Consider the following 565,415-nt stretch of genomic DNA (forward strand, 5'->3'; position numbering starts at 1 on the left):
ACAACAAAATATTGCATGTTAGTTTCTCCACTTCCAGATGTCCCTCAAGGACATCATCATTATCACCTTCCCCTCCCCCCCATAATCATCATCATTGCATTAACACATCAACACATCATTCACCACACCAACATATGCACCTAAAGTTTTGTTTGTGGTCAGTTATAATGGGAAAAGTCCCCCCCCAATATAAATATGTCATTGATAATTCAAAAATATTTTCCTTCTTTCAAAGATCTTTTCTTGAACAAATAAGATCTTTATTCTGTAAATTGTACTAATTCTCCTGTGCTACCTAGACTTTCTTCTATACATCATAACCAGAAATATGCACTGCAGTGCATATTCAGAAACTATAAAACACTATGTATATATACAACTCTCACTTCCTAACTCTCTTGCCAATTCTCCTATGGACAGTTAGTCCTAGAACCTTCCAAATATACCTAAGTCAATAGATACTCAAACAGTTATAATTGTGTAAGATTTGAATAACAATGAGCATTCCCTCATACACTTTAAGTTGTCTCTAGAATACCCACAGTGATTAATACAACAGCAATACTGAGTTAATAGTTGATCTACATAGTTGTTATAATAGATGCTCAACATCCTTAATCCAAAACTCTGAAATCTGAAATGCTCTAAATACAAAGCTTACTGAGCACAGACACGAGTGGGAAATTTGCATACCTGTCCCCATTTAGTGTGGGTTGCACTGACATCTAGTACAAATTTATATTGAGGGCTGGGGGCCAGTGTCTCATGCCTGTAGTCCTAACTACTCAGAAGGATGAGATCTGAGGATTATGGTTCAAAGCCAGCCCGGGCAGGAAAGCCCAATTAATTACCAGCATACCAGAAGTGGTGCTGTGGCTCAAGTGGTAGAGTGCTAGCCTTGAGCCTTGAGCTGAGGGACATCATTCAGGCCCAGAGTTCAAGCCTCATGACCAACCTCTCCATATATATATGTGTGTGTATGTACACGTTGAGGCTGCATTTTGGGGTTTATATAAAATGCATGAGTTTAATGTTTAAGCTTGTGTCTCAATCCCAAATTTATTACACATGCAATAATATTTATTATGTATGCAAAAATCCAAAATATGTAAAACTGGACTCCAAGTTCTATATGATCCCACGTATATCAGACAAAGGAGATTCAACCTGTGCTGTATTATTTAGGGAATAATAGAAAGAAGACATATTTGTAGATATTCAGTACAGATGATTGGTTTTATCCTCCAAATGTGGAGCTTACAGATATGGAAGGCTGATAATAAATATAAGCACAGATTGTAACTTTTTTCAAAAGTTTTCATGAGAAAATGGGAGGGAAAGTAAGGTTCGTAAGTTAGAAAAAGAAAATATGCTGAAGTTAAACAAGAATACCATAGAGAATCAGAAATCTTGAATATTCAACCTAAAGAACATTTTTCTTCTTGTGGTGCCAGTTTTGAGGCTAGAACACAGGGCTCTGTTACTAAGCTTCTTTTCTGCTCAAGGCTAGTGTTCTACTACTTGAGCCACAGAGCCTCTTCCAGCTTTTTCTGAGTAGTTTAGTGGATATGAGTCTCATTGACTTTCCTGCCCAGGGTTGCTTCTAACTGTAATCCTCAGATCTCAGCCTCCTGAGTAGCTAGGGCTACAGGCAGGAGCCACCAGCACCCAGCTGCATTAAGAACATTTTCATGGTTTGTAATATCATGTGACAGAATTCCATTGTTATTTTTAAATGCTTTCAAGTCTGTTCCCAGAGAATTTATGAAAGAAAATGGAAAAAAACCTTAAGCAACAGTCTTATATATAGAATATTCTTGCTAATGTCTAAGTCAATAGTTTTTATATCCAGAAAATTACTTAAAACTGAAATCGTCAGTTTAAGTCAACAGTAAAAATTGGTGTAAAAATTATATTTCTCTTTAAAATAGTATATGTTGCATATGTCTTAATTCAGCATATCCTATTTATAGGATTACTACAAATAAAACACATACATATGTATGTATACACATATATATCACATATCATATATTTATCTTTATAATTTCATGTAACATTTACATATCATGTAATAGTTACATTTCATGCAATATTTCTGAAAGTACCCCAAAGTGTTAGCTTTCTTTTTTCATTCTATTTTTGCTTATTTATTATTTTCTTTTCATAACTGTATGAAGGAATTGCCATTTAATAAAGCAATTCATGAGTAAGTGCATCTTGATCAACGTTACTTTCAACATTCTCATCCTTCTCTCCTCTACCTACCACTTCCCTCACTCTGCTCTTCTTAATTTTGTAGGATATACATTGAATTTTTGAGTGCATTCTCCCCTTTTCTCCTCTTTATTTGTCTACCCTTTTCCCCTTGACCCTATTCCATCCCTTTTAATTACCTGTTTCTTAGTATTTACTTTGTTAAACTTTGCCTTTCTAAGGAATTACACTATTTGGGATCTCCCCTGCCTCTACCATATTTCAGTTAATACATTTGTATACATTTGCATACCACTCTATATATTTACTTATAAGTTTATAAGCTAAATCTAGACTCTACGGTATTTTATTTTAAAAATCAAGTCCTATCTATGGCAGCATTAGCAGCAATGAAGGGCACACTGTGATAGAGAAAAGGCTATATTCATGATCTCTTAAAATTGCTTTCTTCAACCTTTGTACTTAAGATTACCCCTACTTTACACAGAAGGCTAAGCTGAAATTTTATCTTATTAAGGTACAATTTAAAGGTCTTCCTATGTCTTGTGACCCAACTGTAAGCCTTAATTATGTGTCTTTCTTCTGTGCTAGTATCCTAATCCTTTAAGGATAAGATCATATTTCTTCTTCTTAACTAGTTGATCTTAAACAAACACTTATTGATTGGAAAACGTACTTTATGCATGACGCATTGGATTGTTAGATTGCTCAGTCACTTTTTGTTTGATTTCTTACTGATTGAAGAGTTTCATTGTGAGTGCTTTCAAATGAATGCAACAGAAACCAGGCTGGAAGTAGATTTTTTTAATTATATATATATATATATATATATATGCATATATATATATATATATATATATAGTAAAAATGTTGTATAGAGGGGTTATAGTTACATGAATAGGGTAATGAGTACATTTCGTAGAGAGCATTGTTACCTCCATCTTTGTTTTTCCCCTACCATCACTTCCCTCTCCATTTCCCCAACTCCTCCAGCACCCTACCACCCCGACATTGTAAAGTTCATTTTCAACATAGTGTCCTGTACATCTCGTCGTCACAGTGGGTCAGCCTGAATCCCCATTTAAGTGTTTCCCCATATCCCTTCCCCTCCCAAAATACAAAAGGTGCAGAACACCGGCATCAAATCCAGTGAGAACAGGGGTTATACTGTGGGGGAAGAACATACAAACAAAACAAAAGAATCACAAAGTGCATTGTAAGTACATTAAAAACCCTAGCAAGAAAGAAAAAAACCACTATATCCTTGTCTTGGGATACATTTTGCTTAGCATCATCTCTGCATGTCCTATACATCTCATATCTAAAATATTCTTAGAACTCAAAAAACTAAATCCCCCAACAACAAATCCTCAAAGAAACAACTGCCCGATTAATAAATTGGCTAAAGACTTAAAGAGAGACTTCTCTGAGGAGGAAATAAGAATGGCCAATAGGCACATGAAGAAATGTTAAACTTCTCTAGCCATAAAAGATATGAAAATCAAGACAACATTGAGATTCCACCTTATCCCAGTTAGAACGGCTATAATCAAGAAAGATAGTAACAACAGATGCTGGAAGGGATGTGGTCAAAAGGAAACCCTACTGCATTGTTGGTGGGAGTGTAAACTTGTTCAAGAACTCTGGGAAGCAGTATGGAGGTTCCTCAAAAGACTCCATATAGAGCTCCCTTATGACCTAGCAATCCCACTTTTGGGCATTTACCCAAACAATCACAAACAAGGTCATTGCAAAGCTGCCAGCACAACCATGTTTATCGCAGCATAATTTACCATAGTTAAGATATGGAACCAACCCAGACGCCCCTCAGTAGATGAATGGATCAAAAAAAAATGTGAATTCTATGCCTCCATCAGAAAGAATGACATTGCCTCATTTGTTAAGAAATGGAAAGACTTGGAAAAAATTATATTAAGTGAAGTAAACCAGGTCCAAAGAAACATACGTCCCATGGTTTCCCTTGTTTTCAATGACTAGATTTTTTCAAAGCAAAAAACACTAGACTTTACTGATTTTTGTTCCTTTTTATGAGTGTGTATTAATTGTAGAAATGGTGTTCTTCCATACATGAGTATAATGTACTTGGATAAATTTCATGTGTATATTATATTTTCTTATCCTTTTATTTTTTTAAAAACATTTAAAGGGCTTCAATTCTCTATACACATGTAAGTGCTACACCACTATCACCCTCACAGCAACTTCTTCCTTTGGGTCCTCCCTTTTATGGATTCACAGAACAAACAGTCCTTGTTTTATACTGTGTCTTTATTTTTCATATGTAGATATCATTGCACAAGAAAGAACATGCAATATTCTTTTTCTATTTGAATTATTTTACTTAACATAGTACCTTGTTCCATCTATTTTTTCTCTGGACAAAGTAATTTCATTATTCTTTATGGCTGACTATCAAACTATTGTGAATATATATCATACTTTCTTTATCCACTCATTGGCTGATGAGAATCTATGCTAGTTCTATTGTTTGGCTATTGTGAATAGAACTAGAGTAAACATGGATTTACTACAGAGACCTAGCAACAAAATGAACATGATACTGACACAAAAATGGACCAACAAAAGAGAACAGAAGACTACAATTCCAACAAATATGTCAAGAATAAACATTAGCAAAATGACACAGTCTCTTCAACAAGAAGTGTTGGGAAATCTGGATGTCCCATATAGAGAGAACTAAAAATAGATCTTTATCCCTTCCTATACAAAAATTAATTCAAACTGGATCAAGGATGTTCATGTAAGACCCAAAACATAAAACCACTGACGGAAAATACTTGAAATTACTGATCTTAGTTAACCTTCAGTAAGAAACCAGAGAGGACCTCGTTTTTTAGATACTTCAAAAAGGACTTTCTCAACCTTACTGATTTTGATGTCATTCCTATATTTAAATAATGTTCATCTTCCTCCTCCTCTTCTCCTTCTTACTCTCTTCTTCTCTTTCCTTTCCTCCTCCTTCTCCTCCTCTTCCTACTTCTTCCAGAAAATATTTTTTCTGAATGAAGTACAGTAGCTGGATTTAGTGGGCTCTTCATTTGCATACATCAGTTGGAACATCTAAGATAATATGACTAATGTTCTGAAAGAAAACATATTAATTTGGTTTGTTTATTTCTTGTATTAGCCACTATTTGGGGGAAAGAGAAAATTTCAATATGTGTTTGATAAATCAAACCCAAATATTAGTATACTACATGGAAGTCAATGATTTATAATACAGTTTTGTAGGACAGCAATACCTATTGAGTTGTCTGTGTAGTTCTCATCTTGGCTGTGCTTTTTTATGAAGTTCAAGTCAAGGGTACTGTCTGTTAGAAGCTAGCTCGTCTAGGATGGCCCAGACTGGGTGTCATGTTACTGTTTAATGGGCTTTCCTGTGTTTTCTGCAGGCTATCATATTCTGCGGCAATTCAAGATTCAAAACTAGAGACTGGAAGTTTATAAAATCTCTCAAGATCTAGGCTGGGATTGAGACATTCTTCATTTCTACTGAAATTTATTAATTCAAATTAAATGAATCCCAGTACAGACTGAAGAAGCAAAGATTTTTAGTGGGATGACTTGCAAGAGGAGGATGTAAGGATGTACAGATAAAAGACAGGATTCTGGCCAGCTGTGCAGCCTGTTTCAATAGGACTGTGCTGTAGATGGGATGATTCATTACTCATATCCAGGGAGTATGAGGAAGTGTAAACATCAGAGAAAATATCGCAACACTTACATAGCCAGAGCAACCACTTCTGTTTCTGTCACCTATTTTGTTCTTCTCACTCTCAAATAAAAATATTTTAGACTCTCTAGGTTTAGTATTGTTCTTTACTGATTTTCCCATGTTTCTGATGCTCAAACACACTGATACCATTCTGCAAATCTGATCCCTGCTTAGACTTTAGATCTAGTCTGATAGGTTATTAATAGAAAACCCATCACCTCTGGGTAGCATTCTGTAATTTCTCCTGTGCAGATAGTTTTTCCCTTTAGAACTTATAGCGGTGGTAAACAGTTTTGTTTACATGTTAGGATCTTTTTAAAAATCTTATCACCAAGGCTATTTCTATAACCAACACAATCAGAATCTCTGGGAAACCTATTGTAAAGTCAAAGTCTACCCAATATCCTAAAGCAATACCTGGTAAACTTACTCATTCATGAATAAATACATCAGGGCTACAGTTGTTGATTTGTGCTCCATATTACAAACTGAGGGCAAGAAACAAATATAGTGCCCAAATATAGTGCCCAAATATAGGCACAAATACAGTGCCTAAATGACACTCCCTATACAGTTGTTGATAAAATGTTCTGCACTCAATGCATGTGTGCCTACAAATTTTACGTGCTGTTAAAACCCTCCCATGTGATGTTATTAGTAGTCACAGTCTCTAGAAGGTCAAAATACATGAAGTTATGAAGATGGAGCGCCATTGAATGGGATCCGTGCACTTATAACAGTGCCAAAGAGCATCTTTACTTCTTTTTGTCACATTGGAACCACAGCAAGAAGTGAGACAGTCACATCTATCAAGAAGGCAATTTAGGTCCCTGATCCCAGACTTCTGCCTCAGCAATGGTGAGAAATAAATTTCTGCTGTTTGAAAGCCTCCCAGGCTTAGAGAGATACATTATAGCAGCCTAAAACTGAATAAGATAGTAAGTGAGCTATATTTAATATCCATTGTTATCACTAAATTCAAAATAGCTCTATAAATTTTTTTTTTGGTCGGTCGTGGGGCTTGAACTCTGGGCCTGGGCGCTGTCCCTCAGCTCTTCAGCTCAAGGCGAGCGCTCTACCACTTGAGCTACAGCGCCACTTCCGGTTTTCTGGTGGTTTATTGGAGATAGGAGTCTCATGGTCTCTCCTGCCCAGGCTGGCTTTGAACCGCGATCTTCAGATCTCAGCCTCCTGAGTAGCTAGGATTACAGGCGTGAGCCACCAGCGCCCGGCAGCTATATAAATTTTTAAAGGAAATAGCTTTTCAATAATCCTGACATGTCCTGATATTTAGAAAGTCAGTGCACAATTAGTTTTCCAGAAAGGTTTGTAAGATCAATCATTTAAATTATTAAAATCATTGGCTGATATCTGATATGAAAGTATTTTCCCACATGGATATATTTATTTTGTTTTGCTGTCTCTTATTACTCTAAGGAAGTCTTTAAAAATTTATTTAGTATTCCTCTGTTACATTCTTCTATTCTTATTCACTCCCATTTCCCACAGATTTGACTAAGATAGTGTTAGTTGCTTGATGTGGTGTTTTTAAACTGGTCTTAACAGCCACATTTAATGGACAGAAAGTACATAATTTCAATACACACACACACACACACACACACACACAAACTCACACACATCTCCTTAAAACATAAGCTTTGATTGCCACAATGGCAGTGTGGGTGGCTGTCAGAAAAATGTGTTATTTTTGCCTTCAGACATAAAAAACAATATAAGCTAAACTACAAATCAACTTTAACATACAAATATGCCTTCATCGTGGCAGTAGATGAAGAAGTTTTGGCTGTAATTGCTAAGTTATTTCACACACTGACTCCAGAGTACAATATTTCAAAATTGTTCTTACTGAACATTTTTTTATTCCACCTACATCCACAGAAGAAATAAAAGAAATCACTACACAACCGAAGTGAATTTATGTGGAATCTGAACTTGCTCAGAGTAGCATGAACATGAAATTTTTCTTTTATTTCCTTAGGACATAATTGCTTAAAAATATATTTCAAAAGATTTTCCACCTCAGTTTCAGGTATTTATTGCCTTAAAAGTTAAGTTGTCCTGGGCGCCCCAGGCTCATGCCTGCAATCCTAGCTACTCAAGAGGGTGAGATCTGAGGATTGCTGATCAATGCCAGCTCAGTCAGAAAAGTCCGTGAGACTCTTGTTTTTAAATATATGTTTTTTAATTGTAAAAATATTGTACAGAGAGGTTACAGTTACATGAGTAAGGTAATAAGCAGAAAAGGTCAAAAGCTATGACCACATAAGATGATGTTAAGCTAAATGAATACCAAGATAGGGACACAAGTGGTTTTTTTCTTTCTTGCCATTGTTTTTTAACATATTTATAATGTACTATGTGATTTTATTTTATTGCAAAAATACCGTATAGAGGGCTTACAAGTACATGGGCAAGATAATGAGTACATTACTTATCAAGCATTGTGGCCTACTCATGGCCTACTCCTTTTTTACCCCTTCCCATCCCTTCCCATCCTCCCCTCCGTCCCCCTACCCAATCCTCACCCCCATCCCTACCCCGGACCAAAGTTGTAAAGTTCGTTTTTCGACCTAACCACTTGTATATTTCATTGTTGCAATGGGTCCACCTGTATTCCTATTTAAACAATTTGTTTTCTCCCTTTCCCTCCACAAATTATACCATCATCAAATACAGTGAAAGCAGGGGTTATACCGTGGGGGAGGGACATACAAAGCAACAAAGAAATAATCTTATAAATATGTTAGAAGCAATCGTATTAAAGAAAAAAAAATTTGAAAAGGATCCTCAACAGAAAGAACAGTGCTGGAGGAATATCAATACCAAATTTCAAACTCTACTATAAAGCCATAGTAATCAAAACAGCTTGGTATTGGCATAAGAACAGACCTCAGGGCCAATGAAATAGAATTGAAAACCCAGAAATGAACCTACAGACTTATTGCCATCTGAAATCTTCGATAAGGGAACTAAAAAAATAGAATGGAAGAAAGACAGCCTCTTCTGTAAATGGTGCTGACAAAATTGGTTAACTACTTGTAGATCCTTATATATCACCCTGCACCAGAATCAACTCCAAATGGATCAAAGACCTCAGAGTCAAAGCAGACACTGTGAAAACATTACAGGATGGAATAGGAGAAACCCTAGGTTTTTCCTTGGCGCAGGCCGAAATTTTCTTAATAGAGATCCAGAAACACAACAAATCAAAGAAAGGTTGGACAATGGGATTGCATAAAATTGCAGAGCTTCTGCATGGCAAAGGACATAGCTAGCAAGATCAATAGAAAGCCCACAGATTGGGAGAAAATCTTCACTATATGATTTTTTTTTGTTTCTTTGGTATGTTCTTCCCCTATGGTATAACCCCTGTTTTCACTGTATTTGATTCAGTGAGACTCTTATCTCCAAAAAAAACCACCAAAAAAACAGAAGTGGTTCTGTGGCTCAAGTGGTAGAGAACTAGCCTTGAGCTGATGAGCTGAGGGACAGCACCCAGGCCTAGATGTCAAGCCCCACAACTGACAAAAGAAAATAAAAATAAAAAAGTTGTAGTTGGAATGAAGACTTGAGGGGAGCCTGTATACAATAGTCTATTTAAGTGGTAGTTTCTCCAGCTGTTATGTGTGCTTTTATATATTTGATATAAAATTTTATAAGGTATTAATTCATTAACCTAAAACAGTACATTGCTTTAACTTCCCTCAAAGTGAAAAACAAACAAAAATAACAATATTAGGTATAGCTACAAACAGCCAAAGCAGGACTGATGGTTTCAAAAGGGAAAAAATAACTTTCCCTTTGAGCTCAGGACTTGAAGTGCAGGCAGCGGCTTCAGAAATTGTTTTATGCCACTTAAGTGTCACAAGTTGGAACTGTAGAAATAATATTCCACCCAGATTTATTCACAAGATCACAAAAAAGCAAACAACATAGCACTGAACATTTACAATAAATATTTGTCATGCTGATTTTCATATACTTTGACTATTCCATCATTTTGAGTAATTAACGACGAACATAAAATTATTCATTTGTAATAATTATTTGGGAATCATTTGATTATTCAGGAAAACTTAACTGTTTTATTTGAATCTTATTCTTTTGATTATGTAGAAAAGAGGAAAGAGGAATTAAGTCTGAACTGCCAGAAGTAGTAGTTATGCTGGATGGAAACTACAAGGAGACACAAGAAAGTTTACCCTATTTCAAATTTAAACCCCTACTTAAAATGTTACTAAATGTGACATCTGGTTAATTGCTTTTGTAGAAAAACTTAGAATTAATGTTTTATCTGAACAATGGTTCAACCATTATCACTGCTGGAATTATCATTTAGAGATGGGTATTGTTTTATACATAGTTGTTTCTGGAACCCTTAACAGGAAGTTTACCTGTTCAAAACATTTTTCTGGTCAGGCCCCAGCGGCTCATGCTTATTGTAGTTCTAGTTACTCAGGAGGCTGACATCAGAAGATCAAGGTTCAAAGCTAGTCCACACAAGAAAACATATGAGACACTTATTGCCAACAAACCACCTAAAAATCAGAAGTGATAAAGTGCTAGCCTTGTACAAAAAAAGCTCAGGACAGCATCCACAGGCTGAGTTCAAGCCACATGGGTGACGGAAAAAGAAAAGAAAAGAAAAGAAAAAAAATGAAAAAGAAAAGAGACCGAGATGTAACTCTAGAAAAAAATGATATAGAAAATTTAGGGTGACTATTTCAATTCACTGCTTATCCATTCAACTAATATTTATTGGGTGCTTACTATGTTGACACTACACTTTATTTTTCAAAATATGATTTTAATAAACCACTATTGCCATTGGTATTTATGCTGCAACTGGAATTCAGACCAGAAACTACACAAATGGATTGAATTTCCCATCTGATACCAGTGTACAATTCCATTTATCCTGTTTAAAGATAATCTTTCTAAAAGTATTGTTTTCACTAATTTTCAACCATTTTCTCACTGTTCTACTTCAAAGCTATCAAGCTCTCCTTCATGTCTACCTAGTAAAAATGAAATTCTTTAAAGTCATCATCCTCAAAGTCTCCTCTCTCAAATACAATATCTTATGTTAGACGAATATATATTCATGATCCATTCTTCTACTGAGGGGCATCTGGGTTGGTTCCATATATTAGCTATGGTAAATAATGTTGCAATAAACATAGTTGTGCTGGTAGCTTTAGTGTGGTCTTGTTTGTGATCATTTGGGTAAATGCCCAAAATGGGATTGCTGGGTCATAGGGGAGCTATATGTGGAGTCTTTTGAGGAACCTCCATACTGCTTTCTAAAGTGGCTGAGCAAGTTGACACTCCCACCAACAATGCAGTAGGGTCCCCTTCTGTCCACATCCCCTCCAGAATCTGTTGTTATTCTAGTTCTTGATTATAGCCATTCTAACTGGGGTGAGATGGTATCTCAATGGAACTCTATGCCTCTATCAGAAAGAATGACATTGCCCCATTTGTTAGGAAATGGAAAGATTTGAAAAAAATTATATTCAGTGAAGTAAGCCAGGCCCAAAGAAACGTAAGTCCTATGGTTTCCTTTATTTGCACTAACTAATATATGTCTGAGACAAGCAGAAACAGTCAGATAAGTTGATGTTAGGGGAAATGAGCCCCAAGATAAGGACTCAAATAGTTTTTCTTTCTTGCTATTGCTTCTAACATATTTATAAAGATGATTTTTTGTTGCTTGGTATGTCCCTCCCCCAAGGTATAACCTCTATTTTCACTGTATTTCATGTTGGCATAATTTTGGGAGGGGAAGGGAAAAAACAAATTGCTTAAATAGGGATACAGGTGGACCCTTGCAACAATGAGATGTAAAAGTCATTATGTCGAGAACTTTACAACTTTGGTGCCAGGTGGGTTGAGGTGCGCGGGAGGCGCGCGGGGGGTAGGGGGGGGGGTGGGAATGAATGGTAATGGGCAACAAAGGAGGAGGCACCAATGCTTGATAAGAAATGTACTCATTACCTTGCTCATGCAATTGTAACCTCTCTGTACGGTATTTTCACAATTAAATATATATATATTCTTGCTGTTAAAGTTATACATATGGCAAAAATCCTGGAATATCCCAGCTACATTTTATTTTCATTTTAAAAAATTACTCATGTTGATCTAAAAGGCAATAAAATCATAGAAACCATTTTAGAGCTTTACAACGTCATAGTTGAATGTATCAAGAGCTTCAGATGAGTTATAGCCTTGAATCTACATGAAATCATGTGATGTTGTGATCTGTTTTTTTCTTCTATAAAAGAGTTCAACTAAATAATTTCTCGGGACCTTCTTAACTTCCTAACACTCTCCATTTTTTCTTGTTCATATGATAATTATATTTCCTGGCATAACTGAAATATAAAAGCATGAAATAATATTGAAAAGGTTAACTAGAGAATTTAAAGAAAACATTAATCATTTGTGCATAAGGATATGAATTGTGGGTTAGTCATGAATGTCATCTCTAAAGAAAAAATATATTGTATATACATTTATTTGAATTAGGGAAAGGAAGGGGAAACAACAGAATGGTGAGACAAAGGATGAGGGGGAACCAATGTAACAAGGATATTCACAAGAAAATAACTTGGAAATGATCTGTGTAACTTGGGGGGGGAGGGAGGGAAGGTAAGAGAAACATGAGGGAAGCGGTAACAGGTTTGACAAGAAATGTACTTATTACCTTACTTATGCAACTGTAACCCTCTATCACTTGCCAATACAAAAATTATATTAAGCGAAGTAAGCCAGGCCCAAAGAAACATAGGTCCCATGGTTTCCCTTATTTACAATATCTAGTATACGTCTGAGTCAAGCAGAAAAGGTCAGATAAGGTGATGTTAGGGAAATGAACCCTAAGATATGTATCCAAATTTTTTTCTTTCATGCAATTGTTTCTAACAGATTTATAAGATTATTTCTTTGTTGCTTTGTATGTCCCTCCCCCACAGTATAACCCCTGCTTTCACTGTATTTGATGTCGATATAATTTGTGGAGTGGAAGGGGAAAAACAAATCGTTTAAATAGGGATATAGGTGGACACATTGCAGCAATGAGATGTACAAGTCGTTATGTCGAAAAACAAACTTTACAACTTTGGGGGGGCGGGGAGGATTGGGTGGGGGAGCAGGGGGAGGATGGGAAGGGATGGGAAGGAGAAACAAAGGAGGAGGCTACAATGCTTGATAAGAAATGTAGTCATTATCTTGCCCATGTAATTGTAACCCCTCTGTACAGTATTTTCACAATAAAAAAAAAATTTAAAAAAGAAACAGAAAAAGTTTGCAAAATAAAAAAATCCAAAAATAAAGAAGTATTCTAAAAATGACTGAAATATTAATAATTGACCAGATGCTTAGAGAAACAAGCTTATCAAGAACATTGGAATAAACCTTTTATGTCCTACCAGTGTCAAAAGTTCATGCTTGTATAAATTGTAGGATAAACTAAACTTCTCACTTGCATTAACATTAAAGCAAAAACAATAGGCATATATAGTGCTGTGATTAGAATACACAATGAATTATTTCTTTTAAAATAACATTTTTTCATATAAAATTTAGTTTTGATTTGTCAGTCACATTTAGTATAATAATTAAATATAGTTGCTAAAGAACTAAAAGAAAATACAAATATAAATTTTCTGCTTTGTCTAATAGGTCTGTGGTCACCCTACCCTTAAATCTCTTTTTTAACTTTAGTGTTTATTTTATCAATAAAGCCTGCATGAAAGGAATAGGGTTCTCTGGACTTCTGTCATTGGACCAAGCATCTGATTAAGTAGATGCAGCTGTTTTGAAACTCTCAGAAGCTTCCATTTCCAGACTTCACGGTTCTTTACTTCAGTTCCGTACTTTTATCACCTGTCTGCAGATCTCTGACAAAAATGTTCACCACAGTAACATTAAAGTGCTTTTCACTGAAGTGGATGTGTTTTTTTTCCTACTTAAAAAAATAAATAAATCATGAAACACTAGCGAGAAGCTGAAATCTCAGCTCATGCTGTGAATAGTGCTTTGAGAATGGAGTCCTGATAATCTCCCGTAGAACCAACCAGCTCCAAAGACTTTGTGGTTTTGTAGTAGAAGATTTCAAAGTATAAGTTCTAAAAAAATTAATGGTTTATATCAACTTCTTAAATTCTTACTGTCTAGCAGTAAGCCTCAATTTAAAAGTCAGAGCAAGAAGGTCAACCTCTTGGGGCACAGTGTTCAGGGCATGCTGGAGGAGTTGGACGCATGCCACTTAGACATCTACAGAGCCTCAGTTATATAGTGGTCGGCAGGCTCAGCATATGAAATAGGCACTAGATGCTTACGTGGGATCTATATATCAAAGAATGAAGAAAGCATTTGGGCATTCTGTCTTTAAGAAAGCTGCCTCTTGTCAGGTAACAGACAAGACTTTATTTGTGTAAACTGATGTATCGATATCAATGTAAAGACACATACGTTTTCATTGCTACCAACTTAACCAAGAACAAGATGATTATTGTACTCAGTCATAGATGCTTATTTTGAACAGGTGTGGTTACAGTGATGTTTATAATCAAATATAGTAGACCTAGCATCCAAGTTGAGTTCAAGGCAAATTTCACTGTCACGTGGTAGTTATTAAGAGTTAGGATCATATGCCATTTTGTATTGTCCTCTTCTGCCATCCCATAGAGAGCCTTGCTGAGGTCAGTGAGTTAGTGTGCAGCATTTCCATCATGTCATTTTACTACCTATAGGACATATAGAAGAAAGCAGCCTTATCCATCATCTGATTAATTGACTAAACATGTGTCCACTGGTCATAAAACTCATCTGGAAATATCAGCTACCAAACAGGTGGTGTTTGTATGCCAGAGAAAGGTTGCAGTTGATGGAAGGTGCCACCTGTATCCCTATTTAAACGATTTGTTTTTCCCCTTCCACTCCACAAATTATATTGCATGCAATAGTCCCTTTTGATCAGAAGACTATGCCTGAGTGGCCAGGCCCAACTCATTCATTGTGTAGGCCACCTGGCATGACTTAGAAAATTCTGCTCATTGTATCTTGACGGTTGGATGAGGGCCAAGAGTTGGGGTAAGGTTTTGGTTTTTTGGTTTTTGTTGTTTTAAATAACATCTATGTTTATTTAATTCTTATGACCACCCTGTAACAGAGAAGTTATTTAATTTCCTTTGTGCAATCAAAGGAATAAATATATGATAATGTAACACTACTGAGGCCACAAAGGTATATAAATACTGCCAATTTTTGTAAATAGACTTTCTAAACACTGAAAGTATATGTGCGCAGCAGATGAATAGAAGCTCACTTTTTTTTAAAATTTTTTGCCAATTTTCTTTTTTTAAATTTAAATTTTAATTTTTTGTGAACATACTGTACAGAGGGGTTACAATTACATGGGCAAGATAATGAGTACATTTCTTATCAAGCATTGCAGCCTCCTCCTTTGTTTACCCTTCACATCCCTTCCCAGCCTCCCCTCCACCCCCCCCCCCACCCAATCCTCTCCCCCCCACACCAAAGTTGTAAAGTTCGTTTTCGACATGACAACTTGTACTTCTCATTGTTGCAACAGGTCCACCTGTATCCTTAAAGGACTTGTTTTTCCCCATCTCCTCCACAAATTATACCGACATCAAATATAGTGAAAGCAGGTGTTATACTGTGGGGGAGGGACATACAAAGCAACAAAGAAATAATCTTATAAATGCGTTAAAAACAAATGCATGAAAGAAAAAAACATTAAAATACATATCTAAGGGTTCATTTTCCTAACATCACATTATCTGACCTTTTCTGCTTGACTCATACATATACTAGATATTTAGAAGCTCACTTATAACAAATTAATCAAATTTACTTTTACAATGTGAAAACATTACTTTAGCATTAAAGTGTTACAGAAAATGATAGATGTATCAGATTGATTTGATGTGAGATTACAAAAAAACATTGATGGCTGTGACACCAAAATTTATTCAAATGGAATGATTGCATATAACACTTATTAATTTCTTCCTATTTCTTAATATGAGCCAAAGCTGAGTGCATTCACACACATCTGACATAGGAGGCAAAAGAAGTATTTTGAGCTCAAGATCAACCTGGGTTACATAGTGAGACTCTTTTAAAAACCAAATATACATACAAATCAAGATCTGAGGAGGAAGCTCAGCGGTAGAGTTCTTGTCAAGCATAGGCAAAGATTCCTGGTACAACTCCACTATAACAGAAAAAGAAGTCGAGCAGGAAGCCAGCTAAGAAGACCTGTAGTCGAGATTTTGGTATATTGATTGCAGAATAAAAATATTAAATTGGTGATTTGTCACCAATTCCAGATTTTTCATTTATCTTTAATGCCCTCCTTGTCTCCTTGCCTAGGCAGAACCTTTTGTTGTGTTAGCCTTCTAAAAACGGTCCTCATATTTAAAATATTATTTAACATGCCCTTCAAATTTTCCTGCCCAAGGCCTATGCCAATTGTTCACTATCTAGTTATTCTGGAGGTCCAGATCTGGGGGTTCTTGTTTGAAGCCAGCCTTAGCAGGATGACACATGAGACTTTTATCTCCAATTAACCAGCAAAACTAAGCTGTGGAGACATGGTTTAAGTGGTTGAATGTCATCCTTGAGAAAAAATGCTAAGGGATAGCACCTAGACCATGAGTCAAGCCCCTAGTATTGGTAAAACATAAATAAATAGATAGATAGATAGATAGATAGATAGATAAGTAAGTGTTGATTCAGAGTCTATCAAGCTTTGTTAATATATATAGGGTTACAGTTATTTATATTGTGATATGTTATATATATATAGTTAGTATATATATGTATACATACATATAGTTAGCAAAAATTCTTGGGGTTCTTTCAGCAAACAGATACCTACTTTAGGTAAAGGGTAAATCTCAGCATCCTGCACTTTTATAAGCTCTGGGGTGGTCATGATAGCAGCCTATCAGCCTCATTTTTAATAGTAAGACACAGTGACACCAGGTTATGTGATTGTTTTACGTTGACAATTATTTAACTGTTTCTTGTCTCTCTTGAAGCACTCTTGATCAGGCTTCTTTTTTAAACCCCTCGAATCTTTATTTTTAGCATTCCTTTCCTTTCCTCCTGCCTTGTTTTTCTAAAAAAGTTTCTTGTGTTTCATTTTTCTTACTTATTTTCCTATAGATTTCTTCCTCAAATGATATAATCTTGATCAGAGTACAAGATTTCATCCTTCCTGTTCATTATCTGAGACACTTCTTTGCATACCATCTGTGCTCAAGGAGTGAAGTTGAATTAATGGAGCACTTAATTTATGAGTAGAATCAATGACTCAATTGGAACCTCAGGGGTAACATATATAGCAAGAACATGACATTACTGAAGGCGAACAGAGTGAAGTAGTAGTAGAGGTTCAAGCAACATGGAAAACATTATCTTTCTCATGTTGTCATTTCAGTACTTCTATGCTGCTCAGTAGGCTCCTAATAGCAGTTTAAAGCTTCATTAATGAATTAAATTTTGTGAACTCAAACCCATGTTTTTGTACCCTTAGGTAATTTTTACAATATTTTGTGTTTCAAATTTATAAATACAATGGTAGAAAATCTACAAAAGCATACCATTTTATGACTTCTAATTTACTACTTTTTTCTGTGATGCTTATTGTTACTCAAGTTTATTTGTCCAAAGTCCAATCACTTATTTTTAAATTATTAAGTATACTATCATGCAGAATTTGAAAATCTATTCTTCACTAGGCTATTATAGAAATCTTTGAATATGTCAGCACTTAGGATGTCAGTTCTCAACTATATAAAGATATCTACTTTTATGATTATTATTTATGACTAAACTTAATATTAGAATGAATCATGTATTATTAACATGAATATTAATTTTATAACTGGTATTTTATCATGTCTTTTTTCTCTCCTAAATCAGTACTGATTGAAAGAAAAAATATACATTTATAAATATAATGCATTATATATGATAGGAAGAGAATAAAATATGTATAGTAAAATAAAAAATTTAAGGATGTGGTGCACAAAAATGGTTACAATGAAACCTTTTAGAAAAATGTTGCAAAAGATCTGTAGAAAGTCCATGGATTGGGAGAAGATTTTCACTAGCCATACAATGGACAAGGGTCTCATATCTAAAATATACCTGGAACTCAAAAAATTAAAGCCCCCAACAACAAATCCTCAAAGAACAACTATCCAATAAATAAGTGGGCTAAAGACTTAAAGAGAAACTTCTCTGAAGAGGAAAGAAGAATGGCCAATAGACACATGAAGAAATGCTCAACATCCCTAGCCATAAAAGGAATGCAAATCAAAACAACATTGAGATACCACCTCACCCCAGTTTGAATGGCTATAATCAAGAATTCTAATAACAACAGATGCTGGAGGGATTGTGGACAGAAGGGAACCTTACTGCATTGTTGGTAGGAGTGTAAACTTGTTCAACCACTTTGGAAAATAGTATGGAGGTTCCTCAAAAGACTCCACATTTCTTTGTATGTCCCTCCCCCACAGTATAACCCCTGCTTTCACTGTATTTGATGTCGATATAATTTGTGGAGGGGAAGGGGAAAAACAAGTCGTTTAAATAAGGATACAGGTGGGCCCATTGCAACAATGAGAAGTAAGTACAAGTTGTTATGTCGAAAACGAACTTTACAACTTTGGTGGGGTGGGGGGAGGATTGTGTGGGGGGGTAGGAGAGGATGGGAAGGGATGGGAAGGGGAAACAAAGGAGGAGGCTACAATGCTTGATAAGAAATGTACTCATTATCTTGCCCATGTTAATTGTAACCCCTCTGTACAGTATTTTCACAATAAAAAATAAATTAAAATTAAAAAAAGACTCCACATAGAGCTCCCCTATGACCCAGCAATCCCACTTTTGGGCATTTACCCAAATGATCACAAACAAGACCATACTAAAGCTACCAGCACGACTATGTTTATTGCAGCCTTATTTACCATAGCTAAAATATGAAACCAACCCAGATGCCCTTCAGTAGATGAATGGATCAAGAAAATGTGGTATATATAGACAATGGAATTCTATGCCTCCATCAGAAAGAATGACCAATTGCTCCATTTGTTAGGAAATGGAAAGACTTGGAAAAAAATATATTAAGTGAAGTAAGCCAGGCCCAAAGAAACATAGGTCCCATGGTTTCCCTTATTTGCAATAACTAGTATATGTCTGAGACAAGCAGAAAAGGTCAGATAAGTTGATGTTGGGTTAAATGAACCCCATGATAAGTATTCAAATGTTTTTTCTTTCTTGCGATTGTTTCTAACATATTTATAAGATGATTTCTTTGTTGCTTTGTATGTCCCTCCCCCACAGTATAACCCCTGCTCTCACTGTATTTGGTGTTGTTATAATTTGTGTAGGGGAAAGACAAAAACAAATTGTTTAAATAGGGATACAGGAGGACCCATTGCAACAATTAGATGTACAAGTCATTATGTAGAAATACGAACTTTACAACTTTGGCGGGGGGGGGGGGGGGGGGGGGGGGGGGGGGGGGGGGGGGGGGGGGGGGGAGGGGGGTTTAGGAGATGAGAAGGATGGGAAGGGGAAACAAAGGAGGAGGCAACAATGCTTAATAAGAAATGTACTCATTATCTTGCCCATCTAATTGTAACCCCTCTGTACAGTATTTTCACAATAAAAATAAATTAAAAAATAAATAAAATAAAAAAAGAAATGTACTCATTATCTTGCCCATGTAATTGTACAGAGGTACGGTATTTTCAAAATAAAAAAAGAAAAATGTTGCAAAACAAGAAAGATACAAAATGGTGTAAGGAAGGGTTAATAAGCAAAAAGTAGTAGAAGACATGGCTATGATGAAAATATATGCATATGCATGTATGGATATATCACAATGGAATCCTCTCTCATAATGGTGGAAAAACTACTTCAGAAAATTTCTTAAGTCTCACCTTCCCTTACATACTCTTTGTATATCCTGGGTTGAATTATGTACACAAAGAATGCTGCTAAATACAATGAAAACAAAGAAGACGGTCCTTTTGTTAGACATCTATTCTCAAAAAGAACCTTGCTGCTGATAGTTTGAGAGACATTGAGCAATTGGGCAAGTTCGCAAAGTGTTAGGAAAGGTTTCACATGTAAGTAAAAAACGTTATCCGTTTTATATTCCTTTGTTCTCTAGAAAAGCAGATATCTTCACTGTGCTTGGCTAACTGAAGACTTTCCCACCAGAGGAGCCATGCTTTCCTAGGAGATGTTTATCTACCTGAAGGCTTTTCATGTGTGTGCGTGTGCGTGCACACTCCATTTTCACTTCTGACAACACTCTCCCCTCTTCTTAATGGCTACATTCCTATTAAAATACACAGGCTTTATACTGATGTGATTAGAAAGATTTCATGGGTAAGAGAACTATGGCTGGATCTGAAAATAAAAGCATAAAAATGACTCCAAGATTGTTTGCCCCAAATTTTCTTTTTTCCTGCAATATATCATACATTTCCAATTTATTGAAGCTAGGCTCCTAACAGCTAAATATTGGTGTCCTTCTCCTTTATATTCCATTACTCTTATGAATGATTTGTTTTGCGGTATTTCTAATTTATTTAAAAACATTTTAGGGCATCCTTTTGCATGAATATATTTAAATAATTTACACATGTTAACTCCATTTTAAACAACACACAGGATTTGAGTGGATTGTCATCACACACAAGTATATTAGTAAATACCTTGTTAAGCAAGCTCAACAAAATTAAGGTTTAAAATGTGTGAAGAAAGATTGAAGAATGCATGAAGAAATTACAGACAGCAGGTGAAAAGAGGGAGGTGGCAGTAAGTGATTCTCCTGTCTTCCTAACCTTTTCAGTAGTGCTATGTACACTTGACAACTGAAAGTGTACATATACTTTTAAATCAAAATGAATCTTTAAAGATGCTTTCAGAAATGCACTGATCTTCATTGGTGTCGTTCTCTTTCTTTTCATGCATTTTACATGAATTGCTTTTCCCGACTTACGTTGTCATCATCTTAAATTTCTTTAACTGGGGATCCAAGGACTACAGACCTTGTTTGTGCTTCCTAAACCAATCCCCATTAAAGGAGGAAAGTAGAAATTTTTCACTGCAGTTATGAATAAAAGATGAGGGAGTTGAAATGTGATGCATTATTATTTGGCTAATGGTCAATTCTCCTAACGTTTGTTCCTGCTCTCATATTCAACTAAAGCAATAAACTAATTTTTTTCAAATTTTCTAGTTTCCTTACTCAATGTAAGTGATGGATGTCATAATTTTTGAGGTATAGCACCTTTAAAAATGTTGTAGTTTCATCAAGAAATTCTACTTTTTTGTTTGTTATCAGAAATAGCATATAATGAACGATATATGTTGCTGAGGTAACTGGCAAAAATTACTTGAGATTGGTTATAGATATTTATGATTTTGAAAATACAAACTTATTGAGTAGTCTTCACTATACAAGTCATTCAAAAATGTGCGTAGGAAGCATGCTGTTGACTCTCAAATAATACATACCACTTTTAAAGAACAAAGTGTACCCCAAACTTAAGGTCAATATTTTTGTCTAGAACATTTTCCCTTTTGCAAGTCATTTAATATTTCTAATAAAATACTTGAACAACTCTGAAAAACTTTCAAAAAATGGAGAATTCTACAAGGAATATTTCCCTCTATGCAACTAATATTCATGAAGTTAATAATATCCAACCAGTTAATTTGGTTGAATCAAACCCTTCCTTCTCCTTCTTTCCTTCCTTCCTTCTTTCTTCTCTTCCCCCCACCTTTTTCTCATTTCTTTCATTTCTTCCCTCCTTCCTTTTATTATTCTCCTTTTTCTCTAGATAGATCTAGAAGGAATCTTTGTCTTACACAGAACTAACTCCCCTGTCAATGTTGAACTAAAATGTTGATATATACCTTAAATCAATTTAACTGAAATAATTGCTTTAACTGAAAAAATAGTATGAGCAAAGCCAGCTTTAGTCCTCTCATAACTTGCCACAATTCAAAATCTGGATTAGCAATTAACAAAATAATGTGATAGATTTCTGCTTATGTAGCTCATATAAAGACTAATAGGAGGCTAGCTCAGATCATCACACAAACTGATTTAAGAAGGTACTCTGGCAAATAAGAAGTCAGCCTTTACACATAGAAATAAAGAATGTCATGCATAAAGTAAATAAGTATCATCTTTAAAAAGAAATATACAAAATGATAGCAGATGAATAGATTTAATTTGTGATTGCCTATGAGAGTAAAAGTAATTCAGGTTATTATGCTATGATACATTAGACATATCTAAATGTCACTAATTGTATACATTGTGCAGGTTAGAATCTGAGAAGCATATTTGGAACACTTTCTAGAAGGCATTCAGGATTATGAGTTACACAAAATTGTAATCACAGTTTTACATTTGATATCAAACAGTAGTGACCTTAATCTAGATTATTTCCCAGATTAAGAAAGTATGGCTTGCAAGGAGTTTCATCTGAATGGATAAAACAGTTCATAAAGGGACTGCTGTTATTAAGAAGAGACAAAACATTGATGAGAATACTGGTAAACTTAACACGAGGGCTGGAAGCTATTCTTAATTGAGAAGTTAAACATATTTTGATTTATGGTATCTTTGGGTTATATTTTCAACATTTTAAGGGGCTATATATGAAGATAATTACCGCTCTTTGCACCCATGTTCATAGTCAATCTAGTCAATATGTATTTGATCGTGGAGAATATATTCTCCTTAGTATGCTCAAGCCTTCTATATCTATCTATCTGTCTGTCTGTCTGTCTGTCTGTCTGTCTGTCTGTCTGTCTGTCTGTCTGACTGTCTGTGTCTGTCTGTCTGTCTGTCTGCTTATCTGTCTGTCTTCAGTCTGTCTGTCTGTCAAACTATTGGTCTACCATCTACTATCTGGAAACCTGGGATCTGAAAAGAGGGCTTCATGCTTTCTAGAAGGCACTCTTGTACTTTTGCCATCTTGCTAGCTTTTTGCTGTGGTTAATTTTGAAGTAGAATGTCATGTTTTGCCCAGGCCACCTTGGATCAGGATTCTCCAATTCTTTTACTGTAGATAGCATGACATGTGTGTGCCACACACATATCTTTTTCATTTATGTTTTGTTTCAGATGGGGGTCTCATGAACCCTTTTGCCCAATTTGTCTTGGAAGCACAATCCCCCTAATCTCAGCCTTCCCAATAGGTAGGATGATGGGCCTGCTAGAAATCAAATCATCATACTTTCAACAATTCATAATTGTATATTTTAATAGAGTTGTAGAATTGTTAGTTTGGCAATAGATTTGATAGAAGTTAAACAACAATTTTCATCTTTAAATCTAAGATAATAAGGTCATGTGTAAACACAAGAAAGAAGAATACATTGGCAAATTCCACATCATTTTATCTATGTTCTTCCTTCTTTCAAGTGTCCTTTTTTTCCTTTTATGTCTAAAAACCTGAATTTTCTCTATAGGAATCTATGATAACTCTGCTATATTTCAAAATTATTTTGTAATATTCCATTTTTAAAAAAGAAAATAAAGCCAAAAAAAGAAGTTTGACTATGTTTCATGTAACTTCACACATTTGATGGAAACATAAAAGAGTTTTTTATCTTTGAAGACTTAATATATATTTTAATTTACTCAGATGTGCTTAATTGAATATATAATGTTCTCTTTTCAAATGTTATTGTTTACAATTAAAACAAGTGAAGACTATTTTCTCTTTGGGCATAAGTGAACATTTATGTTGTGCTAGAAATAAAGCATCTTCAAAACATGTCTACTTTTGTTAATCTTTGTTATATGGTTCTTGCAGTAAAACGTGGATAGAAAAACAGCTTCATTTTATCAGTTATTTTCCATCTTTCACATTCTAATTCCTTAGGTTCTGACTTTCATGTAAACCTAGCCTGTATGTTGTGTTATTTTCTTCCATATTGGTTGCATTTTGAAAAGCAAGTGAAATTTTACTATCATCTCATTCCGGTCTCCTAGTAATCTCAGTGCTTTCCACCGGGCCTACCACCCACATAAGGCGGTATGGGCTATAAACAGCCTCCAGGTTTGGTCTCTGAAATTATGAATTATTTTTTTCAGGTTAGCACTACATACAATTTTAACATACAGCTTAACTGATAATCATTGTTACACAACATGTTATAGAACCTTTTTTTAGATGGAGATTTTAAGTCTCTACGTCCTTTGTGGTGACAGATGTGTAAAGGTGTTGTTCCTATACAGAGAACCTTGTATCTTTCATAACTTAAAGCTGAGAATATGAGTTAGAACAATGATATATATTAATGAAAATAATAATTACTCGCTTGGGAATGAAAAAAAAAGAAATGGCCTTTGGTTAAATCTCCAATGTGGGAGCAGGATGCATATGTGTACTATGGAATAATTTTCTACTAAATCCCTGATGGACTTAGACAAGGTCATTTATACTTTTTAAAAATTCCCATTAAGAGTAGGAGTTCTTTTTGTGATCAACTAAATAATTTGCCTGGTTTTTATGATGCCATTTGTAAAAAAAGAAAGAATTAAAATTGCTTAAGAGGGTCACTGTTGGACAGCTGTATGTGTAAGTAACTTTAAACACAATGACAGACCTTTTAAAGAAAATCTCCAGTTTGATTTTGGAAAAAGTTCTTGAATTCTGTTATAGGATTAAGGTGCAGCCCATACCAGGCAACTACTCATACCTCCTTAAATGTTTGCCCATTCTTTTCAGAACTCACAATATCTCAGAATTCAATTCTACATGTCCATACTTCTTTCTCATGGAATAGCATAAGAAAGTTCACATTGTCCTAAAGTGTAATAAAACTTTGTTAGGTACAGTGCATATGAATAAACTGACTATATTTTATAGCACATATTTTCAAACGATAGAGATAAAGAGAGAAAATCTTGTTCCCACAAGATTTCATAGAGCAAAGCACTGGTGGCTCACACCTGCAAACCTAGGTACTCAGGAAGCTAAAATATGAGGATCACAGTTAAAGACTTCCCAAACAGGACAGTCCGTGTGATGCGTATAACCATTTAATATGGTGGAAAAAATGATGGAAATGGAGCTGTGGTTTAACTGACAGAATTCTAGCTTTGAACAAATAGTTCAAGCCCCAGTACCAGCATACACACACACACACACACACACACTAATGAAAATGAATTCCTTAAGAGGAAACAGTAATATTAACAAATTTAAGAACTTAAATCTGAAAAAAAGAATGTATAGATATTTCAAAATAATACTGAGAGATAGTAGAGATCACATTTAAAGTAGAAATCATCCGATTTTCAAATTTTTACATTTAGTGGCCAATGGTGGTACCATAAATTTATAATCTCAGTAATGCAGGCAGGCAGTAGAGAGGACTGCACACAGTTCAAGACCAACCCAGGCAAAAGTTTGCTGACACCTTCATTTTGATAAACAAGTGAAGTGATACATACCCATAATTCCAGCTACCCAGATGGCATAGATAGGCTCTCTGAGAAGAGTCCATCACCTCAATAACTGAAAATGAAAGTGGTTGGCAGGGAGGATATCTGTATTCCAATAGTAGAGCACTTGGCTTCAAAAGCACAAGGTCCTGAGTTCAAAGTCTGGTACTACCAACATAAAATGAAATGAAACAAAATAAGATTAACAAAATATAAAAGGGCTGATTTCATTATTTTGTGGAATTGCTTAAACCTTGTAGGAATCATTTGAATAACATGGATTTTGTGATATGTTAAAAATACGACACCCATTTAAGCATGTAAATTTCAAAATAGCCACCTTTTAGAACTAGAAAGGCTTTCATTTAGCATTTTTTTCACTAATGGAGAGGTCACCGAGAGGTAGTTGGAGACAGGCTATGTACTTGATGAGGAGAATCAGTTTCCAAGCCTGCCATTTATCCTTAGTTTCAGATGCACCTCACTATTTATCATCATTCTCATCAACTCCAGCTCAGGCTTTCAAGTCTGATTCAACACTAACTTGTATGGGAAGGTAACACTACTAATGAAAAGCCTTTGCAAGTTCAAAAGCTGTAACAAAATAGGTCTACAGGTCAGTAATTTCTTATTCTCATATCCAACAAGAATGGCTGTTTGGAAATTCAGAACCAATCACACTCTAAGAAGGCAAATTGCAGAGAATAAACTCAAATTTAATATGAGAGGAAAATCAAAGGAATGGTTGGGAAGCAAAGGTTCTAACTAAAGGATTCCCATTTTACAATTCTACCACATTTATAATAAGTTTTTATGATGATTTTCAAATTCAAGCTCGCTTGGATGTCACTTGATAAAAAGAAATACAGAGGCAAATCTGCACTCATTAATGGAGCAAAGTATTAGATTAGAGCATATTGATAAATAAGGTATTCATGATTGTAGTTTATTTTGTTGAATTTATTAATAATCTTATATATATATATATATTTATATGTGTATGGCTTTGAGCAAAGACAAAAGAAATACTCTACTTCATCCCTGATCATACAGTTGTAAGAATTAGCTATTTATCAGCTAACTTTCCAGCAGCAAAAGACCAGTCTTTTCAATAATACATTTCTTTCTGTACAGATTAAAACTCCATACTTATGGGCTTAGCTATGTACAGAAAAAAGAGGTCACTTCTGACTATCAACAAACCTTTATAATACAGGAATGTGAGTCTTTTTATCTTAAATTAAACATGTATACATTCATACATATAGGTGCATATAATTTACCCTGTACCTTTTCATTAGTTTAACATATAAACCTTAGGGGTTTTTTCCATTCTATTACAAAGTGAATAAAAATTGTATGGTTGCACTGAAAGACCATGCAATTCAATTATGCTTATGTGTCCCAATAGTGCTTAAAATAAAAACCCAAAAATTCATATATATAAAAATATTTTACTACCAAACCCATTAATCCTATCAAATGTAAACCTTTAATAATTTAAAGGACCAAAGCATGATCTTAATAAGTTGGTGTTAATTCTCACATTTTAATAAAATAAAGTTTTGTACTGATATGTAAATGGTCTTGCAGCTCTCCCATAGATTCTAGGTAGACCAGACAATCTCACGTAATTCCTGACATGCTACCATTTGTCACCAACATAGCAATGAGAACATTGTGTTAACTAGTATTGTTGATTACTTCCACACAAGTTGGGATCTGTTGGAAAGTAAATGTGACATCTTATTTTGGTATTATAGGTATCCATAAAAGGCATAACAGGCAGTATGGATCCACTTTAGAGTTTTTGCTTTTGTTTTGTTTTCTGTCTTCAAATCTGTCTGGAGGCCCTGCCCCCTGTAGTATGTCATCTTCGTTAAGTTCTTCTTAAATGTATCATCAGTGCCAGAGATGTCGAAGACCTCCACTTTAGCTCATATTCTCAACTTGAGTTATTTACAGAAGTTGGGTATCAGGAATCTTCCCAATGTGTTCCAGCCATCCACAACATTTGTGGGATGCATTAGGCACAAATGATTACTAAAAGATTTCTTTGAGAAGAAGCTGATGCTCACAGACCTTAAAAACAATTAAGGTAACAAACAAACAAGCAAACAGTACTCATAGACATTCAACATTCAACATGATCCCTGCTTTCGGTCCACAGTAAAAAATCAAGCCCCTTATCTAAGGCCGATGTTAGTCACCACATGCCTTAAGATTTACCAACCACTTACAAGATACATAAGAGTAAAAAATGTGTGTTCTCAAACAGACATGATGGTATATTGTATTTATTTAAATTAACACCACAGTAAACCACAACTACAGTGAAGACACAGAACACACTATGATCGCAACCCCAAATCAACTTGTGGTTTACAAATAATTATTAAAAATAATAATCACTGCAATAATATGAAATGAAAGTGTAAAACCTCACTTCTAGACTTAAGTCAGAGATCCAAGTCAGCCTTATAAGAATTTTAAGATAGGCAATTAATGAATTGTTATACTTTTCTAGAAATGAGAAACACGGTAAGCCTTTCCTTACAATGACTGATTTGAACCTAGTTGCCCTCCCCCCCCACCCCCACAAAAGCATGCAGGAACTATTTTGAGATGCTTGATTATGGCAAGAAGGAAGAAAAGTAATTATTTTTGGGGTGAGACAAGCAATTTGTAGATTCAAGCATACAATTTTGCATAAAACATTGCAGGTTAAAATAATAGTATAGGTTTCAAGCCATTGCATTACAATTGAATAATTGTCACAGATTTTTTTTTGTAAAATTTAAAACTCTAAGTTTTGAAGTGAAGCAATAAAACTAAATTATTCAACAATGACTTTTACCCTCGTACAACACAGAAGAGCTATTTTTATTTGGATTGAAAAAGTTATTTACAACTAACATTGAGTCTTGGTAAAAGTCCCATAACACATGAAGACAAATACCCATGCCCTCAAGTTTTCCAAGAGATCAGTGAACACGTTCGCAGTTAGAGAGCTATAGCCTTAACTATGGAAATAAATACTAGTTTCTTATGGTGCCCAAGCCTGGAGTGCATACTTTTTTCTCCTACTTCAGATTTGAAAGCACCAAGATATAAATTAGATCTACAAAATGGGATTTGCTATTTAATCCCCCTTAATGAAGGAGTAACAATTTAGATTCCTAGATACCTCTAATGAAAGAAATAATTGACTGGTGCTATTCCCAAGCTCAGTTGATTTGCCCCCATCTTGTTTTTAAATCAGAGTTTTGTTCCCATTGTATCCAAGAACTCTTCATAAGATAGAGAAATACATTTATCAAAGGAATCAAGTAAAAATAGATTCGAAATAAATAATCTTACAACAACATTTTAAATCCTTTAATGATTTTTGAAGAAAGGAAGACACATAACACTGAATGCTAAACAGTCCTCTTGAACTTCTTTTTTTGGGAATTTCGATATATATATATATTTAATAGTGTATGTGTGTGTGTGTGTATATATATATATATATATATATATATATGTTTTGTTTTTTGTTTTTTACATTTTACATGAAGGCCAGAGCTGTCTAAAATATCTCTTCGTGATAGGCTATATGATCTATCAGGAGATAGAATAAAAGGAGATCTGAGGAGATTCTCAGTTTATTAGAGTGTTTTTCTCTCTGCTTCGATAATCAGCAGGGATCATAAATTGGAAGCGAACCGTGGCTTTTCTGCGTCTGGGTCTGTGCTGAGGACGGAGGAAGGCTCTCTCTGGAGGGCAGCTGGTGGAGGGGGCGCGGGTGGGACTCCTCGGTTGGGGGGGATGGCTCCGGATGACATCTGTCGGAAGAGGGTGACCCTCTGCGGGACAGTGCTCCTGCCTGCGGCGGGAAGGCCGGTGCTGTGGACGGCCGTGACGGGCTGAGGGATGGAGGCCAGGGACTCGCCCACGGTAGGGTGAGGTCTGGAGATGAGAGTGGACACCTCGTGGGGCAGCGAGGGCTGCGAGGCCGAGAGCGGCCTGACCTCCCGCGTCAGGGTGGCGTTATGAAGCGCCTGCGTACTCTTGTGCACTTCGTTTTTCGGCGTGGAGCTGCTGGGCGTCTGTGGCTGTTGGGGTGGCTGCTGAGGCTGAGTCTGCGGGGCCTGGGGCTGCGGGAGCTGCGGTTGCTGCATGAGCGACAACTGGGAAGCGGTGGGAGAGGCGTAGTGGAAAGTTCGCGTGGCCAGCGGGCTCTGTACTGGAGGGCTGCACACGGCAGTGGTGTAGGAGCAGGGCGAGAGGATGGCCGAAGGTTGGGGGGGTCTGTGTGCTGGGGTTCGGGGAGTGCAGGTTGCTGTGAGGCAGGCTGGTGGCGGTGTAGACGGGTGGAGATTGTGTCCGTAGGCGAGAGGTCGGGGTCGTGCTCGTGGATGTGGAATTCAGGCCCGTCATTTGGGGATAGTTGAGAGGAGCAATGGCTTGCACCATCTCCCTGTCATGCTTCACGATCTGCTTCAGGATCTCGTTCTCCTGATTGTTAAAAACACCAGTGTTCAGATCCTTCTGGAACTTTTGCAGAAGGATGGAGTTTTTCTTACCTGCCAGCAAGAGGAAAGATAGAGACTGAGAGAGGTTGCACAGGGCTCGGGGGACAGCAGCTGGGAGCCACTGCTGGCAGCTGAGCGGGCCAGTGTTTTCAAGCACAGGCTTGGAAGGCAAACACAACCAGCAGATCTCACCTTGGGACACCAAACGGAGATGGATTTCTGCCTTATGGTTCCCTGTTATCAGCCTGGAAAACTTGACCTCCTACAAGCTGACACACACTCTCCTTTCAGAGGAAGTAGAGATGTTTAACAGGAGAACTATTATTTTTTTAAGTGAATGTTGAATTTCATCCCGTGTGCTCATGAAAGCACCACGGAGCGCAGAGCTAGCTGCTGAGCGCTGGCCTGACAGGTGGACTACAAAAGACTGTAGGTAGTTTCCTTGTGGCTGTGGGTCGTTGTGAATTTCATTCTGTAAACTGGCAAGCAGTGTGTTTATAACCCTGCTTTTACTAGAAAGGAGAATTTGACATAGGAAGAACAAAACAACATCCAAGAAAGTTAGAAAGAAACAGGGCTGGGAAGGAAAGAGAGAAATCTGCTCATGCATACCTGATGGGGACAAACTCAGGTGCATCTATGGTGATCTGGTGCACCTTACATCAGACCATGCTTACTGAATTGATGCTAGCTATTCTCCTACAGCTCCAGGAGATTTCCATGTGCAAGTTCAAAAAGCACTAGATCTTGGGTTTTGATCAGTGCCCAGAATCAACGATTCTTAATTCTAGCTGTATATTTCTCTCATCTCTAGAGCTTTAAAAAATATGTATGTCCAGTCATGCCAATTAAGTGTAAATAAGCTGGCATGAGGTTTAGATTTCAGTGCTTCAAAAGCAAATTTCCCCAGGGAATCCTTATGTGCAGGCAGATTGAGAACTGCCTCATGATTATTCCTCTTCTGAACTGTCGCTGTGAGCGCCAGGGCATGGGGCTTGGCAGGCTTTCCACACACTCCAGGACCTCAATAAACATTAGCTCTGCTTCCTGCCATCCTCTTTGCATTGGTTTGCAATAAACTGAAATTCTCTGGCAGGAGAACAATTAAAATCAATAGTATATTGATGAAAGAAAAGGACCAGCTTGTCCATTACCTCTTGATGCAATAATGCCCAGGTGGATATAACTGAAAAGTGAATCAATTTGCTGAATAAAATATCATATCTAAAGTTACAAGAAATGTGTTTTTCAGGATGGAACTAGATATGCTTTTCTGAGTGCTGAAAAAAGTAATAATCATAATTATTGCCAATATAATTATTTGTTTTTGTCCCAAAATGATACCATTTTCTCAAAGAGCAATATTTCTACATTAGTAAGCAATACAAATACTTACATGGAGGTAGGTACATGTCGCTCACACCTGTAATCCTAGTTACTGAAGGGTAGGTCCAGAGGATTGTGTCTCAAAACTAACCTGGAGAAAGGAGTCTATGAGACTCTAAAACCATTAGTAAAGTACTGGTCCAGAGGAATGGCTGGAGGTCTAGAGTGCCAACCGAGCAAGTATGAGGCAATGAGTTCAAACCCTAGTACCATCAAAACCAATCAATCAATCAAAAACAATCAAAACTCCACCTTTCTTGTCACATTTCCTTAAGGATCTACAGTGTCTGGTTGCAAGCAATGGTCACAAAACAAGAATAATCCTTGTAGGCATTTGAATAGTCAAAATTTCCTAATCTTAGTACCTCTAACTACAGGAAGAATTACTGGAGAGCTTTTCATTCACTGTTAACAATAATAAAGATCAAAAGTGCAAAAGCCTGGGGTTAGTAGTAATTATATTGCCTATAGAATCAATTGTAAACCGTCTCACACAGACTTTCTTTAATAACTACAATAATTTGGGTAAAAGTTAAACTATGTCGGACTAAGAAAACCTCAATTGAAATGTCTTCAATTTTGTCCTTTACCTAAAGATGTCTATCTGGTTTGGGAAAAAAAATCAAATACTCAAAGAGTATAGTCTCTGTGTCTAACCTAAATACTATAAAATAAGTAGTTTTTTTTTCAAATTATGCTTTCAGAAGTTCCCACTTCTTTCACAGACACTGTCTCCTTGGGTAACAGTACCCTGTTAATTGTTAATATAAATCTCTTATATGTTCTTTTTTTTTTTTTTTTTTTTTTTTGCTCTCCTGAGGCTTGAACTTTGGACCTGGGCGCCGTCCCTGAGCTTCTTTTTCTCAAGGTGAGTACTCTACTTGAGCCACACTTGAGCCACAACACCACTTCTGGCTTTTTTGAGTAGTTTATTGGAGATAAGAGTCTCATGGAGTTTCCTTCCCAGGCTGGCTTTGACCTGCAATCCTCAGATCTTAGCTTCCTGAATAGCTAAGATTACAGGCATGAGCCTCCAACAACTGGACTCTTGTATGTTCTCAATAAGCAATGGTAACATCCCTTTGCTACCTTTACTTCTTCTAATTTCAAATCTTCCTCCCGTCTATGGTTCTATAGCATAGAGGAGAAAGATGGGAGGTACAGAAAAACTCTGACTTAATCATACATCAAATACCTTCCCTTTAATAACAAGAAAACAACTCAGTAACTTTATGTTTACTTCTGACTGATCTCAGTCCCCATCTCCTTAGAATCCACTTATTCTCTCCTCCTTTCCTCCCTCCTCTTCTTCAACACAAGAGCACTGTGTACAAGGTACTTTGAATGTAATAGTAAATTAAATGTTATCTTTCATCTATTCATTCATAAGGCATAATATCCCTAGAGCAATTGCTATATGAAGGCAGCGCTAGTTTACAGAAACTAGAATATACGGAAGGCCTAGTAGGGGGGTGGGAATTCAGAGTAGGTTTTTCTGGGAATGATAATTAACTGAGATATGACAAAGGTTAGAATTAAGCTGAGAAAAGGGGCAGAGAGGAGTAGGGTGAGTAAAGAGGTAGTTTTGGAAAATGAATGCAATTGGCATTATAACACAGAATTTTTCAGGATATCTAGGGAACTTAGTAGCAAGCCAATTTGATCTAATTTTACTGGCATTTATACAAATCTTCAAACTAGCAAAACTAATGAGGTCTAATATATATTTTGGGGAAGTTAAGAAACATTGATGTTTGCAAAGGAAAACATCTATGTGGGACTCTTCTATTCAGGTGCTTTCTACTGGAGTCTGTATTACAAGTATTTCATTACATTTCTACTGAGACTAATTTAAATGTACAAATTTTCAATTTGTTAACAGAAAGATGAAACATAAAGTTGAACCTTAAACATGAAAAATGTGCCATATGAGAAAATTTGATTTGTAATACAGACTCGTGCTATTATATTTTAATTCTATGTTAATGCTATTTAGAATTTGTGTCAGTGCTTTTTTTTACCTGAAGATTCAAACCGTTTTGGCATCATCATTTGGAGTTTCAGACTGCGCAGCTGATAAAAACAGACATAAATAAATAAAACCAGAGTACTTACAAAAGCTTGATAGGACCTCAGATCTTTCTAGAAGTATGACTACAATTAAGTGGTAGTTCTACACAAACTAACAAGGAAGGCATGAGCTAATATTGGAGAGTGACAATTATATATTTATATCACTATGGACAGTAGATTCGAACTATATTGGATTTGAAGGAAGTTAAAAACTGAACAGTACCTATTCGATCTAGTCGGTCAATGGCAACTGTCTCGAAAGCTCTCCTCATCATTGGGTATTCTTCCAGGACCTCATTGAAATTGTCCACAGAAAGGGAATAAAGACGACAGTACGTATCAGCGCGGACACTGGCAGTGCGGCGTCCCTTGGTCAGCAGGCAAATCTCTATTAAAAAAGAAAAAGAATGGTTATTGTTTTGCAATATGTTCAGGCATTTTATCATTAATGACACCTTATCATGTGGAAAATCCCAGCGTTTAGCAACATGACAATTAAATGTCTTCAATTGTCAGTACCAATTGAAGAAAAGAATATTTGTTTTTTGAGTATTTAAGATTTATTTATTTCAGGTTTAGGAAGGAAGACATATATTCTTCCTCTCCCACTCCAATCAGTCTGAAATAGCAGGAACTAAAAGATATGAGTTAAAGGAAACTTTAAAATCCACATGGGAGTTCCAAAAAAGAAGGGTTATAATCAGACAGACGATTTCCTGAATTCTGGAGAGCAAAAAGCAGATGGTATGATATGGAAAGAAAAGAACATAAGTCCAAACATTGGCAATGAAAAGATTATGACCATGCAAAACTGCAAAAGAGGCTCAGATAAATATAGTCTATATATTGCCACTGAGATCAGAATGAAGGAAATTAAGTCAAACGTAAAAAAGCACTATATTAACATCTAAGAAGAGTTCTTTGGTGAAATTTACATTCTCAAAATATAGTAAATGAACATTTCTAATTTGGATTTCCTTTTTTTGCTAACTAAAATCTACAAGATATAATTTTTCCAGCTCAATTTTTTAAGTTTTATGAACTAAATCAAATTCCTCCAGGCTTGGAAATTTTAAACTGGGAAATACTTAAGAAATTATATTGAATATTACCAATTTAAAAATGGTAAAATAATTTCTAAAATTTATAGTTCCCTAATGAAAACAGCTAAACAATAATTAAATATCTAAATTCGCATTTTTTCTAAACTTACTTTGTTAAGTAGAAATTATATACACACTTTTTTTTTTTTTTGGTCAGTTGTGGGGCCTGAACTCTGGGCCTGGGCACTGTCCCTCAGCTCTTCAGCTGAAGGCTAGCACTCTACCACTTGAGCTTCAGCCCCACTTCCGGCTTTTTCTGCTTATGTGGTGCTGAGGAATTGAACCCAGAGCCTCATGCATGCAAGGCAAGCACTCTACCACTGAGCCACCTTGCCAGCCCAGGATTTTTATATTTTCAAATTGTCTCCTCAGTACTAGTTGTATCTTGCTCTCTGGTTTAAGATTATTTGAAGACAGTAATGATTCATTTGTATTATTTTATCCCCAACAGTGCCTTTTACAGAAATCCTGAGCCCAAGCAAAATGAATGATGTAACAGTCTTTAAATATGCAAATGATAGTATGCAAACTCAAGATTAACAGGAAGTTCTATACTTAAAATCTTAAGAGTTAGATAATAGAATATTTCCTCCTAGATAGCTCTGTGTTTTAATGATACTTGTATCATTATGTTTTCTGTATTTCTTTAAGCAGTATAATATATATTTCTAAGGCTTTTGTGAAGTCTATAATGAAATATTAGAGAATTTGGAATTTTTTTCTTTTCTTTAAGAAATGTTACTTTAAAGGTGATACACAGAGTGGTTACAGTTACATAAGTAATTAGTACATTTCTTTTCAGACAGCGTTACCCCCACCCCCTTCCCCACTTTCTTCCGCGTTCCCTCTACCCTCCTGTGCTCCCCCCAAGTTGTAAAGTTAATTTCCAGCACAGTGTCTTGTGACTATCACTGAACTGTTTCATTGGCTCACCCTTTGTCCTTCATACTGTATAAATCTTTTACCTTTTTTTTTTTCTTTTTCAATAGAGATATGCACTTAGAATTAAAATGAGTTTTGGGTGCCTAGGCAGTATTCACAAAAGATATAAAATAGAATTTATGGAGAAAACTAAGTGCAGCTTACAGATATAAGCTTTCAAAAGAGTACCATTGCATATTTTCTAGAACTAGTTTATTCTGATCTTTTGACTTTTCTTTGTTCACATTTTGAAAAGTTGAGCTAGGAATTTTGTAGTAGTGTCTTCACTTCTGTAAGAGCTTTAGTGTAAATTTGCTTAGTTGTATGCTCATTAATCAATATATTATAATCACCAAATCTACAAACATTTCACATTACAATTAAATGTGCGAATAATGAGACGTGTATATATTAAATTCCATTTGTTCAAGTTTTTTTTTTTCAGTTTTCTTTACAGTGCTTTGTGCTAGTAGTGGATATGTATGGTTATTGTCCCATGACTTTTTCAATCAAGGCTGGCATTCTACCACTTGAGCCATATCTCTCCTAGCTTTTTGGTGGTTAACTGGAGATAAGAAACATATTTTCTTGTCCTTTGCTGGCTTTGAACCATGATCTTCAGATAACAGCCTCTCGAGTAGGTAGGAATTCAGGCATGATTCCCTGATGCCCAGATTTACAGTGACTTTTTGAAACGTCTAACAAGCTATTTCACTTGGCTAAGAAGAAACTGTCAGTAGTGTACCCTGTCAAAGACACATTAACACACACACACACACACACACACACACACACACACACACACACACACACACACACCTGTTTTCTCAATTTTGGCATCAGAAACCATGAGGCCTGGGGGATTAGATTTGGTCTACCACACTATATGTCTACTTTCAATAATCATAGGTATGTGATATATCATCTCTGCCCAGTGCTATTTTTGCTGATCTTCATTAACCCTGATTGTAAACATTGAAGTTCACTTGACTTTGCTGTCACCTATATAAGCAGTTATTTTACAAGGTAAGGCAAATAGCTTCAAGCATTTTACAACTCAGAAATATTTTCCTGACTTCCAAAACAGCTTGACATTGACAGAGTTTATAAGAAACTCGTGGCAGAAATCTCTAGTATGTTCATCTCAAGTTTCTACAATTCTTGGTAAAACATGTCCACAATTTCTCATTGTAACCTAAGCATGATGATTCCTTCTTTTATACCCAATACTGTGCAACAGAATTTCACATTTCAGAGAAATTTCTTGGATTCCTAATACAGTGTCCTTAGCATCATTCAAGTAAATACTCAAATTTGATTTTCCTGCCATATTTGTACTTGTACTTTTTACATATTCATTGCAGTGGACAACAAAAATATTGCCTCTGGGTGGCAATGGAGATAGAAATAACTGGCTTAAACAATTTACATATCAAACACAATTTCTGGAAGTATTCTTGATGTTAAATGCATTTGATTTGACTCTAAAGCATTTTTACATACCACAGATTATAAAATAAATATTGATTATGTGGTATCTGTTGTGTTTATACATTTAGTGTTTTATATAATTTTCTCAGACTGGATATTATAAAGGAGTGATTATAAGCACGCACAATATGTATATGTGAACATATATGTATGTATACGAATACATACATGTGTGTATGTATATGTATATATATATACATAGAGAGAGAGAGAAAGAGAGAGAGAGAGAGAGAGAGAGAGAGAAAGGCACAACAAGAAACTGTCTTTCTCTAAAGCTATAACTGGTCATTTCAATACAAATACATATGGTCCAATTTACAGTTACTTCTCCTCTCTTCTACTTACGTTAACTATTATTTGTGATTTTCTGGTCATGTCACCTTAGCACTTTTATAGAAAATCTTTCCTATCCCTACAGGTTTAATCATTTCTCTTAAAACATAAATTGCAGAGCTCACCTGGGGCTCTGAATATTGATCTAGAAGTCTCACCTCGGACCAGTTGCATATTGGTGAAGTTGTCATGTGGATAACTAGAATAGTGCCTATGAAAGCCTTGCAACAGTCTAGGATATTTTGGGTCCTTGAAAAGTATTAGTTTCTTTCCATTTCCCTTTATACTCTTTCTTGTCTCCTTTAAATTCTTTGTGGTTTGGGATCACCCTGACAGAGCTAAGGGAAAAGTAATGCGTCATATATCAAGCAGCCTTGTAAGTTGTCCTCATAAATAATTTTCTCATAAGCAAACCATGCCAGTTCCTTATACTGAGTCATAAGTAAGATGGCCACACAGCACTGTGAGGCCATTTTTTAAAACTGTCCCAGGAAGATTGTCTTTGTGCTCATTTTCTACTTTTACAGCCTTGCATCTTAGGTCGTATAGTGCATTGTTGAACTTACTTGCATATATTTCTCTATACAAATCATAAGGTGATTAAAGCTAAGTATGGCCATCATGTTTGCAATATTTACCACTTACCATAGACTTATGCAGATAACATTCGGTTGTAAAATATGGACCAAGTGACTCAATAAATATAAAACAGAGTATCTTATTCCAGATCATACATGTTTTCCATCAAATGAGATTTTTACATTGTAACACAATATTCCTAAGACCCACATTTTTTGTATTTGTTTTTGAGATGCAGCTTTGGCCTTATCTTCTAGAAGTTATGATGTCTCCTACTTTGTTTAACTTGATTATAAACATGTTTAGGAATTTAGGTGATTTCTTGTTCTTCAATTCCTTTGTGTTTCTTTAAGTAGTCTCATGCTTATAAAATTATACTTAATCTATAGTTACGCTAGTTACGCTACTTACCTTTGGCATATTAAATTACTTGATAGACTTTATCTGAGGATTACTACTGGTTAGAAAAAAACACTTCTAGCCTCATGTTAACACATATGTTAAACACAGAAGATTTAAATCTGTATGTGATTAGGATAAAAGTCACATAAAAATATTAAAGCTAAGAAGGACAAAACCACAGTTTTCTTGCTTCTATCCAACTTTAAAAACCAGCCAGATTATTTCATATTTTTCCTTTTTATTTTAAATCAGCGCTCAAATCTTTAAAAGTTAATCAAACACCTTGAATTATAAATGTCTTTAAAAAGCAGCCAGGCTTTTTAAAAATTCATCAAATGATTTCAACTCTTAGATACCTCATTTTTTTTTGAAGTGATATCTTGACAGCTGTTTTCCTGGGTGGCTTAATATACTTGCATAAAATGGAAAAAAAAACAATAGTTTCCGCAGAAAATATATTTTCTAGCAAGTTTCTTTATTTAGGAGTAATTTGAAAATAGAATGGAAGAAAAAGAAATAAATTAAGGTGAAATTATTAATAAATAAATTATGAGGGAAATCAACAGGAAAAAGAAGTTTATTGTTTGTCTTCCAAATGTTTCAGCCTACTGCACCTCTTCCTCTCACAAACACATTCTTACATGTTACAGTGCAAACATAATAAATTATTGATAAAATACCTATTTTCTTTAATATAAAAATAAATGATGAACACATTCAAATTGAGCTGTTTAGTCAAGATTTTGTCTAGCTTTTATGCATAGAATCACCTGGGTGTCATTTTAAATACAAGATTAAAATTCAGAAGATATAAAGTAGGAACCTGCATTTTAACAAGTTCCTATGTAACAAGTGCTCAGGAATGACTTTTTGTGCATGGAATGAATGCTTGAAACTATAAGATTTACACCTAAAGCAAGTTTCTTTATTTAGGACTGATTTGAAACTAGACATGAAATATTAAAGGCATTTGTTGTATGGGTGAACATAAAAGGTTGTTTTAGGGGAAAAAAAACTTAAGCAAGAGCTGACATCAGAGAAAATTTCATTTCATGATATTTCCTTACATCAAGCCATTTGTTTCTCTCTAATGATACTTCAGAAACAATGTTTGTGTGTGCCCACAAACTGGTAATAAAATGAAAAGAAGAAAGAAGACATTAAAGGAAAATAGTTGTTCAAGTCAAGGAATAATTTCCCTAAAACCAGAATCTTGAAGGAAATTATGGGGAATGCAAGACAAAGGAATAACATTTATCTTGCTTGAGAACTGGCACTCCATTGGGAATTCAATCATAATATTTTTTAAAGTTTCAGAATAATTTCAAACCTAAATTTTCTGCTATTGACTTTCAAAAATCTTAAATAACACATGATTCATCACAGTATACATAGTTCTGAACATCTTGTGTGACAAGCATGGACTTGCATAAGAATTGAAACAAGTATAGGAGTTGCATGCCATAGGGCATGAAGATAGAAAGGAGAGAGGAAGAGGATGCTAGGATGAAATAGTATGAGTGCAGGTTCAGGAAAGAGGTTGTGGGGGCAGAATGTGAAAGAACAGAATCATAGGAGTTTGCCTAGGCATATGAATGGAATACCATTCTTCGGAAGCCTGGTCATTTCTACAGTGTTATTTCAAGGTTCTTCGGGCAGAATCTGAATGTAAAATACTTTTTAGGGAACAGGGCATCATCTCTTGTCATGGATGGGAAAGGTACTCAACTTCTATCCTTCTCTAAAAGGTGATTTCTCTCACAACTGTTTACAATTGAAGAATATATATAATAGTTTATATATATAATAGTATACATATATATGTATATATAATTTGTAAGACAACCTGAGAGGGAAGGTCTTAGCAGTCAAACTAAAGATGTTTTGATATTAAATGTACAAATGAGAAACAGAGATTTTCCCTGAATAAAGTTGTCACACTGAGAACGAAAGCAGTCTCTCCCAACAACCACCATAATGTGAAGCTTCAACAGAACTTCAAAGGAAGTGAGGCATTTAAGATTTTGAACCTAGACATAAAACACTGAAGGTATTCATTCTATGGGTGAACATAAAAGGTTGTTTGAGGGGAAAAAATTAAGCAAGTGCTGACATCAGAGAATTTCTTTTCATGACATTTCCTTAAATCAAGCTATTTACTTCTCTCTAATGATAGTTCAGTTCGTGGTGTGCCCACAAACTGGTAAACTTCCATTATGTTCCCCAGAAAACCTGTGATAATAGTTTAAGTTGGTCTGTAGTCTAGAGATGATTGCTCATGATCCAGCCGGGGAACTCCACTCAGTAGGTGTACTTTTTGTTGTTGTTGTTATCAGACTGTACATAATAAAGAAGCCTAACACTATTATGAACAGTTTTAAAGTAAGAAATGGACATCTTGGAAAGTTTAAGTATATCTGCATGTTAAGCATCTTAGCCACTGAGAAGGCTCCTGGCCTTCAGGGGCCAAAATAAATCTATCTCTGACATTTCTGATAGGGTTCCTTTTTTTCAACTCTTCTTTTCTATGTAGCCTGCAATTCATTTAGGTACATTCAATTAGAAGGTGCCTGACCCATATATACTTATATCTGTAACTTTTTTTTGGTGTAGATGGTTAGTCAATACATTCTATTAAAAGACACTACCTTTTCTTCTCTTCCACTGTCTTTATAGACAATAATGCATTCTAGAAATTTAGTATGTGAGTAGCTATTGAGAGACCATGAAGTAAGAAACTAATAGTCTCTTTATGGAGTACTCATTTTCTACTTCTGAGTATTCCAAGGTATAGGTTGACATTCCAGTTGGAAATATGTTTTTCTGGCATTTACCAGCAACAATTTATTATGCAAATAAAATAACTATATTAACAGCCATCAACTAAACCTGCCCATACCAGCCAATTAATCAAATGAAGGTAAATATCTGTTCACTGTTTTACACCCTAAGAAATATCAGTCTATGTGAGAAGTAATGAGCATATTAAAGGCAATAATTACAATCATAAAAATGATCATGAATTTCTAAATATAAGTATTTTTTGATAGATTTAAGAATAAATTGATTATAAGAAATAATTCACATCAGTAATTTCCTGCTTTGGTCAGTAGAATGAGTTGATAGAGGTAAACTGCATATGTAGTGCAGTGGATGCATATGGATGATACTATATACTATGGAATACTTTTTCTTATATTACCTTACTCAAAATACATTAAATTTGGAGAAAAACATAATTTTGAAATTATGGATTAAGACAGAAATCCAACAGTGAAATCTTACCATTGTGTGTTTTTGTCCTGAGGTAAGAAAAGGGTTTTTGTTGTATTTTTAATGGTTTGCTAATTTTAAGAAAAGGACAAATGTCAATCCCTTCATTATACACCCTTCCCACCTTACAAATAGTAGTCTTTAACTTAACCAGTAACAAAATCTGAAAACAATGGAAATATGAAAACTACAAATAAATTGGTTTCATCCTTTGATTTTTAAGCAAATGGAAGTGAATTAAAACTATGAATGTGTATCCAATCTTAAGATTATCTTGTATATAAAAAACCTTCTCCAGCTCATTTGGTTAGATGATAAAAAGACACCAGTAGGGTACCATTGAAAATGGTCGGATGCTCATTACAGAGAAAGAAATGCACTCATTCTTCAAAAGCTTAAATGAGGTATGATTGCATCCTTTCAAAAAATGTCCAAATGTTCAAAAAATGGGGGAGTCCACCTTCACCAGATAGTAAATCAACCAAAATGTCTGTGTCTATGAAGGAAGAAGAAGGATCAACTGTTTAAAAGATAAAACATTAAAAATGCTTATTTTTCTGCACTCCTTTATTTTATATTATTGTTAATTTCTTTATTGTGGGAAATTATAAATACACAAAAGACAGACCATTATAAAATACATTATTATATCTGACTGTACACTTTCCCTTCCTTTCTTTTATTATTTGGATATACATTTCAGCCATATTACTCCACCTCGAAACAGTATTCATTAAATGATTAGTAAAAATCTCTGTGATATCATTAGCACATCAAAAATAACAATTTCCTAATATTCACAAATATTCAGTTAGCATTTGATTACTAAGCAGGTACAAATTTTAAAGAACACTTTCCAGGACATGTCCATTCTCTGATCTTCCCAAAGGAGCCTAAATAGAATGACTCTTACATCTTAAACCACTTACAATGATTAAAAGTAAGTCTTGAAAAATAAAATAAAATGCTATGCCAACGCAAGAAACTTATATTCATATATTCCTTTCATGTATAAGATACAAACATATTTTTGAAGGAGGATCCACTGAAATTATAAAGGCATCTTTGCTTTTGTTGAATACTAGCAAAATATCATTAAAATATATTGGGGCAACGTTTATTTATTAATATAAATCTTTATTTTTTCCCCATCATTATTGCTATCATTTACAGAAATCTTAATTAGAAAGATGAAGGAACATAGGAACTTCACATGTCAACTGACAATAAAAGAGCAGTTGAAGGATGTAAGGATGAAAACAAAATAAATGCAAAAATGACTACACCAGTACCAATTACTGGGTTATGCACCCATATGTATAACTAACTTTGCTGTCTAGGGTTTGTCAATATCTTTCTTATTGACATTTGGGCCTGATAATTCTGTCTTCTATATTTTAAAATGTAGAGCTTGGCTGGCAGAAATATTTTTGAAGCATTGTAAATGTTTACAATTTTCATTGTGTTTACATACTACTTTCCAGTAGCCAACCTCCTGAACAAGAGGTAGTATGCCTGTGATTTGGTAGGGACATGCTTTCATCTCCTATCTTTATTAACCTAAGATTCAAGATGGAAAACAGTGTCTTTGGATGATCTTTATACCAGAAGCTCAAAATTGTGCTTTAGATATCAAAGCAATTATAATAAAACTCTTTGGGACATTTGCTTTAATTATGTAGTCTTTTTGGATTATCTTCTTGGAACATTGTAAAATGAATGCTAATCACTTTGTTAATGAGATAACACATTAGACATGCTTTTCTTTTTTCTTTTTTTTTTTTGGTCCAGTCGTGGGGCCTGAACTCTGGGCCTGGGCGCTGTCCCTCAGCTCTTCAGCTCAAGGCCAGCACTCTACCACTTGAGCCACAGGGCCACTTCCGGCTTTTTCCTTTTTGCTTATGTGGTGTTGAGGAATCAAACCCAGGGCCTCAGGCATGCAAGGTAAGCGCTCTACCACTGAGCCACCGTCCCACCCCTTAGACATGCTTTTCTAAACCCCTATGTTCTCTTTTTTCCATTCAAATGTCAGGTAATTCTTTATAATTAAGAATGACAAAAACATTAAATACTCAGTGACTATTAGACATAGAAAAAACTGAGAAAGTGGGGACATAAATTTTATGTTAGTGTTAATAAGCAATAACCAATGTGGAAATTGCTTAGGACAGGAAGTTTGATTTGAGAAATTTTGCAGACAGAAATGTATTTGAATGCTTGTAGGCTAAGAATATGTGTTCTTAATCTGTACCATGTGAATGAAGGAATGTTAGAAATAAGCCACATGTAAGGATGGAATGTGAAATTTCATCACACATGAATTGTTTTAACAAACAAAGTTGTTTGTGGTAGAAAAAACTGCAGAAACTATGCTCACGACATTGCAAATAGCATTGTTATATATCTCTAAAATGAATTTGTGATATATATACACATATATATGGAATTGAAAAATAGGTATATAAATTTAATGGATGTTAATTATTATCTATTCCAGTATAATACCTAATAGAGCACTGAAAGCCATTTTGGAGTTACATTGACAGAATTGTTTGACTTATTTTAAGAGCATTGAAATTACCTTGCCAATACTAATATAAGAGTAAACAATTTTTTTGTTATTGGGTTACTCAAAATATGCTACAAATATCTTGGAAACACTAAAATATGAATTCAAATTACACTTAGTGAATAGTGAGAAGAAAATTTATGCTGTACAATCTTTCTTTAGTTGATTTTACAGCTAAATATAGTAGACAAATTTTCATAGCCAAAGAATTGTCTTTACAAGTCTTCCCCCAAACCAGTTAATGTTTTATAAAAATTCACTGCTGAATGCATTTATCCTTAGAAGTAACTTCAGATTCTTATTTCCACAACCTATCATAACATCATTGCCCGTGTCCAGTCAGGATGACTCTCATCCTAACCTCAAATGCTTCATGTCAGAATTATCATATACTTACCACCAACCATGTGTTTCACACTGTGTTCTATACATGAAACATCAAGTTATTGTTACTCATGTCAGTTTCCCTTATAGATCTAAACACTAACTCCTTCAGTCAGTAATTCCTTTCTTACAAAGTCTGCTTTGGTCATTCTCCTAAACCTTCTTTTGTATGGTCCCCTGAAAATATAAATATCAGTTTCCAACAAAGTTTAGATTAAGTAAATAATCCCATCCATAATCTCTTCCCCTAATGCAAAAGAGAATATTAATGGGAATACTAAGCTATACATCAGGAAGGTTTTGGCCATAACCTATACATTAATGCTTTCTCTGTAACACCTATATCAATCAATCTCAATCAATGTTTGTCAAACTATTTGAACCAGATCATAATGAATATGTGACTTGGGAACTAACACATTAATATTTTAGACCAAGATTTGATTGCCTAATATAGGGGAAAATTAACTATAATAATATCACAGTTCTAAATTTGGTTCTATAAGTAAAATTAATTATTTAAATTAAACATACCAGTTGACATATGTATATCTCTCTTTTCTGTATCTCACTTAATCTATAACACTTAATGTATCAATAATGATATTAAGAATATAATAATATTTAGAATAAGCATAAACTTGTATATCATTGCCTGCATTTGAGTATATAAAACACACATAGTATGCGTTCAGTTTATGCTTTTGAAATCCAATTAAATTTATTTCATTGTTTAGATACATTCCATTTAAAATCATGTTGATGTTCAGATTAAAGTATAACATTTCTTTTATCATTCACAAACCAAAATAATGGACATTATTTTCTTTCAGTGCAATTTTATAGTTTTAGGTTCCCAGTGCAACTTAGCAGAAAACATAGAGATTTTCTTTATCTCTCTGCCCCTATTAGTTTGACTAAGAATCTCTCAGAAAAAGAAGAAAATAAATATCATTTGAAATTTCAATTAATTCTTCCTGTAAGCTATGTAGTTATTGTCCTTTATTACTGCAGGGCTTTGATTTTCCAGTGATCACAACCGGAAACACTGTCAGCTCATTACATTGCATGGTCGGTTTAATAATCATGATAGGCCCACAACCTGACTATTTGCCTAGACATGCATGAATTTTAGGTGCTGCTGTACAAATTATTTGGGTAGCTGGTGGTAAAAATGGTCTAGGACCTACACCTCTGCCTGTGATTAGTCAGTTAATAAGGAGAATAGACTCAGAATTAACATACATCAGCAGCAACATTTTCAGGAGGAAAACATAAGATTAGCCTTTCACTCTAAGAATAAATGTTTATAAATAGTTTTGAATATACTGTTATCAAGCTCTGATTAGAAAGGCTTAAAAGTAAGTTTATATTCCACTGAAATGTATATCTACCACTGATAAATCTTTCTGCTCATCAATATGTATTTATGTATATAACAACTTAGTACCATTTAGGGGTCATAAATGATATTCAATTTTATAGATATGATGGAATTCACAGGATGGGCTCTCTTTAGATATTTTAATGCGGGGGCTGGGGGTTTAGCCCAGCGGAAGGGCGCCCGCCTGGCGCGCCCAAGGCCGTGGGTTCGGCCCTCAGCCCTGGTTTAAAAAAAAAAAAAAAAGACACATAGATATTTTAATGCTATTTATAATATAAAAACATATACCAGCTATCTACATGGAGATTATCTGTGGATAATATAGATATCTATAACAAAGTATAATATAGATTAAGAATAGAAAAATATAAATATTATTAGTATTAATGTAGATTTGTCTTGATCAGGATAGCACAAAAGGAAACAGCACCTTTCAACTTTCATAGGAAAATGGAGTAGACCGCAGCCAAATTTGAATCCACAGATGATGATAAGGACAGAATAGGAAATGAAAAGGTCAACACGTGTCAAACTTCATTCTGATACATAATAATAAAGGCACATTTTCTACTTTTCACTAAATGATAAAAAGAAAGCCAATATCTTAGGATAATCTCTATTACTCTTAACACAAATAAGAAAAAAATTCTCTTGAAGTGTCAGAATAAGCGTCTTCAAAATATTATGAACAATATCTTCAACAACATGGTTATTGTCCATGAAACAGTTTATTCCATGAAGTAGATTATGGGTAACTAGACCAGATAAAAATGATCTACTTCTACCCATAGAGACTTCTTATGTAGAAATGTTTTTATAGCTTTTTCAATGCATTCACACCTGGAATGACATTATTAATTCACTTTCTTGGTTATGGTCTGACTCCTTTAACTAAACTATACATTGCATTGGGGCAAAATAATACGTTTCTTCATTCCTCTGTGTATTACCATTATCCTCTACAGTCACTAACACTTTGAATTACTCAACATAGGATTGTTTGAGGAGCCATGAATAAATCAGTTAATGAATGAAGTGGTTCTGATGCACCTATACCTTGTGGACCAATAACATACTTAAATCTTTGTTTAATGAGAAACAATAAATAGTTGGCCCGTTTTTTTCCTGTGTATGGACACTAATAAAACAATAAAAAATCTGGGCAGTAGTAGCTCATGCTTGTAATCATAGATACTCAAAAAGCTGAGCTCCAAGGGAAATGGTTTGAAGCTAGCCTGACCAGGAAAATCTATGAGATTCTTCAATTAACCACTTAAAAAGTCAGAAGTAGAGCTGTGACTCAAGTGGCAGATCATTAGCCTAGAGCAAGGAAGCTCAGGGTAGTCCTCAAGCCCTGAGTTCAAGACATAAGACTAGAATGCATAAACAACAACAAAAAATCCGGCAATAATCTACAACCATCTACAAACAGAAACAGTCATCTAAATTTTTAAAAGCCCGTAAGATAGAATAAAGGATAATTGAATAAACTCATTTGTAAGGATAACTTATCATATTGTTTTTATATTTCTTATTTTTCTATCTTCCTATTTATTATTTGCCTTACAGTGTAATGGCTTTTTTTTTCATTCAAGGGTCTTGAACTGAAGGTGCTGTCCCTCAGCTCTTCAGCTCAAGGCTAGTGCTCTACCACTTGAGCCACAGCACCACTTATATTTCTTATTTTATCACAGACTCATACAAAGTTGAAATAAATGAACACAAAACTTTAAGTAATGTGATTATCAAAAGTGGGCTTCTCTAGTAGAACATGGAAAAGAAATTGCTAACATTTTAACATAGAAACATATGTTTCTTCTCAGCTTCAGACTACTGGGCTAGAGTATTAATTTGTCACAATATAAGTATGGAAAAGAGAGCTGAGTAATCAGTATTTGGGCCAGATGACTGTCATGAATGTGAAGGTTTTTCTTTTTCTCATGATCTTTTTCCAAAGAAGACACTGTAACAAGCCGGATGCTGGTGGCTCATACCTGCAATCCTAGCTACTCTGGAGGCTGAGATCTGAGGATCACGGTTCAAAGCCAGCCCAGGCAGGAAAGTCCATGAGACTCTTATCTCCAATAAACCACCAGAAAACCATAAGTGGCGCTGCGGCTCAAGTATTAGAGTGCTCGCCTTGAGCTGAAGAGCCAAGGGACAGTGCCCAGGCCCAGAGTTCAAGCCCAACACTGTAACTGCCATTTATATAAAGTTTATATTATACTTGAAAAAATAGGTATTCATGAGATGTATTAAGTACGTGGGAAGGTGAATGTAAGTTATATGCAGATACTATTGCCTTGTATCAATTAGCTTTTGTTACACTTGGAGTGCTGGAACCCATATCCTTATAGACAATGAGGGAAGGCCATATAGACATACAAAACCATCTACTCCTTACAGTTGTCCTACAAAGTATTATTATCATTACTTTATGCTTGCAAGCAAGGTAAAACTTTCCAATGTCCTTTAACCTCAAATAGTTGAGTCCAACATGACAGCATTTGAATCTCAGTCTTTGTGACATGATCCATGTGTCTCTGTGCTACTCTGTCAGATACTTATTGGGCTGATTAAAGTGGCACTCACAAAATAAGAAACTATTTTAATATATTTTCTTCCCCCAAAGAATATTTTTGAAGTATCTTGTGATAATGACATTCATATAAATTGCTTTAAAGATGAAACTTAAAAAAAAAAAAGAAACTAAAACTAAAATATATTTAGTTGATAGCTAAGTAGGGGAAAAGTGATCCAGAGCATAGCTCCAAGGAGACTTGGCATCTGTGCACTGAAACACTTGTTTTAACAAGTCCAACTGTGTTTCCTAACTATGTCAACCCTTTCCTTTGGCTAATTCAGAATCCAGTTTATTGAATATATCAAACTGTAGCTTTCTTGCTGAGAGGAGCTGAATGCTGCTTTAATTTTACAGCCGGAAGTTGGTATTTCATCTTGAACCAAGCATATTAAATTGTTGTGTAAGTGGAAAGACCACAATGTCCATATTGCAGCTTGCGTTTGCAGAAGAAAGGACTGCAAACCAAACTGTTAAATCTGAAAACATCTGATGTCACAATGATCAATTTGAAGATATGGGCAGATTTCTTTTTCTCTTCTGAGTATCAAACCTTCTTTCTAGTGTCCTATAAGAATAATGGTCCATTCAAAGGGAAACACCAACAAGTAACATTCTGGGTCAACCTCATATATATCATTCTCCAAGTGAGCTAACCAGAATCTTCCATGTCATAACACAGGGGAAATGTTACTTTAAGATTAGTTTTTCAGGCTCACATTTAGGGTCCTACTTTGCTCTGCATCGAGCTGGAGAGAATCTCAGATTGTCCGAAATGGGAAGAAGCACAGCTGAGTGCACATAATTTTTTTAATGCAAGCCTCACTTTCTCACTTGCCACATCTTACCCGACTTTTAGTTGTCACACTTTTTAGTTTCACAACTCAGCTCAGAAGTTACCTCATTCATCCTCTAAATATTTTTACATCACAGGCCCACTCTATGTCAGGAATCTAAATGCTGTACATATACTCTCATGAAACTCACATTTTGGGAATCAGATGAAAATACACAAATAAGAAACACAACATGAAAAATGAATCTTTTTAAAAAAAACAAGTAATATGATATAATCCCTGATAATTATAGCATTATGTGTTGAGAACTCTGGATGTTCTAAATTGATTGTTAGGTGTTTAATGCTTACTCCCTGCCCCCAGGATTCTCTTCTCTTCCCTTTAAAATACATAGTTTTCTGAAACCCAGTCTCTATGTGTGGTTCTTCACAGACATGGTCACAGCCGTGTCTTCCCTCCCCACTATAGTTGTGGAAAACTCAAGTTCAATACCTTGTAATCATGTCATTAGACTTACAGAAGAAACTCTTTCATGAAAAAAAGGGCCACTGACAAAGGCAGTCACGAAGTTCACCTCTTTTACAAAACAATCACTTCTGTCTTTGCTGTGCAATAATCCTTCCCTGGCCCTGACCACTCTCAAGCTTGACATTTGATGCAGGTATAATTGGGCCAGCATACACAGCAAGTGTGAAGAAATGAGTGACAAATCAAAAATATCTTTCTAAAATGTTTTCTTCTGGGTTGAAAATGAAATTTCACATCTCCCAGTGCGATCTCCTTTCCTCATTTTCACTTTACTTGTGTCATTACAGACTTCTTGCTAGGAAGTAAGCGGGAAAGAGGTTTATATTCTTGGGTATTCCTGAGGTCCTGCAGACCTATAGACACTTCGGAACAATATATTCATTTGGAATTTTATTACACTTAAACATTTGTTTTTGCTGAATTTTTTTCATCTTTCTTCTTTTTTTAAAATTTTAAAGGGTATCTGTAATTTGGATTGTGAGTTCATTTCCATGCTATCTGAGGACAACATTTCTTGATGGTTCCTCAAAAAGTAGTCATGACCAATTATCACCCGTTTGTGTTGTCTTCGGATCTATCAATAAAAAAAGATTTGGCTCAAAGATATTCCACCTCAGGATGGCAGGGAAATTGAGGTTGTTTTCTTTCCTAAAATAACTCAAGCCTTCCAGCAAAGCACAAAGCAGAAGCTTACATCACAGAAAAGCATGGGGATTGTGATAAGCACGATTCAGAAAGGCCCCAGAAACCAGAAATGAGCACGTGTGCATTCAATGCCAGTCACTTTATGAATTTTTATACACTTACCAATGCTTACCATCATTCCTGTTAGCTTCCACAAACCTTATTTTTCTACTGTCTGAGAGCATACACAAAGTGCAAATTTAAGTACTTAAAGGACTACAAAGTTAAGGAACAATGGCATAGCTTTATTAGATAAGGTTCAGATTTGGGGGAGAGGAATTATAAACAATATTAATATATCTCCCTTTTCTGAGTAATTACACAAGATTATAATCTGCAACAAAAATATAAGATGCAAAACGATATGCTCCTAACTGGAACATAAAGAAGCACTTCATAAATCTCTAACACCTATATTCCTCTCTGTAACACTTTCTTGTTCTTCCTTCTTAATATTATTGCTCAACAAAAATCAAATAACTCAAGAGCAATCATATCCATCTATAATCCAATCCCTTGGTAAGTTTGTGTCGATACTAAGAAGGATCAAACTATCAAATACATGATGAGAGAATTGGCTGATGGGGGATAACCGAGAACAAATAGAAGAATGAGAGGAAGAAATGACAAAGAACTTACAGGTTGCACACTTCAGGGACCTCTTCTCTGTACTAGAATTCTAATTCTGGTATTTTGATACCACACGCATTGCTATTTTGCTTAGAATTGTTTTGACTATTCTAGATCTTTTATTGTTCCTTGAATTTTTGGGCTGTTTCCTCTATTTCAATAAAGCATGTCATTTTGTCATTTGGATTGTGAATTTGAACAATAACATATGCTGATGTGGATGTAAAGAAAAAGGAACCCTATAACACACTGTTGGTGGGAATGTGAACTAGTACATCCACTCTGGAAAGCAATCTGGAGGTTCCTCCAAAAACTAAATGTAGATCTTCCCCACAACCCAGCCATACCACTCCTGGGGATCTAATCTGAACATCATGGGCCAGGATATGATAAAGACACCTGCACATCTGTGTTCACTGTGGCACTATTCACAATAGCCAAGATATGGAAACAGCCCAGATATCCCACAACAGATGAGTGGAGCCAAAAATGTGGTACCTCTATATAATGGAGCTTCAAACAGCCCTTAGAAAGAATAAACTAATATCATTATTAAGGGAAATGTACTGAACTAGAACAAATCATGTTAAGTGAGGTAAGCCAAGCTCAGAGAGACAAATGGTGCATGTTCTCTCTGATATGTGGGAATTACATCTAAAATGCATTGGGATATGATCAATTACATAAGATTCTAGATACTCACATACAGTAAGACCCAAAGAGGATACTCTTAAGAGAAAAATCACAAAGGTGTAATGCCTAAGTGCCTCTTCATAATTATATAAAATAATATACTTTCTGAAACGAACTCCAAGATATAGTAACAAGAGGCTTCTTTTCTTTAATTTTTTTAGACCTTGATGATTCTTTCTCACCATATGTATGCTATAGTCAAGAGTACATTTTCATTGGGGGGGGGGAACAGAACTTGAGGGAAAAAAGGTAAAAAAGTGCAGCAGTGGGTTTCTCATGGGTGGTGATGGGAGGGAGCATCTGGGAGAGAATGAGGAAACAGAAGACATTATATGAAAGGAAAGGTATTCATTTCCTGACTCATGTAATTATAACCCCTCCGTATATTGCCTCTCCAACAAGAAAGTAAATTAATAAAATAAAAGCACTGTTAGCAATTTTAGTTTGCTAAAGATAGTTAAACATTTCAATGAGTTGATTATACTTTGAAAAATAGATGCTCATGTATTCTGACTTTTTTCACAAAGTAAATTCAGTTGTGGTGGAAAAGTGTTTCCTTGGATAATACATAACTCAAAAGAGTCACACTTAATTAGAGAATTATTACAATGAGTAAATTCAAGTTATCACTATGTTAGAGAAAAGTGTGTGTGTGTGTGTGTGTGTGTGTGTGTGTGTGTGTGAAAAATGACTTTCATAGTTCCATCCAAGTGGAAAGAATCCTTATTTCTCCACATGTTGTAGAGTAAGATCAGTGATAACTTACACATAATGCACTTGTAATCTAAGAACAAGGCTGATGAGTGATTATCCTGAGCACGGTTATCATCAATGTTTGAGCTTCTTCATCTTAGGCTACATACAAGGTGATTACTGAATTGGATCTATCTGAATTTGAAATTTACAGACATGTTTCTGAATAATTTCATTTTGACAACTATATATGTTCTTTCATTTTCTTGATATATATTTGTGAATTTGGTACTGAAAATAGATAAATCTTACATGTTTTTAGTTCTTTGTGTGTATGTGCTGGACCTGGGATTTGAGTTCAGGACCTGGGAGCTGTCCCTGAGCTTTTGTGCTCAAGGCTAGTGCTCTAGTACATGACCGCAGATCCACTTCTGACTTTTTCTGCTTGGACTGGGTTCAAACTGCAATCCTCAGATCTCAATATCCTGAGTAGCTAGGGAAATAGGTATGATCCACCCGCACTTGGATATTTTTACTTCTTTTTAACAGATATATAAAACATAAATATGGTACATATTCAGGACACTTTTGATGTTTTGATTCATATGTACTGCATATTGTTTAAATCAGATTAAACGTATCTCCCAAGATATTCATTATTTATTGATGACAAAATCCATTATACATACATGGCATTCATTTCTGGAAAATTTAGATTTTATAAATCCTGGATTGCTATTTCATGTATGAGAATGGTTGTTGGTGTGTATTCACATTTTTGTGGAGGATCAGGTGTATAGAATTTGCAGGTGATCCTTAGGTTAAAAATATATTTCAGACTATTTTACCAAGCCTTACTTTCATTCCTTCTACATGCACACAATTGATATAGGATCATAACTAACACAAGACCTGAAGAATATACAAATTAAAAATCAGATTCTCAAGTGTTGGTTCATTGTTACAAGCAACGAATCAATAATTCCTAGGTAATGTTTTTTTGTATGTATCTTTAGCTATTTTGCTTATGTCAATATTTAACATATAACACAGACTATATGAAAACATTTTAGACATGTTGAATTATCTAATCCTCTAAGCAAACGTAATCATATTAGCTCAAATTTGCAGATATGGAAATAGTGCCTTAGAAAAGATCCATGATTTTTCTTCTGGCCCAATAACATCTCCAGGTCTTCTACTAATATCCTTCTGCTTCTCACATTTTCACAAGTTTTATAGCTCAGACTCTGACAATTTTTTACTTTTCATTACCTATGAGAAAATAGCTACAATCCTTTCCCACCAGAACATGAATCATCACAAGTATTACCTGCGGCTGTTTCATTTTAAAATGTTATGTGGTTGGCTTAGAAATCCTCAACAGTGCTACAAACAAAAACATAGCCATTTTTCAACAATACTGGGACTTTAGAATAGGCAAGGCATCAGTTTAGATGCCCACAAAGTAACTAAAATAAAACAAAGCAAATATGCTTTCCCCCAAGAGCCTCATTCCAACAGAATTGTCATGCTGTTAGGATTGTAAAGAGTGTCTGTCTTAGTGACCTCATTTTACAGATGATGGCCTTGAGCCTTTGGACCTTAAACAAATTGCCTGGCAGTTCCATCCTACCCGGCCCTATAGGACTAGCACATTGCCACATCATGCTGCTTCCTAATCCTTTTCATCCTAAAAATAGAATTTTGATCATTTAATTTGCAATATTATGAGAGACAATCAAGTACTAAAATATGTTTAGGCTACTCAGAGACATCCAGTTAAATGACACACAGCGCAAAGTTCCAGAAGAGCAACCCCATTGGTACAATTGCAAGGTGTGAGTTATTTAGACCTGCAGACTTGAAGTGAGGTCTAAATTTAAGAGCACGCAAAACCTTCATAATAAAGCCATTTGCTATTTGCACAGGTGGAAGGCCACATGGAAAAAGAACAAGCTACAGACAGAGTTGAAATAAGGACACAGTAAGAAATTAGCCATCTGTCTACCAGCAATGATGCACATAAAGTAACCCAAGGGCATCCCTGTCATCCAAATCTCAGATTCCTGAGATTAGTGCTTTTGTCTTAAAACATTCATAAAGTTGCCTGGGACACTTACCAAATACGACCTTAGGAATGTGTTAAATAGCACAAGACTAAAAAGCCCAATATTTTATAGATGTACGTCTACAAACCATGGATGGGAAGGGGAAACAAAGGAGGAGGCTACAAAGCTTGATAAGAAATATACTCATTGTCTTGTCTATGTAATTGTAACCTGTTTGTACAGTATTTGCACAATAAAAAAAGAAAAGGAAAGAAATCATGAAGGAAAATTAAAAAAAAATCCAACTGTAACTTTGAGAAAGTCAAAAAAGTTTTCATTATTTCTGGATGTACACTTATGTTTCCAAAGGTAATATTGACTTTTCCTAGGATGACTTGCTCTACTTCCTCAATTCTGAAATGATAACATAGAGTTTATATGATCAAAGGAGCCCCATCCCCTTTTTTGTCACTTGTGGGACTTAAACTAAGGGCCTGGGCACTGTCCATGAGTTTTTTTGCTCAAGACTCAATCAATTTAAACTACAGCTCCATTTCCAGTTTTCTGGTGGTTAACTGGAGATAAGAGTCTCCTGCAGACTTTTCTGCCTAGGCTGGCTTCCAACTGAGATCCTCTCTTGAGTAGCTAGGATTACAAGCATGAGCTACCAATTCTTGGCTAGGAGGGCCTTTTCATATGTAAATTTTGGGGGGGGTCTGGTTGTGGGCCTGAATTCTGTGCCTGGGCACTGTCCCTCAGCTCTTCAGCTCTAGACTAGCACTCTACCACTTGAGCCACAGTGCCACTTCTGGCTTTTTTTTTTCTGTTTATGTGGTGCTGAGGAATCGAAACCAGGGCCTCATGCATGCAAGGCAAGCGCGCTACCACTGAGCCACCTTCCCAGCCCTCACACGTAAAAATTTTAACTTCAGTTCTCACAAGCAGTTGCTCTCCTTGCATGCTTCTTAGAAGTTGGGGCTTTCTTATAGACACATTCCTCCTTCGCTTTCTCTCCTACACTCCATAAATACAAGGAAGTTGGATGGTGGTCATTAAAATAGTGCTGCAACATGCTAACAGTTCACACAACTTTACCCAAAGAATGTGATACACTTTACTAATGTCAGCACATTAATCACACCCAGTTGTGACAGAGGAGGAACATATTTGCCAAAGTAGGACAAAGATCTTAGTCAGCAAAGTTGTACTGAGACTCTGAAACCCACATGTGATGCTGCAGAGCAAAAACAGAAATAAATGAGGAAGAAATCAAACATAGTCTAGCTACTGTATTTAGCAATGTCACGGTCAATTTGGTCTACTATAACAAGAGACCATGGACAGGATGATGTATACACGACTGAAATACCTTTCTCTTAGGAGGCTGCTAGTGTGCCAACATGGCCAGGCTCTAGTTTCTGCCCTCTCCCAGATTGCAGGCTACCCATGTTCTGCATCATCACATTACAGAAAAAGAAATAGCTTTATCCTTGACACAAGAAGTCCACTTTCAGGACTTAGTTTGTTACCAAAGGCTACTCTTCCTAGTACAGTTACATTAGGATTAGAGATTCAACATACAAATGTAGGGGAAAAAAACACATCTAGGACATAGGAAGCTCAAAAATCGGTATTACCAAAAGATTAAATCTAGTTATTCATCTATTTTATAATGCCTGTTAATAATTTCTATAAGTATCAAAGATTAGAACATGGTTTTATATTTGAAAAATTACAGAAATATTTAAATATCCAGCATTTATTAAGACTTTGATAATGTTGAATATCTGATTCATGATAAGAATTATGTAAAGATGGCTTCAAAATTAGATTTAATGCAGTGAATATTTATTTAGCAAAAAAATGATGTATCAATCACTATTCTAAAGATGAAGATCCAAACTGCATACACCCAAGTGCACACATTTAGCAGTTCAATAAAAATAATTTCTTAAATGTTTTTCTATTAGCATGTATTATTTTTAGAAAGAGATTGCATTATGATAATTTTATACATGTATATAATCTAGTTTGATCAAATTTGTCTCCTCTTTTATCTTTTATCTACAAAGATGTATATTAAATATATTATACATAAAATTTATAAATATATAAATATAAAATATATTCAATTGTATTAGAATTGACAGAAAGTGTAAGCTACAATTCTTATTTAAGAGGACAGAATTTCAAATGAATTGACAAAGAGAACAAGCAGTTTTATTAAACGCAGGTTAGTGAGATTTGCCTCTATTTAAAATATTCATAGGCTTCAATCCAGTAGTTAAATTTCTACATGGATACAAGCATAAATGCCTATTTTGTTATAGTAAAAAAAAAAAGCTTGAATAATCCAAATCCTCACAATTTTTCCCAATATATTTGCTACCTAAGTAGAGGATCTATTTCTCCCCATCACTTAGAGCTAGAGGTGATACCACTCTGGCCCAGATATATGTGAATCACTGTCATACTGGCACCTTTGGGGCACATAACTGAGGAAAAACTGCCACACATTCCTTTTTTCTTACTGTATATCAAAATATAGTAGAAAGAATCCCTCACATGTAGCTAAGGACAAATAAAAATCATGAGAGACCAATAAAATAAATAGAATCAGGGTCCCTAAAAACTACAGTGGAGACAGACGTAACTCTCTGAGGACTTCTGTGTCAGGAAGAAATATTTTCCATGTGACTTAAGCTGTTATTGTTTAGTTCCTATAAAAGAGGTTGAAACAATACCCTACAAGGTGGTAGTAAATACACATGTCCTGAACTTGTAGCCCTGAAAGGTGAAAAAAATTACAGAAACACTTAATAGACTTCAAAAACAAGTTCATATTAGCAACAACAACAATAACAAATCATATTAACATCTCCAAAATTCTGAAAAAGACATACAACTCAAGGAAGTTAGATTTTTATCTCAGAAAAGTTAAGATTGCATTTTATATGTACCAACCTCCAAAATAAGAGCCGTCTGTCAGCTTCATTTCTTTACTGGATTTTGTAATGACACCAGCAACACCATGTTGAATGAAATACATTTTCTTCCCCACAGCTCCTTCTCGAATAATATAATCTCCAGGTTGAAATACCTCAAATCTCAACTTGCTCAGCATAGCAGTCACGAAATTAGGATCGGCATTAGCAAAAAGAGGCATCGTAGCCACCAGCTTTCGACAGTTGAAGTTGACAATCTCCTAAAGTTGGCAAGAGTTAACAAATATAAAGAGAGATATAAATCACATTTTTAAATTCTGTAGTACAAAAATGCAACTAATTTTAGAATAAAAAGACATCAGTTCCCAAGTCTCCCTGATGTCAGAGATAATCAGAAGGAGTTCTGAAACAAGTACCCACCTATCTCAATAAAGGCATTTTGATGCTGTTTCATTAATGTCATTCACCTCAGAGCAAGTAAAATGCAGTACAAAAAAGATTATCAAAGGACACTAGCTAGGCATTGGTGGCTTATTCTGGTAGTCACTCAGGAAGCTGAGATTTGAGGATCATAGTTTGAAGCCAGCTTAGGCAATAAAATCTATGAGACTCTTATCTTCTATACAGTACTTAGAAAAAGCCAGAAGTGGCACTGTGGTTCAGGTGATAGAGTGCTAGCTTTGAGCACAAAGAAGGTCAGAGATAAAACTCAAACTCCAAGTTCAAGCCCCAGGACTGGCAAAAAAGAAAAAAAAAAGAGAGAAAGAGACTTATCCTAATTAAGTTTTTTTTTCAAAACCTACTTTGTCCAAACCTCCTTGATTTCCATAAGGAATCAACTGAGAATGGTTCCTTTTCATTGCCTGAATTGTTTGCTTGTTTGAATTGTAGGCTCAGGCCAATTCTAAATTCAAAAAACAACAAACAACAAACTAAACAACAACCCAAAACACAAAAGTGAACATTCTTGATTCTGGTGCAAATTAGATGTGTTGTTATGTCTCTGGAATGGAACAGGAATACTTCACTTGTTTATGGATAAAAAGATGCAATCCTTACCTTAATAATAAGGTGCTCTTGGTAACAAAAACAGTCATGGCAAATGTACCATACTAAGAGCACAGTGGGCATATGTTTCTATTTTTATATTTACAAGTATAAATACCCGTAAATGGTTCAAAGTTTGAAATATGTTTTACAGCATTAGAGTCACCAATAATGAGAAAGAAACAAAAACAAATGTCACAAATGTTCCCAAAGGAACATTTTCTTACAAAATTCACATCGTGTCAATCTGAATTGTTTAATGTTCTCAAGTTGCCATCTAGCAAAATGATGAATTTCAGATAGCAAGGCTAAGACAGTTTCACTTTCTTTTTACATTTGAAAATCAATTCATATTAGGGAGTTAATTTGAATGGGACTGATCATTTTTGTTAAACTTTTACTTTGTTAAAATGACAACAAATTATTTGGTGTAAAGAAAGTATTCATGCTGGGCGCCAGTGGCTCATGCCTGTAATCCTAGCTACTCAGGAGGCAGAGATCTGAGGATCATGGTTCAAAGCCAGCCCGGGCAAGGAAAGTCCATGAGACTCTGATCTCCAATAAACCACTAGAAAACCAGAAGTGGGGCTGTGGCTCAAGCGGTAGAGCGCTCGCCTTGAGCTGAAGAGCTGAGGGACAGAGCCCAATCAATGCCAGAGTTCAAGCCCCATGACCGACAAAAAAAAAAAAAAGAGAAAGTATTCATATAGAAATCAGATACTGTAATTATACAATATTAAATTCTTGAAAATGGCCTCATTTCTTAAAGACTCATGATAATTATGCTTAGTGTCATGATCCATAAATTCTATTTTGCATATAAAAGCTACAATTCCATATATATGCTAATTAAATACATGGCAAGAATGTCTTTTTTGCAAGTCTTTTATATAAGGTGTCTCATAGTAAAATGAACAAGGCCTGATGATTCACTGATTTCTTTGAGAAACTGAGATCAGGAATTACACAGACAGAGTATCCTGTTGCCTTGGTGCCAGGAGGGTATTTTCTCCTGCTGTGTTTGCCAACTGTGTTCTCAAATTCCTAGCTGGAGAAGAAACACTGGGAAGCCAAATAAATAAGCCTCAATGCTTTGAGAAATGATGCACATTATTCCCTCTAATATTTCACATTGGAAATGATATTTTTTATCCATCGTATCCAAGCTGTGATGTATGTTTATTTGTTGAGAGGATGTATTTTAACTACTATATAAAATAGAAATTTAACCAGATTTTTCTGCTGCTGTTTGAACAAGCAATAGTTTCAAGATTTCTAAGACATTCACCCATGCACAATCATGTAAGATATTCTCTTTTCTAGTATGTCTTCAAGATGCTTTCAAATACTGGAGGGCAGTAGCCCTATTAACAAGTGTTTTATGACTTTACATCAACTTCTATCTATTCCAAAAATGGCATATGAAAACAAGCAAATTACAACCAATTACAACCAATAATTTATATTTACAACAAATGCTGACAAGAATGTGGGGTGACAATGGAACCTTCATATACTGTTGGTGGTATTGTGCATTACTGCACACCATTTAGAAAGCCATCTGGAGATTTTACAAAAGATTAAAATCAGAGCTTCCTATGAGTGTTTCATACCGCTGTTCAGCATATATTTGAAGAAGTATAAATTAATATACCAGAAAGGTATCTGCTTATCTCTGTTCATTGCAGTACTGTTCACAATACCCACCAGTCAAGATACCCCATAGTAGGTGAATGGATAAAGATTACACAGTGAAGAAAAGTGAGATCAAGATACTTTCAGAAAATGGTCAAAATAGAAGGACATCATATTGACCAAGACGAGTGCAAAAAGCAAAATATTCAATGCTTTCACTCATAATGTGGAAGCTAGAACTAAAAGACATGCATATTCATGTACATATTGATATATATATGTATGTATAAATGTATATATATAAATTTGTAGGCATAGGTGTATACAGGTATAGGTATATGTGCATATGTACACCCATTAGATAGATAGATAGGTGGATAGATAGATAGATAGATAGATAGATAGATAGATAGATAGATAGATAGATAGATACATAGATAGACAACATGAATCTAGCTAAAAGGACTACTTACAGGCAAAGAGATGAAGGGAAAAAGAAAGGATGAAGAATTATGTGATACAGTGGAAGTAAATATGTATACAGCAAAGTATATAGCAAAATTCAGTGAAAGCTGTTGATCAATATAGTGATGGTAGGGAAAGGGAAGTAGAGGGATGATACATCATTAAATATAACCATCACCATGTAAATTCCATTTTACAAAGCATTGAATTCTGCTCCATTCTAAAACATTATTACTAAACAGTTTAAACATGATAGCTCTAACTACAATTGCCATGATTACACAAATTAATCACAGAGCAAATCATAACAAAATGGACCTGTGGTGACATCACTCAGTTCCTGCATGCCAAAACACCCCATATTTTTAGTGTCTGCTGAGCAGTTAAGAGCATCCTTCTAAGAACTGAGATAGACAGTTGAAAGTCATCCAGAATCAGAGATTTCTAAATTGTTTTTAGAAACATTTTTTAGAAAACACTGAGCTCCTAAGTTCAAACAATATCAATAATACTTCATCATTTAGAAAATTCAAAGCCCCCTTTTCATTCCCATTTAGTAGCCTCAAAACAAAATTGAATGTTTGTGGGGGTTTCTTAAAAGGAGTAATTTTATTTCAAAAATAAAAGAGCCAACATTTATTGAATTCATAGAATTTAAGATGTTGCTTGTATTTTACAAGTTTTTACTTACTTTATTCTCACAACAATAGCCTGTCCTAGGTATAACTTCTTCTTGTTTTAAAGTTATTACATAATCTCCCCTGAGCACACACAAGGATAAGAATTCCAGTTTATCAGGCAGCCTGGTTCCCTGGCTTGGGGTATTGATGGATTTTGACAAGCCACTGTGGAGTTAATATCTAGAATCATCACAAACCCTGAATGCTTAGATTTTAACCATACATTGGTTCTTTTGAATTGTACATAAATTTTACAAGTCTGCCACAAATTTTTGATGATTGTGAGATGGCAAACTAATAGCTTTAAATTTGGCCCTTCCTATGTCTCACAAAGTGATGGTTTTTACAAATCTGCATGTAGGTGTCTTTATAAATGGTATGCATATTCCAGTTTGGCACAGTTTTGAAAACACCATCTGTGTTTAATACTTTGCTACTTCCTACAGTTAGGCTATTCTGACTGTCTGCTTGAGGCAAGAGCCTTCATGTCCTTTTGGTCTGCGCAGCAAGAAACTGCAAAAGAAGAAAGTATATTCTGTAATCATTCATTGGGGGCAAGTAATGGACCATGGCAGTGTCAATACGCTATAACTTCCTCATGGCTTGTCAATATCTTCCTTTTATTTCTTCCCTTGGAAGAAATGTTCTAGTTCACTGGTGTGTATGTATGTCTCTTTTTCTCTATAATGCCAAGGGAAATTGTCATTTGAGTATAAACTACAGATACGAAAGGAAAAGGGAAGGTAAGAGGACTTACAAAGCTACAGCTCTCTATAGCTAGTAGACCTTGCTGCATTCTAGGAGAAAATAATCTTGAATTCAGTTTTGCTTTTTCATATATACAGAAGAAAGCAGGATTAGAGAGAGGAAATGCATGGCCTAGTCTGCAGAGATGATAATATCTAGAGCAATTAGCCATGCCCATTCAACCATACCATGGGACCTTGCTATCGTCTGGGCCAAAGACATAAAAGCTTGGCACCTTATATTAATCCACATTTTTTAAACTTTGCAATTATATTTGCTTAAAAAAGAAATACTTTAAGCATATCATAGGCTCTTTAATCTAAAAGTTCATTCATTTTAGCATAGCTACTACTTTTATATCCAAATGTATTTCTTATTAATATTTTAACAAATTTGTTATTTCCATTGCATGAACTCTATAATTTTTCTGCTGTATCATTTATATATAGTTGTTACTGTGGAATTTAATACATAGTTCTATTTAATAAAATATACAGGGATACTTATGTATCTTTCTTAGATAATTACAAATTTATGATCTGCATGTAAGTTCATTGTTTCCTTTTCTCTACTTTTATAGTATGAACTATTTCTCATGTTGTGAGGTGGTTCTCAGTGACATTTCATCTCATCTTTGTAACATCTAGACAATATTCCATCATAGCATACTATAAAAAATCCTAAAGTCAGTATAAAGAAAAGTATATCACAATGGGCTTCTATACAATAATGGGTGGTAGTGTTTGTCATTATTACTTGTTGTGAAACCAGCAACATCATTAATTACTTGGATAATAATCATCAATTTACAAATCTAAGCTAATTAGTCTAAAAGCTTCTGCATGTGCAAATGGGAAATTATGATTGAGTAGCATGAATTAAGTATAATTGTTTTTAAATGATAGATCAGAAAAGCTGTATTTAATGTTTCTGTAGGTATAGTTTTCATATTCATCTAATTTTTCTTAGCATTTTTAGCAATTATATTTAAATTTACACTATGAATGAACATGAACTTTTAAATTAGTTTAGTCTTAGCATAGTCCCACTGCTTTGCTTCTTAGAATATAAAAACATTTTGTTTTGAAAAAGACTAAGTAGGGTGAAAGCAGATGAAACATATGTAATTTTCATAGCATTCAGTTAAATTTGATTATAAAGTAAAAGGATAAAGGTAAAAACAGAAACACTCAAAAAATGCAATTTAGCCAAAGCAACATCAAGAAGTTGTTTCTTTATCTGGGGGTTTATTAGTCTTTGTTTCTCAGCTTCACTGTGAGATATCAGTTGATGGTGTTATAATTTGATCTCTGTAAGTTCCAAATGCAATTTAGTTCCAGCTGACTCTGATAAAGCATAAGAAAGACTTGCAAAATGGCTGTTAAATCTATTGCACAGAAAAACAGATTAAGTTGAAATGTCAAAGAGATCTTACTAAAAATATATTCCCCAACTTGGAGTGGACCACTTGACAGGAGAGTGACTTAAGTAAGAAAAAAAGTTATTTACAGAAATTGCTAAAATTTTCCATTTAAACTTTATACTCCACAAAATGCATGTTCATCATCAACAAATAAGAACTAGAAACAAAAAATCTATGCAAAAAAATTATTATATGAGGATGAGGTAAGAGCTAAGCTTTATTGGAGAAGTTCATGGAAAGGTGGAGTAAGTGAGGTAAGGAGAAAGAAATACTGTTAGTAGTGTTTAGTTAGGGTATGGAGGTGAAAATAGGAGGAATGAGTAGATTTGGGCACACACAAGTAAGTATGAAGCAGGCAGCACTGGCTATCAAGGAGGAGGATTGAGAAATGGAAAAAAGAGAAAGAAAAGATAAATGATAAACTGCAAGTAGTAAGAAGCAAAGCAGAAAGCAAGAGAAAGAAAAACAAAATGAAGAACAAACATTCCATTCTGTCAGTGAGGTTTCCAGGTAACATTTATGTTCTTAATAAGATTAAATGGTGAGAGAAAAGTGACAGAAGAGACCATGAGTAAGAGAAGAGTTTCTCTCATCTGAGCATATGTCAAGAGAGTATAAATGGGGTGGGACTACAGAAAAGAGATGACATTGATTTAAAGGAGAAGGCTAACAGATCATGTGGCTCAGATAGGATGATTTCCATTAAAAGGGAAGAGGAGAAGCAAACAACAATTAAATGGGAGTGGGTACTGGGACTATGCTACAATAACAGAACTGAAAGGCAAATGCCATTTTTCTGATTTATAGAAAGAGAAATCATAGAGTTAAATAAATACAACATTCAGTACAGTTGAACCAATTTATTTTAACAAAGGCAAACAGACATATAGTGTACAACAATTATGAATATTAGGTTGATTTTATTTGTCCACACACACACACACACACACACACACACACACACACACTGTTAAGTGCAACAGTTTTGTTTCTTTCACAAGATCTTACTTCATGTAGAGCATCAGAGTTAGGCTATTGTTTGGCAAGGAGTTCCAAAGGGGCTAACCTGTCAGTAAAGCATAGCTCTCTCTATAGCCTTTTTTGAGCTACCATAGTTTGGCAGTCCAAACTGGCTTTGAGCTGTGACACTCTGGATTTCTGCTCAAATCTCTAGAATTACAGACATGTGCCATAGGCATTCGGTTTTACTCAATTTCTATAGATTTTCCTGCTTATGTTCTTTGGAGGCCCTTAATAATATGAGGTAAAGTCCTCATCTTAGTAGCTCAAAACATTTCAATAAACTACAATTAGTATAAACAGTTCCTAGCCTAGTAATCATAAAATAATATTGAGCAGTTCTTTTCTCACTAAGGTCTTTGCTAAGTGTTGGATTTCCTAAGCATGACACCTAAACACACACACACACACACACACACACACACACACAGAGCGAGAAAGCGAGAGAGCGAGAGAGTGAGAGAGAGAGAGAACTTGCTAGAGAGCAGAAATAGGCAGGTCTCTTCTCTATAATTAAATTTACTTTTACTACACATGAAGTACATTGTTTTCACTAAACACAAGTATATAAATAGGAAGAGAGTAAAAATGTTGGACAAGAAATGTACTCATTAACTTACTTGTCTAACTGTAACCCCTCTAACATCACCCTTACAATACAATAAAATAAAATTTAGCTGAGTGCTGGTGGCTCATGCCTGTAATCCTAGCTGCTCAGGAGGCTGAGATCTGAGGATTGCGGTTCAAACCAAGTCTGAGCAGGAAAGACTGTGAGACTCCTATCCCCAATAAACCACTAGAAAACCGGTAGTGGTGCTGTAGCTCAAGTGGTAGAGTGCTCGCCTTGAGCTGAAGAGCTGAGGGACAGCGCCCAGGCCCAGAATTCAAGCCCCATGACAAAAATAAAATAAAATAAAAGAAAAAGAAAACAGAAGTCTGAAGATTTCAGAGGCAAAATATAATATTCTTTTAGGATATATTAATATTAGACTTCCAAATGATTAACACATATATTTTAAATCACAATTCAACTGGGTCTAACCCAAATGCTCAGATCTTCATAAAATTACAAGTTTTGAGCTAGTTTTAAATTACCAGAATATATTGTTTCTATGCTTATTTTATTATCCCTTGGTCTAAGTGATTTATCTGAGGGCTGAGATGCTAAAAACTAAACTAAAGTACCCAACAGTGACATGCTGTTTCACTTAATGTAGCTGGTTACAAAAAAGTATCCTTCATTTCTTCCTCCTCCTCCTCATTTTATATGATGATATAATCACCATTTACATAGTGTAATAATATGAATCTCTAGTCACATGAGTCTATTTGAGGGACATTTTAAACAATAAGGAGCTGGTTTGTATCAGCTATAAAAATGCATTTTAGATATTCTCCATTGAGGGTACAAATTTAAAATTATGGAAATCAGTATTTTCTGTTTATGCTTTAGCTCAGTGATAAAAAATACATGTCTCAAAGCCCACATGTCCTTTTAATCTTAATATTTCAAGTTTTAGATGTAATTTTAATATGTGACACTAAAGGCATTGACTTTTTCCTGATAATCAAGGTTGCTTTTCAGTTTGATTTTCAATTCTAAACTTATTTGAGTTCTATGATTTGATTCTCTACCTCAAGATTGTTTAAATAATCTTCACTACTACAATAACATGAAGAAAAAAACGGCCTGTATCCTTTCTTAAAATAATTAATTACAATGATGAAAAGCAGCTTATTTGATTTGTAGTCACATACACTTTATACTTCTGTGATTTCATTGGGAAAATTTTCTCTTCTTGGGACCAAAGAAAAGGTAAAACAGCAACTGGATTTGGGTGTTAAAGCATCTCTTTTATTAATCCGGTGTTCTCTACAGCCTCATCTTGTATCCTCTTAGACTATATGAGTTCCCCATGTACATCCATTCAAGTCTTCCCCTTTGAAAGCTTTCCACTCTACTCCAGATCATGCAATTTTTCCCTTCTGACAGCTTTTTCTTTTGTACGCATAGGCTGTTTTAAAAATATAAATGATTTCCTACATTTCTTCTATTTTTAGTAATCTGCTTTACTTTCTCTTCATAGTGTTTTAACCCCCATTTATTTAAGTATGCTCTCCAAGCATACAATAATTACTTCCTTCAAGGCTGAAAACTACATCTTATAATTTGTTTCTCCTATCACATGCACTAACAAATCATTAACTGCTTTTGTCTAGCTCTTGTCTACGGCTGAGGAAAAATAGAAAAAAGAAAATTTAAAAAACACTTGAGGCCAAAAGAGAAAAGACTTACATGTTACATGAACGTATAAAAACTTCTAAGATCTCAGGATAGCCTTGAGATGCTATGATTCTAGGCCACTTTACTTAACTTTAACTGAAGTACATTTTTAGAAGGTATTTAAAAATCAATGCATATGCACTTTAAAAGTGATGCAGAATATAGTATATAAATACACATGCAACTCATACTTCCTGTGTTACAATCTATTTGACAAACTAAAGGTCAGAAGGACAGGATGACACTCTCAGTCCAATTCATGTTCTGTGAAAATGAAATATACTGACATTCTTTATTCCACTGGGACACGTGATTTGTACCTATTTTCAGCCCATGGCTCTTCACACTCCATTGTTTAAAAATAGATCAGTTCTGAACTTTGAAGACAGGCTCAGAAGGGCATTAACCTCCTTCTTGAGTGTTAAGTTTGCCATTTTGCTCTAATCAAATCAGTTTAAGTCTGATCATGTTAAAAATAGAGATAACTTTGTACACATTCTAACTAACTCTTATATGTAGGGGGTAGCATAGAATTGAATTTTTATAATTAGTTCTTATTTTTTAATATGCTGCCAGCCTCTGCAAAAGCATACATCAGTCTTATGATCCTAATATTTCAATGTCAAGTTTTGATGCTAAGACATTGCCTCCAGAAAGCTGGCTGCTAAAATGAAGGAAGAGTTATTAGCAGATTGAATTTGTTCCAAAAGAAATAGGACATAGGATAAGGCAGGGCTTTGTGTCTCTCTGGTCTAATAACTTTGAATCACCCTCTCAGCAATCATAGAGGTAATAAAGATAAAAAAATATTTTCTGTATATCCTTTGATGTGACTGGGTTATAATGATGGGACAGAACATTTATATAGCTTTTATAATAGTCTTCTACTGGAATCCTTTGCCCCATCCCACTAAGTGATTAATGCATAAGCACAGAGAAAGTTAGGAAAGAATGTAAAACATCTACGTGAAAAAATAGAACTCTGGCTGGGTTTGGCGATGCATGCCAAGTAATCCCAAGTAATCCCATCTATATGAAAGGCAGAGATAAAGGACCATTGTTTGATTTGAAGCCAGGCTTAGACAAAATAGTTAAGAAGAGTATCTCTAAGGACAAGTCACATGTGATGGCAGATCAGTCAGGATCAGAGCTAGAAGCCAGTCTCATGAAGAAACCCTACCTAAAAAATAATGTAAAAGAAGTTGGGGACATGGCCTAACTGGTAGAGTGGTTACTTAGCAAATATGAATCCCTGAGTCCAGTCCCAGTACAACCAATCTTTTGATTCCCACTGGATAGAGTAGAGCTTTCAAGCTCTAAGCCACAATATGTGCACTCACCTCAAACACAATGGCTGAGAGATCTAAAAATGCCTTTTGTATCACAATAGAAAAAATGCTGAGTACAGTGAAATATACAGTTATAGTAAACTTGAGCACAGCTACTCAGCATGGTGAATACTGTTTTCATTAACCATACAAATAGCTTTGTTTATTTACAAAATACTTCCTATGTCCCTCCCCCCCCAACCATCACTGATTCTTTGCCGTAGTTTGTTGAGTATGTGATCCTTATTTAAATTGAATGTGTTTGTCTATCATTACTAAGTATATATTGCCAGTGGTCTGGAGTTAGGGTAGACATTAAGAAAGAAGTCTTTCCTTTGCTGAATTATGAGTTCACATGGCAGAGAAGATAACAAAATTACAAATATTGAGGTTTGAAAGCAAGGTTGGAGAGTAATGTGCAACTCAGAGAGACGCTGACATGAGGAAGACTTGACTACAAAGGATCTATGGATGAATTTCTCAGGAGAGGCATCTTCAGGGAGTTAACGTTTATAGAGACTGAACTAGAATAAGTTTTTCTCTTTAATGTGTTACAGCAATTTGCCCCTAGTATATGACAAAGATAAATCACCTAATTTTTGCCATAAATGGAAACAGAATTATATCAACAAAGCAGTATTTTTGAAATATGAAAAACGATTATGAGAGTTGTTTGCAAAAGTCATCTACATGAATTTATTCCTAGTATTTTAGATCTTAGGCATATCTTAAAAATATTCAAACGCATTTAAAACAAAGGTTTGATTATAATGAACTAAAATGATACAAACTAAATTTAATATGAATAAACAATAATTTTTACTTTCCTTACATTTTACTTTTTCCTCTTCGTTCTTTTAAGTTATAGGCTATTTGTGTATTTTTAAGAGTCCTCAGCTATAATGTATCCTTCATTTTATAAAACCCCTAATCCCTAAACTTCTATTAGGGAAGATCATTACTGTTAACTATTTGTTAGCACCTAAAATATGCAAAATATTTATATAAAATGAGATTCCTGACAATCAAGTATTTTAAATTATTAGTCTTAGTATAAGATTTCATGATAGACTCATAGTGAACAATTTTATATTGTATATGTGCATATATGTACAATTAATGTCTTATGTTTTTGCCTCTTTACTATAAAATCAATATCACATACTCAGATTTCCCTTATGAGGGCCCTGGTTCACGCACTGGATATACATCGTACCTTTGTCCAATGTCTTACATGTAATCAAACATTTTCTTGATACTAATTGCAGAGTGGCAAATCAAAATATACCTTTAGGAAAGTTTACGGTTTATCTCCTAGCTAAAATGTAACCTGTGAAAGGTGGGATGATGTGTTTTGCTGTTATTTTAAAAAAATAGTTCCTGTGATCTAACATGACAATTTAACCGTGGTAGGTCTTTCAGGGAGAAAGATCTTTCAGGGCTCTCTCATTTTTCTTGTAAAACATTTGTTCAGCACACATTTGAAAGTTTTAGATTCAATTTTTTCTTTAATAATGATTTTTGTTACTATCTTTCTTATTGTTCCTTACTTGTCTTTTCAACCCATTTTTTTCAGATCAACATGCAAAGTTGAGTTTTGTATGATTCTGGTGCCAAAAGCTGGGGAGTTCTACAGTAGATGTTGAACATTTAATGTTTTCTAAAGAAGTAAAACTTCTGAATATTTTATGCATCTGTTCGTAGGAAATCTACTTTTATTAGGTAGCCATGACTTTTCTTTTTGTTTTTCATTCATAATTCTTTTAAAGAAGACTGTTTACTCAGTAAATATTTCATGAGTTCCTGATACATGCTGGTTGCTAGAGATACAAGAAAAATTAAGACACAGATTCAAAAGAATATGATGACAACCTGAAAGATGGAAAACAGTGACAAAGGTGGTATGCTTGAGGTAAGTTCGTGCAGAAGGAAGTGCTTGATAAAAGTGCATGGTAGAAGGCAAAGGGAAAATGAATAGAAAGGGTTGAATAGAGAGAGCAACATGACAAAAAACAGGTATCATCAACAATACCCTACTAAATCAAGCACTGATGTGAGGAAATGGTGAAAAAACAATCCACAAAGAGCCCCCTGCCTCATGTTACATTACAGAGCTTGAACAGTTTTCCGAAAGGTGAGAGGTCATAGTCACGTTCTAGAAATAGAACGACATCATCACATTTGGTCCAGATGCCAATTAGTCTAGTAGCAATCTTAGGGAATTCATTGAGCCAGTTGATTTTAAAGACAGAGAGAGAGAGAGAGAAGGTGTGAATACACTATAGAAGTTGAGGCCAAAGATGTTGAAGAAACTACACTATGGTCTTTGAATAGTTTGGGGCATATTCTAGAGTTGTAGCAGTTGAGGAAACGGAAGGTTTTTCTGGATGCAGATAAAGCGGAAAAATGTATTCCAGTTAAGACCATGTAAATTATAGTGTGAAAATAGTAAATAGTTGTAAATAAAATACACATTTTACTGAAAAAAATAAACTTCTTGCTACCCTCATTTTATATTCCCATGATTTTAACCACAGAGGAGTCTCACACTTCATGGTATAATTCCTTCCTTCCTCCCTCCCTCTTCCTTCCTTTCCCTCTCTCCCTCTTTTCCTTCCTTCCTTTGACTTCTTTCCTTTGTCTTTTCTTTGATGTATCTGGGGTTGAACTCAAGACCTCACAGGTACCAATGAGAAATTCTTCCATTTCAGCTTTGTTCTCAATCTATTTTGCTTTCATTATTAATGAAGTAGGGTCCCCTTTTTTTTGTTGCTTTGTTTTGTTTTGTTGCTCTGGCTAACTGGGATGAAAGACAGGAATAATCAAACTCAGTTTTTTTGCTAGTTGAGAAGGTGGGGGGTCTCATGAAATTTTTGCCCATATGGGCCATGGTAAACCAGGGGACCACGATCCTCTCCAATTATAGTCTCCTAAAAAGTTAGCATTACACGCATGAGCCATAATTTCATAAGATTCATTTTTATGTTTATTCTGTTGACTTTTACATTCTTGATTTTGCATTCTCTCATGACATTTTATGCAAGGATCCTAAATTTCCTTGGAATAAATCTCAGTTTTAGCCTACTTTCCTATTTCTGATGTGATCTTTGTCTCTGATATAGTACCTTGAATTAATTAGTTGCCTCCATGTTTGTGACCTGTGTGGACTCTGCCTGAGATCATCCAGGCCCTTGAGAACTCAACCTTGTTCCCATGAGTCAAGCTTTTCATTTTATTGAAAATTTTGATTGACAAAAAATTATGCATTTTAAAGCTCGAAGCCTATTGGTAGATCTTTTTAAGTAAATAAATATTTCTTTCTTTTACAAAAATATGGAGATATTTGAGTTATGTGCTGCAAAGAATAAAAAATTTAAAACTTCTAATTTTATTGAATACTGGTAGGAGAATAACCTTCAAATATATCATTGATAGATATTTAATTGCAAAACATTTAATTGACATTTGATAGCTCTTTAAAAATACAAGTAACTTTTATGGGGCATAGAAATTTAGGGTTAATTATAAAGAAAAAAGCCAGCAATTGAGATGAAAATACTTGTGTAATTTATGGGGAATATACTAGGAATTTCAAGGAAAAGATACAATGTATACTAAGGGTTCTTGCTCTTAAGGAACTTTCAAGATAAAGATGGAGAAAATAATGAGAGAAGGAAGTCAACATAGACAGAAAGGATAATAACCCAAAAGTTTACAAAGTAAGCACATTGGAGGTAAGAAAAGCATGGTATTGTATCTGATCAAAGAAGGGAGAAATTAAGAGACACTTGAATTATATTTTGCCAACAGATGACAAACACTTGTGGAAAACATAGAATACAAGAGTGAAAAATTATAACTGAGTATCACATCAAGTTGACAACAAAATGTTTTGGCAACAAAGCATTTTGTCAAATGTAGGGTGATAGCAGAGAGGAGAGCTGGAAAATCAGCTGGTAACAGAGTGTAGCAGGGCTGGGATATGAGCCTTAGGGTCTATACTTGATCTGATTTGAAAGGAAAGAGAACATTTCTGAGAAGAGACATGATCAGCTAAAAAAATTAGTCTGGTCGTGTTGTTTTAAGTTATAGACAGAGAAAACACTGAAATTTAGAAGGCAAACTAAGGGGAAAGTTAAAATATTGCTGTGAGAATAGGTTACTGTGGTGAGTGAGCAAGTAAGCAAGGCATGGAAGTGGAGGTCTTGCTAAGATGTACCAGTGTTTGAAATCTTATGAGGAATTTGGACATAAAAGAAAGCAGAGGGTTAAGCAGTCTAAGAAATATAAAGAACGAAGCATGCCTTTCTCTATCGGTCTAGGAGGGATGTGACCATGCTGGTGGGTGGCAGGAAGAGTTGGGTCGGGGGAGAAATAAAACAAAAGACAAAGGGTTGTCATTGATGTTGCACAGTATTTTAGTGAGGTAGTAAGAGAGGAATTGCTCAAGGTAGGTCAACTGCTCCTGCTCAGGGTAAGAGATGATTAAAGAGAATGAAGCTGAAAAGAAAAATTGAAATGGAAGGAAGGAAGGAAAGAGGGAGGGACGGAAAGAGAGAGAAAGGAAGGGAGGGAGAGAGGAGGGAAGAAAGGGCAGTATTTACTAAGCATGAGAGAGTAGAGATTGGGAAGATGCAGAAAATAAGGCTTCCAAATGGAACTTTTGAGAACCACAGATACTGGCTGTCACATAAAATGGAATACTCAGAGAACATAATTAGAATCATTTTCTGCTATGTATGTGTGCACAGGTATGTGCATGCGTGCGTGCGTGCGTGCGTGTGTGTGTGTGTGTGTGTGTTGGTTCTGGAACTTGAATTCAGGGACTGGGCACTGTTCCTGAGCTTTGTGCTGATGGCTAGAACTCGACCGTTACAGCTACAGCTCTATTTGCAGCTTTTCCAGAGATACATAGTTTCACAGACTTTACTGCCTGGGAGATTTGAACCATAAACCTCAGATCTCAACCTCTAGATTAGCTAGGATTACAGGCATGTGACACTATTGCCCAAACAATTGAAAATCTTTTTAGAAGAAAAACAAGAAAATATATTAATATTTAGTTCTTATTTTTCTTTTGAGCAGTTATGACATAGTCTAAATGACTTCCCCTGAAAACAGAAAATAAACAATAGTAATTTATCATGGAGGCTGAGGACAAGAACCTTACCTCTCTCAAAGGATCATTAAGTTCATTTAGAATATTTTCTTCATCGAATATTTTGCCTTGATATCTGTGTTCATAATAATCATGTATCTTCTGACGCATATCTGCCGGGAGCTTGTGGAAAGACATGTATTGTTCCACTTGCTTATACTGTCAAGAAAAAAGAAAGAAAATTAGAAAACATTGTCAGATGAGAAACTGTGACATCGCTTTGCTGTGCTATCTTCAATAACATTTGAAAACCACAGAACAAAAGAAGAAATCCTTTAAGGGGAAGGAACTAAAGTACTAAGTCCTTGTGTACCTATTCAATGTCATGTGCTGTAGAAGCCCTTGTATTTAGATAATCACTTCCTGTAAAGAACTGAGACATCAGGGAGAATGAGTGGAATTTAGAGTAATTTTTTTTAAGGTCTATACAAGCCAATGATGAGGCAGGGGAAAAATGAGTGTTATGCTTTTTTAATTGAGTCCTAAGACAAATAAGTTGCTGTTTGGCTGTTGATTTAAAAGAAAAATCTTGTTAGTGAATAGCACAAAATGTTTTATCTTAAGCTTTCTGAACCCAATTAAATATTGATTCTACAGGAAGAGAGCTTGGAAATCATACACACTTACGTGATATAATGTCCTGTTATATACTGAGAACTAAGAGAATATATCAGGTTCCCAATTTAGGATTTCAGAAAACATGAGGATCAAAATAGATTTGTTCAAGGTTAATTTAGATGTTTAAGTTAATTTAAGCAACACATCTTTAAGTGAGTTGTTTATAAAACCTAGAAAGGAACTTGCAGACTTCCTCTTTTGAGGGCAGCACTGGAGACTTATGAACAGCCTTATGTTTTGATAGGTAGGCACTCTCCAACTTAAGCCCTGCTGCTCCCCCTTGGATCTTCCCCCTTGGAAGATCTTTGTCTTCCAAGTAGATGGGATTACAGACATGTGCCACTATGCTCAACAAAGGAGCTTGTGTCTTGAGAAAAGCAGACCTTCTGATTGAGTTCTAGAGATTGGTTCTATTGATGTGCCAACCTTTTCCTATTTGTGCACATACATGTATAAGGTGTTTTAATGTAACATCCTTGCTAGTCATCTAGGAGCAAACAAGCAGGGGTATTTACCTGTCAGACCATGAGAAGAGAAGAATTTTAGCTCTTAACTCTAGGCAATAGGATCAGAATCTGCATCTTTTTTTTTTAAGTCCACAAAATAAGAACATAACATTAAAGTTTCAGAAGCCAGGAAAATTTATGCAGACGGTAACAATGCTTGATAAGAAATGTACTCATTACCTTGCTTATGTGATTGTAACCCCTCTGTACAGTATTTTCACAATAAAAACTTATTTTTAAAAAAGTGTTCTTGAATTTGTGGTGCTTTACTTGCATTCCTTTTCTCTTGCTATGTAGTATATTTTGCCTTATTCTGTGGAGTATGGTAAGTCTTGAAAATATCTAACCTTAGAAAAGCAATGGTAATCACAATAATCTAGGACTGAAATAACTTTTATACTCACTGGAATACATCCATGGAGTCCTATAATTTCTGCCTAAAGAAGGATTCACTCTTCTTTGGGACCAATAGGTGGTAAAGCAATCTCTACTTTCTTTCCATAATGCGCTGCTTAAACAAATTCTTGGAACCCTAAGAATCTGTGGTCACAACCTACATATTACACCTTAGTTTCTCCTTTCCTTTCCTACACGGCACAAGGATGTGGGGGAATACTCTGTCTGCTATCTCCATCTCTGGTATGAGAAAATTCATCCTCAATTAGCAGTACAAATGTTACACATAAAGATACTATATTTTATTGAAGACCTAAGTTGTTTGAATCCAGTTAACTTTCCCCCAATCAAGTCATCTCATTTCTCTGCCACTTCAGTTGTATTAACTAGAGAGCGCTCTGTTGAGTAACCTTTCTTAATTATTTTACAGTCACAATGTTCTATGGACATTGGATGTGTATCTTTTAGTATTTATATATATATATATATGTATATATATATGTTACTTATTTTAATGATTCATTATTGTATACTAGCCATTGATCTCACAAATGAGTAATGATTTCTATGTGCCAATGGTATTTTAAACCATTGTCAAACCAACCATATTACCCAGAGCTTGTCAGTAATACATAACCATAGTTGCTACCAGACATCTACTGAGTCAGAAAACTCTGGAATTGAGTCCTCACAGCTTGTGCCTTAGCAGGCCTTCTACGCACTAGAATTTTAAGCACCATGTTATCTTAGGACATAAGGAAGCAAGCCTGAGTGAGAGCAGGAGAATGATAAATTTAGTTGTGACAAGTTAAGATTTAGAGACTCATGGTATATCATCATGCTTACATATAGGTCAGGAACCCAGAGGAGGAAATCACACATCATCAGTGACTAAGGGAGTGTGAAGGGATGATGTGTCAATTGAGGAGAAAAGAGGAAAAATCATGGAACTGGTACTTTTGAAAGCAGTTGGATCATAAATATTGGAAAGGGGTGACATTGATCAAGATGCATTGTACTCATAAACTGACATGCTGAATTGAAATCTCTATGTACAGCTACTTAAAGAAAATATTTTTAAAGAGTATTGTTAATAACCATCAAGACATGAGAATAGTGTTCGCTTCGGCAGCACATATACTAAAATTGGAACGATACAGAGAAGCTTAGCATGGCCCCTGGGCAAGGATGACATGCAAATTTGTGAAGTGTTCCATATTTTTTTGGAACCAACCCAGATGCCCATCAGTAGATGAATGGATCAAGAAAATGTGGTATATATACACAATGGAATTCTATGCCTCCATCAGAAAGAATGACATTGCCCCATTTTTAGGAAATGGAAAGACTTGGAAAATATTATATTAAGTAAGCCAGGCCCAAAGAAACATAGGTCCCATGGTTTCCCCTATTTGCAATAACTAGTATATGTCTGAGTCAAGCAGAAAAGGTCAGTTAAGTTGATGTTAGGGGAATTAACCCCAAGATAAATATCCAATTTTTTTCTTTCATGCAGCTGTTTCTAACATATTTATAAGATGATTTCTTTGTTGCTTTATATGTTCCTCCCCCACCTGCTTTCATTGTATTTGATGTTGGTATAATTTGTGGAGGGGAAGGGAAAAAACAAACCATTTAAGTAGGGATACAGGTGGACCCATTGCAACAATGAGATGTACAAGTCGTTATGTCAAAAAACGAACGTTACAACTTTGGGGGGGGGCGGAGATGGGAAGGTCTGGGAAGGGGAAACAAAGGAGGAGGCAAAATGCTTGATAAGAAATGTACTCATTACCTTGCCCATGTAATTGTAACTCCTCTGTACAGTATTTTCACAATAAAAAATTTTAAAAAAGACATGAGAACAGAACCAAAGAAAGATGATTAATACAACTCAGATATCAACCAGGAGTGGTTGGAAGGTACACAGTCAAAAAACAAACTCAACACAACAGATGCCAGCTATTGGCCAAAAATTTGGAAATTGGGCAATACCTGTTCTTGGAATAGGGCTCGAATAAAAGCCTGGACTGTTTCTGTCACACTTAATAAGCTTTGCAAAAGTAAATGGAAGAATCATTTCTATTTAAAATGTTTAATTAAAAATGTGTTAGATTTTAAGAAATACTCTTTGAAAAGATAAAGTGATGGCTTCAAATTGAAATAAACTAAAACCTAGACATTGTAAATAAGTTGGGAAATTCGAATTTGCAAATCATTGCTTGATACATTTATTAGTGATCAGCAAACCAACTTTTTGAAAGGCAGAGGTGAAAATACCATTTTTTCTTAGACTCAAAAGATCAAATGTACTGGGGCAGTGACTTGTGGAAAATAAAAGTCTAGCAAGTGTGAGGCAGGGCTAGAAGAGGTAGAGAAAGAAGATAAAAGAGGAAAAGAGGAGAGGAGTGGGGAAGAAGAGCTTAGAGGAGAGGGGAGAGAAGGAGGAAGAGGGAAGGGAAATGGGAGGGAAAATTAGAGAGGGGGAAAGGGAGGAGAGGGGGAAGTGGATGGAGGGAGGAGGAGAGAGTTGAGGATGGAAAGGTATAGTAGAAAAGAAGTATTTTTAAAATTTGAAGTAATTCATGCATATAGTATTAAAATATGATCTAATACGAATGTTAAAGTGGTAGATAATGAATACTCCATTTTCAAACCTACCCGTTGTACGTCTCCTATAATAGACTTGACTTTTTGCCATAAATATCAGGGTTAGCCACATTTAGTATCTCAAATCTTCCTTTATTTAAAAAAAAAGATTGCTATGATTAGGTCATGTCAGTAGTGTATCTTTCCTCAGTCTTCCTTGTACTTTAATGTATTTCTATTGTTCAGAATACTGTGGACAGGTTATACAATGAAAGTAATAAATCCACTCCCTCTTTCCAGCTACCATTATCTCTACTTTACAATGCTCAGAGGGATTAAAACTTTGTACTTGTGATTTGCTTTCCCAACTCATAAAGTTCTTTCATTTTCTGACCATATAAATATTGACAACAATTTCAGGTAAAACATTTTATGACATTTACTTTCCTTTCTTAGACATTTAGAAATTTTCTTTTTCCTGAGTTTCCTGTTTTCTGAGTATGTTCTCTTCCTTTAGGATATCCCAACCCCCCAGGATTGCCTTTTGGCTTATTTATTCCTGTTGCTGGAAATAGCACTCAATAAACAGCTCAGAAATGTTATGTGAAATAAGGATTCTGACTCTTCCTATGTGTGAAAATGTAACTACTACCATCTCTTTTTCTCCCTTTTCTCTTTTTCGATTGTCAATGTGATGTATAGAGGGGTTACAGTTACATAATAAGTAATACGTACATTTCTTATCAAACTTCTTACCCCTTCTATCATTTTTCTCATACTTTCCCTCTCCCCCAAACTGTACAGATCATTTACAACATATATTCTTGTGAATATCACTGTTGCATTGTCTTTTATCTCATCATACTGTTGTTCTCCTTCCCTTCCCTAATTCAGATAAACATATATACAATACCAGGGTACCAAAATCAAATACAGTGACAACTTCCCATGGGGGAAGAACATACAAAAGGTCAAGAAATCACATAGTACTTCAAAAACAAAAACAACAAAGAAAAACATCTTGTGTCCATGTCTTTGAGTTCATTTCTCTTAGCATCCTCTTATATGGTCATATATACATACCTATTGAGTTATTCTGCTCATCTGCTAAGATTATCCTAGACATATACTAATTATTGCAAATAAGGGAAACCATGGGACAAAGGTTTCTTTGGGTCTAGCTTACTTCATTAAATATGATTTTTTTCAAGTCTTTCCATTTCCTTACAAATACATTCTTTCTAATGGAAGCATAAAATTCCATCATATACATATATATGTGGATATATATATATATATATATATCATATTTTCTTGATCCATTCATCTACTGAGGGTCATCTGGGTTGATTTCATATCTTAGCTATGGTGAATAATGCTGTGATAAACATAGTTGTGCTGGTAGCTTTAAAAATAATTTTTGTGAAAATATTGTACAAGGGGTTACATGAGCAAGGTAATGAGTACATTTCTTATCCATCATTGTTGCCTCCTCCTTTGTTTTTGCCCTACCATCTCTTCCCTCCTATCTCCTCAGCTACCACCCCCCCCCCTCAATACAGCGTTGTTTGTGATCATTTGGGTAAATGCTCAGAAATGGAATTGCTGGGTGACAGGGGAAATCTAATGTGCAGTGTTTTGGGGAACCTCCATATTGCTTTCCAGAGTGGTTGAACAAGTTTACAACCCACCAAGAGCGCAGAAGCTTTCTCTGCACAGTTTAAACTTAGCAACTCTTAAGCAATGACCTAGCTCTTTTACTTTAGTTATGTTTCAAATAGGATTGTGCATTTATACCTGGACTGGCCTGGACCATAATTCTCCTATTACACTTCCTAAGTATCTGGGATGATAGGAGCTTTACACCACTCCATGCTTATTTATTTATTTATTGGTCAGTCTTGGGGCTTGAACTCAGGGCATGAGTGCTGTCCTTCAGCAATTCAGCTTAAGGAAAGCTCTCTACCACTTGAACTATAGGGCCTCTTCTGGTTTTCTGGTGGTTTATTGGAGATAAGAGTGTCACGGAGTTTCCTGCCTGGGCTGGCTTTGAACTGCAATCCTCAGATCTCAGCCTCCTGAGTAGCTAGGATTACATGTGTGAGCATGGCCACTCCATGCTTTTTATTAATTGACATGGAGCACTAGATAACTTTTTGTCCAGTTTTCCTGGAACCATGATCCTCTTGATTTCAGCTTCTTGAGTAAGAAAGATCAGCCATAGATGGGCCATACTATTAGTCTTAATTAATAAACTGACCACACATATGATGAATTTCACAAATGTATACATTTCTCCCACATTCTAGGATATTGTCTGAAGTTCTAAGAAATGATTTTGTTATAAAGTAGTTCTTTCTGTTTGATTTCTATAATCTTAATATTTTAGGTTAAAAGATACAAATGTTTTAAAATATTTTAATACTTGTAGGGAATAGGAGCCGTGCAAATGTAAGGCCATCCAACAAATATAGGAAACAATCCTTTTTAATATCATTTATATTATTCTCAGGGGCAAAATATGACATCTTTATCAACCATGAGTCATCAGATGCTTTCATCTTGTTCCCCAAGGCATCAACAATTCATATAAATTTTACCAAAAATTTCAATAATTCTCCCTTTGTCTGCATCTTCATTATTGCCCTTCTTGTCAAAGCTACTTTATCTCTCCTACGCTCATGATTACCTTTCTAACTAGATTTACTGTATCTATTTGCATATGCCTCTTTTCAATTATGAATCCATTTTTATGATTCAGACAGAGTTAGCAAGGCAGAGTAAGATTTCAAAAAATTCAACTTAGCAATCTTTATCACTTAACTAACCAAGTACATGAAAACAAATAGCAATAATGTGAGGTTAGTGGATTTAATAATTAGAAGAAATTGCTTAATTTCTAACCTGGTAAATCATCCATATAAAACATTCTTAACTTATTTGTAATTATGGAATAAAAATCAAGGAGACAGATTATTTTTAAAAATAAAAATAGTCCTTAGAACAGTTATAGTCCAATAAAAATGTGCTCATTTCTTTTAACAATCTTTTGCAAGAGTTTGCGGTTTAATGACAGATGATCATAAGTATAATATTTCTTTATACTTATATATATTGATGTTTAATTAAATAAGAATACAATGTGCTACAGCATCCCTACTATGATAACTTATCACTCCTTTCCTTTTCCAGAAGATTCTATGCTCCACAACCTTACCTTACTTCCTCCCTTCCACGATTTCCCTCAATTATAATGGCTTCATCTAAAATTTCAAAAGCAGAAATTTCCCAACAAAATATCCACTAACCCGTTTAGAAAGGTTCCTATTCTTTTCTACTTTTTTCCTTCTCTTGTAAACAATGGAAGAGGTGGGTCTTCTCCACTGGAAGTTAATATTTCCACTTTTTTTAATTAAATATCTCCGTATTATAGTTGCAGAAACTGTCTCTTACAGATCTTTGTATCCTCCATTATCTGTCTTCCCATATTTACTCTGCTCAAATAGCATTTATTTGCTAGTTTTTCTTTAATTTTATCTTAATTGATAAAGTATAATCATACATATTATAGAGTATGATGTGATGCTGTGACATATATATATATATATATATATATATATCCATCTATCTATCTATCTATCTATCTATCTATCTATCTATCTATCTATCTATCTATCTATCTACCTATCTATACATTGTACAACAATTCAATTAGGGTAATTAGTATAAGCATCTGTTACCTCCAACAGTATTATTTTTCTGTAGTAAGCAAATTGAAAGTCTTTTGTTTTGGAATATATTATGCATTAATAACCTTCATACTATGTAAGAGTACAATTGCTTATAGTTTGTACATTTTATTATTAATCCTATTTGGCTTTGTGCCTATGGCTATCTTCCCTTATCTTCTTTTTTTTTTTAAATTTTTAACAGCTTTATTGAATTATAATTTTTAGACAAAGCAATCTGTACGCAATTAACACACATCATTTGATGTGTTTGAACATCTGTATTACCCACCAAATCAAAGACATCACCATCATTTAGATAATAGACATACTTTCACGTCCAAAATTTACCTTCTGCCTCCCTTATCTTCTTTTCTCTTATTCCTCCCCAGATTCTGGTAACTACTAGTCTAGTCTCCACATCTTTTTGAAAAATATTTTTAGGCACGGCATATGAGGGTACTCCAATTAGTTTTTCTTTCTGTGTCTGCCTCATTTTACTTCACCTAATTTCTTATGTGTTTCGTTGCAAGTAATGTGATTAATTCTTTCTTTTTAATTATAAAATTAGTGTAGAGAGGGGTTACAATGACATGAGTAAGGTAATGGGTACATTTCCTATCGAGCATTGTTACCTCCTCCTTTGTTTTTCCCCTACCATCCCTTCCCTCCCCCCTCCCAAACTCCCCACTCCCACCTAATTCTTTATATAGTTAAATAATATGTGTTGTTTAGATATACAACATATATAAATACATTCAATTCTCAAGTTAAAAATAATCTATCATACCAGGTGCTGGTGACTCACACCTGTAATTCTAGTTAGTCAGGAGGCTGAGAACTGAGGACTTCAGTTCAAAGCCAGCCCAGCCAGGAAAGTCCATGAGTCTTGTTTTCTCCAATAAACCATCAGAATACTCGGAGGCGGCACTGTGGCTTAAGTGGTAGAGCACTAGGCTTGAGCTGAAATGCTCAGGGAGAGCATCTGGGTCCAGAATTCAATCTCCACAAGCAACAAAAAAGTCTATCACAATCACAAATACATTGAGAATGCTTATGCTATTGAATTATCAGATAATTAAAGCTCTTTGCTAGACATTCAACTAAATATTCACATTTATTTATTTTATCCTCATACCAAGATTTTAAGATTGCTAATAGCATTAATACTTTCTAGCTGATGGAAAAGGCACAGAGAATTTATATAACTATGTAAAGCCGGGCGCTGGTGGCTCACAGATAACTAATACTAATGCCAGTGTCTGAACCTAGGCAAAATAGCTTCATTGTCTGTCCTATTGTGTAATATATAATATTCCTGTCTTCAAAGACATCATGTCTATTGTTCAAAGTGTCCTGCAACCTGTCATCCCAGTTTTCTTTTCTCATTTAGCAAATTCCTTAAAGAGTGGTATTCACTCACCCTTTCACTATCTCCTCTCAGTAAAACCATACACTTCTTATATAGCTCTGTTCCTCTAGTTCACTAATAATACTCATGTATTTCCATGATTTTTTGAATGAATTATATTTAGTTGTTTCACAAAGTTGATCATATTTATTATCTGATTATTACTGAACATTAGTGGCAGCAACTAACAATGTTCCATGAAACCCTGTATCCTTACAAACTGACTCACCTATGACCTCTACCATACCTACTCTGGACTGTCCATATCAGGGCTTTGTGTTACAGCTATCCATTGAGCTTACAACAAGCATTTCACGAATGTTTGGTATAAGGGAGAGGTTTGGTGACCTGTTTTAAAGCACTACTCAACCAATGAGGGACTTGTATCTATAGACTACTAACATAGCCTTTCATTCTTCAGTGACAATTCTAACTTAGGTTCTATAGCAAGGCTTCAGAGGATTCTCAGTGGAACTACATATTACTTGCCTACAGTAGAAAACAGCTTAATAAAACACTCCTCATTACATTTCTTTTTTCCCAACCAATTCTTCTTATTTCCCAATCCTGCTTTATAATGATTATTCTCAGTAAATTATCTATATCCAGATTCATTCTTTGGGCTCTGCTTGTGGAAGAAACCAAATTCCATAATATTACTATTGAGTCTAACTAATTATCAAGCAATTCTCAAAAGCACATCAAATACAGAAATAAACTTTCCTTTCTGACTTCTGTATCTAGCCATCACCAGAAGCTGCATACTTGCAGTGAACCTCACTTTTATGTTTGCAGATTTTTTTTTTCTTTCTCATCCATTTCTTTAATTTTGATGCTGAGATTGAATTCAGGGCCTCAGGAAGAAGCTCTCTACCACTGAATTAAACCACAACTCCAGCCAAGGAAGTTAACTTTTATTGTCATTGATTATTGACAAATTCTATCCTGTGTATAGTGTATATGTGCGCATGCATACTAAGTTCTTAATGAAAAACATTTAAGTTTAGGTATGTTGAATCTACACTGGAAGTACATATTCACTCCTTTCAATAAATTAAAAATCTTATATTTTTCAATATCTTGTTTCCATACTTCTAGTTAATTTTTAATTTGAAATAAGATATGATTTTAAAATTACTGATAATCCTTGTCAGTATTTTTAGTCCAAATATGTCTTAGCATTAGCAATAGCCTGGTTTATATTTCCAAGTCTCTCTGAATTGCTTTAAATACAGCTGTTTCTAATTCTATTTTTCAGGTTTTCCCAATTTAAAGCAAGTAAATATATGAGGATATCCACAAATTACTAAGAGCAAATATCATCCAGAAAATAACTAATGAATCAACAATTAACAAGGAATTAATAAGGCACCAGAAAGCCAGGCGCTGGTGGCTTACACCTGTAATCCTAGCTACTCAGAAGGCTGAGCTCTGAGGACCATGGGTCCAAAGCCAGCTGAGGCAGGAAAAGTCCGTGAGACTCTCATGTCCAATAAACCACTAGAAAACTGGAAGTGGTACTATGACTCAAGCCATAGGGCACTAGCCTTGAGCTGAAGGGCTGAGGGACAGTGCCCAGGCCCAGAGTTCAAGCCCCATGGCTATCAAAAAAAAAAAAAACTGCACCAGAAAATGGGGAAGCAGTGTATGATGATAAAAGGGCTTTGCATATACTTAATTTTTATTTTCTTTTGGGGTAATCCATTTCAAAAGTGAAAATTCTAATGAAGATATATTCCTTAAGTACAAATTAAATTAATGGTATATTTTGGGTGCATGATAGGAAACAATATTTAAATGGATGTCATTGTAATACTTGTCAATTCTAACATGTTGTGATTTTGGGAAGCAATGAAGCAGCAAGCACAGATATTAAGCACAATTATTCAAAATTCCAGCTTCAAATTTATGTGCTGCTTAATACGAGTCTTCTCATGAGAAAATTCAATTCCTGTGTTAATCCAATGATTCATATAACATTACATAATCACCATTGCAACCTTTGGCAATTACCTAAACAAGAATAACAATATATTATTGTTTAAGACAATGCAAGATATTGCATTTAAGAATAAGAAAATAGCTAAATGACTGAGAATCAAGTATTAATGCTATTGTCTATTGGTGACTGATTTTAAAGAAATAGTCATGTTCATATGTGAATTATGAATTTTGACTCTTTTCAAAAGATAGCCATTGTTTCAGTTCTAAAACATCTTTGCTGAAGCAGAAAGAAAAAAAAGGATATTTTGAATATTTAGTAATTGAAATTAGAACTATTCACGAAAACAAAACAAGTTTTCCTGGTAAATATCATCAGAGCTAACAGACTCTTCTCCTAGAAAATGAGGGATCCATTGAAGGCCAACTGTTTCCCACACAATATGAATGTGAGTCAAGACAAATACATTATCAGACAGCTAGTGGCCAAACAGTGTCAATTAATAGAGTCTTACTAATAGATTAATGGGCCATTCACCATACTTAGTCAAAACAGGAACAACAATAGAGCAAAGAATTACCAGACACATTTCACTTAATCATAAAAAAGACTAAATTTTACATTGTTACTCAAAAATCAACAAGATTTTGCTAATTTATTCTAAAAAAGAAGACTAGCTTCTAACTCAATTGATAAGTATTATGGAGTCTCAGAAGATAGATAACATTTTAAATATGCTGAGGCTTTATTATAATGATGTGTTTAATTTTTTTCCTCTTGCAAAGTTTTCTTCTCCACAGTGAATGACTGTAAAGAGTTCTATTCAACTCATAGTCACTATTAATGAGAATCTTATTACCCAAACAATAAGATGATAATATTCATTTTGCTTGATGAACGTTGTGTGTAGAATTGGATGGGTTATAAACAACATATCAAGAAAATAACTAATAGAATGTAGAAATTATTTTAGTGTTCTTCTACTATAATCCTGTTTCGTTGCTAGCTTGAAGCTTTGTGTCACATACTAATTTGCCTTAAATGTACATTATTGAACAATTTGATTTTATACAAGAGTCTAATTAGCATCTCCATTCAGTAAATTTTAATAAAGATATCATAATTTACACATCTAAAGCTGAAATCCTCTACCGAAACTTCATCTTAATGGTTTTCTTCATGTAAACATATCATGTAGTTTTCCTGGTGACTGATACAAAAATATTGCTGATAAGTTTTCTCGTATTTCTTTTTCTCATACTTCACTTCTGTCACAAATGTAAGTACTGGATGGATGTAATTATATTTATAGCTTTTCTTCTGTACATACAATAAAAGTTAACGTGCTTTAAGTGAACTTTCTATGAACAATCATAACCACGACCAAAGTTAGAACGTCTCCATCACTTTCAAAAGTTCCCTCTTTCTTCTTCATGGTTAAATTATCTCCCTATCCTTAGTCCCACGAAACTACTGAGCTAATTTTTTGTCACCCTTGTTTTTCAAATTCTAGAATTTTACATGTCAAATAATGCAATATTCAGTCATTTACCTGTGTCTTTTTTCCCACTGAGCTTCTAAACTGCATCCACTGCAAAGCGTGTGTGTGTGTGTGTGTGTGTGTGTGTGTGTGTGTGTGTGTGTGTGTGTGTGTAAAACAGTTGGTATTATTTTTTCCTTTTTCATTGCTGAGTGTGTGTGTGTGTAAAACAGTTGGTATTATTTTTTTCCTTTTTCATTGCTGAACAATCCTGGTAGACTAATGTATTTATTCCTGTGAACCTTTATGTGGATTATTGGCATAATTCTTCTTAATGGTGTCTGTATCTGCACCTAGTTTCCACTTAAAATTCATTCTTAATTACAAAACTGTACTATTCTTGTAAAATTTAAGTCTGACCACAGCAAGACTTCATTTTACATTCCAATTATTCTAATCTGAGAGGGAAAACTGGGCCCTTAAAATGAACTATATGGACATGTGAATCTCAGCCCCCTGTCAGGTCTCTCCTATCAATACCTCCTTGTCACACATCTCTAGCCCAGCTGGAATTCTACAGCCTATTGAGTCAGAGGAAAAATGGAAGTTTTTCAGCTGTCCTCTGAGGTGAAAAAATTAAACAGATTATATTTAGAAATATAAATTGTGATACTTACTGTAAAATTGGTCCTTGAAATATATTTTCAGTTTAAGAGAACTGAAGCTAATCTGCACTTCTAAATATCTTAGCATATGTGCTTAAATTTTGCTACATTTTAGTTGTTCTCAGTAAGAAAGTGTGAAAATCATTGACTTAATTGACAATTATAGATGACAAGCATAAAGAAATTTAATTATAGTTCAAGCTGAGCTAAGATATGTGCAGAAAGAAAACCCTCAGGAATATAGAACATTAGTTCTGAACTGTGTTAAATCAAGTTCTCAGGATTTTAACAAGAATGTCAATGACACCAACAAAATTTATTGTGCTAAAGGATTTGATGTTTGGCTAAAATTTTGCTTTCACTGTTTAGAATTCAAAAAGCTAAACTAATTTAGAGGATGCAGAAAATAGTATGATTCATATTTCCTTTATAAGACTGTATTTATTTCACTGTTTATTCACAATAACTCAATGAGACAAACGAGTTATTTGTTCCTCAAAAAGATAAAACTATGTGAAATTACTATTCACAAACTTGTTTAATAATGTATTTTCCAATGTTACCAAATACAAAAGAGTTGCACTTAAAAATGGAAGGGTCAGCAAACTACTCTAAAATAATGATGTTTAACCAAAATCTTGATTCATTAAGCATTGTCAACTGAACTCTCTTAAAAGTAATGTCACAGAACATTAATTTTCTTCTACACTGAATAGTCTGAATGACTCAGAAAACACTGGGGACATATATGTATGTATATATATATCCATATATAACATTGGTGAGATAAGAAAATGATGCATAACTTTGTCTCCGAATTTCTAAATTTTAAAAACAAGTTTTTGAAGAACAAGAGATAATTGGGAAGTAATAAATAAAGATATAAACCAAAGTTACAAATAGTACAATCTATGTAGATTTTTGAAAATTATGAATTAATTTTCCTGTAACTGTTGAATATTTACATTACATTCATATACTTCATTAACTTTTCCAATTATTTCTGTATAACAGCAAAGGCTGCAATGTTCTCTTCAATGCTCCACAGGTACTCTTAGTCAAATACACACACATACACACACACACACACATAAACACACTCACACTCACTCACACGCACATTAAAATGAACATAGGAGCTAAAGGTAACATAGGCAAGATATTGGATATACCAGAATTCAATATTTGATAACTTAAAATTTCTTTTTTATACTTTTTTGAATACAAATATGTATATTTTGAGACTTTTTGAAGTTTCTGTATTTTAACTGAGAAAACCTAAAGAAACAAAACAATAGCCCAAAGTTAGAAAAAGAAGATAATGATGCAGATAGGAGGTTATACACTGAGTAAGCAGAAATATGGACAAAGATTGAAGCTGACAATAGTGACATTAATAAGATTTTTTATGATGACTTAAAGTTTATAAAAAACTTGGTTGTTCCAACTACTTTATGAGTCTGGACACACATGACTATATTTATATTCACCAAAATATAGACTTTGTAAGTAGAAAATTACATAATTAAGGCTACATAGCAACTTCTCTATGTTATGGGGACTCTGAACCCTGCTTCTTAGTTTATTTCGCTGCAGTGCTGAAGATCAAATCCACCTGCAAAGAAATAAACCTACATACATCACCACTGCTTGTTTTAGTTAGTGCTTTGTTGTGCACTGGTAGCAAAGCAAATGAAATCAGCTGCTATTTGCTAATGCTATTGTTTCTTAAAGATTCATAGGTGATTCTACCCATCCAATCTGGGGTTGAGTCTAAGAAACATGCAGAAAGGAGTTGGCATATGAGAAAACAGGCCTATCAGTGTGTGTTGATAATAGTAAGCTCTAGTAAACCAGGCAATAGGGACAGTGGCTAAGGGCTCTTAAGAGTCAGACTTCTAATATATTTTTCTTTTCCTTGTAATCTTTAAGTAGTTGTACAAAGAAGTTACCTATTAACCAAGAAGTTTGTGAATGCAATATTCCTTTCTTTATTTTCTTTTTCTTTTTTTTCTTTTGTCAGTCATTGGGCTTGAACTCAGGGATTGGCTGCTGCCTCTGACCTTTTGTGCTCAAGGCTAGCATTCTACCACTTGAGCTACAGCTCCACTACTGGTGTTCTGGTGACTAACTGGGGATAAGAATCTCACAGACTTTCTTGCCTATAGTGGCTTTGAAACAAAACCTTCAGATCTCAGCATCCTCAGTCACTAGGAATACAAGCATCAGGCACTAGAACCTGGAAAATACAATATATCTTGATCAATGCCATCTCTTTCAATAAATTTGATAAAATTGACAAAATTGAGACACTTCAAAGGAAATGTATACCTTTTGAAGTTGTAACCTTCACAAAAGTGCTCAGGTAAAAAGTAGACTGTCAAAGATCAAGGAAAATGGTAAAAGCCAGTAATCAAAGGTGTGAGATATAAGAGACAGTCCAAAGGCTCTGTGATTTCAGGATAATTATGTACTTTCTAGTTTGGAAGTGTGACTGCAGTGGGAAAGTGCTTGCTGTAGCATGCATATAGCTCTGAATTATACCCCATTATCATCACACAAAATAATGCACTTTCTCAATTGCTATGAACCTAACTTCCATGCTTTTATAATAGATGAAATTTTGTTAAGTGTGTTAATTACTAGAAATATAAATAAATGTGTTCATTTAAAAGTTACTTTGGGAATTTTCTTGCCTTGTAAAATATGAGAAAGAAATACATTTTGATAGAATTAGAATGATGACATTATCTATGTTTCCTTGGAGATATTTGGATGCAGAAAAAAGCATATGTTGAACAAATCTTGCTCACTGGAGACAAAGAGATAAATTCAATTTCAACCCTGTTCTTTTTGCATTTCATGTTTTGAACTATTAACTTGACCACCCAGATCCTATTTCTCCAACTCATAAAATATTACCGCAAATTACAAAAGCTATGTTTCAGAGTAAAATATGATAAGAGGTCAGCATGGTGACTTTAGCCCTATAATCTCTGCTATCTGAAGGAAGAGTTCAGAGGATTATGGTTTAAGGACAGCCCAGGCATAAAAATTTAGGAAACTCTATCTCAACCAATGTCTGGATATTGTGTTGAATGCCTGTAATCCCAGGAATATAAGAGACATAGTGGCTAAGGTCAGTATATGTACCTGACATCCCCAGAAACACAGAAAGAAAAAAAATAGGAGGATCATAACTCAGGTTGGCCTAATTATAAGGCACAAGAAGAAAGATCACATGTCAAACTGGCCTGTTCAGAAAAGAAGCAAAACTAAAGGGGCTATAAATATGGATTGAGTGCAAGGCACCTGCTTTGCAAGCATAAGCCCCTGAGTTCAATCCCCAGTACTGCAAAAGAAAAAGTGTGTTTCATACATACGTATTAGAGAATAAATGTTTTCCAAATTATAACCACCTTAATTAGAAACAATTTATACCAATTGTACAAACAAGGATACTTGTAAAATATCATCCAGGACATTCAATGGTGAACAGATAATAAAGTATCATAATTATGTTAATTTTTAAATAGAATGAGACAGGGACATGCTCCCTTGCCAATGTTGGGTATCTTCACATTTTAGGGCAGACATTTCTCTTAGCTTAGAAACTTGTATTTCCACATCAACAGACTACCTTTCCTTCATGACACAGTAAATCGAACTTACTCAAAATAATTTAAACTGCTCTAGATGATTCAGGGGAATCATACTTCAGCCTTAATTATTAAAGTACCTACAAAATCTATCCTGGAGTAAAGTGAATGCCTTTTGATAGAAATAGTATAAAGTATTAGACAAGTGATAAAGGAAACAACTGCAAAGATTCACTGTATCTGTCTTCTGATACTCACTTCCCTGATTCATGGAAGTTATACTTTAATTATTTTAGGTTTATGACTGATCTAATTGAGATGTTTGGAAGATATGATGTTATTATTACATGTAATAACACAACTTGTTAGACTGTAGTTCTAAAATAGAAACTAGCGGAAATAAAATTGTCCAAGGGAATAGTATGAAAAGTGTGTATTTAATTTTTGTATTGTTGACATAAGACCACAGTCATTTATAAAGAATAAAAATAGTCTGATGACTAAGAAAAGTGATTTCCTTACACTATGTCCCCAGCTAGTCCTATATATTAATGAGTTATGTGTATAAGGATGACCCAAAGTCATTTAAAGTGTCTTTTGAATACAGAGAAGATTAACATACATTTAATAGAAAGAGAGACATTCAGAGCTGGAGGGCACCACAGAGATAATTGATTCTAATCCACTCATTTTACAGATGAGAAAAAGAAGCGTGGAGTAGGAAATTTATTTCTACACATCTTACATCTAGTTAGCAAATGTCTTCAAGGAAAACCCAGGTCTCTAAATTTCTAACCAGCATCTACTTTGAATAATCCTCATGGACACCATACTATTCCATATGTTTTATTATTCTTTGGTTCCTCTTAAATCTTCGCTCAGAGTTTTTGTTAACAATAGTAATTAACAATATAGAACACCAATTTCTTCATATGTCAAAATAGAGTTTAAAAATGGGTGAGAGAGAGACAGAGAAAGAGATACAGAAACACAGACAGAGACAGAGATTATCTTCTGCAACAGTAGTGCGTTGTATATTTGAGCTGGAAGATGGAATAAGATTCTGGCAAGATGAGGATGTTTTCTCTAGCCCTGATTGGGAGCTTATGTACCTTTCTTTCTATGCAAACCATCTACCGTGATAGATCCCATCCATTGATTCATTGGTCCAGCTATTCATTGATCAATTTTATAATGCTGGGTAACTAGCATGTATTTCTAGTTTCATGTGAATTTTACTGGAATTTTCCTTTTGATCTAAAATCTTATTTAGGGAAATTTTCACTTCACATATGAATGTGAATGGTATATGTCATAAATACTCTTTTTATTGTGAAGTTAAACTTTAACATTTAGTGATGGCTGTTTTGTTTATTTGAGACCACATAGAATAGATGATTGGGAACAGCCTGGATAAAATCTACCAGCTGATATAAAACTTAGTAAATTTTTATTTCAAGTAAGTATTAATCAAAAGCAATGGTGTAGTCTTTAATTATTAAGAGTGTCTTAAGAAATGTCCTATATGTTTTTTGGCTTCTCAATGAAACAGTAAAGATAAATGTAAGTATTTGTACATAGGATATATGAACAGAGCTTTAACTAATAAATCTTTCATGGGAAGGATAAGAAGGTATACGGGTAGCACCATAGAACACAATCTTGGGTTCTGTTTGTTACTGACCTTCTACTTTAAGTATTAGTTGATAGCAGAAATATGGCTTATCTAATAGGTAATAAAAACTACTAGGAGTTGGGCAGGGGTGTCTCATGCCTGTAATCCTAGCTACTCAGGAGGCTGAGATCTGAGGATAGCAGTTCAAAGCCAGCCTTTGCTGAAAAGTTTGTGAAACTCTTATCTCCAATAAACCACCAGAAGAAAAAAATGGAAGTAGTGCTGTGGATCAACTGGTAGAACACTCACCTTGAGCTGAAGAGCTCAGGGACAGGGCCCAGACCCAGAGTTCAAGCCCCACGACTGACAAAACAAAAAACAAAAACAATACAAAAAAACCTACTAGGAGGCATGGTAAGTTATTGTTCAACTGAGAGATTTCAGTTTTAGATAGAGAATGTTGTAAAAAAGACAGCACTAATAGTTGCAAACCACAAACAAAAGGCAGATTATTAGAAATGTTTGAAAATACATTAAAATTATTAAATCAAAAAATAAAACTTGAAAACAAGTTTGAAGAATCTGAATCCATTGTCTAGTTTCTTTAAAGGCTACTATGCTAAGTGAATATTGTAGAGGATCCAAGTTACGCTGGGTCTTGGGATATTAACATTGTAGTTTGCTAAATTATTTGCTATTAAATAAGTTTGTAATGTTTTCCTTTTCATCAAAAAGTTAAATAGTAAATTCAATTGAATTATATATATATATATATATATATATATATCTACACATATACAAAAAATAAACACAGATACACAAATGTAGATGGTACTGGAGATTGAACTCTGGGTGTTGTGCTTGCTAGGAAGGTGTATTACCACTTAGGCCATGCCCCTAGTCTTTTTTAAGTTTTAGTTATGGTTAAAGAAAGTCTCATATTCCCTGGCCCTGCCTGAGCCATGATCTTCTGTTTACACTTTCTGAATAGCTAGCATGATTAAACACACCACGATGGCTGAAATGGTGTTTTGCTAACATGTGACTTGGAGTGGCCTCATACAGTGAACCGCCTGATCTCTAGTATCCAGGTAGTTAGAATTACAGGTGTAAGTCATGCCAGGCTTAATGTTACAAATGTTTGAACACTCACCCACACAAAGAAAATAAAAATGAAACAAAAACATAAGATTTCATGGTACTGACACCAGATGATACCTCTTAATTTACGATACATGTTATGCCTTTTACATACTTGTACCTGTACCTCCCTTTTATATCTATAGTTTAATTAATACTGTGTTTTGATGGCTGGTATGATTCTGATATTGAAGGTACTCTCTAAAATCCAGGCGTTACAAGTTTTTGATCACCAAGGTGGCACTACTAAGAGAATCTAGAACCTTTAAGAGGTTGGGCCTAGTGGGAGGACTTTAGATTATTGGGAGGGAAGCCTTAAAAGGTACACAAGACCCTGTTTACCCTAATTTCTTCTGCATCCTTTTCATGAGGCAGGGTGATTCCGTTCTACCACACATCCCTATGACATGCTGTCTCATCACAGGCTTAAAAGCAGTAGATTTTCTTATCAATCTGTGAGCCTAACCAAGCCTTTTTTCTCCCTTCAAAAGTTCTTTCAAAGACTTTATTTCAGTAATGGAAAGCCGATGCCGTAACACAGGATTATAAGAAAATCTTATTTCTTACATGATAAAAATTTTCCTGGGAACCAGAGAATGAGGCATCCTATTGAATATTCAATGTGGAGATTATTCTAATCTATGTGAAACTGGAAAAATATTAAATGCTATTTCCTTTTCTAGAGAAAGATGGCTCAGATCAGAGTGTCATGAGCACAGTAATTATTAGCCACTATCTTGAGCTACACTGAATCATAGTGTTTTTCTTTAAAGGACAATTGCTATGATATCACAAAGCTCTTTTTCGAGGAAACAAAGCCATACTCATTCAATTTCATAAAATTAATTTGTGTAAGATCTCAATAATAATGATTGGATTAGCAGGTATCAAAATGAACACATTATGTTAGTAAGATATTTAATAAGGCTTATACTCTGACACTTTGAAAATAATTTGACATTTTTCAGACAAAGCTCTAAGAAATACTCAGATCTGGCAGAAACTCACCATATAATATTCTAAAGCAAATTCAGATAAGTTTTTTTTTTTTTTTGGGGGGGGGGTCTGGTCATGGGGCCTGAACTCTGGGCCTGGGCGCTGTCCCTCAGCTCTTCAGCTCAAGGCTAGCGCTCTACCACTTGAGCCATAGCCCCACTCCGGCTTTTTTTTTTCTGCTTATGTGGTGCTGAGGAATTGAACCCAGGGCCTCAGGCATGCAAGGCAAGCGCTCTACCACTGAGCTACCTTTCCAGCCCATCAGATAAGTTTTGACACAAACTTAAACCCCATGCTGCCTCTCTTGTCATTATGGAAATAAAAAAGTGAGTTTTCTACTTTCTGATGCACCATTCTATGTCCATGAATTATATACTAAAAGAGTAGTTAGAAATCTAAGACAGACTGGGATAAGCAGTAAAGGTCAAAAGCCATGTACATATGACCAGATCAGATGGTGTTAAGCAAAATGAACCCCAAGATAGGGACATGTGTTTTGTTTTGTTTTTGTTTTTTATTTCTTGCTATTGTTCCTAATGTATTTATAATGTACCATTGATTTTTTTTTGTTTCTTTTTATGTTCCTCCCCCAGGGTATAACCGTTTTGACTGTATTTGATGCTGGTGCCCTGCATCTTGTATATACACTTTTCTAATTTGGGGAGGGGAGGGGAAAAAACAAAATGCTGAAACAAGGATACAGCTTGACCCATTGTAACAATGAGATGCACAAGACACTATGTTGAAAAAGGAACTTTCCAATTTAGGCAGGGGTGGGGGGAGTGTAGTTGTGGTGGGAGGGCAGGGATGGTAGAAGAAAAACAAAGGAGGAGGTAACAATGCTTGATGGGAAATGTACTCATTACCTTGCTCATGTAACTGTAACCGCTCTGTACGTTATTTTTACAATAAAACATATAAAAAAGAGCAAAAAAAAGAAATCTAAGACAGAATTAAATTTTTAAAAAAGTAAAGTAAAAAAAATCTAAGACAGAATTAAATTTTAAAAAAAGTAAAATTTTAAAAAAAGTAAAAAAAAATAAAAAAGCATATCATTAGAGTTAGTAAAATACATTGAGTAAAAACAATTCACTTGTGAATGTAATTGTGAGCTTCAATTGTACACATGTGTTCTTTGTTTCTGTTGTGTGTGTAAGGGAGTTTTACATCTGAAAAACATAAAAAGCTTCTAATTAAGGCACATGGAATTGATGTTATACCTGGTTTCATTACAAAACAGTGAAATTCTCTGTGTCCTGAAAGACTCTATATATACTAAAATTTCTACCTATAAAATAGGAAAACTAACTCTTCAGAGTTTATAGAGGAAATTCTAAAAATAAATACACTCATAAATCCCTTTAGTTCTTAGTGCAATATTGGATGTTCTGTAATGAAGCTTATAATGCCCAGTTTGTTTCTTTCAGGTAAATCAAAGTTCTGTTTATAAATCTAGTGGAGGAAAGTGTAGGATACTAACCACCTCCACTAATACAGGAATGTGACTATGTTAAACTATAAATAGAATCAAAGAAAAATGTGGGGAAATATGAAATACGTGATATTCATTTTTAAGTCAATAACAACTCATAAAAATTAATAATATAGTGAAAATGCATTGTGTCACAGCCCCAAGAACTTAAACTTAAGCAAAGTAAACTTGTTGCAGTGAAAAGTTATGCATATTCACACACTGCCAATTTACATCTCCTTTTACAAACACATGTAATTAATCAGAGAATGATTTAATTATCCTATTCATTAGATGCTTCAATGGTTCCAAGATCAAACTTTTTGTACGGATTAAAAAAATTTTACAATTTTAATTCTGGCTCACAGTTCATGTCTTACAGTGTGTTTGGTAAATGTAAGAAAACAGAGAATTTCTTTGTAACTTTAATTTGTAAAACATAGCATATTCTTTTTTTTTCCTTAACATACAACTTTCCAGTACTTGCATACTGGGCCACTTCAATACTCTTGCCAGAAAGCAGGGAAGAATGAGCCATTTACTCAAGAAGAAAGGATTAAGGAAAACATCCCTCACCTCTTAGGAAATCAACAACAACAACAAAACTTTTAACATATTTCCACAAAATCAAATCCATTGTGAAGTTTCCTCAAATCCAATGTAATATTTCCAGGTATTAAATAGTGTTTACCACCTCTTTAAGAGTTTATAGAAAAATGTATATATATGATGCAGGGCATCGGAATCAAATACTGTGAAAACAGTGGTTGTACCATGGAGGAAGAACATACAAAAGAAACAAAAAAAAATCACATAATACATTAAAAACAACAGCGATAAAGATAAAACACTAGGAAACATGTATTAAAAAGAGTGGGATGGGGGGGTCAAGGGAAAAGTGGTAGAGGAATAAAAAAGACGAAGAGGGGAGGAATGCAAACAAGAATCCAATGTATATTTTATAAAATTAAGAAGAGTGAGGGAAGAGCTATAGGGGAGGGATGGATAAAAATGTTAAAAGTGATTGACATTGACATTGACACTGTATTATGAAATGGACTCATTACCATACTCATGTAACTGTAACCCCTCTGTAGAGTATCTTTACAATAAAAATATATATTAAGTAAAAAAGAATCAATTTTCCCCTCTTACTTTAGAAATATGAAAGGTTGCTGTTAATATTAAAATTTATTCCTTTATTTCAGTTAAAAAAGGTATACTGTATTCAACACACTTTGTTAAATGTCAACACCTCTGTACAACTACCCACAGATAATAATAAATAAAAAATGATCAGTGGGTAAAAAAATGAAAGTTTTTAGAAAGATTATTAACTTTGCTTTTAAATACTTAAAAACTGAATGAGAATCTCCACACATTATATAGCATTTCAATTAAAAATAAAATGTTTGGGTAATTGGTAAAGCAACATTCTCTTCAGATCTGGGCTGAATAAGTAGTAACACCTTCTTCACCTTCTTTGCCTTCTCATATCACCTTTACCAAACTTTAGCTCTTGAAGTATGGCAAGTCTTTTTATACAACCATATTTTTGCCCATTCGGCTTACTCCAAAATTTCCCTCCTCCTCTTTAGATCCCTTTATAAATAAAATTTCTTCTCCCTTTTAAATCCAATATGGATAAAGACACTGACTTTATTTCCCTCAGTAGCACTTTAAAGCATTTTTTACTCTATATCACTTTCTATAAATCTTGTTAGTGGATGTTTTTACCCTTTCTTCCCCACACATTATACTATGTGATAATATGTGACTTAAGGTGAGATGTTATTTTTGATTTATTTATGCCCAATATGGAGAACCAAGCCTAACATATATGTATGCATTCAACAGATATGCATTTAATATATAAAATTTTAAATGGCCAGGTGCTGGTGGTTCATGCCTGCATTCCTAGCTACTCAGGAGGCTGAGATATGAGGATCATAGTTCAAAGCCATCCCAAGCAGAAGTCCTTGTGAGTCTCTTATCTCCACTCAAAAACTGGAAGTGATGCTTTGACTCAAAGTGGTAGAATGCTAACTTTGAGTCAAAGATCTCAGGGACAATGCCCAGGCTATGAGTTTAAGCCCCATGATTTACAAAAAAAAAATTATCTGGAAAATAACTTACATTAGATTTTACTCTGAAGATTAATTTGATACTGATTTCTAATAAAATAATGTTATTTCCTGTGGTTTTAATATAAGAGTTCTTTCTATATATAATGTTGAAGTTCTTGCTTAATACACTCATATTAATAATTTTATTGGAAATGTTTATGATCTAATGCATCTGACCATAAAAACCATATAATCTAGGCAGGACAATAGTACAAAATATCTCACTATGGTTCTGATCGCTTTTATTAAGGCATAATTCTAATTATACATACTATCACTAATATTTTGCAATGCATATCCATCTTATCACTCTAGCATTCAAAACTATTATTAGAAGAAATATACTTTTTTGTTTTTCTCAAATATTTCTTTCAAAATAGGATGATTTTGCTTCATTTGCATTAAACAACTAAATAGTCTCCACATCTCTCTATCATTGACCACTGCACATTTTATTCCTTAACTTCTGGGACTCCTTTCAAAAGTGGAGCTTTTTTTAGGTCATTTCTCCCTTGGCGATTATGTCTGCTGATTTCTTCATGATCCTTCAAGGCCTATTTCCAACGCATCCCAGTGATCCTGATAATCAATCTCACATTATATTCAGAATGAGAGGATCAGTTTTAGTCACAGAGCCTCTCATCAGGTCACCTGTGAAAGTGCTTCATGAAGCACTTAATCTTATGATATAAAAGATACAAATACACTAAAAGCAAAATCTTGAAAGAGAAATTGAGTTGGTTTTTGTCCAAAAAGTCAAACACATATAAAAAATCAAATCCATCTATCAATCAATAAAAGAATACAGGAAATGCAATTCAACTTTAGAGCTGCTTAAGAAGCTGTTTTATGGGTTCTAAATAATAAATAGAGATGTCAGAGAACTAACAAAAGCATACTGAGGACAAATTTTAACACTTCTTACAGTTCTGAAAATATGGATGCCTCCAATACACATGTGAACATTTTAATCATGGAACACAGAGTCATAGTATGGAAAGCATCACTGTAGAGAAAGGGTACCACATCTCTCTAGGCATATCTCAAATATTAAATATGAAATTCACTGAGATAAGTGATTAATAACTAGAAAAATACTTTTTCTCTTTAGAATCAAACTTCCTTCCTTTACTTGCTTTAGTTTTTACAACAGTCTTAGCTAAAGTCAATTCGTTCTTCCAGATGAGAAGATGTAAAATATTTGTAGCCGAACAAGGGATTAGCAAGCAGGAAAAGTGGTAACACAAGGTTAGCATTGTATCTCACAGATATTCTCAGCTCTAAGATTGGCCTGGCCTGACCACATATGGAAGTACTACCAATTTAACATAAAACATATATTAATTTCAGTTCCCAGGATGCAAAGTCTGCATTGATTATTCACAGATATTTTCTGCACTAATTAACAAGCCATGTGGGAGTTGTGCTCACGGTATTTTCGTTTGTGAAATAAGAAAAATGCATTTATGAATTAGGAAGAAAACCAAGGAAAACTGTTTCTGTTGAATGGACATGGATTTCAGATTTATCTTTTCTTCTTAAGAATGATCCAATTGAAAATTAGAGAATCAAATAAATTTTCATTTAATTACTATGTATATATGATTTTCTTAAGTCAATACCATCATAAATTTTAAATCCTCTTTTCTGAAATTAAATACCCCATGAAAATCAGAAAAGTATAGCAGTGGTTTTATTTAAAGAGAAAGAGGTGAAAACCAGGATGTAACTTTGGGTTCGATGCCATGAGTTGGGATAAAACATACAACAGCAAAGACGCAAATGTTCCTAACATGGTATTTATATTTCCTTTGGACAGAGATAGTATACACAGAACTCAGAATATTGTAGGTAGGAATGGTCTGGGAGACATATAGCTTCCCAAAAGAAAAATGAAGTGTGAGCCTTGGTGAAGGTGAGCAAGGAAAGTGAACAATGTAGCAGAAGGATTTCTTGTGTTTGTAAAGGACAATGATTAGTTTCCTGGAAGAGAGATTTGGGTAAGAGATTCTTAAGAGTTTAGAAGCTGATCTGCTCTATCATTCATCCAAATTCCTCTTTAGATCTCACCAAGTGAAATAGAATTCAATAGATCTCACATGGTGCACAAAAGATTTCGTATGGAATATATCACTTGTAACCAGCAACAGACCCACTCAGAAACATCTGCTTAGTACATCTGCCGGTCACATTTGAATTGTTTCTTACCTCCTCTTAGCCCTTTCGTTCTACCCTAGAAAGATAACACCTTCTACTTAGATTTATGACAGGAGGGAGGAAAGAGACTACGAGCCAATCATCTTTTGTTACTCTGAGCTTCTAGCCCCTAAAAAACTATAAGTTGAATTTGTGAAGAAATGAATTTTCTCAGGAAAGATAAAATGCATCAAATTAAAAATAGACATTTTCACCCCAAATTAAAACTGCTTTGGTTCTGTCTAAAGTTGAGTTTGTTCAGTACAGTTAAAGAAACTATTGAAATTTGTTGTAATGCATACAGGGTAAGTGTAGACACATTTTAAATACTACTTTCACACCATAGGTCTTCCTGAGAAAATGGTAGAATGGAGCTATATGAAATATAAAATATGATAACCCATGAGATCATAAGTATTTCCTTTGATTGAAATGTTATTTTAATCTTCAATGCTGCATAAAGATTATCAGATGCATCTAGCCAAAAAAAGAAAACTAAACATCAGAATGATAGTGGTGGTATTGATGAAAATGATGGTGTAAATGTGATAGCCCTGTCATATTTTTAGCACTGAAATATCACTTAGTTAAAGGTCTCACAATTAATAATTTATGCTACTAGTTATGATGATAGAGCTACACAGACACAGAAAGTTCCCTGGGAAGGATGACATTTCAAATAAAATTTCAAAGAATGCGATTTCAAAATAAAACAATGGGCTTAAGACTTGGACCAGATCAAACTTGATCAACCTGTTTACTTATGCCAGTGTGATAAATGATATAACTCAGTGCAATGTTACTGCAAAAAGATAGTACAGCTTGCTTTGATTACATAGAAATGTTATCACTGGCTATCAAGAAGTAAAACATAATACCAATATTAATTATACAGGAATTAGTGACAGTTTCAAGATACCTAAAGGGAATTATTAAACATGAGAATAATTAAGCAGTTCTCCCAGCACTTAAATAAAGTTATCTTATGATTCAGTGACTCTACTCCTAAGTGTATACTCAAAAGAAAATAGATACTCAAACAAATACTATTGCAGAAATGTTAGTAGTACTATTTATAGTAGGCAAAGGTGGGTAGAAACATCTCAAAAGTCTATCAACCATTTAATGAATAAATCATGTCATTCATTATGATAATAATTGGTCATAAAATGGAAAATATTGATAGATAGGAATGAATCTTATAAGATTTTTAAAGAAATATTCAGAACCAGGAAACTGAGACACAAAATTGACTAATAATTGACCTCTAGTAAAGAAAGATGATATGAGGAATGACTACAGGGTTCTTCCTGATGAAGGGAACATGTTTTAGAACTAGAGACACTGGTAGCACAATATGAGAATAGACAAATCATCAACAATTTTACACTGCAAAGCAGCCAATGGTGACTTTGAGATTATGGGAATTTCATTTAAGCCAAGAAGTCAAATGCCCAAATCACAGAAGAAGCTCTCATTCAACCATACATTATTCAGAGAAATAAAGAAACCCTATAATATTGCTAGAACGCTAGAAGTTATATGTGTGTGTGTGTGTGTGTGTGTGTGTGTGTGTGTGTGTGTGTGTGCATGTATGTATGTATGTATATCATATCATAAAAGTATGTGAATATCTGTGTAAGAATAGTAATGATTCTGACTAAAAATAAATACAGTTGGGCTGGGAAGGTGGCTCAGTGGTAGAGTGCTTGCCTTGCATTCATGAGGCCCTGGGCTCGATTCCTGAGCACTGCATAAGCAGAAAAAGCGGGAAGTGGTGCTGTGGCTCAACTGGTAGAGCACTAGCCTTGAGCTGAAGAGATGAGGGACAGAGCCCAGGCCCAGAGTTGAGGCCTTACCACCGACAAAATCATAAATAAATACAGTAAGGTGGAACTCAATTTACTGGCAGATCTTGGTTAGAAGACAGATAACTATATATATCTATATATCGATATATAGATCTATATATATCGATATATAGATCTATATATCGATATATATATATGTATATATATATCGATATATAGATATATATAGATAGATCCCTCAGCACCACATAAGCAGAAAAAGCCAGAGTGGCACTGTGGCTCATGTGATAGGGCGCTAACCTTGAGCTGAAGAGCTGAAGGACAGTGCTGAGGGATAGCTGAGGGGCTATTCCAGTTTCCTTGCTCTGTAACAAGCATTTGTCAGATTAACAACTTTATAACTTGAAATACAACAAAATTAACAACATTCTTACATATAAATGTCTCTGATGGGACGAGAGGTTTGGATCGAGTGATACACCACTCACCTAACAAACTCTATGCCCTGACTTCAATCCTCATGCTAGGCAAAAAATAAAAATAAGAATTATGATTGTAGTGTTAAATAAATTTTGTCCCTGAATTAAATTTGGCCTATATGGCTTCCTCAACCCAGTAAATTAGGATTCATTTACTATGCCAGACAATGCTAAACAGTGAAATTTCGAAAATCTGTTTAAGACAATATAAACCAGTTAAGCAGAAAAAAATCAGAAAGGATTGCTTTTCCATATAGCCAAAAGAAAGAAAAGGCAAGACTGTAAGCCCAAAGTCCATTTGAGTTTATCAATTTTAGTCAAATTCGAAAGAATATAGACTCTTCTCTCTTATTATGCTTTTTGTTCTTTACAATTTAATTGGAGCTTTCATTAAAAAAAACTTTAAATCAATTTTGATGGCTCCACTTTTCATTACTTGACTACTAAAATACCATCTTTCTCACTTTAATGGTTTGTGGCAGTGTAATACATTGAAGGGAAATAAAATACCTAGGTTCTCTTTTCCTTCTTTTGTGATTATAGTTTGAAGATTTCTGTAAGTAAAGCCACAGCTAAAATAATGTTCTGTTGTTTTGAAAATATTTGAAATAAAGCTATTATCAGTTGGCACATGTATTCGAGACCATTTTAAGGACAAATTTCAGAAATGCTCTTTTGGAAAGTGAATGCCGTGTTTTGTCAGGAGAAAGAGAGCCATGCTAAGACACTGAGAGAAGTCTTTATTATTAAATAGCCTAATAAAACTGTTGTACATTTTTCAACTATAAAATACTTTTGATTTTTCAGAATGTTATTGATTTTTTCCAGAAATTTTAGTAGTGTACAATGATCTAATATTTAACTCCTCAACATAATTAAATACATATTTTAATGCAATGAATCAATCATTGCAGAAACTTACTTTAGTCCCTCTCTTTTCAGAAAAGTTTAAAACAGCCATCATTTTAATTAACACATTGCAAATAAGAATACATGATAGCAGCTGTTAACATGCATTTTTAAGATTGTGGGGTATGGTAAGTTATCTAGATATAAGTACAACATATGCTCAGCTAAGTGTGTGGATTGTAATAGAAATTAAGATTATAGCATGCAGAGAGAGGTTCTACAATGGGGTCTGTTCCTATTGGGTCACTGAAATCCTTTTAACCTACACTAGAGAGGGGTTATAATTATGTAATATTGAAATATCCCTTTGAAATGTGATATATTTTGGACAATAATAACACATTACATTAGCTTCCTACATTTTAAGACACATAGCTATAATTGTAGACCTATTTTTTAATTGATTAGTCCAGACAGGAACTAAAAATAAATGAGTACTATTAGGATCATGAGAAAACCTCAAAATATCAAAACAGATTGTTTTCTAATTTTAAGCATGTTAACTCATTATAATTCTGATCAGAGATCATTTGAGTAGCTTTAAGACAATTAACTGAACTTAGTAAGTAGTGTATTGAAGATATGAGAGATAAAACAAAATACCTTCTCTTGATATTGCCGCCTGGAAGAATCCAATGACTGGATTAAAGCTGTGGCGTGGCCCACAAACATGGCATAGCAAGTTGCTCCCACGATCATACTGAGCATGGTGATCCATAGATCGGACATGCTGACTGGGGCTTGGGCTCCATACCCAATGCACAGCATGTGACTCATAGCCTTGAAGAGTGCATAGGAATACTGCTTTCCCCAGGAATCATTCTAGAACATAAGAGGGAAAAACAACCAGAGCGAGCCATTAGGATAGCATAATGAAAGAATGATTTTATTAAGTCCCAACTCAGCAGTCTGGTCTGCAGGGTGTCTAAGTCATATCTGGGTCCAGATTAACAGCAGTAAGATCAGTGGCAGCAAAATTAGCAATCAAAGAGACAGGAATGGCTCCCCTTGCCAGCAGGGAGAGCACTCATGGTGATCAGCTTGCTAGCCAGGATTCTATCCCTGTACTATCTACATAAATATCAAAGCTGTCACTTAAATTCCCTGACAATGCATTTGACATTCAGGTAATAACCTTTGCTGATAATTTTAAAAAAGAAGTGTATACACACATTTTAATAAGTAAAGTGAGAAGTTAGAATTTTTTCCAAATACATAAGTAACAATATTTTAAAAATTAGCAATGAATTGAAACAGGCATTTCTTAAAAGAGACCCTCAAAAACATGGAAAAATGCTCATCATCATTTAATCATGAACCAATCTAAGAACCAATAAGAATGGTTATTACTCCAAAAGATTAAGCAGATATAAAGTACTTGGAAGAGCAAGAATGAGCATATAAACTTATAAGTTGATACTTTGGGTAATGTGGAAGTGAGTACAAATGTATTAACTGAGATATGGTAGACTCAAGGGAAAGTTCAAATAATGTAGTTCCTTAAAAAGTCAAAGTCAAAATTCAACAAAATAAACACCAGGAAAGAGTACTTGAAAGGGCTGGAAAGGTACTTGAAATGTCAAGGGACAGAGATATACTAATGAAGAGAAGAAGATGGTTGGAAGTGAGAAGTTGGAAGTGAGAACACAGGCAAGAACTAAATGTATATCCTACAAAATAAAAGTGAAGGAAAGGGTGGTTTGGGAAGGAGAGGTAAGAATGTTGAAAGAGTAACACTGTCAAGATGATCATTCACATCATCAAGATAATGGTTTGTTAAATGGCAAGTACTTTGTACAACTAAAGATAATAAAAAATTAAAATTAAAACAGTGCTGGCAAGAATGTGGGAAAATGATGACTTTTGCAGTGTTTATGGAATTATAAATAAGCACACTATTATGGAAAACAGAATGGAATTTTCACAAAAAAAGTTAAAATAGAGCCATCATCTGATCTAGCAATCCCACTTGGTGGTAAATACCTAAGGGAAATCAAATATTATGTGGAAGAAATATCTTTAGTCTCATGTTTATTTCAACAGGTTTTACAAAAACCAAGAAATGGTTATTAGGCTCATCACCTGATGAATGCATAAAGAGAATATGGTGCATCTATGTGATGGAGTATGTTTACCTTGATTTAAACATTATGCCATATATTACTATATTAAAATGATTACACAGTACCAATTAATAGGTATATTTTTTAATTGTTTTAAATTAGTTATACCATATATTCCTGTATTAAAATGATTACACAGTATCCATGAATAGGTATAATTTTCAATTGTTTTAAATTAGTTATAAAGTAAATTAAAAATGTCCTTAACTGCATATTGACTCTGTGTACATTTGTGTTTGTTCTAGGTGAAATATTTTCATGTTTCTAATCTATTTGACTATATTTAGGATGAAACCTTATGGCTTTATTTACAGCGATGTTTTAGTTTATATTAATTTTTATGTAAAACCAAAACATCCTTTAAGCTACAAGTAGCAATTAAAGTGAACTACTTAGGTATAGGAATTTGAATAAGATCTTGGGATAAATAGGTAAACTCTGGATATTCAATGATGGATGCAGGACCATCAGAGTCATTGGAAAGACAGTATTGTTAAGAATAGTCCTCAAATTCAGAAAATTCCTATGCATCCAGACATGACGCAAGTGAGAAATACACGTAAGTGTTCAAGTATCAAAAGAGTAGAAAGATAATTAAGTGATGACAACAGAAGTGCAAAAAAAGTACCTCTTCCATGTAGGGCCCCAAATTTTATATCAGTTATAGCAATTCCAAGTAGGTAGAAATTACCTTAAGGGTTAGGACAAAAAATAGAATATAGTAACATTTTCTGATGTCGCAAGAGTAGCATGACAAGTTGCTAATTCCTGAGACTGTTCATTTGCATGTATCATATTATTCTCAGTTTATGAGAAGACTGTCAGAGTAATAAATGGTTGGTCTTTATAGATTTCACAGTATCAAAGTATGATATAAATAGAGAAGTTTTTCACAACTAATGGTCCAAATAGAAATATCATTGCTAAAAGTATGAATTTGATTTTTGTATGCTATAAAGTACATTCCCTAGAATTACTACAAACATAAACATTGTGATTGTCCCTGAGGAGAGGGGTTTTACTGAAAGAAAACTTTTTTGTTTTTTTGTCGATCATGGGGCTTGAACTCTGGGATGAGCGCTGTCCCTGAGCTCTTCAGCTCAAGTCTAGCACTCTACCACTTGAGCCACAGCGCCACATCCTCAAAGAAAACTTTATATGATACTTTAGGAAGACAAATAGAAGGAAACCGACTCAATTTGGTCAACTCTAGTACTCTTCAGCAGGAATATGTATACCTACCATTCCTAAGGCTACCTGGGGCAAATACAAGACAAACTTAATGAAGGTTCAAAATGGAAACCGTCAAATAGAATATGTGTTAAAATACATATAGTTAAATAAATTATATATACATACATAAATAGTATGTTATGTGCCATTATATATAATTATATTTATATTATTATATAACATAGACAATATATGATATATTTTACACATAACAAATTATATATTTGTGTACATATATGTATATGTGCATACATGTATGTGCCTATGTGTGTGTAAATGTATCAATAGTTCTCTATATTATAAGAAAAAACAAAGCAAATGTAAGACTGCAAAATATGAGGTAGTAAACTAAGCTACTAAATAGTTGTTTGATTTGATGACTGTACAACTTTATACACATTAACTTTATATCTTTATATTTGTTGGAAAATAGTACATTATTTCCCTTCATTTTGCATAATAGATACGCCTTTGATTCTTGAATTTAAATATCTCCAGCAATAATGTTTAAAGAAAAAAAAAATCTCATACAGAGTTGTTTGCCAGTGACTCAGGCCTGTAATCCTAGTTACTAGGGATGTTTAAATATGAGGACTGCGATTTGAAGCCAGCCAGGGAAGGAAAGTCTGTGACACTCTGATTTCTAATTAACCACCAAAAAAGGCAGAAGCAGAGCTGAAGATCAAATGATAGAGTATTAGTCTGAGCAAAAAGCTCAGTCAGGGACAGTAGACAAACTCTCAGTTCAAGCCCCAGGCCCAGCACACACACACACACACACACTCACAGACATGCAAATAACCTTATATTATTTTTCTGTTGGAAAAGTATATTTATTTTTGAGATAGTCCTGTGATCCACATGCAAACATTTGTACTCCTTTGTAATATAGGTAGATTAAAATGGCTGTTAACAAACTATAGAAATGATCCCTGAAAGTAAACAAAATAAGCTAGACTCAGAAACATAAGCTGCATGCTTTCCCTCATTTGTAATAACTAGAATATGTTTAAGGTAGTCTTAATAGAGGATCCAGAGTACCTCAATAGCTATATGGATATGACCATATAAAATAATGCTTATCAAAATGAACTCCAAGAAATGGAAACAAGTGATTTTTATTGTACTGTGCACAGTTATTTCTTTTTTCTTTCCTTTTCCTCCTTTGGTGTATTCACTGTTGTCACTTTTTTATTTCTCTACCTTTTGACTTGTATATAGGTTTATCTGATTTGGGGATGGGAAGCACAGAAACAGTGGGACAAGGTGTAATCTAATTCAGCAATTTGTTCCTAGGTCAACTTAGGCTTAAAATCCTACGTGTACTTTTGCTGAATTCAGTGATGATGAAAAAACACAAAATTAACAGTAACTAGGTTTGTAAATTAAGATTTAATGATGCTTAATATCATAAATATTTTTCTCATATTTAGTTTAATGTATATTATTTTAAAATAAAAATTATACAATCTAAAGCATGGCATTTTTGTTAACCAATTTTGTACCAAGATTTCACTGATATTTCCTATTAAATCTCAAAATTATCATACTTTAATATTTTAAGCTTCAAGTTTTATATTTGAAAGATTTCATATTTTTATTTCAATTTTAAGTGAGCTTTCAAGTATAATTACCTAGTCAAGGAAATCAAAATATTTTTCATAGGACCTCATTGTATAAGTAAATATGAACAAATTTATATATGTTTGTCTGCAAAAATTCCATATATTTTGTAAGTTTGCACATGTATATACATAAAGCTATACAGTATTAGAAATAAGTATTACCATTCTCTTTGTGAGGTATTATTACATCAACTCCTTATTCTTTCCAACAGTCAGCAAACCTGATATGATATTAGAGTTCTATGATAGAAACTTAGAGAAATTAAGAAATTTGCTCAAGACTACACACTTATAGATGTCACAGACTGAATCCAAGAAGAGCTGAACAAACACCATTATAAATTTTGTTCATTCTAACTGCTATAGACATTACTCTCTGGAGTATTTATGTGAATCAGTTATGATAATTATAATTCAAAACAAATCCCTACTACACCTCAATTAAATTTAGAGCAAATAATGCAACATTTTGATTACAACTTTTAAAAAACGCTTCAGGGAGAAAATTCCTTGTTGACTTTGAAGACAATCAAGATAATTTGGCCATACTATTGTTCTTTTTTTATATGAGAGTTTTGTATTGGAGTCTTCCTCTCTCTACCTCTCTTAAAAGTCTAGGATTGAGAAATCTGTCAGCCAGGCCCAAAGAAACATAGGTCCCATGGTTTCCCTTATCATGTTATTTAATAAGAGCACTTCTCTGAAAGGAAATGCTTGCCTGGGGCTTTATCTTCTACAGTTTGGATGGACAACAATATCATATATCTTAAGCATTATTATTTATTATTTAAAATCATTTCATTGGTTTTAATCAGGCTACTTCATACTATTGATCATCTTTTTATTGTATTATCAATTATTTAATTTTGCTACTGCATGATTGGAGCATATTGGCCATGTTCAAATCTTCTAAAAACCCAGAGTAAAATTAAAATAAGTATGAAGTCACAATTCATTTTCTATGTTAGATATTTGTTCTTAATAAACAAATGTCCTTCTGCCTGATACATAAAAGAAGGTGCAAAGTGAAGAATGACTTTTCAGTACTTGTGGATAGCCCTTCAGTGTCTATTTTCAGTTTTTATATAGTAGTACTTATTAACAATTCATTTTGGTTAATATAAATTTTATGCTATCATAAGAAAGAATAAACCATTAGAATTTCATTCTAGAAAATCTACATGTAAATCAATTTATATGAAATATGGTACCATGTTGAAAAAATTTCACTTATTTTAATGACAAAATAAAAATAATAGAAAAGTTTGACAGAGGAAAATGTTATAAATTGAAGGGCTAAGAAAATTGTAAGTTTACCAATTCTACCTAGATAAAAATATTTGAAGGAATAAATTTATTAATATCATGTGTGAATTTAACAAGAATTGTATAGTATTTTCTGCTCCCAGACCCAACAAACCTAATTACAAATATGTACATAAGAATATTACTAAAGTCTAATTTTCACAGAGTGATATCTCTAATATAAAAATTTAAAGCATGGAAAAATAAAATATGTGTATTGATAAGATTATTTAGCACTTGGTTATCTGGTTTAGTTATATATAGTCACAATATGCATGCAATCTCTCAACAAATTGTAAAATTCTCCCTTAGTAATTTTAAAATTGTTCCTTAACATACTTTTTTATTTTGATAGGATGGTCCAAATTTCCCTCCTTTTTCTGACTAAAGAGATTTGCTAGCAAATGTATTTCAGAATTTCCATTATTACAGGATGGAAATATACATATGTACATATATGAAAATTATATATATTGAGAGATATTTGCATATGTAATTTTAAGCTCTCAATATACAAAAGAAGGCAAAATGTTCAGAATGTACATTTTATGTTAGTCTAATGAACAATGCATCTTCAGTAGTATTATTTTACCCATGAATTGGAAAACAAACAAATACATAAAAATCATACCCTATGTGCTTCCAAGTATTATTTTCATTAGATTTGAGTAATCATAATAATGAGCATAACACAATAACAAAAACAATAAGTGGATGGTTTTACAGATCATTTTTTATAAATGCCTTATTAGTTCTGATTATCAAAATAACCTTGTATTAGCTAGATTAGCTTCTATTAACTTCATTTTACTGGTGAAGATAAAGTTTCTGATTTTATTAACATGTTCATGGTAAGTAGCAGCATCTCTTCACTATATCTCTGGCTTACTATTGAAAATAGAATAAATATCAAGCTTATCTGTGCTATCTGGACTCTGTCCCCATATATCCCTCTTAAGAGGGATAAAAATCAACTATGGTCTGTTTAAACCATATCCATTTCAATAGCATAAGGTAAATAATTATTTCAATCACCAGGCATGCTATCACATGCAGTATGATCTATGCTGTTCAACATCATCAAAAGAGTGCTTGTTTTAAGTATGGGCTAAGAGGAGATGAGCAGCTCACTGTATTTTACAGAAAAAAAGGAACCGCTTTGCTAAAGTTTCTTCAGTCATGAATATTCAAATGAATAATTGATTAAAACGATTTCAATACTTTAAAAAGTCTTCTTATTAATAGTTAAGTGATTACACAAATGAGCAATGATGCATGTTACTAAACTCAAAAGGCATGACCTCAAATTCCAGACAAACAAGAACATCCTTCAATTATAAGTAATGCTAGAACTTGGTGTATTGATTATCCAATCTAACAAGATAAGCCTAGGAAATCCTCTGCTGTGTAAGGGTGTGTAAAAACGGAAGAAAGTATTGAGCATTTACAGTTATTTTTAGAAGCCTAACTCCCAACTTAAAACTCTTATCCTGTGATGCAATTTAGTATATTCTTAGTAGCTAAAAAATTCTGTGTCAGTTACTCCTCTGAGAGAATATCCTTTTTTGAATTCTAAGTCTAGATAATCCTTATACAAATTTAAGTTTTAGAAATGCATAGCCTCCTTTACCTCATGTACAACTTCACAGAAAATCCTAATACGAAATGATTCTTGAGTATCAAGATACAACTTCTTAGGTAAAGAGTAAAGCAAAATGCCTTTTTATTCCTACTTAGAAAAATGTTTAATTCCTAGAAAACTTAGTAGTGTCTTACAAAAGATTTCTCCTCTTACATTTAGCTTTGTATATGTGTGTGTGTGTGTGTGTGTGTGTGTGTGTGTGTGTGTGTGTGTGTGTGTGCATATGTAAGAAAAAGACAGAAGAGACAAAGAATGATTAGAGAGCAATACAGAGAAAGGAAGAGAGAAAGAGCCTTCTTTCCAAGGTTATGATGATTTCTCAGTCATAGCCCTGAATTGAAATGAAACTAAGTTGAAATTGGTATAATCAGACACAGAAAGAGTATGTGAAACATGTTTTTTAATTCTGTTTTTTGTCTTTTTAGTTTCTAAGATTTTATTTTGTCAGGCTTCAAGACTAGTAAAATAAAATGGTGATTCTTGCATAATTTCTATAGATGTGTTCCATTAAATTCTCTAAAATCAGAACAAAATACATAGATAAATGTCCCATATCCAGCCATGCATTGCTAATCAAAGAAAATGATGTGAAACAGGTTCCCATCAAACAATATACTATTTTTTAAAATCATGTTAATGAGGATATCTTATCTAAAATAGAAAAGGAAACTAGGATTATCCTATTTCTAAGAAATAAGTCGTTTTTACTGCATTTCTGATAGCAAATAAAAGATAATAGGTAAATGTGAACCAACTAATATTAAAATCCATTATGAGGGATTAGTTTTCCAGAATGCATAATAAATGAGAAAGGTAATCAAATGACCAAGAAATGGAGCTTTCCCAAATTCTTCCACAGAATTATGATCAGCTTTCAATTATAATACTATCTAATGCTAATATCATCTATGTCTGTACACTTTGATTGTGAAGCATAATAATAAAGGTTTGCAGAAGGGAGCACAATACTTTGATTTCTCTAGACTACATCTTAGAATATCAACTTTGCCAAAATTGGAAGATTATCCTCGAAGAACACACTCAGACAGTGAATCTTGCCTTAACTTCTTTGGCATAGAAGAAAACAGGACTATGGTTCATTGGCAAAGGTGGTGTCTTAATAATTAAGAGTATGCACTTCTTAGTCAATAGGGATTGTTCAGGAAAAGAAGTAAACACTAAAACTTAATGATTTCGCCTGTGTATCACTTTCACATCTCATGACAAATTTTTCCATGCTAGCTCTAAAATGATTTCTTTGCTCCATTGATTCAATAGCTTTTCATCTCCACATTTCTCTAAGCATTACAAACAATAAAATTATCTGTGTCTATAAAGGTATGGGAATACATGTATTTCTACCCTAGGCCTCGAAGAAGGAAAGGTTAGTGATATCCCTCATGTACAACTGACATGATGCCCACAGTTCTGTGTATAGGCAGGCACAGTAATAAACCTGGGGGAGACAAGAACTCTCACATCAAAGAAGAGACATAGAGGGAGGTATCCAGTTCCCCAAACAGGGGATCAACACTGAAGATATCCACAGCTACTCAAAGATATCTCCCTTAACTTCTGAGAAGCTTGAAATTAACTCCATGAATCTCTCTCTTTAAGGCAAGAAAATAACCTAAATTTTGATGACTCTGTAAAACTCATATTTAAGTTTCTATACATTGATTTTAAAACTCATTATCCAAATATTTTCCATCCATGGCCTAGAGGTTTTATGGATGATGCCAATAGGGTTCAATGCTGGCTCACAAACTAAAATTTAGTGAACAGGTTAACACAGGGAAGAAAGAACATGGAAGCATTCAATGACAAATTGTTTAAGGGAGAAAAAAAAAACTATCAGATAGTTACAGGTGTACTGATGTCAGGTCAGGACATTATTGGCCTGACTTCATCTACCATTGGAAATATAATGTGTGCTTAATTTCCTCATCATATTTATGATGTAGCTATATGCTACCACACTTTCTCTCACAGTTTTTCCCTCCCATCCCCACCCACAAATTGTATAGTTCATTTTCAACATAATGTCCAGAGCTTGGCTTACCTCACTTAACATGATTTGCTCTAGGTCCATCATTTCCCTCTAAATGACATAATATTATTCTTTCTAATGGCTGTGCAAAATTCTATTGTATATAGGTACCACATTTTATGGATCCACTTATCTACTGTAGGATATCTGAAGTCTGCTTCTAAACTTAAGGAAATCTGGATCTCTCATTGAAATTCAGAATATTTCCAATGTGCTTGAAATATGAACTTTAAAACTAATGAAATTTAACATATGTCTTTAGCTCTCTGATCAACTGTTCTCTGAACTGATATCAACTGTTCTTTCAATTTTATATCAGCATATATTTAAATAATGATATAAAATTGATATAATACAACATATTTGAAATTTGTTAGATATTGTCTTTCTCATGAATACTTATGAGGAAGTCAGGATCACTGGCTAATTTTTCAGATACACACAGTCCTCACATTATTTGCTTTCAGGAGGAAAGCAAATGTCTCTTACAATGATAAATTTGTACTTTATGCATGAAGTTAAATTTGGAAATGTCATTGTAATAATGTATATATTATCCATATATTTTCTCCTGGACACAAAGATGGAATGTATACCGGGTATATATCTTCTGGAAAGCTGCCTAGCACAAGTTGGTCTTGGTAATCTTAGGTGAGGATAAAAAATCTAGCATTTGCATTAGAAGTAAAAACTTGGTTCGATTACTCAAATACATATGTGGCTAGCCTGGGAGGGGGGGGGGGGACAGTGCTTAAACTTCTGGTGAGAAAAAAAATGGATGCTAAACATAAAAGTTGAAGTTTTATTTATAGGGTTTTCATATTAAGTCTGATCATTTCTGCACATATTACAATTGAAAACAAGACAGAGCTATTTCTACTTTTTATCCTCATTTTGCTCTAATTTTTTAAAGGTAGAGAACAAAAGAAGTTTCTTCTCATAAGAATACAGTAGATGGGCTGGGAGGGTGGCTCAGTGGTAGAGTGCTTGTCTTGTATTCATGAGGCCTTGGGTTCGATTCCTCAGCACCACATAAGCAGAAAAAAAAAGCCAGAAGTGGCGCTGTGGCTCAAGTGGTAGAGTGCTAGCCTTGAGCTGAAGAGATGAGAGACAGTGCCCAGGTCCAGAGTTCAGGCCCCAAGGCCACCACCACCACCAACAATAACAACAACAACAACAAAGGAATGCAGTAGAAATCACTTGGCATAAAGGGCACTGAATCTTACCCTTCCAGTTTCTATTCCCTCCTACCACTCCTCACGCGTCCTCACTGCTCAAACTAGAAAAGCAGAGACCATGCAAATGATGCAAAACATATTGCAAATGTTGCATTACATATTGCAATATCTGATTGTCTATCCCAGAATCATTCCCTATGTATAGACCAAAATAATGAAATATATTTAAATTTGGTAAAATTTGAATTTAGTTTGCCAACAACCCTGAATAATTTTGACACAGTATATAAGGCTTAAACCTCTGTAATAAAAGCAATATTTTGAATTTTTTCTTACAGTTATATCAGGCACAAGAATGTATGTAAAATTTTTCTTACTGGATTATATATTATTGGTGTATGATTTAAGGTGTTACTTAGTTACTTAGTTATACCTATATTAAACAAATATTCCCTAATAACTTTCTTTTCTTACTACTATGTTCATGAAATACTTGTGTAATAGTTTAGTGTCTAAACAAACAACAGAAAGTCTCCAAGAAATATTTTATTTTTAATTTAATCTTTGGCACTAAGGTTGCAGTTAGAGGTGAGATTTATAGTTTGGATTTACATATTCCTATAATATTTGACCTCTAAAGAACTATTTTGTTATGCAATAGCTATTATAGAGATCATGCTATATCAAGTTAAATTTCTAAAATAAATTCAAGGTCATTATTTCTAGCAGGTGAATTAGAAGAAGCCATTGTAATAACGTTAATTGTGACTACTAAACATACAAAAAATTCAGGCCTTTTTGAATTAATCAAAAACAATAAATAAATAAAAAAATAGGCTCTCCAAAGCCAGCTATGATCAAATTAATCTGACTAAATAGATAAAAGAGTTACCCAAGGTATCAGTGCAGAGAAAAAAAAATCAAGGTCATGATCAAGTTATAAGACTTCATGGTGGAAAATTTCAATCCTCCAAATAATTCCCAGAAAAGAAACCAAAAGCTAGAGGAACAAGAAACAAGATTAAAAATTTTTGTTTGGGCCTGGTGCTGGTAGCTCTTGCCTGTAATCCTAGCTACTCAGGAGGCTGAGATCTGAGGATCGTGGTTCAAAGCCAGCCCAGGCAGGAAAGTGTGAGACTCTTATCTCCAATAAACCACCAGAAAACCAGAAGTGGTGCTGTGGCTCAAGTGGTAGAGTGCTCACCTTGAGCTGAAGAGCTCAGGGACAGCACCCAGACCCAGAGTTCAAGTCCCAGGACCAAAAAATAAATAAAAAGTTTGGATTATTAGCAAAATAAGAAAAAAGTGGAAATTCTGAATATGATGACCAATATATACTTATAAGTTAAGTTGGACCAGGTTGAAAGTTGGAGGTGGGCATGAAATGTGGCTTACTAGAATGAGGTAATGTTTATTATCACAAAGTTTGAATCCAAAAAAGAAGGCACCTTAAAACACTAACGTACATATATATATATATATATATGTATACACACATATGACATATATATAATATATGTTATATATATCAAGAAGAAAAACCAATGGACTATAAATTGCTATTATGAATAGATACAAGTATATTATTGCTATATGTTAATTTTCTCTTTGCATATTGCAGAAGAGAAAATGATCATAGTGTGTACTATATTAAAATGCAAGCAAAAGTGAGACACAATATTCATTAAATTGAAGTTATTTAATAATGCATGCAAATCTAATAATAAAGATATGTTTGCTTCTATCTAGTTCTTTCTACTTACTTCCTTTGAGAGTACGCTATCACAGAGTTCATCTGAGCTAAGATAATGTGATAGCATTAATGGACTTACAATAAATGTGATTTTTACAAACAGCTTCTAAGACTAAGTAATCTAGTTTTTCCTAAATGACATGTTGGTAGGAGAAAACAACCATATGTTTAAGCTGGCAAACCCATGAGGAAAATACTACCACATTTTCCCATTAATATCTGATACTGATAAATCAATATAACTACCAACAGCTGGATTCTAAGATTAAAACAGATGTGGAAAAAGAAAGCAAACACAACTGTAGAAATGGAAGCAAACACTATGTTAATGGGTATCAGCCATCTGGGAATTGCTTCTTTGAGCAAAAGATGCAAAACTGCAAGTCAGTTTACCTGTGATATATTCTAATAGTTTTCTGAAAGAATACTTTAATTCGGAGATTTATATGTTATTCTAATTGCCACTACTCTGCCTCAATCCTGAAGTACTATCAGAGCCTAAGTTAGGCATGAGCACTGGACAGAATGGTATCTCCGGACTCCTTTGCATATATATATGTGTACACTAGAAAGTACAAATGATGGAGAAGTCAGTGCTTTTTCTTAGAACCTTCCTGAGACATTTGTAGGAAAAAAACATTGTTTAGGATCAATTTTGGGGACGCTCCAAGTATGATACACTATGACAGTATACTTGTATATTTCATTAAATCTAAAGTGAATGTGAGTATCCAGAAAAAGTGAATAAGTGAATTACATATCCTGAATTTTCTATGATACAGCTAATAGGATTGGACCGTCTCATGAAAATAATAGAAAAGTTTGTCAAGTAGCTTTTTATCCATTACTTGCAAGCAACTAATGGCAAGTATAAGAAACCAATTTCTTAAGTAGTTGAGACCCTCAAAGAGGTTGATCCCTTCAGTTTTGGGAGGAAGTAATAAACAATAGAACTCTAAGCAGGCATCCAAAAGTGTTCTTCTCTAACAGGCTAGGACAATCAAGCATAGGAAGTCACCTATGAAATTTGAATGTGTGAATGTTTTCATAGAAATATTTAAAATGAGGTATGGTGCTGGAAATCAATTTGTCTCTCTGTATTGTTAAATTAGTATTTATATCTTAAAGATGCCTTTCAATATATTTTAATTTTAACCTAAAGATTTTTTCTTTACATAGTAAACTGTAACCTAACCACATGTAAATGGACTCTAACCTACTGTTGTTTGAAGTAACTGAGTCTCAACCATTCACAAACAGGTAAGTCTTTCAACCATGTTGAAATATGGGAAATTAGAACTATAACCCAATGGGCTGTTGTGCATAACTTCCCTTTTTGTTTGTCACTCCCTTTTCTCTGACTATAAATGCAGCCTGCTACGTGAGAGGGCAGGGCACAGTTGTTTATTTTTATTTTTGAAAAATGAAGACCGATGTTTATTTCAAGTTAAAAAACTAAGCAAACGATACAAACATTTTCTTTTTTTTTGTGTAGCCCATTGTTTTTTATTAGTATGTCCAATGACTCATAGTTTTTTTTTATTTTATTTTACTATATTTTTTGTGAACATACTGTACAGAGGGGTTACGATTACATGGGCAGGATAATGCGTACATTTCTTATCAAGCATTGCAGCCTCCTCCTTTGTTTACCCTTCACTTCCCTTCCCAGCCTCCCCCCTCCTCCCTCCCCCAATCCTCCCCACTCCCCCACCCTGCACCAATGTTGTAAAGCTCTTTTTCGACATGACAACTTGTACTTATTGTTGCAACAGGTCCACCTGTATCCTTAAACGACTTGTTTTTCCCCATCTCCTCCACGACACATGAAGAAATGCTCAACCTCCCTAGCCATAAAAGAAATGCAAATCAAAACAACATTGAGTTCCAAGTATATTTTAGATATGAGACCCTTGTCCGTTGTATGGCTAGTAAAGATCTTCTCCCAATCCATGGGCTTTCTATTGATCTTGCTAGCTATGTCATTTGCCCTGCAGAAGCTCTGCAACTTTATGCAATCCCATTTGTCCAACCTTTCTTTGATTTGTTGTGTTTCCCGGTCTCTATTCAGAAAATTTCAGCCTGAGCCAAGGAGACCTAGGGTTTCTCCTATTCCATCCTGTAATGTTTTCAGAGTGTCTGCTTTGACTTCAACTCAAAAAATTAAACCCCCCAACAACAAATCCTCAAAGAAACAACTGCCCAATAATAAGTGGGCGAAAGACTTAAAGAGAAACTTCTCTGAAGAAGAAAGAAGGATGGCCAATAGACACATGAAGAAATGTTCAACATCCCTAGCCATAAAAGAAATGCAAATCAAAACAACATTGAGATATCACCTCACTCCAGTTAGAACAGCAAAAATCAAGAACTCTAACAACAACAGATGCTGGAGGGGATGTGGACAGAAAGGAACCTTACTTCATTGTTGGTGGGAATGTAAACTTGTTCAACCACTTTGGAAAGCAGTATGGAGGTTCCTCAAAAGACTTCACATAGAACTCCCCTATGACCCAGCAATCCCACTTTTGGGCATTTACCCTAATGTTTACAAAAAAGACCACACTAAAGCTACCAGCACAACTATGTTTATTGCAGCATTATTTACCATAGCTAAGATATGGAACCAACCCAGATGCCCCTCAGTAGATGAATGGATCAAGAAAATGTGGTATATATACACAATGGAATTCTATGCCTCCATCAGAAAGAATGACATTTCCCCATTTGTTAAGGAATGGAAAGGCTTGGAAAAAATTATATTAAGTGAAGTAAGCCAGGCCCAAAGAAACATAGGTCCCATGGTTTCCCTTATTTGCAATATCTAGTATAGGTATGAGTCAAGCGGAAAAGGTCAGATAATGTGATGTTAGGAAAATGAACCCTTAAATATGTATTTTAATGTTTTTGTTTCTTTCATGCATGTGTTTCTAACGCATTTACAATATTATTTCTTTGTTGCTTTGTATGTCCCTCTCCCACAGTGTAACCCCCGCTTTCACTATATTTGATGTCAGTATAACATGTGGAGGAGATGGGGACAAACAGGTCGTTTAAGGATTCAGGTGGACCTGTTGCAACAATGAGAAGTACAAAATGTCATGTCAAAACCAGCTTTACAATGTCGGTGTGGGAGGGGGGAGGGGGGTATGATTGGGTAGGGGGGAGGGGGGAGGCTGGGAAGGGAGGTGAAGGGTAAACAAAGAAGGAGGCTGCAATGCTTGGTAAGAAATGTACGCATTATTCTGCCCATGTAATTGTAACCCCTCTGTACAGTATGTTCTCAAATAAAATAAAATAAAATTAAAAAAAAAAAAGATTTACAATCCCCCCCCAAAAAAATTTTTAAACTGAGAAAAAAAAAAAAAAGAAATGCAAATCAAAACAGCATTGAGATATCACCTCACTCCAGGTAGAATGGCAAAAATCAAGAACTCTAACAACAACAGATGCTGGAGGGGATGTGGACAGAAAGGAACCTTACTTCATTGTTGGTGGGAATGTAAACTTGTTCAACCACTTTGGAAAGCAGTATGGAGGTTCCTCAAAAGACTTCACATAGAACTCCCCTATGACCCAGCAATCCCACTTTTGGGCATTTACCCTAATGTTTACAAAAAAGACCACACTAAAGCTACCAGCACAACTATGTTTATTGCAGCATTATTTACCATAGCTAAGACATGGAACCAACCCAGATGCCCCTCAGTAAAAACTTGGAAAAAATTATATTAAGTGAAGTAAGCCAGGCCCAAAGAAACATAGGTCCCATGGTTTCCCTTATTTGCAATATCTAGTATATGTATGAGTCAAGCGGAAAAGGTCAGATAATGTGATGTTAGGAAAATGAACCCTTAGATATGTATTTTCATGCTTTTTTATTTCATGCATTTGTTTCTAACGCATTTATAAGACTATCTCTTTGTTGCTTTGTATGTCCCTACCCCACGGGATACAAACATTTTCACCTTCAAAGCAAATCAGTTTTCTTTAAATAAAACAAACAAAATATCTACGTGATGATTTTTTAGAAGTATTCATGTAAGTGGTTAAAAATTACAATAGAGAAAAGTAAGAGAATAAAAGAAAACGGAAGATGATGGTTGTCTATCACTTTAGGGTTACAAAGGGATGTAATATAGACACAAAGAATGCTGAATAAATAGTGTGTGGGTAGGTGTTTGACCCTCATTTCTTAGCCCCACGCATGTATGTGCATGCATGCACACATGCATGCATGTGTGCATGGTGCGCGCGAACACACACACACACACACACACACACACACACACACACACACACGTACATACACATTGAATGTAGGAAATAGCCTGCAATGAAGAGTTCTCTTTGTTGGTTACCACCATTCATCATGGGCTGCCTGAACCCAGATTTTGCTCTCAGCTATTACTCTCTACATGAAAAATATTGGGCTTTTTGGTTGGAAGATGCCTTCCTATCCTGAGGCAGGAAATTAATAAAGAGGGCTGGAGTCTGAGTTGGTGGAGCAGGCCTGTAATCCAAGGGAAAGTGAGCAATGCCAACCTGATCCACATAGTGAGACTGTCTCAAAACAAAGAAAAACCTAAAAGCAAAACTGTAGAGGCATTGTCAGTACAGTCAGAACATAAGTATACTGTTAAGACAGTCTAAAGCTGGTGCTGAAAACACAAAGAGGTCAGCTTCAAGGCACACCATAGCCAGTGTGTGATGATGGGACATCAACAAGAACAATAACCACGGTTAACTGAAACAAGCTGATTTTGTAAGGATGGTTGAATTACAAAGTTAATTTTAAAAAAATAATTGAGGATAGCTTGGTGCTGGTGGCTCATGCCAATAATCCTGGCTACTCAGGAGGTTGAGATCTCAGGCTCATGATTTGAAGTCAGCTCCAGCAGGAAAGTCCTTGAGACTCTTATTTCCAATTCATCACAGAAAAATTAAAAAAAAAGAAATGGTGCTGTGGCTCAAATGTCAGAGTGGTAGCCTTGAGCAAAAAGAATCTCAGGGACAGCACTCAGGCCCAGGGTTCAAGCCCCAGGAGTAGCAAGAAATAAAGGCTAATAAAGAGGGAGAGAGGCAAAGAGAGGTGGGAAGGAGAGAAGAGAAGAGACAAGGAGATCTGCACTCTAATTCAAATCTGTCACCTAGATTTGTTGTAATTTGTTCTTCTTTTGGCAGCCAATAAACTTTTAATTAATGAATCCACAAGACCTTTAACAAATTCATTCTGTGGCTAAAAATGTCCTCCAGATCTGCAAGTACATCAAGTATATTTTGTCGGTTCACCTTCAGAACATCTCTCAACTTCTAAAACAGGAGTTGGCAAGAACAGATATTTTGTTTCATACTCATAAGTGTGTTTTCTCTTTTCTTTTTGTTCTCTACAATTTCTATTGCTTATTGTGCGCTTTTTTTTTAAATTGTGAGAATACCGTACAGAGGGTTTACATTTACATGGGCAAGATAACGAGTACATTTCTTATCAAGCATTACTGCCTCCTTTTTGTTTTCCCTTCCCATACCTTCCCATAATACCCTTACCACTCCCCACTTGATCCTCCCCCGCCCCCCAGCAAAGTTGTAAAGTTCGTTTTTTGACATAACGACTTGTACATCTCATTGTTGCAATGGGTCGACCTGTATCCCTAGTTAAACGATTTGTTTTTGCCCTTCCCCTCCACAAGTTATAACAACATCAAATACAGTGAAAGTAGGGGTTATACCGTGGGGGAGGGACACACAAATCAACAAAGAAATCATCTTATAAATATGTTAGAAACAGTTGCATGAAAGAAAAAAAACATTTGAATACTTATCTTGGGGTTCATTCTCCTAACATCAAATTATCTGAACTCTTCTGCTTGACTCAGACATATACTAGTTATTGCAAATAAGGGAAACCATGGGACCTATGTTTATTTGAGCCTGGCTTACTTCACTTAATATATTTTTTTCCAAGTCTCTCCATTTCCTAACAAATGGGGCAATGTCATTCTTTCTCATGGAGGCATAGAATTCCATTGTGTATATATACCACATTTTCTTGATCCATTCATCTACTGAGGGGCATCTGGGTTGGTTCCACATCTTAGCTATGGTAAATAATACTGCTTTTGACCCACTTTTTTGGCCTATTCTTTTCTATACTTTCAGAATTTTTCTCAAGCTTCTTATTTTGTTATTAGTTCAGACAGCTTTTGTCTCTTTCTCCCCCAGAACTGACACTGGGACCCTGGATATTGAATTCCTTCCCTTTATTCCATATTATGTGTTAGCTCTCATTGATATTTTCTCATACTATGTTGGAAAAATAATCTTGGTGAACTTCTGCGGGCAACATGCCTTCACATTTTTGTCTTGGCTCCTCAAAGGAAAACCAACCATCATTCATCCTGAATAAAATAAGGTTTACATTTTGAGCAGGTATCTTATTACAATGGTCTATAATAGGTAAGAATTAAAAGAGCAAAGGGGGCTGGGAAGACAGCTCAGTGGTAGAGCGCTTGCCTTGTATGCCTGAGGCCCTGGGTTCGATTCCTTAGCACAACATAAGCAAAAAGAAAAAAGCCGGAAGTGGTGCTGTGGCTCAAGTGGTAGAGCACTAGCCTTGAGCTGAAGAGCTGAGGGATAGCGCCCAGGCCCAGAGTTCAGGCCCCACGACCTGACCCCCCCAAAAAAAATAAAATAAAAGAGCAAAGGTATATTGGAATACTGGAGTAACAGAACTTTTTAGAAATATCTTGAATTGTCTTCTCAATGTATCCAGAAAATAATTATTACTTACATACCAGAGTGTTATTAGTATTAATTGTTAGTTATTAGCATTATCATATTATATTGCAAATATAGTATGTTTTTGCACTGTATTGAATTCTTTTTTATTTTTTATTGTGAAAATACTGTACAGAGGGGTTACAATTACATGGACAAGATAATGAGTACCTTTCTTATCAAGCATTGTAGCCTCCTCCTTTGTTTCCCCTTCCTATCCCATCCTCCTCCTACCCCCTCCACATAACCCTCCTCCACCCACACCAAAGTTGTAAAGTTCGTTTTCAACATAAGGACTTGTACATCTCATTGTTTCAATGGGCCCACCTGTATCCCTATTTAAACGATTTGTTTTTCCCCTTCTCCTCCACAAATTATAACAACATCAAATACAGTGAAAGCAGGGGTTATACCATGGGGGAAGGACATACAAAGCAACCAAGAAATGATCTTATAAATGTGTTAGAAACAATCGCATGAAAGAAAAAAAACATTTGAATACATATATTAGGGTTAATTTCCCTAACATCAACTTAACTGACCTTTTCTGCTTGACTCAAACATATACTACTTATTGCAAATAAGGGAAACCACGGGACCTATGTTTCTTTGGGCCTGGCTTACTTCACTTAATATAATTTTTCCAAGTCCCATTTCCAAACAAATGGGGTAATGTCATTCTTTCTGATGGAGGCATAGAATTCCATTTTGTATATATATACCACATTTTCTTGATCCATTCATCTATTGAAGGGCATCTAGATTGGTTCCATATCTTAGCTATGGTAAACAAGGCTGCAACAAACATAGTCATTCTGGTAGCTTTAGCGTGGTCTTGTTTGTGAACATTTGGGTAAATGCCCAAAAGTGGGATTGCTGGGTCATAGGGGAGCTCTATGTGGAGTCTTTTGAGGAACCTCCATACTACAAGTTTACACTCCCACCAACAATGCAGTAAGGTTCCCTTCTGGCCACATCCCCTCCAGCATCTGTTGTTATTAGAGTTCTTGATTATAGCCATTCTAACTGGGGTGAGGTGGTATCTCAATGTTGTTTTGATTTGCATTTCTTTTATGGCTAGGGAGGTTGAGCATTTCTTCATGTGTCTATTGGCCGTCCTTCTTTCTTCTTCAGAGAACTTTCTCTTTAAGTCTTTACCCCACTTATTTATTGGGAAGCTGTTTCTTTGAAGATTTGCTGTAGGGGGATTTAATTTTTTGAGTTCCAGGTATATTTTAGATATGAGATCCTTGCCTGTTGTATGGCTAGTGATGATCTTCTCCCAATCCGTGGGCTTTCTATTGATCTTGCTAGCTATGTCCTTTGCCATGCAGAAGCTCTGCAATTTCATGCAATCCCATTTGTCCAACCTTTCTTTGAATTGTTGTGTTTCTGGGTCTCTGTTAAGAAAATTTCGGCCTGTGCCAAGGAGACCTAGGGTTTCTCCTATTCCATCCTGTAATGTTTTCAGAGTGTCTGCTTTGACTCTGAGGTCTTTGAATATATTGCATTCTTTTTGCACTACTTTAGAATACTCTTCCTCACATTAAGCTACATTATATTTCATTGGCATAAATTCTAAGCCATGTAATGAAATATCACAAGTACATTTTTCTTTTACAATATATTATTTCAGAGTTAATGGTTAAGTCCTACTAGAGTGCTGACATAAAGATTTCCCCTTTGTTTTTAAAGTATTGTTCATAGGAAGTAGATTGACCTCTTTCAGGTTTTTGTTCATTGTCTTGTGAGATTGGAGGGCCTCTAGATTTTCAGTATCTTTTATTTTTCAAACCTTACTTGGTAAGTTGATAACTAATTAATGTTTAAAACTTTTATTCATGTACATTAATTGTATAAAATGGGCTTCAATATTACATGATTCATGAGCAATCTAGACAACAAACCAAATCTAACAGCCAACAACAGTCCAGGGAAGGACTCCAGTGAGAATGAAAAAGAGATGGAAGACAAAAGAACCATCAAAAAGATGGTAACAGAATTGTTCAATAAAGTAAAAGGGAGATGCAAAACAACTACAATAGCACAAAGAAGAAATGACAAAAATATCCAAGACTCTCAGAAAGATAGTGAGAGAAAAATAGACATGCTATATACTATATACCTCATTAAAAGATTAAGTGGACACAATGAGAGCTGATCTCACAACCAAAAAAGGTTAAATTTCCATAATGCAAACCACAGTGGAATCCATAAGTAACAGAATAAATGAAATGGAAAACAAAACTCCAGAACTGGAGAATAAAACTGAAGAACTAGAACAAAAAGTCAAAAGTATGGAAAAAACACTCAGAACTTATCAAAGAGAAGTCGAGGAATTAGCAGACTCAGCTAAGATATCAAACCTACACATAATTGGAATCAAAAAGGGGAGAGAATTTAATAGTAAAGGCATAGAAAAGCTATTCAATAAATCAATAGCTGAGAACTTCCCTAACCTTAAGAGAGAAAATCTCACCTGCCTAATAGAAGCATATGGAACCCTCAGTGACTGGATCCAAGAAGGAACGCTTCTAGACACATCATAGTAAAAACAGTCATGAATAGCCAAGAACTGATTTTAAAAAAAGGAGTTACACGACAATGGAAAGAAAATCAGAATCGCTGCAGACCTCTCACACAAACCCTCAGTGCAAGGAGAGCCTGGAATAGTATATAATCGAAGCAGTGACGATCAACCACTGCCAATCCAAACTGACCTACCTAATGAAGCTATCATTTACATTAGATGGTGAAATCAAAACCTTTCATGACAAACAATAATTAAAGGAATTCATGATCACTAAACCAGCATTAGCAACAATTCTAAAGGGAGGAATACAATCTGAAGAAAACAATCCAAATAGAAGAAACACATCAGACAAAAATCACTAGAAGATGAATTTAATAACCAAAGGAGAGTAAAGAAACAAAATATAGGAAATCAAGAAAAATAACAGAAAACATGACATCTCTTTCTATAATAACCCTAAGCATTAATGGATTCAATTCCTGAATCAAAAGATAAAGAAAAGCAGATTGGGTCAAAGAACAATATCCATCCAATGTTTGCATTCCCTTTTGGGTCATTTTTTAATTCATTAAACCTTCTGCTAATTATGATTTATGGTTTTTAATATATTACCCATATATCACACTTATTGAATAAATAAAAGATTAATGTCTGATTTTAAAGAATTGAGAACAGATAGTTGCATACAATAATATACATTTAAATATAAAGAACTATATGAATAATATGCAATTCACAAATAGAATTCTCTTGCCTTTAAATAATTTTCAGAAATAGCTATTCCCTTTGTTAATATGTTGATTATATGATAAATGTTATAGTCAAGGACAACAAGCAATGAATATAAATATAATTTCACACATACATCATCAAAAAAGCAAAGATTCATCTTCATAGTCACTTATGACAGTATTTCCTTCCCTTGTAAATAGTGAATGATGATTCATATACATTCATCCATTAACAATATCTTCACATTTTTAACATATGATAGAAAATAGTCCTAGTGCAAAAAATGGACTTTATTATGACACTTTTATACATGTACATACATATTTTTGTCAAATTTGCTATCTTTACTATTCCATTGATGGGCTCTAGAATATGCTACCCCAAAACACAGCACCTTAGACATTTGGCAAAAAAGCAGAAACAGGAGGGATATTCTTTAGTATTTCCCCAAGTTTCTGTGAGAAAGACTATTAGAAAATCTTATGACATATCTACTTTGAACATTAAGTCACAAAACCCTCTGGATGTCATTTGATCTGCCTTATATCCAGTGGAAAAGGAAAAAAAGACACAGATATATGAAAAAGAATCTGAACAAACAGACCTTGTTAAGTTTCAACCATTCATTAGCAGTGGATAATATTCCCTCCGCGAAATCATACTTTTACAAGACTGCTCACTCCTCATCAAACCTAAACTTATATATGGTATTTATTCCCTGGGGTTGTGGAAAGTCTTCTTTGAAAATGATATGTTATAATGAAAATTTTCTTTTCAAAATCTCTTATGATTCTCCTACACTCATCTGTTTTTTTCCTCACAGTTATATCAGTCATGAATCTTATAAGGGATGAGGAAAATGTATTACTCTTCTTCTTCATACCCTCTTCTTATAGGATCTACTCTCACTGACCCATAAAAACCTAGTTATTTACAAAAGACCAAACCTGCAGATGCACCACATTGGAGACTATAAATTTTGGAAGAGACAACAACATTGTCATTACTGTAAATTTTCTAACTTACAATCTTAAAATAACTATTGTTACATGTACATATTTGTAGACAGACATTTATCCTGAATTTTCACTTGGAAATTCCTGTGCATCTAAGATGAGTAAAACATGAAAAAATAAATACACTAACAAATAAATATTTTGCAGGCTCACTTTTCTTCATGAATCAGTCCTTCACAAACAACCTTTTAGGGTCAGAAAAACTTCCTTGCTTTTTAATTTTTACACTTCAATTCAGGAAAAGTACACTATCAGCCACTCATCACTCATGAAGTCATTCAGTGTCCAAGCTAGCCTCTCTCTCGTTACTGAGATATTACTGGAATAAACATTATACTCAAGATATGGAGCAGACATTGATTACTGTGTGCTGTTTAAGAGCAAGAGATGCAGATATCCTTCAGGGGTTCTCCAAATCTTTAGTTCCCTTTCATCAGCTAAGTACTCAAATTCTCATACTATTAGGCTGAAGCTTTCCTTTCTTTTTCTCTATCTCAAACCTTATCACCAAACTCTCTCCTGTAACCGAATTCCTCTTGAGCTTCCTCTCCCTCACAAATGTCCATAGATGTCAACATTTCTCCACTGGGGAAGAATAATGAAAGAGTGATATTAATCAAGATGCATGGTACCTGTAAACTAGAATATTCAAGTGAATCTCCTTTGTATAATTTCTTACTGAAAAATGTTAAGTGTTCATTTTGACAATATTGTTGTGTACTACATGTCTAAATGGCAGCAAAGCACTCTCTCCTGATAAAATAAATTACAACGACAGCTGGTGATCCTTTATTTTAATTGTATTCATCCTTGAAAATTCAAGACAGTTTTATCTTCTTCGAAAACATTCTTTAGAATTGCCATCAAAATTTTCATCAATATAAAATTTATGCCACGTTCTATGGTGTTTTATGTTTCTGGGACATGTTCATTATCTCATTGTGCCAGGCTGTAACACAGTGCTGAGTGTGTGCAACAGGCTTTCCTGGCCTTTGTAATGTAGTAACTCCAAAGAATCTGTCAAGTTTCTTTAAATTGCATATTTCACTTTTTATCTTGCCTTCTTTGCTAAACTTCTTTATTATATAGAACTATATTTATAATATACTCAATTTGCCTGATCTTGTCAAGTTCTTCATAAAAGTGCTCCATGGAAATTGATGCTTTACTTTAAAGAAATAAAAACATTAAAGTCATGGCTAAGAGCTGATTTATTAAGTTTGTTTTTTGTATTTTTGAAAATGTATCAATTAACAAAGTGCTATAGTTCCAAGTGCATTAGAGAATTATTATTTATTTTCCGAGGTTGCATTAGGGTTCAGAATAAAATATGTGAGTAAAAAATCTATTTATAAACTCTTGCACTAAATTTTAGGAGAATATATTTCATGTAAAACATAAAGTAATAAAACATTTTAGGTACATTCACTTTTATAAAATTTAGCGTATTTGAACATTTAATGTATTTTTTTTTAACATTTTCAGTTTATTATTGGTAATGTTGAAAATTAATCCAGATTATAGAGGTGGACTCCACTCTTTAGTATTTATTGATGAATAAGTTTCCATAGACTTAATAAGAATCTTAATAAATAATAATGTTTATTTCTACTGCATAGCCTGGGAAAATACTTATATTTCCCATAATATCTATATGTATCTACATATAGCTCATGTATAAGATACATTAAACTATCTATATAATTAATAATGAGCAAAGGGATATTTCTTTAATTTTCTCTAATCACCTGTTGTGCAGGGGTTTAGTGTATGATCAAAGAGCAATTACTTATAATGGTCAAAAATAATCAACAGTGCCAAGGGTTTAGTATGTGAACTAAATGAAATCAGTGATTACAGCATGTTGTTTTAGAATAATAATAAGAGATATTGGATGACTTGTGATTTCTAAACCTTTAAAATAACTTTAGTGCATAAGATAGTAGGAAACCTTTATACAAATTAAACTTTGTCTTTTTTTATTGTGAAAATACATACAGAGGGGTTCCAATTACATGAGCAAGGTAATGAGTACATTTCCTATCAAGCAAGCCAACTCTTAACTGTTTGTGCCTTCTCACCTATATATCATACAAAAAGTATTTGTATACTTTATGTGCACCCAATTCTAACTGTGGCATTCATTTCTTACATTACTCAATAAAGTCAGAAAATTTTCATTAATGTAACACACACTTGTAATCCCAAATACAAGATGGGACAATGGGGAAAACTTTGCTTGTCTCCATTCTGTTACTGAAATCCTATGTCAAAAAGCAAGTGCGCGGTGATACATCCTGAAATATCAACTACACAGAAGGCAGAGGTAGGAAGCTAACTGTCCTTGGCTAGCCCTGGGCAAGAAGTGAAACTCTATCTGAAATATAATGAGAGCAAAATGGAATGAGATGATGTCTCAAGTGTCAAACTCACAAATCTACCTCCATAAAACCCTGAGTTAAAGCCCTAGTACCACCCAATAATATTCACCAAATCCTTAGAAATGATTCCAAAAGCATGAAATAACTACAGGGAAATTCTTGGCAGTATGTTAACACTCACATTAAGGTTTCAAATAGAACCTTCAAGTACCTCCTAGTGATTTAGTTATGGATATGGCCAAGGTTATTTCACATGAGGGTGATCAGGAATGAATATTGAGAAGTCAAAATAATCTAATCCCCAGTGAGTGTTATCAAAGAAATAACTGAAAGACTACGATGGAACATATTTACGAAAGAATTCTGAATAAACATTATCACAAAGTTCAAAATGAATTTAAGAAGAGACAGATCCTTAGAATTCTGGGCCATTGTGATTGATTTTTATTTATCTATTAGATTGAACAACCGCATACAAAAACAAATCAGAGGAAATGAAGGCTAGAAAGTTAGGATATTTCATCTGAACCTTGAGTATGAATGATGGCTGGAAACATAGATCTTGAGGATGGAACATGGAACACACATAAAAACATATGGCAAATTAGAACATTATGTAGAAGCAAAGATGAGTGTTGAATAGAGTCATTTTAATTCTGTGGAAATAAGAAAATAGATACTAGATATTCATACTTCTGAGCCATGATGAATAAGGTTCTTCAATGTCCTTTCTTCATCTTCAAGCCTCTCTGTAGTTAATATGAATTAAATGTTGGAATGGGAGCGACAAACCATGTAAATGAATTGTGGGTGATATAATGGATGTGATTAATGTATTGATGCTCTCTCTGTCTCTCTGTCTCTATCTCTGTTTCTCTCTCTCTCTGCTCTATCTCTTTTTCTCTTTTAATAACTATTTCATTGGGACCACTAGAAATTAGTGGATTATGCAGAAAAAGTGCATTGTCAGTCAGTAACAAAAACCTCTCATTTCTCTTCTAGAAGCAGCATTCTTATCTCTGCTCATGAAAACGATCTAAGAATATTTGGATGAGCATGAAAGCACATAAGTATAACCTCAGCCACTTGGGAGACAGAGGTAGGAGGACTCAATTGTGAAGCAACTGACAAAAGTGAAGGACCTTATCTGAAAAATAAACTAAAATGTGAAATGGAGGGGTGAGGTATGGATGGAGTGGTAGCATGGTTTGCCTAGCAAGTGCAAGGTCTTGGGTTCAGTTCTCAGTACTGCCATTAAAAGAGGACCCTGTCTAAGAATGTTTCATCTGAATATGTACTTGTCTTTCCCAATCTAACGCTAAACAATAGAAAAGGAAAAATCTAAACTATAATACAGATGAAATGAAAGTTTAACCTGAAATCAGAATGCAACAAAAATTTGCACATTATATGACAGTATGAAAGACATATTGGTAGACTCATTTGCTTCATATTAAATAATTATAGTATTAGTGTAATATGTATGTATAATATTTTAGAATTATATGAATTATATACAAGGAAAATTTTTTTATTATAAAGATACTATACAGAGGGTTACAGTTACATGAGTGAGGTTATGAGTACACTTCCTCTTGAACATTGTTACCCCCTCCATTGTTTTCCCCCTACCATCCCCTCCCTCCCTCCCTTCCCCGAGGTTCTTTTTTTTTTTTTTTGATTGTGATTAAGTGATTACATAATTTCAAAGTCACAAGTTCATTCTAACTTTCCTGGAGCAAATTGTCTATCACAGTGTGTAATATATAACAGTGTTCACATGTTATATACCATATTTGTGATCAGCAGCATGGGGATATTTAGTAGTGGTTCAACCAGATGAGCGGGAGTTCTTTGTTTCTTAAGTCCTGTTAGTTTTGTCGTATCACCTAACATTTTGGATTTAGCATCCACTTATCAGGGAGACCATGTACCGTTTGTCTCTTTGTTCTTGGCTTACCTCGCTCAACATGATTCCTTCTAGCTCCATCCATTTCCCTGCAAATGCCATTATTTTGTCATTTCTAATGGCTGCATAATATTCCATTGTGTATAGATACCACAATTTTTGGATCCATTCATCTGTGGTGGGGCATCTAGGTTGTTTCCATATCCTAGCTATTGCGAACAGTGCTGCAATAAACATGGAGGTGCACGTGTCCTTGTATATTGGTTCCTGTTGTTCAGTGTAGATGCCTAGAAGTGGTATGACTGGGTCGTAAGGGAGGTCAATCTTTAGCTTTCTAAGGACCCTCCAGACTGCTTTCCAAAGTGGTTATACAAGGAAATTTGAAGCAGTTTTGTTTTACATGAGCCAGTTTTAAATGTATTTTGCATACTAACGTTTTGTAGGAGTTGACTTCTATATAGATAGCCCTTGTCAGCTGTATTTTTCTTCCAAAAAGTGAAGTGTTTATTTTAAAGCTGCTTATTTCTAAAATACTAAGATATCAAGGACTGAATACATCACAAATTCCTACTCTTAATGTCAATACACACACACACACACACACACAAAGGTGGCTACTGTTCACAGAACATTCTATTAGTTTTTCATGACAAAAAGTTTTAACTTGTTATAAAACAAAGACCTTCTGTGTTTTCTGTATTTAGGAACAACCTGGATCGTTCTCCAATTTTATTCAAGCATCTCCTAGTTTTCCTATGAATTCGCTTGCAAAGCAGCTACATTTGGCTAAGATGTAGGTTTATGATGAAAATTTACCATTCATTCAATCCATTCAATTTACAATGAGGAAATGTTTTCTAAGAGTGAGTATCCTTTTCTAGTGAGTATGGTTCAATTACATTGGAATCATGTGAATGTGTTTTTGAATATAGTTATTGCTAAAATCTTTGCAACTAAAACGTTGTGTAAAATGCATGTAAGGTCAATCATGAAGTTTGATATATATGCTGGGAAACAATTCTTTAAGTTTAAGTACCAAAAAATAAAATTGTCTGTTAGTAAATGTTGATACAGCTACTAGACTCAAATTAGAATACAATAATAAAGATATTGTTCTTATTTCATATAAAATACCATGGAGTGTTTCAGGACCTGATACAATTTGCCATATCCTATTTTGCTATGATTGAATTCAGGTAGCTCTTTGATGACTCTCCATTTTTAAAATTGTTGGCCATTAATGGGAAGAGAACATTATGTCTTTGGCCAGTAAAATCTGTACCACAGATGAAAAAGGCACATTTTGTTGTGTGATAGGTCTTAAGTAAAATCTTGGCCCTACGCTAACAGTTTTATATTGAGTATCACTTAGTCTTCCCAAAGCTTCTCTGCCTTTTATTCTTTTTCTGTGGATAAAATTAGTAGAAATACTAAATGGGCTACATTAGATACCAAATGTAAAACCCCTGCCATGGAATGGAAATACCATTGGTAAATAACCTTATAAACCTTCTCCAAGTAATCCCATTATATGAAAGGTAAGTAGCAGAATACAAACTAAGTTTTAGAAATGTTTTTTTGCTATGAAGTCAATTTTTCTTTTAATGTTAATGATTTGGATTCAATTTTATTTAAGATTAGGGTTATTCAACTCAAGAGTCACTTAGAATCTTACTATTTCTCCATTATGACACTTTTCAGTCTTTTAATGTTAACTTGAAATAATGAGAAGCATTCACTCTAATTTACACTGTACTTTCATGAATGTGTAAAATACACAAGTAAAATTTATATTTTAGTGTTTAATAGCTAATTTGTACATAAGTAATTTACTAGCAATAAAGGCTATTAAAAATTTTAAACATGTAATATGATTTATAATGATTTAATAATATTTCATGTATTTCTAAATAACTGTTATTGATACCCTGCAGCATTTCAAAATCAAATTTGAGATGGGAGTGATGTAGCAGAATGGTAGAAAGGTTAGAATGGCAGTTTTTCTGTGTCAGATAAAATACAATGTGCTATTTCAGTTCTCTGTACAACCTGAGATGAAATAAAAAAGAAAAGGTTGAATTGCATTGTATTGACGTTTCACTATATTGTGGTTCATATAATAAAGGCCTTAGATCACAAAAAATATTGTATTTGCAGATTAGATTAAACTAGAACTTAAAATTGTAATACTCTATGTTGAGACTAATGAAAGAAGACCAAGAGTCAAGGTTAATAAAGATATTTACTTATATTCATATAATAATAGCATAAGAGTATATAGTATAGGTAAATGAAGATATCCATTCATACTCTTCTACTTATTAGCATAAAATACTTCTAATTATATTTTTAAGAAGAAGAAAATATTTAGGTAAGCCAAGCTATAATTTATGCTATAGTTTCATAAATTACACAATCCAATCATTAATATATTAAGAGGGAAATTCATTACTGAAGAAAATGAAATAATTTTCCAATCTATTGATATTGCCATTGATATCTAAGGCATCATATATTATCAATGTAAAATGTTCTTCTTCTGAGATATCGCTTTAAAACAGAGTTAATATATTAAATACATATTTCACTTAAGGCTTTCAAAAGTCAATTATTACCTAACTTTCTCAAAAATTACTTATTCTGAAATATAATTAATTTTTGAAAAAGAAAATATGTAAAATTGTGATGATGAGACAAATTTTCACTTTTGTTTTTTAGTGTTTTTAATTTAATTGAATTTGTAAAGGTGTTGTACAGAGAGGTAATAGTTACACAAGTAATGTAATAAACACATTTCTTGTTGAGCATTGTTACCTCCTATTCGCCTACTTTCCTTCACCCCTGATTCCCCCCACCACCAAAGTTGTAAAGTTCATTTCCAACATCGTATCTTGTGAGTATTGCTGGTGAGACAAAGGACAAAGGATAAAACCAATGCAACCGCTTTATACTTTTGATAAATAAATTCCAGGAACATGATTAAAAACTATCAGCCTGGTGCCAGTGGCTCACACCTGTAATCTTAGCTACTCAAGAGGCTGAGATCTGAGGATCACAGTTCAAAGCCAAACTGGGCAGGAAAGTCTGTGAGACTTATCTTCAATAAACTACTAGAAAACTAGAAGTAGCACTGTGGCTCAAGCGGTAGAGCATTTGCCTTGAGCTGAAGAGCTGAGGGACAGTTCCCAAGCCCAGGGTTCAAGCCCCACAACTTACAAAAACAAAAACAAAACAAAAAAAACCACCACCAACAAAAAAAAATCAAGGAAATACTAAAATATTTTGTATTATAAAATAGTTTAGATAAATAATTTTTAGTGGTAAAAATAAAAACAAATTACAAAGATCTGTTAGACTGAAAATGACAAACTAGCTATTTATAACATTTTCCAAGGTAGAATATAGATTTATGCTCATATAATAGAAAGGGTGAAATTGTTCAAAGTATATATATGCATGTATAGAATTATCACAGATAAGCCTCTCTTACTATTAATGTATGTTAATTTGAAAAATAAAAATTATTTTTTAAAAATCCATTTACAATGAAAAGGAAAAGGACTACTTAAGATTTTGATAACCTAGATTCTACCAATCAAAATTCTCACATTCTTTATATTTAATGCTCATAAATATGTGAAAAAAGATCTCAGAGATCAATTAAAATAACAAATTTTATGCCAATTAGAAAATTCGCCTACAATAAAGTCTGTATTATTTCAATATTTCAGCTGGACTTCTTGAATTATTCCATTTGTGTTGTAAAAAAACCACTTCCAACTTCATTTTCCTCTCTATTTACAAATATGCAACTCACATACACATAATGCATATATATTTGCATATATAGACAGCACATATGCAATCTGTTGTATGGCTTGTGAACTATAAGCAGGAAAGTCTCCTCACATCCCACATATGCCCATTCCCACAGTTTTATTTCATATTGTCACTAGATTATTCAGAGAATTTAGGTTTGTCAAGTGAGTTCTCACTAAACCCAACACATACAACCAATAACAAATTTCTTACCCAAACTAAAGTAACTACATAAAATATTCCACATGTTCTTTTTAGATCAAACATATGTTGCTTAAGACAACAGGAGGTCTTGTACTTACTACGCCCATAGTAACCCCCCTAAATTTTGATGTAGGTCACCACAAAGAGGTTACATATTATGATACAATAATGAAATAGTGCTAAGTTATTCATGTGTAATAAAAAGGAAAGTGTTTATGAATGAAAAGAGGTATAAATGAAACATTTAACTTTCCATTTCATGGCAAGTAGCATATACTATATCTGTCTATCTCTCTCTCTCTCTCTCTCTCTCTCTCTATCTATCTATCTATCTATCTATCTATCTATCTATCTATCTATCTATCTATCTATCTAATTAAATGGTTGATGAGTGTCTTTGAAATGATATAAAAGCAGTGGCTGTAGGAAGCACTGAATCTGTTTTGTTGCTATATCATGTTCTCAGCAGTGCTATCAGAGAAATGGAGCCTGTGCTCTATGACCCCACTCTGTGTCAGCCAGATCAGTTAGGCTTTAATTTTTATTTGCACATTTATTTATTGAAAAATATTAGCAGATTTGTTTGAATTCTAATACTAAATATCATTGTTAGGAATTTAGAAGAACACTTGCCTAGTAGGTAAAAATCCCTTGGTTTGTCCTCAGATCTGAATGGAAAAAAATAGCTTAAGTTAAATATGAATGATCTAGGTCCTATGTTAAATGAGTCAAGAAGGGCCACAGGAAATGCATTCTACTTAGAAGATTAAGCAGTTCAGAAAGTGAAAACTTTGGATTAGAAGTTTTGTTAATTCTTTATGAGTCATAAAGAGCAGAGGACACATGACCATTGACTTCCTACAGCAGATAAACCAGGAGAAAAAGGTTATAAAAAAGAATGTGATCTGATCTCAGAAGTGGCATACCATCATCATTTCTGCCATATTTTATTGGCATCCCAGAACAACTTCCATGAATACCAGTGAGCAGAACAATTGTGAGATGGATGGTACACCATGTGAAGATGTGCAAGGTCACAAATAAACTAGAAAGAAGAATGAAAACTGATTAGCTAGACACTGATGTCCCAGATACTGAGATAAAATGACAGTTACAGGCATGGAAGTCTCAGTTCGACGAGTAGATGGTGTTGACCACAGCCCAGTTCCTTTGTTATAATATTAGGGAGAGCATCATGTGCTTCGAAGTTGTCAAAGAAAATGAGATTGTGTGGACATCAGGGTTCCTAATTAATAAGCATAATTATTAAAGAACCAAAAAGAAAGAGGAGTATGATTTCAATTTTGTCTATGAGAGTTGTTACAACCCTAGCTACAAGAAGAATTACTACTTAAATTGTTCCTCTATGCAACTATTTCAGTGACAATTTCAGCAGTGGCAGCAAATACCTGGTAAGACAGCAATCACACGAAAGAATGATGTGCCAGTCTGGATTCTCTTTAAGCTTTTGGTATATATTTCTTTTGTTAATAGAAAATGTGTAGCTCATAAAGAATAGGAAGATATATTTTAGGGGAAAATCTATACGCATTTTCATTCCATTAATGGATTTTAATGAAGTACTATTTATTGAGATAATTGTGGATGCTAGGGTTTGAACTGAGAGCCCACAATTGCAAGGCAGGTAGTCTACTAGATGAGCCAAGACCCCAGTCCAACAGTATTTAAATCTAATGAATTGATAAATTTATTATTTCAACTACCAATAGCCCACTAAAGTCTCATCAGAAAGGTTAATAAGAAATATTTTCTTTATTAGTTAAAGTTCTGTTTTCTCTTTTTAGGGAAATTTAACTATAATTAATTCAGGAGACTATCTTCTTGAATGCAAATCTATATATTATGTATTTATTGCACATATATAACAATATAAAAAATTTTTTTGGGTCCGGTCATGGGGCCTGAACTCTGGGCCTGGGCGCTGTCCCTCAGCCCTTCAGCTCAAGGCTAGAGCTCTACCACTTGACCCACAGTGCCACTTCTGGCTTTTTTCTTTTTGCTTATGTGGTGCTGAGGAATCGAACCCAGGGCCTCAGGCATGCAAGGCAAGTGCTCTACCACTGAGCCACCTTCCCAGCCCAACAATATAAAATTTTAAATTATAAAATATATTATTATTGAGAAAATGTAATGGGTAAATGATAATTTAATATTCAAATTAAATGCATAGGTATTTGATACTTTAGTGATTTTTCTTTTTTTAATTAAATTTTTATTGTCAAGGTGATGTACAGAGGTAAGTAAGGTAATAAGTGCATTTCTTGTCAAACTTGTTACCCCTGCCCTCATTTTTCTCCTACTTTCCCTCCCCCCACCCTTCCACAAGTTGTACAGATCATTGCAACATGTTGTCCTGTGTATATCGCTGTTCCTTTGGTTTCCCCCTTGGTGAACTTTTCATCTAAAGAAAGGATGTAAGACAAGCACGTTAATGAAGGAAACTTGCATATTTGTGTTACCTTTTATCTTCCTTAGCAAAAATTCAGGTAAATTCCAATCTGTTTATATTAAAAGACATTTGTTTTATTTACATGGGATTATCCCTGTATTATGAATCATAAGCTTTGAACATTCTCTGCAATGTTATAAGAAGCCATCTTACCAACAGTATATTATTTTAATGGTTACAGAAGTTTTAAAAATTGATTTACAGTGACTTTATTTGTTATAAGGCAAGTACATTGAATATTTAAAGAATGACTTCTTGAAAGAGATGCTATTGAAGGATGACACTACAAGAAAGATAAAAAGAAAATGATACATTGATACTTCATAAACTTATATACATTGACAGAACAGGGCTCTGTTTGAGCTAAGAGTTGAGAACCCTTCAGTGAAGACAGAAAAAACAAAGAGCTCAACTATCCAAAAAGGATCAACAGTGCCAGAAATCCAGTGCCAAGTTTTACTTCACAAATCATAACGCTTAAAGAAGTAGAGTTTATCCTCCATTTTCCCCTATATCATAACTAGTCAAATTTGAATGTTGAATTCCCAGGGAGGGATAATAGTGCCTACAATAGTGAATGGCACAGAATGGACAGTAGTGTGAACTGGTGGACATAATTAAAGTGATTCTTCCTAAATGACCACTTGACAGTATAACACATGTGCTGCTTAGTGACTCTATCTAAATTATGTACTTAGTATCTCTAACACACATGACTACACAAACACATGCCTCTGTGAAGGTTACTCCCCGGTGCTAGAAATTATGTCACACGTGTATTCAAACAAGTCTTATATCTTCATGTAGCTTCTAAGTGACTTACTATCCCCAAAATACAGGGAACTGCAATCCATGTATGTGGACCTCACTAATCTGCATCAAACTGGATGTGCTGCTGTGTTGCTCTGTGTTAAGTGTCGCAAACGTTGATTGTGTACTACTAACCATTATTCTGTTCTGAACAAGTTGCTGTTGACTAGCTTAGACATTTGCTCATACCCTTTTGCCTTAGTACCTGGTGCTGTAGCTCATTCTGTGAACTAGGTAAATAGGCATCCTTTCTCAGAAAAGCTAATCAGGCCTCATCTAGCTTTGCATTTCACCCCATTTTTTCATTCTCAAAAATTTCCACTCCAGCTATACCATTAATATTTTCCTGGACTGCTTTTCTCACACATGCATAACTTCTTCAGTCATTTCCTTCAGTTTTCTGCCCAAATGTCACCTTTTCAGAGATGGCTTCTATAAACTTTTCTATATTAAATAAATCTTCTTGACCCAGGTCACAGTGTTCTTCTCTCCTGCCTTAGATTTTTCAATAGGATTTGTGTCACCTGACACTGACATTGTATTTTATAGCTGTTTGTGTATGGTCAGTTTTTCTGGAGGGGGAAAACATGTTGGTGCAAGACTATTTTATTAATCTGTTTTTCCACTAGATCAGGAAATATAAGTTATTTGTAAATAAACAAATAAATAAATGTAATAGTATTTGTGCATCGTAATCTCTTGCAAGTTGATCTTCTTGTATGAGAAGTTATTTATATACGTGCAAATGCAATACTTTCTGAGATATTTTTGAGTCTAACTTAAATACCACATTTAAAACTGAAAAGTAATTCTTAAATAAATTTGAGAATCTGAATATATTTTGATCTTGTCACTGTCATGAAGATACTGCTGCACAGCCCATCATTTAAAATGCTTATGTTAATCAGAGATATGTAGAACGGAAAGCTTGAATTTATGTCCCTGGAGACACATAACTCTCTACTATGTCTATGGATGCAGTAAAGCTTTAGACGTTGAGTTATTAATTACAGTTGGACATCAAAATACCCTTATCAATAGGTAACATGAGAAATGAAGGAGATGTGGTATTAACTTTGAGAAAATTTGCAACAGATATAAAATTGTTCTCTAACATCATAACAATACAGACACAGTACTTTTCTCCTTGCAGCAATATAGCATTCTTCAGGAAACTGATTGATTTAATGTCTGTCATTTTAAAAAATTATGTATAAGAAGCTTTTAGTAATTATATCTACTTAATAACTTTTTAATAATTTTTCATATTATATTGAAACAAATAGCGAGCTAAGTTACAATATTTTTTACAAATATAAATTCAGGTGAATGAGATCACTCAGACTAGTCCACTTGAGCAGTTATTGTGAACAAATGCAATTTTTCCTTATTTTTATCAGGTTACATTTCATATTCTTTTATCCCATTTTTCTTTTGAAAAAGGAATAGAAAATGGAAATTCTTCTAGTTGGGATATTGTGCTAAATCACATATGCATACTCATGGTCTCCACTCTGTCAACTATTTTTGATCAGTTTCACAATAGAAAACTGATAAGCTAGTACTGTAAATCAAGATGATTTGTTTGGAGTGTTTCTTTTGGAGGGATGCTTGTTGCTTTGGTAAAAATAACAATTTATCAAATGATATATAGGTATATTTGCATGGAAAGTTAAGGGATATATTTTGAGATGTATCACCATGAATTTACCACCGTAAATAGCAGAGGCCAGTCACTCTACTTGGCCTTCTGATACAGTCAGGTGGTATAGTAAACATGATCTGGGTGAGGCTGTTGCCCAGCTAACAGGGCATATGTTTTACAGTAAACTTTGTGTTTTATAAGTAGAAATACCTCTGAAATAGCAATAACAAGTACTGCGTAGTAGGTACATAAATCAGTTACATAAACTTTTACTTGCATTATTGAGTCTTACGTACATTAGATAAGGCAGTATTTGTTGAGTGGAAGCATATTCTATTTGTTTACATTATCCTCACCATAAATATTCAGGAGTAATGTATTGTGGCATGACATGTCAACAGCAATGATCACACTAGGTGTAGCAATCTTTTAGCTCCATTATAATGTTTAGAAACTACTGTGAGAGACATGGGATCTCTCCTATATTGAAATAATATGCAACATATAGGTATATGTATTGTATATACATATAATTGTATATGCATAAATCCATTATCATGTTTCAAAATTTTAATTTCCAGTATATAGCTAAATAGTTTCATTTTCTTGATAACTCTATACATGATTGTATGTACTATTCACATGATATTTTCTTCTATGTTGATCTACACCTGTTGCTCTTTATGATGTGAGAGCAAGAAATAGTTATTCAGCCAACTATGATCCCATTCAGTTCTGGTATTTCTTACTCTAAATATTTCATAATGATGTACAAAGTACCTTGCAAAAATCCTCACATAAGTGCATTACTTGAAATGTTTGATACTAATAAAGTCAATACTGAGTAATACTGTCTGGTACATTTACTTAACAAGGCTTTCAAAAGCCCTGCCCCCTATATTATCATATATATAAAAGGGACAAAATGGAGAGGAGTTTGAATCTGACATGACTTGATTTCCTTCAGGCAGTTCTTGTTCCAACCACAGAGAACTACCAATTCAAGTTGTTCTGGGATATTTTCTTTCATAAATTAGTGCTTAATATTATCTATAACTAACAGAAAACATTGTGAGACTCATTTTTTGTCATTGTGACTTTGTGAACTCACACATGACTTTCATATTCCAGGGACACACAGTTCTCCTCACTTTATGGATTGTGAAAAGCACTATGCAAGTGAGCCAGCCTTTCTTCTCTAACATTCGACTCTTTGGTATGTAATTCCTGTGATCCTGGAGCCAGAGCTCATTTGTAGTGCCCAACTAATGCTTGAAGAGTTCAGTTTCTCTAAAATTGTCTTTAGTCTACTCAGTTTTACATATTTTATCTCAACAGGTGACAATATTTAAGAGACTCAAAGTATTCCACTTATATTCTTTTATTTATTACTACTCTCTGGATACCAAGCAGAGGATTCTGTAATTCCTAATCTTCCTCTAACATGATTGAATTCCATTTATGTGTCTCTCTTTGGAGATATGCCAGTGGGTTATGGCTTTTTGTTTAGTATTCTGTAGGTCGTAGCAAAATAAAAGCAAAGTTCCACATCTGAATTCTGTTGGATTTTTTAGCCAGGTTTACACAAATTTTTTCACTCTGTGCCTTTTCTATTCATATTTCTGGACTAAATTATATCTGAGTATTCACAGCTTCCTTAAACAACTATTTTTTAAATGAGAATATTGTATGCCAACATAAAAACAAAAACGAAGTCGTACAAACTACAATTTTTTATAATAACCTGTGGTTTTGGAGCTGAGAAATGTAGTAAGGTATGTTCTAGTATTTTAAATGTGAAATATATTGTTTCCCTCAAAATTCTGTATGGTAATTATGATTAAGATTCTTACTTTATAGAAGGAACTAAGTTACAATTATGTTAAGTAACTTGTCCACAATCACATAGCTAGAACATATGAGAACAGAAGATGAATCTAAGTAATCTAGTTCCAGGGCATAATCATGATTAACTACTTCTTTAGTTTAAATTAGTGTAAAGTTACTTACATGCTTCCTTTCAGGTGTTCATTACTTAGCCCTAACCAATGAGTTCTATAACTGTGGTTGAAGTGGACCTTCACAATTTGCATTATGTTTTGTGTATCAAAGAGACAAAGCAAACAGTCATCAGTATTGTGTACTAATGAAAGTAAGTGTCCAGATAGCATCACTGAAGACCTTCTCCAGTTCTATGTTGTACCAAAACTTCCTCCACTTACCAGCTTCATATCCTCTACTATACTCTTAACAATTCCTTTCTCTTAATGTTTCTATTCCTTTCTCTTAATGTTTCTATACAATAGAATTATTCCAATATTCCCTAGCATGCTATATTTCTACATAGATGGCATACGGATCTGACAGTATTCTCCAATTAGGTCAATAACTGTTAAAAATATATCATAAACCTAACACGGTAAATCTTATATTTTAATTTAGAATTTTTAATCATCCTGTCAAAACTATGAAATACAGTGCTGATAATCTAAGAGTGCAAGTTAATTACAATTATTATTCATACTACTTCTTTAAGACAGGTTTTGCTAAGCTATACATTTTTTTTCTCCATTTCAGTAGCAAATTACAGGGTGTTAAGATAATACTTAAAGTGAAAAACAATGAAAGGGAAGAGAATTTTGATTCATATACTTGTGGGAATAGAGATTGCAAGTAAAATCTGCTAGCTTAACTCCAGTTTGACCACTAACTCTTGCCTGACATTTTTTTTGTGCTGGTCCTAGGGGTCTAGGCACTGTCCCTGAGCATTGGTTCTCAAGGCTAGCGCTCTACTACTTGAGCAATATCTGTACTTCCGGGTTTTTGGTGGTTAATAGAGATAATAATATCACAGATATTCCTTCCCAGGATAGCTTCAAAGAACAATCCTCACATGTCAGGCTCTTGAGTAGGTAGGATTACAGCTGTGAGCTACCAGTGCTTGGCTTGTATGACTTTTGACATATATTTTATCTGTTTCCTAATTCATACTATGTTCTCAATGTTGGTTTTTGAATATTAAAGTACTTTTAAAGATATTTATGACAGTATAATTGGTAAGTTTTTATTAATAAAATCTGCTGCACTCAACAGTAGATGGTGTTACAGAATTGCCAAGTTCACAAATAACCAAATAACAACAGAACTGGCTGTATATACTAAATACTACATATACTAAATGACTAATACATATGCTGCATATACTAATGACTGCATAAATACCTGTATGTTTACATATTTCACACAGAACAGGTGAGATGAAGTAACAGACACCTTTCTAAAATATTTCAAAGGCAAATTTGAATTGATTTTAGTGCATGGTGATCAACCCACTTTTAGCTTTCTGCATATTTTGCTCAGTTTTCCCAACACCTGTTTTTAAGAGGTTATTTTTTTCCCTACTGTATGCCTTTGGATCCCTTATTAAATATCAGGTAACTGTAAGTGTATGGTTTTATTTCTTGCTATTCTATTCCATTCATCTTCGGGTCTGCCAACTGATCTGTTTTTGTTATTATAGCTCTGTAGTAGAGTTTGGGGTCTAGAATTGTGATACCACCCACATTGCTTTTTTTGTCTAGAATTGCTTTGGCTTTGCTAGGCCTTTTATTGTATCAATTCAAAGTGGATCATCAATTCAAAGTGGATCAAAAATCTCAATCTCAGACCTGAAACTTTGAAAGTACTGCAAGAGAGAGTAGGAGAAACTATAGAACTTGTTCATATAGGTAGACACTTCTTGAAGAGAGTCCCAGGGCAACAACAAATAGGACAGAGATTGACAAGTTGGATTACATTCCGGAACAGCTAAGGACATAGTAATAAACTACAACGACAGAAACAAATTAGCAGGATTTACCAGCAAAAGCCTAATATCCAATATATACAAGGAGCTCAAAAAACTAACTCCTCCCAAACTTAATATACCAATTACTAAATAGGCAAGGGAGCTAAGGAGAGACTTCTCAAAAGAAGAGGTAAGAATGGCAAAGCAACACATGAGGAAATGCTCATCATCCTCAGCCATAAACAACTCAAATTCCATCTCACCCCAGTTAAATTAGCCAACATTGTGAATTTGACAACCACAAATATTGCTGGAGATGAGGGGAAAAAAGAACCCTACTGCACTGTTGGTGGGAATATAAACTAGAACAACCACTCTGGATAGCAGTCTGAAGGTTCTTCAAAAAAAAAACTAAATACACAAATCCCTATGACCCAGCCATACCACTCCTGGGCATCTACCCTGAACATCATTAGCGGGGATATGGTAAAGATAACTGCACATCCATGTTCATTGCTGCATTATGCACAATAGCCAAGACATAAAGACATCTGAGACGTCCCCCAATAGATAAGTAGATCCAAAAAGTGTGGTACCTATACACAATGGAATTTTTCAAAGCTATTAGAAAGAATAAAATAATGTCATTTTCAGGGAAATAGATGGAACTAGAACAAATCATGTTAAATGAGGTAAACCAAGCTCAGAGAGACAAATAACAGATGTTCTCTCTGGTATGAAGAAATTAGATCTAAAATACACTAGAAGATGATGAATTATGAAGGATTCTAGATACTCACACACAGTGAGACCAAAAGAGAATAGTCTTAGGAGAGAAACACAAAAGTGCAATGCCTGAGTGTTTCTTCATAATCACATAAAATATATAATCCTAAAACTTGAAGATATGGAAACAAGAGAGCTCTTTCTATTTTTTTATTTGAAGCTTTTAGTTTTTTGATGATTTTTGTCTTCTTCATCTTATATATGGTGTATTCAAGTGTACATTATTGAAAGGGGAGGGGGAAGGTACAGAACTTGAGGTGAAAAGGGTGGAATTCACTAGATACTGATAAAAGTGAACTATACAACTGGGTGGAGACTGGAGGGTAGGACTGGGAGAGAGTGAGGGAACAAAAGACACTGTACGAAAGGAAACATACTCAGTACTCATAACCTAGCTCCTGTAATTGCAATCCCTCTATATATCACCCAGAGCAACAATAATATAAATTAATAATAAAAAATTTCAAAGACAAACTCAAGATAAGATATGAGAGCTAATTTATTAAGGATAGTAAATTTGGGTTTTGGGAAATACTAGACTGCAAATATTTTGGAGGTTTTCTTCAGTTTTAGTTGGTTTTACTTTTTAGAAGACATAACTTCATGAATGATATCTCTTTCAGACATTCGTTACCTAAATTTAATAACTAGTTTATAAGGACAAATGTTTAGGACTTATTATACCTTGGTTTGGAATTGCTAAGGCAACTTAACTTCATTATAACCAACAGATAACAGCAGTATTTTAAATTTCCTCTATTAATGAGAACTATGATTCAAATGAAAGGTTTTCTGGAAAGCAAATTATATTTGAAAATGAAATAAGAAATTTAAATTTTATTTTCCGGTATGTTTTTTCCCATAAACAATACGCATCTAAGTAAGAAGAAAGAACACTGTATGCAAACCACATTCCTTTGTGAGGTGCCAGGGTCTATTCAATAGATGGTTGCCAGGCAGACTTTCCTAATGGGCAGAAACAGGACAGCAAAGGAGAAATCACAATACTCAGCAGGATGATGACCTACTTTATTATTATAACTCATAGAAGTTATGAATGCTTTTTTTTCATAGTAAAGCTACAATGATTTGTCAGCAAATTACTTACCTTTTGTTAGGACAGTTTTAAAAATTCTATGATGGCAGGACTTTCTATTTAGAGCTAACAATTTTATAACTATACAATTTGTCATGCATAGAAAATGAAATCCATGTGTATTATTTAAACTCATGATAAGAGAGGTGCATTTCGTCAGTACCTATTTCCTTTATATTTACTTCATTTCTTGGATATTTTAGTGTAGTTATGTGGTTTCATTCGTCAGTTTTCAAAGAGTTGAATGGATTTTGTAAAAACAATGTGTATATTTAAATTTCACCTTTATACATTTTCTAGACTATCAATAGATAGCAGAGTCACCTTAAGTTTCATGTAGTACTTCTATATGGCGGCTTACATATAATAAATACTTTTTTTCCAACAAATCATTTACCTGAGAGACAGCAAGACCTCCAGCATACATTTATAGTTGTAAGGACAAATCTTGAGCTAGAAGTAACTGAAGTGATTAGATTCTCTATGTTGAAAATGTTTTGATCCACAGCCAATTGAAACTAATTGAAATAAATACTCCCCGTGTGTGTCTCTTTAGTGATTAGTTTCTACTCCTCAAAGACATTCTGTCAATGTATACAGGCAGTAATCAAGTAGGAATAAAATATACTCACTGAGTAACTACAAAGGAGGGTATGGGAGAAAGAGGTGGGGAGAGAAAAAGGGAGGGAAGGAGTGAAAGCAACAAAAGGAGAGAAAGAGAGCATGCCTCCTGTGACATGCTTCACATTCAAAGGTACACAACTTGGTCAGCAGAAAGAGGGCAGTATTTCACCATGTTCAGGAGTGTTGGGTAATGCCTGTATTTCAGAAGCCTCAGTCCAGATTCATATGAATAGATAGTATACATAACTTCATAGGAATATGAATTCTTTCATAGAAGGGCTTACATTTATTAAAATATGTGTAGGTTTCACAACAAGAAAAAATGGAATGAATAAAAGTTTGTTAGAATACAAGCTTATCAAAGACATTGTTTCATTCTCCACTGTATGTTTGACACCTGAGATAATGCCTGCACACAGAAGTAATCAATAGATAATCTAGATGAAGAACAAATCTTAAATACTCAACTCCAAGCTGAAGAGTCTAAGTGCAGGAAAGTTATGTGATATGTCTAAACTCGTGGAGGTATTAGGAGTAGAGTTATTGTGGAATGAGATTCTAACATTCAGTTCTGCTAATACAACCTCCCAGGTAATCATGTAGATGATGAGAGCAGGAGTTGTCATGTGGGTTGCAAAACTAAGATATGACTGTTAAGATAAAGAAGCCAGAGGAATGTTGTTTGCAGTGTGTGTAAATTTAAACATTGTATAGTTGTGCTATAAAGTGCTTTCTTCTGTGTAACAACTATGTATCTATTGACTAACGGGGCTGGGGGGGGCGGAATTTTGTACAACATTGGCTCCAATGTCATTTAACTGTTATTTGGTACAGATGCAGTATTTATTTGTCATTCTCATAAAGCAAGATTGTTTGATGCAACACCTTGAAGCAAAATGTGCTCCAAATAAAAATCATAACCGTACTTATTCCATGTGTGGAACATTGGGTGGTCCTAGATTCCTAATTTATATATATATATATATATATATATATATATATATATATTATATGCCTTTAAAACTATTGCCAACATTGCCAAATGCACCGTTTCCATGAACTAATCCTTGTTATTCCCAGTAAAATAATGTGTTAAACATCAATGAACTTCACACATATCTCATTTTTTGTGTACTGAGGAATATGCCTTGGTATGTTTGACAATACCTGCAACTTTGCTTAGAGATATTAAAAGCAGAAAATAAAGGTCAAAACATAAAAGGAATTATTTGAGGAATAGTTTTGATAAAGCATGTATCGTGATTATGTGTATATTTGTACTTGTGAAATATAACATGTCCCAATACACACACAGAGCAAATCTTATGAAAATAGGTACTGAAAGATACACATTGCAGAGAGCATGAGAATGAAATTGTGTTGAACAAAATGCATGTGGTTTCATATCTATAGAAGCAAAGTCAAGAATTCTTTAAACATTTATGGATGAGGCAGCAGACTATTCTAGCATACGTACTTGAATGATTTAGGCAAAAGGTTGAAAAGGTAGGAGGTAAAAATAATACGAAGTACTTACAACCATTTCATTGAGTGACACCCAGCAATCTGGTGGGAAATCCTGCAGCAATGGGACCAAAAATTGAAGACAACCATCCCAGTGACACAGAAGCAGCATCATGCCGATGAGATTAAAAATCCTTACCACCGCACTAGCAAGGTCATATGTCATGTGGAATATCTGTTAACCAAAACATCAAATCAAAGAATTAGAGATCATAAAAAAAACAGCTCAAAATTAACATTAGCAGTGCTGCCCTGTTTGTAAATGCTGATTTAAAAAATGGGAGCACTTTCCTCAAAAATAGAAATACAGATTTTGATTATTTGCCTTTCTACTCACTGAGGTTGGCATTAAGCTTGATGAACATCATAGCCTTTTCAGTAAAAATAGAAAGGAATGAAATGTGTGTATTATATAACATTAGTTTTGTCAGCTATTTTCATTTACTGTCTGTGACCCTTTGAGTCAGGCTGCTTGAAAACAAGGAAGTAAAATTAAAAAGATAGCTTTTTTTCTCTACTTCTCATCCCTCAAGAATTAAAAATTATACGCAAAAAGAATCCATTACAAAATATAATCAATACAAAATATAATCAATACAAAATGTAAATTAAGATTAAGATAATATTGGTTATTAGACAGCACTCTAAACATTCACACAGTGATAAGAAGTATATTCTTAAGAGAAGTTCACAAAGGCTCATAACTATGAGTATATGATTATATAAAATTGTGCTTATCAAAATGAACTCCAAGGAAGTGATGTTGTGGCTCAAGTGGTAGAGTGGTCACCTTGAGCTAAAGGGCTGAGGGACAGTGCCCAGGCCCAGAGTTCAAGCCCCATGACCAAAAAAAAAAAAAAAAAAGAATCAAAGTGTACTCCAAGAAATGGAAATAAGAGTTTGTTGTGGTTGTTGTTGTTGTTGTTTTTTCTGTACTGTTGCAGGTTTTCTTTCTTTCCGTTTTTTTCTTTCCTTTTTTCTTTCCTTTTTATTACCTTTTGTCACTAATTTTTTTTTTATTTCTGTACCCTTTGTCTTGTATACATAAGTTTATCTGATTTGGGGAGGGAATGAGGAAGTACAGAAAGGGTGCCACAAAGATTGAACCAATTCAGCAGTGATTCTCACTAGACTTTACCTTGGAAATGAACTATACAACTTGGGGGAAGGGAAGTCAGAGGGGGAAAAATTGGGAGAGAATGAGGGAGGGGGAGACACTATTCAAAAGGAAATGTACTCATTACCTAATTCATGTAACTGTAACTCCTCTCCACTTTACCTTTACAATAAAATTTAAATTAAAAAAGAATAATATAGTTAATATTCTGTCTTTGAGTAAAATGGTTCTTAATTGTGTATATTGACTTTGAATAATTACTTTTTAGATAAAATTACCAGGAGTTGATTTAAAATGTGTAATTATTTAAGATGTTAAAACTAGTTGTGTTACTTTTCAAATTTTTATGGTGGGCAACATTACTTCATTAAAAAGAAAACATAAAAATATGACCAGTCATTATCTTCCAACAAAATTAGAAAATATATGTCCAGTTTTCATGTATAATTCCTCATTTTTTGATTAAAAAAACTAGAATATGAACCTACTCTTTTCTCTTAAGTGGTTTACAGAACTCTCCCACATATAATATTTTACTTTTTTAGAATAATAAACCCTATTTGGAAACAAACCTACACTCTAGATTGATAGCCAAAAAAGAAAAAAAAACAGTGAAAATAATTACTAATAAGTGCAATAAACAAATATGAATAAGTCTATATTAACACCTTGAAATACTGAAAATAATATGCACAATTCACCCCTGAATTCTCTGATTAAACATAATGATTTTTTAGCTAACAAAAACTTTCTACAAATAGCAGAAGAAAAGAAAATCACCATGGAGTTAGATATACTGCAAATTAGAATTCCATATTTATATTTAATTATTTACTTATAAAATCATTATGGAATTCTTGTAACTTCAGTACTTGCAAGAAATAGAATAACATTATATAATATATACTTCTGGATCAAAAAAAGACACACTACCTTTCTGTTTAATTACTTGAATAACTATCTGAAACTCTGTCGAAATTACAAACTATAAGCATGATTGAACTACGAGGACTCTGAATGGACTCTAGGGTGTTCTAGAGCATGAAAGCTGACTGTTTTGTCTTTAAGGAATTGGATCTTTTTGTATATTAAATGTTCAAGATTACTTATTAAATGGCATGTGCTATCGATTACCATTTCCATTAGGAACTCTTTATAATGTCTAAAATGTTCTCAAAAGAATCCTAACCATACAGAATCCTAACCATATGAACCCCTTCATAACATGTGAGAAATACTTTGGGTCCTTTTCTTCTGTGTCATTATGAACTTTTCTAAAAGGCAATCCTTAGATTTGAGGTTATCTTCTCCATCCCTATCCATATCACTAGAATGTTAGTACTTGGCACTAGTATTATGCTAAATAATCATAATACTTTAATAACCAATACAATTATTAAATAAGTATTTTGTAAATAGTGATAGAATGTAATTTTGCTTTAGATTAATCATCTTATTAATTTGTTATTTTTTAATCTGAACACTCTTAAAATAGAGAGATCATTTCATTTTACCAGTTCTCATAATGAACTGTTATAGTGGAGAAAATTTGGAGGAATATGTTTAAACCCATTTTACATAGCTTGTGAGTTCTACTTCCATAGACAGAAACTTGCAGATATTCCATAAGCAATAAATAATTATTTTCAATTATACTTTAATATTGTCCAAGAAGAATTCTATAGCATCCTTAATCAGATTGTTTTAAATTGTCCCAGAAATATGTTTACAGTATATTACATATTTGGAAGATGTTTGCTAATGTATTTTAATCATATCCCCAAATAAGCCATGTACTACAATTTCTTTTATTTTCTGAGAGTGAACCTAATCGAGTAGTTTAACTCTCACATTCCTGATGTTGGCTAAATTTACAGACAAGTGATTATTGATAAATATTTAGCATTTCAATCCAACATATTTAGCTTACCTACTGCCAATGGTTGACTTTTTGGTGTGGCAAAAATCTTAATTTTTTTATCACATATACTTTCATGGAATATTAACTGAAAAGTACATAATATATATTTTCAAATCCTGAAATAACCATTCTAATCTTAGAAACAACAAATTGGCTAAGAAGAAAAGGGGAAACTTATTAAGGAAGCATAACTTGAAACCACAAGACCAGAATTCTACTCCTCAGTTTGGATTAATCAAGTCCCAAAAACTGACTTAGCTTTCCACTAAAATAAAATAAGGAGGAGCAAATGACTTCTAAAGTTTTGCTCTGCCTTTCTTAGGCTTCTCTACAAAAGGCTTGGGTGCTGGAAGCTGGCTCCAATGACGTGGCATGGAGAGGAATTGAAATGACATAAAGAGGATATTTAAGACGGGGGGTCCCAGTGAAAGGTGGTGAGGTTCTGAAAGGCACCCCTCCCAAATCAATTGTCATTCTTGAGCAATTCAGTTCTCTCAGGAATGGATTATGTCTCACAGAGTGAGTTTAAGTCTTTCAGTAGAATGCTAGTTACTAAAGAGTGGTTTACTTTTAAGGTAGAGAAGCATCGTCTTTCTCTCCTTCAAGATCCTTCCACATGTGCCCTTTCTGCATTTCTTCTGTGATAGAATACAGTGGGGTCCTTTCCAAAAGCTAAGTCAGTATCAGTGCCCTGGACTTCAGTCTCCAGAAATGTGAGACAAAATAAACATGTCTTCTTGATAAATTTTCCAGACTCGGGTACACTGTTATAGCAAGTGAGAATAATCTAAAGTAAATTTTCCATTGACATAATTCTATAATAGTTTTTTCCTTAAAGAGAAAAACAAATGAATTTTTTAAAAGTTAAAATACAGACTTCCACTTTATCACACCATAAACTATAGTTATTATTATATTTATTATTACATTATTATTACTATGATATACCTATATACATGACATAAAACTCTTTATTCTAAACAACCTTCCTTCATTTTTTGTTGCTAAAATAAAATTGAAATTAAAAGTAATAATTCAATTGATGCACTTGTTTCTATCTGTAATAGCTACTCAGAAGACTGAGATGCAGAACATGGTTCAAAGCCAACTGGAGCAGAAAAGCCCACAATATCCTATCTCAAAAGTAATCAGTAGTGTGGAGCACTCACGGCTACTTCTAGCTACGCAGAATGCTGAGATCTGAGAATTGCAGTTTGAAACCAGGTCAGGCACGAAAGTCTGTCAAACTCATATCTCCAATTAACCTCCAAAAATCCAGAACTGAAGCTGTGTCTCAAGCAGTAGACTATTAGCAGTAGACTATTAGTAGACTATTAGACCTGGGACAGCCCACAGGTCCTGACTTCAAGTCCCAGGACCAGCACCAAAAATGAGCAAAAGAGCTGGGAGGGGACTGTGGCTCAAGGTGGTAGAGCCTCAGTTTAAGTAAGCCATGCAAATATGAGTGCAAACACTAATCTTGGCAAAAACAGATAAATAAAATGGTGTAATGAATAAAACCTGCCAGAGACCATTGTATTTAAGTCAATTTTACACCATCCCTCATAAAGTCCCCAGCCTACTCTCATCATTTTCAACATAGAAAGGCTGCAGTGAGCTCACTGCACCATCTTCCAAGTAAAGTTAATAGCGCAAAGAAGAGAAAGAAACTGTGAAGACAAAAACAATCCATCTTTCTAACTTTTTATACTGTGGCTATCAAAGTGACATCATGCATTGGCACTCCCTCCAGAGATTCTGGCCAGCAGAGCCAGTCAAGCTGAGAATACTCATTTTTCTGAGTGGTTGTTATGTCAGAGATGCTCTGGAAAAAAAAAAGCAGAGCTGTTCACTGCCTTGGCAGATGGCTTCAGAAGGAAATCACTAAGTACATAACTTTGATAGGATGCCAAAAAGACAGGAGAGAGAGAGGGGGGAGTACAAATCTTAGTGAAGAAACCACATATTCTGCCATTTGATAAAACCTAATGAGAGAAAAGCTTACTGGCTATACTCCCCCAAAAGGAAACTAAACCTTACAAAATAAACAAGTGTTGGCAAGTTGTCAGCAACAACCCTCCCAAAGAAAACAATTGAGTAAGATCTGCTCTATTGAAAAATGTCATAATTTCAGATTTAGAAGTGGGATAGTAAATAACAATACCCAATCAATTCGAATGATAGTACATCTAGATATTTTCAAACCCCTGAAGTGTCAAAATTACTTAGTTTATCATAATTTCTGTAAGTATATTATTGTTTTGACTTTTATCCAGAAGGTCTCTTAGAAGGAATAAATCTTACTTGTGAACACTGAATTTTCAAATCATCAAAACCACTTAAATATTTGCTATAGTCAGAATATAACCTTAGACATAGTTCACATGTCTCCAACTAATATCATCTTCCTCAAAGATTCCTCACCTATTTCAGTCAGTAATCTTTTTTTTTCTCTGCACCTATCACAGATTTCTCATGAATGCTGTTCCCTTTTAGTACATTCTGGAGTAAGTACCACTTATCCATGAAGAAAGAGGAATGGTTTGGTAAGCAGAATCAGAATAAGTTTGAGAGTATACTGTATTTCTCTTTTAGTTCTAGACTGGAAATTATTTTTTCCACAGATAATTACAAATTCAATTTTACCCTTTTTAACATTCAGTGAAATCCAATTATTCCCTAAAAAATATATTTCACTATTTTAGTGAAGAGTTGGAAAGTTTTCATAATACTGGACAAATTCTGTGAATGCCCACAGAGGACAAGGGGCTCTGGGTAATGACGTATGAACTTGTCTCATTAACCTCAAATTAACCTTTCTTAGGTTCAGGCCTCCTGCTCAATTTTTCTTTAGCAGTATGACTTCGGAATACAACTCCAAATATCTCAAACATTGCTTTGTACAGACTGAATCCTACAGTTTGTCTTGGTTTTGTTTCAAAAACTCATATTTAATTTTTTTATTTACTTTAAGTAGTTATTCAAAGAAGTTCCTATTCTACAAAAGTTTGTGAATACAAAGTGTCTGACAACATTGTCACCCATCACTCCTAACCCACCCTTTCTCTCAGGTTTGTTAACGTTGAAGGATGTACACTGAAGTTTTGACTGCATTCTCCCTCCTTCTTGTTTTGCAAATTCTTCTAGTGTTTTCTAAAAAGTGCTTCTTTCTTTAGTGCACTGGTTTCCCACATTTTTTTTTAATCTGAGGATTTTCTTCTCTTAACTCTACTGAACTTTTTAGCCTTCTGCTATTTCAGGTATATTCCATTTCTCACTTGATTCTTTAATTATGTTGAATTCTTCGAAAGCACAAGAAACCCACATGCATTTGTTTTCTACTTTCTCAGCAATCCTCTTTTATAATGTATAACTCCTCAATCTTTCATAGTGTCAATTCTACTATAAATGATTCATATAACTCAAGTTCATAACTGCACTTTGTCTCTGGGCCATTGTATTCCAATAAACAGTTGATCAATTCAAATGTCAATAAGCAATTACTTAAATTAGTTTTATTTCATAATAGATCTTTCTAATCTCTAAACCATCCTATCCTAATAATTATCTTTGGAAACAGTTCATGTTTAACACACTTATATTTCAAAATAAATTGAGAATCAACTTGTCAAATCCCTCTCTCATTCATAAAATTAATTTTTTCTTCTGATTGACCCCACATGAAATCTCACTCTCCTTGAAAATGTAGTGAATGTGAGATCCACGATTGCCATTATATGAATTAACTTTGATCTTGCAAGTTATCTGCTGAGATTTCCACTAGAGAACAAAATAATTTTCATGATGCCCAAACTCCTTGGCCATAGATGAAAGACCATTTGTGATCTGTCTTTCCTTCTACCAAATAATGATACTATCTTACCTTTAGAAGCTACTCTGAGTTATCTGGGCCTCATTTCCTCATGCCCAAGCTATTCTGAAGGCTGAGATATGTGGACTGCAGTTCAAAGCCAGCCCTGGCAGAAAAGTTTGTGGCACCCTTTCCTCCAATGAACTACCCCAAAGCCAGAAGTAGAGCTGTGGCTCAAGTGGTAAAGTACTAGCCTTGAGAAAAAAGATTAGGAACAGAGTCCAGGTCTTGAGTTCAAGATTCAGGACAGATAAAAACCAAAAAAGTATAATCTGAGTTCAAGGCAAACCAAAGTAACCAAATTGTTACAGTGGCTTTTATTTTTTTTTAATTTAATTTTATTGTGATGTACAGAGGTGTTGCAGTTACATAAGTAAGGTAATGAGTACGTTTCTTGCTGAACATTAGTACCCTCTCCCTAGTATTCTCCCATGTTCCCTTCAACTTGACTCCCCTCCCCCTCAAGTTATAAATTTCATTCCCAACATAGTGTTTTTGAAGTATCACTGTTGCATGGGTTCACCCTTTGTCCTTTGTCTCATCATTTTGTCATCCCCCTTCCCTTCCCCAAATCAGATAAATGTATACACAAGACAAAGGGTACCAAAATAAAGAATAGTGACAACAGGGGATACACCAAAACAAACAAAAAGAAACACAAAACAAAAACTAAAGAAAAAACAGATAACTTTACACAGTACATTAAAAACAAAAACAAAATGCAAAAACAAAACAATGTTTTGTTCCCATATCCTGGAGGTTATTTTGATTAGCATCATTTTATATGGTCATATGAACATAGCTATTGGGCTATTGTGATCCTCTTCTAGGATTATCTTAGACATATACTAATTATTACAAATGAGGGAATCCATGAAACCTATGTTTCTTTGGGTTGGACTTAATATGATTTTTTCCAAGTCTTTCTATTTCCTTATGAATGGGGCAATGTCATTCTTTCTGATGGAAGCATAGAAATCCATTGTGTATATATACCACATTTTCTTGATCCATTCATCTACTGAAGGGGCATCTGGGTTGGATCTATATATTAGTTATGGCATAAAAAATGTTTCAATGAATATAGTTGTGCTGGTAGCTTTAGTGTAGCACAGTAGCCTTTATATAAGAACTCATCAGGGATTTCACTTGTTGATAGTCTACTCTTATGCTGTTATCATATCTCCTATCTTTTTCTTAAGTGGTGATTTTTTTGATTCATACTTAATACGCTTCTTCACTAAAGGCTTCTATGACTTCTCCTGGGACAGAATTAGGTGCTTCCTCCCAGAGAATAGTCTATACTTCTGTAGAAGTGTTTAATACATTGCATTAATTGTTTATGTATCTGTGTTTTCTTTAGATGGTGAACCCTAGAGATAAAGGATTGAATTCACAAAACATTGACTTCACATACAGTTACAATATACAAGGAAGAGAAGGGGTGGAGGGGGGGATGAAAACAAAACACAAAGAAAGAGAAGGAAGGAGGAAGAATTCCCAGTTTAGAAACATGTAGTATGTTATAACTCCTTAAATCTAGAATATCTTTGTTATATTCATTATCATATGAATATCTACAGAGACGATTGTCACCATTTTTGCCTTGTCCTCATTTTGAGCCTTTAGTTACCAAAATTTAGTTCTCTGATCACATCAATTTTATAGCCATATTTTACTCTCCATGTCTTACTTTCACTGTACTAATTTTTCCCATTCTTTGAGACCTAACAATTAAAAGTTCTATTTAGCCAGGCACTGGTGGCTCACGCCTGTAATACTAGCTACTCAGGAAGCTGAGATCTGAGGATCACAGTACAAAGCCAGCCCCGGTAGGAAATTCTGTGAGACTTTTTTTTAATGTTTTTTATTGTGAAAATACTGTCCGAGGGGTTACAATCACATGAGCAAGGTAATGAGTACATTTCTTATCACGCATTGTTGCCTCCTCCTTTGTTTTTCCCTTACCATCCCTTCCCTCCATTCTCCACAACTACATTCTTCCCCTCCCATTCCCCCACTCCCCACGCCTCTACCCTGTCTGGTAAAGTTTGTTTTTCGACATAGCGTCTTATACATCTCCTTGTTGCAATGGGTAAACCTGTATCCCTATTCTTTTTCCCTTCTGCTCCCCAAATTATACCAACATCAAATACAGTGAAAACAGGGGTTATACTGTGAGAGAGGGACAGACAAAGCAACAAAAATATCACGTGGTACCTTATAAATATGTTAGAAACAATAGCAAGAAAGAAAAAACCACTTGTGTCCTTATCTTGGGGTTCATTTCCCTTAACATCATCTTATCTGACCTTTTCTTATCTCCAATAAACCACTTAGAAAACAGGAGGTGGTGCTGTGGCTCAAGTGGTAGAGCACTAGCCTTAAGCTGAAGAGCTGAGGGACAGTACCCAGGCCCAGAGTTCAAGCCCCACAACGGACAGAAAAAAAAAATTCTATTTATCTCTTTCCCTTTTCCCCACCCAGCATCACTGCCTTTCCCACCTAACCTAGCATGAGATTATTTTAATGATCATCTTAAATGATAGGTGATTGCAGGCCCCATTATTTGACCTCTCTATACATTCACTATGTTACAAATGACTAGTTTTCACACTGTTTCCTTTCCAGAAATTCGTATTTCTTTCATGCTCCTGGCATATGCTCATTTCTTGGGTCATTGACATATTGCTATCCATTAGCTCATTCTCTACAATGTCTAGTTTGAAGTCTCCAGGTTCTGCTCTGCTGTTGTATTTTCATGGTAATATGCAAATTCTCAGGGTGCTCCAAGACAGTTTTTCTTCATTCTCATTAGTATGTAAGAGCTTTCATCTATTTCTAGGAAAATCTTGCAACCATAAAACTGCCTCATAGTATGAACGCCCTCTAGATATTCAACAAGGTCTGCTGGGATTGTCACATTCCTGGGTAACACACTGGAATCTCCCTGAAAGGACCTTATCAACCTTCCTCACATCAATTACTAGAATGTTATTAACTTCCACCTATACTGAGGAAATATTGTCCTTTAAACATGGTTGCATTCATCCTCTTATACTGGAGTGTGATGCACAGTGACATTTTTATTCTCTCTAACACCTCTTCTTTTATGGATTTAGTTTCCATTTTTTGTTCTTGGAATAGTGAGTCACGTTGTTTCTTTAATCACCTCCGCTATTCTTCCATAGGCCCTTCCCCATATTCTTCCTCATCAGCCTTTTAGTCTACCTATGTTAAATATATATTCTGTTCTATCCATTCTACTAATGTCTACTTCCCAAACATACTCAAACACTATTTATACAAGGTCCACTTCTTTACATTGACTTTGTAAATAAGTTTATCTCCTATTTTGTGCACATCAAAATTTGCACAGATTGTTGGTATTTAATCCACTGTACAATTTACAAGCTACATAGGCCTCACCTCTCTACACTCTCACCAGGTAACAAACTCCTGTGCTCTTATATTTCTTTCTCTTTCTGTAAAGCATATATCTTTCTTGCTCCTGGTTTATGTTAATTACTTGGGATTCTCATTCTCTGTTCTCTCAAGTTGGAAGAGGTCAGGTTATACTCTCCATATGTTGCTTGACAGAATCCTTCCTCATTCATAACTCCAACTATAACTTCTTTTAGGTTTTTATTTAAATTTTTATTGCTAAGGTGATGTATAGAGTGATTAGTTATATAAGTAAGGTAGTGAGTACATTTCTTGTCGAACTTGTTACCCTTGGCTTCATTTTTCTCCCACTTTCCTCCAATTCCATAACCTCCCAACCCAATTGTACAGATCATTTCCAACATGTTTTATGAATATCGCTATTGCATTGGTTCCCCCAGTGTCCTTTGTTTTACCATTTTTTGTTCCCCATCCCTTCCCTACTTCAGATAAACATTTTTTGTTTGTCTGTTTTTTCTTTATTTGGCAGTCCTAGGGCTTGAAATCTGGGCTTGGGCCTAAGCATTGTTTCTAAGCTGCTTGTGCTCAAGGCTAGCATTCTACCATTTGAGCTATAGCAGCACTTCCAGCTTTTCCTGTGATTAATTGGAGAAAAGAGCCTCACAGACTTCCCTGCCCAGGCTGGCTTAGAACTGTGATATTCAGATCTCAGCCTCCTGAGTAGCTAGGATTACAAGCTCGAGCCACCAGTGCCCAGTTCCAACTAAAGCATGTAGTCAAGCTATTTCACAATCTTCACCTCTGCTGACTAGAATAGTCTTAATTTTGAAGCCCACAATCAAGTCATTCAGATGGCTGGTTTTATTAATATTTTCATAGTCCACATTTTTATTGTTGCCTCTAAAAAGATGCATCCTAACTAATGATTTTTAAGATCATCATATTGCATTAAAGGTGTGATGAAGAGGAGCTCCTTAATTATATATAACACAGAAGATCCTTCATGATCTGGCCATCACTTATCATACCTCATTTGATTCCCTTTCTCTTAGCCTACACATTCATTTTGTTCTGTCATCTCATTTGTAAAATTTATGAGTCACCATTCTTCCTAGTCTGGGATTATGTAACCACTGTCTCTATTAAAATACAAACTCTTGGATGGAAAGGATCATATCTTACTACCTGAGAATCTCAAGGAATTTGACACATATTTAATTGGAATAAAAATAAGGAAAGGGAAAGTGAATGAAGTCTACTATTAATGTTCATTCAATTTCAATTCATGTACAATAAAGTGAGTATAAAGATTACATAAAAATCACCCTTTGTTCAAAATATCTGCATGACTTTATGGATATATTTATTTTTGTGTCCATTTTATAGAATCACATTGAAATATTTGTTGGTTATCAACATTGTAATAGTGACTTATATAATAAGTGCATCAACTAATGATTAAATTTTGATTATACATAATCAATGTATGAGAGCCATTTTAATTACTTCTATGGGCATTGTCACATGCAATAATAAAGTTGCTATTAAGCAGGAAACTGGTTTATGTGTTCTGTTCTGAATGCATTATATACATGCAAAAATTCTTAAAGCTTACAAGACTGTCAATATTTGATATTATGAAAGCGCAGGTCATTTCAGATCTTCAGATTATTTTGACAGAGAAAAAAAAAAACTAGTTTCTGCTGATAGTGGTGCTGACAACATAACTCACAAGAAATTCCAGATCCATTACAATTTCAGTAACAGGCTATCCTTGTAACAGACACATAAGCTGTGCCAAAATCCACTCTAAAAAATGAGATTTGGACTTATTCCTATTGAGTTGGCACTATGTAAACTCAAAAGAATTCAGGATTTTTGACAAGTTCTAAGTGGAGGAATCTAAAAGGTTACTATCCTCAAATCCGGGCTTTCACCCAGCATTCAAACTAACAAATCACTGTCATGCTTTGAGCAAAATCCAGCATTGGTTCCTGCCTCTGTATATTCCTTTCATTCTGGTGTATTTTTGTAGCATGGCAGTTCAAAGAAGATATTTTTATAGTTTGTTTAGTAATTTATTTAAAGAAAAATACATTTACTTTAAGATTATGAAGAAAGAAAAGTTTTAATATTCTTAAGTCTATACTTAAATTCTTGTATTTTTATCATGAATAACTGTTTCTAACTCCCTTCATAAAGGTCCTCACCTGAGGGCTCAATTTCTGTGTTCAATATTCACAAAGATGTGAATTTTTAAATTTTAGGGTTAAATGTTACATGAAAATATTTACAAGTCATTTAAAAAATCCAGGTGAGAATAGCTATGTGATAAAATTTTATACCTAAAGGGAAACTAATGTGTTCTCAGGAGTTTTACAGATATAATGTCACAATGCTTTTTAAAATAATTTCATATTTTTATTACTCATCAACCAAATTTACTGACCTATCAGCGGCTCTTTAGAGGACTCAATGCTTATGACTCTTTCAAATTTGTATGTTGAAACCCTAACTCTATCATGATTTTAGGAAGTAAAGTGAAGTGTTTGTGTTTGGGGAGCAACTAGCATGAAATCCTCACGGAGGGATTAATTCTTATAGAACAAATGACTAGGCAACTTTACTTAGTCTATCTGTATCAAGAAAATATACAGCACAAAAGAAACATTCTAAGGACCAAGGAAGAAAACATCACCTGTTTTTTGAAACAGAAAATCAGAGATAAATATACCAAGGGGCTTAGAGATAGCACGGTATATGATATAGCATGGAAAATATTCAAACAGATCAGGAAGATCATCCAAGGTCCCATAGCAAACTTTCCAAAGACGTAAATCAGAAACAAAGAGAAAGAACAGAAAAACACAGGAATTATGGGGAAAAAGTAAACATCATTTCTACTTTTTCCTCAGAGATGAGTACTGGCCTATATACAACTGCGGTGAACCAGTTCTGATATTTTAATACTTCATTAAAACATTCCAATGGAAAATATGCCACTATTTTAATAATATTTTATATTTTAATTTAATAATTAAATGTCATATGTAAAATTTTCCTTATACATACATAAAATAACTTTCAGAACACACAATAGTATTATGAAATTTAAGTTTTCCTCTTAGTGCAGGTACTTTCTCAAAATCTTACATATTTTTGACAAAAATTGATGAATAGAAAGTCATGAATGAATGGAAAATTTGAAGGGCAATCCCATCCTTCAACAACATAGCGATGACCTCCAATGCTGTCTTTAGAAACTCAGCCCTTCCTTGTGGGGTAAAAAAAAAAAAAAAATCAAGTCTCACCTGCTGCAAAAGTACTTACAGCTTACAATTCAGCTTATGACATCACTCAGAATCACAAAGAAAATGCTTGGGATCCATCTACCCAACGCTCTTGATAAAATTCAGAGACACAGATGGGTTGGGATACTCTTAGTACAGCGATGAGTGCTTACTTTGAAAAGGAGATCTTAGACAGACTTATTTTCAATATGACCCTGAACAGAATGCTCAGTGAAGAAGCATCTACAAAATCATACAATTCCCCACATCCAGTGAATACCACTCAAGGCTCTCTGAGTTGTCCTTTTGTAGGCAGAAAAGATGAAAATCAGATAAACTAGTACATTCATTGATTTCCATAATTATAAGAAGAATCAAGGGGACTGAGATTGTAGCTTCGTAGTAGAGTAAGTGTTGAATTTCTCTGATAGAAACTGTGTTTATCTTGAATATACTCCAGTCTCTGTGTGGGAGTATTCTATTTTTCCATATTTGTAACAGATCATTTGAATGTGACGTCCCTTATCATGCTGAAAAATAAGAAGACATTTTTCTTTTGCTGTTATATTTTGTTGAAATGAGTTTAAATTACTCTAGATATACCATTGTTGTCTTTTATATTGCCTATACAATTATTTTAGCCCAAAGGTCAGTATAGTAAAGTGTGTATAAGAGAATGGCATATGAACATATTTTTGCTTATCTCTCATTTGAAGTTGAAGAAGAGTTCTGAAAAGAATCTACTTGCCCATTGAGGTATGTGAGTTAAAAAGCACAAATTACTCATCAAAATATATAAAAATATTAAAAACTAATTGATTGGAATTCATGCAACAGGCTATCTATTTTACAACGCAAGTGTATAATGTATATTCAACAGGAAATAATGCTGCACTGGTCATCATAAAAGATTAAAAGGAATAAAAATATCTTGTCTTCTACGGTGACATGGCAGTAATGATATTCTAGATTATGTTATTGATATTCTAGATTATGTAATTGTACATTTACATTTAGCAATATTTTATTATATGTGGTATTAATACTTATCCAGAAAAAGGTAATTTCTTCCAGTTTATAAATAGCTTAGTCTTAATTTACAGTGTTTACTTAAGTTTATTGTGTAAACATGCCATTTATCATTTTAACTGAAACCAGAATAAGATAGAAATAGTTTATGACACAGTGCTTTTAACTCATTTGTAGAATTTTGTGCATAACTACTTGTATGTATGTGTGTGTTTACATATACATGATATACATACATTTACATGTATACATATATAACATATAATATATGCTATGCATATGTGTATACATGTATGTAATATATATAAAACCTATATAATACCTATTGCCAGCCTGCAATCAGTTACACAAGAAATGTTAGCTACTCAGGAGGTTGAAATCTGAGGAGTACAGTTTGAAGCCAGCCTAGGGAGACAAGTTTGTAAAACTTATCTCAAATTAACTATACAAACACAAAAAGAAGTCTAGATATGGCTCAAGTGGTAGAGCACTAGCTTTAAAAAGAAAAGCCCAAAGACAATGCATAGGACCTGGGTTCAAGCCCCAGGGCAAGCACACAGACACAGAAAAATTAATATATATATGCATTTGTATATACATGTATACATGTACATGCATATCTATAGTATACATATGTTTATATATGTGGAAATATATAATAGCTATTTCATATATACATATATGTATGAAAAGTTATATATATGTAAATATATGTATGATACCATAACTATAAATTACAATATAGAGAAACACTAATTATATTTTCAATTGCTATTTTTGTTTACTTCATAGAAGCTTTTTTGTATTTATGTAAAGAATATATTCTAGAATATAAAGAAAGCTTTTTACTATGTTTAAGTATAATTTTATTCTTCTTAGTAGGCTTCTTTATTGAAAACATGAAAAGAGGGGCTAAACTGTAATATTAACAAACAAATGTAATTTTCATATGGCATATCCATGCATCTAAAACAAGCTAAAAAATAAAAACAACTAATAATGCCCATGAGTCATATTTGTACTATTTTTATACGGCATTTAAATATCTTATCGTTGCACTATTAAGAAAAAGAAGTGATGAGGTAATTGAAGTGACTATGAGCCACTTTAGATTTCTTGACCTTTTTCACCTTCTCTGTAATTTCATCTAGTTTCTTAACAAGCAGCCCTACTTCCTCTAGAAAATGTTTCTTGTGTCTCTGGGGATTGTGTTGGAAATACTTCCTCATGTGTTCCCACAGCTCCCTTGTGTTTATTTTAGTATTAATCATGCTGAAATATAATTGCCTATTTATTTGCCCTCTTCATTAATCCATATGCTTCTTAAATATAGGAATATGTTTTGCCTTTATTATATTTCTACTAACTTGCTTGGATTTTAACTTCGTATCAAGTTCAGTGGATACTCTTGCATTATAAATTCAGAAACATTAATAAGTTTTCAAGAGTATAGCTCTATCTAATTTAGATCTATACCAGTCCCACGATATATTTATAGAAATACTTCCTTATAAATACATCAGAATACAGCATACAACCTAATTTCAAAAATTTTACTACCTTGTAGTATAAATTAGTACTCTGTCAACGTCAATACTTTATAACTTCTCAACATTAAAGCATTCTTTTCAGAAAGAGAAACCTCTACATTTTGCTACATTTTATCACATCATTGAGAAGTTTGGGGTGCATCTAAAACTACACAGCAGTGAAAGTATATTATGGTTATCTTAACAATATTGTTCATTATAATGGGTTAAAGTACATTTTTCAGTGGTTTGTAAAACTTGACTGAAACTACAGGATTGCTCAGATTGGTTAATTCACAGTTAATTCATAGATGAAATACTACAAAAGAAAGTGCCTAAAACATTCTCTGTGCGAAATCTTACAGAAAGTATTGCTAGGATTATATAAGGTTGAGAGAATGCTACTGGGTACCTGCTGTTGACAGTATGTGCAGAATGAATCTGATAGTACTTGGTGATGAACTATATGCAGAAGAAAAGTAACCAACCTGAAAACCTCCAAGTTTGTCACAGTATTTATATGGAACAGCATGTGACATTTAATACTGGAAATAAAAATATATTTTCAGGATTTAATAGCATTTCATGTTTGGTTTTTCCAGTATACTTTATTGGTGTATTTATTTTTTATATTGTAAAGGTGATGTACAGAGGGGTTACAGGTACATAAGTCAGATAAAGAATATAATGCTTTTTGAACAATGCCACCCTTTCCCTTGCTCCTAGTTTTTTTCCCTCTTGTCCCCTACCCCCATGTTACATAGTTAATTTCAACATAGTGTCTAGTGAGTATAACTGCTAGATTTATTGATCCTTTGTACCACCATTTCTGTCTCCCATTACTTTCCTAAAGACAAATGAACAGACAAGACAAAAATGACAATTAAAACATCAACAAAAAATGTCTTATTTCCATGTCCTGGAGTTCATTTTGATAAATATTTTATATGATTAGATACATGTAGCTATTGTTACTCACCTAAGAATATCTCCTTTGTTCTTATTCTGTGTGTCCAGTTTATACTGGGACATGATAAATTATTGGTGCTATTTTTGTTTGAACTGAAGACCTCATGTTTGCTAGGTGCTAGTGGCTCATGCCTTTAGTTCTAGCTACTTAGGAGGCTGAGATCTGAGGATCTCAGTTTGTAACTATTTTAATTTTTTTCTTTCAGTTGGCTCATGTGTTCACTCTTATCTTGTGATCTATCATGTCCATGATAAACTCTATGGAAAAGATTAAGACTAAATCATATAATTTCAGACATCTCTTCATCTTCCATGGATTGCAAGGTCTGGAACTGGGAAATAAGCGGGTTCAATCACAGCAGCAGGAACAGTGCTAGGAAATGATGCCTCAGAGCTTTCACCCACAATCTCTATCCCCCAGTTTTTTCATGTGCACCATGGGAAGGTTCTCAGTATTATTTAAAGAACTTTATTTCTGCAGCATCCAAAATTGTTCATAGGCCTCATTCCTTTTTCAAGAGATTCCTAAGCTCCTACAGACATTCTGGATTTGAAAAATACTAAAGGAAGGAATATCAAAAAGACTTTGCAGAACCACAGCTGGAGGAGAGATACAGAAGGGTAAGAAGGTTCACAGACAAGACTTCTGAAGGGATTTCTGAACATTAATCAGCTGTGGGGAACACATCTCTAGAATTTTGTTAAACAAACCCCAAATTTGAAATTCTATAAAGTTTGAGAAATCAATTTAGTTATAATCCATGGGAACAATAGGTACTGCAATGGTTAATTTTCACTGTCAAATCGATTTGGTCGAGAAAAGCCTACAAGATAAGTAAAGCATACTTTGGCATATTTCTTGTAGAATTAACTCTGGGCCTTTATGGTACAGTCTGCTTTTCTCTGTCACATTCTCCCCGCCATGACTGACTAAAACCTCTGAAACCATATGTCTCAGCAAATTCCTCTTCCTATAAATTTTCTATGTCAGTTGTTTGTCACAGAAAGGGAGAATTTTACTTATACAGATATATTTAAGGGGTATGCTGAGATGTTTTAATCTAGGTACACATTTCAGGAACATTTTTTTAAAGCTATCTAGCATATTGCCTCATTAACTTATTATTTCATTGACTTTAAGTAAGTATAGTTTCAGTAGTTTTGAATTATACAGTAAAGTGTTCTGAACTGTGTTCACGTTCTTTGCAACACTATTCATAATAATTAAGATACAAAGGCAACGTAAATGTGTTTGTGAGTACATGAATTGACAAAACCCTATGTGTACTTGATGAAATACTCTCCAACCTTTAAAAAGTAAGATATCTTATAAAATAGATGTTGAACAGGATTGGTTTGAATCAATTGTGATTAAGCTAAGGTAGAGCCCTATAAAGCTACTAGCTATACTTATTTACTACAATATCTTTATATAATTGGCAGATGGCAAAAACTCCTGGTAGCTTATCCAATAGTCTTGTGTCCTTAAAGTCATTTTACTTTACAGTATTAGAAATGTTGCTAATTACAACTTAAAATCAGCAAGTTCCCTTACAGATAGGAGAAGGCAATTAGAACTCAACAGAAATATCCCTATTGGGTTTCCCAGACCTCTTAATGGAACAAGATAAAGCAAATAAGATGTTGCCTTTTGCCCTCACCTCTTCTTCCTTTTAAAAAGAGGATATGGCAATGAGGAACCCAGAAGTTATGTTGTGGCTGTAATGTTACCTGTATAAAAAAAGCCATAGACAGATTTATCGGAAAGAGAATTGGCCTAGGTCTCTGATGACCACAAAACTGCCAAGTAAGCCTGGGGCTTTATTTGTTACCATGGACCTAATAATAACAAGTGGATCTAATCCTCACGGATACAGAGCATACACGTTATTATATTTGCCAAAGGAAAATAAAAGCTTGTGAGCGAGAGTCGAAGGCATTCAAAGTCAAGGTGAATGTCGATCTTTGGTCCAAAACTATTGATGCTATGCATGGACAAACACTTTGGTGTGTAGAGGGGCTGCTGTCCCAGAATCCTGAGAAAGAATAGCTGTTCTGAAGGACAGCACACTTGTGCTATATAGGGCACAGGTGGCAATTTGGCAACTAAAAGCCTGATCTTCTGAGTTGTATCCAAAGCAGAATCTGAATAAACTCACCATTATCATGAATGCTCTAATTTCCTGACACCTTTTAGTTAAATGTAATTTTCTGCAAATCTTCCTTATCTTATCACTTAATATATTTGCTGAAGGAGAAAACTGGTCTAGAATATCCAAGGCTAATTAGTTGGTTTGTACATTACTTCAGGCTCTTAAAAATTCTATTTTAGAAGGGAAGACTGGGAGAAAATGAGGGAAGAGGTGACACTGTTCAAAAAGAAATGTACTCATTACCTGACTTCTGCAAACTTATGTAACTGTAACCCCTTGGTATATCACCTTTACACTAAAAGATTTCTATGTTAAATGAAAAGTGATTTAGTGACAGAAAAATCCTTCCAGCAGGCTTCATTTTATATTTTCCTACTAACAACTATGATTATCCGAATTAATAATCATGAATGGAAGTCATGTTCCTGTCCTCCTCTCTCTCCATTCTTCTGGTTGTAGTCTCTCATAAGGCTTAAAAATAAATTTTATCAAGTATTATTATAAACATAACAGAAAACAGAAAACAATAACAAAATGTAACTTTAATTTTAATAACAATCATGACCAAGCTATTTTCCTCTTATTTGAATCGTTAAAAGTTATTTAAAGCCCAAACTACTTGTATAATAAAATATTCATATTTATCTCAAGGTTCTTTGTTATCTATCAAGTGTTTTATTAATCTTACTTGGTCTTGCTTTCTTAAACCATATGTTTGTAAAACCTTGAGTTCTCCTCTACCTATTATTGAAACAAGCTGAAACAGAAATATTACTACATTTACAAATCTATGTCCTTATTCACAATATGCTTAATAATAATTTTAGTTTTGAGGGTTTTTTATGGTACAGGGGATTGAAATTGGGTCTTCAGTTTTGCTAGCAGGTGCTTTACCACTTAAGCCACATCTTTGGCCTTGTGAACTTTTCTGCCCAGATTGGCTTGAAACTACAATGCTCTGATCTCTTTCTCCCAAGTACCTGTTGTTAGAGGCTAGAGACATTGAATCTGGTACCAATGATAATTTATGTTACTGTAAAATATTTCTGACCAAGAGTTAAAATGAACTGTTAGAACAAAATACATTTAGTATTTAAGAATTTAAAAATGGTGAATGCATAGTTTTCCATAGTTTGCATTTGCTGATTTTAGACAGGACAACAGTTTCATACAGTGACTCACTCAAGCTTTGTTAAAAATATTTTTTGTTCAATACCAAATGCATTTCTGAGAATAGCATGTACACTTAAAAGGTCAAGAAGAGCATGGAGATTGTGCAGAATCAGCTCTTGGTTACAGAGCAGTTGATGGTAGCCCAATCATTTTTTTAAAATATATCTAGGCCATTTCAAAACTTAAAGGCATATTTTTTCTGAGTTTTTACCCTAGTGTATTCTGCAACAAACAAAAAATCCACTTTTTGACCTTTTCGAAGACTTACTTGCAACTCTGAGGATGGTTTTTTATTTTATTTCTTCTGAGAAAATAGACTAAATAAATAATATTATTTTAAGTTATATAGCTTCATCTTTTTATTAATTTCACAATAATGCAACAATATTATTATTAGGATCTAGTATGTTGTATATAACAAGGTTTTGAAGAATACAACAAATAATGAATAACTTATGTTATTCATTTCCTTGAAATGAGAATATCCAGAGAAATGAATTCAAATTAATATACTAAAGGGAAATTTGGAAAAAGAAAGATTAACATGTATATCCCACAGACAAATTAGTCTTAGAAATCTGGATCCAATGAATCAGGGATCCCATTAAGAAGAGATGGGGAAGAAGCCCTGGCACTTGCACTGAAAAGATTAGTTTGGTTTTGTTCTACTTTTAAAGGAAACAATTGATTTTAATGCTTAAAGATCTGGGATTGCTCTATGTTTACAGTAATCTTTCCTGACTAATACACAGCTTGTATGAAATAAAGATTATCTAAAACTAGGTGAATACAGACGACTTATCACCTTTTAAGACTGGCTCAAATTTGATATTTTAGTGATTCTTTCCCTCAGCAGCTGGTTGCTTAGTGCGAACTGCCTTGTCCCAACTCTGAGAACAAGCTCATCATCTTCCCATGCTTTTACAAATTTCCTCTGTAAGCCTTGTAAGTTCAGAACACTTTATAACTGATTTTTCATATTTGTACCTTTATATAAATCTCTACTAAGGTATAAACTTGGCAGAAGCCAGGCTTTTGTTTATCTTTTCCTCTACAATGGATCCCAAACAATCATGGAAGGGCATTTAATAGTAGTTTAATGAGTATTTGCTCAAATAGGATAATATATAAAACATTTAATTTCATTATATTTTACCATCACTCACTTTAAGAAAAATAGCTTGCTTATGTTCTGATATCATACAAAGTAACAACACAAACCAGTTGTACTTTTATTGAATTCTTTGTACAACTACATTAAAAGATGTATGCTGCCAGGCTCCAGTGGTTCACTCCTGTAATCCTAGCTACTCAGGAGGCTGAAATCTGTGGATCATAGTTCGAGGCCAGCCCAGGGAAAGGAAAGTCCATGAGATTCTTATCTCTAATTGATCACCAGAAAGCCAGAAATGGCACTGTGGTTCAAAGTATCCTTGAGCAAAAGAGTTCAGGGACAGTGTCCAGATACTAAGTTCATGACCAAAAAACATAAATAAATAAAAATTTTAAAGAAGACATATGTTATTTCTATATTTACAGAAGATATATTGAAATGCCCTAAGGAGGTTCTAAGTTCAAAAGAACAATCTTTTAAATTGTTGTAAAAACCTTGATACTGGGACAATTAGAAATAGTTCAGAAAATCTAAAAGTTACAGGTCTATTGAAAAACATCTCATAAACCAGATAATTGGGGGAAATAATTAGAAGACAAAACTTAAGTGATGAATAAGACTGTAGTTACTACTTTTCTCCATACATTCTTACGGTTGGGGTTTAAGTGTTTTTATATAGTGTGGAATTCAATATTCTTTGTTTTTCCCACAGTATTCTCAGGCAGAGGAAACACATAATTTCAAAACAGCCTCAGGACATCTGTGTGGAGTTTTCAGCACAAGTTCTTGACCATGAAGTACACAGGGTTAAAAAAAAGTTACTAAATCCTGCTGAAGTCATATCCCATCTTGGTCCCCAAATACTACACGTTGCTTTGCGGAAATCTTATCAATTGGCCTCATGACCCTCTCAAGAGAGTCCCCCTGTGTTAGGTATTGATTTGTGTTTTAAAAAGTGAAAGATGGCAAAGTACTAGCCGTGAGCTGAAATGCTGAGGGACAGCATTCAAGCCCAGAGTTCAAGTCCCATGATGGACAAAAAAAAAAAAAAAAGTGAAAGATGTGGCCAGTGAATTGCTCCTCTTGAGGGAAAAAGTGGTAGGCAATACAATAATAGGTATTATGAAAAAGTATCAAAGCCCACCAACCTTGGTGTGTATTTCTTTTGCTATTAATGATAGATTTTGAATTTTAGCAAATACAAGTAGAGAGCAATTAAATTTGTATTTGTTTAACAATTAACGGGTTTTAAATATGGCTGTTCCTGAATATTAAAATTTAACTAGCCATCCTAAATTTTACCTGGCAACCCTGCTGACAAAACCTGTTGGATATAATGCTGCAGGAATAATATCTCCAAGTAGAAGAACTAAACAGGTGAAACACTAAGAAGAAAATTTCAGACAGAGGGAGCAACATATGGAAGCATGAAAGAAAATCGCTCATATGGAAAAGCAGAAGGAAATTCACTATGACTAGATCGTAGAATTCCAACAGTGATGACAACGCAATAAATTTGTAGGAGAAATCATGACTCAGATAGTGAAGATGATGATGGGATTGGATTGTCATCCTAAAGGAAACACAGATATTAGAAGTCTTGCTGGTAGATTTGCCATGGATTCCTGCTTTTACAGAATTTATTGGATCCTCTGATGGCTAAAAAATGTATAGACCACAGTATCTTTACTTATATGTCACGATATTACTTGTTATTTCTAAGTAGTTATTTCTAACTTTTATAATTCTATCTTCCTTGTACCTTCTGGTTCTCAGCATTCTTTTCAAATGACTTTTGTGTAAAGGAGGAGGAGGAGGAGAAGGAGAAGAAGGGGGAGGAGGAGAAGGGAGAGGAGGAGAAGTGGGAGGAGGAGGAAAGGAGGAGGAAGAAGAAGAGGAGAAAGAGGGAAGTGGAGGAAAAGGAGGAGGAGGGGGAGGAGGAGGAAGGGAGGAGGAGGAAGGGAAGAGGAGGAGGACTTGTGACTTGAACTTATTATTTACAAACTAAAACTTACAAAATAAAACTTATTCTCAACACTAAAGCCAAATAATGAAAAGAATAAAGATTATGAGAATAAAATGTATATATGCAGAAAATTGTAAGTTAATTAATATTCTTTTCAAAGTCATTAAAACCAAAAAAGTCTTGAAATATGTTTGAATGGGAGAGCCATACATGTTATACAGTTACTTTCAGTGCAGTCCAATTTCTAGCATGACTTACGATAGAAATTGACAAAACATGGATAATCATTTATTCTGTACCATCATTTATAAAAATAAAAATATCAAATGTTAGTGTAAATATATGTGATAGAGTAAAGCACAATAATGAATAAGTTCATGGAATCAGGCACTTATTTTGCTTTTTGCTATAAAAATTATGAAACATTAGTAAAACATTTGATAAAGTAATAGGTCCTCAATGAATATATCAAGAGAGAGTATTGGCATTGTAGTGCTGGTTTTGCAACCTTTTATGAAGTCATGGGTTTAGATAAAGGTGGTCACCAATAGTACAAAAAGAAACATACTGTTTTCCTTCTGATATAAGTACTTATCTCTGCCTGTGTTACAGTTTTGTCAAACTCAAAACAAAACATAACTACCAATTTATAAGAAATAGAAAAGAGGAAATATTTGGAAATCTATAAACTCTAAACCTATGTAAACTTTCATCACCAGTAGGTAGATTTCTCCAACAAATAAATAACAAGGAAAGCAGAGAAAGAAGGGAAAAAAAAGATAATGAAACTGACTTAGATATAGATTTAGATGTGCAGATATTTAAAATATACATTTATTTGATTTAATGATAAAACAAGTTTACATTACTTACAGAAAAGAGGCAAGGGGCTGGGAATGTAGGCTAGTGGTAGTGTGTTTGCCTACCTTACACGCAAGCCTGCATTTGATTCCTCAGTGCCACATAAACAGAAAAAGCTGGCAGTGGCACTGTGGCTCAAGTGTAGGAGTGCTAACCTTGATCAAAAGAAACTGAGGGACAGTGCTCAGTCCCTGAGTTCAAGTCCCAGGACTGGCAAAAAAAAAAAAAAGAAATGAGGCAAATTTGGAAAACTTGAACACTGAGCAATTAATAAAAATGAATATCCTTAATTACTTAAGGCATTATAACATTTTTTTAATTTTTAAAATCCTTAGTTATAAATTCAAAATTTTAACATTTTAATAATTTCTTTGATTTTCTACATAATCATATTGAAAAAGTTTTATGCACATATAAATGAATACACAAATATTATCAGTGGTTAATGTGGATCAAATCTACTTAAGTCAAAGTGCAATCTTGCTTGTCTTTTCCTTGCTCAAGGGACAGCAGTTTTACATGAACTAAAATTAAATAAATATTAATATTCCCAAAATTTTTAAAATGATAATTGTAATTTACATTAATTTTTTACACTTTATACATTTTTACTTCTTAATATAATTCACACATAGAGGAGAAGGTCATAATTTTCCATAATATTCTAGAAACATTTTGGAAATTATTCTTGTCATCATATTTCAGGTATATATGTTCATATAACTTAGGAAATACGCTTCAATACAATCAAAAGCAACCACATTTCCATGTAGCTGTAATAACCAGTGGGGCCACAATAATCAGAGGTCTGAGGTTTACAGACCAACTAATTGGTGGTTTGCAGACCAACTAATAAAGGTCCGGGGGTCCAGGTGGCCTATTGGAGGCTTAGAGGTTTGGTGGTGGAGTATCTAGTCCAGGACTAGGTAGCCACAGGCCCCCTTTCTGGTGTAAATAGTGTAAATAAACTTCTTTTGTCCACCTTTAGCTGTGCCTCAAAGGATTGTCTTGATCTCCAGAGGTCATAAGTTAGCAATAAGAGATCTCAATTACAATTCTTAGGCCACTCATTCCTACAATTAAGGAAAAAAAATCTTTTTCAAAATTATCCTTCAATTTAAAACTTCTTTAGAAAGTAATGTACCATGATGAAAATATCAACATTGTTTGGCTCATTTATCTTTTCTAAGTTATATTTTCATTTTTAATAAAAGAATAAAAAATGTTCAGGTGAATTATGAAAGGAAAAATGAAGTTACCATTTAAATGCACAAATATATATTTTAAGATGTTTTATTTCACTCATTTCATTTCTATCTTTATACATGAGGCTTTACAGCCTCTTATTCAGATATATTCTTTGATAAAAGTACAGCTCTCTAGAGAACTGATTTTTTGATATATCAGGTGTTATTCTTTTTCCTTCATTTAATTTTGATCTTCAGTATAATTAAAGCTCATCAAGAAGAGAAAATCTTATCTCTAAAGAAACTTATTTAGAATACTTGTAACAGAAAATGTCATGTAGTTGGCAAATTCAAAATGGTAAACTTATATTTCCTACTGTCACCATCAGTAATAAAGAGATATAATGGTAATAAGAAATAAGAGAATTATTTGTGAGAGCAGGAAGGAAGACAGGATAAAGAATTTAATTTGTACAGAGAATATTCACAGAAAGAACATTAGAACGAGTTTACATCATAGTCTTTTTCAAATCAAGCACAGATAGCATGCTCTGTACTATTTAACAAAATGAAAGAGGACATAAAGATTTCAAATTGACATGGCCTACACTCTCAAGTGAACAAATGCTCAGATTACATGGTGCCCCACAGTTTCAGCCTTTTTCCTTCCCTTTCCATGTTGCCTATCTATGGGTGAGGATTAGAAACAAGTTCCAATTCATCACTGCTACACACAGCTTCCCTACCATGCTGCCACTGGCACCAACTCCTTCCATCTGGCCTTAGTCTGAGTATGGTTTCCTCTACAACTGTTGCCAGTCTGTTGCTATAGCAGCAGCTAGGGCAGGATAGGAAAGGTATAATAGCACACTCCATTCCTGTTAGGATTTTGGAAATGGTTCCTAGGTCCTACTAAAATTGTGAAGCAGTTTAAAAAATAAAAGATCAAAAACAGCTTCACAAAAAGATAGCATAATCACAGTTATACCTTTAAAAACATAATGTGTATGGGTGAAAATATTTAACTGTGTAAATTAAGGATTAAGGGGACCTTCATGTGGTTGAAAGGTTACCCATGGATTACATGATTAGCAAAGGATGAAAATGATAAAAATAGTTTTTAGGATTTCATTTATGGGAGATTAGAAGGAGAAATTATAAGCAAAAGCATGAGATCAGTGGAAATTCTTCATTACTAAAATTTATGTGCTTATCTTTCAAAAGGCTACCTCAAAATACAGGTATTTAGAAGCTACATTAACATAAGTATGTTAATAATTAGTTTATGATTTTTAAAAGGACATATTGTGCACCTTTTGGAATTTTTTAAAATATATGTTCAATTAAACTTTTACCAAAACCATGTTTTAACTCTAGATTCTGAAAATTATCAGGAATACTCGGCACTGACATGAACAAAGCCAGAGTCATGAACCAAAAGCACCAGGATACCAAAGAACAATAGAAAATGTTGAATTATAATTTTGACCAAAAAGAGCCTTCCTGGTAACTTTAGACAAGAAGAAATTTCACTAAATTTTAGTGTTCGTGTGAGCATTACTGTGGAAATGTGACTTAAAGCGATCATCTTAAAACTGCCACTACTCCCTTCAAGTGCATGTCTGCAGAATAACCCATGCCAAAACCACTGTGTCCCATTTTGAAAGCCACAGCGTCAGGTTATGACATTTGACATATAATCCAGACTATTCTCTATGCTCCTATTTTCACCTACTTATCAGTTAACAATAAATAACTGCCTGAATCTCTTTCAAATATTCAGCATAGTATAATTGAATATTGTCTATTGTCTTGTCTGGGAAAAATCAGAGGAAGAGAAAAACAAGGAACATAACATTAACAATCATAGCTCTGGCATACACAATGAAAAATATGAACATTAAAACATTCTCATTCAAGGCCAGACTATCCTATCTATAATATCTGTGATTTACTATCATCCAATAATGGAAAACTTACTAACAAATATATTTTTATTAGACAATGCATAAATATCAGACACTTCATGAGCGGAAGTGGCTGCATTTTATTACTGGGAAACGTGGTTGTACTGTATTATTTCAGAAACTAGAGAGAGATACAAAGATAATGCAGAGATACAAGGATAATGTACAAGGCCTTCAAAGAAACTAATGCTGATGAATAAATGAAAAAAATGCAATAATTCTTACATAATGTCATTTTATTTCTCCTGGTATGCATCTGCTTTTAAAATTGCTGCTAATATACATGGTAAATTGTGCAAATATTTACTAAGTCATACTATAACCAAGCCTCTGGGGCAAAAGTTACTTTCCTTGCTTTCAAGGTTTTAAACATGATTTACAAATAACATTCTTCTCTGAGCTTTGAAAGAAATGAAAATCATTCACAGTATTTTTTTTTTATTGAACTGGGGATTTTGGAGTTGACTATAGAGCCTTGTGCATTTTTAACAAGTGCTCCTATTACTGAGCTATACACCATTTCTTAGTATTAGTATTTAACATATTATTATATGGACTTCTGCTAAACTGATGGTGTTCATTTGTAACTAGATTGTTTTTTTTTCACTCAAGCAATACTATTGAGATTATCATGAAGTAAATGTGATATCATAGGTGAACATAGTCTAGAGATTTGATTGTGCTACATCTAAAAAGGTCCCCAAAGACAAACCAATTCTGTCAACTCATCCAAGTAAATGAACATGATGTATTTTATTTCAAGAGGAAAAAGTGACTCTGTTGTACCTAATGATTATATCTTATATCAGACATCTTGGATCTGATGTCTTATTGGTGGGTAATAATTTTTTTTCTTTTTGAATGAAAAGTTACAACCAATCTTCAAAAGCTTGTGGTGGACTAGAAAAAATGATATAATGGCAATGAGCTTTACAATGTATAGTAACTGTTCAAGTGGCTACATGAACAAGTGAACAAGACCACTTTCATATACAGGAGGAGTTCACACAAAGAGTAGGAAGTTTTTATTCATGCCATAAAAATGACTGATACCACTTTTAGAGGTACATTTAGAAATAATAAAGGATTGAATTGAATGTTCAGGAAACATCTTACCACTTGACTGAATTATAGACTCAATTGGTAAGGGCTGTTTTTTTAAAAAAAAATTCATTTTAAAATTTCTTCCTAGCTCCAATTATAAAGCCTGTCTCACAGAAATGCTCAATAAATGTTTTTTTGATTAGATGCAATTGACTGGCATTCATAGTCATCTAAATTAGGTATGCCAAATATAGTTAGAATTAGGTTGGGTTATGGTGACCAAATGAAGAAAGGCATGTGTCCATAATCTAAGGATCAGAAAGTTCCTTCAATCTATTTTATCTCAACTTCTAGAATTGTGAAAAGGTCCATTCTAATCTGCAGTTTAGCTTTAAAATATGGGTGGCTAAATCCAGTCCATTTTTTTTAAATTGCTGTAGTTTAATTCTATCTCCAAAACTCATGTTGAAAAGTAATCACCATAGTAATAGCTTTGAAAAGTAGGATCATTAAGAAGTGACCACGTCATAAGGGTCTGTTCCTGTGAATAAATTAATGTCAATATCATAGGCATTAACTTATTATATAACTTATATTATATTATTAACTTATTATATGGTATCTGCCACTCTTCCCCCATTTCCTACTCTCTCTATCTCTTTGTCTCTCTCAGCCTGGCTCCCTCCCTTCTTCCCTCCCCCTCTCTCCCTCCCTTTCTCTTTCTCTTTCTCTTTCTCTTTCTCTTTCTCTTTCTCTTTCTCTCTCTCTCTCCCTCTCTCTCTCTCTCTCTCTCTCTCTCTCTCTCTCTCTCTCTCTCTCTCTCTCTCTCTCTCTCTCCCTCTCTCTCCCTCTCTCTCCGTCTCTCTCCCTCTCTCTCTCTTTCTGTTCTCTCTCCCTTTTAGGTGCTTTTCACTTCACAAGGCAAGATTGAAGCTTCTCAATCTTGGAATTTCTAGTATCCTGAACAGCATGCCAAACAAACTCCCAATAATTTATCCAGTCTGTGGTAATCTGTTACAGCAACAGAAAATGGCCGAAGGTAAGTAAGTGTCCTATTGAAGGGAACAATGGAAAGTAAGTGCTGTGTGAAAATGATATATATCTCCTCCTCAATCTAATAGTATTTGGATTTTTCCATTTAAATAACATGATTGTAACAATTACTTAGACTAATTGTGTGTGTTCACTTTACAAAAATGTAATGCTACTAGCACTAGCAATGAGCACACCAATGTTATCTGTTATGAGCTCCAAGTGGGAAAATTTGAACTACTGAAGCTACAAAAATATGTAGTATTGGATAGAAACCCAAACTATGGAAAAACTGTCAAAACAATATAATAATAAAATGAATAACGTAATCAATATATGTGAAAAAATGAAACAACTTACTATGCAAAAGAACTACAAATAATGGCGATACACTATCTTTAGAGAGGGCACACAGATGATAATTCTCCATCCCGTAATATAGACTCTATGTCATGATTCCTTTCCAAATACACATCATGTTTGGAGAAAAAATACAATGTATAACCTTGAACACACTGCCTCATATTGTTCACTGAATCCTGTACCAGATCAATGATAAGCAGTATTCACTTTTTAACCTCCTGATATGAATGTGACCTCAGAGAGCTGACAATGATGCCTTATTTTCTGCTCTTCCTCCTTATGACATCTAAGACATCTTTCATCTAACCATGAGGAAAACAATAGACAACCCCTAAACAACAAATATTTTTAGCTAATACTATTTTCATAACAAAATGCTGAAATAAGGATACAGGTTATGGGCTGGGAAGGTGACTCAGTGGTAGAATGCTTGCCTTGTATGCATGAGGAACTGGGTTCGATTCCTCAGCACCACATAAGCAAAAAGAAAAAAGTCGGAACTGGCACTGTGGTTCAAGTGGTAGAATGCTAGCCTTGAGCTGAAGAGCTGAGGGACAGTGCCCAGGCCCAGAGTTCAGGCTCCACAACCGGACCCAAGGAAAAAAAAAAAAGGATACAGGTTGACCCAATGTAACAGTGACATGTACAAGACACTATGTTTAATCTGAATTTTTCAACTTGGGGGTGAGGAGGAAGGAGAAACTGGGGGGGGGGTGGGAGGGAAGGGATGGTAGGGGATAAACAAAGGAGAAGGTAACAGTTCTCAATAGGAAATGTACTCATTACCTTACTCATGTTACTGTGACCCCTCTATACACTATTTTTACAATAAAAAAATTAAAAAGCAAAAGAAAGTTCTGAGAAATGTAGGGGAGAAAATACCACACCTATGTGCCATCTAAGGCCTACAAAACCACTTGTATGAGACAGGACCATTATATATCCTTTGGCCTTCTACTTACATTGATAATTTTGTAAGATCTGGCAATATGTTATAATTACCTAAATAGCCCTTGACAGATAAAATGTTCTGGATAAAATGTTCTGAACCTCTAGGAGGATCTTAAGGGGACATGAACATTTGCTATCATGTGGGTATTCTTCTGAGATTCTAGAACTGAAAAATAAATGCCATAAACAAAATCTCGAAAAAATCTGGATAGAAGCATGTACTTCATTTGCTAATATTCAACATGTTGCTTCATTAGTTGGACAAATATGTCATGGAAGATGTTATATAGAAGAAATTTAATATGTGTTATAGAGAAATGTACTATCTATGCAATTTTCTGTAAATATAAAACAAAAAAGTTTACCTAGTGAAATTGTAATGTCAACTTTTAGGGAAAAAACAAATTGTTTAAATAGGGATACAGATTGACTCATTGCAACCAGGAGATATACAAGATGCTATGGAGAAAAACAAACATTACAATTTAGGTGATGGGGGAGAGGAAGCAGGGTGAGGAGGGTGTGTAGCTGAGGAGGTGGGAGGGAAGGGATGGTAGGGGAAAAACAAAGAAGGAGGCGACAATGCTGGATAAGAAATGTACTCATTACCTTGCTCATGTAACTGTAACCCCTTTGTACAGTATTTTCCCAATAAAAAACTTTATAAAAAACAGACTTTGAAAAGAAACAGAGCATCTAATTCACTTTCTATAGAGTTGAAACTAAAAATTCATCTAACATGTATGTATGTATTCATGTAAATATGTATTCATCTAATAGAATTTCATCAAATCCAACTAGAAATGTTTAAAAATCACACCTTGAAAAAATATGGGTTTAGTGAATCTTCACAGATCTGATTTAAAACCTTTTCAGCCATGTCAAGGAAGAATATCTGGACACCCTCATCCCCACTCCAAATTCAGACTCTCTGAATATTGCAAAAGTAGTTGGTTGCTTCACTAAGAACTAATAGTTGAAGATTGTTTTTCGTTTTTAGTAAAACTGAAATCATTTTTATGCCCCTCCACATATCCCAAAAATTCTGTGTCAGTTGCAGTGTTTTAAAATATCATTGGCATTAAATTTTACTGGTAATAATATTCCTTGTGTACTTTCTTTTCCATCAATGAAAAATTAAAGATAGAAACTATACAACTACAAATATAACTTTAAAAAACAAATCTTACCCTGCTATAGAGACCATATGTGTACAGTTTTCATTTTAACATATGGAGGACAGAAGGAAAATCAGAGTTGATGTCCAAACACAGGACAATCTTACCATTCATTCTGTGAAGTTAATCAAGCAGTATTGTTTTTTTTTTTTGTTTTGTTTTGGGGTTTTTTTTTTGTTAGAGAGAACCAAGCTACTTGCCCAGAAAAGTCCTAATTATTGGTAACAAATAATACTTCAAGATATAAAATGAAAGAATTACAGAAATAGAATTTTTTGCTAACAGTGGAGTCACTGCTGAAATTTCGGTAGTCATTTGTTCATTCCACATCATCCTTTCTATTTATTGATATGTTTGAGAAATGAGAAAAAATAATGTCAGAATAAGTTACACTCTAGTCAAGAAAAACATATAAAGCTTTATTCTCTATAAGCTACAGTATTAATTAAAGATAAAGCCCTTTTGTTTCCTAATCATTGTCATATACCTGGGATCCAAAGATCAGAAGTTATAAACCCAGGTTTGACTAATGTATAAATGCATACAACATTGATTCAATAATACCTTAAAAGTGAAATCATAGTTCTAATAACTTCTCATATGGTGTGTCTCTGGAGAAAGTTCACCTCTCCAGCTTGTTACTTCACACTCAACTCAAAACCACATGATGTCAGCTTTCTTCAGATTCTTAGAATACTTGCTATTGGTTTCATATTAGAGATCTAAAGGAAGCTAGTATTTCATCTTGTGGTGATGGGTTGAGTATGGAGTAGCTAGCTAGATATTCTTTTTTTTTGAAAATTAAACCACACTTAGTTTTCTGGTAATTAAAACATCTGTTATCAACATCATGAAATGTATAGGAATACACATATAAGCTATATCTACTTTTTATATATTTTTATTGTAAAGATACTGTACAGAGGGGTTACATGAGCAAAGTAATGAGTACATTTCCTAAAGCCAGATATTCTTTTTTTGGGGGGAGGGGGGGGATCCGGATGTGGGGCCGGGACTCTGGGCCTGGGAGCTGTCCCTCAGCTCTTCAGCTCAAGGCTAGTGCTCTACCACTTGAGCCACAGTGCCACTTCCAGCTTTTTTCTTTTTGCTATGTGGTGCTGAGGAATCAAACCCAGGGCCTCATGCATGCAAGATAAGTGCTCTACCACTGAGCCACCTTTCCAGCCCCAGTCAGCTATTCTTAAGAGAGGATCACAAGGGAGAAAGAGTATTTAATTCACAGTCTATAGAGTTGAAGACAAAATTTTATCTGACATGTATGTAGTATTCGTGTATGTATTAATCTATCAGGCAGTCCCAGTAGCTAGTTATGTACATATGATCATATAAAATGATGTTTACTGGAATGAACGCCAAGAAATGGAAATAGAAGGGTTCTTTGTTATTTAGCTTTTTGTTTGTTTTTCTTCGTCACTGTTTTTGATTTCTGAACCTTTTCTATGTAAGTTTATCTGCTTTGGGGTGGGTAAGGAGGAGCACAGAAAGAATAAACAAATGCAGCAGAAATACTCATTAGACATTATGTTGAAACATAATACAACTTATGGGGCAGGAGGATCAGGAGGGAAAAACTGGGAAAAATGAAGAAAGAGGTGACACAGTTCAAAAAGAAAAGTGCTCAATACCAAATTTATGTACCTGTAACCCTTCTGTATATCACCTATCCAATGACAATAGAAACATATTTAAAATTTATCCTCTGAAGAGAACAACATATGAGCTCATCAAATAATGTATTAAATTTACCAATAACTATTTCTTTCAGATAAAATATAAAAACATTTTCAATGACAAGAACATGTAATTCATTTTATACAAAATGGTAATTTATAATACTTAAATTGAGAAAAACCAACAGCTATTTTTTCATATACAGCCCTCACTCATAATTTCCTCTCATTTTCATAAGTATGACTTCATTCAATGATATCACATATTATATCATTGCACAAATACGACAGTTCCTATTTCTGTCTTTCTATATTATATCCCCACATTGGATTGACTCATCTTCTGAATGTAACCCATTAATTACAGCAGCTCACATCTTTTGTCATCCTCCAAGGCCGAAGCCTTTCAGTTTCAAAAGGTGCATGTTACTTCTGCTTAAATTATTAGACTATTTATACTTTGGATAAAACATTTGGTATTTGATTACAGTATACCATGTAAATCCCCAAAACATGGTTTGTGGAAAGTAACATATATATTATAAAGACTTTTAAAACAAATAAAACATTTTCTGTTTTCTTTTTCTTCTTCTGGTCCTAGGGCTGGAACTCAAGACCTATGTGCTGTCTTTGAACCTATTTGTGCTCAAAGCTAGTGTTCTACTACTTGATTCAAAGTGCCACTTCTGCATTTTTCTGGGTAGTTTATTGGAGATAAGAGTCTCACAGACTTTCCTGCCTGGGATAATTTGAAACCATGATCTTCAGATCTCAGCCTCCTGAGTAGCTAGAATTATAAGTGCAAGCCACTGGCATCTGGGTAACATTTTCTTGCATATTTTCTTTCTCATTTTGTCTTTTCACCAAGCCTAAGTACAGAAAGATAAAATAGATTTCATGATGTCTTATCCAACTGAAGTATAATATAGTTTCAATCTGGAATGTTAATTTGGGTATGAATTTGTAACTCCACTGAAAATTGTTTTCCTGGTTTAATAAACATCAGACTTTGTTAAATTCAGATTTCATTTTGGAAATAGGCCTTGACAATATTTACTGTAGAGTACGCTGAATTCAAGCTAATGTTTCTGTGTAACATTCATTACCTTACTTATACATTTCCTTTTTTATTTTTACCTTATCAAGTATTTGATAATAGATATGAGAAATTCTTAACAAATTATTGTTATTTCAGTTTCCACTTTATTGAAGACACACTCTATTATTTAAAGAATTACGTTGTTCCCTACTAACTTATTAATAACTCATCTAAGATATAAACAAATGCAATTTTTTTAATTTTTAGGGATAACACTAAAAACTGTAAGTTCTTATTTACCTATCTGTAAAAATAACTGTAGACAGCTGTTTAAAAACATGTAAGCCTGTTTCAAAGTTTTATTGATATGTTCTTTGATGAAATGTTGAATGTTGAAATTCATGATGAAATGTTATGAATGTAAGTATTATGATCTCAAGGTATATTCATGGATATTAGTGACGACTAATAAAACTATTCATAATTGAGCTATGACAGTAATAACCTCTAATAGATATTCTAAGCGAGTTATGGGGATATATTCTGATCACTCTTTGCTTTTACCTATGATTTCTTTCTGATCCTGACCCTACTCCTACCACTCATGTATGCATGCTCAAATTTTATATTGTTCAAAGAAATTATTTTATCCACTACCTTATCTTCTCTTCTATAGCAGAGTCTTTATTTGTAATGCCCTCTTCCTTAAAAGTAGAACTATGATTTTTGCTTGGGTAGAATATTGCCAAAGTAGCATTTCTAACTCCCTCTTAGAAATATCCATATGGTGTTTATCAAAATGTTTGTATTGAATTTTAATGAGGTTTACTGAAATGGTTTATACTCTAACCATTGACTCTTCATGCTCTATACTTTTTTAATTGAAAAAAAAAACATATTGTCTCAGGTTCCAGTGAAAATGTTGTAAATGGGGAATAAAAGAACTGAAAAGAATTGAAAGGAAATTACCAGTGAAATCATGTTGTCACCATGCCAATTTCTCCTTGCTTATCTTTGGATTTATCCATATGCAGAAAACAAAATCAAAAAGCAATCTTCAAAGCCAGGTGTGAGAGCACATGCCTAAAATCCCAACTAATTGGACGCAATGTGGTTTGAGGCCAACTTAGGCCTAAATTACTGAGATTGTTTCAACAATAAACCAGTGTGGTGGCACTCACTTTTTCATCCCTAACTGTACATGGAAGGCAAAGTTAGGATTGCAGGTAAAAACAAACAAACAAAGGACACTTAAAGCAAAACGGGCAGGAAATATGATTTAAATGAGAGAGTTCTTGCTTAACAAGCACAAGACCTAGAGTTCAAATCACAGTAGTGAAAATGAATAATAATCTTTAGCTTAGTAATTTCTACTGATATTCTGTCCTAAACGTTGTTAGAAATGGGAGCTTCAGATTAATAAGTTTTAAACCAACGTAAGCAGTTGTGATTGATCATATTTATAATATTCAAGGCCCATGGTTAAAGTACTCATATTTTAGATTCATTTATCTTGCTGTTCAGCAACTGTATACTAGGAGATATAATATAGATATAGCTCTATACTCTTAAATCAAATACTTTCAGGGTAGTTTAGTAATGTTTTTGGGAATATTATATAAAATTTTAAGGATAAAAGTATTGAGATTATAGTCTATGATATGAAATGTGCTATCTCTGTTATTTTTCTTAACATTAAAGGAGACCCTCAATTGTTGCAGGCAATCTCTCATCAAAGTCTTCAGGCCTTCTGGACCACATGAAAGAATTGTCCAAATGCCCCATAATAAAGCTCATTCTCATCTGCGGGAGTATACTGAAGCCATTGTTCACTAGGCAACGTTTGCCTTTCCATGAGAGCTCACTGCTGTGAGTACTTGCAATATGTGTGTATCAGTTAATACCTAGTTTGCGTGTAACTTGTGGACAATGTGAGTTAGGAACCGCTCTTATTTTGTATTTCTGTTAGAAGGCACAGGATCCCCCTGATATACCTTGTATAATTATATATCATAATATGATATGTATTAGTCTAATTACTACATCCATATATTCTTTCTCTGACCATATGATCTTCAAATATTTAATATTCTCTTGTGCTTATATTTTTGTTATCAAAAGTTTCTTTTTCATGTGAAAGATAAGATATGTAAACACTGTACAAATAAATATCAATCTATGAATTTATTCATTAAGTGTATATTGAAAATTGCATTGTGTCAGAATCTATTTAAGGTATTTGCTGCTTTACAGTAGAGAAGTAGCTTTGAAGATGGACATACCTATACAAGCTAGTTATAATAGTATAATATAGCTAGGAGCCGGTATCTCATGCCTGTAATCCTGGATACTAATGAGGCAGATATCTGGTTCAAAGCCAGCCCAGGCAGGAAAGTCTGTGAGACTCTTACTTCCAGTTAACCATCAGAAAGCTGGAAGTGGTGCTGTGGGTGAAATGGTAGAGTGGTTGCCTTGAGCTAAAGAGCTCAGGGAAAGCTGGGTGCCGGTGGCTCACGCCTGTAATCCTAGTTACTCAGGATGCTGAGATCTGAGGATCATGGTTCAAAGCCAGACCAGGCAGGAAAGTCCGTGAGACTCTTATCTCTAATAAACCACTAGAAAACCAGAAGTGGTGCTGTGCCTCAAACGGTAGCGCGCTGGCCTTGTGCTGAAGAGCGCAGGGACAGCGCCCAAGCCCAGAGTTCAAGCCCCACGACTGACCAAAAAGAAAAAAAAAAGAGCTCAGGGAATGTGCCCAGGCCCAGACTTCAATCCCCATAATCAACAGCAAACTAATAATGTAATATAACATTTTATTTTATGTACAGTACCCAGTAAAACTATAGAAATTATAAACTCTATTTCATAGAAGAAGTGCTGTATCAGTCAACACCCTGTCAAGAAAACCTGTCATAGGCAATCTCAAAGGAGTTGATAGAATAAATGTGGGAAAGAATAAGACATGACAAGGGTCCTAGAAGGTTGCCACAGTAAGGAACCTTCACTGCCTGTACATGAAAAGACAAAGAGAAAGAGGAAGGGAGAGAGAGACGTAAGGGGGTACAGAAACAGAGAGAGAGACAGAGAACACGCTTCAGGAACCATAGGAGATATACTAGGAGAGCACCATAAAGAACAGTGAATCTCAATCAAAGATTTCTGCTACCAAAGAAACAAAATAACAAGTACCGCACCTCCTATAAGCCTGGTCTCCACCCAACTTCTGATGTCTCCCATTGCTTTAACATAAAGGGGAGCCATAAGGAGAGTATATTAACTACCACAGATTACCATACTAAACTACCACAAATCAGACAAATTTGAAAGGACAGTAACTCACTGCCTCAGTTCCAGAGACTCGAAGTCCAAATTCAAGGTATTGGCAGGATTGGTTTCTTCTGAGCACTTTAAAAGAAAATTTGATCTATGTCCTTCTCTTAGGTTAATAGTCTCAGGTATTCTTGAGTTTGTGTGATTTCTAGTGACACTGCCTTTTTCTATCATCTTTCCTCTGTGAGTCTCTGAGTAATGAACGCTTCTAAATCCTCTATGTAAAGATGTCAATTATTTTGTAAAAGGACCCACCCCAATGATTCTTTGTAACTTGATGACTTCTGTAATATCTCTGGAAATAAGGTCACATTCTGAAGAATGAACAGTTAGAACTCCAATTTTATAATAGCAAAGGCTGATATAATGTAGATAATGAACAACAGCCTTATAATTCTATATACTTATTATCAGCAGGGATATAGTCCAGCACTTTCAATAATCTTCAGTTACCTGTATTATATTTGGCAGAATAGTATTAGAGTATTAAAGGGGAAGTTTTTTAATTAAATTAAAACTCAAATGATTTTAAGATCACACTAAACTTTGCTCATAAATGAAATTGAAGTACTGTTTAAATTTTAAAATCCTACAAACTAATGACCTTGCTATTTCATTCAACTATGTGTCTCTATCTTAGCTAATAGTCATACAGCCAGAATATAATTTATTCCATTATTTGAAAACATAGAAATTTGCGTACTAAGTAGTCATTCCATTTTGATTCCCCTAAGTTATTATAAAAGTTATCTGTCCAGAATTTATTTTGCTTTCAATACCTATAACTTCCAATAACTATGACTTCAATTAAGTGTAGATATTTAAGATTAGTATATAAATAAAAATATCTGAAAATTTTAACAGATTATAGAAACTATTATTAAATTCTTCAATTAGCTATCTTAAAACAGCTCCAGGTTTACTCATTAAATAAAATTCATTTAATAACGTGAATGAAATTAATTGTCTACCCTTCCAAAAACACTGTAAGTCTAGAGTCATATCTGTTCATCTGGGCCTGGTGACTAGGCCAAACAGCTCCTTTGAGAATAACAACCTACTCTAACTCCTTGGACTGGGACAAATACACATTCCTAACGATATCAGTTATTGTATTTACCGATTGTCACTGTTTTTTAACTACATGATTCATCTCTTAGACTAGATTTCTTCTTCTTCTATTTTTTTTAGGCTAAACAGTTCTTTATTACTTTATCAATTCACTTTCTTCAAACTCTCTTTTTTTTCTTCACTTAATATAATTTTTTCCAAGTTTTTCCATTTCCTAACTAATGGGGCATCTCTTTTTTTCTTTTTTTTTTTTTTTTCAAATTGGAGACTTGAACTCGGAGTCAACACAGACTTCCTGATTCTAATTGTGTATCCCCGAGCCACAGTGGATGACAGGCAAATGCCAGTGCTTTCAGGCACTGGTTGAGATGGAGTGTTACAAACTTAATTTTGTACGGGTATAGATGCAAAGCGGGGTTCCCCAGTCTCCACCTTCTAGCTAGTTAGGATTATATGAGCCACACAGCCTGGAGTATAATTTCTAGGGTTAAAATAAAAGTCAAATAATGCTTGATAAGAAATGTACTCATTATCTTGCCCATGTAATTGTAACCCCTCTGTACGGTATTTTCACAATTTAAAAAAAAGTAAAAATAAAATAAAAATAAAAATAAAAGTTGGAGGTATTAGGGTTTGAACTTGACTTAATAGGCAGGTAATCTACCACGTCCAGTCTCACTGACAGCATTTGAACATAGGCTGAGACTTATTAGGAGGCCAGAAGCATACTTCACAATATAATTATGTGCATTCTTTTTTATTTGCATGCATTAATTGTTCAAAGTAAAGTATTTCACCATGATATCTCCAAATAATGTACTTTGGTCACATTCATCCCTCTCTATTGCCATTTTATACACTTCTCAAATAGAATATGAGGTGACTAAAGGAGAAAAGACATACTATGGCTTTTTTTACTGAATGGCAGGTAGTGATTATTCAGTGAGCATTAGTGTGTTACATCTCAGAAGGAAATACGTTCCATAATTGTGGGCCTGGGATCCAAATCAAGCTGTAATTCCAGTGAAGGCTGAGTTCCTACACCAGGCACCCTCCATACACCCAGGAAAAGAATTTATAAAATCATTCAGTGCACTTTAGTTCCATTTATATTTTACCAATAAGTAGAGAAATTATGCTAGAGTTTTAACTGTATAAATAAATTTAAATTATGGAGATCTTTATATATATGACAATGCAATTTTTACTTGCTTGAAAATGAGACACTAACCAAGAAATATTGTACTCATAACCTGACTTATGAAATGGTAACCCCTTTGTACAACTACATCATCATTATCATCATCATCATCGTCATCATCATCATCATTAATAGTTTATTCAATCTGCTGTAATAAATTTTGATGATATCTTATGCTTATTTATACTTGTAAATTAAGATTGTATTTTGTGAGACCCCTCTTCAAATATTTCTGCAAAAATTTTTACTAGTAATCATATTTCAAAGGTCCAGCCATGGAGAGTTGTAGAAAATGGTTTACCTCAGCACTATTAGCTTATGTGATCCAGTGCTACAGACTAGTTTGTAGTCATTACTAGATTTACTGGTTGGTAAATATTTTTATTAATACTATTCTTGTAACATACACTTCATATTGAATTTTGGGACTTTGAATAAGCTTAGGAATATGAAAAGACATTATTCTATCAATTTTATTAATATAGAATCTGGCTCCCATACAGAGAAGTGAAATGACCTTTCTGAAATGTTTAATTAATGTGGAAAATATCTAAAATAAACAAAAAATATTCAGAAAGTAGGAGTAGGAAGACACCAAAGAAAACATATCTCTTCAAAACACTTGCTCCACACAGTCTTCAAAATCTAGGAACTATGACAAAATAATCCTTCCACAATCACTTGGTTGTGATTTTGAGTAGCAATGATAAGAAATGTTTAGATCATTTCACTGAAATTAAAATCAAAGATACTGAAGGAAAGTTTAATTGACATGGCAATTACAGATAACATCTATGATTAGGAAGGAAAGACGAGTAAAATTTAGTAAAGTTGTCATTAGCTTTACAAAACCCAAAAGTTCAATGGAGATAAAGATGGAAAGAAACCTACTATTCTTTTAATGGATTCAAACACAGTACAGACTGACAGATAATTTTAAAATTCAAATGAAAAAGGAAGTAGTTTTCCCCATTATTTCAGAAGGATTCATGAAGATTTCTTAGTGTTTCAACCACCACTTGTCACTCAATAAAAAGAAGAAAAAGAAACATACCCTAATGAATAAATATCATAACTTTTATTATATTAAACAAATTCAAGAAATCTTTTCCTTAACATTTATTTCTTTATGTATATACTGTCTGAAAGTGAGCAGAATGTACTCTCCAGTCACAACAAAATAAAGCTTCTATTCGCCTTTATTCTTTTAACATGTTGAGTTAATTAGTCACTAATCAGGTAAGTAATAAATAATGAGAACACATCAACTCACATAAAGCCAATTTTCATGGCTTCATTAAATAAACACTCAAGTAGTGAATTTTAGCAATCTCTGCGGAATTTTGTTGTTATTGTTTTGGGTTTTTTGTGCCAATTCTGGGGCATGAACTAAGAGGCAAGAGCAGTACCATTGAGGGTTTTTTTTTGTTTTGTTTTGTTTTGGTTTGGTTTTTGCTCAAGGCTAGCTTTCTACCACTTGAGCCACAGCTCCACTTCCAGCTTTTTCCTTGTACTTTATCAAGATAAGAGTCTCATAGACTTTCTTGTTCTTGCCAGCTTTGAAACTTGATCCTCTTATCTCAGCCATCTGAGTAGCTAGAATTATAGACATCAGCCATGAACATCATTTCTTATTATTAATAATTTTTATTGTGAAAATACCATACAGAGGGATTACAATTATATGAGCAAGGTAATGAGTACATTTCTTACAAAGCATTGTTGTCTCCTCCTTTGTTTCCCCTTAGCATCCCTCCCCTCCCATCTCCCCCCGCCCCCAGCCCCTGCGAGTTGTAAAGTTCGTTTTTTCGACATAACGACTTATACATCTCGTTGCAATGGGTCCACCTGTATCCCTATTTAAACAATTTGTTCTTTCCCTTCCGCTCCACAAATTATACCAACATCAAATACAGTGAAAACAGGGTTTATACCGTGGGGAGGGACATACAAAGCAACAAAGAAATCATCTTATAAATATGTTAGAAATAATAGCAAGAAAGGAAAAAAAACATTTGAGTCCTTCTCTTGGGGCTTATTTCACCTAACATCAAGTTATCTGATCATTTCTGTTTGTCTCAGACATATACTACTTATTGCAAATAAGGGAAGTCATGGGACATATGTTTCTTTGGGCCTGGCTTACTTCACTTAATACAATTTTTTCCAAGTCTTTCCATTTCCTAACAAATGGGGTGATGTCATTATTTCTGATATACTTGGAACTCAAAAAATCAAATCCCCCAACATAAATCCTCAAAGAAACAACTGCCCAATAAATAAGTGGGCTAAAGACTTACCGAGAAACTTCTCTGAAGAGGAAATAAGAATGACCAATAGACACATGAAGAAATGCTCAACCTCCCTAGCCATAAAAGAAATGCAAATCAAAACAACATTGAGATACCACCTCACCCCAGTTAGAATGGCTGGAATCAAGAACTCTAATAACAGATGCTGGAGGGGATGTGGACAGAAAGAAACCCTACTGCATTCTTTGTGGGAGTGTAAACTTGTTCAACCACTTTGGAAAGTATTGAGGTTCCTCAAAAAACTCCACATAGAACTCCCCTCTGACCCAGCAATCCACTTTTGGGCATTTACCCAAATGATCACAAACAAAACCATACTAAAGCCACTAGCACAACTGTGTTTATTGCAGCACCATAGCTAAGACATGTAACTAACCCAGAGGCCCATCAGTAGATGAATGGATCAAGAAAATGTGGTGTATATATACAATGGAATTTTAGCCATAGGACTTTCAAGGTCAGGGGCCATACATATTTGTCTTAACCGCACAGGATGTAAGACATTTGTGTTCATATTCTATGGTATAGAAAAATGAGGCTGCAGTCATTTATTTGTGTTTATGTTAAAGCAGAGCAAAGATATTTTAAGAAACTTTTAGCAGCCTTCTACATGGACTTTTTATTAGTTCTCACAATTTTTATTAAGCATATACTTTCCAACTCTTAATAACAAAGATTGACACTGTATACTTTATAGTCATGTATCAAAATGGAATAAAGAAAATTTTAAATTGTTGAAAAAGTGAGGGAAAGGGGTAAGAAAAACAAACAGGTGGTAAATTGAAAGTGCAGTATATGTGCATACAGATGCATCACAATAAACCCTTTTAAACAATTATTAAAGAATTATTAAAAATCAATCAATAAATAAACAAATAGCACTGCAAGGTACAGGAATTCAGTTTGAACCTAGTAGACATTTATATTAAATATTTAAAAAATAGTTGAGAGACGTTGTATCTAATTTTAAATATTAAAGCTCTATCCATCGTCTATTCTTGGAATGAGACAAAATCTACCCCTGAATTAAATAATTAGAGTGGCATATAGGTTTTATTTTTATCACAACATATGGTACTAAGGCACTTCTAAATTGAGTATTAAGAGATTATCCTGTACAACTTGCTGTCCTTCAGCCAAGGTGGATTCATTCAGGCCAGTGAACACAGTTCGTTCTGGAAGAATATTTTTATATCCAATTTCTTCACCCATAACCTGTATTTTTAATTTTAAATGAAATTTCCTTAAGAAAGAAAAATTAAGTAATTCCCTGAGATACATTACAAAGCATAAGCTTCCCCCCTCCCCCCCTTCTTTTCTTGTAAATTGTTCTATTCAAAGTCGCTGTGAGACAAACCAGCCAGCATGTCCTGGCTCTTGAGAATGTGTCACTGACAAAGACAGATAAGTCTTAATGAGTTTAGGGGAAGTTTGATAGCTAAGATTTGGAGTTCTGAGGGAAGAACAACTGCATTAGGGACACAGTTCTAATCTGTCAGGTTCCAAGTGAGCTATGTAGAAATCAGTGCACTGATGTATGTGGTGTGAGTTTTGGTAATGTAATTTTTTTTCAATAAATACACAAAGCCAGGCCCAAAGAAACATAGGTCCCATGGTTTCCCTTATTTGCAATATCTAGTATATGTCTGAGTCAAGCAGAAAAGGTCTGATATGTTGATGTTAGGGAAATGAATGTTTTTTTTTTCTTTCATGCGATTGTTTCTAACACATTTATAAGATTATCTCTTTGTGGCTTTGTATGTCCCTCCCCCACAGTATAACCCCTGCTTTCACTGTATCTGATGTTGGTATAATTTGTGGAGGGGAAGGGGAAAAACAAATTGTTTAAATAGGGATACAGTTGGACCCATTGCAACAATGAGATCTACAAGTCGTTATGTCGAAAAATGAACTTTACAACTTTGGTGGGGGAGGGGGTGCGGGGAGGGGGGAGGATGGGAAGGGGAAACAGAGGGGGAGGCTACAATGCTTGGTAAGAAATGTACTCATTATCTTGCCCATGTAATTGTAACCCCTCTGTATAGTATTTTCACATTTAAAAAAATGTAATTTTTTTCAATAAATACACATATTTATTACATAGGAACTATTTAAAAATAAAACAATATCCTTACTATAATTCAAAGATACAACCAATCACTCAAGACATACAAGTAAAAGCAAAATCAACACACTGAAGTTTGCAACTTTCAGTCAGTTCCTTTTTATCTGCCCTAAATTTCAATTTATTCCACAGGGCTGACATATTAGTATGTCATGCTTTCCTATTTTTATTGATGGGATAAAGCACAGAATTTCTATCCCTTGTCACACATTCTGAAGAGTCTCCAAGGTTCTGCAGAATCTTCCTAAGGTAACTGATAAACTCTATTTATTTTTTAGGATTAAAATGTATCTTGGCACACAGTGGTGAATGGCTGCAATCCTAGTTACCAAGAGGAACACGTAAGAAAATGGGGGTCTGAGATCAGCTCCAGGCAAAAAATTATATAACCTATTAAGAAAAATCTTAAAGCAAAAAAGGACTGGGTCATAAGTCAAATCGTAGAATAGTAAAATACATGCCATGTGAAGTCCTGAATTCAACCCAGTATGAAAGACGATAGGGGGAAATGTATTTTCAGGACACCAAAACTCAATGACTTCTCTAATCAATTTACAGGTAAAGTATCACTTTCAGTTCAATAATTTTTTTGCAAAAAAAATTTAAAAAAATTGATTCTTGCGAAGAAGAGCCTGAGTCTGAGTGGAGTCAGACAAGACACAGAGAAGGGCCTTCGTACGTTCAACAATATGCACAAAACATGGCAGTTGACTGCTAATGAGAGGGTACTGGTGAAATGCAGCATGGAGATCTGTGGGTTAGAAGCCATCTTCTAAGCTGCAATGGAGGGGAGGAGAGAGAATAAGAAGTGGCAGAAACTGGCACCTATTTTGAAGATGCCTCGTTATAAATATATGAAATTTAAAAGAAAATCCAGTTCTACTGGTCATGGATTTCAGTTCACAGCCACCTACATATTACTAACGAACATCTACAATGTATATTTCTAACATTGATTTCTATATTGAAAATAATAAATCACAAATGAAGGTTGGTATGGATTTGGGGTTTTATTGTACCATCTGTTTGAAATTTTAAATTGCCAGTAGAAGTGCAAAAGATGTATCTCTCTAATATAGTATGTCAGCAACCAACTGCTAAGGTATAGTCATTTTTGAAATAAAAAGGTTTTAGAGAAAAATGCATGCCTACCTTAACACAGTTACACAGCAACTCTAAAACAAATAAAAATCAGGCTTATCTTTAATCAATTGATGGTGAAAATTTGATCATCAGGAAGGATATGGAAAATGACAGAGATGATCTGCTAAAATTATACTTGGGTTCATGATTTGGAGGCACCTGACTTTTATTCAGAGAAAGGAAAAGGTATTAACCCAAATGAAATATGTCTTCAAACCCAAAAGTCAAAAATGAAAATCCATTTAAAGCATAACAATCTATTTTAATAGACTCATACATTCATTGCATGCCTGACTAGAAAATGGTAAGACAATAAGACCTCGTTACGCTCTTTTCAAAATATCAGCATTTTCCTCAGGGACACCATTGACATGCTATGAAATTACACCACACACTATAAAACAAAACTAAACAAAAAGTCACGCCTTTGTTCTCACAGTGCAAAGCATACAACTTGAATAAGGGAAATTGTTTTACATAAAGTGAAAAAATAAATAAACTTTAGACTCTTTTAATACTGCAATATAGAACTGGAGAATATCATTGCACAAATTCCACAAAGATGAAGGTCTTTATATTCCTCAGCCTGTACTTTTATGTGAAAAAGAGAGAAAATTTAATTTCATAGATCTCATTGCCTTGTAATAAATAATAGCTTCGCATATCAATGCAATTTCTCCATGTTCTTTTCAATAATAAAGCTGAAAATTAGTCTATAATATGAATATATGAATATGTAACATATAATAGGAATAAATATACACATATTTATTCATTATTATTCATTATTCATTATTCTATGCCTGGGATTTTGTATACTTTTCTGGACCCTTTCTTCTTGTAGATGTGAATCTCCAGTGGGTGTCATTTTCCTTCACATTAACAACTTTCCTTTCATTGGTTTGTACTACACCGTTCTTTAAAGTTATGAAATCTGTTTTCTATAGATCTATGTTCCTATAGAATTCAGATTGACAAGGGGGTTTGTGATGGTAGTAGTAGCAGTGGTGTTGGTAGTGGAGAAGGTTATTATTTTTCACTTCCTTCAGCAAGTTCCTTAGCTCTCATTATTTGTAATGAAAAGTCCACTGTCATTTCTATCACCTCTTCATCCTCTGCTAGAACTTCAAATTTTTCTTCTTCATTTTCAAATTCATGTAGTTTTCTTTTTGTACCTATCGTTTTAGAGTGTATTAATCTTTAGGATCTGTATGTTGATGCCTTAGGCAAAGTTCCCACCCATTATTACTTCAAAATATTTTTTTCTTGTTCCAATTCTTCTCTCATGTTATTCTAGAATTCCAATTATATAATGTTAGACACTTACATTGTCTGTGAGGCTACACTCAATATCCTTCAATTCTTTCCCTCTGTCCTTCAGTTTGGATAAGTTCCTTCTTTAATTCCACTGACTTTGTTTTCTGTCACCTCCAATCTTCTAAGCCTACCCAGTGATTCGTTTTCTCATTTCAGTCACTGCATTTTCAGCATTAGAGTTTTCATTTTATTCTTTTAATAGTTTCTATTTCACTGCTGAGATTTCATTCTGAATCTATTCATTACACTTGTATTTTCCTTTAAGTCCTTGAAAAATGTAATAGCTGCTCTAACATTCCTGTCTACTAATAGAAACAAGTTAGTCAGCCTTTGTCATATTCTATCAAATGCTTGTTCTTGAGTATAGGTCACATTTCCTGCTTTTTCATCATTCTATGCATTTTAGTTGGAAAATAAGTAGCTGATAGTCAATATAATTGAGAGTAAGTAGATGGTCAATATAGTTGAATTTAAATTCTACACACATCATGTCTTAAGGTTAGCCGCAAATAAAATCCCCAATCAGTTTTCCCAGCTGAAGTTGCAGCTCTTGCTCTAGACCTTCCAAGGCCATGCACAACTTTGCAGCCAGCATCTGTAATTTACAGGTCACATAAAACTTTAGACAGATTTTGCGCCAAGATTTTTGTTATTCCATCCCTTCTGAATACTTCTTCCTTTCAATAATTTCTGTTAAATTTATAGTTGCTCTTTCAGTTTTAAATTCTGTCCTCTGACAGGTGAATTTAGGAAATTACAACTTTCTGTTCTCAAGGTTGTATAAAGTGTAAAATTTTCTACTGCATCAATCTGCAAAATTTAAAATCTTATTAGATGCAATTCCTGTCTTTTCCAATAGCTGTGATCTTTGATCAATCTCTAGTGGCTTAAATCAATGAAAATAATTGGCTTTATATAATATTTATTATCTGCTTATTTTGCCAAATAAGGAATGATTCAATACTGAATATAAAGATATCATTTAAGGACCATATTAAAAATAATGGTTCAGAAGCAAATAGCTATGAGTTTTATGAATACCATCTTTGCCAGAAAATATTTGCCACATATGTTAGACATTCATTATTTTATAATGTGTTCATTTTTTGAGTTTTGATTATCATAAGGTGTAATTTTATGTTTCATTTATTTGCTATCTTCCAATCTTCTTACTGTAGAGCTTGAGAGTTTGGAGTTTTCTGGTTTGTTTGCTTTGTTTTTTGCTTCTTTTCCCAGTTTCTGTTTGCACATTTTGGATATTTGACCACAATCTAAAGAATATTCCTAGATGAATCTGGGAAACTGAATCTATCTAAAGGATAGCACTAGCTTTGTAATATACTCCAGTATTAATAGAGCTCTGACTGAAAAACTGAATAGACTAGGTTTCTTCCTAACTGACATGAAAAGAGAAATATCCCAATTGTATTAACTGGCCCTGCTATGGAATGTAATTTTTTTCTTTCATGCAATGTAATTACAGTTAATTAACAGTTGTTAGATAAACGATGCAAAATTAATATAAATCCTCCTAATTTGGTGGGTGGTGACACTGTAATTTCAATTCCAATCATAAAGGCATTTTGGAAGAGTTTCCATAGTTAATAATGGAGAACTAGGATTTGAACCTGAGAGAATTGTTCAGACTGAGCACCTGTAGGTAATGCCTATAATCTTAGCTACTTGGGAGTTTTATATTGGGAGGAATAGTTTGAGGCCAATCCAGGATGAAAAGTTTGTGTGACCACTTCTCAACCAAAAGTTTGAAGTATGGTGGCAAGTGCCTATTGTAGCTATACTGGGAGCTTAATACAATGCCTCAGTGAGAAGTGAGACCCTATCTCAAAAGAAAAATAACGACTGTCCAGCTGCTGGTGGCTCATGCCTGTAATCCTAGCTACTCAGGAGGCTGAGATGGGAGGATCTCGTTTCAAAGCCAGGCCAGGTAGGAAAGTCCACGAGACTCTTATCTCCAATTAACCACCAGAAAACTAGAAGTGGTTCTATAGCTCAAGTGGTAGAGAACTTGACTTGAGTTAAAGAGTTAGGGATAGAGTTTAGAGTTCAATCCCAGCAACCAATAACAACAACAAAAATAAAAACACGGTACAATTAATTAAGAATTAATTTTTAAGTGCTGGAGGTATGACTAAGTAGTAGAGCTGCTGCCTAGGAAGCATGAGGCCCTAAGTTCAAACCTCACTATTGAAAAACAAACAAACAAGAATGAAAGGGATTAGCTATCTCATCTGCAATATTCAATGAAAATTTGAATGAGCAATAAATTAAAAAACACACCTAATCTGTATCAAGTTAAAATAATGCACTAAAATTGTAACAGTATACTAAATGAATTTTACTTATTTGTAATGAAATCACACATAAATTGGAAGATTTCCCATGGTAAGAATAAAATAAAAGTAAGTTTATTATTTATACAAGAATTCCTTTAAAATAGGATTTGTTATAAAGTAGATAGACCCCAATAATACATTTCCATGTTCAGATATTATCAGATACAGTTTCAAATGTACATGTTGATTTTGTTCTTTTATTATTATTATTTTTATTGTGAAAATACTGTACAGAGTGGTTACAGTTACATGGGCAAGATAATGAGTACATTTCTTATCAAGCCTTGTTGCCTCCTCCTTTGTTTCCCTTTGCCATCCCTTCCCATCTCCCACCCCCCCACTCCCTCATCTCCCACCCCCAGCCAAAGTTGTAAAGTTCGTTTTTCGACATAATGTCTTGTACATCTCATTGTTGCAATGGGTCCACCTGTACCCATATTTAAATGATTTGTTTTTTCCCTTCCCCTCCACAAATTATACCAACATCAAATACAGTGAAAACAGGTGTTATACCTTGGGGGAGGGACATACAAAGCAACAAAGAAATCATCTTATAAATATGTTAAAAACAATAGCAAGAAAGAAAAAAATATTTGAGTCTTTATCTTGGGGTTCATTTCACCTAACATCAACTTTTCTGACCTTTTCTGCTTGTCTCAGACATATACTAGTTATTGCAAATAAGAGAAATCATGGGACCTATGTTTCTTTGGGCCTGGCTTACTTCACTTAATATAACTTTCTCCAAGTCTTTCCATTTCCAAACAAATGGGGCGATCTTATTCTTTCTGATGGATGCATATATATTCATATATATATATATACGATATATATATATATATATATATATATACATATACACATCACATTTTCTTGATCCATTCATCTACTAAGGGGCATCTGGGTTGGTTCCATATCTTATCTATGGTAAATAATTCTGCAATAAACATGGTTGTGCTGGTAGCTTTAGTATGGCCTTGTTTGTGATTGTTTGGGTAAATGCCCAAAAGTGGGATTGCTGAGTCATAGGGGAGCTCTATGTGGAGTCTTTTGAAAAAATCTGACATTATATCACTTAGGGTTTTGTTGTTGTTACTGTTTTTTTAATCACTGTGACAAATATGTGAGAGAAACAACTTAAAGGGAGGAAAGCTTTGTTTCAGAGCTTCATAGGTTTTATTTCATCATGAAAGAGAGGGTATGTCAGGTCAACAAAGTTCACACTGGAATGTCCAGGAAGCAAAGAAAGAGAAAAATTTCAGAGTTAGCAGACTTGATCCTTTTTTCCCCTTTTTGTTTCATAAGGGTCACAGCTGCCTACCCTATAATCAAATCTTCCTCACTTAGTTAATCCTCTCTAGAACGTTCATGGAATCACCCAGAGTTTGCTTTACCCAAGTGCTTCTCAATCAGTGTAGTAGAGCTGATAATCACACTTCACCATGGCAACTGGCAATCCCCAATTTACCCTCCTGGAGGCAAAACAATTTACTGTTTCTTATAATTTTAGTTTTCGGATGTATTATGCCATATGATCTTAAAAGTAAAAAAAAAAACAAACCTGGTTCTATAACCTTAGCTGATAAATGAGTTCTTAATACAACAGAACAAAATTAAAACTCAAAGGAAATAATACTTTCAAAAGGAACCCTTGATACATTCTTTAAAAATGTTTTTAAAATAGTAAAGGAGATTCTAATTTTATAGATGATTGTTAAAGATTCTACTAGAGTGTCATTGGTCTATTCTGTAAAGATGGTACATACATAAATGTACCTTAATCTTGTGTGGAAAAGTCATCATTATATTAAAGAAGCACATTTAATGCATTTTGGTAACTACCATGAATATTTCTAAATCTCCCATCTGCACTTGCCTAGAAGTGCAGTATAAAACTCATTTGAGAATTGAAGTTTTCTTCAACGTAGTTTCTAGGAAACCATTCATAAAATCACAGCTGTAGCTAATTTCCATTTCTACAGATTTTGCATTTGTTAAAAGTAGAGAAAAGGGTTCATATTATTTTTGAAAGCCATGCACTGAAAACTAAATTGCATCATTTGAAGTATAGAGATCTTAATAATTCACAAAATGACAAGTCATTATCCCTATTCTTAAGTAAAACTCTGATGCATGCTAGCAGCCTATAATAGTCAATCATATCTCTCTACTTTATAAACTAAAATTTTGAAAAATCACTTCATATTCTGTGATACACACGTCTGCCAAAATTGTCTGACCAACTTCCAGACTGGATATTACTATGAAGATATGGACAGTAACTAATAATAGAAAACCAATCAATGAGCAAAGAATTTAAAACAATACATGCTATTTTTGCACATTTCATTTCAATTCAAGCAAATGAACAAAGCAATTTGATAAAATCCACCAATATTGTTTTGTTTCTATGATGGATTATGTCATATATACATAAAGACATACATAGACAGATATATGTACATACACATACATGTGTATATATACTTATATATTTATATGTATATATATATTTATATATACACATATGTAGAGACAGAGACAGAGAAAGTGAGAAAATAAATGATAAAATAAGGTCCTAATGGATTTTTAAGCAATCATGGAGAAATGTGTAAATATTACTTCATGTGTAAAATATTACCTCATCAAGCACATTTTTATCTAAATTGTGGTTGATACAATGGTGTAAAATTTCATTGATAAAGATGAACATTTTATATTCTCAGCAGTTATACTCTAACAATTTTTGTTCTTTAAATATATACAACTTGTCAACTCTACAGAATGACTGTATAACTCCACAAATAATTTATAAGCCAGAGGGCTCATGCTTGTACACCAACTTACACAAATGGCTGAGAACAAAGGATCATGGTTCACAAATAAGCTAGGGGAAAAAAATGAGAGTTGGAGACCTGGTCCAAGTGGTAGTGCAATAGTGTAATGACCATGGGGCCTCTGTTTATGAAAAAACTGATATAATTGGAAAAATTATTTTCAATGGATGACTACTTTCCAATTAAATATAAATTACAAAAATACTATCAGAGTTAAAACTACATTTTTGTATTATTTCTAAATAGTACAAAGTATAATAAATTAAGATCCATATAGTGATTAGATTTATAATAAGATAGATCAAAATTTTGAAGTTAAAATATATGCATTGTGATCAATTTCCATTTTTTGCCATTATACCCAAGATCATCCCACATGTTCTGCTAGAAACCACGATCCAGATAGTGATTCAAAGAAGCAGATTTATTGTAAAATTTTGCATATGATCTTCAGCTAAGGGAAAGGCAGGTCTATAAATAATATCTTTAGTAGAATCTATCACATTTCTCCAAAGAACTGAAAAGGTTTCATTAAATCTGATTTCTCCACTAACATCTGCAGCAGCAATTCTCTCTTTAATGTCTGATCACTACTTCCCATCTCTCAAACTGTGAATTGCAATACTGTTGGTTTTGATACCATATAGTTAAAAAGGTTCAGGGAGGATTAGGCAGCACTGAATTCAAATAATACAGTAGTGTCAAACAACAGCATTTCATTTCACCTAGCAAGTCAATGTTCCCTTTCAGTGTAGTAATATCTTGCAAATGTGGGACAAAAAGAGAAATGTACTAAAATGTACTGCAAAACATCATTTTATATTAGTTTACTACTACCAGCTACAAATTTAATCAAGTAAAATGCTTGAAATCTCCTCCTAGAATAAGCAGAACAGATTTCAATAACAAAAATATCACCAATAGATTTAATTCTGTTTAAAAATGGTCACATCTGAAACTGTTTTTATCAGATCTTTGATTTCAAGGAAGAATTAAAGTTTCCAAAGTTAGTAAGCAAGACTTGATAAGCCCAGAAATAAGCTTTATTTTCTTCACCAAAAAATGTGAATTACATTATAGGAGAATTCTCAGAAAAATCATTATGACTAAACTGCCTATTTCTGTAAGTCTATTATAAGAATTCATACCAAGGAGTAGTACTGAAAAACAAGTGAGTTTATATCAGCAAAAGGATATATGTCTTCTACCTTAAACAATGTATGTGAAAATGAAAGACTGGATATAAAGAGCCTCATAATGCCAGATGACACACATCTGAAGATGAAATTAACCAAAACTTAAAAATAATCAGGAAATGCCACACCAAAATAAATCATTGTAGTGTACAGATTCCTGTAAACATAGGCAACTTGGAGAAAGCAAAGGGAGAGATGAGCTTTCTCTGAATATCCCTTATCTGACAGAGACAGATCCTTCCAAAGGAATGCAATAGTCATGATTCTGCTCCCAGGAATCACTTCCACCAAGGAAAATTAAATGCCCCACTGGAAAGTGGACTGGAGACTGATGTCAAAGAGCCACAGACTTCATCACAAGCCATCTAGTATTCTGCAGATCCATTTATCTTTCCCCCAAATCATTTACTCTCCCCTGTAGGAATATACCTCAAAATACATGATATCTAATCAAAGAAAGTGAAGAATGAAATATTCTGTTGCTCATTTTCACTCACTTTTCCACTTACATAAAACTTGTATTGCCTCAATACCCAATTTAGCTATAGGATGCACTGCATTCCCCTCAGCTTCAACCCTAACCACTAACCCACTGAGGATTTGTCATATTCCCCTCTCACAACTTAAAACCTGGTTAACACAATCAAAAGTATCTATGCCATGCTACTAAGCTGGATACCTTAGTCTAGCCCATCTAAGCAAATTCAGAATAGCCATTAAATAACCAGTAGAAAGCCACAAAAGCCAGTAAACCTAGACAAGGAGCTATTTAATTGTCTATGAATTATCAATGTGACAGTTTGATAAAGCTAGCTTGACCTTAATATGTAATCTTCTCATGAGACAGCCTGATAAACTTTTTTATAGTAGTTTTTTTTATACTGTACAGAGGGGTTACAATTACATGGGCAAGGTGATGAGTACATTTTTTATCAAGCATTGTTGCCCCCTATTTTGTTTCCCCTTCCCATCCCTTCCCATCTCCACCTCCTACCCCTTCCTCCCCCCTTCTCCCTTCGTCACCCCCCCACTCCTGGCCCTCCCACCCCCGGCCAAAGTTGTAAAGTTCATTTTTCGACATAACATCTTGCCCATCTCATTGTTGCAATGGGTCCACCTGTATCCCTATTTAACCCATTTGTTTTTTCCCTTCCCCTCCACAAATTATACCAACATCAAATACAGTGAGTGAAAGCAGGGGTTATACTGTGGGGGAGGAACATACAAAGCAACAAAAAAATCATCTTATAAATATGTTAGAAACAATCGCATGAAAGAAAAACCATTTGAATCCTTATCTTGGGGTTCATTTCGCCTAACATCAACTTATCTGACCGTTTCTGCTGGTCTCAGTTATTGCAAATAAAGGAAACCATAGGACCAATGTTTCTTTGTACTTGGCTTACTTCACTTAATATAATTTTTTCCAAGTCTTTCTATTTATCCTTAACAAGAAGCCTTCCTCTGCATTTTTAGGAGACAGATAAATAGGGGTACATCTCAAGCATGAAAAGTAAGAGATTTCTTTGTAAATAAAAAAAAGTTTACATTTTCATAGCTGTTTTGATGCTGCTGCTTCAAAATTCACTGAAGGCAAAACGCCCACACCAAAACACTTGGCTTTGAAATAAAACTGCTCGCAGTCATTTTCCTTTAAAATCTAGCAACATGTTCATGACGTTATTTAAGATATTCTGAAATTTTCCATTTTCTCCCTGGGGGGGGGGGGAATAAAAATTTCAGAAACATTTCTATAATTATGTAATTAATACTTATTTGACTGAGACTTTCAAGTGATTCATAGACTTTTCGTATATCCAACAGGTGAATATTATAAGCAATGTCTTTAGCTATAATTATAAGCAATTATAATTGCAATTATAAGCAATTATTTTAAATATGGATCAATTGATTTCTGAAATAAAAGCCAGCCTTCAATCTCTTGGATGTCTCCTGAAACATCACGTTGATGGAGTCTTTTCCTGAAACTCTTTCTGTGTGCTTCACCTGTCCTTTCCTTGTCTCTTCCATGTCTGTTGATTCTCATGTAGTTTATGGAGCTCTCTCTCTCTCTCTCTTTCCCTCTCTCTCTCTCTCTCTCTCTCTCTCTCTGTATATCTATATATATATATGTATATGTATACATATATATATATATATATATATCACTCCAATCTCTTTCATGGTACAAGCAATGAGAAATTGGCATTCATCTTTTAGAGGTCCCATCTATACTTTAAACACCACTCCTTACACTGGGTTTCTCTCTCAATCCTTTCTACAAGCTGCTAAGCAGCTATTTTCTTAAAATTCATTTTCCAGCGTCTTCCCACTTCTATCACTCCTTTCTCCAAGACTTGTCACAACTTCAGCTATCATTTAAAATTTGGAAACTTCTTTGTTCATTGGTTTTATTTTTTTTATTTTATTTTTTGGTTCATTGGTTTTAAACATGATTAATGTACCAATACTAAATCCTCCTGATTTCTCCCAAACTCTCTGCTGTTTCACTTCTGGAGGTTGGTATTGTTGTTCTTATTCTGCCTTTTGGTTTTTACTTTGATCCTTTTAACCCCATACCCATAGATAGGGACACTTAAAATTCTCCTAGGTACTCATCCCTTGGTCCCTTCAGTTGATAGTAGAAAAGAATTCTTGCTTTCACTTCTTTGTCCACTGCTCTTTTTGCACTGTTGTCTCATTCTACATTACTAAGCCAACTCAGAATAAAAAGGTTGAGCTTATCACGCACACTTTTGAAATTGTTTTGACACTTCTTATCATTCCTTCTATGTAAGGAATATAGGGATTTCCATCCATGTCTTGGCAAGTTATGCAATATGGTCCTTTCTAATGGACAAATAGAATTCCATTGTTTATATAATCCCACAATTTCTTCATGCGTTTTCCATTGAGTGACATGTGTGCTAACTACACACCTTGGCTATGTGAGCAGTGCTGCAATGAACATGCTATGCAAGTGTCCTTTCTACACCTTCGCTTGTAATCTTTTGGATAAATGGCCCCAGGGTGGAATTGCTGGGTCATAGACAAGACGTTTTTCAGTTTAGTTGTTGTTGGTGGTGGTGGTGGTGTTCACGGGGCTTGAACTCTGGGGCTAGGCACTGTCTCTGAGCTCTTCATCTCAAGGTGAGTGCTTTCCCACTTTAAGCCATAGTGCTGCTTCTGGTTTTCTGGTGGTTCACTGGAGATAAGAGTCCCATAGACTTTCTTGCCCGGGCTGGCTTTGAACTACGATCTTCAGCTCTCAATCTCCTCAGTAGTTAGGATTACAGGCATGAGCCATCAATGCCCAGCAATTTTTAGCTTTATGTAAACACTAACTCTTGAAGATTGATGTAAGAAATCAACCTAAGTGTACAAAAACAATATTAAAGTTTCTGACTATACAAGTCCTCTGAGTTTGCCTTTTGTTTAAAAAAAAAGTAAGATATTTTCACTAATTTACCCAAATAATAATTACTCATATTTTAATTCGTTGAAACTATTAACATAGCATTTAAAAGAGGAAGACATGATTTTTAAATAAACTTAGTCATTAATTAAACAAGGTAAAGGACAGTGGCCCTGAAACTATGGAATAACTAGACTTATATGAATAACTTTGGATGAAATTCCAAATTAATTATCTATTTGTATCTCTGTGTGTGTCTCTCTCCATGTGTTTCTGTGTCTGTGTCTCTCTGCATTTCTTTTTCTCTCTATCCATATGATGTATCTCCAATCTCAAAGTAGAATAAAATAAAGAAAACATTAAATTTTGCTACGTCAACTTGGTAAAACAATCAAAAAGATCATTAATAGACAATTGAGTTGGCACATTTTCTAATTTTTAAGTACTTTATTAAGTTATAAAATTCAATGCATATGCTACACAATTAAGAAAATTGACCAAATAGGTAGGGTTGGGAAGAGGGAGAAAATGATGAAAGGGATGACATTGATCAAGATTAACTGTATTCATATACTATTTTGTTGAATTGTAACTCAAATACTTACACATAAATATACAATTAAAAAGAAAGAAATGCCCGAGATGTGGGAAAACACAGGGAACAAGGTTGGTGCTTTTCCTAAATCATGATTATAGTATGGAGCAAAGAAAGAAAAGTATATTACTGAGCTGGAATTCATATTTATATTTAAAATTGATAGAATCAATGCTCATGAATAAGATTTTGACTGGTTTTATCTCTAGTTCCTGTGAGGGAACCTAAGTAATAAAAATGTCTTTATTATTTAGAAGCCCTTTGGATCACACCTGATTTGTACTAGGAATAAACTCAGAATGGAGACTAACAACTGGAATAATGAATCATGATTAGAAGGGGATGGGGCTTTGAGCCAGTCTGACTCCAGGAAAGGAAAGGGTCTTGAGAGAGCAGAAATAGCATTCAATGACATGACTAATAATTCAATATTCTAACTAACAAGATGCCAATAAAACTGTAGACATGGCCAGGGCCATTGGCTCATGCCTGTAATCCTAGCTACTCAGGAGTCAGATCTGAGGATCATGATTCAAAGCCACGCCAGACAGCAAAGTCCCTGAGACAGACTCCAACAATCTCCAGTAAATTACTCAGCAAAAGCCAGAAGTGGCACTGTGGCTCAAGTGGTGGAGCACTATACTTGAGCACTAAGAGGCTCAGGGACAGCAGCCAGGCACTGAGTTCAAGCCCCAGGATCAGAAAAAAAAATAAACAAAAATAAAAACCTGTTAGTGGGGGGAGCAGGGGGAGGATGGGAAGGGATGGGAAGGGAAAACAAAGGAGGAGGTACAATGCTTGATAAGAAATGTACTCATTATCTTGCCCATGTAATTGTAACCCCTCTGTACAGTATTTTCACAATAAAAAAATAAATAAAAATTTAAAAAATAAAATGAAAACCTGTCGACATCATAAGTTCTGGTTGGCAAATGGGTCACAACAGTAAAGCGAACCTAATTCAATGGGGAGAAAATAGCATCTTCTAAGACTCAGCTAGATTTTAACCACCTGTTCTTAATTTAAATATTTCACTTGGGAGCTAGATAAATAACACTTTCTGGATCTCTGTAAGTCAATCTATGAAATAATCAACTGGGAATACACCAGGTTTGTAGCCAGTGAGTTAAAAGTATATGTGACATGGGGTCCCTCAATATATTGCTTCCAAGTGATGTGACCATACTCTCTTGAGGATCATGACTTTAATGCTGTGAAGTCTGTTCATATCCCTAAGAGTTTAACATCAAAATTATGTTGCACTGTATGGTTCTATTATTCTTTGTGTTACATCTTCCTAATCTACCAACAACTGTTTTCCTACTCTTTCTCTAGGTAACATCACCCTAATGCTATTACCTAAGCAAATGTATTGCTTAGGTCTGTTCACTTAAAATGTAGTTAAATTTTGCACACATATGCATATGCTCATGCCCCATAAGAAGCCATAAATTAATATTCAGGCAAATATTGCATCCTCAAAGGCAATTCTTTGACCTGAGCCTTGTGATTTAGAATATTAAGACAGTGAGAAAGTGCCAAAGTAAATGTGATACAAGAAAATACTTAAAGAAGATTTTCCACATTTACTTTCTATAGACTAATTTGGAATAAAGTTAGCTCAATAAATGTGCAAAACCAAACTTTGTCTACATTATACTTGTCCAGATCACATTTAATGTAAATGTAATGATTTCTTAACACCAAAGCTAATACCATTTTCTGACTGGAAAAGTAACCAAACAAAAATCAATTTTATTTTGAATTCAATGAAATATGTAGAGTATTGGATAGGACACTGAAAAGTAGCACATGAAAAACAAAAAAATACAGTTGAAATAAAAGTAAACAAGAGATATTCTAGTGCATGCAACAACCTTTTGTTCAGAGGGAGAAACATGGATAAGTCAGTTGTAAATATTCTGATAGGTTTCTCTGGAACAATCTCTTAAATCAGCACAGAAAAAAACAAGTTAATATTTATCATACATAGAGTTTTAATTTAATTATTAGCAAACTTACAATACAGTCATCTCACTAATGCATTGAATGAAATGTTGAATGTGATGTGACATAAGCATTCGTTTTATAATGGAATTCCTACAGTAAGCCGAACCAGTATTAACTATTGTCCCATCAGTCACATAATATAAAATTCTCCTAAGCCGGACACCTGTGGCTCACACCTGTAATCCTAGCTATTTAAGAGGGTGAGATCTGAGGATCACGGTTCAAAGCCAGCCCAGGCAGGAAAGTCCGTGAGACTCTGATCTCCAATAAACCACCAGAAAAACTGGAAGTGGCGCTGTGGCTCAAGAGATAGAGTGCTTACCTTGAGCTGAAGAGTTGAGGGACAGCTCCCAGGCCCAGAATTCAAGCCCCACAACCTCCCCTCCCCAAAAACAAAAAAATTCTCCTAAGTCTTTGACTCTCATTTCCTGTGTGGGGAGCAGGAATTTATTTATTCTCCATTTCTCCCCACATTAAACCTACCTTACTTAAACAAAGTTTTACTAAAACTAAAGAAAAATTAATATAAATCATTATGGAAAATTTTCAATAACACTTCATATCAATTCATAAACAATTTTTTCTATGCTGTTTATTCAACTACTTAAGTGAACCAATAACAAATATTCAAAAACAAATATAATATACATTTAGTAATACTAGAAAATATTTCATAAACTCTGTATTTTTCTCAGTAATTTTGGAATTAAATTTATATGCACAAATGAAAATCTTGAGTCATGGAAAAGCAAGCAATACAGCAAAAACTAAATAGTTCTAAAGTAGCTAACATGGGATTTTTTTAACTCAGGCTTTCCTGCCATCAAAATCTAAGTCCTTAAAGTTAATTGTACATATGCTCCCTTATTTCCTTTGGAGTTTCCTCCAGACTCTTACTTAGATCAGTTAAACTCTGACTTAGTACTGCATATACTCTTGCAGTGTCATAGGTTAGAGCAACATATTAACAGTGAACTTACAAAAACACTTTGCATCTGGGCAGAAGTTTTGTCTTTGATATTAACCTTCAAGATCCTGAGACCAAATCATAAATATCATAAATTTCTACCTGACAAAAGATAATTTTGTATTAATGAAAATCTAAAGGCTGAGTAAATTTAAATCCATTCTTCTCCACAAAGACAATATGAATGAGTAATCCCACTCTGGTTATTCACATATAAGTCTCCCAGCCAAAATGTATTTTGTGAGCCAGAAAGAAAACTCTTAACCTCCAGTCAAACACCTACTCTACAACAAGTGTTACATCTGCAAAGATAATGCAGTGCACATTCTCTTCGCTAAGGATTTACTCTAAAAATGACAGCTGTGTTGGTCTGAAGATATGCTCTTGTATGCTAGTACCTTTTAAAATGAGGAAATAGCAAACTTATTCTTTACAAAAGGCCCCCTTTCAACAGGCAATTTAATATTAAAACAAGCCAGCTATAATTGTCAGTGTAAAGAAAGAGAGAAGACTTTTTAAAATCTTAAATAAACAAGATAAAGGTGGCAGCCTCAATTACATCTGTTATTAATCTGTAGCAAACCAAGAGGGGAAAAAAAAGACAAGAGAAAAACAATAAAAGGATCTGTAGCACGCTGGTGATACATATCAGTGTTTGTTAAGAACTTTTCTTTTTCTGCCCTGTAAACTAAAAATACCTTTGTAATATAGCCTAAAGTAATTATCTTGTCAGACTCTTCTGTGTATCAAATTAAATTGAACTGAAATCCATCATAAGAAGAAGATACCAGAGAAAAAACAATGAAACTGCCAGACATTAAGAGCCTATCCAATGGCACTTACTAAGAACCTCATGAGTTAACTTCACAATATGGTACTGTTCTCTCATATTTTATCAGGAGAATGGTATAAAATTTATTACAGACGTTTTTTAAATCTTCATGAGCCAACAGGAGCATTGAATAAAGTATCACCATTAATCTGACAAGATTTTCCCCAGTGCTTAATAAACTACAGAATTAGTAGACTGATGTGGCCTAAAACAATCTTAACGTGAGTATCATTTCCTCTATTGAATATATTTGCATGTATAACAATGCATTAAGAACTGTTTTAAGGTAGAAGGAAATTTTCTTGAGAAGTTGTATCTTGTATGTATAGGAAACAACTTGTGATATTGTAGAAGTTGTAAAAGTAATAAACAAGCATTCTGTTTGTTAAGCTCTCTCTGCTGTCTTAGGAATGAGATTAATTGGACATGATTTAAAGCTCTGAGAAAAATTAATTGAATAATATCCTCATTGAATTGCATCCTCCTATGTTGGTGTAACAAGTTGTAAAAAGACAACAAAATCTGAATACAACTATTTTATTGTGGTTTTCTTACACTGAGATATACTCCTACAACAAATTACTCTTTTGTCCACATAGGCAAGACTAATTCTATTATGTTAAGAATAAACTCATGACTTTTCTCATTGTTCCTATTCAGAAATGCTACTCTGATTATCATATATTTGAACTTATTTTTAAAATTGTAAATCAGGCTGTCTCCACTACAGGATGAAATTGATTTGATAATCTTAATATAGGAAGGGCAATTCCATTGAAGTAATACCCTATTCTAATTATTTTCTCATATTTGTAAAATCCAAAAATTAATACACAAATACTTTTCATTACTAAAAACTGTCTACTGATTTATTATATTTCAGAATTCAGTATTTAACTTACTTAATTCTACTTAACTTACACAAGGATATTATAAGTATATCAAATATATTAATATATTAAATTCAATGTCCGCATACATTAAATTATTCTAACTAAAGCAAATTGAGATGAATCAATATTTGATTGAGTCACATAGATACAGCAAAAGTGTCAATTTTTTCTTTCTCACTAATTCTGGTAAAATATCAGAAAGAATCCAGAACTACTTTGCAGAGTGATTGATTTGCAGTAACTGTACATATGGAGGTAGGGCCTCCTCCATCCTCGCCCCCCCGAAGTTATTAAGTTCATTTCTAACATAGTGTCTTGTGAATATCATTGTTGCAATGGGTCATCCTGTGTCCTGGTATCAGCATTTTGTTATTCTTCTTCCCTTCCCCAAATTAGATAAATGTATATACTAGATTCAAGGTACCAATATCAAATACAGTGACAACAGGTATTTACCATAGGAGGAAGAGCATAAAAAATAAACAAAGAAAAAAATCATAGAGTACATTAAAAACAATAACAACAAAGTAAAACCTCTTGTGTCCATATCTTGTGGTTCATTTCATTTAGCATTATCTAATATGGTCACATGTACATAGCTTTTGAACTTTTCTGTTAATCTGATAAGATTATTCTATACATATACTAATGATTGCAAATAAGGGAAACCATGGGACCTATATTTCTTTGGGTCTGGCTTACTTCACTTAATGCGAGTTTCCCCACACACTCTTATGCAATGCTTCCTGGAAATACTGGAGTATCCTTGTGAGTACACTGGTGAGAAGCTGACTAGCAGCATTTGTTTTCCCACCATAACTACAGGAAAGAAACAATCTGTGCTGCATGTTAGGTCAAAAGCCTTGAGATATTTTACTGTCAAGGCTATATCTAATACTAATTTATATTCACTGCTTAGAAGACATAGCCTAATCACTGCCTGTTATGTGCTTCCAGCCTAGTGCTGACAAGCAAGTACCTAGGTGAGTCCTGTAGAAAAGGCCTTATGCCTTCTAATAGGCTTCCTTGTCTCATGTTAGCTTTTAATGATACACTGGAAGGTTATTGAAAGAAATAACAGTGTAGCAATAAGCAATGCCAATACTCAAATCTCAACTTAGCTGTGCTTGGGGTTTAAGAATACTTAATTCTGACCAATCATAATCCAAAATGTTGTTTTGAGCTCTGAGCATATGTTCTAATTTTGAGAGTTAGAAATGCATATGTTCAACATTGTTTATTTGATATCCATCATTACAGCATTATGGTCTCTCAATTTTTAGTTTCTTCTTTCAAACTTAGTTCAAAGGACCGACTTGCTCATTCATATTTCTAAGGATGCTAAGGAGACTAGATAAAAATATGTAAAAGTACTGAGAGATAAGTTTGTAATGTAAGATCATTTTATAGTTTGCATATCAGAATTAAACATATAGCTTAACTATAAATAGAAAGCTATGTCAATTATGTTTTTAAAATGATTGTCTTGTTGGGCACTGGTTGCTCATGCCTATAATCCTAACTACTCATGAGGCTGAGATCTGAGTATGGTAGTTCAAAGCCTGCTTGGGCAGGAAAGTCCGTAAGACTCTTCTCTTCAATTAATCACCAGAAAATTGGAAGTGGTGCTGTGGCTCAAAGTAGCCTTGAAAGAAGAGCTCAGGGACAATACCTAGGCCCTGAGTTCCAATCTCAGAACTGACAAAACAAACAAACAAAAGATTGTCTTCCAGAAATACTTGTTTTATTTTTTCCTAAGGAATAGGAATGCTATAAGTATCTTATACATTTATAAAATAGAATATTTATTACATGCAAGATCACTCTGGCATATTAAAATACCACCTCTTCACCCAAAACTAGTATTGCTGCCACCATTATCCTTTATTTTAACTCATGTATATGTTATTCATCATGCTATTTTTCACATGTATTTTTCTACTTATTAGAATATATTTGTCTTGAAAGAAAATATAACTTTGTTCATTTTATTTATCTCAAACAACAGATGATGATATTAATATTTCTTGATTAAATAACTGTATAGTGAGCATGACTACTTGGAATTAAGAGATATTTCAACCCTGTCAAAATAAAAGTATAGGAGCTGGGAGAAAGTATTCTATCAGAGGTAAATGTCAGTTTTTCATTTTGTACACAACCATGTTAGGACATGATTTGTAAGATTAAAATATTTTAAAAGCCTTAGCAAAGTCTTTTGGGGATGAGAAATAAAGGTCTAGTTTCAGTATAATTTAGGAACCTGGAAGATGTGCTAATTGGACAGTTGGGATGAATTGATATAAATTCTTCTATGTCCATGTATCTTTATGATATTATAAATAGAGGAATTTTTATTTTAGTATAGCATTTAATGAGATAATTATATTTAATGGTGTTTATAAACAAATTTCATTGTGTATTGCTGGGGAACAGCTTATGTTAAATTTGTTATTACAATTATAATATTTTAAGGACATGCTTTAAATATCTTATTAAACTGTCTTTCTTTTGCTTAGAAACGTCATTTTATTATTTTTGCAGATTAATTTGAATATAATTTACAAAGGCAAAATGTCAGTCAGCAATTTCATACATAGTAAATCAAGCATCTTCACATTTTTAATCCATAAATCCACATAGGTTTCTTTCTTCTTCTTCTTCTTTTTTTTTTTAAACAAGCACAAGGCAAATGGGATGGCACTCACTCAGGGAGCAATTTGCAAGTCTATTTCTGGAAGGCACTATTTCTACCCAGAGCATATAAAACTTTTTCCCCCCCTTCTTCCATTGATTTTAGTTCTCTGAAAATAAACACACTTATAAAGTAAAAATATAAAAATCAGAGTTCAGTTAATTGTTGTTTTTATTTGGCACCATTAGCCATGGGTTGTGGATAGAAAACACAGTCTCCCTGATGAAATAATGCCTTTCTAGGCCTGGAGTGTTCACTTAAAAGAGTATTCTCTTAATGGTTCCCAGAGTTTTGTACTGTTCAAGCTGATCACACAAAGTAAAAATGCCTGTGTGGTTGTGCTACTTATACCATGTTGAAAGAGAAAGGAGAAACAGAGAGTGATGGATTTAGGAGATGATGAGCTTCCCTTTAGATATTTTGAAGTTGAAAGTCTTTTGGGAAATTGAAGTAGAGGTTGTTGTATGCATACATATTATTTCATTTTGTACATAGATGCTTCGTTGCTGTTGGTGTTGTTGATCATGGGGCTTGAACTCTGGGCCTGGGCACTGTCCCTGAGCTCTTCAGCTCAAGGCAAACACTCTACTACTTGAGCCACAGCGCCACTTCCGGTTTTCTGGTGGTTAATTGGAGTTAAGAGTCTCACAGACTTTCCTGCCAGGGCTGGCTTTGAACAGTAATCCTCAGATCTCAACCTCCTGAGTATTGAGGATTATAGGCATGAGTCACTGGCACCTTGCCATAGACTCTTCTTAAAGTTACTAAGTTATCATCAACTTCTCAAATTATTTTTATATCTCCGAAATATATCCTAATAGAGTAGAAGGAATGTTAACACAGGTGTTTTCTCAGATGTTATGCTCTGATAAAATCTTTCCTGACTTGCTGTTTTTGAAATAAAAATTAATCCTTTTAGCCTTATGCTCTCTATTTGACTTTTTCTACAATTGTGTTTTAAAAAAAAAAATCTCTTTTTCCTAATCATCTACATCATGACTAAAAGTCTGTGAGTTCAAGGGCATCTGGGCCCTTGAAGTTTTGTCTGAGACTTAACCAATACTAACGATTTTGTTGGATAAATTAATATCACAGTGTATTATCATACCCTGCAATTTTGTACCAACAAACTTATTTTTGGTAAATCTATCTAACTATTAAAAGGGAATAATCTCATTTCTTCATTTGTTAAAAAAAAAAAGGCAAGTATTATGATCTTGTCACTTTCAATCTTGGCTCTATACTCAGGGTTAAAGTGCTGCTATTATGCATATAAACATACAAAATGTCTCTGCATGCTTTCCCTTTTATTTGATTACATATAGCTATTTCTCAAATTGGTGTTGTCATGGTATTATTAGTTCTGTGCAGTGTGCAAATATTCAAATCCATTTTCTTACAAATATATTGAGCACTTCTGCTTTGAAATGAAATTTTATAGTCAGAGTGGGCTAATCTTGAGGATGCCATAGGGAATATTGTAAAACAATGACACGCCCTTCCTACAAGTCTTCCTTTATTTCTATCACTTATCTTAGACATTCCATTCTTTTGGGTTAGAGTGTATTTTAAAACTCTTTATATGATGTAAAGTATGTATTTGTTACTGTCTTTTGACATTGATATTAAAGCAGTTTATCTAATCAGACTAAGTGGGGCCTAACAGTGTTCAACATATCTAAAAATGAATGAAGAGGTTAGGAATGTAGTTAAAAGTAGAATGAATGTACCATGTGGATTAATTTCTAAACTCCCAAAGAACAACAACAGTTCAAAATCCCTATATTAGGAAAAGAATGGAGGGGAATTTTGAAGATAAATATTTTCTAGGAACCAACAGTTTCATTGTTCTGATTAGATCAAACATAGGACCTAAAGAGAAGGGTACTCTACACTTTCCTATGACTTGTACACAAAAGGGAAGTTGTCATAAATCATAGTAACATTAAATTCAATATATATGTTCTAATTTATAATAACATTCTGAGGGTAGAGTTGGTATTAAGTTAGTTTATTTGATGGTCATGAGCTCAAGAAGTATCATGTTTGTGTATGTCATCTATCAGCCTTGCTATTCTAGTGTGTCTGCTTTGGTCTCCAGTTGATGGGTGCAGTAACCCAGGTAATATGTCCAGGAAAAATAATGTTCAAAGGACTCACCTATTTATCTGATTCTTTTAAAAGCCAGGACATACATTTATATATATATGTATATAGATATATGAATTATTTATGAAACCACAACATGTACAGAATCCAATTGGTAGCTATCTTCACCAATTTAGGTTTATATAAATTAAATGAGAAACAGTGCACACACCAAACAATACATCTTCTCTATGTTATTAGGTAGAAATGAAGAAGCAGCTAAAGTTGAACAAGCAATTGTGCCTACCAAAAAAAAAAAGCATTAGATACTAGGATCACTGAGTCAGTGATGTAAACATGATAGAATTTTTTAAATGAAAGAATACTAATAGTTCTCCACAGTGTTTAAGTAAAATATAGTAATTATCATATATAGGATTATGAAAGTTAGCATGACTACCCATAACATTCATCCATGCTGATGCTGATAGTATCAAATATGATATTATAGGACCAAACTAATATCCTTACCACAAAATAAAATGGCCATTTAATAAATTAAATATATTTTAGATATGGGACCCTTGTTCGATGTATGGGTAATGAAGATCTCCCAATTTGTGGGTTTTCTATTGATCTTGCTAGCTATGCCCTTTGACATGAAGAAGCTTTGCAGTTTCATGCAATCCCATTTGTCCAACCTTTCTTTGATTTGTTGTGTTTCTGGGTCTTTATTAAAAAAGTTTCTGCCTGTGCCAAGGAGCCCTATTGTTTCTTCTATTTCTTCCTGTAATGTTTTCAGGGTGTCTGCTTTGACTTCGAGGTCTTTGATCCATTTGGAGTTGATTCTGGTGCAGGGTGATATATAAGGATCTAGCTTTAGTTTTCTACAAGTAGTTAACCAATTTTGCCGCACTATTTACTGAAGAGGCTGTCTTTCTTCCAATCTCTTTTTTAGCTCCCTTGTTGAAGATTAGGTGGCTATAGGTCTATGGGTTCATTTCTGGGTCTTCAGTTCTGTTCCATTGCTCCTCAGGTCTGTTCTTGTGCCAGTACCAAGCTGTTATCATTACTATGGCTTTGCACAACTAAGTTTATCACAACATTATTTACCTTAGCTAAGATGTGGAACCAACCCAGATGCCCATCAGTAGATGAATGGATCAAGAAAATGTGACACACACACACACACACACACACACACACACACACACACACACACACACGGAAAGACTTGGAAAAATTTATATTAAGTGAAGTAAGCCAGGCTCAAAGAAACATAGATCCCATGGTTCCCCTTATTCACAATAACTAGTATAAGTCTAGGACAAGCAGACAAGGTAAAAAGCTATGTACATATGACCATGTAAGATGGTGGCTAAGTGAAATGAACACCAAGATAGGGACACAACTTGTTTCTTCTTTCTTGCTATTGTTTTTCACATATTTAAAAATGTACTATGAGATTTTTTTTTTGGTTCTTTTGTATGTTCTTTCCTCATGGTATAACCCATTTTCACTGTTTTTGTGTCGGTGCCCTGCATCTTGTATATTCACTTTTCTAATCTGGGGAAGGGAAGGGAAATAACAAAATGCTGAAATAAAAATATAGATCTACCCATTGAAACAATGAGATGTAGAAGACACTATGTTGAAAACGAACTTTACAATTTGTGTGTGTGGGGGGGGAACTTGGGGAGGTGAGGAGGGAAGGGATGGTAGGGGAAAAACAAAAGAGAAGGTAATGATGCTCGATAGGAAACATACTCATTACCTTACTCATGTAACTGTAACCCTTTTGTCCCTCTGTGTGCTATTTTTACAATAAAATAAAATAAGAAATTAAAGCCCTCTTAGCAGGTTTTCCCATGCAGATTTTATTGTAAAGTTTTGCTAGAAATATCAAATAATTCTTAAGGTAATTAGAAATCAAATACATTGTCTGTGATTTGTCATTTATCTTTAAATACTTATAGCTGGAAGTCTTATTTTTTAAAAATGGAAATGAGAGTAATTTGTTCGTATTTATTTTCTTTTGTCCTTAGCTAAACCAATCTAATCACCTAGTGAAAAATAGAATGGAAAAAATAAAAGTCAGTTAAATGACCTAAGTGATAAAACTATCTGTCTAAACTATGAAAACAATAAAATAACTTACCTTGCTTCTCTTTTAATTATTGGTGAAAGACTAGTGCTAAAAGCCCTTTTAACAGTTTATTAGGCTGCTTGGTAAACATGCAGATGATGAAATGGAAAATATGTATGTCAGTGGATTCTATGCTCTAGAAGATACTGAATTCAAGAAGATGGTAATGATAGAAATAAAAACGCTCCAGAATAATTGCTTTCATTTATGTAAGCTTTTCTATAGAGATGAAGTAAGTAAAGATAGAAAGAGGGAGAGAAAGAAAAATGAAGATAGGAAAAGAATGTCGGAGAGAAAATCAAGACTAAAAAATGGAATTAAATATATAAACCTACTTTGCTTTTGGGATGTGAACTGGAGCTGCTCCTCCAAAACCTTTCTGCCTACCAGCAAAATTTGATATTTTTTCCTCTTGGTACCAGGGCTTTGTGCTTTCTTGGCATGCTTTCTCATAGAGGGCACTCTTCTATTTGAGCCCCACCTTTAGCTTAGTTTTTTTTTTTTTTTTTTTTTTTTTTGCTACTTAATTGAAAATTGAGTCTTGAAGACTCACGGGGCAAACTGTGATCCTCCAGGTTTCAGCATCTTGAGAAGCTGGGCCTACTAGCACCCACATTGAAAGGAAAGGAAGGGATAGTGGGAGAAATACAAAGGAAGGGCCAACAGTGCCTAACAAGAAATGCACTCATTTACCTTACTCATTACCTTACTCATGTAACTGCAACCTCTCTGCACAGCATCTTTACAAGAAAATAAATTTTAAATTTAAAAAGAGTGAGTGGGGGTGAGCGTCAACCCCTCATTTAGTCAATTCTGAGACCACCTGACTTCTGACTTATAAATGCTCATCAGTACTTATGGTTCATTTCACTTAACATCATCTTATATGGTCATATGTACATAGCTTTTGACCTTTTTGTTGTTGTTGTTGGTCGTGGGGCTTGAACTCTGGGCTTCGGCAATGTCCCTCAGCTCTTCAGCTCAAGGCGAGCTTAAGCGCTCTACCACTTGAGCTACAACGCCACATTCAGTTTTTCTGGTGGTCTTTCCTGCCCGGGCTGCCTTTGAACCATGATCATCAGATCTCAGCCTCCTGAGTAGCTAAGATTACAGTTGTGAGCCACCAGAGCCCGGCTGAGCTTTTGACCTTTTCTGCTTGTCCTAGACATATACTAGTTAATGAAAATGAGGGAAACCATGGAACCTAAGTTTCTTTGGGCCTGGCTTACTTCACTTAATATAATTTTTCCAAGTCTTTCCATTTCCTAACAAATGGGGCGATGTCATTCTTTCTGATGGAGGCATAGAATTATATATATATATATATATATATATTATATTATATATATTTTATATATTACATATTATGTATATTTTTTTTTCTTGATCCATTCATCTACTGAGAGGCATCTGGGTTGGTTCCGCATCTTTGATATGGTGAATAATGCTCCGATAAACATAGGTGTGCTGGTACCTTTAGTATAGCCTTGTTTGTGATCATTTGGGTAAATGCCCAAAAGTGGGATTACTGGGTCATAGGGGAGCTCTATGTGGAGTCTTTTGAGGAACTTCCATACTACTTTCCAAAGTGGTTGAACAAGTTTACACTCCCACCAACAATGTAGTAGGGTTCCAAAGTAGATGAAGCAAAGTTTCCCTAGCCAGGAATCGAACCCAGTGGTGAGAGCACAGAATGCTAACCACTGGACCACCAGGGAGCACTGCTGGCGATATTGGATTGAAGTCTCACATTCTTTTATGTCACCAATAACCTTTAACTGTAATCTGCTGCATCTCAGCCATTTTTGTAGCTAGGACTACAGGTGTACCTGGCTACAACTAATTTTTCAAACGTGGCATCATTGTAATCTCATGATGTTCTCCAGTTCTCGAAAGTAGCCAGTCTTTACAAACAATGTGTTTCTAAATGAAATTTTGTTGTGTTTGTGTATAAATACTTATTTTATCCTATGTTAACAGCTATTATCATAGTAAAAATATATAAATAACTATTGAGTCAATAGAGAAGATATGCTATGAACATGTAAATACTAAAACTTGAAGATACCTTAAATATTTAGACCAATTATCAAAGTTTACAAATGAAAGACAGACTTACCTATGGTCAAATATACCTATTAGGTGATTTTGGATCTATATCTTTTAGTTTACACTATGTTATGGCTACAAAATCATTATCACTTGCTAGGCTGTACATCAGCTCAGAAGTTGGGTTGCCCTAAAAACTGGCTCAACTTTGCTCGTTGCCCTGTAACTTGACGTGTATGAAAAGTAAATCTCCCATTGTACCTTTCTCCATGCTTCTGTTTCTTGCACATATCTACAAGGGCTTTACAAAAGAGGAGAAAAAAGGAAGTAGAATAATGTGTTGATTTAAGATGGAATCTTTGTGTTACCATTTCAAAACTGGGTCAAAAATCAGAAGCCATACTTAATCTGAAACATACACAGAAAAAGAAGCAAAAAAAGGAAATATGATGGGGTTTGTTTCATGTGTTTTCAGGATTGCAGCAGTGCAGTAATACATGAGGAATGAGGTCCCTTCATAATAAGGGATTCACTACGTCTCTGTCCCAATTGTGTTATATTTGGATAGCGAATTTGCCAAAAATAATGCCTGTGGTGTAGCGGTCAATATCTTTTTCCTCACAGCCTTCTGGAATATTTCTTGGAAGAGATAAACCAAGTTATCTTATATTCTTGAAAGAGATAAACCAAGTTACAAGCCTAATACTCTCAAATAATCAATTCACATAGAAGGATACAGAAGGCTGAACAGTGGTCTCCAAAGCTCTTTTTCTTGATCCCTGATTGAAGTTTATGAAGTATTAGCTAACACGGTAATAGAAATCATACATGAAATTAGGTGTTGAATAAAAACAGGTTAAAATAGGAAGAGTATCTTGCACTTTCTGAGTGAAGCCAATGCAATGACAAAAGCCTTTAAAACCGGAAAAGGGAGGCGAAAAGAGAGAAACCAAGACTGTGATTGCTGAGTTATAACAGAGTATACCTGTGAAAAGGACTCAAACTGGTTGTGTTCACTTGGAACATGGGAAGGGGCCACAAGCTAAGGGAACACCTAGGTAGTAGCACCTAGTAGCTGAAGAGGGCAATGAACCAGTCTCCTTAATCTCTAGGAGGTTATTAAGGTAGCCTGTAGCATGTTTTAGTAAGATTTTTGACTGGCTTCAAAAACTGTAAATTCCTTGTCAGTTTTTTATTTTTTATTTTTGTTTTTTATTGTAAAGAGGGGTTACAGTTACATGAGTAAGGTAAGTGTACATTTTTTATCGAGCATGTTCCTTTGTTTTTTCCCTACCATACCTTTCCTTTCCACCTCCTCAACATCCTCTCCCCTCCCAATACCTAAAGTTGTAAAGTTCGTTTTCAACATAGTATCTTGTAGGTCTCATTGTTACAAAGAGTCAACCTGTATCCTTGTTTCAGCATTTTGTTATTCCCCTTACCCTCCCCAAATTAGAAAACTGTATATTCAAGTTGCAGGGCACTAGAATCAAATACAATGAAAACAAGGGTTATACAATAGGAGGAAGGAAATACAAATCTTTGCCATTTTAACTCACTAGGACTGTGGCAATCCTTTATAACAGCAATAGAAAACTTACTCATCTATATAGATTCAAGTTAGGGGTCATCCCCTCTAATAAGATGTCACTGAATGTTCTCCATGTTAGATTAGGCCTTCATATTTCTACACACACACAAACCTGTGCCTTTTTCTCTTACTGCCAGTAGTAATAAATAACAGCACAAGCAGTGGTCAATGTTTTGCTGAGTATGCTGAGCTCTCCTGTGCATCATATTAGGTATTTCACAACTGATAAAGATGGATTGATAACAGCAGACATGACAGTAGCTCTAAGGACAGTTTGCATGCAAAAAGAGCTAGAATGCTGATTTTGTTTTCAAAGTAGAACAAAATAAAGATTGTGAGGAGGTAAAGCTAGCAGCAAATAGGAGAAAAATAAAGAAAATCAATTTTGAACAAAATTTTGAGGAGTATAAGGTCTGACTGGATTCATTAATTTCTACAATATCTAGTTATTGAAACATTCCTTCTCTCCATTGTATAACTTTCATTGTAGAAAACTTCCTGGGTTCTCTATTTTAGTCTATTGATCTATTTATCTATTTCTCCACATTTCTAGTCTTGATTACTATAACACACTTTTAGTGTCAATCTCTAATTTGGTGAATAGCTCTAAGCATGAAACAGTAATTTGAGTTTATTAGCTGGCTGATTTTAACACAAGCTTTAGTATCTTTAACACAAGCTTTTCTTTAACACAAGCTTTAGTATCACTTAGTATTTAGTATCATTTAGTATTTTAACACAAGCTTTACTATCATTTTTTTCACAGAAATGATAGTGGTCTTAAAGAAAATAAATATCAGCTAGCAATTAGCTATTATTTTCTATTTAAATTTTATTTCATTATATTACATATTCTAATTAAAAATAATATATTTACTTGAGAATCTTTCTCCCTTGCATTGACTTGTTTCTTCCACTATTGTTTATGACCTTATTTAAGGGAATTCTGTTAAAGTATTTCAGTATGACCGTATTAATTTAATTTATTGGGATTTCTGTTTAGGATAAGGGACTGTAAATGATCCATTGTAATGTCAATTTTGATATAAGTAAAAGAAAGAACCTACTGAAGAATTCAAAGTGGAGTAAACTATTTCCTTCAGTTCTACAATCACTAAGGATAATGAGGCATTGGAGATACTTTAATTAAAAATGTATCATGCTATTTACATTTTCTAAATGTTATAAATATAGAAAATTTATTCATGTATGCTAATGCATTTATTTTAAAACAGCATTTAATAAAATCACTAGTTGTTTAATTTTCAGTAAGGATAATAATTTGGAAAGAACACAGGATGCTCATCACCAAATCATTTGGATCACTGAACAGCAATGTTTGTCAGATAGCATTTTATAGCTAACATTTTCTATTTACATTAATCCTTATAGGAAGATATATAAACACATACTGGCAAAGCTAACCAGTTAGAAACAGACATACACACACACACACACACACACACACACACACACATACATACACACGCACAATACACACACCACACACAGGACATCATGTACTGCATTTATGTTGGGAAGCCACAAGTTTTCTCATCACAACTTCACTTATCCCTGATGGTGAGCCATATTTAGCAAGACAGTAAATCTGGTAAATCTCTGTAACACCTGGGCAGAATTCCAATGGGAATACCCGCATGCTTTACAGACAGACCAGAAACCTCATTTAACCTCCCTGCTGCCAACACGAAGATGCAGAGGAGCAAATGAAATGTGTTCTGAGCTTTCTAAATGACTACAAGAGGAAGTTCTTTTAGTGATAATCTATTACTTTTCCCTAAATTTAGAATACGGCTGTTCTTCTGTAGGTCTGGGCCAGTCCCTTTGGGAGGTCCATTAACACTTCCAGACCTCTTAGGAGACCCTGAAAAGTATTTCAGTGGCTATTTAGTAAATGGTTCTCCCTAATGGAATGAATGGCTTACCATGTCAACCCTAATAAGCCAGGCTCAAAGAGCCTGGAGGAAAAAGGTGTTCTCTGGGTGGTTTGATGATAATACCATTTTCCAGCTTTGCTTTCAGGTAGCCATTATTGCAGCAAGATATGATGATATATAATGATTCTTACGTTTTAATACCAGATAAATCACCAACTCTGGTATCTTGTGTCACAGATGAAAGAAGGGTCAGTTTTGCTAAATCAATCACAGGTGACAGAATGTGAGGCTTTCCCGGCCATTGATTGAACATACTACCTCACTATTCTGCAACTCAGTTTTCTCAGCTGAAGTGGTCAGGTGATTCTACTGAACACTGCAAGGCCCAATTATAGCTTATCATTATCTAAATTTTAGGTTCTTAAACCTCACCTTTAGCATGGTCACAGGAGGAACCTGTAGATTCTTATAAATAGATTACAAATAGACTAAGATTCACCTATTTTTCTAAATTATAATTTTAGTACAGCCTGCAGATCTTTATATAATGTACTAGAGATGTGCCCTGAAATATACTGCATATGATGTTAAACAAATCTACCCACTTCCTTACCCTCAATTATTCTTCTCCTTAGTCAGATATGACCAAAGGACAGAAGTTGCATCAGCAACAGTAGGTAAGTATCAAGAATCCAATCAATTAGTAATATGGGTGAAGTTTTACCTGGAAATCCTGTCCTGTGGACTGTCTGAGTTAAAACTTCTAAGAATAATCTCAATTTGGAGTTGAAGACAGAAATGGAGGTAAAATATCCATGTAGATATCTCTTTATTAGATACTGTAGATATGAGGGACAGAAATAAAATAGAAAATAGTAGGATTGTTTCTCAAATAATAAAGACTGATAAACACTGAAATGGGGATAAATAGAAAAATTCTAAAAGTAAAAAGCCTGAAGCCTTCTTACATCCAAGCTGTCAGGATCAGTCATGCACAAGGAACTCAACCCTCAGGACTGCCTTTCAAAGCCTGGTTACTTCTCCCATTATGAGTAAGTTGGCAACTGTCACAGTAATCACAGTGACATGAAGGGAAGAAATAGTCAAACACTCTGTGGAGCTCCAGTTGTTTGCCTAATTTGTTTAAAAGATGCATAGAATCTTATACCTTTGATTGTGCCATATTTAAATTTCAGTAAGTGGTTATATAACTCTACAAATATATTTATGGTCTTACTTGTGAAAGGAGCATGACCTCATAATCTACTAGCTCATTCTACTTCTTAAAAAGCTAAAAGACTTTACAATTTTCTCTTCAGTGCATAAAAAATAAAAAATAAACATCTGAATACCATTCTCTGCTCAACATCATATGGACAAAATCATTTGGATTTAACTTGGAGTTCAAGAAAACATTTGAATGAGGTAGTTAAGAGCAATGGCTAGCATATAGTACGTAATAAAAATATCAGTATTTTTAAGTTTTTCCATCATAGTAACTGCATAATGGAAAAGTTTGTATGAAAACTACAATCTGTGAAGAGATCTAATTTGATTTCCCATTTAATAGAAATGAGCTGACAGAATACAGGTTTCGAAGTTTAAATAGTGCTTACATACAGTCATACACACATAAACATAGACTCATGTATGGGATATTCAAGTGGCCATCACTGAAGCTCCTGTTGCCTTTCCAGAACAATGAGTTAGAACATAGATTGGCTGGATGACCCAGTGATTTCTTTGTCTCCCATTGCCAATTAAATACCTGTAGCTAGGCCAGGTTAAGGGTGCCTGTGAATCTTAGGAACAAATGTGCAAAGTTCGGCATAGTCTCTATGTAAGTATTTTCATATAAGTCTGTAATTTGCACCATAATTAAGTTCTGAGGGGAAACTGCTGACTAGATAAACCAAATTAGAATAGCTACAGAAATTCTGCATCACCCAATGTAAAATTAGAAGAGTATTTTAAGGAAGATGAGAAAGAATGAGAAAAAATGAGTGCTTAAGGTTTCTCTCAAAACAGAACAAAGGTAATATTTTCTTTGTTTGGTTGCTAGTTTATTTGTTAGCCTTAGAAAGTAGTTTTTTAGAGTTTAGACACAACTCCTAAGACTTGCAGTAAACCAGTTAGATAAATAAATATATAAATAAAATGGAAATCTTCATATGTTTGGGTTTCAGCATAACTTGAAGTTCCTCCAGTATCAGATAGTTCTTTCTCCAAAAATCATAGCTAATGAGTTGCTTCTTATCACTATTGGTATAAAGTTTTTTGATGTTTCCCAGAGAGTAAGTGCGTTAAAGGGCCTTTGCAAACACATTTTTTTGGTATTATTTTCCAGTCTTCCACTTTTTTAAAAATATTTTTTCTTTGCGCTTTCACTGAAATTAAAGTAAGATTGCAATCAATGCAGGTGTTAGCATGGACGCCGCTTTGCTATGTCATTAAGGGTAACAGGGCACAATACTCTTCTAAGAAGTGATAATGAGAGCATTATTACTTGTCCTGACTGCCCACAACTCAGCACATATTGGCTTCAGGAGGCTAAAGATTACAACCATCAAGCTAGCAAGTAATTACTGTGATATGTTTAGATGTGTGTCCAAGGCAACTTATCAAAACTTACTCTATAAAAATAGTTACCGTTTTAATCACACTATCACAATATTCATTCAGTCTCTTTGTCTTTCTGTGTCTCTTTCCCTCTCTCTCTCAGTCACTGTCTCTTTCTTTGTGTATCTGTCTGTCTGCCTCTCTCTCTCTCTCTCACACACACACACACACACACACACACACACATACACACACACACTCACATTTGCATATGTAGGTTGACAAATTCAACAAGAGACCACCAAATTTTGAGTGGAAAAATTTATTAATCATACCTGTTCTCTTACTCTCATCTTACCATCTCTTTTTTCTAGAAATACCACTCTCTTTCCCCCATCAGTCATATAACCCTTCTTGGATCAGAATATGTTAAATATACTCTTAAAATCCTGGAAGTTCAGCAGTTTAACATAAAATTAAGAGTCCCTGCAATTGTTATTCATAATGCAAGTTTCATTGCTATAATTTCAGAGTCTAAGAAAATATTTTTCCATGTAGAGTTCTCCTTAGTGTATACTCAGTATTGAGAAATTCCTCGAGAAGTTCAGCAGGTCAGCTCACCTGGAAAGAGCATTTTGAAGACCAGAAACACGACAGGAGGAAATATAAGATGCACTTCTGTGCATCACTGGCTGTTCCTGAACTGAGAGTCAGCAATTTTGTAGAGATTGAGCAAACCTTTCTTATCAAGAGGTGTGCAATCAAAGTTAAAGGCACAGTGTTCGCCATACAAGCCAGGAAGTGTTATTGATGACATCAGAAAAGAGAGGACTCTCTGTGGGTTACAAAAATTTGGACACACTTCCTAGGATATACTTAAAGCTCAAGTGGCCAAAATTATTGTCGCTTCAGAAAAGTAGTAGAAAGCTGTCCAAGAGCCATCTAAAATATAAAAGTACAATTTTCTCTTAGTGTTAGGGAATTACAGCTGAAATAATTACATATATACTAGATGAGATAAAGGGAATATTTTTTCTATTTTTTATCAGAACAACTATTAGAAAAAAAAGGTAGATGAAATTCTACAATGTAGAATGGAGAGGGAGGTTGATGTAGACTAGTCCACTTTAGGTAGAAGATGAACAAGTCTAATTTTGTCATTGTGTCTATTTGTTATATATCATTTGACTTATCTTAATGAGTGTGTATTTTGTCTATCAAATGAAAATCAATCATTTGAAAATCTATCATTTGAAAATCAAATGAAGTGTTTGACTCTTCTGCCAAAAGGTAACTGAAGTAAACTTTTCCGATAGGAATAGCTCTTACGGGGAGAATCTCATCCACAATCTGCAAGCTGCCCATTGACAACAGGGTAGGACAATTTTTACTGTGGGTTTTTCCATTGACCTAAGGAGCCTATATGTTTCCTGTCTGTAAAATTAGGAGTTAAGCGTAGGATGGCTAAAATCACTTCCCTTTCAATCCTAATCCTTTTCTAATGCTATAATCCCAGGAAATCAAATAATCGTTTCTGTTACTTGCATGGATAAATGCAAAGTAGATCACATCTGTGTGAGGAATTGATGTGCCGCTCTGAGCAAAGCAAGTGCTTTTGTTTCACATGGTTCTGTGACATCTGTTTAGGCTGCTTAGAATCTTTAAAAAATATTGGTTACATTTCAGTTATTTATAATTAGATATAAGTAGTCTATCTGCTACATTATGTTTTAACCTCAAGTAGCTAAAGAAACTTTCTAGCAATGCATCTGTTTTCCAAATATTAAGGGAGCAAGAATAGAATGAACACAGTTATGTAATAAATTGTGTCCTCTCCAAATTCCTGAGTTGTAGCTCTAACTCCCAGTACCTCAAATGTAGTTGTGATTAGGAAATGGCCTTTAAAAAGAAGTTCCCCAGTTGCTAAACAGCAGTGGCTCATGTCTATACTACTAGCTACTCAAGAGGGTGAGATGTGAGGATCATGTTTCAAAGCCAGCTCAAGCGGAAAGTATGTGAGAGTCTCATCTCTAATTCAACACTAAAAGGCCAAAAGTGGAGCAGGAGCTCAAGCACTCAAAACTCAAAGCAATAGCTTTGAGTGAAAAATGCTCATTAACAGTGCCCAGGCACTGTTAAGAGTGGCAGAGAAACAAAGGCATTAGAGTTTAGGGATTAATCCAATAGACCAGTGTTCTTCTGAGGAGACAAATGGACATTCAAAGACACATCATGGATGTGTGTGCACACAGAAAAACCATGAGAGATAAAGAAAAAAGAAGCAGTCAACATGTTAGAGTGAGAGTCCTGAAGAGAAACCAAACCTGCCAACAAGTTGTTCTTGGGCCATCATCCTCCAGCGAAGTGAAAATAAAGACCTTTGTTATTTAAGGAACCAGATCAGTGGCATTTTTCTATGGATGCCCCAATAAACTAATTCACAAGTCCCTTTCACACTTTCCTTTTATCCAAAAGAGTGGCTTCTTCTTACTGAATACTTTTAATACTGATGGGGGCGGGGGAGGAGAGTGCTAAAGTTTCCCTTCATTTCTCTTGTGATTATGATAGAACATTTATTTATAGTTTTGCATTCCTCTCATCTGATTCCTGTGCCTGAAAGGATGTCTGCAAAGTGTTCATCAAACCACAAGCAAATACACAGGTATACATATTTGAAACAGCAGCACAAAATGTTGAGGTATTTGTTACCAGAATTAATGTTTCTGTTCTTATCCATGTAAAACTAGAAGTATACTCAAACTCCTCATTTCTTAGTGTTCAATAGCAACTCAAGGAATAGCAACAAAGGCTGAATATGGCAATCAAAATTCTGCTTAATTCAGTAGAGTAAAACAAGTGAATTTATGGTAAAGTGGTGGTATAAGAGCTTAAAGTCAGGGTCTTAAGCTTTCTTACCCACAGCTAGAGCTCCATAACTTGAGCCACTTCTCCAGTTTAGTATTTTGCCTGTTAATTGGAGATGAGTCTCAATGACTTTTCTATTTGAGCTGGTTATAAACTACAATCTTTCAGATGTCAGTCTCCTAGATATCTATGATTACAAGATATGAGGCAGCAACACCATCTATAAAGTATGTGATTTGTAACACATTGTCAGATATCTTTCTACTACATGTGTTTAAGGGATAAATTGAGTATCACAGTGTTCTTCACTTCTGTTCCTTTCAGAATTTTAGAAAGGCAGAAAATATGTCCTACAATGAGATGGTGACATTCAAATGTACGTTGTTATAGTATCTGAGTGCATTTTCTGTTTCAGTATTGCCAAAGATAACATTCTCAGACATCTCCCCAGGTATACTTTCTAAAATTTATGTAGATCATAGATATATTCATGGCTAGAACAATTTCCAAATTGTTTTCAATATTTTCCTTAATTATCTATGCTTTTAAAAATCAGAAAAATGCTCTCCAGTAATAAACAGGAAGACCATTTGGAAAGGCTGTTAAAAGATGAAGTAATCCAGCTTCTAAGGCTTATAGATGAATATTGGATGAACATGGGTGATAGCACACCTTCCAAAGAGATTTCTTTAATATTTATCTCATTCTTTTTAGCAGAATGTTTAAAATGCACTATAAACATAGCCTTAAATTGTAGGATTTGTTATAAGGGAAAATAGATGGCTTTCTCTATGCAATTTATAGTCAAAAGTCTTGCCCACAAAATATGTACTGCCAGAAAAAAAAACATTAAAATGGTAATCAGTTGTGGAGTGTCCTGCCCAAAGGAATAGTTAACGTAAAATGAAATCTTGGCAGTTATTGGAAACATTCCCCAGTATGGATTTTAAAATATGACTAGATGTTTGACAAACTTTCCATATCACTTACTGCAGAAACCTACAATGCTAAGCATTTTAAAAGAAAAAGAAATGGTTTATGGTTTACTTTTTGCTCACTGCAATAATATGGTGTTTGTTGATAAATAGCTTTTTCTTCATTTTCCAAAACCACTTTTGCAGTTTGTATATGTTCAAAGAACTTTAGTCCCTCTGCATGGTTTTATTTTCCATGGTTTGTTACCACAATCAACCATTATTTGCCATTAATTAGAGTCTGAAAATACAAGGTGAAAAATTTCAGGAAAAAAGGAAAACAATTTTTCAGCTTCAATTGAAAGCCTTTATGAGTAATATGATGAGACCCTAAGTTCTGCTCCATTCACCTCTCCACTGAGATGCTAATCAAATTTGTCATGAATACTGCATGTGCCACCTGCTTATCATTCATGTATAACTCACCTAAAATGCGATTGCAGTATCATAGTGCTCATGCTAAATAAACTTTATTTTGCTCAATAACTTGAGAGATATAAGGGTAGAGATGATGGAAACATATTCTGGTAATAGTACAGCTATCCTCAAGTTTTGGAGGTAATGAGATTTGAACTCATTGCTATGCTTCCCGCCCTTTTTTGGGGGGGGAGGGTTGCTGATTATCTTTAAGATAAGGTCATATTTCCTGTTTGGCCTGGACCATAATCCATCGATTTTAAATTTTCCTCCATAGCTTGGATGACAGGTAAGTGCCATCACACTCAGCTATCTGTTAAGTAGGTGTCTGGAGAACTTTTGTCAAAGCAGGTCTTGAGTGACAAACCTTATCATAGCCTCCTAAGTAGCTAAGTCTACCACTGTGACCCACAATTGCCTGGCTATACCTATTATTTTATTGTCAGTTGCTTTTGTTAATTTTAAACTGTGCTTAAATTATGTTAAATGTTATCATACGTATGCATGAACAGGCAAAAACACTATAAAGACCACAGTTTTAGATATCTAATCAGGATGTCAGAACATAACTCACATTTTATTATTATAAGAGTTTAATAAAATAATACATATACAGAATTTGAAATGATTGAGGTTTAAATGTGTGCCATAACTAATATACATTAATTGAGGAAGTCTTTTCTTAGTACTTTTTTCCCTTGGTTCATAAAACCCCACACATGAACTGAAGATTTAGTATTAGAATGATTACAGTTCTTTTATGGATAACTTTGGTAATATTCCCTTGGATTTTTGCACAATGCTTTGGACCAAAGAGTATACATCAAAGTCAGTAGTAATATACTGAAGCCCTGCTATGTAAACCTCCTCCCCACTGCACACACCATGTGATTATCTGCCTCAGTGGGTCTCACCTTTATTAGAACCTTGTTATATGGTCAGTGTGAGGGGACGATGCCTGCCATTAGCCAAAACAAAAGGCACTTGCCTGTTTGAGGTACAGTGTTTACTTTGTTCCTTTATGATTATAAAGGGTTTCTTATTACTTGTCAGTTTGGGGCTGGATGGTTGGTTGACTTTTTGAGAGAAGAAAAAATTAATTTTGAATTGAAACTAGATGATCAAAAAGGTTAAAGAAAATCTAGCTAAATATTATTGTTTAACAAAATGTTTGAAATGAATTTACAACTTAAATGAAATGGACCAGATCTTTGACATATAATCTGTTCATACTACTGGGGAGGTGATAAGAAGAATATGACAAATAATTTATTGTGAATACTTTTCTAAAATTAGAAGAAATTTGTAATAAGAGGTGGATGCCACTTTCTCAGCATTTTCTGTGGTCATTCACAGATAATGTAAAGTTTACCAGTGTCTAAGTTGATAAAGTTAACAAGTACCACAGACAAAAATCCTAAAATATACCATCTGGGTCGTGAATAGAAAGTAACCATTTTGCTAGTTTTTTTGTTTTTTTGTTTGTTTTGGGGGGGTCCGGTCGTGGGCGCTGTTCCTCAGCTCTTCAGCTCAAGACTAGCACTCTACCACTTGAGCCACAGCACCACTTTCAGCTTTTTCTGCTTATGTGGTGCTGAGGAATCGCATCCAGGGCCTCATGCATGCAAGGCAAGTGCTCTACCACTGAGCTACCTTCCCAGCCCCAGGCTAGTTTTGTCATTATTTAATTTTCCATGTAAGGATAACAAATAAAGTATTTCTGACACCATCCTAGAGGTCCTATAAATAAATGGTGGTATTGTAAGAGATTAGAGCAGCCACAGAGCTGAGAAAGCATATATTAACTATGAATCTGTGGTCTGCTGATAAATGATTCTACAAAATGCATGAATAATGGAATGAGTGAAATCATATGTCACATGTTCAGAGGCTAAATATATCAACCTTTTCAAAAATAACATATTTGAACTAAGGAATGCTTGATAGTTAAGAAGTGGAAAGAATATATAAATCGACACATTTCTCACACATTTTCAGAATAATTGAAAGATGAATAACAACCAAGCTAAAATCATTATTAAAAACAATAATTTGAGTTACTAGCAAAGAGGAATAGGTATTTAGAAATAGCAAGTTACCCAAAATCTGCATTGAAACAGTAATTTACTTTTAGTCATTTATAATTTATCAAAAAATACTATTTTGCTGGTAAGGGTTAAAAAAGTAAGAATTAGTCTTGTATCAGTGAATATATGAACTTTGATTTTTCTCTGTGTATTTTGTATAAACAGTGCAACTTTTTAATGCTTAATACTTACTGGAAGCTTTGAAAATGAAAGAGAATCATATCATACTGTGCAAGCATATAATTGAAACCAAACAGGTGATGAAAAGAAGCAAATATTTGCAGTCTATTCAGGACATATTTGACACAGGTGTTTGAAGGGCATGTATGCTTGAAATTAAATGGGCACTTATATTTATTTTCCAATATAACCAAACATTTAATGACATTATCATGTCCTTTCAATCATAGCTCTTCAAAACTAAAAGAAGTCCCTCATGCTTTTAACTCAGTTATTTTTCTGGACAAAAATAGTTGATTTTGTTGGGTTAATTATGTATGAAAATAAGTATCTGTAACATTCGGTCTAATTACAATGAATGGGTAAACAAAAAAAGTGTATTAAAACAAAAGACCAATATATAGGTAGATATCTAGATGTTTAATTAAAGAATTTTAGGTTTGGAAAAACACAGGAAACGCAATATGACTTGGGGTTTCTTTTTGGTTTTATGTGTTTCTTGCACTGTCAGATTCCCTTAACTCCTTCTCTTCCTGTCTCACAAGCCTGAAAGCTGAGATTAGAGGTATGTACCACCACCCAAAACTTCAAAAGTCTGAAAAACGTGTGCACTTCATAAAGTTTTTCAATGGCTGCATAAATAGAGACCTTAGGAGTGAATAAATTAAGTTAATTAGTGTATGTTGTTGTATAAGAATAGTGGAACATACTCATTACCTTGCCCATGTAATTGTAACCCCTCTGTATGGTATTTTCACAATAAAAAAAAAGAATAGTGGAACGTTAGGAAATGGAAAGACTTGGAAAAATTATATTAAGTGAAGTAAGCCAGACTCAAAGAAACATAGGTCCCATGGTTTCCCTTATCTGCAATAACTAGTATATGTCTAGGACAAGCAGAAGCGGTCAAAAGCTATGTTCATATGACCATGTAACCTGATGTTAAGCAAAATGAACCCCAGATAGAGATACAAGAGGCTTTATCTTTGTTGCTGTTTTTTTAATGTACTTAATAATGTACCATGTGATTTTTTTGTTTCTTTTGTATATTCTTAACCCATGGTACAACCCCTGTTGTCACTGTTTTTGATTCTCATGTCCTGCATCTTGTATATACATTTTTCTAATTTGGGGAGGGGAAGGGATATAACAAAATGCTGAAATAAGGATATAGGATGACCCATTCTAACAATGAGATGTACAAGACCGTACTTTGAAAATGAACTTTACAAATTTGGGGGAAGGAGGGATAGGAGAGTTGGGGAGGTGGGAGGAAAGGGATAGTAGGGGAAAAATAAAGGAGGGTGTAGCAATGATTAATAGGAAATGTACTCATTACCTTACTCTTGTAACTGTAACCCCTCTGTACAGTATCTTTACAATATAAAGTATATGTTAAGAAAAAAATAGTGGGGTAAGATGAAAGTTGAATTTTCATGGAGTATAATCATATATAAAAGTTGTCCCCACAAAAACACTGCAGTGTGTTTCTTGTATTTTACTACTTACAAAATAAGTAAACATTAAAAACAAAATGAACTCAATGTGTGAAAATTACAAGTGAGCTCAAAAAGGATTTTTAAAAGTAGAAACAAACATATCCAAATAACTACCACTCAGTTGTGACTTCCATATGACAATAGAAAAGCTAAGAACTGAAAAAGTAAAAGAAATTACCAGGTAAGCACAGGTGATAGGAAATACTAGCTTCATGTTCATGAATTTTTTTTAACTCTAAGCTTTTACAGTAAAAGTTTAGAGTAAAAATTGTTTTGTTGCACAAAATGTGAAATATTCTTTCCAGGCAAGATTGGAAATGCTGAGTCAGTTCATTGTTCTCTCAATGACTAGCAGGAACAGCATGATTCTTCCACTTCTCAAGTATCCATGGTCACAAAATAGAAAGTTCACTTGCTATTTGCCTTAAGTAAATCAACCTTGCTTTAAAGCTAATGAAATTGGTAAGACTACGGATATATCACCTCAATGCATGGTTCATCCACAGTACCCCAAATAATGACACACAAAAAGATAGAAACAGAGTAAATGATTTGTTTTAGACATTATAACAAAAGTGTTTCAATAGAGAAACTCCCGAAGGTAAAGGACAGATTAGGTGATGGAGTTTGCATATACATATAATATCTATGATGATGTAAGAGAAAAGGATGGAAAGACAGTAACAAGAGGACTAGGGTTTGTATAGCACAGTGGTAAAGTACATGCAAAACATGTGAAACACCCTAAGTTTAATTCCCTCACAATGATGAGTAAGTGCTATATAAATGGAAAATTAAGTTAAATTAAATATTTATCATTTTATGGGGACCTAACTACACAAGAGATAAAAACATAATAACTCTAGACAGGAAAAGAACAAAATTCTAAATAGTTGCAAAATACATTTATTTAATTGGAATCTAAAAACACGTTAGAAAAATGTAAAAGATTGTTAGAAATATTGAATTTAAAAGAATTTTTGAAAAGTCAATTATCTCGAGGCTGGGAAGGTAGTCAGTGGTAGAGTGCTTGCCTTGCATGCATGAGGCCCTGGGTTCGATTCCTCAGCACCACATCAGCAGAAGTGGTGCTATGGCTCAAGCACTAGCATTGAGCTGAAAAGCTGAGGGACAATGCCCAGGCCCTGAGTTCAGGCCCTATGACTGACAAAAAAAAAAGTCAATTATTCCTCTGCATCATAATAACAATCATTCAGGAATGGAAGTTGAAATTATATTATCAAAAATAAGAAATATTGATAATTAGAAATCGATCTAAGAAAAAAGTGTATCTATAACATTATAACATTTTATTCAGGGTATAAGTAAAACCTACATTAATAGAAAATATAGAATGATAACAGGTACAAATATTGAATATTATGAGGACATCAATTTTACTTCAATGCACCTTTGGAGCATTTTAATTTTATCTGACTCAAGAAGATACATGACATACATTATGTTTTACAAATTTATTTACATATTTTTAATATAAGAGAATATAAAATCTATTATTATAAATATATAAATTATATATATAAATATATAACTTTTATATGTATTATATATATAAATATATAACTTATACACAAAACATGCAACTATAAATAATATTTGAGAATACCTTCATAATTTCTTAAATTATCTCCCTTAAGCCCTCAGTGAAAACTTGGGAGGTACAAGGTAAATATGACTACAAGTTTTAAAAATTAATTCTCTAATTTAACATGACCAGGAGTTAAAAGAACATAGGTCCACTTCAAGGACTTCTAACCAATAGTGCAATAATGATATAAAATTTATATAGCATATTACTAGCAGAAAGGTATGAGAGAATGTGGAGTTAAGTATATATAGTCTTTCCATTCTATTCTATTTTTTAAATTCACCATTGTCATTAGCCCAATCAATGCTCAGACATTGGAATTCTCTACTTGGTGCACACACAGTAGCTTGGCACATGGCGTATTCAAGCCCCTGTTCCCTGAACTATGAATATCTTAAAAATACTCACATCTTTTTAAAAACTCATTGATTGTTATGTTGGTGCTTTTGTGTGCATGTTATTTTTCTAGTCTGCCATATGTATTCCATCTCAAGTGAAATTTTGATGATGATTTCTACAATGCTGTCAAGTGCAGATATTTCCATCAGAAATGTGCATTTGATCTTATCCCATTCAAATATGAAAATTCATCCATTGGTATATTTGGCTGGAAAATGGATATAGATAGGTGGCTAGCAGAATGTATTTCATACCCACAAAGTAAGAAAAGAAACTTAGGTCAGCTTTGTTAATTTGGTTTTACTTTTCCAGAGTTGGAAAATCCCCAATACTTCAATTTAATCTTAAAAAGCTGTAATTTTTTCCTATATCTCAACTGAGTCATTTTTTTATCCAAAAGCTATCACTTCTTATAACTAGCTTTTATCTCCTTTATCCTAACCAAAACAATATAAGTAATAATGAGTAGAAAAGTATCCAGGTATTCAAAATAATCACAGTTAATTGATTAACAAAATAATTGCAGCTTAAACATTCTGGTACTTTTCTCATTAATTATATAAATCTTAATGTGATGCATAATGATGCTTGAGAAAAAAAGTGGTATCTTTTTTTAAATACAACCAAAATCAATACTATGAGACATATCATGCATCAGAATTCATGGAAAATTCAATCTGTTAGATTAAGTAATTTTCAGTATATAGTTTTGCATATGACAGAAAAACAAAAAACTGCCTAAAACATTCATGAAATTCCAACTACTGAAACTTGGACTATCTCAATATCAATTTAAATCACATTTGTCTATTTTGAGCACTTAAATAATTGACTTAATTTGATCTTCATTTCCACTCTATGATTAAAGTAATACTTCCACTTTATCAATAATGGTACTCTAAAATTTAAATAATCATATCCAAGATAAATTGATGATGATATGCAAATATTTTACACTGATAAAGTGACAATCTTTATTCTACATTAGAGAGAATGTAATAAAAGAACTTCTTTAGCTGGGTGTTGGTGGCTCACACCTGTAATCCTAGCTACTCAGGAGGCTGAAATGTGAGGCTCATGGTTTGAAGCCAGCCCAGGCTGGCTCTTATCTCCAATTACCCAACAGAAAACCAAAAGTGGCGCTGTGGTTCAAAGTGGTAGAGAGAGAGGGAAAAAAAAAAGAATTTCTTTGGTTTCCCAGTAAATAAAACAAGAAAACAAATGAATCAACACATTTCATTGATTGAATTACATCAACCAACTTTGACTTTCCTTTAGCTTTCAACCAACATAAAATAGTTATATTACTATAGACACACAACAGCCATACTTCCAACCAAACTCAGAAATAACACTCACTTTTCTCATTCCCCTAGCATATCTTTTTTTTTTTTTTATTGTGAGAATACCGTACAGAGGAGTTACAATTACACGGGCAAGATAACGAGTAGATTTCTTATCAAGCATTGTTGTTTCCCCTTCCCATCCCTTCCCATACCCCTAGCATATCTTATTGGCACTTCAGCAATATACCAGTCTTCACAAATGCCTATGACAATGACAGGAGATTGGAACTGTTGCTATTATTTATAATAGTAAAACATCAGTATTTATAATAGTAAAAGTTTATAAAACAAAAAATACCTATTTACCTATATGTCATAAAATCAGATCAAACTACACTTACATTGCTTGTACATATTATTTAAAAATATGTGACTTTTTACAGCTTAATGTGTATAATAAGCTTTCTACTTCTAGGGTTATGCTAGCACCTTGAAAATTTACCCCTAATTTTTCCAGTTTTTAAAGAGACACAAGTCAATCATGCCCATTCAAACCCAAACAGTGATGTTGGAACAGATTGGTGTCTCTGTTCCAAGTATAAATTCCAAAATTCAGGCTCATCCATTCTACCCTCAGATTTCTTTTCAGAAAGAAAGGGAAAATGGTAACTGAACCCCAGGAGAAATTATAACAATTTCTGCTACATCCTCAGCTGACTGCTCTGTAAAATTAGGAAACAGACCCCTTGTGTCATGTTTTCATAATGTTAACAAAATGCATTTGAAAAATTTAGGAGCAATGTTTTCACAGTGTAAACAATCCCTTAGGGGTAACCACTGTCAGTTGTACTAGTCTTCATAATTTTAACGGAAAACTTGATTCAGGTCATGGCACAGAGATGACTTCTGAAAAAACACACTTGATTAAGATTATGATATCCTTCACCCATCTTAGCCTACTCCAGAATCCACTCAGCCATTCATTACAGAACATTTTAAGTTATTTATCAACACAGTGAAAGGGAAAATCTGGAGATCACTACACTATAGGATCCAACACATACTTAGCAAGTTATGATAGAATAACATAGGAAATATGAAGGAGAAAAGTACAGAAAATGGACTTAAAATTTCAGTCCTGTAAAACCAATCATTTGTTAAAGTGTAGAGAACTGTGGTTGCATGGCAAATCTAAATCAACCTGCTTAATGAAATGAAGGAAGAAGGAAAGGGAAAGGAGAGAGGAGAGGAGGGGAGAGCAGGACAGGGCAGGACAGGCAGTGGGAAAAGGCAGAGCAAGGAAAGGAGGGAAGTGGGGAAGGACAAGGCAGGGCAAGGGAGGGCAGGGCAGGGGAGGGCAGGGCAGGGGAGGGCAGGGCAGGGCAGGGCAGGGAAGGGGAGGGCAGGGCAGGGCAGGGGAGGGCAGGGAATGGAAGGGAATGGAAGGGAGGGGAAGGAAGGGAAGGGAAGGGAAGGGAGGGGAGGGGAGGGGAGGGGAGGGGAGGGGAGGGGAGGGGAAGGGGAGGGGAGGGGAGGGGAGGGGAGGGGAGGGGAGGGGAAGGGAAGGGAAGGGAAGGGAAGGGAAGGGAAGGGAAAGGAAGGGAAGGGAAGGGAAGGGAAGGGAAGGGAAGGAAGATATGGTTTAACAAGTTCTAAACAGTAGACTTAATAAATGATTGGATGGGAGAGCTGATGGAACCCGGTTTAAATGTCCAGATAGAGATTATTACTGTTGGGAAAGATACAAAGGGACAAAAACCTTCCTTTAGTAGTATAGAGTCATATATTATTTCATTTTGTGTATGTATTTTTGTTTTTATTATATTTTAGTAATTGTACAAGTTTCCATTCAAACAAGCAGTTTATGATATGAATACAGTGCAACTTGATCAATGTCACCCCTTTCAACATTCTCACAACAGTCCATATTTTGAGTTTGAAATGTCACATAGACTTTCAGGTAGAGATATTTATCAGACACCTGGACCTAGAGCCTGAAACTCTATCAAGGATAGAATTTTCATTTTGAGAGGATCAATAAGATGTAGTAGCAGTAAAATCTTATTCTCTGCCAGTGTTTGTTTTTAAAATATTTTTGCCAACTACATGGTAGAAAAAGTAGGTGTAGGGAACACAACATCAGTAACATCTAAGTCCTCAAGCAACACAAGTAAAAATGTAGGTACCAAGCCTCCTAAGAAATGTTTTCAGCTAGAGGTGTAGCTCAGTAGTAGAAAAATTACCTAGAATGTACAACAGCATGCATTTGATCCTAATATCCAAGGGAGGGAGCCAGGGACAAAGGGAGAAAAGAAGGAAGGGAGCATGAGCGGGAAGGTAGGAGGGAAGGAAGGAGAATCTTCTACAGACACTAACTAGATTTAAACTACTTCTGCTGTCTTGCTGTTGACTAGACATAGAAATACACCTGGAGACTTAGATATAAATGAGTCTGTTGCCCAGATCTTAATTTTAAAAACCATCATCCAATAAAAGGAATAAAGAAACTGTATGCTGAAGATCTGGGGGAGGAACAATACAAAATAAGTCTTAAGAGGATTATGCAGTGACAAAGGTAAAGGAATATTGAAAAAAGTTTATGGATATGACTAAACAATAAAGAAGGCAAAATAAAGGGTCTTGTTGAAGTGGGGCTAATTTGAATAAGAAAATAAGAGGAAGGGTCATTAAATGCAGTTATAATACACAGTGTACATATATGAAAATGAAACAGTAAATTGAGGTGATGGGAGAGATTGGTTGGGAGAGATGAGAATAATGGAAGTTGTGACATTAATCAAGATGTATTTTATTTATTAGCAGACATTTCATTAAAACCCCTTTGTATAACTATTGAACCATAGTAAAACATAAATAAGAAAATAAGAGACAATAGTATTAAATCAAACCAAATAAATATTTGTGAATGCATATTGGTATAAATAAGGAAGAAATGAATGAAAAAGAGCAAATTTTCCTTACATAGTAATTTCAAATAACTATTGTTGGAGACATTATCAAAATAATAAAATCACTTTGAGATCACCACAGTAATATCTTCAACAGAAAGCCTCTTTTGATTATGGTAAAATTAATATATAAACCCCTAAGGATAAATTGGATATGGTCAGAGTCCAGAAGTATCTCTCTAAAACTAGTTATTGGTCAGTGTGGTGATTTTAACTCATGATCATAAACCCTTTGATACTCCTCCCTGCAGGTAGTAAAGATTAATGTCTTTCCCCCTAAGTATGTACTGTCTTTAGTGACTTGCTTCTAATGAATAAAATATAAAAGGAAACATACATCATAGCTTTAACATTAACAAAATAATAATAAAATATAATAATAATAAAATAACGAATTCCTACATCAACAGTAGTATATCATGATGGCACCAGGTTCCTCTAATAAGATGAAATAAGAATATTTTCCCCCAGTAACCTTCTTCCTAAAACAACAACCATTGAACAAGTTTAAACATGAGTAAGAGATAAATATCGCAAAACGTATGACTTACATTCTTCAGAATGAAAAGGTAGAAAAAAAAGTAAACAAAGTCCAAGGAACATCATATAAACAAAAAACTCCACAACCAACTGTGATGTGTAACCCTGGATTTAATTTTACAAGAGGAAAAGAGAAATTAGTAGCAAATGCAATGGAACGTAAGTAAAGTCTGTGGTTTAATTAAGTGTCTTATCAAAGTATTAAAAGTATGGTGTTAGCATATTTATGTGAAATGATAACATTTGGAAAGTTTGAACAAGTGTCACAGACACTCCTTACAGTCTGTCTGCCTTACTCATGGGGTTTATTGCACAGAGATTTGACTAAACACAGGCAAAAATATTTTAAATCCAAAACTCAAAAGAAATTTCAAAGAGAAAAATTCTCAATTTTTCTATACACATTACACAGCTCAGTAGATATTGAGAAGCAACTCAGCCAGTCCCATGTTAGCTGGAGTCGCATTTAAGTTCTTGGATGATCTGCTGACAGGTTTTCTGCCTTTAATGTTGGGAATAATGACTCCCAAAAAGCAAATGGTGTAAGATCAAGTTTAAGGAAAAATGTGAACAGTTTAGCAGAACTATGGGAAAAACTAATCAAGTACTAAAATCTATGCATCCTGAGCATTTGAAGTTTTTTGTTTTTTTTCTCAAAGGGCAATTTCTTTGGAACCATACCAATAGGTAGTAAGAGTATGCATACAGTAATATCTAAATCTGTGCAAATGTGATATTAATTCAAAATAAAATTTGAACTCTTCCATTTATATCATGAGACACATATTTGTATATATGTGCTTATGTACGTATACATCTATGATTATGTGTAGATCAATTCTCATTTATGTAAATTAGTTTTGTAGTAAAAAATAAAGGATCAGAAACTCATAAATAAAAGTCTACATATTCAACAAAATTCTAATAGTAAAAGTGGGAGAAAATGATTAGTTCTCTCAAATTTTCTCCTTAAAGTAGTGGTCTCTAATAATGCAAATTATTTTCATAATTTCTGTGGTAAGTTACAGGCCCCAGTCTAACAAAGCAAATGAGAATAGAATAATGATATATTCATTCATTTATCCTGTTATGAAATGAACATCTATTATGTGCCAGGCATTCCAGAAAGCTAGAATGCATCTGTTGTAGCTGTAGTTGGAATAAACTATATATAGCACTTAGACTAAAATCTTGATTACTCAGATTATATAAATCCGATATTCTCATATTTTGTACAACTTAATTAAATCATAAAGTTAAGAATGTAAGTAGAATATAAGTCTGTCTTTTTAACTTTCTTCTCAACCAACAAATTCTAATTGAGGAGAGAAACTGGAAATATTTTAAAATGGTTTTGTTTCCTTTCTAACTAGTAAATGCTTGTCTAACATGTTTGGGAGCTCATGATAGTGATTTATTCAGTGATTTAATCTCCTGAAACTCCCTGTTAGATAAATCTCATAATTGTTCATCTTCCTTTTTCTCTAGAAGTAGAAAGTTAGGCTTTGAAAGGTTAAATGCTTTTTTGAGCTCATTTAATAAGATAGTGACAAAGCCAAAAATAGAATCCTCTGAATTCCTCAAATTTGCCTTATTTCACCTCATGCTATCACACTGAATTAAATTCTACTTTTTTGTAGTACTCTCCTTATCAAGTCTAGAGGTTCTGAATTACTGTGAAGAAAGGGAGACAAAGACACTAATGGAAGGTATTATGCATGAATTCAAAATGCAGCACTGCTATCATCAAATGTTCTTACTTAAAAGGATATTCTAATTTCCTATGACTAACCTCTTAGTTTCTCTGAATCTACCTTTATAGTTATGAGGATTATTTGATACCCTGAATTTGACATAGTAGAGTTTGGCAATTTTATTTTACTTTTCTCTTGCATGTATTGTGTATACTTAATTAAGCTGTCCTCTATGTCTTTGCCTATGTCAATATCAAAAACTCTAATTTAGAATCCAAGATAGTTAAGAATAGCCTCTGTGTAGTATTTTGACCTATAAAACATAATGAATTTTAAAATGTGAATATTTGTCTTTAAGATGCAAGATACATTATTTAGGATAATATAGAAAGATTTTTCAATGATTTTTGGTATGTTTTTTACTGGGCAGAAGGCTTACAGCTACATGAGCAAGATAATGAGTACATTTCCTATGGAGCATTGTTGCCTCCTCTGTTTTTCCCCTACAATAAGCATTTAAATATTTGAATAACCTCAGCAGGGGAAAAAATGTTTCCCATGTAGTAAAATTTATTAAGAAAAAGTATTTTCAAAACTAACAAATGCCTTAAATTTATTTTTTTTCTTTTCCTTACCAAACAATCTAGGAGCTTAATCATTATGTTGACTTCATATTTTCCTATCATTCATCTTCGGTAACACCAAGAAGTATTGTTCTTTGGTATTTAATTTTTTTATGTTGAAGATTTATTCCCTATGTGCTTCTTCTTTATAGCTTTTACTTTGTGTGTGATACCTTCCTAAGTAAATTTCGACCAAGATATAACAAAGGAAGCTATCACATTTCTGTTACATCCTCTGAAAACTAGAAAGCACACAAACAGACCAAGGTAGCAATGAAGGGAGTTATGAAAACTGGAGTTTGGAAATTTGATTTTACTTCTGTCTTGTATGTGTTATCTTCTAAGACAGTTTATTTTTTAACTCTGAAAAAACTAAGTTATTTGAAAATATAGTCTTTCATTGATAAGAAGAGGAATTTAAATGATTCTTCTTAGACTAGAGATGCAGCTCAGTGGTTGAGTGCTAGCTTATTATGCAGAAATTCCTGTTACGCCCTCAGCATTAAAAAAAAATGTATCATTAATTCTATAACCTTTCAATCATTTCATTTAGATTTTTTATACCCTACAACATTTCTTTTGAAAAACAAACTGGATGACTCAAGTATGAATGGAGTAAGAATTTCTAAAGAAAATAAGCTACAACTGAAGACCATTTGAAGGAAATTTTTGAACAAAAGAAAAAGGATTTCTCAGTGAGTACAGTGGTTGGAGTAGAAGTTTGAAGCTAGTCACCATGATGAAGAGATGAAAGGTGCTGATCATCTGTTATAATTTCAGAAATCATCATTAAAATCTAGCCATGTCCATATATAGGCACTCATGTTTCCCTAATTTTAAAAAATGCACCTGTAGCACATTTTTTTTCCTCCAAAAAGGCACAGCCAGCTGGAGAGAGAGACAATTAAGCCTGATTGGACGACTCAGCAATAAAGCAGGAAGCTAGCTGGATGAGAAAGTAGGAGCTACAAAGAAACAGATTGTCAGAGACAGGGTTCTTTGAAAGAAAGAACAAGGAATGAAAATGAGCGGATCAACATGAACAAAGGGACTAAGGTTAAACTTGTTCTCCTAGTGCCAAACTCTAGAGAAGGTAAAATAATAGGCAAAAGAATGTTCTCTTTAATGTCAAATTACGTTCAAAGTTTTACAATTTGACGAAATCTATTTTCTTTTATGTGGTAGTCAATAGGGCAAGAATAATAGCAAACCAGGAGTCTGGCATTATTAAAGGGCAAGGAGGCCTTCCTTCTATTGGGTATTAGTTCTCTGCTTCTTCCTGCAACAGGAGTTGATACTTTGTCATTTTGCTAGGAATATGTCTCCCTCCTTTTTCTCTTGCAAACTCCTCTCATCACTCAAAACTGCACCAGCTCCACATTGCAGTTAGCTAGAAATGGGCTTCTGGTTACTTTCCTGCCATAATAAGTCACTTCACAAATACTGCCTCCCCTTTCCAAACACTAAATACAAATACTCCTGGGTATATGTATTTAATTTAAATAATTTTGACAAGTAATAACTGTACCAATACTAAACAGTAAGATCCATAAGGAAATGACTGTATCTGTCATCTTGCCCCTGGATATATATGTAGAAAATGTCACCGCTGAATTAATGAGTCCTGGATACTTTATCATTCATAATGAGGCTGAGATTCAATGCTACCTGCCACTGGTCGGCTCCATGATTCTGAACAAATTTATTTGTCCTCTTCCACCTCTTGCTTCACATCACTTCTATCTCTAAGATGGAAGCTTTAACAAGTAGGTTACCTAATACTCTTTTCTTGGTTTAAGACATGAGATTTCCAAGAAACATTAATAACACATACTATAATACTGTCATCACATATAATCTTGTCCTGCATTATATCTACAGGGGGCAAAGTTAGTTATTTTATTAAGTGAACATTTAATGACTAAGGTGAAGAATCCATCCCACTCTTATTCAAATGAGGGTTGAGATTTTCATTCTAGAAATAATAAATATAATTCCACTAAAATCCAGAAATTGTTTTAAGTCAAGAGAGCCAAACAGTCAGGAGACAGGGTCTTAATTCTCTTAGAGCTTTCATTCATTCCCACTATGGAGAGAGGGAAAAATGTAAATGAGCTTGTGATCGGTGCTATGAAGACAAAATAAGAAAGGGTAGGATGGATAAGAAATGATCAAAGATGAATACTGCTTTACAGAGGGTAATCAAAGAAAACATCAGTGGAAACCTACATGTGAGTAAAGATTTGAAGGAAGTGAAAGATGAAAGGATATTTTGGCAATAGAACGTTGTGGGTAGAAGAAAGAGCTAATACTATGTGAGTCACAGCACTCTTGGCAAGTTCAGGTCCAACTGGAGAGAGTGACTAGAGGAAGCAACCAGAGCTGCGCAATAGACAATGAGGTCACAGTAGTAGAAAGTCACCTTATGGGTGGCCTAAGGCTGTGATGTGATGATTTGGCTTAGATTCTCAAAGAAATTCTCTGAATATTATCTTAAAAAATAAGTTAAAATAGGACATGGGTAACAGTGAAATAACCACTTAGGCAGTGTTACAGCATTCCAAGTGGGAGATGATGGCTTCAAAGAGAATGATGTTGGTATAATTTGTGGAGGGGAAGGGAAAAAACAAATTGTTTAAATAGGGATAGAGGTGGACATATTGCAAAAATGAGAGATATAAGATGTTATGGAAAAACAAAGTTTACAACTTTGGCCAGGGGGCACAGGAGGGGGGGGGCTAGGAGGGGAGGGGGAGATGGGAAGAGATGGGAAGGGAAAATAAAGGAGGAGGCAACAATGCTTGATAGGAAATGTACTAGTACCTTGCCCATGTAATTGTAACCCCTCTGTATGATATTTTTACAATAACAAAAGTTAGTCACACTCTGAATAAAACTATCAGTCACAACCAAAGAGAGAAAAAGAGTGAGCGAGAGCAAGCGAGCGAGCGAGCGAGAGAGGGGGGGGGAATGATGTTGTTTAGAAGTGGTCAGACTCCAGATCTATTTTTAAAATAGAGTCAGTGGGATATGTTAAATATGGAAAAGAGGATCTAAGAAAGCAATAAAAAAGAGAGATTAAAATAAACTCTAATTAACAACAGATGCTAAAACACCTATATCACTTGCAAAATCTAAGAATAAGCAAAAGAAAGGAAGAAAGTCTCTACTTACAAGGGCTGTAGGGGAACAGAATTCTCAAGCTGGAACTAGGTTTTTGTTTATAAGGGAAAAAAATAAATGAGATATTTAAAGAAGAATGGAGTCAGTAGGACTTTGTTGACAAAAACCTGAAGCTCCACAGGAATCAGTGACAAGTGTGGGGAATGGAGGTTAGAGGGAATGCATGAAGTCAGAATCGTAGATGGACACCACTCTCTGAGGGTGAGAAGCAGGGGGAAGGGTGAAAGGCATGGTGAATCAGGGTGTCCTCTGGGTCTAACAGCCATAGACAGCATACAAACATTAGACTACATGCCATTGTAGGCTCAATATGGAAAGAAGAGAATTATTTTGTCAGAAACCTATGGCTCTCTGAGATGCTGAGGACATTCTTCTGTCAGATTCATAGCTAAAACATTGCACTTGCTTTGAGTGCATCAGCATTTGATCTAATAATTGTTGGCTATATGAGACAGTGGTTACATGTAAGGATTAGATGATTATGTACCTTCAGAATCAGTGAATGAACACTGATTTATTCCTATAGAATCTGAAAACATGAGGCAAACACAATGGTACCTCCTGCTTGCCATATTGTGAGTTACTGTAACAACTCATATCACTACCCTTAGCAAACTTAGGGCTTAAACATATTAGTGGGAAGTGTATGTTTACTATATGATCTTGTTTTCTTGGTTAGATGTGAAATGAGGAAAATATGAAGAGTTCTAATTAACATTTAACCTTTAAAAAAATCACAGAATTCAAAACAAGCTCAGATGGGAAAGGAAAAATGAAAAAGAGGAACAAACTATTTTTGGAAGTCTAAAAAGGATATCGAAAATATAAAATATGAAATATCAAAAAAAAATGAAGTTGGAAAAGTGCATTGAACTCAGTTTTACACTTTGACCTCTGTGGAATTTTTATTCCTTTATTACAAACACCTGGACAAAGTCAGTAATATTAAGTGGGTGATTAGCTTTTGATCCATATAGATTTTTATCTCTCTGACCTCATTAATACAGAAGACTTATATATAAGGAAAAAAAGAAAATTTAGGATAGGCAAAATTTTAATACATTATTCACAAAGTTCTTTCTATAGGCCAGATACAATGTTCAGTCCCTTTTGGACGTCTTAACTGAGACTATATGGAGAAGGGGCCACAGGCTTAGCTAGTCTACAGAACCCATAAGAGGCAGTAGCAGAAGTCTCAAACCAAATTGTATGTATGTTGATACACTACATTGCTGTCATTTATTAGTTTCATGGTAATATGAAATACACAATTGCTAATGTCTAATAATTCTCTTTTTGCTGAAAATAATTACATGACTCTCTACTCTAGAAATTCTGCATAGTGAGCAAAAATCATTGAAAGACCACAAGCATCAGAGTGGCTTCCAGGAAAGCTTCAACAATCACTTCTTGAGTTTTCAAGCAGGAACTATATGAATACTGAGAATTCATGGAAAATCAACTGGCAATCATCTATTATCACAGAGAAGACACAGAATAGTAAACTATTAAACTCATAAAACCATTCTTAGGCTAAGAAATAAAAGACTCTGGTTGTGAAAGTTAGTGATTGTGTACAGAATGGTAAAAAGATACACCTAACAAGATAACATCCAATCTTACAGTGAATAGGTAGAGAAAATAACCAATGTAAAACTTCAAAAACATCAGGCTTCAAATAGCTGATATAATTTTAATGAAGTGAGGAAATGGTTTATAAAAGGAAAGAATATTATAAAATGTAGAATATGGAGCCTAAGCAGGGGCTAGGTTATTCAGTCTTCATCATGTGGATATAATAGAATTTATTCTAAGCCCTGAAAAGTTATAATCAGAAGATTTGGAGTTATAGAATACAAATCTGGAAAAAAATAAAACAGACTTAGCAGAAAGGTAAGGTTGAGATATACATATAATTTGCATACATAATATATTCTATATATACATCTTGTGTGAATACATATACATATGCATATAAATATATCCATTCCTTTGCCTGTACTTCTACTCCAAATATATTTCTCAAAGTCAAACTCTTTACAGCTAATGCTGAATAAAATGGTTATGCTTTCATGCAGAAAAGAATGCAATTCTATAATTCTGAAAACTCTGATTTCATCTCCTTTCTATCCCCAGGACAGGTTTCCTCTTGCTAACTAACATCAAAAGGTAGAACCGTCAAATTCAGCCATATACTCCAAGTCACCAGAAGTTTTCCTAACTGAATAGCAGAAATGTCACCTTTAACTAAGTCACACATATCATGTTTCCTCAAGAATAATCTGGTCATGATTGTACAAGATCTCATGGGAAAGAAATGCATAATGTTTTTTTTTCATCTTGTTGATGGTTTTCCTTAATATTCTGCTATAGCTCAGGTACAATCATAGTGAATTTTCTGATTGATCCAGGAAAGAAAGGAAAGTGTTGATTTTTGTTTTTTTAATCAACTATTCATATGGTTTCTAAATTTATACTATACATAAAATCCAATATCTTAATATACCACATAATATTTTGAAAAACTATATGAAAGTACTAAGACCTCAATAACTCAGCAAATAAGAACAAAATTTGGCAAGTCAAATTGCATCAAATTAAGCATCAAAAGAAACTAGTTATCAGAATGAAGACATAGCCAACCAAATGGGATAAAAATCTTTGCAAGGGGGCTGGGAAGGTGGCTCAGTGGTACAGCACTTGCCTTGCATGCATGAGGCTCTGGGTTTGATTCCTCAGCATCCCATAAGCAAAAAGAAAAAAGCCAGAAGTGGCGCTGTGGCTCAAGTGGTAGAGCGCTAGCCTTGAGCTGAAGAGCTGAGGGACAGCGCCCAGGCCCAGAGTTCATGTCCCACGACCGGACCCCCAAAAAAAATCTTTGCAAGCTATTCATCAGACAAATGAATAATATGTAGAATAGATGAAGAGCTCAAAAAACTAAACACCAAGAAGTAGAGGTATGACATAAATTGGTGGAGCACTAGCCTTGAACCAAAGACCTCAAGGACAGCATCCAGGCCCTGAGTTCAAGCCCTGTAAGCAGCAAAAAACAAAAAACCCAAAAAACAAAAAAATCACACAAACAAAAAATTAAACACCAGAAAAACAATTGTTTATAAATGGTCAATCAAACTGAACAAACAGTTTTGAAAAGTACAAATACTATTACGTGAAGAAATACACAATATCATTAATACTAAAAGAAATAAAAATCAAAATGGCACCGATATTCCATCTCATCTTAATAAGAATGTCAAATATCAATTAAACAAATAATAGCAAATGCTGGTAAGAATGTAATAATACAAGTCAGTATTGCCACTATGGAAATCAGTATGATGACACCTCAAGAATCTGAAAATAGCACTACCATATGATCCAACTCTTGTATTCTTGGGTACTATGTACTATGTAAATGTTTACACACTATCTATAATAACTAAGATACAGAACCAAAAACATAGATGCCAAAGATCAAGTATCGGTTAAAGAAAATGTGGTGTATACGTTCAAACAAGTATTATTCCAACAAAAAGAAGGAAATTATATCATTTCCAGGAAAGGAGATAGACCTGAGATAATCATGTTATTCAAAGTAGGCGTAGTTCAGAAAGACAGATACTGCATATGTTCATTCATGTGGAGACTCTAGACATAAAAGTACGATGATATAATGGAAAAAGGAAGTTTGAAAGTAAAATGTGAAAAAGATATATTGATTATTAAACAAGATATAAAGTGTCCATGTTAAAATCAAACATACTAGGTATTAGATATAATGAACATCATTTTATAGGGGAAGAGGATGCAAAAGGATACAGAAAAGCTATGTGTGAAACAATGGCATAGCTTCCAAACAGATGTCACAAAAACTGACAGAATTGAAAGGACAAAATAGACAAATTCAGAATTACAATGTAGCATTTTAATATTCCTCTCTCCAAAACTGTCAGAAAAAGAAGTCAAACACTGTAAGTGTGACTATAACAACACTATTAAATGAGTTAATTTTACCTAAATAACAGTATTAGAACATTCGAATTAATTCGTCAAACACATTTTGGGAGAAGAGGTTGAAACAAACCAGCCTGACCTAATGATTCTCCTATCTCAGCCTCCTGATGGCTGTGTTTACAGGCATTCCCTGCCATACCTCCCCTCAGGTGGGAATCAATATTTAAGCTGGTGGGCAGAGAACAACCCCAAGGAAAAACAGGAGGTATTACCTGAAATACAGCTAAAGAAGGAATGTGATGGGATATGGCTCACTAGTAGAGTTGCCTGCCTAACATCCATAAAGCCATCTATGTTCATATCTTAGTACCACCCACAGAAGAAAGAAAAGAAATATCCCCTTGGCTAAGACATCTTTCTTTTCTTCTCTTTGTCCTTCCCATCTGCTAAGACCCATTTAGGTATCATTTCCTGACCGAAACCTTAGCTAGCCTCCTAAACTATGACACATTCTTACCAGGAACTCTGTAATTTCCTTCATTGCATCGCACTTTATTTTACACATCTTTATCACTGAACTAATTAGAATAAGCTATTTAAGGATGGCAACTGTTTTGTACACATGGTATACATGAGTACATTATAATTTATTCAGTAAAGCAAGAAATAAGATGATGAATAAATGAACCAGGTGTGGTAGAGCACGTCTATAATCTTCCACATGGGAGGTGAAGGCAGGAGGATTCTGAGTTCAAGACAAGTCTGAGGTATATAGCAAGTTTAAATCCAAGGCAACATAGTAAGACCTTGTCTAAAGAGGAAATAAAAACTATAGAGAAAATGCATCATAGAACAATAGTTCTAACATCTTACATCATGACCTCATTAACTAGCTAGAACGTTATCTGGGTAGAGGAAAAATCATCCAGGGGAGATGCATTTATTTTTTAATAGATCCAAGTTGATTGCAAGTTAGCTACAAGATTTAGATGGTCTTCCAATACACACTGTCCATTTTTTCCAGCTTGTCCAATTGCTGAGGTATGGATACTAAGCAACTAGCTTTAATTCTTCTCTGTGTACATACATTTTTATTTCTTCTTTGTGACTTTCTTGAGGATGAATATGATTGTGTGACAAATTTTGGCAAACAGGTGACATTCCTCACTTAAGAATCAGATCAGTTAACTTACATCAAGACTTGCAGCACTAACAATCTTCCTGTTAAAATAATTGGCAATGGAAGCTGCTTGCTTATCCTACATCCAGGTGTGAGGTGCCAAGCAGCAGGCCTGGTGGTTTGTCCATTTTGACTATGTAAAGAGAACAATATAGATCTCTGCCAGTAGAAGCCACTAAAACCTGTTTAAACATCTTTGACATTGCAAATAAAAATCTCCAGGAAACAATGAACAACTTCCTGATCTGACTCTAGAGGATGTGGATAAAGAATTTTAAACACCATTCAAGCAAAAAGGAAACATTCCAATTAAACCCTCTCTCAAGTCTTATGATATTTTATTTTACAACTGCATATCTGTAACATTGACATCCTTTGCATGGCTAAAGTTTGGACTATTTTCCTTTAGGAAAATATCCATAGCATAATTTGGTAAAAGATATTCATAGAACATATAAAACTATATCACACATGAATTATATATTTACCTTGAAAAAATCTGTCATTTTCTATCCCCAATGAAAACATGAACAAAATTTTAAAAAATTATCTGGAGACCTGAATGAGATGTAGAGGAAAATAATTAATCTGATATTTTTTTCTGGATGTTGAGTAAGATAGCTTGCCAATTTGGAAGTGCTCTATCTTGAATTTAATCATCTTAATTGCTTTTATTTTTCACAGAAATGTTATGGTGTTTTTTGTTTTGAAATTAAAAACTAAAATGATAAAATAATTAATGAATGAATAAAGTCAACTGTCTTCCAACCAAGGAATGAAAACATTAATTCTTAACTCTTAGGATCAATGAATTACATGGTATCTTTGAACCTGGAAATAGAATTAACTTAGCTCTGAGTTGTCTTCCTTGTGCCTGTGTCTGTGTCTTCATGTACATATATATTAATAAGGTTATTATATTTGTTTTCTTGTAGTTCGAAGAAAACATAAAAAGGATACTTCGCTGAAACTTTGCTGTTATACTTTCTGATGAGAAATGTGACAGAAGAAAAGGCTGGAAGAAAATTTTACTTCCTTAAAGGTAAAGATATTAAAAAAAAAAAAAGAACTCTGTCATGGGAGAAAGCTCCTTTCTCAAAACACAGAGAAAGAAATTGATTTCATAAAGGTGATAATTAGATCTGAGCTCCTTTGATCTCTCCCTTCTTAGAAAAACAGGTACTGCTATCTAACCTGGGGTTCTGGATAATTTCACTATCTGCAGCTTCTCTTGACAGAAGCAAAACATCAATAAAGATTCCTACCATGGAAGAGATACTACACAGTAGTTTAGTGGAAAGAATGCATTTGTTTTACTGGTGGTATCTATTACCACGCAGATTCTTCTGGGCATAATTTCAGCATTAACTGGGACAGCCAAAAATGTTAGAAATAAGAAACTGGGTGATACAAGATAACTGAAGGGCGTGACACTCATGAAAAATGTGAAGACAAGTTGAGCTTTCTGAATAGAACTAGCATTTCTTAAAATTATATAATTAACTCGTTCGCTGTTGGTACCTCAGATCATGGAAAAACTTTTTTGTATCTGTTAAGCTTTGTAATCATTTATTAATGATACCATATTTTCCAATTAGATGTCTTAGGAAGGTAAGTCTGTACTCTAAGAAGGGATAAGGGAAGGAGAGATAAGTAGAGAGGGAGGAATGGAAGCAAAGAAGACAGGAGGAAGGGAGAAAGGAAGGGAGACACAGACACCAACATCAATAGACAGGCAGAAACGGAGAAGGTCAGAGAGGAGAGGGGGAGGGACAAAGGTTAAAGGAGAGGCAGAGAGCAAGGGGAAGAAGAGAAAAGAGAGAAGGGGAGAAGGAGGGGGGAGGGGATGAGGTGGAAGAGACAGGAAAAGAGGGAGGCTGAGAAAAGGATTGGTTCCTTTTTGTTAAATTATCACTCTGACTACATACAAGGTTAAAATAGTTTCTTCTTCCTTAAGAAGCTTGTAGTGTATATGGATATTTCATAAACTTGTGTGTTTTAACACCAAGTACTGTTTCATTTCATACTCTGAGGAAGTCATTTTCCAATTAAAATAAACTTTTAATATTATTTTAAGTAAAGTTCATTTTCCAAATAAACTTAGCGAATCTCTCATTTTAGTAGAACATGGTTTGTAACAGCACTTTCATTTCTACTAACTCATTTGAGGGTGGCAATCTTCTAGCCACAACACAATTCTCCCCCACTCCAGCATAGCTAACACATTATGAATTGAGTGTGATGGTTGGGTTGAGCTGTCAACTCCCCATCTTTTGTGACATTTTAAGTTACTCGGTCAGCATGTAGGCGTCCATGCCCTGAGCATGCTAAGTATGCACTGTATCAAATGATCCCCCTTTTTGGCTTTAGGCTATTTTTTTTCAGATCGTGTCTCATGCTATGTGCCCAGTGTAGGCATAGAACCTCCAACTTATGCCTTCTACATAAATATTGATGCAAGTATATATGACTATGCTCCATTATTTGTTGAAATGAAGTCTTACTAAATAAGAAGAGCATGTGCCAGCATTCCAGCCATATGATTTACTAAATACTACTAATGGCAATAGTACAACATAAACAAAAAAGTAACTGTTTATAGTCTTATTTTTACTTGGTATAGCTAGTAGAAAATTGCATATGCAGTATTTAAGTCATTCTAAATAAAACTATGTTGTTTCAAAATTAAAACAAATATCATGTTGTAGCATGCAACAAAGGCTGTCGATTCATCTTTCACTTTCAACCCCTTGGAGAGTTTTGACACATCGAAAGTAATAATTCAACTAAAGGAGAAGAAGAATAGATGATTTGGCTGACAAAGCTTCCCAGAATACTAACAATGCTGAAATTCTAAACTGTCTTTGACATTTAGGCAAATGCAGGTGACCTGAAAATAGGGAAGGACTTCATCAAAACTGAAATATATTTTTATCTGTTGCTAGTGTCCCCTGACTCCTCTGTCAGCCCGTCCAAACTTCCCATCTCCAGATGGAAGGTCCTTGTCATACAGATGCATATTCTTTCACTTAGGCTATGACACTCACATTCCTGCCTGTATAAAGAACAGCCCTCAGCTGCCTGTCAACTATAACCTGCCAAAACGCTAGTAATGGTTCAATGTGTATTTCAGGTTTTATAAGATGCTCTTGAAGCTGAGAAACTATGAAACATGAATGAGTCAGGACTCTACAGTGAAAGTTTAGTTATTATTGTCACAATCCCCTCAAAAATATCTGAAAGCAGAAAGTTAGACATAGAACTTTATCAACAGTTTCTCAATACATACATGACTTTAAATCTAAACATGCCCTGAAATTTAAGAAAATCATGTGAGCCTAAAATACCACTAATCTAAAACTTGGTTAATAACTTATTCCAAGTACATTTTATTAGCCTCCAATGAAAACTTTTTATTACACATTCATTATACTTCTATAATAATATATGCAGAGTTGAAGGTAGAAAAGTAATTGTCTATTGGACAGAATATTCTGTAAGCTACATTGTTCTAAATTGCTGACAGAACATTTTATTGTGCATTATTATTGAAAACTGTTCATTCAAATACCAATAATTCATGGTCAGTCAATTAGAAAAGGTTTCACTAAACATTTACCTTTCTCTCCAGTTTCATTCACAAGAATGTTTTGACAGTATGGAGAACTACTGCCCATATGAAAATGCTTTCACTCCACTAAGCTGAAACCCCAGACATTATTGTTATATACCATTAGGAAAGTTATCGGTCCTGAATTCTAAATTTCTAACCACAATTTTAATTCTACTTTTTTCTTTCAGGTATGTTCCAAAGTATTAAAAAAGGTAGATATTTCACTTTTTCATAGACACCATCAAATAAGTGGTGAATTGATTGGACAAACTAACTACATCCTAGACTAAAATGCAAAGCAGCTTCAGATAAATTCCCTTTTACTATTAAGACAACCACATAATTCAAATAGAAATAATTATTTGTGTTTTGATCTGAAGAGTATCTTGAAGAAACTTGTACAAATTTTTCCATGATTCCTGGATCTTCAATGTCTTTCATTTTAAGATGTAACAAGAAGATTTTATGTTAGAATATAATATAATAAAAAAAGTCCCAAATGGCAGACTAAACTCAAAATAGCCATGAGAATTATATAACCAACCAAACGTATTTCCTTTTCGCATGAAGACATGACTCCTCCAATGCAAAATTTAAAGTGCATACATCAGCAAGAAAAAAGAATCAAAGTAGGTCTTTCTCAGCCACCATTCAGTCCAAGTGAAGGGCTCTAATTTTATTCATCCTCCAACATCCATTATATAGTTATAATAACTCTTAAAACTGATTTTCTGTGTTAAACTTTTATATATTTCAAGTATTATGCTTAATTAATTAGGAAAGCAACTATTTTAACTGAAATAACACAGACATAATTTAAAGTATTTTAAATTAACAAAACTTACTTTGACACATCAAAAAGAATAAAAGACTAATTTTTTTTTGTGGGGGGGTCCGGTCATGGGGCCTGAACTCTGGGCCTGGCCGCTTTCCCTCAGCTCTTCAACTCAAGGCTAGATCTCTACCACTCGAGCCACAGCGCCACTTCCGGCTTTTTTCTTTTTGCTTATGTGGTGCTGAGGATTCGAACCCAGGGCCTCAGACATGCAAGGCAAGCACTCTACCACTGAGCTACCTTCCCAGCCCTAAAAGACTAATTTTTTAGAAGCTGTCAATGAAATTCATTTTGCTTTTAGGATTAGATAAAAGTACTTTTTAAAAGAAACTTTAAAGTGAAGGTAACATTTTTTCTATGTTAAATTTAATTTGTCCTCACCATTTTTAAAACCAAATATTCGTGGGTGTAACTGTACAATATTTTCATGTAAGTCATGTGTCATAAAATTCTATTTTGTTTTAGACAACCAAAAGTTGCTCTAACTATGTGGACAATTACAAATACCATATGTTTATCATAATATACTCTAGCTGTTAAGAGAAATTTAAAAAACGAACAAGAAGTACATCGCAAAATGTGTTTCCAACATTAATGAAGAAAAGCACTCCCAGTATTTATAATCACACAGATAAAATAGCAGTCATCATAGTGTATGCTATGTCTGCATAAACAATAGATAAACTAAGACATTTACCTGGAAACATTGTGGGGAAATGTAAGACTAGATGCATTTTCTCCTAAACTGGCCTGAATCATGAGCTGCTTCAATTGTCCACTTTCTATATCTGGGGCAGAAATAATGTAGAGTAACATTTATAATGCTTTCGATTTTTGAATGGACTCAAAGTACAATGAAAGGTCAGCAGTTAAGCATCCTTTTTTGAGATTGTCACACACCATTTTAGAGGAAGCATACATAATAAAAAGACACTTCCATAACCATGACAAGTAGTTAAGTATTTTTATGTTCCATTATTTTTTAAATAGTATGCTAAAAGCTGAAGATGTGGCAAAAGGGATTATAGTCTCTTTCTGAGTTTGAAATATACTAAAGAAAGCATAATTTAAGAGAAATTACCAACTGATGAATGGTACAAAGCAAAATTATGCCAGATTAAAGACAGAACTTCCTTAGAGAGATAAGTTAATTTCATTTTAAGGAAGTGATGTCAAAATTGGGATTAACCATTTGGGGTTGGTGAACAGAACAATGTTCAAAGAAAAATGAATACCTGGTATGCAAGTGGTTACGAACATATTAACTGAAATGTGATAGATTCAAGGGAGAACTCAAATAGTGTAATTCCCTAGAAAGGAAAAGTAGAAACTCAACAAAATAAACACTAGGAAGTAGGTACTTGAAAAAGTTGGGGTGGCAGCAATCCCACTTTTGGGCATTTACCCAAATGTTTACAAACAAGACCACACTAAAGCTACCAGCACAACAATGTTTATTGCAGCATTATTTACCATAGCTAAGATATGGAACCAACCCAGATGCCCCTCAGTAGATGAATGGATCAAGAAAATGTGGTATATATACACAATGGAATTCTATGCTTCCATCAGAAAGAATGACATTGCCCCATTTGTTAGGAAATGGAAAAACTTGGAAAAAATTATATTAAGTGAAGTAAGCCAGGCCCAAAGAAACATAGGTCCCATGGTTTCCCTTATTTGCAATATCTAGTATATGTATGAGTCAAGCGGAAAAGGTCAGATAATGTGATGTCAGGAAAATGAACCCTTAGATATGTATTTTAATGTTTTTTTCTTTCATGCATGTGTTTCTAACGCATTTATAAGATTATTTCTTTGTTGCTTTGTATGTCCCTCCCCCACAGTATAACCCCTGCTTTCACTATATTTGATGTCATTATAACTTGTGGAGGAGATGGGGAAAAACCAGTTGTTTAAGGATACAGGTGGACCTGTTGCAACAATGAGAAGTACAAGTTGCCATGTCCAAAACAAGCTTTACAACGTTGGTGGGGGGGCGGGGGGTGAGGGGGGGGGAGGAGAAGGTTTGGGATTGGGGAGGAGGGGGGAGGCTGGGAAGGGATGTGAAGGGTAAACCAAAGGAGGAGGCTGCAATGCTTGGTAAGAAATGTACACATTATCCTGCCCATGTAATTGTAACCCCTCTGTACAGTATGTTCACAAATAAAATAAAATAAAATTAAAAAAAAAAAAGTTGGGGTGGGGCCAAGAGGAAAAGGATAGACAAATGAAGAGAAGTAAGAGAGAGTGCAGTAAAAAAAATTCAATGAATGGGAAGGGATGGGAAGGGGAAACAAAGGAGGAGGCTACAATGCTTGATAAGAAATGTACTCATTACCTTGCTCATGTAATTGTAGCCCTTCTGTACAGTATTTTCACAATAAAAAAATTTAAAAAAATTCAATGAATACCTAGAGAAATGAACTCCAAGACATGGATACAGAGGTTTTACTTTGTTGTTGTTGTTTTTAATATACTATGTGATTTTTTTTGCTTCTTTTGCATGTTTTCTCCCCTATGATATATCCCTTGTTGTTGCTGTATTTGATTTTGGTACCCAGGTATTGTATATATGTTTATTTGAGTTAGGGAAGGAAAGAGGAACAACAGAATGGTGAGACAAAGGATAAAGGGGGAAGCAATGCAACAGCAATATTCACAAGACAATATGCTGGAAATTATCTGTACAACTTGGGGGAGATTAGGGGAAAGCAAAGTTGGAGAAAGAGGGAATAGATAACAAGTTTGACAAGAAATGTACTTATGTAACTGTAATCCCTGTGTACATCACCTTGACAATAAAAAAAATCAATGAATATACTACAAATTTAAGAAAAGTAAGGTAAGGGGCTGGGTCAGGAGGTGCAGGTGAGAATTTGAAAGGGGTGACACTGATCAAGATATATTGTATTCATGAACTGCTTTGTTAAATGGCAATTGCTTTGTACAACTACATGAAGATAATAATAAAATAAAAGATTTTTAAAAGGCTTATTTGAGGATCTAAAGAGGTTCATCATAGTTGAAGAATAAAGAGCATATTTTCCCAGGCTGAAGGAGTTTCTCCATAATCAGATTTCAAATGGTCTTATATATGTTTACTCTTATGGTAACAAAGTATTACAGAAATATCTTCAGCAGATAGATAGTATTAAACTTATAAATGTCACTTTTGAGTCTCTAGCATGAATTTTAGAATGTTGTTAAGAGTCTTACTTTACAAACCAGCTGAGAGGCATCTAAAGTTGGCTTGTATGGGGTTGGTGCTAATTAAAGAATAGAGAAAAGATCCAAATCATATTTAAGAAGAAGGATTAGTGGAACTTGGATATTTTCAGCTGTGTGATTGAAGGATGAATCTAGGTCTACAATATTTTCTTCAATATTTCAATTCAGTTGACTAACAGGAAACTAGATGAAAAGAGAGACTTGAAGAAAAAACATGAGTATCATGAGTATGAAGGCACAAAATATATTTATACAGGTGGAATTCATTCATGGAACAGAGTGCATCCTTAGCAAATCTTGATATAAATTTGGTTATTATCTATATCTAGTCAAGGAGACCTTGAAAAATATACAAAATATAAACATGGTTTGGACTAAGGGCACTAAATATTGCAATCTCAAAAATAAGAGGCCAGAGCATTTCAAATTTCCATATTCATCTCATTTCAATATCCATCTGACTGGATAGAACCTTAAAATTTAAATCCCCTGCCTAAAGTGAATCGTTGACACACTATTAAGTTCATTATTAGCACAAATTCTAGTTTATGCCTCCAAACTCAGTTAAGAGATACAAAATTATTTTACCTCATATCCTATTTTTATGTCTAACATGAAACTGGGATTTCCATTTCAAAAGCAATGTTATTATACAAACTTGCTGTAAGGCTTTGATTTAAAAAGTATTAAATAAGGTCTCTAACACACATATGTGTACACCTACATGTACCTTGTTAATATCCTTGCAAAAGTCTTAACATTTTCTGTCCAAAAAAAAAAAAGGACTCATCAAATCACTTTAGGATGCTGTGAAAAATACAAACTCAAAAATTGTATGTAATACTGAAAAGAATTCTCTAAGAATAAAAATGATTTTTTGGTTTTTTTTTTTTGGGGGGGGGGTTGGTTGTGGGCCCTGCACTCTGGCCCAGGGCATTATACCTCAGCTCTTCAGCTCAAGGCTAGCACTCTACCACTTGAGCCACAGCACCACTTCTGGCTTTTTCTGCTTATGTGGTGCTGAGGAATCTAACCCAGGGCCTCATGCATGCAAGGCAAGCACTCTACCACTAAGCCACCTTCCCAACACCATGAAAATGATTCTTTACAGAAGTAATTTAAAGCTCTTTCTCTAACCTCATAACAAAGCATGCAGAAAAACAATTATATGCATGTGAATACCTATTACCATTTAATTAAAAAAAATAAACCAGAAGGTGACTTAATATGATTCCAAAGGAGTGAAAATTATTCATTATTTAAAAAATGACACTTTGTACTATTTTAGACTATAGGACCCTGAAGTAATATAACCAATAGAGGACATGTAGTAGTCTTTAACAGAAACAGTATGTGCAGAAAACGTTGGGTCACACTAGATATTGCGAGATATACTAACCTGAGTACGACATTGTCATAACAATATTTTTAACAAATATTATAGACATACACCAGTTTAAAATATTTCAAGGAATGTCCACATATCTTGTTTCATTTGAACTTCAAAATTGTGCTACTGTTTGGCACTGGTGGCTCTGCCTGTAATCCTATTTACTCAAGATGTTGAGATCTGAAGACATCGGTTTGAAGTCAGCCTGGGCAGGAAAATCTGGGATTATCCTGAATAAACTATTCAGAAAGAGCCAGAAGTGGCACTGTGGCTCAAATGGTAGAGCAAAGCCTGTGCTACTATTAGCAGGCATTAAAAAAAAAAAACTCATTCTACAATATTCTCCCTGGAGTACATGGAAAATAAAGGTAAAGTTATCAGCTATATCCATTTATACAAATTTGTAATATAGGGGCTGGGGAGGTGGCTCAGTGGTAGAGCGCTTGCCTTGCATGCCTGAGGCCCTAGGTTTGATTCCTCAGCACCACATAAGCAAAAAGAAAAAAAGCCAGAAGTGGCGCTGTGGCTCAAGTGGTAGAGTGCTAGTCTTGAGCTGAAGAGCTAAGGGACAGTGCCCAAGTCCAGAGTTCAGGCCCCACGACCGGACCCAAAAAACAAAACAAACAAAAAAAAAACAGATTTGTAATATAGAATCCAGTGCACACCCAGGGGAAAAAAAAATCCAAATTTCCAGCACATTTGATATTTACTTGTAAAACACTGCAAAATAGGTGTCTTAGAAGTAGTTATCCTACTATATTTACTTGCATACATAGTTCAAAGATAAGCATGCTTGGAAACTCTAAACATTCTTTCAGCTATCCTGCCTGAAAGAACCATATCCAAAACAGTCTGGCAAGTGATAAATTAAAGCTCCTTCCTCATTGGTAATATTAGTTCTAAGTTCTAAGCAGTCTCCATCTCACTGGATAGAACCTTAAAATTGAAATCCCTTTCCTAAAATGATTCATTGACACACTATTAAGTACATACTAGCACAAAATCCATTCTATGTTTCCAAACTCAGAGATGCCCAATTATTTGCTCTTCTAAGCTGCTTTTACCGCATATCCTATTACAATGCAATCCTCTGCCTGGTTCATTTGTTCATTGTGATAGTGCCGATTTCAGCCTCAAGACTAAACACAAATATCTCTGAAGGCCTCTACTTGTGCAAAACAAACTGTCATTCACTACTTCCTTCATTAAACTACTTACTATACTATATATTTGTTCACTTACCTGCTTTGCCTACAAAACTATCATCTTCTTTTTTTTACATTATGTAGCACCTCCATTAGTAGGTACCACATAATAAATGCATGGGAGGAAACAGTGATTACTTCCTTGTAAGTAATTTAGTGAATTTAGCACATAGAAGACTGCCATGTATCTACTAGATGGGCAGACTATGAGTTTCCATTTTATTCTACTCCTATACTAGGAAATACCGGGGAAAAATTGACAGTAACTCTTGACATATATTGCATGTACAGCAAAAAGAAAGGAAATGCATATAATTAATCAGTCTCAACAAATGTATGCAAAGCCAATACAATATTTTATTGTTAAAAAGTATTATTACAGTCTATGCAACAATATTTTCTAGAAATGAGTTTGAATCTGTAGATACCTAAGACAAAATACTAAAAAAAAAGGGGGGGAGAAAGGCTTTTCCTTTCCTTGAAAGGCTTTTCAAGAGGCATGATAAAACTAGAAAACAAACAAACAGTAAGACTTGTTGGTGCAAATATAAAGTGACAGTGTTGAGACTGAAGGCAGTGGGTCCAGTGCCTCAGATGCACTACAAAGAAATTCAGATTTGATGGGGAGCTTTTATAAATCCTATAGGGAGATTTTATAAATTTAAGTCCAGGGCAGGCTTAGGACACTGCTAATTGCTTATGGCAAGTCTCTGAAGTTTATGGGTTTTGTAAAAGATGAAAATAATTAGAATATACATTGCATAATTATAAATAGAAAATTCATATGGTTAATTTCAAAACCAATTTTAATGGTAAAAATTAAGCAAAGGTAGCTCCCTATGGACTGAATTTCCTTTTTAATGCTCGGTTGCTAAATATAATTTGTGGATTATGCCAATCATTCAACCAACATAAAATCCTAATATTAATTGCCAGAAAAATATTGCTATGCTCACAATATGTATTTATTTGAAATTGCTTTTAACTTATAAGTACAAAATCACAACTCCTCTTTCCAATCTCAAAATGTACTTAATTAATTGTTATATGCATAAAATCTACAGAAGGGAGGTTAAAAAGAAATAAAAAATAAAATATATTTATGCCTTAGGAAGCAATAACTATTATAAGATTATGTGCTTCGTCATGCTTTATATTACACATGAAAATTTTAAATTTTATCAATGACATCGATTCTCTTATCAATAGTTATAATGTGGCATTTCTCATTTTATTTAGTTTTGTTTTATTTTACTTAATTTTTATTTATATTGCCCAAACTGACCTGGAAATTACAATCCTCTAGCCTTAAATTCTCAAGTAGCAGGGATTATAGGCATGCACCAAAATACCGGGCACAAAGTGTCATTTTTCTTTTCAATTAACCTTTTCTAAATCGGTGAAAATGTCATGGGTCATCTCTCTGACAAAATGACTGAGGTTAGCAGCCGGGGCACTTGAGCTTCCAGGAACTCTTCAGTTTTGCAAACAGAAAAATTCCTAAGTACTCAACACTTAATCTAGACTTTATCTCTTCAGTGGCCTGTGACGGTCACAAATTGTTAATAATATTTCATTTGATTTCTAGGGATTTTTTTCTCTCCATAGGTCTCTTTTAGGAAGAATCTGGCCAGAATCATGTCTTTCTTGAAATATAGCAAAAATAACAGCAACGCTAAATTAAAACAACTTTTTTTCTAAAACCAAAACATGAGTGAAAAAGACTTACCTCAATTTTCAGGAAAAGGAATTTGCTGTCCTGATTTATCTAAATTACATCAAACTTTTCACTTTCACTTGTAATATGTACATAAAGTTGCAGTCTAGTGTCAGTGAGCTCTATTTTTACATCCTAAAGCTATTGATCTTATAATTGGCTCCTGCAAACAACTTCTCTCCTGATATCTCAAAACCATGGTATTTCCTAAGCTCAGGATTGAGCCATTCCATGTTATCTTCTATTGGAGTCCTTACATTTAATGTCAGTAATTCTGTACCTGTTAAGTGTTAAACTTATTTTATTTTCATTCATAACCTTTCTTTAGTTTATTTGGCTTCAGAGATTCTTGTTGTTTTTCAGTTGAACTAATTCAGGCCAGAAAAAAAAATGTACCATCGACAATGGAAGCAGTTTCTTATGGAAGGCGGCCGCTTTCCTCAGGAATGATTCATTTGGAACAGTGGCAGCTTCCAGACTTCACACATTACTTCCTCAAATTTGCTGAATTTAGCATTAGCCAGCTTGGTACTAAAACACTCAGAACTCAAAGACATGTGGGTGAACTTACATCTTCCTCTGCAGTCTTATTCCAAAAGCTCATAGAGCTACTTCTTCTGATTAATTTGTTGTATTTCTACTTGCAAACACATCCTGGTGGCATTTTAAAAAGCAGGTAGAGATGTGCCAGGTTGGGAACCATTCAAGTTTCTTTGTGATTATGGTTTGAATCATGTAGGTGGAATAATGAATCTGTATTAAATTCTGTATTACGAATCTTTTTCTTCTTTAGCAGTATCACTATCAGGCATTAAATATCCATGACAGAAGCTGATATTAGGTGGGCATATCATATGATCAGAAAACATTCCTCACCTAAATGAATTTATGGATCATTTATACCAAGGTCATTTATTTATAAGAAAGATCTTGCCAACTCACAGTTCTGTCCTGAATGTGTTTAGTTACCAAATGTCTGTAAGTGCATATTAGATTGCATTTTACAACAATGATGCCAGACGGCTGATGCTCCTGGATTACATCATGGCATTTTTACAAGCTCGACATGTTGCACAAATCTAAGTGCCTATGACCACTGCCAGGAACAGAGGACATTGGTGTTAAAGAGTGTCCTCTTCTCTGACCACATGCTTCATCTGATAGGATGCCATCTGTTCATCCTGCTGCCATTCTCTAGGGTAACAAGGTTGAAACAGAAAGGCATTAAAAATAGTCGCACTGCCTACTGTATTTTTAATTGACCGAGTCATTTTATCAGTGACCTTTCTCTCATAGGCTATTCGTTAAAATATTTTTGAAGTTTTGTTTCAAGATGGATCTGATCACTTCTGTTAAGTTGTATGAACCACAGCTACAGTCACAAAAAGTTGTCTATATTTTAATACTTTTTAATATAAAAAGTGATGGGACATCAAGATTAGAGTGAGGGCTTTTTTTTTGCAGGTGAAGATTATTAACTCTGGAGTTAGCCTTTTAGAAGCCCAGCCCCGCCTCTCATTATTTCTGAATCTGGACAAGGACCATACTATGCTTAAACAGCCTTAGCAGTAAATGATTATAACAACTGCATCTAACTCATGAAGTTGTTAGGGAGATTCAGTGAACTAATCCATGTAAAGAATCATCAGTCATAATGTTTGACATATAATAAATTCTCAATAAATATCAGACTTTATTATCTACAACCATTTTGGTTTTAAATTGATCTCAAATTAGGGCAAATCACTTCTGAAAATTGAACATATGTACCATTTTAGATAGTGTGTTCTAAAGAGAGAAAAAATACAAATGGGTCCAATTTCTCAAATGTACTTCATTTGATTTTAAATATATTCCATACCCATATTTTAAGAGTGATCCATTTTATGCCTTTTTGCCAGTGTATTATGCAGTGTTTTGTTATTGCATGTCATTTCCTGAAATCCTGTGAACCAAATTGTCATTGACAAGCACACAAAAACACTGATACAGCCATACAGAAACCAAACAAAACTTCCATTTTGACTTGTTTAAAAGCATAATTCATACTGAAAATGCTAACAAGCATTTTTGTAAAGTGAAAAGTAACAAAGCACAGTCAGTGTACTGCTTTCACTAGGGCTAGTTTTGGAACTCTATGGGCCTCTTTTACTCCCGTTTTTATGACAACAATAAAATTCAGCTTGTATTTCATACAAAAAGGCAAATACAAAAAGAAAACAAAGTCAGAAAGGTTGGCTTGCAGATTGTGGATGAGGGACATAAACTCATTTGCTATTGATGACAGTGCATTTCACTTAGTCCTTGGGAATCTCCAGTTGGCATTTTTGCCAGTTCCACCCACTGCCTTTGAGCAGCAGATGCCCTCATCAGCAACATTAGGGCCTGTCTGGCCAGATTCACTCCATTTAATCGTGTACTATTTGTTTTCTGTGTAGCAACTTCCCTCCTGTGTATTCTGCTTTCCAATTTTATGAAATGAACTAGTTGGGGTGAATTATAATAAATTACTGTGAGTAAGGCATAACCATGAGCAAAATTAGTATGCTAAAATCAAAGTGTTTATATGTCTATATGTCTTAGACATATGCAAACAACTTTTTGTTCTTCAAATAGAAATTCAATGAAGTTTCAAATATTACAGGAAACAAATATCACACTATTTTTTTATTTTCTAATTATGTTTAAGTAATTCATGCTATCTTTTTGAAGCTAATTATACACTAGACTATCAAGCACACCCTACATCTTTGCTAAATATGGTACTTCATATAGTTGTACCAATAAAAAAATCCCCAAAGTACAAGGATTGCATTGAGTGGGATAATTATTTGTTAATTAAATTCAATTTGTTTTAAATACACTAAATTGGCATCATAGCATTATTTCATATCCACTATTTTTAAGTTGATTTTTTAAAAAACCTGTATTTTATTATCCTTCAGAGAAACAAATAAAATTACTTATGCACCAGAAAGAGTGCTGAAAAACCTTTTTCTCTCCTCAAATTTCACATAACTTATTACAATAGAAGCATATCCAACAGTCATATCCAAACAAACATAATGAAAATCTCATGATACTGTGGCTTTATAAAAGAAAAAGTGTAACTTACCTCCTCCCACTGATGTATGTATCTAATTAATCTTGAAAGTCGTAATAAACGCAACAGACTGAGAATTTTTGTAAATCTCACAATGCGAAGGGCTCTGGCTGTCTTGTAAACTTCCGAATCCATTCCTTTTTCTACAATAAGAAAGATATAATCCACTGGAATTGATGAGATGAAGTCCACCACAAACCAGCTTTTTAAATAATTCATCTTGATCACTTTAGGGTCCAGGATGATTTCAGAACTGTCTTCATTGACAGTTCCAGTCCTAAAATTCATAATGAGGTCCAATAGGAAAACGGTATCTGATGCCACATTAAAAATAATCCATGGTGTGGTTGTTTGCTCTGTAAAGAATGTGATCCCAACTGGTATGATGACGAGATTTCCAACCATCATTATAAGCATTATTAAATCCCAATAAAACCTACAAGAAATAAAAAAAAAAATCACATTTCAAAATGTGGAAGATAATCATCCAGTTCTCTTCTCATAAAGATAATACTGGTTTATGGTTAAATATATAAGAATAAGAATAGAGAATATTTTAAATATAAATTTAATATACATAAATTTAAATACAAATTTTTCCAATGACTGATCATTTCTATCTAAGTGAAACCAGTATATTTCTACACCAATGCACTATTTATATAATATATTATAGTAAAATTCAAGAATAGCATGCCTACATTTATACAATAGAAAAGTAAAAGAATTTCCCTAGTATAATTAAACAAAATATGGAGAGAAACAAGGGACAAATACAAGATGAACCTTTAAAAACTGTCTCTGGTAAAACTCTTTTGAGGTATTTTGGAATATTCCGTGTATCAATTTCCCAACCACGTGTAAGAATAAAAATGGGTGAGCAACATTTGGGTAAAGTATACATTAGCATGAACTTAAAGTTGTCATTATTTTTTTTGGGGGGGGGGGGGTTCAGTCGTGGGGCCTGAACTTTGGGCCTGGGCGCTGTCCCTCAGCTCTTCAGCTCAAGGCTAGCACTCTACCACTTGAGCCACAGCGCCACTTTCGGCTTTTTTTTCTTTTTGCTTATGTGGTGCTGAGGAATCGAACCCAGGGCCTCTTGCATGGAAGGCAAGTGCTTTACCACTGAGCCACCTTCCCAGCCCCCTGTCATTATCTTTAGTTATGACTGACTCCTAGGACAAAAAAGTCATACCTGACAAAAATAACACGTTCTTTTTCCCCTAGCCTCTAGCCCGACGATTATATAAATGTGTTTCCCTGTGGAGATTTTACCTCTACTTCTGTTAAGACTTATCTATACATTTACAGAACAGTACACGAATATGTCAGTCATTTATCATGCACTGGCAAAGTAAATGAAAGCTTTCTTTTTTAATCTCTTAATGGAAATACAAATTGTGTCATCTAATACACTAAGGACAGAAGAGAGAGACGTAGAGCAGATGCGATACTGTAATAGTTACTTCACAAAGAAATGACATCACTGAACTCTAAAATGAAATCATGTGTTCCCTGAGGATTTTTCACTTCTGGATATTCTTATCTGTCTCTACTGTGAGCTTCTTTCTCTGCCTCCCCTTGAAAGGGGAACCTGGTGTCACACACAGACCTTTTCTCATTATTCTTCATGTGTTCCTTGGGCAAAAATACTACGTATTCATCCCTATCATTAATGATTAATTTGTACCTGATGACTCTAAAACCTTGATCTCTAGTCCACTTTTGTTTTTAAGCCTTCAGATCCTGATACTATACAAGCTATTGAATCTATTCTCTTGAATATCTCACACTCGCCTAAAGCAGCATGCCTAAGCTCAAACTCCTAATATCCCCTCCCAAATTTACACCCCACATACTCTCTATCTTAGGGATGGTGCAAGTCTATATGTAACTGCAGGCAGGCTTCACCCTTGGTGTGATTCACTCTATGGATATGAGGTAAATTTTAGTACATGTACATGAGTACATGTACTCATAACACATGCATGAGTAATGTCGCTGTCCCCAAATTTCTCTATAGTCCCTGCCTACTCATTTTTCTCTTTCCTCCATCTTTAGTTTTGTACAACAAATAAAGAAGCAACATTTCTGTTTGTTTCCTATTTTTACTTTTGATTTGGTTGCTATTTTTCTTTTTTCCTTATTATTACAGATTTTAAGTTGCTTAAAGTTCAAACTTGTATTAATCTTCCTCTGTAATGTAGACAGCATCTTCATTATATCATGCCTTCCTATTTGTGCCATGAACTTCATTTTCTTCCTTTGCCCACAGAGTTGATCTACCAGATTTCATATAGTAATGTTTGCTGAACATGGCATGTAGAAACTGTTATACAGGCAAAGGGATCCAAGACCGAAAAATTAGATGGGTGCTCCAAGTGTTCTGGTTTACACAGCTATCTGTTTGGTATCCTAAGGAATGTTACAGTTCTTAAAAGGCTTGAGTTAGGCCTTATGCTTGCAATTTCTGATACTCATGAGACATAAATAAGAAAGACCAATCTAGGCATAAAAGCTGGTGAGAAGCCTAATTTAGTCAATATGCTGAAGGTGTGAGGCACACCTGTGATCTCAGTCATGGAGAAGATCAAAAGAGGTAATGGTGTAAGGTTAGTGTTAGCAAAATTAAGATTAATAGACTTTGCCAGAGAACCACACAGACATCCAGGTACAAAGAACAAAGAAGGGCTTATTGCCAAGAAAGGGGGCCAGCAAGACTCCTTCTCACAAGGGAGGAATGAGAAAAGGCACTGGCTATTGTCTGGGGTGACCTATATATCCTAGGAGGTTTAGGAGAGGCTAGAAGGGGCTAGGAAGTGGAGACTCTGGTGTGGACATGTGGGCCAGGGGCTTCATCATGGCAGACTAAGATTTATGGCTGCTGTCCAAATAGTAGATAAGAGTCCTGCAGCTGCCCAGACCTGAAGGTCACTCTAAGGGGCTCTTCTTGCCTTATATGGTGGCAGCTGCCCCAGAGAAGTGCCATCCCAAGGTAAAGGGGGCTGGAAGTTGATTATTTACTGCCTTTACTACATGGGCCTGGTGTTGCCTAGGAAGGGAGCATGCTAAGCTGTGGAGAAGGGAAGAAACGGACTAAGCTAGCCTAGGAGACCCTACCTGAATAATAACTAAAGCAGAAAAAGGTCTGGAGGTTTAAGTCAAAGAGTAGCACACCTTTCTAACAAATGCTAGGTCATGAATTCAAGCTTTTGAGAGGTAATACTGACTCCTTAAAAATTTGACATCCACACTGCTGGAATTATTTGAATATTTCCCCATCCTTACAATAAATCCCCATGAACTCAAGAAAATGGAGAAAGTAATTGTGAGAACAAAGTTTCTTTCTCGGAAATACCAACAAAGCAGTGTGAACACTCATGCAAGTTCAGTAGTTACAATTAGAGCAGAATAATAATCTAAGTAATTATCATATCTTATATTGGAAGCAAATAAATGATAGAAGCAAGTAATAAAAAGGTAAAATATTTTTTTCAATGACAAAATAGTGTTAACAATAATAACTATAACCTTTCTTAGTAATAAAGTAAATTCATAGGGAATTTAGTTTATGTAAAGAAACCATTTGCACCATACTGGTATTCAGAAGAGGAAATGATATTCTGAAGAAGGAAGAAGGAAGAATTCCACTATACTTCACTTTTTTTTTTTTTTTATGTCAGTCATGGGGCTTGAACTCTGGGCTTCAGTGCTGTTCCTCAACTCTTCAGCTCACGGCGAGAGAGTGCTCTACCAATTGAGCCATAGCACACTTCCGGTATTCTGATGGTTAACTGGAGATGAGAGTCTCATGGACTTTTCTGTCCAGGCTGGCTTTGAACTTTGATCTTCAGATCTTAGCCTCCTGAGTAGCTAGGATTACAGGTATAAGCCACCGGTGCCCAGCTATACACTTTTTTAACCCACTACCATCATTTAAGACTTGTAGTAAATTTTTGTGGTAAATATCAAAAATATTTTCTTCTTCTACAAGAATTCCCACTGTCCTTGAGAGACTCCTGTTCTAGCTCCTGATGATGTCTGGCCTGGTGGAAAAAAAAATCTACAGCCTGACAAATCTGATCTAAAACCTCAAAATGATTTAACTAATGGCCACTTTACTACTAAAGGATTCACTTTTATAACTTATTTCCTAAGTACTGAATGCTTCTCTTCTCCTCTCTATGGGATGAGTTCTTTTGATAATTTCCATGAAACACAGCATTTCCTTTACCAAAATGTAGTATTTCTGTGACCTGTCACTGGTTTTAAAATTATTGGTGCTACAGGAGATTAATAAAATATTGCTAGATATAGTATAAATCTGTGTCCATTTTGTTCAGAGAAATGTTCTAAAGACATCAATTAAAATTTATTTTTAGATATCAATCATAAGCTGGGCATACAGTTTTACTAATTTATCATGTCAGTGAATAAACACATCCATAAATTAGCAAACACCACAGTGGAAATTTTTATGACTACACATATTTTTTGCAATCATGTTCCAAATTTCATTTAAAATTATTCAGTTATCAAAAACCAAATTAAATATGTATCCTATATTTAGGCACATATTTTCTGAAAAAGTAACATTGATCAGTGGTTTTAGTGGTAGTTCATCTCTCTATGTAGACAGAGTATCTGAACTTTGATCTGATATGTTATCAGACCTTATGGACACCCAAAAACATCTCACTACTTAAGCCCAGAATATTTACACAGAAATTGAGAAAATGTGTGGTTTTGCATGTGTAAGAGAGTTTACTTCTCAGGTCTGTTTTTGTTCTAATGCTTTTGTGGTGATTCACAGGGAGACATTCACTGTCCATGGCAAACAAAAAAAAAAAAAAAAACAGAAAATGCAAACAACTCAACTACAGGCAATTTGAAGTAGAAATACACTCATTTTCATAACAGAGTAAAACTTTGATAAATAACCCTATTTGCGGGAAATTTTAGTCTACCTCAGGGATAATACTAAGTTAGACCATATTTAAAGTCATGTAGTTACATTTTTAGTAAATTAGCCATTTATCCAAGGAGAATATGAGATAGTACAGTGGTATATTATTTTAGTAAATTGTGTGATGATTTATTAAAATAAGTGGGGGAAAGAAAAATCCAATCTCTCTGAATGTATTAAGATTTATATTAATCACAAAAGATCTACTCAATTGTAAATCTCATTTTTTTACTTCTCTTTCTCTATATCTGCAGGTTTTCCCGATGCATTAGCCTTCTAACATAATGGTCTTACATTCCTTCTTATATTATTCTCTATGACAGTTCACAATTTTAACTGCTTACTCCATCTACTTGAAACTCTCCCAATTTTTGTTTCAATGACCTATATTATCATACTTACTCATTTACAATTTCTTCGGTTCTCATTGCTCTTGTCAGCCACTAATGTGGTCATTCTAACTGATGCTCTTGTGCCACCACCATTTCCTCCCCTCGAAATATTGTGACTTTTAACCTCATCAACTCCTACAAGTAAGCAATTCTCAGATCTGTTCCTGGCCTTAATACAAGTGTTGGAGTTACATATTTCCAGCAACATTCTAGAAAGTTTGTGGCCTTTCAAGTGTTTGACCCAACAAGTTTGAATTCCAACTAATTAATGTTACAATTTCAAAACTGTTGCCTGATATTTTATTCCTGAATATTATTACCCAGAATTTTTATTAAGTTCATAAAACTTAAGAACTGTCTCTGAATCTTTTCCACTAAGCTTGTTGTTTGATCTTGTACTTATTTTTTGTCTAGTAAAGTACTTTTCGTCTTTAGCTTTTTACTTAGATCCATTGCCATCAAGTTCTTCGTCTATCTTCATTCTGTGTGCTAATTTCCCCATTTCTACCTTCCCATGTAAATTGTATCATACTTATACACAAAAGACATTCCTATAGCTTCCACATAAAATATAACCATTCAAAGTCTTCTAAAGTATGAACCTATTCTATATCTTAAGGTTTATTTTGTGCACATAAGGCCCAGCTACATCTTTGTAAAGGACTATTATCCAAACTCCTTCAACAAATATTATTTGCTCTGGTATTTTTTCTTGAAACAGAATCTCAATGTAACCCAACGTTATTTGTACTATCAATTTACATTCTAGCTCCTTTGGAGTAGCTCCTTTTTACTCCATCCACAGGTACAGCTTCCAGCATCTTAGGGCACCTACTAGTTAACCGTGAATAATTTACCATATTATGGTATTAATGATGATTATATACATAGAAAAATATATAGACACAGATATAATGAATCCCATTGACCAAATTCCAAATTAATCACATGTATATTAATGAACATTTATAAAGTTATCGTAGGATGTTAGTTAAAATATGTTATCATGTTCTGTTTCAATTGTTTGAAAATTTATTCGTATACTTTTTAAGACCCCTTCAGTGGTAGAATTATGATAAATATATCTAGATGATTCTACTCTTGCTTTAGAGGAAGAACAGTGTCTTTCAAGAGTACTTTAATTATTCCATTCAAATTCCTTCCAAATGAAGGGCACAACTTCCAGTTTGCTGAATCCAAACATCTGTTTACTGCTAATTGTAACCCATGAGTTTGCCTCATAAATCTATAGCTTTAATCAAAGAGTACAAAATGGAACAGAACTCTCTGTGTATTGAGTTTGTCTATGCTGCAGTATTCTATATTTGTGATGACATGTAGGTTTTCCATAAAAAGAAAAGTCCTTAATTTATAAAGGTTGAGTAGAAATAGTACATGAAATAGCTGCCCATATTTAAAATTTAGAGTTTTTTAAGTTCAAATCTAAAAGTATTTCTTAGCTTATATTTTTAACTGATTGGCCATTGAGTAATTTTTATAAAGAAATATTTTCTACTTATGATTCTTGGTACTTCATTCCTTTAAGGAAAGCAAAAACAGTGTCACTAAGTCATGTTATATTTTAGGAAAAAAATAAGTCCAAGCAAAATCTACTGCACTATAAAATACAGCAAACTGTTTCAAAGAGAAGTTTCTAAGAGAGTAAACCTTGCTTGACATTAAGTTATATGATAATATTGTATGATAATATAATATAGTATAGTAATATAATAACAGTCCATGACACATACTTTGAGGACACTTTAATTTTGAAACTTTGCTCAATGTCAGTCACAGAATGCTTTACGTATGTGAATATACTTGCATATAATCAATACACAAATTTTGAAAAGAATTAAAATGACTATATTCTCTCATGTCTAAATGAATAACTAAGCTTTGGCTATTTAAGTTGGGAAGTTTTAACATCATCATGATTGTTCCCTCACGGCTACCATAATCCTTCTACCACTGCTTATTTTCAAGTTATTCGTGTATAGCCCTTCTCTCCTGTTCATTCTTAAGCCACTAATGTTATGTGGATCTTTCACATTACTATTCCAGTTTAAGAGATTAACAGACAAATGTCCAAATTTTTATTATGTCCTTAATAAAACACCCATAGCTTTTGAGAGATTTGAAGGGTGTTCATGATTCTTATATCTAGGTTAAAAATTATGTCATTAAGTATCAAGATGGTATCACTACAGCAATAAAATATAAATAACACTTGTTAAATAATATGTAGGACAGACATGATCTCATTTGATATTCAGAACAACCAAAGGAGTAAGGAATAGCATTTGAATTGGATGAGGGGGGAATTAAAACCATGGAGTTAGGCATCTTTCTTAAATTTTTGTAAGGATTATGGACACTGATTTTTGAACCCATGACGAACTTGTACATTTGTACTTGTACTTAAGGCCAAAAAAAGTTAATCTAGTATATCAGAGTAGCATTGTTAAAAATTCATTTAAGTAGGACTGCATGAGATAACACTGGTCATACTTACAAGTGTCATTATCAAATCACTTGAAGAAATAAATATTTTACATAATTGTTTTATGAAAAGTAGATCCAAGCTTAGAAGGAGAAAAGGCTTTGATTCTCTGAGCATATATCCAATGCAACCCTTTGGTCTTTGTGTATACCACTGAGAATTTGCCTCAATTCTCAGAGAATCAAAGCCTTAGCTCTTCTCTCCCTACCTACATGTAGAAGCAAAATATTGTGTAAAGTGGCTATGGGTTAGCTCGTTTCCATAGGTATTTCTGAGTCCTCTCTGCCTTATCCTGAAAAGGTTTCTTGCTAGTGTATTGATCAAGATCAGTTCAGATGCTCTAAAGGCAAATAAATAAATAACATTGGAAAGCAAGTGTCAAATTCAGGCCATAATTTTCTCCCCCATATAATGATATTATTATAATCTCAACAAATCTATGTTGGGTTTCTTCTATATAGCAGCATTAAAAGAAATTGATTTGTAAATTCTACACAAATATTTCCTTCAAGAACTCCCAAAATTAATAAGTAAAAACTTAAACTTATATATAAAAGAGAATTTAGGACATGCTTATAAATAGTTCACAAATAGAAACTCAGGGCTTCCAAAAGAGAGGAACAGCTGGCTATCTCTTTAATATGAGTACTAGTATTAGAGAAGTTCAAGTACATCCTGAGGAGCGACTGGGACTGCATATTCATGTACATATTCATGTACAAGGATGCACTATCAACAGACATGTACTGCTTCCTAGACTTGGCACTATCCCTGAAAGAATTAGATGTAGGTTAGCTCTCAAGAAAACATAGTCTTGCAAATTAAAATGGATTAATAATATCCTAAGCATTTCTAGCCAGAGCAATAAAGCAAGAAAAGGACATTAAGGGGTCCACTTAGGGAAAGAAGAAGTAAAACTATCCTTATTTTCAGATGACATGATTGTATACCTAAAGGACCCAAAAGACTCCCAGACTCCTAGAACTGATCAACCGCTTCGGCAAAGTAGCAGGATACAAAATTAACTGTATGCCAACAACATGCAAGCAGAAAGAGAAATCAGGGAAAATAACTCCATTTACAACAGCCTCAAAAAAATACCCAGGAATAAACCTGACCAAATATGTGCAAGATCTTTACAGTGAATACTATAAACATTGGGAGAAATCAAAAGGAAATGGAAGGCCTTTACATGTTCATAGATAAACAGAATCAGTATTGTGCAAGGGTCATACTGCCAAAAATGATACACAAATTCAATGCAATCTCCATCAAAATCCAAATGACTTTCTTTACTGAGATAGACAAAACAATCCAAAAATTCATAATAAACAAGAAAAGACCTAAAATAGGCAAAGCAATTCTAGGAAAAAATAAGTAATATGGGTATTATCACAATACCAAACCTCAAGAAGACACAGAAGTAAAACCATATATTTGCAGTTACCACTATTTAGTAAGGGAACCAAAGACATACAGTAGTAAAAAAAATAGTCTCTTCAATAGTCGGTGTTGGCAAAAGTAAGCATCCATGTGAAGAAAAATAAAAATGAATGCCTGTTTGTTACCATACATTACTATCAATTCAAAGTAGATCAAAGACATCAACATTTAAAAAAAAATTAAATGTTTTTATTGTAAAGATACTGCACAGAGGAGTTACAGTTACATGAGAAAAGTAATAAATACATTTTCTGTTGAGCATTGTTACCTCCTCCTTTGTTTTTCCCCTTCCATCCCTTCCCTTCATACCTCCCCAACTCCACCCCAGCAAAGATGTAAAGTTCATTTTCAACACAGTGTCTTGTACATCTCATTGTTACAATGTGTCAACCTGTATCCTTATTTCAGCATTTTGTTATTTCCCTTCCCGGCTCCAAATTAGAAAAATGTATATACAAGATGCAGGGCACCTGAATCAAATACAGTGAAAACAGAGATTATACCATGGGGGAAGAACATACCAAAGAAATTTTAAAAAATCACATAATACATTATAAAGACATTAAAAACAATAGCAAGCAAGAAAAAAACCACTTGTGTTGCTATCTTAGGGTTCATTTTGCTTAACATCATATGTATATAGCTTTTGACCTTTTCTGCTTGTCCTAGACACATATTAATTATTGCAAATAAGGGAAAACATTGGACCTATGTTTCTTTGGGCCTGGCTTACTTCAGCTGCTGGAGGGGATGTGGACAGAAGGGAACCTTACTGCATTGTTGGTGGGAGTGTAAACTTGATCAACCATTTTGGAAAGTAGTATGGAGGTTCCTCAAACGATTCCACATAGAGTTCCCTTATGACCCAGCAATCCCACTTTTGGGCATTTACCCAAATGATCACAAACAAGACCATACGAAAGCTACAAGCACAACTATGTTTACTGTAGCATTATTTACCATAGCTAAGATATGGAAACAACCCAGATACCCCTCAATAGATGAATGGATCAAGAAAATGTGATATATAGGTATATATACACAATGGAATTCTATGCCTTCATCAGAAAGAATGACATTGCCCCATTTGTTAGGAAATGGAAAGACTTGGGAAAAAATCATATTAAGTGAAGTAAGCCAGGCCCAAAGAAACATAGGTCCCATGGTTTTCCCTTATTTACAATAACTAGTATATGTCAGAGACAACCAGAAAAGGTCAGATAAGTTGATGTTAGGCAAGATGAACCCCAAGATAAGGGCTCAAGTGGTTTTGCTTTACTTGCTATTGTTTTTAACATATTTTATAAGGTGATTTTTTTGTTGCTTTGTATGTTCCTCCCCCATGATGTGACCCCTGTTTTCACTGTATTTGATGTTGGTATAATTTGGGGAGGGGAAGGGAAAAAGCAAATTGTTTAAATAGGGACACAGGTCGACCCACTGCAAAAATCTAATGTGAAAGATGCTATATTGAAAAAGTAAGGGGTAAGGAGTAAGGGGGATGGTAAGGGGAAACAAAGAAGGAGGCAACAAAGCTTGAAAAGAAATGTACTTGGGCTGGGATGTAGCTCAGTGGCAAAGCGCTTGCCTAGCAAGTGCGACGTCCTGGGTTCGATCCCCAGTACCAAAAAAGAAAAGACAAAAAAATACAGTTAAAAAAAAAAAAAAAAAAAAAAAAAACCCAAACAACGAAAAGAAATGTACTCATTACCTTGCTCATGTAATTGTAACCCCTTTGTACGGTATTTTCACAATAAAAGAACTTATTAAAAAAAGACTTCAAATTTTGAAATTACTGCAAGAAAGAGTAGGAGAGACACTAGAATTGAATAGGTATAGTTAGAAACTTCTTAAAAGAATTCCAGGAACACAACAAATAGCAGAGAGACTTGACAAGTGGGACTACATCAAAATAAAAAGTTTCTTCCCAGCTAAGGACACAGTTACTAAACTAAAAATATACCTAACAAACTGGGAGAAGATCTTTACCAGCAATAAATCAGATAACGGCCTAATATCCAACATATACAAGGAGCCCAAGAAATTAGCCCCTCCCAAACTTAATAAGCCAATCACTAAATGGGCAAGAGCTAAAGAGAGATTCCTCAGAAGAGTTAAGAATGTCAAAGAAACACATGAGGAAATGCTCATCATCCCTGGTCATAAAGGGAATGCAAATCAAAACAAATCTGAGATTCCAGCTCAACCCAGTTGGATTTGCCAATATTGTGAATTAGAACAACAAATGTTGGTGGAGATTTGGGGAAAAAGGAACCCTATTTAACTGTTGGAGGGAATGTAAATTAGTACAACTACTTTGGACGTTTATCTGGAGCAGCCTGAAGGTTCCACAAAAAATTAAACATAGACCTTCCCTATGACACAGCCATATCACTCCTGGGCATCTACCCTGAATGTCATGAGCCAGAATATGATAAAGACACCCACATATCCATGTTCGTTGCCTCACTATTCACAATAGCCAAAAAAAGGATCCAAAAAATGTGGTACCTATACACAATGGAATTTTACAAAGCCATTAAAGAATAAAGTAATGTCATTTGCAGGAAAATGGATTGAACTAGACCGATTCATATTAGGCAAGATAAGCCAAGACCAGAGAGACAAATAACATTGCTCTCTCTGATATGTGGAAATCACATTTAAAATATACTGAGATATGATAAATTATATAGAATTCTAACAGTATGATTAAAAGAGGATACTTAGGAGGGAAGGTATAGTAGGAAAAAAACAAAGAAGAGGGTAACAATGCTTGACAAAAAATGCACTCATTACCTTACTCATGTAACTGTAACCCCTCTGTACAGCTTCTTTATAATAAATAAAATATTTATGCGATTGTTTCTAACATATTTATAAGATTTCTTTGTTGCTTTGTATGTCCCTCCCCCACAGTATAACCCCTGTTTTTACTGTATTTGATGTTGGTATAATTTGTGGAGGGGAAGAGAAAAAACAAATTGTTTAAACAGGGATACAGGTGGACCCATTGCAACAATGAGATGTACAAGTCATTATGTTGAAAAATGAACTTTACAACTTTGGCAGGGGGTGGAGGGATGGGAAGGGATGGAAAGGGGAAACAAAGGAGGAGGCAACAATGTTTGATAAGAAATGTACTCATTATCTTGCCCATGTAATTGTAACCCTTATGTAGGGTATTTTCACAATAAAAAAATTAAAAATTTAAAAATAAAAAATTTTAAAAAGAGGATACTCTTATAAGAGAAATACAAAGGCACAATGCCTATGTGCCTCTTCATATTTATTTAAAATAATATGCATACTCAAATGAACTCCAAGATAAGAAAAAAGACATCTCTTTTTATTTTTTATTTTTATTTTATTGATGATTCTGTCTTATTTTCTTTGTGTGGTATATTTGCATGTATCTTTGGGAGGGCGGGGAGAAGGATACAGAACTTAAGGGAAAACAAGTAAAAAAGTACAGCAGTAGAACTCACTGGACACTGGAGAAAGTGAACTATACAACTCCTAGGTGGAAAAGGGAGGGAGGGAGGGACCAGGAAAGAATAAGGAAAAGGAAGACATTGTACAAAAGGAAATGTACTCATTACCTGACTCATATAATTGAAATACCTCTGTTTATCACCTTTATACTAACAATAAGACCAATCAAAATTGATTTACCTTAGGATATTTATTTTACTTAGGATATTGAAAAATCCTAAATTTTATTGTGGATTCATATAAAACTATGATAGAACACACGAAAGAGCATGATTTTGTGTGGTAATATCCTTTGTAGGGGAACAGAAAGAGGGTTAAATGAGGTGTCCTAAAGCCAGTGAATTGATTCATTACCTATATAATTACAAGAGCTTGTTTTGGATTCAAGCATGGTGGTGGATGTCTTTAGGTCCAGCTACTGAGAGGTAAGAGGATTATGTGTTCAAGGACATCTAAGGCAGTGAGTGAGACCACACCTCAAAAACAAAACACGATTGCCTGAGCAAGGTAATGAGCACGTTTCTTATCAAGCATTGTTGCCTCCTCCTTTGTTTCCCCTACCATCCCTGCCCTCCATTCCCCCCCACTGCCACCCCCACCCTCCAAAGTTGTAAAGTTCGTTTTTGACATAACTATCTTGTACATTTATGTTGTACATTTATCATTGTTGCAATGGGCCCACCTGTAACCCTATTTAAACAATTTGTTTTTTCCCTTCCCCTCCCCAAATTACACCAACATCAAATACACTGGGGGAGGGGCATACCAAGCAACAAAGAAACCATCTTATAAATATGTTAGAAACAATAGCAAGAAAGAAAAACCATTTGAGTCCTATCTTGGGGTTCATTTTGCCTAATATCAACTTAATTGTAACCACTCTGTATGGTATTTTCACAATTTAAAAAAGTTATTAATAAAAAAACGACGATGTTAGGCGAAATGAACCCCCCTCAAAAAAAAAAAAAGAACACAAAAAGAGTTAAAGATTTAGATTAAGTGAGAGAATACCTTCCTGCATCAGTGGTGCCTTGGGTACAAGCCCCAGTACCAGGAAAAACGAAAATAAGAACTCATTTATTTTCACATAAGTACAGAACATCCACATAGACAGGCTGCAGCAGGCAACATTAGGAAAAGTAGCTACAACATACTGAAAACAGGGTGAAAAAATGTCATGCAAAGTTTCAAGTTCTACTTTTAAAAGCCTATACTTTCTCTAGTTAATGCCTTACGTGTTATGACAGGAAGTAAAACCAGTATTACATAAAAATGTCTTCATTTATTTTAAAGTTGTCATTTTCTTAGTTAAAATCATGATGAAAGACAACAAAGAATGTAATAAAAAGTGTTAAATTCTAGTAACGATTATTAATTTTATGACCATTTTTTCTACAGAATGTTTTCTTTGAAAATAACTAATATTAAAGCACTCACTGTGTGTATGTGTGTGTGTGTGTGTGTGTGTGTGTGTGTGTGTGTGTGTGTATTTGCCTCAAGCACTCTCTTAGTTTACTTGAATATAACTGGTGCTATATCACTTGAGTCTATCACTTGAGTTATTCCTCCAGCCCAAGTTTTTACTTGTTGGTGGGAGATGGAGTTTCTCAAACTTTTCTGCCTGAGCTAACTTTTCATCATAATCCTCTGATCTCAGCCTCCTGAGTAACTAGGATTACAGGTGTGAGCCATCAAAACAACAGATCTTTGAAGAGCAAAGTTGTTCATTTCCACAGGTTTAGTACCCTACATGGGTAAACAAGATTGCCAGGTCTATTTAGTATGTGTTATTTTCCCCCCCAAACAGCAATGCTTGAAGATATTATTTCATACTTGAATTGCACTGAGGTTTTCACCCACTAGCAGCTGTGTATTAGCTGAGGAGCAGGAAGGGGTATGTGTTAAGGAAGAGAATGATTCCACCAAGAGCATATGTTTCCAGGTCTGTAACAAACATTCAGGCTGTGTGGGCAGAGTAACATTTGCTATGGAGTATTTGAGAATTGAGGACCAAATTTCTTTAATTATCAGGCAAATCACACAAACAGTAGGATGTATTTTAAGCAGAACTGCCAGTACAATGAGAAATCTTCAGTCATCTCCAAAGAAATCAAATGATTACCCAATCCAAATCACTTCAGTCCCTACAAAGAACTCATAGATGTATGTTTTGCGTAGGTATAACTAAAAATACATTTTTGTCCCTTTGCTTTTGTCCTTTACATCATTATTCAGTGGAGTTATTAAAATGCTTTGGTTCCACAGAAAACAGTCCCATGACAGGACGTTGTTGCTCAACAGGAAATTAAGTCTTGTTGGTAGGTGGAAGTTGCTTCTTCATTTTTATGGAAGACAATGACACAGAGGGTATTTTTAAATTAATTATTAATTTAGTAAATTCTGCAGGGCCTTTTGGTGATTTGTATAGTTCAGCTTCTATTTAAAATAAAGTGCTTCCACCTTGGGGTAAATGAAATGGCAGGCTGGGTATGTGGTTTCTTTAACAATGATAAAAGGAAACAATGAAACCAGAAACATGAAGAAGTAAAAATCTTGATGGGGGAAAATACATGTGGGGGGGGGGGGGGGGGAATGTTCTTAGAATCTAACTTATGTGTATGTCACAAAATATCAATTTTTGAAATATGATATTGAAGTCTTTTGAGAATATTAACTCAAGTCATTATTTCAAAATCCTTATGGCATCATATAATTACAGGAGAGATTGAAAGAGAAAGATCCTATAGAATATATTTATGCAAATTGTATGATGCCAAATCTGTTGGCAGATAAATTTAAATAAATGTCTTAATTTACATCCCTAATCAATCTCTGTGTTTTCTCATTAATCTTCGAGCTAATCATGGAGCTGTAGACAGACTTAATACTTCATTTTTTGGTTTCTTCTGTACAATTGCTCCTTGAAAATGCTGAGAATACACTTCCCTTCTGTCTTCCTCTTCACCTCTTCCATGCTCACACGGCTGCTAATTACACACATGATCCCAGCATATCTGGGCCTCCTCTTAGAATGTGTTGAAGCCAATCCTGGGATAAGCAATGGTGCCTCCAAAAATACTTAAGTGGAACTGAGCACATGGCAATGTGACCACATGTGGGAAAAAAGGTGAAAAGCAAAACTGCTTCCTTAAACAGGACACAGTTTTTGCTTAGACTTTAGTCAATAAAACCAATAGCAACATTCATATAGGATTGCAAAAACATTTGAATAAGCACTCAGCCACCCTTTCTTGATTCTATATAGGACAACTTCTTTTTCTGTTGAATTAAAGAAAGTATGCAAAACATATTGAACATAGGTGAATGTTCATAGATCAAATTAGGGCATAATCTGTACACAGGTGCCTCAGTAATGCGGTTTGCATAGCATGTCTTCTCTTTTATACCCCTAAAATGCTTTGTACTTTTATATGCACATAGAAAACTTGATTAGATCAAAACTATGAAAAAATGAAAGGTAAACCTTTAGTTTGACCAAAATAATAAGTGGTGAGGAAGAGCCACTCTTATCTACAATAAACCACCAGAAAACTGGAAGTGGCCCTATGGCTCAAGTGTTAGAGTGCTAGCCTTGAGCTGAAGAGCTCAGTGACAACACCCAGACCCAGAGTTCAAGCCCCATGACTGACTTAATTAATAATAACAATAATAATAATAATAATAATACAAATCCTACAATAGTAGTATTGGATTATGGGCAAATGATTAGATTGAAAGCAGAAGAATGAAATTTCTTACATCCAATGTTAACTAGGTGTTATCATCTTGAGATAATGCCCTCCCTCAGGGAAACAGTGAAAACAGGGGTTATACTATGGGGGAGCGACATACAAAGCAACAAAAAAATATCTTATAAATATGCTAGACACAATAGCAAGAAAGAAAAAACATTTGAGTACTTACTTGGATCAAGAAAATGTGGTATATATACACAATGGAATTCTATGCCTCCATCAGAAAGAATGACATTGCCCCATTTGTTAGGCAATGGAAAGACTTGGAAAAAATCATATTAAGTGAAGTAAGCCAGGCCCAAAGAAATACAGGTCCCATGGTTTCCCTTATTTGCAATAACTAGTAAAAGAGCAGAATCTTTAAGAGTCCTTTCTTGCATTTCAGAACTGAAATGGGGAGGCACAAATCCTTCAGGGGAAAATAAGAGGTAGAAAAGGTAAAAGAGCCAATGTGATGATCATGGACTAAGTCCACTAATAAGCACCAAGAAGATTCAGAAGCAACTAAAAGAAGCTGAGATAGAAATCTATAAGAGAGTCACAGGGTTGGCAAGGAGAATATATACAAATTTCATTCTTTTATCATTCTTTAATATATTTGTACTATGGTGATAGTAAGTTTTTAAATTAAATATTTCATAAGACTCATTTTTAGACATTGCATATTTACGTACGCCTGTCATTAGTCTAGATTTCAATAACCAAAGAACAAAAGGCAATTACATAATTTTAGCAATCAATGTGAAATGCTATATTTGAATAATTCACCTAAATATAGTTGTTAGGGCAATGTTTTCATGTCTATCAAGCCAAGTTTTATTTTTGTTAGATAAAATATTTGATCTTTTGCTGATTACTGGACATCATTACAATTTAGATCCATGAGTGAGAAAGTACTAAAATAGAAGGTGAAATGATGAATTCAGGTGACAAAGAATATAATATAAATCATAGTGGAATATGGTCAAGGTTTTCTACACACATGTATGCAAATATGACAACAAAAGCTGTTGAAATGGTTTCAAGAAGGGGAAAAGAGAGTGAAGAGAATGAAAGGAAGTAATAGAGAGGATTGGTTTAACCAAGTATATTTGTATAAACATGTGGAAACATCACAATTCAATCATTTTGTGTAACTAATAGATGCTAATAAAAATGGACAAAAATGAAAATATAATGTAAAATCATCAGAGTGGATATTATGGAATCATAAGAAGCTATGGAGAACACCTAAGCCATACTAAGTTTTGAAGAACACCTGTACATTTGCCTCTAGCAATTGTGTTGTCCTACAGGAGTTTCAAAATTTTATTTTTGGGCTGAGAAGGTGGCTTAGTAGTATAGTGCTTGCCTTGCATGCATGAAGCCCTGGGTTCAATTCCTCAGCACCACACAAGCAGTAAAAGCGGGAACTGGTGCTGTGGCTCAAGTGGTAGAGAGCTAGCCTTGAGCTGAAGAGCTGAGGGACAGTCTCAAGGCCCAGAGGTCAGTCCCCACGATGGACAAAAAAAAAAAAAAAAAAAAAAAAAAAAGGTCTTACATGAAGATCTTTGATTCAGTAGGCATTGTATAAGGTAAAAAATAAGGTTAAGTTGTAGTATTCTATTCCATTTTCCAACACCATTTGTTGGAAGAACTCAGTTCTCTAATGTAGGTTTTTGGCACCTATTCAAAAATCATATGTTGTAACAATGTGGATTTTGTACAAGGACCATGTTGCTTTGGTTACTGTGGTTCTGTAGCATAATTTGAAGTCCAGTATAGCAAGATCTTTAACATTCTTCTTTGGAATCAAGATTACTTTGACTATGTGGGATCTTTGTGGTTCCAAATAAATTTTAGGACTGATTTTCTTCTATAAAAAAGTGCATTGAGGGGCTGGGAAGGTGGCTCAGTGGTAGAGCACTTGACTTGCATGCATTAGGCCCTGGGTTCGATTCCTGAGCACCACATAAGCAAAAAGAAAAAAGCCGGAAGTGGCTCTGTGGCTCAAGTGGTAGAGCTAGCCTTGAGCTGAAGAGCTGAAGGACAGCGCCCAGGCCCAGAGTTCAGGCCCTACTACTGGACCCCCCCCCCCAAAAAGTGCATTGAGACTTTGGTGAAGATTATATTTGATCTATATATTAAATGCAATACTATAGCCACTTTCACGATATTAATTCTACTGAGCCATGAACATGGAAAGGCTAGTTCTATTCCTATCTATATTACATAAATTGGCATGTTGAATTAAAGCCCCTTTGTACAAGTACTTCATAATTTTGACATGTGACAAGTCTTCAAAAATGGCAATTTTAGGAATATAGAAACAAAAAAATCTATATTTCCAAAAGACCCATCAGTAGGCATCTTCTTCCGTAATGAAAGAAGTCAATTGACACACCCTAAAGTCACTACATCATAAACTTTCCAGTTGAACCACTGAAGCTGGCAGAGAATTTTAATTACAAGTTTGGGCTGGACGCTGAGGAACGATTGCTCCCAGAGAAGTTTATAAGTATAGCAGCAGATTTTGCATAAAGAATGAAGCCATCATTTATTCTGCTGCTACTTCCAGATACAAATTTCTCTAGTGTTCAATATCCATAAAATAAACTTTTGTATTTCAAGATTTGTCTACTGGAAAAGCAAATCTCACGTTTCAAAAATAAGATTAGTCTTTGCATGAACATTTTAAAGATTATGGGTAACACAAGCACTAATATAATTCTACAATGTAATCAACTGTAATTCATTTCTCCACAATTTTCCCTCCAAAATGAGTTTACTAAAAAAAAGCAACACAAATAGTACATATAACAAAATCAAATAAGTATTCCTAAATCTATTACCTCTTAATAGTAACTGATAGATTGGGAAAATACAAAAATATAACCATAAATTACATTTTAAATTATACGGTCAAACTATGTTCAATAAAATGCAATCAGTTCAATTCCTTAAAACATGGCAAAACACCAGCCAGATACATTATCAGTCAATTCCTCAGACATTTTAGAGGAAATAAATTTCTTATATAAATACCTTTCTTAGTAGCCCCGACCACTCTTTCTTTCTGTCTTATAACCATCCATGTTTGAAACATCTGTTCTCACAACCTCCACTACCCAAATTCCACCTCTTATTTAAGATGCAGTCCAAATGTTAGTTCCTTCCTTTAACTGCCCTGGAACATATCCATTTGAAGTTATCTCTCTAATTTATTTACCTTAATGTTCATTACCAGCAATTCAGGTTCAGTATGCATTGAATTACTTAGTATTACACATAATAATATGTTATTAGAGTACACAGGGCAAGGCACAATGGTTCATTCCTGGTGATACCAAGGCACTCAGCAGGAAGATGTCAGTAGGAGAAAAGTCTGAGGTCAGCCTGGGCAAAAAGATAGCAAACCCCTATCTCTGGAAAGAAACCTGATACAGTGGTAGACATTATAATCTCAACTCTAAACACAGGTAGAGGATTGTGGTCTGAGGCCAGCCCCAGGAGGAGGGAGGGGAGTGGGGAAGAGAGACTAGATCCAAAAATGAATGAATGTTAGTAGCAATAATAACTAAAGCCTACCAAGTAAGGCCTTTAATTCAGTCTCTGGCACCACAGAAATAGAGTACCTATTTCATTGCTTCAACTCCTGACACTTTTTTCCGTAGAATGCAACATCCTTAAAAGCAGAGTTCATATTTAAATCTTTCAATCTATTTTTGCATCTAATTCATGGTGATATAGTTTCAACCTAATACACATATAGTAAATTTTCACAAGCAATACCTTTCTATTACTATAGTCATACAGGAATAATATATGAAGGCAGAATTCAGAAAATGTCAACTGCAATTGGTGTATATTAACTATACTTCAATTTCAATTGTAAAACTTTGTGTAAAGTGTTTGCAAATGTGCCAAAGTTATTTCTTGGCTAAAGTTTATAAGCCAGATCAGATAGATATTTATTGTAGAAAAGTGGTTGAATCGTCTGGCTGAAATTGACATGTTACAAGACTCTTCTAAAGTTCAACAACACCTTACGGGGAAAGAGAGGATAGGAAATAGAGAATGAGAGAGAATATTGTAGAATGCGAATTTTTTAATATTGTAGGTAGATGTATAAATGAGCTTGATTAATAGAATATACTTAATGAGTTATAAATACCCTGTGAAGTATGGACATGTACATTTGGGCCCCTAACCTAAGCATGGTATCAAGTCAATATAGTCACTAAGCTTAACAAATGCTGTCTTCATACAAGTGTGTTTGTGCATTAAATGTAAGAAGCTATTTTACTGTATTCATCCTTAGCATTATGCTCTTTGAAAAATACTGCTATTGTGAACAACCTGGTGATAGTCAAAGATTTCTTGGGCCCCAGTGAGCATGAATACTCAGCATATTGCAAATACTCTGCTAATATTCATAGTGGTCTTGCTACAGTCACTCACAGGCTAGAAGTAAATACATTACCAACTCAGTTTGGAATAAAATTCTGAATTACATCAAGTAATTAAAATCTGGTCATGAATGTCTTTAAAATAAGTATAATACCTTTTTTTCTATAATTACTCACCCATGACCTAATATGGCACAGACAGGTGCTATATTAAACAACTCAGGAATACAAATATGTCATAAAAAATCTGGAAAAAAAGCTATGTAATCAACCCAGATTTTTTCCATTGGCAATGCTATTGCCATTACCTTTGCATTCTGTGTCATACACTCTGCTCTAAGTGGTAAAAATTGTTTTATCTCTTCACTTTAGCAGACCTTTGTTTTCATTTCCTAAATTCTAGGACATAATAATGAATGTATATTCTCATGTACTATATATTATTTCCCCTATTTTTTTTTCTTTTTTTGTCGGTGGGTCTTCATCTCTGGGCTTGGGCACTGTCCCTCAGCGGTTCAGCTTAAGGTGAGCACTCTACTGTGTGAGCCACAGCACCATGTCCGGTTTTCTAGTGGTTTATTGGAGATAAGAGTCTCATGGACTTTCCTGCCCGAACTGGCTTTGAACAGTGATCCTCAGATCTCAGCTTCCTGAGTAGGTAGGGTTATAGGCATGAACCACCGGCGCCCCGCTGCTATTTCTTTTTTTTTAATAAGTTTTTTTATTGTGAAAATATTGTATAGAGGCATTACAGTTACATGAGCAAGGTAATGAGTACATTTCTTATCAAGCATTGTTGCCTCCTCCTTTGTTTTTCCCCTACCATGCCTTCCCAGCCCCTTTTTTCATGATACCTCAGACATAAATAATGCACAGTATCATTTTTCATTAGTAACTAAAGTCAAGACTATATTCAAATATCATTACATTTTTTTCCCTAAGCCAGAGAGTCCTTTTTCTGTTCCAAGAGCCTATCCAAGAGACCACACACCAGCCTATTGTATCTCCTTAGCTTGCAATAGCTGGTGCAGTTTCTCAGAATACTCTTGGTTTTGATGACCGTCACAGTTTGATGGAGATAGCTGTGACAGTTTTATGGTAGTACTGAGCACAACTCTCAACCCATTCTTTGAAAGAAATCACTGTTGTCATCCCAGAATTAAGGAATGAAAGTTTACAGTCCATTTCCTTGAAGAAATAATACCTACATAAATTACTTGGATTTTTTCGACTGTACTTATTGATTAAACAATTTGTTAATAGTAGTATGGAATCCAGGTATTTATTTTGTACTTTGAGTTGTAGTTCTCGATTAATTTGTTTATTCAATTGCTTAATTTGTTCCATCTTTGGACATTGGAAACTTTTAAAATTACCTGTTCAAAGTTGCATACAACCATGCCAAGTCATTAGTGTCTTTTTCAAGTACTGTACCACAATTTTTTTTTCATACTGGTATTGCAAACAGGGGTTAAGGATGATAGGAAAATGTTTGTCTTCACACTATGTTGAAAAATGAACTTTACAATTTAGGCAGGCAGGGGAGTGTAGTTGTGGAGATGGGAGGGAAGGGATGGTAGGGGAAAAACAGAAAGAAGTAGGCAACAATGCTTGATAAGAAATATATTGAATACTTTGCTCATGTAACTGTAACTCCTCTGAACAGTATTTTCACAATAAAAAACTTGAAAAAAAAGAAAAATGTTGGTCTTCAAATAAAGTTTTCTGAGCTACAAACAACAGACAAGATATTCTAAAACAGAACCACAAAGCAACAATCACAAACTTGCCCTTCCATGCTGTAGTAAAACTAAGGTAGAGCAGAATCATTCCAGGGCTTAATTGTATTTTGTTACTTGTGGTTTACATTATGAATATACAAACCACATCACATTATTCATTAATTAAACTCACATTTTTAATTTTATTTTATTCTAATGATGCTGTATAGAGGGGTTGCAGTTACATGAGTAAGGCAATGAGTACATTTCTCATTGAGCATTGTTACTCCCTCCCTTGTTGTTCTCCCACTATCCCTTTCCTCCCCCACCTCCCTCACTCCTGCCTCCTCCCCCCCAGAAGTTATAAAGTTCATTTCCAATATATTGTCTTGTGGGTATCATTGTTGCAATGGGTCATCCTGTGTTCTTGTTTCAGCGTTTTGTTATTCCCCTTTCCCTACCCAAATTAGACAAATGTGTATACAAATTGTAGGGTACCAAAATCAAATACAGTGACAACAGGAAATATATCATATGGGGGAAGAACATACAAAGGAAACAAAAAAAATCACATAGTACATTAAAAACAATAACAACAAAGAAAGATCTTTTGTGTCCAGATCTTGGGGTTCATTTCACTTAGCGTCATCTTATATGGTCATATAAACTCACATTTTAAGTGAGTGTTATTATGACATTTACAGCAAAACCATTATCCTTCCCCTTTCTCCTCCCCCACTTTCCCTCTTTCTCCTTAGTTGGTCCTAGGGGCTTGATCTCAGGGCCTGGTTGCTGCTCTTGAGCTATTTTTACTCAAAGCTAGCTCTCTAGTACTATGATTAGTATCTCCATTTCTGGGTTTTCTGGTGGTTTATTATTGATAAGATTCCCAAATCTTGGCTTTGAGTCAAGAGCCTCAGAACTCAGCTTCCTGAATAGCTAGAATTTATTTTTAATTTTTAAATATTACTTTATTTTATTGTAAAGGTGATATACGGAGGGATTACATTTACGTAAGTTAGGTAATGAGTGCATTTCTTGTTATCCCTTCCCTCATTTTTTCTCCCATTTTCCCTCCCCCAAGTTGTAAAGTTCATTTCCAACATAGTGTCTTATGAGTATCACTGCATCGTTGGTTCATCCTTAATCCTTTATCTCACCATTTTGTTATTCTTTCTCCCTTCCCCGAATTAGATAAACATATATACAAGACACAGCATACCAAAATCAAAAAGTGGCAACAGGGATAAACTAAAGAATAAATGAAAGAAAAAGAGAAATAACTTCACAAAGTACATGATAAAAAAAAAAAAACCCTTGTTTCCATATCTTTGAGTTCAGCCAACCCAGTTGTCCCTTGGTAGATGAATGGATCAAGAAAATGTGGTATACATACACAAAGGAATTCAATGCTTCCATCAGAAAGAATGACATTGCCCCCCATTGGTAAGAAAATGGAAGGACTTGAAATAAATCATATTAAGTAAGGTAAGCCAAAGAAATATAGGCTCCATGATTTCCCTCATTTGTAATAATTAGTATATGTCTAGGATACCCTAGCAAAGGCTCACAATGGCTCAATAGCTATGCAAATATAAAATGATGCTAATCAAAATGAGCTTCAAGTTATAGCTAGGATTTTAGCTGGTGAGCCACCAACAGTTGCCTGGCAAGTTTTCCTTCTTTGACAAAAGAACATACCAAACATTAGAAGTCAAATTTTTCAGGTGTCACTCAAAACTTTTCATAAGACAGTTGTGGTTTAAATTTTAATGCTAAAATGAAAGGTTTCATTGACTTTTAGTTAATACATATGCATAAACTGGCCTTTCATTATAAGGATTACTATAAACGAAGTAAATTAGCCCTTTAGGATAAATACTGAATGATTTAAAAGTATCTCTAGTGAGAAGCCAATAGTTTATTCCTATTTTATGGGAGAACTTAAAAATCTGTCTTTGTGAAGTCCTACAGAGTTAGCGAGGAGGTGAACATCAAAACAACTCAAAATAATGCGTAATAATAAATTTACTCAAGGGAAGGGATGGGTGACAATGTTGAAAAGGATAAAATTGATGAAAAAATATTGTATTTGTAAACTGCTTTGTAAAATGGCAATTCCTTGGTACAAGTACTTAAATAAAAATAAAACTTTACATAATACCTCACATATTATACCATGCAATACAAATATCTGAATCTAAGTGTGGACAAAGAGGAAATAAAATATAAATACTGAAGATAAAATAAATGTGTTCTATAATGAATACATTTTGAAGCTAAATGTCTTTCTCTTCCCCTTTATCTCTCCCTTCTCCCTTGCCATCTCTCTCCCTCTCCCTTCTTGCTGTAGTCCTTTATCCTCTCTGTTTCCATTTCCCTCTATATAAGTATAACATATTTGTTTATACTTTTATGTTGTTTGCAACATAAAATTTTTTCATGACATATAAGGAGTAGTATTAATTATTTGTATACTCCCATACCTCTTAAGAGTTAATTTAACTGTATTTTCTTTATTGAACAGAAATAGAAAGTGTTAAAAATTTGTGCTTTAAGAATAATGTACAAGATGCCATGTCGAAAAACGAACTTTACAATTTAGGCAGGTGGGGTAGAGGAGTATAGTTGAGGAGGTGGGAGGGCAGGGATGGTAGGGGAAAAACAAAGGAAGAGGCAACAATGCTTGATAAAAAATGTAGTCATTACCTTGCTCATGTAACTGTAACCCCTCTGTACAGTATTTTCACAATAAAAAAACTTACTTAAATAAATAATAACTAAAATTTAAAAAAGAATAATGAAGACTACTTCTGCTATTTAAATAAGAAAGTACCAGCAGGATGATGTTGGCTCATGCCTGTAAATCATGCTACTCAGCAGACTGGTATCAAAAGATAACTGCTCAGAGCCAGCCTAGGCAGAAAAGTAAATAACCAGCAAAAATCCAGGCCTGAAGTGTGGGTCAAGTGGCAGAGTATCAACATGAGCAAACACTTAGAACAAGTACAAAGCCTTAAATTCAAATCCTAGTACCAGCAAATAAAATTGATAAAATAAGAAAAGTATAAAATTACTGCCTTTTCAATAAGATAGTCATAGAAATAAAAACATTACACATGTTTTATGTAAGTAGCACATAATTGAAAGTTCCCAAACAATTATCATTACTTAGAAATATATAAATGGCATTATGGTTTCTAAAACTATGGTCTGATAAACATTCTGAATTTTATTATATATAGCAGGATAAGTCCATCACAAATTCTTAGATAATATATAATATCCATCTCATATCATGCATGATATTAGCTACTTTTCTGATGAAGATATAGCATAAGGTCAACTTTCATGTTTAAGGCCAGACACAATCTCTAAAGACGTTTTCAGTTGTTACATTTATTACTTACTGTTTGATTTTAATATGAAGTGCCCGTCAAAAATGCTCATGTACTGAAGGCCTTAACCTAGATGCAAACAATGTTCAGAGACCTTTGCTTTGTGGGAAGCAATTCAATCATAAGGACTCTGCCTTCACCAATGGATTCATCCACTGATGGATTCATGATCTGATGGTATTATTGGGAAGTGATGGAAATTTTCAGACCTGAAGTATAACTGAAGTTAGTGAGTCACAAGAGGTGTCTGTTATCTTCACCCCTGTCTGTCTCAATTTTTTGGCACCATGAGATGAGCAACCTCTACAGCACAGAGGTGATGCCAGGAAACCTTTCCTCTCCTCAGGCCTAGAGAGATCCAGCTCACCCCTAAGTTGAAATCTTGGAAAACACAAACCAAGATAAATAACCCTTCCTTTAAATTGCTTTGCTCAGGCATTTGTAAGAATGACAAAATGCCTGATACACACCCATCCAAATCTTTTTCTGCTTGTAATAGTCTCAACTGATAGTTCATTCAACCATAAGCCAGTGGATTGAGGCTATAATCTGAATTCTCTCTTAAAGTGATGCTGAGCTGTAGAGAAAAAAATCACACAACCATATCAAGGACAGCAGTACAAATTGATGTTCTTAAACCTGAGCTTCATTTGTTATACTCCACTGTATCTTTTGACCTTTTCCTGGATCATCCCAAAGTAGTAAATCAGCTTTAGCTTCAGGGAGAACCAAGCCAGTCTAATATGATTTAAGGGTAATCTTTATATAGTTCGCATCACTCTCCTGCATGCAACCTTTTTGCTCACTTTGTTCCATTGTGGGCAATTTCTTTTCTCTTATTAGATATAAACACTCAAAAGAAAAAATATGATAAATTCATCAGTGTGGATATAGGTGAAACAATAAAACATTAATAATTGGTTCATATTAGATAGATATATTTTTCTATTTTAATAGAGAAGAAACTCAAGTGTAAAAAGAAAAATTATGGAATAGAATGTTGGAGAATAAAGAATAAATTATTCCTACTTCACAAATTTTCCAGCACTCGGTCTTATTAACATTAATTTGATCAAGAGAGACAGACAACTCTCCACTGTAGAGTAAGCATATAACCCTGCTTCACATGAAGTAGACAGTATAGGTGGAAAGGAATAAATATTTGTTAGCATTTTAACGTAGCTGAAAATCATACAGACCAGCTTCACTTTCAGATGATCTATTTCTATTGCAAATTTTCACAAATAGTAATTTATCACCTCTCAAGTATGATTTGCATTATTTTAATAGGCATCTTCTGATTATATTTCAACGTATACTTCATGATTTTTTTTTTTTTTGGTCCAGACGTGGGGCCTGAACTCTGGGCCTGGGCGCTGTCCCTCAGCTCTTCAGCTCAAGGCTAGCACTCTAACACTTGAGCCACAGCACCACTTCCGGCTTTTTTTTTCTGCTTATGTGATGCTGAGGAATCGAACCCAGGGCCTCATGCATGCAAGGCAAGCACTCTACCACTTAGTCACCTTCCCAGTCCTACTTCATGATTTTAAAAGTGACAATAAAGGTAACAATAATTTTAACAATATATAATCAGCTGTTAGATAACTCAGAGGTAATGTATGACTATAATTATAATTTAAAACATGTTACTCATATTTTTCTATAACCAAATCCAAAAATATTAACATGTTTGGTGCACGATATGTTGGCATAAGTCCTTGGAAAAACACATGGAGTAAATGAGATAAATGTAGAGCAGAAGGAGAAGTCATAAGTTTCTTCCAAGGATGCTGGGGAAACAATTAAAGGGGTAAAATAAGTGGAGAATATATTGTCTCCAAATACTGGAATCTGAATTATTAATAAAGTCTACAAAAATGAAAAGAAAAGCAGCAGTCATTTACTTTCTTACATGTTGAAAGATTGATGGGTAATTAGAATCTTTAATGGATTTATAACAAAACACAATTATGACAGCCAAATAGGCAAAGGTTGAAATAACACATGATAGAAGAAATAAAAATACACTATGATCCTTCAGCTATCCATCTATATATCATCAGTCTATATCTCTTATCCATCCAACTAATGCTGGTGGAAAATGACTCCAAATGTTACCACAGTGGTGTCATTACTAGGTTCTCAATGTCAAGTGCTTAGCTGTTCTCATACATGCCTAAAACCTCTGTGTTGCCTCATTAGTCCTGTTTGTCTTTGAATTCTAAATGCAAGCACCTCATTTTAACAGAGACTTTTTCTATTGTCTTGCATTAAACTCCTAGATATAATCATCCATATACTATCTGCAGTTCTCATTTCTTGGCAGAAGTTAACTCTCATTATGTATTTACTGATGCCTCTCATACATAATTGAGAGCTCAGGAAAACAAGGAATGATGTTGCCTTCTTTGAACTACCTTAGGTTGAGCTTCGTGGCTGACTAAACTCAGGGATTCATAATCTTCATTGAGTTGAACCGTGTAGCTCTGAAATCTCAGAGAATTGCTTAGAACCTTGTCTCTGAATTTCATTGTAATTGTCTGGCTCTAGTTTAATATGGTGTTTAATTCATAATCTAATACTTTTCTTGGCTAACCTCTAGATAATGAGACAAATTTATTAAATTAAGTTTTAATTTTAATTTTCTATAAATATATACTAAATAGTTGGAACTATCTGAAGGAAAAAAGCTTAGAATAGGTATCTAGAAATTAGTAGTGTATAAGAAGAATATGTTGTTCATTTAGCAGAGAGAGAAGTACAACCCCATTAGAAGCCAATTTAAAGTTATAAGAGCAAAAATGTAAAATGGAGACCAAGTTGACTTCCAGGTTCTCTTAGTAGTAATAACAATAATAATGAGAATCTCTTCTCTCTTCCACCTTTCCCTCCTCTCCTTTTTCCCCTCTCCTTCCCTCCTCCTCCTCCTGCCCCCTTTCTCTCTCCTCCCCTCTTCTCTCTCTCTTACCCCTACCCCAAGTGAGCCTGTGGGTGTCCCATGTACCCATGCTCACATCTATGTACAAGAGTCTGAATTTCAAAAGAGAACACAAAAATCTAAATACAAGGTTAAGTATAAGGTTAAGTGTCATTGGTATTCACTCACTTCTTAAAGAACCATAGCTAGAAATTAGATTTAGCCATCAAGTCAGTGGTGGGAAAATAGAAGAGGGGTTATACAATCTTGTGCTAAGGGATGGAACACATGAGAGCATCATTATTGGTATCAACAGGGTGACAGTTCAGAACATATAACAGGATGACCTTTTCCAAGTATAATATATACAAGAAGAGTGAAGAAGTACTAAGAGCTACCATTATTTAAACTATGAGTGTCAGAGTCTCACATGAAGTTTGAGGAGTACTGGGTACAGTTGCAGGGAGAAAGAAGCTGAAGAGAGAAGATTCAGAGAAGTCAAGAAGAAATGCCAAGTACCACTAATGGGTTAAAACAAGTAACTTCTGGAAAGTTTAGATTTAGAAATAGGCAGTTACATGATAAAACAAGATTTTGAGTTGATTTATTTTTAATTAATTTCATGTTATCTTGTTCTGTTTACTTAGTGTTATTTTCTTCATGTCTACACTGGACAAAGTAAATAATGGAAAAAGAAAATATTAAAACTAAGGGATTTCTGTGCTTAAGTATTTTCAGTTTGTAAATTATAATATTTTTTGTTGCTTCAATCATTATAGAAGAAAAATAATGTACATTTTAAAATTGTCCATTCTTACAAAAGATTCTGACCTTGAATATTAGTAGGAATATACCTTCATTTTTCCAAGAATTCAAAACCAACACTATTTTTAAACAGAGAAATTGCAACCGGAGTTTTCTAATTCTTCACAATATTATTGTTTTCTTCTAATTCTGTTTGGATTCATGTTCCTCAGCAAAATTCATTCGCAATAATAAGTAACAATGACTTAAATCACTATTGTGCAGCAGTTGCAGTTCTATCAGGTAGAATATCACGTTTTCTGACCCCAGTAAACTAAAGGCATAGCTTCAGAGGTCTAACAGTCCTGTAGTTACTGGGGAATGGCTTACGCATCTACACATGAGATGCCAAGCAAGCACTGCTTCCTGTTTTTTTGTTTTTTTTTTTAAAGCTGCCTTTCCCTCAGCTGACTCAAAGTCTAATAGCCATCCTGTTACATTTCCCAAGCAATGGAATCACATCTCTTTCTAATAAACTCAAATCATAAGCAATATAATATGCAATCTTTATATGGTAGTAAGTTGTAGCCTAATAGCAAACATTGACCTGTATAATAACTATGCCTCTCTTCTGTATTTCTGCTCCAATTTTAAATCCATTTTCCATTTTCATATACCACCAATGACTCATTATGAATATAGCTCTTCATTATTATTTTCACTTAAATACTTGTTGAATTTGGTATGCAAGTACCACCACAGAAAAGTATGCAGAAATACATAATGGAAAGAAATTAATAAAATAAAATGAAAAAAACAAAAAAAAGAAATTAAATTATTTTAAGGGGTAATTGTATTCATTAATTCTCAAATTTTCTAGACTACTAAACTTAAGCATAGTTAACAGAAGTCTTTACAATTTTATTTTTACATACCTGCCTAGATAAGTACACTGCCATTTTCAACATTTACTCCTAATTACTTATTGTCAAATATTTAACTTTTAGGAAGAACAAATGAGCACCTTAAATAGTAAGACACATTGGTTGAACTGACAATGAAACAATCAGAAAACTCTGATCAGTTTTTGGCAGATGCACTCTTTCCTAATTAAGATTATCAGCTAAATAACTAGAGTTTCTACAGCTAGATAAAACTGACAACTCTGTGAGTATCAAAGGAATAATCAACCTGTAGAGACAATGCATGGGATAGCAGAAAATATCTGCAACTTGTAAATTAGACATAGCATCCAGGATATAGGTGAAACTCTAAAAGGCAAAGGTTTTTTTTAAAAAAATAAACCCACTCACACATGGCTATAAGGACTACTGGTGTGTAGCCTAAGTGGTAGCAAGCACTTGTCCAAATGTGCAACATTCTGGTTCCAATCCACAGCACCACCAAAACAAAACTGGGGGAGAGGAAATAAACCTAAGTAGACATTCCTAAAAAGAGCTGTGCGGATGTGGAAAATACTCAAAATTTCTAAGTATTAAAGGATACAAATTAAAACGACAATAAAATCCACTTCAACCCTGTAAGAATGACCTTACTTTTTTTTTTTACCTCAGCCAAAAAGATCAAAGATAGAAAGTGTTGATAACGACATGGAGAAAGGGAACCTATGCACATTATTGGTGGGAACACAGTATGGAAGCTTTTAAAAAATTAAAAAATAGAATCGAACATATAATCCACAAATCCCATACCAGAAATATGTCCAAAGGAAAAGAAATCAGTGCACTGAAAAGGAATCTACACTCCCATATTTATTCTACCATTCCTCACAATAGCCCAAAAGTGGAAACAACCTACATGTCCACCAACATATGAACAGATAAAAGAACAATGAAATACTATTTAGCCATAAGAAAATAGAAATTCTGTTATTTGGAGCAACATGGATAGAATTTGAGACCATTATGTTAAGTGAAATAAGCCAGGAACAAAAAAGAAAAGTATTCTTTGTCTTTCCATTTCTGTACACAAATACAGCCGTGGCTCACTATGTTGAAAATGAACTATAAAACTTGTGAGTGTGGACAGGAAAGAAACACTGGGAGAGAGTGAAGGAAGGGGTGTGATACTGTCCACAAAGAAACAGACTCTTCACCTGACTTTATAAAAGCAATAAAATATGGAATCTGAGAGGGCAGATCGCTAGAAGATGAGCGCAGAGTAATTGTTACAAGAAGTTAGGGGTGAAGCTTACCAATGTATCGCAAGTTAAGTTAGAAGAATCACTAGTGTCGATGTACAGGATGCAGACTATACACATGATACTGTAATGCATATTTAAAATTCAAGAACAAAAACTTTCTCCATAGAAAATGATAACTATTTAATAAGGTAGATATGCCATGCCTCTTTTAAACATTCCACAATTTGTACATGAATCAAAACATCATGTGGTACCTGATAAGCATGTTAAGATGCTTGCTTTATGTCAGGTAAAAATAAATGTAATAAAATATCCTTTCTAAAAGAGTGTATTTTTTTTTAAAAGGAGAAGCTTGAATCACTTACTACATCAGGATATGACTGATCCTCTGAGGACAGCGAGTAGTGATTAGGATCCTGGATTTTGAAATAGATCTCAAGACTCAAACCTCAGTTTCCTCACTTACCTAGCTACTTCAGTACCTTAACATCTGCTTCCATAGTTTGGTTTCCTTAACTGCATACACAAATCATAACTGTCATCAGTAAGAAAATAAAAATAAAGATGCTTAAAATGGTGTCCAGCACATAAAAGTATCTCTACATTTTGATTATTTTTGTTATAATATTCCTCTGGTGGAGGCTTTTCCCAAGTTAACATAAAGGTAGATGTGCCAAAGTTGGGGACTGGAGGCTCACATCTATATCTTTGCTACTCAAGAGGTTAAAATCTGAGGATTGTAGTTTGAAACCAGTCAAGACAAGAAAGCCAAGAGACTCTTATCTCCAGTTAACCACCAGAAAACTGAAAGCAGAGCTGTGGCACAAAGTGGTAGAGCTCTAGCCTTGAGCAGAAAAAGCTCAGGGACAGTACCCAGGACTTGAGTTCAAGTCCCCTGACAGACAAAAAGTAAAGGTAAATATGCCAGACATTGCTTAAAATATCTACTTATTGTGGACTGTTGGAATTTAGTCCAACATGGAAGCATGTATTCCAATTACAGTGAGATAGCTTTTATGTAAATTTAATTCTATCTCCACATGAAGTAAAGAAACTCATTTATTGATTATGAAAAGAATTTGAATGTGTAGGTGTTCCTCTAGTTTTACTACTAGATAAAAAATAAAAATGCAAAGTATCAAAAAGGTCATTTAAAAATTACATTGATTGAAATTATATTTCTGGGTAGAAGGTCTATTTTCTTTTTTACATGGTTTATATTGTAAAAATACTGTACACAGGAGTTACAGTTACATGAGACAGTTTATGAGTACATTTCCTATCGAGCATTGTTGCCTCCTCCTTTGTTGTCTATTTTCAACTGTCAATCTTTTCCCCTCGCCCTAATCGCTCTGTTTCTGAGACATTAAATGTTTGTAGAAACATGCTTGCATTAGTCATGTCACTGATTTAAGAACATGTTTTAGTCATTACTATCTCTTGTTATTTGCCTTCAGTGAGCTCTCACATAATTAGGGCTGAACACACTACACTTTTAAAATTAAACCAAGCCTTTGGGAAAGGATCATGGAAATAGATGGCTAAAGGACACTCAGGCAATTAACAAGCATGATAAAGTTAAAAACTGAAGATAGAAAAGTAGGTTAGGAACTTTTTTCTCCTTCTCAAATATGGTTTACATAAAACACACCTGTTTTATTTGACATGGGAAAGAGAGACAGCAACACTTGACAGTTTTATCAATACCTAACTTGGCTTCTTTCCAGAGATTTTGTCTCTCTTAGGTGCACAATTTCTGGAATAACACTCCACAGGATTGATTTTTAAAACAAGCCTGAGTCCTTGTATGCAATCTGAAATCATAAATGTACTAATGAATCAATAAACATTAACCATACAATTTCTGTGGAGATAATTGTACCACAAGTAATTATTTTGTGAAAATCATCTTTAAAGCATTGGCTATGTGATGGTTTACAAAAAGAGAGAAACAGAGAAACAGTGAAAGACAGAAATAGACAAAGACACTGAGATTGGCAGAAAGACTGACTGAGAACTGTGTAGTAAAACAAATTCTAAATTTTAAGTGATGATGAAATATTATGGAACTGCAGTATCATTATGTCCCCTCGTGGTAGATCATTTCATGCTATTTTCTTAACAGCAATTTCCCACACTAATGATAGATGGTTGTATGCCTTATTCCTTTAATACACTAAGCATCCTATTTCATAAAATGCTATAATTTTACTTCATATTTTCTTGCATATAAAGCATACATAAATAAAAAATTAAGAAAATATTTATGAATAAATGAGTCTGTGGCTTCAAATGCATGTCTTTATTGTGGGTCACTATTTTTATATTTTTAATGTTCTATTATTATTATAAAGATGATGTACAGAGGGGTTGTTACTTTTTTGTTACATAAATATTAATCATTAAAGGAGAAGAAAGGACAATGGAAAGAAAATTTAATATCTATAAAACATTCGCCAAATGCCAGACATCTTTGGCATATTGTTTCATTATCAAAATATATTAATTTTATTGACATTATTTTTTCAACTTTTGTAGTTTATCTTCAAAGGAATTGAACATCTGTTTCAAAATACCAGTTAAAGGGAAGAAGGAGCAGGTTTTATTGTGCATCTTTGTTTCCACTACACTAACCAAAAACTGATACAATTTGCATCCTCCAGAAATTGGTAGCCACAAAATTTCCATCTTTCAGAAGAGGGAGAAAATTCACTTAAATCAAAAGTTAGTGAATTTGACCTTTCTGATCTTATGGGTTTTTTTTTGTTTTGTTTTTTGGGGGTCCGGTCATGGGGCCTGAACTCTGGGCTTGGGCGCTGTCCCTCAGCTCTTCAGCTCAAGGCTAGCACTCTACCACTTGAGCCATAGCACCACTTCCGGCTTTTTTCTTTTTGCTTATGTGGTGCTGAGGAATTGAATCCAGGGCCTCATGCATGCAAGGCAAGTGCTCTACCACTGAGCCATCTTCCCAGCCCCGATCTTATGTTTGAGACAGTTTTACAACATAAAGTCTCATTAAGCTGCTTTGCTCTGGTTTTATTAAAAGTTTGATGCAAATTCAAAGCAGATATGTGAGTGAAACAGACATGCAGTAATGATGTATTGTCCTTTCATTATAGTTTGATATTTCTTTTCCAAAATTAAAGCTTCTTCCTTTCCTCACCACTTCCTTTTTACTGTAGAGCAATAAAACAGATTTTAAAATATATAAAGTGAGTTACTATGAATTTAAAACTCATGAAATCACACTTAACACAAGACACAAACTTTGGGACCAACTCCAGAAACCATTCACCTGCTTAGCCTCCATAAAAGCCACCTTCTAAAATATCCACTTTGCTGAGGTTTCCGTGGCTGCTACTTTGAAATTTTCTTTAGCTCATTTTGACTATGCATCCCAACAAGTTTCGGTTACCAGAACATTCATTATGAAATTTATTTTATGTCTTCATCTGCAAATTTCCCCTCTTTATTAGGATTGAGGGCTTTTTCTTCTTATTTTGTTAAAGGCTCTAAATAGCAGATATATCCATTTTACCTCAGTAGATTTTACTGATCACATACCCAAGTACATGCAGTTCAACATGAGCAGCATCCTCGGTTTTCTTAGAAGCTGACACTAGAACCCAGAAGCCTAATTACAGTCAGATTCTTTCCCTTTGGAAAAACTACAAGTGATCAAGAATTTGTTCCTCAAAAAGATGTAATGCTTTTATTTGCTCTTGTTTGCTATTAGTGGCCACTGATGCTCAATATCTACATCTAGCAATAAATTATGTCTACAAATGTCACTAAATTATTTTAATGTAAGTTGAAATCATTTTATAGATATCCTATTTCTAATTATATTTTTAATTAATAAACTTTTGCAATATGAAGAGATTTCATTGTGATATTTCCATACAGTGAACTTTGAACAGATTCACATCTATCATCGAGTTCCATTCCACTTCTCCCTTTCCTGCATTTAGAAATAGTATTTGGTTGGTTCAATTGTGCTGTATTTACACATTCACACACACACACACACACACACACACACACACACACACACACACTTTTTCTTTTATTGGTTACAAATTGTTCAACATTGAATATCAAGTGCTGTATAAGTACTTCATTCCTTTTGCTTACCTATGCTTAAGGTAAGGAATAGGTATGTCTAAGCCTATAATCACTTTCACACCCATGTGAACCTAAGTTTAAATATCCAGCTGGTTTGATCTCACCAAAAGTCTCATCCTGTTTTGAAAGCCATCCTTGGCTTCTTTAAGAGGACTCCTGATTCTTCTTGCTATGACCTTAGTTGCCCTTGATAGCTTCCATACAGTCTGGCATGGCAAATTGTCCCAGAACTAAGAATACTCATTTCTCTTCTTCACATTAATGTTGACCACTTATTCTAACCCTATCCCAGTTCCAATTCTTTTTCCAACCAGTATCTATTTTTATATGGGAGACCCACCTGTTCCCAAGACTTTATGATGCCTTTTCTTACCACTGCTTCTTCCTTCCACATAGTAGTTCAACTACATAAATGTGGCAGGTTGTTGAAGGGGCTTTTCTTTCGATTTTTTTTTAGCTTTATGGGAATAACTTCACTGTAAAATATGTTCATGGATTGTTGCCCTTCTAAGTAGTTACACTGTACTTGTTGTATAGGAAAGTTACATATATTTTTTGATATATTTATCTTATAGGCAGTCATCTTATTGAACTTGGTGGTTGAATCTTTTTTCAGGTGGTTCATTGCATTTTTAAGGCAGGTAAAAATAGTATGCAAAATTAGACACATACATACATACATACAGATCAGCCTCTTCTCTCCCTAAGTGATGTCTACTAACCAGATTCTAACCTCAAAACCAGATAACTTTGGTGAAAAGAATTCTCTCTCATGGCAACATATCCACGATTCAGCTCAAGTTCTAAAACTGAAATTCAAGCAAAATGGTGTCCTTATATCTTCTTCCATACATCAATGTTTCATAGTGTTTCTATTTCTCCTTTTCAATATTAGCTAGCTCAGGAATCTTAATATGGTATTCAAAATACCATATTGGGAAACCACAATCTTCCTAAAACTATAGATAAATATTGTGAATATTTGTACTTTTTGTGATAAAGGCCCTACATCTTTAATTTAATTCTTGAAGTATTCTTTGACTTTGGAACTGTAATAGACACTAATGTAAAATATGTAACAATGACTAATAATAAAAACAACAATATTAGTAAACAGAACTGGGGGATTAACTACAATAAAACTAGCTATCACATTTCTCTATTTTACATAGAAGAAATGTATCTTCCTCCAGCTGTCTTTCCTAATTCATTTACATACTTAAATCAATCAAATTACCAAATGTATTACTAAGAACAAGACATTAAAAATATTTTTGAAGCAATGTATGACCTCATACAAAGAAATGATGCTTGTTCTTCCTATATACACTATGCATGTAACTTTTATATTTTAGCCTCTGCTTATTTCTCTGAAACAACTAAAAGAATATACTTTTAATACAATAAATTCTCTTGTTAAAACATAATAAAGCTAAAGTATTCTTCAGGGTGATAAGTAACATCTGTTCTAAAAATGATGTAAGAAATATTTTAATAGCCATTCTGCCAAATTTATAATATTTTTCAATTCTTAAAATATATATTTAAATAACAATTTTTAGACAACTGAATTTGACAATGAAAAGGAAAATGAAAGAATTTAGCACATATGATTCATTTTATTTGGCTCATATATAACATTTAACTGACTTACAATAAGATCCCAAATGCTCTAACTATTCCATTTTCTTATGGAAATGACAGTTAACAGGAAGAAACACATATAACTGAAGTCTATTAAACTTTTCCCTAAAATCTTAGGTTCCACACTGTCTCCATCTATACCACCTAAGAATACCAAATTGTTTTTTATGTTTTTTAAATTTTTTATTATTATTAATGTTTTTTATTGTGAAAATACCATACAGATGGGTTACATGGGCAAGGTAATGAGTACATGTCTTATCAAGCATTGTTGTTATATCTGGAAATTTTTGTAAGAAGAGAATACATTAAAATTTCTCAATGTAAATTGTCTCAGGTATAGACCTAGTTTACAAAGCACACATAAAACATGCCATCTGTTAGGGATCCTGGGATCCAGAATTCTATATAGTAGAAAGAAAACAGAAGCACAGACTGAATGACTTACTTCACATATGCATTTGCTTAAGAAGGTCTGAAGACTTTCAAAACATATACTTAATGAATGTTTTCTTAACTCAAATAGATAAGATATTCTGTTTGTTTTCCTTTATCATGATGACAAATAACAGTGAAGCAACATGAAGTGCACAGCATAAATTTAAGAATGACACACAATGGTTATAAACGCATAATGTATATAGAATTTATAGATAGAAAATACGTATTAGTCCAACAACACCATGAGAAACACAGTTTGCTTTCCTCAGTTTATAACTAATGAAATCAAGTCCCAGTCACTAGGATGTTAGACCTAGGACTCTCATAAAACTAGTAAATAACAGAAGTATATATAATATATGCAAGAAGTTCATATAATATATACCCATAGCCATTTGAAGTAAAATAGTATTGAATGGTCATAAGAATTTATGAACATTACGCTGGCATATCCATTAGTTTAACTACCCTAACGTTTCTTCTTATGTATTTATGGTAGTACTGAAGTTTGAACTCAGGGCCTCCTGCATGCAAAACAGGCCCTTTACCATTCAACCATGCTTCTAGTCCCTTTTTTGCTGGTTCTTTATGAAAAAGAGATCACATTTTTTTTTGCCCAAGTTCACACCCAACTGTGTTCCACCTACTTTAGGCTTTCCATCATTTATGGAGAGATGACAGGAACTTGCCACCACACTCAGATTTTCTCTACTGAGATTAAGTCTTTCATACTTTTCTGCCCAGGCTAGTCGAGAGCCCTGTTCCTCCAATCTTAGCCTAGCCATATAGCCTAGAATGACAAGCTTGAGCCCCTGGTGCCCAGCTTTCTTTCAGCCTTTTACTCATATTTCAAAAAGAAATGTATCTATCAACTTAATTATAGAGGGTGGGATTTTAGTATTCTTATGCCAGACAATCTACAATTTCTTCTGCATACTCAGAATGATAGGGCTAAGTGCTAGGTGCCGGTGGCTCACACCTGTAATCCTAGCTATTCAGGAGGCTGAGATCTGAGGATCACAATTCAAAGACAACCTGGGCAGGAAAGTCCTTGAGACTCTTATCTCCAATAAACCACTCAGAAACCCAGAAGTGGGCGCTGTGGCTCAAGTGGTAAAGCACTAGCCTAGAGCTGACGAGCTGAGGGACAGCGACCAGGCCCAGAGTTCAAGCCCCAAAAAGAGATGAGAGGGCTTAAATCTTTGCTTAAAACATTTGATCTGACTAGTACTGATTACTGAGTAAAGCAACACACAACTTTCTATACAACTTTAGATCTATCTAAGGATACTTGTTATTTGCTCCTATTCAATTATGTCCATTTTCTGGTTTTGTTCTCAGTCTACAATTCCCTCCAACAGATTATAACTTTATGAGTTGATCCTATATTTTGTAAGATTACTTACATGTTCCTTTCAAATTCTTTCTCTATTACATATATTAATTATATAACAAGGATTCGTCACTCCATCTGTTACTCTTTCTTATCCCCTTCCCAACTTTTTAAACATTTTGAATGAGTTTCATTTTCTGCATGCTTTTTTCCACTGAGACATAACTCCAGTCCTGTTTCACTGTTTATTTTTAATATAGGATCTTGCTTCCTACCTGGGCACAGTATGACAGCTAGGATAACAAGCAAGGAGCATCATGTTTGAGTCTCAGTTGTAAAGAGTGGGTCTCATAAATTTTTTCAAGTTCTTTCTTTTTAAGTTTATTTTTATTGTCAGGGTAAGGTAAAGAGAGGTTACAGTTCCATATGTTAAGTTAATGAGTACATTTCTTGTCCAACATTGTTACCCTCTCCCTGGTTTGTCTCCCACTTTTCCTCTTCTCCAACCCTCTCACACACCCCCCCCCTCGAGTTGTAATATTCTTTTCCAACATACCTGGCCTCAAACCTTAATTCTCCCAATCTCAGCCTCCAATGTAGTTAGGATTGGAGGAGGGAGCTACAGGTTCCCAGCTTCTACTTCTATTTGTTCTAATTCTGGAAAGTTCCCTAGACTACAATCTGCTAACTTATTCCAGCTAATTCCATCTTATTTAAAATCTTACTACTTTCATAACATATTATTCTTATTGTTCAGAGGATATTACACACAAGTACCTTCTTACAAAAGAAGGTTGTGCCTTCTTTTGTCCTCTTCAAAATACCTTCCTCTGGAGGCGGGTGGGGGAAGATGGGAAGGGATGGGAAGGGAAAACAAATAAAAAAATAAAAAATACCTTCCTCTGTCCTTTGGGCTCTGTTCTACTGTCTTAGTGTTGTTTTTTTGCATGAAGAAGACTGTTTCCACAATTCATAAATATGTCAATAGTTTATTTTCAATTCATGCTAAACAATATAATACAAAAAATAATTACCGCTTCTATGTAACATATATAAGGTCTTTGGCAGAGTGATTAGCTAATAAACAAGATAGTTTTTATTGGAAGGCATTAAAATGTCTCCCTACTTTCTACCTGGGGAGAACTGACCTGGCTCTAAGCATTTTAATGTCAGCCCTGAGACTTCTGCTATACTCACTGAGGAAACTCTTATTTGACCTGTCAGGTTGGCTTTTCTAAAAGTATCTCTTAAGTGTTACTTCCACATACCAAAATGTTCTGAAATTCAGTGAATGAAGGATTGTAGAATGTAGGATGTTTTTATCCACCATCTTTCTATTTCCCAAAATGTTTTAGGATATTTTATTCTGTGCTGTCTCCTTTTTCAGCAACTCTTTCATGTGTCTGAGTGATATTTGTCCTTTCCAATATTATTTTCAAATGATTATAAGAAGGAAGAAGGATAAATAATTATGCCTCCATAAAGGTTTAGAGTATTGTTTATACTTGTTGCCTTGTTTCTTACTGAAATGACAGCATTAATATTCAAAAAGAACTGAATTCCTGTCCCAGTTCTTACTATGTATGTCACTATGTTCATGCTACTTAACCTCTCTGCAGTTTTGCCTATTTGTTTATATATTTGGCAAGGAAATGTAATTCTTTGGTATTATATTCCAAGTAGCAGCTAGAAGAGGTTGCCAGGTATTGCTACAGGGGAAGAAAAAGCTTTGGCTGACTTCCTTTGCTTAATTAACCCTAAATTTAAATGTTTATAGCCCCTGATTGTTAACTCTTTGTTTATTCATTTAATAAATATTTGTGTGTGTGTGTGTGTGTGTGTTTATGCTGGTACTGGGATTTGAATTCAGGATCTCTGATTCTTGTTTGGCTTTTTCACTTAAGGCAGGAACTATGACTGGAACCACACTTCGACTTCCAGAAGTTAATTGGTGGATAACTGGAGTTAAGAGCCACAAAGACTTTTCTATCAAGGCTAGCTTCAATCTGTGATCCTCACACCTTAACCTCTTGAGTAGCTAGGATTACAGGTATGTAATCTATCAGCACCCAGCTCACTATTTTTTTTTAAATTTTTATCTTGACCTAGTAGGATCAATCCTAAGAGAAGTGAAAGTATATCTCTTCACAAAGCCTTGTACAAGAACATACACATCAGCAGTATTCATAGGGCTAAGAAGTAGAGATAAACCATGTATGCATCAATGATGGGTGGCTTATTCAGTTATGAATTCACTGCATTCCATTGTAGCAATAGTATTTACCAAAAAAGCATAAGGAACTGATACATGTTATAACATAGATGAACCTTGACAAAAAGCATGAGTAGGGTAAGATGTCAGTTACAAAAGACTAAACTATAATGATTCCAAAAATATTAAACATCTAGAATAAGTTTTAAAACAAATCACAAAGCTGGAGCTGAAGCACAGTTATAGTAGTGAGTGCTGGTCAGTATTAAATTCTTTCTTAGAGTGACAAAATGTTCTAAAATTGATGGTGGTGATGGTTATGCAATTATGTACATGAAAAGGAAACACTGAATATCACACTCAAATGGTTGAATTATATACCATATTAATTATATCTCAAAGAACATTACAATGCATCTAACAAGTTTGGCAGAAAAGTCTGTTATATGCATTTTTATTGGATTAGAATATAAAACAATAATGCTGATGGGTAGCAGGGTTTGAGTCCTACTGGAGGGGCACACAAGAGGCCTAGATAGAAAGCAAAATTGTCACTGGATCACAATGATGACCTGTATGGAAAGAGAAATATATGGTATTATAATGATTAACCTAAAATGTAACTGATGAACAGAAACTACTATGTGGAATGATGAAAAGTGAAAGGAGAAAAGGTAGGGTCACATCAAAAACTCTCTGGTTCAGGAAAAACTTAGTTTGTTCTGAAGTCTTACTTGTGTAAGAATAACACAGTGCTGGGCAGGGCGTTGGTGGCTCACACCTGTAATCTTAGCTACTCAAGAGGCTGAGATCTGTGGATCGCAGTTCAACGCCAGACCAGGCAGGAAAGTCCTTGAGACTCTTATCTCCAATAAACCACCGGAAAACCAGAAGTGGCACTGTGGCTTAAATGGTAGAGCGCTAGCCTTGAGCTGATGAGCTCAGAGATAGCACCAAGGCCCAGAGTTCAAGTCTCACGACCGACAGAAAATAAAAGGAATAACACAGTGTTAGAGCGAGTGTGTCAGGGGAGGAATGGAATATGTTGTTTATATAGAGTGTAACTCATGGAAATTTTGTCAAATATGTTCTGAGAATAATGGGCAGCTATCGAAGACTTTAAAGAAGCATAATATTATTAGGTTTTAAGATCGCATTTGTCATTCTATGATGATAGGAATGGAGGACAATTTAGACTTTCTACCTGTGCATTATCTTAATAGAAATGTCAACCACTAAGAACCTACGTCATTTTTGTCATTTTAAGAACTGTCTTAATATATGTCAGTATTAATTGTAAAATCAATATGTATAGTATCGCAAAATGTCCATTCCAGAAACTTTAGTCAGAATATAATAAAAATCTAATGCATAAAGATGATTACTACTTATGATATATTGGGAAAAATTATAAAATTGACAAATTCTAAGAATAAAATCTAAAAAATCAGCCAATTAATTTAACATAATAAATAGGTGCTAACTACAGGTATGTATCATGAGTTTTGTTAGTTCTTTATAATTATAGTTAAAGTCCTGAAAATGAACTCAGACTTACACAAATAAGATGGCTCACACCTCACACCTGGAATGGTAGGCTACTCAGGAGGCTGAGATTGGAAGCAGGGAAGTCCATAAAATTCTTACATCCAATTAACCACCAAAGAGCAGGAAGTAGGGTTGTGGCTTATATTGTGATCGCCTTGAGCAAACAAAAAGCTCAAGCAAAGTTCCCAGACTCTGAGTTCAAGTACCAAAATAGAAACAAAAAAATTGTCTAACTATAAATTCAGATTATGTGTAATTTTGCTTCTTTGCTTTAAGTGAGTGTTCAATTACAATGAGAAAATTGAACAATAATCTGAAGAGTCAAGGAATCAATTTTGTCAGCAAATAAAATTGGCAAAAGTTATCTGATAAAAGCTTAACTTTTAAAAGACAGCTTCTCTATATCTTCACAAAATTTTATGTCCATAGTCCATAATTTTATGACCATAATTTCTATAACACATGAAACATCTACACACACAGAATGAAAGAGAGTCAGAGAAAGAGACAGAGAGACAGAGACAAAGAGAGACTAGAATTTAAATATCTGTTTTGCAAAAACAGAACAAAAAAAATTTCCAAGATGTATCAAGAAGTTGTGATTTTTTTCTGGAAAACTAATGGCAGGTTATGGATCAAAATGCTTTTATATGAAAAGTATATTTAGAAGAAACTTACTTAGGATCAGTGCAAATACTGGTTTTTCCTGTGTGTGTGTGTCAGCCAAATTCATAGTTTGCCATTCTTCACATACAATGCTAAAAACAAACATTTATCACAGACCCTGAAAATATCCAGTATTACTCATGCAGCTAATAATCTCCTATAATTTTTACAGTACTTATAAGAGACTATTTGAAAGTCTTCATCCTAAGTGTCCTAAGTATCTCCACCTTAAAAATCTACCTGCAAGCAACAAAAGCATGTTATCTGTGAAATGCAAAAATAACAGAACCATCTTGTTAGATGGTCACCTGGAAATATCATCAAGTGTCTTTTGTTGTCTGCATGTGCACATTGGGGCTGAGGTTCATTGAATGAAATAATGTTAGAATTTCAGATACTATCTAAATGGGTTTATTGCTCATGCTACTCTGCTTTGTGGTTTTGTTAATCAAGCAGATCATATTGAATTCAACGTATTTAATTGACCCTATGATATAACTAGTAATGTACTTATCCAATGCCTTAAATTTCTTTCATTAATCAACAAATGCACAGTTACATGTTCATATATCCAAACAACTGATACCATGAGACCACAGGATCTCAATTTATAACAACTCTTCAAAAGTAAGCTAAATGGGAAATTTACTCAAGAAAAAAAAAAAAAAACTTGTGGTCAAAAGCAATTAAATAGTGATTCATTTGCTAAACTTCCATTTTGTAACTTACATATAGCAAGAAAAGGTAACTGAATATACCTTCAAATCTTTCAGACAGTTTCACTTTAATTGGGTTTACCATTTGCTGGTGCCAATAAGAAAAACCTTAATTAAATGTTAAGATATAAAAAGACTCACTTAACATAGAAAAGAAAACGAATCCTTATGGTTTATTTTGGCTGTGTTAATGTGGACCACAAAAGATGCACTGTTGGGAGAGTACAAAATTCATCCAAAAGACAATATAACACTTGGCTAATTAGACCGTAAACCCCAGAAGGTTGAACTGTTTCCTTGTGAGAGGCTCCTGGAAACAAATGATCTCTCTATGACAAACTATACATTATAAGCAAAGCCTCCTCTCCCAAGTGAGCACAGGAATGACCTCTGACTCAGTACAATTGGATGCAATCCCAGGCAGAGATGAAAGGCAGGAATGGCAAAATCTTCAGGAAGTGACTCCCTTCACTAATCCCCAGAGTCCTTCAGTACTTGTGAGCTTTTCACACAGTCACAAAAATGATGAAGTGAACTGGAGGAAATAAAAAATCAAGATACAAAACCCATGTCCCCATAGGGTAAGGTGTCATCTAGCATCTAGAGAAGATAGTTGCATTATTCTTTAAGAGCCCCGGTGTAAGCATGATCCAACAAAAGAATATCAAATCCTAAAATGGACAACATCCTGAATGATAACTTTTTCCAAGGTAAATTACTCGCACAGTAAACATCATACATGGGGCAGAGGAGGTAGCTTAGTTGGAGAACACTACCCTAGCATGCATAAGGTACCGGATTCAAGGATCCCCAGCATTACACACACACACACACACACACACACACACACACACACACACAAATGTACATATGCAGGCATGCATGCGTGTTTGCACATACACACAGATGTACACAGATTCCACTCACAAAAGAACTCTAAATATTCTTCCAATCCATTTAAATAATTGTAACCCTGAATTGGCTGTAAAAAGCCCAGTATTTAGCCATGTAATGTCTTGATTAAATGAAAGAAAAGTAAATTTTGACTAATTAATATATAATCACTACTAGTAACCTCAAAATATTCATACTTAACCTTGAAAATAAATGTGTAGTATTCACATGAAATCCAATATGACTGAGGCCTAGCCTTCAAGAACCATAGACTTCTGCAATTTTTTAAAATACTATTTATATTTTCCATGGACTAGAAAATAGCATATGATATTATAAACATAGACATTCTTTTTACTAAGTTCTCTCCTTTCCACCTAATTATTTCACATAATAGCAATATTACTGAAGTGTTCTTAAATCCCCGAAGGTTTTAAACATCATCTTCTCCTAAGAAGGAAGGGAAATGCAGTGCTTCTGCCCTACTTACACCAGTTAGGAGAAAAGTACCTGCCAGACACAGAATAGCACTGTTTGGCTCTGGCTGGTAAAAGAAGCCCTAGCTAGCATGTAGGGACACTCAGTAGAAGACTAGCCCTGCCCCTAGAGGGAAATAGAAAGGAACGAGCCTTAGAAATATTTTGAAAAGAGAAACTAGAACATTAACCACAAGTCCTGGAGAAAAGGGTTGTCCAGAACTCACCAGTGTAGGTGTGAGCAACAAACACAGAAAAAAAAAATCTTTCAGGCAAAGGCTCATGAAAGTGTCAAGGAGTCGGTGCATCTACCCCCCTGCTATGTCTGTTAAATGACTGGCAAACTTAAATTTAGCATTTTAGAAATGGTAGTAAAGTATGTCCCTTAAAGTATTTTCTAGAGAGAGCTGAGTTGATCATCATTCTATGCAACTCTAGTATTTGTTTAAGATTGCACACACACTGACTAACCTCTAGGGGGGAAAATGTACTGTTAGGCTTTTGTCTTAGTTTTGCTTTATTTTATACTACATTATCTATTTTATACTACATTATCATATAGATCTGGGAAAAAACCTTATGTCAAAACAGAAATCACATATTTATGAAATATTAAGATAGAAATATCTTCTGAAAGCAAATAAGTACATGATAACTTCTTTAGTTGGTTATTTTAGAAAAGCCGCTATAATTACAACACTGTATTCTGATTTCTGGAAGACGGTCCTGTATTTTTATCCAGGATGTGCGGAAACATTTAATTTTTAGATATAGGCCATTACTTTGAAAAGTGCCCTCTTTAAACATGGTTCAAGAAATAAAAGCATTGACGTCAATCATTTACATGAGTGTAAAATTAAGTATTTTATTTGCATATCACTCTTGAGTGCCATATATTTCTGTACATATCAATCTCATTTGGTGATTAAGACTGAACACTTTCATCATGAAATTGTTTTCTTTTCAAAAATAAAAATCAATGAAAATCCATAATAGGAGTTGCGCCATACCTCATGAGGGACTGAACAAAGGATGGTATTCTTCTACACTTGATTGCAACCTTTAAATTTTTAAAGAGCTTAACAATCGAATTTGCCTTAGAGAAAGGCCATTTGTAAGTTGGCCTGAGCATCTTCCTAGTGAAGGAAGCATGCTTGATCATTTAGTAGGTTCTTCTAGCATGCACTCTCTTTCGATCAGACTCAGCTTTTCTAAGTCTTCCGTTAGACTTCCCTGTGTGTGCGAAGAGGTGTCTTAATATTGAATCCTTCCTAATATCCGTCTATGAGTAAATCATAAGGGGCTACTGACCACAACTACCTGAGAAAGCCCGAAGGGAGGGCCTCCGGAGGGTTGCCGGACAGGACTACAGGTTTCCCACACTAAGAACGTTCAGAACACTGGACAGTTCCTCCCAAGGCCGACCGCGAAGGCAATCGCTCTTGGTTTGGAAGCACAGCTCAAAGTAAGACTGCTCTCGGCTGCTGTACGTGTCGGCGGCAGTATAGGAGTCTGCTCGTGCGCTGGGGGCGCACAGCCACTCCTTCAGGTGAACCTTTCGCTTTGGGGAACAAGTTCAGCTCGCGATACAATAAATAATCAAATGATCAAATACATTCCCCCGAGTCAGTAGCTGGGGATTGTGAACGAGGGGCCCGGTGCCGCAGCACTGAGAGCCGACACAACGACTAAGAGGATCGGCTTTGCGACCTTCCTTCGACCATCTCTGCCTAGGCTCCGAACCGGGCTGAGCACGGACTGAGCGCTCCACATCCCACCGGGGAACGTCCTGACGTCTGGATCGGCGAGGCTGGAGTTCTGGCAGCAGCCGCCAAGCCAGGCGTGGAGGCGCACCTACGGATCTACAGATCCGGAGCCCCGCGGGAGCCTTGTAGTCAAGGTCAAGCGCCGGCGCCGCCGCCTGTCGTTCGGGAAGGGACTCGGAAGAACGCCCCCCCCCCGCCCCCGTTCCCTCCCCGTCCCTGGTTCGGGAACTCGGGGCTTCCTGTCATGCTCTTGGCCAGCCAGGCAGCCAGGCAGCGCAGGCTCTCCACCCAGACCACCAGCCGGACCACCAGCCACGGGACCCCAGCGCCGGAGGAGCCCTCCTCCGCCCGCCAGCCACGAAGGGAAGGGCGGCGGGGCCCTGTGGCAGGTGCCCAAAGCCTGAGAACCACAGATGGACGCTCCCCTCGGGGTGGCGGGACCTGGGGGGGTCCCTGTGAGCCCCCCACTTAGCCCGCCGCCTCGGGACCCCCAGAAGCGTCTCCTCCACCGCCCCCCACCCCCTCGAGGAGGGGAGCAGCGCCGCTTGGGACGGTGTGTCTGCCCTCTCCCGGCCTCTCACGCCGAGTAAAAGTTTCCAGGATACAACTTAGCGCCCTCTCCTCGGGGAGGGCGGCGGCGGGGGGGTCACCCTTCCCCAATCGTTCCCCCAAAGTTCTCAGGCGAAGCCAGGGGACGCCTCCCCCCCCCCCCGCGCCCACCACCCCCGGGGCTCGAGGGCGCGGCCCGGCTCACCTGAAGTCGCTGTACGGGTGGATGATCCAGAAGCCTGCAGTTTTAACCCTTTCCTGCTCCTTCTCCACCGCCTTCTGGCTCCCGAACATGCGGAGGGAGAATTTGTTGACGCCGGGCTGCAGCATGGAGGTGAACTGGCGCTGCATGAAGCCGTACTGCCGCCGGGGCCCGTCGGCGTCCTCGAGGCTGCCCGCCGGCTCCTCGGCGCCCGCGCCGCCGTCCACCTTGAAGCACACCGAGTTGGCGTGCTCCTTGGCGCCCGCGCCGCCGCCGCCGCTCCCCGGCGGGGTCCCCCGGCGCGGCTGCTCGGCCGCCGCCGCCGCCGCCGGCCCCGAGCCCGTCGCGGGCGCCTTGGCGGGGAAGACGCTGTGCCCATCGTCCCGGCTGTTGGACGACGAGTTGGGTTTGCCGCCTCCTTCCATGCCCGGAGGACGCGGCCGGCGGCGACGGCGCGGGCTCCAGACTCGCCGGCCGCCCGGCGCCGGGAACCACACGGAGCCGAGGGGATCGGGGGAGCCCGAGCCGGCTGCCCGCGAGCCCGGGTGCCCGTCGCGGCGGCCCCGGCAGCGGCGGCAGCAGCGGCGGCGGCGGCGGCTGCTGCTGCTGTGGCTTCCCGCCCGCCCGCGCCGCTGCTCGGCCGCGCGTCTGGCTCCCGCCGCCGCCGCTGCCCGGAGAGGCTGTGCTCTGGGCTCCGCCGCGCCTGGCGCTGAGGCTGAGAGGCTGAGGCTGCCGGAGCGGGGCGCGGCGCGGCGAGGCGAGGCGGAGAGGCGAGGCGAGGCGAGGCGAGGCGAGGCTCAGCGCAGCCCCGCGCAGCCCGCGCCGCCAGCGCCGCCCCGCGGCTGCCCTCTGCCGGCCGAAGACGGCGCGTCCCCGCCCGCGTGCCGCACGCGCTCTTCTGACACTTGCTCCACTTCGGCCCAGACTGACATTGAACCCGGGGGGGGGGGGGGCCTTGGGCACGCTTATTTATACGCGTGGTGAGACACTCGCTCGGCACCTGTGTGCAGAAACGGGGGTGGGGGGAGGGGAAGAGAGGGACGAGAGAAGGAGGGAGGGAGGGAAGGAGGGAGGAGGGGAGTGAAAGAGAGACACGGAGAGAGGGATGAGCCTAAGCGAGCCAGCGAGTTGCCTTCAGACACCCTCCAACCCGCGGAGACGTCGTCTGGACGCCTGTTTGAATGTCACAGATGGAGAAAAGGGGGACAGGCTCACCCTCCATGCTGAACACCATCTGAACGCGAGAAAGCAACGCTTGACAGTGGAAAACACAAGTGTTAGGAATAGCTCTGCGTGTGTGCGTGCGCGTGTGCGCGTATGTGTAAGGAGAGAGAGAAGACACGCACGCTGAGCGTGCTGAAAAGAAATAGGCAGGGTGAGAGCAACTAGATCTTTGTAACCCTGGGTAATCAGCTGCTCCTTGGGGCTTTTCAGATTAAGGCTCAGCACCTAGGGACAGGCTGCTGACCTCCTTCCATTATCCTTGTTTATTCTCCTCCTTAAGCGGAGGAGCGGATTTCAATCTTGCCAACGGGCCGCTCACATCAACACTCATGTCAGCAGGTGGGGATGGGGGGGAGATGAGAAGGCTTCCCCCTGAACTGACCTATCTTTTTCCAGATTAGTTATATAATCAATTAAACCGACAAAGTGGCAGGTGTGCTGGTCAGCCTTCATTGACACATGATAGGAAGTGGAGAGGAATGCAATCATCATTTGGGAGAGGCGTCCTCTCCAGGAGATCTTACAACAGGCCACTGCTGCTGAGGAGAGCAGTTTCAGCTTCCCCTTCCTCCATCGGCACCTCCCGAACCCAGTGGATTAGCTGAAAGAAGCAGAATGTGCTGCCAGCCTCACCAGTCACACAGCAGGGCAGCTCAGGAGTCTGAAGAGCTCCAAGTCTCATCAATGTCCCAACACATCTGTTTCAGATACAAGCATGGCCTCGCCACCCAGGGAAATCCTGCCCCGGCCAAGGCCCCAGTCCTCTGCTTTCCTGACAGCTGTAGGCATGCTTTCTGGGTAGGGGGGACAGGCAGTTCAGGGTGGGAATGGTCAGCAACCTGAAACATGGCAATCAAGATATTCTAAAGATAGTAATAAATCAGGCAAAGGGGAAGGCAGCCAGAGAACCGAATGGATGTGTCCATGAGGGGATTGAGAGCGGCTGAGAACAGGGCAGAGAGAAGCAGAAACAAGTCTGTTAAACCAAGACTTCCTTTACCTCACTGGTTACCATAGCCTGAAGTTACAGCTCCTTTCGAAGTGGGCTATGTCCTGAGTTAAACATCATCTGTTCTCAGCAGCTAATCGAAATCTAGAAGCCCAAGATAAAGTCTAGATGACAAAACATGAAGGGAAAGAAACTGGGAGCCTATGCATCAGAAAGAGCTCTGATCTCCAAAGGTATAGAGACCTTGGAAATTCAAGAGGTCAGGTGAGGATGCCAACAGCAGAAAGAGAACACAGGAATGAATATCAACAAGCATTGCCTAAAGCACACTTCTGCCTCCAAAAACCCCAAATAGGAAAAGATTTCTCTACCTCTCTTCCACTCTACAAGCTTCCCCAACCCCTCTGTTTTCAGTCATGAGTGTGAAATGTATATTTTAACATAACTCTCAAATTTTAAAATAATGCAAAGCTATACGGTGTAAAAATGTTATGCTAAGATTAAGTTTCTTTCTGTCTTTCTTCCTTCCTTTCAAACCAATTCATTTTGTTCTTCAAGCTTAACCATGATCATGACCAGGTAGTTATTTTATTCCATTTCACTGTGTTTCAGTGTCTGTACCAAATATGCTAAGAGTACTGAAAAACAGGATTGCAAAATAAAACTAAGAAATGTCTTCAAAGGACCACAATTCATTAATTGTTCTAAGTATAGCTTTTAAGGGCATATTTTCTTCATTAGAAAACTCAAAACTACATTATTTTTAAAATCTAAAAATGTAGCCGGGCGCTGGTGGCTCATGCCTGTAATCCTAGCTACTCAGGAGGCTGAGATCTGAGGATCGCGGTTCAAAGCCAGCCCAGGCAGGAAAGACCTTGAGACTCCTATCTCCAATAAACCACCAGAAACCCGGAAGTGGCGCTGTAGCTCAAGTGGTAGAGTGCTCACCTTGAGCTGAAGAGCTGAGGGACAGTGCCCAGGCCCAGAGTTCAAGACTCACGACTGACAAAAAAAAAAAAAATCTAAAAATGTATGTATTGTATCCATTTGTTGATTAAATGTTGTCAGCCATATAAAAAGTCAAGTTCATCACTTCATGTTCCTGACTGGTTAGTATGTGGAGTTTCATGAACAGCTTCCCTAAGAAAGGGAAACTTGCTGAAAATTAGGGTAATTAAACAATGAAAGCGATGATGGGCAAATAAAGAATGAAAAGATCATAGACAATGAGCATATTTCTATGTCTTTTCATCAGTAAACTGCCTTAGACTAAAGTCTACTGAACTAAGTGAGGATGTTTCCTTCAACATCATCCTAGAAACAAGACTACCACCATGTTTGATGTATTAATTAGATTTCCATGTCAAAATGCCTTGTATTTTAAAGGAATCTGGTTTCTAAGAAGTTGGAAGCAAATATCAATTATGAATTTATTTCAAGAGAATGTCTCATCAAGAAGTGTAATGACTGTGACTGCTATTTAGCATACACAAGAATTGTACATCTTCTAAAATGTTCCCTGTCTCCTTTAATACTCTGCTTAAGATCAAATTGCAGACAGCAGCAGAAGATTAATATGAATCTAAAATAAAATCTCCATGCAGCAGATGCAAGCACATGTGAAATGAGACAAAAAAGATAGATGGGTGACTTGAAATTTGACAGCTTATTGAAAAACTCCCAGTGGAACTTAGAGGTTTAAGGGATAAAATGGTTCAGCTTTCCTCTTAGGATAGAGGAGTATGTTGAAACACATATTTCATATGTAAAGACATAAAGTTAGGAGATCTGTCTTCATTAAAGAAGTAATGGTAAAGAACAGTGAAAAATAGCTTGAAAAATGTAGCCTCAGAGCCCATCTATGCATCTTGTGAACAGGCAAATTTCATGATTTGGAAAGTAACTGCTAACATAAGGCTAATTCTGAAACACTAGGCCTATCCAAATCAGAATAAGATACTTAGATCCAGCATTTTTGTAATACCTGATATGTTAAATTGATAATATCATCTTCCCCCTTTCCCTAAAGAAACACCATCATCACAAGTAATAGAATTTGGAAAGTTTTGTTATTTGCTTTGTACACCTGTTACTATTTCCATAAACATCAGCAGCAACTATAAGGATGTCATAATGATTCCTTCACAATCACAGCTAACAGTGAAAACAACACAATAATAAACGTAGTCTAAAACACATCAATGTTTTAAGTAAACAAACAGATACATTTGAATAAGTTAGATTATACTGCTCATGCATAATGAACAGATTTGTTATTATAAAGGTGGTAATTCTAAATTGAATTGTAAGTTTAGAGGAAAATTGGATGCCTTGTATTATTTTTCCTTGTACAACAAACAAGACAAAATGAGTTTTTTAGGTTCATTTGAGACAATTACAATGATGTAACTATGCCTGTGTAGGAAAATCATGGTCTGATGCCAGTTGGGAAAAAAGCATGAGATGCTATCTGAAACAAAACCAAAGCAAAAAAGTGTTCGGAGGCATAGCTCAAGCAGGCTTGAGGCCCTGATTTCAAACCTGAACATGAAAAAAAAGTTTCATTTGGCTTAATAGGCTATCTTAGTAAATTATAATTTAAAAATTAAACTAGGTGTTTGAGTTACATAAGATAGTACTGAACACAGAACAGACTGAAGTAGCATAAACCAGAACAGACTCAACAATTAGCAACAACTTAAAGATGCTATTTCAAATTAACAAAGTAAGGATTTGTTGAGCAAGGAATTGTACTACATGGGTGCTTCTCAAAGTGAATTTAGTATGATTTAGTATTACAATGCAAATATTAAAGCCAGGATAGATAAAAATGTACATAAATGTTAGTAAACGTAAAAGCTAGGAAGTACTTCCAAGTCATGATAGCAAAAGAAATTAGAAACCATAAACAGCAATATATATAAGTATAAATGTATCTATGTATAGACATATATGTACTATATAAGAGCATCTATGTACAATATGTATATATATATACATATGTATATATATTTATATGCACAAACAGGTTCCACATGTATGTATATATGTGTGTATGTACATATAAGTACATAAAGACAAATATCAAAAGGAAAATTTCAAGGTATATAAAAATGATCTTTAACATATAAAGAGCTATTTACATGTTTAATACTCTTTATGAAATAGTTACATATATATTTCATGTATATAAATTTTATTACCAAACAATTTGCTTTTGCAGGTGTAATATGAAAAGCTGTTAATAGATTGAGGTCTTAAGTAAGAAGGGTTTTAGGTAAATAAAAGGCAATTATTCCATAATAAAGGAGCCAGGTATCAGAGATTCATCCTAGAATATTTAATAAAAACATAATAATATATAACATCAGATAGTATCAAACTATTTCAATTTGAAACAATAATTTTAACTCAAAATGTGTAAAGAAAATAATAATGTTGGGGCTTCGAAGTTGACTCAGTGGTAGAGCGCTTGCCTTGCATGCCTGAGGTCCTGGGTTCGATTCCTCAGCACCACATAAGCAAAAAGAAAAAAGCCGGAAGTGGCGCTGTGGCTCAAGTGGTAGGGCGCTAGCCTTGAGCTGAAGAGCTGAGGGACAGTGCTCAGATCCAGAGTTCAGACCCCACAACTGGACCAAAATAAAAAAGAAAGAAAATAATAATTTCAAGACAGTATAGGTGTTTATGTATGTTATACACATAAATATATAAAGCACATTGTTTGACAAATTCCTGTTATTCTTTTGTGTGTGTTGTGTTAGGCATAAAACCCAGGGCTCAGACCTGCTGGGCATGCACTCTGCTATGGGACCACATCTCATTCTTCCTCTGCTGGTCCAGTTTTGATTATAAAACAGTAAGTAATTCATATTTTTTCACAAAACCTTTACCTAGAGTGAAATTATAAAATACAATTGAAAATTTTCCCTCAACTTTTGTTAACAGCAACTGTATATTTGGAATATATAGATTTTTACTGTACATTAATATATATGATATTCACCCATAAAATTCAACATCACCTTTACTATGACCATTTGTGTTTTTTACCTATTTTGCTGTGGTAAGTAATGTAATTAATATCCCTTCACACCTATGTACATAAGATAATAAACCAGGAGAGAAATATAAGAAGAAAAAAGATAACTAAATCAAATTTATGGATATATTTACTTTTGATAGTAACTCCCCCTCAATAAATATACCTACCAATCAATATACCTACCAACTTACCTATTTCATATACTTGCAGAAACATAGCAAGAATTTTAATTTTAAGATGAGGAAGAAAAACAGATAGGCTTATTATAGTTTTAATTATATCTTTTGTAATCATTAATAAAAATGAATGCATTTTGCACTGGGTTTCTTGCAATTTTTTATTATTTATTTTACTACGTAATAAATCATAATAATCTATACGGGCTTATTTTCAATATATTTCATGCTAACATATGTATTATGATTGATTTTTAGAGTAATGAATTTCCTCCAAAGTATGACAAGAAGCCATGTATGAAAGAGTTACATTTTTTAAAAATCCACAATCATTTTTATTCTGTTCTAAATACAATTAGCATCCTTTTTTGTATAGTTAAATTTTATGTAGTTGTAGTAGTAATAGATGGGGAATGTACCTAAAGTCATTTGGATAGTTATACTAAAAAATGTGTCTGTCCCATCATGAGTCATATAATTCCCCAGGCCTTCAAGTAAGAGGTTACAGCATTAAGACATTTTGTTCCAAACAATATTTTCTGTTCTTGGTTAGCTTTAGTTATGGTGCCTTTTCTTAAAGTGAGGGATCTGAGAGCTTCATTATATTTCCTCTCCGATCTATTACAATCCATATTCCAGAGACATTAAAAACACATTTTAGGTAGAATTAATATAATTATCTAGTAGTATCTATTGACTGTGATTTGGATTTTTTCTGGAATTACTATTACAATCTCTTCTTATTGATTTTAGAGTGCTAATTTATATTTCATGAGAGCATTTTCCAACCCACTTAAAATTTGAAGGTATGTGTATTTGCAAACTGTATTATTTTGAAAAATATAAAGAACAATTTCTCCTCTGTGTCTGTAGCTTTGTTGTTTCACTAATTCCCAAAGTTTGGTTTTGTTTTGGCTTTTGGTTGGTCTTAAACAAAATTCAGTGGGCCTATTCATTTCATTTGTCTATTTTTTCATTTTTTCAAAATATAATTTTTAGTTTTTAATCAAATCAAATACATCTTCACCTAATGCTTCATTGGTTTCTAGATAACCAATTCTTCCTACTCATCTGAATCAAACTTCTAAGTAAATGCATTTTTTGAAATTTGTTACTGGTCCAATTCTTCAGATTGGAAGCAATTCTGGAAAAGGTCTGCCTTTCCAATGCCTTCTCCTAGTAGAACCTTTTGTTGGCTTTATTTTGTTTATTAAATTATTTTCTTCTGAAAGTTGTATGACCTTTACTTTCTGTACTCTTGGAAGTCCTTGAAATTTCTGTTGTGTAGACAACACTCCTAATCATGTTTTCCCATGATGTTATGTATTACTTCCTTGAATTTACTGTTTAATTATTTTAAGAAAAATAATGTTGAGGATTTTAGTGGATGAACACCTTGATTTCTCTATTGATCCATTTCCTGCTGTAATTACCAATTTAATTAAACTTTATTTAATTAGTAAAAATTCTGTAGTCTTTTATGAACAATTATTAAATATTTTCTAGTGATAATGTTTTTTATATTTGTAATAATAAATAGATTTGTTTCTAGTATAATTCCTTTTTGTTAATTTCACAGAACAGAATGATTTTAATTTTATAACTATCCATATTCTTTAAGTTCAGTAGCTCTGGGATCGAACAAAAAGGAATGAAAAAATCCATCCTGTAGCATTCTGGGTTTTTTTGGGGGGGAGAAGTAATCGTATCATGAGCAGATGAAAAGTATTCTGTATTCCTTCCTACTATTTATATTTTTTTACTATATATCTTTTATTGTAAAGATACTGTAAAAAGAGGTTACAGTTACATGAGCAAGGTAATGAGTACATTTCCTATCAAGCATTGTTACTCCCTCCTTTGTTTTCCCCTACCATTCCTTCGCTCCCCATCTTCCCAACTTCTCCCCCACCCGCTGAAACTGTAAAGTTCATTTTCAGCAATGTCTTGTACATCTCATTGTTACAACAGGTTAACCTGTATCCTCGTTTCAGCATTTTGTTATTTCACTTCCCTGACCCAAATTAGAAAAATGTATATACAAGATGCAGGGCACTATATCTTCATAAATGTGCTTATTATTTTGGAAATGAACTTGTACATTTTTTAATTTTTCCTCTTCTTAACCCAAATTATAAAAAAAAAAACTTCAATCTTCCTTATAGTGTTCAACATGAAGGCAACAATGCAAAGCAGACATAAGTGGATGAAAGCAACTTCTTAGAAATCCTTAAGCATGGTCTAAAATCTTCTCTATGCTTTCAGAACACCAAACATGTATCAACAAAAATAGCAGTATTATAGCAATTATTACAATACATTCTAATTGTTGGACTATATCTTCCACCCTAGGGTATGAGTAATATTAACTATTGCTTTTGCAAATTCTAAAGATAAAACAAAATTACATACTACAGGAATAGCTCACATAAACCTCACCATAAGTTTTAAAGATAAATATTGTTTCCATTTTACCATCTAGGATGGAAAGTTTATTAACAAAACCAATTTTTAACATGGATTTTTTAAAAGTATGGTCTTTCTGGTTACTTCCTGGTGCTTCTGTAACTGAATTTTTGTGTCATCTATTTTAGCTAGAAGAAATACAAATGAATTTCCAAATATAGTCAGTATTGGCATTGAAAATTATTCAGATTCTGATTAACAGACAAAATAATAAATGAGCAAGTGAAAAAGGGTTAAAAATTTACCACCACTGACTTCATACATTTTAATTTTCCTCTTAACATTCATTTCTCTTTAAACTTTCACTTACAAGGCCAACCTCATGACTCCTGTCCCACAGAGAGGGGGTGGAAACTGCCACCAACAAAGAAACTATTGATATTGTTTGTCCCAGAGAGCCTAATTTCTCCACCTCTTTAGCAAGACATTTCAGGAGAAGTCTGGAAATGAAATTGCAAGTGACTCTAAATAAAAAATATGGTATTTTTGCATTTAAATCAATTAGGATGTCAAAACTGGGTTAATTTTATTTTTTGCTTTTTGTCTAGTAATGAACAGAACCCTATATTTCAAGGTTTATCTCCCTATAAGTGTTTCATTTTCTCAAGATAACACAGAATGTTCATATGCATATGTATATAAAGGGTACATGTATTTGTACATAAATGTGTGTGTTGTATGTACATCTAAATCTAATATATAATTACATATTATATATTTTTTCTTACAACTTACTAAAGGTTTAAAGCCATTTTTATTGGATCTTTCTATTCTATATTCACAAGGGGTTTCTATTCTACCTTCATTTTACTTTTATTCATTTATTTAATTGTACTTATTTTTGAGTACAATGTGTCTTTTATTATTATTTATTCTCTTTAAGTAGTTTACAAAGGAGTTGCCACTTAATAAAGCAGTTTATGAATACACTCCATCTTGCCAGTGTCACTCCATTCAACCTTATCATCCCTCTCTTCCAAACCCATCCAATAAAGAGCATTTTGATAGCATCTTATAGATGAAGAATTTTAAATCGCTGAGCAATGATAGCTCATACTACTCAGAAGGCCGAGATCTGAGGATTATGGTTGGAAACCAGCCTGGGCAGAAAAGTCCATGAGATTCTTATCTACAACTAACTACCAAAGTTGTTCAAAATGGAGCTGTGGTTCAAGTGGTAGAGCATTAGCATCAAACAAAAGAGCTCAAGAAAAATATGCAAGCCATGAGTTCAAGTCCCAGGACCCACACGAGAAAATAATTTACAATGAAAGTAACCATATTAAATATTTATAATGTGGACATTTGTACTTAATCTTAAACATTTCATTATCTCTATTTTAGAAATGAGAAAAGTGATGTCAAGAAGTTAAGTAGTTATAGCCAAGGCACATAGCAAACAAAGGGAAAGAGCTTCAATCTTGGCTTTGAGATGCTAATTCAGGTGTTCCAACATCCAGTAGCCAATACTTCCTCCCCATATTGTCTTTGTCTATCTTCATTCGTTATTTTTCCTTAATAAATTTGGCCCAGATTTTTTGGTCTGTTTCCTGGGGGCAGGCTGCCATACTCAAGTTTAGTTTCTGGACCCATCAGAATGGCTTGGCACCATGTATCCCTTCCCAAGAGTTAATGATAATAATAAGAGTTTATTCTGTTGCTGTTGAGCATACTCTTGATGTTATTATAGAGACCTATTACCTAGAGGACCTCGGAGGAAACCCAGGGCAGGAGAAAGATTGATGGAAGCCCAAAATTCTCTCACATAGTTGAATCTTGCATCATGTTATCTAGATGCCAGGACAGATATTCATTTAACTTTTAAATACAAGAATTATATTATAGGAGCAGGATCATGTCATTCTTAGACAAACAATATTGATGAAACTACTGAGTCATTATAATTATGAATTTTGTGACTTAAAAGAAGATAATAAATAAGCCCAAGTATTATTTTTTGATAATTTTTGTATTTTTCTTGGAACAAGGAAAAGTTATACTAGGGTAATATCCTTAACATGAGTACTAAATAAAGCTAAGGTAAGGGGAACCCCAATTACACAATTCCTATTCAAATGCAACTTTTCAGAAAAAAAAGTAGTTAATCATTACAGGTTAATAGACTTACAAGTAGATTAAATTTGAAACTTTAAGTGTTCAATGAGTGAATGAAAATCTCTTTGTCAGAAGCCTGGGTGATGGCTGAAGACTAGTATCAGGCCCTTCATTCAGGCCCATTGCTTCACTAACAAGGCATGAAAATAAGGAAACTAGTCGCTCCAAATCTAGTTCAGAGTCAAAAATACAGATTGACAGATTGCTGGAGAAAGCTACAGTCTTAACCAGTGCATTCAGATTTAAGAATGCAATGTATACACTATGAAATTAAGAAAAGTAAGGGAAGGGATGCATTGGGAGGGTTGGTGAGAATGGTGAAAGGAGTAATACTGAGCAGGATGCATTTGATTCATAAACTGCTGTGTTAAATGGCGACTCTTCTGTACAACTACTTAAAGAAAATTGTGAAAAGAGAATTCAGAAAGCTGGGCTCTGGTGGCTTACATCAGTAACCTTAGCTACTCAGAAAGCTGAGATCTGAGAATTTCATTTCAAAGCCAGCCCAAGCAGGAAAGTCCATGAGACTCATCCCTAACCGGCAGAAAACTCAAAGTGGAGCTATGGCTCAAAGTAGTGGAGCACTAGCCTTGATCAGAAAAGCTTGGAAAGAGCTCCCATGCCCTGAATTCAAGCCCTACAACAGACAAAATAATAATAATAATAATTCAGAAACTATGGACACTATGTCTAGTAAATTAATTAATAAGTGGGATGACTAAATTGATAACATCTACGGCCCAGAGAATCTTCTTAAGAAAACTCCTCAAATAAAGAGGCCAGTCATAGTGAACATGGATTGCTCCAATAACTACAATAAGACAGAGTGAATTCTGTGCACAGTAGTGCAGGTCCTGTGAGTAGACACCACCTGTCTACTCTGTGTGCAACAGAAAAAAAGGAAAGAACATCATTTTACCAACCTTGTAAACCAGAAGAAAAATAGAATATTTGGATAATTATGACAGAAGAGACAACTCCTTTGAAAGATTGACCCCCACTCTATTTTCCCAGGTGCTTACTGACACCAGGAAAAATCCAAAGTATGAGCAAACTTGTTTGATGTGCATGCTGGGCAGTCCACGTAAGCCCAGCAGTAAACATCCCATGGTGGGCCCAAATAAAAGGCCTCCACCTTCCTTGACATAGTGGCTTTTTCATTCACTTCTGCCTCCTTGCTTGGACCTCCTATAAAAACCCACCTCCTGTCCCAACTCTTCGGCCCAACCTCCAAACCCGCGGGAAGGTCTGTGCCCCTCAATAAACAGTGTTCCTCAATAAACAGTCCACGCCTGTTGATGATCGAGTCAGGCCTATTCCTTTCCCGTTCTCCTCCATTTTCCTAACACCTTTCAGTGTTACACATTGATTCACATGTATATTCAGGCATCAAGTTACTATATTCCAATACACAAAATGGATGGCAGACATAGTTCTGGTTCCATAAGATGGGTAACGGAACTGAGAATTCCCACCATCTAGTAATAAATTCTGCCTTCATAATGCTGCATTACAAGTTAATACTTGTGTTCATGGTGGCACTGGTGCTTACCTTATGAAGGTAAGCTTCATATTTCATACTTCAAGATGTGTAATGATGATAAACAATGAAATTACTCATTTATATATTATATAATTTAAATATTTATATATATATTATGTTATATATACTCTACTTATTAAAGCAAAGTTTGCCATAAAATGGTATGTCTTGCTAGACTATTAACAACCTCATATATCTGATGTTTACTGTGTTTCTCAATTGCATCATTTTTCACTGTGCTTGATTCAATGTTGTTTGTTCTATTCATCATAGCCTTATAAACAACAAGGTACACACACATGTGCAAATGTTTATGTTTGTATAGTCTGGTTATGCTGTAGCCTCTACCACCTAGGTGTGCACAACTACTTCATGCAGTTATTTCACTACAAGATTCCCCTAGGTGAAGCTCTTCAAGGAATTATATCATTTTATATGGTTATTAACACATGGTTATTAACATGTGTGTGTGCATTTAAAACTTATAGCAATATCAAGCCAATCCTAGTTTATTAACTTAAGTAGTGAAGTTGAATGCTGACTTTAAAATGTTTTACTTCTGCTCTCCACATGCCATAAATTAAAGCCTGCAGGTTTTATTTTGAGAAGAGTCTTCTTACTGACATACTTCATTAATCTAAGTCATCCTCTATGAAATTTGAAATGAGATAGAGCTGTTGTGAGACAAATCTCTCTGCTTCAATTTAGGAGGGCCAAGGGATGGACCTAAATGTCTTTTCTTAAGAAGAAAAAAAACCAGGTGTGATTTTTCTAATGTATTGTGGCAAGAATGGCATTCAGGTGAGACTAGTAAGTTCTTTGTGCCTCAAAGTGTCCTATGATATTTCATCTCTATACTCTCCAAACTTCTCTTCCAAATTCATTTAACTTCAACACATAAATCATGGGTGATGAGAGAAAAACCAATTTAAGACAATAGAGTGTGTAGGACTCATGTCTGAGTGCTAAGTATAATTCTGTTAATGAGTTCCCAAGTTCATTATTTCTGTATACCCTTTGAACTCTAAATTATGGAGTTTATTAGGCAGTTTGGAGGTTGATTTTTTGAGGGTTATTTTTTTTTTGTCGGTTGTGGGGCTTGAACTCTGGGCTTGGGCACTATCCCTGCACTCTGCAGCTCAAGGCGAGCACTCTACTGCTTGAGCCACATTACCATTTCTGGCTTTTTAGTGGTTTATTGAAGACAAGAGTCTCACAGAGTTTCCTGCCCTGGCTGGCTTTGAACTTCGATCCTCAGATCTCAGACTCCTGAGTAGCTAGGATTACAGGCGTCAGCCACCGGCGCCCAGCTTGATGGGTTATTTTTTCCTGATCAACCACAAATGGCTTTGGTTTTATTTCTCCACATTGTCCTTCACTGAATCCTTATCTTTTTTTTCCTGATAACCATCTGTAAAGGAACACCATTCCCAGAGATTCAGATGACTTATTCTCAACTGGTTGAAGTTGATTGTAGAAAAGGAACACAGGTTGCATGATCTTGGTTTTGATAAAGTCAAGCTTCAACATCCTTACCATAAACAATTCTGGAATGACTGTAAGTATGTTTGTTTTCTGTTTGTTTTATAATATAAGGCAATGCTATCTTTTTCTTTTTTCCAAGGACTTCTAAGTCACACCAAATCTGCAACTGTCACTTAAAAGGTCATCACTAAGATGCACTGTATTCATGTTGTCATGAAAGACAACTTCTTTGTACAGCCATGTAAAGAAAATAAAAAATATTCAGTAAAAACCCCAAATCTTGTTCAATAGTTCACACTTACCATAATAATGTGCCCTTCTACCCAGAATTTGTCCTGAAATTTTAATTTTAAAAATAAATACGGCCTGGTAGAGAAGGCTAAGATCTAAGGATCAAAATTAAAAGCCTGCCCAGGCAGAAAATACTCTTAAGTCTGAAGGGTTGCTGTGGCTCAAGTGATAGAGTTCTAGCCTTGAGCACAAACAGGCTCAGGAACTGCACTCAGGCCCTGAGTTTAAGCACCAGGACTGGTAGAAAACAATATAAAGTATGGCATATACTTAACAATTAAATCAGAATGTATTGAAAAAAATTTTGAAGCCCTATCACAGCTTCATCTAATAGTATGTGATACACACAGTGAAGTGAGTTGAATTCTTCTGTAGTGCATGGGAAAATCTACCTAGTGACCAGAAATAACTTGCAGTTCTTCTGTAAGCCTTTCCAGGAATGATGCATCTATCGCCTCCCTTTCGAGGTAGCATGAAGGCACTCACTGATAAAACATGATTCCTAATATATGCCTGGACAGAATATCTAAATATTGTAATCCTCCAGGGTAGGTGGAAGAAATAGGCAATGTTGCTGCTGCTAACAGCCAGTTGGCATAGTGGCATGCAAGCTGGCACCTACAAGATGCACAAAACTGCCAAAATTGCAGTGAAGATGGTGTAGTAATAACACGTGAAACCTTTCTAACATTCATAAATAGTAAAGAAGATTTGATTTAATTTATTCAAAAGGGGAAGGGAAAACATTGTTTGAATAGGGATACAGGTGGACCCATTGCAACAATGAAATGCACAAAATGCTACGTTGAAAAATGAACTTTACAACTTTGGCGCAGGGAGTGTAGTTGTGGAAATGGGGAGGCAGGGATGGTAAGAAAAAAACAAAGGAGGAGGCAACAATGCTTGATAAGAAATGTACCCATTACCTTTTTCATGTAATTGTAACCCCTCTGTACCATATTTTCACAATAAAAAAAACTTATTAATAATAAAAAAGACACCATGCTGAAAACAAACTTTACAATTGGGGGGGAGTAGGGGAGGTGGGGAGGGAGGAAAGGGATAGTTGGGGAAAAACAAAGAAGGATAGATAATGTACTCATTATCTTACCCATGTAACTATAACCCTCTGTATAGTATTTTTACAATAAAAATATATATAAATAAAAATCTTTTATGAAATGAACTCTAAGAAAAAGAAAAAATACAATTTTGAAAATGAACCTGTCAGCCAGTAAATCAATGCACAAAAAATTTAGGACCCTATTTTGAATTTTGATTATATGATTTGTTAGTCCCACATTTCCTTAGCCATAAGCAGAAGAAGCTCACTAGGCTGACTCACATTATAAGCATTTCTGATCAGGAGACACAATTCTAAGGCTCAGATTTTATTCAATTATTATCATTTTTTATCAGAGTACTACATTTTTTATCTAGTCAGAATCTGGATCATTATTAAGACAAAAAATTCAGGGCTCTCCATTCCTGATATGCAGCATCCCAAATTCACCTTCTTCCTCTTCCAGTGTAGTAGAGGAATGGGCTTAGAAAACAGTGAGTGACTATGTTTGCCTAACCAGGTTCGCTACTCCCACCCAGCTCAAGTCCCAGTTGTAGTTTCTCAGCTGGAGAAATAGCAGTATATCTTCTCTGCTTCTGCTTCTCCTTTTGTTTTTGTGTGTGCTGGTTCTGGGGCTTGTATTCAGGGCCTGGACACTGTCCTTGAGATTTTTTTTTTTCTTGTGGATACCACTCTACCATTTCACCCACAGCACCACTTCCCAATTTTTCTGAGTAGTTTATTGGAAATAGTCTCACAGACTTTCTTTCCCTGGCTGGCTTTGAACTGTGATTCTCAGATCTCAGCCTTCTGAGTAGCTAGGATTACAAGTCTTAGCTACCAGTGCCTGGCTCATTATAGCTTCTGATGTATGGTATGCTATTGTTAAGCCAGAAAATATTTTCTTCCCACATTCCAATTTTTGAAAGTCACTAGATCTCTAAACTAATTTATTATACTTTTTTAAATAAAATAGCTTTTATTTTTTAAAGAAGAGCGATTTTCTATTTATATACTTTTTGTCACAACATTTACCACATATTCCCAGTGTACTAACAAAAACAATAAAAATAAAAATTCATTAAATAGAGGCATTGTAAACACTCAGATTTATTACAAACTGTAAAAAAATCAATAAACTCTATTAGAAGACAGTGATATTAGATTTATCTATGATTTGTTAGAAACCACCTAACCTTATAACCTTTCACACTACTAATTTGAGCTTTTCAGAATTCAACATGTTTAATATCTTTTAAGCTACTTTTAGTTAAATGCATTTGTCAAATAACCGAATTCTCCTTTTTACAGAATTACCTATTGCCCTTTCGATTGCTGTATCTTTCGGTTTACTGTTTCAGTATTTTTATGTGCTCCCCCCGCCCCTGACACCAGCAGTGGGACAGAATGTTTGACAAGCATTTGTTTCAAGCTTTTAATTAGATTCAATATAAAAGTAGGAACAGCTGACTCAGATATTATCTTGTGAGACTGATTTATGCTTTCATGAAATCATAGTGTGCTAGATGAAGACTTGTGTCCTAACTCAACAGGAATTATAGTGGTATTTGTCTTTTCAAGTGGCATCGTTTATCCAAGAAAAGGGAAGGCAGGCATGCATCCAAAGCACTAGTGGCTGCCAGCAACCCGAAATGCACTTGTGAGGGGTAGTTCCTGCTGAGTACTTGCTAATAAACTTGAAATGGACATACTGCATATACTAATTCAATTTTAGCTACTGTAAAGCTCAGACTATTTTTAAAAATGCTGTTTAGGGAGCAGAAGAAAATTTAAATGATAAGAATGGTAGGTGAAAATGGAAAGAAAAGGAGAAATATTCAGAAGGAAAAGTAAGAAAGATTATTTTCCTTTATTGCGACATTCTTCATTTTTTCCATTTCTCTATGCTACTACATCATTGATATCATAATCTTTGGGTGACATGAGTAATAATCATTACTAATTAACAAGCAACCATAAAATTGAATTATTACCTGATTTTTATTTGGACAAACTAGAAATATTAATAACAAATGCTGGTTGCCTCATGAATTTTCAGCAAATGTAAATGCTAGTAATGCTCTAAGCTAGGAATGACCAAAAAAACTAAACATAAAAATTATTGTTCCTTCTATCATGTCTTTGGGCATTACTATTAGATCATGACATTATGAATCTAGTGAATCCAAATGGGGCCTCAAATGCGTAAGTTTTAAGCATTACTCTGGAAAGACTACCAAATGTTTATAGGTGGCTACCAATATAATGCTTATTTTCCCCTTCTTTTATTTCTGAAGTATTGTATGCAGATTGAGTATGATTTTTATTTATTACCATTTATTTATTACCATTACCCTTCCAATACTTCCAATAATTTTATCATTAATTCATAGGGAGAATAATAAGAGACACACATGAAGAAGAAAAATTTTCCAAGTTCAGTTCATACTCTTAAAATAATTAGTTTCTATTGTTTAGAAATTAAGCTACTTTATAATAAATAGTCTCACGTTGCTAAAGCACATTAATACTACATTACAGGAAGTAAATCATTTCCATTTCTTATATCCTATTCATTTAAAAATGCTATGGATGTTATGCATTTCCTGCAGTGATCACGGAGCTAGATCATTTGGAATCAGAATTAGCTATGTATCAAACTGTCACTACAGCTTTCTTCCACTCAAGAAATCTACTTGACATATGGAATCATTTTTTTGCATTTAGTAAAGAGTTAACTTTTTAAGACAAAAAGATATTTTACTAATTCTCTACATGTTTAATAAGTTTCAAACTTACGACAATTAGAGGTTCTATAGACTGAAATTGCATATGAAAGATGAAACAGAACAATAATTTGTTCTACTAATCGTTTCTGGCAAGTACCTCCTCGTAAATGGAAACATTGTATAAAAATACATTCATATTAAATAAGCTATGTGCATCATGAATCCAAGTGTTTCTGAGTTATTCAAGAAAACTAACATATGAAATTTTGTGTTGACTGGCAAACAATTACAGACATCAGAAGATACTATGATTACATGTACTAGATATCTGAGAGCCATTTCCCAAAAGAACAAAATTCAGATATATTAAATTATTTCTTCCATTCCCAGCATTGCTACTTAAGATATTCTGTGCTAAATTTTTGCCAAGTGGGGAACATTCTCATCTACTCAAATATATTACAGTAAATTCATAATCAAGTCTGGGCCATCTTTATGACTAACAGAAAAGTCTGTAAATTTTAAAATGACTTGTGTTGTTCAAGTTAATGAATAATTTAATTAGCTCAAAAATAACTCCGAAAAGGAAAAAAATCAATTTTATTTTTATATTTTTGACAATTCTGGATCTATAATTAAATCATGTATTTATTTATTAGTTTTCACAAAGCTTGAATTTTGCATATGTAAGCCATCCTAAAGAAAGTAAGACAGTATTGATGTAAGTTTGTAGTTAGGAACAAACCCTTACTTCTTTTATACTTTCAAGAGCATTTAGTTTTAAAATTATCAGAGTATATAAATTCATACATAACATGCCAGCAGTAAAATATTTTCCTTTTAAAAACCATTTTTTCCTTTCCTAACCTGCTAGTTATGAAATATGTTCTTCTTCCCTGCCCAAATTAAGGAATTTACAGTTATTTTCTACTATGATGTTTAATCAAATGGTAAGATTGTGAATTTAGTGATCATTGAAGCACAATCTTACATAATTGACGTAATTCATCTGGTACATTTTTTGTAATCCTGTTGAGTTACTCAAAATTTCAAATTCCATACTTGTCATTGATAACATTCAATGATCCTTCATGTAGAAGGTCAGAATAATATTTCTATAACTTTTGTTCTTCTATTCTTCTAATTTTCCTTTCCCATTAGATTATCCTTCTCCTCATTTATTCCTTATCCTCTAATTTATAGCAAAATACCCAAAACAATATTCATTATCTGAATCATTGTACTTTATCATGTTTTGTCTTCTCAATCACTCCACGTCAAAAACAAGATTATCAGTCTATTTAGTCTATTTACTTGAAATCACATGATTATTTGAGACAAGATTTTTTTTAATTTCTTCTTTAACAACAACTTGGTCTTCAGCAGTGTGATAAGGTTTCCCAACTGTCTGTGTGTTTCATAAACCACAACATAAGCATCCAGTAGAGACAAACTCAGACATAAGAATGCCAACATTCCAAATGTTTATTAGTGAGGTCATTGGAAAATACGAATATACATGCCATGCCATAAAATAAAAACCATATCAGTCTAGTAAGCTTCTGAAGTAGGAAAAGAAGCAAGCCCATAGCAGTAATCTGTATAAAACATCTGAAAGGCACCCTTCCATTCTAAATGGTGTGGCTTGTGACTTACAAGCCATTCTTCTTCAGTGCAAAAGAAAAATGCTTTGTGAATTTCTGTTCTTTTTTCCCCTCCCTTACTTAATTTTAGTCAGTAAATAAATGTGTTGACAGAAGAGAATATTCTCTGATTAAAAAACAAACTTTTATGACATTTGAACATAATAAATGTGGCAGACATTCCTACGCGTTATCTTTTATTACAATAAAGGTTGACCTTGTTTATTGCATTATTTCTCCTCTCCCCTCACCCCCACACACTTTTTTTCTGAGGCTTGAAATTATTCTCTGGTGTGGCTTCATATTAAGAACACTGCTCTTTGTCTGAACTCCCACAATGCATTCTTGCTTTTTTCCCTCCTTCCCAAAACACTTCCAAACAACTGCTCCCTTGTAGTGTGCATGTGTGTGTGCTCCTTCTAAGTGAAATTTAGTAGAATTTTATAAATGCCAACAAGGCATGGGAGTGCTGGCAATCTCAACATGATGACCGTGTTCTTCATTTTGTACAATTGGGCTTTTACAACATCTTACATACAAATTTTTCTTTCTTTTGAGGTATGCATGAAATACTTAGCAAAGAATATTCCATTTAAAGCCCAGACAACATGAGTTAGGTTTTTATTTTCTCATTTTATAGATGTCAACTTTATCCTTTACCTTCATCTGAAAAATTGGAAATATAGGATATATATTTCCCAGATCTGTGGTAATGATTCACTGAAACTGTATTTTTTAAATATACATATTGTATATGTCCCCAAAAGTCACTCATTAAATAAGCACCCAATTTTCATATTCTCACTAAATAGCTGGTGGTTGGCAATGTATTTCTTTCAAATTTCCCATGTTCTTCAATTTTTATATGGTTACATATAATGATCCTACAGTGACCAAAATAAGTAAGTAAAAAACTAGATGTAAGATATTTTATAGGTAATGGGTTATTTTTGAAACAAAAGCCTATTGATATGTAATGTGTGTATTTGAATGGATGGTTAGAAGTGAATTTTAATGCATATATTATACATCATGTATTTTCTTATGGCTAGAAAATAATAGTTTGAAATAGTCCCCAGATTACAAAAATGCTATTTCTATGACTAAGAAATAGTGTATTGCCACTTATCATTTTCTTCTCCTTTTTAGGTTCATATATTTGTTTCTGTATTTTGTTTCTTTAGCAATGATACAAAATAGTTTCTGCTTAAGAAATGTTAAAAAAAATTTACTTGGCTCCAAACTTGATTCTCTTCAAATGACACTTTGTGACTGTTTTCTCTCTCATAGATCACAGACGATGTACAAAACTTTTTTTTTTTATAGAAATGACTAGGAGTTTTCCATTTACCACTGACTTTCACAGTGACACTTTTAAACATGTATTAGGAAATATGTCTGGGAATTTTTATTGTTCTGTATCTTTCTGTTACATGCTGCTACAAATTCTTAACACTGGGTAGTTTGTGGAAATCAGAATAATATCTGAGGCAACTTATTTACTTACCATAATAATTGTTCAGAGGGATTTGTTTTGTAACTGTTATTTTTTTCAAGTATTAGACCCACAAATATTAAATTCTGCCTTGGTAATGCTGAAATTACTTAAGTAAGTACTGAAATGTCAAATTTTCTTGGCAGTCATTCTGAGAGCTTAAAATAAATCCTAAAATGACCTAGGGGCAAAATACTTGTCCCACATAAAATTACTGGAACAAATTTTTACTCTATACCTCAGCAAAGTTCTTCCTTGCCCCTGAATAGCTTTCCTGTGGATAGAATTCTGCCGCCATAATTAGAACTGTCACTTAATAAATTGTCTTCAGGGCATGAAGAACAATTCTTTAGCTCGGCAGAAGGTATAGATTCAGTAGAAAGACTTAATATGGGTAAAGACAAAATTGTATATACACCTATCATTTAAAAATACTGATATAAAGAGTGTCTCATCAAAGATTCTACTATATAGATTGATCACTGTACAACATTATGGTCCAAAAAATGGCACAGCAGAACTTCCTTGAGTTTCTGTTATTCTCATATATTTCTCAGATTTGCAACCAAATAGTTCAAAGAAAACACAACAGAACATGAGCAAGAAAATAAAAACCTAAGCCCGGAAAAAATGAAAATCTAAACCATTAGACAATAAACATTCTAATCTAGTCTAGTATCACAGGGAAAGTATACCATGTATACTAGAATTTAGCAAGACTTTGAGCTACTAGAATACTGTCAACGGAAGTCAAGCAGGAAGCTGGGATTTCCACTCCTACCAACCTGTGGTGAGGCACATGTGTATTACGACAGTAGTACCAGTGGGTATTATCTACTGCTCTCAGGCGATGACATATTGCATATAGTACATAGTGCATACCTATCAGATTACATATACAAGCAGTACTTCCCCTTTCTATTGGGATCACGTCAGGAAAAGTTAATTAAAGATTCAGGACTTGCCTCATCACTCAGTGGTGATTAAGATATCTCATGATGTTGTCAGTGGAAAGCACTGTGGCAGCTATTCCTAACAGCATAGCTCAATAGTATGAGAAGCCCAACCCCCTCGTAAACTGAGGAATCTAGACTTTCTACCTTTATCCCACAATTTACGCACACTTACCTTCTGCTGGAGCACTTTTAGAGATAGATAGCTGATATATAAGGTTTACAGAACAATTGGGGTCCCATGTTACAAAAATTTAAAACTTTCCATTGAAAATTATGTATGCCAAGATTGAGGAAAATGTCAGGCTGAATTTAAAGGGAAAAATTGACTAAATTGAACAAACTTAAAATAACCTAATAAATATTTTAAATCAACAGTGACAAAATGTTTCTGCAAATGATTTAAACAAGCTTAAGATAAAATTAAAAATAAGGAGTTGGCACAAAATTAAATGTCTTAGGAAAGAATAAATGGTATAAAAGAGAAGTAAATTAAATAACTAAAATATACAATGACCAAAATTAAAAGCTCAATGGATGACAATTTTTTGGAGTGAAAAAAATATAAGAAATGATCAAATCTGAACAATGGAAAAATAGACTACAAAACAATAACAAAACCCAAAGCTTTAGAACATAGTACTCTACCTAAAATGTAACATTCATGTCATCAGAATTCCAGAAAGGAGAGAGAAGAAGGAGAGGAGAAAATACTGAAAAAGAATGGATGAAAAAATTCTGTAAAGAGAAATTCGTTCATGTGACTGAATGAAATAAGGACAGCAAAAAGCAAAAGAAAGAAATAAGGGAAACCATGAGACCTATGTTTCTTTGGGCCTGGCTTACTTCACTTAATATAATTTTTTCCAAGTCTTTCCATTTCCTAACAAATGGGACAATGTCATTCTTTCTGATGGAGGCATAGAATTCCTTGATCCATTCATCTACCCTGCTTTCACTGTATTTGATGTTGTTATAATTTGTGGAGGGGAAGGGAAAAAACAAATCGTGTAAATAGGGATACAGGTGGACCCATTGTAACAATGAGACGTACAATTTGTTATGTCAAAAACGAACTTTACAATTTTTGGGGGTGGAGGGTTGGGTGAGGGGAAAGGGAGGAAAGGATGGGATGGGAAAGGGAAACAAAGGAGGAGGCTACAATGCTTGATAAGAAATGTACTCATTATCTGGCCCATGTAATTGTAACCCCCTCTGTTCAGTATTTTCATAATAAAAAATAAGAAATAAGGACAGCAAAAATCCAAAGAAATCTATGTCATGAAACATCATAAATAGTTTAAAACTTTAAGAAAAAAATATTGAATGTTCTCAGAAAGAAAAATGAAAATTTCATCTATTGAAAAAATTAGAATGACAATGATCTTTACAATAGAAATCCTGGAGACAAGAAGGAAGATATACACAAGAAAATCCATTATAGCTGGGCAACGGTGGCTCACACCTGTAATCCTAGCCACTCAGGAGGCTGAGATCTGAGGATCATGGTTCAAAGCCAGCCCGGGCAGGAAAGTCCCTGAGACTCTTATCTCCAATATTAACTACTAGAAAACCGGAAGTGGCACTGTGGCTCAAGCGGTAGAGTGCTTGCCTTGAGCTGAAGCACATAGGGACAGCTCCCAGGCCCAGAGATCAAGCCCCACAACTGACAAAAAAAATCCATTATAATTTGTCTCTAGTGGCAATAAACTATCAGAATAGTTAAGGGAAATTCTATTCACAAAAAGTAACTGTCTATAAAATGATCCTTGAGCTACAAGAAAGAAAGGAAGAATAGAATAAAAGAACTGTAGCTTAATATGATTACCTTTTTTCTACTTCTGAGTTTATTATCTATGACAGTGGAGGCAAAACTTATAACATTTTGCTGTAGGTCCAAATGTTCATTGAAGAAATATTGAAGATTTTATGCAATTATCTAAAAATTAAAAATTTTAAAGCATGGAATAAAAAACTCACATGACGTCATTTAATTTGGACACAGACTAGAAAAAGACAAGTATTAAAAGGAAAAAAAATGTTTGAAACATATGCTAAGTTGCATCATAAAGACAATTTGGCACAGAAATAACTGGAAAATGGTAAGAAATGTGTCAGCTGAATTTATTTGAGTGGATATTTTTTTGAGGACAGAATATTCTGGAGCTTGAGGCCTGAGTGGGCTGTGCATAGGTGGAAATGACCTTCTCAGAAAGCGGAGGAACAGCAATGCTAGGAAAGTAAGTGGTCCACTGAGTATCAGAAGTTGTGCTTTAAAACTGCACCACCACATGCCAAATAGTACAATTCTAGGACCCAAATTATTTACCTTGACTGTATGGAAAAAATGGGGAATGAGAGAAGTGGATCTGATTTTGAGAATGCAATAATCTTTGGTGGGTATATGTTTTCCCTACATATTTTTTATTATCATCAATTAATTATATAAGGGATTTCATGTAGACATGTCCATATAGTCATACAATTTACCTTGATCAGACTCTTTCAATTGCTCTCATCCCCAAACCTTTCTTCCAAAACCAATCTTAACCAGCTCCATTTCATTTTCTCAAGTGTAGAAAAAGTAGTTTGATTATATTCATTTCTTATGTAAACTTTCAAAATTGTTGGAGTTCCTAAGTGATCTAATAGAATATTTTAGGGATACAACAGCATTCTTCATATTAAAACTAGCAGAGATTAACACCACACTAATTTATCAGAAATTCATGCAGACTTAGTTTGGGGAATATCTTATGACCTGTTACTCCCAAAGCAATTTAAGGTTACTAGTTAATTTTTAAATAAACTATATTTAAGATAAAATACAAAGTATGTTAGATATTGATAAATGGAGAATCAAAGAAAATTCTCTTAATAAGAAATTATTTTGGCAAAATTGAGGAAGCTTTTAAAGAGAGAGCCTGGGTTACATTAACCATAAAGTTCCTGAAACTAAAACAAGCTTGGTATGCTTAAGGAACTGCTAAGTAGTTGAAGAAAGAATGGTTGCTTAGTAGTTGCTGAGTAGAGAAAAATCACTGTGAGATGCTTGCATTGAATGGAAGAACAAAAGTTGGGCAGTTTATCATCACATAAACCATAGTGAAGTCACTGGTTATTTTAATCTCAAATGAGAAACATCTACTTTCTAAAGCAAAGAGTGGCTTCATTTATTTTTGTTTCTTACAATCTTTCTTGATGCTTTAATGAAACTATGACTGGTGGATATACAGAGACAGATCATGAATTTAATTATGCAGCAAAGGCAAAATCCAGCTCCAAAATAGCAGTAGTTTCTACCAGAATATCTGTATTATAAGAAAAAATTATAAGATAATGAATATTTGTTGTGAATATAGACTTGACATGGTGTGCAGAAAAAAGAAAGGAGCAAGGATGATCTCAAGGTCTCCAAGTATAAGAAATCCTAAGAACAAAGAATTATCATGGGGCAAAGAGGCAAAGGGTAGGTAATTTTGCTCCTAATTATCTGTGCTCTGACTTTATATTTCTTAAGAAAAATGTCCCTGTTGAGTCCAAAAATATATGTAAAACTACTTTTGTATATTTTCCCTATTCCAGTTTTGTGAATTTATTCTATTATTCCAGTCTCTTTCCTTCCTTCCTCCCTTCCCACTTTCCTTCCTTCCTTCCTTCTTCTTTCCTTTCTTCTTTTCTTCCTTCCTTCCTTTCCCTCTCTCCTCCTTCCCTACCCACTTCTATCTCTCCCTCTCTCTTTCCTTTCCTCTCTTCTCCCTCCTCTCTGCCCTTTCTTTTGCTTTTTCCTCATTATCTTCTCTACTGCATCTCCCTCTACATAATATTCTTTCATTTGTGGACAACCCTTTAATCTTGACTGCTCTCTGCTGAGGAGAGCATCCAGGTACAATATCACTCATGAAATCCAAAGTGCAATCATAAGAGGAATTGTTGGGAAGCTGTCATTCCTCATTGTTTTGAGACTCATTCAATTAACTAGGTCTTATTAAAAATTATAGTACAATTATTTATAATAAGAATTTTTGTTTCTCCTATTTATTTTATGTTTAGTTCTTACTTTTTTCTGAATGTCAAAAGCTCGTACAAGGGGGTTACAGATTCAGTACACATTTCCTACTTCCTTTATTAAACATGTATATTGAGCACTCTTGATGTATTTTTCATTGACCCATCCTTCTCTTCCACTAGCTCCTCCTGGAATTTTGCTAACAGTAAACTTTCTGTATGTTTTCATTAAAAAAATTATCTGATTTGTTTGGAAGCAAGTTGGCCAAATGATGTATAAAGCCAATTAGGTAGGAGCAATTGTGAGAAAGAAACAAAAATGGTGGCAAATTCAATTCTGAATCGTCTTCACTTATTAGCCCCTTGTTTTAACCTCAATTTAAATGGAAACTACTGTTTATTTTTTTCCAATATGCATTTTATATGTTGATTTTAATCCTTTTTGAAAACCGTTAATTGGCTATAATACCACATTTATACTGCATCCTTTTTTTTGTTGTTGTTGTTGGTCATGGGGCATGAGCTCTGGGCCTGGGCGCTGTCCCTCAGCTCTTCAGCTCAAAGCTAGTGCTCTACCACTGAGCCATCTTCCCAGCCTGCATCCTAAATTTTTAAATGTTAAAAAAATGTAGCTAAAATAGTGGGTTTAGTGGAAACACTTAACATCATTGTTTTCTAAATATGAGATGCACTGTATAAATCTTATTTGGGCTGATTTGGCCACCCAAGGACAGATGCAATGTTGGCCCCCTTCCAAGCTGTCCACCCCTAATCTTTGAAGCCTTTGGGTTTCCAGTAGGTCAGGGCTTTTGTCTGCTAATTAGTAATGCAATGACTGGAGTTGTTGCAGATAGGAAGGGAATAGCAAAGCCACGCCTCTCTAATTACATGTATTAGCCTTCCAGCATTGGAATGCCTTCTAATGTATTAAGGTGGGGGGAGCATGCTGAGTAATCACATGAAAAAATACAAATCTGCAAGAGCTGACAAAGTCGTCCCAGATTCTAGCTGCCAGACAGTCTCTGCTTTGTTCTGATGGTAGTATTGACAGCCTGCCTACCTCCTGTGTATGTCAAAGCCAAGGTCAAGGCCAAGGGAAGTGAACAAGCTGTCAGCCTAGCATAAGAAAACAAGTAAGCACATGGCAAAGTTATAAAGGAAGACGTTCATAATTGGCAGAAAGATTGGGAAGAAGCTGTAGGTCATGACATTAGTGGAAATCTATGAGATCACTCTCTTCTTAATGTGCTCCCAGGAAAGAAGAAAAATCAGTACTTGATGGAGGTCAGCATTTTATGGACTGACTTCCTCTCACCTATACTTTTCAAATGCCTTTCCTCTTTTAGAACTTACTGCCTGTATTTTATTTTTACAATCAGCTTTTTTATGAGATTTTTTATGAACAATAAATCTAAGTGTTAGTTAGGAAGTAGGTAACATATGGCACTGAGCAATTGCAGAGTTAAATTATAATAAATTAATTGAAAAAAAGGAAATTAAAAAGTAACACCATCAGCTTGTCTTTCAACAAGGCATTGTGATTAAAATATGTAGAATTAAATTTCTAAGTGAATTTCAAATCTGAAAAACAATAAAAATGGTAGTTTGAGAACATTTGGTATAAGGTACTAAGATTCCAAATGATCATATTGTTCATGTATGTATCATAGACTTGATAATGCACTTTATGACGTAGGGTAACTTTCCCGTGTCTCACATACTGAGCACATATGTAGAAATTATTCATTTAATTCACAACATAAACTTTTTATCTAGGTAAATATGGGACGAGAAGTATGTTTGGTTGCTTGAGAAGTCCCTCGTCTAGAAAGTGGTAAATTTGGCCCTAAAATTAAATGTGTACCTCAGAAGTTATTACTCTTAATCTTACCTGGATATGGTGACTATCCATGTCCCTCAGGAGGCTGAGTTCAGGAGAATAATGTGGAAAGGACCTCCCAAGAAAACAGTTAAGAAAAAACCCATCTCAACCAATAAAAAGTTGAGTGTAATATTACATACTTCATCCAAGCTACATCCACACTGTGTAGGAAGCTTAAATGGATGGTGAGTGGCTCAGATAAGGCTGGGCAAAAAGCTAAACCCTATTTGAGAAAGAAGAGGTATTGATGATGCTAATAATGGGTCTACAGCAGTTCTCTTCCTCAACTTATTATTGTTGCAATATTGAAACATTAAGCTTATTTAAAACAGTTAATTTTAACCAGTACACAATGAACATCTTCCAAGAAAAATTTATAAGTTCTACTAAAAGGTAAAAATTACTTTGAAGAGAAAGAACACCAGTAAAATACAGTAGAATTGTTGAAATTATCAGCCCTAGATTTCTTTTTTATATTGCTGATCAATTTTATAAGGGCTTCAATAGAAAATTTGGGGAATGATGACTATTTTAAGCAGAGAGATAGATGTTCTAACAATGAAATCGAGAAGAAATAGTAGGGATCAAAATATCCAAACAAAAAAGGCCTTTGATTGAGGTGTTAATACACAGGCAATGCAAGCTTCAGTGTATCTCCAAGCTGAAAAGGAAAGACCAAAACAAAACAAAAATACTAGACTGGTAAGAAAGGAAGTGTATCTAAGAACTGTAGGGTAATTATAAGATATAATAAAATGGCAATCCCAGATTTTGAATGAAAAGAGAAAAATACAAAAGAAACATTTAAAATAACAATGACTAAGACTTTCCTAAAAATATATCAGACACCAAACCATACATACAAGAAGCTTAGAGAAAATTAAATAAGATATATTACTGTACGCTTAACAGATCAAATTTTTGAATGTTAAAAATATAGAAATACTGAGGAATCCAAAGGAGGAGAAAGCACTTTTATTATGGTGAAACAAAAGTAAAATTTTCAGTATTATTCACACTATAACATTCTCTTTTCATTCCTACTTCCCCTCAGAGTTCCACAATTACATATATGCCCTATATAAAATACATATCAATATGTGATCCTATGTGTTTGTGTACATAGATGTTTGCCTTTTTCATCTTTGAATAAAGATGGAATAACAAAACTCACAAAGCTCTTGAATAGTAAGAATTGAGATGGTGAATGTTATAGTAAGCAAAGGGGCAATCTAACTAAAATACTGAAATACTATTAAATTTAAAAACCCTCGAAGAATAAGCACAAACTAAAAATAAAAAATGTCAGGAATATGAATCACAAGGTGGAAATAGTGGGAGGTGAAGACAAATGGAGAGGTGAAGGAGCGTAAAAGAAAGAGACAGAAATTTTCCATTTCATTTCTCCTCAGAGATCAAGGAAGAAAATAATGGAGTGAGAGATTTAGTGTTAAAAAGTGGGGGAATCACCAATGCAGAATTCTGTACCCTGTGAAATTATACTTCAAATGTAAAGGGAAAATGCAGGTATTTTTCTTTCAGACAAATAAAAACTGATGGTATTTGTTGCCAGTAGGCTTGCCTTATTAAAGGGAATGTAAGGACCTGGGAGTAGCTTAGTGGTAGAGTGCTTGTCTAGCATGTATAAAGCCCTCGGTTCAATTCCTCAGTACCACATAAACAAAAAATAATTAAAAAGAATGCAAAATGAGGTTCTTTAGAGAGAATGGAAATAATGTAGATCAGCAACTATGATGTAAATGTAAAAAAGAAAGAGGACAAGAAAAAAAGAGAGAATATGAAAACCTTAGTCTTCACTTACCTAACAGAGATAATAATAATAATAGAAATAATATTTATTATATATTGCATACATGATTATAGCATACATTTATATAAGTGTTTAGCTTATATGTCAGTCAATTATAATCATTATAGAAAAGATGTGGGAAAAAATTTTAGGGGTATCTTATTATAATGTAAGTATATATAATATGATATACTTATATGTAATATAAGTAATATAATGTTAAGACACTATACATGTGTATTGTAAAATTAAGTGCAAACACTAAGGAATTTTTAATAAGAAAGTACCACTATTATAATTAAGATTTAGAGCAAAATATGTGCAAATAAAACCACAATAGATAGGAAAAGTATCAATAGAAAAGGGATTAAAAAATAAAAACAGCAAAAAGAAGCAATAATATCTATAGTAGATAATAATCTGTCAAGGGATCCCAACACACCAACAAAGACAGACATTGTCAAACAGGATGTAAAACAGAAACAAATCATAGTATTGCCTGCAAGAAACTCACTTGAATTTAAGTCACATATAGAGCGAAAGTAGATTAGGAAAAAATTCTACCAATAATCATCAAAAGTAAATGAGAATTATTATATTAATCCATCGGAGTGTGCACTTCAAAGGAACAAGGCAATAACCATCTTAAAGGAGCTCCCAACCACCCACAAATTCATTCTGTCTACTCAACACTACTTGAGAAAGCATCTCAGATCATCTGTTCTTTTAGATCTATAACTTAGTTTAATTTTAGAAATAATGGGGCTGGAAAGGTGGCTCAGTGGTAGAGTGCTTGCCTTCCATGCGTAAGGCCCTGGGTTCGATTCCTCAGCACCACAAAAGAAAAAAGCCAGAAGTGACGCTGTGGCTCAAGTGGTAGAGCACTAGCCTTGAGCTGAAGAGCTGAGGGACAGCGCCCAGGCCCAGAGTTCAGGCCCCACCACCGGACCCCTCCCCCCTCAAAAAAAAGAAATAATAATTTATGACTGTGAAATCATAGGAGATGTAGTAGTGCTGAATTGTTCCACTGAGACTCCAATTGAGTCCCTGAGAGAGAGAGAAAGAAAGAGAGAGAGACATAGAGACAGAGAGAGAGAGAGAGAGAGGTGCACACAAGTGTGTGTTACAAGAAAGTGATAACAAGAGAAATTACCATCTCTTTTTGGGAATAACAGAAAGAATTATTGTTCTTGTTGGGGCCCCTTGTCTTAAATGTAGATGGTGTGGCAAGAACTACCTGAAAACCTTTAAAAATAGTATGTGTTGGGGAAGAAGGTTGGCCTTCCTGGCTCTTTGGCTATTGTCTGTCATCAGTTCAGAAGGGTCCTGTCCCCGACAGGGTCTTGCCCCCACTCTGCCTTGACCCCTCAGTTTCCCACTCATACTGCTAGGCAGCCTCCTGGCTGGGAAAAGGGCTGGTCTTTCATGATCTAGATTCCCAAGGTGTTTACCTGGCAAACAAACCCAGTGAGGGTGAGGAAATGAGCAGGAACAGTCTGGATGGAGAGCAGAATTAGGTTTACAATGTACTCGTGTTTAGAAATACATTTGTGGTCACTTGTCCTGGGCTGCAAGCTTGGAAGGTTGACCTGTAGCATTCCACACCCTCCAACATAACCCTATCCTCTCAATTTGAGAGAAACCTTTTTTGAGTGTTATCTTCAAATAAAATTAGTCTTGAGTAAAAGACATGAATATAAGTTATATCTTGAGGGGGTTGGGGATTCCACCAAGAATTCCAAGAGTTAACATGGCTGAATAACAAGAAGACCACTAAGCCATACCAAATCTCAGAAATATATTTTCATTGTGAGCTATACACAATATGATAATTTCCTAGAAACTTATTTGCTTAAATCTTTGCCACTGATATTTTTTAAAATACTTTATTATCTTAAATTAGCTATACAAAGAAGTTGCCATTCGAAACAGCATATAAAAACAAACACCTCAAAAAAAAAAACAACACCTCATTTTGATCAATGTCACTCTTCGTTCTCAACCAGGCCTCCAACCCACTCATTCCCTGGTGTTACTTAATTTTGTGGGTTATCCTGAATTCTTCGTTGCTTTCTCCACCTCTTCCCCAGTTTACTGTCTGTCTGTCCCTATCTCCATGACTTCACCATCCTTTTCAAGGACTGGTGTCCTGGTGTTTAGTCTGTTGAATTTTTATCTTTTCTTTCTAAGGAATGACACTATTTGAGTTTTTCCTCGAATCTACCATAATTCCATTAAGACATTTGTATATATTTGCATACTACCTAAGCATTTACTGATTAATCTGTAAACAAAGTCTAGCTTCCACATCTCAGTGAAAACATGCAGCCTTTATCTCTCTGGACCTGACTTATTCACTTAACAATTTTTTTCTAAGTCTTTCCTTTTTTAACACCTGATACAATACCATTCTTTCTAAAGGATGAGTAAAATTCCATTGTGTGTATGTGTGTGTGTGTGTGTGTGTGTGTGTATACATATATATATATATATATACATATATATATATATATATATATATCACATTTTCCTGATCCATTCATCCATTGGGGGCATCTGGAATGATCTATACCTTGGCTCTGGTAAATAGTACTACAGTGAACATGATAGTATGGTTTTTAAACTGAAGATACAACTGTGTAAATTTTCCTCAGTGAAGTTTTTATTTGAATGTGTTTATAGTGTGCCAGAACATAAAGTGAAATAGGGATCATGGTTCAGTTACAATGCTCGCTTGAGGAGATAGTGGCATTTGAGAGGAGATATGAACAAAGGAAAGGAATCCATATGAATATACAGAAGAATACACAGTAACAGAAAACCCAAGTCTCTGAGATAAAAGGTATTGAATTGTTTGTGTTGAGACAGTGCCTATAGAGTAGGAAGTGGTTGATTATAGAAACAGTCAGAACTTGCTCATATACTGTTTTTTGAGTCTTTCAAGGATTTTGACTCTACAGTATGGGGAATGAACAAAAATAAAGAGCAGCCAGCAGGAGACCGACATACTCTCATCTATAAAGTTGAAGTTCATGCAGCTACCATGTAGCAAAGACTGAAGGAGCAGAAAGACCAATTAGGACATGCTCATTGAAAGGAATCCGGTGACCCAAAGTTCCTTCTATATACTTTACTCCATCTAAAGCAGGCAAATCATTTGAAGAGCAGCTCTTTTTGTTTCCTTTTTGCCAGTATCAGATTAAACTCTAAACCTCTGGCTTGGTCAGCTTGCTTTTGGGACTCTGCCACTTGTGCCAAGACTCTAGCTCTCTCTACCTTTTGCTTGTTCTTTTGGAGATAAAGCCTCTTAGACTTTGTTGTTTGTTTGATGTTTGTTTTTTTGTTGGTGGTGATGGTGGTTTTGGTAATGCCCGGGACTGAACTTGGGGTACTGTGCTTGCTATGCAAACACTCTACCACTTCAGCCCTGCTCCAAATCCTTTTGTGTTTTACCTGCATTTTCAGAAAGAATCTTATGTTTCAGCTTGAATCACTATCCTTCTACTTCTGATTCATGACTAGTTGGGTTTTCAAGAATGGAATAGCACATCTAGCTTGTTTGGGGGATAGAGTTTAACTAACTTTTCACAGGGTGGGCTGGAACTATGATCGATCCCCCCTATCTCTGCCTTCTTTTATTTGTTTTTTTTTATTGTAAAAATACTGTAAAGAGGGGTTACAATTACATGAGCAAGGTAATGAGAACATTTCTTATCAAGCATTGTTGCCTCCTTCTTTGTTTTCCCCTTCCATCTCTCCCTCCCTCCCCTCATAACTACAATTGCAGATATGTGACATATTCAGCCCTTCCTTCTCTCTTCTCTGGGTAAGAAAAGTAAGTCTGTTAAGATAGTGCAAAACAGTGGTTTTTGATGTTACAACAACTATTAGGGTAAAATGTAGAAACTTTAATAAACCAAGGTTAACAGTGTTAAAATAGATTCTCAAAGAAACAATTGCCCAATAAATAAGTAGGCTAAAGACTTACAGAGAAATTTCTCTGAAGAGGAAAGAAGGATGGCCAATAGACACATGCAGAAATGCTCAACCTCCCTAGCCATAAAAGAAATGCAAATCAAAACAACATTGACATACTACCTCACCCCAGTTAGAATGGCTATAATCAAGAACTCTAATAACAACAGATGCTGGAGGGGATGTGGACAGAAAGGAACCTTACTTCGTTGTTGGTGGAAGTGTGAACTTGTTCAACAACTTTGGAAAGTAATATGGAGCTTCCTCAAAAGACTCCATATAGAGCTACCTATGACCCAGCAATCCCACTTTTGGGCATTTACCCAAATGATCACAAACAAGGCCTTACTAAAGCTACTAGATTTTGATTTTCTAAAGTACTAATACTTTAGAAAAGACAAGAAATCTGAGCACAAAGAGAGTTTTGAAAATCATGTCCCATATATCTCTTCAGCATAAGGGCTCTACCCTGGACCCACCAACCCAAATTCTGCATGTCTGTTGAAACTATAAAGAATCCTTGTAGTCATTCCAAGAAAAAAAATAATTCTTTGCATGAGTTTTTTGAGATTATCTCCAGAAGCAGATGAGACTAAGTAAGAAGGAGAAGGAAAACAGAAAGGAAAGTAACTATCTATGAGTAGTGACTTCAGGAGGAAAGCATAATAATCTTCTGTTCTATTCCTAGATTGTATATACTTCTGACCACTTAACCAAGAAATTGTTTTCTTTTTGTTAGTCTATGTCATTATATCTTTCTAGATATTCAAACCATAACATAGCCTTTTGTTCTAACAACGTCTTCATATATTTTATGATCATGTCTATAGCTATACCCTTATCTGTATCTATTTCTCTATATTTAGATGTCTATCTAGTTTTTATCGTTTATGCACCTCTCTAGATTTGTGGATCCTTACTTGAATATTTCATCTAATTTGCAGATGAATCAGAATTTATGCATACATCTTACCTATCGGTGCCTGAGCACAGAGTGGAAAGACAATTGATTACCTAAAATGAAGGTTTTACTTGTATTACCATTTACTCTGCCTCCATTTTTCCACACCTGATTTGAAATAAAATAGAGATGCCTATGGATGTTTAATATTAGAAGTATACTAAATATATGTTATTCATGGGAGAAGTCAAAGAGTGTAATTCTTTTTTTGTTGCGATGGGTCCACCTGTATCCCTATTTATTTTTTTTAATTTTTATTTATTTTTTATTGTGAAAATACTGTACAGAGGGGTTACAATTACATGGGCAAGATAATGAGTACATTTCTTATCAAGCATTGTAGCCTCCTCCTTTGTTTCCCCTTACCATCCCTTCCCAGTCTCTCCCCACCCTTCCACCCAATCCTCCTCCCACCCCCACCAAAGTTGTAAAGTTCGTTTTCGACATGACAACTTGTACTTCTCATTGTTGCAACGGGTCCACCTGTATCCTTATTTAAACGACTTGTTTTTCCCCTTCCCCTCCACAAATTATACTGACATCAAAAACAGTGAAAGCAGGGGTTATACTGTGGGGGAGGGACATACAAAGCAACAAAGAAATAATCTTATAAATGCGTTAGAAACAAATGCATGAAAAAAAAAAACATTTGAATACATATCTTAGGGTTCATTTTCCTAATATCACCTTATCTGACCTTTTCTGTAATTCTTTAGAAAGGCAAGGTGAAAGTACAACATAAATACAATGAAATTGGTACTTGAAAGGGGTGGGGTAGAGTCAATGGTAAGAGGATAGACGAATGAAAAGAAGAAGGGGAGGAAACACAGTCAAGGTTTAATGTACATCCTATAAAATAAACAAAATCAAGTGACTGGGTGGGTTGGGAGGGATGGGTGGGAACATATTGAAAGGGTGGCATGAATCAAGATGCATTGCTTTGTTAAATAGCGATACGTATGTACCACTACTTAAAGGTAATAAAATTTTTTAAAGTATGTGAAAATGAGTATTCCACATGCCTTCAGTAGGAAAAGTGCCTAAAATATCTCCTGATAAATATAGCAAGTAAATGCAGTCTTGAATACTATCAATATTCTATGTGAATTGTGCAGAATGTGCCCAATTCTCTAGAGCTGATCATTATAGTCTCTTTGTTCCCAATTCACTAAATGTTCTCAATTCATATTTACAAAATTATTTAATCCAAAAGAAAGTAGGAAAAATCTCACCCTGAAAATAGTGTACATTGCTTGCTTTCTTAAATGAGATAGCACCTGTGTCCTCAACTCACTTTATTCCTAATTTTTCCCAAGATAATAGCTCCAGGTTATAACTGACCTTACCAATGAATTTGAAAGGAACAAGAAACATTACAAGTGATAGCAAGTTTTCGAAACTCATTTTATCAAGAACTTCATATCTGTCTAAATAGGGTTATAGGTGGATCCATTACAACAATGAGATGCACAAGAAGTTACATTGAAACATGAACTTTACAACTTTGGCACGGTGGGGGGGGTGGAAGGGTGGGGGGGTGATGGTAGGGGGGTATGGGGGTGGGGGATGGAGAGGGGAAGGGATGGGAAGGGGAAACAAAGGAGGAGGCAACAATGTTTGATAAGAAGTGTACTCACTATCTTGCCATGTAATTGTAACCCCTCTGTATGGTATTTTCACAATAATAAAAAATAAAGAAAGAGAAAAAGAACTTCATAGCTATCTCTCCATTTAAGATATCACTGAAAATTTTGAATGTTATCAACTTTGTTTATTTTGTTTTGTTTTGTCAGTTGTGGGGCTTGAACTTGGCCTGGGCGCTGTCCCTCTTCACCTCTTCAGCTCAAAGCTATTGCTCTACCACTTGAGCCACAGCACCACTTCTGGTTTTCTGGTGGTTTATTGGAGATAAGAGTCTCACAAACTTTCCTGCCAGGGCTGACATTGAACTGCAATCCTCAGATCTCAGGCTCCTGAGTAGCTAGGATGATAGGCGTGAGCCACTGGTGCCCGGCTCAAGATTTATTAACATAGAAAAATTTAAAAATTATTCATGAGTCCAGGAATACTTGCTTAGTCCAAGGCAATGAATAAGTTTAGCTGGTGTGGGGACCTGCTGACATTTGGATAGGTTGATTTCTTTCTTATTTATATGTCTTTTGAATGGAATACTGACAGTGGCTCTGCCAGGGTAAGGCAGAGCCTCACCAGCCTTGCTGCATTTCAGCTCACATAGATAAGACCAGCACTGCCTCTTCTCCGCTGACTGATCCAAAATAAAAAGAGCTTGATTCTATCATGCCAAGGTTCACAATTATAGATCAGCTTTTCCTTAAAGCATTACTAATTTATTCAGGAACACCTTTCTCTTTCTAACCTAGGAGACAGATAAACCCTATCATGACAACCATTTGCTCATAATCATTAGGGAAGATTTGTAGATGAAGTAAGAGGGGCTAACATGCTGTCCCTACCAATTCTAAATTAAATACCCATAAGCCTACTGTTGGATCAAAAGGGCAAAGTACTCTGGTATCTGAATAGAGCAGTCTATTTTCAAATTCAGTCTTTGGAGGAACTGAGATTCATGGACTTGCTTTCCTGATAGACGTTTTCTGCTCTTATATTTCAATGACATGAAAAACAAAAGAAGCAAACCAAATCAGATTATTTGTGGAGGTCTTTTTTCTTTTCTGCCTGAAAATTAGCATGCAGTGGCTCCAGCATCCTGACTAATGAAATGTTATACCCATGAGGATATTTTGCCGTCCAGACTGCTCCGAATCACCCTCCTTCCATCAGCCTACTTCCAGCCGCCTGTGAGCCTCCTGCAAGCAAACATCCATACTGATAGATTGGCTGCATCCCAACGTCCCAGGGAGGGAGATTCTGCCAAGTTATCTCCGGCAGAGAATGCCTTGTAGGTGACACTGAGGAGCCCACTCGCGAAGGCAGCTGTGACGTGGGTGGAAAACCCATGCTTCACCGTCGGTGGAAAGTTGGGTTCTGTTGGCACTCTGCTGCCCTTACATTTGGAGTTGAGCTTGATGGTGCTGTTCTAACAGCTCTCGGTAGGCACGAGGGCACTCTTGATTAAGTTTCTACTTACTTTCAAACAGTTACCATACATTCAGCTGCTTGGGAAAAAAAAGAACAAATCAGCACCACACCTTGAAATATAGGTGCTGATTCAGGTGTTTTTGAATTATGAAAACGTTATTTGTGCTCTAAGGGCTTGGGAATTTCTTACACTGGTGGTTTACTTTCTGGACCAGCATATACAAATTCAACCCATGATCTAGCTGGTAAATTAAATGAAAAGGAACCTAATGACAGTTCCAAGTATAAGTGAGGGTTGTGGGTTTTGTGGGGCTGTTTTCCCCCATGAACTTTGAAAGATGGAAACCCTGTCTGCTCCCTCTGAGGTTATCTCAGCCGCGAAGTGAGCAACAGCCTGGGAATTCTCATCCCCCACACACTCTGTTTGTACAACTACATCCCTGCCCTCTTACTTATTCTAGGTCTGGTGTATGCCTTTTTCGGAGGAGGAGGAGGAGGAGGAGGAAGAGGAGAAGGAGGGGGAAGGGGGGGAAGGGGGGGAGGAGGAGGAGGAGGCGGAGGAGGCGGAGGCGGAGGCGGAGGCGGAGGCGGAGGCGGAGGCGGAGGGGGGGAGGAGAGGGGGGGGAGGAGAGGAAGGAATTATAAATCAGCTTTGCCTTAAAGCATTACTAATTTATTCAGGAACACCTTTCTCCTTCTAACCTAGGAGGTAGATAAACCCTATCATGACAACCATTTGCTCATAATCATTAGGGTAGGTTTGTAGATGAAGTAAGAGGAGCTAACATGCTGTCCCTACCAAAAATGAATTTCATGTGTATTTCCCATGCCTACAAGTGCCCAGGGAACTGCAGCTTGTTTCCTTTCATGGTAATATTTTCAGTGATTTCAACTTCATTTCATCTTTTAAAATCTCAGTACAAGGGCCTCTGCAATGTGGACACTGAAAAGCCAATTACTGCCAACTCTATTACTTGGAACAACACTTTATAGTTTTATTACTATTAGTGAACTGGAGCTTATTTTTGCCTTACCAGAATCCAGGGATACAAAGATTTCTTTGAATTCAAGATCACTTCATTTTTCTAAAATTTCCCCCTACATTCACCAAGGGAAAACCATGTAATAGGTAGATAAAACACTTAGAAAGTAAGAGCTGCCATTTAACAAAGCAGTTCATGAATACTGTTATAACTTGATCAATGTTCAGTCATCTTTCCCCTCCTCACACCTTCCCTTACTCATCTGAATTTTGTAGGATATACATTGGATTCTTTACAGCATACTCCTCCTCTTCTCTTTATTTGTCGACAACTTTCCCCTTGACGCTGCCACCCCTTCCAAGCACCCTTTTCCTGGTGTATTATTTTGATGAACTTTGACTTTGCCTTGCTAAGGAATTATACTATTTGACTTCTTCCTTGAATCTACCATATTCTTGGGGGGGGGGGGGGGTCCGGTCGTGGTACCTGAACTCTGGGCCTGGGCACTGTCCCTCAGCTCTTCAGCTCAAGGTGAGTACTCTACCACTTGAGGCACAGCGCCACTTCCCGGTTGTTTTTTTTTCTGCTTATGTGATGCTGTGGAATTGAACCCAGAGCCTCATGCATGTAAGGCAAGCGCTCTACCACTGAGCCATCTTCCCAGTCCAAATCTACCATATTTTAGTTAATTCATTTGTATATATTTGCATACCACCCAATGCATTTACTTATATGTTTACTAAGCTAAATGTAGCTTCACCATATAAGGGAAAACATGCATCTTTTGTCACTCTGGACTTGTTCTTTATTACAGATTTTTCAGTGTCATTTGTAAAAAATATACTGTGCACAGTGTCTATATTAAAATAATTTATTCCCAAACAGAATTTTTCCTATATCTATTTACATAATTTTAGTAACATTCTTTAAAATTTGTCTATAAAATATTAATCTATAAAATAACATGAACTAGAAAAAGACTTAAGTACTTTTCTATGTCACTGTTTATGAATTAACATAACAAGTAGATTAGAAAACATCAGCTATTCATAACGGCTTCATACAAATTGCAGGGTCTAATAGAGTCTATGTTTGAACCAAGCTGATGGCCAAATGCTCTTCCAGTCAGCTAGCTAGAAAGTTATTATGCATTTTAACTGTAAAAATGCTTATTTTGACAAATTAAAGAATGAATTTAAAAATTATGAATACCCATTCTTTAATGTCTGAGTGTCATAAAAGAATAAATAGACTTTATTTTAAAAATGTACTCAAAGATGTGGATTTGGTGCCCTAATAGTCTGATTTTTCTCAGATAATCTGGAAACAACTAAAAGCTTTCAGCTAGAAATAGAAATATATAGACGATAGATAGCTATAATAACTGTATGCTTCCTCTTCATCCTCCTCATTGTTTTGTGTCGAGAATTGAATTCAATAAGATGCTTTTTATTTTCCTTAGTTGCTATTTACTTTTTAAATTTATCCTTTAATTGACATATTATTTGTGCATTGAGGTACAATGTGATGATTTGATAAATATATTCATGAGTAACAATCGAATTACTTGGCATATCTATCATCTCATAATTAGCATTTCTATGTTGAGAACATTCTACTTATTTTTGGAAATATACCCTATAAAATTGCCACCATACAATGCCACAGAATACCAGAGCTTGTTCTTTAAAATTAATTTTGTATCTGCTGACCAACTCTCCCCATCATTAACCTTGCCCCTCTCCTGGGCTACCATAATTACTGTTTAGCCATAAAGAAGAATAAAATTTTGTCATTCGTGGTAACATAAATGAACCTGGTGGACATTATTTCAAAATAGCCAGATGTAGAAAAGCAAACACCGCATGATCTCTTTGGTTTGTGGAATGTATAACAGCAGATCTCATAGAAATGCAGAGCAGAATAGTGGTTTCCAGAGGCTATTCATTTTTAAAGTCACACCTGATTTTGATGACAGAACATCTATTTGATTTAATCCACAGAGTACCTGAAAGAATTTGGAAATTAAGTTCCCCAGATTGCGGATGCCTCTATGGAGAGATGCAAGTGCTCCCTGAGCTGAGTTCTCCTAGGTTCCTCAGAGTACCTACGCAGCAATGGTGGTGTGCAGCATTGATTTACGGCTCTGCAGACACTTCCATAAAGGGTAATTCCCTGTGGTTCACTGAGGGATGATTGACTAATCCTCCACCCCACACACATACCAACTATCCTCTCATCAGCAATCCCTCTCTCACCACCTGAAGACAAATGAATTATTCATTACTGTCTGGATCTTATTCATATTCATTTTATTCTGCATAGGTTTGTTTGGAAAATAAACAAATCCAATAAACCAAACATACTTTAGGTCATGGGTATCTTTAAAATGATCTATTTAATCATTTGAATCTAAATATTGAAAACTGTGAACACTACCTGATAGTTAAGATGAAGAAGTAATTCTTAAACTATAGCTATCATTATGTAGTTATGTAGTTAAAGGAAGATTTTGGTTATTTTGATGAAAAAGATATATTACAGAGAAAGATTCAAAGTATGTTCAATATTGAAGCAACCTTCTGAGCAAAAAAAATCAGCTTTTGTTTTGTTTGTTAGATTCCACAAAAAACATAACATATTGCCATTTAGTTTCTGTACATATTTTGGTCACTGATGCTACTTTACTCTGAAAATTATTGCTACTCTACACTACCTGCTATCTGCCAGACAAAGTACTCAAATCCTTATTTAAAAAATCCTTAATAAAGACCCAGAAACACAACAAATCAAAGAAAGGTTGGACAAATGGGATTGCATGAAGCTGCAGAGCTTCTGCATGGCAAAGGACATAGCTAGCAAGATCAGTAGAAAGCCCACGGACTGGGGGAAGATCTTTTCTAGCCATACAACGGACAAGGGCGTCATATCTAAAATATACTTGGAACTAAAAAAATTAAATCCCCCAACAAAAAATCCTACACATATATTTGCTATTTGCTATAATACTTTCCCATGGATAACAATCTCAATTAAAACATTGTAAGGTGATTTTTTGTTGCTTTATATGTCCCTTTCCCATGGTATAACCCCCTGTTTTCACTGTATTTGATGTTGGTATAATTTGGGGAGGAGGAAGGGAAAAAACAAATTGTTTAAATAGGGATACAGGTGGACCCATTGCAACAATGAAATGTACAAGGCGTTATGTCGAAAAACGAACTTTACAACTTTGGCACGGGATAAGGGAAGCAGAGGGTGGGGGGAGATGGGAAGGGATAGTAAAGGGAAACAAAGGAGAAGGCAATAATGCTTGATAAGAAATGTCCTCATTTCTTTGCTCATGTAATTGTAACCCTTCCATACGGTATTTTCACAATAAAAATAAATAAATAACATTTACCAACACAGAATTCTTCCCTCCAGTTTTTCAAACAAAATCCACTTATTAAGAATTATAAATAAGAGTTATAAATAAATTATAAATAAGAATTATAAATAATGGAGACAGAACTGTGTTTGAGCACAGGTAATTTACTATATTATAGTAAAATCTTTTTATATAATTTTTTTTCTCACAATTACCTTTCATCATCGCTGACATAACAACTGTGCCAAGTAATTATCTATTTGCTCTCTCACCATCTCAGTTTATTGATATGCTATCCTTACACTCCAATAACTCTGCTTTATCATTCTCTCTTCTTTGGTAATGGTACTTTCTGCAGGAGTTTCCAGATTTTTAAATAACAAATGTGTTAATTTATTCTGTCACAATTTAATAAGAAAACATAGACAGACCTCTTGTGTCCATATCTTGGGGCTCATTTCACTTAGCATCATCTTATATGGACATATGTATATAGCTTATAGATTTTGAGCTTTTCACCTCATTTGACAAAATTATCCTATATGTATACTAAATATTGCAAATGGAAATAAGGGAAACCATTGGATCTAAATTTCTTTGGGCCTGGCTTACTTCACTTAAGGTGATTGTTTTAAATGTACCATGTGATTCTTTTTTGTTGTTATTATTTCCTTTGTATGTTCTTCCCCCTATGGTATATCCCTTGTTGTTACTCTACTTGATTTTTATATCCTTCATCTTGTATATACTTGTTTAATCTGGGGAGGGGAAAGGGAATAACAAAACGCTGAAACAAGGACACAGGATGACCCATTGTAGCAACAATACCAAAGGACAGTATATTAGAAACAAACTTTACAACTTGGAAGGGGTGGGGGTAGGGGGAATGGGGGGAAAGGGAGGGAAGGGATAGTGGGACAGCAACAAGGCAAGGGGTAACAACACTCGACAAGTAATGTACTCATTGTCTTACTCCTGTAACTATAACCTCTCTGTCCAGCATCTTTACAATAAAATAAAATTTTAAGAAATTAAGAAAACATCAACCAAAGACTTGTAAGTAACTTGTCATTATTCTACAGGGAGTAAGTAATTGAGCTTGAATTCAAACCCAAGTTCAACTTTTAAGAAGACCAATCACTTCCATTCCATAAGACCATTTGTAGGAAACTCAACTAGGATTCTAGATACCACATCTGGAGATATCTAAGTTATGACTTGGAGATGAACTGAAATTCATACTTTGATACCTTACAGCATAACATCTTAAAGGTCACTAATAAACATATAGTGTACAGATAGATGAACATATTTCTAAGATTTTTGTACGTGTTTTTTAATATGCAAAATCTGGAGGTCTGTCTTCTGATTTCAATTTTATAATATGATAGCTATATGTAATATTATTTCATTTCAACTCTGAATTTAGTTTTCTTGGTTTTTTTTTGTTTTTGTAGGTTTTTTTGTGGTTTTTGTTATTGTTGTTGTTTTATGTTGCCAGTCCTGGTGCTTGAACTCAGGGCCTGAGCACTGTCCCTGAACTTCTTTTGCTCAAAGTTAGCACTGTAATACTTGAGACACAGCACCACTCCCAGCTTTTTCTGTGTATGTGATACTGAGGAATCCAACGCAAGGCTTCATGCATGCTAGACAAGCACTCTACCACTAAGTAACATTCCCAGCCCTGAATCATCTTCAGTGATGCTTTAACTGTAAGGACTACTTAGAACCCTCCAGCTGAAGTTTTTCTATCTATTTCTAGGCGCTATCACTCCAGAAATTTTGAGCTCATTTATAGGCTGCATTTCATTAAATGTAAGAAAGTTGTGAATTTTAAAAGACTATTTTCAGACGTGTTTTAGGTTCACAGCAATTAAGACAAAGATACAGAGATGTCCAATAGAACCACTGTCCCCACGCACATGAATCCATTATCAATAGTTCTATTGGTACTTTGGTTCATGCAACCATATTTGATATAACATTATTACCCCAAATCCATAGCTGAATCAGGGTTCACTTTTGGCATATTCTATACAGATATAGACAGATGTATAATGGAGAAATGCACAATGCTGTCAATTCATCATTCCTGTACCACACAGAATGTTCTGTGCTCCACCTACATACCCTCCAACTACTGCAACTACTCATCATAGTGTTAATTCCCAAAGTCTACCTTTCCCAGAATACTGCATTGTTGGAATCACAGTGTCTTCTTTCACTTTCTATTACACATTTAAGGATCCTCCATGTCTTTTCACAACTTCATATCTCACTGCCTTTTAGTGGTGAATAAAAATTTGCTGAATATGTATACCATCATCTATATCATCTATTCATCCATTCACCTACTGAAGGATTTGTTGACTACTTCCATATTTAAGAAACAATTAATAAACCTTTGAAGACCTATGTTCAAGTTTTTGTGTGAACACTGGTTTTCTTGGGTTAAACATCAAAACTCAAACTATTAGATTATATAAGAATATGTTTTGTTTTATAAGAAACTAATAACTTATATCCCAAAGTAGCTGCGTGATTTTCATTTTAATGAGCAATAGATGTGTATACTTTTGCTCCTCATCCTTGCCAACATTTGTGTCATCCAGACCCTGTATGATGGTCACAGTAATAAGATGAGAAGAAGTATCATGAAACATTCTAAATTGTGTTTCCCTAATGACACAAGATATGGAATATATTTTATATGCCTACTGTCATCTGTACACCATCTTTTCTAAACTATCCAAGTCTTCACCTACTTTTAGCCACGCTGTTAATTTATTAATGTTGAAATTTAAGAGATCTTCATATATTTTAGATAACAATATTTTTACTTGTGTAGTTTCTTAGAAGTCAGATGTAAGTCTTGACTTTGTTCCTTTCAAGAAAAGTATTTAATTTGGAGTAGAGAGGGGAGGCTTCTACCATAATATTTTAGATTTCTTGTTTTAAAATTATATGTTTAAATGGAATATTTTATCTGCATTGGGGGTTTCTCTTGGCTTCCTCTGAGTTCTGTATCTATGATTTGGATCATGATATCATTTGGAGATAATTCTCGGTCTTTAGTATTTTTTTTTTGGGTCCGGTCGTGGGGCCTGAACTCTGGGACTGGGCGCTGTCCCTCAGCTTTTCAGCTCAAGGCTAGCATTCTACCACTTGAATCACAGCGCCACTTCCGGCTTTTTTCTTTTTTGCTTATGTGGTGCTAAGGAATCGAACCCAGGGCCTCATGCATGCAAGGCAAGCGCTCTACCACTGAGCTACCTTCCCAGCCCTGGATTACTGGTTTTAACTTTAGATTCTTTTGAGCAACGTTAAAAGGCTATGTAAATAAGTCTGATAAGAGCCGACAGCAGTAGTGTCTAGAAACATTCTTTTTTTTTTGTCGGTCATGGGGCTTGAACTCTGGGCCTGGGCACTGTCCCTCAGCTCTTCCGCTCAAGGCTAGCGCTCTACCACTTGAGCCACAGCACCACTTCCGGCTTTGTCCTTTTTGCTTATGTGGTACTGAGGAATTGAACCCAGGGCCTCAGGCATGCAAGGCAAGCACTCTACCACTAAGCCACATTCCCAGCCTGCTCAGTCTTTAGTATTTCATGCATGTCTTCTGTTACACTCTCACTTTCCTTCCTTCTGGTGTTCCCACTACATGCATGCTGTACTTTTTGCAAGACTTGGATATTGTGTTCTATTTTTTGTTCCATTTATGTTTTCTTTGCTTCTCAGTTTTTGTGGTTCCTATTGATGTATTTTAAACTCACAAATCCTTTTTGTGATGTCCAGCCTATTAATAAACCTACTAGGGCATTCATTAGTTTTGTGATCGTTTTCATCACTAGCACTACATTTTAGCCTTTCTTAGAATTTCCAACTCTATGTATGATCTATCCATGTGTTCTTACATGTCTCTAGTTAGTGCCCTAAAACACTAATCACCTTCAAAAAAAATCCATTCTGATGATTCCCATCTTGATGTGGTTGGTGCTTATTGTGCCTCAGAGTTGTGAATTTTGCTCATTTAATGCAATGTTTTCTTGATAGCCATAAGTATAAATAAGTCTTTAGTGATTTGGTGATTAAGTCAGAGACAGGACAGGGTTGGGTTTTTTGTTATTGTTGTTGTTTTTGTTTTTTGTCAGTTGTGGGGCTTGAACTCTGGGCCTGGGCACTGTCCCTCAGCTCTTCAGTTCAAGGCTAGTGCTCTACCACTTGAGCCACAGCTCCACTTCCGGATTTTTCTGCTTATGTGGTGCTGAGGAATCAAACCCAGGGCCTCATGCATGCAAGGCAAGCACTCTACCACTGAGTCACCTTTCCAGCCCAACAGAACAGTTTTTAATGAACTCATTCCTTTGCAGTGACAACTTCATAAATGTCTTGTTCCCCTAAGGTAGTACAAAAAAGGATATAATCCTTCACGGGCTCCACCAAAACATATAGATAGGTTTTCTCTGCTAGGCTCTGATAATTTCCTCCTAGGGTATTGTCTGGTTAATATGTTTTTGTTAAGTACAGGCTTTGTTAGGAAGAATAGAATAATCTGGGGTGCTTCAAAATAATTATTTATTCCCTCACTTTGTCAGAAATATAAGGAGATTTTCCTTTAGTTTCCATTGTAGGAATCTTACTGAGATCTCAGGAATAAATATCACGATTTTGAGCTCCCCAGCCCATGACTGGATGTCCCTAGAGTTTTAAACTGACTTTTCCACCCAAGACCCCTCAATTTGTCAATTATGCTTCACAGTTTCCTATCCTGGCACAGGTTCTCATATTAGTTTCCAATGAGTCATCTCTTGTCCAGTAAGATGTGACTCTATTAGCCTGTCTTCAGTTTTGCAGTGAGAGTTTTGCCTCGTCTCCTCCTTTCTCTTACCAGTTAAAGTGCAGTTGTTTATCAAGTTGTTCAGCTTTTTACTTGTTGTTATGATAAAATAGGAATGTCCAACTTCCTTGAACATAGAAGTAGAAGCAAGAAATCTGCATTTCCCAAACTATATTTGATTCTAGTACCCTGCTATATTTAGAATGTATTCATTGAATGTTTTTTGAATGAATAGCAGCACGAAACCACATTGTTATCTTTGGCTCTTTGGATTGAAAGGAAAAAAAAGCGTTGCTAATCCTTTGCTGATATTTCAAGACATTTGCCAACACATTCATGTAAATGACATGTTAATATTTTTGCAAGGCTCAGAGTGACCACAGGATCTAGAATTGCCATAATTTTGAAAAGAGTACTTCAGCATAGATTACTGCATGGGATTTGAGAAGCCACACCATGTATTCTTAGCAGAATGCATGCACAGAAAGAGACCTATTAATAGTAGGGCAGGCTGGATCCAAAAGTTAGTGCTATTGCTGCCTAAATTCAAAGTTTCAAAGCATGACAACATCATTTTATTATTTGTGCTTTTTATTTTCCAAAAGATGAAATAATATTCACACACATGATTATACAATATGTGAATGCAACATGAGCACTCACATTATTTAATTCCTTAATTCACTATCTTTTCTAGTGTGTCCAAGAACATAGAAATTTGGCATTCTGTACCAAGTCTGTAGAAAGAAAGAAATATGGGTAAAATAATTTCAGTGAAATCAGGTAGAAATTAACAAAGAGTTTATATTTTCCTTAACTCAGGCGAAATATGTGACCATTTATGGCATCTTGAATTCAAAGAACAAATGAGTTATTAAAATAATGTTCTTTAACTTTGTAATCAAGTCAAGTTCACTTCATTTCATTATATTTACATCAAGAAAAAATTCTAATAGTGCCTTAGTACATGGCAAAAGCTCATAATTCCACATGCAGAATTAGTACTCCCTAATACTTAAAAACAATTGAGGACATGCAAAATCATCAGAACTTTCTTACCAATAGGATATTTTCCAACTAAATTTATATAAGTACCATTTCATTTTGGAAATTCCAAGATTCATTATTCATTTTTGTTAAAATATCTTTTTTTTGTCAGTCATGGGGCTTGAACTCAGAGCCTGGGCGCTGTCCCTCAGCCCTTCAGCTCAAGGCTGCTAGCACTCTACCACTTGAACCACAATCCACAATGCCACTTCCAGCTTTCTGAATGGTTTATTGGAGATAAGAGTTTCACGGATTTTTCCTGCCCAGGTTGGCTTTGAACTGTGATCCTCAGATCTCAGCTTCCTGAGTAGCTAGTATTACAGGTGTGAGCCACCAATACCCGGCCTGTTAAAATACCTTGGAGAGTGAAGCCACCTGAAGAAGCTTTTATAAGATATGGTTTAGATTCATATATAGCTTATTTCTCTTTTCATCTCAATTGAAGTAAATACTGTTAGAAAGATATAGAACACCTGGTGTATGAGTTCAAGAAAAAAATCATCTACTGAAGGTCCTCTTGGTTGGTTGCATATCTTAGCTATGGTGAATAATGCTGCAATAAACATAGTTGTGCTGGTAGCTTTAGTGTGGCTTTGTTTGTAATCACTGGTGTAAATGCCCAAAATTGGAATTGCTGGGTCATAGGGGAGCTCTTTGTGAGGAACCTCTATACTGCTTTCCAGAGTGGTTGAATTTACACTCCCACCAACATGCAGTAGGGTTCCCCTTTGGCCACATCCCCTCCAGCATCTGTTGTTATTAGATATCATAATTATAGCCATTTTAACTAGGGTGAGGTGGAATCTCAATGTTATTTTGATTTCCATTTCTTTTATGGCCAGAGAAATTGAACACTTCTTCATGTGTCTATTGACCATTCTTATTTCCTCTTCAGAGAAGTCTCTCTTTAAGTCCAATTATTAATATCATTAATAAGCCCACTTATTAATGGGGTAGTTGTTTCTTTGAGAATTTGTTTTTGGGGGATTTAAGTTTTTGAGTTCTAAGTATATTTTAGATATGTCTGTTGTATGGCTAGTGAAGATCTTCTCCAAATCCATAGGCTTTCTGTTGATCTTGCTAGCTATGTCCTTTGCCGTGCAGAAGTTCTGCAGTTTAATGCAATCCCAGTTGTCCAAACTTTCTTTGATTTGTTGTGTTTCTAGGTCTTCATTAAGAAAATTATGGCCTGTGTCAAGGAGCCCTAGAGTTTCTGCTATTCCTTACTGTAATGTTTTCAGGGTGTCTGCTTTTACTTCAAGGTCTTTGATCCATTTGGAGTTTATTGTGGTGCAGGGTGATATATAAGGATCTAACTTCAGGTTACTAAAAGTGTTCAACCAATTGTATATACAATGGAATTCTAAGCTTCAATAAAAAAGAATGCTACCACAACATTTGTTAGGAAATGGAAAGACTTGGCAAATACCATATTAAGTAAATCAGACCCAAAGAAATATAGGTCCCATGGTTTCCCTTATTTCCAATAATTAATATATACCTAGGATAATCTTATCAGATGAGTAAAAATGGTCAAAAGCTATGTACATATGACCATATAAGATGATGCTAAATAAAATAAATCCCATGATATGGACACAAGAGGTTTTTCTTCATTGTTCTTGTTTTTAATGTACTATATGGGTTTTTTTTGTCTCTATTATATATTCTTCCCCCTATGGTATATACATTGTTATCATGTATTTGATTTTGGCACCTGGTATCTTATAGATACATTTACCTAATTTGGGGAGGGGAAGGGGAATAACAAAATGCTAAAATAAGGACACAGGATGACCCATTGCAGCAATGATACTCATAAGACACTATGTTGGAAATGAACTTTACAACTGGGAAGTGTCGAGGGAAGGGATAGTAGGAGAAAAAAGGGGAGGGGTAACAATGCTCGACAAGAAATGTATTCATTACCTTACTCATGTAACTGTAATCTCTTTGTACAGCATCTTTACAATAAAAAATTTAATACACTGCAAAAATAAAATCATGATTCATAATTTTAATGGACACTTGGCAGTATAAATATATTTTCAAGCAATTCAATTTTACTGTTAATTTTTTTTACCTCATTTTATATTTTCTAACTTTGGCAGAATTTTTTATTCCACTATCTTTTTTCACTTTTGAGCATAAAATATCCTCTTGTCTCAGTTTCATACTAGAGACCTAATTATTTCCAAAAGTCATAACACAATTCTTGTTATTGATTTCTTCTATAATTTTGTGAGAAAACTATTTACCTGGGGTGTTTTTTGTTGTGTTTTTTGTTTTGTTTTGTAGGTCATGAAGTTTGAATTCTAGGCCTGGACACTATCCCTCAAGGCTAGCACTCTATCATTTGAGCCACAGTACCACTTTCAGTTTTCTAAGTGGTTTATTGTAGATAAGAGTTTCAGGGACTTTCCTACCTGGGCTGGCTTTGAACCATGATCCTCAGATCTCAGCCCCTGAGTAGCTAGGATTACAGGTGTGAGCCACTGGCACCTGCACTATTTCCCTTTTAATGTGATACATTTCAAGAATTAGAAAATATTTTACACAATACTCTTTAATTTATTGCTTCTGCCCCTGTTTGTGACTCAATGATACTTACATTCTCATTAATTTTCTAATAGGGCAATTACTTTAGCGTGCTGAGTATAAGGGGTTTAGATCATGTTAAGTGTCTGTGTAGAACTGAGGGGATTGTGAATCTATTCTTTAATATTTAACTACATTGGATAAACCCTTGACACACTTACAGAACATCCCTGGTTTTAGTTGTTACATATGCACAATTTAGTATAGCCACTTCTATGCAATAGACCGGCAAGCATATGGTGTGAATTCTGATATGTTTCATACAAGACAGGTCTCCTTGTCTTTTTAAAACATATCTTGTATCACTCTATTCCCATCACAGATATTCAAGTCTCTTCCTACAGAACATTTACTATTAATTCATTATTCAAGGAAACATTTAATGAAGAGATATTTCTACAGTAGGCCTTGTCTTTATGTCAACAGATTCAATAATAAATCACAAGTGCTTTGCAGGGATCTTGTGGACAGGTATAGGATCAAAGAAAAAAATACAGTTCAAAACATCAATTTATCTCATTTCAATAGTTTTTTTCTTACTAAGCATAAAATGTTTACCTATTGATATAATTCTGAATTTTTAATCTCTAAAGTTTGCACCCTCTAGTCATAGCAAATGGCTTTGGGAAGAATACACCATTGTTCAAAGATTAAAACATAGCATTTAGATGTTTACTAAAACCACTAGCCTTCATAGACAACATCAATAAACTTCCCTCATCCAAACTAGCTTGAGGAAAAATACTGTATGATGGCTTCTTGAATAGCCTATAGTCAATAATAGGTAGCAGGAGAAATTGACACATAAGTTTTTCAAGGAAAGCAGTATTGGCTGTTTAAAAAACTAGGTAAGTAACTTGAAAAAATAAAAAAAATAGAACATAGTGTCATTGGCCTATACAACACTTTGTCTCAACTATGTCTTTCTATTTGGAGTTGTAGGATAGACCAGCTGATATCTCTGAGTTCCCTCTCTTGGATATAGATATATCTCTGTAATATTTTGTAGCTTTGTAGCCAAATAAGTAGCTTCCTTCACTTTGCACTGAAGTGCTTCCTCAAGTGAGATATCAAAATCTTAACAGCAGGTAGATGCCTTACAAGTCCCCTTCACTTCCCATCACTTATGACATGATAGTTTGATCAGAGAAGACAAATTAGCAACTCAACATTCTGAATTCTGAATTGTCAGTAATTCAGGTGATATCAAGTTTATTGTCTCAAACAATCTATGAGTTTACTGTGGCAGAAGGGAAAGTAATAATTTTATGGATTATACATATTAGTTTTGACATTTATAAGCTAAGATTATCAGTGTAAATAGAGCCAGCCCACAACCTCCAATGCAACAGTCTCTGTAAGATTTTACTGAAGAGCTTGATGACCTTTGATGGTTTTAGGTAAGCCATTATTATTATTTATGTAAACCTATAAGTGTGTGTATGTATATGTATATATTTATATATGTGTGTATTATGTATGTATACATACACACATATAACACACACACACACACACACACACACACACACACACACACACCTATTCCCATCACAGATATTCAAGTCTCTTGCTACAGAATATATATATATATAGTTGGTTGTGGGGCCTGAACCCTGGTCTGGGCGCTGTCCCTCAACTCTTCAGCTCAAGGCTAATGCTCTACCACTTGAGCCACAGCACCACTTCCAGCTTTTTCTACTTATCTGGTGCTGAGGATTTGAACCCACATCCTCATGCATGCAAGGCAAGCCCTCTACCACTGAGCCACATTCCCAGCCCAGTATATATTTTTTAAACTAAAATTTTAATTGTTAGTTCAGTCAACTCAAAACGATGGGGGAAAGGTTGAATTGGGAAGAAAGAATCTAAGACCGATATTACGTGACAAAATTTCTTACTTTCACTGGCTCCCAAATTGAGAGGATCAGAATTTTATAATGCATAAAAATAGAAAAATGCATTCCCATAAATCTAAAAATAGCCTAAGTGCAGAGAGTGTTTCTATTGTTTGAAAATATGACTTCATTAATTCTAATGACTTCTAAAATTATATTTGCTGGCAAATGTAGTATTTCAATTGCCTTGACTCAAAGGGAGAAAAAGAGTTCGCAAATTTGTGCATTGCATAATAGCTATCAAAATATTCACAGTAGGCTGCGAATATTATGGCCTTAAGCTCATTTATTTTGTCCAATTCATAAGGCAGACTCTAAGTTAAATGTGTGAAATCATCTGACTGTATCCGAGTTTTATGCACCGGTGCTTACATTCTTTACAGTACAAAAACGTTTTGAGCAATGAACGGAATTAATAAAGCCAATTATATTTAAATTAAATATGGTTTTTAGCTCTGAGATTGTATATCCATGCTCTGTAGTTTAGAAACAAAGAAAACCTCAAAAATTTCATCATATTCAAATAAAACCCTTTCATAGCTGATCCAACAATTTTCTGTCCAAGATGTTTTCTTCCTGGAGTTCCAAAGTAATGTTTTGTAAAATCCCTGGGAGTTTAAGTCAAGGATCACAATAGAGTTTTATCTCAGCACCAAAAGGTGGCAGTAATTTTCATTCGAGCTAACTGCCCTCTTGAGTTTTAAATGTCTTCAATATGTTCATGTCATTATTTTAAAGTTAGGCAGAATCTCTGCGTTCACTAATACATAAATGAGCATTTTTCTTCTGAGTTGTACTTGTGAAATGATAAGAGAAAAGGAACAGAAAAGAAAATAAAGGGTAAACTAAAGAACAAAGAAATGAATTATCTTTATCCTTTTCAAGATGAGCAAATGTACTCTCTCACACACAAATATAACCATACACACACTCCTAACCATGCATCACGCGCACATTGATTTATTTGATATCTAATGAATGGTAGGATATTTGCAGCATAAGAAAAGCTTGTTTGGTTTACAGCGAATGTTATTTTTTGCTTTTGAATTCATTTTCTTACTACTTTGTCCTTCCTTAACCCACTTAAGTTTCCACACCACTATCTAACCGTCTCAACTCATTGGGAAAAAAATCTTTAGAGCCCCAAATTTGTTTAACAGCCTTTCTACACCCTAACAATTTCATTCTCAACATAAAAATTTCTTAAACTGTGACAGAAATGCTCATCATAGCATGCATAATATCATAGACATTTAAATTGAAAGAAAAACCTATCAGGTTGTTTTTTTTTTACATTTCCAAAACTCACACTTACCAAATGATATGTTAAAACACACAGTAAAATATCACTTGTAATAGCTTCAATTTTTATAGGATGATCTCTATCAGGCAATTCTCTATTATTTACCATCTTTCTATTAGGTAAGTATTGTAACTCACATTTTACAGACAAGAAAACATAAAGTTGTATAACAATTACCTGACTCTAATTCTGATCCAAACTCTTATTCCAGTGTCAGGTTGAGAAGTATCATCTTGGAGCTCAGATTTTTAATTTGATTCTCCCTTTCCACCATGGCATGTTCTTTATTTTGGTGCATCTCAGCCATAAGATATTTAAGGCTCCACTCAAAACATATAGTTCTAACCAATACTTATATGGCCACAATTTTCTCAAAATAAAATTTAACATTTTTATCAGTTTTGTTCCTCAATCCAAGCTACAGTGTATGAAATGCCATTAATCTTCTGAGCAAACACTGACCATTATTTGGGATGTTTCTTTTACCTTCCACATATGTATTTTGTTATCCTGGAATATTCTACTCTACCCAAACACTAGTAAATGACTTATCAGTTGGATCCAACCTATTCTCAACACTAAACCAAATACATCCCATAAATGCTTGTAATTGCTTGGATCCTTCTTATGGTAAGATAGATATAAATTTTCCACAAACAACAAAAAAGAAATTAAGATTATAATGAGGTAAATATATTTCATGGAAAAATTAAATCTGAGCTACAATAGAATAGTTTTATCCTAGGAAGTCATGATTTCTAGTACAGAATTTTAAGTAGTGCAGTATTTTTAATGTTTTTTTCCTCTTAAATCCAATGCAAAAACACAATTTAAATCCAATGCAAAAACACTGTAAAGCAGAATGAAGACAATAAAATAGATGCAAAATTCTGAAATAAACAGAAGTTATTACAATCTATTTGAAAATTATCACATTTTGAGGAATTTAAGGCCAGTCAAGTGAAGAAAAAAAAGGCAATTGTTGCATGCCATTAACTCCAGCCACATGAGAAGCATTAAGTAGGAGCCTCACAGTCTAAGGCTGTTCCAGGTGAAAAGCATATGATCCTATCTGAAAAATAACCAAAGCAAAACAAAAAGACTGACTGTGTGATTCAAATGATAGAAAACTTGCCTAAAAAATGCAAGGCTTGAATTCAATTATTACTTTAATAAGATAATAAAATGAAATAAACCAAATGAAAAACTAAATGGTTACAGTGATATAATCCTACACCAAATTTAAATGACTAACCATGACCCATATTGATGAGAATGTAGAACAGCTAGAACTTTCCTGTGAAGCTGGTAGAAATGTAATAATTTTATTCTGTAGCATTAAAATTTATAATACACATATTATAATATACTTGATTGCATATTTAATATAAGATATAACAAATAAGTCATGTCATGTTTACCACATGCTCACCTAGCTCAAGAGGAAGGGAAGTGTATATGCATACAAAGATTTTTATATAAATAATTATAGCACTCTTAATTGTTGATACCCCAAACTGAAAGCAACCCTAATATCTATCAGCTGATGAATTAGTGACAAAGCTGTGGTGTAGTGAACAAATGAGTACTAATTAACAATACAAAAGAACTTAACTATTGTTATATACTTCACATGAATGAATCTCAAAATACTTATGCTGAGCAAAAGAAACCATACAAAGAACAGTATATACTGTGGGATTCCATTTTAATAAAGTTCTAGAAAATAGAAACTCTTTTACTAAAAGAAAACATATCAATAGCTTTATAGGCATGAAGGTCAGAAGCAAGGGAAAGTAATGGGCCACAAAGAAACTGTCAAGAGTAACAGATAGTTCTGTTTTATTTTTTGAGGAACTTTCATACTGCTTTCCAGAGTGGTTTAACAAGCTTAAATTCCCACAACAGTGTATTAGGGTTCTCTTTTGGCCAAATCTATATTGTTTCTTTTCATGATAATGGCCACTCTAACTGGGATGAAGTGGAATCTCAGTGTTATCATGATTTGCAATTCCTTTATGGCCACAGGTGTTGAACATTTATTCATGTATCTACTGGCCATTTTTAATTATCATTCTGAGAAGTCTCTCTGTAAGTTATTAGCCTACTAATTAATTGGGTTGTTGGTTCTTTGAGAATTTAATATTTCTTGTTTTGTTTTATGTGAAAATACTGTACAGAGGAGTTACAATTACATGGACAAGATAATGAGTACATTTCTTATCAAGAATTTTTTAAGCTCTACATGTACTCTGACTATTAGGTTCTTCTCTGATGTATAGCTGACAATGGTCAGCTATATATATAGTCTTTGATCCACTTTGAATTGATTCTGGTATAAAGTAATACAAAAATATAGTTTTAGTTTTCTGTATGTAGGCACCAGTTTGCCCTGAACCATTTGTTGAAGAAGCTGTCTTCCTTTCTAACTACGCTTTTGGATCTTTTATTGAATATTAGATAGCTAAAATTCTTTGGGTTTATGTCTGGATTCTGTTTCATAATTCCTTAGAAAGGCAAAGGCAAAATCCAATAAAATATGTACCAGAAAACTGGTACTTCCAAGTGGGGAGGGAGTCCAGGGAAGAGAGGTAGAAAAGTGAAGAGAAGTGGGGTAACCCAGTCAATAATTCAACGCATATTGTACAAAACTAAGAAAAAATAAGGGACTAGGTAGGCCAGGAGAAGTGGGTAAGAATGTTGAAAGGTGTGGCACTGATCGAGATATATTATATCCATAAACTACCATTTAAATAATTGGAAATAAAAACCGAAAGAATGGTTAAAAAAGAGTAACATATTTCAATCATTTTGATTGAAATGATGGTTTCACATACATGTGTGCATGCATTCTCATATATGAATTAAATATTTTTGTTTTAGATACGTGCATTTTTTTACACATAGATTATAACTTTTCCTAAAAAATTAAAGATATAAAGACCATGTTTCATGAAAGGAAAAGGGGCTTAAAAAGGTTTTTTTAATGGCCATGTACTCTCTAAAGGATAAAAAATAACAGACTGTTTTATGAAGTAGCTAAGGAGTTAAGATTCTGGGTTCTTTTCATAGTAACCTGCTAATATACCAATTATGCACATGTTGGCCCTTGTAGTGGAAAAAAATAAATCATTAATTATTTAAGCAACTGTTAGTTGATTTTTCTTTTATATGAAGCTGCAAGCAATACTGACTGATAAAAATGTTAAGATATAATGGATGAAACCTAGCTCGAAAATGACAAGATAGAATCAATTTGTTTCAGAAATATAGGCTGTTAAACAAAAACAAACTGGAAAACAAATACAGGAAAACACTACAAGAAGATAAATGATATGACCCCAAAAGAATACATATATTCTGAGATAGTTAAGCCCCCTTGCAAATTATATGGATTCAGCAGGTGATAAATAATAGAAAACAAGGAACTGTAATTAGAACAGTTGCAACAAGACATGATACAGAAAAGAAAGGGGTGACTCAGAAGTGGCTCTGTGGCTCAAGTGGTAGAGCACGAGCCTTGAGCCTAAGAGCTGAGGGACAGCGCCCAGGCCCAGAGTTCAAGCCCCACCACCAAAAAAAAAAAAGGGGGGTGGTGGCTGAAAGAGTGAAATGAACTCAGACACTAAAGCAAAGTTCTGCATGAAGCTGATTGTAATGGCACTGCAAAAGCTTAGCAAAGATGGCAAAGCTAGATTACAGATGTAAAGAGAATGCAAGAAACTAAAACTAAAAGGCTCTATGAACTTAAGATATCAGAAGATTGAGTCCAGATAAATGTCAGGATTCAGAAGTGATGATTAAAGACAGCCATCCTTTCAAGAGAAACAACACAAAAGAGCTGTGCCATGAAAACCTCATATATAAGAACAGAATGGAGCTAAAATTTATACTAAATTTTGAATATGGGTTGAGTATAATTATATATTTAGAAATCTAGAGAGTATAGAATGTGACTAAAGGAAAAAAGATAGTGATCCACATAATTGTTTCGGTTGCCATTTAATTCATTGTAAAATGGACTTGCCTTTCAACAAAGTGAATACAATTCACCTTAATCAATGTCACAACATTTGTCATTCCCCCTATCCTTCCCAACCCTACCCCTTCACTCTATTTTATTACTTTTGTACAATATACATTGAATTTTACGTCTGCATTCTCCCACTCTTCTCTCTTCGTTCATCTACTCCTCTCCTCTTGATTTCAACCCCTGTTTGAGTACTTATTTCCTGGTGTTTATTTTGTTGGACTGTGACTTAGACTTTCTAAGGAATTACACTGTTTGAGTTCTCCCCTGAATCTGCAATATTTCAGTTAATACATTTATATACACTTGGATACTACCACAAACTGTTTACCTACATATTTATAAATTAATTCTATGTCTCACATATGAGAGAAAATATGCATCTTGTCTCTGTGTGAATGACTAATTTTACTTAACATGATATTTTTCAGGTCTTCATTTCTTTACAAATAAGGTAATATCATCCTTTCTAATGCATGAGTAAAATTCCATTATCTATCTATCTATCTATCTATCTATCTATCTATCTATCTATCACATTTTCTTGATTCATTTGCCCATAGAGAGTCATTCAGTTTGATGCATTATTGGCTATGGTGAATGGTGCTGCAATGAATTTGATTGTGCCTTTTTTAGATAACAATAGTAATTTAAACTAATTCAGACTTTTAATTAGCATTTTTTAGAAGTTGTTAACCCAGATGGGTGTTGGAGACTCATGCCAGTAATCCTAGCTTCAGCTGAGATCTGAATATCTTAGTTGGAAGCAAACCCCCATCAGGAAGGACTCTTATCTCCAGTTAACTACCCTCAAAAGCCAGAAGTGGAGTTCTGCCCCAAGTGGCAGAGCACTACCCTTGAGCACAAAGGCTTAGTGATAGTGCCCAGGCACTGAGTTCAGGCTCCAGGACTGGCACACACACACACACGCACACACACACACACACACACACACACACATACACACACACACACAGTTGTTAATCTCTTTCTTACAGAGTGATTAACAATTTTAAATGTAGTTTAATTTTTATTTTTTAGTGACTACAAAAATTTGACAAAAATAGTTTTAGGCTATTTTTTAAAAAAATTTAGGCTTAAAAAAAAAAACATATTGTATAACTCTTTGCTGGCACCGGTGGCTCACGTATATTCCTAGCTACTCAGGAGCCTGAGATCTGAGAATCATGGTACAAAGCCAGCCTGTCAGGAATGTCCATGGGACTCTTATCTCCAATGAGCCACCAGAAAAGCAGAGTGGTGTGGTGGCTCAAGTGGTAGAGCCTTGAACTTAAGAGCTTAGGGACAGCGCCCAGGTCCAGAGTCCAAGCCCCATGATTGACAACAAAACAAACAACAACAAAAAATATGTTGCCTAACTATAAATTATTCTGGATCAAAGATGATATAACTTAACATACAAATATTCAAATTATAATTATAACTAATTATCATAGTATATTGGAGAAACCTATGTGATCAAGATTAATATGGTGGTCATAAGAAGTTCAGAAGATGAATCATAATATCAAGTATATTATATTGTAGAATTTGTAGTCAATTAATGACCTCTATGTTTTTGTAAAATGTTAAATTTCAAACTGGTAAATCAATATAACTCCTTCCAACCTCAATATCATGACTTCTCCACTACGCCTCAAATTTCAAACCAGATCACAAATACTGTACTAGAACCTACTGATGTAAGTCTAATCTTCTTTCTTTAAATGCAAATGCTGACAAAGGTAATCTGTCATTTTTCCTTTTATATTCATGCCTATAATGAGCTATCTACAATTGATTTCAAATATTGTTTCCTTTAAAGGGAAATCAAGACCTCACCTAAAACCACCTGAGAAGCAATCTGACTGCAGAGAATTTTAGTGTTTAATGATTTTTCCACCCACACTTAATTTGATGTGACATTGTAAGAGAAACTCACTTTCATGAAGTCTTCCCCCAGTATTCAGAAAGTTTTGGAATCATTTTAAGTTATGTATGTGCCATAGTTTTATAGAACATAAATTACTGTTTTAGTTACCATAATTTAACATTAGATAAAACTAACATCAATGTATTACACACGATATCACACACACACACACACACACACACACACACACACACACACCCCTGAAGTTTAGTCACCATTGTGTATATCTTTGGGGATTTACAGCAATATTGAACATTCCTCCTGGATTGGGAAACTTTCCATAGTATGAGTTAGGCTCCCATAAAGGAGAAGTTAGAAATCTCTTGGATCAACTTCTCTTTCAGTTAAGATGTGAGTATGTTAAGCAGGAGATGAATGATCCAGATTCTCTTTCTGTTGGCAAGCCTAGCCCCAGGCATTGATTTCTTAATGGGAGTAGTGGTGCAGCTTCCCAGCATGGAAGAAACAGTGACAAGATTCTGATATCAGATTACCAGGTATCAACATCAGACATAGCTCCAGGGTGCCTGACTGTATGGACTACAAGAAATGCCGCCTTGCAGCCCTAGCAACTGGTACACTTTGGAAATACCTATCCACATGAAACAAGTATATCTCTAGCATTAAAGGAAAGAGTAAGTTTCTGGAACATATTTTTAATAAGTTTTTTATTGTGAAAATTCTGTACAGAGGAGGGGTTACAGTTACATGAGCAATGTAATGAGTACATTGCTTATCAAGCATTGTTGCCTCCTTCTTTGTTTTTCCCCTACCATCCCTTCCTTCCCACCTCCTCAAGTATACTACCCCCCCCCCACCTAAATTGTAAAGTTCGTTTTTCTTTTGTTTTTTTGGGGGGGGTCCAGTCATGGGGTCTGAACTCTGGGCCTGGGCACTGTCCCTCAGCAGTTCAGCTCAAGGCTAGCGCTCTACCACTTGAGCCACAGCACCACTTCCGGCTTTTTTCTTTTTGCTTATGTGGTGCTGAGGAATCGAACCCAGGGCCTCACGCATGCAAGGCAAGCGCTCTACCACTGAGCCACCTTCCCAGCCCCGTTTTTCTTTTTTTTAAATAAGTTATTTTATTGTGAAAACACTGTACAGAGGGGTTACAATCACATGAGCAAGGTAATGAGTACATTTCTTTTCAAGCATTGTTGCCTCCTCTTTTGTTTTTCCCCTACCATCCCTTTCCTCCCATCTCCACAACTACACCCCTCTCCACACACAAAATTGCAAAGTTCATTTTTGACATAGCGTTTTGTACATCTCATTGTACAATGGGTCCACCTGTATCCCTATTTAAACAATTTGTTTTTTCCCTTTCCCTCCCCAAATTATACCAACATTAAATAGAATGAACAGGGATTATACCATGGGGGAGAGGTATACAAAGCAACAAAAAAATCACGTAGTAAGATAATGAGTACATTTCTTATCAAGCATTGTAGCCTCTTCCTGTGTTTCCCCTTCCCATCCTCCCTCCCGTCACCCCACCCAATCCTCCCCCTTGCCCCCCCGCACCAAAGTTGTAAAGTTCGTTTTTGACATAACTACTTGTACATCTCATTGTTTCAATGGGTCCACCTGTATCCCTATTTAAACATTGTAACCCCTCTGTACAGTATTTTCATAATAAAAAAAATCACATAGTTCCTTATAAATACATTAGAAACAATAGCAAGAAAAAAAAACACTTGTGTCCTTATCTTGGGGTTCATTTCGCTTAACACAATCTTATCTGACCTTTTCTACTTGTCTCACATATATACTAGTTACTGCAAATAAGGGAAACCATGGGACCTATGTTTCTTTGGGCCTGGCTTACTTCACTTAATATAATTTTTTCCAAGTCTTTAGGCCAAAAGCCCAATATTTCCTTGGCTACCTGGATATTTTGGTAGGGTCCATTCCAGTTCCTTCTGAGTCCATTCCTTGAAGGCAGAGTGCAGTGCAATTCTGTGTCAGCTCACAGGTCTTGAGGTGTGGATTGGGTATCCACACAGCATTCACAAGATGCCTTTTAGGTGTCATGGAGAGCTCGTGTTCAGAGCTCTGGTGCTGTTTTATTATCTCAGCTTCCCAAATGTTGGGGCAATCCTGGTTAAAACCTGATGCTATGGTTTTCCTGGAGGTCCTGTGAAATATCTCACATTACAGGTCAGTAATTTTCCTGTTTTTAGTAGCAAGAATATGTTCTGTTATAGGAAATTCACAACACTGGCCAATACTTGCTGTAAACATCTTAATATTTTGAAGTTGATGTCTACATTTACTGTGTCAAAAACATCTGTCTTTTTTTTTAGGAGAAAGGAGAGGCAAAAATGAGCCAGTAATTTATATGCTGATTGGTTAAAGAAATTTTACTCTTTCTGGTAATTATTTCTTAGGATTTTGGCTGAATGAATTCATGTTCATACATGATTCTAAGGACTAAATAGAGGACCCCTGGTAATTTTGTAGTCAGATTTGTGGAATTAGAATAATCAGATGAGAGTATAAAATTATAATGTTCTCTATGGTTCTGCAAGTGAGCTCCAAAAATTAACTATAAGCCAACTAGCAAAATTCAACATCCTGAATTGCTCCTCTGATATATTGGTTTATTGCAAAAGACACCAAGTTTACGTATTTGGAAAATACTTGCAAGTATTCTTAATAGAAATCTGGAATCCATTACATTTAATGTTGTAAACATATAATTAACAAATAAAACTCTTTAGATTTTCTGAAAGACCAATTAAATAGCAAGAAAAAAGGAGCCATTACAATGTCATATTGTGAGACTGGAATATCCTATCATGGCTAGTATAAAATACTTCCTCCTTTCCTTATCAAGCAATCTTTAAAAAGGAAATTAATATACTTTCTTCCTTTTCTTTTTTTTCTAGGAAGTCATTTGTCCTGGTTATTATGTAAACCTCCAATAATTAAACTAAGGACCTTGTTTGATTAAGACTTTAAAGAGTATTTGTAGGCTGGGAAGGTGGCTCAGTGGTAGAGTGTTTGCCTTGCATGCATGAGGCCCTAAGTTCGATTCCTCAGCACCACATAAATAGAAAAAGCTGGAAGTGGGTGCTGTGGCTCAAGTGGGAGAGTGCTAGCCTTGAGCTGAAGAGCTGAGGGACAGCGCCCAGGCCCAAAGTTCAAGCTCCATCACTGACAAAAAAAAGTGTATTTGTTATGAATAAAGAATATATATAAATTATAATTCTACAATAAATTTTTCTCTATCTTCTGTTATTTCTAAATTATTGTTACATATTGAAAAAATTGTTAATTGGAATTCAATATAACCCGACTCCGTTGAGGAAAGAGAAGATTTCATCTGGTATACCTAAAAACATCAAAAATTCAAAGTGTTGCAGACGTTGAAAGACATTAGTGTCTATAGAAACAAAATACTTTGAGGTTCCTTTATTTGTTAAGAAAACAGGAAATGGTAAAGTAATAAAGAGAAAATTTCCTTACTTTGGAGACTCTCCATTAAACTTATACTGTTTAAATTTTCAGTAATGAATTTCAATGATGCACTTTAATGAACTTTAGAAGCAAATCTATGCAGTACAGAGATCTGTGTCTACTGAAACTATATATTCAGGCCTCTGACTTAACTTCTTATACTGGATACTATTTTCTAAATCAGGCATAACTATTTTCTTTGCTGAACTAATTTCAAATTGAACATAAATACATCCAAGATTTTCTGCTACTTAATTTTTCAGAACATCACAGTGATCACAAAGTATTCAAATACTCAGTATCATATTTATTTTCCACATTGGGAAACTCTGGCCTCTTATCAGGCATGGAAGATACATTCCTTCCTTTGTCATTTAGCTGGATTTTGTTTTTCACCAGTGCTAACTTGTCACAAATTATCTCTTTCAATACAAATTTAATACAGGTACAAGTGAAAATGACATGTGATAATTTCAGATAACATGAACTCATAGTTCATAACTTTACTTATTTTTAATGAAAAGGTAATATACAAAGGGGTTAAAGTTTGTATGTTACTCGGATAATGAATACATTTCTTTTCTAACTGTCACCTCTTCCTTCATTTTCCTCATTTTCTCCGTTTTTTCCCTCCTGCCCCCTCTTAAACTCCCCAAGTCATATAATTCATTTCCAATATACTGTCTAGTGAGCATCACAGCTGCGTTTGTTCATCCTTTGTCCTACCATTTCTATGCTACCCCTCCACCTCCCCAAATCCGATAAACATATACAAGACAAAGGGTACAGAAACAAAAACAATGACAAAGTAGAAAAAGGCAAAAAAGCAAAACAAAAACCAAATAACACAAAAACCCTCCTGTTTCCCTTACATGGAGCTCATTTCAATAAACATCATTTTATAATATCATATGCACATAGATATTGAGCCTCTGTGACTCTCACTTAAGAATATGCTCCATTGATCTCACTGTGTGAATGTTTAGAGTCCTATTTATCATGTCTGAGTGTAATTTTTGTCCTTTACCATGCATTGTGTTTACTTGTAGTTTTATAGGCACATTCTCATGACTACAAATGAGGAAAACCATGCAGCCTATTTTTCTTTGGGTTTGGCTTTCTTTGCTTAGTATAATTTTTTTCCAAGTCTTTCGAATTCTAGTTCATAACTTTATACTTAAATGAAAACACAGTACATGTGCTACCTCCCAGTGGCTACTGATAGGAACTGCTCTATTAATTCAAAACAAAAGTAGAATATGATGTACTCTTAAAATTACACTGTTGAAAATAGTGAAAAATAAAAAATTTAGAAATACTTATTATGAATTTTAATTGATATAATAAACTTTGCAAGGTAGAAGGGAATGAGATAAGGGACCAAGAATAACTTAATAAATACATTATAATAATTGCTTTGAATATTATTAAGGATATTATGCTAGGGAAGAACATGCAAAACAAAAACAAAATGAAGAAATTTGAGGGATTTACAGAGCATGAGGAAAGTGGAAAGACATTGAAAAATTCCCTTAGTAAGGAATTCTCTTGGAATACAAAAATGCATTCCTCTTTTTTCAAGAACTTTATCTGACATTCTAGGTAACAAGATATAAATACTTAGAAAACGATATCTCAACTGCTTTGAAATACTAATATGTAAGATTATTGACTAGGGCCAAAACCAGAATGATTTGTAACTATTGACAAGAAAGACACACACACACACACACACACACACACACACACACACACACACACACACACACACACACACACTCCAGATTATGATGCAAGATTTTTGTCCAGACTATGTCCAGGGAAACAAAATAGGTAACAACCTAGACTGCAAACGTAACCACACTATGAAAGAATATAGCAAGTTTTAAGGGAATTAGGATACTTTAGCTCCTTCAGCACAAATATAAAAAGAGTATCATATATCATCAACCTGTATTCCAACTTGCAAATATGTACAAAATTAATAGATAACCCAATAGGCTTCTTATTCTACTTCTCACTAAAATCTTCTCATTTAATTGGAGCTGATGTCTTCTTGTTATTCTACTTCTGTTTGACTTCGACTAAGTTCTTCTGCTTGAGCTTATCTATAGTTCAGTCATTTGTTCTAGCTCATAAGTTAATAATTTCACAATTATCCTGCTTTTTTGCCATCTTTCAGACTGCCAGCAATGGACTGTACCAGTAACTTGCTCTAATCAATTTCAAGCACATTGTAATCCTAGTTTAAGTGATGCTTGACAAATTTTATTTTTCTTTTTTTGGGAGGTGAGGAGGAGGTCTGGTCTTAGGCCTCATCTCTGGGCCTGGGCGCTGTCCCTCAGCTCTTCAGCTCAAGGCTAGCGCTCACCACTTGAGCCACAAAGCCACTCTGATGAATCGAACCCAGGGCCTCATGCATGCAAGGCAAGCGCTCTACCACTGAGCCACCTTCCCAGCCCCCAAATTTTATTTTTCAACTGCTTGGGCAACTTAGGGGATAATGGAGTTTCTTACTTGCTTGTCTTCCCTCTACTCTACAGGCCAGTTATGTTGGATCTATAGAGCCTCTGATTCTGGATTTCAGTAAGAATCTATTATTGTTCATGTTTCAAAATTGGATATTTCCCCACTGATTCTTTTCTAGGTCCTACAACATTCTAGTAGCCTAAAATTCCATTAACAATTCTTAAATAGTGTAGTAAGTGATTCTTGTATCCATGCCCGAACCAAAAACTGAGGCAGGTACTACAGAAAATTTGGTTAAACCATATTCAGTATCTTTGACCACTAGTAGTTATTCTAAATGTGTATCTTTATGTTTCCACAACATAACCCATATTAAGATGTTCTTAATGATCATTTTATGTGCCTAATTTACATATTTAAAATCTCAGTTTAAGCCATACAACAGACAAGGGTCTCATATCTAAAATATACCTGGAACTCAAAAATTTAAATCCCCTAACAACAAATCCTCAAAGAAACAACTGCCCAATAAACAAGTGGGCTAAAGTCTTAACAGAGAAACTTCTCTGAAAAGGAAAGAAGGATGGCCAATAGACACATAAAGAAATGCTCAACCTCTCTAGCCATAAAAGAAATGCAAATCAAAACAACACTGAGATACTACCTCACCCCAGTTAAAATGGCTATAATCAAGAACTGTAACAAAAACAGATGCTGGAGGGAATGTGGACAGAAACAAAAAACCCTACTGCATTCTTGGTGGGAGTGTAAACTTGTTCAACCACTTTGGAAAGTAGTGTGGAGGTTCCTCAAAAGTCTCCACATGGAACTCCCCTATGACCCAGTAATCCCACCAACATTTGGGCATTTACCCGAATGATCACAAAGAAGGCCATACTAAAGCTACCAGCACAACTATGTTTATTGCAGCATTATTTACCATAACTAAGATTTGGAACCAACCCAGATGCCCCTCAGTAGATGAATGGATCAAGAAAATGTGGTATATATACACAATGGAATTCTATGCCTCCATCAGAAAGAATGACATTGCCCCATTTGTTAGGAAATGGAAAGACTTGGAAAAAATTATATTAAGTGAGGTAAGGCAGGCCCAAAGAAGCATAGGTCCCATGGTTTCCCTTATTTGCAATAACTAGTATATGTCTGAGACAAGCAGAAAAGGTCAGATAGGATGATGTTAGGGGAAATGAACCCCAAGATAGGGACACAAATGGTTTTTACTTTCTTGCTATTGTTCCTAACATATTTATAAGGTGATAGTTTTGTTTCTTTGTATGTCCCTCCCCCACGGTATGACCCCTGTTTTCACTGTATTTGATGTTGGTATAATTTGGGGAGGGGAAGGGAAAAAAAACAAATTGTTTAAATGGGGATACAGGTAGACCCATTGCAACAGTGAGATGTACAGAATGCTATGTTGAAAAACGAACTTTACAGCTTTAGGTGTGGGGGATGGGGAAGTGTAGTCATGGAGATGGGAGGGCAGGGATGGTAGGGGAGAAACAAGGGAGGAGGCAGCAATGCTTGATAAGAGGTGTCTTATTACCTATTGTAATTGTAACCCCTTTGTACAGTATTTTCACAATTAAAAAAACTTATTAAAAAACAGTTTATTTGGTATTAGTTGAGTTCACAGGTAAAACACTTCAGGAACTTTAGGAACTTTCTTTTGTAAGTAGCCATTTTACTGTATAAATAGGCCTATTTATTTATTCATAACTATTAGATTCTGAATTCTTAGGTTCAAGGCACTTTGCTATATTTTAACCTTGCTAACTTTTTCCTTTTCCACGCAATCTTAAAGTTAATCAGCTGCCTGTCACCTTATCTCTGCCTTAATCGTCTTCATTGCAACAGTCCTCTTGATCTACAATAATTGCTATTGCCCAACTTGTTAGATGAATTTCAAGTCTTGGCTCATATCCTAATTCGACTTCTGCCAAAGTTCTACTTTGCCATCAAACAATATTTTTTATCATGAATAATTGTCCTTGCAACTTGAGAAAAAAATATTTTTTCATCAGCAAGAGTTTCTGGAACTTAAAGAAAGAGGCTCTAGTTTTTGTATATATTTGTTAGCTCCAATAATCACCTTCTTAATGGTACTCCTAGTAATTATCTGCCAAGTTTCTCTCGTGAAATCTTTCAACATTATATTACCAGTACAAGTTAATGTGCTTTGGAACACAGCCTATAGAACCCCTAGATCAATATGGCTCCCAATCGAAGTTGGAAATGGGAGATATAATATTTGGGACCTCTGAATATTCACAAAAAATACTCAAGTCTCCCAAAGAAATTGATATCTCACCCAAGGAATAAGAATGTCTTATAAACTATGGGTGAGCCAATACTTGCACAGGACCAGACTCAAAGGAAGCATCCTCTTCACCAATAATTTCCCAAAAGTCAACAAAGATAAAATATCTCTACATTCCTAAAATGATTTTGTTGGCTAAGTAAATCAAAAGATGAGTCATAATGGAAGTTTTCATCAGTGAAATGGAATACATTTTATGGCACAATTATGAAGAACATTTTTATATTTTTTTCTGTTAATAATAGAGTGTTTTATTTAAAAAAAAAAAGGTTTTCAGGCATTGGAAACATGGTGAAAATGTGTTTTGTTTTGTTTATATGTATAATGCTCCACCATTTTGAGTTAGTTAGGCCAACAAAGAGAGAATCAGAAAGAATCAATTTTGATGCCTCTTTGCTCTCCTGATTTGAAAACATCAAAGCCCTTATTCAAGTAAAGTCAAAAAATATATAATTACTAGTGCAGAAAATGAAACCAATGATCTTCCACCATTCTTAAGTCTCTACTGAAATGATTGGTCTGATCATCAGAAGTCATGCATACAATGTTTATAGTAGCATTATTTCTAAGTATTAATTAATAATTTTGAACTGGAAGCAGTTCAAAAGCTGAGACGTCACATATTTCTATGTGATGAGATGTTATGTAGAAATTAATATAAGAAAACTATTGCTTAAAAGATGCCAATCTCACAAAATAATGGTATTCAAGAATTCAGACCTAAAATACTGCATGCTATATGATTTCAATTATTTTAGTTTCATAAACAATTTTTTCTATGGTGTTAAAAGCTAAGTCTGTGAGAGGCCAGGTCTTTTTTGTAAGGAATAAGAATGGGAAGGGAGAATAAGGCTGGTTCTTTTTTAATTCATTTTTTATTGTAAAAATACTGTACAGAAGGGTCACAGTTACATTGGCAAGGTAATGAGTACATTTTCTACCTGCTCCTTTGTTTTTCCCCTGCCATCCCTTCCCTCCCACCTCCACAACTACACTTCCCCCTGCACCTAAATTGTAAAGTTCATTTTTCAACACAGTGTCTTGTGCATCTCATTGTTACAATGGGTCAACCTGTATCCCTAGTTAAACATTTTGTTTTATCCCTTCCCCTCCCCAAATTAGAAAAGTGTATATACAAGATGCAGGACACCGACATCAAATACAGTGAAAACAGGGGTTATACCGTTGGGGAAGAACATACAAAGAAATAAAAAAAATCACCTGGTACATTATAAGTAGGTTAAAAACAATAGCAAGAAAGAAAAAAAAAAAACTTGAGGCTGGTTCTGAGCTACCTCTCCTGTTGCTTCCTGATCTGAACTCCTGTTGTATCAGTAGGCTTGTTTGCCTTGATTCATCCAGTTACATACTTAGGCTTATGGTATTTTTCTCCTCTATATGCTTTCAATGAGAATACTATCAAAAATAACATGGTAAAGTAATTGATTGGGCTACAAGCAAAGAATGACTCAAAGCAATTAAGGATACCCAAGTGACTCCTTTATCATGTATTGTTTATTGAGTTATATTAGGTACAGTGTACTTGTCATAAATAAACAAAAGTGCTATGGACATTTTGATTCATACTTAGGGGATAGGAATTCTCTGTATACAGGATACAGCACTTAAATGAAAGTTTAGAGGATTAGGGAAATTTTAATCACTACCTATTATCAATATTTAGATCATAAAGAAGTTTGAATAACAAGTTTGAAATGTGTTAGATATGGAATAGAAGAATTTGAATTTTTTTTTTAATTTTTTTATTTTGGGGTCCGGTCTTGGGGCCTGGACTCTGGGCCTGGGTGCTGTCTCTCAGCTCTTCAGCTCAAGGCTAGTGCTCTACCACTTGAGCCACAGCGCCACTCTGGCTTTTTTCTTTTTGCTTATGTGGTGCTGAGGAATCGAACCCAGGGCCTCATCCATGCAAGGCAAGCGCTCTACCACTGAGCCACCTTCCCAGCCCAAGGATTTGAAATTTCATTGAGTAGAAGAGTATCATGAAACAAGTTGTGGCTATAAATCATCCATGAAATGTCTTAGACACAAGGGTTTAGTCAGGAAGCTTTTGTAGTACACTACTGCAATGGTCAAGGTAAGGAACTTTATACTACCATTAGACCAGCAGAAATGGCAGATAAACATCACTGAAGGGGAACAGACAAGTAATTAGCTGTGGGAGTGAGAGGAAATATATTTGATGAAAGATGATTCTTGGATTCAACCTCAGAAATGAAAACTCAGATTGTAATATCCAAATCAGATTGAAATATCCAAATATCTGTGTGTGGGTGTACTGATAACTATGGCCTTTCACATGCTAGGCAAGTTTTCTAGCACTTGGATACATCCCTAGCCTCACATACCTCTATTTATATAAATTCTCTCTGAGTTTTATGAAAACTTAAGTTTGAGTTCCAAGTTCTTATAAAAAGGTATCTCAAAATGAGTGGGAAACATGTAACCCCTTCTAAAAGTCACCAGCTAACAATTGAAGTTTAAAATATCCCAGATCTCAACACTATGTTTTAAATATAAATACAAATGTAATATCATTTAATATAATATAATATAATATAATTAAATATAAAGTAAAAATATAAATATAAATGTTTTAAATATAATATATATATATATATAAGAAGTGATGAAATGGAACTGAGTGGATGAATGCTTTGAAGGAGACTATATCAAGGGTTCAGTAAATGCATCTCCACCAGCAAAGAACTCTGAAGTTAAAACTCCCTTCATCATTACAGTAAGTAACTGAATACACTTCAGAAACGTCTATTTCGAGTGTCTGGCTTTCTGCCACAATCTGAGCACTGGTTACTCACACCTGTAATCCTAGCTACTCAGGAGGCTGAGATCTGAGGATCACAGTTTAAAGCCAGCTGGCACAGGAAAGTCCTTGAGACTCGTATCTACAATTAACCCCTAAAAAAGCAGAAGTAGAGTTGTGGCTCAAAGTGATAGAGCACTAGCTTTGAGCAAAAAGAGTTCAGGGACAGCAACCATGGCCTGAGTTCAACCTCAACAACTGACAAAAGAAGTATGTGAACCTTTATGAAGAGTCACCTTTCACACACAAAAAAAGATATGGACAATTAACTGCACTTCTGCTCCTACCACATCTCAGATGACACCTTCCCTATTGAGAAAGACAACAATGTTCAACATACAATCACACCTTGCCACTGTAATCTGGAAAGAAAAGTACCAGTTCATACATTGAAGAAGTGTTAGGATCTGCCTTACCTCTTGATTGTAAATGGATTAACATTAGGATATCCAGGCTAAACCATAATATTGATTTAAAACAATTAACCACCGAACTATTCAATATTAGTGGTTTGCTATAAGCCTAAATTTGTATCAGAGGACTTTTAAGGCAATAACTGTTAGAGGAAATTTACATAGATGGATCTCAAAGCCCTAGAAGGAAAATGTAAAAGCCTAGCCTGGCAGCAGTGGCTTGTGCCTTTAATCCTAGCTACTCAGGAGGCTGGGCTCTAAGAATCACAGTGAGCAAAACCAGCCCAGGGGAAAGTCTCCAATTAACTACGAGAAACAAAAACAAACAAAAACATCCCCCCAAAACAAAAAAAAAAAGCTGGAAGTGGAGCTGTGGCTCAAGTGGTAAAGTGCTAACCTTGAGCAAAAAAAGCTCAAGAACAGCATCCAATCCCTAAATTCAAGCTTCAGGACTGCCACACACACATACCCACCCACCCACGCACTCACACAAAGTAAAAACCCATCAGTGATTGTCCATGATCCACTTTCTCACAACCAAGATGTTTCCCACATGGCCTTGATTAGAAAATGAGGTATCTTTACTCTGTACACATAGGCATTTCCCCACAGCAAATAGACCTCTAGCAGTAGGAAACCTCATTTCTCATTTCCAGCTATGTTTAAATGTGTTAATTTAAATAAAAACAAAATATTTCTGTAAACTCCCACCTACATCTCTTTTAATAAAATATAATAAAATTTTACCTCTAAACTATAAATTTTATCAAGTTTAGACAAATATATAAAATTACATAACCGTTATTCCCAGCAAGTTTTATAGTGTTACATAATTTCAAAATGTTCCCTGTGCCCATTTCCATCAAGTATTTCCTATATAGCACAACTCCATTGCAATCATTGGTGTGACTTTCATTCTTACAGGGCTCCCTTTTCCAATCTAATATAAATGGAATTACACAGCATGGACTCTTTCTATATGGCTTCTTTCAATTAGCAATGTAATTTTGAGATTCATCATGGTACATATGTCATTGGTTTGTTCCTTTTCATTGTGAAGAAGTAGTCTATGAAATAAGTATTCTTTGCTTATCCATTAAAAATTAATGACAATTTAAGTCTTTTCCTATTTGAAGTAATTTATGAATGAATCTGCCTCAGAGATTTGTCTTTTTGTGAACATAGTTCCAATTCCTTTTGTTAAATGCCTAGAATTGCTATGTAAGTGTATCTAATGCTAAAAAACTGCTATCAGATCTATTCTCCCTACTTACCATGGTGGTACTTACAGATGCCACAGAAGATACAGCTGCGCAGTGACTTGAGTTCTTAGATGAACACTGCAACTGAGAAATCTGCTCAGTTAAAACGCACTAAGTCAGACTATTCTTTTTGTTGTTGGTGGTGGTGCTGCTGGTGGTTGTACGGCTTAAACTCAGGGCCTGGGTGCAGTCCCTGAGACTCTTTGTGCTCAAAGCTAGCTCTCTACCACTTGAGCCACACTACCACTTCTGGTTTTCTGGTGGTTAATTGGAGATAAGAGTCTCACAGACTTTCCTGCCCAGTCTGGCTTTGAACTGAGATTCTCAGATCTCAGCCTCTTGAGTAGCTAGGATTACAGGTGTGAGCCACCTGCACCCAGCTCCAACTATTCTTTATACTATCAGTGCCTTAACTATATCTCTCAAAATTGTTGGATATGGCCTGGTGGACATGGCCCTGACAGATGAGCTAGAATGGTCAGAAATTTTCATTCTTGGCACATTCAAGCAAGAATGTGCCAGAAATCTCAGAGCCTACTGTAGATTTCACCTACTGACAATGGTAAAAGTGCTCTCAAAAGCTGCTTTAAATTTCTGTATCCCATAAACAGCATACGAGGAAGGCTCAAACTTCATGTGTTGCCTGGAATTGGATTTACTGCACTTTTCAATTTGATTCATCTGTGAGGTCATTGTTGGATGTTATGGTAGCTTCATTTTATGTTTCACTACTGAACAACAGTGTTGGACAGATTTCCATGTGATTATTTACTATCCACATACATTAATGTATTCTTTATTCCTTGGCATAATTTTGCTAGATTTGCATAATTTGTCTAATATTAAATTTAAAAATTCACTTATTCTAGAAATTAGTCTTTTGTCATGAGGGATTAGCAATTGATTTTGTCCTTATGATTTCTCTTTTTTATTCCCTTAATATGTTTAAGAGGGCATAAGCTTTTAAGAAAAATCATTATTGTTTTAGCTCCTATAATGTGATCTATTTCAATTAATTTTGTATATAATACAAAGAAAAAATTAATCTTAATTCAATGTTCTGGTACTGCATGATTTGTCTAATTCTTGATAAATCTCTTCCCGTTCAAATAAACATTAAAATTTTAACATGCCTGAGTACAACTCTAAACAATATTCATGGGGATATTTGGACAATATATTCCTTTATTATTCATTACAATTAGAGACAATTTCTTTCTTTAGTGGTTTTATAGGTTGAATATTTTATAGAACTTACCATTTTCATCTAATTGAGTTTATTGGCTCAAAATTCTTCATATTTTTCCAAGACTTTTTTTTGGTATTGGCAAATTGTTTCTTAACAGACAACTATCGAACTTTGAGCAAAAATACATTTAATCTCTTGGCGTCTTGTCCTATAGAGAATTTCCTGCTCCTCTTTCACTGACAGCAGAACTGCACTTTCCATTATGGCAGGATCCAAACAAGCTTTCTCCTTTCCTCCTTAGGAACAGTAGGCATTTTGTGTTCCTTTCTTGGGGTACTAAAATTTTACCTGGGACTTGCGGCATGAGAATACATTGTCTATACTTGAGCATTGGAAATCTTTTACTTGTGGCAAGGTACAAAGTTCATAATGAACATTGATTTTCTTCTACCTCTCCCAAGAGCGAACAACATTGGTTGGCTATTTGTAATGGCAAACATTACCTGGATACTCTAGAACTTCTATTCCTCCCTAAAAGTGAATGGCTATTGTTTCCATTGTCCTTTACCCATATTGAATTTTTTGCCTGACCAAAGGTGATGAAGGTTCTGCTGTTTTTCCTTTGCCTTTATGCTTTTAATTTGTCTGAGATAAGAATTCAAGAAGCACAAAAAAAAAAAAAAAAGATTTTCCTTTGTATGCAACTAACTATGAGGGTTGTGGACAAATTCAGGTCCCTTGGGTCTTTTGACCTGCTCCACTGTCTTATATTATAACATTCAAGGGCTACCACAGTTTCTCATGGATTCTAAACTGGTCATTATAAATTAGTCTTCTAGAAAATTATTAACATTTCAACTGGTTTTGTCTTACACATTAGCATAATAGCCTCTTCTTTTTCTTGTGCTCTGTCAATGATGCAACAGTTCATGCATCCTTTGGCTCTCCCTTTGGACTTTAGATTACCAGATTGCCCTAAATATGTAGCACTCTGACAGTCCTAAGAGTCATACCTTAAAGACATACCTTAAAGCTTTCTGTAGTCAACCATCTTAAATAGCCTTTTGAAAAGTGTACATTTCTTCAGTTTCTCTCTCAGACTCATCAAATGAATGACCAACATTCTGTTAAAATGCAATTTAATCACATTTGTCAATCAGAAAATCAATCATTTGAGTATCTTGATCTATGATATTGTTTTTTGGAAGGAAGATAACTTCTTATCCAATAGGAGACAGCAACAAAGATAGATTAATTTGAAGTATAATATGTCTGCAATGGGTATACTGAATTTGTGGCAGTGGTAACATAGAGATAAATTGCCTGAAATTCAGCAACTCTGGGCCTGGAAGAAAATTGTTATTGTTAATGAGCATTAATTAAGCAATACAGAGGAAAAAGTTAAATATTCACTCAGAAACACAAGAGGAAATTGATCTTAGTGGAAAGGAAGAAGACTGAGTTTTTACAGTTACTTATAAGATTTATACCACTCTGCCAAACTGGACTTCAATTTTGAGTATACTTCAGCATGCATATTTATGTGAAATTGTTACGTAGCTTCAAATATCTCAAATAAAATACCATTACAGAAAAGGAAATGTAAATAAAATGAATTTTGAGCATTAATAAAATACCTGCTGGGTTTGGTTCTCTATGCTGCCATTCTGAGAGTCTATCATTGATCTATGTGGGACTGCAGAAATGAGGTGAATGGTAGGGACTTATGCCAAAACTGGTGAGAGACTTATTTGGTAAGAAATAAAACACAGAGACATTAAAAATATAATTTAAGTTTCAGGTTGAAATGACTAAAATCTAGTGTGACTTATAAGTGGGAAATAGAGACTTAGTGACATTCTTGAGGATTGTGCTGTCATTGTCTCTCCAACTTGATCAATTCAAGCCATGTCAAGTTCTTATATTCTCCATAAGGGCTTTCCCTTATAAGTAAAGCATGAGCTGCTAATGTTCTTGTTGAGTTCTTGCATTGTGACAGACCAACAACCAAAATAAGTGTAAGAAATGAAATGAGTCCTGAAAATAATATGTGCAGAACATAAAATACCATTAGGTTTATTTTTTAATTAATTGAAAGGTCATTAAGCTAAAGTAATTTTGGCCTGTTAGGTTTCTACATAAGAAAACAAAAAACTAATTCAATGGAAACAATAAAAGGAAACTTAATTTTAACCAATCAGGAACTCTCAACCAATCTGTAGCCAACTCTAACCAGTCAGGAGTGGCTATCTGATTTGTGGGAATAACTTCTAAAGTTTCTTCCAGGCACTTTATGGTAGAACCCTGAAAAATTAAGATCTGCTGGTAACCCAATTTATGAATCGCCATCTGCTCAAATAAACACTTTTTTTTCTTTTAACAATACCAAGTGATTTAAATCAACACACCATAAAGAACACATTTATCAAACAAGTTAATTGTCCTCTAAGGCTTTTCTGAGGCTCAGAAGAGAAACAATTGTCATGGTTTCAGCTCTGTGGTTAGCATTATATTGCTTTTTTGTCACTTTTAGAGCAATTCCTTATACTTACCTTCTAATAGTCACTTGACCCAAATCTCCTGCTGAGTATAACTATGAAAAGATTAAAATATAACACAATACAGCCATAACTGATTTTCAATCAAAGTACCAGAAGTGAACATCTTATTTGCTGATGGAAAATGATGATTTAAACCAGAACAAAGAGCATGTAATGTTTCGTGAAGGAAAAATAAAACAATAGAACTTACATTTTCTCTTCATACTTAAAGAATATTGAAAGAAAAATGTAATAAAGAACTTTATTTTTATACTAAGAGAAAAAATCATTCTTACATTAAGTCGAGATATTTTGCTGTTCCTTCTGCTTTACTTTAACTCTATGAATCCAAAAATGGTTTTCCTGAAACAACTTTAAATAACCAAAATTTGAAAGAGCCCCAAAGTTAATGAAGAAATGAATGAGGAATTAAATAATGAAATTATTGATTATAATCACAGAGTGTGAAATGTCAGAGTGAGTGGGAGTAGCCATTATTATTTTCATATTTCTAGAGTGAGAGGTTGGTGGAAGAAGAAGAAATTCTAAAATTAGGCAGGAGCTACTTCGTTGGAGACCAGACTAGCTCCCTCAGAACTTGGAGACATTTGAAAACACAACACAAATGTAAAACCTTACTGGAGTGATGAAAATAGCAAAGAACTGGCTCTATTAAAAAGCCAGGGTACTATCTTTGGAAAAAAATATGTGCAATAAATACAGAATGGAAGAAAAGATGCAAGTTGGGATGCCAATGGAATGGTGCAGACAAGTTGTGTGTTCTGTGTACGTGCCATAAGCGGTATCCTTTGTGTTTTAATATACCATGTGTTTCCTTGTTATGACTGCACTAGTTAAAAGCACCCAAAATATATTACAGGTATATATTTTGTGTGTATGAGTATAAATACAAATAGACACATATGCATACAAATATTAATATGAAACTTTGTACATGTTTATTATAAATGTTTAAATATTATAAATATTATATCTAGTAAATAATCCTAGTGGCCTTCTCATATAATGCTAATTGTTAAAGAATTAAAATACATTTTTAAAAAAGACCAGTCCTTGGTTAACCCCAATGAAATTACTTAAGAATGAGTATGTAACATTTGCTACTTTACTGCTTTGGAAGTACATTTTCTTTAAAAGTCAGCAAAATGGTATAATTACAAAGTTACCTTCATCATCAATCATATATATGAAGGCTTTAGGTAAAAGAAACTTGTTTAAACTGGAAAGAGCTAGAAGCAAAATTAATAAAAATATTGAAAAAGTTAAAAACTAGAACAGAGTTCATTACCCTAGGAATAGTGTTCAATGATTACTTTCCTCAAACTGGAGGTTGATAGTATTGAGATTATTCCTCAAAATATAATATCTTAAAGTTGTATTTGCAGTGAAACACTTTAGAAAAGGCATTAAATTAATTTATAAGTGAAATAGATTGATTCTAATGTGATTACAATGAGAAAATATTAAATGTTGATGTTTCTGAAGATTTTTACTACGAAATTTTAGTTGTATTGCTTCATTCCCAGTTTATGTGTTAAAAATAATAAAATGGGGGATCATCCTGAATTGGCATAATTCTGCTCATAAGGCAATTATTTTACTTATAAAAATGTCATCAATTATGCTATATTTTTAAAAATGTGTTTTAATCACTTGGAAAAGAATGCATCTATATTATTTTCTGATATAATAGTAATATTACATCAATGAGCCATCTCAATGAGGTCTTAATCCCCTCTTTAAAATAAAGCCATGTGCCATGCATATAAGATTATGGCTCAGTAGAATATTTATAGATTTACTACTCTAACAAATTATTTTGTTTGCAATAGTTTCATATATTTTATGTGTCATTAATTTTCTTACATTGTAAATGGACAGTTAAGTTATATAAAGTAAAAATGTAAAAATAATGATGTGTAAAGTGTAGAGAACTTTGTTCTACATATATAGCTTAGAACTCAATTCCTGCTGGGCATTGATGGCTCATGCTTGTAATCTTACTTAGGAGCCTAAGATCTGAGAATTCTGTTTAAAGCCAGCTCAGGCAAGAAAATTCATGAGATTCTTCTTTTTAATTAACCACCCAAAGGTCTGGGAATGGAACTGCAGGTCAAGTACTACCCTTGAGCAAAGAGGAAGGAGAGAGAGAGGGGGGAAGGGAGGAAGGAGGAAGAGGAGGAGGAAGAAGAGGAGGAGGAAGGAAGAAGGGTGGGAGAGAGGGAAAGAGAAGAAAAGAAAAAGAAAGAGAGAAAGAAAGAAAAAGAAAAAGGAAGGAAGAGAGAGAAAGGAAGAAAGTAAAAAAGAAAGAGAAAGAAAGAAAGAAAGAGAGAGAGAGAGAAAGGAAGAAGGTAGAAAAGGAAGAAGGTAAAAAAGTAAGATAAGGAGCAGGAAAGGATTGTAAAAAAGGAGGAGAGGGAGGAAGATGGGGGAAGAGGAGTAGGGAGAGGGAGAGAAAAGAAAGAAAAAGCCCATTTCTCAAGCAAGCAGCTTTCCTCTGTTATGGTTTTCCCATATACTTCTTAAATCAATACCTTTGATTAAATGGGTAAGGGAGCAGGACAATACAAAACCAGCGAGTAAAAAATTTATTGAATTATCTGGGTACCAGTGTCTTACCATAACTACTCAAAAGTCTAAGATCTGGAAAATTGTTGTTTAAAACTAATCCAGGCAGAGAAGTCCTTTAGACTCATTCCAAAATAACCAGCAAAACACTTGACTGGATTCATGTCTCAAGTGCTAGAAAAAAAGTTGAGTATGCAAGCCAGACACATGCAAACCCATGAGTTCAAGCCACAGTACTGGCAAGTAAATAAATAAATGCATAGATAGATAGATAGATAGATAGATAGATAGATAGATAGATAGATAGATAGATAGATAGATAGATAGATAGATAGATAGATAGATAGATAGATAGATAGATAGATTTAAAAATCTACCTTCTACAAAGAACAGCACAAAACAAATCACCAATATAGAGTGCAGTGAATGTTTGATCTTTTCACACAGGGAGAAAAATAACATGGAAGAGCAACTATCTCTCTTTTGCTTTGAGATTTAAGGAAACAAAACTATGTTTTCTTTCCTTTTCTTTGTTCCTCTGATGTATTACTCTGGGATAGATCTAATACAGCCTAATATAAATGGGTAAAATAAAAACATAGTTTTACAATTTGTATTAAATGTTCAAAGCAGTGAAAATGGGCTTTTCCATTTGTCCTTAGGAGGTGTACTGCTCAAGGAGGCTGTGGTAAAATACTGCAAAGGGAACCTGTAGTTAGCCAAAGTAGGCCACAAGAACACCTACCTTTCACTACAAAGGTTGGACTGCAATAAAGTAGATGGTTGAAGTACTGGAGGATATTGGAGCCAGGAAATAATAAAATTGGTATGCAAAATGTAATCTTTGAGAAATAGTACAGTACAAAATCAATATATTATTTTATATACTAATATAAATAATCACTATGTGCCTTATGGAATTAGCCAAGGTGTTCAACAAAAAATAAATGAAGCTGGGCGCTGGTGGCTCATGCCTGTAATCCTAGCTACTCAGGAGGCTGAGATCTAAGGATCACGGTTCAAAGCCAGCCCGGGCAGGAAAGACCGTGAGACTCCTGTCTCCTAAACCACTAGAAAACCATAAGTGGCATTGTGGCTCAAGCGGTAGAGTGCTTGCCTTGAGCTGAAGAGCTGAGGGACAGCTCCCAGGCCCAGAGTTCAAGCCCCAAAACCAACAAAAAAATAAAAAATAAAAAAAAATAAATGGAGAAAATGTGACATATAGATCTGGAAATATACCTATATAGATGGTATGTATACACATGGGAATATTTACACAGTCATAAAGAAAAATAAAATCATGCCATTTACAAGAAATTGGTACAGTTGGAAAACATCATTTGAGAGAAGCCAAGCTCAGAAACAAAATATCATATGGTTTTGAATCTAGGACATACATATTCATGGATATTTATATAAGTATATGCATAATTATGTATGTATATATATGAACAAACACAAAATGTGAATCTAAGAGTGAATAATCTAAGGGTGAATCTAACTAAGGGTGACTAATAATGTAACTAAAAGTGAATGATTTTGAAATACATTGCAAGAACATTTACAAACAGCATGAAGAACCTCAATGATAGTTGTTGATCAATAGAGGGTGAGGATAAGGGAAAGAGAAACAGGATCAGTCTTGGACAAGGACTACAAAGAGGAGTTTGGATATAAATATATATAAATATGAAAACAGAATAACAATACCTTTTGAAATTATTTTGGGAAGAGAGGAAGGGAAGATGAGACAGTTAGAAAGGGTGAGATTGATTTGGAAAACATTATAAACATTTGTGGAAATTTAAGAACGAAGTCCCTTCATGCATAATTAATGTAAGCTATAAACAACAAAAAAGAAAGAGTAAATAAAGAAATGAACTGCTGCAACAGGTTGATTTTATTCTAATGAAACCCACTTTTAACTTTTAACTTCCAGAAATATAAGTAGCAAATTTGTCTGATTTTCAGAAATACACACACAGATAGATAGATAGATAGATAGATAGATAGATAGATAGATAGATAGATAGATAGATGACAGATGATAGATATTTTCTGTATCAATGATAAAAGTATTAGTTGCAAACCAAGTTCATAAAATGCATACTTTCTGCTAGATCTGTCTTGTGTTTATTGCTTTGCTAGCGACATTCAATAGGTGCTACTCAGATACCTAATTCCTAGCCCTGTTTATCCCCTGGCCTCTAAATGGGACTAGAATCCATCTTTATAAATTTGAAGTTTACCATATTAGTAGCAGTCTACTATTTCCACTATGTCTGTAACAACAGCTTTCTCACTGGACTTCCTACCTCTGTTATTCTCCAGTCCTTTCATTCGATTCATTGCTGCTGTTACAGTTTTCTTCCTGAATTATTGTGATTTCATCAATTTTCAGCTGAAGATAACAGTGCATTCATGGTCCATGGGAATAACTGTAAATTATGTTCTGTGATCTCTTGCCCTGAAGGGGACTGGCAGTATACTCAAGTCATGGCTTCCAGTGTTTGGGAAAAAATGTCAAATATCATCCCTTCTTAAGTGTCTTCTGATGGCAATCTTTCTTCTTTCCTATTATTTGAAACTCCAGCTAGACATAACAATAAATATTAGGGGGCAAGGCATCGTAGTGCATTGCTGTAATCCCAGCTACCATGAGAGTTAGAATGTGAGCATCTCAGTTCAAGTCAACCTTGGAACAACTGTTACTGAGATTACATCAAAAACCAAAGTGGGCATGATGGCTCATGCCTATAATTCCAGAAACACAGGAAGTAAAAGTAGGAAGATCTCAGTCGATGGTTGGTTCAGGTAAAGTTGCTGAACATCCTACTTAAAAAAATTAATTAGAGCAAGAAGAGCTGTGATGTGGAGGTGTCTCAAGCGTGAGACTGACTGCCTGGCGAGCATGAGGCCTTCAGTGTAAACCTTGGAACTCTGTGTTGTGTGTGGGGGGAGGGGGGGGGCGGGGAGGGTTTGCTCTGATGCAGACCTGACTGTGCTCCTTGGTGGGAGCTTACTGTCATGTTTCAGTGATGCTCGGTTTTCAGACTCCCCGGTGCCAGTTGAGAAACATCAAGTACCTAAAGAGAAAAGCAGCTCTCCACCATCTTTACCCCTCATCTCTATGCTTATTGTCAAAAGCTTATGATGCCTCTGTGTACAGTTATTTCCTAATTTTATATAACTCTCCTCTCAATTGGTCAGGAAGCACAGTATAAAAGAAGATACTTGCGAAATATAAAACAAACTTTACAACTTTGGTGGGGAGGGGCGGGGAGGATTGGGTGAGGGGGGCGGGAGGAGGATGGGAAGGGATGGGAAGGGAAACAATGGAGGAGGCTACAATGCTTGATAAGAAATGTACTCATTACCTTGCCATGTAATTGTAACCCCTCTGTACAGTATTTTCACAATAAAAAAAGAATTAAAAAATAAAAATAAAAAAAAGATTAAAAAAAAACTCTCCTCTGGAGAGCTGCGGGAGCCGCGCCCAAAGATGGCGAGGCCGTAAGGCACGGCCACAAAAGCAACATTGTAGCTGGCACGGCTGCGACCAAAGATGGCGCTGGCTCCGGCTCCGTCTTCCCGGTGACGAGTGCTCTCTGTAAAAAACAACTCCTTATATGGCTATGACTTGGCTCCTAGTTTGCTTCCGTGTTTGCAGCCCTATAGGTATATGCCACGTAGCGCTTCGGGATTGGCCATCCAGGAGGCTCATAACCAGAGGGGGGGGGGGGGGCGGAGGGATAGAGAAGCAGGAAGAAGCGGGCAGAAGAAGCAGGAGAGAAGATGTTGTAAAAGGTCCTGAATAAACCGCCTGAAAGAAGAACCTGTTGTCGCGTCATCCTTGCGGGTCAAGGCGGTCACGACGCTCTCCTTAATTTTTTTTCTTGTGTGTGTGTGTGTGTGTGTGCGTGTGCAAGTGCTGAGTTTTGAACTCGGAGCCTAGGCGCTGTTACTGAGCTCTTTCACTCACAGCTTCACTTCTGGCTTCTTGTGGGTAATTGAAGATCAAGGTCTGTAGGATGTTTCCTGCCTGGGCTGGCTGTGAGTCAGGATTCTCAGATCTCAGCCTCCTGAGGCTAGGATTACACATGTAAGCCACCTGTGACCAGCTTCCTGAATTGATTTCTTTTGTAATGGAAGATTCTGCACAAAATCACAAAAGGCGTCCACCCGGAGATCACTGAGACACTAAAGGTCGGCAAGACATGGAGCAAAAAGAACTTGCATATGTTTATTGTGGGAATGGCAAATGGTATAGACTTTGGAGGGCAGCTGACAATGATCTACTTACGTGTTGCAGTAACGACACTCTGGTACTCAAATGAGTTAAACACTTCCCTAAACTTTCCGATCTGAAAAACCTACATTCTACATGTTCTAACTATGACATTTTGAAACTCTAAACAGTAGGAAGAACAAAAGGTAGAACAGACTGAGAGCAGGAATAATTCATGGGTTCTGGAAGTTTATGACAAGAAAACCTTTTGAGTATGGTATATAATTGATGGGTATTGAAGATTTATGATACTGTTGTGCACAGCACATAATATGGATATATATATGTATATGTATATAATTACACGTTCTGTTAAAACCCTTAGACTAGATTGGGGGTAGAAAGAGAGACAGCATGAAGGCACTGAGCCTTTCTACAACCATAAAACTTCCTTAAAAGATAGATTGTCAATCAAAACTTATCCACAAATTAGAGCACAAACCATTTTTCCCAAGCCAATGTGCCATATATAATTTATTTTCAAAAATAGGTGAACATAATCCTAATACTTCATTGCTATTAATTTACATATATGTAGCACAAACATAAAACAACAGCTTATTTACTGTACAGTTATTTGTTCTCAGGAAATCATTTTTATTAACAAAAGTTATCATATTCAATTTTATAGATTTATGTTAAAGCGTAGAGCTGGGCCAATTTATAAAAATGAAAACTATTTTTTTAAACATTTGGGCTTTGAGAACTAGAATCATAAAAGCATATGGTTAGAGGAGCACACACCCACACATACAATTTCTCTTCTTGAAATCTAGGTTAAAAAAATAAAGGAAGCTGGGCACTGGTGGATCATGCCTGTAATCCTAGCTACTCAGGAGGTTGAGAACTGAGGAAGACAGTATAAAGCCAGCCTGGGTAGGAAAGTCCTTGAGACTCTTATGTCCAATTAACCACCAAAAAACTGGAATGGCACTGTGACTCAAGTGGTAGAGTGCTTGCCTTGAACTGAAGAACTGAGGGACAGCACCCAGGCCCAGAGTTCAAGCCCCATGACTGAAAAAAAAAGTACATTTCTTCAGCTGAGAATGTGACTTAGTAGTAATGTGCTTGCCTAACATGCATGAAGCCCTGGGTTCAATTCCTCAGTACCACATACACAGGAAAAGCCAGAAATGGCAGTGTGGCTCAAGTGGTAAAGCACTAGCCTTGAGCAAAAAAAAAAAAAGAAGCTCAGGGACAGTGCCCAGGCCTTTAGTTCAAGCCCCAGGGCCAGCAAAAATAAAAAAATAAATAAAAAACAAAATAAAGGAAAAATAATCTCTCTCTGATATTAAATCAGCCAGCTTCTGCTATGAAACAGTTAAAAAAAATCTCATCAGTGTACGAGTAATAGCTTATCTGAAGCATTGCTTATTGATTTGTCATTCCTTATCTGGGACATTCTTTCTCCCCAACATGCTTTTTAATTACTCTCTTAGAACAAAAACCTGGGTATATATGCTCTTCAATAAGCAAAAACAGAAGTTATTAGGTAGGCCAGGTTCATGCCGGCAGTCAGAACTATTTGGGATGTGGAGACAAGGGGGACAGTGGTTTGAGGCCATCCTGGGTAGAAAGTTAGTGAGAACCTCCACTTCTTCTTCCCTCTCTCTCAGTGGAAAATGCTGGCAAACCAATATGCACCTATTATTCCAGCTATGTAGTAGGAATAAAGAATAGGGCTCACAATCTAGGCTGCATGGGCAAGAAAATGATAGCCTAGATTAAAAAATAACTAAAAAGGCATACAGGGAAGTGTGATTCAAGTGCAAGGCCCACGTTCAAGCCCCAATACTGTAAATAAATAAACAAATAAATAACACAGACAACAGGACCCTCTAACTCATGAGTTAAAACTGGGCTTGGAGATAGAATATTATCCTGACTACCTGGTTTTATTCACCAAACCACTTGGAGCATCAACTGGCCGCACCCACACCTTTACACAAATACATGCCTAAGATAAAGAGCAAAGTGAAAATCTAAGGTTTTATTTTTGTGAGTTTTATTTTTTGAAATTTCTAAAGTAGTGACTCACTCTTTAGCAGCAATTTTTGTACCATTCAACTTCCTCACAGGAAATGTATTCAGTCTTGTGAAAGAAAGAACACTGTAGCCAAAAGAGGGAAACTTTCATTACTAACTGTGATTTATTTCTAATGGTAGCACTAGAAAAACATCCAAGTTGGAAAATGTTCTTTTACTATCAAAATGAATCTATCAGCTTCCTCAATTTAATTTATATGTATAATTCATATTTATTTTGTGAGCCTATGATTGTAAGGTTCAAATTGGATCAAATAATACAATTATAGCATCTTTGATTATTGTTTAAATTATTATGTCTAGAAAATACCAAGTGTACAAAAATGAAATTGGCACTTCCAACTCTTTATGTGCCATGTAAGGAGCTGAGACTTCACTACTTTGACATAAAAAGTCAGAACTGACTGAACAAAACAACCTAAAATTCCACTTCTTATGCTGACCATAAAACTGAGGTAACTGCTCAAAGCCCAAGAGAAAAGATGTCAGACAGAGAAACATAAATTCCCTGAGTAGAAACTTCTGAATACATATTCAGGAGCAATTAAAACACTGCTGTAAGTTCTGTGTGGGTATCCCTGAGAGACTGAGAACTCCAGGGGAACCCACATACAGAAAGGCCCTCACATTCTCTGCACGCTTATTTTCAGGAGCAGGAAATATCCGGTTGCCCATGGCTCATGCCTGTAATCCTAGCTACTGAGGAAGCCAAGATCTGAGGATAACAGTTCAAAGCTATTCCAGGTAGGAAAGTCTGTGAGACTCATATCCAATTAACAACCAGAAAACCAGAAGTGGCGCTGTGGTTCAAGTGGTAGAGCTCAGGGAAAGCACCCAGGCCAAGAGTTCAAGCCCCAAGACCAACAACAACAAAAAAGAACAGGAAATATGTAATTGGGATGAAACTATGGTTTAAATATACCAATTTAAAAAACAGGTCACTAACACTAATGAAAAGAAAATGATGAGCATCCAGTATCTCATCCATTGCTGGTGAGAATGCAAAATGGTACAGCCATTTAGCCATTTGGCATTTCCTTCCAAAAGTCTAACATACAATTACCATACAATCTAACAGTTGAACTTATATAGTATTTAATTGAATGAATTAAAATCTTCTGTCCGCACAAAAACTATATACCATAGCCATATATAATTACCAATGCTTGGAAGTGCTCACAATGTTCAATAGTAAGTAGACAAAACTATGGTTATATCCTGGTAATGAATAATATTTTTCAGCACACAAAAAACAAGTGTGCAACTGATCATGAGGAAATGTAAACACATATTACTAAATAGGGAATAAAGCAAATCCTAAAAGGTTATATTCTGTCTTACTACAACTACGGGTAAAACTATATAGAAAACTATATACACCACTTGATAGAGACATGGGTATATGGAAACTCTCTGTTTTCTGACAGATTTTGCTAAAAAATTAAGTTTAATCATCTAAAAATGGTGTTATCTATTTATTTTTGTCCCTTCAAATAACCTACATTGGTTTTAAATACTCTGACTTTTTTAATATTCAAAGGATTTAGATAGCTTTTTAAATGAGATATATCTCATGTTCATTTTTCCTTTATGCTTTTTACATGCAGGGTTATTTTATGTTATAGTATTACCAATTAATTAACTATTGGTTGACGTGTTCTTTAGTTCGTTTCTTCAAAGATATATATTTTCTGAACTTCTTCACCTGTGGTTCTCAAATACAGGATTTTGATTGTCAGTATTGATAGGTATTTGAGGTTCCCTGTTGCTAAGTAAATGAGGTATTTTGACTCTCATCTGTATGCTTTCTGCCAGGAACAACTTAGAAGACAAAATTTGGGACTCATGACTACAGAATGAGTGTGAACAATTTTTTTCACTGAAATGACCAGATGTCCTGCTGAATTAGACTGACTAGTACCAATAAAGGTAAACTGAAATTTGAAAGATTAGCTGCCTAATCTTTTGATTAAACACAGATGTTGAAACAAATTATGTGTGCACAAACACTGTTTGCTATCTGAACAAATTACATATCATCTTTAACTTCATTTTCTGATAAAATTAACCTTAAACAATGTATTTAAATTACATAAAATGAACAGTGTACAAAAACATTTTGTATACCAAATACCATTTAATAGATATTTCATAAACATTAAGTGCATTTCCCTAGGGATGACACTAGAATTAGTTTGATTTTCAGTTTTATGATTAAAATGAATCCTAATATACTTAATTTTTTTTACCTCAAAAAGGTGAGGTGAACAAAAATAGGATATTATTCTAAGACACATAAAATATTCTTTCTCTTGAGTCAACTTTTGAGGATACATAAGAGAATGAATTGTGAAAGAAAAGCAAGAACTATTCTAGAAGATTCTTTCAGCCACTGATGCTGCAGATCAAATGATTTCAAATGTTCAGAGGACATTCAAGGACTTCTATTTTGAAATAGGTTGCTCAGGGTAGTACATGAAGTGCATGGAACAATTCATTGTCTATACCACAAAATTAAGAAAAATAAGGGAAGGGGTGGGTTGAAGAGGGTAAAAATGTTGAAGAGATGACACAGATCACGATGCATTGTATACATAAACTGCTTGTGTAACGTAAAAAATCCAAAATGCATTCTAAAAAATGGGGGAGGGGGTGAGTTGGCAGGAGTAGGTGAGAATCTTGGAAGTGTTGTCATTGATCAAGACCCACTATATTCGCAAACAGCTTTGTTGAATGGCAACCCCTTTGTACATTTACTTAAAGAAAATTTAAAAAATGTTTTTGAAAAGAAAGACATCAAACCACCTCATGAGAAGAGATCCCAGACAGTCAATACTCAGGGTCAGTACAGAATTATCCACAGCAGCAAGATGGAATTCCTGGGTAGCTCAGCCATAGACATTAATAAGACCAACTTCCTACAAGACATTCTGAGGAGAGATCCACACAAAACTCCACCATAGAAAGAGTGCCATGGTATGGACAGTATATATATAAAACTCGCAGAAGGACAAGGTGTTGGAGGTGTTTTTGTTTATTTGTTTTTGTTTTTGATTTGACAATCTGAAGCTTCATTTCCCTGTGAATTTCTTGTTTGGGGGTAGTTATTAAAATATCTTAGTACTAGTGATCTGATACATTAATATAAATACATATGTGAACTGAGATCAAAAGTATGTCATTTATTCAACTGACAAATGAAAAGACTGGGTTTCTGAGTAAGGAACTGACCTGAGCCTATGAAAATATTTTTTCTTTGACTTTGCCATGTTGTTATATTTGATAAAGTGGTTTCATAAGCAATTCCATAAAAGATATTGATCTATTTTAATAGAATATTTTAGGTAATCAGACTAGTTTTACTATATGGCACTGTATAAATTTCTTTTTGACAGTGCTTAGCAAATCACTTAGTTATGTGACTTTCTTACATGATTTCCTACCAAAGCAAAATATATTCATCTCTAAGGTAAATTTTCAATATGGTCTAGCATAATTTTATAGTAGGTTGACATTAAGACAATTGGCTAAAATGTATGAAATTTGTAGTATAATTTTCATTTTCATGAACTTGATTTATGAGAAACATCATCTAGAAAACACTAATGCATTCCCATTTTATGGGTAGAAAATTGGGATTGCAAGGAAATAAAATGGTTTGCCCTAATGCATCTTGCAAAATGATGGTGAAATTGAATGATAATGTAGTGTCCTAATTCTATTGTGTTGGGCTCTTTTTGCTTGAATAATACAATTAGTGCCTCAGAACTGCTGGCTCAGGAAAGCTCACTCATAAAATTTTAATATCCTCAAAGAATATTAATATTCTTATCATAGTAGGAAGATTTGAAGAGAAAAGATTTAGGAAGCATGTATTAGACTAATCCTTAAACTAAATCAAAGAAAATAAAAGTGATTAAGTGAGACAAATGTTTTCTGCATTCACAGAACACCATCAACTTAAAACTTTGGTAAGGACTCAGACTCTCCCACAGAAACTTAATTACACTTGTTTCCTTTAAAGTAAAAGTAAAGACAGGTCTATATGAGTAGCTAATCAATGACATTGTCATAATGGTGATATCCACACTTAACATCATGTGATTTAAAATGTTATTTAATTTATGTGCTTTTCTTTTCCCTAAACTCTATTTTCTGTCTCTACTTGTGAAAAACATCAGACAAATCCTAATTAAGGAACATTGTTCAAAATAGCAGACCAGAACTCAAAATTCCCAAGATCATAAAAAATGAGCGAAATCTAAGATTAATAGCCAAAAGAGAAAGAAAGAAAGAAAGAAAGAAAGGAAGGAAGGAAGGAAGGAAGGAAGGAAGGAAGGAAGGAAGGAAGGAAGGAGACCTAAGAAGAAAGCACCTAAGAAGATAAGATTGGCAAATGTAATATTTCTGGAACAGAAAATGACATTAGGTAGAAATAAAAGAAATATGAATAAAATATGGGATTTTGTTAATAAAATGTTATCAGTATTGGGTCATTAGTTTTAATAAATGTACCTGCTAATAGAAGATGTGAATACTTAGGGATGTGAATAAGAAAACATATGAAATACCTCTGTACTCTCTTTTAATAACTCTTGTAACCTAAAACAACTTTTAAAGATTTTACTTTTTAAAGTAATTTTTTAAAATACACCTCATTAAATTATGAAGACATTGTGGAGTGTTGAGGACAATTAGATTACCTGATACTGATTTACAGAAAGATACAAAAAAAACAATAACCACATTATTAATTGAAAATGTAAATAACATTATATTTTATTAGATGAGACGTTACAAATGAGACCAAATAAAAATAACTTCACATGATGGAATGGAAAGTATTTGTAAAGTTGAATTATATAAATAACCACCTTGTCATTTATAAACATAGAAAGAATATTTTATTAGACATGTAAGACGACAAAAAATTATTTCCCCTGAATCCTCTGTCAGGATTTATGACTACAACTTCAAAACAAAGAGGAACACAAATGAAGGGAAAGACACTGGCTTCAGGATATGAAGCCTCTGACCCATGAGAAAGATGAAAAATTGCCTGTGTGACATTTGTGCACCAAGCCCAAAGATCATCTACAGTAGAGCAAATCAAGAGGACAGGCAGGCTCAAGAGGAATGTCTTTAAGAATAAAATAAATAAGTACTTTATTCATTTCCAAATTTGATACGATATATTAAGAAAGGATATCCAGTAATTCAGAGAATTTGGTGGTTAATTAATGACAAACAACTAAGCAAATAAAAGAGGTAATTATTAACTCCTAGATGCCAAAGGGGCACAACAAATAAAATTATCAAAAATTGCCAGATTAATTGTGAATAATATGTATTTGTCTTAATAAACTAAGCTTAGACTTGTGATCTAACAATTATGGTATATACATCATACGGAATATTAAAAATCACAATCCATTTTTAGGCATTTATCCAAATGATCGCAAACAAGGCTATACTAAAGCTACCAGCACAATGATGTTTATCACAGCATTATTTACCATAGCTAAGATATGGAACCAAACCAGATGCCCTTCAGTAGATGAATGGATCAAGAAAATGTAATATATATATATAAGCCAGGCCCAAAGAAACATAGGCCCTATGGTTTCTCTTATTTGCAATAACTAGTATAAGTCTAGGACAAGCAGAAAAGGTCAAAAGCTATGCACATATGACCATATAAGATGATGCTAATTGAAATGAACCCTAAGATAGGGAAAAATTAGTTTTTTTCCTTCTTGCTATTGTTTTTAACATATTTAAAATGTACTATGTGATTTTTTTGTTTCTTTTGTATGCTCTTCCCCCACGCTATAACCGGTATTTTCACTGTATTTGATGTCAGTGCCCTGCATCTTGTATTACATTTTTCTAATTTAGGGAGGGGAAGGAAAATAACAAAATGCTGAAGTAAGGATACAGATTGACCCATTGTAACAATGAGATGTGCAAGACACTGCTGAAAATGAACTTACAGCTTCCTGGGGTGGGGTGGGGGAGAAGTTGGGATGTAGGGAGGGAAGGAATGGTAGCAGAAAATACAAAGGAGGAGGTAACAATGCACGATAAGAAATGTACTCATTACTTTACTCATGTAACTGTAACCCTTCTGTACACTATTTTTACCATAAAAACATATTTAAAAATAATTTTCTCTGTAGCGTTGGTATAAAAGAACTAGAATCACATAGTATCATTATTGGCATAATAGTTAGAAATTAAGGAATATATCTAAAGAAACTTCTGAACATGCTAAAAAGTCTAAATGAATAGCCAGATTCAGATGGAAAAGGGGCTTGCACTTGAGGATTTTGTACATTAGGAGCATGGGTTTTTCAGCAAGACTTTTCTTAACTATGTGGAGATTCAATATCATTGGCTGTGCCAATCTTTTGAAAACAGATTCAAATTAGAAAACAGATTTCTACCATAATTAAGAAACTGTTTCTTGCATTTATTAGTGAGACATCCCTAAAACAATATATATATATATATATATATATATATATATATATATATGTATTACTTCAATCATTAAGGAAAAGGAAGGTTTCTTTTTTTAATATTTTTATTGTAAAGATAGCGTATAGAGGGGTTACAGTGACATGAGTAAGGCAATGAGTACATTTCCTATCGAGCATTGTTACCTCCTCCTCTGTTTTTCTCTTACTATCCCTTACCTCCCCAACACCCCCCTCCCCAAGTTGTAAAGTTTGTTTACAACATAGTGTCTTGTACGTCTCATAGTTACAACGGGTCAACCTGTATCCTTATTTCAGCATTTTGTTATTTCTCTTCCCCTCCCCAAATTAGAAAAATGTATATACAAGATGCAGGGCACGACATCAAACAGTGAAACAGAGGTTCTATCATGGGGGAAGACTATACAAAGAAACAAATCATCACATAGTACATTTTAAATACGTTAAAACCAATAGCAAGAAAGAAAAAAACAGTTTTTTTCCGTATCTTGTGGTTCATTTTGCTTAGCATCATTTCATATAGTCATATGTACATAGCTTTTGACATATATACAATGGAATTCTATGCTTCCATAAGAAAGAATGACAAACATTTGTTAAGAAATGGAAAGACTTAGAAAAATTATATTAAGTTAATCAGACCCAAAGAAACATAAGTCCCATGATTTCCCTTATTTGCCATAAAAAGTATACGTCAAGGATAATCTTACCAGACAAGGAAGGTTTCATTATTGTGTCAGTAGTGAATAATTACCTAAGGCATTAGGATATTGCTCAGCATCATGTCAATGAAACGAATTATGAAAAACAACTTTAATTGCTTAATATGGAAGGGATAGAGATCCCAGCCACTGAAACATACAATTCTAACTAGCCAGAGTTGTTTTTCCTAAACTGAGCAGAAAAGCACAAGTACAGTGAAACCTGGAGATTTCTTTAGCGGCTTTTGTTAGGAATTTATGAAAGTACACTTCTGGATGGGAGAAATGTAAGTTTTTACCTCAAATGTAACAATCTCATTTTTAAAGTTCCTTTTGTCTCACCAGACCTCATGCAGAAATTTCAGCCTACTTGCATTTCCATTATCCTCCACAGTATACAACAATCAGAAATAAGTGCTATTTAAGATAATTATATTTGAATGCTAAGGAGGAGGTAGAAGTAATTAATCACAGTTTCAAGGAACCAGAAAGATACATGAATCAGCAAAGTATCGAAGATACACGATATTTAATTTATTAACACACAACTTAAGTACCTAACTATTGTGTTTGTTATATGTCATTATTATTCATGAAATTACTTTCATCTTTCTATCTAAGTACATAATCTAAAAGTTATCTATGTGGATATCTTTCTTTTTAAATAATAAAAGTACTTTTGCAGAAGGTTCATTCTGGCATACTCTATTCTTCCAAAATTTGTCAGAGTGCTGCTTGTACAGCAATTGGAAACATAAGCTATTGTAAATAGTGCTTAATTTGAATAAGATAAATGAGAACTTTTTTTTTAATGCGGAACCTAATTGTTTCAGAAAATATCACTAAGCATATTTAATTTTATTATACATTTTCAAACTGGAATGGATTTTCTGTTTTGAAGTAGATTATAGCCCAGTATTTATATCTTTACAATATCATTTTTCTAAAAGTTGGCCTTCTTATCTCTACATTACATTGATTTTTTCATGGATGGAAATAAAAATAGGAAATATATGAATGATGGAAGGGGTGACATTGATCAAGACAAATGGTAAGAATAAATTGACATGCTGAATTGAAACCCATTTGCACAACCACTTAAAGAAAGTTTGAAAAATAATTTAAAATATAAAAAAACGAAATGAAATTAGAGCTGTTCCCATGCTTGCTTCTTTGTTTAATCTGTAGATACCCAGAGGCAAAAAATGGGGAGAAAGTCACAAGTCTTATGCAGTTAAGTTGTTTGTCAGAGGACTCCACATTCACTAAAACAAATGAGTTTCGAAGTGTGACATACTTGTACCTGGTATCCTTGTCCTTCACCCTTTTTGTTACTTACCCCTTCCTTACCGGACAACTCCTCTTTATGATACCACTCTTGAGACCTTCACTTCCTTTTTCCCAATTGTAGTTAGTATCTCTATACTATGAATTTTATGTTTCTACTTCCCTGTGTAATAAAGCAACTAGGTTTATCTTAAGAATAAGTAATGCAAAGTAATCACCTCCATCCTACAGACCCTAGGTATAGACATGGCAATTCTTTTTTATTTTTTTACTCAATCATGTATTTGTCAACAGTATGGGAAATAAATAAAAAGTACAAACCTCACCTCTGTTCATTGGTGTCATTTTCCTATTTCATCTGTTGAATTATTGATGTTCTTGCTGTTTGATGAGCTCATGAGAGAGTGCTACTCTTGATTACCAAGATGTGATACAAACATGTCCGAAGAAGTAGCATATTCATTCTATTTATCATGCTTTAGTGTGTTTATGGTGTATATGTTTAGTTTTAAATATTAAAATGACTAATATTTGCTTCCTGGGCATGGATGGTGTAGGCTGGCATCTGGTAGTTTGCAAGTCGCCTGTGCTAGCCATTAGCACTATTTTCCCCTTGCTAATCATGTCTTCCTACTCTCCTTTCCTTCTTTCTTATTCTGCTTCTTCTGTCTTGTATCAATGGCAACTGGCATCTGTGGTTATCTCCATCACTGTTAGAAATGGTTAGCATTACTGTGAATACCTAGAAGGCAACAACATTATACTTCATAAAATAGACTCTAAGTACATTTTTAGAAAGATGTAATGAACAGTAGCAAGAATATAGTATATAGTTGTAGGAACCTAGTGATAAACTTACCTCATTCCATTCAATTTCATAAGCTAAGTCGTTCTGAATGAATGAATTATGTAGTCTCTTTAACTTTCCATGCTTATCTGACTGTACGTATTCATAAGAGTTTGTAGTTTATGAGGAATTATAAATTCAATCAATATCCACTAGTTGTTTTCTTTTTCTACATGAAAATAAAAACCCACTGTGAGCTGGCACAATTTTGTTATTTTATATTTTAAACAGAAAACTGCTTTAAATAAAGCAGCAATTTTAATCACTTCCACTTAAGAAAAGCAATTGAGATTGGATGCAAATATGATCTGAACCCTCTCCCCACTCCATTTCATTTTCCTGCAGGGACTCAATGAGTTGTAAAGAAAGCAAATAAATGATGTTGCATAAGTGCTCTCTTTAATGAGTGAATGGCTTCTCCGAGGCAATTATACATACTTTTTGGCTCAAGACTTACCTTAAGCTATAGTATAGGGCATTTTTTTTACATGCTTGAGGTTTTCCAAAATGTTTTCAGGCAGTCTACATGTTAATTTAGAGATCAAAGATAATAAAATACAGTACATTTCACTATGTCTGAAAAGAAACTGCTGCTGCTGTAATTTAGTCCTAGTGTCCTGTATTTTGTTAACTTCAAGAGCAGAAAACAAAATGTTGTAGAAATTTTAAACAGAGAAATAAAAGCCAGAACTTTTTGAACCATTTACTGGACATTTGGATCAAGAGCAAAGTCAACCTTTTTTGATATGCAAGAAAACAAGGACCTCTCTCTTTGTTCTTTTATGGTCATTCCATCCATTTCCTTCCATTTGTAATGTAAAGCTAACAGGCTCTGTGGCCTTTAAACATGTTCAGTAAATGCCTAAGGGTAACAATGCCCCATGCATGCAGCTTGCTTTTTGATGGTTTTTAGGATATCAGTGCCAGACTGAGAAAGAAATTGAGTACTATGTGTCTTCATCCTAGGAAAGAAGTTAAAGAAATTACATCATCGGCAAGTGTTACTTTCATGGTGAGCTTACTCTGAGCTCTACTTACCTGCATTTCCATGGTTTGTATGCACATGTGGGATTTCCTCTCCTACCCTCTGCAGTTCTACAGCATAAGCATCTTTAAAGATAGATTGTGTCTAAGTAATCCTCTATGTTCTCTTCACCAAAGCATCAGAATGTCTTCAAAGTATACTACATGTTGAATTAATTTACTTCAAAGTGTCCACGCTTGGTTCTACTTTACCCCCAAAGTAATTAACTCTATAATAAAGTATCCTCATACTCAATTTATAATTCCCTTCAAGTTTTTCCTGCTTTGAACATCCTATCACAATTATAATATTCTTTAAAAAATCGCTAATATTTTCTATATAAATTCTGTCTTCTTAGCTCTGTTGACAAGACTTGCATGTTTTCCTCTGATGTTTTTAAATGAGCCCAGCTACTAAAATGCATTTGGCAGTTTAAATAAAAGCTTAAACATTGTTAAGTTTCATTTCTATAGCACCAGGGGAGAGATTCTCATTTGGGGTTTCCTGGCACACACTCAGAGCCTCCTCACATGTATAGTCTTGTTTCTAGATGGGAATGGAATTCTGAACTGAAATCAATCTCTCATTTCCATTCCTATTAAGAATACCAGGAAGTAAAAACCAAGGCAGAGAATTAGTGAGGCAGATGTAATGCAAATCTAAAATATAAGAGATTTCATTCTTGTCATCTTGATCTTCACACGTTTTGTCTATGTTTATCCTTGTTATTCCAGTTAAGAACATTTGGAAATAATTTAAGCAACAGAAGAGAACTGTATGCTAAGCAAACACAAAGAAAAGACATGGGGACTAAATGTCACATGGTATCCTTGTTGAGACCCTGTTTGAGATAAGGAATTGGGTAAAATAGCTAAGATATGGAACCAACCCAGATGCCCCTCAGTTGATGAATGGATCAAGAAAATGTGGTATATATACACAATGGACTTCTATGCCTCCATCAGAAAGAATGACATTGCCCCATTTGTTAGGAAATGGAAAGATTTGGAAAAAATTATATTAAGTGAAGTAAGCCAAGCCCAAAGAAACATAGGTCCCATGGTTTCCCTTATTTGCAATATCTAGTATATATATGAGTCAAGCAGAAAAGGTCAGATAAGGTGATGTTAGGAAAATGAGCCCTAAGATATGTATTCAAATGTTTTTTTTTCTTTCATGCGTTTGTTTCTAAAGCATTTATAAGATTATTTCTTTGTTGCTTTGTATGTCCTTCCCCCACAGTATAACCCCTGCTTTCACTGTATTTGATGTCGGTATAATTTGTGGAGGGGAAGGGGAAAAACAAGTCGTTAAAATAAGGATACAGGTGGACCCATTGCAACAATGAGAAGTACAAGTTGTCATGTCAAAAATGAACTTTACAACTTTGGTGGGAGGCGGAGGATTAGGTGGGGGGTGGGGAGGCTGGGAAGGGATGGGAAGGGTAAACAAAGGAGGAGGCTAAAATGCTTGATAAGAAATGTACTCACTATCTTGCCCATGTAAATGTAACCCTTCTGTACAGTATTTTCACGATTAAAAAAAAAAAGAAATTGGGTAAAAAAAAATAAATAAGGATCAGAACTTCCTTAATCAAACACCTTATCTTACAAATCCTTATTATTGCTTCTTAGAATGTGGTTAAATGCCACTTCAGTTATTAGTAGCTATTCCAATGATATGACCAAAGCAAGTATATGGGTAAGGGGAGGAAGCTTCCTTTCTATCACAGATGTAGGAAAATGCTACAAAAGAGATTATTCCCAAATTATATACTGTCTCTCTTCAGACTATTAACTCAACCTGTGGTTGAGTTAACTTAGTTTGGATTGTATGGAATGACTGTTTCCACTGCTTATTATCTTTAATTCTTTCAAAAGCCTAACAAGCTTGGGACATGCAGCTTTCAACTCAGCACAAGGCAATGCCAAGTCTCAAATTTTATGTTTCTGTCTTACCACTCCTGTATGTTGTTTTTCACTTTCTTTTTTAAAGTTTGCTTGCCCATTCAACCCTAAATGCTACTTTTTATTTACAGTTTCTCCAGATCCCATATTTGTAATCAGACAGAAGCCTATTTCCAGAGTTTAAAAAAGGTAACCTCTTATTAATATTATTCATAGAATCTCTTAAACTCTTTCAGGATTGGTCCAGATCATGCCTTGAATTAAGAAACCAGGCAGAATTTTACATTTATTCATGTCATTCTTCTGAAATATTTACTCCCTGTAAATATTCTTCTTCTATGTCAATATTCTTCACATCTCTCTCCTGGGCCTTCTTGAGGTTAACCAGATGTCTCCTGCAAAGAGAGTGCGAAAACAATGTGAATCCTGGTTAGAGGAAAAAGATAGAGTTTCTAAGCAAAGCTAGGCTTAAGTTAGCTGTTTATCTTTGTGCCAATACTATTCCCTGGGTTGAACTTTTATCACTATCAAGTTCCTTGGTAGAAGTATGTAGAGTGTGGGAAAATAATAGGGATATAATAAGAACACAACCAGAGAAAAGAGCCAGAAGCAGTGAAAGTGACCACCTTATCTTTCTGATGCTCTAGTTAATCAGAGCCAGCTTGAACAGAATCTGTGGTTATACTCCTCAGTATTATAACCCAAAAAGCCATTCTCCATGCCCTCAACAGGAAGCAACTCTACCTTTCTGGTCTGTCTTAGCGATGCTGTATTCTTCTAAAATTAATTCTTTGTTTTGATTATAATTATTTATACATATTTCAAAGAATGTATCAAGCAAAAAAAATTAATTACTGTATGGAAAATTACCATGTTAATCTTATTTGAATATAGTAAGTAAATTAAAATTAGAATGTATCTGGCTGTCTTCCATGACTGAGAAAATTAAAAGGTTGAAAAAATTGTTGAAAGGCATTTTAGAACCTTTTTCATAAACGCACAGAAGAAAACATTAGTAACCAAGCAACCCAGATAAAATGTTTTTAGTCTGGTGAGCTTACATTAAAAAAAAGATGAGATATAATCTGTAAGAGAAAAATTACTCATAATTATACCCCACTTTAAGATAAAACACCCTGGTCTGTCACTCAAACACTTACTAAGGTGCTGGGCAGAAATGGAAAGTATATAAAATTTCACTCCTCTAGTTGAGACACTTCTCAACTGATAAAGAAGACAAGAGGAAGATAAATAATTCCTTATATAAGATTAAAATAAAAGATCAAATGTCAGAGTAGTGGTTCCACTCAACATAGAATACCTTTAAAAAGAGTTCGAGCAGCTTTAAATTCATAATGGGCCAGAACATTTGAGAAGACGTCACGTAAAGACAAACAACTTGTATTCTATCTGGTATAAATGATGATCAGGATGATGGAGGCAACAGTCGGATGTGTGTGTGTGTGTGTGTGTGTGTGTGTGTGTGTGTGTGTGTGTGTGTGTTATGAGATTCGGGGCGGGGGGGGGGTTGTAAACATGCTTCTTTGTTTCCATCACAGGTGCTATTTGTCCCTTTGGAAAATTACCTGAATTACAGGAGTGGAAATTTCTTTCATTTTCCACCCTGTGATCCACTGGACAATGGGGAGGCCATAAGAGGAGACAACAGTCAAGAGGAGGAAGGCTGAGAATTTTCACATAGATTATATGCTGAGTGACTGTCCAGCCAGTGTTCTTGACTGAGTCATAGATATCTTTATTCATGTTCAGCACCTAAGTCTTCTCACAATGTTCAAATCCTTTCATCAACTGATCCTTAATTACAAGATTTTTTAATATAAATTCTTAGTTCTAGGTTCTAGTAACTACTCTACCTTCCTACTATCACACCTACTCTTCAAGATCTAAATCAGGCAGTGTCTCACTATTAACAACCCTAGGAAGTTCTTTTATCAAAGGAAATCACTAATGTTATGCAAACTTTGAGTCTAGCCATTAATCTGCCCAATTCGTGCATAACAGTTTCTTCTGGCACATTGAACTTAGTAGTTGTGCACATATTTTCTAGTATTATTTGACAGCACAAAAGATTGATTCCATTATGGTATTCTAGAGGAAAAATAGCTACTTCACAGTAGGAATCTTAAATAATAACATGGACAATTTCCCTTATCCTTTTTTATCACGAACCGTTGCCATGTAAAAAAAAAAAAAAAAAAAAATGGAACAAGCCAGCTCACACCTGTAATCCTAGCTACTCAAGAGGCTGATATCTGAGAATCACAATTCAAAGCCAGCACTGGCAGGCAAGTCCATGAGACTCTTAATTCCAATTAAATATCAGAAAACTGAAAATAGAGCTTTGGCCTAAAGTGGTAGAGCACTAACCTTGAGTGAAAAAGCTCAGGAACAGCACCCAACCTCTGAGTTCAAGCCCCATAGCAGACTCACCATTCCAAAAATTGGAACAAAAAAAAAAAATTACAATGGAGACCAGTGATCGGAAATAAACATCCCTCATGAACACTCCTTACAAACTACCACCATTAATTCCTCCTTTGACAGTGTTTTTATATTTTAATTGAGGTTCTATTTTAGGCTTAATTCATTACATTCATCCAAAGTGACTAATATTTTTATTTTGTGTACCTATAGGCTACTCATAATATTCTAAGATAAGCACAATAGGATACATGAATGCTTGCAAGGATATATTGATGGGATATATGGATTCTTCTCTTGAGCAAATAGATTTTAACTTATAAAACTTTTATAAACATTTTCAATCTCTGGTATATTTAACAACATCAGGAATTTAATTCTTCTTCCAATTAATGCCTTGATGGTTCTATGTATGTAATAATAAGATAATAAAATTATAGGCTACCTTTCTGCTCAGGAAACAAAACTCTAAAAAACTTTATATAGCTGAAGACATGAGGCAAACAATTATTGGAGAATTGAGTGAAGAGTCATGAATTAGGACTGCTCAATCTTGTTCCAAGTATTGACTTCATATGCTTTTAAGCCTATTACCTAATCTAATTTACCCAATCTTTTATATGATGAACTCCGCCCTTTGTTTCAAAGGATAAACACATTTCAAATAATGATTAATTGATTAAGTCATTCTGCTAGCAAGTGTCACATTAACTTTTAATGTGAGTCACAATTTAAGAATAATTAAATCTATTTGCAGATTGCATTCTGAAGAAATGAGCAGTTTATCTGATTTATGAAATTGATTCTGATGAGGAAAGTCTAGAATTTTATCAGCCAGAAGATCCTTTTGAGTTCAAGTTAGGCAGCAAGGATTGTGTTTCATTAGCACATTGTTTGGTATTTTCTTATGTCAATCCGTAGAAAAGATTGTTGGCAAGGTTTATTATACATAATTTCTTTATCTTTTGTACAGCCCGAAAAGAATTTACTCTGTGCATCTGGTGTGTTATGAGGCTCTCCTGCCCAGTTCACAGACAGTGATTTCCTCCTTTTCTCATTTGGAGAAGAATGTTCACCTGGCTCACTTCCTTTCTTCCTAAAATTTTGTATCACTATATCTACCCCAACCCCAGTCATCACACAAAACCCAACCTCTGAGTGCCATCACCATAGTGATGAAGGTTTCAATACTTGAGTATTGATAACACAGGCATAAAGTCCAGTGTACTTGCTAATCTGACAGGTAAGAGAAGGAGGTCCTTTATAAATGGCTCATCTTTGTCCACATTTTTATTAGATTATCATCTTTTAAAAATTCGTAAAATCATTTTTGAACATTGGTAATATGAACTTATGTCTACTATTGTGTGTGTGTGTGTGTGTGTGTGTGTGTGTGTGTGTGTGTGTGTGTGTGTGTGTGTGCCAGTAATAGGGCTTGAACTCAGGGCCTGGGCATTGTCCTTGAGATTTCAGGTGCAAAGCTAGAGCTCTACTACTTGAGCTACAACTCTACTTTCAAATTTTGTCTTCTACACTTTCATTATCAATATTTGTTTTCCTTTTCTAAAGGCACTTTAGATACCTGTACCACTTGTGAATTATGTTTAAAAGATATCCTCAGAAATTTATTTGAAGTACTAAGAGACTACTCCTTTTTTGTGTTTTATTACCAAGGTGATGTACAGAGGGACTGCAGTTACATAAGTAATGTAATAAGTACATTTCTTGTCAAATTTGTTACCCCTTCCCCCATTTTTCTCCAACTTTCCCTTCCCCTAGCCCCAGCTCATTTCCAACATACTGTCTCTGTTTCATTGGTTTAACCTTGTCCTTTTGAAGGCTATCCTGTTAAAATTTGCCCTCCATTTGTATAACATGAAGTGCTTTTCCTTATCATTTTATTGGTATCTATCTGACTTACTGATAGATATAGGAAGAAAAGTTTGATGACCTCTGTGTCAAGCTGCTGGAAGAGCAATCTGAGAACCTCATGAGTTCCATACAACCAACCATATGCTGAGAGATCACAGAAAGAAAAGAAAATCTTTTAGACAGAAGCCAAACCACCCACAGGATTCCTCCTCTAATTCCTATTGCTCTGCTATGGGACTTAATGTAAACAGTTATACTGTGAACCATTGTGCTAAACTCTGGCCTGAAATACCTTACTTCCCTTGCATAAGGAAGATAAAAATATTATTGCTATTTTGTAAGTTGGCAAACTGCTTTTAGTTTGGCTCAAGATTCCAGGAAGTTAGTAGTGGAGGTGGAAATTCCATCCTGCAGTGGGAGTCCATAGTTGAGGTTCTGGAATATTATGAGAGTTGATATGACTGTTGACCTGTTCTATACATTAAAAGGTCTTTTATTTAGGTGGACATTGGTCTAAGTTCAGCTAAAGCTTGCCATTACCTTTGTTTTAAGTGCACATCATGACATAAAGTATGTAAAGTATATGTAAATTTGATGTTTGCATTTTTTCTCTTATATCACATCTATAAAATATAGCTGGCAGAATTAGTATTCCTGAAACTTGTAACTGGTTTCATACATTTCTTCCCTTTTATGAATGTCCTTATACTACTATCATCAATTCATTGACTATGTTTAAAAGTGACATAAATTCTCACCACATTCCCCAACAAAGTCGCAATTCCAAATATTATACTTGTATGAAACAGCATATGTGCTAAAATGTAGTGAGCATAATTTGTCCCTTTTGTATTTCTTGTTGCACTTGTAATCTAGGAAAATGAATTGCCAAACATCTTTTTTTAACTGCTCTTCATTTAGTTAACAATTAATATTGTTACCCAACATCAATAAAGTCAAAAGGAACACTGCTGTTGATCCACTCATATTCCGTGGCTTCTAACCTTTCAAAATGCAGCTATTGCTAGTTTATTAATTTTTTAAATTTTATTTTATTGTAAAGATGCTGTACAGAGGGGTTATGATTACAGGAGTAAGGTAATGAGTACATTTCTTGCCGAGGATTGTTACTCCCTTCTTTGTTGTTTTCCAACTATCCCTCCTTCCCCATCTCCCTTACTCCTCCCCTCCCTCACCCCCCTGCCCGAAATTGTAAAGCTCATTTCCAATGTAGTGTCTAGTGGGTATCATTGTTGAAATGGGGCATCCTGTGTCCTTGTTTCAGCCTTTTGCTATTCCCCTTCCCCTCCCCAAATTGGACAAGCATATATACTAGATGAAGGGTACCAATATCAAGTACAGTGACAACAGGAGATATTCCATAGGGAGAAGAGCATACCAAGGAAACAAAACAATCACATAGTATAATAAAAACAACAACAACCAAGAAGAACCACTTGTTACTATATCTTGGGGTTCGTTTCATTTAGCATCATATTTATCGTTATATGTACAACAGATGCTGGGGGGGATGTGACCAAAGGTGAACGCTACTACACTGTTGGTGGAAGTACAAACTTGTTCAACCACTCTGGAAAGCAGTATGGAGGTTCCTCAAAAAACTACACATAGAGCTCCCCCATGACCCAGCAATCGTACTTCTGGGACTCTACCCAAATGTCCACAAACAAGGCCACACTAACCCCACCAGTATGACGATGTTCATTGCAGCATTATGTACCATAGCCAAGATACGAAGCCAACCCAAATGCCCCTCGGTACATGAATTGATCAAGAAAATGTGGGTACATATGCTCTATGGAATTCTATGCTTCCACTAGAAAGAATAATATCATTCCATTCATAAGAAATGGAAAAACTTGGAAAAAATTATTTTAAGTGAAGTAAGCCAGGCCCAAAGAAAAGCAGGTCACATGATCTCCCTCATCTGTAAGAACTAGAATATGTAGAAGATACTTTTAACAGGGGATCTCAAGATCCCAAAAGCTTAGTGTAAAGGAATTGTCAAACATCTTAATAAGCACTCAAAAAAAAAGTTCTGTAGAAGACAGAAAATGAAGAAGTACCCTAGAAAGAATGATTGAAATGAAACATACTAATTGCATCTTAAAATGGCATAGAATATTTATGGTAAAGTAACCAAACCCAAGGAAAAGGGCAGAAAGACATTAGGAACTACAGGAAGTATGTTTACCATGAGTGGAGGATCCTTGGCAAAAGACAAACTCAATACCAGACCCAAATTTGTCACTGAAGAAGCCTCATTTGTCAAAGTGTACACGTCTCTCTTGATCTATATAACTTGCACATAATGGATACTATTCGTGTCTGTTAAAGAAAGACACAGAGAAGGAGCTTAGATATTGGGTATTTATGCTTTCGGTATCAGAGAAATACAGCAAATCACAACTGGGAAGTAAAGGAGAGTCCTTCCCTACATTCTAAGATTGTTACAACAGCAATTAGAGCTCCGGACTTTGTAAACAAATAATACTTTTAGAAGAAAATGACAGTATATAGCTACCAGCTTGGTGCTGATACTGGAACAAAGGTATCTCAGGAAAGATGAGTTAGGCTGGGTATGGTATCGCATGCTTGTAATCTCAGCTGCCTAAACAAAGGGGAAACCACAGTTCCAAGATAGCCCAGGGAAAAGAATTTCCTAAGATCTCGCCTCAAAACATAAAAGCTTTGTCCAATGGCACATGCCTGTAATTGCCGAGGTGATTGCATGGAAAACATAAAAAGAAGGATTATGATCAAGGCCAGTTTGGTAACAAACATGACACCAAATTCAAACAAAAATGATTAAACCCTAAAATAAGGATTTGGGGTGTGGTTTAAGTGGTAGAGAACCTATGTAGGAAGCAGAAGGCATTGGTTTCAAATCTTACTACCCTCTCCCCCACACACACAAACACAGAAGAAAGTGAGCTTTATGTGCTCAGGCTAAATTACTTGTGATCATGATAGATGATGATAAAGAAGTTATATTCATTACAAAACAATTGGCCTAGAAGCCTCAAATCCGAGCCCTAAACTCAGCCTGGCCAAACCCACAGTTCAGATACTCACAGCCTTGTCACTAATGCCTATGAAGAGAAACTCCTAAGACCAGGAGTGTGGTTCGCTACATAAAATGCAACCTTTGTTTCTATGAGGATTCCTAAGATTTAAAACAAAGTAGAATAGCTGCAAATGTTATGTTAACTCACATAGGAAGCCATGGAAAGGGGGTAGGGTATGCTTTATCCATAAAGTCCAAGACAAAGCACTTTTTAAATTGACTGTAATATTCTTTTAAAGATAAACTCTAGAGTTTTCTACAATTCATCAGAGGAAGGAAACTATTTGCACTATTTCCTGGAAGAAAACTTATATTAAGTTTAAAATTTCCATGAAATGGAAATTTTTTAACAACATATATGACATCAAGGTTGTGTAATAAGAAAATGCCTTATTATAGAAGCAAATGTTCTTCAATTGAAATTCTGACCTATGCATCTCACCAGAAATTCCCAGCATGCCTCGAGAGAATTCCATTTGTGATAGCCCATGCTCCACTGCATGGCAGACCTTCAAAGGTTACTGTACTGGTATAATCAGCACAACAGGATGGAACAATTTTCATAGTATCAAAGCTGCAAAAACCACTGTGTCTTGAGAACTTGACGCAAGCAGAAACAAATGCTAGACATTCAAAATAGTCAAAGGATATATTTGCATATATACAGCAATATAATGATACATAATAATATGTATACATATAGTAAAGCACAATTAAAAAAGAAGCCAACAAAAATAGACAGATTTATGTCTATGTTATATCAACTATCAATTTGGATTAAGAAACACACATTTCAATATCTCATTTTCACCATTCTTCTCTTGTCCTTACTCTTTAGATAATTACTTTAGATACATTCAAGACATACCCCAAATTTTCCAGCCCTAGGGAGATATTCAATTATGTCTCCCTTCTTGAGCTCTGAATGCCTTCAAGATGTATATTTTCTCATTTATGGTATGGAACAAGAGTACCTGATATCATAGCTATCTTTCAACAGTTGGATGAAATAACATGCTCTATAACTCATTTAGCTCTCTTTGATTTCTCCCCAGTAAGTCTTCCTTTATTATTATATCTTTTCTTCATATTCCTCTTCATCTTCTCCTTCTTCTAGTCCCTCCTCTTTCTCATCCTCTTCTTCCTCCTCTGCTTCTAATTCTAATTATAAACAGTCTTCAAGATTCTAAGTTAGATAATCCCTCTATTTTTCTCTCATACTATTTTGGTACCATTATCCACAATTATGGATCAGATTCAAAATGTCATATCTTTTCAGAGATCTTTCCAAATCCAACTCAATTAGAAAACTTCTCACTTTTCTGTACCCTTTATTATTTTGTACTCTAATTTCAAAAGTTAATTTGACCCTTTATAGTAATAGTGGAAAATTATGACAATATGCACTGCTAACAGACATGAACACAAAACTTATACATGCATCAAAAATAACATAAGCCAGATAATTTTTTCTAAAACTTGAATGAAAGTCAAGCCAGAATAAAACTTATATAGTCCTGCAGTCATTGAATGAGAACAAAATAAGTAGGAATTTGAAAATATTCTTTACAAGTAAATACTTAATTTCGTTTTTATTGCAAGTTCCTTAGGTTCCACATTTCAGTTTTTCTTCCTTTTGCTCACTCTTAGTTGGCATTAGTGAGAAATGGAAGCAATCAGCAGAGAATTTCCACAGGATGTCAGGACCATAAATACCAGGCTACTAGCCTCTCGGGAAATGCTGTCTTTACATGGATTATTAATGAAAAGTCATCAGTGTTCCTGTGAGGTATTAGCTCCTCCCTCATCTCCACTGAAGTTTATGTGCTTTGCTCAATTCAATAATTGTATGCACTCCCTCCTGAATCATCAATCACTCACTTTTAATATATCTTTCCCATTAGGAATGAACGTTCTTCACTCACCTCTTTTAGAGGGGAGACAGAATAAAAGAAAGACAGAGAGAGAAAGACAGAGAGAGAGAAGCATAGGAAGGAAGAAAAGATCCCTAGATTTAATATACACATACAAGAGACAAGTGATTATGGGAATTGGCTCACGCAATTATAGAGGCAAGAAATGTGAGCTGAAAGAACAAGAAACCCGTTGGTAGAAAAATTCAGACTGAGTCCAGGGTCCTGAGATCCAAATATGTAACTGCCTACTTTTAATGGAATGATGGAGGGGACCTAAAGTGAAGGTAGTTTTTCAGCTAGTGAAAATGCTAAACACAAAACGTCTAAGGCTATAGAAAGGCAGTTCCTAAAGACTTTTGGAACAGGAGCAGTGATGTCCGAGAGTAGCAGAGCCTAGAAGTCCCAGCTTAAGAAGAGAGAGAGCAATATTGTCCTTGCTTTGCTGTTTTCTTCTGTCCAAGCCTTCAAAATACTGAGTAATGCATACCTCAGCAGGGATCATGATCTTCTTTACCTTGCATAGTGATTTACAGAATTCTCCCTGTCACAGCCACATCTTCCCCCAGACATATTGAGAAACAATATGGGCACCCCTTAGCTCAGTTAAGATGATACAAAAGGTTAGCCATTACAGCATTAGCACTCATTTCTCTTTTCACTTTAAAAATAAAATCACTGTAGATATTTTCCTTACTGCTTTTCTCTAAGTCTTAGTCCCCTTTCATGTCTAAATAATTTTTATTCTGCTTTTATTCTACTTGCCCACTGGAAATGAGTAATTTAGGATATCCAATGACTTCATATCATTAAATCCTACCATTAATACTTTGTTTTTGAAATAATGGTCAACTCATGGTCGAGCTAGAAGAGGAATAACAAGCTTCAGGCAAAGGTCCTACAGTCTCATATAACTAAAAGAACAAGTCTTCATGTGCTTAATGAAATGAATTTTATCTAAAGCATATTTCTTATTTTAAAATGCTCAGAACAATGGAGAGTCCTCAGATTAAAGAAGTGCAAATCAGAGTCAACAAGTGCAAAATCACTTTCTTTCCCCATGAGTACTACCCTGGGCTCAACAGCCCAAGTTCCAACTAGCCAGCCCCCTCCTTCACCACCTTGTGCTCCCCTAATTGTGAAAAGCTGTTTTATCTGATAATATCATGTGTTAAGTGTCCATATTCAACAGAGAGTTGGTATACAGGTTTAAATATCTTATGTTACTTTTACCAGGGTTAGATATTAAACCTAGAATCCATTGTGGAATTCATTGTCATTTTTTGACAAGATGGAGTAGGAATTTGTATTGAAAACTGAAATCATTTCCCCAGAATTCTCTGCCTGAAAAATCCTAATGACTTTCATCCATACTAGAAACAAGTTTCTTTTATCACAATCCATTTAGTCAAGATACAACCAGTCCTTTGGATCCTGTGAGTTTCTACAATAAGCTCAGGTATTTACGTTCAACTGCAAAGCTTTATCAATGTAAAATCAGTAAAAATTATATTTACTTTTACATTTCTAGTTTTATATGTTTAAAGAAATGAAACTGCTTTGAAAGCAAAATAGTCTAAATAATGATTTTATTTCATTGTTGATAAAGATTTTTCCAGACTTTCAATGTCTCACAAACATCTTTAATTTAAGCCTCAATAGCAAAGCAACAAGATCCAGGTTTAGAAACTGTCTATATTCAAAAAACGAAATAGCCAATTGATTGATGGCTATATTGCACTAGGAAAGTTAGCACCTTGAATATTTCCTACTTTTCCCTTCAAGGAAGGAATATTGCTCTTAATTACACAGAAATATATTTCACTGAACTTAAATGGAAAATTATTTCATAAAACTATTTCTTACTTAATGATTCCACATCCAACCGAGATACTTCACAACCCATAATAAATTAATCCTTATAAAATAATTAAAAAGAAATTAGTGAATAGCATTTCCTTGTTTTCTTTACTACATACCTTCACAGACTGTTAATAGTCAATGGTTGAAGAGAGGAGATTAAAGGCTCCAAACATGAAGAAATGATACAGAGATGTAAATGCTAATGGCTCTGATTTGATCACTATATTATTTAACTTATGGATTGCATTTTCACCCTGTACCCCGCAAATAAGTACAATTATTATGCATCAAGGTTTGTTTTGTTTTGTCGGTCATGGGGCCTGAACTCTGGTCCTGGGCGCTGTCCCTCAGCTCTTCAGCTCAAAGCGAGTGCTGTATCACTTGAGCCACAGAGCCACTTCTGGATTTTTCTGCTTATGTGTTGCTGAGGAATTGAACCCAGGGCCTCACGCATGCAAGGCAAGCACTCTACTACTAAGCCACCTCTCAGCCCTATGCGTCAGTTTTTAAAAGATGAGCAAACTAAAAATAACTGAAATCTAGGAAACTGAGGAACACTTGAGGATAAGACTTGTTTTTTTTTTTTTTAAAAATCTATCTTGCTATACATGATGTATATGTGATATTTTGAAGCATGTATACAATGTGGTCCATTACAAATTATATGATCATTGAAAAAAAGAGACCATGACAGAAGAGATATTACAAGAGCTTGAAGGATCCTGTCAACAACCTTGTGAATGTTGCTACACAAGGTCCATTTTGAAGTCAAACGTTTTTTATAAATTTCACAGACACCAAGTATTAAAAATGAACATGAAAGTTCCAATAGAACACATGAAAAATCTGCATAGAAGCTGTGGATATTCAACTATTTTTAATTGCTTCTGAAAGTTTATGATTCTTCATAGTCAAGGTCAACATTACACTTCTAAACAGGTTTTTTTGTTTGTTTGTTTTTGTTTTGTTTTGGTTTTACCACATACTTTACTTTCTTCTACGTACTTGAAAATTGTTGGACTTATAAGGTCTGTAATTTGTTGCTGTACTTCTTACCACAAGTATTTTTATTACCTTAATTGATGGAATCATTTACCACATAGTATTATTCAATTTAGGGTTACAGAGCTTTCAGGCATGAGTAATATAAACACTATAAATTCCAAGCCTTATGAGTTAAGAACTCTCCAATAGTCCAGCAATTTACCTTGAATTATTTCATTCAAGTTTCTGACATCATGTATGGATCACTAGTCATTTCAGATACACACATAATGTTGGAAAAATGTGAAGTATTTTGTAGAAGGAGAAAAAATATATAAGAATTAAAAGGTACAAATTAGTGAAATCTGAATTCTCTTTATTTTACATGTCCCTAGCTCACTGATTCTTAAAATGTGTGAACTGTATACTCTAAATTGACTAATTTATTGATGAGTACACTTTCAGGCATTAACATTATTTTATAACTCAGATTATTGACTCTTTTTGGCAAGTTGTTTCATTTATCGTAAGCCAAGTCATGGTTTGTATTTAATGCCCTTTTCAAAAATCAATAAAGATAATTTGTTCCCTTGTACAATCAAAAAAAAGTAGTTACAGTTTGTAATCAAAGAAGAGGTAAGAATGTTCATTTTGAAATTAAGAAAAACGGAAAATACAACATAAAGATTCCAACTGAGATGATATAAAAATTGTAAAATGATTAGAAAAGTACAGTGTTTGGACATTTCACCACAATGCTTTTTAGTCATCAAGTCCATTTTACACACTGATGTTCCCATTGTCAGAATGCGATTTTTTTTATATAGTGGTGATGTGAGAGAACATTTTCCTGTGGCTTGAATTCGGGATTCATGTTTTTGCATGGCTTTTCACTTGTGACTGGTGCTTTGTGAGTCATATTTCCAGTCAAGCTTTTTGCTGGTTAATTGGAGATGGATTATCTCAGACTTTTTTGCCCTAGCTAGCCTTAAATCTCAACCTTAGATCTCAACCTACAGAGTAAAAGGTTATAGGTATGAGCTACTGGCACCCAGTTTCAAATGAGTAATTTTATATGCCGAAAACGGTAGTCATGCAAAAGTTGGAAAAAATAAAATGCCTGTTCACTGGCAAATGCAAGTTTGTGGTTGCACGCCTAACTTTTAGATCTCCTCTCATGCTAAACATGTTTTATATTACATGTTATAATATGTAAGAAAATGCAATTTTGTTTCAAAAGTTTAAATATGATAAAATGTAATGTATATATATATATATATGTATATATATTTGGTAAATCATTTATTTTTTTCAACAAATATTTTGAGGCTGTACGCCATACTATATTGTAAATATCAAAGCAAACAAAATCTATGCATTCACAGAATGTACAATCTAGTTGAAAATGATATTCATCAAATACATACATAATTTCAGGAGAAATTGAGAGCATTGATGATGGGGCATAGGAAGCGTAGCTGGGGATTAGAGTACCTACTAACAGATATATTTGGTGACAAATTAAGGTCACATGATTCCACAAAAATACTTTCATTCATTTTCTTCTAGCAATTCATTTTTATCCTGTTTTATATCTTAAATATTTTAATTTGTCTTTTTAAATAAAATAAGGTTTACATGAAATATTATCACTCAATAATACTACTAAATAAGTGATCTTCGCCAATATAAAATAATAGCCTTTATCAGATGCTACATTACAAAGTACATACCTATGTGCTTCTGCATTTTTCATTTCCAATAATTTGTCTATAGACATAACAAAAACACAATAACTTTAATTTTGTAACACAATTTGATTTCCAGTGGGAAAATAGCAACCAAATTTAGAAATGTTGGATATAATTTCTCTTTTAAATAAAACAAATGAGCAGACTTCCAAATTTCATAAGCCATCATGGTAGAACTAAAGTTGAACTACACTAAACTTACATATTATTGAGAAGGAAAATAAATAATAAGCATACAGTACTATATTACAAGCTTTTGAACTCATACTTCAATATATCTTCTTTACAAGACCATGTGGCATTAATGAGAAATGGAAGGATGGATGCTGCTAGTATATAAATGCATACATATACGTGCACCTCACACACATATGCATGCACATCCACACATCCACATACACATATGTAGATGTGCAAATGCACAAATATATCTGTGTGTACCCATATATGTAACTGAAGTAACATCAATGATTAACATATATGAATAAACAAAATATGATGAACTATTGGCTCTCATTTAGTATGCAAGTATTTTAAAGTATTATAATTTTTATCTATAAGGTTGATGTTTCTTTTTTCCTATTGGAAATATCACGTTGGAAATATTCTCCGTACCCTTCTTAATCTGAAATGTCATGATTTTTTTTCAGTTCTTGATTATTTGCTTTATTCTCCACCTCCATTCTCAAAACTAATGTTTTTTATTTTTGTATTGTAAAGGTGATGAACAGGAGTACTGAGTACATTTCTTTTTGAACATTGTTACCCCCTCCCTCATTTTCTCCAACTTTTCTCTCCCATTCCCCTCCACCCTAAATTGTAATGTTCATTTCAACATGGAGACTAGTGAGTACCATTGGTGCCTTAGTTCAGCCTTTGACCTGCTATTTCTGTGACCCCTTTTCCTTTCCATGGATCACATACAGTTACATATAAAACGAGGGGTACAGAAAACTAAATAAGAGTAAGAATAACACTTGCAAACAATACATAATAAAAAAAATCTCTTGTTTCCAATTCTTGGAGTTCATTCTGATACACTTCATTATATATGGTCATATGCACCTGGCAATTGGTGTAATGTTTTTCTTTTCAAATATTTAATTAGGTAAATTTTGAATATCAGTTCTATAGATAATGACAATATACTCTTTCATTTTTAAACTTTGTCACTTTCACTGTGCTCTCATTCAGATCCTTAGCTTCATCTTCTAGATATTCTCATTGCTGTCAGTTGTTTCTCTTCTAATAATTAGTTATCTGACTGAAATTCATTCTACTCATGTCTCTTGTATGTAGCTGTTTATGGAATCTCTCTGAATACTACTGGTATATAACTTATCTAATATATTATAAAATATAAATAATCAATATATAAACATATAATAATCAGCATATAATGTATAATCAATTGTTAATATATGTCGTTTATGTATTATATTTTAAATATTTTCTATAAAATGTAATATAAACATATATTTATACATATATATAAAATATATTTAATTTATCATACATTAATTTACTATACATAATATATTACTGTAGATTATAATTATATAATCAATTTGTATACAAAATTATTATTGTAAGTATATATTTATATATAAATGTACATGATATATTAAAAATATGTGATATATTTAAATGTATTTTATAGTTATGTATATCATACATTTATTTTATATATTTGAATATATAAATACATTGTAATAGTGTATTATATATAGTGTGTGTGAGTGTATATGATCAGCTCACAAGTAAAAATCAGCCCACAAGCTCATCTTCTGTTCTGTTATTTCTAGTTTTTGGTGTTGGTCATTGGTTTCCTTTTTTTAGTTTATAATTTTTTTCCATTGAGGAGTATTTTCTAATAACATACTGGTTCTTGTTTATTTGGTCGGTCATACTTGAAGTCTAAGTTAAGTATTGATTTCTGGAATTTATTTTCTCTGCCCAACAGGAGTCTCTGGTACTTGGCTATCTTGTTCTACTTCTTGAGAAATACCAACTCGGTACCAGTTGGGTAGCACCCAGTGTCAAGAACTTTCACTTTAAAGACAAAATTGCTATGTGTTTGTCTTGGGACACACCTCACAGTGATACAAAAGAAAAAAAAAAAACTTCTTTCTACCCTTCCCTTTCATTTCAAACCCACACTGAGATTTGAAATTAATTTAGGCTCTCATACAATTCTTCCTTAAAATTATTTTTCCTATGGTACGCTTTGAACTCCGGACCTCACATTTGCTAGGCTGGCATTCTTTCATTTGAGCTATGCCTCCAAGCCACTGGTGCTGAGTCTATATATTTCTCACTAGTCAAAAAGTCTTGGCTTGGCACCGGTGGCTCATGCCTGTCATCTTAACTATTCAGGAGGCTGAAAGCTGAGCTTTTATATTGTTTAGAACTTATTATCTCAGCTTTAAGATATCCTGTTCGTATCAGGAACTAATATGGCAGATTAAGACTACAGTATTTTGCTGCATCCTCATGAATCTAGCAAAATCATCCAATTTGTAGGAAAGAGAGAGGATGGTGGTCTGGAAAAGCAAGGGAAGATGCAATAAAAAGAATCCATATGAAATCTAGAAATATTGATGTTTAGCTTTATAAAGGAAACAATAAACTCTTGACAGAAAGCACTCACAAAAATGGTCAGGAAGAGGGAGATTTCTTACTGAAAGGCCTCCAAACAACAGAAGCTTTCAAAGATCCACGGGTGCTCACTTGCTGGCATTCTACAAAAATAAAATCCTAGACAGTAAAGCTACCTACCAAACAGCACAGGGACATAGGAAGGGAGCCTGCTGCCAAAGCACCGCCACTTGGTCTCATATTAACCAAGAGAATCTATTTGAGGATATAGTGGAAAGAGTAGCACCAGGAGCTCATCTGCAAAATCAAAGAGTAAAATGATAGTCACGGAGCTGTAAGTAAGAAATTCTGCAGTTAACTGCAGAAGTGGACCTGCAACACAAACTTTGAATTCTTATTAAGATAAAGACATAAGTTGCTTCTGGCAATACTGAGCTCTTCAATTCACGGCGAGTGCTCTACCACTTTATCCACAGTGCCAATTCTGGTTTTCTGGTGGTTAATTGGAGATAAGAGTCTCACAGACTTTCCTGCCCCTGGCTGGCTTTGAACTGCAATCCTCAGATCTCAGCCTCCTGAGTAGCTAGGATTACAGGTGTGAGCCACTGGTGTCCGGCCTATCTTAAATACTTTGAAGACCTCCAGCAGCCCAAAGCGATTGATGGAAAGCAAACCCTGCTGGTATTGTTTCTGTAGTAATGATTTGTTTCCACCTCCTTGAATGTCACAAGGCATAGATCTCTCAAGTGAAAGCTTCCCACAGAATAGATCCCCAAATAAAGTTGGAAGAGATGTATGTACCAACAGATGCACAAATCAAAGCTACAAATATGAAAATGAAACTCGACACAAATTGCCCTAAAATTTCCTTACCATTCAATATACTTGAATTGTTGAAATGCCAAGAGAATCAAAATATCTAGCTTTTAAAATGATCAATGACCCCAAAATGATTCCAATCAACATATAAATGAAACAAGTCAAGAACTTAATGAGGAATTTTTTTAAATGTAAATGAGAAATTCAATAACTTAGATGATTAATTCAATACATAGATTGTGAAAAACAAGAAATCATGGAAATGGAGATCTCAAAAAGTCAAATTTTAAAAACTCACTGGAAAGCATCATCACCAGTAAACTAGATCAGGAAGAAAGAAGAATGTCAGGGATCAAAGACAATGTTCAAAATGCTTATGTTCAGACAGCAATTAAATAAAGAAAGGCAATCATGATCAAAACACCCAAGGCCTTACAGACATGACTAAGAAACCAAACATACAATTCTGCAATGTTTAAGAGGGATTCAATATAGCCTTATACAGAAAAAAAAATCTACTCAGAAAAAAATCTACTCAATGAAATTTTAACTGTAAATTTCTCAAATCTAGAAATAGAAATGTATATTCACCTACATGAAACATTCAGTCTCTAAGTTGACAAGAGCAAAGGGAACTTCTCATCATTGTAAGTGAACAGCTGAGATTACTGAACAAAGAAAGAATACTGAAACCTTTGAGACAGATTTACTTAGAATGGAAAATTTCTAGACACAAGTGAATTACCAAAATTGAACTGGAGGACATAAACAATACAGATTTATAGTGAGAAAATAAGTTAACTATCTCATTGTAAGTAAGAAATTTATAATGAGAGGCAGAAGCAAAATATTTTTCAACAACAAAAATAACCCAGTACCCCATAAATTCATTGCTAAATTATACAAAATTCTTACAGAAAAACTAGCATCAATGTTTCTTAAAATATTCCATAAAATAGAGAAGGAATATCAATAAACTCATTCTATGAAACCAGTGTGATCCTGATACCAAAACTATGCAAAAAAGCATGGCTACAAATAGAATTACAAACCTACTACAAATTATTGTATAGGTTAAAATAATAATGGCATGACCAGAAGAGTAAATAATGACTTTGATTTGTGGAAATAATAAATAGTGAAGTCAGTAAAATAATAACTTTTTTAAAGAACAAAATAAACAAAATGTATAATTAAAATATAGTTGATATTAAAATGGAAAGATCATCCACCATGAAAATAAAAATTAAATGTCAAAAGAAAAAAAATCAAGAAGATGTGTATACTTTCAGTAGGTAAATGATAAATATATGTGGATATGTGATGTGTACATATATTGTGCATAGCGTAATTTTAAAACATAACTATTTTCATTTTAAAGTTACAAATGTATGTTTAAAGAAATTTATAAATTGGGCAGTCTTACTCTGGGTAGCAGTTAAGATAGTAAGAAACTTGATACTTAATGTCTGTACTAGTGTCTCTTTGACAATTTGAGCTTACCATTTTAGTCAAATGGATGGTTCCACGGCTGACTGTCCAGTCCTAGACACTGTGATGTTCAGATTGTCTGAACAAACACTCAGCACAAATCCTAACGACCAAACTCTGTTTTGTTTGTCCTAATAGCAGGTCATGCTGCCAGTCATCATAAACTAAGACTATTGATAACCAAAGAAGTTTATTTTTTATTCCTTGCATCACATTTCTCTTCTCACATACTCTATAAAGAAATGGAAAATCTGGAAGGAATAATCTAATTTAAATTAAAGCCATGTCAAGAGATCATAAACCAGCATGTTTTATTTTCTCTATAACATTTACCTAGCCTCATGTGCTGGTGGTATAACTCATTCTCAAGTGGCCATGGGGCTAAACATTCAGGATAAGACCTACACATTGACTGTTTTTATTCTAGTTCAATTTGTGGCATATAATTTAGTGTTATAATTTATTTTAAAAATTAATTTTCTATGTACATAATAGCATTGTCTACATAGTATTTGATTCTATAGACAATTATGAAACAATACTTGAACCATGTAAATTACTTTAATATATGTTTTATTGTAAAGACACTGTACAGAAGGGTTACAGTTACATGAGCAAGGTAATGAGTCCATTCCTATCGAGAATTGCTACCCCCTCCTTTGTTCTTCCCCTACCATCCTTTCCCTCCCCTCCTCCCCAACTCCTCCTTTCCCCCCAAAGTTGTAATGTCTTGTACATCTCATTGTTACAATGGGTCATCCTATATCCTTGGAGAAGCACCCTGCAAGGCTGAAAATGAGGATTTAACTGATTAAGCCCTGTGAAAGATTGAGACTCAGCCTATGTTCCAATTATGTCAGTATCCACTGGATCTCAGATGCAAAAATATCATGAAGGCTCCTTTTGTCAACTGAGTTTGCCAATATTAACACAAATAGGATTTAACAAGCAATGATTTGTGTGATTGACTTAGCATTGATCACACACGCACAAATGTATACACACTCATATATACACACACACATACACACATACTATACCACACATACATATACAAGCACATCTAAAAATAAGCAATCCTATGATAATGAAGAGAGTTTCCAAAACTCTTTATTCAAACATCACAAAGAGTACTAAGAATAATAAAGTAATAAAGAGAGTTACACATCATTTGAAATTTTTAATTGAAATATGAAGATGGCAATGTTGTGAACTGATTAATTTCTATAAAAATAACTGCAACAGGATTTAAAGTATTCCATTGAAGCAATTCAAAAAGTATTCTCCATCTGGAACTCTATTTCTAGTTGAAATTAGGCAGTCATTTCTTTCTTCTATTGTTAAAACAACACTGAAGTTCCCAAAGAAATTAAAGCAAATTCCTAGTATCAATAGAAGATATGAAAGACGTTATTGGTAAACCAAGCATCAAGTATATTTCCACATGAAATTAATAACAGGAGATCAAATTCATACCATGAGAGTTACTGCTGTGCATAAACCATATAGAGAGGGTCTTAATAAGAAATAAATAGAAATGCTTAAATATCACTCTCATATGTAAGTGCAGTTACTGGAGCCAGTATTGAGTAGGGACATAGCAAAGGATTTATTAGATGTCAATATTTTCTAGAATTTTATATAATCCATGCTAAATATGCTGAGGAACTTTTCCTAACATAGGACATAGCCAAGACAGAAAGGGAATGCTATGCTACTTAATTTTTTACAAAAGGTAACTGGCATAGTCCAGCAGTGAAACCCCCCCAAAGTCAACATTTTTTTATTATTATTGCGAAAATACCATACAGAAGGGTTACAATAACATGGGCAAGATAGTGAGTACACTTCTTATCAAGCTTTGTTGCCTCCTCCTTTGTTTCCCTATACCATCCATTCCCCTCTCCACCCCCCACTCCCACACCTCCCTACCACCACCACTACCACCACCACCACCACCCCTCACCCCCACACCCACCCTGCTAAAGTTGTAAAGTTCTTTTTTCCACACATCTTGTACATCTCATTGTTGTAATGAGTCCACCTGTAGCCCTATTTAAACAGTTTGTTTTTTTCCCTTCCCCTCCACAAATTATATCAGCGTCAAATACAGTGAAAGCAGGGCTTATTCCCTGGGGGAGGTACATACAAAACAACAAAGAAATCATCTTATAAATATGTTGGAAACAATCGCAAGAAAGAAAAAAACATTTGAATCCTTATTGTAACCATTGCCATCATTTCTTTTTTATTTGAAGTAGTTAACAATCCAAATTTATACATGGTGCTAAACATTAACCAAAGGATCCTACAAAAATTTGTCTATACAATACAAAGAAAATTAGTAAGATTTATTAGTGATGAGAAAACACAGCTTTTAAGTGAATTGTTTTAATTAAACTATGGGTTAATGTTTAAAACCAAAGTCACTTGTGAATAATCATGTCTCTGCACAAAACATACTCTTAGAAACATCAAAAATCTAATGTTGATAATACTCCATTTCCCAAGGCTTCCAAGAGCTTAGACTGATAACCACCAGCCTGAAGGAGTAGCTGAGTGTTCAACCATTTCCCCAAATCATTGCCATGTTTCTATTGCACCTAAATGTCCAAGACCACTCTGTCAAACTGCATTCCCACTAGCAAATGCTAGAGGCATAAATCCATGACAAATTCTGAACTTTCTGGGAGTGAGTAGGGTTTAAAAGCACCCAATAACTCCTCCAGTTCACTACTGGCAAACAACAAAAGACGTTATCTGTCCATGGCTGAGTGAAACAAATAAATTCTCATTGCCAGTCAGTGCTCAGCCACTTTCTGTATATATGAGGAAGTTGGCAAGTGCATTGAAAAAGCTCCTTCACTAAGTGGAACCTGCATAGATTGCAGGGGTGAGGGTGGGGAGACTAAAAAACTATAACCAAAAAATTTGCAAAGGAATGTACTCTCTTTAATAATGTGTATCAACAGAAAAGAGATCTTTAAAATACAAAGTATTGGAAGGGAGTAGTCAAGCAAGCTCCACCCTTTATACAGCTATCAAATACTAATCAATATAAACAAATACTAAAATAAATTTTAACATCTTTACCCCCACAGATCCAGATGCATTGTATACATAGACTGCTTTGTTAAATGGAAAAAATATTCAATACACATAACCTAAAAATTATGAAAAGTGAGGGTTGGGGTGGGTGTGTGGGAGAGGTAAGTGAGAATGTTTAAACGGTGACTGATCAATAGGTGTTGTATTCATAAACTGCTCTGTTGAATAGCAACTCTTATACAACCACTGAAAGAGAATAAAATCGTATTTAAAAAGGAACTTCTAACTCAAGCATAGGCTTTGAGAATATAGTAATATTGACAGTGAGATCCAAGAATATGTGAAATTTATTCAGATATAATATTCCATCCATAAAAGATAGAATAAATATCAATGAGTACAATTGCTGAATCCTACAGTAATGACTATTTCCAAATCAGCTTCTATTTTCCATCCTGATAAGCAGTAAATGAGAGTTTCTGTTGCTACACACCTTCAACAGCATTTACTAATGTCTGTTTTGAGTTTTACACACTTAATATGTCTCTGGTGTATCATACTGTTTTCATTTTCAGTTACCTATTGCTATTTCTTTTTTTTTTTTTTTTTTTGTGTCCGGTCGTGGGACTTGAACTCTGGGCCTGGGCGCTGTCCCTCAGCTCTTCAGCTCAAGGCTAGCACTTTACCACTCAAGCCACAGCGCCACTTCCGGCTTTTTTCTTTTTGCTTATGTGGTGCTGAGGAATCGAACCCAGGGCCTCCGGCTTGCAAGGCAAGCACACTACCACTGAGCCACCTTCCCAGCCCACCTATTGCTATTTCTATTGCTATTTGATGTTGAGTAGCTTTGGTACGTACACTTGTAACTAGTATATCTTCCTTAGTGAGACATGTAGACCTCTTGCTCATTTCTAATTGGCTTGTTTAGTTACTGTTGAGTTTTAAATTATATATTTGGTGGACCCATTGCAACAATGAGATGTACAAGTCGTTATGTCGAAAAACGAACTTTACAACTTTGGTGGTGGGGGAGGGTAGGGTAGGGGGAGATGGGGGGAGTATGAGAAGGGGTGGGAAGGGGAAACAAAGAGGAGGCAACAATGCTTGATAAGAAATGTACTCATTATCTTGCCCATGTAATTGTAACTCCTCTGTACGGTATTCTCACAATAAAAAATTATATATTTATAAATTTTATATTTATTTATATTTTGGAAAATTTTTTGTGGCAATTCTCCATTGGTTTTTCATGTTGTGAGTCTGTTTGAACAGGCAACTAAAAAAATAATTAGGAGATATTCAAGATTAGTCCAAGATCCAACTCTGCAACTACAAAATTGAATCTTTGATTTTAAACCCAGCTCAACTTTTGGGAATCTTTTAGGAAACAAATATTGTTGATTAAAATTTTTTTCTTATATTTCTTTGAATGTAGATATTCTGATATGACATTTTATTAAACTGATACAAATGTTAATTCTAAAATGATGCATTAACAGCAATAGAAAACAATAATACCTATACATCACCAGTTCTCTTATGAATATTATATAAGACACTTTAGCAAGCTCACTTCTTGTCTTCAAACTATCGTTCTCACACTTCCCACTCTCAACTCTGAGTCATAATCATTTTTATACTAATCTTTTAACTGTGAAGTAATTTATTTGAGTTGACATTCAGGTATTTCGTGTGAAAGTTTGAACATACTTTTATGTTTTTCAAATATCTACCAAAGATCACACACAGTCTAGATTGTAAGTGTTATAATAATGGGCTACATTGCATTTTACTTTAATTTATATTCACAGTTCTAATAACATATTCTGCCTCTGAGAATATATATATCCACTCTATTTAAAATAATGATAGAATGTCATACTTCCAATGGCCATAATGGAACTATAATTTCATGTTTCCATGGCAATTGGCCAGACATTTTCCTTCTCTCTCATTCAATGAAGCAATGGGAATTAACCTCTACTAAGTGGAATCTCCTAGATTTCTTCCAGGAGTTGGATTAGTAATATGTCCACTGATACTTTATTTCCAAAGAGGCCAATAGTGGTCAACTAAAAACACAGATATGCTTAAATTTATAAAGATTCTTTGAAATCTTACTAGCTGATCTTGCTAATAATTTATGTAACTCCAGAAATATAAAAAAAATCACCTCTTGTAAAAGTAGACAAAGTCATTAAAATTCTCTGTTTGGAAGCAAAAGAGGTTAGGCTACAGATGCTGCCTGGCTGGGTGTAAGCACACTGAGGTGAAAAGATTGGTATTTTCAGCCTGGTAGCAGCTGCGGAGCACTGTAGGGCATGTTTCTATTTACATAAAGATTAGTTATTCTAGAAATGTTGGCACTGGGAACAGAGGAGTGAGAAATCCAAGAAACTCATGACTATGAAGTAGAATGATTCTTTTAAGTATCAGTTAACACAGCAAATGGAAGACAAATAAAAGTTTCTAAAGTTTGTGAAACTTGATTTTTTTAAACTTGCTTAGAAAACTGTTTTATAAAAGAAAACACAAAACACAGTTTAAGGCACAAAATCCAATTATTCTCAGTGTCAAGATACATATTTGGATTCATGGCAAATAAGAATAATACTTGGACTATGAAATGCTTAGCAATATTCATGTTTTGAAAATGCTACTATTTAATTAGAGAAATACATATGCATTGGGGTTCTGGTTACATGAACAAGTAGCAAGTTACTTTTGCTACTTTTCATTGTATAATCTCAATAATCTTTAAAATATTGAAAGCCAGGTTTGTCATTTATAAAATGCCACAGCATTTATTTTAAAACCAAGTTTCTTGTCAGTATAAGCACCAGAATCTTCTGAATGTTTCTTTTGGAACTCCACAACATCTACAGGTTTTCAGGAAACCCACAAGTGCAATGTAAAGTTTATGGCAAGAAAGCTTACATTAAATAAACAAAATACTTCAAAATAAATATATCAGAAATATAGTGTATAGAGAGAATATACAAAGCCAACTTTAGAATGAAAATCTTGGAAGTCAGTAGTGAATAATAATCATTCACACTAAAATTTGTGGAAGTATTGTGATTCATGATGTAGTGAAACAGGCCACACAGGCAAAGAGGAAGTTTTCTGATGGAGCGAATGACATGAATCCTTAGAACTCTGGCATAGTACCTTTTCTAACGGTACTCTTGTGTGAATGTATATATGTGAAAATGTAACCAGGTAAATTGAGGAAATGAATTGGCTTTGGAGAGATGGAGAAGAATAATGAAAGGCCCAAAATTAATCAATGCACTCACAAACTGACATGCTAGATTGAAATTCATTGGTACAAATACTTACCAACAATTTTTAAAGGGAGATAACTTATTACCATCACACAAAATATATAATAAACTAATAAAGTTTATAAACTAATAAAATATATGATAAACATAAACTTTTAGAGGTTGTTCTGTCAAATGGATTACATGTCTTCTAGCACTAGAGTAATGACTCCAAAGGAAGGTACCATAGATTACCTTATATAAACTTCAATGTACAACTCCAACTATTGACTTCTGTTATTGGGTGGGCAGGGAAACAGAAGTCTATATAACTGGAGGACCTGCTCATAGATCCATTACCAATAGTAGCACCTTATAGTAGTATCAACTACCAAAATCAATATCTTAACCACTTTGCTTTCTACCTAATGCTGTAAAAATATTAGTGGTAAAGAGGGAAAACATCTACTTTAAAAAAAATTGCAATACCAGAATAAATTTTGCCTATAATACATGGCTGTTGTGTATAGGTCTTTTATCTTCCAAATGGGTTGGAAGGAAGTTCAAATGTAGCAGTAATGAGTCTTTCTTTTAATTATACTCTGACTTTTTTTCATTCATCCTATGCAATTTACTGTCCATACCCTCTAACCTCTTTCTAGTTTTCCTGACATTTTCTTGGGAGTATTATATGCTTTAGTCTCTTTAAATCCAACAGTTTCCTATTAAAACCATTCACATTTCATTTTATCATTGAAACCCTACAAAATCATGACCTTAGTATTATGTAATGGTCATCCTACTCCACAATTGCTTTTCTCTTTTTTTTTAATTTTTATTTTTTGTGAACATACTGTACAGAGGGGGTTACAATTACATGGGCAAGATAATGAGTACATTTCTTATCAAGCATTGCAGCCTCCTCCTTTGTTTACCCTTCACATCCCTTCCCAGCCTCCCTCCCGCCCCCCCACCCAATCCTCCCCCGCCCCACACCAAAGTTGTAAAGTTCGTTTTCGACATGACAACTTTTTCACAATTGAATATTCTTTTAGGAAATACATAACAATGCAGACACTTCTCTAAATCTTTTGAACACATATGTAAGAACAATCCCGACTCTTCCTTGATTTCCCTTCACCTTCAGCTCTTCGCGCCTTGCTATTTACTTCACTCAGAAAAGCAGTGGGAACTTTCATATCTTCTTGCTACTGCATCCACAGAACTAATTTTGTCATTTCTGATGAATTCTGCCATCATTCATAATATGCACAAATTCTGCCTGCTTTTATCCAATGGCAAATCTTTATCAACTCAAAAAAAATTCTCTGAGCAAAGTTTCCTTTTTCACAAAAGCATTTCATTTTCTCTTCTTTTTGGATCATTTTTTGTCATACAAGCATACTATTGTTTCTCCTCTATCTTAAAAAAATCTTTCTTAATTCCTAATACCCTTCCAGAAAATGGTCTACTTGTATGCTTTACTTTATGACAACCTGAAATCTTTTTTGGGGGGGCGGGGGTCCAGTTGTGGGGCCTGAACTCTGGGCCTGGGCACTGTCCCTCAGCTCTTCAGCTCAAGGCTAGCACTCTACCACTTGAGCCACAGCGCCACTTCCGGCTTTTTTCATTTTGCTTATGTGGTGCTGAGGCATTGAACCCAGGGCCTCAGGCATGCAAGGCAAGCGCTCTACCACTGAGCCACCTTCCCAGCCCCTACAACCTGAAATCTTAATATGTTCAGTGTAGCAAAATCATTTCTTCCTATTCTCTCTTCTACCACTGCTGCTAGCATCTTTTCTCCTGCCAGGCTACCAAGCATTACAAATAAATCCTAACTCTGCTCTTCTATATCAGCTAGCTCTGTGGTATTAGAACTCTGCAAACCACAGCTCTGCCTAATCTGATGAATCTCTCTGAGGATTTACCAGTGTGGATCACTAGAGAAGCTGGAAAATGACTTGACCTCTCTTTCTTTTTGCAATAATGGACTTTCTGCCTGCCTCCATTCCTTTTGCACATCGCTCAGCTTTTATTCTTCACTCTAGCATTGGCAGTTCCTTGCTGAGAAAGTAGTCAAATTCAGTTTGCAGCATTTCTAACTCTTACAAAGCTAACTTCATTGTACCTCAGAAGTATCCAAAGCAGCCACTCCATTCCTGTTCACAGAGACAATGCAAAGTCTTAGGTGAAGCATGTGAAGCACCAAGATCCTGTGTTTTGAAGAGGAATTCCCTCTTGCTGGAATTCTTATTATTTAGGTTTTATTTGGGAAAACTCTGACAAATTTGTGGTACACATATCAGAGTTGAAAATCTAATGTTCTCTGTAGGTTGACTATTTGATAAGAAAGTTCTGAGCGTAAGTCTCAGCTCTTCCCTTCAGCTGCAGGAAAGCATAACTTTTTATGTTTCTCTGGTGTCTCTTCAGCCTTCACATACCAACTCAGGCTTTACCACTGGAGCAAGATCTACCTGATGTCTTTGTCCTCTTGGTGACAGCATTCTCAGATGTCACGAAAACCTGAGATATAAGAACAATTGCTTCTAGCTCTTTGGTATTCTATCCTAGTAACATTATTGTACCATGGTAACATACTACAGAAGCCAATCTACCACTATTGACAGGGCTCCCAGGTTAGCTGGCTACCTGGTTGTCCTACTGACAAATCCATTTTAGAATCAAATTCATTACACTAGACCTGGAACCAGCTACTTAAGATCAGATTTCCCATCAAACACTTAAAGCCAGAGATGCACATTCAGAACCAAAAAGAAAAAAAATCAGATATCAGACCTGGAAGTCAAGATTTGTGAAAGAAGAAGGAAATAGGTTAACAGAGGAACTGAAATCAGTGCAGCTACAACTGAGACCTCAGTGGGTCCCTTAGGACCAGCCTTGAGATGTGCCTCATAGACCACTACTTATGAATCCACCTGCCATTAATTCCAATGAATACTGGTGCCCACTTAGAAAGATTATCATCACAATTCAGTCTCTGTTTACTAGTGAAGGAAAATAGTGGGTTTTCCAACATTCATTCATGTTAAAAAGCTCTGGAGAAAATAGGAATAGAAGGAACATTCCTTAAAATAATAAAAACCATATACAACAGACCAATAACCAATATTATACTTGATGGGGAAAAACTACAACCAATTCTCCTAAAATCAGGAACAAGGCAAGGATGCCCACTGTCTCCACTCCTCTTCAATATGGTCCTGGAACCCTTAGCCAGGGAAATAAAACAAGAAAAAGACACTAAAGGGATCTGCATATGGAAAAAAGAAGTTAAACTATCCTTTTTTGCAGATGACATGATACTAGACCTTCATGATCCCAAAAACTCCATCTCCAAATTTTTAGAAATTATAAATCACTTCAACAAAGTAGCAGGATATAAAAAATCAATCGCCTTCCTGTACATTGACAATGTACAAGCAGAGAGGGAAATAAAGGAAGCAACCCCATACACAATAACCCCCCAAAAATAAAATATTTAGGAATTAACCTAACCAAAGATGTAAAAGAACTATTTAATGAAAACTATAACAACTTAAAGAAAGAAATTACAGAAGACACTAGGAAATGGAAAGACCTTCCATGCTCTTGGATAGGCAGACAATATAGTGAAAATAGCAATACTGCCAAAATCAATATACAAATTCAATGCAATTAAATCCCAATAATGTACATTTCTGAAATACAGAAAACAGTCCAAAAATTCATATGGAACAACAAAAGACCTAGAATAGCCAAAAAAATTCTAGGGAATAAAGACAACATGGGAGGGATCTCAATGCCAGACTTCAAATTCTACTATAGAGCCATAATAACAAAGACAGCATGGTACTGGCACAAAAACAAACCTGAAGACCAATGGAATAGAATAGAAGATCCAGAAATAAAAGCACACACCTATAGTCAGCTGATGTTTGACAAAGGAGCCAAAGACATACAGTGGAAGAAACATAGCCTCTTCAACTACTGGTGCTGGGAAAACTGGGCGGCCACATGCAGAAAACTAAAAGTAGATCCCAGCCTATCACCATGCACCAATATCAACTCAAAATGGATTAAAGACCTTAACATCAAACCTGAATCTCTGAAACTACTGCAGGACAGAGTAGGAGAGACACTTGAACTTATAGGCACAGGCAGGAGGAATTGCCTGAACAGAGTCCTAGGGTCACAACAAATTGGAGAGAGACTTGACAAATGGGACTACCTTACAATAAAAAGTTTCTGCACAGCCAAAGCTATAGCAACCAAGCTAGAAAGACCACCAACTAACTGGGAAAAAATATTTACCAGCAATATATCAGACAAGTGGTTAATATCCAGTAAATACAGGGAACTCAAGAAGCTAATCCCTCCCAAACCTAACAAACCAATTACTAAATGGGCAAGAGAACTAAAGAGAGACTTCTCAGAAGAAGAGATAAAAATGGCAAAGAAATACATGAGGAAATGTTCACCATCCCTGGTTGTGAAGGAAATGCAAATAAAGACAACCCTGAGATACCACCTTACCCCAGTCAGAATGGCCCACATCCTCAAGTCAGCCAACAACAAATGCTGGAGAGGATGCAGAGAAAAAGGAACCCTATTACACTGCTGGTGGGAATGTACACTTATACAACCACTTTGGAAAGCAGTCTGGAGGGCCCTTAGAAAGCTAAATATTGACCTTGCTTATGACCCAGTCATACCACTTCTAGGGGTCTATCCTGAACAACAGGAACCAGTATACAAGGACACATGCACCTCCATGTTTATTGCAACACTGTTCACAATAGCCAGGATGTGGAAATAACCCAGATGTCCCACCACAGATGAATGGATCCAAAAATTGTGGTATCTATACACAATGGAATATTACGGGCATTAGAAAGGACCAAGTAATGGCATTTGCAGGGAAATGGATGGAGCTAGAAGAAATGTTGAGCAAGGTAAGCCAAGAGCAAAGAGACAAATGGCACATGGTCTCCCTGATAAGTGGATGTTAAATCCAAAATGTAAGCCCTTCCCAGAGAGGGCTCTGCCCTAGAGGAGTGACTTTCTTCAAAAGAGCCAGAAGCTACCCCTCCCCACTTCAGCCTAGGCTGCAGAGGCAGCAGCTGGAGGGGTAAAAGACAAACAATTGAAACTCAGTAAACATAAACCCTGAGAATGGCTCCAGGCTGTGGTCTGTGACTATCTCAGAAGCTAGCCCCTCAGGAAAAGCTATTGATTGCTGATAGGCTTCAACCCTACCTACAACCTAGCCTCATCACAGCAACTCCAAGCTAGAGGAAACAGCCATCTCCCTCTTTTGTGACAATCAAAGATCTCCCTCCCACTGAACTAGCCTGGGAGGAGGATCACAAAGTCTTGGATAAGGCAGAGCTTTCTGCCTGCTCAAACAAACTGAGGTAAGAAACCAATCAAGCCACAGGAAAATCAAACACCACAAGCAAACCAGACACTCCAAGAGACTGGTTATGGGCACAGGGGAGATACAAGATCCTCTCCTCCACCCCAAAAAAATCTAAGAACTCTTTTTGTACCTATTTTTTTAACTAAAAAAATTATTTTCTATATTTTTCTTTCACAATTTTTAATTTAGAGGTGTGTGTGTGTGTGTGTGTGTGTGTGTGGTATTTTTGTTTTTGTTTTTGTTTTTAAATCTCTTTTAACCTTTTGGTCCTTTTTTTGTGGCTGTGCTCATCTCCAGATATATACCCATCCATCGTCGATTATTAGACCTTATCTTTCACTGTGTGCCTACTTAATTCAGAAATTGATTACTCAATTCACAACCTCTTAGCCTTAACTCCTTTAATAGTAGTATTATTTCTTTCTCTTTTTTTTGTAGGATGTGAAGCTTGAAATCTGGGCCTGAGCCCTGTCCCTTAGCTCTTCAGCTCAAGGCTAGTGCTCTCCACTTGAGTCACAGTGGACTTCCGGTTTTCTGAGTGGTTTATTGGAGATAAGAGTCTCATGGACTTCCCTGCCCCAGCTGGCTTTGAACCTTGATCCTCAGATCTCAGCCTCCTGAGTAGGTAGGATTACAGGAATGAGCCACTGGTGCCTCGCTAGTAGTATTATTTCTTTATACTTCTATAATTTTTAAGTATTCCATTTTAAAATTTTTTATTCTTTATTTTTCATTTTTCCATTTTATTTCTTCCCATTGTTTCTTTTTCTTCTATCAATATTATTTCTTTATACTTATATAATTTATAAGTGTTGCATTTTTAAGTTTAAATTTTTATTTTTCATTTTTTTTCTTATTTCTTTATCTCTCTCCTCCTTTCATTCTGTTATATCTATTTCCTCTCTGAAATTAGAGTTTGGTTAAATTCACTATTTCCTTTTACCTCTCCACATTCCTCTAATCCTATTTTTCCCTACAATTCTCCCTGAACCTATTAATTTATGGTCTGCTGAATCCCTCTTTGACATTCTTAGCCCATTAATCCATAATCCATTGATGTTGAATTACATTGTATCTGTTCAAATAGGTTGTATCTGCAACCATTTTGACTGTGTCAATCAATTTGTGCAACTATAGGACTATGGTTGATGCCTGCCTTAAAATAGTTTTCTATTGATGTTACTTTCTTTTTTTTTTATTGTGAAAATACCGTACAGAGGGGTTACAATTACATGGGCAAGATAACGATTACATTTCTTATCAAGCATTGCTGCCCCCTCCTTTGTTTCCCCTTCCCATCCCTTTCCATACCCCCTACCCTGCCTCCCCCTACCCAATCCTCCCCCCCCCACCAAAGTTGTGAAGTTCATTTTTCGACATAACGACTTGTACATCTCATTGTTACAATGGGTCCACCTGTATCCCTATTTAAACGATTTGTTTTTTCCCCTCCCCTCCACAAATAAACTGCTGTTACTTTCAAACCAAATGGACAGAACAAGCTGGAGAAACACAAGACAAATGGAAAGTCTAGGTATCTCAAATTCCATTCATGAAAATCAGGTGACAGAACAGTTAATGAATTATCTAGAGGAGAGTTCCCAAAAAGCTCTATAAACACTTCTAGTAAACATGGTGAATGAAAAGGTTGAAAACCTGCAAAGGACTCAGTGTGAGCATGATAAAGAGCTAGATGAGGCTAACCAAAGATTAATACAGGAGCTTTGCGAGCATAATGAGGCTAACCAAATATTAATATAGCAATTTCATGACCATGGGGAAGCTAATCAAAGATTAATACAGGAATTGCAAAAGCAGTCTGAGAATAGTCAAAGAGTAATACAGGAATTGTGTGAGCAGGATGAGAATAGATAAATATCAGTGGAGGCATTTATGGAATCCATAAACAGACAGCTGAAGGAATCCAGGGAGGTCACAAAGGGAATGCTGAATGGAGCCTGTCAGAAGGAAAGGGAGTCCAAGGAAACCATAACCAATCAACTAAGGCAGTTGAGAATAAACTTTGAAAGCCAAATTAAGGAAGTAATGAAGTCCATACAAGATCTAAAACAAAGCTCCAGCAAAGAATTTGAAGCCATCAAAGCCAATCAATTAAAAGGAAAAGAAACTAAAAAAAAAAAAAAGTAGAAAGTTTTGACAGTTGGTTAGACCATGCAGAAGATCAAATCTCTGGGATTGAAGACAGCCTAGATATTATAGAGAAAGAACATACAAGTATCCAAGAAAAATCAAAGAAATATGATAGATCTATTCAACATTTAGAAGATACCATCAGAAGGCCTAATCTGAGGATAATGGGTGTAGAGGAGCACCTAGAGACAGGAAATTTATTAAACAGGATCCTAGCAGAGAATTTCCCAAACATGCAAAAAAAAATAAAAATAGGCCTATTCAGATACCAGAAGCTTTTAGAACATGAAATAGACCAGACCAGAACAGGACATCACACTATCACATTATAATCTACACAGGATCAATTCAGACCAAGGAAAGGATTCTTAAAGCTGTCAAGGAGAAAAGATCAATCACCTATAAAGGGAAACCAATTAGAATCACCTCAGATTTCACAAAAGAGAAAATTAAAGCAAGAAGAGCCTGGAAAGATGTATGCCACTCCTTAAGGACAAACAATTATCAAATAAGAATATTGTACCCAGCTAAACTCTCCTTTATAACCAAAGGTCAAATAAAAACCATAAAAATAAAAAAAAAAGCAAAGAAAAATTGAAGCAGTGTATTTCCACCAAACCAACCCTACAAAAGATACTTAAAAATGCCCTATACATAGCAAACCTACAAGACCACAGTAAAGGCCAAGAAACCACACCCAAACCGAGAATCCAAGAACCATAGGAAGAACCCAGTTGTCAGAGCCCCCAAGAAGGTGGATGACATGGCAGGAACTACCAAACACCTCTCAGTCCTAACTCTCAATATTAATGGACTTAACGCTTCAATTAAGGGACATAGACTGTCTAGTTGGATTAAAAAGCAAGATCCTTCTATCTGCTTTCTTTAAGAGTCACACCTTGCCCAGAAAAACAAACATATTCTGAAAGTGAAAGTCTGGAATAACCTCTACCAAGCAAATGGCCCCCAAACGGACGGGAGTTGCAATCCTAATATCAGATAAAATAGACTTTAAATTAAAATTAGTGAGAAGAGATAAAGAAGGTCTCTGTATACTAATTAAGGGATCTCTCCTTCAAGAGGATATTACAATTCAACAAACAATGGAGCACCCAAATTTATCCAAGAAACATTACTCTCCCTCACATCTTACATAAATCCAAAGATATTCATAGTTGGGAGCTTTAACACACCACTATCCCCACTAGATAGATCAACGCAGCAAAAACTCAACAGAAAAAGCTCAGATCTAAACAACTACATACATCAACTAGATCTAACAGACATCTACAGAATATTTCACTCAGCAGCATCAGAATACATGTTTTCCTCAGCAGCACATGGAACATTTTCCAAAATAGACCACATTTTATGTTTGAGCATCTGGAAGAAATGGATGATTTCCTAGCAAATATCAACATGCTGATACTAAACCAAGAAGAGTTAAACCAACTTAACAGACCCACATCAAGCATTGAAATAGAAACAGCAATAAGAGACCTCCCATCTAAGAAAAGTCCAGGACCGGATGGATTTACTCTGGAATTCTACAGAGGAATTCTACAGTGGAATTCTGCCTTCAAAGCAGAACTCACACCAATACTCCTCCAACTCATTAATGAAATTGAAAGAGAAAGATCACTACCAAATTCTTTTTTTTTTTTTTTTGAGTCCGGTCGTGGGGCCTGAAGTCTGGGCGTGGGCGATGTCCCTAAGCTCTTCAGCTCAAGGTTAGCGCTCTACCACTTGAGCCACAGCGCCACTCTGGCTTTCTTTTTGCTTATGTGGTGCTGAGGAATTGAACCCAGGGCCTCAGGCATGCAAGGCAAGCGCTCTACCACTGAGCCACCTTCCCAGCCCATCACTACCAAATTCTATGAAGCCATCATAACCCTCATCCCTAAACCAGGCAGGGACTCATCAAAGAAAAAAATCTATAAACCCATTTCTTTTATGAACATCAATGCAAAACTTCTCAACAAAATTTTGGCCAATCAATTTCAACAACTCATCAAAAAAATCATACACCACGATCAAACAGGATTCATTTCAGGGAAACAAAGCTGGTTCAATATACTCAAATCAATTAATATGATTCATCACATCAACAAGAGCAAAGATAAGAACCACATGATTATCTCAGTAGATGCAGAAAAAGCATTTGACAAGATCCAACACCCTTTTATGATGAAGGCTCTGGAAAAATTAAGAATCCATGGAACATTCTTCAATACAATAAAAGCTGTATATGAAAAACCTACAGCCAGCATTATACTTAATGGCAAAAAACTAAAGCCATTTCCTCTTAACTCAGGAATGAAACAACTATGTCCATTCTCTCCTATTCTCTTCAATTTAGTATTAGTATGCCAAGCTACATCAATAAGATAAGATGCAAACATAAAGGGGATCCAAACAGGGAAAGATGAAGTAAAACTCTCCCTCTTTGCAGATGACATGATCTTGTATTTAAAGAATCCCACAGACTCCACTCCCAAATTACTTGAGCTGATTTGAAACTTTGGCAAAGTAGCAGAGTATAAAATTAACCCTCAAAAATCAATGGCTTTTCTGTATGCTAACAATGAGAAAAGTGTGGCTGAAAACAGGAAAGCAATTCTTTTTGTAATAGCCCCACACACTAAAGAAGTGAAAGGCCTCTACGATGACAACTTTAAAAACCTGAAAAAGGAAATCAAAGCAGAACTTGAGAAGTGGAAAACCCTCCTATGTTCCTGGATTGGAAGGATCAACATCGTGAAAATGGCAATACTTCCCAAGGCTCTCTACAATTCAATGCGATACCTATCAATATTCCAACCTCATTCTTCAAGGATATAGAAGAGGCAATCCAAAAATTCATATGGAACAACAAAAGACTCAGAAAAGCAAAAACAATCCTTAACAGAAAGTACAGTGCTGGAGGGATATCAATACCAAATTTCAAGCTCTACTACAAAATTATGATAATCAAAATAGCTAGGTACTGGCACAAGAACAGACTTGAGGACCAATGGAATAGAACTAAAAACCCAGAAATGAACCCACAGACGTATACCATACTCTCTTTACTTTCATGGGAAAGTTAAAATGTCTTTCAACAAGAACTTATACAATTCAATACACACAAAGCAAGAAATATAAGTTTCGGGAAAAATTTGATTATGGCAATAAAGCAAATTTTGAATACTTTAATAATTTATACAACTATTGCAATTAACAGCAAAATACTGAACCAGCATTTTTTGTAATACTTCTCTAAATAGCAACTGTACAATAGATTATAATTTTACTTTGGATCGGGATAGCATTTCACTTGAATCAAGATAAGTATTAAAATCAATAGTAATTGACTTTCTACCTTTAGTGTCACAATGACTAAAGTGAGGTACAAGAGACTTCTCATCACCACCTGAAGCCATCTGTGCACACCTCTATTACTGAGGGCAAGGAAAGGGATGATTGACAGCAGGTGGGAGGAGACATCAGGAAGGCATTCTAATATGTGTGCAAAATGCCTGGATTTCTGTAACAGTGACTACTCACTATTTGGGGTTTAAAAACATAAAATGCCAGAATATGTCATCTTGTTGTTTCTGTACATCATAATATGAATTTATCCATTCCTAATTTCCCTGCCATAGGGAACATCAGAAAGGTATGAAAAGATAATTGGAGAAAAAGTTGTAAGGGAAAAAAATGAGTGATTGGCAAAATAGAGACAAATGTGATCCAATCTTGTGGCTTTATTTCAAATCAAACTTGACCTCTCACATCTATTTAATAACAAAGTACTTTAAAACATTTTCTTTGGAAGATTACTGAATGTGAAGGTCTGATTCAATCATTACTTGAAGCTATCTTACAGGCAGGCTGTCCTAAGAATACCTGCTGTGTCACGGTGACTGCGTCTCCACATGAAGTTTATGGAGATGGATTCTTTTATTCAGTCTTCTGAAAAAATGACACTGTTTCAAAAGGTGTTTTCACAGTGGTTTACAATCCCATTGCAATTATTCATAAGGCCAGGCAGCGAATTTCATCACAAAGGGCCTTCTTGTGCCATGGGTGAGAAAGGTAGCCATCAAAGTTTTCATTTCAATCATGAAATAGATGCTAATGATCAGACATCATTGATGAAACTCAAGAATTCATGGACATGGAAAGAAAGGGAAAGATATGATCAAAGAGGTAAAGTTCTACTGTTTAAGTTGGCTTGGCTAGTTATATCAATAAAAATAACTAGTTCAAGACATAGCGTGGGAGTACAGAAAAGGCACAACATTTTGGATAAAAGCATTGTGGGTTTGAATATCCTTTTGTAATGTATTAGGCTTGTTCATTTCAATACGTTGTTTAATTGTCTAGTACTGATATTTTGGGTGTGGTAAAATTTAATGACAATAATATATCAATTGTAAGATACAAAATAAGTAGATGTATATACACACAGAGACACACATACATATATGTGTGTCTAAAATGAAATGAAGACCTACATTCGGGAGTGTCTTTTTGGCATTCTCTTAATCCTCTAATTTCCTCTTTGAGAAACTTAACAGTGAAACAGTGAGTGTTCATTGCTATAGGAGTTATTTTTGAGTGAATTCTTTTTTTTGCTATAGGAGTTGTTATTTTCCTAGAAGCCATGAGAAAGAAAGGAATTTCTAGGTAAGAAAATTGCATGACACCTCAGGCACACCTGGTTCTCCTGATTATGTAGCCAAGTTCCTAGGGAGAAACATTCATGCACTCTATCATTATTCTTTCTTTTCATTGTCTTTACTAGTTGTAGACAGGAGTTGCCATTCAACAAAGCAGTTTATGATTACAGAGCATCTTCATTGGAGGTAGTTCTTTCTGAGGTCATGTGAAACCCACACCTTTTGGGAAATTGCTGAGATTTTTGTTAGTCATTGCTTCAGATGAAGAATTATTATATAAATATGGTTAAAATTATGCCTATCAACTATAATTTGAAAGTCAAAAAGTATATTTATATTTTCTTAGATCTTTGTCAAAGTATGTAGGGGTGGCATGTGAATGTGTGTGTGATTCCCTACCTTCCTCATTGAGAATATACTTGGTCAGAACTGTCTAATTACCCAAAAAGTGAATTATTCATGAAGTTAGGGAAACAAAGAAAATTTTTCCAAAGATCACTTCAAAAACTTTTTTAAACAACATTGGGATAAGACCACTCTCTACAACTCTATATGGAACAACTACTCAGTAAAACAGTTTGCCCTTTTAGCTTTCTATAACTTTTGTTTGTGATCTTTATGATTATCTAGTCACTAAGAAACTTTACTGGATAGCATAAGAAGGTTTCTATATTTAGCACATTCTTTTAAAAAGTTCGTTCAAAAGGATACATTGAGAAAAAAATCCAAAATCTCTGGATATTTTTCCTCTTAGATCATAAACAGATAGGCAAATTATATTAAAGAGGAACACAATGAAGATTAGAAAATTTAATTAAGCATATTTTTCGGATACAATGTTGAAAACAATCTGCTGCCATTAAGACACTTACGTGATTGGGTTGTGGCTTTCTTTCTTTAAAAAGTTCAATTTCCACCTTCTACTTTTGGAAAAGATTATCATATTAGTTTGTTAAAGCAACTATAACAAAGTATCAGTCTCACAGATTTATTCAATAGAAATTTGTTTTTCTACAGTTGTGGAGACTAGAATTTGAAGGTCAAGATGTCTGCGGGTTTGGTTTCCTAGTCTCCTCACCTAAGCTCTTCTCTCCATGCATTTTTATTTTCTACTCACGGTCTATATGCCCTCTAGGGGTTGTGTTTAATTGTAATCTTCCCATAAAGTCACCAATTACTCCCTTCATCATACAGATTGAATTGAGGCCCAATCAAAGTGCTTCCCTTTATTGCACTTTTTTTTTCTTCAAGTACAGTCCACGTCATAAGGACTTTTATTTTCAAGGATTGGTAGGGGGACAAATCCCAGCTCATAACATAAATCATTAAGACCACATACTTAGCAAATAAAATTACTTTGCAAACTTTTACTCAACAATAAATTAACTAAAATGCCAAAGAGGGAACAAGAAATATTTATGTGGTTTTTTTACTTGAAGTGTAGATAGAGCCAAATGTACAGATAAGGTTGTTACAGAGGGAGGGGTTAGTTCATGAACCATAGTTTACTTATAGAAGTATGGATAGAATGTTTGTTTTTCTCTCTCTTCTCTATTCCAATGCCTGCTATGACTCTACAAGAAGACCCTTAGACTCCCAGATTCAAGAAACATAAAGGACATATGCTTTTATTTTTGTAATTTACTGAGTCTTTTGTACTCAGTGATTGCAGCAGAAAATTGACTAAGACATCATATTTCTCCTTCATTACTCAGATTGTGGCAGAATGGCAGCAGCTCTGTTTTACTGTTCACTCTCAGAAGAAGGGGGAAATGAAGACAAGAACCCAGTGAATACAATACAAAATTAAGAAGAGTGAGGGAGGAATGGGTAGGGAGGGAAGGGTGAAAATGTTCAAAGGGGTGACACTGATCAAGATATATTACCTTCATAATCTGCTTTCTTAAATGCCAAATCCTTTATACAACGGCCAAAAGATAATATTGAATATAAATGTATACGTATATCAATGGTAGCAATAATGACTTTTTAACATGAAAAAAATAAAACCAAACAGTACTTTATTATGACTTCTCTAGTATGGATCTCTTTCTTCCATGTCTACTTCTAGCTTGTCGATGTCCTTTGTCTTTTTTTTTTTTGGTGGGTCATGGGACTTGAACTCTGGGCTTGAGTACTGTCCCTGGGCTCTTCAGCTCAAGATGAGTGATCTACTGCTTGAGCCACAGCGCTACTTCCGGTTTTCTGAGTGCAATTTTATTGGAGATCGGAGTCTCACAGAATTTCTGACTGGGATGGCTTTGAACTGCGATCCTCAGATCTCAGCTTCCTGAGTAGTTAAGATTAATAGGCGTGAGTCACCGGCACCCGGCCCTTGTTGTTTTTGAGAATCATGACCATTCTCATTTCATCTGATTTCACTAAATATTGAATTTAAGAAGCCATTCTGATCTTTGGCTGCTTTCAACCACCTTAAAACATTTTGGAATTTAATTAATTGACTGTAAATTTAATGTGAATGCTGAATGGAAAGAAGACAAATAAATAATGGTACTACCATCAGTCATTATCCATAATATCGTGATGTTCTGGAAGACTTTTAAATAGCTTTCACTCTTGAAGGGAAGCTAGCTGTAGCAATAGCTATCAAAAGGGAGAGCCAGGCACTGGTGGCACACTCCTAATGCTGGCTATTTAGGAGATTGAGAACTGACTATCACGATTCAAAGCCAGACCAGACAGGAATGTCTGTAAGACTCTTACTTCCAATGAACTACCAAAATAGCTGGAAGTGGAGCTGTGAGTCAAGTGGTAAAGCACTAGCCTTGAACAAAAAAACTCAGAGCTAATGTCCAGACTCTAAGTTCAAGCCCCCAAAATGGAACACACAAACACACACACACACACACACACACACACACACACACACACACAAAACAGGAAAGGATTCCATTGATTAAAAATAATCTGAATTAGAGAAAAAAACAAAAGGAGATTAGAAACATTCACAGTAAACATGTTGTGCCTTTATATTATATTAGAAAATTTTTTTCAACACTGCAGAAAAACAAAGTCACTAAATCCATACCACAGCATATGAAATTGAAGAAGCCTCCTGGATGACTGACCTCTATAGAGAAGACATATCTGGTACATGGTGGACATTTGGGAGAAAATTGTCAAATAAGTGTACAGTATTTTCAGAAATAACATTATACTTGAGGTTTGCTATGGCTAACTCTACATTTGAGAAAATATTGGTGTTTAACAATAAAATTATTTTCCCACTTATGGAACCTAAGATTGACATACACACACAGAATATTACTTGACAAGCAAAGTACATGATATTTCTAGTGTACTATAATGTGCACTGATAAAATTCAAATAAATGATTCTGTGTATGTGTACACTGTCCTAAACTTTACCCTATAATCAAACCATAAACACCTTTTTCAAAATCTATAATTTTGTAAATACATAGATACATACATTTGATAGAATCAATGTAGGGCTTGAACTCAGGGCCTGCGCACTGTCCTTGAGCTCTTTTACTCAAGGCTAGTGCTCTACTACTCTGAGCCACAGCACCACTTTTAATTTTGGGGGGATTACTTGGAGATAAGAATTTTACAGCCTTCCTACCTGGGCTGGCTTGGAACCAAGATCCTCAGATCTCAGCCTCCTGAGTAGCTAGGATTATAGGCATGAACCACAAGAACCTGGACTGTTAACAGAAACTTAACTAGTTCCAAGAGAGACAAAGACTCATGTCAAGGTTTTTCAGCTAAGTAACAGAATGCTTCTAACTCTTGACCTTTAGTATATATTTTCCAGTTAAACAAGATAATTTTTCACAAGAATAGATACAATCAATATGAAAAACAACATCAACAAATCAAATAGTAGAAAAATTTAAATAAATTAAAAATAAGGAAAGAATAACCAAGATTTAAGAATATTTTCAATATTCATGTCTACGTTTGATTGAAGTTGAAAAATATATTAGTTGTATATGTGAACATTATGGTTCATTTTAATATCTCTCCACTTTACAATTCTACAACAGTAAACATATTTTGTTTTCATATTCAGCAAAGAAAATTCATATTAACAATAATGATCAATATACTTTTCATAAAGTTCTGTATAATTATACAGAATTAATACTTCTTTTTAGCTTTTAAATATGAAAAATTAAATAGTTGTTAATGAGTCACCTTTAAAAGACAAAACAGGCAGAAGATATAAATAGCTTACCCTACTCCTCAACATACAGCTGTATATTGAGCAAAATCAGTTGAACAAGAGGAAATAGGCTGATAGTCATTGGCACTGTAGTTGGTAGATGAATTTGGTCAAATTTATTTAAATATTTATTTAAAATATCCTTTCCTTTAAGTAATTTGTGACAGTTCTTTCTGATTACAAAGTGACCCAGTTCAATACACTATAATTTTTATTGTGCACTAAATAAAAAAATGTTTATGGAATAGTTTTCATGTTTGAATGAAATTGAAATGTCTTCTATGACATAGATTTATAAATTAATGTTTGATATTGATATCCAGGTTTGCTCAGGTGAACGTCAATAATGATCATTAATCTCCCTTCAAGAAAGGGAGGAAACCCAGATTCATATGTTCATTAAATATTTAGTTACTGAACGTGTGCATTTTCCCTAAATGATATGTTAAGAATAATTTATATAAATTAAGTCAAGTAATAGGGAAAGAAGGTATTTTTTTCTTGTTGCTGTTTTTTTTCTTTTCCTTTTGTCTAGTTCGTTCTTTAATCTGTCTTTGGGATGGTAAGAACACATAAATGGTGGGATAAAGGGTAAAAAAAAATGCAGAAGTGATACTCACTAGACCTATGGTGAAAATCAACTATACAGCTTGTGGGTGGGAGAGAATGAAGGAAAGATTAGCATTGTTCAAAAAGAAATGTACTCTTGACTTATATAGCTGTAGTCATGCTGTACATCACTTTTACAATAACAATTTTAAAATGCATTAAAATGCTAACCCATGATCTTAAAACTAAGTCTAAATGTATAAGTTTAAAGAAGTAAAAATAGCATCTTCTGAAACAATTCTCCCGAATAAAAGCAAAAATAAATGCAGCGATTGGATTTTTATGAGCTTGGAAATTAACAAGAGTCATAGTGTGAGTTTACTTGAAAAATAAATGCTGAAAGTTAATATGAATAATTAGCATTCCATAATTTTTATACACACTCATCAGATCTACAATGGGCTTCAAACACAAATCAAAAGCCACAATCAAAAGTAACACTATAATAACCTATATATAGAACAGAATGATATGGAAGTTTCTTTGAAGCCCTGTTCCCAGAGATTCTGCTCTTTGATTATTTGGCTGTCCTTTGGAAGACCTACTATGTAAGACTGTCTTTGAGCTGACTCAGAATTGCCCTCTATAAATAGATTTTCCTTCTGGAGCAAATGTTGAAAAGCATCCGTTGCAAATACTAAACATCTCCACTGACAGAATAGTAAATACCAACTGGAACAAGCAACAAACTTGGAAAGGAAATGTTTAAAATACAAAGTTGAGTAATACAATGACCATATGGAATTTTAAAAAGCACTGAGATATATTCTTGGGTATAGTGCTGTAAAACTGCCTAAAGGACAGTTAGATTCTCCCATCTGCACACATGTGGGAAAAGCTGAATAGTAACGAAGACTTTTTACAAGGTAAATGCATTACTGAGTTGTGTAATGATTAATGAAGTGTAATTTTAATCATGTAATGGACTACTGCTACAAAGATTTATGTAGTCAATTCAAATGAACTTGTTATCAGATTGTTTCTGAGGTTTGAGTTTTAATCTCTAGGAGAACAGCAAAGAAAATTACATGAAAGAAATGAGAAGATAATTAAACATCATAAAAAGTAAACATTTGCCAGGCACCAGTGACTCAGGCCTGTAATCCTAGCTACTCAGGGGTCTGAGATCTGAGGATCCCAGTTCAAAGCCAGCCCTGGCAGGAGAGTCCCTGAGAGTCTTATCTCTAATAAACCACCAGAAAACCGGAGGTGGCACTGTGGTTCAAACGGTAGAGAGCTCGCCTTGAGCTGAAGAGCACAGAGACAGCTCCCAAGCCCAGAGGTCAAGCCCCACAACCGACCCCCTCCCCAAAAAAAGTTAACATTTACTAATCCTAAAGAAGGAAATAACAGGGAAACACTAGGGGGAAAATAAGATATATACACACAATGAATAACAGTATTGGTATAATAAATTCTACATAATTGCTAATGACCTTAATTGTAAATGGATTAGATCCCCCTTAATAAGAGGTTGGAAACTGACAGAAAGTTAAAGAAAAACATTATCCAGAAGATGTAATACATGAATTAGAGATATCCATAAATGCCATGCATCTCTATGAATCTGAACAAAATCCATTAGACATTAGTGTGCTTATAGGTATGCATACCTATATATCAATGTCACCCTTTCTTCCACTCTCCCCCATTTCCCCTCCCCTTCCCACCCAACAGTTGTATAGTTGATTTTTCACCATAGTGTCTAGTGAGTATCACTGCTGCATTTTTCCCCTTTATCCCACCATTTCTATGCCCCTGCTCTTACCCTCCCAAAGATAGATAAAGAAAAAAAACTAGACAAAGGTATGCATATAGGTATGCATAGGTATCCATCGGTATGTACCTGCTGGCACAGCAAAACTAAGAAAAGGAAAGGAAAGGTGGATAAACGGGGGCGGGGGGGTGAGAATGTTCAAGGGTGACACTGATCAAGATGCATTATATTCATAAACTGCTTTGTTATATGGGACTACCTTTGGGCAACTACTTAAAGACAATTTTCAAAACAAATACAATTCGTTTTGATCTGTGACATTCTTTCAACATCTTCATTCCCCCCCTCGTTCAACCCACTCCTTCCCTTATTATTCTCAGTTCTGTGGTTTATACAATGCATTCTTGCTTACATTCTACTCATTTATTCCATTCTTCTACTCTTGTTCCCTTGACCACCTCTTTTCCCCTGCAAGTCCATTTCCCATATTTATTTTGTTGGGCTTTGACTTAGTCTTTGTAAAGAATTATATTAATTGCACTCTCCCTAGAGACTTATTATACCTCAGTTAATTCATCTATAACTGCTTTGGAGCTACTCAGTGAGCTTACTTCTAGATTTATTGATTGTGTTTCTCTGGGTCTTTAAGATGCATTGTATACATAAATTGTTCAGTTAAATGGCAAAAAAAAATACAATGCATGACCTAAAATTTAAGCAAAGTGAGGTCAGGGGTAGGGTGGGAAGGGTAGGTGAGAATATTAAAACAGGTGACTTTGATCAAGAGGCACTGTATTCAGAAACCAGTCTGTTGAAGGGCAGCTCCTTTGTACAACTAATTAAAGAAAAGAAAAATAAAAATATTAAAATTTATTTAAAAATAAATTTTTCAAAACAAGATGGGAACTCTACATAGCATGAAGACCCAAGAGAAAGGCCAAAGCTCTTAGTCTTACAAAGCAACAAAGAAATACCTTATAAATATGTTAGACACAATAGCAAGGGAAAAAAAAAAACATTTGAATCCTTAACTTGGGGTTCATTTCGCTTAACATCAACTTATCTGACCATTTCTTTGTTGCTTTGTATGTCCCTCCCCCACGGTATAACCCCTGTTTTCACTGTATTTGATGTTGGTATAATTTGTGGAGGGGAAGGGAAAAAACAAATCGTTTAAACAGGGATACAGGTGGACCCATTGCAACAACGAGATATTCAAGATGCTATGTAGAAAAACAAACTTTACAATTAAACGGGGGGTGGGGGTAAAGGGGTGGGGGAATGAGGGTTGGGGGTGAGTGTAGTTGTGGAGGTGGGAGGGAAGGGATGGTAGGGGAAAAACAAAGGAGGAGACAATAATGCTAGATAAGAAATGTACTCATTACCTTGCTCATGTAACTGTAACACCTCCTTTGTACAATATTCTCACAATAAAAAATTTATTTAAAACATTTTTTTAAAAAGTGGCCCAAGTAGTAGCATTTCAGCATTAAGCAAAAAGTAGATAAGGAAATAGCTCCCAGGCCTTGAGTTCAAGTCCCAGTAATGACACAGTGGGGAGAAAAGAGGGTGGGGGGGGGGGGTAAAAAAAACTAGGAATAAAAAAGGGAGATCATAACACATAGTAGTAGAAATCCAGAGTATCCTGGGGAAAATAAATTGGAAAATCTAGGGGGTGGGGAGGATATATTTCTCTACATACAATTAACCTAATGAAACGAAACTTAATATAACTTGTTGATCTCAGATTCACTGTAATAAACAAGCATAACTTCCTTGAGGTGGGGTACAACGGGAGTTCAACCAAAACTAAAATCACCAAAGCTCAAGGCATAGAGCTGCAAATGATAACTCTTCTTAGCAGCAGCGGAAACAAAGCTCTGCCACAAGCTGAAATCTGGCAATAGGAGACATATAAGCTGTGTTAGGACAGAGGCTATGCCATCTGATCAATTAGAGTCTAGAGCCTTGCCCAACTGGATTGTCTTAACCCCTCTGCATGCACTCATAGGACCAAGGACATTAGTAGGCAGCAACACCTGCTCTGTAATTTATTTTTGAAGATAAACCAACTCAGGGAGAGACAGCCAGGGGTGGTGGAGTGGTTCCTCTGTGGGGCAGGCCCTACATTCCATGCATCAATAGGACTCCTTACAAAAGAACTGTCTTCAGTGCAACCTAGCAAGTAAAACATGTTAAGGCTCAACCCCTTAACTGACTCTACTGCTCTTCAAAACAAAAATTATATTAAGTGAAGTAAGCCAGGCCCAAAGAAACATGGGTCCCATGGTTTCCCTTATTTTCAATAACTATTATATGTCTGAGACAAGCAGAAAAGGTCAGATAAGTTGATGTTAGGCGAAATGAACCCCAAGATAAGGACTCAAATGTTTTTTTTTCTTGTTATTGTTTCTAACATATTTATAAGGTGATTTTTTGTTGCTTTGTATGTCCCTCCCCCACGGTATAACCCCTGTTTTCACTGTATTTGATGTTGATATAATTTGGGGAGGGGATGGGAAAAAACAAATTGTTTAAATAGGGATACAGGTGGATCCATCGCAACAATGAGATGTACAAGATGCTAGGTCAAAAAATGAACTTTACAACTTTGGCAAGGGGGGCAATGGAGATGAGAGGGCAGGGATGGGAAGGGAAACAAAGGAGGAGGCAACAATGCTTGATAAGAGATGCACTCATTACCTTGCTCATGTAATTGTAACCCCTCTGCATGGTATTTTCACAATGGTATTTATTAACAAACAATTTAGAGAAGAAAACAAACACAAACCATTTCCCATATCCGAAGAAACTGAAAACACAAATCTGATAAGTAGAAATCTATACTCTTCCTGAACAAGGAAGAAACATGTATATATAGTGGCAGTGGTTTAATTGTTGGAATTATTATTCAGTTATTTCTCTTTTTATTTTTATTTCTTTTGACCATCTGGTTTTCATTATACTTTGTTCTATTTCACCATTATTGTAGTCTTCCCTGTACTATATTCTTGTCCTCTTTCCAATTTTGTTTCCTATCTCTCTTTCCCTGTCTGCATTCTAGATATAATTATTCATAACACAGGTTTCTGTCATTTTCAGTTCCTAATGTAAGTATTCTGTATGTGTGTGTCTGTTTCTGTGTATGTGCATGTGTATGTGTGTGTGTGTGTGTGTGTGTGTGTGTGTGTGTGTGTGACTTGTGTGTGTGCTGGCACTAGGGCTTGCACTCAGGACCTCTCATTCTTTCTTGGCCTTTTCACTCAAGACTGACACTCTACTACATCTCCACTTTCAGCATTTTTCTGGTTAATTGGAGATAAGGGTCTCATATGGCTTCAAACTATAATCTCCAGATCTTAGCCCCCTGAGTAACCAGCAGGAATACAGGTATGAGCCATCAGAATCTATCTTATCCTAGGTATTCTAGTTCTTTTCCTTTCTAATTCTATTAGAGATATAGTCCATGTTTCTATTTTATGCTATATTTAAATATATGATGTTTTCAAATCATTGGTTTTTCTAACTTCTTTCTTTCCTTTAAGTAAATAGTAGGGGTTTGACCCCAAAAGAAGACTCGGGTGCCAAAAAACCCCTCCAAAATAAATATATATCAAATCCAATTGATTATCAAATCATAACACAGAAAACCAAGAAATATGAAAAATAAAAGTAATAGGACCCTCTCCAAAAGTTCACAACTTCCAAATAACTGAATCCAAAAACAGTGAGATGATTGGAATACTAGACCAAAAAAAAAAAACAAGTTAAACTTTTCAAAAATGACTGACAAATTCAAGATCTAAACATCTAAATAAAGTAACAATGTTAATTCAAGACCTAGGTTTCAAAAGTCAGGAAGGTGGATGAGAAAACCAGAAAGGATATGATGATTTGAATTTGAAAAAAAATATTCAAACAGCAATATCGAAAATAAAAACACAACTAACAAATTAAAAAATTATGGCAAAGAACCAAGAGACTAAGATTATATTTCCAATAGAAGAAGAAGATTGTCAAAAGCCATGCAGGGACTATAAGCAAGATATCTGTGCAGGTGGAAATTCTGAGGTCACCAGTTTAAAGTAATTGACAGAAGTAAATTAACAGACAAAACAAGAAGGCCCAAAAAGAATTGGAAAGAGAAGTTGGCATGTTCTTGGCATTCATGAAAGTGTCAGGAATCAATAATTTGTATCATCTGAAGTTTTTATAATTATTCTAGAAGAATCTTATAGTGATGGTGAATTCTTTACCATCTAGCTTATGTTTTGCTTTTCTTTTGGAGCATTCTTCCTAAGGCGGGTAATGTGTATGAAATATTATACACTATTCTTGGAAAAGTTCACTATAAAGTTCTCTCTTAAATCTAATTTATTACTTTTTGATATCCCTATGATTTGTGTATTTCCACATTTAATAGTAGGACAGGATCCATAAAAGTCTTCTCTCTGATTCCTGCATAATGAGGTTTAAATATTCTACCACCCAATGCATGAAGCACAAAATATAGTGTATGTATCACTCATTACTTAGACTCTTTTATTCTTGCCCATTTTTATACCAAGGAAATGTTAAACAGACCCTAAGCAACTATCTGTGTGTGTGTGTGTGTGTGTGTGTGTGTGTGTGTGTGTGTGTGTGTGTGTGTTAGTCCAGTCCCAGTGTAAATAGATCATAGATCATACTCTCAAAGTTCAAGTGGGTTTATTTACAAAAGATCTGTTTACAAAGCTGCAGGTGTGATCTAGGGAGATCAAAAAATGTATTAATTATCTAATAACTAGGAAGGTCTCCTATTAACATTATCTAGAAGAGACTAAGAGAAGGAGCAATTGCTAAACAAAACAAGGAGATTATCATCCACAGATTATCTAGTGAAGGGCCATGATAATGAACTTAGCCCACAGAACCTATTTCAGTGACTAATAGGAGAATAAATTCACTAGTCTCATTATTTCCTTTCCCTTTGGTGTGTTATGGTACTCCATTAGCTAAAATCATTAAGAAGCTAAAGATCACCTAAGTCAGACCCTTAGGGAAGACATTGTAATTGAACAGGTAGTCAGTGACAATGGAAGGACAAATGGAAGATATCCAACACAATATGCCCTCTGGAAAGTGTTTCATTTACAAATACTGGGGTTCTGGTTCGCATTAAATTGAAGGGTGATATGGTCTCATTCAGAACCAAGGTTGTTATTAAGAAGCTAGCTCATCATATTATAAAGATATGTATGGCATGCAGGCTGAAAGTTACCAGAAACTTCAGTAGTGCTGAGCAACTCTTCCTTCAGTACAGAAAAGTTTGACAGACTAAATAATGGAGATAGCCTAGCATTGAGATACCCAAGAGACCACACAAAGTGGAGCTGGACTGCCCAGATGCCGTCTCTGCCCTGCTGCTTACTGCCTGGGAAAATCTCTTGTTCTCAGCTTTAGTTTTCTCCCCTATAAGCAGAGATGATAATTCTACCAATGTCTATTGTGAAACTGGGGTAAGAATTCTATTTTACAGGATTGCAATTCTGGTAAAGTGAATTAGTGCAAGAACAGTTTCCAGAACAAGATCTAGAACATAGTGTCACCTTTCTATTGATTCAATGAAGAGAACAAACAGATTCTAAATTGAGAGGCTGAAAACTCATAAGCAAACTGAGAATCCCTGTAATGAGAAGATACTGATGTTCTATTCTCTAGAAATAACATCCTGCGAAGGAACCAAGAGCCATCTCTGTCTGCTATATAGAAAAAGTGACCTTTGACCCTGTCTTTGCTTGTTGACACACTGATTATCTTAGAGGTACAATTATGCTATTCCACCTGGAAATGAGGAAAAGTGCATAATCAATTCAAGTCTAATAGTGAGATCACTTTGCGTCATTAAAAGCAAGTAATTTAATGTCAAAATTGTGTAATAGTATACAAAAATAATCAAAAGGGGCCGATTGCAAAACCAGAAGTCAAAGAAGCTGAATACCAGTACTAAAAATTTTCCATCACACTGCCATTTTAATACATTAGACCACATATGAACAGATACATCACACCTACCAAATACAGGATATGCTTGCATATTTTTGGTAAAGTGATCGCCGTAGTGGTTTATGGGCCATATGATTTCAATTGCCTTTTAACTGCTCTCTCTGCCGCCATCTTATCAATCTCCAAACCGTCTTCCCCACTGCTCTCTTCATGAGCTACTGACAACTTCTGCACTTTAATTAGTCATAAAGTAGTTCCAGCTTCTAAATATAGCCTGTGCATCTGTTGATAATTCAGTTCAGACTCTCCGCTATCCAACAAAATATCTGACCTTCCTTCCTTAACATCCTCCTTCGCCCCAGCCACACTGAACCACTCCACCACATTTCTGTGAGGTGAAGTCATGCTGTTCCCCTGCTCTTTGCTGTTTTGTCTGATAATACTTGTTGATTAGGGCCAAGCTGATATGAGAAAGAATTGGCTCAAAACACAACAGCATGGTGTTCTGATGGAGGCTTTAATTGCAACTAATCAGTATATAATTAAGCTTCATTTATATTCATTCTGATGGTTATAATCTATTTTCCATATGCTTGGGGAAACAAATGTAGATAAAGAAGTAAAGGATACATAGCTTCAATTTCACCAACAGTACACGGAACATAAGTTGTTGTTACAAAGCTTTACATTATTTGAAAGTTTCAGGAGGGGACTAGTCAATTCCCATGTTTAAACAATGCATGCTAATTTACTTTGTGCTGTTAAAGATGTTTCTGCTCTCCTTCTGCAATAGAGCCTAGACTTAGGTCTGACATTGTGATTCTCTTACTTTTCTTGAAACATACATTTGTTTACACATCGACATCTGAATCTCAAAAGTTGTCATTGTTTCATAAAGGACATCATTACTCCAGAAGATTTCAGCCCTTTAAAACCCAACATTGACCACTTTATTCATCTTCATCCTTCCCACAATTATCCGGATTCGTTAGAGCTTAGTTTTACAGAAGTCTTAGAAATCATAAACAAGTCTTAGATATAATAAAACAAAGTAACCTCTCAGATACACATGCCCTTTATATTTTACTTGATAACCTTAGTGCTAGACAAATAATTAATCACTCTCCCTCTGTACACCTACAATAAACTTTGTACAACCATTGTATTGTGGCCTCATTTCATTAACATTGATTGTGTATGTATATGATTGGGTAGAACAGGGATAGGTGCGATAATTTCATAGTTTAAAACAACTAGCAGTATTTCTTACGTACAAATAATAAAGAGTAACAATTCATGTACAAAATTATATTTCAATTTCTAACAGAAATCCAGAAGCAATAGCAGTCGATCCTGGAAAATTCATCCGTGGTCACTAGATACTTCATTTCCACATATACTCAAGAACATTCAGGTTTCACTTAGATTATATTTCATGAGGAGTAAAATATTAATATTAGTAAATCTCAGCCCTTGAATACTCATATTGTGTCTGAACATTCTTTGCAACAAGACAGGCACTATGCATAATACATTCTGCTTCATAATAAAGTACATTGATGAAGTCAAGGAACAACAGTTGTTTAGTTGTCTAAACTAAGAGTTAGACACCATAGTTATTTGAAAGAAAGAATGAAATAAACTATAGGTTTTCATATTTGGGTACTTGGTGGTGTTTTTTCGTTGAAAAATGAACAAAGTGATAGTCTTGAAGAAAATAACTGATACAAAAGTATTCATCATTTTTGTCTGTTAAAAAATTAGAGTTTTTCGAACTTTACAACTTTGGTGGGGAGGGAGGATTGGGTGCAGTATGGGGGGGGAAGAATGGGAAAGGATGGGAAAGGGAAACAAAGGAGGAGGCTATAATGCTTGATAAGAAATATACTCATTATCTTGCCCATGTAATTGTAACCCCTCTGTACAGTATTTTTACAATAAAAAATAAAATGAAATTAGAGTTTTTAAGCAATCATGTCATATGAGAGATTACTTCTAAATGTGGCATAAACCAACAGATTTTAATGTAATGAGGTTTAAAAAAGCTTTCTGGCAACATTTCATATTCTCCATTTAATTATCCTTCCAGAAATTACCACTTACTGAGTTAGTCATAGTATACAGAACAACATCTTAAATGTCCACACAAAGCAGTTAAACCCCTCACAGCAGCTTCCAGTTTGAATGCAAAAGCACATATGGGAATCTACTATTCTATGAAGCCAGAGACATTTTAATTCCACAAAAACAAAAGTATTGTTACTTTTCTCATTAATTTAGTTTGTTACAAAAGTATAGCTATTGTTATAAGATACATGTATACTAGAATGCAATTATCTTATGTACAAATGGATTAATATTTTTATCCACTGATAAAATTCACATAAACAAAAAATCCACTGATATAATCTACACTAAAAAATTTGGCATTTATTGTCCTCAATAATGGCTACAGTAAAGAATCTAAGAAGTTTGGTGATTAGCCTAGCGATGCCCTGTCATATCAGCTTTGATGCTGGTATCTCTACGTCCATCCCAGTGGAGAGGATCCTGGCCTTTATCACTACTAGAAAGCATTTTCAAGACCATGTCTGTGTAGTGAAGCTTCAGATGGGCACATTTCTTTTTTTAATTTGATTTTCTTGTAAAGATGATATAGAGAGAGGTTACAGTTACATCAGGAAGGAAATGAGGACATTTCTTGCAGTTTTCACTGTCACATCTGGATAAGACATCTCCCACAAGCTGAGAATTAGAAATAGCTGGGATACCCTGAGATTCACTCATTCCATATGAAGAGTGCAGAATATTTGCTGTTTATTATCTTTGTCATCTTTGTATTAAGAATAGAAACAAAATCAGGCCTGGTATACGTGTTTATAATTTTGGCACTTGAGAGGTTGAGGCCGAAGAATTGTGAACCCAAGGCTGGTTACATAGAAAGTCTGACGGGACCACATAGTGAGACTGTCTGAAAAAGTAAATAAAAGAAAGAATAATAAAGAGAATGTATTTAATAAAGAGAATATGTTTTGCATGCTTATTGTTCAATTCCAGATCAGGAAGTGGGAGAATTCATCATACCACTGATGTGACAAAATTCCCATGAAGAAAACCAGTCTCCTCCATACGCTTTGTACAGTCATCCATAACAGCCACACCTGGAGATTTTTCTGTACTTAGGAAATGATCACATCCTAGCACTGCAAAAGATTAAAAAAAAAAAATCAGTTCCACTTTATCTCTTTCACAGCCTACATGTATAAAATCAGTATCTATTGGAGAACTCAGAAAAAAATATGGTAGCAGGCAGATCAGAGAAAGACACAAATTAGTCAAAGTCCTACCAATGGGTTGAATTTACCTTCTTCCTCCAATATTTTCTAGCTTGAATGCAATGTAGCTGAAACATAGAGATTATCACAAGCAAGAACAGAATTCCAGAAGGCACTGACTAGTTCTGATTCAAGAAATCAGATAAGAAACTGAAGAGACTATTTTAAATGTGTCTTTTAAAGCCACACTGCATGGATTCATATTACATTTTCCCTATTTAGTATTTCTGTAACACTGGGAAATTTTCTATCATGTTCTTCATCTGAAGCAGAAAAGGTCAGATAAGTTGATGTTAGAGGAAATTAACTCCAAGATAAGGACTCAAGTGGTTTTTCTTTCTTGCTATTGTTTCTAACATATTTATAAGTGATATTTTGTTGCTTTGTATGTCGTTCCCCCACAGTACAACCTGTTTTCACTGTATTTGATGTTGGTATAATTTGGGGAGAGGAAGGGCAAAAACAAATTGTTTCAATAGAGATACAGGTGGACCCATTGCAACAATGAAATGTACAAGATGCTATGTCGAAAAACGAACTTTTCAACTTTGGCGGGAGAGAGGGGAAGATGGAAGGGCAGGGATGGTAAGGGGAAACAAAGGAGGAGGCAACAATGCTTGATAAGAAATGTACTCATTACCTTGCTCATATAATTGTAACCCCTCTGTACGGTATTTTCACAATAAAAATTGTGATAACAATAGAAGTTATCTCATGTTGGTAGATAAATAGAATAAAGTACAATATTTATAGGACACTTATAATTAAAATTGTCAGTCACAGGGGCTGAATTCTGGGTCTGGGCACTGTCCCTCAGCTCTTCAGCTCAAGCCTAGTGCCCTACCACTAGAGCCACAGTGCCACTTCCGGCTTTTTTCTGCTTATGTGGTGCTGAAGAATCGAACCCAGGGCCTCATGCATGCGAGGCAAGCACTCTACCACTGAGCCAAATTCCCATCCCACTTCTGTATGTCTATATACTTGCCTAAAGGTTTCAACATCTCTGTCCATAAAGGAAATGTAAAACATGTGCACAAATGTCTTGAAAGGCAGCAAGCTTAGTTTTGTTTCAGATCACATATATGAAATACTGTAGCACCTTGAAAAGCACTTTCCTCATTTCTTGTAACCCTGAAGAAAATGAGACATTATAGGCTATATCATTCATAAAGATCTCATTGCCAAGGAAATGTAAAATGAGGAAATAGTTCTCTAAGACTGGAAAAGACTATGTCTAAATAATATCAAAAATTGTATTCGTCATTAGTTTTCTTTTAGTAAATCCCGTAAACCTATTTTTTTAAAAAAAGAATTACTGATGGTGTCCACATATATAATCTGGGTAGTTGCTAACCAGGCAAAAATGAATAAAAATAAGAGAAAAAATTTCAACTCATACCTTGCTACGCAAATGAAGCCTTTCAAAAACTCAAGAATGAGAAAAGAATGATCCTCCCAAGCTGGGAAGAATCCAGGAGACTCTGAGCTGGTAAAAGCCCAAAAGAGCAAGTAGCAAAGGTTATATGTTAATTCTATGCATTAATATTTGTGTGTGGATTAGACTTTTAACAGAAAAATAAAAGTACAACCCATTCAAATTATGCTTCCCTTTGGATGATTGAATTACCCTTTCTTCTTCCTCAGTCTTATCTCTCTTAAGAAACTTCCTCATGATATCTCAGTCTTCTCTCCTGTATGTCCTCAACATCCAACCTTACTGACATCCCATGTTCTTGGATCTATTGTGATTATTTATCTTTGCTTTATGTACACACTTTCCCTTACTTTCTTGTCTCTTAAAATAAATTTTCTACTTCTGTGTTCCTTTCTCTCCTTTAGGTAATTTCAGATACCTCAGGCTTCAACGTAGCTATTCATCTTTAGAGGTAACCTTTTTCTTAATTTTATTTTTAAACTAAACATATTGTCTTTAAGTAGTCATCAAAGGGGTTTCAATACAGTATGTTAATTTGTGAGTACAAATCCCCTTGATCAATATCACCTCATCCATCATTCTCACTCCATCCACTCACCCCAGATATTCCCTATAACTTGCCTTTTTTCTTTATTCTTTTTCTTTTTTGTTTGTCATGGGGCCTGAACTCCGGGCTTGGGTGCTCTCCCTCAGCTCTTCAGCTCAAGGCTAGTGCTCTACCACTTGAGCCACAGCACCACTTCCAGCTTTTTTCTGCTTATGTGGTACTGAGGAATGAAACCCAAGGCCTCATGCATGTGAGGCAAGCATTTTACCACTGAACCAACTTCCCAGCCCTAGAGGTAACCATTTTTATATCACATTTGACACAGTACTTTGTTTCATTCACTGTAAATTCCACCTAATATAATTCTGATGTACTCACTGTTTTTAAACACCTTAGGTATGTTTCTTTTCTCTTTTTGCTGATGCATCTTGTGTTCATTAAGATTTCACTGATAAAGTCTTCATTGTTTCCCAATGTCTCTAAAACTACAATCATTACCTTATTCTAATGGTATTCTCTGATAATTTTCTCTTATTTAATGTTATGTCTTTTTTAATGATGCTTTAAAAAACATGTAGTAAGATTTCAAAACCATAATATTGCCAAGCACCAGTGACTCACGCTTGTAGTCTACCTACTCAAGAGGCTGAGATGTGAAGATCGTAGTTTAAAGCCAGCCTGGGCAGGAAAGTCCGTGAGATTCTTATCTCCAATTAACCACCAGAAAACCAGAAGTGGCACAGTGGCTCAAGTGGTAGAGTGCTTGCTTTGAGCTGAAAAGGTCAGGGATAGCACCCAGGCCCTGAGTTCAAGCCCCATGAAAAAACAAAACCCACCATAATATTCATAGCTACAGTCCAGGGAAAGAGGACAAGATTTACTGCTCTTAGAGGAAGCTTTCCTTGCTTAACTTTCTATTATCTCTAGCTATTAGAAGAATACCTCTTTTTTTTTTTTTTTTGCTAGTTTCATCATGGACAAATAACGTATATAAAAGTAAACTTAGGATGCTTCCACAATTGCTGTTGTTGCCAGGCATTGCCAGAGACCACATATTGCTATTGATTATTGTCACCAGCAACACACTGAGACAAGATTTGCTTCATGTGGTAGGTGTATCATCTATATTTGAATCCAAACTTCAGTGAAAAATAGACTACTTCTCTTTCTAATTTAAATCGAGTGATAGACAATTTATACTTTCTAGAACTTCCATAATAAAAAATTTAGCATGATGTGACTGGCTTTTAAACAAAGGGACATTAAGCCAACCATCAAGTAATGAAATAAAGAGTGGTTAAATGTGATACGTGGTCATCAATAAAAAAAAACAGCAGCATAAAATTCACTATGACAGGTCAATTCCATATTGTTTATTTCCATCACATTTTATATATATATAATCCAATTCTAGAAAAAAATCATAAGACAAAGGGACCAGAGAAGATAAAGTGGAAACAAGAGTAGAAAAATACTGGGCTGTCTAGGGATAAGCAATGTTGTTTTTAGAATGTACTCGCTGAGAACAGAATATTCAATAATCTTGTTTGAAGTCTGATGAAAAGAATAATAGAAAAAAGTTCTGAACTTAAAACTGAAATAAACCATTGCAATAATGTGGCAGATGTGTTACTTTATGAGTTTTGTTTATGAGTTAAAATATTTGAGGGTTATATAAAATGTACAAAGTTAGTGAATCAATGCTATAAAATTGAAGGACAAGATGTAATCTAATTTACTGCCACAAATATATTATTCACTGATTTATCTGGAAATTTGTATCTGTACTTTTAGGACAGGTATGGCCTTGGAGGAAGCCAAGATCCATTTCAGGATATTAAAGGCTGTTATTATCGTCCCTGCACAATTCTAACTTGTGTGAGTTCTCTTTTCATACTGAAAGAAGAAATAAGTGGTTTTACTCGACTTCAAGAGGTAGGTAGGCTTATTTTCTCACAACCATGTTGCCGTATCTTAAATTAGATTTCGATTTTGTCATTTGAAATTCTCTCTCTCTCTCCTGTTCATTTTTTCTCTCCTCTCTGTTCATTTTCTTCCAAGAATGTCATTTGTTCCTCATTACTGTGGTTGTTAATAAATTATTTTCAAAATCTGGCTATTTTGTGTTCAATAAGTGATACAGCCGGACACATGTTAGTTGTTATATGACTATCGTATTTATATAATTACAAGTGATTTAATTAACATTTATCTCCAGGTAAGAATAAAAACTTTTGGAGTTGCAGTAGTAAGAGAAGTTTCTGCTGGCATAAACTAGTACATTTCTTTCTCGAAATATACTTTTAGAAGTGGAACAGAAAGTTTTAATAACATTGAAAAGATACGGTCTATTTACAAAGTAAAATTCTCAAGAACTCAAATATATAAATTACCAAGCTGATCTTTAAAATCAAACCTGGAAGGTATTTGAGAAACATCACAAATCTGATTCGTGATTGTATAGAACAAAGACACAAGAAAAACAATGAAGTTGCCAACTTATATAATCTCACAAAATTGGAATTGTTGTTTGCAAATCACAGAAGCACCTGAAGTTCAGGTGTTGAAAGGACATGAAACACTGGGAGCGTGCATCCACTGGTCATAGTACTCTAAATTGGCATGCTTGCTTTGGAAAATAATTCAGCTTTAGTGAAATTAGGTATGTATTTACTAATTTGTGATTATGTACTTAAATAAATCCATATATACACCTGTGAACCAATAAACTCACACCTGAGAGACATACATGAGTCTACATGGTGGCATCTCATTTATTATAAACCAAAATTGTTAACTGCAATTTTCATCAACACGAAAATGCATGGTTATTTTACATATCTCTCACTCTCTCTGGCTTTCTCTTTTCTCCTTCTGTGTGTGTGTGGGGGGGGGTGTGTGTGGGTGTGTATGTGTGCGCGCGCGTGTGCGTTAAAAGTTATATTTTGTCTTTTTACTGGGCTTTGGTTATTTTGTTTAATTTTTTTATTTTTATATGTTTTTATTGTAAAAATACTGTACAGAAGGGTTAGAGTTACATGAGTAAGGTAATGAGTACATTTCCTATCAAACATTGTTACCTCCTCCTTTGTTTTTCCCCTACCATCACTCTCCTCCCTACCTCCCCAACTCCTCCCTTCTAGCCCCAAGTTGTAAAGTGTTGACATAGTGTCTTGTGCATCTCATTGTTACAATGGGTCAGCCTGTATCCTTATTTCAGCATTTTGCTATTTCCCTTCTCCTCCCCAAATTAGAAAAAGGTATATACAAGATGTAGGGCACCAATATCAAGTACAGTGAAAACAGGAGTTATACCTTGGGGGAAGAACATACAAAAGAAACAAAAAAAAATCATGTGTAATATGTAATACAAAATAATGCATTCAAATGTTTGGTAATATCTGCAGCATAATACTCAAACAGTTACTATCAGAAGAATTATAATATTATTAGTACCTTTGAAACTATTTAGAATTACAATGTCATCTTTCTTCTAATTTTGCCCCAATTAACTAGCATCTCATTATCTTCTACATTTGAAAATTAATATTGCATCAGGAACCTGTAGTTCACACCCATAATTTTAGCTACTCAGAAGGCTGAGATCTGACTATTATGGTTTGAAGCCACAATGGACAGGCAATTCTGAGAGACTCTTATTTCAAATAACGATAAACATCTGGAAGTGGAGTTATGGCTTGGGTAGTAGAGGATCTTCCCCAATCACTATCACCAAAAACTCTGAAAGACTGTGCCCAGACCCTGAGTGCAAGCCCCAATGCAGGCACACTCACAAACGCAGAAAAAAAAATAATTTTACCACATGTATTTCAATATCACAAAACAAAACATTTTGGTTTAGAAATGTGATGCTTCTAAAAATGCACTCAGCACAAAACTTTGAAAACTAATACTCTTTATGCCCAATATTGTTCCTGTATCTTATTCACATTGTTTGATATTTTCATTTATTTCTTTATGTTTAGTTGGTATCAGAGTTTGAACTCACGACCTGGATGCTCCTTTTTTTTGTTCAAGGCTAGCACTCTATCACTTTGAACCATAGCATCACTTCTGACTTTCTAGTGGTTAATTGAAGATAAGAGTCACATGGATTTTCCTGCCCTAACTGGCTTCAAACTGCAACCTTCAGAACTCATCCTCCAAAGTAGCTAGGATTATAGGCATGAGCCATCAGCTCCCAGAAGTTTATTTTTTTGCATGTAACAATGTTTCATTTATTTACAGATGTGTATACATACATATTATGTAGGTTATATGTATTATATATACTAATTAATAGTGCATATTTTAAATATAAATATATACTAGGAAAGATAAGGAAAAAAAACCAGATGCAGTCCCCTCTGCATCCAGATGGGTAACATAAACAGATATCTCTATTCTGAGTATTAAGGAAGGGAGCAGAGGGTCATTATGTAATAGCTATTTGGTCAAGAAATTAGAATAAAGATGTGATTATAATAACAACAAACTAGCATGTTCACTGGTTTGTGCATTTTTAACAGCTGAATAAATTCAAATAAGCATCTGCATTAATAAAAGTGTTGGCATTTTTAGAACCATTTTACTTTCTGAAAAGTTACTGTAGAGGGTAGATGTTTTATTTTTATGAAAAGTCAAAACATTATTCCAGTTGATGATAAATGCCCACCTAGAGAGAGATCTGCTGGCAATATATCATCACTCTGATTTTGATGAGAGTTTATTTTTTACTGAGACTGGTCTACCTCTTCTGTCTAGCTCTGCATGTTGAAAACCAAAAATAAAGCCTTCATCCAAGGATCATAAATATGTTATTTATCCTCAGAAGTCCTGAAGGTGACCACATTGATCTGCAGCCATCTTAAACTCAAGGTGACTATAACAATGGCCTTAGATTCCATGAGCATTTGTTAAGAAATTGATTTTTATTAAAAGTGTCATTTTAACGCACATTTTGCTTTTCTGGTCTTACCTAGATTTTGATGGGGTAAGATAGTCTAGGAAAAACTGCTTTCTCTCAAACAAGCCAGTTATATTTAGTTTTGGTGAAATTTCAACTCCACCTTGACATCCTTTACCGTTCTAAAAGAAATAGAAGATTTCCCAGGGCACAATTTAAATATGAGATAAATTTTACTTTATAATAATATTTGTCCACAGTAAGGTAAAAAAAATCCATTCCTAATGATAATTTCCTCAAGTGACATTTCTTCACACAGAATTCCAATCTCCTTTAGGTTATCCAAAAATTATAACTATTTCCAACATCAAGATGCCCTCAAAATATATACAGATCTTCTTTTGCGCATTGGCTTCCTATGCATATGGCAAATCTATTATGTGGCACATGCATTACTGAAAATTCCTAGCAAATTCACCATGATATTAGCCATTCCATTCTTCAAGACCTCACATTCAAGACCTCACAATTTGGAGAAAAATGTTAGATAGGACGTGGTCTAAGTATTCATAGAAAGTCTTATAACTCAATGTTCACCAAAAAACTAGATCAAAGTAAAAACTGAACATATAAATTAACAATCCAAAACAAAGCACTCTTAATTTTTCCAAAAATATATTTATTTTAATCTTTAAATATTCATTAAACAATCACACAGGAAGACCTTTATTATAGTCATTTGAATAATCATTATTAAAGTTCTATCCAAAATTAGTCAATTAATTTCACATTTAAAACCTTGTTCTAAATGAGTGAGAGATGAAAACAATAAAAAGAGTCCCACTTTAGATGAAAAGTCAACAAATGCTAGTCTCATTCTCAATACTCTGACTTTTTTAGGAATGTGACCTTGAGGAAAATAACCTCTCTGAACTTCAGGGCTTTTTAAAAAATCTAGACAAAAGAAGGTATGTAGACTTGTCTATTTAGCTGTCTGAGGGTAATTATGGCAACGATGTAAGTGATGAAAAGAAGAAATGTGTTGCCACTCATATAGATCAGTAAATTATGTTTTTATTTACAATTAGTGAGCTAAAAACAAGATGTAGTAAATCATTTGATTGGACAATTAAATAGATATTCTCCTAAATAAAGGACTCACAGGGAGTCATATCAAATCACTCAAAGAAAAGGTACAATTTCATTTTTTGCCTTTTTTCCCATTCTGATTGCTATTAACAAGTAAGAACATAGCCTAATGTGTCTGTCATTCCCTCCCCTTGCTCTTTCTTCCTCCCTGGCACAGGTGCTAATGAATAAGAAAATGAGAAAAAAGGAGACCGTTGAGAGAAAAATGTCACATTTCACACAGAAAGTAATCAAATCCTAAATAATTATAAGTTGATATTGAAGACGCTAGAATGTCTGACTTTCCATAATTACATTTTCTAAAATAAAAGTACTATTTCCATTCTTGTGATATTTAACATTTCAGGTCCAGATTTTTATGGAAAACAAATATTATCAGTTATTTTAGAAGTGCAGATTTATTTTAGGGGCATAATTTTATACAAATCAATATCTATCCAGGTTAAAAACAGTTCAAATCTTCAGAAACCAATTCTACTCACTTTTCTTAATTATTTGATAGCACATTTACTTTAATAAAATTAACTGTTATGTCAATTTCTGTTAAAACTTAAAGGTCTTGTTGGTTTATTTTAAAGGGCACAGGCTACAAAGTCCAGGCTTGACACTATAGCTATGACCAGAGGAAAGTCCAATATCTCTATTTTTTGTGTACTAAAGAAGAAACAGCCTTTGATCAATCCTTAAGTGTCTTCTTTCTTTCCCTATGTATTTCTTTTCTCTTATAACTATTGACCTCACATATAAGGAAATTATTATCAAACAAAAATATGGTAAGTAATTTTTCTCAAGTTACCAATCAGTTAAACAGATGATCAGTACTCAAAAAGGAAGAGAGGGAGGGAGGAAGAGAAGGAGGAAGGAAGGAAGGAAGGAAGGAAGGAAGGAAGGAAGGAAGGAAGGAAGGAAGGAAGGAAGGAAGGAAGGAACAACCAAAGAGAGAGAAGTGGGGAAGGAGGGAGGGAAGAAAGAAGGAAAGAGAGAAAGATAAAAAGAAGGAAAGAAGGAAGGAGAGAAAGGAGGCAGAGAAATAGGAGAAAAAATAATGCCATTTCTTTTAAGCTTAATTTGTTAATGAAATAATTTTTGTATTTTTAAAAGGATGGGCTCCAAAATAAGAATATGTGTGCAAGTTCATGTCAGACATCATATCACAAGATGAAATGGTAATCTCTAATGGCAACTCAAGCTCTAGAGAGTATTCCTATAGACCCAACACCCATTCCAAAGAGGCCATTCATTACAAAAAATTATATATTTTTATTTTAAAGATACTGTACAGAGGTTAGAGTTACATGAGTAAGGTAATGAGTACATTTCCTATTACCCTTTCCTTTATTTTTCCCCTATGATCCCTTCCCTCCCCACCTCCCCAACTCCTCCCTCCCCACCCCAAGTTGCAAAGTTCATTTTCAACATAGTGTCTTGTACATCTCATTGATACAATGGGTCAACCTGTATCCTTATTTCAGCATTTTGTTATTTCCCTTCCCCTCCCCAAATTAGAAAAATGTATATACAAGATGCAGGGCACTGACATCAAATACAGTGAAAACAGGGGTTATGCTACAGGGGAAGAACATACAAAAGAAACAAAAAAAATCACATAGTACATTATAAATACTTTAAAATCAATAGCAACAAAGATAAAACCTCTTGTGTCTCTATCTTGTGCATATAAGATGATGCTAAGCGAAGTACAACATTATTTTGTCTTTCTTCCTTTTTTGCATGTTATATTTTGCATATGATACAAAGTTTTTTATATTTATTGTTTTTGTGTCAGTCCTGGGACTTGAACTCAGGACCCAGGCACTTAGTTTTTGTGCTCAAGGCTACTGCACTACCAGGTAAGTCACAACTCCACTTCCCGCTTTTTGTGGTTAATTGAAGGTTAATGTTTTATGAACTTTCCTACTGGGGCTGGCTTTGACCATAAACCTCAAATCTCAGCCTCCTGACTAGCTAGGACTACAGGAATGAGTTACCAGAACCTGGCCATATAGTTGGTGTGTGTGTGTGTGTGTGTGTGTGTGTGTGTGTGTGTGTGTGTGTGTGTGTGTGTGTGTGTGTTTAAGCTGATGTTTGATAGGGCCATGATTGTTACACACAGGAAATAGAGAACTTCTGAAAACTATAGTATATCCAGGCTCTATAAAACTAAAGAAAAATTAAAATAGCTAATGTTTTCAACACTCAAACCTATATTAAATATACTTCTGTTTCATTTATTCTACTTTCCCTGTCAATACAATTACTTCAGGTAAAGATATCTTGAGATTTTTCTGAATGATTTAGGTTAGAAAAAATTCTGATCAGTGTACTCCTTCATTGTTCTGTGCTACAGTCAAATTTAGTTTAAAGCCGGGTGCCAGTGGCTCATGCCTATAATCCTAGCTATTCAAGAGGCTGAGATCTGAGGATCATGGTTCAAAGCCAGCCCAGGCAGGAAAGTCCATGAGACTCTTATCTCCAATAAACCACCAGAAAACCAGAAGTGGCACTGTGGCTCAAGTGGTAGAGCATTAGTCTTGAATTGAAGAGCACAGAGACAGCACTCAGGCCCAGAGTTCAAGCCCCACGACTGACAAAATAAAATAAAATAAAATTAGTTCAAGTTTCAAATCAAGTTATATGTAACTTTATAAATACAAAATCCTGGCCCACAATATCTTTGTCATCACTGGCACATCAATTATTTAGCTGTCTTGGCTATTCACACAGGTAGCACTCAGAAAGTAAATTGGCACTGCTATCAGAGCATTGACTAAGCACTGTTTCCACGTAGCATTTAATGAGCTCATTTCTGGGCTGCTACTGATGGTCATATGTTCATTTGACAAGGGCTTGCAAGCTTCTATGCCTCATTACCAAAATGTGCCCAAATTTAAGTGCACAAAGGTTCAAACTTGATATAAATAACAATGTCCTCATTAGTTGATGTTGTTTCTATTTCCTTTGCTTATAATATTCTTCTGCTCTCACTCAATTGTCAGGTTCTAAGCATGTATAGGTAATTGGATTTGGCTTTTTCCTTGCATTATTATTTACATAAAAAGTTTTACCAGGTAATTATTAAAAGGAATTCACCAATAGCAATAAAATGAAAAAAATATTTGAGAGAAGATGTATCACATAATCTTATTTTCCTTGAGTTGTAACATAATTAACAACTCCAAGCCAATGACTGTGGACTTCATTAAAAAGAATGATGCTTATTTTCCTATGTGTCTTCAAAACATTGTGTTTCTGAACTACGAACATTTTTCAAGTGATAGAACACTTGTCACCATTCATGAAGCTCTGACTTCTAACCTTAATATTGGGGGGAAAAGAAAGAAAATTTATTCACATTTCCTAAAACACACACCCCATATGTTGATCCTGAGATGGATGAGAATTAAATCATGAATAACACTTTATGTAAACTTTGTAATACAAATCACAGTGTACCCTTTATCTCATTCAGTAGCTACGACTTTCAGTTAATTTTTGAAGGCTCTAAATATGCTTAATTTTCTGATGGATCATTGTGAGGCTCTTTCATTCTATCTTTTGTGTTGGTCATGGGCTTGAACTCTGGGCTTGGGTGTTGTCCTTGTGCTCTTCTGTTCAAGGCGAGTGCTCTGCCGCTTTAGCCACAGGGTCACTTCCGGTTTTCTGTGGTTTATTGGAGATAAGGGTCTCACAGAACTTCCTGCCAGGGCTGGCTTTGTTTGAACTGTGATTCTCAGATTTCAGCCTCCTGAGTAGTTAGGATTACAGGCATGAGGCTCTTTCTGGTGGGTGTTTTTAATGGTAAAATTGGTAAAATGACATATGCTATACTTCATTTAGGATTTCAGAAAGATATCGGTAAGAGCAGTCCTAAAAAAAATAATTGTTTTTCATCTATAAATCCCACAATTTTATGTTAAGAATTATTTCAAGGAAAACATAGCTCATCCATTATTGTAAATTAATTATCTTTTTTTTTTTTCCGGTTGTGGGGCCTGAACTCTGCACCTAGGTGCTGTCCCTCAGCTCTTCAGCTCAAGGCTAGCGCTCTACCACTTGAGCCACAGCACCGCTTCTGGCTTTTTCTGCTTATGTGGTGCTGAAAAATCAAACCCAGGGCCTCATGCAACACCCACAGAAAAATATACTACGGGAGAGAGAAAATAAAATGATTGTAAACTTAATCCTAAACCCTAAATTCTGAACTATATTTCAAAACATACATAATAAGATCAAAATTTTATGAACAAAATGAAGTTCTTTATTATTGTTGTTTCTGCTTGAATAGAACTATAAGCCAAAACTATATAAAGTTTCAGAGCCATGAGTTCTTTACTTTGATGATCTTTTGTAGAACTGCCTAAACTCACAAATAACAATTTGCTAATAATTTGGATACATTTTATAGCAAAGAAAGCTTAGTCTTTTCACAAAATATTGGGAGCAGAAAGCTCCCAAAGAAGAAATGCATGCGGAATGTATGCATGTAGGTAGGACTTCAGGCAATTTTTTAATGCTCCATCAACAACTGGCAGGAAATCATATAAAGCAATACAGAAAGTACATTTGTCTTATCAGCTTGTGTGGAACATTCTCAAAAATAGATCACAAAGCAAAGCTGTACAAATTCAGATATATTGAAAGTATTCCCTGCATTCTGTCAGACCACAACAGAATAAAATTAGAGATCAATACCAAAACCATCACAGAAAATTGTCTAACTCATGGAGACCGAACAACACATTTTTGAATGACCAGTGGGTCACTGAAGAGATTAGAATGGAAATTCAAATATTTATAGAATTTAACAAAAATGAACACACAAAATACCAGTGTCTCTAGGAAATAGCAAAGGCAGTATTCAGTGAAAAATGTATAGTTCTCAGTGCCTACAACAACAAATTTGGGAAATCACAAATCAACAATCCTTAAGCTCCTTGAAAAAGATGAACAAGTTGGGTGCCTGTAACTCACACCTGTAATCCTAGCTACTCAGGAGGCTGAGATCAAGGATCGCTGTTTGAAGCCATCCCCAACAGGAGAGTGACTGTGGGAATCTTATCTCTAATTTACCACTCAAAAACTGGAAGAAGAGATCAAAGTAGTAGATCACTAGCCTTGAGCAAAAGAGCTCAGGAACAGTGCCTAGGCCCCAAGTTCAAGCCCCACAACTGACAAAAAGAAAACAAGAAAAATAGGAAAAAGCCAAATCACAAACCAGTAGACAGAAAAAAAGAATCATTTTAAATCTGAAATAAATAAATTAGAATTAAATAACAAAACAGGTTGACCCATTGCAACAATGAGATGTACAAGATGCTATGTCAAAAAATGAACTTTACAATTTAGGCAGGGAGTGTGGGGGGGGGGGGGGGGAAATGTAGTTGTGGTGATGGGGAGGGGAAAAACAAAGGAAGAGGCAACAATGCCTGATAAGAAATGTACTCATTGCCTTGCTCATGTGATTGTGGCCCCTCTGTACAGTATTTTCACAATGAAGGACTTATTTTTAAAAAAAGAAGAAAAGAATCAACAAACCATCAGGTTGGTTCTTTGCAAAACTCAACAAAATTTACAAACGCTTAGCAAAACTGACCCCTCAAAAAAGAAGACACCCAAATACATAATATTAGATATGAGAACAGGAACATAACAACACAAACTAGCAAAATTCAGATCATTATAAATGAATACTTTGCAAACTTTTATGCTAACAAATTGAAGAATCTGGAAGAAATGGAAGAATTCCTAGTGAATACTGATAAACTAAACAAAGAAGATGAAAACCAACTAAATAAACCCATAGCAAGTAATGAAATAAAAGTGACAATAAAAGACTTTCATCCAAGAAAAGCTCAGGACAAGATAGATTCACAGCTAAATTCTTTAAGGCCTTCACAGGAGAACTCACTCCAGTACTCCTCAAACTCTTCAATGAAATTGAAAAGGAAAGATCATTACCAAACTAATTCTATGAAGCCAGCCTAATCCTCATCTCAAAACCAGATAGGGAGGCAACAAAGAATGAGAACTATAGATCCATCTCTTTGATGAACATCTATTAAAAAAAAAAAAAACTTCTCAATAAAATTCTGGCAAACTGAATTCAACAACTAGCCAAAAAAAACAAAAACAAAAAATACACTATGATCAAATGGGATTCATTCCAGGGTTGCTAAGCTGGTTCAATATATGCCAGTCAATTAATGTAGTTCAACACACCAACAAAAACAAGGACAAGAACCACATGATCATCTCATTAGAATCAAAGAAAGCATTTGACATGATTCACAATCCCTTAATAATAAAAGCTCTGGAGAAGCAAGGAATCCATGAAACATTGCTCAGTACAATAAAGGCTGTAAATGACAAACCTACAACCAACATTATACTTAACAGTGGAAAGTGAAAATCATTTTCTGTGAGATAAGGAACAAAACAAGGATGCCCACTTGAATCCTCTTCAATATAGTACTGGAATTCTTAACAAGAACATAAGGCAAGAGAGAACCCTAAAGGGAATCCAAATAGGGAAAGAAGAAAGTAAAACTATCCCTCTTTGCAGATTAGATGATTCTGTATTTAAAGAATCCCATACATTCATCTCCTAGTTACTTGAGCTGATCTGAAACTTTGGCAAAGTAGCAATAAAATTAACCCCACAAAAATCAGTAGCTTTTCTATACAAAAACAATGAGCAAAGCAAGACAAATCAAGAAAGCAACTCCATTTGTAATTGCCTCAAGAAAGAAAAAAAAACTAGGAATTAACCAAAGATGTGAAGGACCTCTATGATGAAACCTTTAAATTCTGACAAAGGAAATTAGAGCATATTTGAATAAATGGAAAAACCATCTATGATCCTGGATTGGAAGGTTTGACATCATGAAAATGGCAATAGTACACAAAGCTATCTACAAATTCAATGGAATACCCATAAAAATTCCAGCATTTTTCAGTGATATAGAAAAAACAATCCAAAAAATTAAATGGAATAAGAGAAGATCCCAAATATAAAAAGAACCTTTAGCAGAAAGAACAGTGCTAGAGGAATAGCAGTACCAAATTTCAAATTCTTTTTTTAAATTTTTTATTGTGAAAATACCATACAGAGGGGTTACAATTACATGGGCAAGATAAAGAGTACATTTCTTATCAAGCATTGTTGCCTCCTCCTTTGTTTCCCCTAACCATCCCTTCGCATCCCCCCCACCCCACCCCCCCCCGGCCCTCGCCAAAGTTGTAAAGTTCGTTTTTCGACATAAGGACTTGTACATCTCATTGTTGCAATGGGTCCACCTGTATCCCTATTTAAACACTTTGTTTTTGCCCTTCCCCTCCACAAATTATATCAACATCAAATACAATTACAAAGCAATAGTTTGGTACTGGCACATGAACAGGCCTGGGGGCAAATAGAATAGAATCAAAAACCCAGAAATGAACCCACAGACCTATAGCCAACTGATCTTTGATAAGAAAACCAAAAGCACAGGATGAAAGAAAGACAGCCTCTTTAGCAAATGGTGCTGGCAGAATTGGCTATACAGGTGCAGAAAATTGAAGTTAGATCCTTATAAATCACCCTGTACTAGAATCAATTCCAAATGGATCAAAGACCTCAATATACCAGAAACCTTGAAAATATTACATGAAGGAATAAGAGAAACACTTGGGCTCCTAGGCACAGGTCGAAACTTATGAAGTAAGATCCAGAATCACAAAAAAAAAAAAAAATCAAAGAATGGATAAATGGGATTGCATCATACTGAAGAATTTCTGCATGGCAAAGAACATAGCTAGCAAGATAAATATACAGCCCAAAGGATAGGAGAGACCTCTTCTAGCTATGCATCAGACAAGAGTCTCATATCTAAAATATACTTAGGGCTCAAAAAATTAAACCCCTGTAAACAAATTCTCAAAAAACTACAGCCCAATTAGTACATGAGCTAAAGACTTAAAAAGCAGCTTCTCAGAAAAAGAAGTAAGAATGATCAATAGACACATAAATAGATCTTAAACATCTCTGGCCATAAAACAATTGAAAGTCAAAACAACATTGAAATTCCACCGCACCCCAGTTAAAATGGCCATTATCAAGAAAATTAACAATAACAGGTACTGGCAGGGGTGTGGCCAAAAGTGAACACTACTACACTGTTGGTGGGAATATAAACATGTTCAACTACTCTGGAAAGCAGTATGGAGGGTCCTAAAAAGACTAAACATAGAGCTTCCCTATGACCCAAAAACCCCACTCCTGGGCATTTATCCAATTGATCACAAACTAAGCCACACTGAAACTACCAGCACAACCATGTTCATTCCCGCAGTGTTTATCATAGCCAAGATAGAGAATCAACCCAGATGCCCCTCAGTGGACAAATAGATGAAGAAAATGTGGTATATATACACTATGGAATTCTATGCTCCCATCAGAAAGAATGATGTTGTCCCATTCATAAAGAAATGGAAAGACTTGGAAAAAAATATATTTGGTGAAGTAAGCCAGACCCAAAGAAAAATAGGTTTAATGTTTTCCTTAATTTATAATAATTAGAATGTGTCCATACATCTACATGTAAACACAATGGATTGTGAAAGACAAAAATTAAACTTGTGCATGATAAGTTAAACAGGATTCTAAAGATTCACACAGTGAGACAAAAGGAGGATATTTTTAGGAGAGGATCAAAGGACTCAATAGCTATGTGCATATGATCATACAAAAGGATGCTTATCAAAATTAATTTGGAGAAATGGAAACAAGAGGGTTTCATGTTTTGTGGATTTTTCCTGTTTCTCCTGTTTTTCCATTGTTTTTAATTTCTGTATCTTTTGTCCTGTATATAAGATTATCTGTTTTGGAGAGAGGAAGGAGGAACACAGAAATTGTGGGACAAAGGGTGAACTCATTCAGTAGTGATACCCACTATACAGTATGCTGAAAATGAACTATACAACTTGTGGGAGAAGGGCATTAGGGGTCAGGGGGGAAAACAGGGAGAAAATGAGGGAAAAGGTGACACTGTACAAAAAGAAATATACTCATTACCTGACTTATGTAACTGTAACCCTTCCTTTACATCACCTTTACAATAAAAATTTATAAATAAATATATAAAAATAAAAACTATTTTCCCTATATTTTTATCTCATACGTATTGAGATACACAGCACACATCTTTCTAAAAATTGCAAGAATTTTAAGTGAGAGGAAATCCAACAATTATTCAAATATCCAAATCACATTGAGTTGAGTTTACGTCTTGGATTTTGGAATAAGTTAAACTAGGGCAGATTTTTTTCAACTTCTTCTTCTTGGGGGGGGGGGGGGGTGGGAAATAAGAATTTTTATTTTAAATTGTATTTCTTGATTAGCCCTAACATATACAAATGCAGGGTCTTTTAGTAATACACATAATACTAGGTTATGATTAAATCTGTTTGGACACTTTTGACTTTCATGTAACTGCATATTTTTTATCTTTCTCCTACTTTGGAACTATCTTTCTCTGAGCCTTTCTCTTCTTTAATTCTTGTGATTCAAAAATTTGCTCTTTTGATGTTGTGCCATAAACCTCATATGATTTCTTTATTTCTTTTTTATTATTTTTTCTTTTTCTCCTCCTTCTTTGTACTATAAAGTTAACTATTTTGAATATATTTTAAATACCTCATGGATTCCTTCTTCTACTTGATAAATATATTTCTCTGGTGGTTTTCTCTGTTACACTTTTTATTTCATTTTTTATTCTTCAGCTCTAGAATGTCTGGGTTTGTATAGATGCATGTGTTGTTTTAATCTCCCTATTAAATGTTTTTAATTCATTTATTTTTCTTGATTTTTATTGAATTAGGTCTATGCTTTAAAAAACTACTGGGATTTCTTCAAACAATTAATTTGTAGTATTTGCTCAATAGTTCCTATGTCTCCATTTCTTTGGAGTCAGCAACTAGTACATTATTATAGTCTTCTAGTGTGATACATCTCCTTAGTTTGTTATGATTCTGTTGCTTTAGGTTGATACTTACACAGTTAGTGGAGCAGTCACTTCTGAACTTCTTGGTCTAGTTATGGTGTGGAAACTTTCCCTTATGGAGACAAGGGAAGTCAGGGTTTTTGACCCTAGAAATATAAAAAGACTATGAGGTCAAATGTAATCCCAACTTGCTATGGTCATGACTCTGATATTTAAAATATGAATGCATGTAAGACAGCCTTGGAGCCAAAATACCAAGTAATTTTTAGTCACAGTGGATCTGGGGTGACCTCTCTATGACGTATTATCTGGTGTTAAATCTACCACATTATGAAAATGGCTCCAGTTAGATGTAAAACACATCACCTGGGGTATGAGCACCTGTGGGACAGCCAAGGTTAGGCTTTGAGGACATATATCAGGTAGGAGAGGTAGAAACTCACTCTCAGAGTGGCACAATATTGTTTGATTTATGAGAAACAGGTGTAGCTATATCTCTGTCTGAATTTTGTCAAGAGAAATGACTGCTCTTTTGGTCACAAAATATGCCAGTTCTTTTATGGAACGTCCCACTAGTGATCAAGCCTCCACCTTTTTTTTTTTTTTTTTTGTGAAAATACTGTACAGAGGGGTTACAATTACATGGGCAAGATAGTGAGTACATTTCTTATCAAGCATTATAGCCTCCTCCTTCGTTCACCCCCTCTCCCCCCCCCCAACCAAAGTTGTAAAGTTCGTTTTGACATAACAACTTGTAATTCTCATTGTTGCAATGGGTCAACATGTATCCTTATTTAAACAACTTGTTTTCCCCTTCCCCTCCACAAATTATACCGACATCAAATACAGTGAAAGCAGGGGTTATACTGTGGGGGAGGGACATACAAAGCAACAAAGAAATAATCTTAAAAATGCGTTAGAAATAAATGCATGAAAGAAAAAAAACATTTAAATACATATCTTAGTGTTCATTTTCCTAACATCACCTTATCTGACCTTTTCTGCTTGACTCATATATATACTAAATATTGCAAATAAGGGAAACCATGGGACCTATGTTTCTTTGGGCTTGGCTTACTTCACTTAATATAATTTTTTCCAAGACTATTCATTTACTAACAAATGGGGCAATGTCATTCTTTCTGATAGACAGCCTCCACCTTTTATATCTTCTAGTATCACAGAAATTCTAATCTCAATAGAAATCCTTTATCCATCATCGCAATGTCATATGGAACAGCACCCTAGTCATAGAATTGACCAGTGGGCCATCTGTTCATCCACTACATATCTCTCTCTCTCTCTCTCTCCCTCTCCCTCTCTCTTTCTCTTCTTCTTCTTCTTTCTTTCTTTTTACTTTCCTCCTTCCTTCTTTCTCTTCACTCTTTCTCTTACTTTCCTTTCTTGAATTCTTTCTCTGTCTCTGTCTCTGTCTCTCTCTACGTCTCTGTCTGTGTGTGTCTGTGTCTGTCTGTCTGTCTGTCTCTCTCTCTCTCTCTCTTTTTTATTGTGAAAATACTGTACAGAGGGGTACAATTACATGGGCAAGATAATGAGTACATTTCTTATCAAGCATTGCAGCCTCCTCCTTTGTTTACCCTTCATATCCCTTCTCAGCCTCCCCCCATTCCCCCATCCAAACCTCCCCCCCCCAAAATAAGTTGTAAAGTTCATTTTCGACATGACAAATTGTACTTTTCATTGTTGCAACGGGTCAACCTGTATCCTTATTTAAACGACTTGTTTTTCCCCTTCCCCTCCACAAATTATACTGACATCAAATACAGTGAAAGCAGGGGTTGTACTGTGGGGGAGGGACATACAAAGCAACAAAGAAATAATCTTATAAATGCATTAGAAACAAATGCATGAAAGAAAAAAAAAACATTTAAATACATATCTTAAGGTTCATTTTCCTAACAACACCTTATCTGACCTTTTCTGCTTGACTCATACATATACTAAATATTGCAAGTAAGGGAAACCATGGGACCTATGTTTCTATAGGTTTGGCTTACTTCACTTAATATAATTTTTTCCAAGTCTTTCTATTTCCTAACAAATGGACAATGTCATTATTTCTGATGGAGGCATAGAATTCCATTGTGTATATATACCACATTTTCTTCATCCATTCATCTACAGAGGGGCATCTGGGTTGGTTCCATATCTTAGCTATAGTAAATAATGCTGCAATAAACATAGTTGTGCTGGTAGCTTTAATGTGGTCTTGTTTATAAACATTTGGGTAAATGCCCAAAAGTGGGATTGCTGGGTCATAGGGGAGCTCTATGTGGAGTCTTTTGAGGAACCGCCATACTACTTTCCAAAGTGGTTGAACAAGTTTACACTCCCACCAACAATGAAGTAAGGTTCCTTTCTGTCCACATCCCCTCCAGCATCTGTTGTTATTAGAGTTCTTGATTTTTGCCATTCTAACTGGGGTGAGATGGTATCTTAATATTGTTTTGATTTGCAATATACTTGGAACTCAAAAAATTAAATCCCCCAACAACAAATCCTCAAAGAAACAACTGCCCAATAAATAAGTGGGCTAAAGACTTAAAGAGAAACTTCTCTGAAGAAGAAAGAAGGATGGCCAATAGACACATGAAGAAATGCTCAACCTCTCTCTCTCTCTTTCTCTCTCTCTCTCCACTGTATTTCTGTAGCTATTTCACTGGAAATTTAAACCATCCCAGGACTATTTTGTTTTAGGTTATATGTCTATAGATAATTTTCTGTTATTATTGAGTGGATAGGTGTATGAGCAGGCTTAAGTACTGATATTTACACAGTTAAAAACACTTCACTATTTTATTCCCTTCTCCAAAACATTCTACTACACAAAACCTGGGATCTTCTATTTAAAAGATTAAATGAAAAAAGTCAAATTCCATTTTAATTTGCTGTTTCCCAGGTTATTAATAAAAAAGTTTCTATCTATCTACATTCTAGTCTTATTTCTACCAGTAATTAAACCATGGCTTGGATAACTTACTTCATCTTTTCTAATTTTATTTTTTCTCAATAGTGTGACATGTTGGACTTGTATATATTTATAAGACTTTAAGGAGTCCAAAAATACAATTCATTCTAGCATAAGAAGTCTACTGTTTGACATAATAATATGTGTGTTTTTAAAGTAAAGTGTCTGAGTTTTAAAAGTCCTAAGTTTCTATATGCAATGTTGACATATGGAAGACATGAGCAGTTTTTTGATTGCCTTTTCTATTATACCAACTGCATGGGTTTTCTTTTTGATTTTGTATTATAATAATTTTACTTTTTATATAAAGTAACAAGTTCAATTGATATAAATGAATATTTGTAAATTTTATTCACCAAAATTAACTTAGAATCTTTTTAACCATTTCCGAAAGTAGCATTCATCTTGGTGGGCACTGGTGCCTCATACCTAATCCTAGCTAGTCAGAAGGCTGAGATCTGAGGATCATGGTTCAAAGCCAGTATAAGCAGAAAAGTCCTTGAGATTCTTATCTCTAATTAACTATCAAAATCTGGAATTGGAGTTCAGTCTTGAAAGACAGAGCACCAGCCTTGAGCCAGAAAATTTCAGGCACAATGTCCAGGCCCTGACTTCAAACCTCAGTAATGGCATAAAAAATTTTATCTTCAGTGGATTAAACTCTAGTATACTCAGAATGACAAAAAATATGAAGCACAGAGGGCTGGGAAGGTGGCTCAGTGGTAGAGTGTTTGCCTTGCATGAATGAGGTCTTGGGTTCGATCCCTCAGCACCACATAAGCAGAAAAAGGCACAAGTGGTGCTGTGGCTCAAGTGGTAGAGTGCCAGCTTTGAGCTGAAGAACTGAGGGACAGCACTCAGGCTCCGAGTTCAGGCCCCATAACCAACAAAAAAAATACGAAGTACATTAATTTTTAACATATAAAAAATAACTGATTTTCTGTATTATCCTTGGCTTGTAATCTTATTGAATTTAACAGTTCTCTGAAATTGTTATACAATTTTCTGCATTTTATTATGTGTCTGGGTCTCTCTTTTCATCTAATTTATCACAATATTTGAATTCAATAATGAATTCAATTTTTATAGCAAAGAACTAGGCAAAGGTGCAAAGGAATTTAATGGCAGAGTTATTCTTTCATACAGCTGCAGTGCTCCCTGTGATCTGTGGTAAGGTCAGAGGAGGATAAGATCGTGTTGAGTTGCGTACACAGCGCTACCATACTAAACTCAGAAGGATTAATTGATTTTCTCTATTCCTAAAACCTACTCCTTTTTATAACATTCTATCTGTATATTGTAATTTATGTTTGCCATTTGTTATAATGAATATAAGTTATTTTTATCAGGAATGAATATTGTAAAGGGCAATGATTCATGTATGGCATTAACAGAAAGTAAACCCTGATGAGCACAAAATGTTCTCAGCTTATATAAGGGACTCTAAAAGATGTTTATGTACTTAAAAAATAAGTTCATCTTCTGTTTTGAGCCATTATGCAACAAGCTCTGACCATGTTGACAACAATTTTCCAATACATTAATATATAAGACAAGATTAGCATACCAGATAGTGAAGCAATATAGATGCAATCATATTAATGGGATTTTGCAGATTTTGTAATTGCATCACAAAGTATGGATTTAGGGGAACGAGAAACAGGCTGGCAGATAGTGAAAGAAACAGAGATAGAGAGGGGGAGAGGGAGGGAGACACACAGGCCAGAGATGGGGAGGAGTAGAGAGACAGAAACAGACACATACGCAGACAGAGACAAATAGACTGACATAGGAGCAGACAGAGAAGGAGAAGGAGACAGACAGACACAGGCAAAGAGAGAAAGAGAGGAAGAAAGACAAAGATAGAGACCCCAGAGACAGAGACCAAAAGAGATGAGTTTTTATTAGGAAAAGTAACTCTGAATGAGTAGCTAGACTACTGGTGTTAAAATGAGTAAATTAGCCTATCATAAATAAATTGTAACTAGTTTACAATTTTTAAATTCACAGTTTAAAATTTTATCCATGCTCATAAAGAAACTTTAGATAAATAATTCTTTATCATGTCCTTATAATTTAGAATTATAGTGGCCATAATTATGCCATTCAAAGAAATACTATTTTATAAAGATGATGCAACTTTTTTCATTCAATAAGTTTGCTATCAGGAATCTGAAAAGCAGCAACAGGTCCTATATCCTCACTGATGACATAATATTCATCTAATATTTTTATAGAATTACACCATTATTTTATTAAAAGAATAAAAGTAAATTAATTTAAGTGATCTATAGAAATACTTTGCACTCACCATTTTTACTGTAATAATTTTGTTTGATATTTATTTGGGGATCAAATAATAATAAGCAAGAAGAGAGTAGTATTTTAAAATTGCTTTTAAAAAATAGTTGTTCTGGGCTGGGAAGGTGGCTCAGTGGTGGAGTGCTTGCCTTGCATGCATGAGACCCTAGATTCGACTCCTCAGCACTACATAAGCAGAAAAAAAACCTGGGAGTGGTGCTATGGCTCAAGTGGTAGCGCACTAACCTTGAGCTGAAGAGCTGAGGGACAGCGCCCAGGCCCAGAGTTCAGGCCCCATGACCGGACCCCCCCCCCCCCGCAAAAAAAAATAGTTGTTCCCCAAAGCTATTATCAGATGAAATGTAGAATTATTTTTAAAGTAATTTTCCTTAAATGGCAATAATAATAATAACAACAATAATAATAATGAGGAGGAGGAGGGCAGGGGAGGGAATGGTGCTTTCTCTGGCTTCAAAACAAGTTAAAGGCATGACATAGAGCATCTGAGGACAACGGACATATTATATGTAAGTCTATCACTGAGCTCAAATGGCATTCACTCAAGGATGACAAAAGAACTCAGAGGAAAGATGACTCCTGCTGTTAAAAACAGCAACGTTGTTAGAAGAATACAGCATGCTTTTATTACCCCTGTGCATACAAAAGCACTCAAGGAAGAAACAGAAAATGAACTCATCTCATTCAGAGCAAGTTAACATACTTTGTAGTGAAATACTATGCAAGCCGCTATCAATTATTTGGTTTTGGTGGAAGTTCAGTAGTCAGAAGGACACCATGCTTCCTTATCTTGAAACTTCCACCAATAAGGAAAGAAAAGAAAGAAGGAAGGAAAGAAAGAAAGAAAGGAAGGAAGGAAGGAAAGAAGGAAGGAAGGAAAGAAAGGAAGGAAGGAAGGAAGGAAGAAAGAAAGAAAGAAAAAAAAAAGAAGAAAGAGAAAGGAGGGAGGGAGGGAGGAAAGAAGGAAGGAAAGAAGGAAGGAAGGAAGGAAGGAAGGAGAAGAAAAAAGGATGAATAAAAAAGAAAAGAAGTGCACATTGATAAACAAGTATTTACAAGATATTTGGTATTTAGTTTTGGTTTGCTTGTAATATTCAATGGGATTATTCAAAAATAAATAATGTCTAAAATCATTTCCTGTCTTAAAAGAAAAAAGAAGAAAATGGATAGAGAGTCCTCCTGGGCATGGGTAAATAATAAGATTCCTGGGAATGATACTTGGGCACTGTGCTATCTTGTACTTGTACTCATTCTAGTAAGCCATAATAAACTTTCCAAGTAATCCCTTGTCACTCTAATATAGATAGAATGTGAGTTAATGTAAAAAATTTTTGAGTGAGTTAGAAAAATAAAAGCTGATTTTCTGTTTGTGAAGCTTATTGTAAAATCTAACTACATCCAGATGTGTTCCAATACATTTGAATATCACTGTTAAGTTCAGAGCAATGACGAAACATCAGAATTAGTGTAGGATGTTTGCTGATAGGCAGAACATCAGTAGTTCAGACCATTTTAAAGAAGTTTGTTAGAAAAAAAAACTCTTGTGTCCCTATCTTGGGATTCATTTCACTTAGCATCATCTTATGTGGTCACATGTATATAGCTTTGACATGTTCTGCTACTCTGGTGAGATTATCTTAGATGTATACTAGTTATTGCAAATAAGGAAAACCATGGGACCTATGTTTTTTGTCTGGCTATATATATCACATTTTCTTGATCCATTCATCTACTGAGGGGCATCTGGGTTGGTTCCATATTTTAGCTATGGTGAATAATGCTGTGATAAACATAGTTGTGCTGGTAGCTTTAGCCTTGGGTACATGCTCAGAAGTGGGATTGCTGGGTCATAGGGGAGTTCTATGTGTATTCTTTTGAGGAACCTCCATACTGTTTTCCAGAATGGTTGAACAAGTTTACACTCCCACCAAAAATGCAGTAGGGTTCCCTTCTGTCCACATCACCTCCAGGATCTGTCATTAGATTTCTTGATTATAGCCATTCTAACTGGGGTGAGGTGGAATTTCAATGTTGCTTTGATACACATTTCTTTTATTGCCAGAGAAGTTAAGCATTTCTTCAAGTGTCTATTGGCCATTCTTATTTCCTCTTCAGAGAAGTCTTTCTTAAATTCTTTAGCCCACTTATTAATCAGGTGGTTGCTTCTTTGAGGATTTGTTGTTGGGGGATTTAATTTTTTTGAGTTCTAAGTATATTTTAGATATGAGGGCCTTGCATGGCTAGTGAAGATCTCGCAATCCATGGGCTTTCTATTGATCTTGCTCGCTATGTAATTTGCCATGCAGAAGCTTTGCAGTTTGATGCAATCTCATTTGTCCATTTTTTATTCTTTTCTATGTTCTTCCCCCATGGTATAACCCCTGTTTTCACTGTATTTGATTCCAGAGAGGCATTCATGGAATCCATAAACAGACAGATGAAAGAATTCAGGGAGACCACAAATGGAATAATTAATGCAGCACGACAGAAGGAATGGGAGTCCAAGGAAACCATAACCAATCAACTAAGTGATTTGAGAATAAACACTGAACACCAAATTAAAGAAGTAAAGAAGCTCATACAAGATGTAAAACAAAACTCTAACAAAGAATTGGAAGCCATCAAAGCTGACCAATTAGAAGGACAGGTGGGCTCTGCATCTTGTATATACATTTTTTTCTAATTTGGGGAGGGGAAGGAAAATAAGAAAATGCTGAAACAAGGATACAGGTTGACCCATTGTAACAATCAGATGTACAAGACACTATGTTGAAAATGAACTTTATATCTGGGGCGGGGTTGGGGAGGTGGGGAGGGAAGGGATGGTAGGGGAAAAACAAAAGAGGGGGTAACAATGCTTGATAGGAAATATACTCATTACTTTAGATCTAGTTATGTTACAACAAAATGGGAGATTTCACTGTAAGTAACCAGGAGGGAATTACAGAATCCTAATTCTGTATATCAGATAGGGCTAAGACTTAGAATAAAAGGAGAGTCAAGGGACAAAATGAACATTTCAAGCCAAATCTTAATCTATTAATTTTCACACAACGTCATTGTGCTAAAGCAGCTTTAGGAATCTGGTTGAGGATTGCAAGTATTCAGCTTTCAGTCTTCTCAAATGTAGTTCCATTTCTCCCATATAAAATGTCAAATAACTTTTCTGTGCAAACAACATTAGATAATAGAATATTTTTAAATTATTCTGGCTCTGAAATGTGTCCATTATAGCCAATGTGCTTTAGTTAAAAAAAAAAAAAAAAAAAAAACTTGATCCATTCATCTACTGAGGGGCATCTGGCTTAGTTCCATATCTTAACTACAGTAAATAATGCTGCAATAAACATAGTCGTGCTGGTAGCTTTAGTGTGGTCTTATTTGTGAACATTTGGGTAAATGACCAAAAGTGGGATTGCTGGGTCATAGGGGAGCTCTATGTGGAGTCTTTTGAGGAATCTCCATACTGCTTTCCAAAGTGGTTGAACAAGTTTAAACTCCCACCAACAATGCAGTAAGGTTCCCTTCTATCCACATCCCCTCCAGCATCTGTTGTTATTAGAGTTCTTGATTTTTGCAATTCTAACTGGGGTGAGGTGGTATCTTAATGTTGTTTTGATTTGCATTTCTTTTATGGCTAGGGATGTTGAACATTTCTTCATGTGTCTATTGGCCATCCTTCTTTCTTCTTCAGAGAAGTTTCTCTTTAAGTCTTTAGCCCACTTATTTATTGGGCAGTTGTTTCTTTGAAGATTTGTTGTTGGGTGATTTAATTTTTTGAGTTTCAGGTATGTTTTAGATATGAGACCCTTGTCCATTGTATGGCTAGTGAAGATCTTCTCCCAATCTGTGGGCTTTTATTGATCTTGCTAGCTATGTCCTTTGCTATGCAAAAGCTCTGCAATTTCATGCAGTCCCATTTGTCCAACGTTTCTTTTATTTGTTGTGTTTCTGGGTCTCTATTAAGAAAATTTCTGCCTGTGCCGAAAATGTGGTATACATACATAATGGAATTCTATGCCTCCATCAGAAAGAATGACATTGCCCCATTTGTTAGGAAAAGGAAAAGCTTGGAAAAAATTATATTAAGTGAAGTAAGCCAGGCCCAAAGAAACATAGTTCCCATGGTTTCCCTTATTTACAATAACTAGTATATGTCTGAGTCAAGCAGAAAAGGTCAGATAAGTTGATGTTAGGGAAATGAACCCTAAGATATATATTCAAATGTTTTTTTTCTTTCATGCGATTGTTTCTAACACATTTATAAGATTATTTCTTTGTTGCTTTGTATGTCCCTCCCCCATGGCATAACTCCTGTTTTCACTGTATTTGATGTCAGTATAATTTGTGGAGGGGAAGGGTAAAAACAAATCATTTAAATAGGGATATAGGTGGACCCATTGCAACAATGAGATGTACAAGTCATTATGTTGAAAAGGAACTTTACAACTTTGGAGGGGGGCAGGATGGGAAGGGATGGGAAGGGGAAACAAAAGAGGAGGCTACAATGCTTGCTAAGAAATGTACTCATTATCTTGCCCATGCAATTGTAACCCCTCTGTTCAGTATTTTCACAATAAAAAAAAAACTGAACTATGTAACTTGAGGGTAGGGATGGGAGGGGGAAAATGAGAGAGAATAAAGGAAGAGGTGGCATACCTAGATTTGAAAAGTATACTTTTAATGTAGCTGGAGAAGCTCTCCTAGTATTTAAAGAGTGGATGACTGACAAAAACATTATCTAGACTCTAATCCACAAAAAAGCAGTAGATTTCCCGCTGTGAAGTAGAGAGTAGATGAAGTTAGTAAAGTACAGAAAAGTCAATTATTTGGCACAGGGGATACAAAAAAAGGGCTTCTTGGGGATTAAGAAAAATAATAAGCAGGATCAATTTGATAAAATGTCTACTGCATGCATGGATGGACATATTATGAATCCTTTGGGGATAATTCATTCATCCTAATAATAATAATAATAAGGTGCTGCTTAACTAAGAATAGTACTCTGATTCCATTATTTTCTTGTACTAATTAGTTAACTGATTATTGAAAAAATAAAGTTAGCAATATAAAACTGATACATATTTTGAAATGGATTAGAATAATACTTTTGAGAATTTTTAATGTACATTAAAATCAGAGCTGTAAGAAAGCACAAAGGATGGTCAAAAGAGAGTTGTCATATATTAAGCTGTCTTTTTCTAAGCACTGAAATTTTTAAGCCTCTTCAAATGTAGCACTTTCTTATGTGAGAATTTTCCAAGAAATATTAAGTTTGTTGGTGTAAGATTCAGTGCAGATGTCAAACATCTGATGGTGAAAAGCGAGGTTATATTTAGCTGTAACTCAGAGGTTTTTTTGAGAACTGGATTTATGTTTACTTGGGAAGGCATATGCTCACTTTGAATTTTAGTATGTTGATGAACAACGAAGAGAAATATTTGAAGGTGACAATCATCAAATAAACCACAATTGGAAATAAATAACATTTGTTGCTGAAATCCAAGAGAAAATTCAATTCATTCAAATTAATATGTATTAAATTATATTATCCAATAAATTCACTGATTGTAAAACAACTGTAAGTAGCTAGTACAAAAGCAGAGTCCTTAGTTCTACCAAGACCACTCTAATTCAAGTAACATAGACTTTAGCCTTGAATGGAGAATAGCATGAGAATTATATCTAATGTAGTAAAAAGGAAGACTAGGTTTGAAATGAAGAACAATTGTGGAAAGCTGCAGTGGCTCACATTTGTAATCTTAGCTACTCAGGAGATTGAGATTTAGAGGATCGTGGTTTGAAGCCAGCCTAGGGAGAAAAGTCCATCCTCTTAGAGAAGACTCTATCTCCAAACTAACCAGCAAAAAAGGCAGCACTGGAGGCATATCTCAAGTGGTAAAGTGCCAGCCAAGAAAGATGAACAAATGTGAGATCCTAAGTTAAAACCTTGGTAATGGCAAAAAGAAGAGGAAGGAAGGAAGGAAGGAAGGAAGGAAGGAAGGAAGGAAGGAAGGAAGGAAGGAAGGAAGGAAGGAAGGAAGGAAGGAAGGAAGGAAGGAAGGAAGGAGGAGGGAGGGAGGGAGGGAGGGAGGGAGGGAGGGAAGGGAGGGAGGGAGGGAGGGAGGGAGGGAGGGAGGGATCTCATATTGCAGGAGATATACAAATAGCAAATAAACTTATGAAAAAGATATTCAACTTCATATGACATTAGGGAACTGTGAATTAAAACAATAATATATCGTTATGCACCTATTAGGATAGAGAAAATCTAGAACATTGACAGGACAAACTACTGGTGAGGATAAAGAGTATCAAGGACTGTCAATTATTGCTGGTGGGAATAAAAAGATGAGACTATCACTTTAGGAGAAAATCTAGCAGTTTCCTGAAAATCTAATGATGCAATATAGCTTGCTGTACTCTGGTATTTGCCAAAATGAGTATAAAATATTCACACAATCTGAACTATAGACTTTTGACATAATAATAATGTCAATGTAATTCAACCATTATAACATTGGTCAATATTGTAAAAGCATTTTTCAAGATGCAAATTCATTCTAAATATATGTGACATATGTTAAATTTCCATCGCTATAACAAATACCTATGTTGATTTATTTATGTATAGAAAACAGTTTCTGGATCTTGATTTTGGAGGTTTCAGCCCATGATTTTTTTTTTTACCTTGGAGAACATAACATTTCTAGAACATTGTACTAAGTAACTAAACAATATGAATTCTTTTCAGGTACATAAAAAAAATCTCCAACAAACAACATCAAATTACAGTCTGCCAATTTTTGAAAACAAAGCAAGTTTTAAGTAATTTTAAGACAGGATACAAAATAAAATTTCAGACCAAAATAGAATTAAGTTAGAACTTTACAACTAAATGTACTTGGAAAAATGAGAGATATTTTGGATATATGAATAAACCATGAGTCAAAAAAGAAATTTCAGTGAAAATTTAAACATATATGTATGTGTGTATATGTATGTATGTAGACATACATACATACCTATGCATATATATTTGTATATTTGTGTATACATATGTATTTCAGTGAAGTTATATAAATGAATGTAATGTGTGTTTATATAATATGCATACATATTGAATTGAATTTGAATGAGAACAATACATACCAAAGTTTATGAGATGCAGGAAATACTCATCAGACAATTTATATTTTAAAATTTACAATATATAAGGAAAAAGAAAGGTCTCAAAACAGCAGTCTCTGTATACATCTTAAGAAAACAGGCTCATTGGAAGTTTCTAGAGTGATGAAGATGTTCTCAATGTCGATTGTATTGTTATCGTATTTTTAAATAATTGAAAAAAGTCTATTCGTATATTTTAAATAGGTGGTATTTCGATAAACTTCATAAAAGTTTGTAAAAGAATTCCAGCTTCAAGATATGGAACCAACTCAGATGCCCCTCAGTAGATGAATGGATCAAGAAAATGTGGTATATAATGGAATTCTATGCCTCCATCAGAAAAAATGATACTTCCTCATGTTGTTGGGAAATGGAAACTTGGAATAAATTATATTAAATGAAGTAAGAAACATAGGTCCAATGGTTTCCCTTATTTGCAATAACTAGTATATGTCTAGGACAAGCAGAAAAGGTCAAAAGTTATGTAAAAATGACCATATAAGATGATGCTAAGCGAATTGAACCCCGAGACAGGGACACAAGAGGTTTTATCTTTGTTGCTGTTGTTTTTAATGTGTTTATAATGTACTATGTGATTTTTTTTGTTTCTTTTGTATGTTCTTCCCCCATGGTATAATCCCTGTTTTCACTGTATTTGATTCCAGTGCCCTGCATCTTGTATATACATTTTTCTGATTTGGGGAGGGGAAGGGAAATAACAAAAGGCTAAAATGAAGATACAGGTTGACCCATTGTAACAATGAGATGTACAAGACACTATGTTGAAAACAAACTTTACAACTTTGTGGGGGGGGAGTTGAGGGGTGGGAGGTATGGTAGGGGCAAAACAAAGGAAGAGGTAACAATGCTCAACAGGAAATGTACTCATTACCTTACTCATGTAAGTGTAACCCCTCTGTACATCACTTTTACAATTATATATATATATATATATATATATATATGCATACATAAAACTTAAAAAAGAATTCCAGCTTCTTTGTTGAAAAACAACTCACTGTAGAAGCTGTGTCAGACAGTGAACAGGGATCTGGTCTGTTTCTCAAATGGCTGGAGCTCAGGTGTGGATCCAAACTACAGGAGTCATACCTCAGGAGAGGACCCAGCCATTGTTTTCAGCCACTGATTTTGGGATGGCTTGCTAAGCAGCAGTGGGTAAACAGATCCTGGCATCCTAGGTTCTTTCTGTCTTCCTGATATAAAATTCTCAGTGTGTGTACATTTGTCTCCAGCCTCATGCCTTGATATTTTTCATCCTGTTTCACTTTCCTTCCCCGCTCTCTCATTCCTTCCCTGAAACAGTTATCATCCTAACTTGGTGACATTCTCCAGGAGAATCTGTTCGGTTACCAAGAGTTTTCTCTCTTCTTGAGGAAAAACACTAAATTTATAATCAAAATTTTCCTCATTGAAAACAAAATAATGGAAAATGCCCTTGGATAATATAGGAGAAAAACATATTGGAGAAAAACATAGCACCTAAGTATCAGATCATCAGGCTGTATATGAATTTGTAATGCATATTTTACTTAGGATAAGTCCACACATTACTTTTTTTAAAATTCTCACTCTTTTAATGGATTAAAAAGTATTTTTAAAAATTAGTACCAGGACAGGTCCAAATTTTCTTGAGAGACCCATAAACACAACAAATCAAAGAAAGTTTGGACAAATTGGATTGCATGAAGCTGCAGAGCTTCTGCATGGCAAAGGACATAGCTAACAAGATCAACAATGCTTGATAAGAAATGTACTCATTACCTTGCCCATGTAATTGCAACCCCTCTGCACGGTATTTTCACAATAATTTTTTTTTAAGATCAATAGAAAGCCATGGATTGGAAGAAGATTTTCACTAGCCATACAATGGATAAGGGTCTCATATCTAAAATATACTTAGAACACAAAAAAATTAAATCCCCAACAACAAATCCTCAAAGAAACAACCATAGGATTAAAAAGTGGGCTAAAGATTTAAAGAGAAACTTTTCTGAAGAGGAACTAAGAATGGCCAATAGACACATGAAGAAATGTTCAACCTTTCTAGCCATAAAAGAAATGCAAATCAAAACAACATTGAGATTCCAACTTACCCCAGTTAGAATGGCTATAGACAAGAACTCTAATAACAACAGATCCTGGAGGGGATGTGGCCAGAAGGGAACCCTACTGCATTGTTGGTAGGAGTGTAAACTTGTTCAACCACTTTGGAAAGTAGTATGGAGGTTCCTCAAAAGACTCCACACAGAGCTCTCCTATGACCCAGCAATCCTACCAACATTTGGACATTTACCCGAATGATCACAAACAAGATCATACTAAAGCTACCAGCACAACTATGTTTATTACAGCATTATTTACCATAGCTAAGATATGGAACCAACCCAGATGCCCCTCAGTAGATGAATGGATCAAAAAAATGTGGTATATATACACAATGGAATTTTATGCCTCCATCAGAAAGAATGACAGTGCCCCATTTGTTAGGAAATGGAAAGACTTGGAAAAAATTATATTAAGTGAAGTAAGGCAGGCCCAAAAAAACATAGGTCCTATGGTTTCCCTTATTTGCAATAAGTAGTATATGTCTGAGACAAGCAGAAAAGGTCAGATAAGATGATGTTAAGTGAAATGAACCCCAAGATAAGGACACAAGTGGTTTTTTCTTTCTTGCTATTGCTTCTAACGCATTTATGAGGTACCACGTGATTTTTTTGTTGCTTTGTATGTCCCTCCCCCATGGAATAACCCTGTTTTCACTGTATTTGCTGTTGGTATAATTTGTGCAGGGGAAGAGAAAAAACAAATTGTTTAAACAGGGATACAGGTTGACCCATTGCAACAATGAGATGTACAAAACGCTGTTGAAAAATGAACTTTACAATTTCGGCGTGGGAGGAAGGTAGGGGGTAGTGTAATTGTGGAGATGGGAGGGAAGGGATGGTAGGGGAAAAACAAAGGAGGAGACAACAATGCTTGGTAAGAAATGTACTCATTAACTTGTTCATGTAACTGTAACTCCTCCTCTGTACAGTATTTTCACAATAAAAACTTATTAAAATAAAATAATTAGTGCCAGTATTGTGACCTGCACAGAATTCCACAAGAACCATGAATGAACACAGATACTATCCATTTAGAAGTCACTGTCTCTTTGACCTCAGTAAAACTGTACATAGGGGCTGGGAAGATGGCTCAGTGGTAGAGCACTTGTCTTGCATGCATGAGGCCCTAGGTTCAATTCCTCAGCACCTCATAAGCAAAAAGAAAAAAGCTGGAAGTAGCACTGTAGCTCAAGTGGTAGAGTGCTAGCCTTGAGCTGAAGAGCTGAGGGACAGCGCCCAGACCCAGAGTTCAGGTCCCACAACCAGACCCCCAAAAAAAACAAAAACAAAAAACTGTACATAGTGGTGTGATGACTCAGTTTAAAATTAGATCACATCAAACAAAAATTTTTAAATTTCTTGATTTTCCTAATTCCTGTTAATTCATAGATCACCTGTAAGAACAATCTGCCATTAATCTATCAACAAATACTATCACCTTCTTATTTATCTTATAGCACATCTCAACTCTGCATCATTAATGTAGCCCTCTCTCCTGTCTACTGTTTTGACAATGATTCTGATGCTGAGCTGAGAGTTCCAAGTCACTCAAGGGAAAGAAATTATGTTTTTTACTACTTTTAATAGTTCATGTATTTCATTGAACAGAAAAAATATTGTATTTTATATTTGCCAGATTCTTGTAAACAGGAATTAGGGCTGACATTCTTTGTCACCTTTATTTTGTATGTATGACCTTGTTAACAGTCAATGCTCTTTAACCACAGATAGAACAATCAACCAGTTAGGAAAAGAGAGCTAAACTGTCCATAATGGTCACCTGTCTTTATTAATTGTAATAAATCATAAGTCACAGGTGCTATAGGAAGAATATTCACAAAGTATCTGAGAATACAGAAAAATCTCAATATTATGTCATTTGGCATGTAATACTGCATATATGCATGCATACATTTTGTTACACATATGTGCATACATATTGTCTACATATATGCATACACAAATTGACTTATGTATTTTGCAAATGGTACTGACTAACCTTACAGAATGTTCAATACAACATAAATCTATATATGTGTAATCCTTTCTCCAGGATATGGGCACTTCCATTACAAGATTCTATGTTAAGATTATGACTAGAAATTACTATAAAAGGAGAAACTGCTCACCCTTAGAACAACACATTCAGTGGCAGAGAATTACTTATCGAAATAAAGGTTTTCCTAGTCTCCATCAAGAAAACTATGGTATACTGACAAGATCCTAAAAGCCCAACAGGTTAATTTAAAGAAACATAAATCCTTCAATTACATTGTAAAATAACTGGCATAGAGAATGTTCAAAGACCAAGACTGCATTAATATCTCTTTAGTTTGGAAGGTACTCTATCTTGTGTGACGAGCCTTCACTAAGCTGATATGGCTTAATAAAACTACTCTCTTGCTTTTCCATCTTCCAATGTACCTTTTTGCATTTGCATGTAAATTTTCTTTCTGGGAGAAAATATGCTGACCAGCTGTATTTCCCTTTTCTTGGCAGATCTATTTCTAATTATGAATTAATGAACCTGCCTTCTGGCTTATCATGAGTCTCTTAAAGTTTCATTAGCATGAGTCAGTTCCCCTGAGTCAAGTCAGTCTGTGTTAGTGATCTGATTGAGTTTCTGGCCCTACAAAGCTTCAAATCTAGTCTCTTGGGACTGCCAGCCCACTAAAGGTATCATGTCTATGGACCATGCCCGAATTTTCAATTGGCCTTTGCACATGTCACTTTACATTTTTAAAAAATGATGTGTTTTTTTAAAGCAGGCAATTCTTTCATAACTACAAATAAATAAATGTTAAATAAGTGTATATAGGCAAATTCTAGGAGATAGGCCTTCTATGTTCTATTTTGGTCCTCTATCATGACCCGTCTTAAAGTGCAGAAAGAAGCACAAATCTAATAATTTAGTCACTGGTTCTGATCCACTTAGATACTCAGATCTCAGTCAGATCAGGTCAGAAAAACCTGCACATCTGCAACTATAAGGCTCTCAAGTGCTCGAAGTTTATCTTATCAGACAATTACCTCAAGTGTCTGTTTTATCTGCCTAGGTAGACAAAAACTTGTTCTTTCTTTTGTAACTGAAGTCAGTATTTAACAAATACAAAAGAAACTTTTGTAAATGACCATATGTTCATTTCAATCCAGGTCAGCATAGCAGCTCTTCAACTCTCTGAGGAAAATAAATTTCCTCTCTTTTATAAACCACTATGAAAATACACACTGTTGCATTCAAAATTTAAAGATAGTTCATTCTATAGGTGGAAAGACATATAAAGGGAACATCATTAGGGATATACGCATTTCAAGGAATAAAAAATTCTACTTTTGTTACACTGAGAAAGAGACAATATTTCCAAAGCAACAATCCATATATCAAATTTGGTTTTATAATTAACACACTGTAAGCCACACCTTATTCTTTTAATCAGTCAGATCTGATCAGGATGAGGTGAAAACAGTTCCCAAGAAGAAACATTTTTATCCTTACTTCCTAATGTTCTTGTGTGGTGTGTTCTTGATAGGAAGATGCTCTGTTCTACTGATTGATTGATAGATAGATTGGTTATGTGTGCCAGTACTATGGCTTGAACTGTGGGCATTGGCCCTGTCCCTGATCTTTTTCTGCTGAAGACTAGCATTATAGCACTTGAGCAACAGTTTCAATCCTGCCTTTTGATATGTAATTGGAGATGAGAATATCCCAGGCTTTCCAGCCCTAGCTGGCTTTGAACTATGATGGTCAGTTCTCAGCCTCCAGATAGACAAGATTACAGGTGTGAGCCACAATCACCCAGCTAGAAAGTATTAAAGGAAGGGAAGGGAAGGGAAGGGAAGGGAAAGGAAGGGAAGGGAAGGGAAGGGAAGGAAAGGGAAGGAAAGGAAAGGGAGGGGAGGGGAGGGGAGGGGAAGGGAAGGGGAAGGGAGAGGGAGGGGAGGGAAGGGAAGGGAAGGGAAGGAAAGGGAAGGGAATGGAAGGATCAAACTTTTTGTCTTGTTCCGTGAAATCTATTATGGTCCACATTAGGATGGGGTTTCTATCTAAGAGAAAGGCAAACAAGGATGCACTTGTTTTCCATAAGTGTCATAGAAAGCCAGTGTTAAGTCTGGTGATCTTTGTTTCAACACTAAGGCAAGATATACAGATAATAAATCTGTCATGTAGGTTGTGTGTGTGTGTGTGTGTGTGTGTGTGTGTGCACGTGCGCATGTGTGTGTGTGTGTGTGCAGGTGGTTTGGTCTTGAACTCAGGGCATGTGTGCTGCCCTTGAGCTTTTTACCTAAGGATAGCACTCTACCACTTCAAACACAGCTCTACTTCTATCTTTTTTTTTTTTTTTAGTAGTTAGAAGAGTCTCCTGAATTTCCCTGCTTAGGATAGCTTCAAACATAATCCTTATACCTCAGCCTCCTGAATAACTAGATTATAGGCTTGAGCTACTAGTGATCTTAATCACTTTTGTTTCTGAGGATGAGATTAAATCAAGTCAAATGGGACAAAAAGAATGTATTGATCTATTTATGGGTTTGGCTACTTGGATTCACTACTTTTAAATTGTATAAATCAAAATAAGAATTTTATGAGAGATAATAGATAAGATATTATGAAAAAAGAAAAGTATCTAATCATGCTATTATATGAGCTACCATATACATAGACATATACAGTTCTTCTGTTGAGTATAAGCTATTCCAAGCTCATAAAAATTAATCGAGATTTCAGTTCACTAAATTTCAAAAATGCTTTGTTTGACATGATGCTACGGGCTGGGAAGGTGGCTCATTGGTAGAGTGCTTACCTTGAATGCATGAGGCCCTGGGTTCAATCCTCAGCACCACATAAGCAGAAAAAGCTGAAAGTGGCACTGTGGCTCAAGTGGTAGAGTGCTAGCCTTGAGTTGAAAAGCTGAGGGACAGTGCCCAAGCCCAGAGTTCAGGCCCCATGACTGGCAAAAAAAAAAAAAGTAATGCTACTATTTAACACTATTACTTTTAACAACATGTCTTTGTTATATAGATGAATCAGCAACGTAGAATGATGGCTAGAGAGAAAAAAAAAAAACAACAATTTCATTAACAAGAAATCATTACAAAAACAAAGGAGACTTAGAGTGCTGCTTCTATCATACCCAGTATGGAAATTGATGGTCTCTTCTCTAAAAAATGTACTTAAGATAATATTTTATATTTAATATTTAAATAAATGTATTTAAATAAATATTTAATATTTAAATAAACATTAAATCATTGAATTTGGATTACATATAGCAAATATTTCCTTTAGTGTCTGTAATACGGTTTGCTGGATTAATAAAGATACTGTTTTTGTTTGCTAGAGGCAAATGCCAACTCAAGGAAAAGATATATGTATTTTTTTCAAATTATATTTTGAGGTATTGAGTTTTTTTTCCTCCATTAGAGCACCAGCATAATCATCTTTGAAAAAGTAATGACAGTTTCTTTTAAAGTATCCAAAAAAGTATCTTACATTTCTTGAAAAGTGCCATGTAAATGCCACTAATGAATATTGTGGTTTTCTGAAGTTGTAACCAAAGATACTGAATTGTGTTAAGAACACCAACTGTCTTATGTCAGATGCCAAAGAAGGAAAAGAGTTTTTTATAAAGCAAATCTACCTAAATATTACTTTTATATATTTTCAAAATTATGTAAAGCTAAATATGCAATCATTTCACAAAAGAATGTATATACTAAGCCAGGCACCAGTTACACATACTTGTAATCTTAGCTACTGAGGAGGCTGAGATCTGAGGATCAAGGTTCAAAGCCAGGCCAGGTAGGAAAGTCTGACTCTTATCTACAATAAACTATTGATAATAAAACAGGCAATGTTCAGATGATAGAGCATTAGCTTTGAGCAAAAAAGATCAAGAACAATGCTCAGGCCCTGAGTTCAAGCTTCAGGACACACACACACACACACACACACACCAAAAATGCATTGGTTATAAAAGGAGAAAGAATATAACATAGGAATATGACAATTTTCATGTACTAAGTACTTTTTCCAGGGAGAGCATCTCTCATTTATTTGCATTTTATTTCACTTATCTATCATTTATTAAATGTTTTATAGTAAATATCCAATGTACCTCGTGTCTTGCTTACAGAAGCCATAGAAATATAGAAGCCAGGAAATATAACAACTAGACTTTGAGGTTTCCCAGTTTAATGAGAGAAGGAAACATGAAATGATTCCTTGTCATAGAAAATTTGGTTTATGTTTAAAGACAATTTTGTGCTCTTCAGAACATGTTGAGAAAGGTCGACTATGTATGAAAACAAAGGGAATGTAATAATATGATCTACTCTGCATTAGCATTACATTATCAAAAAAGCAATGGGAAATAGATTTGCATTTGAGAAAAGTTTAAGACAGAGTATAAAAGTGAAACACAGAACCCAAAACATGCTGATATAGTAATAGAGGGTCTCATAAAACAACAAAGAATGGAATTGAAAGACGACAAATGGTATCTATATTACTATTTTAGGATATGTTTTTGGACTTTTAAACCATCAGCACAATGAGAAACAGCTCCACTTCTAAATTTTTGGTGCTTAATTGGAGATAAAACACTCATGTACCTTACTGCTGGGGCTGGCTTCAAATACAATCCTTAGATCTTAGATCCTAAATAGCTAGGATTACAGAACATGAGCCACCAAAGCCTGGCTTTACTATTTTTGTTTTTTAAACTTTAGAGTCAATTGCTATTTCTATTCTTCCTCTGTGTTCAAAAATTTCCTACAGCCACATTCTGATGAGGGTAACTGAGACTCTCCATATGTATATAAACTAATAATTTTTCTTCAAATTCCACTTCACTTATGTTCTCAATAGAATAAAAATAATAGAATTACACCAGAAGTCATTGACAGAAGGAGAGCTGAAAACTTCTAAAATATTTGAAACATAAATAACAAATTTCTAAATTACACCTGAATCAGAGAGAAAACTTCAGGGAAATTATTATATTTTGCCCAAAATATGAGGTAATGATGGAGGCAGTAGTTAGAAATTTATTATGGCATTAAAAAAATTATAAGAAAGAGGAAATATCCAAATATAATAACTTTGATCCCTATTTGGAGAAGTAAAGAAGAGCAAGTTAAACAGAAACCAGGTAAAAGCAAAAGTAATAACAAAAACTAGAGCAGAAACCAATAAAATGGAGAACAAGAAAAACACTGAGAAAATCCACAAGCCAAAAACTGGTTGTTTTTCAGAAAATGATTAAATTTTTAACTGAAGACAAAAATGTAAGGTATTAATTACCAGTGTAAGAAATGAAAAATAGCTGTTATTGATCTCTGATTATTAATAGAATAAAGCAACAAAAGGCAGAAATGAAATTGTTCAACAAATGGTGCTACACCAACTGCATATCCACATGAGAACAGATAGAACTTTATCTTTAGCAAAATTAATTCTTAATGGACCATAGTCCTAGACACATATTGCAAAACCATAAAATTCCTAAGAGAAACACTAGAGGAAATCTAAATTACTTTGGCTATGGCAATGAATTTTTATGTCCAACACCAAGGGCACAATTTATGAAGGAAATAATTAACAAGTTTGACATCATTAAAATTAAACTTATCAGCTCTGAGAAGGGCTGAAGAAAATAACCAAGAAAATGAAATCACAAGCCACAGACTGGGGAAAAAATATTAGTGAAAGACTTGTTATTTCCCCAAATGTACAGAATATTTAAGATTCAGTGAAGAGTAAACAAACTCAGTTTTAAAATGGAGAAGTCAAGCAAAGGTCCCTCCCACATTCCTAATTACTCAGAAAGCAATCAGGAGAATGCCAGTTTGAAGCCAGCTCCCACAAAAAATTCACAAGGCCCTGTCTCAATGAAGAGCTTGGTGTTGTGGTGACTGAGTTCAAAGCCCAATATTGCCTAAAATTAACTGAACAAAAATTCGTCATAGACACCTCACCAATAATATGCAGATGGAAAATAAGCATATGAAAATATGTTTATTGCAACATTTTTTTACCATAGCTAAGTTATGGAACCAACCCAGATGCCCCTCAGTAGATGACGAGATCAAGAAAATGTGACACACACACACACACACACACACACACACACACACACACACAATGCCTTCATCAGAAAGAATGGCACCACCTCATCTGTTAGGAAATGGAAAGACTTGGAAAAATTATATTAAGTGAAGTAAGCCAGGCACAAAGAAACATAGGTCCCATGCTTTCCCTTATTTGCAATAACTAGTCTAGGACAAGCAGAAAAGGTAAAAAGTTATGTACATATGACCATATAAGATAATGCTAAGTGAAATGAACCCCAAGATAGAGACACAAATAGTTTCATCTTTCTTGTTGTTGTTTTTAATGTATTTACAATGTACCATGTGATTGTTTTGTTTCTTTTGTATGTTCTTCCCCCATGGTATAATTCCTGTTTTCATTGTATTTGATTCTGGTGCCCTGCATCTTTTTTTTAATGTCTTTTTTTAAGATTTTATTTTATTGTGAAAATACTGTACAGAAGGGTTACAATTACATAGGCAAGATAATGCGTACGTTTCTTATCAAGCATTGTTGCCTCCTCCTTTGTTTCCCCTTCCCATCCCTTCCCATCCCCTCCTCCACTCCCCACTCCCCCACCTCCCACGCCAAAGTTCGTTTTTTGACATACATCTTGTACTCTCATTGTTGCAATGGGTCCACCTATATCCCCATTTGAGCAATTTGTTTTTTTCCTTCCCCTCCACAAATTATACCAACATCAAATATGGTGAAAACAGGGGTTATACCATGGGGGAGGGACATACAAAGCAACAAAGAAATCATCTTATAAATATGTTAGAAACAATCGCATGAAAGTAAAAACATGAGTCCTTATCTTGGGGTTCATTTCTCCTAACATCAACTTATCTGACCTTTTCTGCTTATCTCAGACATATACTAGTTATTGCAAATAAGGGAAACCATGGGACCTATGTTTCTTTGGGCCTGGCTTACTTCATGTAATATAATGCTTTCCAAGTCTTTCCATTTCCTAACAAGTGGGGCAATGTCATTCTTTCTGATGGAGGCATAGAAACAACTGCCCAATAAATAAGTGGGCTAAAGACTTACAGAGAAACTTCAAGGCTAGTAATCCACTATTATAAGCCACATATCCACTTCCAATTTTCTGGTGGTTAATTGGAGATGAGTCTCCCCCATGGTATAACCCCTGTTTTCACTGCATTTGATGCTGATGCCCTGAATCTTGTAAATACATTTTTCTAATTTGGGGAGGGGAAGGGAAATTATAAAATGCTGAAATGAGGATACAAGTTGACTCATTGTAACAATGAGATGTACAAGACACTATGCTGAAAATGAACTTTACAACTTCGGGGGAGGGAGAGAGGAGTTGGGGAGGTGGGGCAGAAAGGGATGGTAGGGGAAAAACAAAGGAAGAAGTAACAATGCTCAATAGGTAATGTGCTCCTTATCTTACTCATGTAACTGTAACACCTCTGTACTGTAACTTTACAATAAAAATATATAAAAAATATGTTCAATGAAGGAACCAGTGATAATATTTAAACAAAAATACACACATTACATGACATAGGTAACTGTAAACTCTCTGTACATTATTTTACAATGACAATAAAAAAGCATGCCCATATGAAATATGTTCAATACCACATACACTATGGAATTAAAAAAATAAAACAATGAGCTACTACTATGTATCTACTAGAATATTTCTGGGTACATGCAGTTACAGCCCTTCTCATTTATTGTTAGTAGAAATGCAAAATGTACAACCACTTCCAAAAACAATTTGACCATTTTTAATAAAACTAAACACAGGAATAATGCTGTGGTTTTTCTTTATTGGAAGGAATTAGAAACCTATGTCCTCACAAAAGCTTCACATAGGCATCGAGAATACTTTCACTCATAATTATAGAACTTTGAAAACAAGCAAAATGTCCTGCAGGAAGTGATTTGATAAGTAATGGATTGCGATCTATTCAAGTACTCATAACCAGAAATAACTCATCAAGGGATAAATACATATGAAAGATACTTTCATGGGCATCACTAAATGAAACAAGCCAATCCCCAAAAGACTGTTCCTGAATGATTCTAACTCTATCACATTAGAAAAAGGCACTGTGACAGGGCCTAGGAAACTTTAGTGGTCTCTGGGACAGAGAGACCAAAGGATATGTAGACAAGACACGTCCGTGAAACTCTTTTGCCTGGTAAGATTATGATGAGCACAATATCACTATAAATTGGTCAAAGCTGAGAGAACATTCCAAGTGAACCCCTTGGGATGATAATACTGTGTCAATGCAAGCTTATCAACTATAGTAAATGTGTGCTCTGTGCAAGACATTGATAATGAAGTAGGCTGTGCATGTGGGCCAAAAAGCAGTATGAACTTTTAAAATGTCTAAAAAATAAGTAGTAGGAACCAGACAGTGACTTCCATGCTGTGGAAGAGTCCACATGGTGAAGCATACACCAGGAAAATAATTGCTCAGAAAGAGACAGCCAAAGGTGCCCTCCTCATCAGCCTCTAGAGGAATTAAATAGAACTCTAGATCAGCTATTGCCACCTAGACACTTCTCTAGGTCTTATAAATATGTTCGTACATAGGTCTTACATAATGATGAAAAAGCCGAGAAATCAAACAAGAGGAGGAGAGACAGCCACAAGATGAGTAACGTCAACTAGCTCTACCACTTCTACATCCAGGGGACCAGGGAGCAGCAAGTATGATGGTAGCCTGGAAGTCTGACTTTGTGTTCTATCTTGGTCAGTTTTCCCCCTATAACAAAAGTTCAGACTGAGTAGCCTAAAAAAATAATGCTAAAATGGGATATTACAAAACTAACATGATGCAGTATTATTACTCCTGGTCTTCAAACCAGCTTTACTGGTTATATTCACATGTGGTAGGGAGAAAGAAGAGAGAGACAGAGACAGAAAGGGACAGACAGAGAAAAGCCCTCTGCTCCACTAATCTCATGATAAGGGCTCTACCCTCCTGACTTAATTCCCTCCCCAAAATGCCACCTCCCCACATCATCATATTGACGTTTGAGGAGATGCATCTATTCAATCCATAAACATTGGGAACTGGAATGACAGGACAGGAGCACTCTGTGTGATGCTGCGGCCATGGAAAAGTCAGATAGGTGCTTACAAGTACGGGTTAAAGAGCTGGATGGCAAAATTACAATGCCTTGTTATCAGGTCTCCACTCTCTATCCAATGCTACTCCCTAGACAAAGGGCAGAGAATGAGAAAGAAAGAGTCTGACAGTACGGAACTAAGTGAAACACAGGAGAACTGAAATGAAGCAGATACATGGCCATGTAAATGAGCACTTTCCAGGTGGGAACTTTTGTATTTCACCAAAAAAAAAGCATCTTGAAATTTTAGACAGGGTTATTGCTGAAATCATATCAGTGGTTCAAGTGCAAATGAGATGAGATGAAATAATGAGATTTCTGTTCATGCATGATTTAAGAAATTAGTCTTTCTACTCCCATTTTATTTCAAACTAATGGTCCTGAGATTTTAGTAGTAAGAAGCAAAATTTTCTTCCAAAATGTAATTAGAACTGTGAAGCTGATTAAATAAAAGCAGAGTGGAAAATAAACATGGTTTTAGTGTAATAAATTTTTTTGAATTTGCTGCAAAAATACATCTGTGGGGAAAACAGCATTGCTATTAATGATTCCCCAATGGGCTTTAAAGTAAAATCATTTCGAACCAAAAGTCATTAAAATTCCATTGGAATAAAATATCCATCTACTAAATATTGCTATTAAGGGTTCATGAGAAAAGGAAGAGAACATTTTCCTCGTATACTGTCCATCTGAAGTAGACACCAGGCAGCAAGGTAGTAGTTCCCACTGTCACTAATTGGGTAAGTGACTTCCCAGTGTTTTATTCTTTTGTGCCCATCCTGGTGCTTGAACTCAGGGCCAAGACTCTATCCCTGAGCTTTTCTGCTCAAGAGCAGTGCTCTGCCACTGTGCTACAGCTCCACTTCTGACTTTTGGGGATTCACTGGCGATGAGTCTCACAGACTTTCCTCTCTGGGCTGGCTTCATACTGTGACTCTTAAATCTCAGCCAGTTGAGTGGCTAGGATTCCAAGCCATTTCCCACATACCAGTGCCCAGCTTCACCTCCATTTTTTAATATACCAGGATAAGTATCCCTCTCCCACCAATCACAAAAGTATATTTGGGTTTTTGAATAGTCAATGCTTAAAATACACAGTAAAATTTAAATGGTTAAATCATAAAGTGATAAGAATACTCCACGGTGTGAAGAGATATTTAACCAACTTTGAAAATAATGTAGTGAACATTCATGGTTCACAAGTCAGATGAATGTTATATAAATTGAATTAAACTGAATAAAAGTTGGATCATATGTTAACCATTAAAGTTTCTAAGAAAATGTCATTTCTAAAGGGTTAAGCAAATACATTCTATTTCTGCAGTAAAGATTAAAAATGTGATGTTTAAAAACAATATAATGACTCACTTTGTTTATTGAAGCTGTTTCATATTCAGCAGTTTCGTTAGACACTTTCTGAACACTATTAGCCGCTGTGAATAAAGCAAAAGACTAGCTTAAGGTCAACGTAATCTTCCAACATTGAGTAGTGATTAACTACATACAACATTATAAGTGGGAGAAAAATAATTCTATGCTATTTTGACACTACTCTTGTTTTCATCTGAAATATTAACAAAAAGCAGTTTCTCCAACAGAGGGAAATAACTATCAGATCAACAGTACCTGAAGTAAAAAAATTTAACTAGACAGTCCTTAAAAACTCACAGACACACCAGTTTCATCATGAGCCGTCATTCTTTATTGCCTTGGAGTCTGGAAAAATGGACCATGGTTATCTAATTGAGCTGAGACAGAGAAACTGGAATTGCAGTTACCAGAAGAGATTGCCATTTGCCAGGCTGGATGCCTAAAAGACAGGATCTGGAGGAGAGAGAGCTATGAGGTGTAATTAAGGTGCTGATAGGATTTATCATCTAAACTGGACCACTGAGAAGTGGAGGCATATGCTATCTATCTATAATTCTTCTAGGATTACACTTACAAAATTGGATGAGGCTTTAATATTGTGAGGTATTATCAGTCCAATAGCATTCTCTTTCTTGATATTCTAAGGGATTTCAGTGGATTGGTCCTCAACATTTTCCTGGAACACACACATTCTTCTGACACCATTCTGATGCCTCTCCTACTCATCTCCAGAGGGCATCTAGCTTACATATATATGTGCAATCCAATATTTCTAGGTTGAACAAACCTTAACATTACTCATACTCTACTAAATCAACTCCTACAAACCAATTTGATGAGTAGTGATAGATGCACAATCCTGTAAACATACTAAAAAGTTTGAAATGGTGAGTTAAAAGTCTGAGTATTATTGCCTATGAATTGTCAAGAAAGGTATTTTTTTTTTGCCAGTCCTGGGGCCGGGCATTATCCCTCAGCTCTTCAGCTCAAAGCTAGCACTCTACCACTTGAGCCACAGTGCCACTTCAGGCTTTTTCTGCTTATGTGGTGCTGAGGAATCGAACCCGGGGCCTCATGCATGCAAGGCAAGCACTCTACCACTTTCCCAGCCCAAGAAAGGTATTTTTGAAAAATACTATAGAGCATAAAACACTAGCTCAAATGTGCCACCAGACAAGTTCAGTTCGGGAGCCTCAGGCAGCCTGCACTTTTGGTCATGCTTCTTTAGATACAAATGGATCTCAGAAAGTGGGAGGTGGGAGGGAATCGTCATTTCTTTCCCATGATGCCATGCTAAGTTCCCTATGAAGATTGGTACAGTTAGCATACCAAGAGATAATAGACAATGGTTTTTAAACATTGGAATATATTTATCAGAAACATCTACAAAACTGACTAAAAGACAATTTGTTTGATCATGTTACCAAAGTCTAGTTCAGAAGGCATCTCAATAGTTGAGATACTGACACATTCCCAAGTAATCCAAAGAATAAATCTTGAAAACCACTCTGCTGGGCCTTTCAATATTTAAAAAAATAAAAGGAAGCACACTGCAAAGGTCATCCATTTATCCTTTTCCACCAGGTGTCTATTTGCCTTATCTTTGCAAAACTAAGAACCACTCAAGAGATTTTCCTCAGTACAGGAAAAAGTAAGTCAGCATCTCTAAGCTGTAATTTTAAAAGTGAATCTGCCAGGAAAGGAAAACAGATTTCAGGTGAAGAAACAGACAGTCAACCTTTTGGTAACATTGAACCATTGGAGAGGAGATGCTAGTAGAGATTTATGACCTAATGCTTAGGTGAGAGTAGTTAAATTGTTGAATGTAAGTTTCTTGTGAAGAGTGTCTCAGTGGAGGTCATGTTGAGGGCAAAGCCCAGTGCTTACAGGCAGCTCCATGGTCAGTGACAAGAGGAGATAGGAAGGAGGCCAAAGAAAAGGAACTCAGAACAGAAAGCAGGGCAGAACAGTGCCATGAAAGCACAGCTGTGTTAACACAGCAGCCAGAAACATACAAAGAAGAAGGAAAGGATCTTCTGAAAAGCAAGTCTTGGGTTTTCAGTTAGAACAAGGTCACCTGGAGTTGGCAAGACTCAATAATGACACAAGACTGCCCAGCGTTGGTGGCTCACACCTGTAATCGTAGCTACTCAGGAGGCTGAGATCTGAGGATAGTGGTTCAGAGCCAGCCTGGGCAGGAAAGTCTGTGAGACTCTTATCTCCAATAAACCACTCAAAAAACTGGGTGTAGCGCTGTGGCTCAAGTGGTAGAGTGCTAGCCTTGAGCTGAAGAGCTGAGGGACAGCACCCAAGTCCAAAGTTCAAGCTCCATGACCAACCAGAAAAACAAACAACAACAACAACAAAAAAAACCTTCACCATCTCCCTGCAAAAGAAACATCTCAACAAAACACCACACAAAACACTAAACAGAAAGCTCTTTAAAAAAATTCTTAATGAGTCATAACATAAGAAGAAAACATCAAGAAGAAAACAAAAGTACAAACTCTGGTCTAGGTTTTGAGCTCCTTATTCAATAAACAGAAACACATGAACCAAGTACTTAATTTAAAAAAAAACCATTGCCATGGCTTTGTGCTTTTAAAATACCTCAGGCCTCAATGAATTTCATGTTTTAATCTTTGAGTGTTAACTATTAATTGTGACAAATATGCATGAACATTTAGATTTTTGATTCCTCCTACCATAAAATTTAGCCCATTGAATATAAGCAATATAGCTTCTCAATACATCCTTTGATTCTAAGTACCGTTGCTTTTGTTTGTATGTTGAGTGGAGCTGTCTAGATTTTAGCTGGTTTCTTCCTAGTAGGTAGAATTCATTCCCACAACCCCTGGGGTCCTGCCCTTCCCACTTCTACCACAATGCTCTCATCCTCAGGTGCCTAGCAAAAGCATAATGGCACTCAACAGACTTGATTCACAAGTGTGCAATGTTTAGCTATGAGGTTGGGGAGTACTCATCTCTGATTCTGTTTTCCTATGCTAAAATTGGAATAATAACTGCCAACATTCTGCTGTATCTAAATGAAATGTTATAAATATCGCAGCACATAAACATAACTTTATTTCTTTCTCTCCCCAGACAAGGCAGCTCAGTGCCTGGAGTAAAGTGGCATTCAATAAATATGGCTGCCAACACCTGCTACCACATCCCTCCAATCTGCTTTTATCCCAAGTCCTTCTCTAAACCCACTCTTCCAAAGGCTTCTGTTCTCTGTCCTATGCCAAAAGCTAGTACAAGTGATTTGACTTTCCAATAAAGTTAGCAAGGAAGATAATCGGATTTTCTCTGTATAGTACATCTTTTCATTACACAGTACATGTTGATATTAGAAAGGCAGTGAGTGGGAGATCAGGGTTAGATGAAAAAGACTGTCATATAGAAAAACTGGAATTATGAGAATTTCTCTTTAAAAATCCTCATTTCTATCTTCCTTTATAGATGTAGCTCCTCATAAAATTCCATGTGTTAAGTCTTTTGGCTTATTAAAACTGTCCTTCCCAAATGTAAAAAAATCTTTTGAGGGAAAGGTCTATGTTCTATCTTAGACCCCTCTCTGGTAACCTCTTACAATTGTCACCAATTATGTTGAATTAAAATTGGATTTAATTTGTATTTGATGTTTAGAATGTTATATAATGGATTTCCTTCTGAAACCCATTGCTCTTGGGTAAAGCAAGAAGTCCTCATTGAAGAATGAATAAACAGATCTACACTCTGTTGAGCAGCCCAGGAAATGCCACGTATGTGGTCTTTTCAGTAAAGAGTTGGAAAAACAAACTAAAAATAAAACCATTGCTACAGTCTTTCTCAAACTGCTTCAAATCTATGCTTTGATTTTCAGCAGATGGATTTCCTTTGAGCACAGTACTCCTGTCAACTAAAAATAAAACAAATATTCTTTCTTATACTTTACAATATTCAAGGCCCATGATTCAGGAAATGACATGGGGAAATATCATCACCCATTTAAAAAGTTTCCAAAATAAAAATAGCCTATGCTGTTTACATGATTAGTACAAAATGTTTTTCAAAATAACTGGCTAGAATTTCCTTTTCATCCTTTAGGACTATAATAGATCAGACGTAAAAAGACTCTAAATCCTTATAATTAAGTTGATTACACATAGATAGATGAGAGAGGGCATAAAGTGGACAGACAGAGAGACAGAAAGACAGCATGAAGTAGACAGAAAGAGAGACAGAAAGACAGATGGCTAGGGAAAGAGAGAGGGAGAGAGAGATTAGATGGACTAGAAGCTGTTTGTAGTTTACAGAACATTCATTTCTCTCTTCCTAGAAAATATCTATTTTATTTCTATCATATGAATGAGGGAAAGTGTTCTATTTTTTCCCCAAAGTCATCACCCCAGGGTTAAGTATTCCACATTCGGAGCTGTTTTCTTTTTCAAATCAGACATTTTCACTATAAATCTTTTCTCGTATATTATTCTGAATTCCCTTTATGCTAGCTTGGTGTCTGAGGAAAATACTGATAATGAGGTGCTTTCCTCTAGTTGGGTTACCATGTGATGGCAATTTCCACCTTGAGTCAGAGCAGTAGGAAAAATAACAAAGGAAGAATCACAAAAGCATCTGCTGATGACAGCAAGGGCTATCGAGGGGCTGGAATGGAAAATTCTGGGAATGAGCCTGAAGCTGCCCTTAAAAAGCTACACAGCATTTTGTGTGAAGGTACCTAGCAATTTTTCTTCAGTCATCAGTACATGGCAATGATCTAGAATGTAGATCTGCAGTAAGCAATTTTGTAAGAGCTACGGGTAGAAAATGGCCTGAGAGTTTGCATGTGCTGCCACAATTTATATAAAACCCAGAAATTTTATGGTACAGCATTAAGTTCGAATGGCTTACCATTGCTTCCGCAATGACCTCTCCGTGCCCTTATGCCTTTACAGTAGCAGCAGCAGCAGCCTTCATACCTACTAGGATTGATTCATTTCATTCTGTCTTAATAGAGCTGCTTTTAAAGGCTTTCCTATTACTGCAATAAGTGCCAAGGCAGCTATATTACTTTGCTTTAATTAAGTTCTTTCAATTAGAATCCCAATCCTACATTCATTCTTCATGCCAATTTCCATAACTATCAGCTTTAATCTGACATTTCAGAAACAGAATTTCAAATATCAAATATGCATTTCATATTCCTCTCTTTAAAACAAATTCAAGCTGTTGCCAATATTGGGTTTCCAGATTCATTTATTTGATCAAAAATTTAGTGATAAGTTGATATTTTTAAAAGCCCTAAAGTCGTATGGGAAATGACTGTGGACATTTTAATTTTGCTAGATAATTTTGTTAAATAAAATCTATGACATTGTGGTCTTCACAGAATTTTTTAATTTTTAAGAAAACCTATATGTAATATATCATATCTGCAATTATTTAACTAGTCCAATAAAACAACTCTTCATTATATTTATGCCTATCTATATATTACATTTATTATATGTAATATATACATAAAATTATGGTATAAATTACATAATATTCATGAGACAGCACTGTATCATTTTAAGTAATGGCTTACTTTAAATAAATATAAAAATATTGATTGTAAGTTATAGTTTTATATGTTAAGTATAACAATTTTGTGCTTTTTCTGTATATTCAAATGTTTCACATGGAAAAATATAAATCTGTACTATATGCTAAGGTCAAAAAACAATGAGGTTGCAAAAAGAATCAGTCTCTAATTCTACTGTTCAGTAATGTTATTAAAAACAAAATATATGTTGTTATTACAAATTGTAATGAATAGAGTATCCGCAGAAGTAGCAAGATATAAAAGGCATGGAAGGGAAAGAGAATTCTGCCTAGAGATGCTGGACAAACATTTCCCACAAGTACGGATGATTTCAAAGAGGATCAAAAATACACATGAGCAGAGATGGAGCTGCAAGTAGAAGAAACTAATAAGCATAACTGTGATGTGGACGCCATCACCAGGCCATAGCCAGGATGACTGAATGGAAAGAAAAGAGAATGACAGATGAGCAGGAAGTTAATGGGAAGCCTTTTTTAAAAAAAAAAAAAAAAAAAGGAAACCAAGCCACATGCTGGTTTCTCAGATCTCAGAAGCCTGAGATCTGAGAAGCACAATTTGAACCCATGCCAGGCAGGAAAGTCCATGAGACTTTATCTTCAATCAATGAAGTGGATCTGTGGCTAAAGTGGTAGAGCACTTCCTTAAGCACAAAAGCTCAGTGACAGCTCCCAGGCCCTGTAAAATATTATTCTAGTTTCAAATATATATATATATATATATATAAAACATGTATATTATATATATAACATATATTATGTATGTATGTATGAAAATATTATTCTGGTTTCAAATGTATATATGTCTGAAACCAGAATAATATATATAACATAATATTGTATATAATATCATAAATATATTAAATATAATTTCATAGGTATATAATATATAATGTGATATATTGTATTAGATAATATAAATATAATATTATATATTATATATATTATATGATATTATATAATATAATAATATAATATATATTATATATTATATGATGTATCTATATATTACATATATTTTATATATTTTGTATATATATGTATAATATTACATATTTATATATAACATACTTTTTATAAATATTATATATATTACAGTTATTATATATTACATTTATTATATTTATGTTATATGTAAATACTTATATATTTATATTATATATTATATGTTATACATATTTTATATATAATGTATGTTTAACATATGTAATATGTTATATTATATGTCATGTATCATATATATGTTATATATTTAAAATATATTTTTATCTTTCAGCAGCTTCCTGAATAATTAGTCAGATTCATGAGTCAAAACATTTTTATGTTGTATAGAAATAACCTTAAAGTTTCCCTTAATTTGAAGAAAACCAGGGCTTATGGTCCAGAAAATGTACAACAATGTCAACCCAATTATAATAAAACAATGAAAGTAAACAATGATACAAATTAATACAGAGATGATTTTCTTTTCAAAATTGACATGAACTAAATTTTCCTAAAGACCTTTCTTGCTTTAAATTTCTGACAATCTCCATTCTACCCTCTCCACTCTTGTTCCTATTACAATTATCTTCTGACATTTACACATGCTTTATCAGTGATGAAGCCCAAATGGTCTCCGGGTCGTGGTCTTTAGTTCCATAGACAGGATTAACATCCTTCAAAGGGCTACAACATGTCATCTGACCTTGGACAACATCTCAGCTTCACAAATGCCTGGACTTCCTTCTAGCCAGTGAGAAAGTCCTCCATGCTGTCGTGGCAGCCAGCTATGCCCACACAGGCCCAACTGTTCTTCACAATCATTTCAGAGTGATAAGGAAACATGGTTGAATTCTTTTATTTTTTAATTGTGAAAATACCATTCAGAGGGGTTACAATTACATGGGCAAGATAATGAGTGCATTTCTTATCAAGTATTGTTGCCTCCTCCTTTGTTTTCCCATACAATCCCTTCCCCTCTCCACCCCCCACACCCCCACAACCCCCCTCCTACCACCTCCTCCTACCCCCCAGCCCCCACCCCATCAAAGTTGTAAAGTTCATTTTTGGACATAACGTCTTGTACATCTCATTGTTAAAATGGGTCCACCTGTAACCCTATTTAAACGATTTGTTTTTTTCCCTTCCCCTCCACAAATTATATCAACAACAAATACAGTGAAAGCAGGGCTTATACCATGGGGGAGGGACATACAAAGCAACAAAGAAATCATCTTATAAATATATTGGAAACAATTGCAAGAAAGAAAAAAATATTGAATCCTTATCTTGGGGTTCATTTCACCTAACATCAACTTGTCTGACAGTTTCTGTTTGTCTCAGACATACACTAGTTATTGCAAATAAGGGAAACCATGGGGCCTATGTTTCTTTGGGCCTGGCTGACTTCACTTAATAGAACTTTTTCCAAGTTTTTCCATTTCCTAACAAATGGGGCAATGCCATTCTTTCTGATGGAGGCATAGAATTCTATTGTGTATATATACCACATTTTCTTGATCCATTCATCTACTGAGGGGCATCTGGGCAGGTTCCATATCTTAGCTATGGTAAATAATGCTGCAATAAACATAGTTGTGCTAGTAGCTTTAGTGTGGTCTTGTTTGTTATCATTTGGGTAAATGCCCAAAATTGGGATTGCTGGGTCATAGGGGAGCTCTATGTAGAGTCTTTTGAGGAACCTCCATACTACTTAACATGGCTGAATTCTTACTATCATGTGCTCACTGCAGAGGCCAGGAGTTCCTCGAGCTGTAAGTGTTTTGAGTGATGGGTACGGTTGTGATGACTTTCAGGCTCAAGACACAGGCATCATCATTTAGAACATCTGATGAGTTGGAGATATTTGTAAATCACTCAAGTGGTGTGTCTTGGGACTAATGTATACCGCCTTCACCCATTCTGGATAACATCCCTTCTCAGATTCTTATAGGCATCATTGTCATCTCCAAGATTTTCTTATCCAAGAGCAGCAAATACAAACAAATGTGGATGAAGTACATTGCTAGGAAGAGTGACCTTTCCATTGGATGCACCCACACATCTTACAGGGAACTTCAGATCTCACTTTGCCAAAAAAAAACAGTGATTCTGCTTCCTGCCAACATGGAACTCCAATGTCCCCATTTCCTAGAGACAGGGTTTGGGGAGCTGTGCTTCAATTGGCCCAGCTATATTCTCCAGATGACCTGGACCATTAGGACACTAGATTTCAGTCTTGCACCCATGATCCTAGGCTCACACTGCCTAGGAATATTCATGACATCTTCTATTTTGGCATACATTGGTGTCCATCCAGCCCTCACCAGACCACCAACCCTAATGACTAAAATCTCCCTTTGCAATTCTACCTTTCACTTTACTTACAATGGTAACAAACTGTAAGACTCAATCGAAAAGTCAAACCCATAAAGACAACACTATTCCAGGTTGTGTTGTCTTTAAGGTCTTTCATAAACATTTTCCATGTACTAGGGCATTTATTGAAACATAGACTATCTTTTACATAAAAAGAAAATCATCTTTTCTTTCATACCACAGAGTTTTTCTCCATTTACATATTCGTGTATCCCTGATCTGCATTCCAAAGTATATGTGAAATTTTTTGTGTTGGCTCAAATATTGGATGGTGCCTTCATGAGTTTCATAAATACTTTAATTAGTGTTACTATCTTTATAAATGTTACATCTTCGTGCATTCTTTTCTTTCTTTTTTTTTTAGTGATCTGAAAATATAATTGGTATCTATTCTTCACACTGATAGGCCCAAAAGATATTTCTTCCCAGGCCAAGTAAATGTTTATGACAGAGAAGTGAGTGACATATATGGTTCAACCTGTCTGTGTCTTCTCTTGGCTCTTCTAGTTCATTCCAAAGCAGTCCATGAATTTTGTTTTCCTAATTCCAATTTTTATTTTTGCTAACTCAGTGCTTCTGCTTAGTGTTTTGTGCCACAATGTCAACTGTTATGACTAACAATAATCTTTGGGGGTTGTTTTTATCACATACTTTATTAACATAAATAAACACAACATAGATTCCCCATTTTAATGTGCACAATTCAATGAGTTTTGGTGTGCCCACAATGTTGTTCATATGTCATCAATATATAATTCCAGGAAGTTTCATCCTTACCCCACCCCCTAAAAAAAATGAAAGAAACAGCACATGCATCAAACAATTGTCTCTTATCCCTCTAAGCTATAATGCTTGGAAATCATTCACATGCATACTCTGTTTCTATTCTAGAAATTTTATAGAACTAAATTCAAAGTTGCATGTGAAAAATTATCCAAATATAAGAATAAAAGTACACCAATGAACAAGATAATTCAAGGATGAAAGTTAATCAAATATTAATTTTGAGGAATTTTTACTTATGTGACTAACTACCAAAAACACCAGAAGTTTTTGTTCAAAGGTAATAGATTATTCACTACTAGATGCATATGAAAAATTTCTCCAAAATTGCTGAGAAAAACTTGATGGTGGCTATTAATAGCAAATGAATACAAGGCCCAAAGTATGTTTATACAAAACCAGAAGGAAATATGTTTCGACAGGTACTTTGCACTTTTTAAACGCTGTCTACTATATTAAAGGAATGACAACTCCTCTGTTCTGGTTTTAGTCAAGTCCTGAATTGACTACTTCAAATCTTACAAAAGAGTGAGTAGCTTGGTGATTCCCAGGCTCAATTCTCTGACTGAATTAATAAGCATAAATAAATGTTTTATATAAGCCTGAATACCAGAAGTATGTTTTAAAGACAGTATTTTGTCAGATTCTGTATGTATAACCATATCTTCTTACTAGCATAGGACATTCTAACTTCAATCTTTATTTCTGAGTTTAGTATCACACAATTTTTTCCCTTTAATTTATAAGACTGAGGAATTAATGGCATATAATTATACGGCTGTGATCCAGATTTTTAATGTAAAGAATTGTGAATACAAAAAAACCTATTTCAGAGGTAGTGCTGGGAAATTTTAGAAATCAAGAAAACTGTATAGTAAATGCTATCCTACTCCTGAGTAAGCACATTTAAATTTTCAGAAGAACTAGAACATCTGCTAGACTTTTTCCAACCTGGATTCCCAGACTAATGAGAAATGGAAAATTACTTAAGTTGGGCCTGTATTCCATAGCAACTCTTTATACTGTAGCCTTCTCCTAAAGTATTCTAAAAGAGAACACAGAACTGTCAGTATCCTCAGGGAAGAAATGGAGAGTTGTTTGGCTCCTTAGACCAAGACCTAGAGTGGAGGATGCAAATATCTGAACTTTTTTTTTTTATCAGAAAGCACATGAGATAATCCTCTTAAACTTTCCTGTTGAGCACAATGCAAAGAGAAGTTAACACAGCCCTCAGATGACCCACAGACAGAGCTCAAAAGTGTTTATCATATAAAATTTGAAGTGTACATACAAAATTTTAAAATACTAGCAAATGTGTATTCTAACTTTTTATTATATCCATGCTTATTTTAATCCAACTAGCGTTTCTGCACTAGTGGAGTTCATTCATCTTGAATGAATCAATGTTTTCAAAGACAGTCACATTTGTTTCTGGTTTTGTCCCTACATGTCCACGTGGGCAGTGCCACGTGGCCAATGTGAAGAGCTGGACTCAATTCAAAATTCTCTGTGTGAAGATCATTGTCCTCAAGACCATGCTGAGATCTTCACAAGTCCAAGCGTAGATTACTGCCTACCTTTCAGTTAACAGATGCTGGTAACTGACTGGACTTCTTTAATTCCTTGGAAAAAATAGGTGGTTACCAGTATTACTGAGCTGTGCCTGGAGACCAGAGAAGAAGAAAAAGATGCTGTCTTCAGGTAAACTAAGGATAATTCAAGGACAATATAATGTTGTGTCTCACCTTAGGGCCTGCTCATCTCTAGATCAACAGTTGTTGAACTGAAAACTGAATGTCACAATTCTCTCAGCTTAAAACACTAGGATTTAGTTCTACTTTAGTAAGATAGCACAGAATTTAAAAAATTGAAAGTGTGCAACAGAACTTTGTCAGGAGTGGAAAAGAATGCACCCCATAATGCAGAAAATTCCTATTACCTGAAGACATGAGATGTCTGGTGCAGATGAACCAATAAACTTCCCTTTACTCCCCTTTATGCCTACTCATGTTTTGCAAAAAGGGCCCTCTTTACTCCTTGTCAGTACTAAAGTTATTTCAAGCATCTATTTTCTTAGTCATGTCCTAAATTAGTATTTATATTCATGGCCTCATTATGTCACCATTAAATACAAAGTGTATATTCTTCTTATGTTCAGTCCCCTAACTAAAGTGAGCCCTGACAAAATATGTTTGTAAGATTAAACAATAATCAATGATGAATCATTAACAATATACGTAATCATCTATCTCCCCTCCCTCACTCTCAAAATATTTCCTCAGTGAGAGGTTTATGTGTCCTTACATAATAAACCTTTAAATTTTTTCTACAATGATTTATCTTCCAAAAGAGAAAGAAACCTGATGTCTCTCTCTATTGTTAGAATAACTTCGTTTGGCTGAAAAAGTCAATCAATTATGAAATCTAATTAATATGGTAGCCTCAGTCATAGTGGCCACTGTGGAAGTGTCCTTTATACATATTAATACTGTGACTTTAGTGGAGACTATTCAACAAACAGCACAATACTCAGTTGATTGGCTTAGTGTGAAACACAATTTATCTGGCTAAATGAAAGTAAACTAAAAAGGTGTATGAATGGAAAGGATATCTAAATTCTTTGGAGCTTTTCTTCAAAACATATACACAATTTTTGAAGAAGGAGGAGGAAGAATAGAAGTAACAGGAGGAAGGGAAGGAAGAGGAGAAGAAGAAGGAAGAAAAGGAGAAGGAGGAAAACAAGAGAAAGAACTCTAAGTACATAAGGAACACCAGGTCATGTTCAATGAATTATAACGGGTTTGTTATTTTCCCCCCAAGTAATCACAAACACAGATTGTAATGTATTAATTAAACTCAGCCTCTATTTGTCATTCAGGAAACCTCAGACATCAATGTGATTCATCATGATTCTAGCCACTCAGAAAACTATTTTTTTAGGGCTGGCATGAATTGGTCAGAGTTCAAGACAAATATGATTGGACAGTAGAAAGTAGAATGATGTCATTTGTTAAGTCAGCTGAGACAGGTGGTTTGCACACTACACCTCAATGTTCATGCTGTCTGAAGACCTGTCAAATAAAATTAATGATTCATTTCGAGCAACAAATGACTATTGCTTGATGCTATAAAACAAATTACTTTGGAAGGTCACTGCATGTGAACATAACATACTTTATTAACCTCAGGCTGAAATAGTCCGTGGAAAAAATAATGAATATGAATCTGAAATAGCCCAAAGAAATGGCCAAGTTTTACTGTTTTCATCCAATTATTATCATATTTCAAAGGTGTAAATTCATTCATTTATCTTCCTCAAACCACAGTGTAATAATCTGTTAATGGTAGAAGACATAAGCAACATAATTATTTTATAATATGTTCAAAATCAATTCAAACAGGAAAGTAAGTATGGACTCATTAATGATGGAGCAATATCTAAGCATAAAGAAAAGAGTTTTATGTATTCATTTTGTAGACAAGGGAACTGAGAAAGTGAGATAAACATCTTAGCCAAGCTTATTCAGTCAGTAAGTGGATGAGATGGGATTCAAAGTTATGTGGTCTGAGACAATATCTACCTTCTATATCTCAATAATGTTTTGCCAGTGTGTGTATGGAGAGAGAAAGGGAGATTGAAGGTTTTTTTTGGGGGGGGGGTCCAGTCGTGGGGCCTGAACTCTGGGCCTGGGCGCTGTCCCTCAGCTCTTCAGCTCACTACCACTTGAGCCACAGCGCCACTTCCGGCTTTTTTCTTATGTGGTGCTGAGGAATCAAACCCAGGGCCTCAGGCATGCAAGGCAAGCGCTCTACCACTGAGCCACCTTCCCAGCGAAAGGGAGATTGAAGTAGACATGAAAACAAACATTGGGCCATATGGAAGGAAGCTATAGCTACTTGGTGAACAAGGTGGATTTTGACCAAGGCACTGACCTGAAGTTATGTTTTGCTGAAAGATCAGTAGCTGAACAAACTTGAATGAGCTCACCAGAACTTTCAGAATCATTTTATCTGGTGTGTCAAATTGTATTAATACACAGCAGATTGTGTAAGGTCATTTTTTATTGTCGTACTTATTGATATGATGGACATCCCATGACATATAGCCTGGAAATGCCAATAATAGGTCAGAGTAAGAATGTTAAGGAACATAAGTAGAATAATGCATGAGTACAGAAGTTTGTGTATAGGAACTGTATAAGAAGCATTAATTACATTATGTATGTAAAGGTAATTCTTAACACAGTTCTATAAAGATAAAACTCATATTTTAAAGTTAACACTTGCTATAAGGAAAAGCACATATTTTTACCGTAACATGAAAATTCCTTATTAATACAGTATATTTAATTATGAGGTCTGTACCACTCACCAGAAAGCTTATTGTACTTCAATTTCAGCTATAGTTAGTTTTAGTCTGGATTCCACTGGAGGTGGGTTAACATGGAATTCTTAAGAGAATAAATGCTGAAGTCCTGCTACATGGGTAGCGTATTGCTATCTAGCTGTGTGTAAAACTTGGAGACATTTTTCAGAGTCTAAGAACTCAATTATATACAACTAATAAATAATGAAAATATAAATTCAAAACCACTTATAATACAACGTACATGGCAAACACCTTTCTTGTAGCTGTTACTAAATACAGTAGCATTTCCCACTTCCAAGTTTGACTCTCAACTATGCCTCTTCCACTGATTTATATAATCCTAGATATAAGGAATGGAAGGATTCTGAAACATATGTAGTAGCATATGTACTGTGGAAAAAGACCTGAATTAGAATTACTTTGAATGGATAGTAAGTTTAATAATTTATTTTTCCTCCCAGGGTTCCCCAATCTGATGTCAAAAAGGACTCAAATTTGTAAATGGCTATCCACACAAACAGAAGCTGCTCCGGAGAAGACTTCCATTGTGGCTTGAAAATTAGGTCTCCTGAAGCTCAGAAGGAAAAACAGAAAACTCTTGCTTGTTTCTTTCTCTGGTCATCTCTGGCCCCAACTCACGATGGAACAGGTGCTTATACTCTGTGGGATGAGAACATCTCCACTAACAAGAGAATCTGTGGACCCAAAGTTTACAAGTGTTTCTCTTAGCAGCCCTTGCTTTTTCCTGATCTCATTTCCAGCTTTCAGGCTCTGTGTGAAATTTCCAAGGAGGAAAGAAACATTTGGTACATGGGGCTGTTCGTCCTTTTATAGTCTTGCTGATCTTTGCGTCTGGCGCCTACTTACATTTTGTAGTTTCCCGCGCCGTTTGCAAAACCCCTCCAAAAAAGGTTTTATTTTAGTTTAAGATGGTGTCAAAGAAAAACATCAAGTGTTCGGGTAAGTGCCTGCCAGTGGAGCAGCATTTAGAAATTCAGACAGAAACCCAAGGAGTTTAAATTCTGTCATTAGGTCTACTTTTGTAAGAAATCATGTTAACCTAATGTGAGCACAATTTTTATGCTAAGTCTTATCAAATCAAAATTGTATGTTAGGGATACAACACACAGTGTGAAGACAGGTGCGAGGCCTGGCTTGTTGTAAATCATTACCCATGAGGGAATGAGAGGCAGAAGTTGCCCTAGGTAATTTGTATTGACGTGACAGTACCTTTTTTTCAGGAGACAGCACATTATTTTTAAGCATCACAACTGCAAAATGTCCCTTGTCACATAGAAAATGATATTTTTTTTAAAAGGGAAAGGAAAAAACTACCACAGAATCCTATTTTCATTACTCCCAGCCCTATTTCTGACATTTGATTGAGAAGCACATCTATAAAATGTATGCACACATACAAAGAAAGAAATTCTTTTCTTTTTTTTTGTAAAAAAAAATTTTCAAATGTATTTCCCTTCACGAACAGTTTTTAGAAATGCCATCAGGGAAGTTCTGTGACTATCTCCATTTGTCTAAAATCCATTTGTCTCCATTTGTAATTCTCCTGAGTCCATGTGATCTTCCTCTCTTCTTTTCCTCTCTACTCCTTCAGGAATGCCCCCTCATTCCATTCATTCTCCATGACTTTGCTTGGGGTTACCATGACTTCGGTGACCCCTAGATTAGTGGTATGGAACAAATAAGTGGTAGATCAAAGAAAGCAATTATATTGGCAAAGACGTCCAGTGAACAAACGGATGCAGACATCATAGCTGAGAATTAAATCCAAGATGATAGATTGGCCTTCAGTTAAGAAATATATCCGTACAGCTACCAATTGTTAGTCAGGTTCTGTGACCTACATGGCTAATGGTCTACTTACATGAGGAATTCACTAAATTCTAAGATAAATTGTAAAATTCCTAGCACACCTAAGCCTCTCTCTTCCTTCACTCAGATTAATTTAAATATAGCTATATCTAAAAAATAACATCTACACATTAAACACCTACAGATTGCTTAGATTTTATTCTTTCCAGCATATATTTTCACCAACTTTACCTTTTAACATCTCTGTCTCAAAGACAGGGTTTAGTATATTGGCAGACAATGAATTCCCCTCTCCTTTTACAATACTCTACTTTTATTACGATATTTTTGAATTTATGGTTTGTATAACCAATATCACCGTCTCTTATAACTCTCTTCCCCTAACTCCCACAACTCAGTTGTGGTCCTTTCAAAACATAACCTAAACCTGACATTGTTAGTGCTTTCTATTTTTCTTTTCTTTTCATAGATCCTGAGAAATGGTGAACAGTCTTCTGATCCTAATATAAAAGAGTTATTGATAATATAATATATAATTCTGTCTGGCATAAACTAACAAGACACGCACAGAGATACACATGCACACACATGCACACACACGCACACACACGCGCACACACACACACACACACACACACACACACACACACCTCACTAGCATAGATGTCACATAGTCTATCTCTACTCTGCACAGCCACCTGAAGGCTTAGCCTCCTCTGTCTTATAAAACACAGGTAGAGGAGAGAAACAAATATCATACAAATATTGCGATGAATTTTTCTCACTTTTTAGGTCAATAATGTGATGTTAGTTAAAGAGAAATTTTGAAAAACTATTTCTGAAGTCAGTCCATAACATGGACGATTTCTGTTTCTAAAAATGTGTGTGATACACATTATTCTCCTGCAGATGCAGAACCCTAGCCCATGACTTCAAATGACATTGAGCCTGAAAGAACCCAAAGTCTCCAACAAGCAGAACCTGAAGTTTCAGAATCGGAGTCTGTGGACTTAGATAAGAAAGGAAAGGCCCCATGAACAACTGCAGGATGGGCCAGAATGTTGATGAGATGGGAAACTCCCAATCAGTCATGCATTCTCTGTGGTCCTGAGTACTGCTATAGACTCTTCTTTTTTTCAACTTACTACATATCTTTATTCTAAACTCTCAATTTGCCAGTAAGTCATGTGTAACAGATTTATTTAAGTTATTTAATTGTAAAAGTGATGTAAAAAGGGATTGCAGTTACATAGGTCAAGTAATTAGTACACTCCTTCCTTCCCTCCTTCCTTCCTTCCTTCCTTCCTTCCTTCTTTCCTTCCTTCCTTCCTTCCCTCCTTCCTTCCTTCCTTTCTTCCTTTCTTCCTTTCCTTTTTTTGTAAGATGTAAGGCTTGAAATCTAGGCCTGGACTCTGTCCCTGAGCTCTTCAGCTCAAAGCAAGTGCTCTACTGCTTGAGCAACAGCACCACTTCCAGTTTTCTGGAGATTAATAGGAGATAAGAGTGTCAGGGACTCTTACCTATGACCCAGCAATCCCAATTTTGGGCATTTACCCAAATGATTACAAATAAGACCAAACTAAAGCTACTAGCACAACTATGTTTATTGCAACATTATTTACCATAGCTAAGATATGGAACAAACCCAGATGCCCCTCAGTAGATGAATGGATCAAGAAAATGTGGTATATATACACAATGGAATTCTATGCCTCCATCAGAAAGAATGACATTGCCCCATTTGTTAGGAAATGGAAAGACTTGGAAAAAATTATATTAAGTGAAGTAAGCCAGGCCCAAAGAAACATAGGTCCCATGGTTCCCCTTATTTGCAATAACTAGTACATGTCTGAGACAAGCAGAAAAAAGGTCAGATAAGTTAATGTTAGGTGAAATGAACCCCAAGACAAGTATTCAAATGCTTTTTTCTTTCATGTGATTGTTTCTAACATATTTATAAGATGATTTCTTTGTTGCTTTGTATGTCCCTTCCCAACAGTATAACCCCTGCTTTCACTGTATTTGATGTTGGTATAATTTGTGGAGGGGAAGGGAAAAAACAAATCATTTAAATAGGGATACAGGTGGACCCATTGCAACAATGAGATGTACAAGTCGTTATGTCGAAAAACGAACTTTACAACTTTGGGAAGGGTATGGGGGACAAAGGGATGGAGATGGGAAGGGATGGGAAGTGGAAACAAAGGAGGCAACAATGCTTGATAAGAAATGTACTCATTATGTTGCCCATGTAATTGTAACCCCTCTGTATTGTATTTTCACAATAAAAAAATAAAAAGAAAGAAAAAAAGAGTCTCAGGGACTTTCCTGCCTTTCCTGAACCTCCATCCTCAGATCTCAACCTCCTGAGTAGCTAGGATTACAGGCATGAGCCACCAGCGCCTTCCCCACAAGTTGTATAGTTCAATGGAATTTTATGCTTCCATCAGAAAGAATTGTCCCATTTATAAGGAAATGAAAAGACATGGAAAAAATTATATTAAGCACAGTAAGCTAGACCAAATGAAAGATAGGTAGCATGGTTTCCCTTATTTATAGTAATTAGTTCCTATACAACTAAAAACAACAGATGCTAATAGCCAAAAAATTACATCTGGACATGATAAACAGGATTCTAATAAGTCACATAGTGAGACCAAAGGAAGATATTCCTAGGAGAGATCACAGAGGCTCAATAGCTTTGTGCATATGATTATATAAAATGATGTTTATCAAAACGAACTCCAAGAAATAGAAACAAGAGGGTTTTTGTTATCTTTTGTGTTCTTTTTGGGGGAGGGTTGATATTTTAATGTTTTTCCCTTTGTTGATTTTTTTTTTGGGGGTCCGGTCGTGGGGCCTGAACGCTGGGCCTGGGCACTGTCCCTCAGCTCTTCAGCTCAAGGCTAGCACGCCACCACGTGAGCCATAGAACCACTTCCGGTTTTTTGTAGTTTTTTTTGTTTATGTGGTACAGGACCTCATGCATGCAAGGCAAGCGCTCTACCACTGAGCCACCTTCTCAGCCCCCTTTGTTGATGTTTTTATTTCTTTTTTTTAATTTTTATTTATTTTTTATTGTGAAAATACTGTACAGAGGGGTTACGATTACATGGGCAAGATAATGAGTACATTTCTTATCAAGCATTGTAGCCTCCTCCTTTGTTTCCCCTACTTTATTTTGCATGTAAGTTGATTTGTTTTGGGAGGGTAAAAGAGAGCACAGAAATGGAGGAACAAAGGGTGAACTAATGCAGCCATGATGCTCACAAGACAATATGTTGAAAATGCTGTAGAATCTTCCACTGATAATCTTGCTTAACCTTCTCTTTCCCCTTAGGTCATAATACTTGTATTTCTTGTTTACCAACCTATAAGTGAGACATGTTGGAACATGAGTCTTCTCTCTCCTTTCGCAAAAACTGGTGCTACACAATTGATTTCTTTGTGTAGGAGAAGCAAGTCTTTACTTGGTAACAGTTCAAGAGAGTATAGGATAAAGAAGAGGTGCAAGGAATCTACTAGTCATCATAACTAGGTTTAAATTCAGCTCCTTTGGAAATCATATTTGCAGTCACAAATCTACTGGTCCCTGTGTTCAAACTTAGGCTCCACTAGTTGCTAACAGGGTGACCTTCAACAACTTAGTCATTGTATCTGGGATCCAGTATCCTTATCTATAATAAAGATATAGCAATAGCACCCTACCTCAAAGGATTATCCTACAGTAGATGGGTTATTGTCCAGTGGGCTTACAATAAGACTGAGCACAAATAAACCAACTCTAAATACTAGACTTCATTTTACATTCCTCTGCTTTTTCCCTTAGATTTTTCCCATGGTATTGTAAATTTCAATAGTACCAGACAATGTATATTTTCTTAATAAATACATTTCAAAAGTATATAAATACAAAATCTCATGGTATATACATATACCCTATCCATGAATGAAACATAAAATATAAATATATAGTTACATGTAATGCTTACACAGTTTCCATAATATTTTATCTCAATTTGCTGAGGTTAAGAAAACAAAATTAAGAAAGGTCATATAATCTGCAAAAAAAAATGTATAGTTAATCTAAATTTGAATAAATATATTTTGAAACATCTCTGTCTCAACACTGCATGTAGCCTAGGAATAGGTAATGTAATTTATTCATGCAACTATAAGTGTTTATTAAATGACTAAAATTGTATTGCCATCTATATCTTCCACTACTATGAATGTCTCAATGTGAAGGCAAGATGCTACAATCATTCATTCAATCATGGAAGTGTTAACGCTATAGAAGAAATTCTATCTCCACTTTCAAGCAGACACACTAGACCGTGATTGGAGCATAGGATAGTTCTAGGATTAGCTTCAAGAAGGAAGAAGTGAAATATGAATGCTCATGCTTTAATGGGCCCAGCGGACCCGGCTGTGCATATTCTGGAAAAGCAGATTTGACAAGTGCAATTAGGAGAATTACAGTGATGACCCACTCATCTGTCTGAACTTCTCAGGAACAATTTCAAACTGCTGAAGGAGCTAAAGAAAGGTTATTTTCCAATGAAACTCCAGTCTCACTCTATGAGACAGAATATTTCAATTAATGAAGCACAAAGTACTAGGTTCTTAGACTAGATCAGTAGCAAGACAACTGACTGTTAGTGGAAAACATAGAAAAATGGATGTCCAGTTTCTCCTGTAATACCTGTTACTACCAGCTTTGCTCATGAGCCTAAAGCATGAAATGAAGAGGATGATTTTATGAAGACATTAATTTATTTTTAGATCAGCATTTATCTGATGCCTACAGTTGCCGAGCACTGTTCTAGAAATTGATGATGTATCTGTTACCAAAGCAGAGGAGAAATTCCTGGATTTAACATGCCTACTATCTATCAACCAGAGACAGACAATAGATGAATAATTAAGTGAAATAAAGTAGGTTGGCCATTTGGGGAGATAGCTCATGGTAAAGAGCTTGCCTAGAATTTGCAGGCCTGGATTCAATCCCTAGAACAAAAAATAAAATAAAATAAAAAAGAAGAAGAAACATTTTATATCAGCTCTTAACTGGAGGCTATGAAGAAATATTACTTACATTAAGGTAATTAGAAGATGTAGAGTATTTTACAATATAAAGTGTGGTGGTCAAGGAAGGTTCATTGAGGAAATGACATTGAATAACAGCTTACTAGACTTAGGGAAATTCAAAGTAATGTGTGATTTCTCAGAGACTGCATGCTAAGGAGAAATAAAAGTATATCATCATGGCTGAGCAAGCTAAGAGAAGCTCATGAAAGGATTTTTATTCATGCAGGAATCTTGGGTTCCACACTTCTTGGAATCACCAAAAGTGTTTCCAAGACCAGAGAGGGCAGAGTCTGATCTGAATTACAGAAGGAGAATTGTCCAACACTGGGAACTAGATGGCGTGAAACCCAAGTAAGAGGCACTTACCGCATCAGGCAAAGCAATAAGGAGCACATAGCTAAGCCACCGGAAGAGGAAAAGCAAAGGGAAAAAGAATCAGGTGCCTTCAGTACAGTCAACACATTTCTAAACAATGTATATGGTTGGTGAAAGATGAGGGATACATCTGTCACTCTGAATTTTCAAGCTTTTCTATGCACAAAGATAACACTGGGAAAAAACAGGCCTGGAGGTGTCAAATAACTAGAAGAAAGAGGGATCCAAAAAAAGCTAAGAATGAAAGGGTATGCCCTGCATATCGATGGTATGACTTTTTCTCATAGAGAGGGGCAGAAAAATACACGGCATGACATCTCATCCATGAGATTTCATAGATTTCAGTGAGACTTCTCTCTTTCCCAGCATATCAAACCTCTGGCAGCACAGACACCAAACAACTGGTATTAACCCCACATCCCCTACTTTTCCCATTTGCAAAGAAACAGATGGCTCTGAGGAAAAAATATGTTAACCGTTAGTGAGGCTCAGAGAGACAAATGACACCTGTTTTCTCAAGCTAGACCTAATTGATAAATGTATACATAAACATATGGGCTTGTATACAATGCATACAAATGTATCAACTGAAATATAGTATTTGCAGGGGATAAATCAGCTAGTATAAGTCCTTAGAAAAAGTAACAGTCCAACAAAATGAATACCAGAAAAATGGTACTTGAAAGATGTGGGGGGGGGACAGAAATCAAGGGGTGAGGTATAGCAAATGAAGAGAGCAAGTGAGGAGAATTCAGTCAAAAGATTTAGCGAATATCCTATAAAATTAAGAAAATTGAGGGAGAGGGTAGGGTTAGGAGAGAAGGAGAGGAGAGGGATGACATAGATCAAGATGCAGTGTATTCATAAATTGATTTGTTAAGTTGTACAACTACATTAGAAAAACAACAGTAAGGAAGATAAAACCTCGTGTCCCTATCTTGGGGTTCATTATGCTCAACATCATCTTATATGATCTTATGTACATAGCTCTTTTGACCTTTTCTGCTTGTTCTAAACATATACTAGTTACTGCAAATAAGGGAAACCATGGGACCTATGTTTCTTTGGGCCTGGCTTACTTCACTTAATGTACTTTTTTCCAAGCCTTTCCATTTCCTAACAAATGGGGCAATGTCATTCTTTCTGATAGAGGCATAGAATTTATATATATATATATATATATATATATATATATATATATATATAATTTTCTTGATCAATTCATCGACTGAGGGGCATCTGGGTTGGTTCCATATCTTAGCTTTGGTGAATAATGCTGTGATAAACAGTTGTGCTGGTAGCTGGTATCTTGTTTGTGGTCATTTGGGCAAATGCCCAAAAGGGGGATAGAGGTTTTGCTGCTGTTTTTAATGTACTTATAATGTACTATGTGATTTTTTTGTTTCTTTTATATGTTCTTCTTCCATGGTATAACCCTTGTTTTCACTGTATTAGATTCCAGTGCCCTGCATCTTATATTTACATCTTTCTAATTTGGGGTGGGGAAGGGAAATAACAAAATGCTGAAATAAGGAAACAAGTTGACCTATTGTAACAATAAGATGTACAAGACACTATGTTGAAAATGAACTTTACAACTTTGGGGATGGGGAGGAAGGAGTTGGGGAGGTGGGGAGAGAAGAGATGGTAGGGGAAAAATAAAGGAGGGAGTAACAATGCTCGATAGGAAATGTACTCATTACCTTAATCATATAACTGCAACTCCTCTGTACAGTATCTTTACAATAAATATATATATATATATATATTAAAAATGATGACCCCTCAAAATTGTACAACTATATAAAAAAGAACAAAAATATAATTAAAACAGAATAATGACCAACAAGTAAAACTAGGTAAATATAGACACAAGAGACATTAGAACACTAACAGCTACTTACCCTATGTGAAAAATCTCTCTTTGCTCTCCTTCTGATAATAATATCTCAGTTTTTCTTTAAGAAAATATCTCTTTCCTGTTGAATACAGCCTTGAAAAGAATATAAATTGCAAGCATTGATCTTCCCCTACCCAATGGGTAGGTATATAACCCTACATTAATTAACCAAATAAAAAGATCTTCACCCAGAATTGACTTTTGTTCTGAAAACAGAACATCTTCACCCAGAATTGACTTTTGTTCTGAAAACAGAACCAATGAATATGAATGGTATACCATAATTTTAGTGAAGCATATCTCTAATTCCTACCCTTTAAAATATTTCCACTTTTTTTCTTCTACTTCTTCCATTTCCTAAACTGAAAACAAAAATTCATATATTAGACTTTTCAGTATTACACATCAGAAATCAAGACTGACATATAGAACAAAATAAACAAAAACCCAATCAGCAAGAAATGGTGATCAAGATAAGAGTAACTTCCTCAAAAATACCTTGCTGTCCTTCCACCAATGAGTGACAAATTAGAGAGTAAAATCTAGATTTCTGTTTCTCAAAATAGCATTCTATTCTAACTATTCACTTTCCTGCATGCTAGAATGTTCTGTACCACAAACATGGTACACAAATCAAAATAATTAGCATGTGCTCTGAATTGGCATCATAAGAGAAAAAAAGCTTTTCCATTGTATTTTTGTGAAGAATGACTTTAAAGAACTAATGAAAAGGAATTCGTATTTATTCTAAATATAATGATAGTTCGATATAATATTTTAAATATTTAGTGGTGCTTTATAATAGTCTGAAAGGAAGAGGCTTTACAACGAACACATGTAGCCAGTGCATAGCTTGTATCTACATCCTTCGCTCTTTTTGGTAGGAATCGTATGATGAATAATATTAGAAACTATTTGTGTGTGTTCTTTTAATTCACTAGCAGCAATCTGGATTACAGAAAGAGAAATAAAAGTTAACTCTCATGGAGTGATATCTATCTTGGAAAATCTCATCCTCAGTGACTTTCTGCTGTGTATTAGTTGCTACTTTTCATATTTTGAAAAATAAACACCAGAGGTAAATCAACTTAGGAAGAGGAAAGGTTTGTTGGGGTTCACAGTTAGGGAGGATTCAGTCCTTGCTTAGTTGGCTTGCAGTTGTGTGATGAGGATATACTTACTTCCCTCTTTTGGGCTCTATCACTTAAAGGTTCTACCACCAACCAGTAACACAATGGGATGCAAACCAGGCCTTGAAGGTGGTCCATTTTTAAACGTGTCAGAGCCAGACTACAGTATGGAGCGAACAGAAGCAACGTAAAGTTGCCAGAGAGTTGGAGTAAAATCGGAGCACCCAAAGAGGGTATGTGAAAGCCTGCTGGCAAGAACTGTCCCGTTCCACTACTACTTCCTCCATGACTCCTGCGACTGTGCAAGTATGCATATGTTATACATTGGGTGCAAAACCAACCTTCTTTTTTGTTTCTAGCTTTTGTTCCTATTCAAGAATATTGGTGGTAGTACTGTCTCCTTACATTAAACCACTTCCCTGGGAATCTCTATTACTATACTACTGCAGCAATGATAAAGTTGATTAAGTTTGGAGCTCCTTTTCACCCAAGATTACTGAATGAGAATAAACTGTCTAGAATAAACAACAAATGTCCCTGTGGTCAGGATAACACAAAAGCTCCCAGGTCAGCTTGTGCTGGGGACAAGAATATGCTTGTCCAGAAGCTTCTTAATGAGCGTGTAGTGATTTGCATCCTAGCTTTAACAATCCTTTCTTAGATGATGACAAATGTGTTCCTACTATTAAAGAGGTCATTGCTTAAAGCACATTTTATTTAGAGTTTTAAAAAAATGTTTTTCCTCCAAATACTTCTATTGTAAAAAGTAAAAGTGACCTCTTTATTTTATTGGTCAATGTATACAATACTTACTTCTAAAATGACTTTTCAGGACTCTCTGATTGACATTGAGAGGAGAGCCAAGGTTAGTTTGACAGCTATTGAACTTCTTAGATAACTGTGTAAGCTACAAAGACTTAAAGAGCTTCTGCAAACTATGATAAACATGAAGTCTAATCCCAAATAGAGAGGACAAATAGGTTATTGCTGTCAATTGCCATTTTTGTTAAATTTTAGTAATTGAGAAAGAAATTATAAAACCCTAACCACCTTCTGTAGATATGTGGTCAGACTACAAAAAAACCTGTTGTCTATATAAATATTTTTCCCCCTGAAATCATTTGGTACTATTTCTGTATATAAATTCATTCCAAGTTTCCTAGAAGAAGATGGTGGCTAACATATGTTCCTTAAATTAAGTTTGTTGTTAAAATAATCATTTGACATTTTAGTTTTCTTCTTCTCAAGAAACTGAGTCACAAACATAGTGAAATAAATATTACTGTTCACAGGAAAAGACATTTGGTATAACAAGAGATCCACAAACCCCTCCTCGGGATTGGGACTTGCATTAGTATAACATTTCAGCACTAACTGTGATGCTAGCTAAGACTAATGAATGGATTGAAGCTCAGTGGTACTGTTCACTTCAAGAGAGTCTTATACCAGTTAAGTTATGACAAATGTAACTTATAGAGTATTGAATTAATTTAAATTATGGATTGGTTATGTTTTAGAAAGGCAGAGTATTATATAGAACAATCTGGCCACATTTATGTTTATGAAAATTTTGCATAAAATATAGTGTGATATATTATTTCACATATATTTTAAAATTGAAACTATGTTTTAAATACATTCACCATGATTCAGGCAAATGAATTTGAGCATTCAAAGGGCAGAAAGAGTTATGAAAGTCCTTAGACTAAGTAAATCTACTCACTTGTTTTATTGAATGGAGTGACTCTGTTGTATATACCTCAAGAAACTTGGCAGAAATACAAAAAAAAAATACTAGTGGTTATCTAGTATCTTATTGCCATATTTTTTCCACCAAAAAAGGATTTCTGAACAATTCATTCAGAATGTTAAATAAAATAGAAGCTAATTCAAGTACTTAAATTGGTATTTTTCTACATGATTGATCTACATAAATGTTCTATTGACCCCTTTTAGATAAATTACAGCTCATATAACATAACCAGTGCTTTAGAATAAGATATTTGATCTTAGTTCAAGATCCTGAGGAGATTGTTTAGAAAAATATTGTTTAGAGATGTCTGGCCTTGGCAAGTCACCACTGTCTTGCCCTGGGCACTATTCTCTTCACTTTTTCCTCTAACTAGAACATTCTCCAAATGTGAAGGAAAGAAGGAAGTTGTCATGGAGAAGAGGTATCCCGCCCTGCCTCTCTCTAATCAGCAAACAGCATCCATGAGCAGAGGGTGATCAGGCGGAAACTTAGTCATCCCCTGAGCTAACACCTGTCCTCATAGGAATTAGCAAATAAGGATTGTTCCATGAAATACTCTTATAATGCAAGGCTGACTACAAAATGTCTAAAATTAGCTTTAGTTTCTTTCCTAGCCTCTTGTCTTCTTTCTCATTATCTCTTTTTAAGAATACTGGAGTTGGAACTCAAGACCTTGCTAAGCGAGTCATGTTCAATTTGAGCCACTGTACCAACCATATTAACATTGGTTATAGTTAAAATAGGGCCTCATTTTGTGCTTAGACCCGCCTAATTACGCTTCCCAATATTTCTGAGATGACAGTACATACCTCCCTGCCTAGCCACTGGTTGAGATGCCCAGACTTGTTTTAAACTGTGACCCCCTCATCAGTGCCTCCCAATGGGTTAGGATTATTGGTTGCCACAGTGACCAGTATAATTTCTTTAATTTCTTACTGATATATAATACTACCTAAAAGAAATAATAAATGCCACCTATATTTATTCCCCTTTCACACATTGACATTTTGACTCATCCATCCTTTTTATTTACTTATATTGCTTCTGTTTCTTTTCTATTTACTCTCATTTCTATGACACACACACACACACACACACACACACACACACACACACACACACACACACACCACAGAGATTCAATGCAGAAAATGTAAGACTAAGACTGAGAAAGTATCCCAAACATTGAGAAACTATCATAAACCTTAGGCAATTGTTAATCCAAATAAGTTTTGGGACTAGTGATAGAAATACAGAAATACACTAAGTAGATTAGTCAGTAAATAGAGACTGATGCTGGGAATATTTTTATTTAAATGAGACTACAATAAAGAAGAGCTTGCTGTTCTGTTTGTTATCTTTAGTACTAAGGATTAAACCCAGGGCGTCCAGTTTGGCTAGCAACTTCTCTAGCTGCCTTTTGAGCCACTCCCCCAGATCTTTAGCTTTTAGTTCCTTTTGCACATAATAGGGCTTGAACTTTCCCTTGGGCTGTCCTCAGATTGTGATTGTCTTACCACTGCCTCTAGTTCAGTTCAGGTTCTAGGTATATACTGCCATGACAAGTTGTTTTGAGGAAGTTATTAACTTATTTGTTTGCTTATTTGATTGTTTTTTGTTTGAGATTGAGGGAGGTTGGGGGGGGTTAATTTTTGCTTTGTTCTGAGATAGGGCTGACCTTCAACAATAAACATATCTGCCTCCCAAAAGCTGAAGTTTTTTACATTTAAAATACTCTAAACAGTTGATTGGTTTTCGTTGATTTAAAAAAAGCAAAATGAACTTCAAATGACTTTTTCGTTGCAAGAATATTGTTCCTTAAATAATCTCTCATCAGGACTGACATGGAATAAAAAGTATTACCACTTCAGGTGTTCCAATATTTATTTCTATTTCTTTGAAATAAGTGGATTTTAGCTTCCTCACAGGTCAGCTTGCAACCCTAAGGCCTCAAATATTTGTGTTGAACAACAGATGCTGGAGGGGATGTGGACAGAAGGGAACCTTACTTCATTGTTGGTAGGAATGTAAACTTGTTCAACCACTTTGGAAAGCAGTATGGAGGTTCCTCAAAAGACTTCACATAGAGCTCCCCTATGACCCAGCAATCCCACTTTTGGGCATTTACCCAAATGTTTACAAACAAGACCACACTAAAGCTACCAGCACAACTATGTTTATTGCAGCATTATTTACCATAGCTAAGATCTGGAACCAACCCAGATGCCCCCTTTTTTTTTTTTTTGGGGTCCGGTCAGGGGGCCTGAACTCTGGGCCTGAGTGTTGTCCATCAGCTCTTCAGCTGAAGGCCAGTGCTCTACCACTTGAGCCACAGCACCACTTCCGGCTTTTTTCTTTTTGCGTATGTGGTGCTGAGGAATCGAACCCAAAAATGTGGTATATATACACAATGGAATTCTATGCCTCCATCAGAAAGAATGACATTGCACCATTTGTTAGGAAATGGAAAGGCTTGGAAAAAATTATATTAAGTGAAGTAAGCCAAGCCCAAAGAAACATAGGTCTCATGGTCTCCCTTATTTGCAATATCTAGTATATGTTTGAGTCAAGCAGAAAAGGTCAGATAATGTGATGTTAGGAAGATGAACCCTTAGATATGTATTTAAAGGTATTTTTCTTTCATGCATTTGTTTCTAACACATTTATAAAATTATTTCTTTGTTGCTTTGTATGTCCCTCCCCCACAGTATAACCCCTGCTTTCACTATATTTGAAGTCGGTATAATTTGTGGAGGAGATGGGGAAAAACAAGTCTTTAAGGATACAGGTGGACCAGTTGGAACAATGAGAAGTACAAGTTGATATGTGGAAAACAAACTTTACAACATTGGTGGGGGGGGAGGACTGGGTGGGGGGGGCGGGGGAGGGGGGAAGCTGGGAAGGGATGTGAAGGGTAAACAAAGGAGGAGTCTGCAATGCTTGATAAGAAATATACTCATTATCTTGCCCTTGTAATTGTAACCCCTCTGTACAGTATGTTCACAAATAAAAAAAAAAATTGTGTTGATTTGATCATTGACATAGGTCTGAATTTTTATATAACCCAGTCCCATTTTCTGTTCTGCAGCTATTATTTGTTTGTTGTTAACTATGAGTTCTATGCTTAAACAATTTCTAGAGTTGGAGTCATTTGTTTTCATGTCTCTATTTTGTTGTTTGTTTTAAATCCTGAGTTTGTTTTGCTTATTTCTTATCATACCCTAAGGATTCTACTTCACTAGAGTTTCCAAATCTAAACCAAAATTTAGAACACATCACTAAACTTGAGTGAAAAATAATTTTTATTGCAAGTATATCCCATGTAATTCTTGGGGTATCCTTATGCTAAAATAATACTCATTCTTTGCTTAAAATTCAAGTTTACCTGGGTGTCTTGTATTTTTATTTGCTACAGTATGTCTAGTTAAATTTGAGTTTCAAAACAGTAAATGATTGCTATTATGAGTGCTTTATCTATAAACATTATTCTTTAAGTAGAGTAAAAGTAGGTTGGATAAGTAGGCTTTTCTTGTGGGAGAAATATTACACTTCGAATCATTTCTCCAATTGGAATATAATCGAATTGCAATTCCAGTGGCCAGATCTCTTCCCTTTCAATTCTGTCCGTCAGTATTCCTACTATACTTGTTCAGAATTAGAGGGAGAACGAGACCAACGTTGTTTCCTCCAGACTTAAAGTATTTGTGGAAATTGTCTTAGCACTAGAAAGGCTAACATACAGTAAAATACTGTGTACTTTTCTACTCAACTTAGAAATAAATGCCTCATTCTTGTCTTACTTTATTTTTTACTGTCTTTAGTTGTACAAAAAGATTTCAGTTCAACATGTCAATTCATACATATAATGCATCTTGATCAATGTTATCCTTTCTGTGTTCTTTTTTCATCATTTTTCGTCTTTTATGCCATCTCTTTCTATTTTTTTCTCTCTCTCTGTGTTAATTTATGCTATTTTCCCTGTTTTGACAGTATTAGTAAATTTATTGAGTTAATTCTTTTGTTTCATAGTTCCAATTTTTGCTCATGTCTTTAGGTGTTGGTAGGGCAAGCGGAATAGAATAGAATAGATACACTATGTGAAGAAATTATAATCCACACTCTCCTTCAAGATGTATAGTGTGGGCTGGGAAGGTGGCTCAGTGTAGAGTGCTTGCCTTGCATGTATGAGGCCCGGTTTGATTCCTCAGTACCACACAAGCAGAAAAAGCCAGAAGTGGTGCTGTGGCTCAAGTGGTAGAGGGCTAGCCTTGAGCTGAAGAGCTGAGGCCCAGCACCCAGGCCCAGAGTTCAGGCCCCACAACTGGCAAATAAGAATAACAATAATAATAATAATAAAGTATGGTGTTTCAAATTTGTACTAAAGCTACACACTTGATAATTTAAATCTTTCAGGCAAAATCTTATAAATAACATAGGGAATTTTCAGCACATTGGCTGTGGTATAGAATTCCTCAAATCTGGACCCTTGGAGTTAAACTGCCTTGTTCCAAAGCTCAATTCCACCTTTTACTGTCAGACAGCCTGGGCAAGGCTTACTCTCATTACATTTCAATTTCCTTCATCAGTGGAGCAGCTCTTTCTTATTCATAGACATTTCTTGAGCATGAAATGAAATAATGTGTCCTATGTCTCAGAGTGTGAATGCTCAATGGTGCCTATCATACTACTCATCAATGCTTATTGTGTTCGTTGTATAATCACTGATGACGATTATTATTTTAACCGCTGAAGCATAGCCTTCAATTCTTCAAATCACAAAATATTTCCAACTGAAAAGAACCATATATATATATATATAAGTTTTAAATTCATGTGTGGTTTAATAGGTTCCAGTGTGATAAACTCCAAGATACCACTCTCCTACTGTCACTTTCTCTCAGTATTCTTACTCTCCTGGGGCAGAAGAGTGTTACTGAGAAACTTGATTTTACAGGGCAAGAATAACAGTAGTGCAGCTCTGAAGACAAGGATAGATTCCAGAGATGCGTTGATAACTGTACTAGCAAATAGCTCACCATATACCAACTTACCCAAACCTAAACGAGGTGAGGCAATAAGGCTTCAGGACTCCCATAACACCAATGGCCAGATGTGGTAAAGAGGTATGACGCACAACCCACCCCCCCACCCCCAGCGGAACCTGACCTATTGTTTTAGAGTAACCTTGTTCTTTCATAAGTAGAAGGGTTACACTAAAATAAAACTACTATCAGAAATACACAAACCACTCCTAGAATCATGTATACTCACCATCAGCTATTATGTCCTGGACACAATTGTATGTGCTACACTTGTATGCAACCAGGCATGCAGGAGATCCGCTTACACCAGCATCGGTCACCATGGTCACATGAGAGATCGCGATGCCAGCAGTAGGTGGAAAGAAAATGTCAACTTCATTAAGATCCATGATCCAGCCACCCTGCATGTGAAAATGCGTGAACATCATCATGACGTGACATAGCACCGTACTTGCAAATACGTTCTTTAGATAATATGATACTTGTCTGTCTTTTGGGGTCACAGACTGAGAGGGAACGGCTACTACTGCTATTGTCTCTGAGGAGGAGGATGCTGTTTTCTGTGAATAAGGTAAAGATGGTGGTAGTAGACAGACAAGTTGACTCTCAAAAAGGAAGAGCAAAAACATACTTTTTTCTGCAGCTGAGTTTGCTTCCATGCCTCCCGCAGAGGCAGGGATGTCCCTGCCCAGCCAGCTCCCTCTGTGCGGGTGTTCCCTCCAGAAAGCTGCGCCTCTCGCTGCAACATCTCTAACGAATGGAGGCCCAAGAGAGCCCGGCTGTGCCCGGCCTCATGTGCAGACTTGACTCCACGCCTGCCAGTCTCTGGCTCTCCTGAGCTCCGTTTTTATTTTAAAGGATTTCCTTATTTTGATTTACTAAATGGTTTTTTAAAATAAAGAAACAAAGCAAGAAAGAAAACAAGTGAAATTTGAGAGATATCACTACCAAACCTGTGATTCTAAAAAAAAAAATCTTCCTTTTGAAATAGGATCCTGACAAATATATTTGGATATAGAAGCTTATAATAATGAAGCTAAGGTTACAAGTTCAGTTCCCTAAGGGACCAATTAGCTTCCTTTGTTCTTCATCCAGAAGCTGTGTGTAGTCATTGATTCAACCACTCATTAACTGCTTACTAGTGGCCAGGCTTGGACTGTAATCCAAGGAGAAAGGAAAACTGCCCTGAGACAGGGCCAGTCTTTGCACTTAAAGAGCATGCCTTATTGACTGTGACCAGATTCTACCAGGCGGAACTGTGAATGAAACCTGAAGAATGGAAGAAAATATGGGAAACAGAGGGAAAAATGTATTACCATTGGTGGAAAGTGTAGGGAAGAATCACTTTAGTATTTCAATGAATTTTTTTTCTTTTATTTTTTGTACTTTTTTTTTAATTGTAAAAATACTGCACAGAGGGGTTAAAGTTACATGAGCAAGGCAATGAGTACATTTCCTTTCGAGCATTGCTTTTGCATCCTAATAAGCACATCCTAAGTCGATATTCAAATCCACATTAACAGAGGATATGAAGAGAGGAAGTGGATTTGATGGTTATATTGCTGGAAGTTAGGAAATGCGACAAGGGAAAAAACAAAAATTGAGCATATGATACACAAATCTTGGAGTTAGATAGACAGAAAACCCTATAGAATATTGCAGAAATGGACCCCTGATAGAGTAAATCAAGAGAGAAGATGGTCTGATGACTGTACACAGACATTTATGAAAAACAGATTCTTTCATTACACACAGTAATCAACTCTTCTTTTTTAGTGTCTCATGTTGAGTTGATCCAAAGTCCAGTTAAGAACTATCTCTAGCTAGATAGATAGAAAATAAATTTCAATCTATTCTTTCATGGATTATGCTATATATTTAGACAGGGATTTTAAATTATAGAATCACCTAACATGTTAATTGTGGTACAGTGATACAAATCACTTTTATTTTAGAGTTCAATACCATCTGGAAATCCTCTGCTCATATTTAATTATGCAAAAGATTATATATATATATATATATATTTGTATTTATCAATTAAAGAAAAACTTGTGAACAGGGTCTTTTTGTGGAACCTATAAAAATTATTTTCCTGAAAAAAGAGCTAGTGTTTTTCATACTTTGTGGCTACTGGTGACTGGATAGTTTCTTTCAATTAAAGAAAGCATTAAATATTTCTGCCATCTTCTTCTCACACATCCTATCCTTAAAAACAAACAAACACGAAAAGAGAGAGAGAGAAAAGAAAGGAAGGAAGAGAGGGAGGGAGGGAGGGAGGGAGGGAGGGAGGAAGGAAGGAAGGAAGGAACGAAGGAAGGAAGGGATGGAGGGAGGGAGGGAGGAAGGAAGTCCAATTCTGTAGCGCTAATAATGTGATTATCAGAAGACTGAAAAAATGGAATCTATCAATGTTTCATTTCACCTATCTTCGAAGTCTGTGAGTGCACAGGCCTGGCCTGTACTCACCCACATTTGAGCTGCTTCCCTTGTAGATTGTAGAGAAGCAGTTGTCCATTTTGTTCTTGATTTCATAAGTAACTTGAAACATTGGCCTGAAAAAAAAAATCCTTTTCTTCTTTTTTTCTCTCCATTTCTTCCCTACTGGCTCAATTCCAACAAGGTGTACATATCTTTTTTCCTTTTATTTCTGATCATAATCAACACCGTCTTTTCACATAAGTATTTCCAAATAAGTATACAAAGTGTCATTGATTATGCTGTATGTAAATTGTAAGTACTTAATACAATTTTAATTAATATTTCACTTAAAATCAAGTCCATAATTAAAACTCAAAAAAGGAATAACAGTTGCAAAACCTGAAGGAATTTTTAAAGAAAATACAAAGTTGTTTCAACGTGTAATGGAATTTTTGCCTGAAACGTGCACTGATGACATGCGTTCATAGGAAGCTAAGTTCTGTTTGCCTACATAGCTGATGGCTGCTTGAATAGAAGATACTCTATTAAAGCTTTTCTCGCTGGTTTCACAATTGACATGAGACAAGTCATCTCGATTAAGAATTGTATGTAGAAGGAACAAATATTCTAAAAGCCTTTGAAACATTGATGGCAGCAATCACAACAATTCTGTCACCATTTTTTAAATTTCAGGCAGTATGTAAAAATTCTTTCATTTGATAATCATTTCTGGAATTTATAACAAAGAGACAGCATTTTACCCATGATTTCTCTTGTTTAAAAAAATTACCTTGCTAAGTCCAGAATCAGCATTCTTCATACACCTGGTCAAGAAAATACATTCTACAATTCTCTGTTATATATAGCCATGTCTCCTCCTCTCAATAGATCTGACAGTCCACTCTAGCAAGACATAGATAATAATAATCTTGCATATTTATAGCAACACACATTTTCAGTACCAATGCATTGAATAGATGTGGCCAAATGGCTTCAAAAAATGAGCAAGAAAATGAGCAAAAACAACCACCAACAAAATCTTAATTGTACACACACATCTCAATTTTCACATAAAGTATATTAATGTGACTTAAAAGATAACTCCAAAGTCTTAAGCTCGGCATTGTGTTTCATGCATTAAATCACAGTCATCCCAGAGACTGAGGCAAAAGGATCAGTAGTTCCAATCCAGCCTGGGCGACATAACAAAATTCTGTTAGCAGGGAGGGGCAGAGGGAGAGGAAAACTAGACTGTATTTCTCAAGCTTCAGATAGCATAACGTTTCACTGATGCCAACTTCCTGAAGAATTTCTGTCCTGGTGTACACAATGTAGTCAACTAAGGGACGATGCACCGAAAGGATAATTCCATTGAAAAGATATGTTAATAGGAGTAGAAACTGCATAGCTGAAGACTGTTAAGAGGAGAGAAATCTTTCTGAAAAGCGTACAAAAGCTAAAAAGTAAAACTCAGCAAAGAGGTCTGCCAAAGAATAAAACAATGGCTCCCAGTAGTGGAGAGCTAAGAAATTGCAGCATTGGGGAAAAATGGATTGATTTGTCCTAGAGTAATCACAAAATCCTCTCTCTCTCTCTCTCTCTCTCTCTCTCTCTCTCTCTCTCTCGCTCGCTCGCTCTCTCTCTCCCATTCTTCTTTTCCCCTGTCCATTCTCTCAAAAGAGAGAATTTAAAAATATACATGCTCTTATGCTTAACATTCATCTATATGCGAATAAAACTATTCCTATTCATTTTAGAAATTATGGAAAATTCTATTCACATTAATAATGCAGTGTGAGATCTATAAAAAGGCATACGCATGTAAAAAACATAGTTTTGACTTTTGAAGTTTAATTTTCTCCTTTTAATATTTTAGGATGTGTTGGAAAAATATTGGTGAAATATTAATAATCCGTCCTAGTATTTTCTTCCCAATTCTTAGCTACGTTCAAGCTGCTTTGGGGGGTGGTGCTTCTGCCGTCTGCTGTCTTTTGTTTGTTTGCTTGCTCGCTTTCCCTCAAATTCTCAAGAGAGAGAAACATTAGTTTAGAGAAATCAGAGGGTTGGACCAGTGAGACAGGAGACAAGTGTTCCGTATTCAAGAGAAGCCAGGAAGACTGAGACAGCAGACAAGCTGATAAAATCCACAGCTGGGGGCAATGCTACCTGGGAGGAAGAGGCAAGATTCCATGGAAAGAACCGACCATCTCCCTAAGAGCACACCCCCCCAGACTGAGGGGATGTGGAGGCGATCAGAGATGAGCACGCTATACTAACAGCACAGGCATGTCAGAAAAACCCACACAACCCCCAAATCCTGCAATCAAATTAAGCTGTGTCTTTTAACAGCTAACATTGGCAGACTGAGGTTTGTTGCAACTAATTTTCGAAATAGTCACCCCTTGCAGGTGTTGCCATATGGCATTTTGAGGTTTAACAGAAAACTTCAGAACATGACATGTGACCGGCAAATTTCAACTCCAGCTCTGCTACTTATTAGCCAAGCAAGCGTTTTAGCTATTCTCTGCCTCTCTTAGGAGATTTAAGGAAAGAAGAGCTTAACTCACAAGTTTTCTGGAAGCGTTAAAGAAGCCAACAAATGTGCTAAGGGTCAACAAATGAAATAAGAAATCAAGGAGGGAAAAAAAGAGAAGAAGTGGCATCGCCCAAGGAGGAAGTGAACTCCCCAAACTCAAGGATGAAGTACATGCTGATACATCATAGGGAACAGGGGAGGGGAGGGGGCATGTGTGAAGGGAATTCCACCACCCTGCAGTCAAAACAAAGTTTCTCCAGCAGCTGTTACATATCATCAGAGCAAATGAGGGATTCATGTTCAGCAAAGATATTCGGGGAGGGGGGAAGTGTATTTTTATTATCTGTATTTTGGAATGAGATAGCATCAGAGAAACTTTAGAGATTGGAGACAATGAAAAGGTGCTGACACAATGCACACATCCTAACAGTGTGATGTATTTGAACACACGCCATTTTTGATAGTCCCATACCCCTTTTACACACCACTATGAGCCGCATGTTTCATTCAATGACAGATGGCAGGTAAGAAGTAGTAGACATCTGAGAGTCATCACTTCATGACACCATAGGCATCTTGGTCTGTCGGGACACTTCGTTATGGCCTGGCAGAGAATCATCACATAATGACACTTTCTTGACAGCATGTCTTTATGAAGTAGTATAGCATCAAGGTTTATACATACATAGGCTGTGGTATTTACTCTTCTTTCCTAATAACAACAGTTCATAAAAATTATGTTTTCATTTTAAGAAATAAATTTTGCCCCACTTTTTAATTCTATGAATTTCATCTCACTAGGAATATACAATTTGATCATTCTTTTTAGACTTTGCTATTTTTTTTTTGCAGTGAATAAACAGTTCTTGCTTAGAAACATATTTGAAATGTTCTTTTCTCAGTGTCTGGAATGATGCATGTTTTTGTCTGTATATTCAATTCATTTTATTGGATATCTCAAAAAAATGAAATAGTTAGAAAACTAGTGCTGGGCTGATACAAATTTGTAAGCATGTGCAATATAGTATGCGTGTGCCCTCTGCTGGCTATTTATGAAGTTGCACAACTGTTACCAATTGTAGTTTTTCTTTTTAGTTTTTAGAAATTTAGTTTTTAGAAATTTTAGTTTTTCATTTGATGCAATAAGAATTGAGCTTTATGCTTCTATTGAAACAAAATTCATTGTCTTTCTCTATCATTCCCATTTCTATTTTTCTAATAGACTTTTTTTATTAATGTCATATTTTACCACTTAATTGAAATGGTTCTAGATATTAAATAGAAACATAAAATAGATTCAACTCTTCATAGTATTTTACTGCATTTAAAAATAATAGTAATTTAAATGTTTCACATAAAATGTCCTTAAAATATTTTGTTGTAAACTACTGTATCACATTTACTAAATGGATTGTAACAAAAGTTACATATAGTTAAAGTGTACAGTGTGAAGTTTGATATACAAATAAAATGCACACAGCAACAATGCTAATTATCACACTCACTTCTTCCAGTAGTTGCCTTTTTAACACATATAGTGAAAATATTTAAGATATATTCTGTTTTGTATGTTTTTATTGTAAAAATACTGTACAGAGGGGTTACCGTTACATGAGCAAGGTCATGAGTCCATTTCCTATCAAGCATTGTTGCCTCTTTCGTGTTCCCCTTCATATTCTTTTATCAAGCTTCAAGTATACAACACAATATTGCTAACCACAAGCCCAGGGTATATCTGAGATTTCCAGAATTACTTTATCTTATCTAAATGAAATTTGTACACTGAGCAGAATTGTCCTGGCCATGATCAGTTTACTCTCAATTTCTAGAAATTGACGTGAGTTACATGTGAAATCATCCATATTTTTCTTCCTTTCTCCGATTTGACATAATTTCCTCCCAGCCCATCATGTGATTGCAATTAGAGCTCCTTCTTAGCCTGAATAATATTCATTACGCTTATAGACACAGCCTTTTCTTTTCTCTTTCATCTATAATAGACAGATAGCTTGTATCCCTAGCTTGACTATTGTGAATGCTACCATGGACATGATATTGTGTAGATCTTTTTGAGATACTGACCAAATTGGTTATTTTTAAAACATTAAATATTTGCTGAAGAAATATTGCCTCACCATGCAACTACAAGTTATGTTCCCACTAGGAATATTTTCTGTCATTTTCTATATGTTTTGTTCTGCTTATTAGAATTATAACTATAATGACTGTATCAGCATTTTCTTACCTGCTGAAAATATTTTTGTTTTTTCACAATAATTGTCTTTTGATTTCTCATAGGTACTTCAAGTATATTTTGATTGGATTAATCATTCCCTTTTGTATAATACTGTCTCCAAGGTTACTTTGCAGAAAACTACATTGAAATGAAAGTTATCATCAATGAAACACTATACAAAAACATTATACAAAACATTATACAAAAATGAGACATCTTTGTATCTCAGATGTTAAAGGTAATGTCTAAAATGAATGTCATTTGGGCACTTAAAATTAATATTAGTTGGAGGTGATGGTTTACATCTGTAATCGCAGCTACACCAAAGGCAGACGTAAGGAGGATTGGAGTTCAAAGATGACCGTAAGCAAAAAAGTAAGACCTTCTCTGAAAAGTAACTGACAACGAGAACCAGGGATGTGGATCAAGTGTTAGTTTCCCATCATTTACTGTCAATTGTCCTTCCACAACTGTGACAAGAACTCACAATGAAGAAAGAGCAGTCTCTTCAATAGAAAGTATTGCCAAAACTGGATAGCCACATGAAGAGGAAGGAAATTGGACCCTTATTTCACACCATATACAAGACTCAACTCAAAGTAGACACAATCTAAAACTGTAGAAACTACCAAGGGTAAGTATAGGGAAAAGGTTCATTGACATTGTCTTTTCTATGCTTTGGGCCATATCTTTATTTTCAGAATCCATATTACTCAAAGATATGGAGGCAAAAGTGTCGAGAGGAAAGTCAAAAACAGATTAATGTGATTTCATCTATCTCAAATGGTTGTACACAGTAAAGGAAACAATCCATGGGATAAAGAGAAACTAGGAGAAAGTCTAATATAAACCATACATTTGAAAAGAGGCTAGGTTCCAAAATGTATAAGAAACTCAACAGCAAGAAAATAATGCAATTAAAAACAGGCAAAGTAAATGAGTGGTCATTTTTCCAAAGAATGCTAGCCAGTAGGGAAAAGTAAATTCATAATTGCAAACTATAACAAGCTCACATTGGTTAGAATGACTATTATCAAAAAGGAAGACAACAAATGTTAGTAAGAAAGTGGGGAAAAGGTAGACCTATACATTATTAAATGGAATGTAAAAATTGTTATAGCCTTTAAAAACTAAGTATAAAACCACATGAGATTCAGCAATCTCTCTCCAAGGTATGAATCAGAAGAAAATAAAGTTGTTATCTTAAAGAGATTAACTCGGGCTGGGAAGATGGCTCAGTGGTAGAATGCTTGCCTTGCATGCCTTGAGGCCCTGGGTTCGATTCCTTAGCACCACATAGCAAAAAGAAAAAAAAGCCGGAGGTGGCGCTGTGGCTCAAGTGGTAGAGCACTAGCCTTGAGCTGAAGAGCTGAGGGACAGCGCCCAGGCCCAGAGTTTAGGCCCCACTACCGGACCCCCCCCAAAAAAAGAGATTAACTCACTCCCACATTCATTGCCATGTTAATGAAAATTGCTGACATATGGGATAGTCTTAAATACTCAGCATAGGATAAAGGTGAAGTCTGTATTAATAAGCTAGAGCATTACTGAGCCTTCAAAAAGAATGCATGTATATGTATGTGCATATATATGTGTACATATATACATGTATTATATGCATATATGTATATTATACATATATATTCAGGTTTCTATTGAAATATAGTACAAGTACATGAGAAGCTCACAATTTATCTGATTGCTTTTTATCTTCCTTCCATGTCAAATGGATTACCAAACAGGTAAGCTATACTTCATAACAATCAGAACAAATTCCATGACATTAATATGTGGAGGAACAGGGAGTGGAGAATGGAAGCCTGTGCTTTAATTCCAGTCACTGTCATTGTTATTTTTTTCAATTAGGCCAATTTTGCTGGAGTTATTTGTCCCCACAGCATCGTTGATATCACGTGCAATGAGGAGGTTTCCATATATCGTTGTATTTTGAATTGTGGAATCAAATGAAGCAATGTTTTCAAAAGTGAAGAACACAAAGAAATTCAGAGGAGAGGCTGACAATGAATTCTGAATGTGTGTGAATATCTTTAGAATATGGAGCAGGGAAATGTATGGCATTTGAATTGGGGAAAAGGACAAGAAGGGAAGAAAAAGCAGAACTGGCTTGGCCTTGTTGGAAGACAAGTCCCTACATGACCTTGGCAAGCTGGACTCTTCCCAGGGGACTCAGTGCTCAGACAGAATGCACCAAGAATGCAACATTGTAATCTAAGGGAGCATTGTGCACAGAAGTCCAGATTTTGTCCTCATCCCTCCAACACCAGGATGTCCTGCGATGCTTGCCTCCAGCAATCCCCATTTGTTTGGAGTAAAATTCAGAGCAGGGTGCTTTTAGTGTTCCTCAGTCGGCTGTCTTGTAAAGGCAGACACTCACGGACGACCTGCTCCACTCTGAATAGTCTGGACTGGCGGATGGTGGAATGTAGGCTTCTGTTGGTTGCTGGTGCTGGTATGTGAATAATAAAATTGCTTCTCCTGTGCAACGTGTTCTGCCCCACACGACTGATACCTTGGCAGCAGAGTTTGTACCAAACCTCCTTCCAGATCTGAAAATCTTAACCAAAATTGGCAAGTTGTTTAGTCTTCTAAGATTGGCAACTGGTACACATCGTTCTCCTCCCAGGGCCAAAGATCAGTGTGTGGTTTTCTAATCAAGCATTTTCCCAGAAGAATAAGAAAACCAAACTACCAAACACATGTCACTTTCAAATGAAGATTGAAAAAAATAAGGAGAAATGTTACATTCCATTGGAGTTCATGCTTGACTCTGGGTCTATAAAATAGCAGAAAGAATTCATTTAGAAAAATACAAGTAGGAAGTGGCACTGTGGCTCAAGTGGTAGAGCGCTTGCCTTGAGCTGAAGAGCTGAGGGACAGCGCCCAGGCCCAGAGTTCAAGCCCCACGACAGACAAAAAAAATGAAAGAAAGAAAAAGAAAAGCAGTCATTGCCAGTCAAATCAACTGTACCACCAAACAGTAGACAGGAAGGAACAATAAGAACATATCTGGTTCTTATGCATTTTAATCCAGAAAATATCTCCCTTTTCCAAACAGACAAGAAGCCAACTTCTCAATAGACATACATATTTTTTACGATCTTTTTTTTTAGATGTGAATTCTTATTGAGGGAAAGCATTTAACATAAACATATAAATGTATTAAATTGACTGAAAAACCACACCGAAACTTGATTTTGCAGGAAAATAAATTTCCTTCAGACTAAGGCTAGAGATCCACTAGTTGGAAACTCTTGGAGGGAAAGAAAAAAACAAACAGCTGTATTCCTAACCCTGTACCTGAATCTTTCCATTGCTTTAATCTGTCATTGTTAACTTGTGGCTTATATAAATGTGATATTCCTGAGAGAATTCTAAAATCCCAAGAGGATTATTACCTAACAATAGGGACAAACAGGAAAACACATAGAGTTCATTTAGATAAGTTTCAAATCCCTGGCCATTTGACTTTGAACAAACAAATGTAAGCAATTATAAAGTAACATCTACAGGCCACCAATATATTTTCTCTGATGTCTGAGCCATCTTACATTAGGAACGGAAACCTTGGGACTTATTACTAATGAGTTTAATAATCACATCATCATAACCATGTCTTTGCCCAGTCACCAGCTGAAATACTTTCTTCATTAATGCTGCTCAATTTTTAAGTTTCTTGAACTCATGATACATTTATAGCAATGTTGACCCTGCCAATATCCTCTAAGTCATTATATGATCACTTGTGAGGAATATAACACCATCGAAGAAGGAGCAAATATAGAGATAAAAAAAACAGTTCTTCGATGTTTACTTTTTAAAATATCACATAATAAGAGTTTAGAGTAGAGATATGGGGAAAGAACACTTATCTGCTTTTCAGTGTAACCACAACTTTTATAAAACATAATTTAGTTGTATTTTTTAATATCATCTAGAAGTCCCACTGTAGGATTTTACTCTATTGGCACACAAAATTTTAACAAAAACAACTACACACACACAATAGCCACACACACATACATATGACACACACACACTACACACACACACACACACACACACACACACACACGGATTTTACTTCAGCATCATCAGAGTTGCAAAACTTAATAAGAGCAACATAACAGCAAAGATGTCAAAGCAACTGTTCTATCTATAAATGAGTTTGTACACACTACAGAACTCTGGAGAAAAAACTACTTTAGAAAATAAGATGAAAGTGAATGTTAAATTAAAAAACAAAAAACTCTTCAAAGCAAATATTCAAACATAAAACTCCCGGTGTAAAACAATATCTGTCACATGATGCCCTCTATAAAACAATTGAAGGCATATGTGAATAGACATACCCCTGCTTTCTTTGTTCTTCTTTTTAAAAATTTTCAGTTTTTCAGAGAGTGAGACAGGAGGACCACTGTTGAAGGCCTGGATGAGCTATCCAAAAAGACCGCCTCAGGAAAAGCAACAAAATAAAATAGTTAATTAAGATTTTAAAATAATCTGGAAGAGTTAAGAAAACATTCTTAATAATAACTACCTTTGAGAAATAAAATAATAGAAAATGGTAAGAGTTCTTTTATATAAATTGCCACACTTATTCAATGATTTGAAAATTATCGTTAAGTTTTACACATGGTAAGTAGTAACAAATTGTGTTTAGCTAGTCTAGAGACCCCAGTTACTTGTATAAGGTAAAAGTTTATAAATTCTTGATTTTCTAATATATATTTTTTATTTTTAGTAAAATTGTTCCTATTTATAGGGTTCAATGGGAACATGTATGCTAGGTATCATGATCTGATCAGATCAGGATAATTAGTATATCTAATCACTTCACACAAGTATCTTTTTTTTCTTCAAATTATTTTATTGTGAAAATACTGTACAGAGGGGTTACAATTACATGAGCAAGATAATGAGTACATTTCTTATCAAGCATTGTTGCCTCCTCCTTTGTTTCCCCTTCCCATCCCTGCCCTCCCACCGTCCCCCCTCCGGCCAAAGTTGTAAAGTTCGTTTTTCGACATAACGACTTGTACATCTCATTGTTGTAATGGGTCCACCTGTATCCCTATCTAAACAATTTGTTTTTTCCCTTCCTCTCCACAAATTATACCAACATCAAATGCAGTGAAAACAAGGGTTATACCGTGGGGGGAGGGACAAAAAAAGCAACAGAAAAATCACATGGTACTTTATAAATATGTTAGAAACAATAGCAAGGAAGAAAAACCATTTGAGCTGTTAGGCGAAATGAACCAGGAGTATCATTTTTGAGTGTTGGGAACATTTAAGATTCTCTGTCCAACTATTTTGAAATGCCCAATGTATTCTTGTGAGCCATGTTACTCTTCTGTGCTATGTAGTTTTAGAAAGTATTACTCCTATCCACCTGTACCCTGGAAGGAGACTTTCACTTTTTAATTCATTAAACTTTCATTTATTTTATTTCCATGTATGTGTGTAATCTTAGCATTGTCTTTGTTTTTAACTACACTAAAATCATTTGTACAGTGAAGTACAACTGTTTTTGTTTCTACTTTTATGTGCTTTATTAAGTCGAAATTTATAAATACAAGTGTTATTGTTTTATTTTACACACACACATGGAAATGGGAAGTTTGACTGCTTGGGGTTTATATTATAGAAATGAGTTATGGGGATTTTCTAAGAAAAGAAAAATGCTATGTAGCATGCTTCAGAGTTATTTAACTGGCTGGGGACCTCCTTGTAATCCTACCTACACAGGGGGCTGACATCCAGAAGATGATACTTCAAAGGCAATCTGGGCAAAAATAAAAGTTCTTATTCTGTCAAAAAAAAAAAAAAAAAAAAAAAAAGTCGGGCACCGATAGCTCATGCCTGTAATCCTAGCTACTCAGGAGGCTGAGATCTGAGGATCATGGTTCAAAGCCAGCCCGGGCAGCAAAGTCCATGAGACTCTCATCTCCAATAAACTACCAGAAAACTGGAAGTGGCTCTGTGGCTCAAGGGGTAGAGTGCTCACCTTGAGCTGAAGAGCTGAGGGACAGTGCCCAAGCCCAGAGTTCAAGATCCCACAACTGACAAAACATAAATAAAAAAATAAAATAAAATAAAATAAAATAATCAGGAAGGCTATAGACATGATTTAAATGTTCTAGCACCAACTAAGCAAACCCAGGACCCTGAATTTAAACCACAATATGGCTACCCCCCAAAAAAAGAGTTATTTAATACAAAATCTATCTTTAAAAGTATTTTCTACAAAAACCAGTATTCCTTGTAAGAAACCTTGGAAAATTCTAATTTTATCTGATTAAAAACATCAATTGAATGAGTTCTTTGGTGTAATTAGTTATAGACAACAAAATTAAATTTGGTCAAATTTAGATTTTTACCTTTTTTTTTTTTTACCTTTTACATTTACCTTTACACTTATTTCATAACAATCATTTCTGATTTTGTAATTTACAGCGTGAGCCAACATTCTTGTAAAGTCCTGATTAGTACATATTTCAGCTTTATGAACTATCTGCCAGTCCTGGGGCTTGAACTCAGGGCCTGGCACTGTCCCTAAGCTTCTTTTTCTCAAGGCTAACACTCTGACACTTGAGTCACAGTGCCACTTCTGGCTTTTTCTGTGTATGTGGTACTAAGGAATCGAACCCAGGGCTTCAAGCATGCTAGGCAAGCGCTCTACCACTGAGCCGCATTCCCAGCCCCATCTGCACATGTTTTACAACTACCTCAGCACTATACACATAGAGGGAAAGCAACATTTAGATAATATATGCATAATTGAATATATTCATAATTGTGCCAGTATGTGTTGCCATAAAATTTTATATATAAAAATTACGCAGTGACCTGGATTTGGCCTCTGGGCCATAAATTTCAATGTCTCGTAATGGGTATATTTTATGTACTTTGATTAAATCCAAAATCACATTGCTCTATGAAGCCTGCTACCTGTGTTGAATTGGATCATACAGTCTATAACAGGCTAGACAAGTCTCTTTAGGCAAGGCTATACAATAAATTGCTGACAACTCACAACTTCAGTCTGCACGTCATTGAATAGCCAGGAAAAACTCTAGTCCTAAAGGGAGATGAAGAGCATCCCTTAGTTCACTGAGATGCCTCCAAATCTGATCGCCATCAACAGAACTGCTCATTTGTGTAATGGTATATCACCTTCATCAAGTATCGTATGAAAATTAGTGTTTTATCTTTCTAATTCTATTCTGTTCATAATTTATTATTTTTAAAATAAGATTTTGAAGTCTTAATTAGTTCTACTGTTTCTAAGTTCCTAATTCATTTGTTTGTTTTTACATTTAATATGGTGGTGTGTGTGTGTGTGTGTGTGTGTGTGTGTGTGTGTGTGTGTGTGTGTGTAAGATAGTAGGGGAGAGAGAAGGAGGTAAGAGAGAGAAAAAAGAAGAAAAAGTTAATTTGAATGTGTCAGCTGGACTGAAGGAATACCTGATGATTTGTGGTTGTTTTCATGTCTTTCAAGAAGAAATTAGATGGGGTGCCAGTGGCTCATACCTAGCTACTGAGGAGGCTGAGATCTGAGGATAGCAGTTCAAAGCCAGCCTGGGCAGGAAAGTCTGTGAGGCTCTTATCTCCAATTAGTTACCAGAAAACTGGAAGTAAAGCTATGGCTTAAAGTGGCAGAGTGCTAGCCTTAAGCAAAAAGAGCTCAAGGACAGCACTCAGGCCCAGAATTCAAGCGCCACAATAGACAGAGAGATAGGAAGATAGGGAGTGTGTGTGTATGTGAGAGAGGGACAGACAGACAGAGACATAGACAGAGACAGAGAGATTAGCATTGAAATCAACAGATGAGCAAAGAAGATCTGCTGCACCAACTTTAGCAAGTATCATTATGCAAAGGTCTCAAATGAGACAAATGGACAAAGTAATGGCAAATACACTGCTTACCATCATCATCATCATCATCATCATCATCATCATCATCATCATCATCATCATCATTATCTTTAAGTAGCTGTACAAAGGAGTTGCCATTTAACAAATCAGTTTGTGAATAAAGTGCATCTTGACCAGTGTTACTCCTTTCTACATTCTCACCCAGCCTCTCCAATTCACCTCTTTCCTCCTCGTTCTACTTAATTATATAGGATATAGACCGAATTCTTTTATTTAACTCGATTTTTTTATTGATATTGCAAAGGTAATGTAGAGGACTTATGGAACTCCGTAAGTCAGGTCATGAGTACATTTCTTTTTGAGCCATGTCACCACTTTTCACTTCTCACAGCTTTCCCTTCTGGAAGCCCCTCCCCCAGAAGAGGTTTTGTTGCTGTTGTTGTCGTTGTTGTTACGATCAATTCTTGATGTCATTCTTGCTCCCTTTTCCTCTTCATCACTGTCTCTTTTTTGGGGGAGGGGGGGTCCGATCGTGGGCCTGAACTCTGGGCCTGGGTGCTGTCCCTCAGCTCTTGGGTCTGAACTTTGGGCCTGGGCGCTGTCCCTCAGCTCTTCAGCTCAAGGCTAGTGCTCTACCACTTGAGCCACAGCACCACTTCCGGCTTTTTTTTTCTGCTTATGTGGTGCTGAGGAATCAAACCCAGGGCCTCCTCATGCATGCAAGGCAAGCGCTCTACCACTGAGCCACCTTCCCAGCCCTCATCACTGTCTCTTAAGTTGATACACCCACCTTCTTTCCTCAGACACAGAATGACCTGGTTCTCAAACCTTCAGCCTCTATTAATCTTCTTGGCTCCCTACCTTGGCCTTCCGCTTGTCTCAGTAAGTTAGCCACCATCAACTCTTCTGCTTCTCAGACTTTCACTCTGCTAGATTACACCCCATGTTCCATGCTCTCTGACTAGTAAATGTCAGCATGAAACCCCAACATCCATCAAGTAAGCCAAATCCCATAATCAAGTTTCTCTAATAAATCTGGACTCAGCTACAAGTATAGCAGCCTACCTTTATAACGATAACCCTCTCAACCTGTTGCTTTTGCCATCCCTAAATAATAACAAAACCTATGTTTGGAAAAAAACAAAAGTTAACCAATACATGATTTTTATTCCTATGGGGAAGACCTAATTTTTTATATTCTATAGCTAATTTTTTTCTTTTCTTCTTTTTTTTGGCATTGTTATAGAACATTGCTAATATAAGATCTTCCAAAGTGCTTTTGTTGTAAAGTTCTCTCATATACTTATGGCTTGTAATTTTAATACTAGAGACATATCTTTGGTATAGCTACCTATATTTGCAAAATGTCTATGTGTCAAGTCCACTAATTGACATCTTTGGTTTTTCTGGGTTTTTGCTGCTGTTGTTGTTGTTGTTGTTTTATTTTTATTTTGTCCAGGTATGAGGACTTGAATTCAGGCCCTAGGCACTGGTCCTGAGCATTTTTTTGCTCAGGTCTAACACTCTACCACTTGAGCCACATCTCCATTTCTGTATTCTTTGCTAGTTATTTGAAAGAAGCATCTCATGGATTTTTCCTGTCCAGGCTAGCTTCTAGCCAGATTCCTCAGTCACAGCCTTTTAAGCAGCTAGATTTATAGGTGTGAACCACCAGGGCCTGACCTGCATTGTTGTTTTTAAGCCAGACCAACGTGAAGATTCTGATCTTGGTATGACTATCATTTGGGCTGAGAAGCTTCCAGCTCAAATCAATCCTATATGGACAGTGATTGCTTTTGCGCACCATATTATTATATTAATTGGAATCCATTCCATCAGTGTGCACAAGGCAGGGACACTGACACAAAGGAATTAGTCCCTTGATAAATTGATGTTAAGCAAAAAAATTAAGAATCACAGATGAATTGCTCATGGCTAAGAGTCAGATGAAACCTCAAAAAATAAATAATGCTTGTTCTTATTAAGAAATAGACCAAGCCAGGCGCTGGTGGCTCACGCCTATAATCCTAGCTACTCAGGAGGCTGAGATCTGAGGATGGAGGTTCAAAGCCAGCCCGGGCTGCAAAGTTCATGAGACTGTTATCTCCAATAAACTACTAGAAAACCGGAAGTGACACTGTGACTCATGCGGTAGAGCTGAGGGACAGCACCCAAGCCCAGAGTTCAAGTCCTATGACCGACCAAAAAAAAAAAAAATTGACCATCCATCATTTCTTCCTACATGTGACTTTTAATTGAAAAGTTCAAGGATCATGAGCTCAAGTTGTTCTTCTACTATGAATAATTAAACAGCATAATTCCACAGAATGCAGCAAGGCACTACTTAGCAAGGATAGAGGTTAAAGTTTCATAACTGAGTACTACATTTCTTAATTACAGTTTTACCAATATAAGTAGATTTTTATAGTTTATGTTATACCTTTATGTATCTTATGTCTTTGAAAATAACCGTTGAAAACGGATAGGAAATCACCACACTAACAATGATAACTGCACCAAAATACTTGTATGAGTATTCAAAAAGTAAGATGGTACAGTGCACATGGCCACACTAATTATGATAGAACCAAAAATCTCACAACGATGAGCATGTTAACCATTCATCAAACTGGCCTGGGACTTCTGATCAGGAGGAGAGAATTGGCCTGAGCCATCCAGCTTCCTTATGTACCCCACAAAGGGCTGCACTCGAGGTCATCTTAGATTAATTCCTGTGGGTGCTAGCAGAACCCAGTAGAAACAGAGAGAAAAGGGCGGGCACCCCCTTACAGTGACCACAGGTCTTCAAGATTAGAGACACACACAAAACATGTTTTTTCATCATGAAGAAAGAGAAGAACAGAGCTGGACTCCAGTATCTTCAATTTGTCATTACACTCCTCCAGGGAGCATCAGTTTCTCCTTTAACCTTCATGAGAAAGGAACTGCATATGCCAGATTTGGTGGCACAGACCTGTAATTCCAGCTGCTTCAAAGATGTTATCAGAAAGATTGCCTTCCCAGATTAGCCCAGATTTTTAAAAGTTCATGAGACACCAGCTCAACAGAAAAAGTTGGGCATGGTTGCATGTGCTTGTCATCCCAGCTACCACAAGAAATATAAATAGGAGGATCATGGTCCAGTTAAAGAAAGTCCCTATCTCAAAAATAACCCGAATGTCCCTCAGTAGATGAATGGATCAAGAAAATGTGATATATATATATGTGTGTGTGTGTGTGTGTGTGTGTGTGTGTGTGTGTGTGTACACACACACACACACACACACACACACACAAAATGGAATTCTATGCCTCCATCAGAAAGAATGGCATTGCCCTATTTGTTAGGAAATGGAAAGACTTGGAAATAATTATATTAAGTGAAGTAAGCCAGGCCCAAAGAAACATAGGTCCCATGGTTTCCCTTATTTGCAATAACTAGTGTATATCTGAGACAAGCAGAAAAGTCAGATAAGTTGATGTTAGGTGAAATGAACCCCAAGATAAGGATTCAAATGTTTTTTTCTTTCATGCAATTGTTTCTAACATATTTATAAGATGATTTCTTTGCTGCTTTGTATGTTCCTCCCCCACGGTATAACCCCTGTTTCACTGTATTTGATGTTGGTATAATTTGTGGAGGGGAAGGGAAAAAACAAATCATTTAAATAGGGATACAGGTGGACTCATTGCCACAACGAGATGTACAAGTCATTATGTCGAAAAATGAACTTTACAACTTTGGCTGGGGTGGAGAGGGGTGGGAAATGGGAAGGGATGGGAAGGGGAAACAAAGGAGGAGGCTACAATGCTTGATAAGAAATGTACTCATTATCTTGCCCATGTAATTGTAACCCCTCTGTACAGTATTGTCACAATTTAAAAAAAACCTGAATAAACAAGGGGTAAAGGTGTGCCTCAGGCATTAGAGTGCCTGCCTGGTATAGGTAAAGCCCTGGGCTCAAAGTTCAGCACTGCCAAAACACCAAAAAAAAAAAAAAGAAAAAGTTGTTCTATGTCAACATGTGACAATCACCAATGAGATCCCTACTATGGTATATGCATAAAAGAAGAAGAGAGAGGAATCAAAGCATATCATTATAAAATTATCAAATGACAGTGAAGACAGGAAGAGAGAAAAAGGGGAAAATGAACTGCAAAATATCAAGAAAACAGTGAGAAATGGCAACACATTTTTATCTATCTATTACACACTGTAAATCAAAATAGGGATCATTTGTAAAGACATGAAAAGACTTGGAAAAAATTATGTTAAGTAAGTTAGGTCCTGAGAGATAAAGGATCTATGTTTTCCCTCATATGTGGAAGCCAGATTTTAGCTTACAAACTCAAAGATGTGTGATGATTTGCAGTGGTATACAGATGCATTAACTGAAAAAAGGTAGATTCAAGGGGTATCTCAAATAGTGTGGTTCTTTCAATAGGCAAAGTCAAAGTTCAGCAAAATAATTCACCAGGAAGCAAGTACTCTTAAAGGGGGTGGGACGGGGTCATGGGAAAAGGGGTAGACAAGAGGGGAAAAAAGTAGTCAAGAATCCAATATATATCCTACAAAATTAAAATGAGTTGAGGGAAGGGGTGGGCAGGGGAGGGGTGGGTAAGAATATTGAGAGAAGTGACACTGATCCAGATATATTGTTTACATAAACTGCCTTGTTAAATGGTAACCCCTTTGTGAAACTATTTAAAGATAATAATATCAATAAATGCATCTAAAAAATAATGAAGTCTTGGCCCAGCCATAAAGCCTATGCTTAGCAAGTAGGAAGCCTTAAGTTTAAACGCTAGCAAATAATGATGGTGGTGATGAGGACCCAACTATATTTGCTCTTTGAAATATTTTAAATTTAAGGACATACTATATTGACAAAGACGTTCCATGCAAATGGAAAGCAAAGTCAATGTGGTTATACTAACATCAGACCAAATAAATCTTAAGTAAAAGTCTACTGGAACATTGTCAGGTATGGTGACTTATGTCTGTAATCTCAGCTACTCTCAGAACTGTGTTAGAAAGACTCATTTAAGGACAGCCTTGGCAAAGTATTAAGCAAGACCCTCATCTCAACAAATAGGTGGGGCACAGTGGCATACAACTGTAACCTCATCTCCTATGGAAGATTGTAAAAGGGGAGATTACGGTCTAACTGTATCTTGGACAAAAATGAGTCAAGAAAAGGGGATGGAGGGCCATGACATCAAATACAGTGAAAACAGGGGTTATACCGTGGGGAAGCACATACAAAAGAAGCAAAAAAAATCACATAGTACATTTTAAATACATTAAAAACAATAGCAAGAAAGAAAAAACCAGTTGTGTCCCTATCATGGGGTTCATTTCACTTAGCATCATCTTATCTGGTCATATGTACATAGCTTTTGACCTTTTCTGCTTGTCCTAGACTTATACTAGTTATTGCAAATAAAGGAAATCATGGGACCTATGTTTCTTTGGGCCTGGCTTACTTCACTTAATATGATTTTTTCCAAGTCTTTCCATTTCCTAACAAATGGGGCGATGTCATTCTTTCTGATGGAGACATAGACGAACTTTACAACTTTGGTGGGGGGGGGAGGGGCCGCAGCGGGGAGGATTGGGAAGGGATGAGAAGGGGAAACAAAGGAGGGGGCTACAATGCTTGATAAGAAATGTACTCATTATCTTGCCCATGTAATTTTAACCCCTCTGTACAGTATTTTCACAATAAAAGAAAAGAATTCCAGCCGGGCGCTGGTGGCTCACGCCTGTAATCCTAGCTACTCAGGAGGCTGAGATCTGAGAATCGAGGTTCAAAGCCAGCCCGGGCAGGAGAGACTGTGAGACTCCTATCTCCAATAAACCACCAGAAAACCGGAAGTGGCGCTGTAGCTCAAGTGGTAGAGCGCTCGCCTTGAGCTGAAGAGCTGAGGGACAGCACCCAGGCCCAGAGTTCAAGCCCCACGACCGACAAAAAAAAAAAAAAAAAGAAAAGAATTCCATTGTGTATATATACCACATTTTCTTGATCCATTCATCTACTGAAGGGCATCTCATCTAAGAAGTGGTTCCATATCTTAGCTATGGTAAATAATGCTACAATATAGTAGTGCTGGAAACTTTAGTATAGCCTTGTTTGTGATCAGTTTGGGGAGGGGAAGGAAAATAACAAAATGCTGAAATAAGGATACAGGTTGACCTATTGTAACAATGAGATGTACAAGATGTATGTTGAAAACAAACTTTACAACTTGGGGGGGGAGGAGTTGAGGAGGTGGGGCGGGAAAAGATAGTAGGTAATAAACAAAGGAGGAGGTAACAACAGCTGATATGAAATACTCATGTAACTGTAACCCCTCTGTACACTATTTTTACGATTTAAAAAAGTTTGAAAAAAAAAGGGAAAGGGGACGGGGCTGAGCGTATGACTTAGCTGGTAGAAAGCTGCTTAGCCAGCACAACCTTGCTACTCAACAGTGCAATATTGCACGTGTACAAATTGCTAACAAGTTAGATGGATCTCAAGCAGAACATTAAACCAATAGCAGAATTCAGAGTACAATTTGAGGATCATCTCAAAAATCTTAGATGCCAGTTTGGAAGCACAGAATTCTAATGACTTTTGCATTCCCTGCAAAATAGAGTAGCCAAGAAGCTGGCTAGGGTCTCGCCAGGCAGTGGCCTGTTGCTCTTACACCCAGTGCTGCCTGTATGTCCATCTAAAACGTTGTGACTGTGAGGCGCTGCTCTTCTCTCCTGCTTCACATTGTAGCAATGATAAATGCTTCAGAACACTGAGTCAAGACGCAAGCTTGAGTACGTGCGGAGATGGCAGGAACGCATGAGGACGTGAGGTAAGTGTGCTGGTTTCTCTGTGCTGCTGTATTTTTGTAAATGTGCAAGGTTTTGACTCAGCCTTAATAATATCTTTATTTCAAAACAAGCCTTTTTCTCAGCTAAAGTGTCTGCTGAACTCATGACTAAGTCTGAAGAGTAATCCAAACACATGTGACAACACTTTCCACATAGCTACAATAACAAGGAATAAAGATAAATTTGAAAAGGTCTTTTTTTTTTCAGAATCAAAATAAAAGGACACCAAAGAGTTGGAAAATAAAAAAAAAACATTATCTAGGACAACAAATTAATTTAATTTAAATTAATTCTAGGTATCTGTATCTTCATTTTGATCAAGGTCATAGTAGCCATTTAAACTCTTGAGATACGTTTGGTACATTTTGAAAATTGCTTTCTGACTCCATTCTCAATTTCATGTGTCAAAATAGAAGGCGTCAGCTTTGCTAAACTTTTACATTGGCCTTGAGAAAGATGAATTGTTCAAGAAAGCTTATGTTTTTATGGCTACACAAAAAGAAAAGAAAAAAATCAATATTTCCCTTTCTTTTCTTTTTGGGGGGGGGGTCCAATCATGGGGACTGCACTCTGGGTCTGGGCGCTGTCCTTCAGCTCTTCAGCTCAAGGCTAGCACTCTACCACTTGAGCCACAGCACCACTTCCGGCTTTTTTTTTCTGCTTATGTGGTGCTGAGGAATCAAACCCAGGGCCTCATGCTTGCAAGGCAAGCACTCTACCACTGAGCTACCTTCCCAGGCCCAGCATTTTTCTATTATGTATTGCCTTTACATTCACTTCAAACCATATTAAAAATAATATTAAAAGTGTATTTGAGAATTTAACTCAATGTATTTCTATTTAATTGAAAATTAAATATATCACGTTGTATTATATACCACAGAATTTGCCAATTCTTGTGCAATTTCTGTACTATGTACACAATATTAAAAAGCACTGATGAGAATTCAGATACATATACTAACAAAATCCCTCCACATAGCTATCAGAAAATATGTCAAAATTAACCAATTGATTTAATTAAAACTAACGCTATAGTTGAAACAGGCTCAGAAGCAGGCTGAGGTATGGCTCAAGTGTGTAAGGTGAACGTGATAACCACTACACTACGGAAACTCACCTGGCTCAAGTGATAGAGTATGTCTATCACTTACACATATGTCCAATATGCACCCGTCCTCAAAAAGAGATGCAAAAGCCGTTGCTATTATATTCTGTAATATTTATATTTTTGTAGTATTAAATAGCAATAATTACTTATATATTTTCATGTTTACCAGCTTTAGAACTCTAACATGTTATTTCTAAAATAAATTTAAAACTACTTAGTAAAATCAATATCATGAGCAAGATTTTAAACAAAAAACATAAAACTCTAAAATAATATATAAAGTTCTTCACTGCTACTCTGTTTTTCTCAGTTTTCTCATTGGCATAATGAGGGAATGAGCAATGTAGAAGTTCCAGATTACTCATGGGAGAAAAAGTAAATTTAAAGCTGCTACTGATGAGTGACTTTCACTGTTTTCATAGGCAAATTTTATAATAAAGCCATAAGTCAGACATGGTGAGTGAGAATCACATGCATAGTATTCCAACACACTAATCAGAAGATAAACAGATCCTAAGATTTCTCCAGTTCCTCTCACAGGCCAGTGATTACTTTACATGGCCAATTTCTCTTGTGAATCAGACTT

The 565,415-nt window shown here is 35.0% G+C and overlaps 1 protein-coding gene and 1 non-coding gene across 2 annotated transcripts; one reads left to right on the plus strand and one right to left on the minus strand.

The window, feature by feature from the left end:
* Positions 1-29,101: 29,101 nt before the first annotated feature.
* Positions 29,102-314,948, minus strand: Hcn1 (hyperpolarization activated cyclic nucleotide gated potassium channel 1). The gene is given in 9 exon segments (XM_042690598.1): positions 29,102-29,824; positions 29,826-30,103; positions 33,735-33,899; positions 57,572-57,812; positions 73,352-73,498; positions 103,620-103,838; positions 148,052-148,213; positions 266,078-266,501; positions 314,527-314,948. Coding segments are annotated over 9 exon segments (2,658 nt in total). The 3' UTR covers positions 29,102-29,224.
* On the plus strand, positions 75,976-76,082 carry LOC122117047. Its single transcript, XR_006149069.1, has one exon. It is a non-coding gene; the product is annotated as a U6 spliceosomal RNA (small nuclear RNA).
* Positions 314,949-565,415: the final 250,467 nt, after the last annotated feature.

The sequence above is a fragment of the Dipodomys spectabilis genome, unplaced genomic scaffold, assembly GCF_019054845.1.
Source record: "Dipodomys spectabilis isolate Male_0828 unplaced genomic scaffold, ASM1905484v1 ptg000138l, whole genome shotgun sequence".
NCBI lineage: Eukaryota > Metazoa > Chordata > Mammalia > Rodentia > Heteromyidae > Dipodomys > Dipodomys spectabilis.